The sequence below is a fragment of the Acomys minous genome (assembly GCF_964271855.1).
Source record: "Acomys minous genome assembly, chromosome: 3".
Classification (NCBI taxonomy): domain Eukaryota; kingdom Metazoa; phylum Chordata; class Mammalia; order Rodentia; family Muridae; genus Acomys; species Acomys minous.
The window spans coordinates 136,961,085-137,385,953 of record NC_140485.1 but is presented as its reverse complement, the minus strand read 5'-3'; the positions used below and the strand labels follow the sequence as shown (position 1 = coordinate 137,385,953).

General features: G+C 46.3%; 5 protein-coding genes and 2 long non-coding RNA genes across 20 annotated transcripts; 3 read left to right on the top strand and 4 right to left on the bottom strand.

Moving 5' to 3' along the window:
* Positions 1 to 17,348: 17,348 nt before the first annotated feature.
* Positions 17,349 to 150,236, bottom strand: TULP4 (TUB like protein 4). Of its 5 annotated transcripts, XM_084777528.1 has the most exons (16): positions 148,762 to 148,963; positions 116,652 to 116,802; positions 112,374 to 114,339; positions 73,455 to 73,583; positions 68,009 to 68,170; positions 54,822 to 55,002; positions 52,512 to 52,646; positions 45,330 to 45,496; positions 39,653 to 39,877; positions 38,649 to 38,883; positions 35,489 to 35,633; positions 31,124 to 31,268; positions 29,437 to 29,530; positions 25,603 to 25,746; positions 21,221 to 23,733; positions 17,349 to 19,405 (listed from the first exon to the last, which is right to left on the bottom strand). In XM_084777528.1, exons 3-16 carry the CDS (start codon positions 112,623 to 112,625, stop codon positions 19,289 to 19,291), a joined length of 4,644 nt encoding a protein of 1,547 aa, XP_084633654.1. In that variant the 5' UTR covers positions 112,626 to 114,339; positions 116,652 to 116,802; positions 148,762 to 148,963; the 3' UTR covers positions 17,349 to 19,288. The 5 variants fall into 5 exon arrangements, with proteins under 5 accessions (XP_084633654.1, XP_084633653.1, XP_084633652.1 ...); XM_084777527.1 differs by lacking the exons at positions 116,652 to 116,802; positions 148,762 to 148,963 and adding an exon at positions 150,160 to 150,236; XM_084777526.1 differs by lacking the exon at positions 116,652 to 116,802.
* Positions 150,237 to 167,282: 17,046 nt separating this feature from the next.
* Positions 167,283 to 171,785, bottom strand: GTF2H5 (general transcription factor IIH subunit 5). 2 transcript variants are annotated; one of them, XM_084777551.1, is made up of 3 exons: positions 171,662 to 171,785; positions 170,650 to 170,722; positions 167,283 to 167,854 (listed from the first exon to the last, which is right to left on the bottom strand). In XM_084777551.1, the coding sequence occupies exons 2-3, from the start codon at positions 170,682 to 170,684 to the stop codon at positions 167,674 to 167,676; spliced, it is 216 nt and encodes a 71-aa protein (XP_084633677.1). In that variant the 5' UTR covers positions 170,685 to 170,722; positions 171,662 to 171,785; the 3' UTR covers positions 167,283 to 167,673. The 2 variants fall into 2 exon arrangements, with proteins under 2 accessions (XP_084633677.1, XP_084633678.1); XM_084777552.1 differs by lacking the exon at positions 171,662 to 171,785 and adding an exon at positions 171,526 to 171,660.
* SERAC1 (serine active site containing 1) lies at positions 169,508 to 207,287 on the top strand. 3 transcript variants are annotated; one of them, XM_084777537.1, is made up of 17 exons: positions 169,508 to 169,765; positions 178,216 to 178,307; positions 179,878 to 179,914; positions 180,830 to 180,966; positions 182,630 to 182,719; positions 184,848 to 184,979; positions 185,841 to 185,962; positions 187,637 to 187,765; positions 191,158 to 191,271; positions 192,862 to 193,024; positions 195,546 to 195,696; positions 201,405 to 201,546; positions 202,681 to 202,775; positions 203,859 to 203,956; positions 204,781 to 204,963; positions 206,406 to 206,549; positions 207,102 to 207,287. In XM_084777537.1, the coding sequence occupies exons 2-17, from the start codon at positions 178,217 to 178,219 to the stop codon at positions 207,236 to 207,238; spliced, it is 1,965 nt and encodes a 654-aa protein (XP_084633663.1). In that variant the 5' UTR covers positions 169,508 to 169,765; position 178,216; the 3' UTR covers positions 207,239 to 207,287. The 3 variants fall into 3 exon arrangements, with proteins under 3 accessions (XP_084633663.1, XP_084633662.1, XP_084633664.1); XM_084777536.1 differs by lacking the exon at positions 169,508 to 169,765 and adding an exon at positions 171,796 to 171,951; XM_084777538.1 differs by lacking the exons at positions 169,508 to 169,765; positions 182,630 to 182,719 and adding an exon at positions 171,796 to 171,951.
* A 10,248-nt stretch (positions 207,288 to 217,535) lies between these two features.
* Positions 217,536 to 320,213, bottom strand: SYNJ2 (synaptojanin 2). Of its 5 annotated transcripts, XM_084777534.1 has the most exons (28): positions 319,995 to 320,213; positions 282,017 to 282,103; positions 271,068 to 271,338; positions 266,661 to 266,886; positions 260,420 to 260,503; positions 254,031 to 254,092; positions 252,473 to 252,569; positions 250,088 to 250,260; positions 248,456 to 248,537; positions 247,687 to 247,836; positions 247,300 to 247,465; positions 244,919 to 245,110; positions 242,884 to 242,965; positions 241,256 to 241,396; positions 239,591 to 239,783; positions 236,987 to 237,145; positions 235,552 to 235,708; positions 234,526 to 234,643; positions 232,745 to 232,963; positions 232,553 to 232,631; positions 231,892 to 232,060; positions 230,393 to 230,560; positions 228,934 to 229,068; positions 226,401 to 226,513; positions 225,272 to 225,380; positions 223,571 to 223,746; positions 222,435 to 222,578; positions 221,419 to 221,543 (listed from the first exon to the last, which is right to left on the bottom strand). In XM_084777534.1, exons 1-27 carry the CDS (start codon positions 320,119 to 320,121, stop codon positions 222,456 to 222,458), a joined length of 3,858 nt encoding a protein of 1,285 aa, XP_084633660.1. In that variant the 5' UTR covers positions 320,122 to 320,213; the 3' UTR covers positions 221,419 to 221,543; positions 222,435 to 222,455. The 5 variants fall into 5 exon arrangements, with proteins under 5 accessions (XP_084633657.1, XP_084633658.1, XP_084633660.1 ...); XM_084777531.1 differs by lacking the exon at positions 222,435 to 222,578 and having other exon boundaries at positions 217,536 to 221,543; XM_084777533.1 differs by lacking the exon at positions 221,419 to 221,543 and having other exon boundaries at positions 221,550 to 222,578.
* Positions 222,503 to 225,250, top strand: LOC311595139. Of its 2 annotated transcripts, XR_014778322.1 has the most exons (4): positions 222,503 to 222,631; positions 223,174 to 223,395; positions 223,927 to 224,059; positions 224,228 to 225,250. It is a non-coding gene; the product is annotated as an uncharacterized lncRNA (long non-coding RNA). The 2 variants fall into 2 exon arrangements; XR_014778323.1 differs by having other exon boundaries at positions 223,927 to 225,250.
* On the top strand, positions 290,922 to 291,773 carry LOC311594079. 2 transcript variants are annotated; one of them, XR_014777951.1, is made up of 3 exons: positions 290,922 to 291,070; positions 291,198 to 291,330; positions 291,524 to 291,773. It is a non-coding gene; the product is annotated as an uncharacterized lncRNA (long non-coding RNA). The 2 variants fall into 2 exon arrangements; XR_014777952.1 differs by having other exon boundaries at positions 291,521 to 291,773.
* Positions 320,214 to 326,517: 6,304 nt separating the features above from the next.
* Positions 326,518 to 420,178, bottom strand: SNX9 (sorting nexin 9). The gene is given in 20 exon segments (XM_084777438.1): positions 326,518 to 328,063; positions 329,942 to 330,033; positions 330,729 to 330,843; positions 331,971 to 332,060; positions 333,454 to 333,530; positions 335,948 to 336,025; positions 336,946 to 337,049; positions 337,437 to 337,540; positions 339,940 to 340,070; positions 348,255 to 348,372; positions 348,475 to 348,600; positions 352,103 to 352,187; positions 353,972 to 354,122; positions 368,557 to 368,722; positions 376,226 to 376,351; positions 377,930 to 378,004; positions 381,833 to 381,919; positions 419,259 to 419,366; positions 419,369 to 419,435; positions 419,437 to 420,178. Coding segments are annotated over 20 exon segments (2,040 nt in total). The 5' UTR covers positions 419,529 to 420,178; the 3' UTR covers positions 326,518 to 328,015.
* Between the last annotated feature and the right edge of the window lie 4,691 nt (positions 420,179 to 424,869).

Sequence of the window (424,869 nt, the reverse complement as noted above, 5' to 3'; positions counted from 1 at the left end):
TCACACAGTAGAGAATCCGGTGCCCGGGGAATGGCGCAATCCTTAACAGAATCAAAGCCCTCATAGGTCAAGGTATATGACCCAACACTGAGACCCTCTCCTCAGCTGATTCTAGGTTGTGTCGGGGTGACAATGAGAGGCAGCCATCACACTGCCCTGGAGCTGGTTTACGTAGGTCCCCAGGTGAATCTGACCACCACTCCTACCAGTCCCAGGACTGCCCTGCCTTCTGCTACCTGCAACTGGGCTCCGACTCCACCAATTCTTCCTTATTTTTATCATTGCTTCTTATTTCTTCCCTCTTAAGTTTGATCAGTTCTTTGTTAGCTAGCCAAGCTCTCCTCTTAGGCCTTTGTAAATCTTCCTGTAACTTTGGAGCACCTGTAAGAATTTTCCTTATAGAAAAATCTCATTTCACGGATGCAATGGCCTTCAAGTCTGCCCCTAGCACACACATGCATTCCTGTGTGTGCATGTGAGATTCTCAGATAGTTGACCTTCAGTTCATCCTCCTGCCTCTACTTACCAAGTCAGGGTTTACAGGTGTGCACCACCATGCCTAGCTTCACGTTGCTTACTGCTTGTGTTTTGTAGATATTTTCTTGAGATGTCAAGAGATGAGGCTAAATGATCTTGCTCCTGAGTGGAGCACACAAACACTGGTAGAGCTGGTGGGCTCCAAAGCCACACTGTTACTGTAATTCCATTATAGGGTGCACCATGCCATCTTTAAAAAAAATATATATATATATATATATATATATATATATATATATATATATATATATATATATATATTACAGTACTCTGCCTGCATGTACACCTGCAGGCCAGAAGAGGGCATCAGATCCCATTATAGAGGGTTGTGAGCCACCAAGTGGTTGCTGGGAATTGAACTCAGGACCTTTGGATGAGCAGCCAGTGCTCTTAACCTCTGAGCCATCTCTCCAGCCCACATCATGCCATCTTTATACTACCTGTGCCCGAGACCGTGTTGAAAGTTGTGCCTTTATGCTGTATTTGCAGAAATGATGAGGAGTAGGAACACTTGAGGGAGCAGACACAGAAGAGCCACCTTGTACAGGTTGAGGAGGACGGGCTGGCCCCTGCTCTAACTATGGTGCAATGTCATATCACAGCCCTACAGGGTGACTGTGCCACCCCTCCCACCACAAACTACACCAACCACCAGGCTGAGAGCAAGGCTTTCTTCAAGGCACCAGCCTGCACTCAGCCTTCAGCTGCAACGGCCATAAGAGCAAGACCAGTGAAAGCAAGTGGTTCAGGAGACACCACCTGTCACTCCAGCAGCTCAGCACTGCTGATGTCATAGGCTGGCTGGTTTTCAGAAGATTTTCTTGCTAGAACAGGAAAGACCCAATTTGCCTCATTCAGTAGAGAAGGGTCCTCTCATTCTTACTGGAGAGTGAAGGGCTAGTTTGTAACATTTAAGGGACGCAGTGAGCGACAGCAGTGGGAACCACTGAGGACAATGCACATATAATGCCCAAGAGGTGTGTGGAGTATTCAGACTTCATGTATATATACTCACCCGAGATCGCACATAGCTGAAGACACAGCCACTCTGATTATTCAACTTAAGACAGGATAACAACTACTTTAAGAAGGGTTTCTCTGTGTAGCCTTGGCTGTCCTGGACTCGCTTTGTAGACCAGGCTGGCCTCGAACTCACAGCGATCCACCTGCCTCTGCCTCCCAAGGGCTGGGATTAAAGGTGTGCGCCACCATGTCCAGCTCCTCCATCTCATTTTTGAAGACAGATTATCTCACTGAACTTGGAGAGTGCTAGTTTGGCTGCCCTGTCCAGTCAGCAAACCTTTGGATCCATTTGTTGTTGCCACAGAGTGCTGGGGTTTACAGACACAGGCTGATACACTAGGATTTTACACTGGTGTTGGGCATCAAAACGCTTATGCACTGAACCATCTCATCAGCCCCAAATCCACCTTTATTCATCATATAGTACAATTTCTACTCAGGTACCAAGGACTGAATGTTTCAAAACCAAGGAACCGTAGCTTCACTGAGAAATAACTCTGGCTGGGTGGTGGTGGCACACACCCTTAATCCCCACACCTGGGAGGCAGAGGCAGGAGGATCTCTGAGTTCCAGCTAGGAAGGTAAGCTTAGTGGGTAGGGTGCTTGCTGAGTTTCTGCAGAATCCTAAGTCTCATCATAGCACTTATCATTTAGGGATGGTGGTCCATGCTTGAAACCCCAGCACTTAGGAGACAGAGGCAGGAGGATAAGCTCAAGGTGTTCCTTGAGTGCATACAGAGCTTGAGGCAAGCCCAGGCTACACCAGACCCTGTCCTCCATAACCCTCAAACAACTCCGCTTCCCTAATCTCGTGGTGTCACACAGCCCATTAGCCCTGTATTCTAAGGACACGTGAGGCTGAAGTTAGAGCCTTTGGCAGTAGGATTGATAGCAATGGTCAGGCATAGGCGTTCACACATTTACTTGAGTTGTTAGCGTTCATTCTTCCTGCTGTTCTCAGCTGGAACTAGATAGAGGGGAAGACCTGGGATCCAGGAGGGTAGGCAAGAGAATGCCCTGCACTCCCACTTACCCTTTCTCCCTGTTAATCAGCAAACCTATGAGCTTTTCTGTTTGATGGTAGAAGTTAAAAGGACTTAAAGAGAAGCAAATGCCGTCTCTTCTGCAGCCTCCTGGGGCTGCTTTAAGAAGAGCAGGTAGCTGTGCTTGCCCTTGGCGTCTGCCAGCTTTAGTCCAAAGAGAAGGGCACTAGAAAGTCAAGGCAGTGCCAGCCACAGGGAAGGAGAGCTCTTCCCTTGATCTGTGAGCATTTGAAGAAAAAGCTTAGGAGGCACAGGCCAGGATGCAGTATGCTTTTCCCTGTGAAGGGAAACGGAAGCCCACTTATAAATAAGAGGCTAATACAGGGCAACAACACAGGCAGCCGAGCAGAGGCTGACTCAGCCCTTCCAACTTGGCGACACAGGGTAGCTCCCCCATGTCTGAAAAGGACCACAGTAGAAGTCATGGCCAAGATCTCTGGATGTGGGAGGCTTCACAGAGGCGGTGCTGTGTTGAGACACAAAGCAGAATGTGCTCACTGAGTGGACCAGGCCAGAGAAAAACCAGGCAGGGATGGAGACCAGATGTACAGCCCATAAGAATGGCTGCTCGACAGTACAGAGTGTAGCACTGGTTCTCTATAGTGACCCAAGAGGCTAGCAAACTGGGCAGACATCAGCGCACAGGGCACAGCTCCGGCGCTGTCCTGAATGAAGTGAAGCCCTTGTGAGGACTCCACACAGACTGTCTAGATTAACGGGAGCCATCAAGCAGAGCAGACGTAAGGAGGGCTAGGAAGCTGCTGCTGTTGTCTGGGTAAGCAGCGCCGGCGGCTGGAGCCGGCACAGCAGAAGGGAATCGCTATGCCAGACATAGCAGTGAACTTTACAAGAATGGGCATGGGCATGCCAAAGAGTGATGGCTGGATGGGACAGAGGCTCTCCTGGGAATGGTGGCTGAAGACACTTCACATGAACAGCATCTGTAGGTGACACTAGGTCCCCTTGAGCCTTCCATTGAGGTTCCACCAGGTGGTGTGCCATGTAATACCCTCACTCTTGGAAACGTGACGCGGGCAAGGCGGACCATTTCGTTTCAGTGATGCAGAAGCCACATTGCTCTTGTTCTTCTTTGCCATGTTTCACACGCTGTCTGTCTCTGTTAGGGTTGGCAGCACACTCTGCTTCTACCTGAAGCGAGTATGGAACCTGGGTCTCAGCCACATAGAGTCCAGCTCTCACCCCTACGGAGCATCACTCTGGCTGTCCTTACCATGTGGAGTGCAAACGTCTCTGCAGAGGATACCCAAGGGGCAAGCAGCACCTGTCTATTCACCAAATACGGCATGTGCGACCTGCTTGCTTCAGCTCCTGAGGTGGTTGAAGTTGTTGAACAAAGTCAGTACTTGCCAACCTGGCCCCTGCTGCCTCATCCCAGTCGGCCCTGCCTTGCCTGGTGCCCTTTCCGAGAAAGCTCCAAGTATTCTTCTGTCTGCCTCTGAGGATGGAACCCAGGGCCTCATGCAGGCTACACAATGCTCTATCACTGACCTGTACCCTGTATCCTTGGTGTTCTTACACCTCCCTAAAGTGGGGTTAAAGCCAGGGCCTCACATAAGCCAGGTGACAACTCTCCCACTCCCCGACCCTGCACCTTTCTAATCAGTGCCTTTTAGCTTTGTACTGAAACAGGCTCTCATAATGTTTGGGGGCTCAAGTAGGCCAGGCTGGCTTCAAATCCATGACAATCTTACCCTAGCTTCCGGAGTGCTGAGATAACAAGCATGAGCCACCACCCCTGGTAACACCTTGTCAGCTGCCAACAACAGGTCTCTGCACTCTGCAAAGCGTGAGACAGCTAAATGCTGCTTTCAATGGGTCACACGATTAGGATTCCATCAGGATGCCACAGAATAATTCTGTGTAACTATCTGGAATTGGCAACAGTCCTCTCAGCCTTCAAACGTGATCCTATTTGTGTCATGTTATTTGCACAAGTTTACATAGAATTGGCTTGTTTCTGATTGACTTTGCTCGCAAGGGGTCCCTGAGTCTGTCTTGACCTTGGCTGATGAAGTTTGCTGTTGTAAGGGCAGTTTCTAAGGGAAGAAGGGAAACACACAGAGGTGAGGCCTAGCTGCCCTTCCTGGTGGGGTCTTGTCTGTATAGAAATTCAAGAGCTTTAGGGTAGAAGCTGAGCTCAGGAAGAAATAGGCCACGTCCCCCCACCACAGCCCCTCCCCCCGGAAGTACGTGAAGAGCTGAAAGAGTTCCTTCAAAGGTGACATCATTCACCAGTAAAATCACTGGTCTTGCATTGGGAGTTTCTTTGTAGGAAGATTTTTTTCTGCTAATGACTCAATTTACAAGTATTTGAACCTACAGCCCATAATCACCCACCAGAGTCTTATCCTCTGCAACAGTCTCTGTGTGAAGTCACGACTTCTTTTCATTCATAAGAGTGCTTTGTGCTTTCTCTCTCTCTCTTTTAAATGTGTCATGATGGCATCTATTTTGCCCCCATAGATGACCTAACAGAAGCAATTTTAGAGGGCCCTTCACCCTGGCCACCATTTAGGCCGAGTGAAAAGTGAGGAGTTGGCCTTCACAAGATCCTCACCGTGTTGGCATCATCATTTCATCCTTCATCTCCAGAGCTGTGAGAAGCCAGCTGCAGTATTTATCAGCTGCCCAGCCCACGTGTGGCCCGGACAGTATCGGTGGTTTCATTCTGCAATGGAGAAACACGCAGGGATGTCTGTCACCAGTCAGCAGCAAGTGAACATACCCAGGCACACTTAACTGCTGAGGAATACTGTAACACCAGTATTTTACACACACACACACACACACACACACACACACACACACACACACACACACACGTATGTACGTATGTAACAAAACAAACAAAACAACAAACCCCCACGCTAGGTGCTGAGCAGACTGGCCTGGGAAGAGAGGGTCAACAACTCAGAGAGAAGCCACTGACGATGTCAGTGAGAGGGGAGGGCTACAGTGGTTTTGTGCAGCAAGAAGGGCCAACAGGACTTGGTGGGGAGCTTCCTGGAACAGGAAGAAGAGGTAAAGGTCAGGGGTGGCTCTCTGTTGTCTCCTGCAAGTGTGAACCCTTCTCCAGGGCTCTGGAGTACTAGATGTTGGGTGGGTAAGAAAAGACTCAGCTTCTCATAGAACTGCATGGTCTTATCCAAAGCACGACTGCCTCTCAAGTCAGGCAGAGTGGTGGTAGACACCATACATCATACATATACATACATATATACATAAACACATATGAACATGCACACATCCATAAACACACACATACTACACAGAAACATACATACATATACACACATACATATGTATGTACACACATATATGCATGCATACATACATACACACATATATGTGCCAGATGTGTGACTGCCTTACCAACTTATCCCTCCACTGCCATTGAATCTGAGACTGGCCTATTCTGGTTCTTAAACACACACACACACACACACACACACACACACACACACACACACACACACATCAAACATGCGAATCCTTTCCCACTGACCTGGAGAGTTGGTAATTAAATTCAGGAATCTTAAAAGCTGGTTGGTAAGCGTGGTCATTGTGAAAAATGAAAGCTGCTACTGACTGCACAGCATCCAGCGTCCCTTTCAGGGACTTTGGTAGGGACACTTAGGCTTTACACTTGCTGTTTTGGTGTGGGCACTCGTGGTAAAGATGAGCCCAGGCTTTGCAAATATTAGCTAAATGCTCTGTCACTGAGCTATAATCTCAAGCCTTATTGGAGACACTGTCTCAGTAAACTGCCCAGTCAGGCCTTGAACTTGTAATCCTCCTGCCTCAGCCTCCATAGTAGCTGGGTTGATGGATCAAGTGCCACTGGACCTAGGCTATGATTCCTGTTTTTAAGGCAAATGAACAAGTGTCGGGGGGGTGGGGATGGGGTGGGTTAAATGAAAACTATCCTGTATCTGCAGCCACCTCATCAAGGGTATCCCCCAAAGGGCAAAAAACCTTGTATTAAAAAAAATTATTATCCAGATGGGCAAAGAAGTGCCATTCACATGTGGGGGAGGTTACAACAGCATCTCATGCTCACCGAACACACCATTCCACTTTTTCTCATTAAAAAATGAACATAAAAACACCAGTCAACATGGAACTCCGCCGACTAGAACCACGGCTGGTGTTAAGGAGGAAAAAGCTTTCTGCATCAGGTGGTTAAACGGGGTTAGAATGAGAATATACTAAGTATTTTACTGTTCATAATCATGTCATCTTAGTCCAGAACACTCACACCCATGCAGAACACTCCAGATTTTCCCTGTGCTCTTGTTTCTGGCTTGCTGGTTGGCAAGCATTTGGCAGCCCATGACTGTTCTGAGGATGGGCTCTCAGGAGGGTTGCAGGAAGAAGATATGTCCCATATCAGGGAACACCACACTGGCAAGGACAGACCATAACTTAGCAGCAGGGGTGGGTGTGAACTGCTGCAGTCAGTGATCAAAGAACACAAAGGCAGCACAGCTCTGATCAAGGCGTCCCTCACAGTACACACCCACCACCCTATCAGCGGGCTCACAGGCATGGTAACTGGGTCAGCAGACAATGACCAGCTCTGTAAATTTCCACAATTTAGAGCCAGACTGATCTCTCTGACCTTCCCTTGCCCTTGTCTCTTCCTAGTCTGACCGGTTTCATGTCAACTTAACACACAAACTAGAGTTCTACGAAAGGAGGGAAACTTAAGTGAGACAAGGTCTTCTTAAAAGCCAGCAGTAGGCAAGCCTGCAGGGCATTTTCTTAGTGATTGATGTGGGAGCATCCAGCCCATCGTGGGTGGTGCTATACCTGGACTGGTGGTCCTTAGTTTTTTTTTGTTTTTTGTTTTTCTCTTTTTGGCCCTTAGTTTTATAAGCAGGCTGAGCAAACCATGAGGAGCAAGCCAGTAATCTCCACTCCTTTCATGGTCTCTGCATTAGCTCCTGCCTTCAGGTTCCTGCCCCGTTTGAGTTCCTCCTGCCTCGACTTCCTTCAGTGACAGTGACTTCAGAGTGTAAACCAAATCAACCTTTTCCTCCTCAAGTTGCTTTGGTCATCGTGTTTCCTCATGTTTCATAACCCTAAGATAGTACCAGAAGTGTGGTATCGCTGTGAAAAAACTGATTATGTTTTGGGGAGGATTGTGGAAGGACCTTGCAAATTCGGGCTAGAAAAGCCAATGGGAGTTGAGGGTTCAGTGAGTTCTTCTGTAAGGAGGGTGGAAGCTAAGGATGTTGAGAGTGGTGCAGATGATGCAGGCCTGGCCTGTGCAGTCTCAGAGGGAAGGAAGACTCTACTGCGCCATTGGAGTTAAGCATCTGTGATTCTGGCCAGCTGAGGCTTAACAAGAAACTAGGCCCCACTAAAGTGAAACCTTTGCTTCGCCAATTGACGTTGGTCAACTGGGGCTGAGAAATTAGTGGTGATTAAGAGGAGACCAGCCAGCACTCAGGAGGCAGAGGCAGGTAGATTTCTATGAGTTCGAGGCTAGCCTGATCTACAAAATGATTCCAAGACAGCCAGGGCTGTAGTACAGAGAAACCCTGTCTTGAAAAACAAACAGACAAGAGGAAGAATAGCAGGTTACCAAGAAGAGACTTGATACCCTATGAGCATATACAGGGGGAGGAAATCCCCCTCAGGAACAGTCATAGGGGAGGGGATTAAGGGGAAAATGGGCGGGAGGGAAGAATGGGAGGATACAAGGGATGGGATAACTATTGAGATGTAACAAGAATAAATTAATAAATTTTTAAAAAAAGAAAAAAAGAAAAACAGACAGACAAACAAACAAAAAGAGACCAACCTTGTTGAGGTGAAATCTTCTGGGAAATGTTTCCTCAGAGTCAGGACCCAGAAGCTGTTCATTCCAGAGGTGGCCAAGGTTGTACCTTGCACTGGCAGTCGAACTTGCTAGTGTAAGAGTCACCCAAGTGGTACTGGTTTTGAGGGTCTGAAGGGGTCATGGTGACCAACCAAGGTTTGGCACTGTGAGAGGATATTGGTGAATACAGAGGAGTTTTAATTCAGAACATGGCTGCACTGGCAAGAGATCCCAACCAAAGATCTCTTCTAGGTCTGTGTGATCCTGCTGGAATACAGACATGCCTTTAACCCAGGAGGAAGGCAACGAGATACCAGTTCAAGGCCAGCCTGTATAGATCAAGTTTCGGGGGTGGGGGTGGGGGTGGGGAGGGAAAAGAGCTCGAGTGAGCGAGAGCGCACAGTTTCACCTGGACAGAAATAGAGAGACAGGTTTCAGCGAGAGAACTTAGCCAAATTAGACAGAAAACGAGGAGCCAGGAGATTAGAGCAGATTGCTAGGGTTAGAGGCCAAGCAGGGCAATTCAGGGGCCGAGACACATTTGAGCCAGAACAGCTGAGCTGAACCAGCCAGCCCAGAGCTCAGTAAGAACAAAAAAGGGCCCTGGGGGCTGGAGAGACGGCTCAGAGGTTACGAACACTGGCTGCTCTTCCAAGGGTCCTGAGTTCAATTCCCAGCAACCACATGGTGGCTCACAACCATCTATAATGAGATCTGGTGCCCTCTTCTGGTTGCAGGTAGAACACTGTATACTTAAAAAGTAAAGGTCTCTTTAAGAAAAAAAGGGTGGCGGGGTGTGTGAGTGACCTTATTCAGCAGTAAGTCTCAGAGGCTGAAAACATTCTAGACCTAGGTTAGATTGTACAAAGGTTAGGCGTTTCCAGGACTAGGCCTAAGTTAGAAGGAGGCAGTAAGCCTCTCAGACAACAATTGAAACAGGCGAGGTGCAGCCTCAGTAGCAGTTGAAGCCCCAGGATTGAGGGGGATCATGAAGAGAGGTTGAGTCTTGGCACCATGAAGGGAGCCTGTGAGAGGCCATTGGTCAAAGTGTAGCCCAGCTGCAGCAGAAGACCCCAGCATTTTGGAGATGCCAGGACCATGGGATGTGACCACCAGGAACAGCAGCAGCCATGGAGTAGGGCCAGCTGGAGCCCAGAAGATAGGCTGCAGAGGACGGAGCTGGAGAACTGACCCACGGCCCTTGGAGGAGCCCAAAGATTATGAGTGAGTCCCAGACACTGGACATTGAATTATTTATGCAGTTGGAGTCTGGTTCTGCTTTGTTCAGACTGTGACTGTGCCGTGGTTTTCTTCTTGAAGAAAGTATTTCATTTCTTTTGGATTTTAACAGGAGCCCACATTTGAGAGACTTTAAACTTAAAAAAAAAAAAAAAGAAATTTGGGGATTTTACAGAGAATTTAGATTTTAAAGGCGACAGTATTTTTAAAGAGACTGAATTTCTAAGTGTTTAATTTTTGAAGACTGGAGTTTTTAAAGTTTGGAATGTTTATATTGTAATGCAATCTTGAGGATGAACAGAAAAGGAAAGGTTACGGCTTAGCAGTGATATGTTAGTGTGTCAACTTGACAGTGGGTCACTTGTCCTCTTTGATCCTAGCCCTTCCTAGCCGCACATGAAAAGGCTTCCTCTGAAGTTTTTATCCTTCTTGGAAGGAATGCAATGCTATGAAATCTCAGTCAGGAAGAATTTGCTACTAAAGAAGAAATGGGAAAACCAAATAATGTGCATTTAGTCCAGGAAACTATGTACCAAAAGCCTCCCTGGTTTTAGAGCTCATTCATTAAGAAAAAAAAGTCATTTATTCCCCGTCTCCCTCCCCCCCAACCCCCCCCCCCCCCCCCCGGCTGGTCCTCCTTCCCTCTGTAGTTTTCAAGATAAGCAGTTACTGTCCACCAGGCTGCCCCTGGACTTACTGTATAGCCCAGTCTGACTTTAGCCTTGGAGTCGTTCTGTCTCTGTCTTGCAGGTATTTTACCACTATCGCCTTTTTTTGTTTGTTTGTTTGTTTGTTTGTTTGAAGATTGATATATACTGCCCGTGTACTACGTGTACCTGGTGGCCACAGAGGCAGAACAATATGTCAGATCCCTTGGAACTGGAGTTATTCCATTGTGAACTGCCATGAGGGCACTGGAACCAAGCACAAGTCTTCTGCAAGAGCAGTATTTTTGATTACCAAACCATCTTTTTAGAATTCCTTTTATATTATTTTATTTAAAGACATCAAATCACCAAGTTATCAGACTGCCTTAAATTCCTGGACTCAAGTGATCCTCCTGCCTCAGCCTCCCAAGGAATGAGTGTACAGGTGTAACACCCACATTCCCTGTCTTTTGAGTGGTTGCAGTGTTCCCTAGAAACGGAGTGCCTTTCCTCCTGTTTATCTAATGTTAGCATACTTCAGCAAACTCCTTACTGAATCATCAGAGGGCAATTTGCATTCCCCTGCACCGTTATGAAAGAATGCAGTCAGAAGTGAGGTGGGCTGGTAAGCAGTGCTGGGCTGAGGCTGCTGTCAGTCATCCGAGGCTGCTGCCGAGATCCATCACAAGACAGAGGATCTGGGCCATCACTGCTGTAGCTGACTGACTGGCAGGCAGAACTCCTCACTAGGAGCTGAGCAGGTCTGTAGGACTTAAATTTCAGAAAGCTCTTTGGTTTTGACCTGCAACCTACCCATCAGCTCTTCCGGGGAGCTCCACGTGGAGAACTGCGGCTCAGTTTCCCAACAGCAACTGTTGCACCCACTTTCCTGCCAGCTTCCCTAGAGCTAAAGTTAGCTTTGCATTTAACACGGCTAAGAGGTGTGGGTGAAGCCATAATGAATGTTTGTAAGCTCATCTCTCAAGCCCCCCCCCACCTCTGGGTGCAGCATTTGGGAACTTCGGGGCGGGAGGAAGCTAAGGAGCCTGGACTGAATTAGAGAGTCTGAGAGCAACCTTCCCTCCTATGCCTACTCGGTGGGTCTGCAGCCATTAGACCCCGCTTGGGTTTGCAGAGACTTTCCCATAGCTGCCAGAGATGAGGCCCGCAGGGGCTGGCTGCTCTAATGGATGAATGGGGACCAGAGAAACAGTTGTGCACACCTTGAAAACACTGTAGGAAACCATATTCCAAGCCTCCTAGAGTTAGCAACCTGAGGAAGCTAAAGACCCAAGTCGGGACTGCGATGAAGCAGGGAAAGAAGTCCATTGTTTGAGAACAATCCTTGACAGGGAGCTATGCCTGCCAGGTAAGTACTCTGGTGTGTGGGCTTGTTCACTTGGGGGAGAGAAAAAACAGACAAGGCAAAAGCAAAACAAAAAGCCAACAAAAACACTGGTCGGGGTCGGGTTTCATTGACCCATGAAAAGGAATTGTACCCACTACTGGACCAAAGTCCAAGATTTTAATAGGTTTAATAGAAGATCCTTGAGGCAACCTGTTCAGTAGCTTCATGTCGAAGTGGGACTCACTAACCTTCATGAGCTCCACAGAGACCCAAGAGAGCTGTGCTAGCCTCAGCTCCCACTGAAGACTAGCAACTGTCAGGATGACCCAGCCTTCTTCTGGAAGTCAAGAGAAGGAACACTAGGCCCTCTCTACCCTGAGGGCCCAGAGTGGTAGTGTAGTGACAATTTGGGTTCTTTAAAAACACAGAAATATTACTAAGAATCTGTTTTGTTACAATTTTGTTACAATTCTTCAGGCTGTCTGCAGCAGCTATGATATGCCCTGTGCTGTAGCAGAGGGATAGTTTTGCCAGCTGCAGATGCACTAACAGGTGGGAAAGGAGAACCCACACAGTAGGCCCACAGGGTAGGGCTGGCTGGCCATGGCAGGGGAAGGCAGCTGGATTAGCGGATGAGGACTGCTATGCATCAGGCCCTTATTTATCTAGCTTCCTCCATCTTTGGGGGGTGTGGATGGAGCAAGGGAGTCACAGCTGTACATCTGCTCAATGACTGCAGAAGCACTGGGTGCAGGAAGCACCTGCAGAGGAAAATGCGCTAAGGGGCAAATACGATTCCTGAGTGTCAAAAGCGCTGAAGTGGGAGGAGGTAGGAACTGCTCATGATGAAGAGAAAAAAGCTGGAGCTGAGTAAATCCTTCACACTTGTTTCTCATTAATATGAACAGTCACTTCACTTTTATGGTTCTGTAATTTCCCAAGAGCTCTCTTACCTCATCTCCAGTTTCAAAGTCATGACAGTTCACTGAAGGTTCCCACCTCCACTCGGGAGAACTGAGCACTGGCTTTGACATCCTCCACAGTGCAGGAACACACTTCCCTGTGGAGAGAAGCAGAGAGCAGGAAACCCAGAAGGGAATGGAAGGGCCATGCGCCGCGTCCACACCTGGCACTGGGTTCTTGCTGGGCCCTGCTCCACAATGGAGCCCCGTTTGGCAGAAACTTAAGTGGACTCCAGGACTTAGGCTGCTCAGCACCTGGCACAAGTGTTTCTAAGAACTGTAGAAAAACTACCGTACATCAGTCTGTGCCCTTGTGACGCCTGGCTGAGCAACGCAGCCCGTGAGACAGGCTTTCAGACTTCGAAAACTGACATTTGAAAGTACAGACATGAGAAAACGTCAGGAGTGGATAAGCTCATTAGGGAAGGGCAAGAACGGCTGGGCTGCTAACCCTCACAGGTGGTTCATTGCTGAGACGGAGTGGGAGGCTGGGAGCCCAGCAAGGCACACGCCTTTAATATAAACATCTGCGAGACAAAGGCAAGTGGGTCCTTGCGGGTGAGGCCAGCCTGGTTGGTCCACTTAACTAGTTCTAGGACAGCCAGGGCTATATGGAGGCCCTATCTAAAGCAAAACAGAAAAGAGTGAAAAATAAATCTAGAAATAAATGAGGTCTACTCACTACTGTGACCCAGAAATTCTGGATTCTGGTGCAGGATTGGTTTCTTGTTTTGTTTTGTTTTTGTCTATAGAATCCAAAAACCATTTCAACCTCTTCAGTGTTCTCTGTGTGGTTCAGGGTTTATTTTTTGTTTTTTGTTTTGGTCTATAGAATCCAAAAAGTATTTCAATCTCTTCAGTGTTGTAATTTTGTTCTAATAAAAAGGGAGGTGGTGGCACATGCCTTTAATCTCAGCAATTAGGAGGCAGAGCAAGTTCCAGGACAACCAGGGCTACAAGTCTCAAAAAAGAGGGGTGGGGTGTGCAGGGCCCCTTGCGTCCTTGGGAAACTGCACTGCTATCTCCACGAGGCAGGGATTCCTCTTCCACACTGAGTTTTTAGGACCAGGAGACTGAGACTTATCCCAATAAACAGAACACATCCATTCTAAACTGAGTCACAGACAAAGGCTTCCAAGCTTCCTCTTCAGGATGTTAAGAATGAATCATGTGGGCTGAAGAGTTGGCTGGATGGTTGACAGCACCTTTTGCTCTCACAGAGGGAACATTTGATTCCCAGCACTCACGTGGCGGGTCACGGCTGTCCATAACCTCCAGTTCCACGGGATCAAACATCTGCTGGCACCCATGTGGTGGACATTCATACACGCAGGCAGAATACTCTTCATATAAAGTAAAATAAATAAATCTAGGAAAGAACAAATCATTCTGGGGAAACCTGACTTGACCAAATTGTTCCAAAGATGACAAGTTGGGGTGGTGATTGAAATCCTGAATGTAGCTCCTTTCCAGACCCGGGTATAACCTGAGTATTAGGAATGCTGGGGCGGGGTGGGGGCAGGGTGGGAGGTGGTGCGACTGGCTAGCTGATCTTGCTACTTGGTTGAAGTGAATTTGTCATGACTATCCCTCAATGCTCACTAACACTCATACTTGATTCTAGTCAAGGCAGTTGGCCATCTTTTGATTATATAAAGCACAGATGTATAATCCCATAATTATTTTAGAACAACTCATAATTAGGTTGTGCTAGAGGTGGTGCAGGCTTGTGCTCCAGCTCCTTAAGCCCGAGTGAGCACAACAGTCACTCTGTGCACAGACACTTGTACACATGCTTCCAACATTCCAGCTTCTCACATCCCACGCCTGAGAGGGAGGCTTGCAAGCACTCAGTAGGACAAGTCAACTGCTGTGTTTTTTAGCAAAATGGCTTAAAACTGGGTTTAATTACATTTTCTACAAATTAGGTGTCAACATACTTAGCACCTCTGATCTTTTAGGTAGGATACAGGTGCATTCATTTCCCCCCATGATATAGCTAAACATTTATCAGAAAAAATTAATAAGCAGCACAACACTGGGGTACACAATGTTGCAAACTCAGTGCCACCCCAGATTATATGTGTATTATAATTGGATTCTTTCTCATAAAGAAGAAAAAAATCAAAACAATTTGCCAAGTGGGCAGTGGAATGACAGGGACATTTCAGTGTTTCCCAGCCATGATTATTTCCCAGGGGACCCTTGAAGTAACTGGAGGGTCAGAAGGTGATGCCACTGGAAGGAGGTGATTTCTTCTCCAAGGACCCGAAACCATAATTCAAACTTGGCACACATGTAATTTATCTTTTTTGATCTGCAAAATTTTATTAAGCAATAGCTGGACAAATCTTACAATTTCAAATCATCAAGAAAAAAAATGAGACTAAATTCATCTCAACTTTAAAGGCAAAATAATTTGGACAAACTACATCATTTTGAATGCAAAGCATTAATCCCTTCTAGAACATGTCCTGCACAGTCTAGTATACAAAATACATACAAAGATAGGCAAGTAAGAGAGAGCTCATTGAGATGCAATGGCGACTCTCAACAGATCCTGTCTGGAAAGTTAAAGAATTTAAAAATTTAAAAACAAAAGAAACAACAACAACAACAACAACAAAAAACAACAGCACTGGAGGGACTGATGTGTATCAAACAGTGTATGCTGTTCCCCAAGTGTGGACAAGAACATGCTGGTGTCTTGTTTGGTCTGTGACCTATGCACCCCACATTGCACATTTATGGGAATAAAAAGACGAGAAAGATAGATGCCAGCAGTAGCAATAGTAACAAATTATGCCCAAATTTACAGTACTAAATAATGCATTTATAAACAAATGCAAACAATACACCTTTGGTAAATAATACAGTGCCCTTTTCACTCAAATGTATAACCCATGCTTTTCTACAACACGAGAATAAAATTATCTACAAAAACCAAGATCGGAAAATCCTACCCTTCCCCTTAAAATTAACTTGTAAACAGAAAATACAGATGCAGTTAATGTCACAAGAAAACTGCACAAAGCTGAAGAAAATGGAAACAAAATAAGCCACAACCCTCCAGAGTTTATCAGCCAGAGATGAGGAGACACACAGCGGTGTAGAGTTCTGAACTGTTTGCTGCCATGGATTTCCAGGAACCCAAGTGACAGTTCCAACCCAGCTAAAGCTGTCAAGCCACCACAGCCCACAAAGGGACAACATGGGTTCCTTTTCTCAGAAAGACTTTTGAACTTGAAAGAAGTGTAGCACTCTTACCCATGAGCACACTAAAGGAGGCAAGCCTGGAACAGCACTCCTCTCTCAGCCGGCTCCCAGTTTTAGGTACAAACAGTGCCGTATTTTACTGAAGGGCAGTGCACTGAGCAGCACATCCATGGGGACTTCAACTGTCCTTGGATTTGGTGCTTTTACAATTTCAGTACGATGAACACCATTCCAAACACATTTAGGGGGATTCTCAAAGACATGGTAGATATGCTGGCTTCTATTCAGGAGACAGCTCACAGACTCAGGAAAAGAACTTCTTTCTGTTACAAAAAGAACATGCTTTGAAATACTTTCCCCCTTGTGAAGGGGGAGATGAGCTCCTGCATTCTAAGAGCTCAGGCTACTGGAGCTAGCATGGAGTTTTCAAGCTTGCCTAAGAATCCCTTTCATCTAAGAGATGGACAAAAAAAAAAAAAAAAAAAAAGGCCAGATAATCCCAGGGACTTGCCCAAAAGGCACTCTCTTCCCTGTGACAGAGTGGTGTGACCTTGGGACCTTCATGACAATTACCCAGATGCAGAGGCTTTTGCTTTCTCTGTCCATTAGAGCTCTAGCTTAACTGTCCCAGTCTTTTCAGGATACACATTCAAATGGGTAGTGTACATACACTTGTCATGACCTTAGTTTTGATGATGTGAGAGCCAGGCAAACCTAACACTGGTTTTCATGTTGTCAATATACTGTTTTCCTACAAGCTTCTATGTAGTTGGTTGTTGTTAATTTAGGGATCCAATGAGACATTGGGGCATTCACAAATTGCTATTAATAACCACAAAATACCTAGAATTATGTTACTTAAAGTCTTAATTTGAGGAGAACTGAATCAAGTCATGTTGACTGGATGAAGCTATTTTTTAGAAGAAGTCATTGCCTTAAATGACACTATGTCACAGCGGCTGTAGCCAGCAGCTTAGTGCCCAGGTGGAACCTGAGGCTCAGTCCTCCTTAGCCTGGCGGGGAGTCGAGGGTTAGCAGGTGCTCCTGGCCCATTTCCTCAAGCTCATAGGTCAAGCATTATTCAAGGCAGGAAGCCTGTATTTCCATGGATGGAAAGTCTCTTTTAGGGATTTCCCCCATATTTGTTCTTATTTAGGAAAGCTGTAAAGTATGACTTTTGCAGTTTTTGCAAAAAGCCAGTTTTAACTAAAAACAAAAACAAAAAACCAAAAGTCAAAAGCTTGAGGATTACTTGCTACTCTTGTCTAAGACGTCTCATCTCTCCATGTGTGCCGCCACTTTTTATTTTCATCTCAAACTTTCAAAATGAGAAGAAATACTACCTTAGGGTATGCTATCTTAAAGAAAAGCCCTATTTTGCATAGAATCAATACTGACATAAAGAGTGAATTTATTTTTTAAGGGATTAATAAGATTTTTCTCCCAACTCTCCACGAAAATTACAAAATATCCAGCAAAAAAAACTTCTGTCATATTTTCTTTATTTTTTGCAGCAAAATATGTTGCCACCAAATCAGTCATTACAAAGGTACTATTTTTCTAAATAAATAATAAAATGGGCAAAAATCACCAATACACAGTTACAAAATAGTTCCCAAGAATACCATAAAGAGCATGATAAATAACTATCTCTTAGACAACAAAACAAAGAAAATTGCATTTAAATTATTCCATAAACAGAAAGGCTACAACCGTATTGCACAACTAATCATAAGCACTGAAACACCTTATCAAGCTACAGAAAAGTACGTAAACCAACACAGTAATTTTGAATACACTGTTCAACTCTTTCTGGGACAACTGACTCATCTAAGAATCAGCTCCCATATTTTAAACTAAAAAATGGAAAACTCCAGTATCAGCTGGGAGATGTTCTTGTCACTATGTCTTTGGAATTTGGAAAGAATAATGAATAATTTAATTTTGCTCAGCTAAAGAAATCAGTTAGTTTCTTTTGTAATTCTTAAACCAAACACAGGAAACATGCGCGCGCGCGCGCACGCGCACGCGCGCGCACACACACACACACACACACACACACACACACACACACACACACGTTTAAGCTGAAAACATTTCTTGTAGCATCTTTCATTTGTCAGCTTTCAAATAAAACCCAAACTTAGGAGTCAAAACCAGCAAGCAGTTCTTGTGCTCTTGGTAACAGCAACACCAAGAACTAGGTCTTCCTACCCAGTTTCACTGTCTGCCCAAGGCAGAATGAATGAACTGTTGACCAGCCAATGACAGCTTTAACAAGGCTTTCCCAGTGGCTCATTTTTTAGTGCAGACTATACACCCAAAGGCAGTTCTTTTTCCCTTAGAGCATATTGTGGAGTTTTCCCCCAAAGATCTGACCACACCCCTATCTTTTAATATTCTAAGAAACGCATAAATGTTTTTTTATTACACTTATAATTGATGGAAAGCATTCAACTCAACTGAATTTTATTGTGGCCAGGGAAAGGAAAGGTGTAGCTTCAAATCAAGTCTCATTCACGCTTTGGAAAAAGACAGAGCAAGGAGATCTAGAGAGGAAGATGTCTACTCGAGATTAAGACAGAGGAGTAGGGAGAACAAAGGCTGGTTCTTGGTAAGCAGAGGGATCTAATGACTGTGATGTGAGCCCAGCTCTGCCCCAGCCTGGATCTGCCCACAGGCATCTCCTACCTTCTCCCAACGTCAGACGGATCACACTAGTGACCCCATGCGATTTTGACACATGAAACCAGTGGGGTTTCCAACTAGTATCCTTGGGAGACAACAGCCCTTGCACAAGCCATACCATCAGCTCATCCAGCTGTTGGCAAAGTGCTGTGAGCCTGTCTCCATGGCAGTTCTTCCCTTCCACGGCCTACCACAACGCACTCACGCTGGTGACAGCACCCATTAACCACGGCTCCCGTCAGCAGAAGCACAAGGCATTTGCATACATGTAGTGAGCAGCACAGATGTGTGAACTAAACGCTGTCCTCACAGTACAAGCTGAATCTTCCAGAGTTTGGGTTATGTTTAAGAAACAACACACTTTCTCCACTAGTGACAGTGTGGGAAGGGTGACAGGGGCCTGGTGGCTGAAGGAGGAACACTGACACGCCCTGTGCCTACAAAGGCAATCTGTTTTCTTTCCACAGGACCTTGTCTTAGTCGTGAGAAGTAAATTCAGGAAACATTCTGTAGCTAAGCTATCCTACCTTCAAGAACACAAGATACCTCAAATCCTTGGCTTCCAAATACCGCTCTATCAAAAGAAGAAAAGAGAGACAATAAAAACAAGCTGAACAAACAACCGTGCTTAGAGACCCGCGTACTCCTGGCCTGCTGGCCTCTGGTCCTCCTGGGTAGCAGCAGCGTTAGTTCTGCCTCCAAAGGCTCTTGGCATGTCTCCTCCTGCATCTGTCTCTTCATTTTAGGCGCTGAGTCACATTGGCCAGGGCAACAGCAAAAGCCTGCACAGCTGAGAAAGGGTACTGGAAGTCTAGGATGTATGCGTTACCATCAATCCGTCCAAACTGCATCACCTAGGGAAGGACGCGGGAAGCAAACACATGAAAGGAAAATAAAATGAGACAGCAGCTAACTCTGAGGGAAGCAGAGGGCAGAGTCCATCAGAGTTCTGGAAGCCCAAGTAACTGACTCTCACAGGGCTTCTAGGTCTAACTAACTACAGGTTTACAGGACCCAGGACAGAGGTCGTGGGTAACAATGTGAAGGGAGACAAGACGCTCACATGGAGAGCTACAGGTAAGATAAAGTGGGTTCTCCAGAGATGAGGAAAAGACGGCGCCACCTGCTGAGAGACCTCAGAGATGTGCCAAGCTCCAAGGTCTCTCTGCCTCAGAGCCGGCTTCCCTGATGACTCTTCTAGAATATCACAACCTGCTTTCCACCATGTGCCTCCTTGCCAGGCTCAACTTGTGACTTTGTCACTTCTTGTGGCCTCGGAATATGAGATTCTTGTCTTAGAAACTGCCAGGAACACAGCAGGCAGTAAACATATTTGATGAGTTAGTTAAGTAAAAATGAACTTTTAAAATGGATGGCCCTCCTAGGATGGTGAAGGGAGCTGAGGTGCAGGGCTACAGAGGCCACCATGCTACAAGAAACACTGACTTGTCATCTCTGGTTCTGATCTGCATCAAGAGGAGACTTGCCTTCTAGTAGAGAACTAGAGGATGACTTAGCCACAAACACTCAGAGAAATAAGCAAACAATAAGCAGGCAACTCATACACGGCATGGTTGTCAATCACCAGTGTGGCGGCTTGAATTGCCATGGCTCCCATAGACTCCTGTGTTTGAACCTTTGACCTATGGAGAGTGGCACTATTAGGAGGTGTGGCCTTGTTGGCATAGGTGTGGGTTTGCTAGAGGAGGTGTGTCACTCAGGGTGGGCTTTGAGGTCTCCTATGCTCAAGCTCTGCCCAGCGTGGCACAACCTCCTTCTGTTGCCTGCAGATAAAGATGTAGAGCTCTCAGCTCCTTCCCCAGCACCATGTCTGCCTGCGTGCTGCCATGCTTCCCGCCATGATGATAACAGTCTGAGCCTCTGAAACTGTAACCCTGCCCCAATTAAATGTTTTCCTTTTGTAAGAGTTACCCTGGTCGTGGTGTGTCTTCAGAGAAATAAAACCCTCACTAAGACACTCAGTCACGTAATGCAGTCGCCAATGGTTACTGCTTAAACTGGGAACACTGCAGTAGATCTCATGTGAAATTATGAGGTAGGGGAAGGAGGGTTGAAAAAAAAATAACATTCTTCCATAGCTGGTAATGAACAGCTGAGAAGGGGCACTGTATATATTATAGTCAATCTGTCCAAATTGCATTATCTTGGGGCCAAAGGTGGTGGGAAGCAAAGCCTCAAAGTGGGAAAGTAGGAAAGAGGTAACTAGGATTACCAGTTCCTGAGAGAAGTAGATAGCACAACCCACTGAAGAGTTACACAGGAGGAAGGCAACATTTGATGGCTAAGTTAGAAATAGCAATCAATAAAAATATACATTCTTTGCAAATATATATAATGGCAGATACCAAAAAAGCCCAGCCTGTAGGAGGCACTGCAACTGAAGAGCAGGTGGTGAGGGAAGGGGCGGGGCCTGTGGTTTTCCTTTCTCATCTCACAAAACCACCTGGCTACAGGTTTACACATGACTTGGATTTAAAGTACATGAAAAGGCATCAGAAGGCACACTGAGAATTAGAACCCAGACCAACCATCCACCTGAGAGAGAGGTCACGTTTTGTACATCCTGCGTGGCCCTTTAAGTGCCTGCTCCCACAGTCCAGGGCACTGGCACCGTTTGCTCATGGCCACAGTGCCACTAGTCTCCTTACCTGGCGCCCCTCCAACTCGATCTGGAAATTCTTGGCAGACTCCTGGGTCACCCTTCCTCCGAAGTCCAGCTGGTACACCTGCGTGGCTTCATTCCACAGCGGCTGCTTGTTGGCCATCACATACACGAAGCCCTGGCTGCCCAGCCGCCCGTCTTCCTTCTCACTGGCTTTGCGGCACTTGAACTCCTCCAGCTCGCTGGCCGTCCGGAGGCTCCTCTTGCTTTTCCAGCCCTTCTTGCTGCCCTGGCTCTGGTTCATGAGCTCATCCCCGCTGATGAACAGCTCGGGCTCACTCTCTGAGCTGTCCTGGAATTCGTTCGTCTTGTTCAGCTTCTTTGATTTTAGTTGGTCTTTCTGATTTTTCACTTTCTTCTTCTCTCTCCCCAGGCGGGGACTGGAGATGAGAGAATTAAAGTCACTCAGAGTTCTAGCCTCCTTTTTGACTTTGCCCTCAGTGATGGCCTGAACATTTCCTTCCTCTGCTCGGCTATCCAGGCGCTTCCGGTTCTTCTTTCCAAATTTTTCTGTTCTCTGTGGGACAGGACTTTCTGTCAGCGAGAGGACTTCTTGGAAATTGTCTGCAGTCTCTACCATCACCTCCGTGCCCATGTGGCTTTGGAGCTCGGCAGGTGGGGGGGACACAAGAGGCTTCTCCACCACTAAGTGGGGCTTGGAGGGGAGAGTGCCCTGGGGATTCTGCATGGGCGGGCAGGTGCTGTAGGAACTCCAAGGGTGCAAGGCGACAGGTGGCATCTGTAAACTGGAGCATGTGCTGCTTCCTGGGTATGTGGGGGGCAAGGTGCAATAGGAAAGGCTGGGTGGGTACGCTGGCTGAAGTACAACAGCAGGCTCCTGTTGTGCAAACTGTGCCGGGGACAGAGCATCCTTAGGGGAGCATGGTGCTTGCACTCCAGGCAAAGGGGGGTTGTTACAGCTGCCTGGATATGGCACTCCCATCCCATAGCCTGCCTGGAAGGTGGCAGTAGGGCTGGATGGAGACTTGGGAGACACAAAGGGCACTCGAGCCACATCTAGGTGCTGGCCTTGCCCTAGCATCAGAGGGGACAGTTTTAAGGGGTTGGGCACTGCAGGTTGTGCTGTCCTTTCCTGGGGAACCCAAACGTCCTCACCCAGCACAGAGTCCCATTGGTAAGGGGGAGGCCGCTTCACGGTGACAGCAGCTTCAGGAAGTGAGGGGTGCCTCAGAGGCTTTTCGAGCTGACAGTGCTGAGACAGGGCCTCGTCCTCAGTGAAGGCTGAGTTGACATAGTCAGTACGATCACGAGAGGTGTCAGGAGGGCTCAGAAGATTGTAGGAGGATTGGGAGGCCAGTGGGGAGGTGCTGATAGCATGGGCCAGGGCTGCACCCGGCTGGGAGCTGGGCCCTGCTCCACTGCACTGGCTGCAGGTGTATAGGGCAGGTGGAGGTCTTGCTGGAAGCTGTGCCACTGCCCCACCAGCCCCACCCTTAGGCTTAGGTGGGGGTTGCAGTGGGGCACGGGAGTTGTCAGTCACCTGGGCCATCTTAAGTGCAACCTCTCGGTTGTTCCTTCGGAGGGTGGCATGGATGAGACTACTGTCCAGTCTCTGAGTAGCACTCCGTCCCTGGGCCAGCTGGCTAGCAATTTCAGGGTATGGAGGTGGGTCCCCTGTGGGGATGGAGTATCGAGGGACAGTCAGGCGGTTCAGAGTGGCACTGGTGCAAGGTTGGGGTACCTTCTTCTCAGTAGCCGTGAGTCTCAAGGTGGCAGAACTGCCTGGGCCAGGAAGAGTGTAGGTGTTCTGGGAACAGAGCATTCGGGTGCGAGGCCGGCACACCTCTTCCACATTGCCACTGCTGTCAAAGGTGGTGATCCTCTCATAGCCTAGGGGAGGCTGGTAATGTGCTGCCGTAGGGTAGAGTGAGAAGTCACCCTTCTTCAAGCACACATCCACTGGGGCCTGTGGTGGCGGCAGCGGGGGAGGGGGTGCTGCTGTGGTGGGGGCAGCAGGGATAGTTCCTGGATAGGGGGGTGGGGGATTCATCTTTGCCACCTGGACCTCCTGGGGGGCACTGAAAACCACTGCATCCCCCTCTGCTGCCAGCTGAGGCACTGGCCGTGGGGCCTTGGCTGACTTTTGCAGGTGCTCATGGTCTCGATCTCCATGGTCCACCATAGACAGCTGCTGCATAGGCCCCTGTGGTGGCGGTGGCGGTGGTGGCAAAGGCAACTGAGGAGGGTTCTGAATAATGCGGCCCATTTCTACACCTCCAAAAATCACCTGTCCAGGATTGGAGTACCGACTGGAGACTGGGTATTGGGTGGCAGCATCAACTGCATGCTCTACTGATCCTACAGCTGTTGTCTGATTGGTCAAGACATCCAACTGCACATTTTGATTGGCCAGCAGGGACTGTACCAGCCCTATGCTCTGTGTGGGAGACAGAGCTTGAGCGGAGCTGTGGATTGGTGCAATAGGGATGTTCACTGTACAAGGCGGGTTGTTTTCAGGGACACCCGATGTTCCCGTAACTGCAAGAAAACCAGAAAAAAAGAACTGGTCACAAAAACAGTATCATGGGACTGGGACAGAGTGAGCTGTGTGCCTGGACTTCTCGGATCCCGCAAGCAAAATGGCAACTAAGACTGAAATGTGTTTGGAGACTGAGGCTTCTCTAACAGTTCTGGGATGTTAGAGCCAAGTAGAGAGTCTGCAGCATGACCTGCCTGTCACAATGAACATCTTTGAACCTTCTAAATTTGGTATCACACGCCTGAATGATACATCATACATAAATGTCTAAAGAATACTTTAATGATGACACTCAGAATCCCACAGAAACGTGTCTATGAGCTGAATGACCTTTTCCTATTTACTGCTTTTCAGCATTTCAAACAGCATTTAAGGTATAGCCAACCAATGAAAACATGTGGATATTCTATTTACTATCCAGTGGTTATTTATGAACCATGAATGTCAATGGTGACTTGCAGGCAGGTGCTCAGAGCCAGTCTGTGCCCGATGGTAGTGGGTCTGACTCCAGCTTTGCTCCCCTTAGTCTACTGAATGGCTCTGTCTTCTCCTCAGACACATTGTCCCAGGTCCAGGGGTCTGAGACCTGGTGTTAAATGCTGCATAGCAAAGAGTAGCTGAGCAGAAAACAGGATCTATCAGGCTCACTGTATATGTTGGCTGACTTTGCACCCAAAAAGCAGAACGTAGCCACCATGATATCAAAAGTGAAGCCTGGCCTTGGGCCTGTACGTGCCCCTTCCCTGGGACCTCCACTGAGAAAGTTCACCCTTTGGCTGCAGGATCTGGGTCCCATTTCAAGCTAACTATCATTCGTCTGCTGATCTCTCTTTGGTCTCCAGAGAGCAATGACTTCAGGTATGTCCTTCTCTGCTGCAGAGACTGTGGAGTAACCATCACTGACTGTGAGCCCCAAGACATCGCGCTCCATCCTCTCACCTGAGAGCCACACACAGCAGCACAACTGTGGAGAAAGCCCTAATCGCTGCCTCTAGGACAACAGAAAGGTTGTCAAAGGGAAAGTCTAAGCCTTGTCTGATTCAGCAGCAGAGTGCAAGCTTAAGTACCCAAAGTTCATTCACCAAAGGGCAGGGGCTGATTCTCAAGTGCTCCAAGTAACTGGGAATAGTTAGATACACCTTGCTGGCAGCCAGTGGAAAACATTCTGAGCTGTGGATAAAACAGGACCGTTTAATAAGAATCCCCTACTACAACAAACAAATCTCACAACCAGCAGATGTCTCACAAGTTGTCAAGTAGAATTCAAAGACTGTGTGCTGAACAGCACCTGCAGCTTAAGCCATGCCTTTGTGCAGGCAGAGGCTCGCTCTGCAATGTGGGAGGCCCTCAGTCTTGGACAGGGCAGGTCCGAGGAGCTAGGATCTATGAGCACTACACAGGCTCCTTAGAGAGGTGCCCTCTGAGCAGGGATTGAAGAGACGGAGGCTAGGCGAGACCACCAAGACAGAGTTTAGTTTTTAGCTTTGGTTCCTGTCTCCATATTCCTGCCCTAACTTCCCTTCCTGGAAGACTGTAAGCTGTGAGGTGAAATAAACCCTTTCGTCCCCAAATTGCTTTTGGTCACATTGTTTACATAAGCAACAGAAAGAAAAGAGAGACAACACGTCATGTGAGAAGTGTTCTGTGAATCACCATGCGACACCACTACCTTAACCACCACACTCTGCAGTTTCCCTCCTGCCAAAAAGTGCGCACTGTGGTTCTCCTCCCAGGGCGCACTGTCCCTTAAGATTACCAAGAGGGGGCCTTTCCCAACCTCATTAGCAACTGTACTCAATCAGCTCTGTCCCCTTGCATGATGCACTAAGAGAGGAACTGCGACAGACAAGTCCATAACTGTAACACACCTGGTAAATCATCTTCATCTTCACTGAAAACGTTTGGGTTGAAGACAGGTAGATTAATGTAGTCCATGGAAATCTTCCTGACTTCTGGGAGATAAATGGTCATTTGCCGTGGCTGGAGATGCAGCAAGCTGGTTTTATAGATTACTGGTCGGAGGAAGGAGGACACAGTTAATGGAGGCACCCCAGGAGAGCCAGAGAGCCAACAGTGTGATGCAGACAAATGGAGGGCCAAGGACCCTGCTGTTGGCAGGCACATCTGCACAGGCTGGACCAGAGGCTGGAGTGGAGCTCCTAGCTTCTTGTGATATATACAATGTGGGATTGGAAAACTCTTTAAGTCTGCCTACAAAACCACACATTTTAAATGCTAAAAACATACCCTGGGCATCTTTATAAGCTTCATTTGCAACCAGAAGGATAATTTAGTTCCAACAGTGTTGCTGAGAATTCTAAACTCAGGAGCTCTTTGACATCTGCGAGACTGGGTACCACAGAGGCATGAAGAGCTGCTGCTGTCCAGGCTGAATTCGTATCTTACTGACTTTTACCTATAGCGCCCTGTGAAGGATTTACTGTGCTTTCCACGGTCTGCTTAAACCTTAGGATTTAAATTGATTGATACAGACAGTTAGGATAAAGTCTAAGTTGTAAATAAAATAGTTAGAAAAGATAAAATTAATTTTAAAATTATGAATCTAAGTTAAAAACAAGCTGGTTAAAACAAGTTTAGGGTTCTGTCAACTCTTTTATGTTTAAGTATTTATTAATTATCATTATTTATTATTAATTTATTGAGTGTGTATGTGTGTGAGAGAGACATAAGTGTGGAGAGAGAGAGAGAGAGAGAGAGAGAGAGAGAGAGAGACAGAGAGACAGAGAGAGAGAGAGAGAGACAAAGAGAGAGAGAGAGACAGACAGACAGACAGACAGACAGACAGACAGACAAGTGTGTACCATGACACACATGTGAAGCTTAACTCTATTCTGTCAGACAGACAGACAGACAAAAGTGTGCCATGACACACATGTGAAGCTTAACTCTATTCTGCCAGCTTGTAGATTTAGGAGATCAAGCTTAGGTTGCGTGGCCTTGCACAAGTGCCTTTACCCACTGAGCAATCTCTTTGACCCATCACTTATGTTTAACACTCCTTCCTGTAAAACTGTACACAGAGGCACTTTTACTCGATGTCCTGGGTCTACCCCTGCTCCTCCACAGGCTCTGGGTCTGACAAACCGGTGCTGCTCTGAAGCCTGGCTTTTGCTGAGACCTCTGTATGAACCTGGCACTCAGGAGGGGTCTTTCCCAGTCACAGTCTCATCACTCTTGACCACAAAACAGAGTGCGAATTTTGGTGGAAAAGTTCTATATTGTTCTGAGTTAGTGAAAAAGTGCAACGCTTTTCCAGATCAACAAAGAACAATTTTTTTTTAAACTGAGGAATGATTACAAACACCATGTTTCGTTGTCTCTTTCCTCCTCCCTCTCCGTCTGTGTGTCTCTATCTCTCCCTCTCAGTCCTGACTCTCTTTATATTACTGTATAAGCTCCTTTAGTACTCTTCTGAATTCTCAATCTATGACATAATACTTAGGTTATGTGAAAAAATGAAAATAAAAATAATTTATGCATCAGTCACAGTACCCCACAGCCATAGGTCTTAACAAGGACTACAGGTCATTAAAAATGTGAGCAAGCCCAGGTATAGCCAGCAAACTTCTGGGACCATCAGTAAAGAGATCAGTCAAGTGGGACATGACCCTGGAGGTGTAGCTTCTTGCCCTAGGTCAGCACATCCAGTTAAATAGATGATGGGAGGACTCCACAATGAGACCCTGTCTCAGAGGGGAGGGAGGAGGAGGAGGGTGGAAGGGGTGGGGCCAAGAGAAAGCAGGGAGGTAATGGAAAGAGGCTGAGAAGCTGCCAGTGATGAAGCCAGACTCACTTGCTGTCCTCTCCCTCAATCTTTATATTGAACTTACATTCTCTGGCCCCCATCTCTCTCCCTGTGTCTGTGTGTCTGTGTCTGTGTGTCTGTCTGTCTGTCTCTCTCTCTCTGTCTGTCTGTCTCTCTCTGTCTCTCCCTACCCACATCCACACATACACCTGCCCAATGGGCTAGTCTGTTCTAACTGAAGGAAACAAATGATTAAATATAGGGAACGCTCACTTTCTAAGCCCATTAGAGCAACAGATATTGTATCTGAAAGAATTATTAGTTATGCATAGTGAGTACACTTCCTAGAATCCAAAAGCTGACTTCCTTTCTATAAGATAATCAAGGGGGAATTCTAAACTTGGTTATAGCAACTATATGGACCTAATGATCTTTTTAAAAAAAGTCAGTGACTTAGAGAACAATGATTTCACTGCTGTCACTCAGGAAGCTTTCGTCTTGACAGCCTGCTAACTCACACTGGGACGGCAGGGGCCTGGATGGTGTTCCACTGCTCCCGTTTCAGTATCTGTACTGCCTTAACTATGGATCTACTCACCATAGGGACAGAATTTTGAAAAGATACATTAAATAAATTGTCACCTCAATTCTTTCTCCCAATCTTTATTTCAGGAAGGCTAAATTCTCAGTTTACTGAGTTGGAAGCAATAGTGGTATTTAAATAAGTTAGTAGGGCGCAGATGAATAACTGAACATTCTGTGGTCATCAGAGTTTTTCCAGATTACTTGAAATAGTATAAGAAATTCCCTTTGGAGAAAAAAGGGTTGTGCTATGGAAGAAAATGGGGGAAGGAAGAGAGGAAGAATACATTATTCATGTAATAAAACAATATTTATTGCATAAACCCCACACGTGTACACTATCACATCACTCTTTCTCACAGTATGTAAATCAAGACTTACTATTTTTTGTGAGGCTGAGGACTAAATCCAAATCAATTTTATATTCTAATTTTGCTTCAATTTTATAAACTGAAAACTTCAAGATTAAAGATCTAAACATAATACTGTTTTAATAAACACCTGTAGGCGCACACAAATATCAGGCCTTTTGGTTTGGGGTGAGGTGATGGTGGTAGAGATCAAACCTAGAGCCTTGGGATGCTAGGCAAGTGCTCTACCACTGCACTCCATCCTCAGTGGGTTTTTACCATTTGGTTTACAAGAATAATTTATAAGTTCTGCATAGGATATAACTTTTGTAAACAGAATTTTTGAAAAACAATTTTCATTCAGTCGCAGAAAGCAAATGCTGGATGAAGGGCCAAGGCCGGCCTGACCTCACAGAGAGACATGTATGACAGGCAAGGAGGGACCCCAGAAAGACGGCAGCGAGAGCAGCAGTGTGCGGCCAAAGACGCAGCAGGCAGGAGGCTGCTCTGGAAAGCTCTTCTGCCACTTGCACTTCTTTCCTGCCCCTGAGGTAAAGGTAGTAGTGGGCTGCTGCTGCTCTCTTGGATGGGAATGCAGATGAAAGCCAAAGCCCGGCTCTGGCTCAGCCGCCACTCCCCTTGCGTAAGTTTTCTTCTGTGTCATAGGCAGGCTGCTTGCCAGATAAGAAAAAACAACAACTGCAATCTTAACAGCCAAACCTAAATCTGCTCACAACAGCCGAATGTCTAGAAGTCCTTCAGTGTTCTCCTCGAGATTTTGGCTACTTTTATAACACAGAGCCTATCTTATGAAAGCACCAGAAACAAAACCCAGTGGGTGACAGGTCTAGTTTTCTGACATCACAGTGGCTGGAATCAGGGTGTACACACAAATCCTGTACTGTCTTAGGAGCTCATTTTCTAACTTAAGCTGCCACATGTTAAACTGAAACCTTTACTCTAATTTCCAAATGGGACAGTAAGAAAATAGAATGAACCCTTACCTGCACCAAGGTTGGTCGGTAGAAATGCAGCCAAGCCCACAATCTTAAACTTGGTTCCCCAAATATTGGATGTGACCTGAGCAAGATAGTTGTGCTGTGAGGGGAAGAGGAAAGAAAAAGAATCTCAGTCTATTTTCACATTGTCTACTGTGCACTTAGTACAAACGCCAACATGTAAAATGCTATAAGTAGACACCGTCAGCAACATTAAATCTTCAACTTATGCCACTCTTAAGGTCAAAGGTCACCTAGAAGATGATTAGCTGCCATTGTCCCATGCTGGTACACTGAGCTGGGAGGGGAACTCTATCCCAGCACTTCTGTTCAGTTTAAAAGGGCCATTAGCAGCTAGAGAGATGGCTCAAGCAGTTACGAGCATGTGCCACTATTGCAGAGGACTGGAGTTCCATTCCTAGCACCCACATCAGGTGGCTCACAACTATCTGTAATTCCAGTTCCAGGGGATGAGGCCTCAGTGGGTACATGTATGCACCTGGTACAATAAACATACACAAACACATATACATATAAAAACAAATCCTTGAAAAGGTTATTAAAGGAATGGCCTTGCACGGTTGCTCTCTATCACTGCACAGACTAGCCTGGTGATACAAGTCTCTGAGCCCAGCACTTCGAAGGTTAAGCTGGGAAGACCCGAAGGTCAAAGCCATCACTGGCTACACAGTGAGTCTGAGGCCACCATGGAGTAGAGGAGACCCTGTCTATGAAATAAAATAAAAAATAAAATAAAATAAAATGGCCTTCAAAGCTCAGAGTAGTGGTGTTTGCCTGTAGTTTCAACTAGTGAAGAGAAGTGGGCATTTGAGGCCAGCCTGGGCAAAACAGCATGGCCTCATCTCAAAGTAAGTAAGGTTGCTGCAGAGTGCAACCCCAGCAGCTAGGAGGGTGAAACAGGAGCATACTGAGTTCCAGACAGTCTAGGCTACTAGCAGGATCTAAAACAAACACACCAACCAACCAACTAATAACAATATTATGCAAAATGGCAAAATATAACCTAAAGTAAAACAAATAAAAATTTAAAAGTAAAAAGGCCACCATGATTGGGATGCAATTTTGTTCATTTCTCCTTTTCATTCTGCAGATGTTGGCTGACTTGAAACCATTATGTCCTTAAGCCTTCCAATTAGCCTAGTGTCTCTTCAAGTCGATGAAAAACATCTTAAAAAGTCACTGCTCTGCTCAAGGTGGGTGTGAGTAAAATGTAGATGAGAAGACCGGACTTAATGATGGACAAGGCTTCCCCTGGCTTGTACACAAGGAAGTCTCTGATGAACACTAGAAGGGTTAGACACCGTATGTGTTGGCCAGGGCAGGAAGCCTTCACAGAGAAGATGTGGACTGAGTTAAGGCTGGGGAGGGTGACTCAGGCAGAACAAAGGCACAGGGAAGGCAGGCTTGCGAAGACAGCAAGACACACTGTGGGCGACAGCCAGCGTTCCCTTCCTAGAACTGAGGAGTCACCACAGGACCAGGAGACAAAAGGGAAGAAGGGAACACATGTCCTGGAGGAAGACTCCAGCAACAGAGAGGTACACGCAACAGAGCCGCACAGTGTGTGTGCAGGCGTGGCGATAAGGAGGGCAGGTGGGAAGGACAGTGGTGCTTCCAGGTAGCCTGAGGGTTCAACTGTGCACAGGCTCCACTGTCAGCTATGCACGCCTACCTGAGTGATGTCTTCAAACGGAAACTCTCTCCGAGTCAGGCTGGGCGAGCCCATGGAGGGCTTGCGCATGGGCAACCGTGGAGACCGAGAAATCTCTTGAGCAGCCCTGGGCAGCTTGGGTGACTTTCGGGCCTCAATGCTGATCCTGTGGAGACAAGGCTGGAGGGGTCGGACATGCACAGAGGAAAGCACCTGGCTGCGGAATGCCCCTCTCCTCTGATCCTCAGCTGTGGATATTGGCGCTCAATGGTCAGTGCCCTAATCTCACAGAGCTCTCTTTGCTTTTGATTTAGGAACAAGAGAAAAGAACGGCAACTAAATACTAAGTAATACCTACAAAAAATTAAAAAAATATGGAGATTACACCAACTGACTCATTTGTAAGAGCCTGGGCTCACGACCTACTGACTTACAGTGTGTGTAGAAAAGTCCACATGTCTGTTGCTACAGGTTTGCAGAATCAGCCCTAGGAAAATGGTAGGAGGTATGATTGCTTCTCCTCCCAAGGCCACTGTGACTTACAAGACTCCTGTGTCAGTTTGGATCTTAGCAGGTTATTCAACACTGCCACCTATAACATTTAAGTCAAATCACTGAATCTAACGCTTTTCTGTTGCCTTTGATTCCATGCTCTATCTCTACTCCTTTATTTACAATGTAAACATACAGATGTTTGCAGGGTGGCGCACGCCTTTAATCCCAGCACTTCTGGTGGCAGAGGCAGGTGGATCTCTGAGTTCGAGGCCAGCCTGGTCTACAAAGTTGACTCCCGGACAGCCAAGGCTACACGGAGAAATCCTGTCTCAAAATACCAAAAACCAAAATCAAGAAACAACAAACAAACAGACAAACAAACAACCCCCCCCAAAACAGAACAGGTGTTTAAAACTAGTCTACCCAAAAGACAGTGCTATGAAAACATCTATGGTAAGGTTTATGATGTCCATTAGGAAAAAATGCACAAAGCACCAGATATATACTGATTTGAAACGTCGTAAGAAACTTCAAGCCCCAGAGAAATGGGAAGATGAAGGATGAGCTTCAAGCTAAGGCTATTTACTGGCACAGGCGTCTGTGCAAGAGCTCCAGGTAGGCGGGGATGAGGAAGGGGCACCATTCACCATAGTGGCAGGCCCTTCAAAGAATACCCAGACAGAATGTGAAATAAGTCATCTGCCCAGGGAGTAGAAAAACACTACAGAATGCTACAAGCTCATAATTTTATGTGCAGTTTTAAACAAACTTTAGATGCAAAAAAAAAAAAAAACCCCACAATGAATTTCATTATTAGAGCAGCTGGATCATATAATTATTTACCCTTCATTTAATGTAAAAAATAAAAATTTGAAGCTTCAGGAAGGATGCTCACGGTCTTAGGACATACAGAAATATCCTCAATGCAATACAAGAAGCACTGATTATAATGGACCTCACATATCGGACTACCTAGCAAAATGTGTATTTTATATGGAGTTCTCTCTATGCTACAACTCAATAAAACAATCCAATTACAAAATGAAGGAAACATTCAAACAGACATTTCACTACAGGCAACAAGCAGACTGCTGAAGCGCACAGGACAAGTTCGGCATCCCCAGTGCCTGGAGATACCAGGGTCAAACTCTGATGGTCACTGCATACCCACACAGAGCCGGAGGTGAGAATGCAAACAGCTGGTGTTCTTACACATGGTTGTAGAAAGTAGGCTTGGTATAGTCACCTTGTAATGCTCCTTAGCAGTTAACTCCTTTCATAAGAATATATGCAAGCAACATAAGTGTGATATCTCCCAAAAGATTTGCACAAAAGTTTATAATGGATTTATTTATCACAGTCCCAAACTGAAGACTAAAAATCTCAATCGACTGAGAAAGCACATAATTACAAAGTGACATGTTTGTTATAATGAAATAATCTCATAAAGTGTTTTAACATAAAAAGACAAACTACTGATATCCATAATACTGTGTTGAGAAAAAAATCTAAATAGCACCCATATTCATATAAAATTCAATAGTAAAAAAAAATAATCTATAGCAACAGAAGTCATGATGAATGCAAGACTTAAAGAAATGCTTAATGTCCTTAGTCATCATGGAAATGCGACTCCAAACGAGTCTGAGATTGCATCTTAAACCTGTCAGAATGTCTAAGATCAAAATCTCAAGTGACAGCACATGCTGGTGAGGATGTGGAGAAAGAGGAACACTCCTCCATTGCAGGTGGGAGTGTAAACTTGTACAACCACTTTGGAAATCAATCTAGTGGTTTCTCAGAAAACTGGGAATAGTTCTACCTCAAGACCCAGCTATACCACTCCTGGGCATACACCTGAAAGATTCTCCACCGTACAACAAAGATATTTGCTCAACTACGTTCATAGCAGCTTTATTTGTAATATCCAGAATCTAGAAACAACCTAGATGTTCCTCAATCAAAGAATGAATAAAGAACCTGTGGTACATTTACACTATGGAATACTACTCAGCTATTAAAACAAGGAAATCTTGAAATCTGTAGGCAAATGGATGGAACTAGAAAAGATCATGCTGAATGAGGTAACCCAGACCCAGAAAGACACACATGGTATGTACTCACTTATAAGCAGACTTTAACCATATAGTACAGGACAAACATACTATAATGCACTGACCCTTCTGTGGTAAGTAACATGGAAGATCCAAGGGAGAAAGCTTAAATGCCACTCAGAAGGGAAAATAGAATGACAGAGGTAGTGGCTGAAGAGAGGGAACAAGGTAGGAGAGGAAGTGCAGAGAGAGATGAGGGTGGAGCTCAGACTTCGGGAGAGTTGGGGTAGAAGGACATAAGACCTGCAGAGAAAGAGAAACCGTGGCTGGAAGCATCATGGTGACAAGCTGGAGACCTAAGTCACAACAGGCCTCTGGGAGGACATGAGGGGAGCTATAGCTGAGACTCCTAGTAGCAGGAGTCATGGAGACTGAAGAGGACACCCTCTAACTAGACAGGACTCTTAGTGGAGCAGGGAGAACACCAACCCACCCCAAAAACTTTGATCCAAAACTCAACCTGCCTATAAGTCATGCAAAGGTAAATATAGACAAGTAGTAGATATTAAGGGAATGTCCAACCAATGGCCGGCCCACCCAAGACCCACCTGATGAAGGAGAGCCAAGCCCTGGCACTATTAAGGATATTCTGCTATGCTTGTAGACAGGAGCCTATCAGAAATGTCCTTTGAAAGGCTCACCCAGCAGTGGTCCAAAACAGATGCTGAGACTCACAGCCAAACATTGGGCTAGGCATAGGTAGTCTAGCAGAAAAGTGGGGGGGAAAGATAAAAGGATCTAGAGGTGACAAGAGCTCCACAAAAAGACTAACAGAGCCAACAAACGAGCACTCAGAAGGGACTATGGAATCTGAAGCACCAACCAAGGACCATGCATGGACTGGATCTAGGTCTTCTACACAGATGTAGCCAATGGGCAGCTCAGGTTTTATGTGGGTCCTCTAGTAAGGAGAGGAGGGGCTGTCTCTGATATGGACTCTGCTCCCTGCTTTTTGATCACTTCCCCCTGGCGGATTGCCTTGCCAGGCCACAGGGTAAGAGGACACACTCAGTCCTAGTGCAACTTGATGAGTTGGGGTGAGTGGGTAAGGGTATTCCCCTTTTCTGGGAATAAAGAAAGAGGTTTGGGGGAGAGAAGGTGGGACTGGGAGGACAGGAAGGAGTGGGCTACGCCTGGGATATAAAGTGGATATAAATAAATAAAAATAAATAAATAAAAGATGACCATCTGGGCATGTCTAAGGTGTTACACCTTAATTTTGTATGCTATCAGTGAACTGTAAACAAGTAAGGGTCTTGATGACCTTCTGTCTCCTCATGGGTAGGTCTTGTTTGTCTAGTGACACAGCCATGACAGCAAGAGCAGGAAGATATTGCTCTTCCAGGTGATGACACCAGCCCTCTGCCTTCTTCAGACAGTGTTACAGGCATGGAACTTGACAGTCTCAACACAGTGCAACAGTTGCTCTAGGTCACCCACCCTCACTGCTGAGCCTAGTGAAGTCTTGAGGCCTTAGCATTCTTCTATTCTGAAGGAGAAAGAAAGGCAGGCAGGCAAGCTATAATTATTCCAGAACGAACCTTCCAGAATGAAAAGTGATGAGAAAACAAAAGGGGAGCTGATTTTGCTGCTATGCAAGGATGACCTTCCTTTCCTTCCTATTCTTCTCGTTGTAGAAAAGGTTATGCGGGTAGAAAAGGTTCTAGAACTGAGCAGCAATCTGGACCCTAGCAGTTCAGAATCTCATCACAGTCAGTGTTAACGGAACAACGTCAAGTCACAAAGAGGCACAACAAAGGGAAGCTGACTGTGTTACCTTGGGAGTTTGGGCGATTTGCTAGCTCTGGAAATTTTAGGAGACTTTTTGGCAGCCCAATCATCACTCAGTTCAATGTCACTGGAGTCTGAGCAGTTGCAGCTGTCAATCACAGTAGAAACCAAGCTGTTCCCATAGATCTCATCTGCAAGAGAGCAAGCAACTGTCACTGCTATGTAGGCCTGGTGACTTCAGTGGTTTCCTCATTAGGTCAGAGGTCACCTCTCTTCTGCTTGTTTCTAAACAGAAGTAGGCAATCTCTACTACTGCTGTTTCAACAGATGATAACTCAGTGCCCCGGAAACATTCTAATGCGTTCATTAGATCAAAAGCTGGAAACAAAAACTTTCCTGCTGATCCTCACAACACTCTGGAGACCTAGGCTTGCAGGAACTCTCAAGTAGACTGAAAAGCTGCCTGAGGGCTCATCCACAGACTCCCTGGAACCTGCTTCTGGCCTGCAAAGGCCCAACTGGCCCGAGCCTGTAGGAACTACTATCCTGGAGCTGGGTCCATGCCAAGGTCTCTAGGCAGCGCTGTCTACAGCCTGACAATCCCACCTGGTGCAGCTGACCCACTAGAGCATCAGAAGGGAGACTCTGGCAGTGAGAACCTGCAATGGTAGTTTTGGGGTGCTCTGTGGGTACTTCATATAGAAGCCATTTCTGGTCACTTTGCTACTGGCCATCAGAAGGAAGATTAGAGGCCCCAAATAGAGGGTAAGAAAACATACAGTGTGGACCATGCACAAAACTGCGTGTAGACGTCCTATGCCAGAGGTCTCCTGCTGCTTCCACCGTCTTACTCTCCCACCCTTCCTGCTGCCATCAATCCCCACAGCCCCACCTTCTGCTCACAAGTCCCAGGATGGCCTTGAGCTTGCTACAGAGCTGAGGATGACTTTGCTCTTTAGATTTTCCTACTTTTAATTCTGAAAGGTGAGGATATAGGAATGTCACACCATACCAAGCTATGACACACTAAACTCTGGGGTTTCTGTGTGCTGGGCAAGCACTATATAGACCAAGCTACATCTCCAGCCCCACAATGATAATTCTAGGGTAATTCTATTTGTCAGGACACTTGGCGAAATCTTCTAGCAGTAAATCACAAAATTAAGGTTACAAATCCCCTCCATCCTCTGAGCTGCTTTCTATATCTCATTTAATTGTCAATTGGTCACACTGTACTTTATGACACAGCTTCTATTTCTGTCACGAAGGTTTGAATCGGAAGAACTTTCCCAGTGCTTATGCTGTCCTCTGTTCAAGCAGGGTTCACAAGGGGCTCGATAATCACATAAAGTGGGCACTGACTTGGTGTTTGTGCATTCACTTTATAACTCTTTATTATAAAAAATATTAAGATAAAATGTCTCATTTCCCAAAGAAGCATTAACAACTGAGCAGTCTGTGTTTGGTGAGTTGGCAAGTATGAACATTAAGGAAAGCCAGGCATGCCAGGCAGCTAAGTCTGGCCTTGAGAGGCTGCAGCCCTCTCTGCAGAGGGAAGCCAGGCACATGGGGGAAATAAACAAGGCCCTCATCCCAAAGATCTTAATATTCGCTCTCAGTCTAGGTTTTTAGAGTTGTGCCTGGTGCAGGTAAGGTCCTTGGGAGAAAAAGATACACAGTGAGAAGTATGCAAGCCCTGACAGACCTGGCCCTGCACCCCTCCAGTCAGTAAGCTCTCCCCTGAAGCCATGCTCTCCAATTTTCCATTTTCCCTTCCCCTCCTTTCTGACTACATACCCTCATTTCTTCTTCTCGTTCTTACTATCCTTGGTACTAGCTGATTATGCTAGTCAAAAATAAAGTAAGATGACCAACATTCACATGTTAAAGATGAGGCTTATTGCTTTAAAAAAAAAAAGATTATTTATTTATTATTATGTACAGAGTACTCTGTGCCTGCATGTGCACTTGCAGGCCAGAAGAGGGCATCCGATTACGTTATAGATGGTCATGAACCACCACCATGCGGTTGCTGGGAACTGAACTCAGGACCTCTGGAAGAGTAGACAGTGTTCTTAATCTCTGAGTCACCCCTCTAGCCCAATGCTTATTGCTTTTAACTTCATATGACAACACTGGTCGAGAACAATGCCACAGTTGCTGTGATAACACCTAGGACCTTGGTTGGGCAGACATGTAAAGTACTGGCATTAGCATCTGAGACTGAGGGTAAACATGGCCACTGCTTTAGGAACTAAGAAGACCATGGTCACACATACTATGGTGGCTTCAGGGACACAGTTGAGGTATAAAGGCTTGTCTGACAGGTGGAAAGTGAACCGACACTAGGAAGTGGTGAGTATTAACCAATGAAACAAATCAATCCAAACAATGTTGTCTCAAGGTCTGGTGCTACACAGATGATCGGTTCCTCCCCACAGGGCAGGCAGGCTCCCGAGAATGGGGATTGTAGTATGCCAAGCAGGTCACTATGGCAGGTGATGGACAACAGGTCCATGGTGTGCACTCCACAGCAGCACTCACAGGAAGGTGGCCGTGCTCACATGTATATTCAACTGGCAACTAACTGGCACAAGAACCGCACATCCCCTTCCTGTGAGGGCCTCAGCCTAGGATCCTGTAGACAGGCACCTTTAACAGAGGTAAGCACTGATGCCCAAGACGGGGTTTCTACAAAAACCAAACCATGTTTCATGTCTGAACTATAATGGATCCGTAAGGAACTTTCACTAGAACCTAACTGGAAAACTAATACTGGATCAGCAGGGCAGAGGCAAAAGGGTAAGGCTGAGGTGGGCTGAAGGCTTGAAAATCCGAATTCTGTCACCCTCCTTGGAAGGCAGGGGCTTATTTTTTCTACTCACCTCAGCACTACAATCCGGTACTCAACGGCTGCTTATCCAGTGACTGTGAGAGGGGGACAGTCAGGGCCAGAAGGCTTACGATGACAGTTTTCTCTGGAATGGGAACTGGGAACTGATGTAGAATGCTGTGAAAAACCTCTCAACAAGGGCATCTAGAGAACTGCTCGCTTAGGAGGAAGCCAGGGGATGGAGTAACTCTAAAACTGTTCCACTAACCAGCATGAAGCAGGTCTCAGGAACAGGTATTGTCTTTGCACGGCTTTAAGAGTAGTGCACAACCACACAAGAATGGGGTCCCAGTGCCCGCAGCAAGGGGCCCACCTGATTTGCTGTCTGTCCGAGGGTCCATAATGACAAATTCTGGCCGCAGTTTGCTGATGCGCCTCCCCTTGAGAATGGGCACTAGTCCTCCCAGGTACTCCAGGTAGAGTGTGTAGCAGGGCCCACCGACCTCTGGGTCATCCTCAGTGCGCTTCATCGTGCAGTGCAGCCGCTCATTGCCCGCTGATGGGTAGCTGACGAAGTCTCGCATGTTGTTGGGGTCTGGAATCGGGGGCTAAACGCAAGACACAGACATAAAGAGCAGATCTAGAATTTCCGAAAGAAAGAAAAGGAGCAGGCACAGGGTAGACTGGCTTTTGTCATAGCCACTTTGACAGAGGTCAACTACATGCTGTAGAATGGTGACTTGAAACCGTGAATGCTTTTAAACAATCATTAAGTGAGGTCCCACTTTGGACAATGAAATGCAACAACTGGTGACACATGGACACCTACTTTTCTGATAGATTACACATGCTGCCTCTTTACAGGCATTTCCGGGGTGACAGTCTGTAAAAAGATGGCTGGGAGCTGCACTATGTGGGAGTCACACTCAGTACAGTGGGGAGAACAGCAAGCTGAGGACTGGCCTGGACCCAATCCTGACTAGACTCCTAACCAGCTCTAGAAGCAGTTACTTCCCTTTAGGAATTCCTGCTTTATCAAGTGGGAACAATGCTAAGAGTGTGCTGGAAGGCAAGACTAAATAAAGGGTCTTCATAGAACACCAGGTGTACTGTCAGGTACTAAGTGCTTTGCTCCTTTGATCATCAGGATGACACACACAATAATCAAGGTGGCCACGAGAAAGGAAGCCCATCACGTAAAGCAAATCTCCTGTGCACACTAACAGGAATGCCAGGCAGGCTGCAGATATATATGAACATATGGGTTTTTGCAAAGTGCACGCAGCCATCTCCAGGCACTCTCCTGGAGAAAGAGACATCTCTGCATTACCTCTGGTGCTCTAGCCCATCTTGTCTGGTACAAAGGCAAGACTCTACCTTGATAGTGGGAATGAAGGCAGTGGAGAGGTAGGAACAGAGGCGAGGGGGCAAGGTCAGCTTGCTGACATCCTTGTCTTCTCGAAGGGTGCTGGCGATGGCCTGCTGGCACAACAGCTGGAGGCTGGATACCCGGTGTTCTACACGGACCACATACAGGGCTGGTCCTGAGGCCATAAGCAGACGGGAGTCCCGATGACCCCAACAGATGGAGATGATAGGGCGCTGCAGGGGTCAGTGGTACATAGTTAAACTTGTCTCAGCAAAATCAAGTCATTTGACTGTTTTGAGAGTATTGGTTTTTCAAAGCACAGCAGAAAATACTAGTTCTGTATGAAATGGTTCCTAAAAGCAGGGGCAATTGCTTAAGGGTAAACCTACCTCCACTTCTTACCATAGGGCTGGTCATCTGGATCCTCAAATTACCCAGTGGTGGTTCCCATGAATTAGAAGGTGATAAAGAGGCAGGACACAGGGCCTTTCCAGTTTTTCAGGAGACACAGCACTTCAGGGTCAAATTAATATTGGAATGTGGGGCTCTGAGTCATGAGCTGGGGGCTAATCCCTAGCTCTGCCTCCTACATTTTCATGAGTCAGTAGGAATGCTGTAGGCATGGCAGGGGAAGGTAGTACCATGGTGCTTCTGGGACCTTCTATGGCTGCAACCCAGGAACAGAATCACTGCTGTTTTCAGCTCTCCTCACAGCAATGGGTCAGGAACGGCAAGCTGACTTCTCTTAGGGAAAAGGAGGGTGAGAGAAGCCGAGTTCCTACTGGAGACTCTAGGGGTTTATGAGGATCTTTGAAAACGCATGCTATGATCCAAATACGCATATGTTCGAAACTTCTTTTACCTGAAATAAATCCCAAACTCGAGAGTAGTATCTAAGTAGGGGTATATATAAACCAAGCAAGGCAGAAAGAGCCGCAGGGTTATGTGAAGAAACAGTGATATGTGGTCATGCTGATCGAGATGCATGGAGTGCAGGGGTTTCCGAGATCACAAGTGGAGATGTCAGATATTTTATATGAAAGACAGATTGAAAGAGAAATTTCACAATCCTTTAGTGACAAACATCAAGACAAAGGGAACACATAAAGACAATTCTTTAAAATAGCCCCTACAGTCAAGCTAATCCTGGATTCAACTTGAAAAATAAAAAAATGCAAGAGTGAAGATAGTTTATCTTGTATTTTTATCCACGGGGCTGGGCACAGCTCCCCCATCAAAGAAGAACATGAATTTATTAGCTATGGATCCAGGAACTCAAGTCTAAGGGCTTTTACTACCTGCCACTCAGTAAGCAATGAGCCCCACTCTCTCCCTAGTCCACATGGATAAAGGCTATTTTGCTGAACAGCAACAAAAACATGTTTATAGAAGAGATAAGAGGATAGGGAAAACAGGCTTCAAAGACAGCACTGGCCAATGGCAGGAAAGAATCCACAGGTCGGGTGGGACACAAACAAGGATGTACCAGCAAAAGTCTGAGCAGAGAAGCAGAGCTGCAGCACTTCTGCACAGTAAGGGCAGATTGCGCTACTCCAAGCTGGCATCAGAGAACTCAGGAAACCAAGGCAAATGCCTTTGGCTTGCAGCACGTAAGACATCAAAGTAATGCATGCTAGCGGCATTATACACTGCAGGGTTAAGACAGCATGTTAACAAGTTGGTGCTGGAAGTAGGTTTCTTTGAGCTGAGAAAGAAACGCAAGACATTCTCTACCCAGGGAATGGAATGCCAGTGGGACAGGTACTCTAAGACAGAACTATAAGGCATGTCTCAGTCCTGAATTCACAAATATCCGATTAAACACAAAAGTACCTCTTCTGTACTACAGGCACATTTGAGTGCATCCCCAAGAAGTTGATGCGTCCTCAAAGTTATACGCTGCGGCTGTTACTTGGACATAAGGCCTTTGAAAGGTAACAGGGACTGAGCTGGTCATGAGCTCCCTAAAGGCACAAGTGGTTTCAGTGTGAAAGAAAGGACCCCAGCCGGCATCTTGTTCTGTCCTGTTTGTGCTACCCTCAGTCATACTTTGATGATGTCCAGAAGGCCTTCATTGGAAGTTACATTGACCTTTTTTTTTAAACATATATATTCATTTTATTACACATGAATAAAACAAACTACATATAGCAAGGAAACCATGAGACAATCCTGACCTACAGAATATGGCATTTAAAGATGTTTTTATTATTCTGAAGATTCTTTGACAACAAGACAAGTTAACTCCTGACAACCCCCAGCCGACCTCAAAGATGATGAGGAGCATCAAAGAACCTCCAAGAACCTCCTTATGGAGTTGGCTTCACATGGCAAACCAGCCACTGGGCAAAATGTCCTCATTTCTGCCACAGACAGAACTCTGCCTAAAAATGGGCAGGCTTAGATGCAGGCAGAGTCAACAGCCAAACTCTGACAAGACAGGGTAAGCAAGTGGGTAAGTCTGGCAGAGAACTGGGCCAGAAGGCTGAAGAAGAGGCTCCAATGTTAGAGAGAGTGTTGGGTGACTGTTCAGGCAGGCAACTGTCCCCATCATTTTTTCATTTTTGAGGCTGCTAGCCTGCACCACACTGGCCTTTCTAAGTCCTCGTTCCAGGCACCAGCGCTCCTTCTGACTCTAGGAGGGTGGAGGAGGCAGCACCACTGGCTCTGTTGTGAAGCCACGTGATTTCCTCTCAGCTTACTACCCAGCAAGGGCTTCTGCATCCTACTTCCATCCTATTTCCATCCCCCAGTTTATCAGGAAGTCAATCCAAAGTTATCTTTCTTTAAAACATTCATGGCTCCTGCTGAAGTCTCTTTGCTGTGCAAGTCTTGCAGGCTGACCATGCTGTCCCCAAGCCCACTTTCCACCTTGCCCTTGCTCAGTGTTCTTCTGTTTATTTCCTCCTCTTCCTCCTCCTTCTCTTCTCTGTCACAATGTCTTATTAGTTGTTTATAAACATTCACATCTCTGTGTTTCACATTCTCTCCCACTCCTTATTTTGTCTTCACACATTGTCAGATTACACAGTTAAAGTTCAGATATTTTACTACTTCAAAAAAAAAAATGCTGTTGCTCACTCTTTATCTTAGCTATTGCAGTGACATCTCCAGAATCTAGAAACAGTGGTTCTCAACCTGTGGGTCATGAGCCTTTGGGGCCACATATCAAACATTCTGCCTATCAGATATTTACATTACAATTCATAAACAGTAGCAAAATTATAGTTATGAAGTAGCAATGAAATAATGTTATGGGTGGGGTTCCCCACAACATGAGGAGCTGTATTAAAGAGTCTCAGCATTAGGAAGGTTGAGGACCACTGCTCTAGGACAACACTTAACATATGAATGGCTCCATAAACACTGGTGGATTGGAAAAAACTACTTTACAGTATAATTTCCATCATTATGATAAGATCACTCAAGCATAAAACCTCCAAATCAAGTTTTGTAATGTCTACATTCAACTGCTACCCTGCAAGCTGCCACACCTCCCTTAAATGGTTCTTTATGACATTCTATGTCCTTTGCATGTGCTGCTCACTAATTGAGGGCCACATTCTACTATCAAATCATGGATATGTCCTTCTTGTCTTTCTCACTACTTACTCCTTGGCACTCACTCCAGCCTCACTTCAACTACGGTCTCTCTGCGCTGACTGGGATCTCTGTCATTAGCTTACTCTCTTTTCTGATGATAGTCCCTCTTCCTGACTATCCCCATGCACACGTCTGACTGGGGATCTCTGTCATTAGCTTACTCTCTTTTCTGATGACAGTCCCTCTTCCTGACTATCCCCATCCACACATCTGGCTGAACTTCTAGCTCAAAGTCAGTAAAAATAACCACTGAGATTTGAGGTGAGGTTGACTTGGTTTCTGGGTTAAGCTCTGACACTCAGAGAACCTCATCCCTCAGGTGTTCCATTTTAGTGCGCAGCACTAAAGGACAGGCACTGGCCCACACACATCTTTCCAATGTGCTGCACCTTTACAAAGAGCCATGGAAACTGTAGGGGTGTCTCAGGTTGCACAAACATTTCTGAATGAGGTAAGAGAGGGGACTGCCAGAGATGGAAAAATTCCCATAAAAAGCAAGTCGCACTAATTACTCCTTTTATCAGCATTTGGAAGACATTTCTAGTTCAAAATCTAGAGTGTATATCTATAATTATTGATGTATTTTCCTGTAACTGTTTTCTCAGGTTTTGGGGAGTAGAGATCTGTCTCCTTGTTTAGTTCCTACACTGTGGTACTTAAAGGCTTATGCCAACCACACAGTACCCTCCCAAAACATCAGCTATGCTTGGACTGATCAGTGAACAAAATGTACATGCTTATTTTCCCACAAGATATATTATCAAAAGATACTTTTAAATCCTACAAATAAACAAAAAAGACAGCTTGATAAAAAATGAGCAAAGTATCAAAGAGCCACTCCTTTAAAGGTACACAAGTCACCAGTGCTGCTCAGCACAGTATCAGGCCATGCCGCTCACAGCCACGCTGAAATAGTGCTTCATACTCAGCTACTACCAAAGGCCAAGACATAAAAACACAAGGTCCAGGAAATTACAAACACAGGCGAGGACAGAGAGAAACTGTGATTCTAAAATGGTAGGTCATAAGTAAAAGTTAAAAACTATCACATGACCAAGAAGTGAATTTCCGGGTACATATCCAAAAGAACTTAAAGAAGGGTCTTAAAGAGATATTTGCGCAGTCGTGTTCATAGCAGCATTATTTACAATAGTCAGAGAGGGGTGGTGGTGTGTGCCTTTAATACAAGCACTTGGGCAACACAGACAGAACTCTGCAATTTCAAGAACAGCCTGGAAACATATCAAGTTTTAGGCCAACCTAGGCTACAAAGAAAAACTCTGTCTCAAACAAAACAAACAACAGACAAAAATGAAAGGAACTCAAATATTCAAAGGTGCGTAAGAAGGCAAATAAAGCGTGTTACGTTCACATAATAAAACTTATTTAGCCACAAAAGGCTGGCAAATTCACCCTTTGCATTGTAACACAGATGGACACAGAGGGCATCATGCTGAATGACAAGAACTAGGGAGAAATAAAGACGAATCCCCCGTGAGTCCCTTCACAAGAGGCATATAGAGTAACTCCCACAAACAGGAAACGATGCTGCCACAGACAGGGAACTTCTATTTGTCTTCACCAGGATGAGGAAGATGAACTGCTAGAGACTCTTGTGGAAAAGGCTCCAGGGCAAACCATGGCCTTGTCTTACCTTGCTTCTGACAAGCCTTTCCCTCACTCTTTGTTTTAGCAAAGTCTTTAAGCGCAGAGGCTAATACAGCCCTCTGAGATCTACTTTAGAGGTCTATTCAATTCTATGTTTCTATTTCTCTCTTGTAAACTTCATTTTGTACAGGAAAAACTCCTTCCCCTTTACAAACGAATGTGTGAGGACCTAGAATTCATTCTTCCTTGGCTTTTTCCTCTACATGGCTGTATCAAAATCAGATTCCTGTATTTACTCTCTACTTGTTTTGGAATAAAGCACTTTGGTTAAAAGGTAAAAACTGTTTTCTTCCCTATTTTCCTATTTTATAGGCCATGAACCAATGGATGGGGGAAAAAGATTAAAATAGAGCTTGCAAAGGTAATTATAATAAAAATAACTAGCCACCCATGGGCATTTTCAAGCGTCCTCACCTGCACAAGTGTGTCCAGCGTGAAGATGTGCTCCCCTCTAACGTTGTAGAACTTGACCATGGCACTCTTCAGAAGAGGACCATTGGGCAGCTCGCTGAGCTGGGCCTGCTGCTCCATCCCAGCAACTGCCAGCAAGTCTCCCTGTGTGCACCACTGAGCCACAACCTCTGAAACCACACAAAAGGGTCGGTTAGCATGAGGACCCAGATCTCAACAGCCACATCAGTGTCCTCAGTAGCTTAAAACAGAGCTCCTGAACAAAGCCAATCATGACTCTTCCTTCTCCTTTCACAAAGGTACATTTTGTACAGGATAATAATACTACTCAACTAAAAACAGGTATTTATTTGGATGGGGATTGCTGTTCCTCAGGAACATGGTTAATTCAAGGTGAAATCAAATCTAAGTATATAGACATGCTAAAGCCAGGAATGGTATCGTGTGCCTGCAATCCCAGCTGCTTGGTAGGCTAAGGCAAAAGGATCACAGGTGTAAGGCCAGCCTGCGTTAGGCAGCAAGATCTAATTATTAAAGTATATACAGAGAGATATACACATAAATACACAGTGTAAAACCAAATAATGCTGGAGTGTCACTATCTACCTCCAGTACCATCATTCCCACAGGAAAACTGTGAACTGCTCCTAAGTAGGTGAGACCTAGGCTGAGCCATTCCTCCAAGGGCTTTCCTACTGTGGGGAGACCTAGGCTGAGCCATTCCTACAAGGGCTTTCCTACTGTGGTATTCCTCATGCCCACAGGTGACTAGGAGAGTTTACTTATAAATTCTGCAGTTAAAAAGTAAATCAAGGCAAACCCCAAGTTTACTAGTTGATGTCTGGGCACCATCAGCCCATAGCCACTGGATGCACGTGGTGCAGGAGAGCTCTGACTTTTGTTGGACACTTACAATAATGTGGGAGAAAGAACAAAGGCATTTCTGCTGAGTGTCAGGTAGCATGAGCAGAGGAGTCTTCATACTAGAAATGAGATGCCCACCTACAAATGGCCAGTAAATGCTGTCTTAGCCTAGGATGAGCAGCTGTTTATCTCTTGCTGACTGATACAAATGATAGGCAGATAGATAACCTATTAGTACTAATAAGATTTACAGCTCTTTCCCTTCACTCAATGCCTTAAAACCATCAACTAGTTGCATAGCTCTCTGAAATATAGATTCATTTTGTAGAGAGGTTAGACTAAATCATCGAAGGCCACAGAGTTTAGAACCCAGGGCTAGAATACAGTGATCAAACCTCATGCGATGGGAGTGATTCTGAGTGCCAGGGCACTCTGTAGTCACCAGAATTCTCCCACCTGGAGAAGCTGGAGAGCATTCCCTGAGGCAAGTCAGCCCCCGGGAGCTTTCTCATTCAGTCAGCACAGAGCAGAAACCAGAGAGCTAAGCTCACCAGCTTTAAACAGAACAGAAAAGGCTGTAAGTACCTAAATCATGTAACCATCAATAAACAGGATTTCTCATATGAATTAAATTCAAACCAGAAGACAAGAAGTAATTTTAAAAATCAAGCAAATATCCTGGTTAACAAGATGTTCAATACAACAGGAGAGGAAACCTAAAAGGCAGTGTGCTCCAAACACCTGATGCCAGACGTGTCTCTAAGAAAGACTGGTCGTCATCATGAATTGAAATGGCCTTCTCCGGATAATAGCATTCTGTGCACAAAGAAAGTAGAGAAAGTCCCAGTAAAGCAGCAACAGGATGGTCCCTGATAGCACCAGTGAGATGGCGAAGAAAAAGATGGCAGTGTTCCCAAGGCTCATCATCTGTGCACTCTTTCCCCTTGTCTTTTTTGAGATTCTGTGAATTTTGTCAAAGTGGATTTAAAAACTAGAAAGCAAGCTCTTGCCTCTGCAGCACTGGCCTGGCTGCACCATGCCTTCACACTGCTCAGAACTAAGGCACGCCCGTGCTGAGAACTCAAGCGATTCTGTGTGTAGAGGTGAGAATGAGTCTGAGTCTTTATGAAAAAAGCCCAGGAACATCGCTGATGCAGGTGAAAAGACACACTGAGAGCTGTCATCTGCAAAGGTAAGGACCTCTCTTCAAAAGCACAAACCCCTTAAGAACATAGCCACCTCATGTTCTGGCAAGGACAGAACTTGCACCATCAAGGGATACAGCAGCAAGTGTTGGCTTCTCTGAGATTCAGCATGGCCCAGCTGTGCTCCACTCAGTCACCTCAGTAAGCCCTGACAACTAAGAAAAACTAACCTGGAAAAGCAACCAAGGTACTAAGTTCTGTACAGGGGCACAGTTCCTGGATTAAAGTGTGACACAGTCACGAACTGAAGAGGAAACAAGAATAAAAGCAAAGTACTCATTTGATCGTTAGATAAAGAGAGCAGAAGCCTACCTGTGACTGGGACATAACATTTCTTTTCGGATTTAAAAAAAAATAAATTATGCTTAATCACTTTAAAAACAGTTTTCAATGCTTCCTTTCAAGATTCCTATTAAATCTGAGAAGGTGATTTGGAATATAATGCAGACGCAGTCACTACATGCTGTTTGCAGAAGCCCCTTTTGCTCTTGCTGCAGCTCTTGTGCGCAGGGCCTGGCCTGGCAGCTACAAAGCACCTAGGTGGTCTGTTACCACGCTTCACCTACTTTTCTCGTGACTTCGGGTCTGGGCATTTGGGCCTTTTTGCATTTTACACAAAGAAAAACAGATTTATACTATTCTCTTCATCCTGGTTATCTTTAATTGTCAGGGATGGGCCTCGGAGATGTCTGTAGGAGATTCTCTTGACTAATATGTAAGTGCGAAGGCCCAGCCTACTGTGGGAGGCACCATTCCCTGGGCAGGCTGTTCTGGGTCTTTTTGGAAGCCTGTGTGCAAGTCACCAGACAACATTCCTTCAAGTTTCCTGCTTCATGTGCCTGACTTCCCTCTGTGATGGATAGTGACCTGTAAACACATTCCAAATAAACCTTACCTCCCCTGAGTGCTTTCATTCAGTGTTTAAAACAGCAACAGAAAGAACTAGAACAGTCCATAAGCAGATCTTATGGACCTTGAAAAAGAGGTGGCCAAGGCTTAGCAATAAAAGAATGGTGCCATCCATACACACTGTAGCACGATCTGGGAGTCTGAGGTCAGTTTTCTATGGTAAACAGTTGATTTATTTTTATTAACTAAGAGATACATGTATGTGTGTGTGCACATATACACATGTGGATTTGGAGTGATGGGGGAAATAACTAATTTAGTAACTGTATAATGGTAAAATCATAGAAAAAATGTTTTTTAAAAAAGTTTTCTCTTTTTTTTAATAAAAAGATTTATTATTATGTATACAGTGTTCTGCCTTCATCAGATCACACCATAGATGGCTGTGAGCCACCGTGTGGTTGCTGGGAATTGAACTCAGGACCTCTGGGAGAGCAGGTGGTGCTCTTAGCCACTGACCCATCTCTCTAGCCCAAAAGTGTTCTCTTTAAGATTTTTTTTTCATAAAGAAGGTTTTTGTCACTGGGCATGTTGGCACACACCTGTAATCCCAGAGCTCAAGGAAGGAGAGGGAGGTGGATTTCTGTGAGTTGAAGGCCAGCTAGATCTACAAAGCGAATCTAGGACAGCCAGGGCAACACAGAAAAACCCTGTCTTGGAAAAAAAAAAGTTTTTTATTGTTTGGTTTTCTTTTCTTTTTTAAAGGCTGGGGAGATAGCCCAGCCAGTCAAGCATTGCCTTGTAAGCATCATTACCAGAGTCCTGAGTGCCCAGATCTCAAGTACTTGCCAGGTATGATGATGGGGCATGCTGGTGAAATCTCATTGCTAGAGAGGTGTCCGAGACAGGTGAGTCCCTCGGATCACTGGCCAGCCAGCAGAGTCTAACTGGGGAGCACTCAGCCAATAAGAAACCCTACCTCAAAGCAGATACTAGTTCAGAAGATGACACTGGAGGTTATTCTCAGGCGTCCATACATACAGAAACATGCACACACCTACATACACATTTTAAAAAAGAGGCTGTGGAAGCTTGTTTTAAAGTCTATTTTATTTGCAATACTGATGCCTTTATCTCCTTTTTACCAGCCTAGAGCTCAGAGAGAACAAATTAGAGTGAGCTAACTAAGCAGTAAGTCTCAGAGATGAAAACATCTAGGCCTGGGTTAGAGTGTATGGAGGCTGGAAGCTTCCAGGACTAGGCCTGGGTTAGAGTGTACGGAGGCTGGAAGCTTCCAGGACTAGGCCTGGGTTAGAGTGTACGGAGGCTGGAAGCTTCCAGGACTAGGCCTAGGTTACATTGTACGGAGGCTGGAAGCTTCCAGGACTAGGCCTAGGTTAGAGTGTACAGAAGCTGGAAGCTTCCAGGACTAGGCCTGGGTTAGAGTGTACGGAGGCTGGAAGCTTCCAGGACTAGGCCTAGGTTAGAGTGTACAGAAGCTGGAAGCTTCCAGGACTAGGCCTGGGTTAGAGTGTACGGAGGCTGGAAGCTTCCAGGACTAGGCATAGGTTAGAGTGTACGGAGGCTGGAAGCTTCCAGGACTAGGCCTAGGTCAGCAGGAGGAGGCAGTGAGCCTCCTTGAGCCAAGAGAATAAAATTACTTTTACAAGAAGGGGCACAGACCCCTTTACTTCTTCCAGCTGTTTAGGGACAATTGGGTTCTTTTTGGGAAATAACAATCTCTGTCAACAGCAAAGGCAGCAAGTGGTCTCTTCTGAGGCACCACGTTGAAACGTTTCTCTGTGTCTGCCACAGCAGTCTCTGGTGCCTCCAGACTGCTATGCTATGCCTCCCACCACCACCACGCGCACTACACCTTCTTTCTCTGCATTCTCCTATTTTTCTTCCTCGGAGTCCTAGACCATGCCCCTCTCCTTGTAGCAGGAGGCAGGCTGTTACCAGCTGGCAAAGACCACACACCACATGAGACAATTATCAAACTAAAATCCCACACTTGGGATTAAAACAAAAACATATTTACTTAACATAACTGAGTTAACAAGGAAACCAAAACTTTCATTACAAGAGGCTTATTTTCCCTCTCCTCTAGGGAACAGGTGGGCAGAGACAAGCTATACAAGGAAGGTGGCAACACATCTACATTGACCCATCCATAAAAGTCCCCATTTCAAAAACAGAAAGACCAAGGGATCAGAGACCCTTCAGCCTTCAAGACTGTTTTCCAAAGAACCAGGTCTCAGCATCTGTAGTCACCTTGAGTTGCCAAATCTGAACACTCTCAGTGCCTCTGTCCACCATCTCTCTTACAGCATTGCCATAAAGTGACAATTGTGGCATCTCTGGTCTCACAGTGTTTGTTTCTTCCCATTATTCTCTAATACAGACCATAAGGAAATAGAGTAAAAATAAATTTTATAAACAAAGAACTATTGCTGCTGCTCATACCACATGTAAAAATCTAAACTACTTTAATATCAGATTGGAAACAGATATCCTGACACCAAGGTAGGAAAAATATTACTTATTACACCAACTAGTGGATGATACTAGCACATATGAATCTAACTTTCTGAAATGAAGAGACAGCACAGCACACACATATGCAACTATCTCCAGCTACAATACCATAAATAACTGAAAACATTGCAGATCAGATTTAGAATTCTCATTGGTAATGACTATAAGGCTAAATTTATTTTTTAAAAAACCAATGGAGTTAAAAATACAACACATTTAAAAAGATTAATTTGGGTCACTTATTGTTTTCCTATTCCCATAATGCACTTGAGGAGAACATATTAGAGGTGTTGACAGACACAACAAACAACAGTCAAGGAGCTGACCGAGAGCTAGACAGGTGATACCACACAGGTGAGTAAGAAGGCAAGCGCTTCCATGAGCAAGGAGGTGAAAGACAATAAAGAATCTGTAAGAATAAACAGGAGTGGACTGGTAACTCCATTATTTTAACTGTAACCAGATATTTGATAGAGAATAAAAGTCAGGATTCCACAACTAGAGGTAGATCTAAGGAAATCAGCAGCTATGATTAAAAGTTTAAAAATAGAATTTGTGAAGAAAAACAGAACTTTAGATTGGAGATACATGTAGAAATTTAAAACGTCCAGCCCTATTTTTAACTCAATGGAAGACAGAACATTCAGAAAATAACGAACAGAAAAGCACAAGAATTTAAGTTTGCCAGCAACAGAAAGATACTTACTCAACTCTTAAAGGACTATCTGCGGTATGAACACAGACTTTGCATAGTTTCTGTCCTGGAGGAGCTTATAGACTAAATAATACCTTCCAAATGCAGTTCTGAAACAGCAAACTGGGATACTTTAGAATGAGTACAATTTGCTTAAAAATAGACTTAGGGACATGCAGTAGTATAGACAGGGGCAATCCACTGCTGCCAAGTGTGACGTGTACAGACATGGCTCGTCATGCCCGTGGTGTTTTTGCAGAGTCTAGAGAAGCAGCAGCTGCTGCCATGGCAATACCCATGAGGGCCAGCTTCAGACAGGAGCCTGTTGCACAGAAGGTCTGATCTGTCCCCCCAGTCAGATGACAGTAGTTCCTCTACTATCAAGGACCAGAACCAGGCTACACTTAGACTTTTAATTTTTTTCTACTTTGTCCCAATGAACCCTAAAGAGGCAAGTTAATTCCCCCCGCCCAAAATCCTACCAAGGTCAGTATGCCTTTAGTAATCTTCAACTGCATGAGCAGAACATTCCCAGTAGCTCTGACTTGTGGTAACGTTTCCTCACAGAAAGGTACTAGCACTTGTCACCACCCTTCATGCTATGACCGTCTGGAACTGCCACAGTCTTTTCAGGTAACTCTACTCACAGTCATCAGTTCCTTAATAAGCTTGCCAAAACTCTAACGGCTTCCGTGTAAGGAACAACTTGTGTACCATCTGCTGCCTCAGAAGTGGCAGGTGCTGCCACCTGAGTAAAGTGACAGTCAGATGTAAGTATAATCAACAGCAGGCCACCCTTGTGAGAGTGGAGGAAGGAGAAGGTTAAGACGCAGCCTGGGAATCAGGAATGCCTACTCAACCTAAGAGCAGCTACAGACCTGTTAAGATGAGCCCTTGTCAAGGGACTCCAGTAAGCCCAGGAAAGGTCACCACTCAGGAGAGAACCCAACAGCTACTCTGGGCATAGCACCAGCATGGAGGGCAGATGTGCACAGGTTCCAGCTGTGGGGTTAGGAGAAGCCGTGTATTTTGTACCTTTCAGCCCTGAACGGATGACAGTGGGAGACAAGTCATCATAGTTGTTCATTAAGCTGATGTCTCCAGAGGTGAAGCTGACAGTGAGCAGAGGCTTGACGTTCTGCACAGGGATGGGGTAGGCTGCAGGACCATCTGTAGAGACACAAGGGCCAGGTGAAAAGCAGGCAACGAGTACACAACCTGATCCAGGCGTCTAAGGCTGCACTGTGTCATGATGCCTGACCTAGTTACTTTTCTATTGCCATGACAAAATACCATGGCTAAGGCAACTTATAACAGAAAACATCTAATTTGAGGCTCACAGTTGCAGATGGTTAGAGCTAGCAAGCTGGAGGGCAGGGAGGGAGGCCTGGCGCTAAGAGCTTGCATCTTTACGCATAAGAGGCAAAGATAGCTCACTGGGAATGGAGTGGGTTTTTTGAAACCTCAAATTCCAAATCCAGTAACATACCTTCTCCAAGGCCACACCTCTTAGTCCTTCCCAAACAGTTCCATCAGCTGGGGATCCAGTATTCAAACATATGGGGGCTATTCTCATTCAAACTATCCACAGTGCACTAAAAGTTGTCTAATAGTATAGATCACACTCTGCCAAGTGAAGCGAGCACTACAGCATGCAGGGGTCACACAGTACGTAGGGTACAGGCATGGTTAGCAGGAACGAAAATGTCGGAAACGCAGACTCAGAGGTAACTGAGAGTGATGCTGTGTGTGAGTTTATTAATGTGTATGTTAATGTACTGTGCGTTTCTTCTGATACTAAGTGTAAATTATTTAAATGTTGTGTGACATAAAGAATGGTGGTAAATGGGATAGAACATGTTTTAATTGGGGTCCAATGCACAGAGTACAAAGCTTCACTGACTGTGAGAGGCAATAAGCAGCCATGGCAGCCAGTATTAGTTCCTTAAGATTTTAACCACAGGCGACACCAAATTTACACAGAGGGCAGAGCTCAGGTGTGATTCATAATGTACTTTACCATGTGTGGATTACATGACCAGCATAGGGGAATTCTGCTTGGGAAGTTGTGGGAATGCTCTTGTATAGCAGGCCATGAGCTAGCTCGCCCACACATTACTTGAGAAAGTAATGTCAGGATGCTCAGTGGCTAAGAGCACTCACTGTTCTTCCAGAGGGCCTGGGTTTGATTCCCAGCATCTACATGGTGGCTCACAACTATTCGTCTAAGTCCAGCACCAAGAGATCAGCTGCTTTCTTTTGGTTTCTGCAGGCACTGCATGCATGTGGTGCACAGACAGAGATGCAGGCAAAACATCCACACATATAAAGTAAGAGAATTAGAAAATGTGTAAGTAAAAATCTCTCTGAACGCCTGGATGGTCAGAACTCTTCGGAAGCTTCTGAGGCATCACAGTCACACTGAACTCATCTCCAGCAGCCAGTCAGAGTGGCCTACACACTGGCCAGCTGGGCAACCCCACACTGCATCCTTTTCTTCACCCTTAAGCCATTGCATCACACTACCTCTGCACTCAAATACCAGTACATCTAAAAGGCAAGTGTGTGCTACCCCTAAGTCACCCTACTGCTTCTCAGTAGTCAACCCTAGTTGGGGAAGTGTCAGGGACACACCGCTGCCTCAGATCAACATTTGACTCACTTTATAACCTCGGTCTTCGCACCCTATTTCTTCCTCTAATAAAATAATGATGAGTAAATCTGGACCCTGCTTACAGACAGGATTTCCGTCTGAAGACAAGCTGTCTGCATTCCTAGAAATGGGTGCTATTGCTCTGAGGCTGCAGAAGTATGGCCAACACTTCTATCAAGCTGTGTCCACCAGCACAAGACAGCTGCCCCCTCAGTGGAGCTGTGGGTGCTGAGCACTCCTCCTCAGACAACGGACCTAGCACTCCCCAGTTGTTGCCTTCTAGAACGGCAGAGCGGATCGTTTATACACTGAAGTTAAGCCACCGGCTTTCAAACCGCTGGGGATTTGGCCATACCACGTATTGAGTTATATTAATAGCACACAATTTTTCATTGGCAATGAAAATCTATTCCTGCTAAGCAGCTAAGTCCCACAAAACCCTAGGGACATGAGGAGGCAAACGTCTTGTTTTAAGTCTAGGAAAACCTGAGCCTGTGGAATGCAATCACCTCAGCCAGTGACACTGGGAGGAGGATAGCAGGGCAGACTCATCAGAGAAAGAGAAGCCAGTTCCATGGCATTTCAGCATAAGAGTTTCTCCAGTGAGCTGGAGAGCTATGTGTAAGGGACCTGCAAGTGATCTCACTCTTTCTGCCAAATCCAATACAAGTAAGGGCCAGTGAGGAGGTTACCTTGGGGAGGAGAATAATCATCTGAGTCTGTGTCACTCTCACTGCTATCCTCCACCAGGAAGATGGGGTAATTCCAGGACATGCTGAGGATGCCATCGGATTCATGCAGGAGGACATGGGCTAGCATTCTGCCGTGGCAGTCCATGACGATCACCTGCCCATCTGCTGTACCAAACAACACCTGCAACCAAAGAGCAGGGCCCTTGAACAAGTAGGAGTAAATCTCAATCTCAGCTTGTTTTAGGAGGACAAAATACATGCACAACTAGAAAGATAAACCAATAAAAACTGAGGCTAACAGGACAATTATCTTAGTTTCTTTTCTACTGCTGTGGTAAAATACCCACAAAAGCAATTCAAAAGATCTATTTTAACTCTCAGTTCCATAATGGGGAAGTCACAGCGGCAGGAGCTTGAGGAGCTGGCCACACTGTTTCCATAATCGGAACCAGAGACCAATGAACACACACGTGCGTGGTCAGCTCATGTCTCCCATTTGCACAGCCCAGGATCACAATCAAGAGTGGTGCAACCCACAGCGAGTGGATCCTCCGACCTCAGTTAATGCGGCCAGGTAACCCTCACACACTGAAATGTGACTAGCAGCAAAATGAATGCATTATGCTATTCATGCACTTTCAAATACCAGAAAAGCCTGCTTTACTGATTTTATTTCTTTTGTCTTCTGGCTAAAGGAGAGGGGCTAAAAAAAGATATTCATTTTTCTGGAAATAAAGATGCAGTAGAAATTCATCATTATAATTTTCTCTACTTTACAGGAAATATTTATGTCTGACCAAATAAATACATTTGGTCATTTAAGCATGTTATCTTGTCATATCTGGACGACAAGATGCTCCTAAAGTAACTTTTTAATTAAAAAGTTTAGATGGCATATAAAATAATGGGTCTTATTAATATATTCTCATACATGTACATTATGTTTTCCTGGAAAAGGTTTTAATTTTCATGTTTAGAATTTTTTTCACAGATGATAATGATGTTATTGAGTTAGTAATAAATGCAGTGCTGTGTGGGTGGCATTCACATACTCACTGAATGCTTACTTTGGTGCTAAGTATGATGCTAAATCCTTCGTCACAAAAACAGGAATTACTGGTCCAGGCTAGAATGGGCCTCAGAGAAGCCTGACACCTCAGTGTGCTTAGGGCTACTCCTGAGAGCTCTTCTTTGATCCCTGGCTTTCAGAGCACACACACAAACTGGGTGTGGGAGGCAATGGATGTAAGGCAGGCACACAGCAGGCTGGCAAACTCTCAAGGAAGACTCTCTGGGTGTCAGCTCCTCACTGAAGGTAGCATGGGGCATGCCACAGTCGCTAGAAACCATGCTGGACATACGTGTGTCACAGCTGAACATCACAAGAGGAGCCTTGGGCCCCAGGAAGCATGAGGAGCACTGCCACCTGCTATGTGACAGCCTCTCAAGATCTTGCATCTGACACTGTTATAAACTTTGTATTTTTGTGACTAAACGATTGAGGGGTTTTGTCCCTAACACCCACTTCTCGCTGTGACAGCATGCCAACCATCATCTGTATTTCACAGACACAGTCAGCTTAAGAGAAACCATTTAACCTGATGAAGCTATGAAATAGTCAAGCCAGGGATATTTCACTTCAAGGGCTAGAAATCACGCTTAGGACATATTTAAAGCTTTTTCATCTGAGTATCTTTTTGCTCTTGAGATTCTGTGACAAGTACCTCCTCAGCTAATTCAGCAGTTATATGTCCCTGGCATCGAAGAAAGCTCTGGGTATACAGTGGGCTCTTGGTAAATTTTTTAAATGAAATGAATGAATTAAAATTATAGACAGCGAGCGGGCTCAGTGGTGCACGCCTCTAACTCTAGCACTAGGGAAGGCATAAGTAGGTGGATCTCTATGAGTTAGGGACCAGCCTGTTCTACAAAGACAGAGTCCAAGACAGCCAAAGCTACAGAGAGAAACCCTGTCTTGAAAAACCAAAATAGAAAAAATTAAAAACAGTGGTAATTTTAAGACATATGGTTGAATGATTAACTACAAGGGAAAACACATTTTCCTTAAGAAACAACAAGCTTATGGAATTTGTATAGCTGCTTTATAATAAACCAATCATTGATTAAATATTGTGTTTTGTTCTTTTTGAGGCAGGATCTGTACAGCCCAAGCTAGATTAAAACTTGTGAGCCTGTTGCCACACTTTCCGGAGTTTTGTATCCTTACACAGATATATGTGTAGGTAAAACATCAATGCACATAAAATAAAAATAAATAAAAATTTAAAAACCATAATCTATGACTTAATGAAAAAATTTCTCAGAGGGAATGATGAATTCATCAGTGCACATAGATTAAAGGTAAACACAGTCAGGCTACCAACAGAAAAATCCAATATCTGATGGCATGTCTACAGGGCATTCAAACAACATGGGCACAAAACCGAAAGCAAAAACACAGCTCAGACCTTCTGAATTCTACCCTGAGACAAGCAGGTGTTTAATGTACTTAGTGAATAGTTTGCAACAACAGGCACAGAACATGTTTTCTTACACTTTCAACAGAGATGCATGTTTCCAAAGGAAAAAGGTATGGTCTGGGAGTCCCTCCCAGGTCTCTTTTTCCCTCCCATATTCTGATGTGCCTTCATATGAAGTGAAGTGACATTTTGGCACCTAACACTTTACTAATGAAAACAACTCCCTAGCAGAGGACACCAATTCTTCAAAAGTACTCAGGACTAATGTATGTCAATCCTGAAGAATTCTAAGCATCTCTGCTGTTACGGGTTCTGACTAGTACCTTCATCACCTCTCCCCTGTCTTTGCCATGTGACTGTCTGGCCCCCTCCTGAGGACACAGATGTCAACAGACTGAGTGTTTATATATCTCCCAAATCTATATGCTGATAGCAATTTGAGATGAAGCCTGAAGGAGGGGGTCAAGTCTAAGTAATATTACAGGAATGGGGCCTTCAGGGTGGGATTAGCACACTTCTAGGAGGAAAAGAGATACAAGTTATACAAGTTATATCTTCTCCCAAGCACCAAAAGGCAATGTGAGTACTTGGTGTCAGCCATCTGCAAGACAAAAGGAGTGCTTACCAGTAATCAAACTGTGACACCTTTATTTTGACCTTCTCAGTCTCTAGAAATATGAGAAATTGATGTCTGTTTCAGCCAACCAGTTTACAGTACTTTGTCCTGGTAACCTGAGCTGAAATCTGAAGGACGGGAACTTTGTGTATCAGCATGTGTCTCCCCGTGACCTGTTATTGTGCTCAGCATAGTGTCTGCAAAGGGCAGAACACGCCTCTGCATCTAGTGACACTCGGTTTCTATTTTAGAGAAAGAACAGAAAGCAGGTAGGAGAACAGACATGTAAGACTTTAAAATAAAAGATGGGCAATTTAATGAGTGACAACAAATACCAGCTCCAAGAGCCTATTATGAATTCATTCCAACTGTAGCTCCCACAGGGAGACAGTCCACTGGAACTGACTGAAAGGGAGAAGAAGTCCTCCCAGTCTAGCTATGAGCAATGTCTGAGAAAGCGACTGTTTTGAAACAAGTATGTCACAGATAACTGAAGAACACTAATACAACAAGAAATAAGATATGGAAGGAAAAAAAAAAACCTCAATTACAAGTTCTTTTCATGTCTAATTACTTCAGATGACATAAAGTCTAAGTGCGCAAAGGACTTCAGGAGAACAAGAATGCACATGTGAGAAGACATCAACTTTTGCCCACAGTCCCAGCCAACTAAGGAGTACAGCTGAGGCAACCTGGTGCTGGGGTTTTGTCCCCGCACCACAGCCCTTTCCAAGCTTCTCTTTGTTTTCTGTTTAAGGTTATGCCTACCTCTTTTTTCTCTCAGAGACTATAATCATGTCAACTGCTTCACAGACCTCAGCTACAGTCAACGTCTTGCAAGGTCTCTCTCCTGGGCCCTAGAATCACATATCCAAGTGCCACCTGTTGTACGTCCCTAGAAGTGCCAGAAGTCCTTCCATGTCAGTAAGTCCAAGGAGAAACACACGATCCTGCCTTCACTTAGAGTAAACACACAGATCTGCTTCTTGGCAGTAAAGACTGTGGCTTTGCCTAGGCTCCAATGCCCAGGGTCCATATGGTACACAACAGGTACTCAGATGCCTCCAACACAGAGCAAACGTGATGCTAAGCACAGCCTTCACTCACAGTACTCTGAACTCTGGTTTTGGATCAGTCTCCATCACACATCTTGAGGGCAGGTCTGTACCCCAAGTTGTCAGATGGTTCTGTGAAGAACGACCAGTGATGATTCTAAGTTAGTTTCTGCAAAAATCATTGGCTTAGGCCAGGCATGGTGGCACACACCTTTCATCCAAGCAGAGAGAGGGGGGGGGAGACATGGAGAGAGAGAGAGAGACACGGGGGGGGGGGGGGGGGGGGAGAGGGGGAGGGAGAGAGAGAGAGAGAGAGAGAGAGAGAGAGAGAGAGAGAGAGAGAGATTGAAAAAACTAAGGTATTTGTAGTAGTAGGTCACCATTATGTTTTTCCTCCTGTCCCTTAGCTGCCAGAATAACGACTCATGAGACCCATTTAAATATTATGCAAATTCTTAGGCTCTTCTCTGACTAGCTCATTATAACCCATTACACTAACTTGCATTGTGCCATGCGGCTAGTTACCTGAGCTCAGGCACCATGCTTCCATCTCCCTCGCATCTTGGTGGCCAAAACTCATGCCAGGCTCTATGCCAGAATCCCTTCTGCCTGCTGGATGTCCCACCTATTTCCTGCCTCAGCCATAGGTCATAGGTTTTTTTTTACAAGAGATTCCTTCTACAGGTATTTATGACTGTTTATTGTTTGCAACAGATTTGCATTCACTGTAGGAACATCTCCCTGGCTGTTATGTAAGGGCTGGCTGACCACACAGCTCAACTCACCTCCCAGGGAGCCTGTAAGGTGTGAGTCCTCTGGCAAAGGTTTCCATTTCCCAGAAAAGACTCAAAAGCCAAATGCTCAACCCAACAGGCAAAGAAAGCAGCACTCTCTCATCCCTCACACAGACTTTCGGAATAGTTTCTTTAAAAAGGAAAATAAAAATCTCTGAAACCTGTTAAGTGCCTTTGTTGAAGACCTTTGCTGATGAACTGAGCAAGTGTGTTAAAAGAGCCTATGTGGTAACTGTTGGCTCCTGACTAGATCATCTCCAGAAGGGTACCCAAGCCACTGGAGACAGGTGCCTCTGTGGAAAATAATGGCCTGACTACAGGACAGAGAAGTTTTGGGAGAACTTTGACTTATACAACATGAATGTGATGAAAGGATTTTTCTGGAAAACACTCCAACACCAATGAGAGTGGAAGAGAGCAGTTACCAGTGGGACAAAACCAAGGTGGCTCTCCAGTCTCCAATCTAGTCTGCTTTCTGATTACTCTAAAGCTGTAAGGTGAGACGATTAAGCAAGTGAGCAGAAGCACATGGGGCAGTCAACAAGTTGTTAAGGGCAATCTCCCACTTAAAAAAAAAAAAACTATTTTGCCAAGTCTCATTTTGTTCCAGGGACCAAGTGAAGTAGTGCTTAGAAATGAGCAGTATAAGCAGTGTATTAAGTAAATCACTAAATTATATCTAATAGTTGGTCTTTTCTACCTCATTCTAATTCAAATGGACTATCTACTAATATACGCTTAAATATATTTTAATCTAAGGAACATGCTTCTAAAACACAAAGCCTCTGTGTTAACACAAATGTCCAGTTTGCCAGGCACCAAAAAGGAGGCCCAAGGTCATCTACACCTGGGTTTTTATGAATGATTCCAAGTGATGCTGGGATCTTCCTAGTTTGCCAGGTTGGTATAGACTGTGTAGACCTGCTGGGAGGCATCCTGTTCTATGCAAAGAACCCAGGACCAGGGCCAGTTTGTGGTCAACTGATCTATTGTAACTCCTGCTTTCAAACTCCTACCTCCCCTCTACCAGCCATAAAATGCTACAAAAGAAAATTTAAAAACCCTAAAATATATCCAAATATATTCCTAAATATGGTTAAAACAATTTTTTTTTCTTGTGGCTACTAATAAGCTCCTTCATGAAAGGGCTGAGAGGAGGCCTGGGCATGGTGCATTTGGGCAGAGGCAAGCTGACCTGTAAGTCTGAGGCCAGGCAGGGGGTTTGAGAGGTCCTAACATCTGGGTCGGTCCTGTCCCACAGTACCAGGACTATCACTGGTGCCAACACAGGAGGGACAAACTTCAGCTGGCAGCGCCTACTGCAGCTGGGTGACTTGAGCTGCTCTGCCAGATGTGCAGAGGTGACTGGGTCATTAAAAGAAAAAGTATCAAGGAGAAAGGGGCATACTGACATTGGAGGAGATGGGGCCCTATCTTGGGTTGTGGACTAGAACAACCAGTGCTCTTAAAGACCTGGAAGGTTCACAGGCAGAAACTTGAGAGAGGTCAGTGTTGTTCTAGGGACACGGTCTTGAGTTTTTAGAAATTATACCAATGATCACTCAGGGCCAGGAGAGGCAGAAGGGGAGTGAATGAAGCTATTTGTGCTGAGATTCTGCTTTTTCCTTAGGTCATGGTTAGATGCAGTCAAGGTCAGGGGTCGAAGGCTTTGACTGGTGTATGGCTGGGGAAAGTTTCTGTACTGGAACTGCACATATCTCACCTCTCTGACGAGACCCAGGTGCTCTCAGTGCCAAGCGCAGGCGTGAAAAGATAGCCATAACAATTCTTCAGGAATGCCTGTGGATCCCTGGAAAATTGATTCTGGAGATCAAAGACCTAGCCAGACACTGGCATTCAGGTACGACCATCATCAGGCTTGTAGTATGAAGCAAATCTATGAAAATGTGGCTTTAATTTGTTCAGTGTAAATTTCATGAAAGATTTCTATTACAATTTACCTCATGATTCTATAATTAGCTGAGCCCAGAGAGAGCCACAACCAATAAGAATTCTAATCTGTGTATTGGAGTAGGGTCTTGCTAAGCAGCTCAGGCTAGTCTCAAATTGGTGGTTCTCCTACCTCAGTCTCCTGGGAACAGAGACTACAGACGTGCACCACCGTGTCCAACTCTGAGTCTTAATTGCTACCTTCAGTAACCACCACCACCACCACCACCACCAACAACAACAACAACAACTGAAACACAATGTACAAATGTCCAGTACAACGTACAGTAACTAACTGCACCTGTTTCAGTTAAAGAAATGAATTTTCTCCCACAAAGCACTCAAGAAAAATTTCAGAATACACATAAAACAAAACAAAATGTTCCAAAGCAGAAACACAATAGGATAATGGATGAATGAAGATAGCCAGAAAAGGCAAGAGTCACTCAAACTCTCCTCTTTCCCTCAGTTGTGATGATTCATGTACTACTTGCTCGTTTTGGAAAGGAATCTTTCCATATATGATTAGTTAAGGGCTTAAAATAAAGATGGAGCTCCTGTGTACAGTGCAGCACTACTACACAGTCATTCCTAGACGTGTGGGAAGGAGGGAAGGAAACGCTCATTTCCGGGCAGGAGAGGGCAATCTCCTCCTGTCTCTAGGTTAGCTTAGAAGTACTCTTTTCTGCCACAGAGAGAGGAGGTGTCTTCAGAAGTACACAGATTTACAAGTGATGGGTAAGGTCAGCTGTAAAGCCACATTTCATATCTTTTCAAAATAAAATAGGAAATAGTCTGTCAGGTGAGCAGTTCTTTTCATTTACAGCTGCCCCATTTTAGAAACTGTTTCTTTAGCTACAAAATGTCTAGGCCTTGAAGCTCCTTTGAAGGCCACTGTTCTAAAATGCACAAGGGAAGTCTTTGAGAGGGAGGCTTGGTGTGTGTTGCACATCAGAAGAGAGGCTCCCTCTGAAGAAAAGAGAGGGATGTCCTTTCATTCTGGTCCTCGGCAGGCCATTCAGTTCTGCCTCCATCAGTGCCAAGGCTTCCAGGAACCCTTTGTCAGTGTTTGTTTCCCTCAGCTCTGAGCCCTAAAGCTTGTAGAAAAAGTCATCACCTCCTTCAGGAACTCATCCTAGTACTGGTGAGTACACTATATTACAAAGAGCTGTCCGTGGAAGCATGCGTGGTTGACACGCAGCTCCTCAGGCTAGTCTTACTGATGAATGTAGATGACACTTGTGTCCAGAGATAAAGGCACTGGTGAGATGCTGCTGCTTCCCCATAAGCATCCTGAAAATGATGCTACATCTTCACAGTCTTCCACTAGGGGAGCTTGGTTTCACACTTCACTGTAAACCACTGTTCACAGTTGTGCTTATCTAAAACTAGTTCCATATGGATATGAAGTGCATACACAGTGCCTTAGTTAAGGTTTCTATTGCTGTGATGAAACACCATGACCAAAAAGCAAGTTGGGGAAGAGAGGATTTATTCGGCTTACACTTCCACATCATATAGTCATCACTGGTATCTAAGTCATGGCAGGAACCTGGAGGCAGGAGCTGATGCAGAGGCCATGGAGGGGTGCTGCTAACTGCCTTGCTCCCATGGCTTGCTCAGTCTGCTTTCTTATAGAACCCAGGACCACCAGCCCAGGGGTGGCACCACTTACAACGTGCTGGGCCCTTCCCTATTATCACTAACTGAGAAAATACTCTACAGGCTTGCCCACAGCCCAATCTTATGGAGGCATTTTCTTAATTGGGGATCCCTCCTCTCAGATGACTTTAGCTTGTGTCCTGTTGATGTAAAATTATCCAGCACACATACAGACTTCTTGTATGTTAAAGGCATTTCTTTCTTTAAATTGGGGAAATTTTCTTCTATGACAGGCAAGCTCCTTTCTAGAATGTAGGAATAGAACTCTAGCTTCCAAGCAGCCCAAAGGTGAAGAATGTGATCAGGCAATGTCTGAAATCTGGAGCAGAGACTTCCCACTGTACTATAACCTGGTATTTTAATTCATGTGAAAAGTGTCTTGATTTATGACTTTCTCCATGCTACGAAAAAAAAAAAACAGAGAGCCATTACTGTGCTAGAGCATAGAATCTGCGTTCCTGGGTCATGGTCATTAACATTCAGCTCTAGATTCTAACACTCAAAAGTGAAAGGTTGGAAAAGACAAGCAATTGTCATATACAAAGTAAACAACTGGCTCCAAAAACAAAACCAAAGTATACAAGGTTAACGCATTCTTAGGGCTGAAGAGATGGCTCAGCAGTTAGGCACACTGGCTGCTCTTCCAGAAGACTGTGTTTAATTCCCAGACATGGTGGCTCCCACCCGTCTGTCAACTCCACTGCTAGTGGATCTGATGCCCTCTCCTGCTCTCCAAAGGAACTGCATGCACATGGTGCACAGGCACACAGGTAGGCAAAAAGTCCATACAACAACAACAACAACAACAACAACAACAACAACCACAACCACAACAACAACAACCCAAATACGTTTCTCTAACAATCAGAGAAATGAACCTAGACACTGGATGGCATCACTACTACTTTTTAGGTATGGGACTGTAAGTTATGTAAAGCTGGTGTGCCAACACCCACAATGTACACAAAATGTACTACAAAAATATGTGCATGAAGGGTAAGAGGAAAAAACCACAACCGAGAGCAAAACTATCATAGAATGATATTTGTTGAATTTAAAGAGAATATATTCTTTTAAATATGCTTTATACTGAACATGTTCATAACCACAAACTGGGCAAACATTCCCCACCCCACCACCATCTGGAGCACGGTGTGGAACAGAGTTCACAGGTAGAAACGCACACCGCAAAGAAGTGGTCACAAGTGTGTGCACAGTTAGCATGATGTGGAACAGAGTTCACAGGTGGAAATGCACTCCCCACTGAGAAGTGGTCACGAGTGTGTGCACAGTTAGCAACTGATACTCAAGAATCCCCCATTACACACCCTCTCCACCCAAAATGGCACATAAGCCACCAATCTAAAATGAAGAAAGTATACAGCAGACAGGAGGGGGAAAACGAGACTTAATTCACTTGTAAAAGAGGCACTGCTTAGATATTTGGAGGTTGGCAAGAAATATCCCAAATCCTCTTAAAGTCTGAATTATCCGGGGGGCGGGGGGAGGGGGGCTTTCTATTGAATGCTATTTTGACCATTGTTAAAAATCTCTGGGAAACAAGATGGAGCCAGCCTTTATATACCTGGACCCACTCCAGGCTGCAGGAGCCATGGGAATCCTGCTCTCCATGTCACATATCCAATGCTGGAACCAGGTCACTAACTGCAAACATAAAGCCACTTCAAGTGTCTTCAAAACCATGTAAGAGAGATCAAAGAATGGCAAAACAGGCTGTGAGAGTTCATGTTCATTGATGGGATGGAGAGATACCCAAGACATTCAGACAGCACATCTGTGATGGTGTCACAAGGAACTCTTAGGTAACAAGCAGTCTGACTTAATGGTTTCATCCAACAATGATTTCAAAGTGAACAGACTAAAGGAAGGTAAATGAAGGTCACAGAACTGCACCAGGTTAGGTCTGGTTGGAAGAATTGTTGTCACCTTGAGTCTATCTTTGAAGACCACGTATTGACCTTTTTCTTCCTGTCTCTCTGTGTCTTTTTTGGCTGGGATGAGTTAAACAGCTCTGTTAATTCTTGCTCTTCCACATGATAACTTTGTCTTAGTACAGGCTCTAAACCATACAAACAATGGGAGACTGCAACCTCTGTGAGTCAAAAGGAATCTCTTCTCCTGTGCTGCCTGAAGTGTTTGCCACAGCCTGTAGTTGACATGAGGGAAGAAACTTTCTTTTTCGATTTTCAGGTCAAATACGCCTACAGAAGTAGCCAACTCTCACCTCTAACTTCATCTACAAATCCACATTGTTCAGTGCCCTGTGCATCATTTTTCAAAGTCTGGATGCAGATCCTTCCCTGGGAGTGAAAGCAGTCTTGAGGACACAGACCGTAGGCTGGGAACATCACAGCACACAGGCAGTGCCTTACTGCGTGTATCATCGTGGCCCTGCCCCACTGGCTCCTTTAGCCCATATCTATTGCTTCAGAATAGTGACAACAGCATGGAAGTGCCAGCTGTGGGGATCCAGGGCAGTGCTGTGCATCCCTGCATTCCCTATGATCTGCTACATGTCATGGACACTATCCCCCAGAGTCCAGTGGGGGTGTGTCTGCTACCCTCCCAGGAGAATACACTCCAGGTACAGCATCTGTGAGCTCAGAGGTCTGTCTCTTCACATTTCCCAAGCTCCCAAGGGAGAAGCCACATCTCCCTATTGAGCCATCTTCTGTGTGACCCATACTTGCCATACTGCAAGTGTGGGCAAGTGTGTGAATGTGTGTGGTCTGTTGGGAACACCTGCTGGCAGAGCACACCAGGCATCAAATGACCTTCACAGATACTGCACAAGTTCCATCCTTCTAGGCAACTTAGAAACTGAACCTAAGACTTCAATTTGGTACATTTTTAGTGCACCCACAAGTATCCTCACATTTGAGGATCACATTACAAAAGTGTTGAGAAGGAGGCAGGAAGTAATTCACAGCCTTTCCCAGAAGAGAAAACTGATGAGAAGAGGAAAAGGCCAGCCAGTGAGAAGGTAAGAACAGTAAGGCCCTGTGAGAATCAAACTCCACACAAAACTAACCCTTCACAGAAACCCTCATGGACAATAAGAAGCCTGCTGGGTGAGAGAAGAGGCTTAAGAATTTACAAATCCAGGCTGGAGAGATGGCTCAAAGGTTAAGAGCACTAGTTGCTCTTCCAGAGGTCCTGAGTTCAATTTCCAGCAACCACATGGTGGCTCCTAACCACCTAAATTGAGATCTGGTGCCCTCCTCTGGTGTGCAGGTGGACATGCAGGCAGAACACTGTGTATAAGATAAATAAATAAATCTTAAAGAAAAAAAAAAAGGATTTACAATTAACAGCACTGATCATGAAGAAAGAAAATTTATTTCAGCTCTGCTATGAAATCTGGCACTTTATGAATTCTGTTATACTTGGTAAACATGTGTCTTATATTTGCAAAAGTTTAAATCAGCCAAGCATATATTTTAAGTTATCAATACATAACTTTATGAGCCATCATGCTATTTTATCATTAAATCAAAGAGGGACACTAAAGACACATCTGAAATCATACTTCAGAAGACCAGCCACAGGCTTGTTGCCATGAAAGCATGTGTGGTGCTTGTCTGACGCACACCCTCCTAGTTCTTTTCACTATGCTCAGGGAATCCCGGGGGTTAATTTACAATGTGGCAACACAGAACACACCACTTCATATCCCAATTTTTCCTTTTTTAAAAAAAGATTTATTTATTATGTATACAATGTTCTGCCTCCATGTAACATCTGCACACCAGATGAGGGCACCAGATCTCATAGATGGTTATGAGCCAGCATGTGGTTACTGAGAACTGAACTCAGGACCTTTGGAAGAACAGCCAGTGCTCTTAACCTCTGAGCCATCTCTCCAGGCCCCTAATTTTTCCTTCAGCACACTAAGAGCACTGCTAGTCTCCCACTTTCATAACTACGGTCTGTGGCCTGTTACCTACTTAGTTCTCTCTGCGGCTGAGCCACACCATATGCACCTACTCTACAGGGAAGGCCCTCTTTTGCCATCATAGACAAAGCCTTAGGTCTGCAGCTGATTCTTCATGCTTTTGTTCTTCTCAGGAGTGTATTCCCAGGATGCTGACAAGCGGTAAGTCTCTGACAGAGCCTGGCAAACCACTTCCCTGAGCAGAAGTGAAGGGGAGCACCATCCACACTCCTGCTTAATGACCTCAGCATCATCTACACTATTTCATCATTGTTGTTAGTAAGTGAACTCTGGTAATTTTAACTTTCCTGCAGAGGAAATTTTCCACAATGTGATTATTAGTTGAACTTCCTTTTTTACTTGTTACTTATTGATCAATTGGCTGGTTTTGGGGATGTTTAAAATGGATTTATATGAACATTTTATATAACTAAAACATTAACTGAATGTTTACCACATTAGGATTTCTTTACATTTTTGCTTTAATTTTCACCTGAGTGGTTTTCTTGCTTTATTTTTCCTTCAGTGCTAGAAATGGGATTCAGGGCTTTGTCTACCAGTGAGCAGTGTTCTCAGTGCTGTGTGATCCTTTCAGAAGCTTTGGCATCAGTCCCCTCCTGCCCCCTTCTCAACTTGCTTCAGTCACAGTGCACAGAGACATTTCAGAAGCATTACCTGCTGGTCATCAGGAGTCCATATACCACAGGTGATCTGGCTCTCCAAGTTGATCTCAGATGACCAGTGTCTTTGTCCACTGACAGAACCAACCAGGACAAACCCATCTCGATATGAAATCAGCGCTTGAGTCCCATCGTGGCTCCACGTGAAATCACTCACCTTAAAGACATATAAAGAAGGGTCAGTTTACACACAGCATGAAAGAGACACTACTTTTATCAAAGCCGAGGTGTTTTCACTGATTTAAATTTTTGTTGAAGATCAAGATGGGTTAAGGACAACAGTATAAAAGGGAAGGATGAGGCTGAGTGTAGGGACGCACACCTTTAATCCCAGCACTCAGGAGGCAGAGGAAGGCAGAGCTCTGTGAGTTCAAGGCCTGGTCTGGTCTATAGTCTGGTCTACAGAGTGAGTTTCAGGACAGTCAGGGCCACACAGAGGAAAAAAAAAATGGAGAGGGGAAGCTACAGCAGGAGACATGACTGTGCATGCCTGTATTTTCAGCAAGGTGCAGGCTATCATAATGAATTCCAGATCAATCTTAGCTCCAAACTACAACCTTGTCTCAAAATCCCAACAAATAAACAACCCCAAACATTAATAGGGAGACTTCAACACCCCCCTTTCACCAAAGGATAGGTCAACGAAACAAAAGCTAAACTGAGAAATAATGACACTGAACAGTAGTCTTGAATCAAATAGACCTAATAGGTATCTACAGAACTTTTCACCCAAAACCAGATTATACCTTTGCAGCACCTCACAGAACCTTCTCCAAAACTGACCATATTGTTGGTCACAAAGAAAGCCTCAACAGATACCCAATCAGAACACCATGGACTAAAGCTGGACCTCAACAACAGAAAAAAAAAAAAAGCTACACACGCATGGAAACTGAACAACTCTCTAATCAATGACAACTGGGTCAGATAAGAAGTATAGAAAGAAATTAAGGACTTCTTTAAAATTCAATGAAGGTACAACATACTGAAGCTTATGGGACACAACGAAAGCAGTGCTAAGATAAAATTCACAGCACTAAGTGCCCTCATAGAGACTGGAAACATCTCATACAAGCAACTTAATGACACACATAGAAGCCCTAGGAATAAAAGAAGCAGACACACAAGAGGAGTAGACAGCTGGAAATAATCAAACTCAGGGTTGAACTCAATAAACAAATAGAAAAAGAGAACAATTTAAAGAATCAAGGAAACCAAGAGCTGGTTATTTGAGAAAATCAACAATATAGACAACCCCTTAGCCAATCTAACTAGAAAGCAAAGAGACACTTACCTTTCAGATAACTCTAGCTTGTGTCAAACTGGCTTAAGACTAGCCAGCATGGTATGCATGTTCTTACTGTCATTGTCTCTTGGACAGGAGGCTCCTCATCAGATGGCATCTCACTGTGGTTGTGATGTGCATTTCCATGATGACTAGTGAGTGTGAACATTTCTTCATATACATCCTGCCTATTGTATGTTTCCTTTTGAGAAATATTTATTTAAGTCTACTATCCAGTTTTTAACTGGATCATCTTGGATTTGTTTTGTTTTTGTTTGTTTGTGCTATTATATTCCCTGCCATTCTAAATATTAACCTCTTGTCAGATGTACAGTGTGGAAGCATCTCTCACTCTAAAGGCTATTTTCTTTGTTATACAAAGCTTTCTAGTTTGAGACAATCCTGTTTCATTTTGCTTTTGACTCCTGTGCTTTTGAGAGTATTATCCCCACACTCAAAAACAAAACAAAAACAAAACAAAACAAAACAAAAGCCAATGGCAATTTCACAAAAAGATAATTAGGACATTCAAATAAACTAACTGAGTTTACTACTTTAGTGCAGGGCAGTAAGAATGCACGGCGCCTGCTGAGCAGAAGCAAGCCGATCGTGAGTTCAAGTCAGCAGAAGCTATACATGTTAGGGGCCCTTCTGAAGAAAGGATTTACCTCAGTGCATCTATCCTCAGCAACTTTAACTCACCACCACCACTGGATTATGCATGTGTGTGTGCGCCAGCCTGCCTGCCTGCCTGCCTGTCTCTCCCCAAACTGGAGAAACAAAAATGCTAGGGAAAAAATGGCAGAAATTCTTCTTTGGGGGATTGTTTTGAACAGAAAATTTTACTGAAATTTCAGCCTTGCTTTACTGAAGACCGTTTCCAGGTTACTTGAAGCTGAGCAGCATTTTGGCCAATCACTTCTTGAGGCAGCTTTTCATCAGACCCTCTCAGAGGATGTGCCTGGCACAGCCAGCCTCAGTGACTAACTCTGTAAAAGAATGCATGCACTGTTCCACACCCACTTTGAAATAATGGCCTCATGATCACTTCCTGAAAAAGAAACTGCTACATCATTGCTTAGCTTTTGCCAAATGCTTAACTACTCTGTGACAACAAACTGCATGCTGTAAGTGAGGATCACCTATTTCTCCTCCTAAAACACTGATGCTTTTCTTGGAGCTGGCTTCAAGGATGCTCCTCCTCCAAGCTGCAGAGTTGCTCATCCCAGCAGACACTTTCCAAGTGTACTAAGTGCTCACTGCCTCAATCAGTAATCAGTAATCTGTGTGTTCATTTTTTTAAAACTAAGGGTAGATCTAACTTCAACATCATCAAAAGCAAACAGAACTTCCCCAAATGTCGGTGTTTAAAGATAGTGACTGCTCAATAGGGTCTAAGGTTTGAAGAACAAGTTTTTAACAGCAAAAGAACAGAAAAATTCCAAGTATTTCACGAGCTATAGCAATTCCTTTAGTAGCAACTGCAGGCACAGGCATCTGTGACTTCTGAGTGCTGCCAGATGTCTTGTGGGCCACATCAGCTCACCTGTCCCCAGGACCCACTTCCCTCGCCTTTCTTGTCTCTGACATGTGTGTCTGTTCTAAACTCTCTGTAGAAAAAAAAAGATGAATGTGACAGGTACATCAGTTACACAGGTGCCATGTAGAGAGAACAGGGACTGGAGTGCACATGGGCCCTGGCTAAGAAAGGACAGTGCTGGGGGACACACAGTGGTGCTGCTGCTTGCCTGGTAAGGGGTGTCTTTCAAGCAATAAAGTCTGGGCACTTAGGATTTGAACACATGGATTTTTGCCAAAGAGAAATAGGTTGGTTTGGAATTTTTGTTTTTGTCTCTGATCTGGTTGGTTTTTCTTTTGTCTAGAAACAGTGGTAGAATGTTTTAGAAGGAAAATGGGGTTTGAGTACTCAACTTAACACCCATAAACCTCCTTGGGCAAATTATTGAGCATCTTGACCAAGATTTTTTTCTCTTCTATTAACTGACAAGAGCAAATTTTCAGAAAAAAGTTCCTGTGAAGCCTGAGGGAAAAACACACGGGGGGGGGGGGGGGGGGGGGAGCACTTATGGCATATGTCTTAATCACCAGGACCAAGGCAACTCTTATGAAAGGAAGCATTTACTAGGGGCTGCCTTACCATCTCAGAGGTATGCTCTGTTATCACTACGGCAGGGAGCACAGCGGGATGCAGGCAGGGGCCAGAGCAGCAGCTCCATGCTCAGTTTGGATCCTCTGAGAGGCTTCTAGTGGTTACTCCTTTCCTGTCTTAGAAGGTATTTCCTGTGCTGATCTCTATGACAGTTTCTCACAGCCCTTCTCCAATTGAAGAGTTTCATGGTTCTTTTCTGTTGTTTCAGTTAGTACAACCACCTCCAACCACCTCCAAGGACTTCTTGCTGAGCTGTTGCCATTATAAAACTGGCCTTGGATTGTTCAGGCATGCCTTCATGCAGCCCAGTGCCTACCCAGCAGAGTGAGGCTCTCTGGTACGCCTCCTCTCTTGTATTAAAGGACACCCTCGGAGAGCAGTTACCACTGAAGGTTCCCTGTACTAGTTTAACTATTTCCCTGTGGTTGCCTCACTGTGCATTTCTAGTTTACTGGATCGTCGTCTGCTCCTTTCTCATCTGCACCTAAGTTATGAGCTTCTCATACTCGAAAATACAGAGCATTCAGGTAGCATAAACCCCCAAGGGAACAGGCTAGTATTGTCAGTATTGGTTAGGCTGAAGTCTTTGTGAGCTGTCATCACAGGGGCCTGCCTCTGTAAAAACAGAACATTCTTTTTTGTGTGTAAGAGTGTTTTCATTTAGTAGGTTAGGCATAATGGGGTCACTTGACCCTGAGAAAGCCACATCTGTTCGCACCATGCCTCAGAGTGAGGAAAGGAGGAACAGTACCTGCCCTGTGATTCTAATCACCCCTTTTGAAGGAAAACGTCAAATGCAGTAGTCTATAAGACCATGAGAAGTTCACAGCTCTTTGCAAGGTCAAGGTAGTTCTCTGTGCTTGGTTTCTCATCAGTAATAAGGCGACAGTAATGATCCCTGTCTCGGGGGACACTGAGAATGAAACCTAAGTGTATATGAGAAGTGCCTGAAACACTGCTTACACCTAACAGTCGTCACTGCAGACTCTCCCAGAGCTGCTGCCTCATAGCCCTAGCACAGAGCCTGCTTGTCAGAGCCGTAGCCCTAAGGCATGTCCAAGTCAAGTCAAGCTCTTTATGAGCTCTGTGAGACAGATCCCTTTCTAACATTGCTTACAGGGGCTCTTTGGTGCTGCAATTATCTACCTAGCTCAAATGCAGGATTCTTGTTTTTAAAGTGCACTAATGTTTTGCCTGCACATGTGTATGTATACCAAGTGCACACCAAGTGCTGAGAGTTCAGAGAAGGACGCTAGATGCCCTAGAAGTGGAGTTACAGATGGCTACGAGACACCAGGTGGATGCTGAAAGCCAAACCCAGGTCCTCTGCAGACTAGCAAGCACTTCTAACCACTGGGCTGTCTCTTCAGCCCTACTGATGGGAAGAGATGTACATTCAGACTCAGGATGTCAACGAGCACTTTAAATCATTACCAAGAAAGACAGGACAGAAGAGACGGACATATGCTGTAGTGGCTAGAATAAGAATGCCCCCATAGGGTCATATATTTGAATGCTTAGTCACCAGGGAATAGCACTATTTTAAAGGATTAGGAATCGTGGGCTTGGTGGATGAAGTGTGTCACTGGGGGTGGACTTTGAGAGTTCAAAAGCCCATGCTAAGGCCAGAGTCCCTCTCCTGGCCTACAAACTAGGATATAGCTCTCAGAAAGGGAGAAGAAAGAAAGACAGAAAGACAGACAGACAGACAGACAGACAGACAGACAGAAAGGTAGGTAGGTATATAGCTAGCTAGGTCGGTCACTTACAGCACAGAGTGTGCTCAGCTTGGCTGATGAGGAGAAGGCATGATCTTCCATGTTCATGCTCAAACTGAATGAAGGGGAACGACCTAATTTACTGCTCCTTTACCTCATATACAAAAAAGTTTCATTGCAGACCAAGGCTATTCCATTTGCTCTGGGACTCGGCTTGGTGTCCTTTAAGCGACAGTGGTTCATTGGAAGAGGTCCCCTATCTACTCACCTGAGCCCCACGGTCATTGACCAGTTCCACAGACCACCTGCCTTCATACTGAATCCACACAAATATCCCTCCATCTGCATCACATGTGGCCAGTTTCTGGTATGGTTCATTCCATCTCACCAGCACAACCTAGAAATTAAGAAAGTATTAACCATTAGAAAGAAAACAACTGGTCAAGTTCGTTTCCATAAAGTATTCCGATTCCAGAACTAAATAGGAAAAGGAGAGAACACGGGGAGTAGTAAGGGGCCATGTGAAGGCCACATGAATCCAGATACTTGACATGTCCTAGACAACAGCAGGCACCTGAGTAAACAATGAAGAATGTTCACTAATAGGAAAAGAGAGGCCCCCATCTCAACACAGCACCTGCCTCTCACAGGTATGCAAAGATCTCTCATTTACTGCTCTTGTGCTAGGCAGAAACAGATTTCACAAAATTCTCATTTTTGAAACATGGTATTTGTTTAGTACAAGAAAAAGAAGTCTCAATTTTTGGTCTTTTCTGGACTATCTAATTTTTGAACAGCTCAGCATCTAAACAGACCAACTGTGGAAAACTCACGATTGAAAATTTTAAGTTGTTTATCTGTTATATAAAGTTATAAGCTTCTGTGATGATTGAATTAGAACAACCTTTAAAGGCTCATATATTTGAATGCTTAGTTACAGGGAGTGGCACTATTTGAAAGGATTAGGAGGATTGGCAGGTGTGACCTTATTGAAGAAGGTAAGGTGTGGCCTTGTTGGAGGAAGTGTGTCACTGGAGGTGGACTTTGAGGTTCCAAAAGCCCACAGTAGGCCCAGTGTCACTCACTCTCTCTCTCAGGTACAGCACGGTGCCATTTTTTCTCCCATGATGAGGATAATGGACTAACTCTTTGAAACCATAAGCAAACCCAAAATTAAATGCTTTCTCTTATAATGGTTGCCTTGGTAGTGGTGTCTCTTCACAGCAATAGAACAGCGATTAAAACAGTTTCTAATTTTATGAGCATGGGAACTTAACTCCTTTTATAAAATTAATACACACTACTAATTTTTTAATTAGAAAAACTTAAAAGTTTAGATTTTTCTAAATCTAAAAAATTACTTTCATCTTTCTCAATTATAAATTATAACTTTTTATCTAAAAATGCAGAAAATCTGGGGACAACAAGATGGTCAATATCAAAATTTGATCCCTAGAACCTGAGTGAAGGTGTTTAGAGAGAACAACTACATAAATCTGCCCTCTGACCTCCACGGACGTCTGTGGTGGCACCTGTGTCCTCTTCATCATAAACACACATGCATAATAATAAATAAAACTTAAAAAGGTAGGAATATGTCAGATGGTTTGTGAGTCTATGTACTAACACTTGGCAAGTCTGGGAGCCCCAATTAAAAGGGTCAGAACAACCATACAGCAGTGACCAGCTGCCTAGTCTTGAGAATCTAAGCCATGAAACCAATATCTCAAGGTTCACCACAGTGAGTGTCCCTCAGATTCTTCCCTCCTGGCCTACCCTGATGACTGTGATGAACTCAGCAGCAGCATTACACTTATGCTACGTGGCTAAAATTGAGGTGGAGGCTATGAATCACTTCCCCCACCCTCAGTGAGCTCAAAGTTACACTTGGAACCTAGAACACCCACAGACACATGGGAGCCTCTGATATGACAGGAGGGGACTGTCACCGATAAGCAAGAGCACTCCAGTTAATCAAGACACGGTGTCTTATCTGTCCTTACCACTCTGTCTAATAAACTCAGTGCAGCTGTCATCATAGGCAGCGCCACTGTAAATGGTTTCCAAGTGCTAACTTAAGTTTTACAGTTGAAGTAAACCCAAGGGCTAACAGATCTGCTCCAATGCCAGATGCTCCTCATGTCCATCTGTAATATTTCCCCCTTAGAGACCAACAATACACAAACCCTGAAACTTCTCAAAACTATTCAGTGGGAACTCCTGATCTGGAGGTCTTTTTATGCTGGCCTCAAACTCACAGTGATCCACCTGTCTCTGCCTCCCTGAGAGCTGGGATTATAGTCGTGAGCCACCATGTCCAGCTCTGGAGGTTTCCAGGACACAAGACAGCTAGGAGTCCCCCTATATAGACTGACTTAGTCTGCCTTGAGCTGACCACAGTTTGCTTACCTCAACATTTTTTAAAGGAAAAGAGTATTAAAACACTACTGAAAACAAAGGAAGCTGTCAAGTTTTGATCTTTTGAACCCTGGGAATCTCTAACCTAACCCAATTGATGGCTTACCATGCTACAGACAACATGCAAGGCTAAGAACTCCCTTAGTAGCCCCAGCCAGCCTTGTCCTGTGCCAAGGACATCCTTGTCCTGGATGTTCCTTACTGCCATAATGCGCTGTGACTATCACTGTGAGTGCAGGATCTGTGCTGCTAAGGACATTTTCAAAATGACCAACTACTTTTGGTGTATTCTGAAATGATAATAAATAATTGAAAGCTCTAATCCTTATTATTTCTTTGAACTATAAAAGTCTTAAAAATTATTTCAAACTCCCAAAGGCATTTTAACAGTAATAAATACTGCCTGTGTGCTTAAGATGAATCAAACACTGTTATATGCCAAAAAAAGTAAGGCATCTTTGGCTCCAAAGAGTTTGATTTAATAAAGAGATAAAATACAGTGCTCAACACAATGAACAGAGATGGAGATCTTCACAGGTATGGATAAGGGAACAATAAAGTAAGATTCACTCATATAAATCTAGTTTGATTCTTTATTTAATTGACTTGATTTTGGTTTTTTTTTTAATCTGCAATCTAAAGTATTTAAATAACATTTGAATATATCATTAAATTCAAAAATTCCTAAGTCAATAAATAAAGCCAAATTCCTTTACTTCTTTCAGATCTGACAGTGATTTGGCATGAGCGCTGCAATACTCAAATACATAGGTGTCTAGTTGACAAGCTTTACTCCCAGAAGTCTACAACCATTTGGGCATGGCTACCAAAGCATGCAATGTGACAGGCAGGAGCACCATGTTCAGGTGACTTGTCACCTGACTTGTCAGGTTTTAAATTATTTCTCTAGGTGAACATAGTGAACATTTACCTTTTGTAAGGCTGTCTTTAAAATGGATGTTTTTATCTCTAGTGGTCACTGCCCTGTGTGATTACATACTTAGTTACCAACAAGAAAATGTCTCAGCCTGGAAATAATCTACAGTCACAGAATGACACAAACAATACAGAGCAGAGGCAAAATACATTCAAAAACCATTTACTACCAAAGTAAGATAACACCGTTGCTATTGCTGGGTAAACAATGCATTCTGACTCAGTTTCAACTTCTGTACTTGAGTTGAGATGCTGTAGTAACTGGAAACACGGTCCTCACTCACAGGCTGCTTCACCCCAGCTGCTCACTGGCACAACTGAGCAGGTGCATGACTCAGGATTGGAAGTAGACGTCTTTCCACTGCTTCTTGGTTTAAAAATGAAGTAGGCCAGGCATGGTGGCGCACGCCTGTAACCCCAGCACTCGGGAGGCAGAGGCAGGCGGATTGCTGTGAGTTCGAGGCCGGCCTGGTCTGCAAAGCAAGTCCAGGACAGCCAAGGCTACACAGAGAAACCCTGTCTCAAAAAACTTTTTTAAACAAATGTAGAACTGCCAATGTTTGCTTGGCTGGTTCACTCTCATTTCCTTTCCTGTCTGCAATGCACAGCTGCCCGCCTTATCTTCCAGCAGCTTATTTCCTGTTCTCCAAATCCTGCCCGCCTACTTGGCAATGTTACGACATACCAGAGTACTGAGGAATTACCAGCCAGGGGTCAGCTGGGGTCAGTTGCCCAGAGCATGTAGTTAGATGCTATGGATCCACCTAGGCATCCTAGCCACGGCTTTCCTGCCCTTCTAAAGAGATCAGGATTGATTTTGCCTGTGCATCGAAGGCCTCCCTCAGCTAGGGTGTTAGCTGAAGGCTTCATTCATCTATTAGAAAAAGTTTTCATCCACACCTTCAAGTACTCAAAAACAACAACCTATGACCATCTCATATAAGACCCAGCATTTTATTTTATCATTTTATAGCATGGTAGTCAATAATAGTTGACTATTAAAGCTGTTAAAAAGTCAGAGAAACCTAGTATAAAAGCACAGGACAGGATCTCTGGAAGTCCATGTGGGTTATAAGCTAAAGTTCAAAATATGCTGCTTCATTCCCTATACCTAGAATCACTTCCAGAGAAAGACCCTCCAGGCGGTGAGGATACACACATAAGACATTACTTCAATGAGCAACACATCACTCATGTCCAGGAACATTTCCTCAAATCTAAAAAGAACACAATTTGAACAAAAATTGAATTAAAAAGTCTCTATAACAATCCTGTGATGATCATCACCCAGTTCGTCTAATTCTGTAATTTATTAAGTGAAATAGCAACAAGTTCAAATGCACAAGACAAAAATAATATCATGAAAATGACTATATTAACAAAAGACATCTACAGAGTCAATGCAATTCCCATCAAAATTCCAGTAACGTTCTTCACAGAACTTTAAAAAAAACCCAAAATCTATATGATAAAACAAAATACACCAATAGCCAAAGAAATTCTAAGCAGAAAGAACAACCTTAAAGCTATCACATTATCTGACCTCAATTTACAATTCTACTACAGCGCTGTAAGTGACAGAGAACATGGTTATGCTAAAAGTCAAGTTGTTAATTACCTGGGAGTAGTGCTGAGCACCTGTCCTCACAGCCACTTGAGAGAGGCTGAGGCAAGTAGATCGTGAATACAGAACAGCAACACATAGCCTCTGGCTCTGTCTTCACCACCAGTGGTCTGCAGTGCTCTTCTGCATCCCCAGATCTTTCATGTCCAGCTCAGAGCACTGTTATGGTCCCTGTGGACCGTGACATCTTCCTCCTGGGTGTGGATGAATTTTGCCTATCCTAGAACACTAATAACACATTGCTGCTAGCCTTTCTAAGTTTCATCGCCTTACTGTCACCCATGACCTTGAAAACTCAAAACTGCATCTCTAATTTTAGCAAAAAAGGTATGGTATTTTTTGTAAACCACTTTCATTTTGATTATTTCATTATAATCCACATAACAGTACCATAAGTCAAATACGAGCATAGCCAGGTGATAGCAGGGAACTAGACAGAATATTAGCATAATTTACAAAGTATAGCAGGAATGCCTGCTGGAATGTGTCCTGAACAGGTGGTTATATTCTGAACAATGTAAGACAGCACAATGAACAACAACACACCAGGTCTCAAGTCACTAGACTGAGCTTGAGTTCCGGCTCTGAATCTCAGTGGCTGTGGGACTGGGAAAGATGGGCTGATTTTAGCCTCTAATCCAACAAACTGCTTCTTAGGACCCACTTAACTAAACTGACACTGACCTCTGAATCAGAGCTCTTAATGAATTTTTGACATAGCATCATTCCCCCTTGGCTTCCCAAGATTAATGGCATTTATTATGCATTTTGTCTTGTTTTTGTGAAAAAGATATTTTCCTAATTAATGTATCACCCTCTGCTGTAACGATAGCTCAAATAAATACCAGAGTTAATGACCCACAAGTCTCTGATAATGAATTATCAGTGATGGTATGGGAAGTGACATTTGTCTAGGTTCCTAAGTGGCTTTCCCTAACATCACAGTATTTAAAGTACCTCGCTTTACGCTCACTATTCACCTGTGTGGGAGAATATGTACTACTATCATTTCAGGGCTGAGAACCTGGTTCATAATTTTAAGATAATTTCACCAAAGTAAAAGCAGCAAGGGAAAGGCCACCAATGCCTTCTGCTCTGCCGCCCTCTTTACTGCAAACACACAGGAAAGATCACAGGGGATGATCTATGATGCTACAAAGCTCTTCCCATCCTACTACTGTACAACTCAAGCCGAGAACGAGTCCTCATGGCCTCATCAGTCACTGAACCCACTGTCCGGCCAGCCTTTCCAGAGGCCCAGGAGATCAGTAGGCACAAGGACTCTCGAGAACCCAAAACTAAACAAACACGAATACAGGCAAGGGTATCCTGATCCCACAACAGCCACCCAGGCAGGGGAATTCCCAGAACTCCATTAGGTGTTGCACAAAAGACCACAGCAAATGCTCTGGAATGATCTAAAGAACACAGAAGACAACGGCACACCTAAGTGTCAAGTCAGAGTGACAGTCTGCACCCCCACTACAGATGCCTGCTTCCCTTTCAGGCACATCCTGCCTAAGTGTCTACTATGCCCATCACCAAAAACGAAATGAAAGCATCACACCTTCTGCCTGAGTGGAGCTTCCCCTCAAGGGAGACAGACGTGTAAGCTGTAAATGTGTTACATGTACTAACAGCAACAACATCAAACCCAAACAGAGATCAATGGCCAATTTGCTTTGCTTAAGATTTCATTAGGAAATAAGAGGTTTTTTTTTAATTGGCTATTTATTTGTGCATGAGTGTGAGCATGTGCATTTGTGTGTGCGCATGCAGACCAGCATGAATTTATGTGCACCATGTTTAGATACCCATGGAGTGCAGAAGTCATAGGATTCTCAGAAACTGGAATTACAAGTGATTGTCAACAGCCACATAGGTGCTGGGAACCAAACCTGGGTCCACTGCAAGGGAGCAAGCATTCCTAACCACGGAGCCATCTCTCCGGGCCTATAATCTGAGCTTTTAGAAAGATGAATGAAACCATACTATTGCCTATATTAATAAGAACACCCAAACTGGCCATCTTGGATAGGCAGAATGAAAATGCACACAGCAAGTCACAAATTCAGTCTCTCATAACTCTACTAAGCATCAAGTCCACAAAAAAAGGGGGGAAAGCCTCATACTTAAAATCAAATCTATCATTAATTATTCATATTTTAAAAATATTAAATCTTTGAAAATGAACCATTTTCCACTGTTACCCAAAAATGACTCCAAAACCTTTTCAAAAGGGGTTCCAGGCCCATACTCCTCCTGCTCAGTGAGGTCTGCTGGAAAGTTAATGCTGCACTGCAAGTGCCTTCATGCTCTGTGGTATGTTTAGGTCATACCACATAGGAGGTGCTTCCCATGCCTCCTAAACCACAACATAAGTGTTCAAGGACAGCCTCAGATAAAATCATGGTGCTGTGTCAAACAAACGAACAAACAACAACAAAACCCTACTCACTGCCAAGGGAAAAAAGTTGTGTATCTTATTTATTACCTGTAATCATTTCCCAAGACAGCACAAATCAGAGATAAATGTATAAATGAATCACTAGATCCTCCTGGGCCCTCTCCCTGGCCTGGGTAGTATGACACCTCAGCTCATGCCATGTTTGTCTGTTACTCTCTCATCAGAGCCACTACACAAAGATAACTGATTTCTCCACCCTAGAGCCTGGCAAGGCACTGGGGCTCTTGTCAGATGGAAAGCGTTCTATTAGTCATCTGCACTTAGATCCAGTGGCACTCACAACACTGCTCTGCCTGTCAGTGCAACTGTGCACACACACCTGTGTCAGGTGTGTTTCTGCTGGCATTTGGTTTTGTTTGGAAGTTGTCTGATAGGACCAAGCAAGGCATATGATGCATGGATGCCGAACACAGAGATGCCATGTAAGGACTAAAAAGCAGTTGTTTAGTATAATAGTCTCCTGACTCTTGTTATTGCACAAGTTTAGGGAAAACATGTAGCCTGGATGCTAGTGAGAAGCTGGCCATAATATCTGCTGAACTAGTGGAGAGAGCCTCAGTGTAAATACAAATCTCAAATGATCTTCATTTTAATGTGTAATGGAAAAGAAAATTAGAAACTGCTAATAAGATCTCAAAAGTATGAAAAGCTTGTCATTTTTACCTTTCAACTCTTCTCTTAGCTAGAAGGCTTTTTCCTTATGTTTCACTATAAGATATTAGATTATAGTAAGTACTTTTAGGCAGTCTATTACCTTATACAATTATCATACACTAATAAAAAATATCTTTAAAAGTGCCTTCATTCACCCCAGGGTAGGGGAACAAGACTGGTCTTTTTCCTACACATTTTTACTCCTTGTTTTCCTTAGATTTTTATCTTGTCATTCATTGCTTTTCTTTTAATTAGCCCTAGGATTTCCTACCTACACTTCCTGCTGGCTTCGCCCTGTCTACATGTGGTCATCTATCAGAGCGCCCTCAGTGGCTTTATCTACTCTGCTGATGTTTTAATTCAGTTACACGCAGAAGACTCCTGGTTTTCTGCTATAACCTGAACCCCAAGTCCTTCATGAAACTGCTATATTTAGTCTCTACAAGGTCAGAACGGCACCTCCTGACTTTCCAAGTTCAAAGCACAGCTCTGAAAGGCTGACCTAAACAATACAGCCCACCCTTCAGCCCTACAGCCTTCCCTCCCAGCAAAGAACCTAGACTATCCTCGATGCTTGAAGCAAGTTTTTCCTGTAAGCTTGAATTCAGTTTAGAGCTTTGAACATTCCAAGGGACTGAAAAGGTTGTTGAGGTTACTGTCCAAAATACTAGTAAATATAAAACATGTTGCCAAATACTTTAAAGCCTCAGAGACGCTCCATACCCTGAGGTTAGAGAGAAATGGCTTAGCAGTTAAAAAGAGAGGATGTGGGTTCAATTCCCAGCACCCACATAGCAGTTAACAATTGCCTTGCAACTCCAGTTCCAGAGGATCCAACACTGTCTCCTGCCTTCCCAGGGCACTGTAGGCATGTGATGCACAAATGTACACACAGGCAAAAACACCTAAACATAAAAAAAAAATTAATGTATATGAAAAAAAGAACCTCATATTCTGCCCCCTTACTGACATGCTTAGGTAGAGTGTTCCTTTACTCTCACTACTGTGGTGCAGATGGTATACCCACCCGTATGGACGTTTGGCCACAGTGACACTCAGTGTTCCTTTCTTTGGACCCTCAAGGCCTTATTTTGGGATGGTTTGGGCAGGTTTTCTGTATATAAGAACTCCCCTCCCCACCCTATGTGGGCATAGGGTGAAATTCTGCTGAAAAGACCCAGCACTCTGCTGTCACCACCAAAGAATGATAGTAAGGAACCACTATTCCCACCCATGCCCAGCGCAGAGTCCAGCACTGATGCAAGAGTTTCTATGTGTTTGAGTTGAAGGCAGCTCGGCTCTTCAGTGGATCAGCAGGCCAGGAAGCTCTGAGTCATCTCTATCACATCTCAAATGTGAATCCCTGGTCAATGCTGCCAATCTGCAGGCCCAGCACATGCAGCATCCAGTCACCTTTGCTGCAGTGTGAGTTCTCCTTCCCTTTCTTTTTCCCCTTTTCCCTTTCCCTGTCTCGAAAAAACAAACAAAACAGCAACAACACCTAAGCTTTGGAATAAGTTGTTTTATACTACAAAACACTAATATAATAACTGCTACAACGTTTAACTGTGTTACAAGACAATATAAAAATATTCTAGAATATAGAATGCCCTCAGAAAATGAAGCTGGAGAGATGGTTCAGCAGTTAAGAGCAGTTTCTGCTCAATTACAGAGGATCTTGGTTGGGTTTCTAGTACCCACATGGTGGCTTACAACTGCCTGTAACTCCAGTTTCAGGGGATCTGACACTCTCTTCTGGCATTTGTGGGCACTAGGCACACATATATACATGTATACATATTACATTAATACACGCAGGCAAAACACTCATCCACATGAAATTCTAAAAAATGGTAAGATAAAAATATGAAAGGTCAGCAAGATGGCCCAGTGGGCAAAAGCACTGTCAAACCTGATGGCCTGAGTTTGCGTCCCAGAACCTACATAAGAGAACTGACTCTCAAAAGTCATCTCTGAGTAGATGTGTTCCATGGCACATGCATGCTTGCACACAGACACAGACTCAGCACACACATCATACAGGAAAGACTTTTCAGGGTTATAAAAAAAATTAAACTAAGGCAGAGAGAAAGATGAAGGAACACACAGAAAGACACACACACCCTGTCCTCTGGCCTCCATACACATATGCACTCGTGAAAACACATACACACACACACACACACACACACACACACACACACACACACACACACACTTTTCTGTCCCCTTGGGGTCATGTGAAGAGTCTAGCAATGCTGAGACTAAGGAATTAGACAGCACACAGGAAAGCCCAGAGGCTTGAAGAAGCCCTCATTAGGCCTAGATGTCAAGGGTGAAGAGGCTTCCAGATGACCCAGCACCACCCAACCATCCTAACCATCAGGACCGCACCTAGGACTTGGCCGTGAGTGTGCTCCTGAGATCTTGAATGAGCAACACTCTCTACTGTTTCCACCAGTATGTTCTGTGGTAGGATTGCTGTGCAACAACAGATACCCAACGCAGCAGTGGAGTCAAGCAAGAGGGATGAGGCACAGCAAAGTAGATGCGAATAGTCAGGGTTAGCTACTAGTACCCACCACGTCTCTTACCTTCGTGAAATTCTGTGCTGTTTTCTCTTTGTATTTGGTTTGGTTTTTCAAGATAAAGGTTCTCTATGTAGCCCTGGCTGACCTGAACTTGTTCTGGTCAGGACTGGGCTTGAACTCACAGAGATCCACCTGCCTCTGCTTCTCAAGTACTGTGATTAAAGCTGTGACCACCGCCGGCCGGCTCTATACTGTTTCTTATCTCTACTGCTCTTCATCAGAACTCTACCTAGAACTGCCAAAGTGTCCATATACTCCAGCCCCATTTCTAGCAAGCCACAATCTCCCTTATTTCTGTCCTGAAAGGTATGTTAGTTGTTATATCTTTAGTTTCTTTAGTATGAGCCCATAGATGTCTCACCACATTCTCACATTTACATATTATTTTAAAGGTGTACAGTGGTTAATACCTAAGTCCAAGGCCACCCTGGGCAACATAGGGAGGATCTGTCAAAGGAAAGGAGGAAAGTAGGAAATAAAAAATGCAAAACTCCACTTAATTGTTTAACTTGTAGCTGAGAACCTGGATTGTTTAGCATTTAGATTATGTGAACATAGCAAGGCCATGGTTTTAAAGGAAAATCACCCTGAAAATATGAAACACATCAAAAATTGTCTTTAATAAGCTACTTTGAGAAAATGTCACATTTCAAACCTGTTTTAAAACAAAAAATATGAGTACTAACAGGACCACTCCTGAATAAACTCACAGTTGAACGGCTGAGAGCGCGAGTACTTATGTAACACTAGCTGGCGCAGCACACTGTTCCCTATATTTACTGTTACTACTACCAGGGGAAAGGGGATTGCTTCGTAAGCAACTCTAGCCTTAAGGTATTAAAAGTAAACAGCAAGCTTCTGAAATCACATGGCAATCAAAGTGATAAGCTAAGCTGCCCGAGTCAATAGCAGGCTACAGCACCCCTCCACCAGTGTGGCGGCTCTCCCCGCCCACTCTCATGATGGAATATAAGGTGAGAATTGAGCCTAAAGGACAATTATCTTCTTTAAATTTTATAGTTCTTCCCACATTTTATTCTTGTAAAATCAACATAAATGACAAAATACCACCACCATTTGTGACCTATCACATTTGTAATTCACTCTAGAAAACATCAGCACTTCCTTTCTCATCAGCACTGCATCCAGGCACACCCATCTTACTGTTATTAATAGAATTTTCACCACTCCATTAAAGCAACAGTCTCTTCAATCCAAGTTCCCAAATAACGGGTTATGCCAACCTGGAGAGGTCTGCCTCTACTCCCAGAGTGAAATAACTGTCTTTCCAAACAAAAGACAACAGCAGTGCTTCTCACACTTGAGCTGAGGCAGGTACACACCCTACAAGTCCAGCAAGGTCTGCCAATGTTCCCGCCTAGATGGAATCAATTTAGTCGTGAAAGATGAAATTTTTATCTTCAAAAAACTAAATCTAATTAAACAAACAAACAAGGAAGAAAGGAAGGAAGGAAAGGAGGAGAGGAAGGGAGGCTAAATCATGTTTCCAATTGCCAGAGCATAGTGGGGGCCTTGATTTAAAAAAAAATCTGTTCAATGTTATCAACAACAACAGATCCTAAAACACCCATTTTTCAGTAGCTCATAGATGAATATTATGGTAAGTCCCTAGAAAAAGCCTGCATGATTGAGAAAAAGGTAATTCCTTGAGTAAAGGCTAGAAGACACCCAAGTTTTCCATGACCTGTTTAGTCAAATGCCCCTCCTTTGAAAAGTATTGGTATCAGTAAGACAAAATTCCCATGTAGAGATGTACTCCATGACCATTAAATGGGGCAGTAAAACCCATTCAACTGGAGTGGGTTTGCCACATCCTATAGTTTTACTTGCAGTCTCTTGGGTTTCTTACTTATGGCTCCTGTAAGGAAGCAGGGCAGGAAGTGGAGAGCCTCACCTTTTCGCTACATGCAAGAAATAAGACATCTAACCACCTATGTTTCCTGATAAAGCAAACACCTGCCTCAGAGGGTTGTGTGGACATCAACGGCACAGAAACGGTTCCTACCATCAGGAGCACACTAGCGTACAGCGACGTGAGCGAGCCCTGCTGCTGCAGTTCCTGCGACTCTCACTAGCGTACAGCGACGTGAGCGAGCCCTGCTGCTGCAGTTCCTGCGACTCTCACTAGCGTACAGCGACGTGAGCGAGCCCTGCTGCTGCAGTTCCTGCGACTCATTCCTAGACTCTGCTTTCAATCACGTGGAAGAACTTTCTTTGATTTAACATTTATTTACAGTTCTGCTCCCACCTGCTTATACATTATCTGCTTTCAAGTTCTTTCTAACTAAACAGGGTCAAGTTGATCACATCAAGACCAATATAAAACACTATCGATAATTTCCATTATTACTGCAAAAAATCTAAACTCTGAGCCTGATTTCCTCGTCCTTTGTATATTTGTACCCACATTTTTGTCACAGTGTGTGCCATTTCATAACATGGAAGAAAGTGAGCAACAAAAGTAAGAATAAGTACTCCACAGTCAACTTGCTGACAATAAAAGGAGAACACTTAGAATGTTGTGTCTAAGGCGATCCTGAGAGGAAAAGGTAAAACTATTACGGATGGGACCATAAGTTCCACGAGCACTGGAAATATTTTTATTTTAAAGTTTAAATGATCTAGAATTTATAGACCGTTTGTCCCTGCAGAGCTCATTTTTATTAAGAACAATGTCTATGGCATGGACTCTGTTGCCTGCTTTCCATCATGTTGTCCTAACCAACCAGCTGCCTTGCTTGGCCTCCAGGGAAAGGATGAGCTCAGTCCTGATACAACTTGATGTGCTGGGGTTGGGGGAGGCTCCCCTTTTCTGAGGACAAGGGGAGGGGGAGTGGAGGAAGAGGGTGGGAGGGAGGAACTGGGAAGAGAGAAAGGAGGGGGCTACTCTCAGAATGTAAAGTGATTATATAAATGTTAAAACTTTTAAAAGAACAATGGTTCTCTACTATTCTTTTTAAATCTGTATTTACATTATGGACATGTACGTTCTGTATGTCTCGGCACCATGTGTGTGCCTTTCACTTATGATGGTCAGGACAGGGTATTAGACCCCCTGGGACCAGTGTTGTTTGCCCCATGTAGACACTGGGGATCAAGCCCAGGCCCTCTGGGAAAGCAAGCAGTGCTCTAGTTGCCATCTCTCCAGCCACGCTCTCTAGTCTTGACGCTCTCAGGTCTTTTCCAATTACTTCAAGCTCATCAAACTCTTAAAATCAAAATGGACTTTTATTTAAACCTAATCTTTAAGAAGTATACCACACTGTACTCTCAGAAAATATGTCAAGATGTCAGGAAATCAACAAGACATTTCTGCTGTTGTGTAACCCAATAGGTCCTGTAGTTCAATGCTAACAGTTTTAAATTACTCCCATCTCTACAGCATTACCATTGTTACTCCAACCTTTTTGCTTTAGAGGACCCAAGAAAGAAGCCAAATCTGTACAGACCACAACGCTGCTTTTGAGAACCTGTCAGTTCATACCTGTCCTGCTACTGTTGAGGGTTTTGTTGTTCCTGTTGTTTTTCCAAGTTATCAGATGGCTTCCTTTTTTGTCTTAAAGATAGCAGAATGAATCTGTTTATTAATATCTTTTGAGATGAGGTCCTATTATGTAGCCTAAGTTGGCTTAAACTCACAATTCTCTTGCCACAGCCTACCAGGTACTTAGAATGACAGGTGTGTGCCCCCATACACAACTTAAGATGGAAATAAACAGGAGATTCAAATCTATTCAAAGAGGAATGCACTCAACAGGCCTCTCTTCTGGACTTTTATCTAAGTATTTCTTGACAGTTTTATGGCAAAGGGACTTTTATTTTAAAGTACATGCTCTGCACAGTTAGTATGCTTGTGCCAGCTAAGGAACTAAACACCTTGCTATATGCCCTTGTAGCCTCAACTCTACTTTCTATTTTGGAATGTTGTTCACTGGTGCTTTTTAGGTACCAATACACTGTGCTGTACAGATCACGTGTCATTTCACCAGCTAATAACCCTAAAATTTAAATGGCATTGTATCAACTGAAAGTTGTATTGCTTTTTTTCTTTTGTTTGTTTGTTTGTTTGTTTGTTTTTTAGACAAGGTTTCTCTGTGTAGTCTTGGCTGTCCTGAACTCACTTTGTAGCCTAGGCTGTCCTCGAACTCAGAGATCCTCCTGCCTCAACCTCTCAGAGTGCTGGGATTTAAGGCGTGTGCCACCATGCCTGGCTGAAAGCTGTATTTCTAAATATACAAATGTACAATGAGAAACTGCCATTTAGCCCCTACAGTGATGAGTTCAGATGAGACCAGAAGCAGGATGAACATCAGTTATAGCTCAAGCCAGGTCCAAGCAGGGTCACCAGACAGCAGTTGTCTCCATGCTCCACAATCTGTTGGCCTCCTCCCTGGCTCCTGGTGCTAACGTACAGACGACTACTCCAAACTTCATGTTCTCTTCTTTCAAGTCCAATGGAAATGAACAAAGAGTTCCCCCTTGATAGGCTGTTCAGGGTTTCTCTGCATCCACTGCTCTGGAAGAGCTGTTTGACGCCATTTCACTGGTTCCAGGAACACAGAGCATCTAAGCCTAGGCTATCATCAGCTGTCTCAAACTGGACTCCACTCTCAGCAGGAGCCCCAGCTAGAGAGTGGGATTGGCACGGAGGGTGGGTGAATGCCTCAAACAACAGGTGTCACACCATGCTGCATCTCTAGCAGAGAAGATGGAGACTCGGGAGACTCTTAAATAAATTGCTGTCAGAACTATTCTGATTCCACTAACATCTTGTCACCACCACACAACTCACTCCCAACAAACCAGAGAGGGTACTAGTGCTTAAACTATAGACCTGGGATTTGAATCATTCTCTGGTAAACATTTCAAGGATTTATTCCATATGCAACTCACAATAGTGTTCCTTTTTGATCAAAACAAACAGGAGAAAGAGGAACAGACTCTTAACCTACTGTGGAAACAGGTAATTTTTGTGGTTTTCATATTTATGGCTTGAATGCATATATGTGGTACAATATCACAATGTGGAAAAAGATGCAGAGAAGAAAAGCTCCCTCCTGCCCTGTCTCCATGCCTCTTAATTCCCTCCAGAGACAACCAGTTACTAGTTTATTGCACATCCCCTTCTAGAGATATCTATACATACAGAAACATGAGTACAGATTTCCTAGGAACAATCAATGGCATCATCTATTCTATGCCTTCTTTTTGAAAACATACCAGCTTTTACCTTTGAGGAGCCTGAGAGAAAATGTTCAATGTAGGATGAGCAAACAAACCCTCCTGGTGAATGCCCTCAGTGTCAGGGTCCTGATCCTGCCTGCTCCACTCTATGCCAGGGGTGACTCAAAGTTCCCAATGCTCAGTTGCCCTCCCTTCTAAAGTGACATTATCACAAGTAATTATAACAAAATAAAGGCCTGAGATTAAAACTGTGGCCGTTATGGAAAAATGTACTGGTACTGTAAAAACTAACAATATATATACAGGGAGACACCTCTAGCAGATTAGCACTGAGACCTACAAGTGTGATAAAGATTCTCTGTACTATGCTGAATGCTAAATATTGCACAAATTAAAAACATTAACACAGGATCCAGATAGATGGCTCTGCATTTTATAGTACGTACAGTTGCGCTGGTAGAAGACTTGAGCTCAGTTCCAAGCACCCACATGGCAGCTCACAAGAGCTTGTGACTCTGCCCCCGCCTCACCCCACCCCACTTTCAGGGGACTCTTTCTGGGCCTTTGTGGGTACAAGTATATACATGGCAAACACACAAAGACACATAAAAATTTTTAAAAGATACAACATTATCTACTACAGTCAACACTCAATAAATTTAATTTCTAGACATCATTTTGATGCAGAAAAAAAATCCTAAGAAATACAATCTTAACTTCACTGTGGCAGGAACAGATTAACCAACACTTGGTGTCCTGTCTATTGCCTGAAGACACAGCAAACACCCCTCCTAACTTAGCTATTTTTAGGCTCAATAAATTATTTGTAACCTGTACACACAAGCTATAAGAAAAATATGTGTGATTTTTTTTCCATGTGACAAATTAGGCAATCAAAGGAATCTTAATCCTGACTAGTATTAAGTAACCATGACAAGCTTCCTGGCTCCAATACAAAGGTGGAGTGAAATGCATACCAGCTTTTGTTTATAGATCAGATGCAGGTATAGAATATTCTAGGCACCAGAGACTCTTGAGCAGTATACATACAATCATTAAAGACCTCAGTATTAACTGGCCAGCCCTGAACATCAATCAGCTCAGTCTGTCTGTCATGCTGTCGGTAACCACAACAGTATCAAGTGTCACTGAACAAGCGATCTAGGGGCGATCGCTCGGGGACATACTTCCAGGGAGTCACAGAAGCAAGGAGCTGAGTTCACATCCTGGCAAATGCTGATGCCATTCAACTGAGTATTTTTAGATACAGGACAGTTATGCAACAGAGTTATTTCAATGATGCAATGGGTCCTTCTTGGTAGAAACCAATAAAAGTAATCTCAAGCCAATTTCAATTTCAAAATTGACATGTCTGAAAATTTTTGAGGCAAAATCAATAAAGCACCTAAAATGTTTATGTTATTGATAATAGTTTATACCACAAGAAAAAAGAGGTGAGTCAAACAGACTCATCTACAAATAACATATAAAATCAAGATGTAATTGGTATCAAACCCTCTTAAATGTGGCTATATGTTCCTTATTAAAAAGGAAATTATATTACACAGAGAAACCCTGCCTCAAAAAAAAAAAAGCAACAAAAATGGAAGTGATAAAGTAAACAGCTAGTTTTTAATCTGTCAGGAGAAATGAAGACTTTAAGTACATACCTTTGTATGTAGTGCGGCCTTTTACTGAGAGAAAATGTGTATATACTCATTTTAAAATGATGGTAAGTGATTTGTATCCCTGAAAGAGAGATGCTGAAAATTTTGAACAACAAACTGTAATTTAGGGATTCACTGCCAATTCAATGAAATAGAACACAAACCCACTAATTTAAGGGGCAGGGGGGTAGGGGGAACCCTTGGGGATGAAGAGATGGTTCAGCAGCCAAGAACATTGGTTGTTCTTCCAGAGGACCTGGTTCAAATCCCAGCAACCACATGATGGCTCACCTCCCTCTATAACTCCAATCCCAGGGGATCCAGTGCCCTCTTCTGGCCCCTTTGGGCACTGCATAAAGATGGTGCACAGACTAACATGCAAGCAAAACACCCAAACATATAAAGTAAAAATAAAAAGAAATGAAGAAGAGGAAGAGGAGGAGGGAGAAAGCAAACAAGCAAGCAAGAAAGAGCTCATTGAGGGGCACTCAGGCACAGTAGATAAAAGAGGCTAAGTTCCTGTCTAGGCAGTTACTGCTTACCTCTTTACTTGCAAAGGACAACACACTACTATCTCTTAACACTAAAACACACACTACTCACACTTTTAAAAATCTTTCTAAACTATATAGCTAAACACCACTCTAGTCAAATAATCAGTGAACCTAGTATGCCATTAATGACCACAACTGCTTCTGACACCATTCTGCTTAAAAGACAATCTTGCCTGGCTGCTCCAATTAGCTCCAGCTCATAACGACTAGGGGAGAGACAAATGTAGCTAGATGCTAACAAGGCCTGATTTCATCACAGGAATTCAGCGCTGGGCTGGGAAGGTGGCTCAATGAATGCAGGCACTTGCCTTCAATCCTAATTACCTGAGTTTGATCCCAATGACTAAACAATTTCTCTCTTTCCTCTCTCCTATCTCTCTCCCTCACTCCCTCCCTCTGTCCTTCCTTCTCCCTCTCTTTGGTTTTTTGAAACAGGGTCTCTCTCTATAGCCATGGCTGTCCTGGAACTCACTCTGTAGACCTGGAACTCAGAGATCCTCCCATGTGCTGAGATTAAGGGTGTGCACCACCACCACCTGGCTCCAAATGAAACACTAAATCTTGCAGGGAAGCTTATGAAAACCAGGAAATAAGCGAGCAGATGTACTGGCTCATTCCCTCTCCGCACATATGTGCAATTAAGGGCCGATGCAATTAAGATACCCTCAGACAAGCTGAACTGCCTGGACAGAGCAGACATTAGTAGAGCTGTCTGAAAGATGCCCAGACCAACAGAGCTACCGAGACAAACAAATAAAAACCACTCTGCAGTGTTGTACAGTTACTCTAAGTGTCAGCTTTACTGAGCCACCACCATGCTGGAGTGGACTTTGGTGATATGGCTTGTCTTTGTGTCATTTCTGCTCTTGTAAGCAACCCCAATTAAAATGCACTGCTTCTTCAAGCTGGACTTTGGTGGTATGCTAACTTTAGTCTATTGTCAGTTCCCTGTCTGAGGTGAATAGACTTTTGCTAAGAATAGTGCCCCACAACACACTCCTTGAGATAGACACTGCTCCTTCCTTAAGATGCTGCCAATTCAGAAGAAGGTGAGCTCAGGGTCTGTCCGTCCTGGAATTCTCTGCAAGTTCCGTCAAGACTCTGCATCCTTACAACCTACCAAGATGGACAGGCAGGCACAGGAACACCCACTGCAAAGCTGAAGAAGCCGCACACAGTGGCTTCTATTGGTCACAGGTACCATGTGCTGGGATGCAGCCTGGAAGTGGCACTGTTTGTGGTTAATCTCATGCCACATTATTTTGGAGACAAAGGGAAGGGGTGCAGAGAGCTTCAGTTTATTTTTCAAACTCAAAGAACCCATTCTGGCCATTAACGCAGCTGGTCCTAACAATCTAGTCCTGCAAGGCCAGACCCAAAATGCAGAAGCCTGAAGAATCACTGCTAGTTCTAAAAAGGCAAAGGCCAAAGCTGAACAGCAAGTCCTATGCTATTTCACAGGAAGGCACATCAAATAATTAGAACAAAACATAAGCTTTTTCTGTGTGCAAGGCCTCCTCAGCTTAAGAAGGGAAGAAAAACCTGCATAATTTTAGTATGTTCAACTTCCAAATTTGAAAGCATTAGTCAGTTCCATTGGAGAATATAACCAGGAAGGAATGCAGGAATAACTATCAAAAGAAGCTTCTTCTTTTAAAAAGAAAAAGTGTTTGGGGTCTCCCCACCAAGTTCCTGGGTATTGGTCTCATTTCCTTCTAGGTCAAAAGGGAAGAGAAGGTGGCTGGCACAACACCCACATAAGGGAAAGAACTAAATCAGGGGAGACGTCCTGTGACAACTATTTTCTGATGTCACCTCTTTCTCTCTAGTCAACATCAAAGAATTTGTATTGAAGATCAGTAATGAACATAGCTGGTGACTATTTGGGAACAAAGCCCCATAGCTCACATCAACTGTATGCTTACCCTAAGGGTCTCACCCATAGCCAGCTGCTGGCCTTCTCATATCCCCAAACACAGCGTGTAGGCAGTACTTGTCTCTTAGTTGCCTGCTGGGGAGCACTACCAACCTAAAGTGTTATTCTTTCGGAAAGGAGCGCAATGACACCATCAAAATAAGCATTTTTCTCCGAGTTGTCTATTTCAGTCAGGCCTTTGCTTTAGCATTTTCCCTGTGTTAGATGTTTTATTGCCCTACAAGTGTAGCTCCTGCCTTCCAAGAACAGGTCTCTACATGGCCTTCTTATACCAGGGCACAGCAGACGTGTCATATACAACCAACTCACAGAAAACACCCACTTTTCTTACCTAACATTTTTATAAGAATCAACAAATTCCTTTACCTCTTGTTATTCACAGTGACCCATGAAACAATCCACCAGTGAAGTTCTCTTTGTAAAACAGGTGCTAACTGCTCACAAGGCATGAGTCATGTGACTCAGTAAATATTAGAGAAATCGCTGAGAACTACACCCTGACACTACACCAGTGACACACTTCCTCCAGCAAGGCCACACCTCCTAATCCTTCTATTCCTTCTCGAACAGAGCTGCACCCTGGTGAGTGAGCATTCAACCTACAGAGCCATTCTTACTCAAACCATCACAGCCACTATCCAAATGCCTTTAGAATGAACTAAACAAAACTGAAATCTATTCACACACACACACACACACACACACACACACACACGCACACACACACGCATACACACACATACACACACACATATACACACACATACACACACATACACACACACATACACGCATACATACACACACACACACACACACACACACGGAGGAAGAGAGGAAATCAAGGAAGGGAAAGAGAGAGACTAATGCATTTCCCCTAAAAATTCATTCACTAACCACCATTATTACCAAGGAGATCATATATACACTCCCACGTGAAATTACAGAGCTTCAATATGCTATGCTGCCCACACAATTTTATTCACTTTTTAGGAGCAGGTAGATCCATGTCACCTAAAGCTGTTTAACCAGTGTATTAGTGCACCTTGAGTGCCATGAGTCTCAGGGGACCCAAAACTATACCTGAGTATAGGGAATATGCCTACTTGAGTTCCATGACTCTCTAGAGACCTGGTCCTACATGGGGAATGCCTGCTCAATCAGAAAATATACCAACAAGAGAAGAACACTCACCTGGCATGCATATGGGCGGAGTTTGCACCCCAAGTTTCCTCAGACCCAGAAGAAACTAGCTTTCTTTGGGTTATTGTACATAGCTATAAAAGGCCTGGTTAGGGTATAAACTGCACCACAGCAGGGCAGTTACCATTTTCTCCATATCCCATAGAGAATTTAGCACTGTACATGTTGCAAGCTAGTTCAATTTTTGTGACACTGTCCAACTGCATTGTATTACACCTTGTAGGGAGTTTGAGCCTTGTAGGCTGGAAGGTGACCTTGGTCCAGGGACCCTCATCACTGTGCTGCGGCAGAGGCTAGACCAGAGAAGGACTTGGTGGGGTTGGGAGTCAGAGGTGAAGACAGTTTGGGGGCAGGAGGTGATCACTGAACACTGAACAGTAATGGCTGCCTCTAGAGGCATTACAGATGTGACTGTGTGTCACTGTGTGTCAGTTGGTTGCAGAGAGAAGAGAGGTCTATCTATGCTCAAGGGTTCTGACCTATGAACATCTAAATGGTTAGTAGCCTTACATTCCCTGAAAAAAGGTACTGGCCTTTCCTTCCTGATTAAGCCAAGTCTATGGTGCCAGCTGACTGCTACAGCGCCACAGGAACTGATCCTTACGAAGATGGGGGCTGCCTCAAAAGGCTTCTGGCTCTAAGTTACCTGGCCCCTGCCCGCACCCCCACTTGTTTGGATTTTTTTTCCTGAGGAGGAAGGAGAGTACTGAGAAGGGGTCTTGTGTAAGCCAGGTTGGCCTAGAACTTTTTATAAGTTCAGGATCCTCCTGTTTCCACCTCCCAATTCCTGGGATTACAGATGGGCAAACCCCATATACCCAGCCTTGGTCACATATTTAAAAATTAAAATGGCTTTTTTTTTCCTCCACAAAAGAAAATAAGTTAGCTGATCAACAAAAGACTGGTGTTCCCAGTAAATGTCCTCCAAGTTGTGAATGGATTTGCTTGTTAATGACTGGATTCTCCATCCTTCAGACATAAACAAGTAGATATGATGTAAACTGAACTCAGCAGAGGCACTAAAATGGCTCAAGAGTATAGTGTTAAGTCATTGAATGTTTTGAACTTACCGTTCAAGTTGCAGGCACAGGTCCCCAAGAACCAATTCTCAATTTACCTAATCTTTTCTGTACCCAACATATTCTATAGCAAACAACTCACTTAAGGAAGCCGCTGAAGACTGAGGATATTCACAATTCATTTAATTTAAAAGAAAGAAAACGATCAAATAATCTAAGCTTTCTGGGATTGTAACAAAGATACTAAAAGTAGGAATTAAAACACATTGTAATACAGAGCCTGAAAGTTGGCAAAGTCTTTAAACATCACCTCATTAAAAGATTAAGTATATTACAACTCAAAAAGTAGCTGACTGAAAGTCACCAACCCAGTGCCTCTAAGAATTGCAACAAACCCCAAGTGTCTTCCTACTGGTTCCTGACCATTATGGGAGGGGGGTGTGGGGGGACTGAGGACTCAGCATCAGCATGCTACTCCTTGACTGTTCCTTCTTTTACACTGTGCATCGTAAAAAGAAAGAGAAGGTGTGTGTCTCTGTGTAGCCTGGCTACCTTGGAGCTCGCTATGTAGACCAGGCTGGCTTCAAATTAAGAGGTCTGTTTGTCTCTACCTCCCAAGTGCTAGGATCAAAGGTGTGAGAAACCATGGCCAGTACATTGTGCATCTTTTCAAAGAGCAAATGAATGACTCAATATTATTTTCAATTACAGTTGCAGAGGATAAATCTCTCCCTACCTCTAGATAAGGGTTAACCCTATTAATAAGGGGTAGGGGAAGTGTTTTTCATACAATTTCTAATAGCAAAAAGGTAACTCTCATTCTTTCACTGTCCCCTTAGTATGAATCAGAGAGGACAGGCTATGGTTTATAACACACAATGTTTCATTTCAAATAATACTCTGCAATAAAATTGAGCTCTTTGACACTGATGAGCCTTGGATTAGACTCTGCTCAAAACAGTGTACTCAAGAAGACACCATCTTAAACAAAGTGACCAACCTGACTGTCAAGACTCTCAAAAGGAGTGACCTATAAACAAACTGACAAACTAAAGAGGCTTTTAAAAGACATATATCCACAATTATCTCACTAATTAAAATTCTAAAGACCTGAATGGTAATCGCTCTGTTCTTTAGTTCAGCTATGTATAGAACAGTTTTAAGACAGGTTGCCTGGCATGTCTGAGAGTGCTTAATTAGTACTTGCTGTACAGGAGCCATAGATACAAGATTCTAGTGAGTACAAAGTTTGTGTTAATTTGCTTACTAGCAGTACTCCTGAGTCCACTTATAAACTACAAGTTAACTGCATGGATTCTTCTATAACCTGCATTTTAAAAAGACTTAATCCCATCCACATACTAATCAGGCCCAATTCTGCTTAGCTTTCAAGAGCAGATGAGATCATATACATTGAGGGTAATACGACCAAAGATTAAAACAGGGCTTTCCAACTCTGATTCAAAATCTGGCAATAAAGAATACCATATTTGACTATGTAAAAATAAAAATAATAATGAGCCTTTTTCATGGCAGATGATCCAATAAGCAAAGTCAAAATTAAATAAAACATTGAAAGAAATACTTGTTACATACACCAAAGAAAAAGGACTAATGACCCTAATATACACAAACTAATTTTTTGGGGGGAGGGCAGGGTCGTATGTAGCCCAGGATGGCCTCAAACTTCTATTTCTTCCTCTTCCTCCTGAGTGCTCATATTACAAGTGTATCACAATCATACCTCACAATAAAGAATTTATAAAAGTTTAAAGGTTTGAGATTTAGTAAATTAGCTAAAATAAAACATGAACAAGACAAAGTGACTAAAATTCCTAAACATAAGCAGATGAAGGAGGCCAAGCACAGGGGCACACGCCTGTAATGCTGGTTACTTTGAAGCTTGCAACTTATACAGTAGGAAAAAAAAGGGAGGGTAACCCTAGATATTTGGAGGGGGGAAAAAAAAACAAAAAAATCTTAACTTTGCTCTTAAAAATAAACATTATAGGCTAGGATCTGATAATGGGAGAAAACATGATTTTTTTTCCCCCTTTGAGTCTAGATTACATTTATTAATATATTTACTAAACCCATCAATTTTTTGCAAACTTCATTTTTCTTTACAGTTGAATCATTTTCCATTTTGTATATGTACCACACTTTCCTTACCTATTCATCTGCTGATGGTTATCAACAAGAATCTCAAAAGGAGTGGACTAGCCTCAGGAGCTACCTATAAACAGACCAAGAAGCTAAGAAGGTTAAAGACAAGACTTGGCTTGGACTCACAATTATCTCATTAATTCAAATTCTCACTTCCTGGAAGATAATCACTAATATGCAGATCAAGTAATAATAAGCACAACAGGGTTAAGTGTGGATATGATCTAAAATTTAGAGGACATGGGGAGGGTGGCACCAGGTGAGGAAGAAGGATAAAGTACAGGCCAAAGGAGACCTGAGTCATCAAAGGATATCAATCTCAAGCTCAGCTTTTTGTTTTTTTATACTTCCAACTTCAACGTAGTTTATTTTGTTTTCCTTTTTCATGGTAGATAGGTGAACTCAGTTTTCTGGGTATTTGTCATAGTTTTTGTCAACTTGACACAAACCTATTCATACATATCTGGGCTAAGATCTCACTTGGGGAAATGCTTCCAACAGCCTAGCCTATGGGCATGTCTGAAGGCCCAACCAACTACAGGTGATGCCATCCCTGGGCACATAGACTTGGACTGTATTTTAGAAGATTAAATCTAATAGGCCAAGTGGAAAAACAACACATGTCACTAAGCAGTCCCTACAACAGCAGCAATGAGGAAGAGAACCCAAAAGTACAACAAAAACACCCAGCAGTGCAGTCTTAGGCAAAGCTCAGAGTCAAGCATGTGGGCCGACCAACTGGAAATACTTAACAGTGCACAGTGAATTCTCATGTCTCCCTTAGACTGCCCACCCTAAGCCACATCCCAGGGCAGCCTTGACCTAAAGGGCTCCCCACTGAAATGTCTACTAACAGTTCTGCATATACTGGAGGCCACAGATCACATTTGGTTGTCTTGAGAGGCAAGCAGCTGCACAAGCTTCCTACTCAGAAGTGCCTTGCACATAGGAAAGCAACACACAATATTATCCTACCGACCCCAAACTGATAGTGGAACTAGTGGCAGCAGCCTAGCCTTTCTCAGTCGGACCCTCCTTCCACAACATCCCCCTGCTGTTGTAGTCCCCTCGGCTCACACTCCTCTCCTCGATCCGTGAACCTCAGCTCCACTTTCCAGCCACCCAAGGAAATGCAAAATGGAAATGAAGTAAACCCTAAGGACTGTCACAGGCACAAGCCAGAGGACAAAGAACTGCACCAGGGACACATAATATTCGGACTGTAGGTGAGAGAAGTATGGGAGAATGGGGAAAAAGAAGGATCCAGAGGGTCCTAGAAATCTTTAAGAAGAACATCATGATGGGTGGATCTGGAACCAGGGAGGTCTGCTCAAACTATTGTACCAACCAAGGACCATACATGCAGTAACATTGATGGTCTAGCCAATGGACAGGACATTCTCCACAGTTGTGTGGAAAGCAGGGACTGAATCTGACATGAACTCTGGTGCCCCATATTTGACCACTTCTCCCTGGTGGGGAGGCCTGGTGGCACTCAGAGAAAGGATAAGCAGACTACCAGGATGAGACTTGATAGGCTGTGATAGACCATATGGTGGGGGAGGAGGTCCCCTTCTGTCACAGACCTAGGGGAGGGGTATAGGGTGAAAGAGGAAGGGAGGGAGGAATGGGAAGATACAAGTGAAGGGGTAACAATTGAGATGTAATCTGAATAAATTAATTAAAAAAGAAAAGAATGACACCTGGGGGTAACTTCTGGCCTCTAAAAACACAGGCAAGCATACTCTCAGACACACACAGACAACACACACACACACACACACACACACACACACACACACACACACACACACACAGTATTAAAACAGTTTAGTAGGGCTGCAGAGATGGCTCAGAAGGTAAGAGAGTGTGTTTTTCCAAAGGTCCTGAGTTCAATTCCCAGGAACAACATGGTGGCTCACACCCATCTATAATGAGATCTGATGCCGTCTTCTGGACTGCAGGCACATATGGAGGCAGAATATATTATAAATAATAAATCAATAAATCTTAAGAAAAAAAAAGAAAAAAGAAAAGAAAATTTAGTAAACCGGGCACAGTGGCACATGCCTTTAATCCCAGCACTCAAGGAGGCAGAGGCAGGTGGATCTCTAAGTTTGAGGCCAGCCTGGTCTACAAAGTAAGTCAAGGACAGCCAAGGCTACACAGAAAAACCCTGTCTTAAAACAAAACAAAACAAAAGAAAAAAGTAACAGTTTAGTAATACAAAATCTTAAACTTTACTATCTTCAAAACTGGAAAGTAAAGCACAAGAATCCAAAAAGAGTAAGAAGCAAAGGGAACACCCAAGGTAATGACTACAAAATGGAATTCTGGCAATCTGATGGGCAGCAGGCCAGTGGGCAACTCTAACCGAGAAGCACAAACGACTCCCAGGTGGAGTGCTCCAGGGAGAAAGTCAGAACAAGTGAGCCATATAACGGATGAAAGCACCGTGAAGATAAGTGCACTGGACAGAAGACTAATCTCTGTACTCACATCTGATTTCTTAACATTTCTTTACTCTGAAAACAATGACCTTCTTCTAATGGTCTTCGGGGTTTGAAAGCACGCCTTGTCCCTCCCACAAACACACTGCTACTACTGCTTCCTATCATGACTGTGTGTGGCCGCCTGAGCACGCAGCCTGGCCTGCCCTTCTCACTCACTCAGCTGTCGTGTCCGTGTACTTGCTGCAGCCACTCACTGTCACTCTGCTCACCACACTGCTTCTTCATTTCACATTCTGGAAACAGTGTCATAGAGAAGGAAAAACAGAGAAGTGAGAGCAAATCCCAAGTCTGCCATCGTCTAGCCCTGTGGCCTTGACAAAGATCTCTAACATCTCTGAACTGAAAATCCTAAGGCTGCATAGCACGGTTAACAAGTTGTACAGAGTTGTTGTAAGGGCTAAAAGGTAATGAACATAGCTGGGCGTGGTGGCGCACGCCTGCAATCCCAGCACTCAGGGAGGCAGAGGCAGGCAGATCGCTGTGAGTTCGAGGCCAGCCTGGTCTACAAAGTGAGTCCAGGACAGCCAAGGCTACACAGAGAAACCCTGTCTCGAAAAACTAATGAAGCACATAGAGAATTATGGGCACTCGTGACAACTGCCATCAGCCAACAGCGGCACTATATTCACCTGAATGGTAGCCATTGTGATGCCCACATCATCTAGGCTGGAACCCTTCCTGTTTCATCTCTGTACTAGCAGGGTCCAGCTCAGCACAGGCCAATCAGAGGGAGTTCAAGGTATAGCTCATTATCTGATTTGCCAAGAGAGCTTCTCTGAAGACATGCGTCCACAGCACAGCATCCTCTGACCTGCCATAGCACTCAGTAGCCATCAGTCCAATACAATAGCTGCCACATTATTTCTTCAGACATGGTCTTAAGGAGGCATAACAGGAGGCAGTGAAGCTAACTGTGGCAATGTTTAAAACATATTATCACACATGTGCATGCAGGAGCATGTCCCATAGAGTGTGCAGAAGTCAGAGGGCACCTTTGGGGACTCAGTGCTCTCCCTCCACTGTAGGTCCCAGGGAAGCACAGGTCGTCAGCTGCACAGTAAGCGCTTTTGCTCTCTGAACCAAAAGAGAACAGGAAATGGAAAGAAACAACAGTAACTAACCCTATCCTGACCTACTCGGTACTCACAAATAGACTTATCTATGAAGAATCCAGAAGAGACACAAAAGCGTTATAGGCTTTGGTGGCTTTAACACAGAATGAATTTTCTTAGTAGAGTCAATGTATACATTACTAAGTGTTTAATTCTGCAAAATGCTTCTAAATCAAAAGTTTTCAATGCCATAATAATACCCATTACTTCATTTGGATGCTAATTTAACTTTTTTTTTTTTTAATTTGAGTTCCAGGACAGCCAAAGCTACACAGAGAAACCTTGTCTTTTTCTTTTTTTTAAAGATGTTTTGCTATGTATACAATGTTGTGTTTGCATGCACACCTGAACATCAGAAGAGGGCGCGAGATCTCATTATCACCATGTGGGTGCTGGGAATTGAATTCAGGACCTCTGGAAGAGCAGCCAGTGCTCTTAACCACTGAGCCATCTCTCCAGCCCCTAGAAACCCTGTCTTTAAAAAAACAAAACAAAACAGCAACAAAGTGTTTTCGGCTCTTCTGGATTTAAGAAAGCCAGTCCTCCTTGTGCCCAGGGACGTAGAGCAGGAGTCTGGCTCTGAGCTCTCACCACAGAGCACAACAGCGGCACAGATCTAATGGAGAGGCTTGCTGTCATAAGCTGGACATTCCTGGTCTTCCTGGAACTGCGATGCATGCTGTGCAGTGGTTTTAAAAAAAGAAAAAGTACTTTAGAAATAATTTCTGTAATATTTTAATAGTACATATTGTTAAGTACAATCTCCAGAAAAGCTAAATGGCAGAGTTTAAGGCAAACGGTCTGTGAAGAGGCTTGTGTAGGTGTAGTGATGAAGGAATGGAAACAGCATGTTTATGATGTGAGTTGGAAGTTACATACAGAGGCCCAAAAAAGAAAGCATAGGGTGCTAGACCCCCAGGTTTCCTAACAGTTGGAGGCCACCATATGACCACTGGAAAAATGAGCACAGATCCTCTATGAGAAGTCAGGGTTCACACAGTTCTTAATGAGCACTGGATAAATGAGCACAGATCCTCCATGAGAAGTCAGGGTTCACACAGTTCTTAATTCTAATTGCCTCAGCTGGGTTTCTGTTAGTGACTCTACTTTCACTTTTATGTCTTGAATTGCGCTCTCCATTTTATTCCACTGCTTGTGTCTTCATGGATTTTACTAATGGACCTCTTTAAGGTGCTTGACTATATTCATAATAGATATTGTGAAGCCCTTGTCATATGTTTCAACTATACTGTATTTCTCAGGGCTTACTATAGTAGGATTTCTGGGCTCTATGGGAGATGTATTATTCTGGCTGTTATTAATTGTGCTTTTATGCTAGGCATCTAGGCATCTGGATATAGTATGTTTATAATTCTCTGTGTTGGTTAGTATTGTGAGAGATCAACTAAATGATGAGAGAGGTGAGAAAAATGATAAATAAAAAGTTATGTTCAAGGACCTAAAGTAGTGCAGTTATATCCAACTTATGTGATTAAGTTTTTGTATAAGAATAGGTGGCATTGTGCCCCACTGTCTGCCATGCCTAAACGGCCTGTGGGGCCCTTGAGTAGCGTTCCATTTGGAGCTCTCTCCACCCACTTCTCACCCATCTGGACTACCTGGGACACTGACAGGGAAGATCCTGCTGTAACAACTGGATTTGGGGACTAGAAATACTCCGGGGGATCAGAAAAGCTTGACTGCTGGCTCTCCGTCTACTGAAGTGGGGAGTACCAAGGGTCCTGATTTGAGTTATATGTGGTGCGATGACTTGAGACTATTGATGTCCAATCTAAATTTCATATATCACATTGGGCAATGCAATCTGGAACCAGAGGGAAAAGACAGAAGAAGATAGAAATATAGGTGGGAATTAATCTTTTTAATTTTTCTCTTTTTGGGGGTGGGGGGGGCTTAAGACAGGGTTTCTCTGAGTAGCTCTGGCTGTCTTGCACTCATTTTGTTGACCAGGCTGGCCTCGAATTCACAGCAGTCCGCTGGCTTTGCCTCCCTGAGTGCTGGGAGTAAAGGCATGTGCCACCACGCCTGGCTCAAAGAAATAATCTTTAAGAAGCTGAATACCCTCTAACATTTATAGATGGGGGTGTATAGAGCTAAAAAAGAAAGTGGAAAGTCGAAGCCAAAAAAATGAATAGGAAAACCTGGTGCTCTGAAAAAAGAGGAAGATAACATTTCAACTCTACTGATGCCACAGGCACATCAAGTGCAGAAAGGAGACCTACAGGCTTAGCACTGTGAGGTCACTGGAAGGGTCATGCTTCATTACAATGATAGGGAAAGAACTGGGATAAAGAATTAAACCATCTCTGGAAAGACTAAGCTGCATTTTCTTCTAAGTTTGCCACACCATCATTGAGCAGACAACTTCAGCAAAGTACTGTCTGTTTCTGTGCTGCTCAAGGCACAAGAGGAGAGCAAGTCAGAGAAAGCATTTCATAGAGAAGTAACCGAACTGAAGCAGCCAGTGAGAACACAGTGGAGCACATATGGCTAGCTTCAGTAGCACTCATAATAAAACAAATATTTCTGCAGCTGAAGCAATGGAGTAATAATAAGGAAGCTCACTCATATCAGGTCAGATCTTACCAATTAACACAAATTCCCATTTTTAGAGCCCTTATATTTCATAATTGTGGGTAGAGGACTATGGTTTTGTACTTAATGCAAGTTTTGCAAAGATAAAGATAGGCCGAAGATCCCCCAGAGGGCTGTGGATTAAATTAAGGTCAGCTCTCCTGACCTTAGACAAAGTGCCAGTGTCTGCGAGCTTGGATGGTATCTACTGTGAGTCTTCTGGGAACCACGAGAATGTCACCAGGTTGGAAACTTGGGCGACTATCTCAGTGCTCTGGGGACTTCCCTGGGTTTAGTATGGGCCATAGCAAATCTTGGGAAACTAGCATAGTTGGTCACTCTACTCAGCAGGTAGTCATAAATGGGACACATTCTAATGTGAAAAAACAGAAGTTAATGAAGAATAAAAATGTACAGTCAGGGAAAAAATGATTCAAAATAGTTTCAACAATGAAACAGGTCACTGTCTACCAGTTACAGACCCTTAATGTGGTAGACAGAATTGTAAACTCATTCACTCTAGTATGTATAACCTGCAGTCCTCTTCAAAGAATGCAATTGGGCTTTTCTCCAGAGACAGAATCAGAAAGATGGCACAGAGAGGCTAAAATGACAAATTATCTGAATGGCTCAATGGGCTTATATCAGGGTTCTTTCCTCTTCCTTCTCCTCCTCCTCCTCCTCCTTCTTTTTCTTCTTCTTCTTTTCTCTCTCTCTCTCTCTCTCTCTCTCTCTCTCTCATTTTTAAATTTACTTTTAACTCACATATTCACTTTACATCTCGATCACAGCCCCCTCCCCTCCTTTCTTCCTGGTCCCCGACTCTTCCTCTTATCCCCCTTCCCCTTCTCCTCATAAAAGGACAGCCACCCCCAACCCACCCTAGCACAGCAAGTCGCATAAGGACTGAGCTCGTTCTCATCCACTGAGGCCAGGCAAGGCAGCCCCGTCAGGGAGAAGTGACTAAAAGCAAGCAACGGAGTCCGCATCATAAACAGCACCCACTCAACTCACTAGGGGACCCACATGAAGATTAAACTGCCCATCGGCTACACATGTGCAGAGGGCCTAGTTTCAGTCCATGTCTGTTCCTTGGTTGGTGCTTCTGCCTCTGTAAGCCCCCCTGGGTCTAAGTTAGTTGACTCTGTTGGTCGTCTTATGATGTCACTGTTCCCTCTAGGTCTTTCTATTATCCCCCCTCCAAATCCTTCCCCAGGACTCCCCGAGCTCTGCCTAATGCTTGGCTATGAGTCTCAGTATTTGATTCTATCAGCTGCTGGGTGGGGCCAATCAGAGGAAGTTATGTTAGGCTCCTGTCTGTAAACATAGCAGTTTCCTTAATGGTGTCAAGGGTTGGCTCTCTCTCCTATGGGGTTGGTCTCAGGCTGGGCCAGGCATTGATGGGATATTCCCTCAGTGTCTACTCTATCTTTATCTCTGTGCATCTTGTAGGCAGGGTAAATTTTGGATCAAAGGTTTTGTAGGTGGATTGGTGTTCCCTCCCATCAGTATAAGCCCTACCTGGCTAGAGGGTGACCTCCTCGGTCTCCATGACCCCCACTACTAGGAGGCTCAGCTAGAGACATCCCAGTATCATCCCTGTAGCCTACCTTGTCACAGGTCTCCAGCTGTCTTAGAGATACTCCTGCCCTCAGTTTCCCTTTTCTCTCCAAGTCCTCTTACCTCCCCTCCCCACATTTCTCACATCTGATCCCCTCTCCTCATTTCCCTCCCCAAACCTTCTCCTACCCAGTTCCCTCTCTACATCCACTTCAGCTGCCTATTCTATCTTCCCATCTGAGTGAGATTCAAGGCGAGCCTCCCCTGGTCCTCCTTGTTACTTGGCTTCTTTGAATCTGTGAACTGTAGTACAGGTGTCCTGTACTGTATGGCCAACAGCCACTTATAAGCGAGTGCACACCATGTGTGTCCTTCTGGGTCTGGGTGAGCTCACTCAGGAAGATCCTTTCCAGTTCTATCCATTTGCCTGCAAATTTCATGATTTCTTTTTTTTAATGGCTGAGTAGCATCTCCTATTTTCTTTATCCACTCTTTGGTTGAGGGACATCTAAGTTGTTCCCAGTTTCTGGCTATTATGAACATATTTGAGCAAACGTCCTTGAAGTATGGCAGAATGACTTTTGGGTATATATCCAGGAGTGGTATGGCTGGGTCTTGAGGTAGAACTATTTACAATTTTCCGAGATAGTGCCAGGCCTAAATCCAAAGTGGTTGCACAAGCTTGTACTCCCACCCTTTCACCACATCCTCAATGATGCTAGCCTCTTCTTAATCACTTCTACCTTCTTAGCTCCAACTAACCAACATCCACTGTCCCAGGAAGACAAAGGTTTCACTTCAGTGCTATCTCTCTCTCTTGTTAATTGAGGCTGACTCTTCAGCCCCAGCAGATCAGAACAACAGAATCTTAATTCAAGATAGCAAACAGTCCAAATTTCTCTCTGAAACTTCACAGGCCAGGCCTCCACCTCCACTGCTCTCAACATTCTTATCTTTCCAGCTCCTCAACAACATCCCACTAAGCCCTCAACACTCAGTGACTCTTCTAGCCCAAAGTCACAAAGTCCTTCCACAGTCCTCCAAACACACGGTCAGGTCTGTCACAGCAATACCCCACTGTGCTGGTTCCGACTTGTATCAATTAGGGTTCCTAACACCATCACTAAAAAGCAAGGGCTTATTTGGCTTACACTTCCACACTGAAAGAAGTCAGGACAGGAACTCAAGCAGCGCAGGATCCTGGAAGCAAGAGCTGATGCAGAGGCCATGGAGAGCGCTGCTCACTGGCTTGCTCCCCATGGCTTGCTCAGCCTGCTTTCTTACAGAACCCAGGACCACCAGGCCAGCAGTGGCACCACCCACCATGGGACTGGGCCCTCCCCCATTGATCACTAATTGAGAAAATACCTTACAGCTGGATCGTATTGGTCAACCTGGACCTGCTGAAGACCCACACAAAGCTAGCAGCTTTCAGTCACTTGGTATACGGGCCAGAATAACACACCCAAGTGGGGAACACACTGTCTCCAGAATCCAAATAGGCCCCTAAACGCTGTACTTCTTTCTGGGTGGTAGGAGGGGTCAGGTGCAATAACTTGTCCTTCGCCTTAGAAGGAATATCTCTGCGTGTCTCACACCACTAGACCCCTGAGAATTCCACTGAGGCAGAAGGTTCTTGAATCTTGGTTTACTTCCCATCCTGTGACCCCCATATGTGCTACCAATGAATTCAAAGAGGTTGCTACATCCTGCTCACTTGGTTCAATCAGGGTAATGTTGTCTATTGATGTCTAGTGCACCAGTATGATGTTCCGTGGAAGAAGCAGATGATCAAGATCCCTTCTAACTAAGTTATGACTCAGGGCAGGTGGGTTAATATATCCCTGAGGTAAAACTATAAAGATATTTCTCCTTGCCAACTGAAAGCAAAGTGCTTCGGGTGGACCTTGTGGACACATACTGAGAAAAAGGCTTCTGCTAAATCAATAGCTACATACCATGTACCAGGAGATGTGTTGATTTGCTCAAGTAAGGACACTACATCAGGTACAACAGCTGCAATCAGAGTTACTACCTGACTGAGTTTTCAACTGTCACCTGTCATTCTCCATGGCCCATCTCCTTTGTCTGCTGCGCTGGGCAGATGGAGAGTCAAAGGGAGATGTGGTGGGAACTACCACCCCTCCATCTTTCCAGTTCTTGATGGTGGCACTAATATCTGCAATTCCTCCAGGGATGCAATACTGGGTTCCCAGTACTGGATTTACTATTTTCCTTGGCAGAGGCAACTCTAAAGGCATCCATTTAGCCTTTCCAACCATAATAGCCCTCATTCCCCAGGTCAGGGAACCAGTATGAGGATTCTGCCAACTTCTAAGTATATCTATCCCAATTGTACATTCTGGAACTGGGGAAATAGCACAGGATGAGTTTGGGGACCCACTGGACATACTGTGAGTCACAGTTCAGCTAAACTCCATTAATCACCGGGTCTCCATGAGCCCTGGCCTTAACTGGAGGGCCACAATGTTTCCCGGAATCTCCTGGACCAATGTCAACTCAGAACCAGTGTCCAATAGACCCTCCAAAGTCTGACTGTTTCATTTCCCCCAGTGTACACTTACCCTTATAAAAGGCAATAGGTCCCCCTGGGAAACAACTGCACAAAGGCTAACAGTAAAATGTTTAGGTGTCTTACCAAGATCGTTCCTCAGGGGAGTTTGGCTGCCTCTTCATTCAAGGGGTTCTGGGTCTGCAAACTGACTCACGTCTGCAAATTAACTCACTGGCCGAGATTGCCTTTTGTCATGACCCAACGTAGCCTTTCTTCCATTTGTTTGGGAATTTTTCTGCTTACACAGGTTAAACAAAAATTAGTAGGCTTCTTATCTATTTTATGCCTGGAAACACCATGATTGATTAGCCAATAACAAATGTCCACGAGTCACACCATCATAAAAGTCACTTTGTCTGTGCTGACCGTTACCAGTTAGGCCATTCTGGACACTGCTTTGTCTCTACTGCCCACCGTGGTCACCTTGCCTCTGGTGAGTCTGTGCTGTCACCTGGCCCCTGATCCTAGGGCTCTAATTAAACCCACTGCACTTAAATTTGTCCCAGTGAGGAGCAGCTCCAACCCTAAGGTCTGGCACAATGGAGAGACCACGAAACTCTTCAAATGTGCTGGTGCCCCCTCACCATTCATCTTACAGTATTGGTGAAGGACACATCTTCTAGACCTTCCCACTGTGGAGGACTAGGTTTTTACACAGTGTGCCCCACTCTAGCATTGCAATGTCCCTGAGCCTTAGAATCCCGTCATCAACACTAAGCCAAGAGATATAGGGCATTTCCAATTCTGTTTCTTTTCATATATGTTTCAGCCAACCATTCAAACAAACTCTTGACAGTTTTTTTTTTTTTTAACTGTGTGAGGTTCTGTATAAAACCTAGAATCTAGTAGCCCCACAAGGCTGGGTCTCATGGAGGTATTTTCTCAGCTGAGGCTCCTTCTTTTCTGATGACTCTAGCTTGTGTCAAGTTGACACACAAAACCAGGCAGTACAGGGCCCAAAACCCTTAGTCCTACACCTCCAACACCTGCATGCCAGTACCATGTTACCCAGACTGAGATCTAGAGCAGAGATTGCATTGTGTGAGGAATTCAAAACTACAGCACTGTAAGACCTGAAATATATGCTATTTTTAGCAAACATACGCATACTGATTTTATTATGTATCTTTTAAGACAATAACCATGTATATGTAAGACATGTGTTTTGTGGACCCACTGTAGTAAATTTGCAAGTATCTGTAAAATATAATTCTTCATAAAAGTACATACATTACATAAAATTCTCCAAGAATAAAAATATTATATATACACATAAGCAGATATAATCCCTGCACTTATATTTTTAGTAAGGAAAGCTCAAACTCGTAAGAAAGCTCTTAGTAAACTTAGTAAACTGAGAAGCAGAATCTCAACCTGGCTTTACAACTGAAATTTTCCTATTTTGATGGTAGAGTAAAATGGTATAACCACTTAGGAAAACTGGCAATTTTCACTCTTAAATACATGCCAAAAGATGGCACTGTACACGAGTGTTTACAGCAGCTATGAATATAACAGCCAAAAACTGGAAGAAATCCAAATGCTCATCAAAAGAATGGACAAATTGTGCATCTTAACCTTAATTGTGCATGGAAAACCAACACCAGTTTAAAAGAACAGTCTTAACAATGTACACAACAGGGATGGAGCTTAGATATTGTACTGAGCAAAAGAAGTCTCACAGAGTATATAGGAAAGAACACGGGCTACCTTTCAGTGAGGGTGTGCCTCACTGAAGTACACAGCACCTCTATGAAAGACCCGATGGGCACTACAGCAAGGGACATCTCTCCAGAGAAGAGTAAGCGCTCAGACATGTGTATCGAACCTGCCTGGATTTGGTACGTCTTGGTTTTCCTTAAATTTATATTACTTGTAAACTATCTAGTATAACATATTACAGCAGCAAGGATGGACGAAGATGAGTATAAAGCCTGATTTGGTGGAAGTTTATGCGTGAGGCTGTCAGTCACACTACTCCTCTATGGACGCTGGCTCCTCTCTAAACCCCTCGGCTGAAGCAAGCCTGGGGGCAAGGCTTCTAGCAATGTGGAAGTCCTCGGGAGCGAGACTCCAGAGGGCAGTTCTGGAAACAGTGGCTGTGGGGGTGGGGCTGAGGGTAAGGGTCCAGCCCTGGGCCTGAAGCAGGTGGACGCCAAGAGCGGTCAGATGCGAGACACCTGTTAGTTTCATTTTACCAGAGACAGAGGAAGCACCTAGACCTACTCTGACAATCCGTGTCTCTCACAGGCTTTATTTATACATAAAACCATTTGCTCAGAAGTTTTAATCACTGATTATATAGCCTTTTAGGATACAGTTTTTCTAAGATTTTCCTTGATTATATAATTATATTGAAATAAAAGAAACAAAGTGAGCAAACAACAAATTTCATGAGAAATAAAAATTAACATTTTGATAAAATCAATTTTCTTTTAACTCAATGTCTTTTTCCTTAAGAGTAGTGTCATAACCCCTTGAGGTTACAGAAACGCTAGATGGGGTGACTCTATTTGAGTTTGACTCTAAGTTTGGCACAGAGTTAACAGATCAGAAGTTATTTCCTACTACCTGACATATCAAAGTTACCTTCCTACAGAAGCCTAGTCTCTCAGGCCCTTGTTTAATTCTTCCTTTTCCTCTTTTACTTTCCTTTTACATGTAACATAAGACCACCATCCTTTCCTTTGATTCTTAAAATACTGTGCAGTTTTTCTAGCATCATACAAACATTGTTTATGCAAATGTAGTCTGCTCTTTGTTTTTCTCAATACCAGGGAAGTCCTGATCTAACAAGCGTGCTCAAGAAAGCAGGCAGTTCACTGAGCCAAATATTCCTCCCTGTGTCTTTGTAATAAAGTCTGTTTCACTGTGATCTTTATCTTTGCTATAAGCCTGTAAAGGATAAAAGAACATCAGGATTCCTAAAACTATTTGCTGTGCCTCCAGGAGGGCCCCAGAGTTTGTCATTAACTGTATAGTCAAAGTCTCCTCCTGCCCATGGTAGCTCTGCGTCTCTGAAGCTGGGCATGGAAACTAACGGTTCAGTTATAGCCTGTCAGCTTCTACAGCTTGCCTAAGTTTTTCCTCTTTGATGGTTTTTCTCAGACCCTCCGTCTCATGTTCACTGATATTACATTAATATCCAAATGTCTGTGTCTAAGTAATCAGTTCTGTGGAAGACTCAATTTTCTGCATAGATGTTTTCCCCAGGAAACTACCATTAGTTTATATTTATCAACATCAGTTTTTATTACATTATCCCAGCCATAGCTTTTGGTGAGAGGCCTTTAAGAGTGAGGAATATAGTACAAGGTAAAGTTGTGTAGTGAATTTCCACCAAGGGCAATGAAAGGTCAGTCCAGGCTGTCCACGCACGGGAGGAACTTTTTCAAACAGCGCCAAGTCAAAAGAGCATACCCCAGCATCTCCACAGAACCCTGTAAGTTGGCAACCCAGATTTCAGACCAAGCTTCTTCAGAACTGTGGGAAACCAGTCAGTGTTGTTCGTAACCTACCACATCTATGGTGTATAGTTATAACAACTGGATGGGCTTAAGCACGTATCTCAACAAGTCTTGCTTTTCCACAATGACATTTTAAGATGCCTGAAATAGTCAGATTCCTCTTAAGAAACACGCAAATAAGCTAATAAAGCGTGTTATCATGGTGTTTATACAAATAAACACTTAGCAAGAAACTATCAGCCATGGCCTTCTTTTAAACGCAGTAGTTAGCACTTAAGCATTCCTCAATAAATAGTAGAATAAACTTCAAATATAACGCACTCTGGGGCTTCAGAAGACGAGGGAACCTATGTGTCAATATAGAACACGCAAACATCAGTATAATATAGCCTATACAATGTGAAAAAAATGGGTCTTGTCAAATTAATGAAGTCTTATACTTCCACTACAAAAGTACAGGCTAGGTATTAAGCCATCACTACAGAACACACGGCAATCCAATACTATGACAAAAGCAACACCACTCTGATTTTCACACTGAGCCGTACAGACAGAATAAAATACGCATTAAAAAGCAGGTTAGGATTATCTACTGAGATTCTCCCTTCGCCTACCTACACTGGGCATCCCCTACACTGGGCATCCCCCAAATAGCTGTGCCTTTCACACAAGCAGCAGCAACTCTCAGGAGGAGAGGAAAGCACAGAAGGAGGGGACAAGTGACTTACTTGTGAAAGGACAGGGCACTGGGATCCATGCCCACCTTAGTGCCCTTCTTGGTGGCACACAGGAGACAGAGTTCCCAGCACCAAGTCTTACAACCACCAAGTCTAAGAAATTGAAATAAAGTTTGGGGCCAGGGGGGAAGCTCAAAATGACCACTGGGAATGACCACAGAAAAAGCAAAGCAAAAATCACAGCTCACCTCACTGTTGTGGCCTCGAAGGTTGAAGTTTATTCTCTGTGGAGTACTCCTATCTCTGCGACAGTGACTAGAAGTGAAAGTCACCCCCACCACACCACGCCCATTGCCTGTGGCCAACCATCCTTCTTCATAGTAGCGCCTTCGGCACACTGGCTTCTCCTTCTCACTCTTGGGGACACGCCCTTTCCAGGACAGGCACAGGATGTTGGAATCGCTGCAGAGCACAGGCCCATGCTCCACTGCTGCATACATACTTTTCTCAATGAATTATCTCCTTGCAGAGTGCTGAGAACATCAAAACAAGTTCTTTCATTGGCTATTTTTGTGGTTGAACTCCGCTGCTTTGTTTTTCTCCTTTAGTTACAACTGATCTTGAGTCTAATTAGGTCAGTATTTTATAAAGATCCACCAATGCATAGTGAAAAATTCCGCTATAAAAGATAATGTCAGCCTGCTAAGAAAAGTAACACCTAAAAATACATGGGGTCTATTTTAATTTTCAAGTTCTTAGGGGGAAAATATCCCAATCCTTTGGAGAAAGAGCTCTGTCAGTAAGTGGTGATGGAGAATCAGTTCTCTTCGTTTTTACTCAGCTTGGTTATTCTCAGCCTGAGACTCCAGTTTTGGTTTTGTTGTGTTGTTGTTGTTGTTGTTGTTGTGTGTGTGGTGTGATTCCAGAGATAAAAGGTTGCAAACACATAGATTTCAAGTAACATAAGGCAGTAAGAATCCCTCTAGCTGGAATTTTCTATTCAAAAGTTCACACGCAGAGAATGAAGATACAAGATCCTCCTCCCTCTGAAGCCACTCTCTGGCACGTTTTCTGAATTAGACAAATTTCTGCTGTACAGCTGGAAAAGGTGGCATAAGGGAAAAGGCACACTAACGTGCAAAATCAGACCAGAGCTCATGCAGACAGCAGTTGAAGTCTTAGGAAGATAAACACTCTTTCCCCCACTGCTCACAATCAGAAGCTTCCTGTCTCAAAGACTGTCCCTCTGTCCCTAGAATGGCTCCTCCTCTAGTGGAGCAACCCTCAGTGCCATAGAGACTGGAGCAAAGCCCCTTGCCCTGAGCAGAGGTAAAAGCCAGAGCCACTTAAAGGACCAATATTTTCTTTAGTTTGGTCCTACTTCTTGCTTACAAAGAGTCGGGCTGCAAGATTTTGTCCTTAAACTCGTTTCTCGGCTTTTTTGCTCCTAAAGATCATGCATTCTTCTATTAATAAAAGCAATCTTAAAATTAAGTCCATTAAATAATCTTCCTCTCATATGCACCCAGGTGTACATCAGAGTCCTCTGAGCTGTAGCGTCTCCTGAGAATGGCTCTGCACTTTGCTGAAAGATATCTTCCTGTTCACATTCCAGCCTGTTCACATACCTTTAGGCCAAGAAAGGCCTTTCTTTGATATTTATTTTGGAAATGACAGTTCCAACTAAAATTTTAAATACCATATATGTGCAGAAAAGGAAAAGATAAACAATAAATTTTAAAAATTCAAACAGTCAGCTGAAGACGCAAAGGAATCTGTTCCTTTTCAGATCTTCCCCTCACTCCAGCTACAGCCACAGTAAAAGTTACTGAGCTCCAGTCCAGTTTGAAAGTCTTCTTTACACTGGAGAGGTCTTCGTGAGGCTCGGTCTATGCAATCCTTTCTTCTCCTACAAACTTGCTTTGCCTGTGAACACCGTAGGGAAAATCTGCAGTTAGCGATGAGCTGTTCTCCATGGACTCCAGACCCCAACAGCATCAAGTTCTGCCATCTGATGCTTGGATTAATTTTCATCCGTTGCAAACCTTTTTATATTCAGAATGAGCCTGTCTTCTTATGAAAAAGTATTATGTAGAGAAAAGGTTTTACACATGCAGACACACTCTTCAACTGGCACTTGATATGTTCGTTTTCCCAGTTAATTCAGGAACCATCAGATCACTCATGACTTGAAGGGCCTGGGCTCTTACAAATCTGTAAAACAACAGTAACAAAAAATTGGATATATTATGTTTTTGTTTTTTTGTTTTTAAGTAGCAAATAAAAATTCTAGCAAGTAAGTGTCGTTGCAGGCATAAGTTTATTGTGTAATTCAAACGCTGATTTCTGTGCCCCCACCCCCATATCTGGTTGCAACTCTTGTTCTGAGAATCTCCAGTCTCAATGTTGTATAATCTCTGATCTCCAATTGTCTCCCTGTTATGTCAATAAAGCAGCTTGTAGGCAAACACTGAACAGGGAAGAGAATAGGGCTGGACTTCCTGCTATTCAGGGAAGGAGGAGTTAGGGGAAGTAGCAGATTCAGTAGGGGATTCTGCCACAAGCAGACACATACAAGGAATACTACGGGGCTTTGATCCCTTTATGAATCTTATAATTGATGAATGTGTGGAGATGGCAACTAGTGGGCAACAGAGTAACATCGGAATGGTGTCAGATGAGGAAACAGCATCATGTTAGAAGCCTTGGGAAGAGTCTAAACAATGTCTGATCAGCAGAGGTGCCCACATGCCTCCCCAAAGAGCCTGGTTGATTGTGATGTAAAATTGGGTCATGTGGGGGAGCTGGAGAGATGGCTCAGAGGTTAATGGCACTGTCTGCTCTTCCAGAGGTCCTGAGATCAATCCCCAGCAATCACATGGTGGCTCATAGCTATCTACAATGAGATCCGATGCCCTCTTCTGGTGGGCAGGTGTACATGAAAGCAGAGCGCTGTATACAAAATAAATATAAATCAATCTTTTTTTTTTTTAATTGGCTATTGGCTTGCTGTATATAGCCTTTATTATGTTGAGGAAAGTGCCCTGTATCCCCGATCTCTCTAAAACTTTAAACATGAATGGGTGTTGGATTTTATCAAATGCTTTCTCTGCATCTAAGGAGATGATCATGTGGGGTTTTTAATTTTCAGTTTGTTTATATGGTGGATTACATTGATGGATTTCTGTATATTAAACCATCCCTGCATGTCTGGAATGAAGCCTACCTGGTCATGGTGAATGATATCTTTGACGTGTTCTTGTATTCGTTTTGCAAGTATTTTATTGAGTATTTTTGCATCAACATTCATAAGAGAAACTGGTCCAAAATTCTCTTTCTTTGTTGGGTCTTTGTGAGGCTCAAGCTGTACTATAAAGCAACCGTAATTAAAACAGCATGGTAATGGCACAGCAACAGGCTGGTTGATCAGTGGAATCAAATCGAAGACCCAGATATGAATCCACATACATATGGTCACTTGATTTTTGACAAAGAAGCCAAATCCATTCAATGGAAAAAGGATAGCATCTTCAATAAATGGTGCTGGTCTAACTGGATGTCTATGTGTAAAAAAATGCAACTGGACCCATATTTGTCACCTTGCACAAAACTCAAATCCAAGTGGATCAAGACCTCAACATAAAACCAGAGACACTAAGTCAGTTAGAAGAAAAAGTGGGGAAGAGCCTGGAACACATTGGCATAGGAGACAACTTCCTGAACAGAACACCAACAGCCCAGGTCTTAATGTCAACAATTAATAAATAGGATTTCATGAGGCTGAGAAGCTTCTGTAAGGCAGGAGACACTGTCAGTAGAACAAAGCGACAGCCTACAGACTGGGAAAAGATCTTCATCAACCCTTGATCTGACAAAGGTCTAATATCCAAAATATATAAAGAACTCAAGAAATTAAACACCACCAAACCCAAATAACCCAATTGAGAAATGGGGCTTGGAACTAAACAGAGAGTTCTCAACAGAGGAATATCAAATGGCTGAGAAACACTTCAAGAAATGCTCAACCTCCTTAGTCATCAGGGAAATGCAAATCAAAACTCTGAGATTCCATCTTACACCCCTCAGAATGGTTACAAGCGACACCACATGCTAACGAGGATGTGGAGAGAGAGGAACACTCCTTCATTGCTAGTGGGAATGCAAACTAGTACAGCCACTTTGGAAATCTATTTGGTGCTAACTCAGAAAACTGGGAATAGGGCTTCCTCAAGACCCAGCTATTCCACTCCTTGGAATATACCCAGAAGATGCTCCAGCACACAAGAAAATTTGCTCAACCATGTTCACAGCAGCCTTATTCATAATAGCCAGATCATGGAAACAGCCTAAGTGTCCCTCAGTAGAAGAATGGATAAAGAAACTGTGGTACATTTACACTACGGAATACTACTCAGCTATTAAAATCAAGGAATTCCCAAAATTTGTGGACAAATTGATTGAACTAGAAATGATCATAATGAGTGAGTTAACCCAGAAGCAGAAAGAGTCAAATGGTATATACTCACTTATATCTGCATACTAGCCCAAGGGGCATGTCCCATGAAAATCTTCATTTACCAGGAAACTGGGACAGAAGGGAGGACATCCTATTGGGACTCCAGATGAGAGAAGCATGGGAGAATAGGAAAGTAGAAAGATCCAGAGGGTCCTAGAAACCTACAAGAAGAACATTGTGATAGGCAGATTTGGGTCCAGGGGTCCCGCTCAAAACTATGGCTCCAGCCAAGGACAATACAGGCCGTAAACTTCAAACCCCTACCCAGATCTAGCCAATGGACAGGACATTCTCCACAGTTGAGTGGAGAGTGTGGTATGACTTTCACACGTACTCTGGTGCCTCATATTTGACCACGTCCCCTGGATGGGAAGACCTGGTGGCACCCAGAGGAAGGATAGCAGGCTACCAAGAAGAGACTTGATACCCTATGAGCATATAAAGGGGGAGGAAGTCCCCCTCAGTCACAGTCATAGGGGAGGGGAGTAAGGGGAAAATGGGAGGGAGAAAGGGAGGAATGGGAGGATACAGGGATGGGATAACCATTGATATGTAATAAGAATAAATTAATAAAATAAAATTTAAAAAAAACAAAAAAAATTGGGTCATGTACATTTTCATATGAAACTTTTTGCTAACTGAACTTTTGTGATAGAAGAAAGAAAGAAAGAAAGAAAGAAAGAAAGAAAGAAAGAAAAGAAAAAGAAAATTCAGCTGGAGCAGAGAAAGAACTAAGAAGCAAGTAACTTTGGGATTTTTGGCAAAGATGGAGTCAGGATAGCATAGACAGTTAAGAGTAGACTTAAATTGCTCAAGATTGTGTTGTAAAGCCTTATAAACAAGTATAAAAGAGTTTCAATTATTTGTATGATAACCAGGTTAAAAAATAAACTAAGAGAGACAAATATTGTTTTGTAAAAATAACTTCAACATATGGCGTACCAATGTGGCACAGAGTGTACAGTAATCTAGCAAGAACTTAATTTGCTGATCTCTCCACAGGGAACAGTTCTGAGACTGACTAAAATATAAAAATATCTTCAGCCAGGACTTCAGCTAGGATGACCAATAAATCTTCAGTTACAAATTCCCCAGGATGGGGCTAGAGAGATGGCTCGAGGTTAAGAGTACTGTCTGCTCTTCCAGAGGTCCTGAGTTCAATTCCCCGCAATCACATGGTATCTTAGAAATTCCTCAGGACTTATCATGCCATTCTTTTAAAGGGCACAGATTAAAAAATTTATTTTACAGAGAATCATCATCTTTAGTTGAACTGTGCTCAGTGCACAGTCCATACACATATGAATACACAAATGTATCATACCTCTGAAAGTTAATATTTTGCAGAACAAGAACCAGACACCAAAAAAAGGCAAGTATCCCAGGTGATCCAACCTTACCGATGGCCTCAGTGACACTGATTCCTCAAAAATCTGATCTGGGACAAGTTTAAAATGGCTAGCTAAATCATCCAGCATCACAGACTATTCCAGTCAGGACTTCAGTTAATCTCTAAATTTTCTCAGCATGAAAAGACTGGACAGCAAAAGTTACAGTTTCTTAAGACTGGACAATATTCCAATTTTCCTAGACCCCCAAAAATAAAAACTACATCTCAAATCAGCTGGAAGCAATGTAAGACAACTATGCCCCATTCCCAAGAGGGGGTGATGGTTTCTGGTCATTCTATGGGTGACAGATGTTTCTCATTGTTTTATAGAGATTGGTTATAGGAATGATAAGTAAAAGGGTAGGTTATTGAACGTACTATTAGATCAAAGAACATTAATAAGCCAATATTACATTGGTGTAAGTCTGTGTATACTAACACAGATTTAAGATTATAATTGATCACGGCCTGCCAAGGTACTGTAACCTATGTAATTTTTTTATTTTTTTATTTTTTATTTTTTGGTTTTTTGAGAAAGGGTTTCTCTGTGTAGCCTTGGCTGTCCTGGACTCCCTTTGTAGACCAGGCTGGCCTCGAACTCACAGCAATCCGCCTGCCTCTGCCTCCCGAGTGCTGGGACTAAAGGCGTGCGCCACTACGCCTGGTACCTATGTAATTCTTAAGAACTGCAATGTTAAATTCTAGTCATTTTGAAAGCTACTATTACAAACTGTTTAGGATAAATAAGAAATGCATATTAGAAGTCAGAAAAACTCATCGTCATGTTAGTTTAATTGGTTACAAAAATGTTTTCTAGATTGACAGATGGAAAACAGCTAAAAACAAACAATTCAAATAAGATAGATGGCTTCAAAAACCTCAGATATCTACAGACTATGGCATTTAAAGATATTAACTTAAGGCTTTTTTTGACATGAGACAGGTCTGTTCCTAGGGGCATCCCATTCTATTTCAAAGAGCATCAAAGGCTTCATATGTGGCAAGCTAGCCACTGGATGAGAAAATGGCCTCGTGTCAATTAGAGACAGAATGTTATGCAAAACTGGACAAACTAGATGCAGGACAGTTGTCTGCCCAGCTTTGCAAGGACAAGGTAGGCAAGTCCTTTATAATTCCTACTTCACAGAAAAGTCTGTCAAATATTCTGAGTCAGAAGGCTGAAGATGATGCTCCAATGTTATAGCAGCAAAATATTGCTGTCATTTCTATACTTTTGGAAACTGCTTGCCTGAATTTCCTACATATTAGGTAATATTTATTCCTTCTTAAGTCTCTGATGGGGTTGAAGACTACACAGTTATAGTCTCACAGTTAAATTGAAATTGTTTAGGATGATAGAAATTGATAAATAGTAGAATACTTTATCCAAAGGTGCCAAAAATACAAATGTAAATCTTACCTAATAATTTTCATAACTATTATTATATATAGTTATTATATATATAAGAAAAGGAGCCTTTTATTAGACTAAAAAGGGGAGATGTAGGCATAAGTTTATTGTGTAATTCAAATGCTGACTTCTGTACCCTCTCCCCATATCTGGTTGCAACCCTTCTTCTGAGAATCTCCTGTCTCAAAGTTGTATAAACTCTGCTCCCCAACTGTCCTCTTGATATGTCAATAAAGCAGCTTGCAGCTGCTGGATTTCCTGCCAGTCAGAGGAAGAGGAGTTAGGGAAGGAAGTAGGGGATTCAGCAGGGGATTTGGCCACAGGCAGAGGTGAAGAAAAGAAGAAGATGATTGAGCTGGAGCAGAGAAAGAAGTAAGTAACTGGGATTTTGGCAAAGATGGAGTCGGGATAGTTTAGAGGGTTAAGAACAGACTTAAACTGCTCAAGATTGTGTTGGAAAGCCTTATAAGCAAATACAAGAGTCTTGATTATTTGTGTGATAGCCAGGTTGAGAAATAAAGAGAAACAAACACTGTTTTGTAAAAATAGCTTCAACATACTGTAGCTTAAACTAAAGACTAGTTTTTACATTGCAACTATCTGATGAAGTCACTAATTGTAATGACTGGTGAAATTCAAGTAGTAAGTGGGTATGAACTTAAGAAAACATACAACAGGAGGAATCATCTGCTATATACTATCGTAGTAAACCTGTCGACAGCATTACACTATCCATTCTAAAACTCTGGGCCCTCAATGTGGACCTTACCTGTCATCATTGAGGATATTCCTTAATAACACAAAACAACAAAGGCCTCTAAGAAGCCCTTGTTTCAGCCAGGCATGGGGGCACACATCTTTAATCCCAGCACTCAGAGAGGCAGAGGCTGGCAGATTTCTTGTTAGTTTGAGGCCAGCCTGGTCTACAATATGAGTCCAGGGCAGCCAGGGCTGTTTGTCTCAAAAACTTGAGAAACCCTGTCTCAAAAACAAACCAAAAAAAAAAAAAGGGGGGGGGGAGAGAAAGGATAATTGTTGTGGTGACTCTTAACCATAATATTATTTTCACTGCTACTTCATTACTCTAATTTTGCTATGGTTATGAATTATAATGTAAATATCTTATATGCATATGGTTTTAGGTGACCCCTATGAAAGGGCCATTAGAACCCCCTGGGGCTCTCAACCACTGCACTACATCATCCTTTGCTGTTTTCCATGTGTTGATATTTGTACCAATTTGCAAAAGTCACAGTGATCAAACTGTCAGTTCTGCCAAGACTCAGAAGTATAAAGGCAATAGAATGCTATGAAAAATTTTAAAGCCAGATTATCTTCATGATTGTCCTACTTAGGGTTACTATTGCTCTAATGGAACACCATGACCAAAAACAAGTTGGGGGAAAAAGGGTTTATTTGGCTCACACTTCCATATGATAGTCCATCACTGAAGGAAGTCCTGCAGGAACTCAAGCAGGGCTGGAACTTGGAGGGGCTGATGCAGAAGCCATGGAGGGTCTGCTTGCTGCCTTGCTCCCCATGGCTTGCTCAGCCTGCTTTCTTATAGAACTTAGGACCAGCAGCCCAGGGACAGCACCACCCACAATAGACTAGACTCTAACTAGAGAAATTAAGATTTTGAGCTGTATGGTAGACTTATTCATTCTCTTCCAAGAAGCTCTCAGAGCAGCAGACCTCTGGGGACACTTGACACTTGTTTTAATCTGAAATTTAGCATTTGAATCTCTGTTCCCAGAAATTACTAACGCCCTACAGGCATATCTTATGAAAGCATTTTGTTTCTTCTTGGGTTTCGAGAGAGGGTTTCTCTGTGTAGCCCTGGCCACCCTAGAACTCTGTGTGCAGGCTGGGTTCAACTCAGAGATCTGCTTGCCTCTGCCCACCAAGTACTGAGGTTAACGCTGTGAGCCACCACTGCCCATCACAGAGAGCATTTTCTCAACTGAGGTTCGCTCCCTTTCAGATGACTCCAGCTGGTGTCAAACTGACCTAAAACTAGACAGCGAGTGATCTTCATAATAAAAATCCCAGCACTCGGGAGGCAGAGGCAGGCAGGTCGAGGCCAGCCTGGTCTACAGAGCGAGCCAGGACAGCCAAGGCTACACAGAGAAACCCTGTCTCAAAAAACCAAAATAAATAAATAAATTAAATTAAATGTAAAATCCATACTTGTTTCAAAGCTAAGACTATGAATTCACAGTAAAGTAAAGCAAAGAATACTTTAAATAACCAGGAGGGGGAAAGTACTAAAATAAAATTTAAAATGATAAAATGACATAAATACATAATATCCTGTACTTGGCATGGCTTCAATTATTATTTTATTGAATCTAAGATTTCCTGCCAGATGTGATTGCACATGCCTTTAATCCCAGCATTACAGATCTCTGTGAGTTGGAGGTCAGCCTGGTCTACACAGCAAGTTCCAGGACAGCCAGGACTACATAAAGACTCTTTATCAAAAACACCAACCAACCAAAGACAACAAGAAAAAGGCATCCTTTCTTTGAATGTATTCACATTACACTGGTTTTGCTACCAATTAAAATCGCTGTTACACCAACTCTTTAATTAATATCTATACCAAGGCCAACTTTGAACAATAAACTTGCAAGTTGTTAAGTATAAGGAAACAAAAGTAGAATATATAAGAAATATGCAATTTTCCTGACTAGTGAATTGTAATGTTGACTCCCCAACCATCTACCTAGCCACACAGCAAATGCCTCACAGTTAGCCTGTTACAAAGCAGCGTGAGCTCATGCCACTGTAGCTCTCTGATTTAGGGACTAACTGAATGAAAAATAGAAAAGGAACAAAAAGGAAAGGAGCGTGACTGGTCCCAGGTATGGTAGAAGAGAAAGTTTATAGGTGTTAGGATTCTGCTTCAGTCTGCCTACCTGTGATGTCATTGCCTACCTGCACTGGGTGTGGCCCTGCCCAAGGCTATATAAAAGGACAGAACCACCTCACCCCCCTTTCTCTTACCCCCCCCCCACTCCTTTTCTCTCTCTCTCTCTTACTCTCCTACATATCTCCTTTCTCTCTTCCTCTGTCTCTGTCTCTTTCTCTCTGGGACACCCCTCCCCTTTCCTTCTCTCCCCATGCTCATTTAATAAACCTCATATAATCTACTATCTGTTGCCTGGCATCTTTTTATTATTTTGCTTTTTATTCTCTTAGTTCTTGTTTTTAATTATTAAAATAGGAGATAAAAAGGAGAGCATAGCCAGACACAGAGTAGTCACTTGACATAAAGTCCAGAGTGGACTGACTCTCAGCCATGTGAGGAGAGGGGGGAGGGGAACGGAGAGGGCAGAGAAGGGAACCAGATGCTGCAGCTAGGAAGCCCAGAGTTTAGGGAAGGCAGAGGGGTAAGGCAGCCAGGAGGGCCCTGTAGCAGGTACAGACTAAGGGATGCTGGGAGAATCTGGAGGCCAGGCTTACTTTCATATGTTAAATAGGCACCTCAGTCATTTGTCTCACATTTGAAATCTAACACTTATTTCTGTGGAGATTCAAATTTCAGGTCTGCTGCTCTGAGAGCTTCTTGAAAGAGAATAAGTAAATCTGCCATATAGCTCAATAAAAACCTCCACAAGACATGAGTGCTCTAACACTAAGCTCCACTCCCAGCCCAATTCTTGTTAGTACTCAGGGTAATATTCCACATTTAATAAATTGTCAGCTAAGCCAGGGTAGCGGCACACACGGATCTCTATGAGTTAGAGGCCAGCAGGCTACACAGAGAAACCTGGGGAGTGGGGGTGGGGAGAGACAAAAACAAAAACAAAAAATAAAACAACAACAAAAATAAATTCTCAGCTAGTTGTTACTATGAATAACTGACACAAACAAGACTGAGTTTGGGGAGTTCAAAGGGACATCAACAAGAAAAGGACTTGGGGTTCAAAGCCCTATGAAGTAAGTTCCGTCTAGTCTGTTAAGTGTGCAGAATCCAGGAGCCCTTGATCTGAGCTTCCAAAAAGTACAGATCAGAGACATTAACTTAAGAGTCACTTGGCATAAAATTGAGCTGGCCACAAAAAGCAAAGGAGAGGATGAGGACAGAGAAACAGGTCTGACAGAAAACAGTCCAGGAATGAGCTGCCTGAGAATTCTAAGTGCTTGTGAGAACACTCCAAGAAAACCCGACAAGATTCTTGTGACCTTGGTTTCTTCAAAACATGGAAATTTTCTTGGAATGTGTTTTTCATGTCTCTCAGGTGTAGCAGATGGTAGGAGTTTACCTCAGATTACTCATTATTGCTTACTGTTGTTATTCAATTCAAGTGTAAACTATCTTCTACATACCTCTATGGAAAAACATGGTTTGCCAGTTTAACTTGTCCCTGGTTTTTTGTTTGTTTCTTTGGTTGGTTGGTTTGGTTTTTTGAGACAGGGTTTCTCAAAAACCTGTGTAGACTCATTCTGTAGACCAGGTTGCCCTCATCTCAGTGATCTGCCTGCCTCTGCCTCCCCAGTGCTGAGGTGACAGGCATGCGCCACCACCCCCCGGATGAAACTGTCCTTGGGATTGTACAGACTTTGAACTGAGAACTTTATTCATGTGACCTTTCTTAATAACCCTCAGAGTACAAATTGTCTGAATAAAGCTGGCTATTGCATGAGACTTTTAGTCCACCTCATATTTCAGATCCATTATCCCGGGTCCCACAGCCTCTAGAGGGTGACATGGGTCTAGTGGCAACCACTAACATACCATTAGGCAGAGGCGAAAGATGCAGCTAGAGAGTGTAAGAAAAGTTAAGAGAGTGTCCATAGTGAAAAATAAAATGAGAAGAGTATCAAGGCACACTCAAGGAGGGACTGTTTCCTGAGCACCCACCATGGGCACAGGTGGGCCTGGCACTGATCCAATTAGCACCAGCACAGTGGGAGAGACAAGCAAACAAATTTCTACATGAAGAGATCAATGCTGCAAACAACAGCCAACAAGTACTCAAAGCAGAGTTAAGAGACTCTTGATGCAAATACGGCCTTGGTAGCACAAACTTAAAGCAGCTGGACCTGAAGGAAATGTTACAATAGCAAAATAAATATAAGAAAAATTAGTGACAAAACCTCCAGTGACAGAAAAATCTTAATGACTACTGAGGAAACGGTAAACTAGTGTTAAGAGTGGAGAGGTGGTTAGTGGTTACACGCACTTGTTGCTCTTGCAGAGGTCCTGAGTTCAATTCACAGCACCACGTTAGCTCACAAATGTCTGTAACTTAAGCTGGAGGACACTCTCTTCTGGACTTATGGTGCACACACATACATGTGTGCAAACACTCATACACTTTTTTTTTTAAGTGGTTCAGATTAGGGAGGAATTTCAAGGAAAGGGTGTGTGTGTGTGTGTGTGTGTGTGTGTGTGTGTGTGTGTGTGTGTGTGTGTGTGTTAGAATTAACATATTTAATAGAAACAATGCTTTATGTCTGACCTTATCTTAACTTCATAATCAGTGTAATAGCACTTCTGTATCTAGCCCTATAAGCAACAGAATGGACTTAAAGAAGAAGGAGATGAAAAAGGCCTCTGAATGAATAAGCAGTTGACCCAGCAGTACAGCAGATGCCATGTCTATGCAGGTGAGCCTAGTCCAAACTGTGAGATCACATGGCCTCTGATCTGAGTTCCGTGCTTTCCAGATGTTCAGATATTAAAGGACCCTAATTTGAAAAACCCAGAAGCTGACCTATACAATTCTGCAGCCAGACTCATTGGGCAGCAGCCTGGTGTTCATGCCCTCAAGGAATCTTTCTGTGACTCCATTCCTTAGGGAGTGAGAACATGGGAGAGTCGGCACAAACAGATGAAGGCACTGCAAATAACTGCCAGGATGACATGTAATATTCAATAATTGTTGGATATTGCTATTGATACTTTATTGGCATTCTTCCATTTGTACAACATGGAATAAAATAAAAGGATATTCAAAGCCAATTCATTCTGATTCTATTCTAAGAGTAGGGAATAAAGAATAATGCAGAAGGAAAGGATTATCTCCAGTTACAACTAAAGTTCAAAACATAGCATTGCCTTATTATGACAGTGAATTACTGAAGAAGAGATGCTGAGCAAGAAATAAAGATGTCTGCATTACCGAGAGCCCACTGCTCACCTTCAAATTCACAACCTCCTAGAACGATGACACAACCATTTTACAAATGCTTAGATCGAGGTTCAAAGATTTTAAATGAGATTTTCAAAACTCACCAGTCTATGAGTGACAGAAATAAGCTCCAACATCTCATGCCAATACTCATGATTTTTCTACCAAACTACACTGCCAAGATTAACAATAGTCATTTCCACTCCACACCCATGTTGCTGTAAAATAGGAAAAGCCATGTGATTATTTGATGAAAACAAAAATGATTCAAGACCAAATGTGACTGTTCTCAGGCTCCAAAATATCTAGAGGAAATAACAAATGACTTAAAGGAAGAAAACAGTAAAGTCTCAAAAGTGGTAAGTTGGGAGTAGGGTAAAATTTTATTATATTCTAAATTATTAAGACATTCTGTTTGGTGATATCTTTTGTTCAAGCTACTATATGAAAGTCAATTTAGTTGAAATAGGGTTATGCCCTGTCTCGAAAATAATAAATAAATAAATAAATAAATAAATAGGGTTATGTCTGAGTCTTAATTTCTACTGATATATCTACTCTGTAGATAGATGCAAGCCCTTTAATTTTTAAATTAAAGTATTAGCAACACTCAAAAAGAGAAATAACAAACAACCAATGTGAAATTTACTTTAAAATGACAAAACCACAGGTTTAGAAACAGCTTTCCAGTACTCATGGGCACTCAGCAGTCATTCTCCAATTCTGGTTTACTTTTCCAGAAATGTATTTGGCAAAATGCAGAAAGTGATTAAAACAAACATTGGCAAACATAAAAAAAGAATCGGCCTAGGATGTCGACAAAATGTGCTATTCAGTATCAACCCAAATTCCAGCTGGTATACAAGGGGAAAGTTATATGAAAGTGGGAAGTGCATCAAATCACCTTTATCTACACATATAATTCATAGATAACAGAATTTAATCAAAACATATTAAGTAAGATGGGAAAACACAAATGCTATCGTCTAAGTAAATTTTCATATGCCCCTAATTATTATATTAGACCCTAATGCTCAGGGTGGGAGCTCGGGCTGGAAAGATGGCTCAAAGGTTAAGAGCACTTCATTATTACTTCAGGAGATCTGGGCTTAAGTCCCAGCTCACCAACATCTATAACTCCTGTTCCAAGGGATTTATGCTGTCTTCCAACCTCCAAGGGTACCAGGCATGCATGTCGTACACAGATATACATGTGAGAAAAATACTAATACTCATAACTTAAAATACATAAACCTTTTTTAAAACTTAAGAGGTGAAGACCCCAGGAGGCAATTCCTCCATGAGAAGTACACCCTCATGACAGAGGCTCCAGTAAGGTGCCTTGTCCCTTTCACAGCATAAGGTGCAGCCTGCCCTCAACACCAAATGTACTCATGCCTTTGACCTTTGACTCTTCAACTCCAGAGCTGAGGGCAATACACTTCTCTTTTTCACAAATTATTCAGTCTCGAGCATTTTGTTACATTAGTGGATGGAACGAAGACAGTAAAACAAGAATAAATTCAAGATGACAAGTTAGTCCATAGGTTTACTAATCCCTTTACCAAATTCCCACTAAAATGATCAGGGATAAACAAAAAAGTACAGAAAACAAAGAGACCATTGATGGGCCTTCTAAGTTACTAAAAGACAAATGGAGTATATATGATCAGACTGACAGAAAAGTACCAAAGAGCCTTGATTCAGTGAAGCAAGTACACCACGTCAACCAACCACCTTCTTATGCAGGGCTGCCTAAAGAACGACACAGGGCCACAGAGGACCAGACTTTGACTCTAGCAAGCTTTTTTGTACCACACTGACAGGCAGCGGAACAAGAGGAAAGGGAAGCAGCACTGCAGTTAACTGGAGTGCTATGCAATGAACACACTCTGAATTAATACAGACTGTCTAAGAAAAGCAGTGAAATCCCTTAGTGATCTACCAGACTCACAGATGGCCACTACTGAAGATGGGCAGAGGACCAGAAATCCGACTGTGGGCATTCTGGAATCCTACCCTCCCACTTAGTGTAGTAACTGTCTCAGAGGGGATGGAATCTAGCTTTGATCACTATACGTGGATAAGAGGTGCTTTGATTTTCCAACTGGTTGTGACACGTTGACACACCAACTTGGATGAAGGCAACCTCACCTTCTAAATATATTATGATGTATCTATTTGATGGACAATTACCTGTCTGCAAGAACTCTACTTGTGGAGTGCCTGCTAATGGATGAATGAGTAAACAAAATATGGTACATACATAAATATTGTTATCACCCAACCTTAACAAGGAAGGAGATTCTGGCACATGGTACAACGTAAACTCTTAGAACACTATGCTAAATTCAAAAAGCCAATCACAAGATGATGAATATGTATGGACAAACACTGACATGAGGAGCCTGGAATAAGCATGGGGAAGGATAACAATGTGCAGTTCCAGCTTTGGAAAAGCTACAGTGTTGCATGACAGGGCATCTGCACAGTACTGTGAACACAATACCGCTGAGCTATATACTTAAAAGAGTTAAGATAATAAATTTTATGTATACTTTACCTCAGTAATTTTCCAAAAAAATTATGAACCAGGTTTGGTGATATATACCTGTAATCCTAGCAATCAGGAGGTTAAGACAAGGTGATCATGAATCTAAAGCCTGCCTAGGCTATATGAAATTGTTTCAAAAATAAATAAATCAGCAACTGAAATATAAAGACAAGAAAAATACTTCTGTTGTATTGAGTTTTATTGAAAACACAGAACTAGGGCTGGAGACATGGCTCAGGGGTTAAGAGCATTGACTGCTCTTCCAAAGGTCCTGAGTTCAATTCCTTGCAACTACATGATGGCTCACAACCTTTGTGATAAGATCTGGTGCTCTCTTCTGGTGTGCAGTTGTACATGCAGATACAACATTATATACATAATAAGTAAATAAATCTTTTTTTAAAAAGAATACTTATTTTTGTAAAGAACCCATTTGGTTCCCAGAGCCATGGTGGCTAACAGTAACTCTAGCTAGTTCAGGGGAGCCAATACTTCTGATCAATGCAGGCTCCTGAATACATGTGATATACATACATACTCAGGTATAAATAGAATTAAAATATTTTTTTGAAAAATACTACAAAGCTGGGCAGTGGTAGTTCCCACCTTTAGTCCCATCACATGGGAACAGAGGCAGGTGAATCTCTGTGAGCTCGAGGCCTGCTTGGTCTACAGAGTGAGTTCCAGGATAGTTGGTGTTGCACAAAGAAACCTTGTCTGGAAAAAACAAAAACAAAAACAAAAGGGAGGAGGAAGAAAGAAAGAAAGAGAAAAGAAAAATACCACAAAGATCAAAGGTGACAATATATTCCCTTCTGTTTTTACATTACTTAACTGGTCACACTGGCGACATGATATCTCCCCAATTCCTGTATTTTCTCCAACTCCACACTGTGATTCCAGAGGTATGTTTTAAGGCATTCCACTTAAGAGAGGACATTGCAGAGGCATCCCTGAACGTATGTACAAGGCCAGCAGAGGAGAGGGTCACATGGAATAAAGGGTTCCCATAACCTATCAGTAGTGCTCCCATCCACACTACTGTGGAACACAAGAGGTTTATGAACCATTTAAACCATTTAGCCTAAGTCCTTTGAAGGCAGGCAATTCTGTGAGGCAAGAGCATGTCAGAGGGGCCTTCCAGGGCCAACTTCTACACATTATATTTTATTAGGTTCCAACTGTCCATACCCACATTCCAGTAAGCTATCAACCATACAAGTTACATAGTCCATCTGTTTGTGTTCTAATTCTTTAATACACTAAATATGCCAATGGGTAATAAGCCATTTCTATGGCTGATGTATAAATAAGTCAGGGACATTTGAGAAAATGACAAATCAACAGAAAAAGTTCCTGAGACCTCAGACAGCACAAATTCTCAAAATCTCAAATAACCTTGTCCTCACAATAAAGGTTATTCAATGGCAACACAGTTACATCACTGGCACCTCTGGCAGAGACCCTGCTCCTCCTGGAGGACATTTCTAGCAGAGCAGAGCCCCTTCTGGGCACTTCCGAGCTTCTCAAGTCACATAATTTTCACTTATTTTGTCTTAGCTTAACAGGGAAAACATTAATGTAGTCTTCTTTCCAAGAAACTCATGGTAAATATTGCAAGCCAAGTTACTACCCAATTTTATCTGTTCTTCAGTCAAAATTTGTATCTTCTCACTAATAACCACTTCCTCAGAATCTTCAACTTCATCTACAACACTTAAGAATTTCTTTTCTAAAGCGTTTTTCATACACAGACACTCAAGAGAGCTACTGTTTACACAGCCCTAGGCTTGGACTCTTCCATGGCTGGCCACACCCACCTGCAGGCCATTCACTCAAGTTTCCAGTTCTTATGAAGCAAGCCCACAGCCCAGTCCCATCTATAATTCACGTTCCCATCTAATTACAAGCAACTGGGATCACTAGTAGAAAGTTTAAGTCCTGATCATCAAATATGGAAACATTCAATGTATATATTCATTGCTAAAAGGCTAACCTTTAGCCTTGTACCACTACAAACTAGCAACAAGTTTCTGAAGGACCACAAATTATATTTAAACATGGGTTCAGTTCGACACACAGAGATAGAGGCAGAGAAAGACAGAGAAAGTATGTTTATTTTGCCTTTTTTTTTTTAACTTCCTTGCCTTCAACCTCCTTTGCCAGCAACATAGTAAGCAGCATTATGATTAATGACAGGTTAACACTGTCAGTCATGATGCATTTACCCATCCATACAAACCCCAGAAATATTCTAAGTGAATGGTTAACTCCCCCTTCACAAGGCTTAGAGGGGGGGAAAAGGGGGATTGACAAACATGACAGAAGCTACTCAGAGCCAGAACAGAAACACTGTTTGAACAATGCACCAAATTATTCCAAAACCGAAGTAACTAAAAGATTTCTGTCACTAGCCACAGCCCTGAAAAGCAAGGCAGTGTCACATTTGAATGCCACAACTGAGGAAAAGTCTCTTCTTTCAGTCTCTCTTGCCATCGATTTCTACATCCCAATGCTTTTCCTGAACCCACACCCATCCTGATTCTGATCTCCTCTCCTCTCAGACTCTTCTGTACCCTCCTTGAAGGGACAAGAGAGTGTAGAGAGGGACCAGGAGCCAATTCCTACTAGGAGACCTGGGAAAATTAATGAGCTATGCTATCCCTAACTAAGCAACAATCCCTAACCAACTCCAGTTTCAGGAGATCCAATGCCCTCTTCTGAACTCTGCAGGCACAAGGTAAACAAATGGCACAGACTCAAACACGTACTCAGAATACTATCCACATCGAACAAATAAAACATTTAAAAGATCTATTTAACGAAGTAGGTAATCTTGCGACCTGAGTGACCAAGTAACCAATCAGCCCAGGGCTCCCTGGCTCCACTTACACATGAAAAATAAACATCATCTTGAACACCCACCTTTTTGAGTTTTCTGTTACATACAACTGAATTCAATTGTCATTGACATGCATACATTAAGAGAATTAATTCCCTTGAGTTTTTTTTAAGATGTGCCATCAGTTAACTGCCTCATTTTGACAATACCATTTCTTAGTTGTACTAGCTACTTTGGAACTACTTAATGCTGAGTATGTCAGACAGTTGCTACCTTTCTGGATAACACAGATATAGAACTAACGGTTTCTATCACTACATCCAACCACTAGGGAGCAATAATCTAGAAATATTTCTGCCCAGGCTCTGTGACAGTGAACTCTCTTTTCCATCTACACCACTCAGCTCACACCCACTGATCAAATGCTAACAAGTCCCAGAGCCCTACAGACGATCTTGTCTCCGCACCCCACCTAGGACAATCAACTACCGAATCAACTATCATCCTCATTAAAAAAAATTTTTTAAAAACTCAAATACTCACCACATCTTAAAATTCTTCCATACTTTTTATCAAAACCCCAAGGTTTATCTAAATAATCAATAATATGCTAGCCAAGCCAGATAGACTCTGCATGTGATTAGAGAATTGAAACTTTCAACCCTACCCCTACCCTCTAGGGAAGGGCTACACATAAAGTTCAAACATAAAGCCAATGAAGTTAACAAGGCCCTACATGCTGGTTGGTCAACATAGGGAGGCATCGAGATTCCACAAAGAAAAGGCACAAGAGCTCAGCAGCCAGGATGCTCCCATCTCATCTATGCTCTGGGTATCTCTTCCACTGGGCTGCTTCCCAGTTGTACACCTCATCACAACTGTGATGGCAAGCAGTGAATTCAACTTATCCAATCTGGCAAGGTAACAAGGAGCCCCAAGTTTGCAGCCAACCATCAGTTAAAGGGACAGGAAGGTCTCCAAGACTTGAAATTGATATATGCCATGAGACAACTAAAATCTAAAGGCCTGACATGAAGTCCAATAGGAGACAGAATTGCATAGAACTACAGGCCTTAAAGCACTATGTGTAAATGTTGTTTTTATTTCCTCTGATAAATGGATAAGAGGCATACCAAACCTGTGCCAATACAGGGCTTGGGCTGAGCCTAGAGCGTTTCCCTAGGCCTAGAATGTTTTCAGTCTCTGCGACTTACTGTTGAATAAGCTCACCATTCCTAGCTGTTTTCTGAACTCTGGCTGGCTGGTTCAACTCGGCTGTTCTGGCTCAAACTCCTTTCTAAGCCATCTGATTCAATCTGGCTTCTCTTGATTCTGACTGAACTGCTCTGCTTGGAAAAACTGCCTCTGAACTCCATGAACTGAACTGCACTGACTGTACAAATTCAACTGCACTCTGCTGAACTGCTACACCAAACTCAACTCTCCCTCTCCCTCAGTACTGCTCTTAAGTAGCCTCCCTTTCCTGTCTGTTCTTGTGAGAGCTGGGCAGATCCTATCTCTGATTCATTCTGTCAAATCTTTCTCTGATTCATCCCTTTGTCTGCCCTTCAATTAGAGGTCATTGTTTGGGATTAAAGGTGTATAATAACGGTGTGTCTGTATTCCAGCCAGATCATACAGTCTTAGGTTTTTGGGTGTGATCTCTTGCCAGAGTTACCCTGTTGCTGGATTAAAATTCCTCTACAGTTATAAGTGATTATGTATATACTGTTTTGATAGTCAAGAGAGATTCAAAGATACAGTCACTAGAGCTGAAGATGTACTCCCTGGTACAACATTTACCTAATGTGTGAGACCTAAAGTTGATCCCAGAAAAGGAAGAAAAAGCAATCTTGTAATCACTAAATACCTTTCATTTCCCTTGATTACTGCATATTAGTTCAGAATGCACACAGAATGTTCAAGATAACTTCTGAATACAATTGACAGAGTTCTCAAATTCACACAGGGTAACTATGTGTGTAGCTAATGGACCAAAAGATGAACAGCCATTTCCCACAACCTCAGAAGTCAGTGGATGCCAGGTGTTATGACCCACACCTTTAATCCTAGTGCACGGGAGGGAAAGGCAGAAAAATCTCTGTGAATTCAAGGCCTGCCTGGGCTACTTAGCTAGCAAGCTTCAGAATACTCAAATAGAAAGAGCCTGACTCAAAGAACAAAAACAGAGCAGAACAAAAAAGCCAATGAAGTATATGACTAACCAATGAATAAATGACTCTAATGAGATACAAGACAATAAGGAAGGACAATACACTGCGACGTCTAATGTGAATGAATATGATATAGGAAAAATCAAGTTCACCAAGCTAATTAGCACATTCTAATTTTTTTTTATTACAGGGGGGGCTGAGTACAGGCCCACACACACTATGGCAAAAGATGGTCAGGGTACAGCTTCTGGGGACTGACTCTCCTTCCACCTTGTTGAGGCAAGGTTTCTTTTGTTGTTCCCACTACATCAAACTCAAGGGTAGTAGGTTCACAAGCCGAGTGAGGAGGAACACTGGGACTACAAGACGTGCACCATGGCATCTACCCACTACATGGATTCCAGAGAGCGAAGCAGGCTCAAAAGGCTTGTGCAGCAAGTGCTTTCACCCAGTGAGCCACCTTGGTATCCTAAATTAGCAGATTTTTACAACAGGGCTTAAAAGAAGATTTCTTCTGATAGCAAGCTCTTTCTGTGCATTTAAAATATAAAATGTTTTTATATTTACATTTGATTTCCCAAGAAATACATCTCATACATCAAGTCACCCTTTGGCACAATTTCATCGAGCTCACACAATACTATGAAAATGGGTTCTAGTTTATTATAACAGCTGAACTTTTCTCTCAGATGTATTTAATTGAAGAATTTTATGCATGTGTATTTGTGCTAAAACTCAAAGTCACAACATCTTATTAATAAATAAGAAATTAGTTGGATACCTGCACGAAAAAGGAACAGGAAAAGATATTTCCTAATTATTTGCAGCACACAACTTGGCTAAGTATGAGCCCAACACATCACAATAATCTAAAGCATTTGACCACTGGGACAGATGTTCAACTAATTTTATTTATTTTTAGTAAAAAATGATCTTATGAAAAGTAATTCCAGGCAGGTTCCTCTGTTCATTTCTTCAACTTGCTCCATTTTGTGGTCAGTCATGGTAGCATTTTATTTAGTTTTTCAGCTTACTGGAATTTTGCTTTTATTGGTGGGTTGGTTGGTTGGTCGTTTCTGACATAGTGCCTGGCTACGTTGCCCAGACAGGTCTCAAACTCCTAAGCTCAAACAATTCCTCCCACATCAGCTTCACACACTATACTTGTTACATGTTTCACTTTAATTCTGTTTTTTCCTTTTCTTTTAAAGATGTAATGTTTGTGTATGTGTGTCGTGGCTAGATGGGTGGATATACACCACATGGGTGCAATGAGGAGAGGCCAGAAGAGAGAGACTGGATGGATCCTTAGAACTAGAGTTAAACAGACAGCTATGCGCCGCCATATGAGCACTGGGGACTAAACCCAGGCCCTCTGTAAGAGCAGCTGGTGTTCCTACCTGCTGAGCCATCCCTCTTCAGTGCTCAGAAACAGGATCTCATATGTGGCTCAGACCCACCTTAGCCTAGGCTGGGCTGGAACTCAAAGACTGTCCTGTCTCAACCTCCCCAGTTCTAGAATTGTAAGCATGCACCACCACACATAGCTTCGTTATAATTTTTAATGCAAGAGTCAAATGGTTTTCCAAGTTAAATATCTTTACATCTGTAGCACAATGTTCCTTCTGTTAAACCTCTGGCCTCACCAGAATAGCACCATTCTGTTAAAGTTAGATGGGAGTGGCCACTTTCTACAACATGCATCAATTTCCACAGAAACTCATTAATTTGGTGCAAAAGTAATTGAAGTTTTTGCATTGTTGAATATATCATCTGATACTAGCAAACATGCTAAAATAAGTGGAGTTATTCTATGCATTATCTTACTGTACATTTTTGCTAATGATTATCTGCTGTGTATTTTACATTTATTTTATATAGATACACATACATAGATATATAGATAGATATGGATGTTACATAAAAAGCAAACTCAAGCCTTTTTTTTTTTTTTGAGACAGAGTCTCCCTACATAGCTCTGGATGGCCCATAATTTTCTGTGGAGGAATGTCTTGAGTGGATGTAACAACTGTCAATAAAGTGCTGTTTAGCCAATCAGCTGGGCAGAAGGACAGGATGAGGAAGGCGGGACTTCTAGGAGAGGAGGCGGAGCAAATATTGAAAGGGAAAAGAAGATGGTTGACAGCTGACGGGTAAGGAGAGAGAAATCTCTGAGGATCATAGTGGGAAGGGCTTGGGATATATGGATGTTATGAGGTTTAGAGTAGTTTATGTTAGTTTAGGAGTAGATTTGTCTCCGTTTAGATTCTGCCTGGCATAGTGCTGGCAGCTTTAAAATACATTTCAGTCTCCCTGTGTCACTTATTGGCTTCTTAGGCCGAACCGATACAATTTACTGTAAGACTTTTCTATGTAGACTAGACTGGCCTCAAACTCAGAGATCTGCTTGCCTCTGCCTCCCAACTGGTGAGATTAAGGTGGGTTTGTTGTTGTTGTTTGTTTGTTTGTTTTACATTTTTAAAGGGGGGGGACATGGAGGTCAGAGGATAACTTGAAGAAGTTGATTCTCTCCTTCCACCATGTGAGTCCCAGAGATAAAGCTCAAGTTACCAGGCTTGGCAGTGAGCACCTTTACGCACACTGAGCAATTTTGTTGACTCTGAAGCAATTTTCTTATCAATTCCAAAATGAGTCTTAGAGCAGTAGAACAACTCAATACAACAAGAACGCACACGGAGCATGAACTGCTGAGGGAACCCAGTGCAGCGGCCAGCACGTGGAACACTCCTTTAATCCAGTCAGCAGGCAGAAGAGGGTGGAACTCTTGAGTCTAAGGCCACCCTGGTCTACATACTGAGTTCCAGGACAGTTAGAGCTGCACAAAAAAGACATATCAGCCAGGCAGTAGTGGTGCATGCCTTTAATCCCAGCACTTGGAAGGCAGAGGCAAGCGGATCCCTGTGAGTTCAAGGCCAGCCTCGTCTACTAAGTGATTCCAGGGAGAGAAACCCTGTCTCAAAAAGCAAACAAACAAGCCAGGCGTGGTGGCGCACGCCTTTAATCCCAGTATTTGGGAGGCAGAGGCAGGTAGATAGATCGCTATGAGTTCGAGGCCAGCCTGGTCTACAGAGTGAGTCCAGAACAGCCAAGGCTATACAGAGAAACCCTGTCTCAAAAAACCAAAAAGTAAAAATAAAAATCTTTTAAAAAACCAAACAAACAAAACAAACAACAAAAAGTTGTATCATCAAGGTTGATGCTCTTAAAAACCCCGTTGGGAAGTTGACAGAGAACTCGTCAGCATTGGGAGCAAACTGGGAAGGTGAAAACACTCCAAAATGGGTGCCACATGACTGACCAAAAAAATCATTTCAATTGCTGTCCTTGTTTATTCTATGAAACAACACAGTACTTCTGTGTCAGAACTTGTCCTACAGCAGAAGCAGACTGTGTATAACAAATGGCACTGACCATCTAAGTAGCTGAACCAAGAAGCAGCTTTAAAGCACTTCCAATGCCAAACTTGCACCAAAAAAAAAAAAAAAAAAAAAAAAAAAAAAAGTCAGGGCTGCTGTATGCTAGCCTTCTTTGAGTATGATTCCTACTACAACTTTCTGAATCCCAGTAAAGCTATTATATCTGAGAAAAATTATCAGAAAACCGATAAACTGCACCTGCAGCCAGCACTGGTCACCAGAGAGGGCCTAAACGTTCTCCATGACAATGGCCAAACCACGACATTCAGCCAACACTTCAAAGTGGAACAAGTCAGGTTACAAAACTTGCGCATTACATTCACCTGGCCTCTCTACAGCTGACTGCCCAACGATCTGCTGGCCATCTCCACAGCACTGCAGAGCAAATGCATCCCCATCAGCGGGATGCAGAAGTGCACAGGCTCTTACACAACAGGAAGAAAGAACACTATTTCTCACTGGCAGAATCATGTTGATTGTAAATTTCCATTTTGATTAATAAAGATGTGTTTGAGCCTAGTTACAATTATTTAAAATTGATCATATGAAAATATAAACTTTTATGCCAACCTAATCAACATGAGAAGGTAAGTTTCCCTCTAGACACTTGGCCCTTAATATGAAAAGGGTGGCACTGGCAGACAGATTCTATCTCCTCAGTCAAAGAGTAGAAAATGCTAGCTAAGCAAGGGTTTGGGAAGGTCCCAGATTCTGCCATACAGCCTCCCATGCTCCGCACTGGTCTCTGGTCTAGATTCTGCTGATAAGCAGACTCATCCAATAAACTAGCTTTGTCATTTTGGGCCAATTAGGACTCTTACTTGTTATCAAGATTTCCCTGACTCACAGAGGGCTCCAGCACTTTTTTATTTTTCCCTTCATTATTTTGGAAGAGGCCTATGGTGGTCCCAGAACAAGCCACAGCTCAGCTTGAAAGATAGTTTCTGGCAGGTTGTTGGGCTACAGATGAACTAACTCCTCTACTTAACCTACCAGTTAACTGCTAGGTGAGAAGGGAAAGGAACTTGTCTCCTTTCCACACTGTTGCTTTGCAAGGACAAACATGAGAAACAAAGCAAGACTTGGGGACTAAGACCAAAGAACCCATGCCAACCAAGCATGGGGTGCACATCTTCAATCCCAATGTGGGGGAAGCAGAGTTAGAATGAGTTCTGTGTGGCTCAAGTCATCCTAGTCTACATAGCTGCTTCCAGACTAGCCAGGACTACACAGTGAGAGCTTATCACTAGAAAAACAACACCAACAATTTTTTTTTAAAGGCGGGTGTAATGGCACATGCTTGTAATCCCAGCACTGGAGAGCCAGAGGCAGGAAGATGCATGGAGTTCATGGGCTAACCAGCCAGTCTAGCAAAATTCCTTAAGATCTAGAACAGTAAAAGACCAAAGCACAAAGTAGGCAGCAACACCTAAGAAATCCTCTAACTGGACGGGGACGGACACACACACACACACACACACACACACACACACACACACACACTTGTACCCACACATACAATTATACATACAAGCATTTGCATATACACACAAGAAAAAAACAGAAAAATGGTACCTTATTACACTTATCATAATTTACAAGCAAAAACGAACAAACAGAAAAGTCCACCAGAAGAGTTGGAGACAGACAAAACCCCTTAGGACACATACTAGGGGGCAGTGGAGGGTAGGCACAGAAATAATATGCTCCTGGCCCACCCTACTCAATAGATTACTGGGACTATGCCATCTCTTCACGGTACCGGGGAAAAGGGCTGAACCAAGCAGCCATCTTCTGAATTTAGTGGTAACAAAACTCACTCAACACAGCCTGTACTTCCCCCAGTGGTGCTAACCAATCAGCATGGTCTGCGCATTACTAGTTCCTAAATATTTCAACATAAACGGAACAGTTCCTCACTCCTCAGAAATCACTGTTGGTTTCCTATCAACCACAAACAGATGGCAACTCAGAAGAGCCCTGTTTCCATAATGCCAACCTGGCAGGAAGCGCACCTGCCACCACCCGAAACACCAATCCCTCCCACTTTAGGCACAAGATTCCCACACACAACTGACATCCAGCCTGGATGCCAACTAATCAGCATCCTTTAGGCATTCAGGGGAGTTGTCTCCTCACAACTTGATAAGTTAAAAAAAATACGAAAGACCACATCACATCCATAGTAATTACAGAAATACTGTAGCTTTTCATTGCAGTTCCACTACAGTGTTCAAACAGGATCTCTGCCTGACTACGCTGGGATGGAAGCCAGTTTTGTAAACGTGCTCATGTGCATACAAATCAGAGCAGATAATAGTACATCAAACCTGGAGGAAACTTGGGGAGATGCGAAAAGTTCAACTTGAGATACATTAATACATCTTTATTTTTATTTTTTGGGAATACTAGGGATGGACTTGGGCATCGTGTATGGAAAAGGAAGCAAGTGTTGTATCAATGAGCTGTAGCTCCAGGCAGCCTTAAAATTTTATATACATTAAAAATGTGAATCCTAAGCCAGGCAGAGGCAGGTGGATGTCTGTGAGTTCAAAGCCAGCCTGGTCTACAAAGCAAGTCCAGGATAGCCAAGGCTACAAAGAGCAACCCTATCTTGAAAACAAACAAGTGAATACTGTTTTTATAAATTACCATGGATTTCTTAGTTGACCTTTTTTTTTTTTTTTTTTTTTTGGTTTTGTTTTGTTTTGTTTTGTTTTTTGAGACAGAGTTTCTTTGTGTAGCCTTGGCTGTCCTGGACCCGCTTTGTAGACCAGGGTGGCCTCGAACTCACAGAGATCCACCTGCCTCTGCCTCCCGAGTGCTGGGATTAAAGGCGTGCGCCACCACGCCTGGCTAGTTGACATTTTTTAAAATAACCAAGAGAATGACAGACTATTCAGAAATTATATCTAAGGAAGAATGCATGGAAATTACTCTCTACACACACGCAAATGTAAGTACACACACAAAGGCAAAGAGAAGAAAGGATGTTCTCGTCACAGGATTCCAAGATGCTCTGAATGCTCTCTGGATGCACCTGCCAATCAAGAGGGCTTTAGACATTTGCTGCTTTCTTGCCTGCTCAGCAAATCAAACTGTTGATCCAAAGTTTTCTTTGGAGGAAACAGTCTAAATTACCTTCAGCTCTCTATGTCTGTGCCATATCTCTGTATTTAAATCCTCAAAAAACTCTGTTCTTGAAATAAAAACCAAAATCTTTAGACATGGTATACAAGGTCCAACATGAAAAGACCCTTCTCAGCAAGGCCTCAGCAGGTCCTCTTGGACATTCAGTGAGCAGATGCCCTCCAAGAACAGGCACAGTAGCATAAGCCTTTAACGCCAGGGCAGGGGCAGGGGCAGGGCAGGGGCTAGAGCAGCGGCAGAGACAGCCAGAGATCTGTGAGTTTGAGGCCAGCAAGGTCTAAATACTGAGTCAGTTCAAAGACAGCCAAGTTTGCACAGTGAGACTCTTGGCTCAAAATAAATAAAAAGAAGGAAGGAAGGAAGGAAACAACCCATACAGTAGAAATTATGGGGAAAAGGACAAGTTTGCCTCCATAAGAAAATTTCAATCAAAATGTCACAAACACGAAGCTGAAAAGCAAATAAACTGAAAATATTTATAATACACATATAAGAAAATACAGCACACAGTAAATTCTAGGTTTAAAAAAAAAAAGCTACTATTTTCATACCTTCCAAACCTCACTAAGGTGCATGCTCCTTCCCACAGCACACATGTGAGCTTGTGATCCCACAGCCGGGGCTCCTCTACAGCAACTCCACTGAAGCCTCCTCAGCCAAAGGCTCTGTCTCAGGGTTAGACCATGGACAAAGCACCTTGGGGAGGAAGGGGTTTGTTTGGCTTATATACTAAATCCCAGGCCACTGAGGCATGGCAGGAACTCATCAGAAGGGAACCTGGAGGCAGGAGCTGATGCAGAAACTATGGAGGGGTGCTGCTTTCTGGCCTGCTCCCACTGGCTTGCTCAGCCTGCTTTCTCACACACCATGGGCTGGGCCCTCCCACATCAATCATTAGTTAAGAAAATTCCCTACAGGCCTACCTACAACCTGATCTATGGCAGCAGTTTTCTCAATCTTCCTAATGCTCAGACTCCTTAAACAGTTCCTCGTGTAGTGCAGACCCCCACCCATAACAGTAATTCATTGCTACTTCATAACTGTAATTTTGCTAGTGTTTAGGAATCAAAAATATCTGTGTTTTCCAACTCCTGTGAAAGGGTTGTTTGACCCCAAAGGAGTCTGGACCAACAGGTTGAGAACCTCTGTTTTACAGAGCCATGTCTCAACTGAGGTTTATTCTTGAGTAACTCTATCTTATACCTGAAACTCATAGAGATTTGCTTGCCTCTGCTGGAGTTATATAGGTTGGTCTTAATCTCAATCTCCCGCCCACCCTCCCCCCCCCCCCCCCCCGTGTGTGTGTCTGTGTGTGTGTCTGTGTGTCTGTCTGTCTGTCTCTGTGGTCTCTCTCCACCACCCCCCCCCCTCTCTCTCTCTCTCACACACACACACACACACACACACACACACACACACCTTTCTCTAAGGCAGTGTCTCACTGTGTAGTTCTTGCCTGACCTGTAACTCACTCAAGACCAGGCTGGCCTTGAACTCATAGAGATCCAACTGCTGGCATTAAAGATGTACACCACAGTGCTCAGTAAAGTGTGGCTGTTTGATTTAAATTTTTAAATAAAAAGGGAACAAACAAAATAGAGGATGTACTTCTTTCCAAGTGTTCCCAACCACACACAGTTTACATTGTCAATGTAAGAATGGCATTAAGAACAACAGTCACATCAGTATATTAAAATGAAGAAACAGTAAACATAAAGAGTGAAGCTCCACACACAAAATAAAATAGAAACCAAGAAACAAATTACTTTTTTTACAGCGAACAGAGTGTAGCCATGAAAGCTCTGAACTAGTATTTCCATAATAGACGGTCTACATCTCAGTAATTTTCTTCCTATAATGCTAGACAACCTATGCTGTAAGATAGTTTGATTGCTAAATCACTAAATGATAACAGACAGTAGGTAAGACCAGGTAGATACAAAACAGAGAAAGGAACTGGACCAAATCCTAAGTCTCCAGGAGCTCCTTCAACTCATCTCTAACTTGGGAATGAGTCCAGACTCCATAGCACACTTCTTCAGACTCTTACCTTGGGGTCCACTTCACGGATCATTAGCACCTAAGGAGGCTAAACTCAAACCAATTTTGCTGGCCATTGGCAATCTAGCTAAAGGTTTGATAACTGACAAAAATTAAAAGGTTGAAGAAATAGGCTTAAGTAGACCTCCAAAAACTGACCTCCAGTTTGGTTGGTTTTGTACACTGCAAAGAAACAGACCAATTCCCCAGAGGCAAGCAGACGCCATCTTTCTGTGTCACAAGGAGGATGTTCACCCTCAGAATGAGTGAAGGACAACAAAGGAAGTTGGATCAGGAGGATTCTCAGAGAGCCCAAGAGGTTGCAGTCACTTGAAAAACACAGAAAGTCAGGACACAGAACTGGCATCCAAGGCTCACAGAACTAAGAATGACCATGTGACCAACCTGCCACCCGCTTTCTTACAACAAACTCAGTAATTAAAGTTTTAGAGGGTTGATTTCAAAGCATGTCATGCCCATTGCTGACTCTGCCAACAGGTTTTGAATGTACTCTAAAAATATTGAGCAAGAGAAGGGTTTCTTTTTTGGGGGGAGAGGGGAGCAGGGGTTTTTGTTTTGTTTTGTTTTTTTTCATTGTTTTTGTGTATTTATTGAGATAGGACCTTGCTATGGAACTGAGGCTGGCCTTGAACTCACAATCCTTTTGTCTCCTCCTCCAAGTAGTAAGACTGTAAGCACATACCACCACACCTCTCTCTGAAAAAAGCTGCTTTTAGAAACAGTGTAATCAGTAAGTAGCCAGACCAACTAAAACATAAGAGTGAGATGTTTCCATTAATCCTTAAAAAGGTCCAATTCTCAGCATTAACCAGACATTAATAGATACACTACAAAACTCAATGTCTAATATGCCATTCAAAAAGCCATTCAAACATTAAAATTACCAAAAGAAATGACAGGAATAATTATAACAACATAATACCTCCCATAAAATGTTTACAAATTCTTTTGTGTCTGTTACAGTATAAACTGAATATTTAGTTCTCAAGTGAGAAATCTCTTACACGGTAGTTCATGTTATCCATTTTTTACTCTAATGGTACTGCTCAAAAAAAGGCTTATTATCTAACCTCCAGATACCTACAAAGCCATCATCTATAATGCTACACTATTATTCTCAAAGGCTTTATAGAAAGACAATGTCCTGGTTCTTAAGACAGGTTTTTACTACTTAGCCCAGGCTGGCCTAGAACTTTGATGTGTACATCAGGTTGCCTTTGAACTCAGAGATCTACCTGCCTCTGTCTCCAAGTGCTGCAATTAAAGGTATAAACCACCACACCCAACTACTGCGTTTTAATTCTATCCTTAATACACTCAAGGGTATGTTGACACCATGTAAGTACAAAAACTGCCACTTGTTTACTGATGTCAGAAAAATGTATGTGGTTCTCAGTCATTTAAGGAGGAAAACAGCATAGTTTTCAAAAAAAACTTTTTAATAATCAAATTTTAATGTTGAGAATGATCTTCTATGAAAGCAAGAGAAGAAATTGAATTGGGCCACTGACAGAGTCCTAATACATTAATTAAAGGAAAAGGAATCCAAGCTCATGTGCTCGTAGCGATTGATGAAATGGTTCTTCAGTCAACACCTCTGAGGAAACATGCATCTTTAACCAAACAGGCAGTGGGTGTCTAACTCCTTGTCTTCTTTCTTCACTTGAATGCTTCCCATTTCCCCCTGTGACTTCCTCCCAACCCTGCGTCATGTCTGTGCAGTGTCAACTGACAGCAAAACTATTCTCCTACCCTCTGCATTCTCACTCTGTGTGTTTGTTTGTACATGCCACCTTTTCCAATTATTTCTTAGGGTAAATTCCTATTAACTGTAGATATTCTAGGTCAAACTCTATGTGCATTTTTATTATATAGCTAACAACAGCTCTTCAGATGGAATCATCAACTTCTACTTCTTTTACCTGGGAATGACTATCATGCGTATTCACATTCCACACTGGCAGATATCCAAATATTAAAACTACCAAAAGAAAGAATAGAAGTCAGAGAAAGCTGGGCATGGTGGTGCACACCTTTAATAATATAGTAATACCATACTATAACTGATTTTAAATTTCGCCAAAATCATTTGCATTAATTAGGGTCTAAATTGACAACTTCATAGCTGAAAATGGCATCTTAGTCGCAAGGTCAGGCTGCCGCACTACAACATAATTGTCTCCAGTCTCCGTGGGGTTTGCACCTGACTCTTCTCACAGTCTTTTCACGGAGTCTCAGGTAGTGACTACCAATGCACAGGAAACAAAAGACATAAATCGATGTATTTAACATTATGGGAACACAATCTGTAAAATCCCATTTCTTCAATATGAGTTACAAAGAGAAGAAAGATGGAGAACCTATGTATGAAAGGAACTTGAAAGAGGTGTGGAAGTGAGTGTGCACCGGGGTGGTGGTGGGGAGTGCATTTTACAAGTCTAAGCCAGCCTGGTCTACATAACACGCTCCAGGACAGCCAAGAGAGACAGGGTAAGAGGAGGAAACAGCAAACAGTAGGAGGGAAATGCTAAACAAATTATTCAACTGCAATGTATGGACCTTATTTGGGTCTTAATTAATTTAACAACCATATGTAGATGATTCCCTAATTAAATATGTTCCTATCTTTAGACCACATAGGTCATGTCACATACATATGACAATCAGGGAGTAATAAATGGATATATTTAATATATTAAGTGTACATGTTTGTATATTCTTTTTAAAGCATCACAGATCAAACCCAGGGCTTCTCACACTCTTGGCAAATACTCCGACCACTGAGTTACTACCCCATTCCTACTCAGAAATGGGGTAGGGGTGGCAGAGCACATGTGAACATCACAGGGCGTCTTGTGGGAATCACTTCTCTCCTACCACGTGGATCCCAGGAATCAAAGTCAGATCATCAAGCACCTTTACCCACGGAGCCATTTTAACAACCCAGGAATTATTTCTAAATACTCATATTATTGTGGGGAACCTTTCTAGAGCTGTACTAAGTAAGATACAGACAAAACTACAAGACAGTTTGATTGGCTTTTAAATAATCCCATGACAGGGAAGAAAAAATAACCCTAAAATAAGACTGAAGATGACAGATAAAATAAGCTGGGTGACAATAAAATGCCTCAGAGTATGCTAGTGTCTACCTTTTTTAATGGTTAAAATGTTCCATAATAAATAACATATCGCTGGGCATGGTGGTGCACGCTGTTAATCCCAGCACTCAAGAGGCAGAGGCAGGCGGTTCAATGTGAGCTCAAGGCCAGCCTGGTCTACAAAGTGAGTCTACGACAACCAAGGCTACACAGAGAAATCCTGTGTCAAAAAAAGAAGAAGAAGAAGAAGAAGAAGAAGAAGAAGAAGGAGAAGGAGAAGGAGAAGGAGAAGGAGAAGGAGAAGGAGAAGGAGAAGGAGAAGGAGAAGGAGAAGGAGAAGGAGAAGAAGAAAAGAAAGAAGGAAAGAAAGAAAGAAAGAAAGAAAGGAAACTTCTAGCATACTTAAGGTCCTAGTTCACCATCCAGTAGCACCACAAACAACACCAAAGCTTACATTTAAAGCTAGGTATCCATCCCCATGTCCTTAGACCCTTTTCCTAAAGTGTTCAGTTTTGGCTGAGTTTTTACAGCTCAACATATACTACCGTACTTTATATGTATTCCTCTGTTTTTCTAGTTTGTCCATGTATCTGTTCACTTATGTCATTCTTAGCTATAAAGACATTTAAAACAGGGAAATTCTGACCTCCTGACACATGAATAAGTCTTGAGGACATCACAATAAGTGAAAATTAGTCAGAAAAGGAAAAATTACTGTGTGGTTTTAACTGTATTTGGTACCTAAAGCTGTTAGCGTCACAGAAGCAAAGGAACATTCCAGAAGCTAGGAAAGGGGGAAACAGAAAGTTCTTGATTTAATGGGCTTCTGGCTGGAAACCTTAGTGGTAACTGTCTTTTAACAACGAAAGCACTTGGTCCCACTGAACTGTTTAGTCAAAGGGTATCCCAGCTTTTATTTGTATACTTTCACATAAGATATTTTAATTACATTAAAATTTAGTAGCTAAGTTAAGATTACCCCAGCCAAAGTAAAAGAAACCTGACATGGCAAACTCAGACTCCTTGAAGTATGGGCAAACGGTTCTTGGGATACTGACAAGACTTCACAGAGCTGAACGGACGGAGCGCAGCAACTACATCATAGCATTCCACCCTGAGCTTTTACTCAGTCTTTACCTACATTTACCAACACATACACAATCGGGCCACTCCAACCATCTTCACCTTCTCCCTCCACAGAACACAGGAGAAAAATGGATGTTATGAAGCCACTGATTGCCACCTAACTGAACCACAGTCACAAGACCGATTAACTCCCTTCCTGAATCCAGCCTGCAGCAAACTCAGAAGAAGAAAACATGCTCACATTCTATAAACTATCCAGAGGGAGAGAGAGCTGAAATCTGACTTGAAGAAAGGCTATTGTCTTCATTACTCACTACCTAGGATCTCAGAATCAACAGTGGATTGTTCAACTTAAAACCCTTCATAAAAATAATAATTTGTTTAAACCTCTCCTCATGAAGCTGCAAAGAGGGTGAGCTTATTAAAAGAGCACACCTGTAATCCCAGCACTCAGGGAGGCAGAGGCAGGTGGATCACTGTGACTTCGAGGCCAGCCTAGTCTACAAAGTGAGTCCAGGACAGCCAAGGCTACACAGAGAAACCCTGTCTGGAAAAACCAAAAAGGAAAAGAAAAAGTGCACCTGCTGCTTCTGCAGAGAACCGGGTTTGGTTCCTAGCAACCACAGTAGATGGCTCACCAGCACCACCCCTAACTCCAGCTCCAGGGGATCCATCACCCTCTTCTGGCCTCACACAGAATATATATACACTCAGGCACAAACACAAAATAAAACAGGAAGAGAAGTATAAAAGGAGGGCAAGGAAGGAAAAACTCATTATAAAATAAATAAGCTGGTTTCATGTATCACCTATCCTTTTAAGGGTTAAAATTCCATTTGATGTTTTAGTGGGGTAAAAAATAACCACAGTCAGCCCTGTGTGGTGGCACAGCCTTTAATCCCAGCACTCGGGAGGCAGAGGCAAAGGCAGGCGGATTGCTGTGAATTGGAGGCCAGCCTGGTCTACAAAGTGAATGTAGGACAGCCAAGGCTAAAACAAAGAGACCCTGTTTTGAAAAAAAAAAAAAAAGTAAAAATGCGTGTAGTAAAAAGACTGTTTATTCTTGAGAACATGGGTAAGGCTGGCTTTCTACCTGAAATCTCCAGTGTTAAAAGTATCTTTCCTGAGGTGACTTCCTATAACTCAGTGCAGCATACTTCCAAGTCTGGACAGCAACACCTCACCATCACCTGAAAATAACTGCTGCTTCCATAGTCCTTATTAAAAACAGAGCATTGTCTGGCAATTCTTCAACTGAGGAAGTAAATACTAGGTTTGTCTACTGTTACGCGCCCCGACAGTCATTTCTCCACCAGTATCACAAGAAAGGACTCATGTGACTCTCCCATTTGGAATGTGGCTAGCACTACGCTACTTCACATCAGCTCCAAGTTGCCCACCTGAAGGTTAGGAGTCTTCTCGTGGGTTTTCTGGATTGCACTTTGGTAATGTGCACGGGCCCAGTCATCTTCACATCAATTTAACACTGGAACTCTCCAGGAACACACAACCAACCCTGGGCTTCCTACAAGAACGAAACTCCCACCAAGGAGTGGAGACTCCAGATAAAGAAAAACATGTCAAAATAAGAGAATCTCGGAACGGTTTTTACATTCCTCTAGCCCTTAGGAACAAATGCCCCTCATAACACCTACTATAAGAACCTAAGGAAATACCCTTAAGTTGCTCAACTACTGTAAAATAAAGATGTGGGCTGGTGTGGGGTGCAAGCCTTTAATCTCAGCTTTGGAGGCAGAGCCACGCTATCTCTGTGAGTACCAGGTCACCCTGGTCTACATAGCCAGTTCCAGGCCAGCCATGGCTTGTCCCAATAGTAATAATATTACAAAAGAACAGCAGCGACAAAAGAGCAGAACATTTTAAAGAGGAGAGTCCCCGAGTAATGAAGACCTCAAAGCCATTCCCACCCCCAAGGGAATAGACTGTCCCCGGAAGGAGTAGGGTTACCTGGGCAGGTTGGCCGACACAAAGAACAGATAGGAACCTAAGTGACATCAACCTCACTGACGATTGTCAACCCCTCCACCTTCAAGTCAAGCCACAAAGCTAGACGGCCCTCGTCTCCCTAACCGAGTGGTGCCTCTACAGAAAGAAGTGGACACCTTGCTAATTGCCCCCCAAAACGGTGAAACTTCGCATCAACATCAGCAGTTGGGTTAGGAGGGTGCAGGAGCCAAGAGGAAGGGGTTGGTATTGAGACCGGAATCTCCGTGACTTGCCAGAGGAAACCGCACGGGCTCCAGACAGCAGAGGCGCCGGGATTTCCATGCAGCTGCCACGACAGGTGACCCGGCCGCTTTGCAGACCAGCCCCGCTGCCTGGCGGGGCTTGGCTGAAAGTGGGGAGGGCAGGATGGGGAAGGAGGGAAAAGGAGAGCCGCCCCGGGACCCCCCGAGGCCGACAAAGCAAGAAGGAACGATGGGGAGGCCGGACCGGCGCAGCCCGTCTTCCCGAGAAAACCGTTGAAAGGGATTTTTCTGTCTCCACAATTAAGGAGAAAGGGGGAAAATGGCTCCAAGCCAAACGCCTTCTGATTTTTACACACACATACACGCGCACACACACACACTCTCCCGAGCTCCTCCGTCAGCCCATTTCCTCGCACGCCGGAACAAAAGGCGAACGGGCGAGCAAGGCGCGGGCCGCCCAAGCTGGGGGTCCGCTGAGGAGCCCCACGCCGGCCGCTCCCACCGCCGGGTTCCCGCCGCCCCCGCCGCCCGGACCCTCGCGGCCGCCCAGCGCAGCCTCACCTCCCGAGCGGCCGTGGCGGCGGCCCGGTGCCTCTCCTCCTCCTCCACCTCCTCCGCCTCCGGCAGCCCCTCGGCGCCGCCGCTGCTGCCACCACCGCCGCCGCCGTCTCCTCCCCACCCCCCCGCGTCTCGGCCGAGACTCCGCCTCCCTCAGCCGCCGCCGCCGCCGCCGCCAGTCCGGCTGGTGTGGGGGGGGGGGTCGGGGGAGAAGGGCACGTGACGGCGCCACGTGACCCGGCGCCACCCCTGCCCGCCCGCCTCCCGCGGACCCGCGGCGGGTGGCGCTGCCCGGTGTGCGCGCGCGCGCGGGGTGCGGTCTCGAGCCTCCTCCCACGCGCCACTCGGCTCCCCGAGACACTAGCGACGCCCGCCTCCGCCACGGCCGTGACGTCCAGCCTGGACCACGGCACTTGGACTCTCCCAGAAGCTCGCCTCCTCCGGAGCCCTCCTCGCTTGCGACCTCGTCAGGGGTTTTGCCAGCGGGGGGCCGGAAGTGGACATCCCGCAGTCTCCCACCCGGAGCCGCCAGAGAGCACACACACAGCGGTTGGTGAGCCAGCGTGGCTCCCCTGGAAACTGTCATTCAAGTGTCTCTGGCGGCGTGCTGCTGTCATGTCAGTACTCCCTCTAGTTGCTTTCATGGAGGAAAGAATCTATAGCGTCATTTTAAGTCACTCAGGCACACACACAGTCTTTGCCCCCCGCCCCTGTTAAGTTGATGTGCTAAGAACGGAAACTTCACCCATCCTTCGGTTTTCCACCGTTACAAAGAAAGCGTTGCTTGGGTGTAGAAAATGCATGGTTTAAAAATCAAAAATAGACAGGATCAGCATGGCTAAGAACAGTAGATGCTCTTTCAAGTGTTAGGCACTGTTTTCTATTTCTGCGTATCCGCCAACGTTTAAAAGCACTTTACGGTTTTGTACGTGTTCTCTTGCTACAGACAGGGTCTTCACTATGTAGTGTAGGCTTGGTCTCAAACTCAGTTCTCCTGCCTCAGCCTCTTGAATGCTGGGCTTTCAGGCACCATGCCTAGCCAGTTCATATTTTAAAGTTATCCTTCTGCTAATTCTAACCGAAGTTTAAGCAAGAGTCCACAGGTTCTAAAACTCCAGTGTCTGAGACTTTACACGTGCTAATAAATGTCCAGTGCCTGAGACTTTACAAGTGCTAATAAATGTTTTTCTGTTTGTTTTTTGAGACAGGGTCTCACTGTATAACCTGGAACTCTCTGTATAGACCGGGCTGGCATGGGCCTCACCGAGAGCGAGCCACCTGCCTGAACAGCACGAGTTCTTTCTATTCCAGTCACTCCTCTGCCAATACTGTAGATTTGATTTTACTATTCTTCTGTTCTCTGCTTCGTAGCTGCCTTCTATGCCTCCCCGAATTCCTTACCCCTTAAAGCTCTGTTCTCTTTCATGATATTTTCAGGAGGAAGGTGGCTTGCTTAAGAGCTCAGAGTTGACCTGACAGCCAGTCTAGTTAATAGCATGATGATGCGATTGTGACATAAATGCTGTGTGCTTTCCAGTGTGTGGTTGAGCCTCTGTGATGGAGGATGGGAAAAACATGTTGGTGGAGCCCTACACTACACCGCCCTGCCCTAAAGCTGGTCCAGCTCTGCAGTTGTCCCGAGGTGACTGGTTGGTCCCCCCTTACCTCTCCATCCATCTCTTGACACCGTATCACAGTATCACATGACTGGGATACCCAGATGCCTGAGCCCCACAGATCCTGTCACGGAGGCTCTTTCCTTTCTCCCCTGGGTAGCTCCCCTCCCTCCTGGCTGTAACAATATCTAAAGCCCAAAGAATTTGTTGATTCAGCCCTTTAGCCACCAAGATATTAAGCACCGGCACATGGAAACCGGATCCTGGACATCGGGTGATAGCACAGGAGCCAGAGCTTTTGGAGAATAAGATACAAGCCTTTTAGTCTTCCGGTGTGTTCTGAGAGCCAAAAACCTTTGTGCCAGCTCAGGCTTCATCACTGGAAACACAGCATGCAGCGCGAAGAATGAAACGGCCACATCCCCTGGCTGCTCCGTGCCAAACCGAATCCATGGGGCTCCTACCAGTGCAGGGTGCTACCAGTCGTGTGTAGAGGAACTGTGGTAAATGCCGGGCAAGTTGTGAGGGTGAGTGTGGAGGCTGAGGACTCGAGTCACTGCAGTGTCTTAAAATGTCAAAAATTCCACAGGTAGCTGTTGAGGGGAAGAAGTTTTAACCTCAAAGAAAGTTAAGCTCAGCTAGTGACACTGAGCCTGAAAGTCACTGAGCTCCTACTCTGGACCAGCTCTGTCTAGAACGAAAGTTCTGTGTGTGAGTGTGCAGGGTTGGGCCCTGGCTCAGATAAAGAAAGCTCCCCTCATGCTGACCCTAGAGGGAGTGGATAGCCAGCCTTGATTGTAGCATCAGATCTGCTGTGGCCATTTTATTTCTCCGATGAGCTGGGCTGCACACTCAGAACAACTTCAGTTCCCATCTGTGTCCATGCCTTAGAGCCTGAAGCTCCAGCCAGCCAAACACTTCCTCTCTCTCATCCTTGCCAACGCCTCCCAGAGCAGAGTCACACATGGACCCAGTGCCTAGGACCCAGCATGGCTGCTTGGCTCAGAATGGAAGGGGAAAATGGGAAACAGGCAAAAATGGCTTTATGAAGTGAGACCAAACGTTTTGTATGTGGCTCCTTTGTGGAATCTGAAAGCAGAGAAGAGGCGGCCAGGGTACCACACGTAGCCTGCAGCTGGAGCACATTTCTCCTTCCTTACAATTCAGGTCTGTTCCCTGGTCTAAAAGGCACATGCCTGGCCTTGCTTAACCCAACACACTTTTTGTTGTTGTTGTTGTTGTTCATTTGTTTGTTTTTTGAGACAAGGTTTCTCTGTGTAACCTCAGCTGGCCTCGAACTCGTAGCCATCCACCTGCCTCTGCCTCCCGAGTGCTGGGATTAAAGGCGTTCTCCACCACGCCCGGCTGTATTAATTGCTTTTCTATTTCTATGATAAAATGCTGTGACTAGGGCAGCGTGCAGAAGGAAGGGTTTATATGGCTTATGATTCCAAAAGATCCATCATGGCAGGGAGTCACGGAGGCAGGGACAGCTGAGAGCTTACATCTTGAACCACAGTATGAAGTAGAGGGAGTGAACTGGGATGGCCCTTGGCTTTTGAAATCTCAAAGTCTGCCCCCAGTGACATGGTTCTTCCAGCAAAGCCACACCTTCTAAACTTACCCAAACAGTGCCATCAACTGGTGAGCATCTGTTCACACATCAGAGCCTACAGCGGACCTTCTCATTCAAACCACAAGCAGGATACTAGCCAAGTCCAACCCTCAGCCCCACACCCAAAATAAAAACACAATTTCAGGAAAACAGATGGGGCCAGGGAGACAGCTCAGCAGTTAAGAGCACGTGTTCTTACCGTGGTCCCATGTTCACGTCCCAGCACCCACAGGGCAGCTCACAGGTCTATAACTCCAGCTCCAGGGGATCCAGTGCCTTTTTTTTCTGACCTTCCTAGGCCCCAGGTGTGCACATGGTAGGTACATAGACATTCAAGCAAAATATCCGTACATACAAAATAAAGCTTAAGTTTTTAAATAAAGGGACAAGGTCACAAGGTCTGGGTTACACTTCCTACTTGACATGTGCTAAGGTACGCGCGCGCACATGGCTACTCTCTCCAGGCTCCACAGTTTAGTCTCTGATGGGAACAAGGCATCGGTGTCTGATTCTGTGAACTCTCCATTTTATGCTGTGTGTTGGAGAGGGGGGTTCCTTTTCTTTACGATAGGGTCTCCCCTGATAGGCTGTGGTCAGATGGTGGGGGAGACGCTCTGACCTTCCTGTCAGAGGTCTAAGGGAGGGGAATAGAGTGGGGGAGGAAGGGAGGGTGGGAACGGGAAGATACAAGTGAGGAGATAACAGTGGGGATGTAATCCGAATAAATTAAAATAAACTAAAAAAATAAAAGCTTTAACAACAATAAAAGATAGGGTCTCCCCATGTAGTCTTTCCTGGGCTTGAACTTGTAACCCTTCTGACTGGGCCTCAGGAGAGCTGGGATGCTGAGATTTACAAGCCGGTGCCATTACGCCCAGCTCTGATTTCTGTTGTCAGTGGTAGTTTTGGGGCACACTTTTTATATTGAAATCCACAAATAGAAGTAGACTTAAATTACAGACTCATGACTTCTCCATGGTTTAGAATATAGGTATAACACCCTCCCACAGGCGATTTTGTTTTCACTTTTATTAAGCTATGTGAAACTAAGGAAGGAGCAGTCTAATTACAAGGTAGTATAAGGCATGACTATGCAACTTTATACTCCAGTCAAATGAAACTATTAAGTACCAAATAAAAAGTACCAAAAATAAGTTTGCAAGGGCTGGACCTCCCAATTGCACTGCACCTCCCCACAGCAAGTTTACCTTAGTTTACAATAAGGAGATGGGAAAACACATTTTAAGTTTAATTTCTACTTTTACCCATCCTTTCTATTTCTGTCCCGTGTGCACCACTCACCAGTTTATTCCTTTGACCATGAGTCTAAGATACAACTTATAGACAGTTTGTAGTAGCCAGTTAACCAGGTGGAGGTCTCATAACTTTAATAGCAGCACTTGGGAGGCAGAGACAGGTGGATCTCTGTGACTCTGAGGCCAGCCTGGTCTACAGAGTGAGTTCCAGGACAGCCAAAGACACATAGTGAGACCCTGTTATGAAGAAAGTTCTAGTAGGCAATTAATAATCGCTAACAGGATCGATGTTCAGATAGTACTCTATTTTGAAAGCATCTGTCCTAAACTTTCTGAGAATATGTTACTTGTCCTGATGGCCTTTTTCTCCTTTCATTTTGTTTTACGTTGTTTCATTTTGTACATGTGTGTGTGGATGTGCCCTATTGCATGTGTGGAAGTCAGAGGGCAATTCGCAGGAGTTGCTTCTCTCATTCCACATGGGATGCCAGTACAGGCTTGGCTGGAAGCACCTTTACCAAGTAAGGCATGGTATGGGTCATATTAAAAGTCCGTGGGGTGTGTGTGTGTGTGTGTGTGTGTGTGTGTGTGTGTGTGTGTGTGTGTGTGTGTGTACATCTGCAGGAAACTGAGGTAAACTTGATGTAGAGAAGTGGAATGACACTTTGGGTCCTTAATTTTTAAGCCTATAAAGGGACAAGTGTTAACTCCACCCTGAGAAAGGCTAACTGCTCCTGCAGAAGGTGTAGCATCTGTGGCTGCTGCTGCCATCTTGTGGCCAGGACAGGAGGCAGCCAACACAGGGCTGGGGAACAGAGATGGCAGTGGCTTGGGTCATTGGCTCTCAGAAGTAGCCATCCTGTGTGTGTTCCATTCACCTTGGCAACATTTCCTCTGGGGAAAAGGAATTAGGGATTGGACCAGACCCTTCTATATTCTGTACATGCTCTCACTCCACACTGAGCCACACACCCTCACCCCTGATTTGGTTTTTTAGTCTCTCTCTGTCTGTCTATCTCCGTGTCTGTGTGTGCCTCTCTCTGTCTCTGTCTCTCTGTGTCTGTCTGTCTGTCTGTCTGTCTGTCTGTCTGTCTCTCTCTCTCTCTCTCCCCGGGATCCCAATTCCCCAAGACTGGCCCCAGATTTACTACCTAGCTGAGGATGCTTGAACACCATTCTCCTCTGTCTCCCTACTATGTGTATTACTATGGCCGGATTTTCATGTAAATGGAGAGTTGGCTCAGCAGTTAAGAACACTCTTACCTCTTAGCTCTTGCAGAGGACTTGCATTCGATTCCTCATACCCACATGGTAGCTAACAACTCCATTTACAGGGGACCTGATGTCTTCTTCTGGCCTTCATGGGCCCCAGGCATGCTTAAGCTGTACCTGCGTACTTACAGGAAAACACTCAGACATATAAAGATAAATATTTTTAAAAATCCATATATCCAAATGAGCCTCAAATGATATACCAAAGCAACTATCATGAACTGAGCATGCACATGCAGGCCAGTTTCTTCTGATGCTCTGGCCTTGTGACTCTGACACAGCAAGTGACAATAATGAATATCAACTAATGTAGCAATAAAAAAAAGTATTTGTGAGCTGGGCAGTGGGGGTGCACACCTTTAATCTTAGCACTTGGGAGGCTGAGGCAGGCAGATCCCTGTGAGTTCAAGGCCAGCCTGGTCTACAAAGTGAGTCCAAGATAGTCAATGCTACACAGATAAACCCTGTCTTGAAAAAAACAAAACAAACAAACAAAAGACAACAACCAAAACAAGACAAAAAAGTGTTTGTGAGTTGGGCAAGGTGGTGCACGCCTGTAATCCTAGCACTCAGAGAAACAAGCAGGCAGATGTCTGTGAAATGGGGGAGGGGGTGTGTTTGTTACTTTTTTTTGAAAACCATAGATGGTATACAAAAAAGTTCAGAATGTGAGAGAGAAAATTAAACTGGCAAGTGCTCATGTCTCAAAAGTATTCTAAATATAAGTTCTAAATATGAATATTTGCCTTAAGACTGAAAGGTGGCTAGCACAGTGTCACATACCTATAATCCCAGCACTAGGGATGCTCAGATGGAAGACTGTCTCATGTGCAAGGCCAGCCTGGGCTACACAGTAAACATTCTTTGCAGACAACAATAATACAGCCCAGTTGGTAGGGCGAATGCCCAGCACGGGTGAAGCCCTGGGTTCAGTCTCTAGCATGCTGTAAACGGTGGAGTGGAGCACATGTAATTTCAGCACTCAGGAGGTGGAGACAGTGGAGACAGGAAGGGTGGAAGTTTAAGGCCACCCTCTGCTACACAGAGTGTTTACGGTCAGTCTAGGATACATAAGACCTTGTCTCAAACACAAAACTAGGACCAGCAAGATGGCCCAGTAGGTAAAGATAGTCGCCACTAAGCCTACAAACCTGAACGCCATGTCCAGAGCCCACTCCCTCAAGCCATCTTCTTACTTCCACACACACTAGCATGCACTCCACACGTGTGTACACACGATCAATAAATGTAGTGAAAACTTAAGCTGAAACAGTAGTAGCAATAACGACTGAGATTAAAAGACTTGATAAGACAACATAAATCATAGAAATGGAATACTGTTCCTAGAAGTCACTGTTGTTCAGAAAAAAAATCAATTTATATTTGACTTACATGCTACATTTTACTGACCTTGAAGATTTCTTGAGCAATATAAGAGATGTGATAGACTAGTTGCCTAGCAACTTGAAATTAGTGAGACATGTCCCCTTTCCTTAGCTTGATTTTAAGTCAAATTTCGTGAAGGCTATAAAATAGGTAAGATGGAAAAGCCCATAACACACTGTGAATAAGCTTAAAGAAAAAAAAAACTACTTATGTGGTCTACATGTTAGGATAACAGAATTATTTTGGATAAGACCATGGTCTAGAACAGTCTAGAATGCTCTTTTTCTTATGGCAATTATATTACTGTAAAGGCCTCTGGCTGGTGAGCATGTGCTTTGAGACTACATATATGTATGCACATCTACACACAAACACGTATATCACACAGGGATGGAGAGATGGATCAGATGACTTGTGTTCAGTTCCTGGGACCCACATCAGGTGGCTCAGAACCACCTGTAATTCCAGTCCTAAGTGATCTGGCCCTCTCTTCTGACATCCACCGTCAACTGTACTCCTACACACACCGCACACAGACACACACACACAGACACACACACACACACACACACACACATGCATGTGTGCGCACGCAGATGCAGAATGAGGGGAAGGGTGGAGTAATATGAAAACAATGGTAAATTTGAGACTGAGACAAGAAAGCTTCTGTAAAGCCTGATGTACAGTTGCATCAAAAGAAGGAAAAATATTTTTGTGATCTCTATGTATAAAAGTTTAGAAACCAGGGAAACATTCTTTTGCCATTTTAAATTGAAACACATTTTTTTTCCTAGTGAAAATTAAGTCTGAAATCCAATCTAAATTCATTTAATGCAATGTACCAATTATATATATTAGCAGTATAATTTCCCCCCACGATGACCCAGGGATTAAAGCTAGGACAAAGCTAGGAGATCTAGAACCCCCATGTAGAAAGCAGAATGTGTGCCTGTGCTTTTAAAATTCTTGGTCAGAGCGCCTCCTACTGGAAACGCTCAATGCTATAAATCAGACTGCTATCTACTTGGGCATTTATTGAGTCAGGGTCCTGTTCTGGAGCTCTATGAGCTCAACTGATCTCAAGTAATTATGAATATTATGAATACAAGTGCACACTACCAAACCAGGATGAGAGAAAAGAGAGGAGAGAAAGAGAGAGGGGGTGAGGGGAGAAGAAGAAGAAGAAGAAGAAGAAGAAGAAGAAGAAGAAGAAGAAGAAGAAAGAGGAGGAGGAGGAGGAGGAGAAGAAGAAGAAGAGAGGAGGAGGAGGAGGAGGAGGAGGAGGAGGAGAGAGAGAGAGAGAGAGAGAGAGAGAGAGAGATTAAGATTATACTTGTACCTAGGGCATCAAACTTTACTAACAATCTCTCTGCATCTGAATTACACCTCCAGCCCAAGATTAAAATTTATTTATTAGGATTTGTTCATTTTTATATGTATGTATGAATATTTGTCTGCATATAAGTGTACTATGTGCATGCTTGGTACCCACAGTAGTCAGTAGAGAGTGTCAATTCCCCTGGAACTAGCCTTACAGATGTTTGTGAACTGTCATGCTAGGAACTGAACATGGGTTTTCTGGAAGATTGGCAATTTTTTTTGAGACAGGGTTTCTCTGTGTAACCCTGGCTGTCCTGGACTTGCTTTGTAGACCTTGCTGGCCTTAAACTTAGTGACCCGCCTGCCTCTGCCTCCCAAGTGCTGGGATTAAAGGTGTGCACCACCACCACCCGGCATAAGATTCAAAATTTTAATGCATCTAATAGCTTTATGTTCATTGATTCCTTATGGCAGAGGGACCTTTCTCACATTAGGTTTTGAACAGCCCACTTTGCATGCCAGATTAGAACCAAGACAAAGATGGATCAACCCAAATGCTTTGGATTTGCCAGTATTTCAGATTTTGGATTTTTGGAGCAAGGACGCTCAGGCCGTTCTTCCACGTATCTGCAGTGCTCTCTCCTTCTTGTATCCGAGCTCTGGAAGCAAGGACTCTGTGTTCCCTTTCCTAGCTGTGTGCTCGAAGATGAGACATTCCACTCTGTGCGCTGGGTGTGCTTAAGTGCTTGCCTGTGCCGTTCGCAGCTGTTAACCTCATCTGGGAAAACAATTTTAGATGCAGCTCAAGTACCATGTATTGATTTGTAATCGAGTGGCTGGATAGCTCAGGATGTTTGGGAGGTATTTTTAAATTTTTATGTGTTTGTGAGTGTGTGCCACACACATGTGTCAGGGGAAGTGTGTGGAGAGGCAGGAGAGGGACTTGGATTGCATGTTGCTGGAGTTACAGGTAGTTGTGCGTTGTCTAACACAGGTGTTGGGAACTGAACTCTAAGAGCAGCAAGTGCTCTTAACTATTGAGCCATCTTTTCAGCCCCCTTTCTTTAGGACATAATCAAAAAGCTTTTGTATAGCCAGGTTTGGTGGCGCATGCCTTTAATCCCAGCACTTGGGAGGCAGAGGCAGGCGGATCGCTGTGAGATCAAGGCCAGCCTGGTCTACAAAGCAAGTCCAGGACAGCCAAGTCTACACAGAGAAACCCTGTCTCAAAAAACAAAACAAAAGAAGCTTTTATATACTACTACTACTATTATTATTATTACTATTATACCTACTCAAGATACTAGAAGCCACCTAAATTCTAGAAATAGGGAAATGGCTAAATAAATGGTGACATTATATATATGTATATAATAACATATACACACATATATATGATGTTATGTACTATATCTATATATACACATATATTACTCTCATCAATGCTTATGATTGTTTAAAATGGGGTACATGTTTTCCAGGTTGGCTGTTAACTTCTGAGTTCTGCCTCAACTTCCTGAGCAGCTGATCCTACGAGTGTGTACTACTGCATCCTGCTTCTAATGTGTGATTTAGGGAGGGGGTGGTACTAGGCATAGAACCCAGGGCTTTGTACATTCCAAGAAAGTGCCCTTGAATGAGCCACGCCCTCAGCCCCCAAATGCAGGATTTAAAAAAGAAATCATGGTCATATGGGAAAATGTTTATTATTATTGTTGTTGTTGTTATTGTTATTATTATTATTATTAACAGAATGTCACTGTATCCCTATGTGGATTTGACCTCACTGATTCCCCTCCCTCTGTCTCCCAAGTGCTGAGTGTAAAGGTTCATACCACACACCCAGGGAAGCTACTTGTCTTTTGTTACCATAGGACAGACATGTGCATGCCTGTGCTAACTGAAATGCTTCTCTTGAGGTTGTTCCAGGACCTAGATCAGACTAAGTCTGCTACAAGACTGTGAAAGGCAGACAGAGCAAACAGCTTAAATAACTTGAGCTCTAATTAAAATCCTTCCAGAAAACCAAAAAGTAAATCAGATAAGCCCAACTGCAAAGTTAAAAAACCAAAACCACCTGGTCTTTAAACAGCTATCAAGGAGCTAAGGAAATAGCTCACTTGGTAAAATACCCACTGTGCAACCACAAGGGCCTGAGTATTAACCCCTAGAAACGTGTGTGTGTGTGTGTGTGTGTGTGTGTGTGTGTGTGTGTGTGTGTGTGTGTGTGTGTGTGTTGGGTCCAGCAGCTCTACCACCACCTGAAGAAGTCATCAAATGCCAGTCCTGGGGCTGGGGATTTAGCTCAGTGGTAGAGTGCTTGCCTAGCAGCTCTGGGAAAAAAAGGCCAGTCTTTATCACCCACATACATGTGTAAATATATACCCTGTACACTTGTGCACACACATATATTAACACATATATACAGCGCACACACACACCAAGGCGCAGGGATCAGTGGCTGTAGAGATGTGGTGATAGAGTCAGTGAAAACAGCTGGAAGGGTGGGGCAATGGTTTGATGAGCAATAGTGCTGGCTTCACAAGCATGGGACCCAGAGTTTGCTTTCCAGCACCCACATAACAAGCCAGGGCTGGGCTCGTGTAACCCATGGGCTGTGTAGGAAGGGGAGACTGCTGAGACTTGCTAACCAGCCAGCTTACCTGAGAAACAGCGAGCTCAGGTTAAGAGGCAGACCGTCTCAGCCAGGCCACGCCATTTTGTAAAGTCTCGTTTTATATACGAACTGTGGCAATTCCGCAAACTGCAGTAATTTGGTTTCCATCGCTAAAGTAACTCATTTTTCTATATTCATGCTTTCCTTGCCTGAACACTAGTTCAGAGACACTGATTGTCAGGCAGGCAATGGTGATGCATGCCTTTAATCCCAGCACTCGGAAGGCAGAAGCAGGTGGATCACTGTGAGTTCAAGGTCAGCCTGGTCTACAAAGTGAGTCCAGGACAGACAAGGCTACACAGAGAAACTCTGTCTTGAAAATAAAAAAACAAAAACAAAAACAAAAACAAAACAAACCAACAAAAAATCCCACAGAGACACTGATTGTCAATCATGTGGTGAAGGAGGGACTGCCACACTGCTAAGGGCAGTGGGGACCAGGAAGTGGGAAAGGAGAAACGGGAGTGTCACAAACAGGATAAGAGGTTTACAGTGTTGACTAGCATCAGTAAACTAAAGGGACAGGACAAAGGGAAGGTCAGAGCGTAGAGAAAGGGTGGGAATACAGTAGATGTGTTACCTGAAGCAGCCAGGAGGTCCTTTTCCTTAGGAGCTTCCCCAAGGAAAGCCGGATTCTTACCTTTAATGCAGAAACAAATTTCAGGGTGGTAAAAGCAGAGTTGGAGTTTATTAGAAATACATTTTGACATAGGCCTTTTTATTTACTGAAGGCTCTTTGCCACCTTTCTCTAAACCTCACAGGGACACAGTAGGGAGCAGGCCTGCTCTTCCCATGTGCAAGGTAGGACCTCTTTGAATTTCTTTTCACTAATATAACATTGACCCTATTTTTTAAAAGTCTCCTTAGATTTGTGTACGGATGTTGTCTGCATGTATGTACGTGCATCATATGCATGTCTGCAGAGGCCAGAAGGCAGCATTGGCTCCCCTGGAATCGAGGTAGGAATGGTTGTGAGGCACCATGTGGGTGCTAGGAACTGAACCCACAGTCTGCAAGAGGAGCAAGCGCTCTTAACTGCCGACTCATCTCTCCAGTCTCATCTCCAACCTTACTCCTTGGGTAGTAATTGCTAGACTGTGAGACTGTATTGGTCCTTTTGGGTTAGGTGATATTATAAAGTTTGTTCACATTGACACCACAGCTGTTATTTGTCCTTGTTCCTCAGGAGCTTGGGAGGCATTAGGTTAACAGAACATTGAGGTACCTTCATCTGGTCTCTTGATGGTCATTCGTGGGCTCCACAAGTCAGCTGGCTTCCTCCCTTCCTTCTTTGCCTTTCTGTCCCTCCCTCCTCCTTAGTGGTCTGCTGGGTTATGTTTGGATGGTCTGGATTTTATTGGCAATATCCAGTGTCATAAGCAGGAGGCAGCAAGTATGTGACTTCCTCTGTCAGGACCTACCTGGGACCATCTTGACGCTGGCCTCACCACTGCCACAGAGCTTCCTCACAGTATGCTGGGTGTAGTGCTTGTTCGTCTTGCCATCCGCACTAAATGATATGTTTGCCTTCTCCTCAAGGCAGACGTGGTGGGCATTGGGCACCTGATGATGGCACAGTGGTCAAGCGGGGGCTTCCAAGGTTATCTGGGCTTTCCCAGGTGTCTTGGGCCACTTAGTGGTTGGCATGACCTTTCTGTTGCAGCTATAGTGCCGTTCAGCATTGGCCTCTTGTCATCAAAGCTGTTGCTTTGAGCTCTAGGAGAGGCAAGGCCTTCTCCTTTACTTCAGCACTACCTTGGAAAGGCAGGCCAGCCTCCTAATCTTTCTACTGTCCCACAGTGGGTCCCTCACAGCAGTTCCTCTCTAGCACCGATGTACATAAAATTCATCTGGTAGACTCATTAGAGTGCAGACTCAGGTTTAGAATGGACTTCAGCCAGCCAGGCACGGTGGCACACACCTGTAAATCCTAGCACTTGGGAAGGCAGAGGCAGGCAGATCTCTATGAGTTCAAGGCCAGCTTGGTCTACAAAGAGAGTCCAGGTCAGCCAAGGGTACACGGAGAAACCATGTCTCAAAAAAACTAAAACTAAAACCAAAAACCAATGGCCTTCTACCTTGAAGCCACTGCTATGTCTGGGGACCACTCTTGCTTTACCTGAGCTGTGAGACTTCCTGATCACTTCAGAAGTGGCACAAAAGGAAGTGGGAGCTCCTTGGTTACTAGAGAAAAGAGCTATTTTTGTTTGTTTGTTTATTTGTTTTGAGACAGGGTGTCTCTGTGTAGCCTTGCCTGTCCTGGACTCACTTTGTAGACCAGGCTGGCCTTGAACTCACATTGATCCACCTGCCTCTGCCTCCACAGTGCTGGGATTAAAGGTGTGCGCCACCACATCTGGCAAAAGAGCTACTTCTAACAGAGCTCAGTGCTTCTCCTGAACCCTGAGCTTGTTGAGGGCACCCTAGAATAGTCTGTCAGCTGCCAATTCCTTAGTTCTCAGGGAAGATGCCCCCCATTGTGGTGACTCAGGCTCCTGGCTTGCTAAGCAGTCGGGGGGGGGGGGTAGGCAGACGGAAGAACCTACTTTTGCTTATCAACTAGAGGTCAAGGAGTCTGGACAGCAAGGTGCCAGGAACTCCTGGAGAAACAGGGACTCCCCATCGTAGGATGACTAACCACACTGGGTGACACCTGTGTGTTTGGAAGCTGTTCCTTGAGGCACTGCTACCTGGCAGGGAGCATTCTCAAGATCATCAGTTAGAACTGCAATTTTCAGGTCTGTAAGAGGCGTTGTGTTCTCCCAGCACTCACAGGCAGAGGCAGGGCTGATCACGACTCTGAGAAGCTTATTTTTGTCCATGTTTTCTTACTAAATGCACTGACTACAAATTACAGGTTACAAATAAACACGATTTAATGTGCTCATTAAGATTAACCGACGGGCTGGAGAGATAGCTCAGAGGTTAAGAGCACTGCCCACTCTTCCAGATGCCCTGAGTTCAATTCCCAGCAACCACATGGTGGCTCACAACCACCTATAATATGATCTGATGCCCTCTTCTGGGATGCAGGTGTACATGTAGAAAGAGCTCACATACATAAAATAAGTAACTCTTAAAAAAAGAAAAAGACTAACAGACAAGCCAGGCACTGTGACACAAGCCTGTAATACCAACAGTTGGGGAGGCAGAGGCAGAGGCAGAGGCAGGTGGATCTCTGTGAGTTTGAGGCTAGCCTGGTTTACAAAGCAAGTCCAGGACAGCCAAGGCCACACAGAGAAACCCTGTCTCAAAATAAACCAAACTAAAAACCAAAAGACTAACACAGACTGTTATGTCCATCCCATGTCCTGCTGAAACTCGTCAAGACTTCTGTGACTTCTTGTCACTCTACTAGTTTTGCTTACCTCTCTAGGTATAACTCCATTTTTCTCAGAGTGAAACTAACTTTCTTGCCTTAATTTAACAAAACACAAACCACATATCTGAAGATCTTAATAAATGCAGATGTTGTTGAGAGCTTAAAAGACAGTGGCGTGCTGGGCATGGTGGCGCACGCCTTTAGTCCCAGCACTCGGGAGGCAGAGGCAGGTGAATCGCTGTGAGTTCGAGGCCAGCCTGGTCTACAAATCGAGTCCAGGACAGCCAAAGCTACACAGAGAGTCCCTGTCTTGAAAAACAAAAAAACAAAAAACAAAAAACAAAAAAAGTTCATAGACTATGGACTGTCCTTCACAGTGGTGCCCACATCAGAATCCCAGCACTCAGGAGGCTTCAGTGGGGGGTCTTGAGTTTGAGGCCAGCTTAGGCTACCCAGCCAGGTCCAAAATGCAGAAAGATCCACTTTGAGAAACTATATGCTGACAGGACTTAGTAGTTCCATAAAGAATTTACACATAGAAGGAACTGAGAGATGGCTCAGTGGTTAAGAGAACTGGCTTCTGCAAAGGGCCCAGATCCAGTCCCCAGCACCTACATGGTGTCTCACAGCCATCTGTAACTCTCGGGCTCTCACGTGGCGCACATTCATACACATAAACTTCAAACAAGAACAAAATTAAAGTAATTATGCCCAGTAAACAGAAATGACTAAGACATCTTGCAGTCAATATTTAAAAAACAAAACCCTAACCACTTAAGAGTGCTGCAATTACTTTGTCATTCTAGTCAAAGATCCAAACCATGCTAATTGTTGTGAGGAAGCAAGATGCTGCCACTACATGGGGAAGCAGTTATCTAATTAGTGGGTTTTAACAAGAAACTGGTTCCTTGCTGGGTAGGCTCAGCATTTCCTTGGCAGTAAAAGGGAACAGATGTGTGATAGATGAACCTACTGCAAAAACAAAATCCCCGGCACAGAACCAGCTCTACTGCACATCCTGGGCTCAGCAGAACCAGCAGGAAAGCCCTTTAGCAAGGTGGGTGCTTTGATCCTATCTAAGAGCAATAAGCTGAGGTGTAAGCTGAAAAGAGGTATCAGTGCCCTTCGAAGCTCCAATGTAACCCTAATATACCCAAGACGGAAACTTTTCCCTCTCAAGTAGAATTTTTTTGGGGGGGTTGGGGGGCACATGCTACAGCACACAGGAGTCTTCCAGTCAGTTCTTGAGGCCTTTGGGGTGGCTCAGTGGGTAAAAGCCCCTGCTGAGAACCTGCAAGTTCACATGCCCAAGCGGCAGGGTCTCACTGAGATGGAGGAACACTGTTGTGGTCCTACGAGGTTAGGACACAGTCATTGCTGGGCTTGGGCGGTGTTTTCTTTTTCTTCCTTTCCTCAGGAGTAAGTTCTGGTTTTCTACAGAACAGTAGGGGACTAAGGTTTACAACGTTACACACATTGCACTGATCTGACCACCACACATGGCATATATAGGTCAAATTATCACAACGTACCCCATAAATATGTAGTTATGTGTTGGGAAAAATTAAAATGTGAAAGTGTTAATAATGGAGAAATAAACAAAACCATATTTTTCTAAAGGAAGGAAAAAAAAACACTAGAGGGTTTTTGTTGTTTTGTTTAAAGACAGGGTCTCACTATGTAGATGGCCTGGAATTCACTATGTAGACCAGGCTGGCCCACAGAGATCCACTTACCTCTGTCTCCTGAATGCTGGGATTAAAGGCACATAAAGTTTTAACTGAAAACCTGCGGGAACTGGGGTACAGCTGAGCATTTGCCTAGCATGTTCAAAATCTTGGCTTCAATCTTCAATACTCCTAACCTCCCACCCCCAAATAAAACATGCCCACCTAAGCCGGGTGTGTTTGTGCACGCCTTTAATCCCAGCACTCGGGAGGCAGAGGCAGCTGGATCACTTTGAGTTTGAGGCCAGCCTGGTCTACAAGGAGAGTTTGAGGCCAGGCAGGGCTATTACACAGAGAAACCCTGTCTTGAAAAACAAACAAAACAAAACAACCAAACAACAAAAACTTGCCCACCTAAAAACGTAGAATCATCTGCCATCCACAGCAAACAACCCAAAGTTTTATTTATTTATTTGGTGGTTTTTTTTGTTTTCTTGAGACAGGATTTCTCTGTGTAGCCTTAGCTGTCCTGGACTCACTTTGTAGGTCAGGCTGGCCTCCAACTCACAGTGATCCACCTGCCTCTATCTCCCAAGTGCTGGGATTAAAGGCGTGCGCCACCACGCCCAGCCTTAGTGATTACTTCTAAACACAAGAACTAAGTAGAGTTTAGTCCTTCCTTTTGAATTAAGTAGGCTTAAAATCTACAAAGTAGAGCATACATATTTGATACCTTTTCAGTGGAAAACCAAAATTATGTCAAACTACCCATTACAACTTATGTTAATAGGAAATAAAACAACATTTTGATGGTGTTGGGGATTGATCCCCAAGATCACAATAGACAGAGGCCTTACCATAGAGGTAGGTCCTCAACTCATTAATAATTTTGGTTATCACCTGTACTGTGTCAGAAATTAAAGACAGTCTTTCGTTACTTATAATCGGTAATGCTGTTACTGTTCACTAAAGTGATTTCTCAATCACGTTTATGTTGACTACAATGCACACTCAGGTGTCCCACACTAATTACACACGCAAATGTGGGCTCAAGGTTTGACTTACCACAGTATTTAAACACACAGCTTCCTATTATCAAAGTGTAAGCTAGAGCCCACTGTGGTGGTGCACATCTTTAATCTCAGTACTAGCAACGCAGAGGCAGGCAGATAGATCTGAGAGTTCCGGGACAACAACCTCGCTACCTAAGGAGACCCCATTTTGAGGAAAGAAGGAAGGACCTCTTTACACCACTACTGTCTCCTCATATTTGGGGCTTCTTCAAAGACAGCAGTCTACTTGCCCAGTGAAAAACAGCTGTTATTTCCTATCATGGATGTCTAAAGTACATCAAATCAAATAATGGCAATCAAATTCCAAGAATTAGAGCCTAGGCAAAGGCCACTAGAGAATCTCCTCTTTCCTTGTAGTTGGCTCAGTCAACTAAGCAGCTACAAGGGCTTTCATTATTGTCATTGGAACGTATCCTGACTATCCAGACAAACAGCATTTGCATGTGGCTGCACACTTAATAACTAGTGAGACACTTTCCTTTTTTGTTTTTGCTTCTTGAGACAGGGTTTCTCTGTGTAGCTTTGGCTATCCTGGACTTGCTTTGTAGACCAGGCTGGCCTTGAACTCACAGTGATTCACCTGCCTCTGCCTCCCGAGTGCTGGGGTTAACGGGAAAAAAATCTTCTTTTAAGACAGGGTTTCTGTGTAGACCAGGCTGGGCTTGAACTCACAGATCCATCTTCTCTAGTGCTGAGATTAAAGGCATGAATTTTAATGTTTTTAAAGACAGGATCTTACTATGTATCCCTGACTAGCCTGGAACTTAAGACATTTGCCTCCCTCTAGCTCCCGAGTGCTGGAATTGACAGTGTGTGCCACCACACCCGGCCCTATATTTTGTTTTATGCTTTTAATTCCCTTATTCTAAAGAGTACACTCAGGCAGATGGCCCAACACCATAAAAAGAGTAGTGTTTGGTTTAAATGGACTTAAGAGCATATGGATAAAAACAGCATTTATCCCTATTGAGGCTGACCTTACTGCATTTCTTTTGTTTGAACCATTACAGTATGTATTTTGTTTATATATATTCAGTTTCAGATGATCTAAGCGTCAAGTCTCCCAACCCTACTCTCCAGATACTAAGCAGAACTTCAGGTCCATCCCAGCCATTATACACGTACACACACTTCTGCCGCAGGCCGCACTGCCGAGGAACACTTGCCTTGACGGGACAATGCCACCAGCACAGTGTGACCAAGCAAAAACTAAAGGTGCTAAGCAGGCTTTATCTTTGCTTGTTTCTAACTCTGCAGTACAAAAATATGAACAAGAAAAATTAATACCTAGGTTACAATGATAATTTAACCAAACTCCATTATTTTTATGGTGTTATTTAATTGGTGTTTTTAAAAGATAGGGAAAACATTTATGATTCTATTTAATTAATTTACTTATTTGTGTGGAAGGGAGGGACACACACGGAGGTCAGAAGACAACCTTCAAATTCAGGTTGACAGGCTTGGTGGCAAGGGTCTTCAGCAAATGAGCTGTCGCACCAGTGCGAATATGATTACATCTTAATAAAAGACCAATTACAGCCAATTGTTAAAAGTTCTTCTTAAGTTGGGGGCTTTCATCTGAATAAATGCTTCTGCAGCCTTCTGCACAAAATGCTCATAAAAGTCTACAGCATTGCACGAGACACTGAGTGAGCCTCTCCTCATGCCTGTGGTTTGTAACTGCCACATGCTGAACATCTGGCGCTTTCACTTCTGGGTAAGAGAAAAGGCGTTCTGGTCCATGAGTTCCCCTACGCGCTCCTGGAGCACGTTAACCAGCTCCGCAATGACAAAGACGTGTGTGTCATCGATGTCCTGAATGATAAACTTCTTCCCCAAGGCATTGGACTCATCCAAGTACAGCAGGAATTGCTTCATGGCCGGATCGCTGTGGAGACAAGCACAGTTTATGGGACATGCTGCAGCCAACCACACTGGAAAGGCCTCAACAATGACATCTGACAGGGAGGAACTTTTACGATGACTTCTAAAGTTCAGAACTATTATTCAATGTCTTGCTTTTCTCTCAGCCTAAAGTATTAATAATCTGTAGCTATGACTTCACACTAGGAGGTAGAACAACTTCAAGAGAAAGCTTTTAAAGAACTTGTCACTCACAAGAGAAGACAATTAAGCTATTTGAAGCTCTGCAGTTAGCAGCACCCAGAACCACAGCTTCCTTAATTGACTTAAAAAGCAGTGCCCTTCATATTCACTGACAAAGAGCCTGGGGAGAAACAAGAAGGGCTTAGGAGACAATTCTAGAAGTCCATGGGTGGACAAAGCAGGTGTAACAGGCTTCTTCCAGATGGTTTACAGAGAGGAAAAGGAGCTATATGACAGGAAGCCAGAGCGCCCACTTCTCAGACTTAACTTTCACTAATCTCTACTTGCCATAGAAGTACAAATTTTCAAACACTTTAAAAAATTCAGTCTTAGAAGGTGTGTGTGTGTGTGTATGTGTGTGTGTGTGTGTGTGTGTGTGTGTGTGTGTGTAGTGGGGAGAGGGAGCTGAGGACTGAATCACACTAAGCACAAGCTGGCTCACTGAGTTGGACTTCTAAGAACTTAGCCTTATATTATGGTTTACAATAAACCTTCAGAGGACAAAAAAAAAAAAAAAAAAAAAAAAAAAAAAAAAGTCAAGTGGTGGCAGCACACATCTTTAATCCTAGCATATGGAAGGAAGATCTCTGTGAGTTCAAGGCCAGGTCTACAGAGTGAGTTCCAGGATAGTCAATGCTGTTACCCAAAGAAACCTTGTCTTGAAAAACAAAACAAAAAACAAGGTAAACTTTGGGAGGAAGGAATCTTAATACAACCAGATGCCTTGCTATTTAAATCAGGCCTAAATGGCTTAACTCCTTTATTGTGGGTTAAGAAAGAATGAAAAAGCTATCATTTTGGGTTAAGCTCCTGTAAAAATAAATGGAATCATTCATGCTTAGTTACCAAGTCACTCAACTAGAAAACCTTATTTCATTTGCAGAGGAAACAGAACTGGTGATATTCTGTTGAATATAGATAATGGACTTGGAAGGTTTATTTTGGTTGTTCGAGACAGGGTTGTTTCTCGGTGTGTATCCCTGGCTGTCCTGGACTCACTCTGTAGACCAAGCTGGCCTCAAACTCACAGGGATCCACCTGCCTCTGCCTTCCCGAGTGCTGGGATTAAAGGAGTGCATCACCATGCCTGGCCGGAAGTTTTTTTTTTTTTTTTAAAGACTTAGTACATGGGGCTAGAGAGATGGCTCAAGGGCTAAGAGCAACCGTTGCTCTTGTAGAGGACCCTGGTTCAGTTCCCAACACCCACAGTGGCTCACAACGTGCTCCTAACTCAAGGTCTGGGCAACCCAATACCCTCTTTCTGATCTCCTCAGCACCAGGCACAGATGTAGGCAAACACTTATACACATAAAATAAAAACAATGACTAATACTTCACCTGTTTGTTTCATTTCACTCTTTATATAGCTACTAGAAAGTTTAGAGCTTAGATGTGGCTTAAACTCTATTCCACTGGACAGCGGCTCCCAATGGTGCGGGTTTCCTAGGGTCTGACCTTGCTTCTCCCTCAGCTTTGCCATCACAGTAAAAGCACCACTACCTACACAATGACTCATAATAGGCAAGCAGAAGGGAGGAAGCAGCATGAGTGTCCAGAGAACAGGGCTGTCAACCAACCAGGTGAAAGCTGAACAAAGAGTTCAAGTTTTAAAAGTGAGTGACCATGAAGGCCTGGATTTTAGGTTGCTTTGAAGAACTCAACTCTGAGAACTATTTGTTTCTCCTTTGGAAAGGTACAAGGTTAAACCTGCTCCATTTGGCTCTCATTTCCTTTCAAGATGTGCTATCTGCAGCGGCAAAATTTAAACAAGTTCCTGTATTACTGTTTTGTTTTGAGACAGGGTTTCCCTGTGGAGCCCTGGCTGTCCTGGAACTCACTGTAGACCAGGCTGACCTTGAACTCAGAGATCCACTCGCTGCTGGGTCTCGCTATGTAGCTGGTTGGGCACTGAGGAGATCTGCCAGCCTCTGTCTCCTCAGTGTTGGGCTTAAAAGTGTGAACCACAGAAAGAGGTTTGGAGTTTATTTTTAAGAAGTAATTAGCCATGAGTAGAATTTGTTTGCAAATAGGATTTATGCTTTATTAATATTCCAAATACTCCTGGGTTAAAGGTGGTGTGCTATCCTTGCCAGGGAGCTTTAAAAAAAAAATTTTTTTTTTTGAGACAAGGTTTCACTAGATAGCTTTGGGGGTGTGAGAAGGCTGAAACTCACTATGTAGACCAGGCTGGCCTTGACCTCTGCATTTATCTCCTGAGTGCTGGGACTAAAGGCCTGCCCCACATCCTGAATTTTTAACCTAGATAAGTGCTGATGGTTTGGGAGTAGAAACACTGTTTCTCTAATCAAGGCTAATCTAACACATGCCTCCTATCAAAAGAAAAAAAAATCGCTGGAAATAAAGCCAGTTACATTAATTTAACAGAGCCAACCAAATGTAACATCAGTAAGAAACCTAGCAACAAAGCCTGTCCCACTTATAAAGAAAGCTTATGGAAATTCAAAGTTGAAGCCTCAATTTCATTTAGATCGACTAAACAAAAATTCTGGAAAAGGCACATATATAGCAAGATCCAGTGTGTACATTTAAAGCTCATTAGCTGTTAAACCTGCTTACCATTCTATAAGCACTCCTTTCAACACGTTGACCATCTTTTCCCAGGCAGACGGTGCGGATGATGTCAAGAATGCTAAAGTAAACACATTAAGATGAAATTAAGGACAAAGTGACAGAAAATTCAAAAGTTTCAACTTACTATAGCGATTTATATCTGCGATGAAACAAAAATAAATGTTAGTATGAAAAAGCGACCACTAATGCAAGGCAGTGGTGGCACACGCCTTTAATCCCAGCACTTGGGGCCGGGGCAGAGGCAGGCGGATCTCTACAAAGAGAAGTCCAGGACAGCCAAGGCTACACCAAGAAACCTTGTCTCGAAAAAAACCAAAAACAAACAGACAAAAGACATTAAGGCAAAAAAGATATTATCATTTTTTGACCAACGTTAAAGGAGATTATTTGGAATATTAATAAAGCATAAATCCTATTTGCAAACAAATTCCTCTCGTGGCTAATTAATCCTTAAAAGTAAACTCCAAACCCCTTGCGGTGGTTCACACTTTTAAGCTCAACACTGAGGAGGCAGAGGTTGGCGGATCTCTTGAGTTCCCGACCAGCTACATAGCAAGACTCAGACTTTTTTTTTTTTTTTTAATATCCAGGAGAACGATACACGGGCAAAATTCCAAGAGGCAGAAACTACAAAATGGTAGTTCCAAAAAAAGCTTCAAAATTACAGTGATCCATCCACTACCTAATTGTACCGATGAGACCAAGCACCTGGTCAAAGGTAATCTTAATCTACAAACACCCAGGTCTTCAGATCTTCCGTTCTTTTGATTAATAAGCTACATCCTCCAAAGATCTATGTTGCAAATTTCCCGAGACCAACCTAAAGGTCCCTTTAGTGTCTACACACCCAGGCGCGGCTACCTTTCGAAACGCGTGACGGCCGGGCGGCCCCCACGCCACAGGCCTCCGACCCGCCCACAGGCCTCGGAGGCTCCGTGTCTTTCCTCCTCCTCCTCCCCTCCTTAGTCCCGAGGCCTCCGAGCCCCACGCAACCTACTTTTCCAAGCCGCTCAGAGCCTGCAGCGTTCCTCCACCCACACACCCAGGAACCGTCCTGGCGTCGTCGACTCTCTGCGCCTGCGCCGTGCGTCATCGCGCCAGCGACACCAGTGGGTGGGGCGACTCTTTAGGGGCGGGGCAAAGGGTGGGGCCGGCCGGTCATGGGCGGAGTCACGTGCCTACTGTCCCTGGGCTAGGGCGCAGATTACTAGAGGCGGCGGTGGGTGGGCTCTGCAGCCGGCGGTGTGCACTGGGAGGTCGGAGCTCTTAGAGTCCATGCTCCACCAGGTAGGACCCAGAGACGAAAGGACCGGAGGGCGGGCGGCTCCGGGGCGGGCAAGGGCGTCGCAGCAGCCTCGGGCGGGGAGGGGTGGCCCTGCACGGACTCGGCGCCTTGTAAGGTCGCTTGGCCTCGGAGGGACCTGGTGACCCGCCGGGGCACTTAGGGCCTGATTCTGGCCCTTTTCTGGAATGGTCGCTGCGCTTCTCTGGTTGCTGCTGAGGCTTGGAGGAGCGCACCTGCATGCAGTTGCACCATCGTGGGCTCTTGTGTTCTCATGAGCCACACCTGAGTCAGGCACATCTCGCTCTTCTCCGACCTGGGAGAAGGAGTAGTTGGGATGCTGTTAGTTTTCTAAACCAAGTAACCGTCATTTTAAGGTGAAGGCCTCCAGAAGGTTCGGAAGTTAATCTCATTCCCAGATTCTGATCCGTAGTCTTAATGGAACTGTATTCACAGCAGTTGAGACAGGAGGCAATTGTAGGTTTTTGATCCTTAGGTTAAATTATATCTACACATTTAAGCCCATGCTGATTTTTGCTTTACTCGTGCCTTTTCCCTTTAACCAGTTTTGCCCTTCCACTTATTTCCCTCTTTTGGTTCCTCAATTTTCTTTTTTTAAAAAAATGTAATGCATTTATTTATGTATACAGTATGTGAGTTGGGGGTGGTGTGCGTGTGCCACGGTGCAGGAGTGGAGAGGTCAGAGGACAGTTTGAAGGAGTCGGTTCTCTTCCCTGGGATGGAACTCAGGCTTGGCAGGCAACAAGCAAGTGCTTTATTTGCTGAGCCATCTTGGCAGCCCTGGCCGCTCAAACTTTTTTCCTCTTGCTCATCTCCACATCTGCTGTACCCCCACTCTTTTAAAGTTGCCCCAAGTTTAATCTTTCCAAGTCTTTGCTTTGCTTATTTTCTGTTGGCCTACATTTCCCTCCTTGAAAAATCAGTCCTCCAGGTGGGCGGTGGTGGCCCACGCCTTTAATCTCAGTAGTCATGTGCATCTCTGTGAGTTTGAGGCCAGGCTGGTCCATAACAGCCAGAGCTGCTACACAGAGAAACTCTGTCTCAAAGAACAAAAACAAACAAACAAGAAAAAGGCAATCAGCCCTCCAACTCTCAGCTGTCTTCCTCGTGAACTCTCTTGAGCTGCTGTTTCTGGACTGATGCCTGCATTTTAATGAACCGAGAGTTATCTGAGCTCCACCTCTCAAATGGAAATGGTTTTCATCTTTCACCCTCACCTTGAAACCTGTTTTCTCTCTCCACTGATTAAAATCCTCTAGACATTCCTGAGCACCTGATGTGTACTCTTCTAGTACTCTTGTGACACTTGGGTCACAAGGTGAACACATAATTAATCTTACTGGGAACAGAGAGACTGTAAGTAGGTGAACAAAAAGGTGCCTAGATGGGGATGAGACGGCTAGTAGAAGGGTTACTTTGGTCGAGAGGTGTCAGCAACGGCTGCCAGGAAGGTTTCAAAATTAAACTTCTTTATAGTAGCAGTAACTATCCAGGAATTTTAGTAGTAGAGACACCGTTGGTGATGGCATTCAGAAATGAAGGTATCTAGAAATGCATCACACTGAAGATGCATGATTTATATAGGGAAAAAATTACTGTATTACTGACATTCATAGAGATCAGTAACTGGGGAGATATACAATATTCATGGATGGAAAGACTCAACAGCAAAACATGACTTTTTCTCAATGTTATAAGCTCATATCACTGTGTTTTCTTCATGAATCTTGATATACTAAGCCTAAAGTTTAGAGAGAAAGTCAAAATGTCAGCTTTAAAGAGGGAAAATTAAAAAAAAAATTTTTTTTGAGACAAGGTTTCTCTGTGTAGCCTTGGCTGTCCTGGACTCTCTCTGTAGACCAGGCTGGGCTTGAACTCAGTGCTGTCCACTTGCCTCTGCTTCCCAAGTGCTGGGATTAAAGGTGTGCGCCACCACCTGGCTCTGAATAGGATTTTTCCTATCAGGTGTCAAAGCTTAATAAGACATCCTTTTTTTTTTTTTTTTTTTAAATACATCCTTAATGAGACAGTATGGTATTGGGTTAAGAATAGCAAAATAAGTCTGTGGAACAGAATTACGTGCTTAGACACACTCAGGTACATCTGTGAGCTTAGTATACTGCTCTGGTCACAAAGCGAGAGAAAGACTGTTCAATAAATGACAGAAGAAAAACAAAATTCCTCATACCATTTGTGACAGAATTTTCCAGATAGATTGTAGGCCTAAATGTGACAGACACCTCTATAAAACCATTCAGGAAAAATACACAGGCTACTATTGTTTCTAGAAAAATTTGCTTGTTTACTATGTTATAGGATAATGTATGTGCTATTTAACGTTTTCAGTGTTTTTTAGGTATATAGTTCAATGACATTTGTCGTCACTGTTCATCATCTCTTAAGTTACAGGAATCACCAGTGAGGTTGCTGTTGGACTAGTAGTGATGGCAACTTAGACAATACAAGCGTGGTAGGAGAGAGCGTGTAAACAAAAGCTGATGGATGTGTGGTGTTTGATGGCAGAAGACGGGAAGTGTGCACAGTTCAGATATGAGGGAGGGAAATGAGGGATCAGCGGTGTCTAAGGTTTTACAAGAGCTACAAAGGTAGGATATATGTATGTGTGTGTATACACACACATATATGTATACACACATATATACATACATATATATGTGTGTATGTATATATATAGTCAAGATCCATTACCAGTTGCTTGATGCTGATGGATGCATTGAGAAAGGGTTTTAGAAGAAAAAGTATTTCTGTTTTGGACAGTTATGTTTGGAAAAGCGCAGGCGTTCTATTGGAGTTGCAACAATGGAAGTGCGCAGTCTGGAACGACACAGCCCAGGATATGTCAGTGTCACTGGCCGTGGTAGATCAGGATTAGATTTAGAAGTATTACGCAAAAATGTAACATTGTAATGACGGCCGGGTGTGGTGGCACACGCCTGTAAGCCCAGCATTTGGGCGATAGATGCAGACAGGTTGCTGTGAGTTCTAGGCCACTCTGGTCAACAAAGCGAGCCCGGAGTAGCCAGGGCTACACAGGGAAACCTTGTCTCGAAAAACCAAAATAAAAAATAATAAAAAAAACTCTTGATTACATTGGGGCATGGAGATGGAAGCCTTTAATGCCATCATTTAGGAGACAGAGGCAGGCAGAGCTCCGTAAGTTCAAGACCAGCCTGATCTACTGATCTGTGCAGCCAATGGAGGCTGCATAACGGGTTTTTCTCTTGCTGCTCTGTTGTCTTAGCATATGCTGCACAGTGGATCTGCAGTTTCTAATACCGCTGTAACGTGCTCATTCTAGAAGGAGGGAGGAGTGAAGGACAAAGAAACATACACAGTCCTTACAGGCACATTCACTTGTACTTCACCCCTTAGTTGACTGTGATCCACCAACCACACTTGACTAGAGGGGAAGCTGGTGGCGGTCTTTTCCCAGTTACCTGGGCGCCAGCTGCAGCTGAGGGTTATTGGTCAGTATGAAGGGCTGCAATGATGCTTCGTGTCAGTCGGATTTGTTCTCCAGCCAGGACAAGGATGCTGTCCTCTGGGAGCCGCAGTGCCCTCTTCCTGTCAAGTTTAACGGAGCCTTGAGATGTGTTTCATTTTTTTTGTGCCTTCTCTCTTCACCATATCCTCCGTCTTATCAGAATCCCTCCTCTGTCCTCTACTGACAGTTGGTGTTTCAGATTTAATGCAACCACAGTAATAATCCCTGAAGCTCTTTGAAACACATGGCAACAAGGTGACTCCAGTCATGTAGAAGTGGCAAGAATCTGCAAATGTCTATCCTGGAAAGGAAGAGCAAACATGGTGCCTGCAGCCTGGCATTTCATCGCTCTAGAGGCTAGCCTGGGCTACATGACAACATCCTGAGTCAAAGAAAGAAAGAAAAGGATCCAAGCTGGAGCCGTTATATGACCTAGCCTTAGGTCATATTAATAAAAAAATAATAATCAGGGCAGTGTTTTATAAAGCCAGGCACGTATCTTCATTGTGCTACTTATTGAAGGGTAGAGAAATCGGAAACAGGTCTCTGTTACCTATAGTCAGCTGACAGTTGAATAAGGTACAGAGTTGTTTCGTTGGGGAAAAGAACACTATTTCAACATTTCATTACAACAATTAGTCAGCTGACAGTTGAATAAGGTACAGAGTTGTTTCGTTGGGGAAAAGAACACTATTTCAACATTTCATTACAACAATTGGATAGGAAAAAGTTCACTTATCACCAAAATACATAGCAGTTTACTTTGGCAGCAGTTAGGATCACTGGCTGCTCTTCCAGAGGACCCATATTAAAACACGCATACATGTGCGTTAAGTCTTAAGAAAATTAGATTGGAGTAGATCCTAAACTTAAACATACAATATTAAAGCAAAACTGTCTTAGAATCATAAGAAAAGGTGACATGAAATAGGCAATGTTTTTTTCAGGATACAAAATGCAATAACCACAAAAGAAAAGGAGTAGACAAATAGATTCTAACAAAATGAAGTTTTAAGGGAACAGTCAAGTCACAGAGTTGGAGAGGGCAGTTGCAGTGTATATGCACGTACATGTGACAGAAGACTTGCTTCCGGCATTTGTACAGAACTGAATACCAACTGAGGCGGGCAGAAGACTTGAAGAGATACTTCAACAAAAAATTGTGTAAATGGTTAACATGCATTTGAAAAGGTGCTCAGCTTGGTTTTCTGGAAATTTCATAGTAAATGATCATGAAATGCTGTCAGTACCTCCTAAGAAGGCTAAAAGCAAGCATCGGCGATCATGTTGGGTAGCTGGGACCCTTTGCTTTGCTGGGTGCAGTAGAAAATGTTGCAATTATGCTTAAAAACACTGAACATTTCTTTACTGGCTAAGTATGATAAGTCTACAAAAATATCTATCCTGCTCCTGGAAGCTTATGGTAGGCAGAGTGCTATAGCCCTCAAAAATGCACATGCCACATTTCCTGGAGCCTGAGATTGTATTTTATGTAGATAGCAAAAGGAATTTTGCAAGTAGAATTACTTTTACAGACCTTGAATAGGTTTTTTTTTTAAAATAAAAATTTGTCCCTTATTTATTCAGTTTCATACAAAATAATGTATTTTGATCATATTTACTCCAGGTTTCTTTTCTCCTTGTTACTATTTTTTGTTTTTATTTTTGCTTTTTTTAATGTGTGTGTGTGTGTGTGTGTGTGTGTGTGTGTGTGTGTGTGTATAACATTGGCTGTGCTAGACTTGCTTTGTAGACCAGGCTGCCCTCAAACTGACAGCTCCACCTGCCTCGGCCTGACTCAGGCTTCATGATCACGAGCTCACCTTGGTGAGGCTGTTCCCTGTGAGGGCCCTGTCTTTGTGCCCTGATCTATGGCATGCGTCAGATATCTCTACCAACTGTCACAGATGCTTCCAGTTGATGGGCTCAGAAGATGGTCTTAAGACTCTCTGTGTCCAAGGCAGTGGAGAAGCTTCAGCCGGTGACGTGCTTGCGAGGAAAGCACAAGGAGCTGAGTTTGGATCCCTAGTGTGCGTGTTACCAGCCGGGGGCAGCGGCTTGTGCCTACGATCCCAGCACTGTGCAGGCAACAGGAGGAGGTCTCCTGGGGCTTGGTGGTTCTAGGACAGCCAGGGCCATGTAGAGAGACCTTGTCTCAAAAGAACAGAAAAAAGGTTATAAATAAAAAGGAATATTTAGAAACCGTGTGCACTGGCTTGTTGCAGCATCATGTACCATCCCCGAGACCTAAAGGCCCATGCTGCCATTTGTTACTTAGCGGTTAGAAGATTCATGGGGTCAAGTGGGGCTGGTTAAGCCACGGCAGCGTCCCTTCCTGGCAGCTAGTGCTGGCTGTGGGCTGCCTCAGCGGGGTTTTCTGCTTCTTTCCATGGATGCTGGGCCTTCAATTGTCCAGGGCCTACGGGCATTATTTATGTAAGTGTATGCTTGTGGTCTTTAGAAAAGAACATTTAAAAACATTAAATGTCCATGTTGGGAGTCTGCTTAATAACTTTAGTTTTCCTGGCTTCCTCTTCATTACCGCTCATGATTGAGCACAACTTGAAGAATAAAGAAAGTTCTAGCAAATTTCATTCTAGTAAGGCCTGGTTTGTTTTCAGAGTGAAACCTTAGTTGGGATTTTTTTTTCTCAGTCTTGAGTAATCTGAATGTCCTTAGGGTCAGAAGAAAAGGTTTTAAAAATACACTAAATTAACCTTATTACTATTGCTTTCCTACACAGGATGTCCCTTGGTGCTTACTGTGTCATCTGCTGCAGAAGAATAGGAACCTTTGCTCCCCGATCAAAAAGTCACACGTCCTGGAGAAATATCCGTGAGTACAGTTTTAGCGCTCCATTTCCTATTAGAAACAGTGATGAGCTTGGGCCGCTTTCCTGGAGGGCACTACAATGTCGATAGTCCCTGCTCAGTCTCTCTTTTGCTTATGCCTTTCTGTACTAATGATCCACGCTAAATTTGTAACCCCAGAGCTATATCCATGAGCCCAAAATTGTCCTGTCCCATCAATTGTTGATGCTCACTTTCCCAAACTGGACTGTCACTGTGCTGTCATTCAGCACGGGTTCACTTAGCCCTCGAAGAGCCAGGGGCCAGGGTCTGGGACTACAGTGCTGAGCACGAAGATTATCTCCTTACCCTACGGAGAGTCGGCTGTGCTCTACCCCACGCTGCCCCAGAAGCTTCTCTGACATTCCAGGCCTAGGTAGAGCCACCATTTGCCATTCAATTGAGTCAGTACAGGGCTTGGCTAATTATCTGACTTCTCCCGTAGGGCAAAGCCAGAGGGTGGTGCTTGTTCATTGTTCCGTTCCTTTGCTTGCTGTCATCTGTGGCACACAGGCGGTGCTTGCTGTCATCTGTGGCACACAGGCGGTGCTTGTTGTCATCTGAGGCACACAGGCGGTGCTTGTTGAGTAGACGGATGAAATAACACCCCTCCCTGGCCATTGGCTCTTCTATTTGTATAACAAGACTGTCCTGTTCATCCTTCATGTATTTGACAATGAACACATATTGACCGTCGACTGTGCACCAGGTGCTATTTTCAGCCCTGAGGTTACGGTATTGAATAAGATGAAGCCTGTGTCCTATCTTGGTTGCTATGACACTTTAGGATAGGCTCGTTGGTGTTGGATGTGGTGGAGCACGGCTTTAATCCTAGTGCTCCGGAGAGAGACGCAGGTGGATCTCTTTGAGTTTGGGGCCAGGCAGGGTTACATAGTGAGACCTTGCCCCCCAAACAAAACAGGAGTGTCTGTTGGGCTGTCACGCTGGCTCAGTGGGTAAGAATGTTTGCTGGGCATGCATGAGGACCTAAGTTCACCTCCAATGCCCACGGAAGTAAAAAGCGGGGTGTAACACGTGCACACGCCAGCGCTGAGAGTGTGGGGCAGAGGTGGGATCACTGGGGACGGCTGGCTGCCAGCCTAGCTCCGGGTTCTGTGAGAGGCTCTTTGTCAGCGGAATAGAGCATGTGGTGACAGCAAGGTAGATGTCCTCTTCTGGCCTCCATGCACCATGCATCTCTGTCTGTCTCTGTGTCTCTGTGTCTGTCTCTGTCTCTCTGACTTTCTGTCTCTCTGACTTTCTGTCTCTCTGTCTTTCTGTCTTTCTCTCTTCTCTCCCCCCTCTTTCTCTTTCCCCCTCTGTCTCTCTCTTTCTCTCCCCCCTCTCCCTACCCCCTACACACACACACACACAGGCATTTTTACTCAGTGCTCCCATGAATTGATAGTCGCTGATAATAAACATGGTATGTAATATAATCTATCACCTATATAACAACAATACAACTTTTGACCTACTTATGCACAAAAGGTTTACACTGTTGGCTATTTCTTGTCATAAATGAAATCACGTTGACTCTTCTCTTTCTTTTGAAGGAAATATACTAAGATTGACCGGATCCCTCGTTCTCGGGTAAGTACAGATACTTACCCTGCGGTGCCAATGGCTTCATGATACTATTGTTGGAAATCTTAAAAGTGGGTTGTAGACGACATGGAGTAAGCTGGGGGATGTGGGATGTCAGAAGGTCGCACACGCCTCTGTAGAGGAACGTATGTGTGCGTGTGTATAAAATGTGTAATGGCATTGTATGTAATAGATTCAGACTAAAAATTTGTTAAGTGCCTACTTTCAGGATAGTGGATAAATAAATTGTGGTAAATGTATTTTGGTCATGAGGGAACTGTGTATACAGGCGGTAGCATGGCTAAGTCATACAAACATAAGGCTGAACAAAAGAGCATATCTGGCCGGAGTGTTTTCACACTAAGCTTAAGTTCAGGCCAAGCAGCACTGTTGTTTAAGGATGTGCACACGGTTGGCAGACCCATGCTGAAAAACAGAGGCATTGTGATTCTTGCTCGTGATCAGCCGTGAAAGAGTGAGAGGGAACACACTGGGAGCCTTATGGGAACCGCTCATCTTTTATTTCTTGCTTGGATATAATCATGCAGCCACTTGCTGCTTTTTTTGTGGTTTTGTTTGATTGTTTGGTTTTTCAAGACAGAGTTTCTCTGTGTAGCCCTGGCTGACTTAGAGCTTGCTCTGTAGACCAGGCTGGCCTCGAACTCAGAGATCCACCTACCTCTGCCTCCAGAGTGCAGGGGTTAAAGGAATGCGCCACCACTGCCCAGCTCACTTGCTGTTATTTTAAACTGAGATGCACATATATGCATATGTAATATATGTGTGTACACTTGTAAAATGACACGTGTGTACTGCTGTATGCTAGTTTCCTAGGAAGCTAGAAAGCGCCTCACTGTGAAAAGCTACTCTTGGTCATGTTTAGACCCTGATTTGTAAGGAACTTCTTTGTGTCTTTCTTAGGGGTTCTTTATATTTTACATACGAACTTCTGGCCCTGAAGAAATCTTTAACATTAGACACTCAGGTGGTGGAAAGAGAAAAAATGAAGTCTTACATCTACGTGCACACAGTTCCTGTAGACAAGTTAGAAAATCGTGGTAAGTTCCGTGCTAAGTAACTCTATTTCTCTAAAGTGGAAGCAGTTACTGAGTTTAGAGTGGGTCTACTCAGGGTTCAGTGCTGACAAGTAGGCTCAGCCTTCTGGAAGAGTCAGCAGAGCCTGTGCAAGCCAGTATTTTAGTCACTGTTCTGCTGCAGTGAAGAGACCCCACGACCAAGACAACACTCAAAGAGGAAGCATTTAACTGGGAGCTTGCTTAGAGTTTGAGAGGCTTAGTCCATTATCATCATGGCGGAGTGCATGGCAGCATACAAGCAGGGGCCGGAGCAGTAGCTGAAAGCTACATCCTGATCTGTAGACAGGTGGAGAGACTGAGCCAGGCATGGGCTTCTTGAAACCTCAAAGCCCACCCCCAGTGGCACACTTCCTTCAACAAGGCCACACCCACTCCATCAAGGCCACACCCCCTAATCCTTCCAATCCTATCAAACAGTTCCCCTCCCTTGTGACCAAGCATTCAGCTGTAGGAGCCTGGGGGGTGGCGTTCTTATTCAAACCACCACACCAAGCATTACCTGGTGACCATGACTGGGGCTTCTGTGTTTCCCCTAGTCTTTAGCTCCTTTAGAACAAAGCAAAGCAAGGACTGGCCAGTGCCCTTGTATCCAACCCTGGCTTCCCTCCTCCACGGGGACCATCAGTTCATTTTCGCAAGTACAAATGCTTGATTTTGTCATTCAGCTCAGAGACCATCCGGCTGTAGGAGTTGACTCATGCAACTAAGCTCAAAAAACAGATTGAGAAATGTGAATTCAACTTAGTTTCGCTGCCATCTGGTATGAAGGCTGAGCGGTCTGTCTGTTGTAGTTAGGACAGCCCCTCCTTGATGTCAAGGTTGCACGTGGGCCTCTGGATACTCGGTAGAGGTGAGATTTTACCTTAGAGGAGGGCCTTCTCCTCAGCTCCAGGCATCTGGGTGAGCCTCCACCCTACCTTGCCTTGGGGCTACCCTAGGGCATCAGCCGTCATGTGCCTTTGAGCAGGTACAGCCCCTGCATGAGGTGGGCCCCTCTGCTGCTTTGGGACTGTATTTATTATCACCACACCATCTTTATGGCATTATGTCCTTGGACTTCGGAATCCATTAGGGCTACTTAAAGTTTCAGTTATGTAGATTGTCACCACGTCTTATAATGTGCCTGTCCGGTGAGGCTCAACGTAATATTTATTTATTTAGTGTAGATGGATGCTCTACCTGCATGTACACCTGCACGCCAGAAGAGGGCGTCAGATCATGTCATAGATGGTTGTGAGCCATCATGTGGGTGCTGGGAATTGAACTCAGGACCTCTGGAAAGCAGCCACTGCTAACCACTGAGCCATCTCTCCAACCTTCAACCTCATTGTTAAAGCATTTTTCAAGTTCACTTCTAGGCTAGCTATTTACAGGGACCATTCTCCTGCTCATTGGTTAGCGACTGTAGGTGATGATGCTTGCTATAGACACTGTTTTCTTTCTCCTCCTTCTGGAGCCCAAAGCATTCTGTGTTCCCACAATACATGCTTGCATCTAACAGTCACAGGTTACTTTTTACGTCCTCTGTGATTCGCTTGGATCCTAGTTTAAGTATTTCTTTTTGATGTATTGGAGCATGATATTGAAAGTACATACTTGGTCTTATTTGCTGCCATCATTTTAGGGTTTGTTTGGCAGGCAAGAAAAGAACTTCACAAAGCAGTAAGAAAAGTGTTGGCAGCATCAGCCAAGGTACTGCGGAGCCCACTTGCTGGTACGTGTGGACACTGGGTCCAGTGGCCGGAAGGTCCCGTGGACACCAGCCCAGCCTGAAGCACATTTGCATTCTCATCTTATTAACTATAGGAAGCTGGCTGAGGAACATCCTCTTGGCTGTGTTCAGTTCTATAGCTTAAGCGTTTTCTTCCATTTTTGTATCTATAATATTAAGATAGTTAAGTAACTAGCTGGGCGAGGTGGCTCATGCCTGTAATCCCAGCATTCAGGGAGGTAGAGGCAGGCAGATCTCTGTTAGTTTGAGGCCAGCCTGGTCTACAAAGCTAACCAAAAATATAAAGTATTCAGAATTTAAAATTTGTAAGAAAATCACTCCCATGCATTCTTATACTAAGAATATTGCTTTAAAAATGTAAAATCTAGCCAGATGTAGTGGCACACACCTTTAATCCCAGCATACAGGAGGCAGAAGCAGGCGGATCACTGTGAGTTTGTAGGCCAGCCTGGTCTACAAAGCAAGTCTAGACAGCCAAAGCTACACAGAGAAACCTTGTCTCAAAAAAACAAAAAACAAAAAACAAAAAACAACAACAACAACAAAAAAAAAAAAAAAAGAAAGAAAAGAAAGAAAGGAAAAAGAAAAAAGTAAAATCTATAATCATCAAATCTTTAATTTGGAGTTAGCTCTAAAATGCTGTCCTGGCCAGGTGTGGTAGTGCATTGCTTTTAATTCCAGCATTTGGGAGGGAGAGGCATGCGGATCTCTGATTTTCAGGCCAGCCTGGTCCACAAAGTGAGTTCCAGGACAGCCAGGACTACACAAAGAAACCCTGTCTCAAAAACCAAAAAATAAAAATAAATGCTGTCCTGATCTCTTTACAAAGTTGAATCATGACAAATAGGTAGGAGAACTTTCTAGAGTTAAAGAGAGACTAAAGAGAATTTACCAAATCCTGTTTTTAAAACATCTTTAAAGATGTTTTACGGTGACTATTTGAATATGGAGTTTGCCTGGATGTGATAATAACATCATGACTATATGGGAGAAATAAATTTGTTCTTTTGTTTGTTTTTGTTTTTTGAGACAGGGTCTCTTTACATAGTCCTTGGTATCTTAGAATTTACTTTGTAGACCAGGCTGGCCTCCAACTCACAGAGATCTGCCTGCCTCTGCCTCTGCAGTGCTGGGATTACAGGTGTGCGACATCACACTCAGCAATACATTTGTTCTCAGGACATACACATTGAACTTGAAAGGGTAAAAGTTATTATGTCTGCATAGGTGGCTTACATACGTGCAGAGGACTCGCATGCAGAATGGCAGCTGCTGGTGTGATAGGCATGTGGGCATTAGGAGTAAATGCATCGCTTTTAGTTGTTTTTTTGTTTTTTGTTTTTGTTTTTTTTGTTTTTGTTTTTGCTTTCAGTTCTTGTTTAAGATTTATTTATTATTAAGTGTAGAGTGCTCTGCCTGCATGTAACACCTGCAGGCCAGAAGAGGGCACCAGATCCCATTATAGATGGTTGTGAGCCACCATGCGGTTGCTGGGAATTGAACTCAGGACCTCTAGAAGAGCAGTCAATGCTCTTAACCTCTGAGCCATCTCTCCAGCCTGTGTTCAGCTCTTTTTACATTGAATCTACTTCAAGAAAAAAAAAATCTTTAGTGGAAAAGAGAAAAAAATGACCACCATAGTAAAAGATAACAGAATATTAAACAAAGTACATACATAATACTTGTAAATGTAACAAAAATACAACAGAGCTCAGCTCAAACATTCGGTCTCCATCTGTAGCTACGTTTAATTCTCCCATACAGTTTCCACGGTTTACAAGTTACCATCTAATGTAACCGTGAATATAAAACCTGGGAAGATGGCTCAGTGAGTCAATATGAGGATCTGCGCGTAGGTAACCTGGAGTCTACATAAAAAGGCAGTAAGTGCAGCACGCGCCTGTGACCTCAGTGTTTGGGAAGCAGATGAGGGGCTTACTGGCCGGCCAGCCCAGCAGGATTGGCGAGCTGCTTCAGTGAGAGGCCGTGACTAAGCACTAATGCTTATAGGGTACGCACACATGCACACGCCACACGCACACGCAGATGCTATCTCAGCTGTTCACATTGCCTTGTCTTTCTGTGTGTTTGTCGATTTCTTTTTGCAAAGACCCCTTCAGCACAGTTGACATAGAAGAACATGACTGCGCAGTGTGGCTGCTCCTAAGGAAGAGCCGGGAGGACGACCGAGCCGCACGACTGGAGGCCGTGCAGGAGCTGGCGGACGCTCACCATTGGCACGGTAACCACGAGGACACGAGGACACGGCCGTGGCTAGCCTCCTCTTGTTTTCTCTCTGTGAGAGAATGAGGCTGAGGGAGGAAAAATATTCAGGCAGTCTTAATATGAAAACACACACACACACACGCACGCACACACACATGTACACATATATACCCCCCGCCCCCCCCCCCCCCCCATCCCTAAACATTTGAGAAAAACTCTTATGGTAAGCTGGAAAACTTGCTGAACTGGTCGTCCAGGCTGTTTGGCAAGAGCAACCCCCACGCTGCGGGGTATTCTACCAGAATGCAGTCTCACTATTTCACTGAGAGTCTGCTTTCTGAGTTACCGGTTTTCACATTGGAACTTCAGATTTGTTTGTTTGTTTTTTGTTTTTGTTTTTGTTTTGAGATAGACTTTCTCTGTGTAGCCTTGGCTGTCTGGACTTTTCTTTGTACACCAGGCTGGCCTCGCGCTCACAGAGATCGCCTGCCTCTGCCTCCTGAGTGCTGGGATTAAAAGTGTGCGCCACCCCCACCCGGCTTTGAACTTCAGAGTTTTAAAAAGGCTGCTCAGATCATGACATGGGCTGTAGTGAGTTGTGTGGATGATGGCGACTGAGCCAGTTGGGCCCTGGGCTTCCCTCGTGTGTGGATGCTGGTGACTGAACCAGTTGGGCATTGGTGGTAACTGAGTCATACTGGCTGTTGAGCTCCCAGGAGTTGTAGGTACTACCGAGTTGTGAAAAATACTTGGGAAGTTTGTGGTTACAAACTTGTGGGACAGTTAAGAATTGGGGTGCTTTCAAGTAGTTGTTTATTTAATCTTGTGATAATTTTAAGTTAATCTTGATGTTAACGAACACTATTTTTCACAACAGATTACCAGTACAGGATAATTGCTCAAGCCTGTGACCCGAGGACCCTTATTGGTTTGGCACGAAGCAAAGAAAGCGATCTTCGCTTTTTTCTTCCACCGCCTCCTCTGCCGCCTTTAAAAGATGTAAGCATACGTGGTAATAAAGCAGTGAAGAGGTTAACGTGTGTTCCTAGTGTGGGTGTAGATACGCGTCCACAGACAGGCTGGATCTTGATGAGCAGGTGGACCGAGTTCAGCAAAGCTGAAATCTTCGTTTCCATGGTGCTTTGGTCCTCATGGGTGCTGTAGCTCCTCCCTTCACTGCCTTTGTGGGTGGAGAGAGCCTGTTCTGCTAGGTCACCTGGATGTGGGTGCAAGTGTCTCAGGTCAGAAGCGGACAAAGATCCCAGCAGTGGAGTTACAGGTGGTTGGAAGCCATGAGACATGAGTGCTGGGAGCCAACCTCAGGTCCTCTGCAAACAATGCCCGCTCTTAACTGCTGTGTCGTCTCTCCAGCCTGCCTTGTTTTTGTTTGTTTGTTTTTTCTTTTTAAAAAAATTTTTATTCTGTAACCAAATAAGACACATAAAATATAGACAATGTCTACAACTATTTTTATATTTTTGTTTCAATTCTTATACATTTCAGTGCACTCTGCTTATTAAATGTCAGATCATTTACAACTGTTATCCATCAGAATGTAACTTAATTGGGTTTTTCAAATAACATGCAGTTGCAGCTCACAAGCGTTCAAGTACTACTAGTGAGTGTTCTGTTGTGTTCAGAGGACTCTGTTAATCAGGTATTAAAAATAAACATACAAAGTATGACTGTAAAATTATATCTTCCCAGAACTTGCTGTTTTATAGATGAGATTTTTCTCAACCGGAAAGCTCTTGACAGCTTAGGTCAAATAATTTTTTTTTTAAACTGGAGGAGGCTGTTCTGTACATTATAGGATATTTAGCAGCTTTCCTGGATGCTGCTCCAAGGATGCCAGGAGCCAACCCCCTCCCCAAGTGGTGACATAGAAAATTGTCTCCCGACATTGCTAAATATGTCCTGGGCATTAAAAATACCCTTGATGATTCCCATGGCCAAAAGCGTGCTTCTCTAGCTCCTTCCTTAGAGGAGAAAGCAAAACAGAAGCTGATGTAAACATCATTTGAATAAGAGAAATAGAATACATAAGGTGTTAACGTACTCCAGACCTAATGATGTCTTTAGTTAGTAAGAGTATATAGGTCATTTTGAGTCAGGATACCAAGAAGTCCTAAGGTAAACATTGAGTTACAATTTGTAAATGCCTTCTTTTTTCCAAGTGTTTTGTTTGAGACAATGTTTCTCTATGTTATCTTGGCTGTCCTGGAATGACTTTATAGACCAGGTTGGTCTCGAATTTCCCAAGTATCTTTAAGATTTTTACTTTATGAGTATGTGTGGGGCCTGCATATATTATACACGTGCACCATGTGCATGCTGGGTGTCTGGAGTGGCTAGAGGAGGGCATACTGTCTCCTGGAACCCGAGTTACAGGCGCTTGTGAGCCATCGCCTGGTGCTGGGAACCAAACCCACATCTTCTGCAAAAGGGTGCTCTCTACTACTGAAACGTCTCTCTAGTCCCTGCACGGTAGCAGGTATGGATGCACGCACTAAAAGCAAATGATTACATACCTCTGCTTTGGTGGCCAAGTACGTTCCAGATCACAGTCGCTGTTCATCCTTCTTGCTTGTGTGGCCCTGACTCTTGGGTGTTCTTTCTGTTGTCCTCAGGCTTGAGTTAGTATCTAAAGACTTTCTTTGCCTTTTCTTTCAGGAGTCCTCCACTGAAGAGGAGCTCCGGCATTTGCTGGCTTCTTTACCGCAGACGGAGCTTGATGAGTGTCTCCAGTATTTTACGTCCTTGGCTCTGAGTGAAAGCAGCCAGAGTCTGGCTGCACAGAAGGTTTGTGCATGCCTCACTCAGCACGTGGTTTGAGTGCTCACTCTTTTCCAAGACACTATGCTGGGGTTAGCGTTAGACTTCTGTGCAGTTACAGACTCTGTACCACGCACTGAGCGGCACGGTGTCTGGAATCACAGAGAAGGGCAAACAGACAGAATCAGCTCAGCTTAGGAGCTCATTTACAGTGGCCACGGCTCAGTGATGGAGTGCTTGCTAGCACAGACCTGGGTTCGGTCCTCAGCAGTGTAGGCCTGTCTTCTAACTTAAACAATAGGTTTGATTACTCAGCTTCCTCCCCTTGGAGGATAGCAAGAACCTTGAACTTCTCGGTTCAAACCTGTCCTCCCTTGAGACAGCCCTTACCCTCTGGTCTTTGTCTCAGGGAGTGGCACAGCATCTGCCCATTGCTTAAGTTGCAGCCTAGCAACCCTGCCCAATCCCCCACCTGTGTGCAGCTGTCAGCAGCTGCAGGATGTTGCTGTGGGGCACACACACGCCTTCACCCCCTGACGCTCTGCAGCCACCCACTCTCACACATTTTCTCTATGGTGTTGCTTCTGCTCCTCCGTTCACTTCCTCAGTAATTTTATCCAGATTCTTGTACTAATTCCCTTTTAGGTGTTGCTTCCCATTTGTGCTGTGCTGGCTCTCCTTGGTGATCCTGTGCTTCCTTGGTTGTGCCTTTGGACTGCTGGATAAACTGTTTTCTAGAGAGTTCCAAGCACCACAAATGATATATTTGTTCCCAGAGAGCAGGTTTTGTTTTCTTTCTCCTTGAATGTCTCTTGGTGATTTCCCTCTTGAGTGAGGGAACTCCATGGAGGGACATATAAGTATAAGCAAAAATTAGGTAAACAAAGGCACACAGACAGACAGACAGTCACACAGAGACAGAGTTTGGAGTGGGCAAAGGTAGTCATAGCACAGTGAGCTCTGTGTTGTAGATTTTAAAGACGTTTTTATAACTCAGAAGGTTGGTGGTGTATTCGTAGCATAAAGAGACCCTTCTCCTTCTACAGTCACAGTGGAGAAGATCTCCCTATTACGGAATTTCCTGATCCTCTAGAAAAGCCACAAAGAGAAGGAGGCAGACCCTCTGTTAGCGCACATGTGTATGGGGATGCCCCGGTGCCCTAGTTTTTGATTTTGCAGGAGCAGCCCTGTCCGTAACTTTAAGAACATTTAACTGCATGTGGACGTTTTGAGCGTCAGGAACACAGCTGCCACTTGGCCACCTCTTGGTTCCTTGATGAGCTGCTTGAGGACAGTGGCTGCTCTGTCAGTTAAGACAATTTGTTAGTTTTTTGGGTTTTTTTTGGTTTTGTTTTGTTTTTTGTTTTGGTTTTTCAAGACAGGGTTTCTCTATGTTATCTTAGCCATCCTGGACTCGCTTTTGTAGAGCAAGCTAGCCTCGAACTCACAGCAATCTGCCTGCCTCCCGAGTGCCAGGATTACAGGCATGTGCCACCACGCCTGGCTTAATTTGTCAGTTTTAGATTGAGGTTTCCACTGAAGTCTGCGGCCGGCGTTTTACATGAAGCAGAGGGCAGGGTGGAGGCCGTCTTAGGGTTCTCTTCCTGCTTCTGGTGGAGATCTCAGATGTTGTTCCCCAAGGGAGATTAAGAAGGCACCTTCTACACTAAACCCAGGGGAGGGCCTCCAGGCACTTGCCGGCCTCAGCCCCTGCTCACCTCTCGGCTTCATGCTCTGTCTCCAATTCTAGCAGTTTCTCTTGATTTCTTCTTCCTTAGAGCTTGTCTGTGTCCAACAGCATTTGAAATATTTTATACATTTTCCTAGATGCCTTAGGTTTCTCTCCAGCTCGTCTTCAGTGCAGCCAAAGTAGTCTTACAGCATTAAGAACTGCTCTTGTCCCTGCCTAAAACCCTCCAGAGGCTTCCCTCTGCACACTAAACCCAAGCCCTTTACGTCTTACGTTGAAGGCATGCACAGACTGTTTACCAACACAGCTGCCTTCAGGTCAGAACCGAGGGACGCAGGAACATCTGGTAGGCAGCCGCAGGATGTAAAGCTGGTCCAGTGGCAGAGGTTGTGGAAGCTGATAGAGTCCTTTACACAGGTCAGAGGATGAAGCTAGGCCGTAGTCTCCTCAGTGTTGACAGTGCTCCTCAGGGGCATGTGATGCTGCTGTTCATAGTGCTTAGAATCTGGTAGTACTTGCCACTCTTTTTTTTTTTTTTCCAGAGCTGGGGACCAAGCCCAGGGCCTTGTGCTTGCTATGCAAGCACTCTACCACTGAGCTAAATCCCCAACCCTTTACTTGCCACTCTCAGTTTATAATTCAAGGTGTGCATGTGCGCATGTGCATGCATGCATGTGTGTGTGTGAGTCGTGTCAGTTTTACGGCTCCTCAGCTATTTCTTCCCACCTTATTTGAGAGAGTTTCTCGTTGAGTCTGCAGCTTGCCACTCGAGCTAGACTGGCTGTCCTGCAAGGCGCTGTCATCTGGGCATGTTCCCTCCCTCCCTCAGAGCCTGGGAAACAGATGTTCACCACATGCCTGTCTTACGGGGCTGCTGTGGGTCTGAACTGTGTTCCTCGTGCTTGTGGAACTTGGACATTACCTCCTGAGCTGTCTCCCCCTGAGCCTTCTCCCCACCCCACCCCCACTGAGCCTTCTCCCCACCCCCACTGAGCTGTCCCCTACCCCCCCATGAGCCGTCTCCCCACCCCACCCCCACTGAGCTGTCTCCCCACCCCCCACTGAGCTGTCTCCCCTACCCCCCCATGAGCCGTCTCCCCACCCCCTAACCACACTAACTCTCCCATGTGGGCTTCACTGTCAACTGGGAAGAACCAAAAGCCATGTTTTTAATATTTTTGTTTGGCAATATTTTCCCCTTTAGAAACTTTTGTTTAGGTTTTCAGTTGACTCTCTTACCATAATCTATGAATTAGTAAATGCTGAAGGGGACGACACCAGAGCACTTTGACCAGTTGATAAAGTCTTGACTTTGTGGGGCTGGAGAGATGGCTCAGAGGTTAAGAGCACTGTCTGCTCTTCCAAAGGTCCTGAGTTTAATTCCCAGCAACCACAAGGTGGCTCACAGCCATCTACATGAAATCTGGTGCCCTGTTCTGGCCTGCAGGTGTTACATGCAGGCAAAACACTGTATACATAATAAATAAATCAATCTTAAAAAAAAAATTGACTTTGTGATGAAAGGACACAGAAGAAAAGGTGTCAGAATTGTTCTAGGAATCATCCAATGTGTTTTCTATTCTAATGAGAAATAGGAGTTTTGTATAACATTCCCTTTACATTTCTAGAGTATTTTGAGGCATTTACATACTTGAAGTTCCTACCTTGTATCTAGTACAGAGCTTGTTAACAAGAAGATCCGCTTGTAAAATCTTTGTCTTAACTTCAGGGAGGACTGTGGTGTTTTGGAGGAAATGGACTTCCTTACGCGGAAAGCTTTGGTGAAGTTCCCTCAGCCACGGTGGAAATGTTCTGTTTAGAAGCTATAGTGAAGCATTCGGAGGTATTTACATTCCAACGTTTGACTTTTCATGGTTACTTGAGTATGTGTTTGGTCGGGGGAGGTGTGGGGGAGCATCTTGAAGGGGTGATGGGAGGAGTAAACAGTGAATATGATCACAATACGTTATATGTAGCTATAAATTCTCAGAGAATTAAGAAATATATTTTTTAATTCCATTTTTAACTGTTAGAATTAACATGCATGATTTTATACCAAACACATGACTTTGATTTGTATTACATATTTAATTTTATTATTTTTAAGTTTGATTGTATTATCTTTGTTTATGGCTGTTTTGCATGTCTGTCTATGCACCATGTCATGCCTGGTGCCCTTGGAGGATGGAAGAGGGCATTGGATTCCCTGGAACTGGGTGACAATGATGAGATACCATGTAGGTGCTGGGAATTGAACCTGAGCCCTCTGCAGGAGCAGCGGCCAGGGCTTTTTTTTTTTTTTTTTTTTTTTGCTTTTTTTTTGTTTTGTTTTTATTTTGTGTGCATTGGTGTTTTGCCTGTAAGTATGTCTGTTTGAAGGGGTCAGATCTTGGACTTACAGACCATTGTGATCTGCCATGTGGGTATTGGGAAATGAACCTAGATCCTCTGGAAGAACAGCCAGTGCTCTCAACCAGTGAGCCATCTCTCCAGGCCCTTATTACACACTTTAAATAATTCTCAATCACATATGAAGGGAGCAGTTTGTGCTGTGTGACACATGTCTTTGATTTGTGCTGTCTGCTCCTTTCCCCTGCCGTTTTACCCATAACATCAGATTGTTAACTTCCATTAAGATACCTGTCAAAGATGTAGAAGATTGAACAGATGGAGAGGAAGGGGAACATGGGTGAAGTATAAAAGGCCTAGTGGTACCCAGGGGTGAAGTATAAAAGGCCTAGTGGTACCCAGGGGTGAAGTATAAAAAGCCTAGTGGTACCCATGGGTGAAGTATAAAAAGCCTAGTGGTACCCATGGGTGAAGTATAAAAGGCCTAGTGGTACCCATGGGTGAAGTATAAAAAGCCTAGTGGTACCCATGGGTGAAGTATAAAAAGCCTAGTGGTACCCAGGGGTGAAGTATAAAAAGCCTAGTGGTACCCATGGGTGAAGTATAAAAAGCCTAGTGGTACCCAGGGGTGAAGTATAAAAAGCCTAGTGGTACCCATGGGTGAAGTATAAAAGGCCTAGTGGTACCCATGGGTGAAGTATAAAAAGCCTAGTGGTACCTAGGGGTGAAGTATAAAAAGCCTAGTGGTACTCCACTGGGAAGCATGCTAGGCGTAGTGTCCAGTTGCCCATGATGGTTTACGCTAAGCCCATGTGGTGTGGGCTGTTGCAGGAATTTGCATTTCTAGCTGGCATCTTCACCCACACCTGTGGAAGCACTGTCCTCGAGCCTCTGAGCTTGACTCTTTAACCTGACTGAAGTGCATGGCTGTATTTAGCCAATGTTGACTCCAGCTGTGGTTTGGAAACTAAGAAGGAAGATGAGGGACTGTAGTGTCCTAGCACAGGAGGCGACGTGGGAATTCACCCGCTGAGGTGTGAGGTGAACTTTACAGTGTAACGGGAGCTCTGTTAACTTTTTCTAGATCCCCTCACACTGTGACCACATTGAAGCAGGCGGGGGCTTGCAGCTGCTGCAGAGGCTCTACCACCTTCACAAGGACTGCCCCAAAGTACAGAGAAACATCATGAGGGTCATTGGAAACATGGCCCTGAACGAGCATCTCCACCCTGCTATAGTGCGCTCAGGTAACAGCTTGGCATGCGCTGAGGGTGCTGGGTCCAGCCCGCTGGTCTGGCACTGCCTTGCTGTGTGCTACGTTGTTTTCCAATAGACTTAAAGCTCTGCGTAGGGTTTTCTTAGGTCCTTTACGACATGTTGCTAGAGTTGCCAGTGTTGCACACTAAGGAATCAGCACGCAGAGCCATCTGGGAGAGCAGGTTTTGACATGAAGATTGTTGGATTGTTGATGTAATTGTTGAACCAGCTGTTCAAATATGTGAGCTTGTGGGGGACATTCCCATTCAAGGCACTACAATACACACCACACACACACACACACACACACACACACACCCCACAGTGTAAAGATAATGCATTGATACCTTTGTATACTCATGTACATGTATACATTAGAAACTGAACTGACACAAGATAATCTTTAGATCAGCAGTATTTATTTATCTGTTTATGCATTTATTTATTTAATTATTTTGTAGCCCTGCCTGGCTTGGAACCCACTATGTGTACCAGGCTAGCCTGGCGCTCACAGGTGCTCCTGCCTGGGACTAAAGGCATGCATGAATGTTCTGGCTGTATGTAAGCCTGTGCTCCACATTTATGCTGGGTGCTGTGAGAGCCACTGGAGCCGGATTACAGACAGTTGTAAGCCACCGTATGGGTGCTGGGAATTGAACCTGCATCCTCTTTAAGGGTAGCTGGTGCTTTCAACCCCCAGAACAGCAGATTTTAATTTTAATGAAATCAAATTCAGAAATCAGAAAACTTCCTGAGAGGCATGAAATGACCAGTGTGTTCGCCCTTTCAAGCTAAGTGTGGCCTCTGTGACATCCATGGGTTTTTACAACTCTTGGAAAGTGCCAACGCTCCTCTACTTTCCTTCCTCCTTCATACTGGGAGCGAGCATGGCCTCTTTTCCCCTCCCACCTCCAGGCTGGCCTTGCACTCGCTCTGTAGCTGAGCACGGCCCTGAACTCCTGACAGCCCTGCCCCCAGATGCTGAGTGCTGAACTTCTAGCCATGTGGCACTTTTTAAAAACAGCTTTTTGGGGCTGGAGAGATGGCTCAGCAGTTAAGGGCATTGACTGCTCTTCTGGAGGTTCTGAGTTCAGCTCCCAGCAACCACATGGTGGCTTATAACCATCTATAATGTAATCTGATGCCCTATTCTGACCTGCAGGTGTGTATGCAGGCAGACCACTATATACATAATAATAAATAACTTCAAACCCATGCCCGCCCCCCCCCCGAAAAAACAAAACAAAACAAAAAACCCCAGCTTTTTAAGGCAGTGACTTAGATCACTGACTTGAACCTCATTTGTGTCAGTTGTCTTGAGTTGGAATAGGAGTTTTAATTTGTATATGTGGAAACCCTGGGCTTTCTCAGCAGACCAAGCATGCACGCATAGCTGTTACCTCACTCTCCTGCTCTTGGTGCAGATGTGTTGAGGACCGTAATGCTTGGAGGACAGTTCCCTTAATAAGTACAGTACTATAGTCTCAAAAGTTGCCAGAATAGATTCCTAGTGCTCTCACTACAAAAAAAAAAAAAAAAAAAAAAAAAGGTATATGCAGTTATGCACACTGAATACATGCTTTAAGACAGCATAATGGGCTGGTGAGACTGTCTGGTAGGCGAGTATCCCTGCTGCCTAGCCTGTTAATATGCGTTCTGTCCTCAGAACCCATGTGGGTGGGGGCACACATGAGAGATAGCTCCCTCATACAAGCTGGATGCTGATTGGAGCTGGGCTGGGAGATCAGTTCAGAGCTGTGAGGTAACTTCACTGAGGTTCCACAGCACAGAGGGACACAGAAATTTGATCCCCAGCCTCTCTGACCTCAAGGTCCATACTCTGCTTTAATGTGTATGTTTATTACATATGTATACACATAGAATATATACAAGTAGGTGCCTGGTCATACTTAGGAAAACAGACACAGCAGAAACAGTTGAACTCCCTTCCTACAGAGCCCTCGGACTTGCCTGCCTCCTGAGAGCTAACGACCACTGATGAGCTTGGTGTCCTGTATCTTTCCAGATCTTTGAGTGCTCTTGTGTGTATGTGTGCATGCGTGCACTTTTGTAATATGTATGAAATCATGCTTCCTCTGTTTCTGTTAAAAATAGTATTTTTCCCTTCTGGACTGGAGATGTGATAAAGATTTCATCAAATTCATCAAGAAATAGTTTTTCTTTGCAGTCAGGGTTGACATGATTATGGATCGACATGTCAGCCTTCTGAGTCTTAGGTCCCCTTCATGGCATTTTGTCCTCTTCCAAGCTCACCTGCAGTAACTGCAATGTGTGTGTACTTTCTGTGTAGGAAGACACCTCTTGCACACTTCCTACCCTCGAGCCCTCAGGGGGCTGTGCTTGGGCTGTCACAGAATCTGTCTTAAGACAGAATCAAGCTACAGTAGCCGGGCTTCCTCACCGAGGACCAGCCCTCTAGGCTGGCCTTCCTCAGCCCTTTTCCCACTTGAAGTATCTCCCCGTATTTAGTGTACCTGTTCTTTTCCTCAGGCTGGGTTTCTATAATGGCAGAAGCTTTGAAATCCTTCCACATTATGGAGGCCTCCCATGCTGCCAGAACCCTGGCTAATCTAGACCGGGAAACTGTGCGTGAGAAATACCAAGACGGGGTGTATGTGCTCCACCCCCAGTGTCGGACAAGGTGAGCATCGCGTGGGTTTAAGTGGCCATCGGGCTCTTGTTTTGTTTTTATTTGGAAAGTGATTTTATGTATAAGTGAAAGAGAGGAAAAGACCCCCCAAAGGAGGTCCAAGACATAGCACGTACCCATGTCTGCAGGCTGGCTGTCTCTCTTCTGTTCTCCCAGGCTCCAGTCTAGCTATGCTCAGGACTAGGAAAGAGCCATGAAGGGAAGGTCCACACAGACCAGCCACCCAGTCGTGGTAGCCTGGACCCCTTCCCTGAACTTGAGGGTGAGGAGAGAGACTGCAGAGCCCCAGGGACAGACCAGCTGAGGGGCCTCCTTGCCCACATGCCTCCTTGAACCTGGCATTTCTTAAGTCAGTCTGGGGTGTACAATATTTCTTTGACCCTGACTCCAGGTCTATCCTCACAGGGAATTAGACCCAGCAGTGGGTTCCTTCACCACCTCCAGCTCCTTCAGTCTGACTGGAGGAGACGGTGGCATGGCCTCTCCCTCTGTCCCCATCTCCCAAGTTTGGCCTGTCAGAACCCTGCTCCCATAACCATCAGCTTGGTGCGCCTGCCCCACAGCACCCTGTTCTGGGGGAGCTCCGTTCCACCCTTCAGATGGGAGCAAAGCAGGATGAGCAATGGGAGCAGGGAGCTTTGTGCTGCATGAGCCAGGATGAGAAACCACCCACATCAACTTCAGAGACCCGAGGCCACAGGATCCAGGGTCCTCCTGCGGAAGATCCTTAAAAAAAAAAAAAGCCTCTGGGAAAAGAAATATGGCTTCATTGGTCCAGTCTAACAGGCAAATAAATGTTATAATGAAGAGGTGGCAGGCAGATTTCTGTGAGTTCAAGGCCAGCCTGGTGTACAAAGGGAGTCCAGGACAGCCAGAGCTATTACACAGAGAAACCCTGTCTCGAAAACACAAAACAAAGTTACAATGAACAATGCAATCCCAGCTCTGTCTCCAAAAGGAGTAAGAGTTTATTTTGAGCTGAGTGAGTGGCCATGGCTCTGGCTTCAGTTGCCTGGGATGACATGCCCCAGAGTCAAATTCTATAGTCACAAAACACGAAGAACGTCATGAGTCAATGCATTCAGGTGGATGGGGAACTGCAAAGTAGGGACGAACTCCTGGCATAGGCTTTGGTGTTGCCTGGGGACACTTTAGCCTTCGGTTGGTGGAGACACTAGGGACTATTTGGGGGCATCTAAGAAAAATCAAATCACTTTTTTCCTTCACACTAAAATCATTTCTGTAAAAAACAACAAAAATCTCATTTGTTTTTAAAAGCCTCCACAAAAGAGAGGAAAGATGCGGAGCAAAGACGCCCCCTAGTGGTTTAAGGTGCAAGTGATAGAGGAAACTGAACAACAAAGAAAACAGTTAAACCATCAGGGTTTTTTTTTTTTTTTTTTTTTTAAAGGTCTTTTGATTAAGGAATAAAAACAGAAGCTGTGCTCTCTCAGCTACCTTTCTCATTTCTGGAAATGAGAAGTTTTAGGCCTATAAATGGGAAGTCTGGCTTTAGTTCTGTGCCCCCAGAGTGTTGCTATAGAAAGCTTGACCACATACATGTGTTCTTTAACCTTTACCTGTTGCACACCTTAGGTCACACTGTCACTTGCCAGGCCTGTCCTTTTTCTTTTTTGGGAAAACTCTTTAGGTCAGAATCTTCCTTTACTATACAGATTCTCATGCCAACTTAACCAAAAACTGTTTTAACGTTTGATACTTCTTTCTTGTACTTGATGGATCCTTTCTGCCTTACAAAAGTTTTGGGTTTAGAAAAATATTTTCTTAGCCATGCAGTGATGGCGCACACCTTTAGTCCCAGCACTCAGGAGACAGAGGCAGGTGGATCTCTGTGAGTTCAGGCCAGCCTGGTCTACAGAGTGAGTTCCAGGACAGCCAAGGCTACAGAGAAACCCTGTCTCAAAAAACAACAACAAAGAAATGAAGGAAGGAAAGAAAATCTTTTCTTGACATATAAATAGTTACTTCCTGAACAGTTTAAGTCCAGTAGCAGACGTGCTGTACGTAGCCTTTACTAAAAAGCACCAACTTTCCATTTGGTAACCAAAAGGATCAAACTCTGGCATCTCTGCCTTCACTTTGTCTCCTGACTCTGGGCCATGCTCCTGCCTGGGTCCAGTAGGCTTGTTAATGCTATTGAGTCTATGCAAGTGACCTCAGACCCTTCTGAGCTGAAGGCACAGGGTAAGTTATTGTCCTGAACTTCTAGTCACGATGCACTCTGAGGACCCCCAGAGCCCTCAGGGCCATCCAGATGAGGACAGTCATCCTGGAGGGCAGGGCTGTTCTCTGGAGAGAGGGTAGCAACCACTTGAGGACCTGCGTCTCCTCCAGCAACGGGGACTTCTTAGACCTGCCTGCCTGCAGAGCCCAGACTCAGACAGCCATCAAGGGCTCACCTTGACCAGGATGGTTTAGTTTTGTACGTTGCTTGTCTCTTGTCCCAGCTTTCCTTTAACCTTAAAGCCATGTCTGCACCCCAGTGGCGGGCTTCAGGGTACAGGGCTCCTTTACTAGCCCTTCCCAATGCCACACCCACGGAACTTTCTGAGCAGCTGAACTTGGCGTGCTGGTCCTGTGGAAGCTAAGCTTTTATCCTAAAATTCCCAGTACACGCGAACTAAAAGGAACCTGGGCTAATTTTATGTGATCCCTTAGGAGCTAATTTGGACTGAATTTGGATGCTTTTGAGGGAGCTTTACCATGTAGCATACCATGTAGCATACATGTAATATACCAGTAACACAAAGAAACATGTACATTGATAAACCAAGATAATACAACCTTTATGTTAAAACTACAAAGCAAAGCAAATTCACCAGTTTTAAAAGAGGCAAGAAACTAAAATTTTAACATAATAAATTATAATCACCTTTTAGTTTGGTTAAACTCTAAAATCTTTTATTCTTGCTATTTTCTTTTTTCTTAAAGATTTATTTATTATATATACAGTGTTCTGCCTGCACACCAGAAGAAGGCGTGAGGTCACATTATAGATGGTTGCGAGCCACCATGTGGGTGCTGGGAATTGAACTCAGGACCTCTGGAAGAACAATCAGTGCTTTTAACCACTGAGCCACCTCTCCAGCCCCTGTTCTTGCTATTTTCTTAAATAAACCTCATTGTTGCCTAGATTTAAAGGGACTTTGTCTTTTTGTTTTGTTTTGTTGATTTGTTTTTTGTGGGACCTTCTTTTTTTTTTTTTAAAGACAGGGTTTCTCTCTGTACCTTGGCTGTCCTGGACTCGCTTTGTAGACCATGCTGACCTCAAACTCACAGTTATCCTCCTGCCTCTGCCTCCCAAGTGCTGGGATTAAAGGGGTGCACCACCACGCCTAGCGGGACTTTGCCTTAATTAGGGTTTCATTGCTGTGAAGAGACACCATGATCACAACTCCTATAAAGGAAAGCATTTAATTTCAGAGGTTTAGGCCACTATTATCATGGCAGGAAGCATGGCAGCATCCGGGCAGACACGGTGCTGGAGGAGCCGAGGATCTACATCTTGATCTAGGAGGAGCCTGGATGTGTTTCACACTGGGAAGAGCTTGAGCATTTCAGACCTTAAAGCCACACCCTCCACAGTGACATATTTCCTCCTCGTAGTGCCACTCCCTATGGCCATGCATTCAAACACATAAGTCTATGGGGTCCAAGCCTATTTAAATGACCATGGTATCTTTTGTATTTTTTTGTTTCATTCCAGTTTAATAATTAATTCTTATATATCTGTGCTTTAGGAAGGATGAGCTTGAGATAGCCACCTTCCTGGGCTTAGAGAAAATAGTAGTAGGAAAAAAAAACCAGCCCAAATCCCTAAAAGTTAGACCAAGAGACAAAAAGCCTCCTTTTTTAAGTCCCAAAGAATAGGAACCAACAGGCCAAAATGACACCACACAATTCCATGAAATTTGCAGTTACAAGGAACACAGACTGAAAGAACACAGCTACAAGGCAGTTCCAGTGAACCAGGGTGCACCAGAGAAACAAGGCAGAAATGAGCTAGATGTAAGAGGGGCCCAGAGAAAGACCTGTGGCAGCAGGTGACTTGGTCCCCAGGCCTGGGCTGACATCTCTGCCCATTGTAGGAGCTGTCAGCAGAGGGAGGGGACTCCCTTGCTCACAGAGATGTGAAGTCAGAACACCCTGTTTTATAGCTCAGCGTGGTGCTCAGTAATTCTGAAAACCCCAGAAAGTCCTGAAACCTCACGTCACAGTCTTTAGTCCAGCTTTTACCCAGGGAGAATAAGCCGTTCATCGACTCTTCTGTTCCATGTGGGGGCCACTGGAGAGTGAGGCGTGACAGGGAGGGAAAGGCCAGGTTGGAGATGGGTAGGAAAGTTCCATTCTTTAGACTTTGTCTACAATTTTGATACAACCTCTAAACTGTTCTTAATTCGGAGGCAGAGGCAGGTGGATCTCTGTGAGTTCGAGGCCAGCCTGGTCTACAAAGCAAGTGCAGGACAGTCAAGGCTACACAGAGAAACCCTGTCTTGAAAAACCAAAAAAAAAAAAAAAAAACCCAAAAAAACCACAAAAAAACCAAAACAAAACAACAAAAAATAGTAGCTTCCTAAACATTCATTAGTTTAATAATGGATTAGCAATTTTACCGTTAATTTTGTGAGTTTAATTTTAAATTTCACCCATGATTTCGTTCTGCTGCCTAACACTTTTAGTGCCATATACGTGAACACACACGGATGTCAGGTGGCTCCCAGGCCTTACAATTTACATTAAACCAGCTGGAGAAGAAAATGAGGGTTTCTTTTTTTTTTTTTTTTTTTTTTTTTTTTTTTTTTTTTTTGGTTTTTTGAGACAAGGTTTCTCTGTGTAGCCTTGGCTATCCTAGACTCGCTTTGTAGACCAGGCTGGCCTCGAACTCACAGCGATCCGCCTGCCTCTGCCTCCCGAGTGCTGGGATTAAAGGCGTGCGCCACCACGCCCGGCCTGAAAATGAGGGTTTCTGTAAACGTTTTCCCTCTCCTTGGATTTGTCTCCCATTTCAGTGTCTTTTTTTTTTTCCTTCTCTCTCCCCCCTGTAACCCTCCATGCTAGCTGGTGGGCTTTGAGCTTGACTCAGTACATGCTGCCTATGGGAGCAGCCCCCTCCGTCTCTCCCTGACGTTCACTCTAACCAACATGACTCAGGGTTGTGAGGGAGGTCAAGGCACTGGGTGAGCACCGTTATGTGCGGCTTTTTTGGGTGAGCACTGAAGTTTCCTTCCAACCCTGGAATGAGGTGCGTTATCAGGTTTCCCCATAGGCCACTGCATGTCCTTGGAAGGTCCCTGGACACTCCTCATGCACAGTGACTTTGCCATTATATTAGCATTTTCTTGTCTACTCTCTTAATACTGTAATTGGTTTGTGGGATGTTTTTATAGACTGACTTCAAGGGTGATCTCATGGTGGCATCACCCACGTGATGAATCTTGGAGCTCACTATAGTCGCTGGGGTTGGTCTGCCTGGCTAACTGTGTCTATTTTCACTGATGGTGCAGTGAATGCATTCTGTGTCTTTGTCACAATTCCCCGGGTTCCTAAGTAACCCTGTGTTGATAAAGTCTCCATACGTCACGTCAGCCGGCTGAAGCCTTCCAGAGAGAATGCCATTCAGCTTGCCACAGGAGTAATGCGTTTGTTCTGCTTCTTTCTAAAACTCTCTTTCCTCTTAGTCAGCCCATTAAAGCCGATGTCCTTTTTATTCATGGCCTTATGGGAGCAGCGTTTAAAACCTGGCGCCAGCAGGACAGTGAGCGGACTCTGACTGAAAATGCTTTGGTGGACGAAGACAGGTACACCACATGCTGGCCCAAGGTAAGGAGCAGCCGCCGTGACTGCCACGCATGCCCTGCCACTACCACTGCCGTGCAGTCTCCTGCCACTGGGGTTTCTCTTTCCCTTGGAGACACTTGGAGGATATTACGTCATCAGCTGTGATCCTGCCTTGACTGCTTTCTGTTTAGGGTATATTCTGTGACTCCATTAGTAAAAAAAGCAGGGTAATCATTCACTTTGCTGATGCATAATTTAAAAATAATACAGCCAGCCGGGTGTGATGCACGCTTGTAATCCTAGCACTCGGGAGGCAGAGGCAGGCAGATCACTATGAGTTCGAGGACAACCTGGTCTACTAAGTGAGTTCTGTACAGCCAAGGCTACACAGAGAAACCTTGTCTCCAAAAAAGAAAAAAGACAGCCATAATTTACTTATAATAGCGAATTTTATGACCTTAATGATGATAAATATAGAAAAACTTGGGTGATTAGTGTTATCTTTTGCATTTCTTCCATGATATTTCCTCCAAAGAACCTCAACTCTGCAATGAGTCATGGGATGAAGTTTGTTCAAAGTCCACACATGATAATGCTGCCTGTGTGTGAATAGTTCCCAGGGCTCTGTACCCTCCCACTTATGCAGAAAGAATGGATGCTCTTCTCCCCAGGGATGCTGAAGGCTGGAGGGCTCAGCCCCAGGTCCCAGGGCATGCCAGCCAAAGTACAGTCTGTTCTGAGATAAAGCTTTCTACTAACTGCTAAGAGCCTCCCGGACAAGTCTTGATTTTGGCAACTGCAGATTAAAACTGACAGTGTTCTCACACCTTCATTTGCCTTTGTTATAAATATTGATGGCATTTTATGATTGTTAAAAATATTTTAATTTATGTGCATTGCTATGAGGGTGTCAGATCTTAGAATTACAGACAGTTGTGAGCTGCCATGCGGGTGCTGGGAATTGAACCCCGGTCCTTTGAAAGAGCAGGCAGTGCTCTTAACCACTGAGCCATCTCTCCAGCCCCAATAATTTTTAAAAAATCATCACCTCCCAACTGTATTCCAGTGTCATCTGTGGTGTCTGCTGCAGGAGGCCTTGGTTACAGAGAGCAATTCCTAGGAAGTAGCTGAATGGGAAAATGCCTGCTTATTTCATGAGCCTTTTGTTTTACTTAGACATGGCTAGCAAAAGACTGTCCTGCGCTTCGCATTATATCTGTGGAGTACGACACCAGCCTCAGTGACTGGAGAGCAAGGTGCCCTATGGAAAGGTAACAGTAGAGGCTACCAGACGGGAGAGAGGGAAGGAGGGAGGACACGGTGGCACATGGACCCTCTGCTGCGGGAGGACGCTTTTATTGTTTAAATCAAGGCAGGGTTTACTCTTTAAGAGCATGTCAGGTAAGTGCTCCAGACCTCTACCTTCTGGAAGGCGTTAGCTTTTAGTGCGTAATAAGTAGTAACAAGTAAGAAAGAGTGGTCGAATACAGCATCGTGTTGTGACCTGACATGTCTTATATCACTCTTGTAGTAGTAAAGGACCCCAGATCACTCACTGTCAAAGCCTTCGCTTCTGCTGGAAGTAAAAGTGGTAGTTGCTTGTGAATTCACCATCCTACAGGCTGAGGGAAGCTCATGGAAAAAGATGCTAAGCCATTTTGACCTGTGTCCTTTTTATGTCCTAAGGAGCAATTCCTTCCTGGTGTCCAGGAGCCAGATAGTAGCCTAGTCCCACCTTTGGCTCACTGTACAGTGCTGTTGAGTCATTCGGTGTCTAGGAAGCTTTGCTCACAGAGAGCTGATGAGCTGGTGACGCAACAGGGTGCTTGATGAGCCGACCCCACATAGGTGCCCAGCCCACCCGTTGTCTCTCAGAGGAGCAATGGGAACCTTTGTTCTCAGCAAAGGTGTCACAGGTAAACTGTGCCATGAAGTTAAGTTCCCTTTGGCCTTACTCTCTGATGATCATTTCCTGGTATTTGTACATAAGCCCAATTGATGAAAGTGTAAACACAAGTAGGCGTTAACCCAGACAGCTGAGCCTCTGGGACAGCATTATTGTCAGGCCGTGGATGAAAAGGGACTCCCATCCCTAACTCCTCAGGGCAGCTGGGATGAGCCCCACGATTAACCTGTCAAACTGCCAAACCCATTTGCTATTGTCTAGTGTATGAGTGGGTTTAGAAAGTCCTATGTTAGTGTTAGTAAGTTTCAGAGAGAGAATAAGGTTGGCGTAGCTTGCACTCAAGAAAGCGAGCCGATAGCATTGTGCATTCCTGTCTTAGGTGAGTTAGGTAGCAGGAGCGGGGGGATGGGTGCCTCCCGTCATGCCTGCTGTTTTCGTTTTTGTTCAGAAAGTCCATTGCATTCAGAAGTGACGAACTTCTTAGCAAGCTCAGAGCGGCTGGCGTTGGGGATAGGCCAGTGATCTGGATATCACACAGCATGGGAGGTAAGGATGGTTTCGTCTTCATAGAGTGGCCATCATGAGGTGGTTGTCAAGGTTGCGGCCATCCCACTTCTGCTCTGTGTGTTCTGCTTGCTAGTCTCCCCACAGCAAGTCACTGCTTTAGCTAAGAGTGTTGAGGTTACTGCTGTCCTCCATGCCATTTGCTTTTCTAGAAGGGGATGGCTCATAAGACACAGGGTGGGTGGGAGGGCACGGATCCATACTTGGTGGTTTCATGTGGTTGTGAGTCAGCACCATACTGTGGGGGTGTTTATCACGAGGCTTCAGGGACCTCCCTTTCTTCCCGTCTCTGCCGCTAACATTGCTGACTATTGCCTGTGCTGCCAAGACACAATCACAGCTTTTCTGTGCCTGGCTGCTGTGCTTTGGGCCTCGGCCAGCCCCAGGCTAGGGTGTCTGATTAAGTGTGGCTTAGGCTGAGCCTCAGCCACAGCCCTTTGCTTCTCAAAACCCACGGATGTCTGCCCTGAGGTCTTTGTGTTTCCTAGCTAGGGCCGGTGGTTAGGTCCTGTGGCAGCATTTCCTGTAGCAGCCGGACTTCCTTGGGACCTGTGACTGGGTGTGGGCTTCAGTGAGCAGGGCCTGGCTTGCCTCACAGAGGCAGAGAATCTATGGGAGAAGGGTCTGTGCCACAAAGACTCACGCTGATACATTCTCCGGTAGCGTTATTTTAAAGGCTTTTTTCTTATGCTGGAGGAAATTATTTAAATTTTAAAGCATCTCTGTCTTGTTTGCTTGTTCTTTTTTTAATACAAGTAGAGGAAATAAAAACTTTACTCTCTCTCCTCTTTCTTCTCTGTGGCTAGGTCTTCTTGTCAAAAAGATGCTGTTGGAAGCCTCTAAGAATCCAGAGCTGAGCGCTGTTATAAACAACACCAGAGGAATCATTTTCTACAGTGTCCCTCACCACGGGTCACGCCTGGCTGAATACTCTGTTAACATTCGATATCTTCTCTTTCCCTCTTTGGAAGTCAAAGAACTCAGCAAAGGTAACACTTCCTACTGTGAAGGAAATTGAGGTTGTAGACTGTTACGTGCATGGAAAGAGGGAAAAAAAATAATCAGTTTCTTCCCTAAATGTACTAGCTTACTAAACTTGCATATACTTTTGTTTGGAGTATCCCTGGGCAGCTTTCAGGATAGCTCCATCTTTCAATAGCTCTTGTGTTCTTAGGCGGTTGTACAGCTATAAGGCTGTTGTTTCAGCTATTTAAACCAGGGTATGTTATATAAGGCTTTTCTTCCAAGCTAGTAAACTGCCCTTTCCCATTATTCTGGAAAATCAGCAACTGTCAAAATATACATGAACTTTTGAGCCAGCATGTTGGTCATATAGCACTGTTTGGTCATCGACACTTGATTTGTATCCAACATATGATTGATGCTCTGTGTGCATGGAAGGATGTGCTCTTTGCTGCTTTGGACGGAGCAGTCTAAGAACCTGGGTTAGGCCCAGTCGCTGAGAGTGTGGGCTTCAGTGTATGGTCTGTCTCAGTGATCCCAGCACAGTGGACAGTGAGGCCTGGCCGTCTTCTCCATTTGTTACTGAATTACCTGGCTCTGCACCTAGATCTGACATGTGCTTCCCATGAGTGGCCGGTTCTGGGCGAGATGCATGCGTGTTTATCACATGGTCCTGCTGAACTCATCCCATTGTGGATAGCCTAGCCTTGTTTTACTGTTTGTAGGAAAATAAGATTCATCTGATGAGCGCACAGCTGTCCCTCTGTGAGTGAGGGGCATCTCCTCAGACCACACAGCATTAGGTGGAGAATGTAATTCTTTCATTTGTATAGTTATTAGGACATGCCAAGTTTTCTCGTCACTTTGTTATTGTGTTCCTTCCCCCCTCACTGTTGGTGTGGTAGCATCAGTAAGGCTTGATCTTGGCTCTCCTGGTGAACCTGTGCACGTGTGGTTGTGTGCTGACGATGGCTGTCTTCCTCCTGTAGTCTGGTGCTACTTGTCTGGGGAAGACTTTCTCACTTTTGAAGGATGATTTTGCTGGATACAGTCCTCTTGGTTGGCAGTCTCTTCTTTCAGTATTTTATATATGTCATGCCATTCTTTTCTTGCTGTTAGACACTTTTAAAATTTTTGCTTTAGTAAAGTTTATTCATTGAGCATCTGGGGGGGGGTTCTTCTGAGCTTTGTACATGGATGTGTGTACCTCTGAGTGTTTGGAGCTGGGGCTTCCTACCTTAAAAGATCCAATTGGCTATAACTCCCTCACAGGTGTGCCCAGTGGCTTGGGTGTTTAGTTAATTCCAGCTGTGGTCAAGTTGACACCATCAGGTTTGGGAGGCAGATGCTGTACTGCCCCACCAGCTCTCCTGGGCCCGTTGGTTATCAGCATCTTCATATCCTGAGTTAAACATGAATGTCTTTTATCCTTAAGTGTGACAGAACGTCTCATTCTCTGATTTTACAGATTCTCCCGCACTTAAGATGCTCCAGGATGACTTTCTGGAGTTTGCAAAAGACAAAAACTTCCAGGTGCTGAATTTTGTGGAAACACAGCCAACATTTATCGGCAGCATGGTTAAACTGCACATAGTGCCTGTGGAGTCAGCAGGTACTTACTCAGGAGGCATGGTGGCTGTTGACGCTGTTGATGGGACCTAGCATTTAATAATGGCAGCTTTGATAGCCAGTGTCTCAGGGAAGTAGAGCAGAAAGTTTTTTTAAAAATCCAGAATCTAAGTCTATTATAATTTTTTAGTAACAGATTCAAATCCCCCGGCAGGCACACAGCCTGGATTAGCCTCTAGTCTTTATTTACTAGATTAGATGTCAGCGGTTACTTGGCTAGCTCTAAGGCACTGCAGTGAGGCGAGTGCCCAGCACTTCTTTGAGTCCTGCCTCCACACTTAGCCCCCCACCCCCTCACACACCCCGGGATTTGGGTCCCATCCCATTCCTAGAAGAACAGTAGAGTGATTTTTATTAGTGTACAGGGAAGTCTCTACAATGCCCGTGCCCAGGCTCTGCTTAGCACACATACGGAGATCTTAGGAAAAGCACAAACTGAGACTTAAACTTACTGGGCATTCATTTTCACAGAGTCAAAGTTCTGCTCAGGCGAGCTTGGCGTCCCTTGGCTTTGCTGACACTCTGCTTCCTTCAGATTTAGGCATTGGGGATCTGATTCCTGTGGATGTCAACCACTTGAACATTTGCAAGCCGAAGACAAAGGATTCTTTTTTGTACCAGCGTACCCTGCAGTTCATCTGTGAAGCTTTAGCCAGGGATCTTGAAAACTGACAGCTACCTTCTTCCATTCCTTGTGTGAATACAGTGCAGGAAATGTGGCGTTCTCCTTCTCCTGTTAAGCTGTGCACTCACTGTGGCATCATCCCAGTCTGCGCAAGTGCCGCAGACAGCAACTCTTCACACAAGCACGGGGAAATGTCCACGTAGACCTGGAGGTCACAGAGGAGGGGTTACACCGAGTTTCTGTGGTTTAAAAGAAACTCTGGGGGCCGGGCGTGGCCACGCACGCCTGTAATCCCAGCACTCAGGAGGCAGAGGCAGTTAGATCGCTGTGAGTTCGAGGCCAGCTTGGTCTATAAAGTGAGTCTAGGACAGCCAAGGCTACAAAGGGAAACCCTGTCTCAAAAAAACAACAAAAAAGAAACTCTGTTGTGCTGGGCCTTGGTGGGAAACAGAGCTACTGTGGCCAGAGTGCCTGTCCACCTGAGACGGTCCCAGCACCACCCAAGAGCCCTGACAGGCAACTTAGCACACCATGGAAAGGCCATTTGGCAGTAACAAACTAGAACACACAGAGGCTGAATTTGACCTGGGCACCACGTGCTGTAATGCTTTAGTGCCAGCCTCTGCTATTGACACTTTGCTCACTGGTTCTCACTGCCCAGTTGTATGCATGGGTTGGTCTTCAGTGATTCTGTTGTTGTTGTTGTTTTTTTTTTTTAAATATTCTTTTTAGGATATTTTAACTAGTTATACAGTAATGTGCTCTGGATAAGTAGGGATCAGGTTATGAAAAAAAAAAACTATTTGAAACTGTCAGGTATACTAACCACTTAGTATCAGGACTCAAATCCTCTGGCTACATACAGTGCAGCTTTCTTTGTCTTCCCTTAGAGGGGCTTACAGCATGAGAGACTAGGAACACGGGCTGGTGGCCTTTTTGTGTTTGAGTGATAGCATTGTTGACATGATTTTTTTTTTTTGGTTGTGCTAGGGATCAACCCCAAGACCTTGTGCATGCTAGCCAAGTACTCTGCCAGTGAGCTGCTTCCTCAGCCCAGTGTATACCTCTGCAGTATACAGCTTAGTCACCAGCTATCAGCACTGTCGTCCCTGCAGCAGTCGGTCTCCCCCCCCCCCCCTGCAACCATTCATAAAGTCGGTGGCTTTACCTTGTTGTCCTTAGCATAATGGTTCCCTCTTGCATTGGTCCTCTCCTGTCTCTGCTTCCTTCCTGCTGCGAGGTGAGCAGCTTTGCTCATCCCACCATTCTGCCATGCTGTCCTGTTCACACCACGGGACCTGTGACCAGTGACTGAACCCAGGAGCCAAAATAAATCTTTAACTCTGCTGTTCAACCTTTTGTCACAGCAATGAGTGTGAATATAGCCCTGCTTCAAGACCAATCTAAAAAGAGCTTCCCAGGGACCCCTAAATGACTGGTTTTCTGACAAGTAGCATTTTTGCTCTGTTTATATGATAGAAGGGCTGCTCGCCATTTATCACAAAGATGTAGATGAGGTTTATCATGTACAAGACCAAGCTGAAAAGAAATGACGAATTTTTACATGATACCACAAGACCGAACAACTACAGCACTGGCTGAAGACACGCGTCTAAAGGCAGTCTAATCCTGAGCAAACAAATGGGCACAATGACATAATTAAAAGCAACAGCACTTTAAAGACTGAACAAATGACTATCCCACTAGCACAGGATGGCTTGGTGTGGACAGAAGCACAGTAGCTGCAGAAGGAAAATAAAATGACACTAATTAGAAGCAAGCTATCGACTGCAAGGCCAATGGGCAGGCACTGGCAACAGTGCTCTTGAGTTCAAGGCCAACCTGACCTACATAGCAAGTTCCAGGCCAGCCAGGGCTACATAGTGAGACCCTGTCTCTGAACAAAACCCTGCACATGGATACAATAAACTTTTAAAAGGGCATGTGTACCACTTGGGAGGTTGAGGCAGAAGGATAGCTAGTTCTGGGCCAGTCTGAACTACAGAGTGAGATCTTGTCTTAAAAACAACCCAGAATAGAGAGCTGGGTCAGAGGTCAAGAGCACTGGCTGCTCTTCCAAAGGTCCTGAGTTCAATTCCCAGCAACTACATGGTGGTTCACAACCATCTATAATGAGATCTGGTGCCCTCTTCTGGCGTGCAGAAACACATGCAGGCAGAGCACTATACATAATAAATCTTTAAAACAACAACCAAAAATAAAAAATCCCAAACTCCCAACCCTCTACAAATATGTATCTCTAAGCCATCTCTGCTCACACTACAATAAAATTAGCTTTAAAATGCAAAAACAAATCTTATTTGGAAAGTTCAGTCTCATCATTTTCCTTGGGTCAAAGAAAAAAGCAAAGTTACAATCCATCAGTTAATAACAAGATAATTATGTTAAAATATAAAGTGAAGCCTAGGCTTATCATTGGGAGGTTTGTAAGCTTAAATACCTTGTTAGATATGAGAAACTAAAGCAAAGGAACACAGTGTTCCTTTAAAATTAGAAAACAAAGGTAGAAAAAACAGTTGAAACATTAAAATGCTTAAAAGTGGGAGAAACTGTTGAGAAGACACAGCTAAGGAACACAACTAAAGAAGATGAAGGGTCACGGGAACCCTGTCCAGTGACACCACCAGCAAGCACATGTCACCCACACAGTAAGCACATGAAGGCGTACAGCACCATCAAGAAAAATACATGCAGGGCGTGGTGGCACAAACCTTTAATCCCAGCACTCCAGAGGCAGGGGCAGGTGAATCATTGTGAGTTCGAGGCCAGCCTGGTCTACAAAGCGAGTCCAAGACAGCCAAGGCTACAGAGAGAAACCCTGTCTTAAAAATAAAAAAAACAAACCAATAAGAAAAGAAAAAGATACACTACACACCACAACAGTCAGAATCCTGACAAGGATGTAGAGCCATGGGACTCTGATCTGTGGTGAATAGAAATGCAAAGTGGGGCTGGAAAGATGATTCAGAGAATAAGAACATTGGTTGCTCTTCCAGGTCCTGAGTTAAATTCCCAGCATCTACATGGTGGCTCACAACCATCTATAATGAGATCTAATGCCCTCTTCTGGTGTGCAGCTGTACATGCAGGCAGAGCACTGTAAATGTAACAAATATTTCTTTTTTCAAAATGCAAAATGGAACAGATACTTTGGGAAACCGTTTGGCAATCTCTTAGAAAACATTCTCACTTCAAACCCCCTGGACTGGGGAAATCTACAGGGAACAGGTGGATTAGAGCTTCAGACCCCCACTCTTGCCCCATGCAATCCCCTAGGCGCCATTTGGGCACCCAGTCGGTGGTGGTACGGTCTCAGCTGCTTGTGCACCTGAAAAGGAAACGCGGCGGCCTTGCCTGGCGGGCGAACTCAGTATTTGGGACTGAATTTGCAGCAGGGGTGCTTCAAACCCCCTGGACTAGGGAAATTTACAGGGAACAAATGGATTGGGGCTTCAGACTCCCACTCTTGCCCCATGCAAGCCCACAGAAGGCTTAGGCGCCATTTTGGCACCCAGTCAGCAGTGGGTACAGTCCCCATCTGCTGCATGCTCTGAGAAGGAAACTCTACAGAGGGCAATCCAGCCCCCAAAGCCTGGTCTGGACCCTACCTGAAAGTTGCAAGCTGCTGAAATCAGGGATACACAGCTACAGTGGCATGATCAGAGACCGGAGACGCTGCCAGGAGTCAAGGACCACAACAGCCCTCTGACCAGTGCTGGGCAGAAACCAAACAGCTAGTCCCAGAGGGCTACCCTGGTGCAATTGGTCACAACTGTCCCAGCCTAGCCAGGTTCCACACCTGAGCTAGGTTTCTCACACTCTTGGGAGTGACTGGGCAGGTCGGAGGAGATAGGTCAAGTATCTAGCCAACCAGGAATAGTCAAAAAGGCTGCGCTCTCCCTGTCAGGCAGAACCTAGGCCCCACTACCTGGTTGGAGCAGGAAGAAACATAAACAACTTCTAGAAGCCAACAGGGGTTCAGGCACTCTAGGGTGATCTGAGCCTAGGACCCAAAGCCCCAGGGCCTAAGGACAGGATATTCAAAGCCCAGCGAAACAGGAAAACCTGCTCTACATACTTTACCTCAAACTGATACTGGAGTTGCAGAGCACCAGCACCTACCTTGGCTGATCTGGTGGGGAACTCAGGGTGTGAAACAAAGCCTTCAGGAACCAAAACCAGGGCGCCTGCCTCTCTCAGGGAATAGTTCCCTGACCACCACAGGAAAAGGACCTCAACCTACATTTACTCACTAACAAACTGTTCTCCACGATCATTGAACGACCCAGAAGATACTCCCAACATGAGACACAGCAAGATGACTCAAGGCCAGTGTAGAAACATGAACAACAAAACCCAAAACAATATGGCATCTCCAAATCCCAGTTATCCCAAAGAAAGCAACCTGGAGAACTCAAGCACAGTTGAAATACAAGAAAAAGACCTCAATTTTTTTCTTTTCTTTTCTTTTCTTTTTTTTTTTTTTGTTTTTTGTTTGTTTGTTTGTTTTTTTGAGACAGGGTCTCTCTGTGTAGCCTTGGCTGCTCTGGACTCGCTTTGTAGACCAGGCTGGCCTCGAACTCACAGTGATCTGCCTGCCTCTGCCTCCCTGAAATATAAGAAAAAGACCTCAAATTTCTAGTAATGAATATGATAATGGAGGAAACAAATAAAATCCGTAAACAAACGCAGGAAGAGGCAGCCAAACAGAAGACATAAAAGAGGTGTATAGAGAGTCACTGGAAGGAATCCAGGAAAATTCAACCAATCAGTTGAAGGAAATCAAAGCAGTTCAAGATCTGAAGATGAAAACGGAAACATTGATACAGACCTGGTCTGAAGAAAAACGGGAAAAAGAATGCTTAGAGAAGAAAGCCATCAACACAGAGGCGAGCTTCTCTAACAGAATCCAAGAGATGGAGGAGCGAATCTCGGGTCTAGAAGATACATTCGTAAGTCTTGAAGCAACCATCAAAGAAAATGCTAAATCTGAAAAATTCCTGACACAAAACATCCAAGAAGTAAAGGACACCATGAAAAGACAAAACCTAAGGATAATAGGCATTGAGGAAAGAGTAGATGCTGGATTCCAAGGCCCTGAAAATGTTTTCAACAAAATCATAGAAGAAAAATCCCCAAATTTAAAGGAGATGTCTATAAACATACAAGAGGCCTATAGAACACCAAATAGGATAGACCTCCTGTCACATAATAATCAAAACACAAAATATACAGAACAAAGAAAAAAAAAGTAAAAGCAGCGAGAGAAAAGGGCCAAGTAACATTTAATGGCAAACCTATCAGAATTATACCTGACTTCTCAGCAGAGACCATAAAAGCGAGAAGGGCCTGGACAGAGATCCTGCAAACCCTAAGAGACCACAGATGCCAGGCCAGACTACTATACCCAGCAAAACTTTCAATAATCATTGATGGAGAAAATAAGATTTTCTATGACAAAACCAAATTCAAACAATACCTATTCACAAATCCAGCTTTACAGAAATTAGTAGAAGGAAAACTCCACCCCAAAGGGGCAAGCTACAGTCAAAACTACACAGGAAATAGATAACTACACCATTGCAAAAACACAACCACACAAACTCCTTATGGTAACCAACATCAAAATTAAGGGTCTTAACAATCACTGGTCATTAATATCTCTCAACATCAATGGACTAAATTATCCAATAAAAAGACACAGACTAACAAAATGGATGCATAAACAAGATCCAACATTCTTCTGCATTCAAGAAACTCATCTCAGCTACAAGGATAGACATTACTTCAGTGTAAAAGGCTGGAAAAAATATTCCAAGCAAATGGTCACAAGAAGCAAGCTGGTGTAGCCTTTCTATCCAATAAAGTAGACTTTCAACCAAAATTAATCAAAAGGGACAAGGAAGGACACTTCATACTCATCAAAGGTAAAGTCAACCAAGATGACATCACAATTCTGAACATCTATGCTCCCAATACAAGGACACCCACATTTGTAAAATAACAATTAACAAAGCTGAAACCACACATTCATCCCCACACATTAATAGTGGGAGACTTCAACACCCTACTTGCACTGAAGGATAGGTCATTGAAACAGAAATTAAGCCAAGAAATAACAACATCAACCAACATCATGAATCAAATGGATCTAACAGATATCTACAGAACTTTTCACCCAAACACAAAGGATTATACCTTCTTCTCAGCACCCCATGGAACCTTCTCCAAAACTGATCACATAGTAGGCCACAAAGCAAGCCTCAACAGGTACAAGAAGATTGAAATAATACCTTGTATCCTATCAGGCCACCATGGCTTAAGGCTGGACTTCAACAACAACAGAAATAACAAGAAGCCTACACACACGGAAACTAAATAACTCTCTACTTAATGGCACATGAGTCAGGGAAGAGATAAGGAAAGAAATTAAGGACTTCCTGAAATTAAATGAAAATGAAGAAACAACATATCCAAATCTGTGGGACACACTGAAAGCGGTACTAGGAGGGAAATTCATAGCACTAAGTGCCTTTATAAAGAAAGTGGAAACATCCCATATAAGCAACTTAATGACACATCTGGAAACCCTGGGGGGGGGGGGGGAAAGAAGCAGAAACACCCAAGGGGAGTAGATGTCTGGAAACAATTAAACTCAGAGGTGAAATCAATAAATTAAGAACAAAAAGAACAATTCAAAGAATCAATAAAACCAGGAGCTGGATCTTTGAGAAAATCAACAAGATAGACAAACTATTAGCCAAACCAACTAAAAGGCAGAGAAATACTATTCAAATCAACAAAATCAGAAATAAAACGGAGACATACCAACAGACACTGAAGAAATACAAAGACTCATAAGATCCTACTTTAAAGGCATATATGCCACAAAATTTGAAAATCTAAGGGAAATGGATAATTTTCTTGATCAAGTCCACTTGCCAAAGTTGAATCAAGATCAGATAAACAGATTAAATAGCCCTATTTCTCCTATAGAAATAGAAACAATCATTGATAGTCTCCCAACCCCCCCCCCCAAAAAAAAAGCAAGCCCAGGGCCAGATGGTTTCAGTGAAGAATTCTACCAGACCTTCAAAGAAGAACTAATACCAATACTCTTCAAGCTACTCCAAAAGATAGAAATGGATGGTACATTACCAAATTCTTTCTATGAGGCCACAGTCACATTGATACCTAAACCCCACAAAGACCCAACAAAAAAAGAGAATTTCAGACCAATTTCTCTTATGAACACAGATGCAAAAATATTCAATAAAATACTTGCAAAATGAATACAAGAACATATCAAAGATATCATTCAACATAACCAGGTAGGCTTCATTCCAGGCATGCAGGGATGGTTTAATATACAGAAATCCATCAATGTAATCCACCATATAAACAAACTGAAAAAAAAAACTCACATGATCATCTCCTTAGATGCAGAAAAAGCATTTGACAAAATCCAACACCCATTCATGTTTAAAGGTTTGGAGAGATCGGGGATACAAGGCACATTCCTAAACATAATAAAGGCTATATACAGCAAGCCAATAGCGAACATCAAATTAGGGATATTCAAGGAAATTCCTCTAAAATCGGGGACCAGCCAAAGCTGCCCACTTTCTCCATATCTCTTTAATATAATTCTTGAAGTCCTAGTCATATACAGGGGGAGGAGGTCCCCTTTAGTCACAGTCATAGGGGAGGGGAATAGGGTGAAAGCAGGAGGGAGGGAGGAATGGGAGGATACAAGTGATGGGATAACAATTGAGTTGTAATATGAATTAATTTTAAAAATTAATAAAAAACCACTCTCTTTGGTTTGTAATCAGATGAGTAGAAAACTTATGCCCACACAAAACCCCACACCTTGATATTTATAGCATCCTCATCCATAACTGACAAAACTTGGGAGCAACCAAGATCTCCTTTAGTTGGTGATGGGACATTACAGAACTGAGTATTAAAAAGAAAAGCACTGGGGCTGGAGAGATGGCTCAGAGGTTAAGAGCACTGTCTCCTCTTTCACAGGTCCTGAGTTCAATTCCCAGCAATCACATGGTGGCTCACAACCATCTATAATGAGATCTGGTATTCTCTTCTGATGTGCAGGTGTATATGGAGGCAGAACACTGTATATGTAACAAACAAATAAATACTTTAAAAAAAAAGGCACTGTCAAGGCATTCCTGTCAAAGTTTTTTTTTAAGCCAGTATAGAAAGGCTATATACTTAGCCAGGTGTGGTGGCACACACTTTTAATCCCAGCACTCAGGAGGTAGAGGCAGGTGGATCACTGTGAGTTCAAGGCCGGCCTGGTCTACAAAGCAAGTCTAGGACAGCCACAGAGAGACCCTGTCTCGAAAATCAAAACAAAACAAAAAAACCCAACAACAAAACAAAACAAAACAAAACAAAGGAAAGGCTACATACTATATGCCTGCAGCTCTGACATTCTACAAGGGGCCAGAACAGAGACAGCAAGGATAAGGTTAGGAGGTGCACAGGAGTGAGGTTCAAGGTTTTTTAGGGCAGAGGAACAGCTCCAATACTGCAATGTAGGTCATGTGTCACTATACCTTAGATTGTACAGCAGAGATAGTGAATGCGAAGCCAGGGCCATCAGAGGTAAGGGCGTGTCCATAGAGGCCCATTGGTTGTAGCCATCCTGGTGCAGGATACGAGTGGGGGAGCTCTTGTGTGTGAGCTGTATATGGGAACCCTGCATTTTGTAACATTAATTCTCCCCCAACCCTCTGCTGGCATCTCTCACACTCATACTGAGCCCACCCAGCACAGCCAGCAGTAGCAGTTGTGTTGTGGTACTGTAGTATGTTTGAGTCCATCTCCTACCATCTTGGAACAAAGATTCTGCAGTCTCCTGGTCCCTTTCTTGGTCCGGTCCCAGCCACGCAGACAAAGCGAATTCTTACAGGTTTACCACTGTGAGATTACCAGCATATTCTTACTGAGAAATACATGTATGCTATGAACCAATCAGCTTAGACCAAACATGGGCAGAATCTGGGGAGTACATCCTCCCGTCTGCTTCCATGAAGAATGTATATAAACCGCCCTTTGAGTTCTTCCATTGCCCAGTCTGCTGCAAGGGCCGCTAGAAGACAAACTACTCTCCCCAAGTGTAACACAACAGTGGAGCATGACTCGTATGTGTGTGTCAGTGGTCCCTGGCAGCAGCTTTCACATGATCAACTCTAAGGTTCCCCCCTATATTTACATTTATTGCTGTGCCTGTGCCTAGGTCAGAGGACAACACTCGGAAGTTAGCTCCCTCTTTCCACCATATGCGTCTTGGGGATCAAACTCGGGTCTTCAGGCTTGGCAGCAAGCTCCTCTGGCTGCTCAGCCTCCTCTTGGGCCCTCAAGCCATAAATTCTTAAACTTATTGTTAAAGTAACTTTTATTCTCCTGATTTAATTGTTGACTCTGAGGCTTACTGCCTCTGTCTGATAATGTAGGCCTAGTCCTGGAAGCTTCTAGCTTCCATAAAAATCTAATCTAGGCCTAGAATTTTTTCAGCTTGAGACTTACTGCTGAGTAAGCTCAACCTTTCTAGTTGTTTTTGAACTCTGGCTGGCTGGTTCAGCTCAGCTGTTCTGGCTCAAATGCTTCTCCTAGCTGACTGGCCTTTGAATTGCTCTACTTGGCCTCAAACTAATTCTAGCACTCTGCACTAATCTTCTGTTTCCTCATTCTCTGGCTCATTCTGTCTTCACCTGTGTATAGCTTGTACTGTCTTCAACATCTCTCTGTAAAACTCTCCCAGTAAAAACTGCCTCTGAATTCTACAAACTAAACTGCCACAAACTCAGCTCTACTGCACTGCTGCTTAACTCACCAACTCAACTGAACAGCACTGACTAGATCTCAGAGATCTGTATGCCTCTGTCTCCTGAGTGCTGGGCTTAAAGGCATGCATCACCAAACCTGCATCTAAGTTTTTCTTTACTTGAAATTTCCTGTATACCAGGCTGGCCTTGAACTTAGAGATCTGCTTGCATCTGTCTCCTGGGATTAAGGGTGTGCTTGTATTCTAGCCAGAGTAGCCTTTTTTGTTGATGGATAAAAATTATTCTCTGATTTTTCAATTGTTAGAGAGAGGTAGGTGGGGAGAGAAGGGGGGAGAGAGAGAGAGAGAGAGAGAGAGAGAGAGAGAGAGAGAGAGAGAGAGAGAGAGAGAGAGAAAAGAGGAGGAGGAGGAGGAAGAGGAAGAGAGAACCAAATCTTCACATCACACAGTAAGAACTAGCAATTGCATTTGATGTAGAGTAAGGCCAGCCAAAGAAAAGAGTCCAAGGGTTTTTTTTCAGATCTAAACAGAAATTTAATTTTAAAAAGACAAAAACATCTAATAGTGCATAAAACATTAGGACAAATTACCAACTCAGAATACACTGTGGGCTTTTATTGGTCACTAATCTCTGGGTATAGTTTTCACAGTTTTTCTTCCCAATGCTTCAACACATGACTTCCCTTACACACGCCAGGAAAATTTTTTGTGTGTTTGTTGTTTTTTGTTTTTTGAAGACAAGGTTTCTCTGTGTAGCCCTGGCTGTCCTGGACTTGCTTTGTAGACCAGGCTGGCCTCGAACTCACAGCGATCCACCTGCCTCTGCCTCCCTGAGTGCTGGGATTAAAGACGTGCGCCACTGTACCTGGCTGAGATTTTTTTTTTAAGTATCTCTTCAACAACTTTAAACCTTTGTAGAAATTTCTTGACATATCCTAATTTCAATCACCTTAATGATTTTTTTTTTAATGTGTAGGAAATCTGAGAGACTCTATACTAGGGTCAGGGAGACCATGTGAAATTGTCAGCACTACCCCTGAAATAGTGTGATAAATATGTTTCAAAGCAATGGCAGTATACAGTCACATTAACTAAGGTAAACCAAAAGTGAAAACAGACCCAACACAGAATGGAACTTTCTGGGTGGCAGTTGCTCACTGCCCAAGCTATGCTACCAACTGCCACTGTCTTAAGACGCCCTCAGTTAGTAAGCATTGATTTAAAAACAGGGCCATCCAAACTTTTTTTTTTTTTTTTTTTTTTTACTCTTCTTGAGGCTGAGTCTCACTATGTAGCTCTGGCCATCCTGGAACAATGCAGACAAGGCTGGACTTAAACTCACAGAGATCCTGCTGCCTCTTCGGAGGACTGGATAAAAGGTGTGTGCTGCCGCCACCAGCCATCTTGTGCAGCACTACACCTTTCCTTTTGACTCATTGTCCTCAGTGTGGCCTCTTCACTGTCAAACTTTCAGGAGCATCTGCATCTCTGATGAGCGCACGCTCCTGGCCTGTGTGCCAGTTGATGGCTATGGAGAACGAAGAAGAAACCTACAAGGCTGGTGTTCCTTTTTTGCTGCAAGCCACTTTGAGAGCTGACTGCCCCCCCATTACTGTTCTGACTGGGGGTTACATTTTTCTGCTGTCAAATTGGCCTCTTCTGTGGTAAGAAAAAAAAAGGTAGTATCTACAGGAAGAGGGCATTCTGAGTTAAAAACTAATTTTTTTTCCATTGCTGATTGCACATTCGGGAAGAAACATCATGGCCAATCTTTTAACGTCTCCTGTCAGCCCACCTCAATTTCTCCTCACATGTTTTCTATAAGGTATTTTTGTGGAACGAACACACAGGTTGACCACACAATCTTCAGTGCCACAGAAAGCACGCTCATCATCTACAGGCCAGCTTTAATTTTTTCCTTTATTTTTGCTTGTTGGTCTTTTTGTTTTATTTACTTGCCTGAATGTATGTCTGTCCATCTTGTGCATACAGTGCTCTCAGGGGCCAGAAGAGAACACTGGGTCATTATAGATGGTTGGGAGCCACCATGTGGGTTCTGGGAATCAATCAAACCTGGGTCCTCTAGAAGAGCAGCCAGTGCTCTTAACTGATGAACCATCTCTCCAGGCCCCCACAGTATATTTTATAACTGCAAAATGTGCATATTCTCTACTTATCTCTGTGGGTCAGCTGCTCCTTTTACTCTGATCAGTTTTCAGATGAATGTGGATACATGGAGTTCTGTCCTTGAATGCCAGATTTCAATAATTTGCAAAATATCTTGAATGTGACTGAACATCATTCCTGAAATCCCAGCAGTCTGGTGGGTAACGCAGAATGAGTGGCACGCAGCAGGCAAATGGCCGTGACCATCCCAACCATTAGCATCCATCGCTCATAGGGGGCAGCAAAGGACACTGCTGTAAGGGCCTATGGTGGGAATGAATCCTAAATATGGTTCCAGGCTCATCTTAACCTTGTGACGCTCCTAACTCAGCCTTCTTCAGCTAATGAACTTTTCTGTACACACACACACACACACACACACACACACACACACACACACACACACACATACACGTGGTATCTGCTTCGGATAGATTCTAGACCTCCCAACATTTTAAAAGTATAAAGCAACAACATGACCTGCTGACTCTGAAGAGATGCTCATTCCTCACAGTCACCTTCCTCATGTGGGCATCGCTCTGACCTGGTCAGGAGGGGCAGCAATTTAAAGCTGCACTGAAACCCTTTGTTTACCTGTCACCCTTGTCCAGTTTACAAACACTGTCTCCCATTCGGCAAGGTTACTATCAGGTCACTAAAATGTTTCATCCGAGACCTGTGTACTTTAAGCTTGCTCTCAGGTGAATGGAAAATGTGCTGTTGGATTCAGCATATGGATGCTAAGGGAGAGAAAGCCAGATGCCCAGGATGCTCTCACCCACTGAACTCCAAACGGCTGTTCAATTTATGTGTCTATACCATTTACTTTGTTGTTGGTTTTGCTTGTGTTTTACAGATTTGGGATAAGTGGTAGGTTCATAAAAGATGATATTATTAAAAACAGTTGGGACCACTAAAAGCTGTTCTGGCCCACTTTAAGCCAGATTAAGAAAACAAAAGCAAAAAGAATTGGAGTTGAAAACAGCAACTTGATCAACAGCATGCCTGGACCGCGCATGCCTGTGAGCCGTTTTTGTGGAGCTGCCCTGCACAGCCTGAGGTTCTGCTTCTCCAGGCTCCGCAGAAGGATCTTCTCTGTACCAAGCATATGTGTTTTCTCTTCCTCCTTAAATGCTGCTGCTTAACAGGTGTAAGTCATCTGGACCCAAGTGAACGTGTACCAGAGGGTGGGTGGGAACTATACTGATAACTATGCCACTGGGGACTTGAGCATCTAAGGATTTGGGTACCTCAGGGGGTCCTGGACCTGGTCTCCCACAGATACTCAGGTGACCACTCTCCGTGTGTTAGCTGTGATTATGTCTCAGTCCTGTGAGAGCTGTTGGCAATACTGTTTTGGTTGTGACATGTGCACTATTATACTCAAGTACGGCCCAGCTGGCTCCTGCGTGGCTTGTACATGGCTGTGGTCTTGGGCTTATGGTGTCCTGCTTAAACCAATTTCCGTTCACCCTCTGGATGAAACGTGCCTCGTATTGTCCATGTCCTGCAAAGACACATGTGAAAACTCATACTGGCCCATCACGCCTGATTTTCGTGCGTGTGCTGTAGGATGGCTTCAGGAAGGAAGTGTACTACATGCCCCGTTAGGACGCATCGCCAGGACATGTGCGTTGGGTCTGTTGCCTCTCAGTTTTCACACATTTACAATACTTCTCTTCTTTCCCCTCATGGTCTGGCGGGAGCCACCTCTCAGCCACTGAGGCACTGACCTGTGCTGGGTCTGGGTGTGTCCTCTCAGGGTTCCTGGACCCCAAGTCTAAGGGCTCAGAGCTCTTGGACAGCCAGTTATTACTCAACAGCTTAGGGTGCTGGAGAAGGTTCCAGAAAGGATCTGGATAATCCCCGGGAAAAGAGGCCACCTCAGGCTCTGTCACTGTAGGGCCATTAGTTCCGTGACTTACGGCAGAGGAAGGGCCAAGAAGGCCCACCTGGGGACAGAGTGGGTGGGTGTCGGGCTGCAGTGGGGACGGAGAGCTGCTGGGACATGTGAGGTCCTGGAGAAGTTGGCTGTTGCTCTTCAAGACCTCCAGGTGGAAGGTTGCTGGTGCAGACTTCTTCCTCCTCGGGGGCACCTTGGGAGCCAGAGACGGGGCCTCTGGAGGAGGTGCTAACTCCACAGCGGCTGTCATGGGAGGAGCTTCATCCAGTGCTGGCTTGTCACTGCTCGGCTTCCTCTCGACACCTTTCCCAGGCTGAAATGTTCTTGGTTTGGGAATAGGTGGGACGTGAGGGGCTGCTGTTGCAGGAGGGGTCTCAAGGCTCATTTCCTGGGAAGCGATTGTAAAATGGACAGGCTGCTGCTCACACTGGTCTTCTGGTAATGTGGTCTGGGGGAAAGGCAAGGCACAGTGTAAATGAGAAGCCAGCACATAAGAAGTGGGTGCCCAGACAACACTCAGTAGGGTCTAGAGATGGATGAGGTGGAGGTAGCCAGTTTGAGATCAGAGACTGGCCAGGAGCCAGCGGAGTGAGCAGGTGTGAGCAAGTGCAGGAGGGGCGCACAGCCTAGCATGGGCAAAGAATGACAGAGGAGTTTAAAAACCAGAGCCAGTTGGGTAACTTATGACGAAGTTGTCTTGATTGCCTGATGAAATCTTCCCTCAACTCAGCGAGAACCCTTCTGAAACATTTGTTATGAGGTGCTGCAGCCCTAGCTGCTGACCGTTGTTCAGCATGCACCGCCCCATGCTGGGGAGGGGACACGCTGCAGCCGGAAGGGCTAATGGCTCTACGTTCTCCTTGAACCTTTGGTATTTCAACACAGAAGGAAGGAGAACTTCACACAGGGGCTCCACATTGTTTTAGCTCTGCTTTTAAACTGCATGGTGTAAAGTGAAGCTTTGGTACAGATGGGGCCGGGCAGTTGAGCACAGGGCGACCAGGCCCAGTGTTTCCTTTGGTTCTTCTTAAAAGGAAAACAAACTGAAAGCACAACCCTTCTCCACCAGCCTTGTACCAAAATTCCTGTGCAGGCCCTGAAGAGAGCCCAACTCGCTTCCTGAGAAGACAGAGCCAGTGCACACGCGAGAAAGAGGGGGAAACTGCATTTTGCCACAAAGCAAGGAAACTGGATGGGCAGCAATAGGCCAGTGCAGGACAGAGGCACAAGCCGGAAGACAGACAGCAAACGCCATACACGGGCACACGCCAGAGAGACCTCTCACGCTGGGCAGGCTGGAAAAGCAATAGTCAGTCTATGGCGCCCAGGCAGGGATTACCAAGTGGCCCGGTAACTGAGATCAAACGGAAGATCCAGAAGTATCTAGAGGTGTCAGTCTCTGGGCAGCTACTGTCCTTACAAACTCATGTCTTTGCAGCAGTAAGCAAGGCTGAGAAGCTTGTGAGCGAGAGCAGAAAACAATCTGCAAGAAAAGTGGTGAGAGAAGCTGTCAGGCCTGCAGGAGCCCATGGCCAGGTGAGCAGGGTAAAACTGCTGATCTAGGAACTCCTTAGAGGGTGTGTGTGTGTGTGTGTGAGAGAGAGAGAGAGAGAGAGGAGAGAGAGAGGGGGGGAGAGAGGGAGGGAGGGAGGGAGGGAAGGAGGGAGGAAGAGAGACAGACAGAAACAGAGACACAAAGACAGAGAGAGAGAGGAAGGGAGGGAGGAAGATAGGAAGAGGGGGAAGAAGGGGGAGAGAGGGAGGGGGAGGGAAAGAGAGTTGTCAGTCATATGCTTGTGGTGTGTGAGCCTGTGTGTGCGGGGTGTGTGCACCTGTACAGGGAGGCCTGGAGGAGCTGGGGCATCTCACTGTATCGCTCACCTCATTCCTCTGTGACAGAGTCTCTCACCATTCAGCCCCAGCCATCCTCCCATCTCTGCCCTCTACATCTCTGGCTTACAGGTGCACATGTGGGTGGCTATGGCATGCTTTTTTTTTTTTAACCTGAGCAGTGGGCTCTAGACTCAGGTGCTCGTGCTTGTATAGCAAGCACTCTTAGCGACCGCGTGTTTCCCCAGCCCCGGTTAGTGCTTGCAGGTGAGACCACATGCACAGAGGACACACAAACAGCAGCCCTGCCTGGACCACTCAGCAAGAAGCATCCGCTGCAGCTCCCTGTGGAGACTGGGGACACTCAGGGAGCAGTCTCTGTTAAGCCGCTCATGACTGTCACAATGAGAATCTGCAAGGGACAGCGAGCTCCTTGTACGGCTCAGCTGAGGCCAAGCTACAGCAGGAAGGTGAGAGGAACACAGTTGCGGAAAGAGTCACTTCCCCACCAGACATGGCTGAGTCTGGGAGGCAGGTGCCGGTAGAGAAACCAGACCCAACTTCATTTCTGTCTCTGACATAATTTTAAGTCACAAGGCCTTGAGTAACCCTGGAATGGCTGGTTCACAGGCCTTGGCTTCTTACCTTTCCTGTCCTCCTCAAAGTTGGCTTCTTCATAGCAGGAACCCTAGGAGCAGGCCGGCGGGGCAGGGCTGGGGGCCCCAGGGAGGCCTCTGGCTTGCCTCCCACAGACATAGGCTCTGGCCTGGAAGACCCTTGGTCTCTCAGGGGTGTGGCACCTGGGGCTGCTTCTGGGATACCTGAAACAGAATAGCTCAGCTCAAGTGCAAGGTCGTGGAATTCCCTGCACATCTTGTCATGTGGAGAGTCTACCACCCAAAGCCAAGGTGTTTCCTTAGAGTTATATGAAGCCCTTTAGGGACAGTCAGGACCAGACAGCTCGGTCTGGCCCCAGTGGTCCATACACACCTCCTTCACAGGGGTGGGGCCTGGGGAAAGATCTGTGAGAGCCTGATACCATATGGGATGTGTTGTAAGCGTCTCAAGGAAGAGGATCCAGAAAGCATCGGGGTCTCAACACGAGCACGAACAAGACAGCATTGCATAGAGAGGGTGAGGAGACTTCAAACCTCATGCATCTCCAGAGCTGTCTGCTCTTTAAACATGTTTCACTGCATTATAATTCACCGGCCTTAAACTTTGCCCATTTTGATGGTTTTTTAATGCATCACCATGATTTAACACTAGACCGTGTTTTCTATTCCTTCTTCCTCCCCACAGCTCCCTGTCCCTATGGATTTGCCTACCGTGGACATCACATATGTGTGGGATAACACACTATGTGGTCCTGTGTCTCACTTCTCTCTGTAATTTGTACCACTACATCCCTGTGGCCAACTAATACTCCGTTGTATGAATGTATTATATTTTTACTCATTTATAAGCTAATAAAAACCAAAACCACCTGTGCTGTGTAGCCCTTTGACAATGTTTCTCAGGTTTCTAAACATGCTCTCTGCCCTCCTTTGGTGTGTGGAGAATTCCAAATCCGATAAATACCCTGGACAATGCAACCGGGCGATTATAATATCCCATTTGTCTTTTAAGAGGGCATACACTCTCCTCTCCAAAAGTGATACTGGATCGTAGCCCAAACCAAAACAGCAGATGTTCGTAGCAGTGATGTGAAACAATGGGGGAAACTCCAAGCAGGACACTAAGTGAGGTGACAGCAACAGAAAACTAACAGTAAGGTGGCGGGGAGGCACAGGATTTATTTACATTTGCCCATGCTTTTACAAGGAGGGCTTTGTGTCTGCAATAAGGGCACACTCAACTGTCCTGTCACCCAGCTTGCAGGATGAATCCGTACCTACGACTCTAATCTCTGTGTGAATATGGAGGAGCCCAGAGGGGCCATGCGGCACTTGCTGCGGTCAGAAGACAGCTCATGGTAATGAATTCTCCCTCTACCATGTGAGCCCCGGGATTGAACTCACGTCCTCAGTTCACTGGCCCAACGTTAACCTTTTCAAAAGTTTTGTTTATCTCTAAAATAATCATGGGATTACTTTATATATCCTTCATGAATTTTGAGTATGTACTTTTAAGTGGAAAATATATCAAAATAAGTAGATAAAATATTAAAGGCTGCTTCCATTTGTCATTGCATCAAAAAGAGGAAAGGAAAAGAAAAGGAGAAAGAAAGGAAGAGAGAGAAAGAGGAGTTTGCCGCTCTTCTCTGGGCCTCTGTCATGTCAGTGAGGGTATAAAGAGGCACTCCCTCCCTTTTGGCTGGAAGGTGGTTCCCAAGAGCCCGCCTACCTCCACCAGCTTCCAGCAGACACCTGATGGCTGCTTCTGCCTCCTGAGCGTTGGTGGTTTTGATCTGTTTGACGTTGTAAGGTTTACTTATTCCAGTTCTTGCCTTGGGCTTGAGCACAGAATCAGGAAGAGACATGGGTTAACGCAGGTAGGAAATGAGCCTCTGAGGTGCACAGTGTGCACAGTCATCTGCATTGTCTGTACAGGTGGTGTGTGGTCTGCATGTGAACGCGAGCTATGCAGAATCCGTCGGATGAGTGTGAACCACACCACACTTCCCGATGCCCTTCACCCACCAAGAACAGAAGCGCAGTAACAGTCAGAGCTGAAGCCCTGATGATGGCAGGGTTTTTATAATGTGTGCACCATCTTTTGTTTTTATTTCCATAGGCAGGTAGAGATGGAGAGCGCAGCTTCAGGCCATGCTTTCCGCGGTCTGTGCGTGAACACTCCTCCCGGATACATGTCTCCCAGCAAAAAATTTCTACCTCTTTACTCAGCTCCCAGGTCATCTGAGACCCACTTTTACTATTGTACTAGATTCTGGAATCTAGCTAGCTCCTCAGCCTGCCTGGCCCAGCTTGCCAGCCTGTGTAGCTTCCTGAGCACAACAGCACTGGCGACACTTCCTCGCCACTGGCCTTCTTCTGTAGCCCAGGACTCCTCCAGGGTCAGTCACCCTGCCCCTTCCCTTGCAATTTTTCAGAACCTTGCTCTGGCAGAATTCAGGCCTGGTGCATCTCTAGCCTTACACCAAAACAGCCAAACTTATCTGGATTTCTCCTTTCCCCCTTACCACTCAGTGCTCTATAGACCTAGGCAAAGGCGAGAACTGCAAGAGAGTGAGGGAGTCTGCTTAGCGGGTAGTTTGCCTTGCGGGGCACTGGGGGTTGCTTGTTAAAGGGCTGTCACCTCCAGTGCTTTGCACAACCACTTAGCTTCTGTAAAGAAGTTGTCACTAGGCATTAGGGGTTTGGGGAGTGAGTGAGGTGGTGGGCAGGGAGAGGGTTAAGGAGACAGAGTTACAGATCCCTTGAAACGGCAGGAGCCACATGACCTTGAGGTTGGGTACTCACTGCTCCCGCAAGTCTGAAATGCTGACCACTTGGGAGGCAGACAGAGGACTCACCGGCTGCTGAGGCGCTCCTGGAAGCAGTCTTGCAGTCTGCAAGATTGAGTAGTGCCCATGAGTGCCCGAGGAGATGGACACATCCGAGGCCGACTTCTTCACCATCAAACCAGCTGTGGAAAAGGACAGGGCAGAGTGAGGGCTTCAGGGACGTGGCAACACGCCAGCAAGCTCCAAGTTGGGAGGAGGCAGCCGAAAAGGCAGACGCAGCCAAGGTGAGGTGTGCAGACTCGCAAGCCATACAGCGTGGGCCCCATAAGACTCTGGGGGACTTCTCTTTAGGGCTGTGGCGGTGGGTTAGCAACAGAGAGAGCTCATGTAGCAGGGACGGCTCGGGTTCCATCCCCAGAGCCACACAAAACAAAGCAGTTTTCCTATGGCTCTCTGATCTGGAAATGCCAATTAAGTCTACCACGCAGGGGGCTTCTAATCTTATATAAAAACCAATGGGTTTTCTAGTGGCTTAAAACATATTATCCAGAGTGCTGGGATTACAGGCATGCACCACCATGGTAGGCAGAGGCAGGCAGATCTCAGTGAGTTCTAGGCCAGCCTGGTCTACAAAGAGAGTTTCAGGACAGCCAGGGCTATTATACAGAGAAACCCTGTTTCAAAAAAATAACAAAAAACATATTATTATTATTATTATTATTATTATTATTATTATTATTATTAGGAACAACTGTTTTAAATGTTTGAAAATGTATGTGTGTGTATGTAGGTATATGCACAAATTATTTATATGTGTGTGTGTGTGTGTGCGCGCACACACACATATGCCACAGCACATATGTAAAGACAGAGGAGAGCCTGGGTCCTTGTCTTCCAACTCCTTTGAGCCAGGGTCTCCCAATGTTTGGTGTGCACAGTCTAGGGGAGCTGGTTTTCAGGTTCTTGGGCTCTCATCTCCTTTCCCAGCATGCACTAAGAGACTGGGATTAAAGACAGCATGCCCAACACACTGGCTTTTACATCGATCCTGGATTCTGAGGCTCTGATGTGAACAGATTCCACCGCAGGGAGGGCTATCAGGCATGTATGGCCCATGTTCTTAACCACCGGGCCATCTCCCCAGCCTTAGAACCTTCTTTTAAAAGATTTATCCATTATATATACTGTGGTCTGTCTGTCTGTATGCCTGCAGGCTGGAAGAGGGCATCAGATCTCATAACAGATGGTTGTGAGCCCCCAGGTGGTTACTGGGACTTGAACTTAGGACCTTTGAAATAGCAACCAGTACTGTTATACTGTTAACCTCTGATCCATCTCTCTAGCCCCCTAGAATATTTTTTAAATGTTTGAGAGAAGATACAAGTCCTAGAATCTCCAACTCAGAGAAATAAATTATGTTACATTTTGCTTTTAGGCATTAATGAGTTATGTCTTAGAATATTTAATGACACAGTCAGTGAAATAAAAATAAATGACCAAGCAAAAGGAATAAGTTCGTTGAAACTTTCTTTTTGGAAGAATTAGGGATTGAATCTAGTGTTTTATGCAAGTTAGGCTAGCACACAGCCCCAGCCCTTAAATTTTTTTCTTTTAAATATATATATGTATATAAAATGGAAGTTAAATTGAATAATTGGAAGAAAAATTGAAACTGTTACTTTTAGATAGCCAAGTAAATTTAAATTTTTTATTCTTCTCTATAACTATTTTTATAAAAGCTCTTAAAATAATATGATTGTAAGTTTATTTATATAACTTTAAAATTTAAAATTTGAGGTACATTCTCACTATGTAGCCTAGGGTTCATCCTCCTGCCTCCATTTCCCACAACAAAACAACTTATAAACTTGGTATTTTTAGTATCCTTTCTATTTCCTGAATATAAGATCAGAAAAGCAAAGATCAGTTTGACACTGATTTCTGCTCTGGGTGAACCCAATTTTGGAAGGAACAACTTAGAAAAGTCTGTGTTTGTCACAGTTTGGCAGGGAGGGAAGCAAACTGTAATGGCATAAAACAGAAACAAATCAAGAGCAAGCCACAAAGTTATGCTGAGGTTAAGGCACATGTGATGGGAGAAGCATTATCAGAGGGGCTGGAGGGAAACGGCCATCCTAAGAGACCCTGAGCAGGGCAGGCCTCATCTCCAGAGAGCAAAACCCAAGAACGGGAGGTGGATGGTGGCCTGGGCTCGGGGTGTGCATGCTAGGTCTCTGGGTGGACAGGATTCCTAAAGAGCAGGTCTAGGCATCTGTCAAAGAAACAAGCACCCAACTGAAAGGCGAGAAAAATTCCCTTATAGGGTTACAGCCATTTTCACACTGTCAATTTCAAAGGTAAGGTGTCTGGAGCAAAAGCCAAGGTCCTGGATGAACAGTTTTAGAAAGGCATTGTTTCTCATGCTATGAGAAACCAATGACCTCCAGCACAGCACACGTCCTAGCGTTAGGTGACAAGGGGTCCCACATGGAGGGCGCATCAGAAGGGACCCAGCGGTTTAGAGTCGTGTTTTTCAGTAGTGGGAGGTGTGCGGTTATTCCCAGCAGGCATTGCAGCAAGCTCAGAGTAAGCAAAGTCTTACTTGGAGGGGGGGGTCTCTGTGGTGGGTGAGGTGGCCGAGGCCTATTGGGGACGGACAGGGACCTGCTCGGAGAACGGTGGCGAAAGTCCCCAACAACTTCCAGCTCCTGCTTTAACTTCACCAGGTCAGCGTCGTCTGGAGGACACGGCAGCTATGAGAAAGATGGTCTCTTCCAAACGGTCAGAGACGTCCTTGTGCAGAGCACACCATAGTAGGCAGAAGTGCTATGGACACCCAGGGGGTCTGATTTCAAACTGAGGGCACATCCAGTGCCTGCCTGGAACACCCAGGGAGCTGTGGGCCTGGCTTACCACACTTGAGAAACCCTGGCATGTTTTAACGCACAGACCCGTCTCCTTCCAAAATGACCAGCCACACATGTACACAAGCTAGAATCAGAGGGAGACTGGGCGTGGTGATGCACGCTTTTAATCCCAGCACCCGGGTGGCAGAGGCAGGTGGATCACTGTGAGTTTGAGGCTAGCCTGGTTTACAAAGCGAGTCCAGAACAGCCAAGGCTATACAGAGAAACCCTGTCTTGAAAAAACAAAACAAAACAACAACAAAACCAGAGGGAGGAGAGCTCACTTCCTCACCCTAAAATGTGGCTAATGACTTAGAAGCTGAGACTAGCCCTCTTCTTTGCTACCCTGGCACCAGTGGCAAGCCCTTAGAAGCTTCGGCTAGCCACATGCTGAGTGCCTGATATCATGATGGGTACATTCCTCTGAGAAGACCAAGAGGGGCCGAAGCCGTAGGAGAGGGAGAGACTACCAGAGGAGTGTAAGCATCACCGATGCTGACTCGGTGTCATACACACTGCCCCACACACCTTACCAAATCCAAATCTCTACGGCAGACTTAGCAACTCAGATGTTAAAACCAGCCAGTGCTTCTAGAGTGGCAAGGCACTGATCGGTTTGGGTGCTGTTATTTAATCAAGGGGACATGTGGGGTAGGTGAGTCTGTCTGTGTACATCTCTTGACAAAGAAACAGCTTAATTCCCTGTCACCCATGCTCTGTGTTCTCAAGGGGCCTGCGCTGTTGGCTACAGTGTCCCCCGAGCTGGGGACACAGTGGAAGGCAGCTAGGGAATTTTGGATGTACCAGAGTCAACTTAATCTAAATTAACCTAAGATTCTGCCGCTTAATCCAGGATATAAATTCATTCCATACGATCTTTTTTTTTTGTGCACCTGGGTGTAGATACGGAATGTGTCTCTTCAGGGGTTCAACCAGGAAAAGTGTTGGGGGTAAAATCACAAATGTGAAACCAGTTTCTAGAAAAAAAAAAAAAACCCAGAGGAACTGTGTGGGGTGGAAGAAGCCCTCCCGAGGACCAAGCTCTGTATTGTATGCTGCTGAGCCTCTCCTGGGGCCTGCGCGCTCGACTGCTGCCCTTCAAGAGGAGGAGGACACTGGTCCAGGCCTGCCCCAGGAGAGTGGAGGAGGAGCTACCTTTGTATGTTGGATGTTGCTTCTTTTTAGCTAGTGCAGGAGATTTGCTGGCAGGCCCTGAGGAGCTCGCGGTGTCACAAGAGTCGTCTCCACAAAGTTCACTGTCTGAGGCCACAGGCTGGCCAAACTCGTCCGCTAAGTAGTCTTCATCATCTTCCAGGACGTCCCCTTGAAGGAAAAACAAGTCACACTTTGGGGGGGAGAGTAATTAGGGCACAGCGGTCCAGCCTTCGACCAGTGGGACTGTCTTGCTGGCTGTCAACCTGATGGGCTGGAGGGATGCTACAAGACGGTGTGTGTGTGTGTGTGTGTGTGTGTGTGTGTGTGTGTGTGTGTGTGTGTGTGTGTGTGTGTGTGTGTGTGTGTCCAGAGAAGTCTGACCAGGGGAGGAAGGGCTCGTGCTGATGTGGGACGGCATCCCTTGGCATGGAGGCCTGCTCGGAATAAAGGAAGACACTGGCAGTTTCTCTCTGACTCTCATACCCTGTCACATCTTTCATGCCAGGATGCCGTTGCTTTGCCACAGACCCAGATTCAGTGGAGCCAAAGCTTATTGTCCTAGCTAGATTTACGCCAACTGGACACAAGCTGGAGTCATAGGGGAAGAGGGACCTCAACTGAGAAAATGCTTCCCTAACACTGCCTGGAGACAAGTCTGTGGGGGGCATTTTCTTGATTGACGATTAATGTGGGAGGGCCCATCCAAGGCGCCCACGGTCCTAGATGTTATAGGAAAGCAGGTTGAGCTGGGCATGGTGGCACACAACTTTAATCCCAGTATTCTGGAGGCAGAGGCAGGCAGATCGCTGTGAGTTCGAGGCCAGCCTGGTCTACAAAGCGAGTCTAGGACAGCCAAAGCTACAGAGAGAAACCCTGTCTCAAAAAACCAAAAAACAAAAATGAACAACAAAAACCAAAAGAAAAAAAAAAAAGCAGGTTGAGCAAGCCAGTAAGCGGCTCTCCTTCACGGCCCCTGCTTCAGTTCCTGCCCTGATTTTCTTTGATGACGGATGATGATGTGGAAATATAAGCTGAAATCAACCTTTTCCTCCTTCCAAGATGCTTTTGGTCACGGTGCTTTACACAGCAACAAGAATAGTAACTAAAATAGCTATAGAGCCTATGAACCGTGAGCCAAAATGAAGAACTCCTCCTTTATAAATGGTCTGTGTCAGGAATCTGAACATGGTGAAGCCAATGTAACTAACTCAGTATCCTGTGAGAATCTGCTGACAGGCACAGGAGCCAGGTCCCCACCTCAATTCATACCCACTGCCTATAGCCTCAACGCCACCGTTAATGCAGGTGAGATGTCCCTTTCCAGTTCCCTGAGCCATCCCCGTACGTGGACATTAACACATGGATGCGATCCACAGCTATCACACTGTCCTCAGAAACCGTTGCGACATGGGTTTTAGGCAAGGCCTGCCCGTTGCTAGCCCGTCCTTCCCGGCAGGCCACTAGCACTCTTTGCCTGTCCTTCCCGGCAGGCCACTCACCTTCTGATTCATAATCCAGACTTGTGAAGTCGAAGTTCTCCTCCAACAAGCAGGAGTTGGCGGTGGGAGACACGGGGGCCATGCTGTCCCGCTTTCGAATAAGCTCCTCTCTCAAGCCTTCCAGCCAATCTTTGGTCTTTGGTCGAATCTTCACGGCTCTGCCTTTTACCTGGGAGGCCAGCCAGCAAGTGAGACCAAGGAGTAGTCACCACAGTGGCCTCTACTCACAAGTGCTGTTCTCTTCAACTGCTGCAATCCTCACAATTTGGTAAGGAAACCCCGAAAGTCCAGACCCTGGGTGAGCTCAGCCTGGCTCACACGTGCATTGGAAGAGACGCTGGATTAACACCTCTGTGCAAACTTAAACCAAGATCTTATCAAAATGGATCTAAGTGTGAGCGGCACGTCTCGAAACAGACTTTCTTGGGGGAAAGGTGGGGAGTCCTCTCCGTGCGGGTGTGAGCAAAGAACTTAGAACCACACTTCTAGCCTCTGTGCGTGGGACAAGGCCAGCTTCCAAGACACAAGGGCCGGAGGGAGAACCCCAGCCGCCTAAGCATTGAGGTTCCCGCATAGGTAGGACGCCGGCCAGGGTAGTCATGGCCATGCAACTATGGGGACAGGTCAGCTCCACGGCGCAGGGTGACTAAGTACCACTTACCTTCATGCCGTCCACACCCAGCACACTGAGAGCCGAGTGGCTCTCTGCAAAGGTCACCAGCATCTGCCCTTGGTTGATCCTGTGATACAGGAGATCAGCCAGTCAATCCTAGGAACTTAACGCAGCCCTCTTGGATCCCACTGTCACCTCCAGAACACACATCCGAGGGGCGGGGTGGGGGGGTGGGGTTACCTGACCAGAATAATCGTCCCATAATTCCCCAAAGTCTGCATAAGTTCTGTGCGCAGGTCCTCGGGAAATTCATTTTTCTCTTCTAGAGTTGGAGACTGAAGGTTTACGACAACAGTGGCATCCAGAGGGCCTTGGACAGAGGACACCTCCTGGAAAACCCTCTCCCGGGCTCCCACGTCGACCTCCTGCACCTCCACCTCCACGATGGCCAGCACAGGTCTACGTCAGACACGAGGAGGAAACGGTGGAGAACCGCTGACCTAGGCAGGTGTCACAGCCTAGCCTCCCACCTGCCTCTGCCTGCCCACGAACCGCAGGCTGCCAGCCCTTGGCACCACATGGTGCCAGAGCATAGGCTCTGCACACGGCGACACGGCAAGCCATATTAACACCGGCATCTTTTGTTTCTAGGGCTCATTTCTAGGATTGGGTTCTAAGGACACAGCAGGAGTTAGGATAAAGATTCCATACAAGGCTGTTTCTCCTCAACGCTGCTGATGGGGAGGGGATTTTTAAAAAAATAATCTAAAGTTCTGACCCAGGTTTACCACTCTCCTCTTCCTTTCTCCCTTCAAATAACTCACACAGTTCTTGTCACAACTGCAGGAGAATTAAACCTTCCTCCCTTGTACCTTCTTGTGCTGCCACCTTCTTCCATTTCTTGCAAGGTGTTTAACAAGCTAATAAATCCCCTCAGAGGCTGCCATCAGACTGCCCTCTCCCTGCCGTAATAAATCCCCTCAGAGGCTGCCATCAGACTGCCTTCTCTCGGCTGTAATAAATCCCCTCTGGAGCTGCCATCAGACTGCCCTCTCCCTGCTGTGATAAATCCCCTCAGGAACTGCCATCAGACTGACTTCTCCCTGCTGTAATAAATCCCCTCAGGAACTGGCATCAGACTGCCCTCTCCCTGCTGTAATAAATCCCCTCAGAGGATGCCATCAGACTACCCTCTCCTAGCCGTAATAAATCCCCTCAGAGGCTGCCATCAGACTGCCCTCTCCCTGCTGTAATAAATCCCCTCAGAGGCTGCCATCAGACTGCCCTCTCCCTGCTGTAATAAATCCCCTCAGAGGCTGCCATCAGACTGCCCTCTCCCTGCTGTAATAAATCCCCTCAGAGGCTGCCATCAGACTGCCCTCTCCCTGCTGTCTACTGTCTCCTTCCATTCCTAGCACGTCCTGGCCAAGGCTAACTGACAGCTCAGCTCCAGTGTCTAACAGCCTGAACCCAGAACATAAAATGGCAGTGTTATATAGTTTAGGGCAGCAGCACCAACATAAATACTAGGTGAAAATCATCATTTATAGGTGAGTGGGTCAGCCCCATGGCTCTATGTAGAGTTGGGCAATGGCTGCAGATGACTGAGCCTGTAAATGTCACAGGACCATGGCTTAAAAACTACCAAGAAAGCCACGCTGTGCAGCAGGGCACCTGGGGACATATCAAAGATGTAACATTGCACAGGCTGTGCCTTTGATATTTTCATGAATAATGTCATTTATGATACAGAACAATGACAAAATGTTAATAATTATTATTTCCCAGTGATGGGTACACAGACTCCCCTCATATGTCTATCTCTCCTTTCCTCCTTCCCTCCCTCCCTCCCTCCCTCCCACCTCACACTCTCTCTCTCTCTCTCACTTACTTACTAAGACACTCAACCCTCCCCCACCACCACCCTGCCCTCTCTCTCATCCTTTCAGTCCTTACAGGGACAGCATGCCAGCATCCCGTGGGGGAAGTGGAGCCAACGCTTTCCCCAGCAAGGACCATACCTGTGATCAGATGCCTGCAGCTCTGCACGGCCGTAGTACTTGAGAGTTCCTGGAGACCAGGTGTGTCTGATTCTGGCATCACCATCTAGGTCGCTGTCGAGAAGGTTGAGTTCTCTAGCTGCTCACCGGGTTCCATCCCAGAGGCCGACAGCCAGCAGGAGACACAAAGCCTCATCAGTGGGAATCACTGTGATGCTGACTGCCCCTAACCACCCTGCTCCAGGCTCCCTTGCTTCCCCCTTGAGCTTGAAGTTTGGCTTGGGCTGCTTTGGGGCTGGGGTAAAAAAGCTTTTCACGTTCAGATTGCTAAGAACAGGTGCAACCATGGCACCCCATCCCCACCCCCACACAAGTCTCCAAGCTATGGACCAGGATGCAACAGTTTGTCACCTCTGAGCCCTGCTCTTTTTGCACAATGAGAGGCTCTGAGCTTCAAAAGCCTCTCAGTGCCCCAGGACCATGCAGATGCTCTCAGAGTAATCTGAAAGAAAATACACCCCTTCTAGCTTTAGCTCTGGTTCCTGGCTTTGGAATCTCTGCAGACCTCTCTTGAAATGTGGGAAGGCTGTTTGCCTTCTAGATCACACAGGGCGCTCTAGCTTTAATGACCTTCACTTCACTTCTAGGCATCATTGACTTCAAATCAGACTTCACAACTCACTGATTAAAAAAAAAAATTAGTCTGGCTCATGTTCCATTTGGAAGTGAGGCTTTAAGAGGTAAGAAATTGGTTGGACAAAGTGAGTCCTGAGAGGTGTGAGGAGAGGTAAGAGACACCCCCATGATCTCACTCCTCTTTCCTCGGATGATAAGGAACAGAAGATAGGTAGGGGCAGCCATGATGGAGAGGCAGAACCAGCCTAGAGGTGCTTAAAACATGGTGACATCTAGAACGGCGTGTCATCACTTGGCTGATGGATAAAATGCAGCTGCCGTAGCCAGGCCGCTGGGCTGAGGGGCTGGTTCTTCCCCCCATGGTATTCTCCTCTGCCCCTACTCGGGCTCAGAAACACAAATGGCCCTCACCTGTCTTATCATATGGATGCTTCTTCCTCCACCACAGCACCCTGTCTGTCCAGGCTGGCGTGCGGCACTTGTCACTTGTATCATAGGCAGCGGATCCAACATCATACTTGTAGGTGGGTCCAAAGTTAATGGCTCCTTCATGAAAGTCTTTAAAGATCTATTTGGAGAAAGAAATCACAAGATCATCTTCAGAAGGAAAAAAGTACACCCCCAAAGTATTCTAAAAAGTCAAAGACTCTATCTTGGTAAATATGTCTGATATTGGACACACATGCCTTCTAACAGTTGGACATACACACACTCTCATAGCACCTTGAGCTCCTTCCTGCCAGCCACCTTTTGTCACCCCGCAGGACATTGCCCTCATTGGAGCAAAAGTTCTGTCACTTGATGTAGCAGAGAAGACAGTATTTGATAGAGGAAGGAAAAAAAAGATTGGTAGGGTGTTATGGCTTAGCTGTATACTTCACAGTAAGGCCAAGCAAACTTCACAAAGGTGGCCGCCGGGATCTTGCTTTTTAGGAGGAGAGATACTTTCATTTTCCTCTCCTTGCACATTTAATCAGCCACATTCTCAAAGGCAAATGGCATGCTCACACACTCCCTGCGAGGAAAGCAGGACTTTCTTAGCTGGAGAAGGTAAGCTGCGGATGTCTGGGAGCTGGCTGCTCTGACCCTGTGCCTCATATGCCACGGCATTCAGAGACCCTATAAGCCTGTACACAGGCCGTGGTCTAGCACATGTGTGCTCTGTGATGAACAATGTGGGAGCAAATTGTGGCCTGGTGTGCTGGCTACATAACCTTGGATACATAATTCAACTTTACTCTCTGTTCTGTCAATAAAACGAGTATAATCTGTAGGGCACCGAGGAGGGAATCTATGTACAGATTAGTGTGTAAATGATTCTGCTAGTGTTCCCACCAACAAGAATAGGGCAGTAACAAAATACCACAAGCAGAGTCCAAAGTGTCCCTCAGTAGTTCCTTACAGCAGAAGCCAAGCACGCGCATAGACAGACGAGTGTATGTGGTATAGGTAGACCGTGTACACCAGCGTTCGACGCCCTGTTCAAGGCAGCCATGACTGAGGGCCATGCTAGAGGAGCTGACTCATACGTCTAAAGACAGAAAACTCAGCGCAGTAGAGGTGGTGGAAAGCCCTGACCCTCTGCTGAATGTTATGCGTGGCTTCCCCTCAGGGATAGCGCCTCAGCACTCGGAAGGCACAGGGACCCTGTGTGTGGCCAGCCAGAGACCTGTTAAGTTCAGCAGTCTGCATGGCTGTACCTTCCCATTTCTCCCACTTCATAAAACCCTGCATGTTTTCTCCACCACCAGAGTCAGTGTGAAAGCCACTTACAGTGCTAGCACAGCAAGCAGTACCCAAGTTTAGGAGGCACAGCTGCTAATGCTATCTTAAAGGTACGACTTACTCTCCCACTTGACTTCTGTAGCTGTAGCTGGTCAAATTCCATAAGCTTCTTCCAGTCTTGGCGTTTAACGAAATAGAAGACCTCTTCGTAAGTAAGATCGATGCGGTAGTTGAAATCGCCACACCAAAACACGTAATCGTGTGAAAATATGTTCCTCCCCTAGGTTGTGAAGAACACAGCAAGTGTAAGAAAGGTGGCAGGGGGTAAGCCTTCGTTTCTCCTAAAATGGTAAGGTTTCCACTCCACTGTCTCATTCTCACCTATAAACCTCCCAAGAAATCCTTACACAATTAGCTTCTCCATTTTATTTAGCTATTTGTTGAAATAGGGCCTAATGTAGCCCACCCATGTAGTTGAGGTCACATACGTGTACCTCCATGTGGACCCAGTTGTGAGCAGTGCAGGATAAACACAAGCTGTTTCTTCAGCCCTGCCTGTCCAAAAAAAAAAAAAAAAAAAAAAGATTGATTTACTATGTACACCCGCAGGCCAGAAGAGGGCACCAGATCTCACTGTAGATGGCTGTGAGCCACCATGTGGTTGCTGGGAATTTGCAAGAACAGCAGTCAGTGCTCTTAACCTTTGAGCCACCTCTCCAGCCCCTGCTTTTCCATTTTTATATAACAGTGCTCGCTCCTGAGTGGTCTAGACAAAGCATCCAAGCCCTTGGAAAGCACCTAGTGACTGCCACTGCACTTTGCTAGGCCTGCATCTTGAGGGGTATTTCCCAAACGCTCAGCACTAGAGAAACTGTGTGCAGCACTGCCAACTTCCTTATCACTCTCCTCCCATCTCGTCCACAGCACGAGCCAATCATCTCTGTCCTTAGGGAATTCCACGACACAGTAGCCATGACACATGACTGTGCATAGTGTATGGCTCGCTCTGCTGCAGGTACACTCCATCCTTACAGAGGTCCGTGCAGCAGACACTTAGGTGACCCCCTCCCCTCTGTGTGTACGTTTCGTGTAACTCCCTGAAGGCTGCAAGGCTAGCGCAGGATAAGGTTGCAATCTGAACCCTGATCTACCTGGCTCTAAACCTCTCTCTCACTCCACTACTATGGTATTTAAATTTCCCTGCTCACACTGATGGCATAGACAGACTAACATGGCCCAAAGCAAACTGTGCACCTTTCCACGCTGCCCAGTAAGGAAGCCACTGGCAAAAGGAGTACATGCCAAGGACATCGAACCGTGACCAATTGTGGTGGTTTGAATAAGAATGCTCCACCATAGGCTCATATATTCAAATGTTTAGGGAGTTGTACTATTTAAAAGGATTAGGAGGTGAGGCCTTGTTGGAGTAAGCGTGTCACTGGAGGTGGGCTTTGAGGTGTCAGAAGCCCCTGCCAGCCCCAGTGTCTTTCTCTTCCTGCTGCCTGTGGATCCGGAAGGAGAACTCTCAGCTCCTCCTCTGTGTCTGCCTTCACGCAGCCGTGCTTCTGGCCGTGCTGAGAATAGGCTAAACCTCCTACGACACCGACACGTAAGCAAGCCCAGTCAAGTGCTTCCCTTTGTGAGTTCCCAGGCTCATGGTGTCGCTTCACCACATAGAACACTGACTGAGGCACCGGTGTGAGCGATTTTTAACTTCTTTAAATTTAAATGGTGACCTGTGGCCAGTAGCTACTGTAATCCACACAACCAGTACAGAGGATTGATGTATGGGTTTGCTCAACTTTTCTTCCTACAGAGGAAGAAAAAGAGCCGTATAGCAAAAACTTCGATTGTTGGAACGTATCCTGAGAATACTGTTCCAAGGGAGAAAGAGTGGGCAAACAGCATACAGATCTAAAGTTTCCTAGTGTATTTGTTCTTTAACTTAAGAAATAAAGACAACGGTGAGGATTCAGATACTCTAGTTGAAGCCAGATGAACTTTCTCTGTGCAGACGCATCCTTAGGAACGGCGGTCTTAAAGGCTCTATTCTCACAGGGGACTGATCCATCCAACAAGGAACCAGCCTCTGCTGAGAGCCTGAGGGATCTGTGGCGAGGACACCTAGCCCATATTTCTCTGACTAGAAAGTGGTGCCCATACATCAGGCTGAGGTGTTGGGGGGGTATCATCTTTGTATGGGAAGGAGAATGCGCAAAATCTAAATTTGAAAATAAAGCCTGTTGGTTTGAGCATGGAAATCTCTGGGTTGCCACTAGAGGGCAGCGTAGCGTGCATTTCTGGAGACTCAGGGCAGATGGGTTGGGAGACCGTGGCTGTTGGTTCAGGATTTGCCTGGATGGAAGCACGAGTTCATAGCTGAACAGCCACAGAGGTATGCGTGTGTGTATCAGAGGAAAATTAAATCCACATTATCGCCGCCCGTGAAAATGAAATCATACTGCTTGAATAAAATGCTCTTCACATGACCACCCTGATTTTCCTTCTCCCCAAAGGGCACCCAAGAAAAGCTAAGATACCTAAGGACTTCCAGGAAGTTGAGGTAGGAGGTGACAGGACACTACTGGGCAGCAGGTCTCACTTCGCCCACATGGCGGAGGTGGGGGTACCATGGGTGGAAGTTCCTATCAGCAGCCCAGAAAGCCACACATGGCAGAACTGAGCGAGCAGGCCCAATACGCAGCCAACCCCGCACGCCACTCACCGCCGGGAAGGAGAGCTTGTGCGTGATCTCCCGGTAATCTTCGTTTCTCTCTTTCACCTGAGACTGCCCGGCCGTCAGGTGGCTGCAGACGAAGCAGAAGCTGGTGCTGTGGAACTGAAAGCGGATGCCCACGGCGCCCTTATTTCCCGCCTTTCCCCCCATGCCAGTCTTCACAGTGTCAATGGCCACGTCCCTGCAACAAAAGAACATAATGATGTGTTGGCTGTGGGAAAACATAAACCCATTCTAACCCAGAAGAGGAGGCTGTCGACAAAAGCTTGGAGACCAGGGTGACTGGTCAAGCCCACGGTTCCTCTAACAGCCAAGCACTGCCTGGGTGGGTGGCATTTCACTCCTTCCCCGGTACCCTGTAAAGCTGCAGACATACCACACTCCCATGTCTGCCCCAGCTCTCTCCACAGCAGAGGCAGCAGATGTCTCACTGCTGTGCCTCCCAGGCCCCTCAGCTCTCACAGAAGGAACTGGAGGGACCACGCGACAGTCCACAGAGACTTTTGAGAACTAGGACACAGGCCTTGAGCTGACCTAGGGAGTTGGTCCCATCCTGCCCTTCCCCAGGATGCACTGGGGACAGCCGGCTGTGTGTAAGGCCCTAGGACCACAGCTAGCTAGTTAGTGTTTCTGTGAGCAGGTCACAGATAGCGACTGCTGACCAGCTGTGACTTGGGGGGGGACGACAAGGCGGAGGTGAGGGTGGTTGATAACTTGCCTAAGGGTTAAGTTAAACAGGCTTGAGGCCAAAGAGCAGGAAGCTGGCGGCAATGTGAGGAGCCATTGGGCGGGTTTGGGAAATCTGCCACTTTCTCACCTCACCTCTCCACAGGATTTATCATTAACCTTTACCCAGACTTCTGTTAATAAACCAGGGGCATGGCCAGCCGCTTTAGTAACACAATAGCCGGGCAGGGCCTTAAACTTGCCTGGAAGGTAATAGAAGGTTATGAACGCCTAAGGGATTTCTAGTGGACCTCTCTACATGGTGGTGCTTGGCCAGGTCTCAGGCCTCTTGACTTAGACGGAAGGTCTGTTCGATGCCTTGCACTAGTAGCTGGGAATCCCAGTACCACCATTAAGACCATGTAGCGATAGGAGGCAGTGAGAAAGCAAGAAATGGGCATCTCCCACCAGTGTCCTACACACACACCCTCTCCCTAAAAGACACCTGTTTCCTAACATTGCCTGCCTCTTACACTCACAAAATGGTTGCCTTGGGGAGGCAATAATGAGGTGCAGTGAACTCTGCCTAGAATTCTAGAAGAGGCAGAAGCCTTGGCATTTCCTGAGCACTCACTCAGACCTCGCTCAGACGTTCCTGTCTGGGAACTGTGAATGAGACACCGGCTCCCTGCCCTGTCTGAGCTTGCTCCATATCAGCCCTGACGCCTCCCAGGAGGCCAGTTTCCTGAGCTGGGATTTTCCCCGTGGTGGCTTTTTAATTGCCAGACAATATTCGGTTCAAGCCCATTGTCCCTCAGGAGTTTTGCTCTGTGAGTTGAGAATAAGGGCAGGTCCTGTTTCCTGCTGGAGTCAGGGGGAGAAAATGGCCGCAGAGGAAGTCAGAACAAAACAGACACACAAACCCTTGCGCAACCCCCCTTCCCCCCGCCCCCCCCCCCCAGATGCTTATACGCTGAGAGTTCTTACCTGATGAACGGGACATGGTATGGACGTACAAAGATGTAAAGACAGACGCCCACCAGCTGGGCCGAGGTCAGGAGGATGTACCTATGGGAGCGTGAGATGGCTTTCTGGAGCTGCTCGCCCCACATCTTCCTGTTGGTGGTGCTGAAGAGGCAAGGAAGTCAGGGAAGTCAAGGATGCTGCTCATAGGACGCACCCATTGCCCACTGCCAAGCCCGGAGTCTCCCATCTGTCTTTTCTTCAGATTTCGTGCTGCCTGCGCCCCGGCAAGAGTGTGCCAGGCATCGGTTCCTCCCATGGACTGCTACATATTTTTGGTTGGTTTTTGCTGTTTTCAGTTTTTCTTGAATTTTCGGTGGCAGTGAGGATTGAACCTAGGATGTTGTGTGCACTGGGCAAAGGTATCCTCAACCTTTTTTTTCCGTTTTTGAGGTGGTATTTCACTAACTCACCTGGGCAGATCTTCATCTTGCAATCCTCCTGCCTCAGCCTCCTGAGTAGCTGGTGTCACAGGTCTGTAGCACCAGGCCCCGCTCTGATTGTATCTTATGCATCACAGTAACGCCCCCGTTCCCTGGCACCTAAGTGCAATAAGCTAAACCGCTCCCAGAAGCCCACTTTATTTTATTTATCTGTTTTAAATGTTCCTCAAGGGATAATGAGATAGCCCGGTGGGTGAAGAAGGTACTTGCCACAGAGCATGACAACCCAAGCCCAAGGAGAGAACCAAAGAACCAATTCCCACGCTTGCCCTCTGACCTCCACACTGTGCTGGTGTGTGTATAGACACACTTTTTGTTTGTTTGTTTGTTTTGAGACAGAGTTTCTCTGTGTAGCCTTAGCTATCCTGGACTCGCTTTGTAGACCAGGCTGGCCTCGAACTCACAGCGATCCACCTGCTTCTGCCTCCCGAGTGCTGGGATTAAAGGTGTGCGCCACCACACCTGGCTGACACACTCTTAATAAATACATGTACTTTTAAAAAGCAAAGGGTTCTTTGAAATAAGCCTGGGTCACCTATGGGGGGTGAATGTCTAGTTGACTTTATTATCAAGTGTTGATCTAGTGGTTTGGGCTCTCCCCTTCCTGCCTGGTATTAAAAGCGGCTCTTTCTAGAACCTACCACAGTCTCCTCCCTCCTCACCTTACCCAGGCATTCTCCTTGTCCTGCCTTGCCCTCCAGATTCTCTCTCACACACACACACCACACACACACACACACACACACACCACACCCCCCCCCACACCACACACACACCACACACACCCATACACAACCCCCCACCCCCCCACCCCCCCCACACCCCACATACCACGCACACACACACACACACTTCCTGAGACAGCGTGACCCGATCACCACAGAGTCCAGGCTGGAGCATGTCACAAGAGACACAACACCAGTCCCTGCTTCTGTTTGCTCCCTCAGAAGGAAAAGACAACCAGGGTGCTCGGCTCCATCAGGTCAGTCAGCCACTGTGTGCTGGGAACGTGGCCAGAAGGACCCAGCCAGCCAGAGCCAAGGCCTGCTGGCCCAGGAACAAACTGGCTTTGGGAGTCCTTGGAGCCCTGATCCTGGCACGGCACACCTGGTCCAGGGACACCCTGCTCCCCGAGGCCTGGCCCCTTACCTGGCGTTGACAATATTTCCTGCGCTCAGCTCCACCATCTCTTCAAACCCCACGGCAAACACGTCAGCGGGACTGCCATCACCTGGGGAGCGAGAGATGAGAGAAATCAGGACTGCCAGAGACTGTGCTGCTGGTTCACCAGGTCCTCCGTCTCCCTCTCCTGACCACACCTCCTCATTGCTGGGACTCACAGGGGACAGGCCACTGGAGCCTACCCTCTGTCCCTTCCTGATTGTGTATGCTCTCTCTGTTCTTCCCTGTATTCAGCCTGAAGCAGCTTGTGAACCTCTCTGAACCCCTTAGTCTCCACCAAGGGACAACACCGCCATGTCATCAGGTAACGTAGCGCTTAAACTGGAGACCAGGAGCAAAGCACTTGCTTCAGTCTGGCCCTCAAAGGAGCCCCCTCGCCTTCTTCCTGGTGACATGGCTCCCCAGCCAAATCCTAAGTGACCTGGGAACAACATTATGTCAGAATTATTCTGAGGCTCCCAAGTATTTTTCAGATTGTCCCTTGGGGTGGCTGTGTGTGGTCCAAGGACACACTGATGGAATGCCCTGTCGATGTGAGCCTGGCTGTGGAGCACGGTGAGCCTGGAGCTGTCTTTCTACAAAGGAAAGCAATGCTTCATAGCGTCCCCACAGCCACCTACTGGACCTCTCCAGTCACTTCCTCAGACACACGTGTCCCTGAGACACCAAGACCAGGCAGTGTTCCAAATGCAAGAAATGACAAGCCTCCAGCCAGGGAGGAAGAGGCCTCTGCAGCAAAAACCCAGCTAGCTCTCCATTCTTTCTCTGCTGGCCACATCGCACCGGGCACCTTGGTTGAATGGGCTGAGCACATAAAGCTGCTTCTTTCTCTCTGTAAATGGAATGCCAGCTTCCCTCTGTGCACACAAGTTGGCAACAGTGAGGTCAGTGCATCCTCTATCCTGAACCTGGTGGGTTCTGGTGAGGCTTCTACCATCTTCCCCAGTAACATGCCTACCAAACAGTCATAAGCGTGCATTAACCACCACCCTGTTGTACTGGCAGAAGAAGAGGTTAGGGTACTCTCCTCAGCGAGGGGTGCTGAATACCCTTGGCAGTACTGGGTCTCTGCTGCCATTCGGATACCCTGGCTACTGTAGCAACACTAGCACAACCCACCACTGATGAGAGAATGTCAGTGGCAAACTGTGGACCCTGGTACCTTCTTTCCCTGAGGTGAGGGGCCCATGGATATGTGTCGAGAGAGGGTGCCTGTATTAGACTGTGAAATGCCGGAAGCAGCCCAGCCTCTGAATTAACACTACTGCAAGCTAAGCAACCCTTGCCAAAGCAGTTGGGGTTGATGGGTTTCAGATTTTGAAATATTTTCATACATATGACATGTTGGGGATGATATCCAATTATACACATGGAGCTCATCTGTGTCATGTACACCTTAGCATACACACATACACACACATGAAGTAGTTGTGCACATTTCCAGTGCTACGGTGCTTTGACTGTGACCTTTCACATGTGATCAGAAGTAGAGGACTCTTCGCTGTGACACAGTGCGTCCCCACCCCCATGTGATATCACATCAGGACTGAAAACCTTTCAGCTGCTATAGCGTTTGGGATTTCAGAGGTCCAGACTGTGACTGTCTATGCTGGAGTAGGCCTGGGGAAAGACGGGTCTGCAGCATCGCCCGGCATCTGCTGCAAGCCTCGCTGTACCAGCACCTGACAGCAGAACAGTATAGGGGCCACATCTACAGAACACAAGCAGTTCAGTCACTTAACCCCAGACCACAAAACTTCTGCATATTTAGAGAAATGTGAACCAATCCCTGGAAATCCTTGGAAAAGAAAAGGAGTCTTGTAGTTAACACTACACTGTGAGGCAGCGTTCTAGAAGGGAGTCCATGGTGCTTCTAAATGTTTTGGCAAGTGAAAACGCAAACATCAATATTAAACTGTACAAGACAATGCTCGCAAAGTCAGGCTGCTGTGACAGGCTGTACGGAACCTGTGTTTGTCCTTTCCCAAGCTACTGTCCTCACCCTGGGAATCCACTGCTCCTGAGAGCTGGGGGGCATCCAGGAGCCAGTCCGTGAGCTCAGCTGTCCCCAGGAGGTTGCTACGGAATTGCTTTCCTCCGTTCACGTTCCACGTTCCCACGGCAATCTGGATCCGCTTGAAATTCGTGAATTCTGCCTGGCGTTCTGTCATGGCCTTCAGGATCCTGGGTGTCACTGTTCGGAAGCAAAAAAAGGCACATGTTTTCTGCAGCCCAGACTGTAGAAACCCTCTAACATTATATGGGAGGTGGCCTGTCAGAGAATGCCACTCCTGAGCTGTGGACAACAGGCCTGAACATGGCCCAGAGGAGGGTGACAGAACGCTGACACCCACCCTAGCCACTCCACTTTCCCATCTGCAATGAAACATGAAAACGCAGGCTGGGGATGTAACTTGTAGCTACAGGTGGAGGCGCGTGGCACCGAGTGACGGGATCCCACAGGCTCAGACACCGTCTACCACTTACTTTTCAGCCCAAGACCCTACATAATGAAGCATAGGAATGCAATCGAGGACAATTGCAATAAACCACATAACTAAAGTGTCACACACAAATGATGGTAAACGGCACATGCATGGGATATACGCATGCACATACACGCATATATTGGATGGACAGATGGGTGGGTGGGTGGATGGATAAATAGAACTTTAAATGTCTTATCAACCTAAATCTGCATCTCTGCCTTTTTTTTTAACCTTCTCTTGCATGACTGTTTTGTTTATCTGACCTAGAAACTAAGGCATTAAAAAAAAAAACAAAATAAAACACTGAATCCATATCTTCTTAGAGATCCAAAATATATCCACTGTTTTAAAAAACTAGCAACTTTAGGACCTGGGGAGATGGCTCAGAGGTTGAGAGCACTTGCTGCTTTTGTAGAGGACCTGGGTTTGGTTCCCGGCACCCACATAGTGACTCAAAACCATCCATAACTCCAGCTCCAGGGCATCCAATTCTCTCTTCTGGTTCCAAAATCATCAGACATGTGCATAGTGCAAAACATTTCCATACATAAAATAAAATAAATATGTCTAGAAAAAAAAACACCGAGCGCAGTGGCCTAGCACTTGGGAGGCAGAGGCAGGCAGATCACTGTGAGTTTGAGGCCGGCCTGGCCTACAAAGAGAGTTTCAGGACAGCCAGGGCTATTACACAGAGAAACCCTGTCTTGAAAAACTAAAAACCAAACCAAACCAAACCAAAACAAAACAAAAAACCAAACCAGCAACTTAAATCTCCTGTTTGCCACTCAATAATCTCTCACTATGGCCCCTGGAGTTGGCTCCAGATTCCTGAGTTGGAAATTAACCTGAGTTGATATTCAATATCACCCTGGAAAGTTAAAACATCCCCAGTTATGGAGCAACAAGAAGAGAAAGGACCATATGAAACTACTTTAACACGGGCACATTTATCTTTCCAAAACACCAAAAGCTTCTAAAACTTAATCATTTTTACAACTAAACATTCTGGCTCTGCCCCCTTCTTTTTCTATTAGAACAATAAAGCTCATAGTCTCTAAGGAATAAGATGTCATGAAAAGTTTCCTATAGAAAGCAGGCCTAAGCCGGGCAGTGGTGCCGCACGCCTTTAATCCCAGCACTGGGAGGTAGAGGCAGGTGGATCTCTTTGAGTTCAAGGCCAGTCTGGACTACAGAGTGAGTTCCAGGAGAGCCAGAGCTGTTACACAAAGAAACCCTGTCTCGAAAGAAAAAAAAAAGTGCAGGCCTAGATACTTGGGAGTCTGAGGCAGAAGCATCACAAGTTCATGGCCTTCCTTGGCTACAGTGAATTCAAGGCCAGAGTGGAAAGTTTGGTGAGAATCTACCTCAACATAAGACATAAAAGGAGGCTGGGGGCCATGTGGCATCATGGTCTAGCACCTGTCAAGTGTGTGTCAGGCTGGGTGCCATGTGGCATCATGGTCCAGCACCTGTCAAGTGTGAGCCAGGCTGGGGCCATGCAGCATCATGGTCTAGTACCTGTCAACTGTGGGCTAGGCTGGAGGTTTGATCCCAAGCACCAAACCCCCAACAAAACAAGACAAAAAACTTTCCCCGAAGACTCCTGATGGCCTGTGAGACTGGATGCACCCCCAACCACAGGGCTCAGCAATGTTCTTTCCTTGGTTTCTGAGGGGCCCTGCGAGATGAGCATCTGTGGAGTTTACCCAGGGGAACCTAGAACCAGTGCTTTGTGGATACTGAGCGACAATTGTACATCAGGCTTCTTAGGTCAACTGAACAAACCAGGGGACCACAGACCAGAAGCTCCATCTTATATCATGTGACCGGGTGTGCTAGGATCACTGTCACCCTAAGGCTGTGGATGCCCCATGCAAGGGTGGGCATCCATTACCCAGAAGGGCTGTGTTGTCCAGCAGCATCCTTCCTTTGTCTGTTGACTCCTCCTTGTAGACATCTCCAACTAGCAGCAGCTTGATGGCCTCTTGCTTTACCCCATCGAAGAAGTTGGATTGGATGGTACGAGACATGGATCGGGCTCCATCCTTCAGTTTCCCCACCTACATGAGCCCAAACACTCGCTGAGAGGGATCGAAGTGGCTTTTCTTCCTGCTCCCTCAACCTTCCCCTACCTCGGCCTCCCCCCATCCCCTGGCCTGCCCCTACCTTGGCCTCCCCCCACCCCTGGCCTCCCCTACCTTGGCCTCCCCTGACCCCTGGCCTCCCCCGACCCCTGGCCTCCCCTACCTTGGCCTCCCCTGACCCCCCGGCCTCCTCCTACCTTGGCCTTTCCTTCCAGGGCCCTGCTCCCTGTGAACACCTTGCTCAGGCCGTGCCCATTCAGAGACCACATGGCTTTGAAGGACTCCACAAAGCGCTCAGTGATGGGCTTTGAGTTCAGCCCCAGGCTCTCGAGCTGCAAGTGAAGGACCTGGTCGAGAGATCAAGCCTCGGTTACTGCGGGGTGCCTAGCAAGCCTCCCGGTGTCTGCAAGCAAGCATCGCACGCATCAGACTGCGCATGAGGAGCACCAGCTGCACAGAAGAAACCTTCCCAGCCTGACCTCCCACCTTTGCTCAGGCCAACTCCCAGCCCCTCTTTGACTGCCTGATGTCAGATCAACCAACATTACTGCCAGAAGGCAGTGAGGGACAAAGGGTGGGCCAGATGGAGCTGTAAGAGGTCAGCGGGGCAGTTAGGGCTACAATGGCACTTGGGTATTCCCTCTCCAGGCTTCAGGGGACCAGTTATCTCACTGGTTACACAGGGCCTTGCCTCTGGGGTACAGCTGCTTCTTTAGGACACCTGCAACCTTTGGGCCACAAAGTCTGGGGTGACAGGGAAAGGCATATGATGGTACAAGCAGGAAGCCATCAAGGACACCACTCTAAATGTTCCCCCTCCACATCCTGTCACTTGACCCACAAGCAGGAAGTCACCAAGGAAACCACTCTGAATGTTCCCCCTCCACATCCTTGTCATGTGACCTATCACTGCAAAGTCCACCCAGCAAAACCACTCTTGCCCCACAGCCGGCCCAAGGAGCTCACCTCAAGAGCAATGAAGCACTGCACCGTGTTGGTTCTGCCCAGGCAGTCGAGACAGTTCATGCGCAGAGTGCCTTTCTGAAAACTTAGAGCCAGGAGACACAGGTGGATCATGAGGTGTGCTTGCAAGAGCAACAACTACAGCCCAAAGACTTAGGTCTGTCTGTTTCAGGGAAACTCATCCCAAAAGAGGACCCCTCGCCTCCTCCCTAGTAGCTCACCAGAAGCCCCAGTACACATCCTGAGAGAGCCGCACTGCAGAAGTGACAGGCGGGTCCGAGAACAGATATCCCATCAGCCGATACCGAAGGGTCACTCCTACTGAAGCTTAGTGCCTGAGTGCCTGACTCTGCATCAGCTGGTTGGTAATTATCTAGCTTTGCACGTTTTTGTTTAGAAACACGCACTGGTAAACATATGCGGGCAGGCAAACAGGACGAGGCAACTCAAGCTTTTGTTTTTCAATTTTATGGGGTTTAACATAAAATGGTTTTATGAGGCGGTACCACCCTTGTAAGTCGAGTGGCACTTGCATACTGCTGCTTTACCGACATGGACCCTCCACCAGTCGCACTGGAACCTTGCCTGAAAGAAGGCATCTAGTGTGTGTCCATGTAGGGACCAGTCCTGCTAACTTGTGCTCAGAAAGCCAGGCAGCATGTTGGCACTGAGGTTAAACAAAAACATCCCCCAGGAAAAGCACAAAAATGCGGAAATCACAGCAATAAACAGTGAAGAGATACCTTTCACAGTAAGAGCTGAGACAAGGCAGAGCGTGGCCTTTGCTCAGTCTACTGGGTGCAAAGTTTTCAGCGCTCTGCATATGTCTGTGAGGAGTGACAGTGACTGTGTGTATACAGTGAGCACATGCTTGGGTGCCAGGGAGTTTTAGTGAGGAAGTGATTTCATAAATATAATTTTCTCCTTCTGATGATGGGCTGTGGTTTGAGGAAGCTGGACTTCCTTTATGCTCTCCTTGGAACAGGTGACTCAGCCTGGTGCTGTGGGCCCTGTGGTTTTGTATCAGCTCACCTCATAGGCTCAGTTCCAGCATGGCTAACTCATGTCATGTGAGCTAAGAGAGTTTTTTGTTTGTTGGCTTGTGTTTATGGTTGTTTTTTGTTTCTCAGACAGTCTTGGTAGCCCAGGATAGCCTAGGACTCACTATACATGACCTTAAATTTGTAATCCTTCTGCCTCTACTTCCTAAGTGCTGGGGTTATAGGTATGAACCGCCACCTTTAGTTTTGCTTGATGCTGGGGGGACAGGACCGAACCCAGGGCTCCATGCACGGTAGGCAGGCACTCTACCAACTGAGCTACATTCCCGGCTTTGAGCTCAGTGCTATAATACAGTCCTTTGTGTTCAGACACGCCTTCTTCCAGAAGACCAGGCATTCCCATCTTCTCACTAAATTCAAAAGCATGTCTCTGACTACAGAAGAGGGAGGAGAGAAGACCAGGACCCCAGAACCCCAACATCACAGAGCTTTTGATTTGGGAAACCACAAGCTGTAGCCAGGCAGCCAGAGAGGGAAATGACTCTGGACTGAGGTGTGCGACCTAAGGGGCCCAGAGCTGGCACAGCCTCTGACTCCTCCCCCAGCAGGTGTCTGACGCTCCAGGGAGACTCACCGTGGACTTACATTCTCGCCCTTCGCAAACACGCCAAAGTCATCCCAGTGGAGCTTTAACTGAGGCCTCAACAGGTTCTCCAATTTCTCTAGCTTCCCTCCTTTGGCAAACTGATGGAAGTCAAAGTTTATCATAGGCGTGTCGCCTGCATGGCAAGAAGCCCAGAGCAGCTTCTGGAAAGGGAAAGGGGAGGGCGTGAGCACAGTGACAGAAAAGAGTGGGAAGCAAGGAAGGCGCTGCCTGTACTGTCCCTCCTGCGGCTAGAACGCCTTGGCCACTGCGGTCACCCACGAGAGTGCACCAGACTGGCCAAAAGCCTGGGAAGAGGAGAGCAGGTACAAAGAGCATCTTGCCTGCATAAGGGCAGAAGGTCCCCTTGGGCAGAAGAGCCCACAGCAGGGGTCACAGGTGAGGGAAGGCTAGATCTGTTCTTCAGGGACCCCAAGTGACCAGCCCTCAAGAACAGCAACAGGTGTTAGGCAGCTCATAATCTAGCTCCTGTTGCCCTGGTAACCAGCCACATCCAGCTAGGCACCAGCCCTAGGAGGGTGGGCTCAGCAACAGTTGAGTCTCCAGACTGAGCTGCTCAACAGAACGTGTAGAGTGATGAAAGTCAAGATGGAGGAGCTGTTGCCCCATGTGACCCAGGCCCTGCTCAGGAGCCAGAGTGAAGGTGGGAGACACGGAGAGAAATGGATGGGTCAGGATACCCCTCACAGAAGCAAGGTCTCCTTTCCCCACCTTTTCCCCCTTTCTCTAGCCTGGCAAACTTCCTAAGCCTGCTCACCAAAGCACCCTGCGGTAGGAGACAGGCTGCCTGTCTTCCTCGGCTACATGTCTCTGGCCCTCATTGTATTAGCCCAGCATCTGCCCAGCCAGAGGCTCTGAGAATACCAAAGAACTAGGAAGGCTCTAGATTACTCCCCCAGCCAGAAGGCAAATTAACACATTATGCCTACTTCAATTCTATTGGGAAAAAGAAGCCCATATAACTAAATTAAAACAAAAACCAACACCCCCAAAAAACCTAATGGCTTTGAGTGTTACCCTCTGGGGCCAGCACCTTGCCCAGGTAGGAACGAAAAGCCCTCAGTCCCAGGCTGGCTGCTGGGCACTGGCCTCCATCTGGTAGAAGATGCTTGCTAAGCAGAGCCATGGCCGAGATCTCCAAGAAGAGAGTTAGTTCTACCTGCTTAGGATCCATCCTCAACTCCTAGGACATCTCTGTGCTTTGGGTATCCTTCGCTTCAGCGCCAGGGCACTGCTGACCCCGGGGGAGGGGCTGAGAGTGTCCTCTTTATAGTTCCAGCTTGAAAGATCTGGAGTTTTGTTGTTGTTGTTGTCATTATTGGAAAGAGGGAGATTGAGATTGGTTTTCTTCACCCACCCCACCTTCCTTAAAATAAGCAGTCAGCATCTCTGCCAAGAGAAGTGGGAGGAGATATTTCTTGAGCTTGTTGCTCATAGCAACAAACTAAACAGGAAAAGCAAGTCTGGCCAAAGAAAACTGGCAACCGGCGAGCTCCTGCTCCATGCGTGTAGAGAGAAATGGGCACTCCAGTCGGATTTGGCTCCCTCCAGCCAGGCGTTAGGGGTCAGAGGTCAGGGTGTCAGTGGAAGCCACAGAGGTCACATCCCTACCAAGGTGACCTTATAAGGTGTCTCCATAAGGGACTTACTTCTTTGAGTGTCAAACAACCAGAGAGCCCCTTTCCCTATAAGCAGAGGCCATGGAGCTCAGGCAGGGTGGAAAGACTGCCTCAGTTGACCGAACCTTCTACACAAGACTGCCAGCTCATGGGTTCTGTGGCCAAGCGTCTAGAGTGGGGAACTGCTGCTTCCTCACCCTGTGGAGATCCACTCTGCTTGGAACTGGGCACTCAGGAACCAAAAGAAGCCTGCCAAGAGCTGGCATGCAGCCTCTCCGGCAGCCCAAACATGACCATAAGCCTTGAAGGAGATCCAGGCAAAAAGAATCCTCCAAGGGTCTGCTTTGAAGAGCGAGGCTCAGAACAGCACAAATGCCCTGGGTGCTAGCAGGTGGGGCCTTCTGAGGTGTCAGGACAACACTAGGCTTTCCGTTCTGTTCTGGCCTGGATGGCAGCTCCTCAGGGGGGGATGGGGGGCCCTCTCTGCCTACGTGAAACTTGGTGAAGCAATTCTGTTTAGAGATTGAACAAATTGTCCCATCCCTTAGCTCACAGAAACTAAAAAGTATTAAGAGCTCAAGTCACCTAGTGCTGGGATCCCAAAACCTACACAGGTCACTCTCTGCCCTCAGTACTGACATGAGCAGGACTGAGTCTCAAGGCCCTACCACATGAGTAGGCCCCACCTCTGGATCCTCCCCACCCACCCCTGGCTGTAGAGCAGGGTGAGCCTTACCTTGAAGGCCCTGTTGAGCACCTCCTCACCACCTCGGCTGCCCAGCAGGTTCACGACCACCTGCTTGCCGTACTGCTCTTTTAGAAGAACCATGTGCCTGTAACGGAATCAGGGTTGGCAGTGACTCCACGGCAGCCAGGCCAGGTGGCATGCACCTGCAGCTCCGCACTGGAGGCCCAGGACCAGCCATGTCCTGAGTCCCAGGTGTACAGGGGAGAAAACCCCACTCTCCTGGCTGCCATCACTGGTCATCTAAAACCCACTGGCTCCAAGCAAGTCAGCACAGGCTGGCTGGCTGGAAGGCTTTGGGCAGGAATAGTATCAGGGACGTGAGAGTTTGAGATGAGGCTACGCTGGCTTTTCTACAAAGTATTACCTAGAACACATCCCTCCAACTTTTATGAATAGCTTCTTTCCCTTGGGGCCCCCTCCTTTTCCCAATTAGAACCACTCGGGGATGAGCTTCGACCTCTACCTCAGAGGCCAGCTGCCTCCGGGGTGCCGCATTGCACTGTGAAGCCCAAATTGGATGGTGTCACAAACACGCAGCACACATTTTACCTCCCGGTATCACTGGGAGGCCCCAGCACTTAATCTTCATCACATGTTTTCTAGCCTTGGGTCTCACACAGCCCAGGCTGGTCTCAAATCCACTATGTACCCAAGGTTAGCCTCGAGCACTGGATTTCCCAGCCTCCACTCTCAAATGCTGGGACTTACGGGCATCAGCCACTCTGCCTGGCAAAAGTGCCTTCAGAATTTTAATTTTAGAAATGTTTCAATATAGTGATTTAAAAAAAAAATAGGAAAATGCAATGAAAAAAATCATATATGTAAATGGAACTTAATACTGAAAATTTTCTGTATGTTTTTTGTTACATAAATATAGAATTTTTTTCCATGTACATATAGAAAAATAGAATGGAAAAATATTCACTGCACTATGAAAAGTGGGTGGAATGTTAAACTTGTTTTTCTTCTTTCAACATTTTTCTCTTTTCCAAGTTTCTCCAACTTATTTTCTCTCTCTCTCTCACACACACACACAGACACACAATTATTTTTAAGTTCATAAAGAACTATTTTTAGTCTGATGAGGGCTTTTAAGATGAAATGCATATGCCAAAGCTTTTATCTAGGATACATAAATAATTGATAATGGGTAAAATCTGAGGGGGACTTGGGAGTGTACATTTTTTTTTTATTTTACACCTTTCTATACTTTTAAAAACTTAATATGTTACACTTTTAAGCAGAAACGGCACTGATTCCCTGTAATTCAAATTGTCCCTTATTAATCAAGAGTAATTGGTGAATCTTCAATCTAAGAAGAAACTGATAAGATAAAATAATTACAAGATGACTTGCACAGTGATGAGTTAATTCTCAAGGAGACCTGAGCGCAAGCAGAAATCCCACTTTATGAACTCCTTTCTTGCGTAACATACCAAAGTAAGGGTCAGATTTGATTCAGGATTGGGATTCGCTTCTCCCTGCTCCTCGCCCTGCCATGGCAATGGCAGGTGGAAGGCCTTGGATGGTACCTAACGGTCCTTACCGTTCAAAGGCAGGGGCATTGGCCTCTAGGCCTCTGTGCAGTCTCAGATGATGGGAGCCGACCTACAGAGACAGAACAGAAGGATGCGATGACGCTCACTGAGCCAAGGTGAAGACTTCCTCACTCTCTACAGCCAGGCTGCAGGTGGCACCCGCCCAGCCATCTCTATGCTGTGCCTCACTCCCTGTAAAGGCGGGCCGGACACCCTTGACTCTGATAACAGTGCTCCCAACCTTGTAAGGGTATCCCCAAGTCTGGCTGTGCATCTGCAAGGTCCTTAACAGTAGTACAGACCATGCCAACAAAATTCTTCTACTTCTGCTCTTCCTGAAGGAAGCCATCCGGGCACGCTCCTGTACTAGACAGGTCTGCTTATCTCCAGGAGCCTCAGCCACAGCTAAATGGTGCCTGAAGGCACAGTGGACAGCACCACAGTGTCCAGGCCCAGACTCTAGAGCTCTCTGCTACAGACGTGTCACCTAGGTCATCCATTGCTGAGTCAACATGTCACTGGGTATCCAAATCAGGAACAAAGTGAGAAGACCGAGCCCCTAACCTAGGCGATTCTCAGCTAGCTATAGCCGCAGCAGGAAGACCCAGAAACGGTGAGAAGTTCCCAGCAAATCTGCATAACGTTGGTTGATACAGTAGAGACTCACTGGGACCAACGACTCCGTACTGTACCATGAAAACCGTCTCTATTTGTGCTCGCTCTGCCATATCAGGGAACATGGGCCACAGGTAGAAAGCCAGGGCAGCGGCAACAGCCAACAGTAAGAGAGAGCACAGCACGGCACAGCCCACAGAGTGGAACAGGACGGGCAGAACTTTCCAGTCATATCGCTATGGCTAATCTAACATCAGTGCAAACAAGGAACCCATTCTTGGGAACACAGGGACATTGAGGACACTGCCCCAGCAGGAGTGGCCAGGGTAGGAGGCGCAAAGAATCTGAGTCAGGCCAGTAGGTTTCAAAGTGTGCTCCGTGATCCCTCGAGACAAGTTAGAGATGCTGAGCTGTGAGCCCAGATCAGATCTGCTGAGCCATATTTCTGGGGGGCGGGGCCGGGAATGTGAGTTTCAGGAGCCTCCAGCTGATTCTGACACGCACACCCATCGTGGTTTGGCAGCATGGGCTTTGACTCATTTCCTGCCTTTTGCTCTGGCTGAGAAAGTATGTGAGGGCACGTCAGGGAAAAAAGCAACTTGCGGCTGCAGAGCTGCAGGGGACTCCGGGGCTTTGGGCATCATGGCTTCGGGTCGATGCCCTCCATTTTTTAAAGGGAGCAAGAGCTTTGGGGTAGGAATGAGAGCTGTTAGTCTGGATTCCTCAGTCCTGACTCCATCCTCTCCACTTCCGCTATCCTTTCTTCCACCTCTGGCCACTCTGACACTGTATGTAGCACACTGTCTTTCCGGCATCACCCACTCCCACTGTAGGTGCGTCAAACAGGCCGAGGGAAGGAGCTGCAATCGGCAGAATGGAATCTCCACTGGCTCTGCGCTGCTTTTTTTAGTTTCCCCTTCTCCTCCTCCCACCTCAGCCTCCCCTTCTGGCTAAAGGACTAAGGATCCTCGCCTGAGCCCTAGAGCTATTAGTTTAACCCCATAGCTTAACACAACTGGAGTTTATAGTCCAAGTCCCAAGAACACCTTCTGGGGGTCACAGCAGAGGTTCGACTTGCACCCAAGAGTCCTGGTGATCATGAGCAACATCTCTGGGCTTTGCAGTAAGCGCTGCTTCCACGCAGAGGGTAGCAACACGCTCACTTCAGGAGCTGGGGGTCTCTGTTTGCCTGTGCTTCACTCTGAAGTGCAGTAAGACCGTGGTCTAGCACGTGACAACAATGGCTCTACTGGTTTTACCCGCTGACCATGGCATAGCTCTTTCCAGCTGTGTCCTGAGGCCATGATGGCAGAGCTGACCAGAGTAGGCAACTGGTATAAATCAGCTCCAGACCTCAAAAACCGCTCACACCTGGGATCCCAAGCACTAAACTTGTGCTACTCCCTGGACACAAACCTCAAGGGCCACAACAATGTGCCTGCTGTTCGTTCCTCTGCCAGGTTGCCTCGCTTGCCTGAGTGATTTCAATCCTCAAGTCAATCTGGACAAAAATACTGAGGGGCCCCTTCTAGACCTCTGAGTGGTCGACCTTCCACCCACCCTGGGCCATCTGCCCCTCCCAAGAGCTGCTTCTCAGATCTCATCCTTTCTCTGTCACAGCTCTGTTCGTGGAACACTGTCACGTGCCTGTCCCTTGCTCCTTGAAGACAAGGGCTACATCTGATCCCAGATGTCCAGTGTACACAGAAAATGCTCCATCAGTGTGCCCAGGATGTCAGACTTCCTTTCAAGCCTGAACAGAAGAGAAACAGCCAAAGACACTGTCTCTGTGTTCCTCAGCTACAGCTGAATCCTTGAGAAGGTCAGAGAACTCTTGCCTGCTTAAGTACACGGAGCCACACTTCCCAGCATGCCTTGCATAGGTCTCCATTTACTTGTATTAGGAACAGCAGCTACCATTTTGAGCACGGTGGGGTCTATACACTATGCTAACTTCTAGTGTGCATTCTGATTTTTAATCCTCTCTATAACCGCATGAGGCAGGTATTGTTAATCCCGCTTTATAGAACAGTAAACTAGGGCTTAACAAAGATAAAAACTTCTTTAAAATGCATGATTGTTACCAAGTGGGATGCCCAGAACTCCTAATAGATAACCTTGTAACCTCAGTTGCTCCAGTGATTGGGGCAAACATGAAGTTGTTTTCTTCTGTTGGGCTCACCAGCCCCACAGCACCCGTTACAGAGCCTAATTTCACCCTTGGATTTAGTTCATTTCAACAGGGAGGACCTTCCCTTCAAAGATTTATCCCAGACATTTCTGTGCCATGAGCCACCACGTTTCCCTATAGTGGAGTGAAACAAGCACACAGAGGCACCAGCACCACCACTTTCCCAAGAAACTGTCCCCAAGAACGAGTGTTTGAGAGAGAAGAGACAAAACATAGACGAGGGACACTAATCTAGCATGCATCTCTCCTGCACACGACCCCTCACGTGAACGTCAAAGCAAAGGCTAGACTCACGTGTGGCATACATGTGTCTGTGCCACCAGTTACAGAGGTGACAATCCTGAGACTGCAGAAGGAATAATATATCCATTCCATCACCAGCTCCGCCAGAAAAGCCTTGAGCTCTAAAGGTTAAATTCTTACCAAGGTTATTATAAACTGCACAGCTGTCTGCCTGGAACAGACAGACTTATTACATGTACATGGCGGGGGGCGGGTTATGTAGACTAGAGAGATCTAGAGTTTGTACTGAGGGCATCTTGCCCATGACTTCCTACAGACAAGGCATCTTGATCTTGTCTCTCCCCAGCCCCTCTCCCCAGCCCTTACAGGGCTCACATTCCTTAGGACAGCCCCCAGGAAGGCTCGGCACTGCAATCTAGGATCCATACCATTCCCCAGAACATATCTGTCCCCAAGAACGAGTGTTTGAGAGAGAAGAGACAAAACATAGATGAGGGACACTAATCTAGCATGCATCTTTCCTGCACACGGCCCCTCACGTGAATGTCAAAGCAAAGGCTAGACTCACGTGTGGCATACATGTGGGGACAAGAAGAGAGGGCAAAACTGGAAATGGAAAAAGACAAGAGCAAACTGTAATCAGGATGATTATGTTAGGACAGTCTAATGCCAATACTAGTGTGTGTGTCTGTGTGTGTGTGTGTGTGTGTGTGTGTGTGTGTGTGTGTGTGTGTGTGTGAAGACAACCAGAACTAACTCTTAGCCTGGTAGTTGCTATGGGACCACGTAGAGCTGCCCCTCCTCTCTGAAGATGATATAATCTTTCGTAGATGATGGATGGCGTTTAGAATATAAATACAGGTATTAGGTCCAAAAGCCAGCAAATCCCAGCAGAGCCTTACAAACGCCAGCCTTTTAACCCTGTGTGTGTTTGGAGACAACACTGAGGCTTTTCCAAAGGACAAGGGTTAGGAACCTGAAAGGGTAAAGTAGCTGTCTGCATCCGGCTCCGTGTCCCTGAGAGGCACAGCCACACCATGGCAGGTCAGGCGGCTGTGTCCAGAGCACTGGGGCCCAAAGTTAACTTACACAGGGAAATGACCAACAAGCCAGGGCTTGTGCTTTAGATGAAGGAGACCAGAACCCTGAACCCTAGCAATCAGACCAAAGAGCAGTGAAAGAACAGGAAGATGCTGAAGATGACCCAAAGCAGGCATGGAACCATAAACCCAAGAGCTACAAGAGATCCTGGTGAGGAGAGAGAGGCTTGCCTCAGCATCCTGGAGACCCAGGCAGGCGATGGTAGCCTGACACGAGGAATGAAGTTCTATTCATCAGGACACTCTCCACCCCACAGTAGAACCTGGAGGGAGGGCAGCCTCTCTCTCAAGGGTCCAGGAAAGGGGATATAGAGTTAGGAGGGTTGGACAAATTTTCAAATCCTTTTATTGTTCTAAAATTGTCATGGCCAATATTGAAGCTGCTAAGTGCTGCGTGAATATAACACAGCCTCCCGGACTCCTTTGTATACTGCGATCACTTGACGTGTGTGTCTCCACACACAGAGCTCAAGATGTTTCTGAAGGAAAACACAAATTGAGAGGAAAACAAGTTGGAAGCACCTTTTTCAGACGTCCATGGCCATAAAAGGAGCTGCCCTAGGGAATGTAAGAGATGGGTAGGGCTCAGGTACATCACGAGCAAGATGCTTCAGGACCGACTCCTGGATCCAAGCCTGCAGAGACAGGAAGTCTCTGAGACCTTCTGGGGCCTGAGTTGCAGCTGAAAAGAGAGTGACTGCCAGTGACACAGGAGTCCCAGCAGTGCTGAGAGGCTTCCAAGTTTGAGGCAGGGGTGTGGCTCAATGGTCCAGTTCCTGTCCCGCCTGTGGGAAGCCCTGGGTTTGATTGTCAGTAGAGGGGGAAAAAGAAAACTATTCTAAATTTAGACAACAGAGCGTGTTATACACTCCGCAAATGCTTCATGTGCTTTAAAATAGTTGGAGTTAATGGTAGAAAAGTTATGTCTCAACAGAACCATTCAAGACACAAAATGAGAACAAGACGTCCAGGAGATGGGCATGGTGGGACAGAGCTGTAAGCTCAGCACTTGTTAGGATTGAGGCAGGAACGATCGCCGCAAGTTCAAGGCTAGCCTAGGCTCCACAGTGAGACAAAAACAGCATAACAGTAACAAAAGACCTTTGGAAAGCCTCCAGGGGATTTTTACCTGCTACAAGCTAACTCAAGCTCAAGCCTTCAGTGCCACTGGGCATCCTCACACACCTGGGATAAACTGAACATCAACAAATCCTCACCCTCACCCCAGATCTCAGAACCTGAATGAACTACTCCACCCATCCATCATACTCCAAGGGCTGACAGGGACATGGCCAGTGCTGTCAGCGCGGCACGACATGCTGGCAGCCCTGGGGACAAGTCCAGTCTGGGTTAAGAAGCTGAGTCCAAGACTGGGCACTGTGAGCCTGAGAACCTGACACATGGTGCTCTTGGCCTCTTGGGCTGTTTGCTGGCTAACCACCCAACTCTCTCTCTCTGTAAGAGCCTGGGCAGGAGAAGCCAAAGACTAAAGACCAGGGAGACGCTTTCTCGGGCATGTTGGTCCCTTCAAGGCAGAATTGAACAGAGCAAGGAGGACCTTCCAGCCACTCTCCCCAAATGTACCTTGCCTGAGCCCACTTGAGGGAGCAGCATGCCATTCAGTGATAACAGCTGTGTCCTTGGACCGTGTCCCCAGTCCCTGAACTCTTCTCAGGACGCAAAAGCTGAATCCCTCTGGCACTGCCCAAAGCTGGACTTTAGTTGGCAGAAGGTATTTTTAGAAATCACGGGAAAGCTCTGCAGTCCTCACGTAGCTCCACACAAGAATCACAGAATGCCAGACCCATGATGTAGCCACCAAGGGCCCAATAGACCCTCCTGAGCCCTCCAAGGGATTCCCAGCTGCCAAATGTTATCCATAGGCTCAACTCAGGGTACCACTTAGGCCTGTTCCACCCAAGCACTCTCTGGTTCATCTCAATGTATTCCTCACTGCACGAAGTTAACAGCTAATATATACATCATCTTCAGGCCCCAAACTATACCCCCCTCCCAGTGTGCTCGTAATTCTCTCTCTCTCTCTCTCTCTCTCTCTCTCTCTCTCTCTCTCTCTCTCTCTCTCTCTCTCTCGCGCTTTCACTTGGCTCAACACAACTGGGCCAAGGAACAAGACCATAAACGCCACCATGAAAGAAACACGTTTAAAGAAAACAAACTCCAGCTACTGAAAGAGACCGGAGGTGCACAGCACTGTCACAGTGGAAAGCCTTCCGCATAAATCACCTACCTGAAGCCCTGGCTGCTCCCAGAACAGTGGAACGGAGCCTCGGATCTGGACAAAGGACGACACTCCATCATCCATGTAAATCGTCTGTGGCACAGGGAAACAGAAAAGAGAAACAGGCTCTTCAATGAAACTGAACGTCCTGGGCTGTAATGGGATCCCGTGCCTGTGACCTGACACCAGCCTGGAGGATAGCTGGTGGACTTCAATGCCCTCTGCTCTCTCACCTACAGGGCTGCGCTGCCCCTTTATCACTCACCAGATAGCAAGGCATGCTGGCTATTGCCTGAATTTCTGAGGAGGGGTCTGCAGGCAGACCTGATGTGTGCAGGAATTCTCCCTCTTAAAGCATGATGGTATCTGCTTCCCTGAAAAGTCTAGCACCCATTTCCCACTTTAAAACCAGAAGAAGATATGCTGGGCTTTGTAGAGGGCTTAACAACCGAGGAGCTATTGCTAAAGGACTGAGCCAAATAAGTCAGTTCTACTGGAAGCCCCGCCCACTGCACCTGCCACTGTTGAACTTGACAGCCCAAGTCAAGGTTCATCTTGAACTTGTCTGTAGCCCTGGCCCTGAGTCACTGTGTTTTCCCACATGCCACCAACACATACTCAACAGGTTTCACAATATACAGACCCTTCATAGAAATAAATGATACTTCAAGTAAAATGATAATAGCGCCCCCTCCCCTGCTGACCACTTTTACAGTGGCCCACCTGCCTCCAGGGATAGAAGAGCGAATGACAGCTAAAAGGACACAAAAACACAGCCCTGAGTGGGCACAGGGGATGGCTGCTGTGGTTATCAGATGGTGCCCTTTATCGGTGCAACCCTAGCCTGGCCTGGCAGGGCCACCACGGGTGCCCATATGAGTCCTTTCCATTGCTCGCTGGCCTGCTCTCTTACAGGGTAGCTTTCCTCCTTGGCTAGATCACACCCAGATCACGCATGCATTAGTAATTCTTCAGGGGGGAGGGGGCTGGACGGTGAGACCCGAGATTCTCTGGGCCGCAGGAATGCCATGAGCTTGGTATCTATGTTGTAAACTGTAATCCTAGCCTTAGTCTCCAGAGGAAACTGCACTAGGTTGGGAACATGCTGTCTGTTTCCAGGTATTGGCTACCAGCAAATGTGCCGGCCGGGTCCGTTATTCCATTTGCTGCACTGCAGGAGGGGCCTGCCTTCCTGAGACCAAAGACACAAGACCGTGTCCTCAACAAGGAAGCCGAGCTAGCTAAGATGCTAACATGGACACAACCTGCATCTGACCTAAGCTAAGGACTCCTGTGCTTTATACTCTGGTGACCCTGGACTTCAAGCCTGGCTCCTTCTGAGCTCAGTGCAGGAGGCAGTACCTGGGACCCCTTCTCTATGGGGAAGGGGTCTTTCTTTCTTCCCTGAAAAACCATCTACGCCTGAATCTCCTTCCTATTGTACCACCCAGTGTAAACCCAGCAACCAACACAATGGACCCCAATAGTTCGTTTCTCAGTTGCCATTGGGCCCACCCTGCTTTGGGGCAGGGATGGCACATTCCAGAGGTCACCTCTCCCAGTTTCATGCTGTTAGACTGCCCCAAGGCTCCATTAGCCTGAGCCATCCTGTGGCCTGCCAGTATGCTCAGTGAAAGAACAGCCTGAGCATTCATGGGCAGCCTCTTTCATAGGTGCCTGGTTTTTTTTTTTTTTTTTCCTTCCACAGAGCCCCTAGAGGAAGGATGGGGAAAGAGAGCACTGGGAGAGGTCCATGCTTGCAGCAGGGATGTGGCCTAGGCACTTTGCTGAACCACTTTCAACCCGCTTCCCTAAGTGTATTACATGTCATCTGGTACCCAGAGAGTGGGTTTAGGTACATTCTGGAAAACTGCCAAGTGTGGATGGGGCCACTCTGAGTCAGGAAGGCTGGGCAGGGACAGGCACTGGGGTGGGTAGGGCTAGCTGCAGGAAAGGGAAGTAGCAAGAACAGACAAGACAGGGCTGGGGACTAGGAAGAGTCCCGGGAAGCAAATGGAAAGGCCAGTGCTGCTATCACAGAGCTCTGGTCCTGTGCGGACAGGAGGGCCCCCGCACGCAGCATCATTCATGGAGCGATGAGCATGGAAACAGGCCTGGGAAGAGGAAGAGATAACACAGGGCAGGCTCCTCCAGCTGCTGCTTCCGGATGCAAAGTTTACAGACCCAGGCCTCTATAGTTAGGGGGGAGGTCCCTTTCTGTCAGAGGTCTAGGGGAGGGGAGTCCAGTGGAAGAGGGAGGAAGGGTGGGAATGGGAGGATACAAGCGAGGGAATAACAATCAGGATGTGATCTGAATAAATTACAATCAATCAATCAATCAATCAATACATAAAAACAAACCCATGCCTCCCCATTGGCACCCTCAGGAGGGCACATACACCCATCCTAGCCTCCTGTGGTTAGGTGGTGGCCTTGATTGTCAGAACCTGATATTTATTGTGCATCCCTTCGCTGACAGGCTGAGCGACAGTGAGGTTTGTTTTTCTGCAGTTGAGTCACTGCAGCAGATGGAGCCGACTGTGTGTGACTCACAGCTGAGCTGAAAAAAGATTCCAGGCTTCCTCCCAAGGAGTTCTAGGAGGCATCTCCCACACGGACACACAGTGTGTATGCACCCACATGTGTGTACACACCACATAACTGTACATATAAACCCACAAGTATACAACACACAGAACAAATACACATGCACATATAACACACGAGTGTGTACAAACATCACACAAGGACACTTGTATGGGCAACATATATAACATGCATGCACACACCACACAGATGCATGAATACAAAACGTACATATAGACAGACATGTTCATGGGCACACATACATGTACACACACACACACACACACACACACACACCCCTGTATGCCAGGGGCAGGAGGTGTCCTATGCTATTGTAGGCCTGAACTCCACTTAGGCATGGCAAAAACTATAGTATTAAGAAACAGTAGGCACTCAGGGGCTAACAGGCCCACCAATAGATGCTGAAGAGCTTCCTAGTTGCCATTGGGCCCACTCTGCTCTGGGGAGTGATGGCCCATCCTATTGGTCACCTCCCAGGTTCATGATGTTAGACTGCCTCAGGGCTCTGTCAGCCCCAGCCATCCTGGGCTCCTGCTCCCCATGTGGCCTGTCTATTGACAGCTGGGTTTAAGGCCATAGACCTTGTGCCTGGTTATATGTCTAATGGAAACAGTCTCGTGGGGTTAAGTTACGTCCTCTCGGCTCCCCATTACTCTGGTGGACGGCAGATGGTAGTGTCTGCCCGTCAACAGCGATTGCTACAGGGTGCGAGGTCGAGTGATGCCAATGTGGCCAGGAGGAGGAAAAGGGAATTTAAAGAACACAGATTGAGAAGACCACCACATAGGCTTATGGGAGCCGAGAAATCCCTCCTCCAACCCCAAGCTATCGGAAAGCAGCAAGCCTCTATGGCTTGTGTCTCTTAAAAGCACGCTGAAATCTAATCCCCATCATCAAATGGTGATTAGCGCTCTGCCTTTGGGGACTGATTAATCCACTCATTAAATTAATAGTTACTGGGTTATTTTGGGAGTGAGTTTTCAAATAAAAGCCATTTTGGCTAGGCCTCCTGTGTGCTGCTTGCTGCTCACCACAGACACCCTGTACCTCAGGACTGTCAGAGAGTCAGCGCCAGACGTGGACCCTCGATTTTAGGCCAGAATTTTAAAGCCAAAATAAATCTCTTTTTAAATACCATACCCAGGTTGTGGTACTGTGTTACAGCAACAGGAAACAGATCGAGACAAGGCTGTACATCCCTGGGAGTGTGCACAGGCAGGCTGCTCTTAGCTGGAAGGCCTGGGTGGGTGGGCTGCCCCAAAGAAGAGCTTTAGGTGATACGGGGTAGGGAACTTGGTCTTGTGTAACATGGCATAAAGGGACCTACAAGTCACCATGTATATCGCATGACATAACCAGAGCAAAAGCCCAAGCCTGAGCCTGTGGAAATGCTGGCTAGTCTTAGTAAGAAAAGCAGACATCACAGGGAGACAGACTTGCCTGCAGTCAAAGCCCTGCCCATTAGAGTGTGGGTCTATGTCCTAACGTTACGGGCTCAATTGTGTCCCTTCCAGACTCAGCATGCTAAAGTCCTAACCTCCTGCGTTTTCCACTATGGCCTTGTTCGGACTGAGGACCTCTGTGCATGTAACAGGATAAGTGAGCCCACCCCGGAGAAGGCTGACCCAGTGTGACTGTGACTGGGATGATGTCCCTGGGAAACAGTTACCTGGGGATGACATGACTGGAGGAGGTGAGGTCGGATCCTCCCAGAGGGAGGTTCAAGACAATACAGGCCTACCTGACCTTGATTTTAGCCGGCCAGCCTCCAGAACTGTGAGAACAAATGCCTGTTGTTTCAACCACCCAGTGTGTGGTACAGAAGTCCCAGGAAACTCACACAGTGCCCTCTTTAATGTTTCACATTATAGGACAGGGCAGCTGTTCCCTTAACAATGTGTTTTATAAGCGACAATAAGAGACCACAGTGTTTCTAAGCTGCATGAAAACTAAACATTTGGGGACAACCACCACCACCACAACCAAACAAGTGGCCCTCTTTCCTCAGACGGGGTGGACAAGGAGAAGGCTGGGCTCAGGATTCCCTCTCAATTCCCAAATGACCTCTGGAAACTGGTTCCGGTACCAAGTTCAGGCTTTGTGCACGCCAGTCAACATTGATACTGCTTTCTACCTGTGGTGGCTTGTCCAGTTCATGTTGAGCAAATCAGAAGTCAAACCAAACCAAACCAAACCAAAGCCCACCAGAACTCAGACGAGGATGGGACGGTTCAAGGTGTGAGGGTAGGAACGCCAGACAAAAATGAAGGTGGTGAGGAAAAGGGAGTATGCGAACCTTGGGAGTCATTGTCACCGTGCTGAAGTGAGCAAGAAAAATGAAAATGGCTCTCCTGGTGAGAGTAAGTATTCTTTCTTCTCTCAACCCACAGTTACTTAATAGCCTTGTCAACATCCAAGAGGGCAGGCAAACCTCCCCTGAGATACTAATTGTACCCACATATCTTGTGAGGGCCTGCTCCAACTTCCCTCTGGCTCCCTCGAGGAGCCTTCATCTTTGTGCCTTTGATAGGTGACAGTGTTCTGCATTCTGGGCTCGCACAGTAGTTTGAGCCACCCACTGAGTGAGCATGAGAGGTTTGGCTGTGGTGGTAAAAGACAGTCTCAACAGTGCTGAGCGCTGCAAAGCTGCTCCTGGTGCTTGTGGCCCAGGGCAGAATTACACCTGTGCCTGCCTCCCGGGGGGCTTTCCTTCCTTGCAGCTGATCCCACCTGCTTTCCTGCAAGGTGGTGGCATAACCCATTAGGGACCCAGTCGGGGCAAAAAAACAACATGTGCATAACAGCAGCATCTCCAGGAGGAGGACAGAGCTGGGAAAGAAACTAAGGAGGAATTACAGATGGCTCTCCTCCCTAGGCGCTGTCAGCAGCTGTGCCCACCCCTCCCCCATTCCCAGGCACTAACATGCTTCTAGAATGAAGTGCTAGCAGATGTCGGATGTCACTTGTTTGTTTGTTTTTTAGTGAGTTTCTGCTCCTATCACTCTATTGTACTCTTTATTTGTCCTAAAAACACTTTCAAACCCCTATTGGTTTGTCAGCTGCTCCCGGAGCGAGGGCTACTCTTTATGGCTAGTCAGCTGCTCCGGGAGCGAATGCTACTCTTTATGGTTGTGGCTTCTGTTCTTGAGTCCTTTTGCTTAAGCCACATTAGAAGACCCAGGGAGGTGGCTCAGGTGGTCAAGTACTTGCCACAGAAGCCTGAAGACCTGAGTTCAGTCCTGAGCGCCCATGTAAAAGCCAGATCCAGTGGCCCATGCTGGTAATCTCATAGAGATAGGAGTATCCCTAAGGCTTGACGGACAGCCATTCTAGGCAAATTGGTGGGCTCTATCTACTTTCAGCTGGAGTTCTTCAGGCTTTCAAATGCATGCATGCACACACAACACATATCTTAAGTAAATGCCATCTTTCAAAAACAGCCTGTGAAGTAAAAAGACAAGCTATACAAGCCAGAGATAAGTTTCAAGTAGTGCTCCACACATTTCACACATATAGCAAGAAGCCACGGTCAGGAACCTGTTCACATACATCAGAGAGTCTCCCAGGCATGACAGAAAACATGCAATTGTAAGATGTGTTGACTCTGAGTCACTCTGGGCCCTGAACAGGTGTGAGTACTTACCTGCTCTGTCTCCACGAAGTTGGACACATGGCCGTCATCATTTACACCACGGGTGAGAAAGCGGGCCCCTGCACGCTCACAGCTGATGCGAGAGATGAGACAGGCTTTGGCCTGCTTGTGGGAGGCATATACCGTGCGGATGGTCACCACCCCACAGATGATCTTCAGCAACCAGTCACAGCAGCTCACCTGGTGCTGCCTCAGGGGCACATGCAATAGCTGGTTCCTGCAAAACAGTCCCACCTTTGGGTCACCCTACCAGGCTCTACAAATGCTGCACCCCAAGCCAAGTACTAAGGAGTTTCCCATGAGGCCCAGTGCTCCACTAGGCTGTTACATGAATTTCATCCAAACAGAAACCTGCTGCCTTGGAGGGAAACTCATTAAGACTTAGGACATTCTGAAGGGAGGCTCTTTAAAACTCAGAAAGTTCTCAACAGAAGCAATTTAAGACACCAGAAGTAAACAATTCACAAGTCCCAGGATGTCCCTGAAACTTAACAGATTCATAGGGTCCCCCTACCATCTTAAGGTTATACAAGCAGCCAGGACTGCTAAGGAAAGGCAACTTTGGCCTGTGACGTCCCTACAAGTACTGTAGAGAGGTGCAGAGTTCTGGCTTTCATAAGTTCTCACTCACACTAGAGTAGGTGTCCTATAGTGCAGCTGCTTTGAGTTCCCCACGCTTCTCAAGTAAATTCTAGCCCACACTCCTGTAAGTAACCCAAATAAGTTCAGGGGCTCATCAGGTTGTACTTTGGTGATGTCACTGTTTTGGGCTGCTGTGAGTTCCTTATCTAAGGTGAAGAAACTTTTTTTTTTTTCATATCTCCCAGGAAGAATTATCACCCAACAGAAGCAAACACTCCAGTGGGCCCTGCTGTTTGGACATATAGATTTAGGAGGTTCTGTGCTTCAGAGACTAAATGGCAGAGCCAAAATGATTTGTACAGGAGGAAAAGGCGAGAAGTCTTTTTCCTATGCTACTGGCTGGTGACAGCAAGGACCAGAGGAAACAAAGCTGGAAAGTAAGCCTTGTTTAGACCTGTGTCTGTCTTTTTTTTTTATTAGAATAAAAAATTAACTCATGGGTCTAGAGACCTGGCTCAGTGGCTGAGAGCTTGGGCTGCTCTTGCAGAGGACCCTGGTTTCATTCCCAGCACCCACATTAGGAAACTCACTGATTTGTCAGTTCTAGCTCCAGAAGATCCAACTCCCTCCTCTTCTGGCCTCTGTGGGCAACCGTACCCATGTACCCACACCCACACAGAGGCACACACATAGTTAAAAACAAACCTTTAAAAAATTACTTATGTTTTAACTTGGAGGTGGTGGTGCACGCTTTTAATCCCAGCAACCATGAGGCAGAGGCAGGGGGATCACTGAGTTTGAAGACAGCCTGGTCTACTGAGTGAGTTTCAGGACAACCAGGACTAACCTCATGTTTTGATTAAATAATAATAATGGGTAAAGATAAAATAACATAAAACTATTAATTATGGACGTACTTATGTAAATCACACACACACACACACACACATACACACGAGGTGAATATAAGGAAAGCATTATTAAGAAATCCAAAGTAAGATAAAAGGGATTAGATAAAAATAAAAGTTGATGAAAGCTGCAGTCTATTTCCTCTCCAGGCCTGCAGATTATTCTGTGCTCTGAAGTCTGTGCTGATAGTGATGGTTGAAATAGGACACAAGTGAAAGTACACAAAGCGCCATTCCTGAAGTGTTAGCGTGGACTAGTTTAACACATCTATGCTGTGACCCCATGTGAAAGGGGTCATTATTATTGGAGATGCCATTTTTATAACACGGAAGCATGAGAAGGTAAAAACCTTGCCCAAGACCACAGAGCTGGCAAACACAGTGTGGCGTTCTAAAGCCTGAGTCTGGGAGTTTTCTTTATTGATTAATTCATTTGTCGGCTACAGTAGCGTCAGGGATAAAACTGGGCTTCATGCGCGCTGAGCGAGTCCTCTGTCACTGCCAGCTCCAGCCTCAGGCCTCCTAGATGAAAGCCCTATAACTGCAGAAGGCCACAGTATCTTCCCGTCCCCTATCAGCCAGCCTCCCTCATACCCAGGGGGCCCCAACAGTGCCAGTCTGAGCCTTGTCACCAGGGAACTTTCTCTTACAGGGTCTGGAACAAATCTAGGTCACAATGGCCTATTTGTTTAAAAAAGGAAGCTGATTCCTGCCCTTGAGCTCAGTTCCCTGGTGATGCTGGAAAGCGGAGGATCTTGGCTTCTCAAAGCCTTTGCCCTCAGGCAAGCTTTCGGGAATGTGACTACTGCTACAGCTAGCTACAGCTAAGGCTACCCACCCCACCGCTACACCCACCCAGCCGTGGGAGCCCTGCTCATCCGCTGAGTTCTCACAGGTGCAGCATTGCTGTACGTGAAGATTGCTGGGAAGGAAGACTTTACAAAGTCAGGTTCTTAAGTGGCACTCTATGAATTGCAGACAATAAACTACTCTAGTGACATACATTAAGTGGCCTGTTGGCCTTTCTGCTATGTCCCCTCTGTGTGTGTGTGGAGAGGAGCCTCTGTCAACTGGGCAACTTGGATCAATTGGTTTAGGTGACTCTGGGGAGGGTGCTTCAGAGCCCAGGAAGAAGAGATCCAAATCTATAAATAACAGCTTTGTACTTCCTGCCAGGCTTCAAGTGCATTAGGAAGTGACAGCCCCTGGGGATGGATGACCCCACTGCTGCCCTCTTGTCGTGCTCACCAGCTGTACCCTACGTGGACTCCATCGGCTTCCTGCCGTGGCTTTTAAAGTGATCTGCCGTGGCCACTCTGCCTGCTGACTCAGATGTGGTCAGTTTCATGGGTTTCAACAGGGACCCTTGGGGTGGGCACCCCACCTGGCACATCCCACAGGCAGTTCCTACTCCCAAATGCAAATCTAGTCTGGTATCTACTGCAACAGGGGTACAATGAGCCTCTCCTCCTCCAAGCTCCCAGCTCCATCTCTTTTATCTTCCTGACCCTGTATTACCTCCCATCTCTGCCACAGATCAGTCAATGGGAAAGCAGTTACAAAAGCGCTAAGCAAGCCATTTACCTAGGTTCTACTGCCTCCAAGGAATGCCACTCTTCTTCTGTGTTAACATACATCCCTGCTTTAATGTTGTTTCTGAACATCGTAGCCGTGTGACAACCCTTCAGGAGTATGTGTGACAGTGCTAAGGCACATGCTGGTTCCCCCAAAGAATAATCAGATATTGCCGGGCGGTGGTGGCACACGCCTTTAATCCCAGCACTTGGGAAGCAGGGGGAGGCAGACCGCTGTGAGTTCGAGGCCAGCCTGGTCTACAAAGCGAGTCCAGGACCGTCAAGGTAATACACAGAGACACCCTGTTCTCAAAAATCCAAAATAATAATAATAATAATAATGATGATGATGATGATGATGATGATGATGATGATAATAATAATAATAATAATAATAATAATAATAATAATAATAATAATAATAAAAATCAAAGAAAGTCCAACATGTATTGGGCATCTTCAACTAAGTGTGTAGTCTGCAGCCCACCTGGGCAGCTGATTAGACATGTGGAAAAAGCCTCAGACCCTGCCCCCACCTGCTGTGCTACAGCATGCACCAAGACAGGCAGGATTTTGTAGGTGTCCTAAAGCTAACCACGCAAACTGGCAGACTGAGGGGGACCCGGGGGGATGTTGAGGCAGGGGGCCAGGGATGGATGTGGATGATGTGGCAAGGGATGCTTTACCAGCAGAAGTGAGGGATTGTGAAGCCCTGCAGAGCGGGCCCTTGCCCTACCACAGGAGCCTTTGCCAGCTTCTGTGGGCAAAGCTAGGCGGGTGCCAAGCAAGGACAGGGACAAGCCTCCATGTCTGTGTCTTGCTGGGAGACTGGGGTGGCTCTACTTAGACTAAAAGCCTTAACAGACAAGGTTTTCTGGGACGCCCAGGGTTCCCATCACATGGAGTCTACCTGTTTCTCTCTTATCCCCAGCAAGTCTGAGGAGAGACGCCCTATACAGAAGGCCTGGGTGGTCCCTGCAGTTACTGTACCTCTCAGCTTCCACAGGGCAGGGAAGGTCCATGACCCAAGTCCTGTCTGGGTCGTCTGAGGAGAGCACCACTGAGGAGAAGGCCTGAGCAGGTGAAGCCCCAGCATTCTTTACTCTGAGAGCAGTTTCTTTTCTACATCTACCCGGGGCCATGTGAATACATTCCTGGGGCTAAGCCCACAGGATGGGGATGGTGAGTTAGGTATCTTCCCTTCTCTCACTGCACAGAGAGCAAGCGCGGCTCGCCACGCCGCTCCAACGCTGACCCAGAACAGGCAGATGCAAGACGGAAGGCAATGGCTCAGGTGTCACCCAGAATCCGCCCTCGGTGACCCAGTTCCTTACCAGAAGAAGGAGGTCCCCCATTCAGAGCAGTCATCACCCTGTTTCTGCGCCCTGATGGTCAGATCAAAACAGGAGCCATCATTGGGCCATGCGAAGTAAAACACCCCTGAGCTCAGGATTTTCCTCAAGGCGGCCAGGCGGTCATCTTCCTTGGCCTCTTCCTGCAGGGGGCAAAACTCAGTGGCAGTAATTTTGTAGATCTCTGCCTCTGGAATTCTGCCCACCGACGTGCAGCCTGTCACCAACACCAGAAAGCTCAAAGAGATGTCACCTGGAAGGGGGGATCAGACGGAAAGGATGGAGGATTATGAGCGCTCCGCTGGCTGCAACCAGAGTTAGCTTCAGTCCTAACCGCAGGGCCGGTCTAACTTCTGCCCCTAGGCTTAGGGTGGTACTGCCCCCACTACCCAGCCCGTACCCCACCAAACTGGAGCACTGCTGCCATACCCATCTCCCTCAGCCTAGAAAAATAGCCTCTGCTCTAACAGACCCTAGGGCGATGCTGATGTGAAGGCTTTCCCACCCCCGCCTTCTCCCTTCTCAGCCTCAGCTCTATCCTGACAGGAGGAAAAAGAGAAGCTTTGGGTCCTAGCCATCTCTCTACCTTCTAGACCAGCCCAAGCCATTTAGTCATCCTTTCTTTCTTTCTTTCTTTTTCTTTCTTTCTTTTTGTTGTTGCTGCTGTTGTTTTTCGAGACAGGGTTTCTCTGTGTAGCCTTGGCTGTCCTGAACTTGCATTGTAGACCAGGCTGGCCTCGAACTCACAGAGATCCACCTGCCTCTGCCTCCCAAGTGCTAGGATTAAAGGCATGCACCACCACACCAGCCATCCTCCCCTTTCTGGCCCCAGGTCTCTTCCAAATCTGTGCCCAGCGCCTTCAATCCGTCCTCCTTAGCTGTGCCCAGGCCCTCAGCCCCCACCCCTCAGCCACTGCCTGGGCTCCCTCACAGCCATAGCAGGCATAGCCGTCTCAAACTCAGCTGATAGCAGACCTCCCCTGCTCAGATCCCTCTGTGGCTCTCGCTGGCACCCCCCTGCCTCCAAGGACAGAAATGAACCCTCATTTTGCTCCGCACCCTGTCCCATACTATTCCCACCCCATACGGGGACTGCTCCCCAGGCAGCTGCTCGCCAGGGCGGTGTTCTGCTGCTCCTCAGTGTAGCACACGTTCTTACACTCGCCCTGTAGTTTTATGGGAGACATCTTCCCACTTGGATAAAGGTTCTGCTGCCATCTGCCCAGCAAAGGACTCCTTCCAACTTCCCTACTAACTTCCCAGCCTTGGCTCTTTGCTGGCAGGGAAGAAGAATAAGCTTTGGGGCCAGAATACCACGAGTCCTTCCCTGACTGGGTAAACCCGTACCCCTTCCTTCTGGTCTGTAGGCAGCACCTCCTCCAGGAAGCCGGTTGTGCTCTCCCATGACACAGCCGGGTGCCCCTCTTTGCGTCAGAAACGTCCCAGTAGCCCTTAGACACCGAAAGCCAGTAGCTGTTGTTCCAGCTGAGGCTCCCCAGCAGCAAGATGGTATACATCATCCTTTCCCAACGGTACGGGTGTGTGAACACTTGTATATAAATCCCAATGCAGGAGACTGATACACCCTTCTCCAAGACCCTGCCACACTGTCCCTGGCTGCTACCTTTCTGTTCTATGTACTACCCAAGTCAAGGGTAGCGGTGGCCATGCTGTGTGACCCTTCCAAAGACAGAGCCCAAGGGATAACCCCAGTAGGTGATGGGTCTGCCTGGATCTATCAGGATCTTTTTCATACCTTTCTGAGGTATAAGGGATATGTCCCAGCCAGGTTTACTCCAACTGGCCAGCGGCCTCCTCTCACAGGCTGAAATGATGCTTTCTGCCATCCCTATGTCTCTACACACACTTATAAAAGTCCACAAAGGCACCAATCCCGTCGCCCATCAACTCCAGCAGGCTGCCCTTCTCACACTTCACTGGAGGAGTGCAGCTCCCCGAAGGGGTGCCTGATTTTTATTAAACACACTGAGTAAGTAGGTCATGGCTCACACATGCTGGCTGATGCACTGTGGGGAGGGAGGGTGCACACAGAGCTGGGATATTGGCTCAGCATGTGCATCCCCAGGAAGCCACTTTGAAACAGCGGAAGAAGCAGTGTTCTGCTGGGCCACTGAAGCACTTAGGCCTGAGGTTTTCCCAGTAGGACAGGTGAATTTCAGTGGGGCTGGCATCCCCGAGGTTAAAAGAATCCACAGCCTTAGCACCTGGCTGCCTGGAAGGATGAGCTTAGCGCTAGGGAAAATCCCGCGAAGCCTCCCGGCCCAGCCGAGACAGGCCCCCACGATCTGGGCTGGGGGCTCAATGAAGGGGAAGAGATGGTGCCACCACAGGAAGGTGACATCCAGCTGGGGCAGGGCTCCAGAAGACATGAGTAAATTAGAGCTACCAACGGGAGTATACAGCAGAGCCAAATACCTTAATATGGCTGATAGCATGGTGCTTCATGCACAGGTACTATACCAACAGTAACTAAGTTGTCTCAACAACCACAGTTGTCAGCCCACCTTTATAGAGGCGGGAAAAGAGGCAAATGGAGGCTGGGAAGCCAGGGGTGACTCAGGAGGGAACTGGCATCATCTAAATGCACCGTCTGGTGGCTATATACCACTTGGGCAAGTTATTCAGGCGGAGTCTGGCTTCATAGCTGGTACTCACGCTCCGGATAGGCAGCAGTGCCAATGGGCCTAACGACACTACTGTTGAGGGCTGCCATTTTTATTTCACACACAAGTGTCCTCAAGGGAGCTGGATCACAATCCAGGCACACTATTCTGGGTCGAAACCCTACTGTATACATGGGATTTCCTAGATAGGCAGTGTAGCATGTGGCTTTAATCCCAGCACTTGGAGGGCAGAGGCAGGCAGGTTTCTGTGAGTTCGAGGCCAGCCTGGTCTACAAAGCGAGTCCAGCATAGCCAGGGCTAAACAGAGAAACCATGCCTTGAGAAATCAAAGCCAAACAAACAAAACAAAACAACCCATCCTGGGATTTCCTTTAAATCTGAGGTCTGCCTGCCCCTGGCCTTTTGGTACCTTGATCTTGGACTAGGAGATAGACACGTGAGATGTCTGTGAGCCACAGCTCTCGTTTTTGGAATTTGCTATAGCTGCTCAAGCCAACCAACAGAGTACTCTTTGCTTATTTAAAAATGCACACCCATGCTTTCACCTGAAGCATAAAAGTAACATTGAGATGGGGGCTGAGATTAGTTCTCTCAGGCCTGGTGCTCTAAACACTGTTAAAAATCTTTCAAAATCATAATTAATGTTAATAAGTTATTTAAGGCTTTATTGTGAGAATCCTGGCACTCATTTTTCCTATAGATAGGTAAGGGCAGTGGGCAATCCGACTCTAATTGGCAGCTGTTGGATTCTTGTTGCCTCGAGCAAAAAGAGTCCGACAGCTGGTGGGGTTACCCTTGTGCTAACTCCAGCTGTTTTGAAGACTCGACAAATGTCTTGAGAAAACCATACAATGATCACAGCTGTGGCTCTGGCTCCTGAAGGCGCAGCCTCAGCCAGGGCTGTTCAAAGAGCGCATGTCAATCTTATGTTGCTATCACAAGCATGATAAGTGACATTGCAACCACTTCCACCAAAGCCAAAGAGCCCTGTCCCAGTGGCCTAGCTAAGGGACTGCTGTGATTGGGGCAAAAGGGACAATACAGTGATTAGTACAAACACATACTTTTATTTATATGCAAAGTGTACAGTGATTAGTGCAAACACAAACTTTAATTTACATGTGAGTTGTGGCCTGATTGGTCCAAATACCCCTTTCTTGGCTAAATAAGCAGGTTGCTCTGGCTTAGTTAGTGAGTGGGCTGGGAGACAGCAGCCTGTGCTGCCCACCCTTGGTGTTGCCACCCCAGCCCAATAAACTGCTTCTCTTAAGGGAAGAAAACAGCAGCAAGCTGCAGCAGCAGCAACAAGCAAGCAGGCAGCAGGCCAAGCTGCAAAAGTGGCAAGGCAGCTGGCTGCCTGACAGAAAAAGTAGCCATGGCAGGAAAAGGGCAGACGGCACACAGTGCCTAAGAGAATGAGGGCCTCAAGAAAAGGAGGACAGGTTCTAAAGGGCCTGAGAATAGACTGCTGTCTCTGGAAGAGTTCCAGGGAGCTGCCAAGCCTCTGAGGTCAAGGGTCGCAAACATTCAGAGGCTGGGAGCCATGACAGGGGCTGCCCAGAGGCCTCATTGTCAGCTGCTGGGAAGGGCTAAGGAGCCTGGGTTACTGACTTCCTGCAGGCCTCCAAGTTTTTTTTGTTTTGTTGTTTGCTTGGTTGGTTGGTTGGTTTTTCAACACAGAGTTTCTCTGTGTAGCCTTGGCTGTCCTAGACTCACTTTGTAGACCAGGTTGGTCTCGAACTCACAGACATCTGCCTGCCTGCCTCTCAAGTGCTGGGATTAAAGGCATGCGCCACCATGCCCGGCTGGCCTACAAGTTTTAAGGCTTGTAGAAGGAAGGGTCCTGATGCCAACGGCCTGCACGAAAGGCACAGCACTAGAGGACGCCACCTGCAGTTACTCCCACCTACCTGCTACTATCACTCAATGCTGTCCAACACTGAAGGATACGAAAGTCACCAAGGATTTGAAGCACTAAAGAGCTTCTCCTTGCCTGTCCACAATGTCCTCCTTGCCTGCCCACAACTTCTACCTGGGTAGAGCAGAAGGGCGCTTGCAGCTGACTGGTAGCATTATATTTTACTGCATGTTCTAGGCACTGGCAGGTACAAAGGAAGCTGCCAGACCCTCCATTACCAGTGCTGAGTGGATGCTTATGACCTGCTGAGCATGCTCTTCATGCCCAGGGGCCTTCTAACCATGCTCCCTCGCTCCGTCCCTCAGGCTCTCACCCCATCACAGCACATTCTGTGCTCCGAGTTCTCCACTGGTCACCTTCTTCTACTGTGCAGTGGTTAACCAGTCTCTTAACCAGTTTTTGATAGATCCTCGCAGCCATCTGTAGTACCAAACTAGCAAAACAATATAAACAGTTCAAAGGAAACAAAACATCTTGGGAATCATTTAACATGAAATGTAAAGATGTGTTGTGAAGATATTTTATTATAACAAGATGATAAATATTATTGATTGGTGGAAAAACAGTATACTCTACCACTTTTATTATTTTCTTTTTTTAAAGGTTTAGTGTGTGTGTGTGTGTGTGTGTGTGTATCCATATCCACAGAAACCAGAGGTGTCAAGTCCCCTGTAGTCACAATCACAGGCAGTTATGAGCCATCCTCTGTGAGTTCTGGGAGCTGAACCTTGGTCCTCTGGAAGAGCAGTACACTCTTAGCCACTGAGCCGTATCTCCAGTCTCTGTTATTTTATCTTTGGAGGTGTAAAAAAAAAAGTCCATGTTGATAAATCGTTGGAAATACAAATTTTAATTATAGAAATGTCGTTCAATTTTTCAAGATCCCCAAGTTCATACTGGAGAAGAATTTTAATTACTATTAACGCTGACAGATGATATCCAATTAGATTCTTCTTCAGTTTTGTGAAAAGCAAACACATGAGCAGCCCTCAACTTACAATTGAATTGTACTGAGCCCTTGGCATGGCTGGCTTCCATAACACCCACAGCAATGCTTTCAAGTAAGCCTTGGGAGTTAGTTCATAGAACACGATGCCATGGTAATATTCTGGATGAGAAAAAGTGACTTATGAAATGAAGAATGCTGAGTGCAGGTGACACACGGGGGCCACATTTCTAAACAGAACAGCTACTAGAAAGAGCTGAGATCTGGGAGTGGACTTCATAGAAGCCCACATGTCTGTGCACCTCTGTGGCCGTAGGGGCACATGGGGCTGTGGATCCCATGCTGGGCCACGGCCTCTGCTGCAAGGTCTCATCTGGCCCCGCTCAACAGATGGCCAGACCAGTCATATTGGCCTGACTCTATCCTACCCAGCCTCGTTCAACAGCCCTTTATTTGTGTTCCACATGCTGTAGATTAAAAAAAAAACAAACAAAAAAAAAGGCAGAGAGTCGAGGCCAGCAGTAAACTAGCGGAGGTCACTGGCTCTTGTCCATCTGTCAGTTTGGTCTAGGTTGGCAATGACATCGTGGGTCAAAGCAAGGGCAGAGGGGTTCATTCACCCGCCTCAGATGTCTGTGGCCTCTCCCCAGGCTCATCTTGACTACACAACCGGGCTTTGCTTTTGAGAAGTAAGATCTATTTTCTAATACCAAGAAGCACAGAGAAGCCATCTGGGTTCAGTGACATTTCAGGAGTGGTCAATGGAGGCTGAATTCAGGGGTCCGAAACCAGTGGGGATCCCACAGCAAGGTTAAAGGTCAAGCTTAGCTGGGGCTGTGGATTCTATGCTCCTCCTGGCTCTTGTTGGGGCCTCAGACAAGTCGCTTTGCCTTCTCTTGGTCTCACAGTGAAATACACAAGGGATTTTGTAGAGTCCCAGTCTTTCCCCACTAACAGGCTCAGGTCTAAATGTCACTCCCCTCTGTGTGTTGTCTCTAGGTGCTGTTTGCATAGCACAGAAACAGTACGCTCAGTACTGCACTGTGGCTGGGTGCTCCGCTGGTGAGAGTGCACGTGCACTGTGCTAGTCAACACCACAGAAAAACCCAAAGCCATCCTTGGGCAGCCTATTTATACCAAAGGAAGTAGCAGCAGACACTATCTGTTAGAGTCCCCACTCCCATAGCTGGATGCCAAGTATTTGCCAACAAACACACTTAGCGACTCAGACATCCTTCTTCACAGAAATCTGAAGAAGTGACCCCTGCAAGCACAGCGACTATTCGAGAAATCAGTCAGCCCCTGAAGTCACCAGCCTGGGCTTTGGTCTTCTCAAAGCCTCTTTCACACTCCAGGTATGGCAGAGACAGAAGAAGGGGACAGCAGAGCTTCTTAGGATGCTGTGTGAGCCGGGTTGTGCTGATGCACGCCTTTAATTGCAGCATTTGGGAGGCAGAAGCAGGTGGATCTCTGTGAGTTCAAGGCCAGCCAGGGCTACATGGAGAAACCCTGTCTCAAAAACAAACAAAACAAAAGGATGCTTTCTCTCTCTTCTCTTCTCTCTCTCTCTCTCTCTCTCTCTCTCTCTCTCTCTCTCTCTCTCTCTCTGTGTGTGTGTGTGTCTGAGTAAGTCCCTTCCTGTCAGTCTCAGGATGGCTGCTGTCCCCATATCATATCCTATCACATGACCAGGCACATTAGACTTTGAAGAGCACCCACAGATTAAGGCTATTATGTTCATCCTCTCCTGAAGAACTCATAAAAGCTATATGGGGGGGCAGTTGGTGAACTGGCTTAGTGGGGAAAGGCCCTTGCTGCCAAGCCTGGTGACCCGAGTTCAATTCCCAGGATTCACGTGCTGGAAGGAGAGCACCAGTTCCTGCGAGTTGTTTCTGATCTCCTCATTTATGAATGGCATGCTCATCTGCATACACTTTTTTTTTTAAAAGTGTGTGGAATGGCTGGCAAGCTGGTCCATCCATCAGAAGAACTCGCCTTCATGCCTGACGACCTGACCTGGTTTTCTCTTTGTGGCCAGAGATGGGTTTATTACACTTCACACTCTATAGGCCATCATCAAAGGAAGCCAAGGCAGGCACTTGGAGGCAGGAACTGATGCAGGGGCCTTGGAGGCATGCTGTATACTGGCTTGCTTCCCCTGCTGTGTTTAGCCACCTTTCTTTTACAGCCCAGGGTCACCTGCCCAAAGGCCAGCACTGCCCGCAGTGGACTGAGCCCTCATATCAGTCAGCGATCAAGAAAATGCTCCCACAGACATCCCTGCAGGCCAGTCTGACAGAGTCAATTCCTCAGCTGAGCTCCCCTCTTCCCGTATCTGTCTAGGTTGTGTCAAGTTGACAAAAGAACCAGCATATGATCTTAGGTCAGGTGCTCACATGGCAGAAGAAGAGCGCCAGCTCCTGCGTATTGTTCTTTGGTCTCAACACAAATACCACATGCACGCACATGGCCACACATGCCTGTGCACTCATGTGCACACTCATACAAATATATATAAAAGAAATTAGCTGTCGGAGAGAGGAAGAGGCAGTTTCTCTGTTGTTACAGATGGAAAAACAGCCCTGGAGAGAGAAACTGAACATAGGTCAGTCAGTTGAAAAGACAAGGCTAGAATCCGGAAGAGTCTGGTAGAGAATTTCACGGGCTAGCATGTGCAGGCTCACAGGCTGCGCACTACAAAGCTCCACCAGAAACAACTCAATACAGACTGGGGCTTGAGCTGCCCCTTGAAGCTAGGAAACAGGAAGGTCTTGAGAGCTCAGGTCAAGGAGAAACTGAACCCCCGTGTCCACTGGGGTAGGCTCTCTTTCTGCTGTATTCCCTTTCTAGGCTTTGTCTTGTGTATAAGCCAGCCAGCTCATAGATAGTCATGAGCTCTCCCACCCCTTCCTGCTGGCAGGAGCTGGGGATGGGCTTTTACGCAGCCTATTATGTTTCACGATTTCTAACACAAACGCCTGTTCTTTTAAAGGACTGAACTTTTACTCTCTCTGAATTGAAAGCTCAAGGGGAAACCAACAGAAGCCACACCCCACAGGGCACCGCCTGAAACACACAGGATGAAGAGCACAGAGGAAGATGGCTCAGAGTTACAGGCCAGGGACACACGGAGGTAAGGGACACTGGGTTAATGCCAGCCTTTCCTGAACATACCAGAGAGAGGTGGGTTGGGCAGGCATCCTATCTTTCAGAAACCAACACACTTTCCAGAACGTGCTGACACAAGGCCAAGGGAACCTCCAACATCCTCAAAGTCAAACTTCCTTTCCAAGCCCAGAGAGCCTTGAAAGCAGCTCTGCATGGGACTTTTGCAGGCAGCTTTGGGAATCTCCGGGGACATCAGAAGCCATGGTGTGGCTTCCCCAGGCTCAAGCCTCCCGCTGATCAGGCACCCTGCTTGGTTGGCTAGGCTGGCTTGGCCAAACAGGAGGCTGTATCCACTCACTCCTTAGAAGGGTAATGGGGTGCTAGCTCAGGAAAGAGGGCCGACAGACCTGGCCAGCTGGGGGGTCTGGATGCAGCTCTACTCCCTGATGTGGACCCCTCAGATAAACCTGCTCACCCGGATAAGGATTCTTTATGGATCCTACTCAGAAACAATGCGCTGTATCTGACCTCACCTCACAGCTCAGGAAAATCCCTGTCCTGTGAGACAGTGAAGACATCATGTGTCACTCTTCCTGTTGTTGGACACCAGGCCCCTAACAGAAAGATACATGAGGTAGCTTGTGACGCCGCAGGGCACATGTGTGAAATCCAGGTCCTACTTGAAAACAACCCAAACTTGTGTCAGTTACCTGAGTCCGAGTCCCTATCAGGTATCAATGCATCATCTGTTTGTGTTTAAAAAAAAAAAAGATCGCCAATTATACCTTTAAGATCAGACTGTGAGCTATGCCAAGTGCCAGGGCGTCACACCAGAAGGAGGTGGGGGGGCTGCAAAGGGGGGGCAGTTTCCAGGCCTTCCTTACGTATGCAAACAGATGATAATCAAGACTGCTTTCTTGGGGAGCAGGGTAACACTAAAGCCATCACATTAGCACAGTACAAAGGAAACGACACTCTGAGCAACACCACTATCCCACTGATGATCCTTACAGGGCAAGACGGAGGTCAGTCACCTTAAAAGATTGCACAGAGGGAAAGCTCAGCCCACAAACCCTTCTCTGCTCACATCCTCACGAAGGAGCAAGTGGATGGAGGCAGCTGGCTTGCTCTGAGTCCCAGCTGAACTCTTCACCCCAAGGCAACGTTGGAGAATCCCTGAGCCTGTTTCCTGCCTCCTTTTCTGCAAACAGGGAGAGATGGCTACCACTTCGGCTGGTGCTGAACATGTTAACCAGTGTCTAGCCTTTTGGCACAACGCCAGCATCTAGAAACTTCATTTTGCTGTGTGAGTAGCAAACGCTTTTCCGAAACATTTCCAATTTGGAAATGAGGGGTGTAATCATCCTATCTCGTCGCGGGGGTGGGGTGGGGTGGGGGGTGGGGGGTACATGCCGCCGCAGAAACGGCCCAGAAGAGTACTGGCAAGCAGATCAATGCCGTTTGGCCAGCCCTGAAACCCTGTCCAAACAGGCTGCGTACAGAGGAGAAGTTTTTACCACCCCACCTCAGGAAAAGCCCCCAAGGCCTGAAACTGGAAATTTCCCAGCCATTCCCAACAGGAATGTGACCTGTGCCCTGACCTTGTCTGGAAAGGCCACTGGACTTCACAACCCGGTCATTAGTGATAGGTGGACTGACCTAAATAAACCCGGCTCCCCTCAGCGGGAGGAAGGAAAGACACAGGGGCCTCAGCGGAGCGACTGCAGAGGTGGCTGCCACCAGCTCAGGGCAAGCAGAGCTGCCCACTTCTTCCTGTGTGTTCTCACTCTTCCGTCAGACCCATTCGGATGCCGTTTCCTTTCTCTCTCAAGCCCACATAGAATGTCGCAGTCCTCTCCTGGCCACCAACCCCCAGACCAGCCCCTTCCTCTCTGGTACACCCAGCATCCCCAGTGATGCTGCTTCAGGCAATGGTTCGAGCCATGGTGCAAGCCTGCCGACCAGACACACCTAAGGAGGTGGCAGATGCTCGAGAGACGCACACACCGCCAGAGGCGCACAGAAGCCCCCAACACCTTGGAAGAACTTAGGTCTGGAAGGCAACAACACGGGCAACCGCCCCAGCACCCAGAGCGGATTCCTCTGCTCCAGACAGGGGAGTATCGGGGTACCGCCACCTCCTTCTCCCGCCCCGCCCCCCCCCCCAGAAGAAACAGGCTGAGAAATACGAAGAAGCAACATCTTCAGAAATGAAAGTGGCTAGCAAACAGAATATCTGACTGGCCCACCTCCCCGGGCTGACACCAGGGACTGCCCACAACAGAAGCCAGAAAACTGAGCCATGCTTACTCACCGGATTTTAACCTCAGTTCCCCGAGGCAGCCATAGGCATCCGTCAGCTTGCCATACTGTCCTTTAATGACTTCCTTCTCTTCCGAATCTAGGGGTGGGGGTGGGGGTGGTGGGGAGAGAAAAACATCAGAGAGACATCAGCAAGCAAGTGGCTCCGTTCACGCTCGTTCATTCACACTGTGCTTGCCAATCTGGCTCTCACCCACGCGAAAAAGGAAATGCAGACAATAGCACGGCCCACAGACACCATGTGTACAGGTTTTAGGATCCGAGAATCACAGAGATGCAAGGATTTAGACCTTCCTGTGGAAGGCTTGCTCTCTGGAAATGCTGGAAGCTTCCTAGGGAGTGGGGTGTGGGGGTAGCTGGAGAATGTGCGAGAAGCCCTAGGGTGGCTAGCGGTGCTGGGGCACCTTGGGTCTGGACTACTATTCTTCATTTCACTGCACATACTCAGAGCAGGGTGGGTCCCCCCCCCACCCCACACCCCCACCCCACACCCCCACCCCCAGGGATTCTCTGTGTAGCCTTGGCTATCCTGGTCTCGCTTTGTAGCTCAAGCTAGCCTCAAACTCACATCAATCCCCCTGCCTCTACCTCTCTGAGTGCTGGGATTACAGGTGTGCGCGACCATGCCCAGCTAGGGTGAGGTCTCATAATCTACGTGCAAGGTCTGTCTGGTCGGCAGGCTTGGACCATGGCTTGACCCATTGCCAGAAGCAGCATCACTAAGCATCCTGGGGGTATCAGAGAGGAAGGAGTGGTCTGGGGCTTGGTGGCCAGGAGAGAAAAACTGCGACCTTCATTCCTAAGTGCCAGCCACACAGGAGCTTCATTTGGGAGATCCCCAAAACACCTGCTCCTGCTAGGGGCTCATCAGAGCACAGGGGTCAGGGTGGCTCAGGGCTGGGCCAAGTGAGTCCCAAGGCAAACTGCAGACTTTACCTGCTGGGTGACTAGCAACCTACGCAAGGCTCAGGCTAGCTGAGGAGCAGGGGTGAAGGAAAGTACACAGGGATGCCATAAGCACCCCTGGAGATTCCCGGAGTGGAAGCAGGCCTATGGACCCTTTCTCATAGTGATGCCTCAACCGCATTAGAACAATACAGGAGCCCTAGTCATTGTGACAACACTACACTAAAGACCCCACAAACAGCACATGTGTATAAGGCATCCAGAGCCGGTGAGTTTGGAGGTGCAGACAGTAGACTCATGGCCGTCAGGGTCTGAGTGTGGATGAAGGAGCACGGAGATTTGCTTATAAGGTCTCTCTTCTTTCTCTGTTTTGGTTTTTCTAGACAGGGTTTCTTCTCTGTGTTAGCTTTGACTGTCCTGGACTCGCTTTGTAAAATGCTGGCCTCAAACTCACAGTGATCCTCCTGCCTCTGCCTCCAGAGTGCTGGGATTAAAGGTGTGTGCCACCACGCTCGGCTAATGAAGTCTCTCTTAAAGGGGGCAAAAATATTCTAAAATTAGGTCGTGGTGGTGGTTAACGTAAACTTGTAAATACTAAAATGCTTTCAAAATAACATGGAACTATATACCTTCTGGGATCAGTTGTGAGTACATTTCAATAGAACTGTATAAAAATCAACATCAAAATAAGACGACAGAGGGCACCAATTTTGCTGGTATGCATGTATGTCTATGTGTCTGCATCACATGTATATCTGGGGCCAGTGGAGGTCAGCAGAGAGCATCTGGATCCCCTGGAACTGAAGTTATGATGGTCATACATCATCATGTGGGTGCTGGGAACTGAAACAGGGTCTTCTATAAGAGCAACATATGGTCCTAACTGCTGAGCCATCTCTCCAGCCCATGGTAAGCAAAATAATTTAAGGTCTGTGGTGCTTGCCTAGTACGTACAAGGCCCTGGGTTTGAGCCCCAGCAACACACACACACACACACACACACACACACACACACAATGTTATAATGTAGAAATATATATGTTTATTGACAGTATTTTTTTTAACGTATTTTACATTTGTGTGTAGGGTGTGCGTGTCACAGGACATATGTGGAAATCACAGGATAATTTGTACGAGTGGTCCTCTCCTTCTACCACGTAAGTCCTGGGGACTGAACTCAAGTAGTCAAGGTTGGTGGCAGGTGCCTTTACCTGTTGAGCCATCCCAGTGCCCCTTGTGCATTATTTTAAATAACAAAATCTGAATGTGGAGTGGCTGCCCACACCCATAAGCCTTGCCCTCGCAAGCTGAGGCGAGAAGATTTCCAGGAGTGTAAGATCAGCCAGGCTATAGAGTGAGACCCTGACTCAAAAAAGCCAAAATAACAGCAATAATATTGACAAGTAAACAAAACCCCACAGGGTCTAGTAGTCACTTAATTTCAAATAAGTGAAGAGAAGTAAACAATTTTTCAAGACGTCCTGTTAGGTAGAAGTTCCTCTCAGTGACAAGATGAGGCGTGTAGGTAACAAGCTGGTCTACTTGCTTCTCTCCCTAACTGAGGGCAACTCTGGCTTTCAGTTACAAAGGATGAAAATAAAGGTGGCCTTCTGTTGTCCAAGAGCCTCAGGTCTCCCCTGAGAGGTAGGGGTGAGGGCTGGCTGGAGCTGCGTCTGCATCATCGCAGAGGTGAGGAAGGAATGACTACTGCTTTGTCCTCCCATGCACCAGGAAGGGTTCCCAGCATTCAGAAATCTCCAGGAAGAACTGAGATCCCAGAATGAAACATTAGAGAGAGAGAGAGAGAGCGGGAGTGGGGGGGGGGAGAGGGAGGAGGGACACAAATGGTATTCTCACACCAGCCCTGAGTACAGACAAGCTGGGAACAATCTGACCATCATAGCTTCCTGCCCTCTAAAGATGTCCACCCAAAACAGGCGAGTGTGCAGAGCATCGGCAAAATGCTAAAGGCACAGAGCCTCGTCTTAGCAGACACACCCTGACACCCCAGTTCAAAACGTCCAGAACAGACTGGACTTCCAGCCCTCTCACCTGTTCCTCTCATGAACACATACATCCATGAGACCACACATCCTCACATGTTAGAGACACAGAACCGGCTTCCAGCCCCACAGCCACCTGCTCACTGTACTTCCCTTCCTTTTCCTGTTGGCCCCGGAGGCAGTGAGAAGCCACCAGGCTCCCCTCAGCAGAACTTAGAATCCCTACAAAATAGGACACAGGGATTGCAGGAGTGGTGGTTGGTGGGATATATGTCTGGAGCTGGCAGTGAGGTCAGAGACAGGCGCTGCATCTCTGCAGGCAGCATGGAGCAGGAAGGCCATTTCACAATGGAGGCTGACCATCAAGGGTGCGAGGAGCCGGTATCCTTAGCTGTATCAGGCCGAAGGGAGACTCAGTCCAGAACTGCCCAAGAGCCTGAGTTCTCCCCTTCGGGACAACTGCTGGGGGGGGGGGCAGCAGACCCTTGACGACGCCTGAGAAGAAGGAATTCAGAGTGAAGCAAAGTTGGGGAGTTTATTAGGTGAGCTAAGAGTAAGTGCATGCTTTAACAAAGCGTTTAGAAAGAGAATTTCTTACGGAAAAGACCAAGCACAGTCAACCAAGACACAGGCCAGGGATTCTCAAGAGGGAGCATGGCATTTAGGTGTCTTCACGAATTTGTAGCCTTGTAGTCTACAACAAGGTTTGATGATTTAGCAAAGTGCAAAAAGTAAGTAAAGTTTAAAAATCAAGTATCAAAATGCAAGCCGGGTTACTTATTTCTCATTTTAAAGAATTAGCTTTTGTGGGCAAGTGACATGGCTCAGGAGTCAGAGGCCTTGGCCACCAAGCCCACCAACCTGAGTTTGACCTCCAAGACCCATGTGGTAGAAGAAGGAGAAAACAATTCCAGGAAGTTGTTCTCAGACCTCTACATGTGTGTCATGGCACTTGGATACACACACACACATGCGCGCATGCCGGGACATGTTTACGTATACACGTTCACAAAGTAACATAATAAAACTTCTTTAAAAAGAACTACCTTTTGTGAATTAAATTGTAACATAGGTTTATAAGGTGTATTATTTAGGTTACGGATGAAAGGAGAGTGCTAATATGGCAAAACTGCAGCGGGCTGAACTCCAGCTATGCCACCTAATGAAAGTATTCTAAGTCTCTGGTCTTGTAGCCATAAATTCCTAAAGCAAACTGGCCTCTGGACCAGCTGTAAATTCCTATGCAATGTGTCCCTGACCTCAAGGTTATGAGAACTGCCTGTCCAATTAACTCCTATCTCTCCTCTTCTATAAACGCTTGCCTGCTGCAGATGTTCACGGCTGCCTTTCTATATACGTCACAGTTGTGGGTTTTGCCTTCAAAAACTCAAACAAATTGGGGGCTGCAGCTGCTTCCTACTGCCTGGGACAGCCCTGACGGCAGTAAATAAAGGCTCCGGCTACTTTGACTTATTCAGGCCTCTCGGTGTTCTGTTTTGGTTTTCCCCGGGTACCCTAAAACAAAACTCAAGGCTACAAATATTCTGGCCCAAGTAAGTGCAGTCTGTTGTTTCAACATCCTTGTTAGAGGCATTTGCCAAAATGTAAACACTATGCCTTTGGGTGCTTAGATCTTATCACACACATTGAGGCTACCGAGTCAGGGCTTCTCTCTCTCTCTTTTTTTTAGGGTCCTTCTGTTTTTCCTTATACCCAGCTCCCATTATTTGTTCCCTTCAAGACACCAGGATGGCTACAGCCAACTGTTGTGGCTGTGGCCCCTGAGGAAATCAAGGTGAGGGTCCTGTGACAGCTCCCCTGGCAGAGCTGCCATTAACCACCCGGTTCGTACCCTCACTGTATGTGTGCTTCTATTTAAACACGCCTTACTCAGCCACACTGAACACATAGCCCCCAAGGCCTCTCCTGCTGCTAGAGCCCAGCCTGACCTGTGGACAAACTGGACACCTGGAAAGTTATTGTCTCATGTTGCTAAAAAACGAGGTGAGGTCAGTTTTCTCATGGTTTTCTTCCACAGAAAAAGCCTTTCATCCTCTGCGCCTGATGGTCAGACTGTCTCTGCCCGCACTGCCATAAAAACCGCAGGAGCCTGAGACAGCTGTCTAGGCAACGGACTGTGGACTGACTAGTCATCTTGTCATTTTGATTGAGCCATGGATTCTTTCCTGTTACAATGTACCCTTCCCTGGTCTCTGATCACACTGACGGCTAGGCTAGCCGTAGTAGCTTGATAGCTCCTTACCCCAAAGTAATCCACCATGTTAGGTCATTAGTCAGTCCATTAGCTAGTTTAGACTGCTAACTACCGGATCTCTTATTAAAAGGCAAGCAGGTTTGCCTTGCTCACAGAGCTCATTTTAAAGATAAAGAGGCTTCAGACGCCTTCTCAATCCTCCTCATGTTTAAAATTCAGGCCTAAGGCCTCCTTCCTAAAGCTGCTACTGTCAGGTCTAGATACAGCCTACCTTGTTACCAGACTCATCAGTCACTGGAATTCTAATTTATTAATCTAACTCTGGTTAAAAAAAAAATCTACTATATGATCCACTGTCACAGTTCCAAGCTCAAGATTTTAAATTGCCTTTGGTTTATCTTTTAACTATAGACTTTAAAAAACATTTCTCACTGTGCTTGGCTGATAGGGACCGAGTCTTCTCGACAGACGGAAGATGCCCCTCTTGCACGATGTGTAGTCATGATGAAAAATAAGATCAAGTGAGCTTTTGCCCGTCTGCTCTGCAGGAGGTTTCCGTCCTCCCCACGTTACTGTTCCACAGATGTCAGAAAGATCCGAGAGGCTTCTGCCTTTCCTAAGCTGCCTCAAAGAGCATTCATGCTTTTAAGCCAAGGTTTTATCCCTAAGCCTGTGCTATGCTGTAACATATGTGGCTACTACCTTTTCCTATGTGTATTTCACTGCAGATTGCTAACATGTCTAAAGTTTATCTCCTTTTAAAGTTACCAAAAAAAAAAAATTCTTGTAAGCTTCAGGAGATCCACTCAAATCCACAGGTCACAGTCCAGACAAGTACCACTGCCAATCAACAGCCTAAGTTTTGGGACTCCCCTCCTCCAACTACAAAGACCATTGGCCTAAAAGTTTCAAGCGTGCAACTAGATTTTTTTTCCTCCCTAACCTACTTAACATAGTCTTCTGGCCTGCTTTGCACATCCTGGACAGCACGGAAGCAGCCACCCACAGGTGCTCCGGTCTGACCCCACCCCTCCCCCAAACACAGACAGCGCCAGCTGGGCCTGTAGTCCCTAGGTGTTCTCACAGATCCCGGACATGAGCAAAGCAAACCAGCTGGCTCTCTCCCAGGGCTTGGCCAGCTCACCCACCTCCATTCTCTTAGGGTCCCCAAAGATGTCTTCGACCCCAAGTCAGCAGGAAGCAGCCATTTTCCAACACAACATCTTCATTCCTCGCCATCCCTTTCTAGTTCCTCACATTTTAATTAAACAAAAAGGGAGGAATGCTGTGTGGGTGAGCAGGCAGTTCAGCTGGCCTGCCCTCGGGGGCCTTTAGGGTCCTGACAACATCCTATGTCACCACCCAGGTCCTATGTCATCACCTGAGCCAGGTGTGAGGGATATAATTTGCCTGCCACCACCCGCTGTCACTTCCTTAGCTTCTTTTCCTCTGTCCCCCTGGGGTGCCCCTGTTCCCCTTCTTTCTCTCCTCTCCTCCCTTCTACAATAAATCTCCTTATAACAAATATGTTGCATGAGGCCTATTTGTCAATATTACAACAGTGAGTTCCATTCCCAGCACCCACGTGGTGGGAGCTCACAACTGCCTCTAACTCTCTTTCTAGAGGACCCTTTGCCTTTTCTGGCTTCCATGCATGAGGCACACATATGCACAGGCAAAACAGCCATACACATAAAAATAATAAGTGAAAAATATTTTAATAATTTTTATTTACTTTTACTTTATGTGCACTAGTATGTAGGTGTCAGATGCCTTGGAACTGGAGTTACAGACAGTTGTGAGCTGCCATGCGGGTGCTGGGAATTGAACCCAGGTCCTTTAGAAGAGCAGACAATGCTCTTAACCACTGAGCCATCTCTCCAGACCCTAATAAATGAAAATTTAAAGATAAACAAGTGTGAAAATAAAAATGTGAAACCACCAACAAAATGCAGAAACTGTGGCATTAAGTAAGTCTTCAAAAGGCAGCTTGCCCTCAGGACCAGGACAACAAGTCATGTTTAACGTTTTTGGGGGGAACGTGCAATGGGTAATCAAATTTCTGCCATTCACTCTTGTCCTGTGCACAAATGACCACAAAAATGCTCTACAAATCTCCGAGTTACCCCACATTTTAGAGAACTGGGAGGGTCGATAGATGTCCAGTGTGCAAACAATTAGGAGTCATTGAGCTTCGTTCTAGAGCTTGGCAAAGTGTAGAAGGAACATGGTGGAAAAACAGCCATTTAGCCTCAGAGTGTGAATTTATTACCAACAGGGTTTCCAGCCTGGGATGGCAGGGGATGTCCCTGGCAGCCACAGAGACTTCAAGGGATAGCTGTGGGAAGCTACACAATAGCTGAAATTGTATGTAAATTGTATGTAAATATTTATAACTAGGAGCCACAGCTTTCAACAGACTCTCAAAGAGGTAACTGATCTCACAGAGATTAAGAATCAGCAAGCTCAATGAATTAACTTCCCTAAAACTTGACTGGGCATTTATTTTTATAGAGTGAGCAAAGTAGCCTTAGTTCCAAGTAGTGAAATCAAATGCTTCCCTTCTTCACCCCCCAATCCCCCTTAGACTAGACAGTCCTGGATCTAAGCAGACTCTGTCAGCATTTGGGGGCTTCTTGCAGCCCTTAGACGGGGACTGGGAAACCCCAGACACACCCTTTTCGCCACATGACACAGCCCTGGCAGTCAGGAGAGGTGGCATCATACGCTCTTGGCAAGAGTGAAGGTAATGCTAGAGAGAAACACGCCCTTCTCCTTGTCTACGCACACAGCTGAACACCCCGCATCGAGGCCCCTCTGATTTGACCTGAGCAGCCCCACAGAGTCGATTCCTATAACCATCCCCAGGGCGGTATAAGACAGATACCTCCTATGCACAGACTCAAGGCTAGCGCGTGGACTGCTGCCATCCCAATTGTTAGGGTCCAAATCTGGGCCCTGGCTGCCCTAATAATCTCAGCTATCTGTCTTCAGCTGGCCGGTTCAAGCAATAAGTAATACTAAAAGCAATTTATTCGGTGTGGCCACCCTGCAAAGATGAACAAAGAGGCCTAATGACCCCGTAAGTTCATCTGAGGAATCCCAAGCCTCTCCTGTCAGGATGGTCTGACATCTTGTCAGAAGTGAGTGAAATCTCCGAGCGACAAGTTCCTCTGGTTGGCACCAGGCTTCAACTTCTCCCTTCTTCCAGCATGACAGCCCCGGGGAGTTTCCAGTCTCGCGGGGCCTACTGTCTCACCAGCTCCCTCTCTAGGCGCACCAGTTACTCTTCCTCAGGGCCCACGCAGGGACACACTAGGCCCCAGAATCTTCTTCCTGTCTCTGCAGCACACTCAGGTGAGGGGCTGGGGGAGGTTTCGGTGGGGTGGCGGATGGGGCAATGATGACAGGTTGACAGGTCCCTTCATCCAGAAAGCTCACTGGCTAAGAGTGGTTACTGGCATGAGCCTGGGCCCTGATCTGAAGCTGTGAAACCCGGCCTCCTCGGGAGGAGTGGGGCCTGTTCTGCAGGATGTTGCCCTGGCTGAACCCACTGTCTTCCCCGGGTGCTAGGTGAAGCCAGGGCCAGGAAAAGGGAGCAGAAGGGATTAGCGCTCCTCTGAGAAATGCAATCGAATAATTCTGACACCAAAAGCACGGATTTCAACTCCAGCAGCTCTACAGACCCCAAGTGTCATCTGGTCTCACTTTGTTCGCTCTAAGACAAAGAAACCTTTGTGCATTCACTCAGCTACGTAAATAAACCCAAGCAGACTGAACAAGTGACAGGAAACTGCTAAACAAAGTGATATGGTCCAGTCCACAGTTCAGGGGGATGGAAAGCTGACCCCAGGAGAAGCTGTGGAAACCAAACTGACCTGTGACCCCTGTGGAGTCGGCATCGGACACTGGGCAGGAAGAGGTGAGTCCAGCAAACGAGACTTGAAACAGCCCTTCTACTAATATTTCTTAAACTAGCAAACAAAACTCCACAGGGCTGCCTTGTCCCATTCAATTCCTGTAAATCATTGACTCCCTATTCAAAATAGCTTTCTCGCTGACTGCTGCATCGCTCAAAACACGGCTGACGTCTATGGATGTGGCCACCGTATGTACCATCACAAACAAACCATAAACAAAGCAGGAGGCTGGAAAACAACAGACCCTACCCTCTCTTCACAGGTGAGAGAACAAAACTAAGTTAAGGTGAGTTCAGTGTCTTGCAGGGGGTGGGGGGTCCCACCTTTCCTAGCAACCATGGCTGCTGCTAGGGGCCTTCAATGTGTCTTGACTTGTAGCTTCAGTCACCCTCTGTCTCACACGACTGTCTTCTAGTTACATGGCCCTGTCCTAATATGTCACATGACTTCAGCAGTTACCCTGGATGAGGGGCTCAACCGACTCCATTGTGGCTTCATCTGCCTACGCCTGTGAGGTCCTGCCGTGGCTCCATCCCCACCCCTGGAAGCTCATGCGCTGCTCTTTTGCTCTCTAAGCTGTCGGTGCTATCAGGAGGAGGTGAGTGGGACCTGAAGGAGGAAGAGTCTCCTTGTGTTGTCAGACTTGGAGGTCACAGCCTGAGCCACGAGTCAGGCTTGGTCACCCATCCTTGATAAAGTAATTAAAATGAGCCAAATTAATAATGGAAAGGATAAAGGAGGTTTATTTAATAGTTACAGTGGGAAGAGGGACAAAGAGATCTGATGACACCCGCCCCCCCCACCAACACATAAAATCCATCTTAATCTTATTTTAGGTGTCCTGAAGTGAAATTAAAGTTTAAATAGAGGGCTCGTGATGTGCATATCTAAGCAGTCCCAGTCACATGTGGCCCTGCCCACTACCACCACATCGTCTGGGCTTTTGTCTCCTGCTATAATGTGGCCTGACAAGTTATTAGAACTCTGTGAAATCTTCTTCAGGGAGACTGTTAGCTTACAAGCGGGTCTGCTAGTCTGCTAGCCAATCTGATCTGCCTCTAGGTTGCTTAGCAACCTCTGACATCATCACAGGCTGCCTGCCACCCGTCGCTCTCTTCCTTCAGCACTTTTCTCTAACTCACTCACACTCTCTCTTACACTTTCTCTGTCTGCCTCTCTCTCTGTGTCCCCCTGGGGCACCCTTCTGCCTTTTCTTTCTCTCCCCATTCTTCCACAATAAATCTCTCCACATCATATCGGTTGCATGGCATCTCACTTTTAATCCTAACAGAGGCAAGCCCCACTACCCTCCCCCCACATAATCTCTTTTCTCCTCCCAGCATGAAATTCCCATTTCTCTAGGGTCCACCATTTCAGCTGTCTTATAGGGTGAGAGACACAAGTGTCTCTGTAGAAATGGTCATTTCTGCCCAGCCAGTTACACGTGAGCTGAGCCGCTGGGCTCCACCACAGGCGTGCTCTAAAAGCAATGGAGTTAAGCCACCATGAGCTGCAGTCTCTAAGGGTATGTGGTCAGAATAAATCATCCCCCATTAAGCTGACTCTCTTGGGCACTTTGTCACAATGCCACAAAGGTGACTAACACGGGTTTCAGTCTGAGGTACTGGAGCCTAGGACTTCAATGTATCTTTTAGGGGCTACTGCTCAGTCTCTACACTCGGTAACCTTCTTACTTGGGAAGACAATCCCTTTACAGCTGGGAGCCCTTTCCCCTGAGTATGGTTCTCCATGAACTTCCTTCCTTGATGCCTGTCTCCACAGTCCCTCCATGCACCCCAGCTGCCCTTATTGCATAATTCCCACCTACAGCATGCACCCCACCTCCAGGGTGCAGTGCCCCAGCTGCACAATGCCTCCACACAGAGAAGCCTGACCTCTTAGCACTTTGCCCAGAATCATCCCATACTCTTCTTGCCCTCAAACAACTCCATTTTCCCTAGAGGACTGATGAAAAAAGAAATTATTTGTGTGTGTGTGTGTGTATGTGTGTGTGTGTGTGTGTGTGTGTCTATGTATATATATATATATGTCTACTGGCACCAAATAGGTAATGGATGAATGCAGCTACTAAATGGAGCCACATGTGGCAGAGAACAGCCCTGCCGTTGGTAGGGACAGATCGACAATTACAGCCAGTGGTCAACAGGTGAGTATGCCAGCCAGTGTCTGCAAAAATAAACGTTTTCAAGGGAAACAGTATAGTGAGAATTCTGGAATTTCAGTTGCCACCTTCATGAGGAGGTCTGTGTGTGTGGGGGGGGAGGGGGGCCCAGGAACATTTAGCATAGATTCCTCCCCATCAATTTCCTGCTTGCCTGTGTGGTTCATCTGGGGTGTAGCCAGCAGAGGTGAGCTGGACTCTCTCCCAAACCCCGTCTCCCACCTTTCCAAGGAGGCCTGTGGTGGAGGGACCCCCAGGAACATCAAACTTAGAACACTCCATGCCAATTTCTACATGCCTGGACCACAGGCACCTCTGGGGCACAGCCAGAAGAGGTGAGCTGCACTCTGTCCCCTGAGCTCCACTGTCAGGACCACTGCTCTCCCTCCCTTCATGAGGAGGCCTGCAGGATCCCAGGAATGCTCAGGTCCACCTGGGGCACAGCTACCAGAGGTGAGCAGTGGGCTGTTCCCTGAGCTCCACTGTCAGGCCCAAGGCTTTGCCTGGATCACTGAGGAGTCCTGCATCAGGAACATTTAGCCAATGCCGAGGACAGCCAGAAGGCTAAAGGCCAACATAAGAGCACAATCAAGAGCCAGGGCAACATGGCACCAGCAGAGCCCAGCTACCCTACTACTGAAGCCCTGCAAATCCTAACACAGCTGAAGCACAAGAAGATGACTGTCAATCCAACCTTACAGAAATGATAGAGGCCTTTAAAAAGGAAATGAAGAAATCATTTAAAGAAATACAGGAAAATACAATCAAACAGATGAAGGAAATGAATAAACTGTTCAAGATGTGAAAATGGAAATAGAAGCAATGAAGAAAATATAAACTGAGGGAATCCTGGAGATGGAAACCTAGGGAAGAGAACAGGAAGTACAGATGCAAGCATCACCAATGGAATAAAAAAGATTGAAGAGAGAATCTCAGGTGTAGAAGACATGATAGAAGAAACTGATGTATCGGTCAAAGAAAATCTTAAATATAAAAGTTCTAGACACAAAATATCCAAGAAATCTGGGACACTATGAAAAGACCAAGCCCAAGAATAACAATAGAAGAAGAATACTAGTTCAAGGCCCATAAAATATTTTCAACAAAATCATAGCTGAAAACTTCCCATACTTGAAAAAAGAGATGCCTATAAACATACAAGAAGCTTATTGAACCAGATTGAACCAGAAAAGAAAATTCTCCTGCCACATAATAATCAAAACATTAAATGTACAGAACAAAGAAAGAATATTAAAAGCACCAGCGGAAAAAGGCCAAGTAACTTATAAAGGCAGAATTACACCTGCCTTCTCAACAGAGACTTTAAAATCCAGGAAGGCCTGAGAAGATATCTTGCATATCCTAAGAAACCACAGATGTCAGCCAAGACTACTATATCCAACAAAACTTATATTCACCATAGATGGAGGAAACAAGACATTCCATAACAAAACCAAATTTAAACAATAACTATCAACAAATCTAGCCCTACAGAAGATACTGGAAAGAAAACTCCAACCCAAGGAGGTTAACTACACTCAAGAAAATACAGGAAATAAATAACTCCACTCTCTCTCTCTGCCACCACCAATATCAAAATAACAGGAATTAACAATCACTGGTCAGTAATATTTCTCAATATCAATGGACTCAATTCCCCAGTAAAAAGACACAGGGTAACAGAATGGCTATGAAAACAGGATCCATCATTCTGCTGCATCCAAAAAAAAAAAACAAACCAAAAAACAAAAAAAATACCTCAGCAACAAAAATAGACACTACCTCAGAGTAAAGGGCAAAATAGAAACAGAAGAAAATGAACAAACTCATTCTATGAGGCCACAGTCACTCTGATACCTAAGCCACAACAAAGAAAGAGAATTTCAGACCAGTTTCCATCATGATCATTGGTGCAAAAATACTCAATAAATTACTCACAACCCAAATCCAAGAACACATCAAAAACATCATCCACCATGATCAAGTAGGCTTTATCCCAGGAATAAAGGGATGGTTCAATATACAGAAATCCATCAATGTAATCCATCATATAAATAAACTGAAAGATAAAAAAACCCACATGAGCATCTCATTAGATGCTGGAAAAGCCTTTGACAAAATCCAATGCCCCTTCATATTTAAAATCTTGGAGAGATCAGGGATACAAGGTACATACATAAACATAATAAATACTATATACAGCAAACTGATAGCCAACATCAAATTAAATGGAGAGAAACTCAAAGCACTTTCATTAAAATTGGGACAAGGCAAGGCTGTCCACTCTCTCCATATCTCTTCAATATAGTACTTGAAGTTCTAGCTAGAGGAAAAAGACAACTAAAGGAGATTAAGGGGATACAAATTGAAAAGGAAGTAGTCAAAGTATCACTATTTGTATCACTATATGATAGTATATATATAAGTGACCTCAAAAATTCTTCCAGAGAACTCCTCAGCTGATAAACACCTTCAGCAAAGTTGCTGGATACACAGTTAGTGTAAAAAAAAAAAATCAGTAGCCTTCCTTTATACAACTGATAAATGGGCTGAGAAAGAAATTAGGGAAACAACACCCTTCACAATAGCAAAAAAATAATATAAAGTATCTTGGTGTAACTCTAAGAGAGCAAGTGAAAGAACTGTATGTCAAAAACTTCAAGTCTCTGAAGGAAGAAGTTGAAGAAGATATCAGAAGATGGAAAGATCTTCCTTGCTCATGGACTGGTAGGATTAATATAGTAAAAATTACCATCTTACCCAAAGTGATGTACAGATTCAATGCAATTCCCATCAAAATGCCAACACAATTCTTTACAGACCTTGAAGGAGCAATTCTCAACTACATGTGAAAAAAATAGTTAAGATAGCTAAAAAAAATCCTGTACAGTAAAAGAACTTCTAGAGGTATCACCATCCCTAATTTCAAGCTGTATTACAGAGGAACAGTAATAAAAACCACATGGTATTGGCATTAGAAACAGGTTAGTAAGTGGAATAAAATCAAAGACCCAGAAAGAAACCTACACACCTATGGACACCTGATTTTTGACAAAGAAGCCAAAACTATACAATGGAAAAAAGCATCTTCAACAAATGGTGCTGGTGTAGCTAGATGTGTGGACATAGAAAAATGCAAATAGATCCATATTTGTCACCATGCACAAAACTCAAGTTCAAGTGGGTCAAAGACATCAACATAAAATTGTATACACTAAATCTGATAAAAGACAAAATGGGGAAGAGCCTTGAACACAGGAGACAACTTCTGAACAGAACACCAATAGCTCAGACACTAAGATCAACAAAAATTGAAAAGCTTCTCTAAGGCAAAGGACACATAAATAGGGCAAAATGGTAGCCCACTGTAGGCATAAGGTTATTGTGTGATTCAAATGCTGATTTCTGTACTCCCCATATTTGGTTGCAATCCTTGTCCTGAGATCTCCTGTCTCAATGCTGTATAAACACTGCTTCCCAATTGTTCCCTAGTATGCCAATAAAGCATCTTACAGCCAATCACTGAGCAGGGGAGAGAGTAAGCTGTACTTCCTGCCAGCCATCGGGGGAGGAGGGGTTAGAAGAGGAAGTAGGGAATTCATCCTTGGGCAGAGGTTCAGAAAACATCAGGAGAGAGGAAGTGGAGCCAGAAAGCTACAAAGTATTACTGGGATGTGGGCTGGGAGAAAGCCAAATGAGTTTAGCAGGTTAAGAATAGATTTAACTACTGCTCAATTCTTGTACTGTGAAGCTCATTATTAAACAAATATGAAAATAGTCTCAATTATTCGTGTGATAGCTGGGTTAAGAGAGAAACAGAGAAACAAACACAGTTTTATATATAATTATAACAACCTACAGAATGAGAAAAAAATCTTCACCAACCCTACATCAGACAGAGGGCTAATATCCAATATATATAAAGAACTGGATGAGATAGGGGGGGTGGGGAGGGGGATGGGGAGGTTAAGGATCAGCTGTGGGGAAAGGGTGGGGAGAGCTGGGAGAGACAATGGAAATTGGTAGAGGTGTTATCTCTGGGATAGGGGGAGCTCCAGGGAGTTTATGGTGGTGATCCTAGCTGAGACTCGTAGTAGCAGTAGATATGGAGCTGGAAGTGGTCACGCCCTGAAGCCAGGCGGGATTTCCAGTGGAGGGAGGGGTACACCGAACCACACACAAAACCTTGGACCCAGCCAACCGATGATTGGCCGAACTTGAGTCGCATGACATGAGAGAGATCCCACACTGACACTATTAATAATATTCTCCTGTACTTGCAGATAGGAGGCTAGCATAACTGTCATCAGAGAGGCTTTACCCAGCAGCTAATGCAAACAGATGCAGACACCCACAGCCAAACATTAGGTGGAGCTTGGGGAATCTTACGGAGGAGGAGGAGGAAGCATTCCAACAGCCAGAGAGGTCAAGGACATGACAAAAAAACCCTACAAAACCAACTAACCTGGACCCATAAGGGCTCACAAAGACTGGCCCACAAACCACAGAGAAGCCATGGGACGGATCTAGGACCACTCCACATATATAATGGATGTACACTTGGTCTTCATGTGGGACTTCTAACAGCAGGAGGGGCTGTCTCCAATTCTGTTACCTCCCCTTGGGTCCCCTTCTCTAAAACTAAGATGCCAATGCCTTGTCTAGCCTTGATAGAAGTTGTGCCCAGTCCTACTTGATATGACAAGGCAGGTTGAAACCCATGGGAGGTCTCCCCTTCTCTGAAAAGAAAAAGAGGGAGGAGGGAGAGGCTGGAAGGAGAGGAGGGACAGTTCCTACTGGGTTGTAAAGTGAATTAATTAATTAAAAACATTTAAAAACCCACAGAAATATTGTAAGAATATGTTTTTGTTTTAATCCCAGATGTGGAAACATGGGACTGCTTCAGACTGTCTGCAGAGGCTGACTATGATTTGCCTCGTGCTCTAGCACAGGCATGGTTTTGCCAGCTGCAGACAGTTTCTGCAATTGTGTGATGTTTGGAATTCTGGGAACTTCTCAGTGGGTATATAAATGCTAGGGCCCCAAGAGGCAGGGTTGTTGGTTGTTGATTGTTCAGGGGTCGGGGGTTGTTTGAGGTGTGTTAGTAGTCATGCTCAAAGAAGAAACAAGGAGAAAGAAATTAGATTCAAAGATCTTTTTCCTCCTTTATCCTTCTAATGATAGGGGTGAAACCGAGAGGCTAAAGAGGGGAACAAAGAACCCCCAAAGCAGCAAAGACCAGCTACAAAACAGGACCCTGCTGAGCGTTCCATGTTGGCAACCAACCTCTATTTTAAGCAGCACAATGATAAATGCACATATCTGCAGGTTGCCCATCTACAGCGTCTGCCTTCCTTCACCTAACGTCTCAAAAACAGATGGAATGTTCCTGCTCTCCGTGCCTTCTGTCAAATTTCCTATGGGTTTTAACACATGGGAACAGGTTGTTTCCCCAACCTGGCCACAACCAACCAGTCTGTGGAGGGTAACCCCTACTCTCTCAGCCCTGGTGCCAGTCCTCAATGAACCCATGTCTGAATGCCAAATGACTGTGTCTGGTAAGTTCTAGGCAAAAGGACGGTGAAACCAGACAAAGATCATCAGCGCCAGAGCAGATCTAAGGCATGCTCTTGTCAGTGGCCAAGAAGGAAGCTGAGTGATGGATGACTGAGTAACGGCAGTTGAGGGGAGACCTGATAGAGGTGAAAGCCTAGGGGCTGTGGCATTGCACAGGCAGGCAGAGGGTAGAAGACTACCAAGTGCCAAGGTGGACAGACAGCTGAATAAGCACAGTGTGGATAAACAGTGACATGAGATGAGGAGAAAAGTTAGAGTGGTGAATGAAGAGTGGGAAGGGAATGAAATCTTATTTATTTGTTTATTTATTTTGTGTGTATGAGTGTTCTATCTGCATGTACACCTGCATGCCAGAAGAGGGCACCAAATCTCATTTTAGATGGTTGTGAGCCACCATATGGTGGCCAGGAATTGGACTCAGGACCACCAGAAGAGCAGGCAGTGCTCTTAACCACGGAGCCATCTCTCCAGCCCAGGAATGAAATCTTAATTTAGGCTGATATAACATCACTGCAAATGCAGTGTTTCATGACAGATCTGAAGGAAGTGAGAGAAAAATTATCCAAGAGAGAATGGAAGAGCGCTACAGGCCAAGAAGAGAATTTACAAAAGCCCTGGGGCAGAGTCATTCCTGATGGTACAAGAACCAGCAAGGAGGTCCAAAAGAGACACATCGCACAGTCTTGTAGCCCATGAAAGACCCTGGGTTTCACTCTCAGTCATATGAGAGCCACTGCAGGGGTTTGAGGGCAGGGATAGCAAAGAAGATGCATGCTAGCAGTGTGCACATATTGGTTGGTTGGTGAAAATTCTCTCCTGGTGGCTTTAATGTTCTCAGTGTAAGGGGAGCCAGGGCATCGGGGACGGGGAGGGTTGAGGAGGAACAAAATGGAGAGGAACGATGGAAGAGAGAGTGGAGCTCAGGGTCCTGACTGAAGAGCCAACTTAACTCCAGGACTGTGAGCAGCGCATGGGACCCACCCAAATGGCACAGTGGCATCTCAATAAATGCCCAGCTTCAGAAACAGTCTAGACATGAAAGAGTTAATCAGCCCCCCCTTCCCCACCCTGCTGGGCCAAATGTGTAGGGCCAGGAAGATGAGCCAGAGGAGGAAGTGTATGGCTAGTCTCTGCTCTGGTGAGGAAAAGACAAGGTAAGCAGGTAGATCTCTGTGAGTTCAAGGCCAGCCTGGTCTACAAAGCAAGTCCAGGCTACACAGAGAAACCCTGTCTCATAAAAACAAAAAAAAGCAAGCAAGAAAAGACAAGACAAGGTTGAGGTCCTAGGTGAGGGACTGTGAAGACAATGGCTCAAGGGGTCTCCAACTCAGCAGTGGCAGTGCTTGGGAAACAAAGGGACAGGTGACAACCAAGATGGAAGTGGGAAGAGAACAGTATCTAACACAGGTGACAGAGGCCCCAAGAGGTGGCTGTGGTATGGAGTAAAAAAATAGAGCAGAGAAGGACATTCCGTGAGACCCAAATAGAAAAAGAACAAGATACCTACCAAGTTAACAGGAGACCAAAACAGGAAAAATACACCTTACGGGCTAAGAGTTCTGTTTGCAGTTAAGACAGTTAAGAATAAGTTCCTGCTTGCCTTGTGTTTGTTTGACTCATCTGCACTGGATCTGATTGATCACCTGTGGGCTGGAAATACGTCAAGATGATATGCTTGTCTCTGATTGGCTACAGGCAGGAGGGATGCAGACAAGAAGAACGTCAGGATATATGCTTGCCCCTGATTGGACTTGATGGGGAATATGGTGGCCTTATAAGCCTAGACGAAATGTCGCCATTTCCTGTGAACCCAGAGTGATCCTGGCCAGGGCCCATAACTCCGGCCAATATTTAATGCTCATGATTTTCAGGAGTAACAATTCTTACTAAAGAACTACGTCTGAAGAAGGGTCACCAACATGGAGAATAGGCGCACCAATGGGATAGGACTCCTGCCTGAGAGAGAGAGAGAGAAGGAACAGAGGACCACCGCAGGAAAGGGGCTGAGGCTGGATATATGGAGGCCTAGAGCTAACCACTCTTTCTAAAAGGATTTATCTGTGTGTTGACCTTTGGTCCTGCTTCCCTAGCAACTTGAGAGATGTTGTCCATGTCTTTCAACATGGCTTCTGATAAAAACGGATCTCCACAGTTAAAACCTTAAGGGGATGTATAGCTGACCTATGAGTAAAGGGTGGGGCCCACTTGCTGACCTGAAGAGACCCTAGGAGTTCCATGCCTCCTGGTACAGAGCTTGTACAATTCCAAGGGATCAAAGATTCATCCCCAAGCACAGTAAATCTGCCTTGGGAGTCTGGTTGCCAGGATACGGCTCTGAGGCAAGAGCATCCTGGGGTAGGGGCTGGCCTGGATGGGGTTAGTATCCCTTCAGCTGTAGCTTGTCATCTGAGGAAGAACCAGGCCAAGCCGGTCACGTTCCTAGTTAGCAGACAGCCAAGCTAGGCCTATTGTTAGTCAAACCGCAGTCACTTTCTGTAATATTTTCCACAATCACATCCCATAATGACTGCCAGCAAATCCCTGCCCACAGATGAGACAAAGAAGCGGTCAACTGAATGCTGTAGTCAGCCCAAGACCGAAAGACCACTCAGACCACATTCCTGGGCATTGTGTGACATCACTTTCTTGGGTTTCAGGGTCTTAAGAGGACACATGGACCCCACTCAAAGTCAAAGTCTCATTCATGTGTGGACCCCGAGTTCAGTGATGACTGTTCCTTCCCAAGTTATCAGGCACTGAGGCCTCTCTCTCTTACAATGGTCTCCCCTGGGGCACAGAGAGGCTGCGAAGAAGGTTGCTAAGCACAGTGCAAATCAAAACATCTGTTTGAAACAGAAGCTGAGGCCAAGACCAAGCCAACTGGCCCAGACAGTCAGCTGCTGAGACACATTCCTGCCCTTCCCCACTGCCTCTCCCTCACCAAAGGTCCAGGCCACAAAGAGCTCTGGGGAGAGAGACATCAAAAGGCATCAGCTAAGCAAGCAACTGCCCAACCTCCCACCAGCTGTGCAGACAACGTCACAGGCCAGAGAAACCAGGAAGAAAGCGGAGTCTCCTACGGCCATAGCTGGAGCAGGCTGTGGCCAGGGCACCCTCCCCTCATACACTCTCCTCACCACGTTCTCCTGTTCTCCCTACCTTCAGCCTCAGCCCAGCCCTTCTAAAGATACATTGGCTTGGATGAGGTGAGGAAGTCAAGGGGGTTTAACCAGATCTGTACATGACAGTTGGAGCGCAGGATTACCCAGAGAATCTGGAAAGGCAGTGTAGCCCTTAAAAAACAAAACAAAACAAACACCTGACACAGGACTGGACAGGCATCTGTCTAGGAGAAAAGGACAGAGCGGTAGCATCTAACAGGGACAAGAAGGAAACAGGCAAACAGCCCTTTCTCTATGTTTACATGGTCACTAGAGCCACAGGAAATCTTCTGGAGCAACGTTCTATGCCTGGATCACCGAGTGCCCCTATTCAGCTATAGTCGGTCTCCCCCAGGGAACCCTCCTGGAGCAGGCCTCCACCAAAGAGCCTTCATGTGGATCTCAACCAGCTGCCAATCCACTGGGTGCCCAGTGGCCTTGCTCGGCTCCCATCCCCTCTTCCAGTTTGTCCATCATGTCTTCCTGAACAGACCAGCCAAACTGGTTCCTGGGTTCTTCCCCCACCTCTTCTTCCTCCCTCAGGTAAGTCCTGCCCCGATGTTCCCTCCCACCTCATGCCTGCACAGAACACTCCCCCGACTCACGTCCTGAGAAGCCATGGGCTCTGATCCACACAGGCCTCCTTGTGCTGAGCCGGGTAGCGAGGCTAATGGAACCCGAGGCAGGGAGAGTCCCAACCCCTAACCGCACTTCAGTTCCTAAGCTCTGCGCTGCTGTGTGCCAGCTTTGGTGCTAGGCACTGCCAGAGTGAGACGGTGACGAAGGATAATGAAGTGTTTGGAGGCCAAGGAAGGAAAATGCTTGAGGGGCCGATGTGACCGCTTGGGAGATAAATGGGGTGGAAGATTCCACAGCATGGACGTCCCTGGAGCCCTGATGAAAGATTTCAGAGGAGTGATGAGGGCAGTCAGTACCCTGGCTGGGTCTGCTTCAAGAGAGGAGAGGAGCCAGCACAGCATATGCAGACAAGACAGTCTTAGACACACTCACACAGGGCATGACTCCCTCGCAGTGGAACCTGGGAAAGGAGCTGAGGGTTGGGGGTCAGAATGAGCTTCCCAGAAGCCTTTGGTGTATAGGTGGAAGGTGACCTGGTTAGGAAAGAAAGGGGAGTCTATGGAAGCAAAAGTTTAAGAGATGGGTGAGAGGTTGGTCACCGGACTCGCAGGGCAGAGCTGGGAAGCTCAATTACTTTGTTTTCTTTGTGAAGCAGGAAGCCTATTGATTAGGTGAGAGAGGTATTGAGGGGTCCAGAAGACTGAGATATGCAGTCAAACACCCCACACAGCTGAAGGAATAGTTTGAAGGGTTGGCCAACTCTATGGTGGTTTGCTGATGATAGGAGGTAGCTCCATGAGGCTGAGGGACAAGCCAAACAACCCCCCACCCCAAGTCTGTCTGTCTTCTGTAAGTCTAGCCCCGAATCCAGAAAACAAGGTACAATTCCTTTCCTGGTTTTCTCCGATTATAAAGCTAGTGGAAAGTAGGACAACGAGAAGATAAACGTGTTATTTCTGCACGGGGCATGCATTGAAGACCACCTACAAGCCACACCCAGCTGAACAAGCCTGTCTATTTACAAAGGCTCTGACAGCAGCGAATCCCAGGACAAGAAAAATCCTGGGATGGCCGTAGTTGCCCCCACCTCTTCTAGTTTCAAACTGCTTCCTCTAACTTACTTGCCGCCAAGGGCTCCGAGACTAGTGTCAGCGCTTTCCTTGAACAGACTGATCTCCAGGCTGTTGGCGCCTGTCCGGAGAGCGCTTAATTATGTCAAGGCAGACTTCCCAATCTACAGCCCCCATGGACACTGGCATAAAAAACATACTGTGTTTTATAAGCAAGAGATGAGCAGAATATATATATATATATTTTTTAATTGGGCTAAGAATGCATTACTCCAGGGCCTTGGAACAAGGGAGCATTTGACAAGCAGGGTTCAGTGCCCACTGCCAACAGAATCCTTGGTTCTGGCATCCCATATCTAGGGAGAGTGGACCATTCTGCAATTTGCCTCTGATGCCTGTCACAGATTCCAACCTGAGGGCTTGCTTTGTCCTTCCCAATGCTGGCCTTTTCAGATGGAAAAGCCCACCCCGGCTCTGTGCACAGCAGACCCGACATTGCCTCCTGCCATTTCCAGTCCTGCCCTAGGATACAGCTCATGTCCCAAAGCACCTGTGTCCTGCCCTGATAGTCCCAGGCTTAGGCTCGCAGCTCAAGGTTGTGACTAGAAGTTTAAAAAGGCAAGTCCTGTCTGGGCTTGTCTAGACGCCTTCGGGACCCACCCAGGGAGCCTGTCCAAGCGGGAACCTCATGTCCTGGGGAGGGAAGGAAAACAGGTGAAGGCACAGCTGCGGGCCCTGGTGGGTACGGTGACTGGCAAAGTATGCTGGCAGTCACCCTCCATGGGACTCACAGGAGAGCCTGAGATCAATGAGGCCAGAGAAGGGGACTCAGCTTTCACCCGGGCAATGCTAATCACATCCAGATGGCCATGCCAGGCAGAGCTAGCTGTGCCAGCACCATTGTTATGGCCAATTGCGATCTCCTTTTGAGAACAGTATTATTTCCCGGCCAGTTGCCTGCTGCCCATCCGCCCTTTGTGATCTATAGGCACTCTTGTAAGCCACGAGGCCCGCTCTTTGGCCCTCGCTGAGCTGGCTAAAGGCTCCGTATTCTTTCTGGGTATTGCTTAGCTTCTAATACTTAACGGCATCTTTCCATACAGCAGGAGGCTTTTGTGTAGTCAAATTCTATCAGCGTGACCCAGGGTGAGGAACGGACGTGCTGTATCCTCCGATCAGCTATGTGGGAAAACCCACAGAGATGCACACTCAGCGTTTGTCGATTTTTTCTATCTGTATAGCATATTTCAACAAAGTATTTCTCAGACCTGTCTGACTCCCTGTTGTGGCCCCTGAAGTTTATACTTTACTGTAAGAGTCTTTCCATGCCGCACAACTGGAAAAGCATTTCCTTCCTATATTTTCTTCTAATGCTTTGAAAGCTGGGGTTCTTTAAATACTTAATAAGCTCTTAACTGTTTCTGTAGTTTACTATAACATCTGATTTAACACATGGCTATATATATATATCTCAGGGTCTGTATGGCTAGGCTTGGCCAAAGGCTCAGCAAAGACTTTTCCTCCTTTGATATAAGCACTGGACATCTGTCTGACCCTGAACTCTGGTGCTATGGTTTGGATACAGTTTGTTCCTTAAAGACTCATGAGCTGCAAAGCTTGGCTCCAGTGCGGCAGTGCTAGAGTGCTGGGAACTTTAAGAGGTGGGGCCTGGTAGGAAGTGACCACTTACGACTTCATGAGGGGGTTAACGCTGCTCTGAGGGTGCAGCCTGAGTCCCTCTGGAATGACAGTGAGGTGAGCTAGTATGAAAGAGAAAGTCTGATTTCTCTCCCAGGGTTTTTCTTTCTTCTCTTGACATATGACTTTGGTCTCTGTGTGTCCGTGCGTCTGTTTGTCTCCTCTTTTTCCCTCCTCCCCAACCCAATTCCTGCCATGTGACGTGCTATTTACTACAAGATCCTCTCCATAGACTTGGGCCTCCAGAATTTCAAGCTAAATAAACACTTTTTTTTTAAGTGCTACCCTCAGGTATTTTGTTATAGTAACAGAAAAATGAACCAAGACCCTTTGCAACCTCATAAAAGTAGGAGTGTCCCCTGCTGCAATTCAACATAGCTTCTGGTAAAAATGGCCTTGATTGGCAAATAGCCTCTAGATAAGAAAAATTAATAAGTGAATTGCACCGTCTGGATGTCACACTTGGAACTCCCTTAGATGCACTGACTTTTACAGTGAGTCATGTCCCTTTCATGAACCCTGGAGCTGAAGCACATAGCATTTCTATAAGGGAACCTCTCTCCTATGGAGTGTGGGCTTTAGGATCAGGGAGGAGACAGTTAACCAGACCATTGGGTGTGGGAGCAGTTCCCTGCATGAACTCCCCTGAGTGAGAAGCGGAGGCCCCGCCCCGAAGGCACACCCAGGTTTCTGGGCTACTCTTCCCTGAATCTGTATGTCACAGTCGTCAACAGTATCCTCATTTACCAAATACCCATTCTTTGCCCCCAGGTGTGTGTGTGTGTGTATGTGTGTGTGTGTGTGTGTGTGTGTGGTGTCTGTGGTGTCTGTGTGATATGTGTGTGGTATGTGTCTGTGGGGTGTGTGTGTGTGTGGTGTGTATGTGTGTATGAGGTGTATGTGGTGTATGTGTGTGGTGTATGTGGTGTGTGTGTGTGTGGTGTGTATGTGTGTGGTGTGTGTGTAGTGTGTGTATGTGTGTATGTGTGTGGTGTGTGTGATATATGTGTGGTATGTGTCTGTGGTGTGTGTGTGTGTATGTATGTGTGTGTGGTGTGTAGTGTGTGTATGTGGTGTATGTGTGTGGTGTGTGTGTGATATGTGTGTGGTATGTGTCTGTGGTGTGTGTGTGTGTATGTATGTGTGTGTGGTGTGTATGTGTGTATGTGGTGTCTGTGTGTGGTGTTTGTGGTGTGTGTGTGATATGTGTCTGTGGTGTGTGTGTGTGTGTGTGTGTGTGGTGTGTGGTGTGTATGTGTGTATGTGGTGTATGTGTGTGGTGTATGTGTGATATGTATGTGGTATGTGTCTGTGGGGTGTGTGTGTGTGTGTGTGTGTGTATGTGGTGTGTGGTGTGTATGTGTGTATGTGGTGTATGTGTGTGGTGTATGTGTGATATGTGTGTGATATGTGTCTGTGGGGTGTGTGTGTGTGTGTGTGTGTGTGTGTGGTGTGTGGTGTGTATGTGTGTCTGTGGTGTATGTGTGTGGTGTATGTGTGATATGTATGTGGTATGTGTCTGTGGGGTGTGTGTGTGTGTGTGTGTATGTATGTATGTATATACACAAGCATATGAGTATGCAAGGGAGTATACACAAAAGTATGGAAGCCAGAGTCCAACACTGGATATCTTTTCCAACTGCTTTCCAACTTTTGGAGGCAGGGTCTCTAAATGAAATAGAGCTAACGACGCTGCCAGGCTCTGGCCACGGAGTACCTGAGAGCCTCCTGCTTCCCAGAGCTAGGACCACGGGCGAATGGTGGACCTGGGTTTCTTTACATGTGTGCTGGGGTTCTGAACTCAGTCAAACCTTCTCCCCAGACCAGATGGGCACCTTTTAAATAAACCAGAACAATCTACCCATACCAGTCTGTTTAAGGCCTTGGAGCAGTTTGAATGAGAGCTGTGCCCCTGGGCTTAGGAGTTTGAACATGTGGGCCCCAGCTATTTGGGGGATGTTAAAGGAGTTTTTAAGAGGTGGACCCTTGCCAGGTGCGGTGGCCTATAATCCCAGCACCCAGGAGGCAGAGGCAGAGGCAGAGGCAGAGGCAGGCGGATCTCTGTGAGTTTGAGGCCAGGACAGCCAGGATTGTTACACAGAGAAGGCCTGTCTTGAAAACTAACAACAACAAAAAGAGGTGGAGGACATACACCACACTGTAGGGGGTTTGAGGGTTTACAGTCTCACCCCACTTCCTGTCTGCTTCCTGCTTGTGAGTGGAAGTGCAAGTGGATCTACCAACTTCCTGCTCCAGACACCTGAGGCCACACCTCCCCTGTCACTGCACTCTCCCTCTGGAACCATAAACCCAAGAAGGAATCTATAAATCGCCTTGGTCATACAAAGTAACTGCCACAGGCCTCGGTCACCTGCCCTGTGCTGCCGGCCTGTAGCATTGTTGGGCCTTGTAAATGTATTTTGTTTGACGGACTTGACAGTTATCAATCATTTTCAAACTTCATTGCCTAGTTCTCTCCTTTCACCACCCAACAGTGTGCATAAGGAACCTCTCTCACGCCAAGACAGTATTGAGTAAGATGCGTGATGCCCCAGACCTGTTTCCTCAGGCTACAGCAGTAACGTCCCATAACTCAGGGTAGGGTCTGTAAACCACAGCCATTTATCTCGCCACCCTCTGGAGGCTGACAGTTCAAAGGAGGTGTAGAAAGGGCCATGAAGCACAGGGATGTTCTGGCTTCCGACGTCATTCGAACCTTTGTTTCTTCCCGCACATGGCTGCCTCCCTTTTGTGCATCTATCTCCGCACAGGATTGACTCGTGTGGGAGTTGAAGAGGGTTCTCTCCCTTCATCCAGACACAAGTCATAGCAGATGACCAGCCCAAAATACTCCGACGTGACATCTTATGTTTGATTGTTTTGTTTTTCAAGACAGGGTTTCTCTCTGTGTAGCCTTGGCTGTCCTTGGACTCACTTTGTAGACCAGGCTGGCCTCGAACTCAGAGCGATCCACCTGCTTCTGCCTCTCGAGTGCTGGGATTAAAGGTGTGTGCCACCACGCCCAGCGTCTATCTTAAGTTCTTAAGTTACATGTTTTGTAGACAGGGTCTCACTATGCAGCCATGACTGGACTCAACTCACAGAGATCCGCCTGCTTCTGCCTCCCGAGTGCTGGGATTAAAGGCCTGTGCCACAACTAAACTGGCTTAAGTTACAACTTCATCACCTCCACAAAAGACCCAACTTCTAAACAGTACGCAGGAATAGGCTTCAGGGTCTGGGACACAGTTCCAACTACAATATCCATAAGACTGCACCGTGGCCATGCGAAGCAGAAGACACATAAGCAAATATATGAAGAGGTCACAAAGAAAGGAAAGTGGGTACGGGAACAGACACTGGTTTATGGAACCCCAGCCACCCCAGCCACCCCAGCTAAGCGTGGTGAGCAAGGCCCCAATGAAGTTACAATGCTGAGCCCTGAACAAGGCAGAGGCAGCAATGCGAGCACTGGAGGAGGGCACTGCACGCAGGTGGAACTGCCCCAGGAAGGGGGCAATAAGGAAGCAAAGGTGGAAAGGATGGAGGATGCGCAGTCCTGCTGGCTCCCGGGGGAGGGAGAGGCGGGAACTGTGTGGGGACAGGGGGAAATGAAGAGAGCCGCAGCAGGTAGGAAGGGTAGGAAGCTGCCACACAGTCCAGGAGAGAACAAGGATGCTTAGCGGCTGGACTCTCAAGTGACGGTAGCAAGGGAAGGCGCTGTACAAACCGTAGTGTGTTTTCATGTTAGAGTCGTGGGACCTCTGGGTAGAGACAGGGCTGGCTGAGAGAAAGAGGAATCATGATGTCTATCGGCTTTTTGTGACAGGGGATTGTGAGGTAAGGGAAGACTGGGGGAAGGGCAAGCTTGTGTGGGAGGAGTCCCAACCCTACAGCAAACTCCTGTTTGAACTCAGTTGAATTTTGTTCAAGGTATCATCCTAAGAACATGGCGTGCTTCCCGTGGGTCACAGCTTCCGTACAAGCTGTTTCTCAGAAACTGCAGGGAGAGGAATGCTCTTCCTCCTAGATCCTCTGGCTGACAAACGAGGGCATATGGGACAACTATTGAGTTTTATCTGTTGACACTACAAAGTGGCTAATTTATGAGCTCGCTTGGTCTAAGGAACCATCATTCGGCTAGCTTATCTCAGAGCTCCGAGGGCTATCAACCATCCTGTTTTCCTTTCAAGCTGCTGTGATAAAATACTCCAAGATAAAAGCAACTTTAAGAGTTTATTCTGCTTACAATTCCAAGTTAGAGTCTATCATTCCAGGGAAGTCAAAGCAGGAACTTGAAGTAGCTATTCATACCAAGACCCCAGCCAAGAGCACATCCTCCGACGAGGCCACGCCCCTCCACACACTAGGGCACACCCAGATGAGGCCACACCTTCTAATCCTTTCCAACTGTTCCAATGCCAGGGGACAGACCATTCAAACACATGAGCCTGTGGGAGCCTTTCTTTTTCAAACCACCATAACGACTATGCTCACCACTATACTATCAATGCTGTACATTAAAAAGAAAAGAAAAGAAAAGAAAAGAAAATGTAGCTTTAATACTAGTCAGTGGAGCTGGGCAGTGGTGGCGCACACCTTTAATCTCAGTATTTGGGAGGCAAAGGCAAATGGATCTCTGTAAATTCAAAGCCAGCCTGGTCTACAGAGTGAATTCCAGGGCAGCCAGGGACTGTCTTGGAAAAAATACACTTGCCTTTTAAGGAGACTCTGAGAGAGGCTCTTGATATAAGGTTAGGGCAGTATTTGCCAAGCACGCTTGAGGTCCTAAGCTCAACGTCTAGCACCAAGAAAAAAATCCTGCCTTAGGTTAGAGCTCCAGGCCAGCCTATGTAATGAACAGCAGACCAGGCTGGGCACACACTCCTAAAAAATAAAACTGGGCCAGGTGTGGTGGCTCATGCCTTTAATCCCAGCACTTGGGAGGCAGAGGAAAAGTGCATTTCTGAGTTCCAGGCCAGCCTGGTCTACAAAGTGAGTCCAGGACAGTTAGAGCTACATAGAGAAACCCTGTCTCAGAAAACAAGCAAACAAAATGTAAAAAGAATATACTGGCACATCCACAAATTTAACGGTTCACGACACAGCCATGCATGCTCCTAGTGGCTAGAGCTGGATCTCCTTTGGTAAAACTTGGGCCTCAGCACTGCAGGACCCAGGCTTAGTAGTGGACCTCCCAGACTCGTGAGGTGAAGGTAGGAGGATCAGAAATTCAGGATCATTTTCAGTAGTTCAAGGCTCAGCCTCCCACGTCCTGTCTTTCCAGGTGTGTGCCACCACCCAGCCCTGCTGTGCCTTTAAGAGTTTTGTTAGTTGTTGGATCAAGGGCAGGATGCCCAGTACTTTCATGAATTCAGGAGCAACACAGGAAGAAACTGAAAATCATGCCAGCATTGTAGGTTTAGCTCAGCTACCAAAGCCCAACAAGATGGTTCCTTGCCAGGTGACGTCTCTCAGGACTCAAATTCCGGGGAGCTTCAATGTTAAGATGAGTAAAGTACTGAGCGTGCTTATGTGCTTAGTGAGTAAGACTTTTCAAAAAGGTGCGGCTAGAGAGATGGCTCAGCAGGTAAGAGTGCACAGTGTGAGCTCATCTCCACAGGACCTGACACCTTCTTTTGACCTTAGTGGGCACCCGCACACAAGTAGCATGGAGTCATACACACACACACACACACACACACACACACACACACACACACAGAGAGAGAGAGAGAGAGAGAGAGAAAATCTTAACACAAATGAAAATCTCAGCACAAGAGACACAAGGTCCACTGTAATCACTTGCTTCCAGATTTCAGTTCTGAACTGTAGAAGGATTAACTAACTTCCCTAAGGGGAAGAATGGCGGCATACAGAGGCAAAGCTCTAGTTCAGGTCTGCTCTCCTCAGCTAGGGACCAGAAAAGGCCTTGCTACCTAAAGTGTGACCCGTGGACCAGCAGCACCCGAGTGTTGGTGAGAAATACAGATTAACAACCCCCTCCGCCCCATCTGGACACTGAGGCAGACTGCGTTTTCAGATCCCCCAGGAGGTGTAAGTGGAGAGCTGGGGTCTTGTGACACTGCTGTACCAGCCTTGCTGGCTTGTGCCTAATAGAGAAGGGGCCCAGAGCCAACTCTGAAGGCTAAGCTGTCCCCTTACCTAGTCCCTGTGGTCACAACAGCCATCCCTCTCCCTACCAAATGTTCCCCCAAGCAGGCAGGCAGGCTCTCGTTCTGAAAGACCCATGGCTCAGACATTTGCTTCTAGCTAGGCATATGCTTCCCCGCAGGCAGAGAAGGTATCTGCGACTGTGCAGTTGACCAGAAGGCCACAGCCAAATAGTAAAGCAGGTGTCACATGGCATGGCTGCCTCTCAAAGGTCAGTTTTACCAAGTGGAGCAGCCGCTTCCTTCTCTGCTATTGACTACTGGTGGGTGGGGCCGACAAAAGAGAGGGGTCTGCTGAGGAGGTAGGACATTGGTCATAGCTTAATTTCTCTGGGTAAAGATGACTTCCACCCAGAATCACCAACACAGCCACATGCACGCTGCCCTCATAGGCAACCCTGATGGTAGGGAGGAAGGCTCCATAGATGCCAGGCTCTGTCCAGCCAATCCTCATTTTACTCTTGACAGGATAATGGGCTAGCCATGTCTCCTGGACCTGAGACATACTACAAATGGTATGTCTCCTCCACTGACAAAGCCCATGGCAGCCCTCAACCAGCGAGGACATGTGTGGCTCTGAGCCTTTCCAAGACCTGCCAGGACGTATGCCCTGTTCTCAGGACATACGTAGCTTTGCCCGAAGCAGACATGGTCTGAGGACAAAACAAGGAGCTTGCCTGCACACTGGGCATGGGCTCCGGGAGAGCAGGGGAGATGACCATCATCCTCTGGGGGTTAGCATAGCAGAATGTGCACAGAGGAAAAATGTCAGCTCCCTGGCATGGCAGACCTCCCTAGGGAGTCCATTTTCTTATTAAAAAAAAAAAAAAAAAAAAAAAAAAAAAGAAGCTGCTGCTGCTTCTTAGAGCTCCATGTTCATACTTTAGGACATGTTCCTGTACCTTGGGTCATCCAGGCCACCAGAGCAAGTTGCTGCCCGTCCTCTGAGGCTAATGTGCTCCCAGAGAAGCCTGCTCTGAAACACTTGTTAAACCAGGAAACTTCGGGGACAAGTAGCACCCTGCCAGCCCCATATGTCATAAGTACAGACAAGTGTGACCTGCCAGGTGCAGCTAAGCCTTCCCACACAAACCTTGGCGACGCCGCCAGCGCCTGCCCAGCACCGCCTTTGCACACAGCACAGCTCTGAACACCTGCCTGGTGGGGCATCCCGCTCCCAGAACAGGCTAAGCAGGGAGAGGAGACATCAGGCAGCAGATCTGCTCCCACGCTGCCCACCTCACTTAGGAGCCTCTGACTCAAAACCAGAACTTGGGATGGCCCAGCCCTATATCTCACCTCTAACAGTCCTCACATTCCAAGGAGTGCCCTTGGGGAGCCTGAGGTGACAGCATTTCTTCTGCATGGATGGCTTAGTCATTGCTCTATTGCCATGATGAAACACCATAGCCATGGCAGCATTTAAAAGAAGGCATTTAGTTGGGAGCTTGCTACTATTTCACAGGGTGAGTTCATGGAGCAGGAGCCAAAGGCTTACATCTTGATTTGCAGGCCGAGAAAGTGAGCATGGGCTTTTGAAATCTCCAAGCCCATCCTGGTGACACACCTCCTAGTCCTTCCCAGACAGTTCCCGCAACTGGGGACTAAGCACTCAAACGTAGATGAGAGGAGACGACTGGGACCATTTTCATTCAAATCCCAGTGCTCTGGAGGCAGAGGCAGGCGTATCTCTGTGAGTTCAAGGCCAGCCTGGTCTACAAAGCTAGTCTAGGACAGCCAAGGTTACACAGAGAAACCTTGTCTTAAAAAACAAAACAAAACAACAAGACACCCATTGGCAAGAACACCAGAGCTTGGCTCCACTCTGTCCCTGAGGGATGCAGACTCACTTGCAAGCGTATAGGACAGAAAGACAAGGGGCGTGTTTCTTCAAATTCATATCTGCTTATTTTTATAGCAAGAATGGTGGTTTACTGGACATGTCCACCAGGGTGGATCTTATACAAATCAGAGCCCCACCACTAACTAGAAGTGAAATCTCACACAAGTGTTTTGTTTTGTTTTTTTCTTCAAGACAGGGTTTCACCGTGTAACAGAGTCCTGGCTGTCCTGGACTGGCTTTGTAGACCAGGCTAGCCTCAAACTCACAGCGATTCTCCTGCCTCTGCCTCCCTGAGTACTGGGATTAAAGGTGTGCACCACCACGCCTGGTTTCAGACAAGTTCTTATCCCTCTCTGTGCCTCAGTTTCTCCAAGTATAAAACAGAGCTCACTAGAATGTGCATTATTCTGAGTATCAAATACATTGATATATGTAAGCCACTGAGAAGAGAAAGCGGCTCGTATCATCAAGCGCTAGGCAGCTACTATCAAGTTCATCCAAAGTCTATTTTACTGGTAAAAAAAAAACAAAAAAACCCAAAACAAACAAAAACAAACAAACCTCAAGCTAACTTACAACAAACCTCCTTGAAGCAAAACAGGCTTGTGATCTGTGAATATTTCCTAACATGAATGCTATATAGGCTGAGTTCTGGGTCATGGCCCTGAGTGCTTTTGAAGCTTTTCATTGACCTGTCTAAATTTTCCTAAAGAGAGAATGAGTCACAGTGACAGGACGTCCTTCCAGTAGGGCCTTAAAAAGTGGGAAATGCCCTTAGCTGGGCTGAGGATGAGGATGGAGCCAGCCTGCCTGCAGGCAGCTTTGTATCCGGCAGACGGGCAGGTAAGAAGTTCTGAAACTTTTACATTTTCAGACACCTCCCTGGCCTGATTTGATTTTGTGTCTTAGTGGGCTACCCACTGTACCACACAGCCCACTCAGAAATGTTTAGGGACTCCAGCCTAGTTCCCAAGTCTGGCTCGGATCAGTTTATCTGGGTCTTGAAAGACAATTCAAGTAGGGGGGAAAATGGGCCCTGTCCTTATTTGGCAGGGCTGCAGAAACTGAGCAGCCAAAAAAAAAAAAAATCACAGAGGGGAAATTAAGCACCCTATATATTCTCCAGAAGTAGGTCGTGGCCCACAGACTGGCACAGGTGCCCAAAGAAGTCCAGCCTGGCAATCTGTAGAGCCTAGGGCCAGAGGACCTCTGCACCTCCTACGCTGAGCTGTTTTTATGTTTTTTTTTTTTTTTTTTAAACTTATTTATTTATTTATATACAGTGTCTGGCCATCAGAAGAGGGCAGCAGATCTCATTATGAGCTACCATGTGGTTGCTGGGAATTGAACTCAGGACCTCTGGAAGAACAGCCAGTGCTCTTAACCTCTGAGCCATCTCTCCAGCCCCTGTTTTTATGTTTTAATCAAGCTATCAAACATAAACAAAACACACTTCTTCCTCCTACTTTGAGAAGCGTATCCCCATGACTAACCAGAGGGCCAAGTCTAAAGTGTGGCCAACAGGAAGAGCTGCCTCAGCCTGGGCCCTTATCTTCCACTGCCTCCTCCATTGGCCTTCTGCCCCTGCCAGGGGTCTCAAGTACATACAGCAGATGCCCGCTACCCCAGGACCTGTTCCACCTGTCCCCACGCCAGCCCTAGAGGCCTATGATAGGCACTTCCATTGGCTAATCAGTCAAAGGGCCTAGGGTGGGGTGGGGGATGGGGGGGTGGGGGAGGGGGAGCTGGGGAGTGGGGGTGGGGGAGGGGGAGCTGGGGAAGTCCATCTCCGCAGCAGGAAGCAGGCCAGGTAATTTGCACAGCAAGCTGCAGGGTGCTGGGGAACAGAAGCACCCAGAAAGACAAGCACAGAGGCTAGTGGGTATAGCCCTTTGGCCAGCTCTAATAAAGAGGTCTCCTCCTGACCCCGCCAGTGAGCCCTAAGGAGAACAGGGGATCCCCAGTTAAGGACCGCTCACACCATTTCTACTGTGGAAATCTGTTGAGTATGAGCTTAAGTAGTCTGTAGGTGACTACAGTTAGTAACAGCGGACTGAACATTTCAAAATGGCTGAAAGGGTAAATTTAAATTTCCCACCAAAAAAGGCAACTGTATTTGAAATGAGTGTTAAATGGCTTAATGTAGTCATCCTACATTGTATAATACATTGTATGTATCATAATACCACTGTCCCCATAAAGATGTCTAATTTTCTAATTTATGCCAAAATAGAACAAATTGACTGGAAATAAGAGAAAGAGTCAATGGGAGAAGAGTACTAAGCCTTACTTGGCACAGAACAAGTTAAATTTTGGAAGGTTCTTTTTATTCACAGGAGTGGGTGGAAAATATTAATTTATCAACATATTGATAACTACTGTTACTACATATAAGTCCATGAAGGCTGACTTTCTATTTCTCTATATGTCTGAACATTTTCTTTTTTTTTGTTTTGTTTTTGTTTTGCTTTTCTAGACAGGGTTTCTCTGTGTAGCCCTGGCTGTCCTAGACTTGCTTTGTAAACCAGGCTGGCCTCGAACTCAGTGATTCAGCTGCCTCTGCCTCCCAAGTGCTGGGATTAAAGGCGTGCACCACCACGCCCGGCTATGCTTGAACATTTTCACAATTAAAAGTTAAAAATGAAAAATTGAGCTACAGGGTCACAAGAGCCTAGTCAGAACTGAAATAATGACTTTGTGACAGAGAGACATGTCTACCTAGTTTTTATGTTTATAAAGAGGGTGCAGAGAAAACCTGCTCTGAGGGAAGGGCCCACATACAGCAAATGTGGGCCTAGTGGCCATGGTGACCTTGGCAAGGTGCTCAGATCGCCCAAGTCAGGGCCTTCCTGTTTGCATCTCTGTTCTGGAGAATCTATGCGATGGCCCCTTAGTTGCTCTTTGTGATGGTAGTCTTGTAAGTTTTGGCTACAGAGCCTGAGAGGTTGAACAGTTCTAAAGGAGCCTAGCTGGGCTCAATGGCCACCGTACTAATTCAAACCAAGTATGGCTGTGATGTCTATATAGACACAGCAGCTGGCTAGTCGGGAAGCCAGCTGTTCATGTACAGCCTTTCCCCGGGGAAAAGCCCAAAAGCCCTAGGAGCATTCACCAACTATCCTTCCTCACTTCTCCCTACCTGCTACCCACCAGTGGGGATAAGGCTAGAGGAGCGCGGGGTGAGTCTGCAAGAGACAGACCCAGAAGATAGCAGATGCTGTGGTCCCAGCACTCGGGGACAGCACGTCTGTGTGCTACGACAATGAAGGCTCTAAACACTAACTCAGGTTACTGTAAAGACTCTAAAAGCCTTCCAAAACTGGCACACGCATCTGTGCATCTTCTGTTTCTGCCCCTGGAAGGATCTATTGTCATCCTCCACATGCAAGATTCTTAATTCTTCAGGAACGGGACTTTGGAGTTGCTCGTTCAACAAACCTCCTGCTAGCAGGCAAGATGATCTTGTATAAAGACCATCTGCAACGTCCACCTTGGAAGAAGAATAGTCTAAAACAGGCGAGGACTGGTTGCAGACTTTATCCCTCAACATCCCTCTCAAGATGGCTCCTCCAGTAGGACAGGGGCTAGGAAGTTGCTGGCACACACTGTGGGCAGAGATTGATGCACTCACAGCTGTTGGCTCATGCATGGAAGCCGCCTGTCATGCCCCCTATAGGAAAGGCCATTCCCCACAAGGTAGGAATCTGTATTCCTTTAGGCTCCCAGCCTAGACTCACTGGGATCACCCAGTATAGGAAACCATGGCCCCAGAGAAACAACAGGCTGCCACACCCCTTGCCCATAAGGAAGGAGTCAGGATTAGACTGCCACAAATGTACTGTCTTCACATTCCCTCTCCCACTGCCACTCCCACTCAGGAACAGGTGTCCTTCCTTCCTTCATGGTGTATTTGTTTGAGGGGGCCCGGAGAGGTGGCCCAGCAGTGAAACACAGAGGATTCAGGTTTGATTCCCAGCATCCACATTGTGACCCACAGCTATGGATAACGCTGGTTCCAGGGAGCCAACTCACTCTTATGGCATCCCCAGGCACTGCATGCATGTGGTATACAGACAGGCATGTTGGAAAAATACCTATAAACTAAAAATTTAAATAAAAATTTAAAAAGATTAGCTGAGTGTGGTGGCACACACCTTTCATTCCAACAGTTGGGAGGTAGGGGCAGGTGGCTTTCTGTGAATTCCAGGCCAGCCCGGGCTATGAGACACTGTCCCCCCCCCCCCAAAAATAATTATTTTTATTTTTTGTGTATGGGTGTTCGGCCTGAATATACATCTGTACACCATACATGCCAGGTGGCCTCAGAGGTTAGTAAAGAACATCAGATCCCCAGAAACTGGAGTTACAGACAGCTGTGAACTGCCTGCAGGCGCTGGTGCTCTCTCGAAGAACAGCCATCCTCTTGAGTGCTGAGCTAACCCTCCAGTCCTCTTCCTTGGTGAAAAAGAAAGGTAAAGAAACGGCCCTGAGAACAGGTGGAGATTTCACACTCAGAGTTAGTCCATCCACACACCGTGCATTTAGGTTGTTTTAAAAGTTTGAGGTGCATGCCTTTAATCCCAGCATTTGAAAGGCAGGAGGCAGGCAGATTGCTCTGAGTTTGAGGCCAGCCTGGTCTGCTACACAGAGAAACTCTGTCTAGGAAGAACCAAAAAATAAAAATAAAAAAAAAATTAAAAATAAATAAAAAATAAAAGTGAGGCAACAACTTTGTGGTAACAAAGGCTCTCTTGTAACCCTCTCCGACATTATCAGCAAATGCTACAATTTCCTTTAAAAACAAATAAAAAGTTTCATCTCCTTGACCAAGAAAAGCAGACCCAAAACAAAAAAGTAATTCAGTTAGTGCTCTACTGAAAACAAATGGTTAGGTGAAGAGACAGAACACAGGGAGGGTTGAGAATGGTACATTTCTTTTCCTTACAAACCCCCACTGTAAAAGCCACAGTACTGTGTCAGCCCTACCACGTAAACCCATCCTGACCTAACTCAACTGCCTGATGGAAGACACCTGTTCCAAGCGGCTCAAAACCACTCCAGCTGGGGCTCGGACTTCCCTTAGCCTTGCTGCAGCCCAACCCGAAAGGCATTTCAGTCCCTTTGATGACACAGTAGCTTTGTATCATGAAATCGGTCTCTGGGTTCTGATAAACGTGTTATGAAGCAGACATCTAAAATGGAATGGAAATTTCCATGGCTTTCTTTCAAGGCTGAGACAAATGACCAAACCTGGACTTCCCAGGACAGAACCCGAACTGGAATAATGCAACAATTATTCCATGGCCCTGTCCACTTTGGACACAGAATACTGGAGACACTGCTTCCCTAATCAAGTGGCTGACAACAAGCCGGCGATTTGCCTTTCCTGTATCTGTGTTTGCCCGCACGCTTTGCAGTCTGTGTATTATTGCTCCATCTGGTAGGAAACTCACAGGCTTACTCAATCTTCCCGTTAATTCTCCCACCTGGAATAGCCAGACCTTGGAGTGTTCTCTACCACACCCAGCTAGATAAACCAGACATTAATGGCATGGTCCAGGAAGTGGGAATCAATGTAGTCCTTTTTAAGACATTTGTGTACACACACACACACACACACACACACACACACACACGCATTGTAGCTGGAGTCAATGCGTACAAATGTGAAAAAAGGACTCGAGGTGCAAAGCACCTTGCAAGTGGGCACTTGTTGCATTTGTTACCTCCTAAATGGTAAGTAATCCTTTTAGTTAGGAGTGCCAGGAAGATGGACAACTGGACTAAGCCTGCCCTTCCAGGCTCATCATTAAAAGCCTACCAATCCTATCTGACTACTGGCTTTATGCTACCTAGACCCTTTTTGCAAATGTCAATTACAAAACGAAGGATCCGGAAGCTGTCCATACCAGGAAGGCATGCCCTGTATGACATCACCAAAAATAGCCACACACAAGACTGTGTTGCCTGAAGCAAGTGTCTTAGTCTCTTTAGGCCTCAGTTTGTTTATCTGTAATACGCGCTAAAACTGAAAAAAAAAAATGCGTAAGATTATGTCTTTAAGGTTCTTAGCACAGTGCCAATCGCAAGACTTCTTCTGAAGTTTATTGATGAGATTCAACGGCTTGCGGTCACGTGCATAAAGATAAACTCACCTGACAGTGTATTTGCTTCCAGTTTTTACGCATGCTTACAGGAAACAAATGAAGGGTGGCATCGACGTTTCTCAGAGTCTGTTGGTGCCTACGTGCCATCCCTCTAGGCAAGGCAAAGCGCCTTAGGTATATTCAACAGGTGCACAAACAAGGGAGCTCTAGATGGACTCCTCAGGGAAACGTCCTCTGGGTGTCCAGAGCATGCAAAGCTTTGTTCCATACTGAGCGCCAGGAGCTCAATCAGAGCGTCTTGGCTTTCCAAGAACAGACGCCAGGGAAAAGCGCACCCGGAGACCCCGAGGCCAGCGCGACGCTTCAGGGGTGCCAGCTCTCTGCTGTCCCCCGCACTACGGACTCCCGTGAAGCGCTCCCAACCCACCCGGGCCCGCCCCGTCGGGGAACCTAGAGCCGCTGGTCCCCTGGTCTCCACGAAGGCCCTTTCCTAATTCCCTCCCTCCCGCGTCGCCACCCGCGTGGGGAGCACTCACCCAGCGTGGCCACCGCGCCGGCCTCGAAGAGCAGGCAGTCGCCGCGGCCCCTCGCTTCCAGCAGCACACTACTCGGGCCGGTGGGGTCCAGCCGTGTCAGCAGCCGCAGCCCTTTGCTCAGAGCCATGGACGCCGCTAAGGGGAGCCGGGGCCGGTCCCGCCCGAGGGTGCGAAGCTTCCAGGAATTTCACTTTGCGGCTCCGGCGCCGCGGGCTCCTCCCAGCCTCCTCCTCCTCCTCCTCCTCCTCCTCCTCCTCCTCCAGAGCCCCGGCCCCGCCCCGCCCCCGCCGTGCTGCCCGGGGCAGGTGAGGTGGCGCCGCCGCCCGGCCGCTCCGACAACGGCTGCGCGCTCCCCCTAGTGGCGAGGCAAGAGCGTGCGCCCCACGGCGGGGGACCTGGACGGCAGGGACCAGGACCAGTGCCCTGAGCTCTCCGCGCCCTGCGGGCTTGCGCTCACCCGACCCGGGTAAGCCCCGGCCCGTCCTCCCTGCGGTGGGTGGCCGCGGACGAAGGAGATTCCACACATTCCTCGCCGCAGAAGAGGCTGCAGCCGCGGGGAGTCTCAGGAGCCGGGACCCTGACTAGATTCCCGCAGCCTTATAAGGGCAACCGGGGGCTGCGGGCTGAGCAGGGGCGGGAAACTCCGCCGCCGCCTCCAGCTCACCTTCTCGCGCCCATCCAGGGCGGCGCTCCCTCCTACCCTCACCCCTACCCCAACGCGGTCTGCGACCACGGATGGGGCTCTTGGGCCCCACGCCTCAGTCTACCGGGGCGGCACTCACCGTGAGGCGACGATTGAGTACATACTTGTGAGTATTGTGTGTGCCTGACTCACTCTTTTAATGCTGCCTCCTACCGGGGACTTTGGGTCACAGTCGGAGCCAAACTGTGATCTCGGGGGGGGGGGGGGGGGGCGGGTGTTCTGCGTCTGAAAGAGCCGGGATGTGACATAAAGGCCCCTCTACCCTCCTTTAAGACACGCCCTTGACCTCTCTGAGCTGCACCTGGCCTCACCTATCAGGCTGTCAGGTGGGGAACAGTGCCTCTCCCACCTGAGGATCTCAGCTCGGGTTCTTGTTTAGCATTGACATGTAGTTTGTATTTGCCGTCTCCAGCCTTCAAGCAAGCAACCCGAGGCAAGCCCCCTTTTTCCTGTGGTCCGGGTCCATCACAATTGGTCTGAGAGGGAGGGGAGAGCAGCCATATGGAATTAGAGGCACCTTTGCGTGGGTCTGGAGGTTTTTGTTTCTTTTTCTTGTGTGGACGGCTCCAGAGGTCCTCACCAGAAAGCTTGCATCAGGCCGCTCCTGGGCTCCTCTCTGCCGCCCCATTCTGTGGTGCCAAGAACAGCAGTGGGCCATGCTCAGCTTTTGGAGGCTTACTCTCTACAGCTTCTTTCTTTAGAAAGAAGTGGAAATAGTACAGCCTCGTGTAAGCATCATGATGTTAAGTTTAGCAAACTCAAGCTCACCTTTGGTCCACTTTTCCTTTACTCTGAGAGGAAGTCAAGAGCTCACCCCAGTATGGTGTTCCCTGGTGACAGTATCCGTGTACGTACACGCAGATGCATATGTGGGCATGTCACTTGCACATGCTATTTTAGAGGTTTATTTTTATGTTTTTATTTTATGCGTTGGAATGTTTGCCTGCGTTATGTATACATACCATGTGCATGCAGTGCCCAGAAAGGCCAGAAGAGGGCATGGGATTCCACCGGAACTAGAGTTGCAGATGGTTGTGAGCTACCAAGTGGGTGCTGGGAACCGAACCCAAATCATCTCAAAAGCTGTAAGCACGCTTTACTGCGGAGCTATGTGCCCTGGCTTGTTTTCTATTGTTGTGGTAATAACGTGAACAAAAGCAACTTGGGTAGAAAGGGTTATTTCATCTTACAGGGAGCGCATAGTCCTTCAAGTTATGGCGGGCAGGAGTTCCTGGCAGAGACCATGGAGGAATGCTGCTTGCTGGCTTGCTCACTTAACTTCCTTTTGCCGGGCAGGGGGCATGGTTTCTCTGTCCATTTCTGGCTGTCCTAGAAGGAGCTCTTAGAGGATCTGGCCTCAAACTCATAGATCTTCCTGCCTCTGCCTCCTGAGTACTGGGATGAAAGGCACCGTTCACTATGCCCACCTAGGACCACTTGCCCACACATGGCACCACTCACAGTGGATTGGTTCCTCCCACATCAATCAATCAATCAAGAAAACGCCTGTGGCAGCTTAAGACCCCAGGCTCAGGAATGAGGGGGTTTACCTGTCCTACTGCGCTGATAGTTCCCTTGTAGGTTTCCTGGGTATCTGTCACCACAGATACAGTTTACCCCATGGATGTTAGCAGGAGCCATGTGGTGTGGCAGGGGGCTGAAATCCTTGCCCCAGCTACCTGCAAAGCTTGTCTGGGCCTGTAGGTTGGTCTGAGCAGTTGACAGGAGTGGCTGGTTTCAAAGTTCATTTTGGCATTACTTGTTTTAAAAAAAAAAGGCATATATAAAAAATACTGGTAATCAGACTGGGCGTGGTGGCGCACGCCTTTAATCCCAGTACTTGGGAGGCAGAGTTCCCGGCCAGGCTGGTCTACAAAGTGAGTCCAGGACATCCAAGGCTACACAGAGAAACCCTGTCTCGAAAACAAAACAACCCCCCCAAAAAACACCCCTCCCCAAAATACGGGTAATTATCTACAAACATAAAGCATAATTTAAGACTTGAGAACTGAGTGTAGGTCCCATGGCTCTCAAGTTAGTAGAGCTCCCCTCCCCCCCTTCCCCCGCCACCACACCCCACCCATGCAATCTCTCTTCAGATGGCACTAGACTCAACAAGGGCTTCAAAATGCCTACATTAAAAAAAAAAAAAAAGCCCCACCCATGTGTGTATGGCAGCTCCAGGTTGCCACACAGATCAAAGTGTGCTTGTAAGGCCCAAGCCTGGAGCTCTTCTGCCACAGGGCAAATGTCTGCTTTTCCTCCCAGTCCAGTCAGTCCTGGAAGCCCACAAACCTGTTGGGCAGGAGGGTTGGTATAGAGACTGTGGCTGGCATGGGCACCTGCAGCTCTAGGGACGGGGACCTAATTCCCTTCAGAGGCTAAGACACAGCTCCCACGCATGGAGGAGCACAGCTGCTAGGGCCTCCCCTGCTGTTTTCTGCACAGCTGGACAGAAGGACTCCACAGGTGTACCTGTTCGGGAAAGAGGCAGGTGTGTCCTTCCTGTTTTTTATTCAGAAATGGCCTGCTTGTAGCCTGGGTTGTAAAATTCACACATAAACAATTTCATAAAATGCCTGCACACAGTCACCCTGAGCAGCAGAAAAAGTTATACAAGTTTGGGCTTCGTGCCCAGACATTCTACCAATGGACGGTGCAGGAGATTCAGGGTTCTACAGGAACAGCTTCTGTCCCAGGAAGGTGTGAACAGGCTGAGATCTGACCTCTCTCGTGTGAGCCGAGAGTAATCCTGTACTGTCTATTTTTATGTGTATTTGCAAGTGTTGAAATAGAGATCAAATACAGAACATGTAAATGTAAAAATATGCATTGGAAATAATGTTTTCTAAAACATTTTGCCAAAAAGCTAATCTTGAAAAAGTAAAACTTCAATTTACTATTTGGTGACTCTCAATTGAATAAAATCAATTCAGTTAGGTCTAACAGTTAACAGCATACACACACTCACTCACACCCATGCACACATGCATGTACACACACACATGTGCACAGACTTCTGAGAAATAGACCTACTTCGCAGCCTTGGCTGACGTAAAATTTGAGATCCTCCCAAACAAGACTGAAGGCCTAATGTAGGCCGGTCTAACAAGAGCCTGGGTTAGAGGCTTGACCCTGGCTTCTAATTTTCATAGAAAGAAGTCTCCAAGTGGCCATCCATGGCTGGGGCAGCTGCGCAGCAATGTCAGCTCTGTTCAGCTGCAATACAATGATTTGGGTGAGTTTATTAGCATATTGGCTTCTTGCTTCACGATTACTTAAAATCGCTGCTTTAGGGTGTTTGAGGCATCGCACAGTTATTCCAGGCAGATAAGACACAGGAACCAAAACTGGATGCATCTGTTTATAAGAAAAAAACCGCAAAAGCTCTGAAAGCAGTTTTCTGCAGAAGCCTCATTGGCCGCAGCTGTGGCTCCATGGTCTCTGTGACCTCGGTGGCTCCTCCATTTCCTTCAATTGTGGTGGCAAAAGAGGGCACAGATGAGTGGGCGTGGGCTCAACATCCACAGTATACCTCGAGGGGCACAGCCGGCATTATGGGCGGCAGAGGAGGCTGAATGAAGTTGCCAGTGCTGTTGACAGGAGCACATCCAAGTCAAGAACGGAATGGGCTCTTCCCCATAGGGAAATGCAAAGCCTCTCCGAGTCCAGGTGTGAACACTGACAGTGTGTGCCAAAATGTCAACCACGCAGCACCCCACCCCGGGCCTTGGGTAAGACTGTGCCCGCACTGAGCCGACAGAGACTGGCTAGTTGAGGAAGGCACTGGTACCGAACGCTCCAGCTGCCTCCCTGTTCAGCCGTATGCAGCAACCCCGCCTCCCAGGTCACCTCTATAACAAACATGGTAAGTTTCTGGGGTGCTGTAGCTTCTGCATCAGAGAGCTCAGTCCACCCCAAACCAGCTATTTTTGTCTGTGTGTCTGTCTGTTCTTTATTCCCTCAACATCTCTCCCCAGGTCAAGTGCCTGGAGGTCATGCAAAGGCCGGTATAGCCAAGCATTCATCTTTAAGCATAAAGCTAAATTCAGAGCATGACCTACTGGTGTACACTTTTAATCCTAGCCTGGTCTACACAGAGAAACCCTGTCTTGAAAAACCAAAACAACAACAACAAACAAACAAAACCAAAAAACAAAACCAAAAAAACCCAACCTAGCAAACTTGTTCTGTAGATCACACTGGCCTTACACGCAGAGGTTCACCTGCCTCTGCCTCAGCACCTGCTGGGATTAAAAGCGTTTGCCACCACTGCAAAACATAGGGTGTGATCTTGAAGCGACACTGTTTCTGGCAGATGGAACCTAGGAAAGTCTGGCAAGGAGATATAATCATTTTTGTCTCTAAGTTGACTATCAGATCACAGCTCTATGCATTCCATGTGAAACATGGTAGGAATCACTTCCGTCGACTAAAAACAGTAGCAAATAGACCAAAATACTATTTTCTTGGAAATTTGGAAATATTTTCAAATTCTTGCATCAAATCGAAAGCAAAACTATGAATTTTTTGATGTTCACAGAACTGTGTTTAGCCAATATATCAAAATTCATGAAATCACTTGCCTTAATTTGGGCTTGCTATGATTTTAGTTTGGTTTAGAATGTGGCTATGATTTGAAACATTAAATGGTAAATTGGGTTTCACCTTGAAGATCCATGCTTACTTAACTCACTTAAATGTGAAGCCAAATGAGCTTTTAAAATCAGCTTTCATTGTCAAATTCTGGCATAAATATTGTTTCTGATATCATAAGCAACTTGATAGCATGTTGCAAATCATAAAATAATTTCAGTATCTGGGGACCAGAGAGATTATGGCTCACCAGTTAAAACCTCTTACTGCTCTTTCAGAGGACCCAGGTTCAGTTCACAGCACCTACATGGTGGCTAACAGCCATATGTAACCCCAACTCCAGGGGACTTGATGTCCCGCCTCTGCCTCTCTGGGCACCAGGCACACACACAATGTATATATATACATGCAGTGCAGGCAAACATTCATAAACATAAGATAAATATAAAAATTATGTTTTCAGTATTTGGTCACAATTTAGGCATCTCATTTCCAAAAAGTAAATGTTGTTGATATAGTTAACATCAGTACTTACTTAAAAAAAAATTATGTGTATGTGTTTGCCTGCATGCATGTGTATGTACACAGGCATATGCAGGACCCTCAAAGGCCAGAAGAGGGCACTGGATCCCCTGGAGCTGGAGTTACAGATAGTTGTGGGTGCTGAGAACCAAACCTGTGTCTGCAAGAGCAGCAAGTGCTCTTAGTAGCTGAGCTGTCTCTCCAGCCCCTGACAAGATTTTTTAAAGTTCCTGTATTACTGTAGTTCTTCTGTGCTATCTAAAAGTTGATTCAAGTAATTAAAAGTCAAACGTCAACACAACAGAACCCCCTGAGAACAGGACATACACACTAACCACGCCAGCCTCCACCGGGCTATGTTTGACTTCTACATTCTCTTCACTCTCCCCAGCACAAAGAACAGCTTCCACTAATTCTTGTCTCTTTCCATCAACTGTTAGGTTCCTTTTCTATTTTCCTGGCTCTTCTCTCCTTAGGACATCTGGGAGGAGCGCACGGGGCCTCAGAGTTTGTGGTATGCTTGCAGGACTGGCATCGGGGCTCAGGACCCAAAGCTACTAACGCCAGAGAAAGGACGTTTTGGAGGAGAATTCATTACCTGGACAACTTCCAGCAGCTGGAACAAAAAGCAGTTTGCAACAACAAAACCTTGATCATTCAAAAATGCCATGCCAAACAGAATTCTGAGAAAGTGCTTGGGAATTTGCTGTACAGTTTTTTAAACAATTTATTTATATATTGGCTTCTACATGCTCTTACATTTATGTAAAATATTTATACATATTCTTTACAATTTGTACATATATTAAATGACTGTATCATAAACACTGTTCTATGGAATTTTATAAAAGAAAAATCAAGTAGGGGAAATTACTTATAAAACATTAACAAAAACCCGTGACATCAAGGAAAGAGAAGCTCTCAGATTCATGCTCGCTGGATATTCTCAGCTACTTGTTTTTTGGTTTCATGTATTTGCGTTGGCCCAGACTTCCCATTCTTTATAATATAATCACCAGGTCAGAAAAGTGAAAGCAGTGGATCAAGTCGTAAGGCAACTGTGGACGAGAAACTAGTGTCTGCAGGGAGGAGACAGTGCGCTCTGTGCGGTCAGCCCACAAGGCGGGGTCGGGAGTCTCTGAAGGCGGGGACACAGCCACCGCGTCCTGCTCTGCTCATCATTACCTCACTACGGCAGGCCCTTCAAGTGCCATCTACATCACTTCTTTAGCTCTCCCATTCTCTGGGGTAGGAACGGGTGCTGAACTATTTCACCGTTTGAGAGAATACAACCAGCCTGCTGCTGCTCCAAACCAGGAGGCCACCAGCACCTCCTCCTCATCTGATAGACAACTCAGGGACCAGGGATGAGGGGGGAGAGCTAGCTCTGGGGGCTCCTGGGCATAGGAATCAGGGTGGCTGCCCACCTGGGGCAGCAGGGATGAGTCACCTCTTCTGACTTACTCTTCTAGCATAAAACATGCCTTACCTTGAACTAGGAAGGATGCAAACAGAGTGCCGAACTTAATACAAGAGCAGCACAGGAAAACTGACCCTGTGGGCATCAGTGGGTAGGTGGGGTCTACTCACCTGCTGTGCCCACCTAATGGGACTTGTGATGGGCTACGCACCATGCACCTTGAGGGTACAGGCAATCTGGAACCCCTCTCTGCTTCCCACGTATGGGAGCACTTGAACTGCAGCTATGCCAGTGGAGGTGCACAGACTTCCCTAAACAGACAGGGACCCCAAAGGACTGAAAGAGTTATAAAAATATACAAAGATATATTTTTATTCTGGAATATTTCATATTTTTAAGAAAGCAATTAGTATTAATTATCTGACATTGGGTAAGAACTGGAAGATCATAGGTCATGTATAAATTACTATTCTATGTAAAATACCAGGAGGAAGAAACCCTATTTCTCCATTCAAAATCTTGATAAATTTAAGTATTTTCCAAAAATAGATATTTTCCATTGGGTAACTAATATGTGTCGAAATGAACCAAAGAAGGCCACCCTAAATAACAGTGCATTTAGGCTGGCTAATGACGAAAACAGGTTTTTGTCAGCATATTTCTTTTTGGTTTTCTTCCTTTCTTTTTCTCTCTTTTGATATGGGGCAGGGGAGGGGGGTGAATTGCATTGCCCCAGGTCAGAAAGAAGCACTTCGGAGTTCTTTCATGTTCCACTCTGGTCTACATAACCGGAAAGCGGCCGAGGGCCTGCCTCAGCTTTTCTGCGATCTGGTGAAAAAACAGAGCAATTGAGACATTATCACCCTGAGATGTTACAACTTCACGGTGATTCATCTGCCCTCTTCTGAGTTAAACATTATAAACTTGTCAAATACTTTAGCTGGTCTGTTTGTCTCTTCTGTAGCCACTAGGACTCTGTGCTGTGGCTAGGGGACCTTGGCCACTGCAGCCTGGCTTCTCACAGTGGGTGGACAGTGTGTGGGAAGCCCTGCGTCCTGTGCCTACCTGCCCATCCGGGGCCAAGGCCGAGGCCTGCCCAATGGTGGGAGCTACATTTTCAGACTAGCCTCTTCTCCAGAGAGAAGGAGGGTGGCTTGGGCTGCCATGCCTACCCAGAGTCCCTTTCTTTTCTGGACGAGTATGAAAGCTCAAACCTCCCTGTTCTGCTCCTCTGCGGTGTATAGAGAGCCAGCATCTCTTGACAGGCCAGGGCACACTGTGAATCTGTTGTGTGTCTGTACCTCCCATAAGGACACTAGTATTTCTCCATTCATCTTGGGACCTTAAACACTTGGAGTAGGTGTGAGTATACAGTAGGTACTCATACATGTTTGCTCCATGAACAGACATGTAAATTTTAATTATTTAAGTGATATTTTGCTATAAGACTCTAATATACAAGCCATGGCCATTATATCAGCACTTAGATTTATGCCAACAGTGACAAAAGGCATGGGTTTCTGTTTTGAATCACAAGGTCAATGATTATGCCACATATGGACTTGATAATTAACAAACCAACAGTACGAGAACTTTAAGAGCCACCTTTCCAGTGTTTTCTCAGAGACAGATGTAAGCTATTACGTTCTAACACACATGCAGAGGCCAAGCCCAGTAGCAGCAGAGCTGACACGGAAGATGAAGGACACAGAGCGACATCGTGAGGGAGAGCGCTCTTGAACAAATTCATCCCATGAGTGTGCCTCCCAAACGCTGCCAACACAGGATTCACAATTATACAGAAAGTACATTAAGCCCAGCTTTTAAAAAGAATTTACAAAGTGTTTTTGAGAGTGCAACCCAAAAGTGACACATGTGGATGTGAGCTGTCCTGCGGGGGTCTCAGTTCCAGCTACACTGACATGGGAGGAAATGCTGTACTCGACGCAGAGGAAGAGAAGATTCAATTCCTTCATTATGGTTTTCAGAATGAAAATGTTTAGGATATTGTGTTGTTTTGGTTTTCCTGAAGAGACTGCTTTGGCAACTGCCAGGCTGGGTCACAAACAAAGGCTGCCTTGGGTTTCCTTCCCTAACTGAAGGGGACAGAACTCCTGGGTGGCAGGGTGACTTCATCTCATTAGGGACTGTCGCTGCACATAGAAAGGCTCAGAAGGAAGGAAGCCACACAGTCAGGACTGACTGCTCAAGGCTTCAAACCTCGAATCCAATGCCTGCTCTGCAAAAGAAAGCTTAAACTTTGCAAAAATTACATTTACTCATTTTATTTTGTATGTGAATCTTTTGTCCGTATATATGTATATGTAACATGTATGTGGTTGATGCCCAGAGAGGCCAGAAGAGGGCATCAGATCCCCTGGAACTGGAGTTGTGGATGATTGTGAACCCCAATGTGGGTGCTGGGAATTGAACCTGGGTTTTCTGTGAGAGCAACATATGTTCTTACCCACTAAGCCATCTCTCCAGCCCCAGGGAAGTTTTTCTGATCCAACATTCCTCAGATGGAAATTTAAAAGATTAAAATAATAATAATAATAATAAAACCACAAACTCTGTTCCTGTAACGCCCTTCAGTTTGCTGCTCGGGTGTGAAGACAAGCGGATCAACTGTACGGTCAAGGTCACTGAACGCCAGCCCCCTCTCCTCACACATGCGCACAAGGCGAGTGGCTGGAGGGCACTCACTGTTTCGTAGAACTGCACTTGCTGCTCCAGGTAGAGGCGGATGACACTGTTGTAATCGTAGATCCGGTTACTGTGGAAGTGGCTCATCTCAGCTGCAACAACAGCATCGCAGGCTTAGTCCTCTGCAAGACGCCACACGGCAGCGCGCGCTTTCCCTGCTTGGCCAATGCTCGCCCTCAACAGCACTTAACCCAGCTAGTGTCTACGCAGCGCCAGTTCTCAGCACAGCTCTATGGAGAGCCCAGAAACAAAGGCTGATGCCAGCACCAAGTGCCACTTTCTGGTAATGGGTGGCTGTCACTGACGAGCATGCTGAACACTAGCCAGCCTCCTCAGGCATGTCTGTCAGCCTTTTTCACCAGACACAGAGATGTCTTGTCTGCTCTCTCATTTTCAAATCTCTAGAAATCAGCTTTTTTTCTTCTTACTAACAGTAAATTGTGCCTAAAATAATGTCCCCAAGCTTCCTTTAGGTTCCACAGTCCCAGGGCAAGGAGGGTACAGACCTCTAGAAGCTGAACTTTGGCGTTTAATACAATAGTATGATATAAAGGCTATTAAGGGAGTCTGTCTCTAAGAAGTAATAAGATGTACAGGTTTAATCAAGCCATCCATCACAGCTAGCCCAAGCCTATCTGCAAAACAAAATGCTACCTGTAAGCAAGGCAGACATTTTAAACTAGCTTTGAACCTCAGTCAGACTCCCACTTGGGTTTCTGCCCAGCGGGTCAGGTTTGATGCTGTGGGGAGCAGCGCTCCACTAGTCACTCACGGCACGTCCTCTCACCTTGCAAAGCGTAAGACATGGTGCCAACGCGCTTCACCATCGTCTGTTTGTCTTGGGGGGTGATTTTACTAGTTGCAACCAGCTTATCACTTTCTTTCACTTTTTCTATTGCTCCCTGGAAAATATATAAATGCAACAGTATTTAAGAAGACAAAGGAGAGACAGGTGGAGCTCTGTGAGTTCGACGCCAGCCTGGTCTACAGAGTGAGTTCTAGGACAGCCAAGGCTACACAGAGAAACCCTGTGTCAAACAAACAGACAGACAGACAGACAGACAACCTAGTCATTAGTTAAGGCAGCAATGCTGACATTCTGCAGACGTGGCACTGAACAGGGAAACCATGCAACAGTAAGAACAGAGGAAAACATCTGAGTCCAGCCCCATCCACGTGCCTCGCAAGCCACAAGGCTGCTGTTCCTGAAAACTGAGATAAAGCTAGAACTTGCAGTGTCATGTGCCATGAAGAGAGAACAAACAGAACTCTGAGATTCTGCGCTGCTGGTGTTTCAAGAGTGCACAGAGAAGAAGGGGCGCGCGAGGTCGGGAAGCCACTCAGTTGTCACACGGGCATCTCTCTCCTGCCATGAAGCAGCATTTCCTGAGCTGGCTTGAGTGTGCACTGTCTGGCTTTACTTTGTCATTTGTAGGAGGCGCAGAGTCAGCTTAAATTCATTCTCAGATGGAAGCAGCTGTGAACGCTGCCGAGGACCCGCTCCAGCATCACCACACTGCTCACTCTTTATGGCTGTCTGCAAAGAGCCTCCACTTCTGTGAGTAAGCGAGGCTCCACCTCCGCTGGGCTAAGTCTGGCAAGAGGAACCCTCCTGAGTTTAACCAGGTATCGGAATTATACAAAGATAATTTATCTGTGTTGCTCTTTCATGGTTCCTCACATAGCACTGCTAAGGTCACAGACTAGCCCTTTGCGAGCTCTTCCTACAAACTCAAGGGCGCCTGGAGACTCTAGAGCCCACAGAGGCCCTCAGAAGAGAGATTAGCCAGATCTTCAGCAGGAAGACAAACCAACCTGTTTTAAAACTTTATAGTGGAAATTGCAGTTTACTACTTCTCCATCTGCTTTCTGAATTGGGGTCTCACGATTAGGCCTGGCTGGCTTTGAACTCCCTGCTGGGATTTCAGGCATGTACCACCCAGTTAGTTTCTTTTCTCTGGATCAAAGTGGCTTTAAACACTGTGGCCATGCTGAATGCCCAGCAGCTCCTACCACACTGTGGCCTTACCTTGTGAGCACCAATGATGTCCGGGAAGCAGCCGAGGAAGCCCTTGTACTCGTGGTTGCACTCCATCAGGAAGTGGAGATCCTTCTTTGGCTGCAACGAGACATGGCTGGCTGTTACTGGTGGAGAAACTCAGGAAGCCAAGGAGACGAAACCAATGGGGAGTGAGCTCCCACAGCCCCCGTGTCTGACTTCAAGTAGCCGACTGCTGCTGTTTTACTTAGGCTGTCTCACTATTTAGGCTCCGGTTGGCCTGGGTATCAGTAAGTAGACCAGGCTGGCCTTGAATTGACAGAGATCCACCTGCCTCTGCCTCCTAAGAGCTGGGATTAAAAGGCATGTGCCACTGTGTCCATCTGTGCTGCTTAGATTTTGTTGTCAACTGCCTGGATTAGCCTGGCCTGAGCAATGTGTGACCATCTGGTGTTTGAGGGCCCCACCCACTATGGGCAGCACCATCCCTAGGCAGACGGGACTTGGCTGCCAGCAAGGAGCTGCCAGGGCTTCAGCTTCGGTTTCTGTCCTGACTTCACTCTATGAGTGACTGCGACCTGCAAGCCTGAGCCAAGTAAACCCTTCTCTTCCCAAGCTGCTGTTCGTCAGAATGTTTTTAACAGCAACAGAAAGTGAACCAGAAAACTCAGTGTTAAGCACTGAGGATCTGTAGAAAACAATCCTTTGAGACTACATTATGAATCTTCTGTTGTGAAGAGAGTGATAAATCACTTTGAGGTTGAGTTGTAAAATTAGGTATTTACCTTATATAATCAGGGAAATTTTTTTTAGTTAATATTGTATATTTTTAGATACTGTTTCTTATTTTTAATCAAATAAAATATAGGCATAAAATTGTAACAAGCAAAAATGTTATAGTTTAATGCCTACATTTTAATAGACAACATACACATAGTACCTAAACTCCTGAGGCTCATCAGAGGCACTTCACAGATGAGGAGAGCAAGCTTAGAGAGGGAAGGCAGCAGTGAGAGGTCTAAGCCAGCTTCCCTCACACATTACAATTCAGGATGGCTGAGAGTGGACCAGAGGTACCGACACCTGCAGGCATTCAATTTCTATCTCCCCACCTCTTTTTTGGAGGGTGTTTGGATTAAATACTGGGCCTTACACATATGAATAGCAATCTAGCCCATTTACCACGGAGCTACAGACCCAAATCTCATTTAGATTTTTTTTCTTAGTCTTTTTGAGAAAGAGTCTTCTCTGTAATTGAGATCAGCTTAGAACACTCTATGTGGCCAAGCTAGCCCTGAGCTCAAGGCTAGCCCTTTACTCCAGCCTCCCAAGTTCTGGCATTAGAGATGTAAGCTACCTGGCTTCATTTGGATTTCTTAATGAGACAGTTATCTACTTTGGCTTAAGTGAAAAAATATTATCGGTGAATAAAATTAACAAAAAGCCTCAGAAACAGAAAGAGGGCATCTGATTTAAATAGCAAATGGGGGTTGAAGAATGACTATGGCCGCACCTGCTCGGCCACAAGGCTGGCGATCTCCTCGTAGGTCTTTCCGGCTTCTGTTATTGCATCATTCAGGTCCGTTTCACCTGAAATGGATTACAGTCTTGTAAGTAACTCACGCTACAAATGTTGTCCTGATACTTGTGGGTTTTGTTATACACTTTACTGATAGCTCTTAATGTAGAAATTTTAAAACACTATCAAAATTGGTGAGAACTCCCAGCCATGTTGGCTAGCTCCCCCCGCCCCCGCCCACCTCGCCCTCCTCCCCCAGACAGGGTTTCTCTGTAGCCCTGGCTGTCCTGGACTTGCTTCGTAGACCAGGCTGCCCTCAAACTCACACAGATCTGCCTGCCTCTGCCTCCCAAGTGCTGGGATTAAAGGCATGTCCTACCACTGCCCAGTGCTAGCTAGCTTTTAACGTCAACTTGACATGGGCTGTAGAGTCACTGGAAGAAGAAAGCTCAGCTGAGAAAATGTCCCTACCAGATTGGCCTACTGTGTGTTTTCCTTATTGGTGATCAATGTAGGAGGTCCCAGCTCCCTGCAGGGTGTCACCCCTAGGTGGCGGTCCTCAGCGCTGTAAGAAAGGAGTCTGGGCAAGCTATGAGGGGCAAGCCGGTAAGCAGGGTTCCTCCATGGCCTCTGCAACAGTTCCTGCCCTGACTTCCCTCAGTGATGGACTGTGATGTGGAACTGTGAGCTGAAATAAACCCTGTCCTCCCCAAGTGGCTTTTGGTCCTGGTGTTTATCACAGTGACAGGAAGCTAACTAGGATCGTGTCAGCTTTTCCCATCCATCTGTGCCCTCTGTTTCCTGTTTCTCTTTTCTTGGGACATACAACATTTTACCTGCAAACACAGGAACACAAGAATAAGGATGCTGTGCTGTGCACCTGGGAAGAGCTAAGCTACCAGGAGGAGGCAGTGTGCAGGGCTCCGGCCCCTCAGGCAGCTCCGTGTGCACACAGAGAGCAGGGGTATATTCCTTAACTCGGTGCTCTTCTTACCTCATTTTATTTATTATTTTTATTAAAAACCCCTTCTTTGTGGGGTGCTAAGAAATGACTCAAGCCCTTTAGTTCACTCTACACTGAATCCCTATGGTGACACACATTCCTCTGTCCTTACTTTGTCCTTAAAGGCGTAACCAGGTCGGAATCAGTTTCTGGTTAACTCTAGTTTTCATACTTCCAGAAGTGACTGTGATCGACTCTGGTAAAACCACACCCTTCTCTGTCATCATTTGTTTACTCTGTTAAAATGCTTCTCTAAAGAGAGCCCCCTTCTCTGGCAAGCCTTTGCTGACTTCCGGCATAGCCTGAACAGGGAAAGCAGCCAATGCTCCCGTGGCTCCTTCTTTACAGGCTGAGAAGTGCGAAGGAGCCCACTCTCTCCAAACAGAACTGGGATGAAATTCCAGTTATGCATTTTGGTGTACATATGTGTGCTATGCTCCAGTCCATGGCAATTACTGTTTTCACTGATGCCCCCATTTTCTTCCTTTGGCTAGGAGAAGGCGCTTCACGTGGTGTCTGAGGCACCTGCTCCTTCTGGGGGAAGCACAAGGAGACATGCTGTGCTCCCCCGTGGAGGAGCTGGCTCCAGGCCTTCTCATGATCATCTTGCCAAACACATTCCCACGTGAGGCTCCCCAAGACTATGGTGCGTTTCGTGGCTTGGCAGGGGCCACGCCGGCAATTCTTACGTTGTTCTGGTGTTGCCACCCATGTGCCGTGGGTGCTGCGAGAGCTTTAGCTCATGTAATTAAGGCAGCGTTGGGAATGAAGCTCCTTCCCAGGACAGAAGACGGACCGTGCAGCCCTGCTCGGGACAGTCTCAACACCACTGACCCACACTGTCTTGAAATAGATGCTTATCTAAAGGAGCGTGAGTGGCTCTTTAGAACAGCAGTTTTAGTAAAGGAGATGACATTCAACATAAAATATACTGCACACTTTTGATACTTGCCAAAGTGCCACATGTAATATAAATATCCAATTGCGTATTGACAGGGCTGGCAGCTCTCGGTGTGCTCAGCAGGCGGTGCTGCTCTGCAGCGGCTCATCTGCTGCACCTTCCCCTGCCCTCTGCTCAGGTGAAGCACGGTCCACAAGGAAGCACAGCAGGTGGCCAGGTCCCCAGAGCCTGCTGTGTGCTCTATGCAGATCTCCAAGAGAAGAGCTCTGGGGCTTCACACATAAACTTGTAACTCGAGAAAACCCCTCTGACTCTGATGTGTCCACCACACAATGCACACAGGCACTTAAGTAATTCAGGAATGGGGACCATCACTGTGCATTTATTGAAAAGGAAAATTAGCCAATGTGGTGGCGCACGCCTTTAATCCCAGCACTGGAGAGGCAGAGGCAGGTGGATCGCTGTGAGTTCAAGACCAGCTTGGTCTACAAAGTGAGTCCAGGACAACCAAGGATACACAGAGAAACCCTGTCTCAGGGGAAAAAAACCAAGAAAAGGAAAATTATAAACAAATACAAATGTACCTTGATACCCGCTGGAGCTGAACACTGCTGCTAAGCTCTGCAAAGCCTTCCCTATCTTCTGGTACTCCTTGGGCAAGGCTGGAAGGAATTATCAAATCGTTAGTCCTCAGAGCAACCTGATGTGCCGTTTGCAGTTCTCTGACTCAGAATAAAAGACATTCAAAATAATTTATTCCTTAATGAAATACTGATGAAGCGATTTCCTACTGTCTATTATTTTAACTATTCAACTAGCAGTGCACTCTGTTATGAACAATCGGCCCTCACATGCACTCACGGGACGGGTGGAGCACAGGGAAGAAAGCCCCCTTAGAAGGTGTCTCACTTCCAAAGCCTGTTCACATGCGTGTGGCCATCGTAGTAATTGCAGACATCACCCCCATATGGAAGGTTTGGCAAATATGGCTCAGTGTGGCAACAAAGGCTCAAGAGGAGGGTGCGTGCATTCTCTCACCTAGGGGACGTGAGGACTCTAACTGACCATACGGTTCCAGGCTCGGGGCTGAGGACCATCCTGGAGAACAGGCTCCTCAGTGGGCACCCATGGCCTTCTGAAAGAAACCACTGCCTGATCTCAGCTACACGGTAACTTCAGAGACAGGCTTAGTCTTGCCCTCTGATTTGCCTGTGTCTGTGGCTAAAGTGTTCACCGTACAGATCAGAAGTTATGAAAGCCTTCTAAAATATCCAGCTAAAATAGCTCGTTACTTTTAAAGTGGAATTATTTATGTGTATTTATTGCTCTCTCTCCTCTCTGTCATGCTGGACCCTGAGCCCAGGGCCTCATGCGTGCTGGGGAGCGCCCTCACTACTTCCCAGGCCGTTTTGTTGTTGTTGTTTTAATGACATTTCTTGAGCTACCTTGGCTATGCTGTTTTCTTGTTCTAACTAGTATGAAGAAGTCAGGTCAGGGAAAGGGTTGGAGAGGGCACTATGCAGGTTAACCCAGTCCCGCGTGTGGTGCAGGGTCCCTGTGAGGCCCGGGGGACCGCACTTACGGCCTGTGCAGCGCTTCCAGTGCTCCTGACCCACTGTCAGCAGCTCCTTCACACCGTCATCCATGGCCTTGGTGAACTTCCCCACAGCATCACACTTCTGTTCGCTGGGAGCAGAGCAGAGACAGCCGTCAGTCACCACAGTGCAGAGACACGGCACAATGCCTAGCCTGTTTCAGGCCGTGGGCTTGATCCCAAGTACTGCCACAAAAAAGATTTCTGCTTTGTTGGGCACTGCATGGATGTCTGTGCCTCTGTGCCACCTTGTCTTATCAGATTTTGCTGAAAACAACTACCATTACGCCAACATTGAAACAGACCTCGAAGAAGCAGGACTTAACCTGCTGCAGTGGACACCACCTGACTACAAACTCCACTGAGCCATGCACTCCTTTCTGAAGATGAGAATTACGGCTGCTGTAGCCAGGGCCGAGGTGGTGAGGCAAAGGAGGAACGCAGGGTGAGGAGGGGAAGGGAAGGGAGCCGCGGCTTACATCTCTATCAAGTCCAAGTCAGGAGCCTCTGGTTCCATGGTGGAGAATATCATGACTCCCACCAGCTCGTCTTTCTCAGCCTTCCTCTTTCCAGTTTTCCATTCCTGTAAGTAAGAACATGGCAGTGTCACAGCTGCCAGCAGGGCGGCGACTCGCTCTTCCGAATCACGGAGCAGAAGGGGGAGCAGCTCAGGTGTTGGATCCCCACTTCCTTCTCGGAAGTAGCTTCCACCCTGTATCCTCAGCCCCACGGGCTGGTGCCTGGTACACCTCAGCATCACTGCACAGGCACAGGGCGTTCTTAGGAGATACGTCTCCTGTGAGCGAGCCGACTCAGCCACATTCCATTTGCAGTGGCCTCCAACATAAACAAAGACTATAAATACCCTCTACGAGACTCTGACAAAATCTGTTTTACCTCTTTACAAAATGTTTTTTTCATGTTATATGTAAGTGTGTGGGCCTGAGTGTGCGCATGTGTACCATGTGTACCGTGCATGCTGAGGAAGAGGGCATCAGGCCCATGGACCTTGAGTTTGGAAACAGGGTCTCTTTCTGAGGCCCAGGGCTTATGGGATAGGTGAGGCTGGCCAGCCAGTGAGCTCCTGCTTCCTCAGCCCTGGGGTTACAGGAGCCTGTCCCCATGCCTGATTTTTATGGTGACTTTATCACTCTTGGAAGGAGGCTTCATGTCAAACAAAGTAAGCAATGTTGAAGATTTATTCTTCTTCTTAAACACATTATGCATAAAACATGACCTTTAGTAGCGCCTTCTAAACCTTGGCAAGTCAATACAATTCTACCCTCTGAAATCCTGTGGGAACTAACTACAACAGAGGGAGGGGCTCCACGCAGCTTCAGTGACTGCAAAGGAGACTCAGAGGCGCTCAAGGGACCTGGCCTCACTGCTCTGATGCTCCAGGAACTCACACACTGGAGCATGTCACAGCAGATAAACCAGGGCTGGCCACAGCAGCCTGCAAGGCTTGCTATACAGGACACAACCCGGGGTGGAGTTCCCACCTAGTGGCAAACTACACCAACCATGTCTATAAAGTCCAGTGAGGCAATCGGTGAGAACAAGGCCCAAATGCCTATCCTAGTCAAGTGCACCTAAGCAGGCAGACACAGCCTAGATGCTTATTACTTAACACATTTTGTAAACGTATTGTCTCTGCAAGGCAAAGACACAAGTTTTAGCAAGGACATCACTCTCTGAAGGTTCCGATGGGAGATAAGGTATTCTGTGAGTTGATTGCATACAAAAAATAACTTGGTAACATTTTTCCCTGGGTCATACTATATTTAGCATTTGCTTTTATTTTTGAGCTGGCCCATGCTTTTATTCTTGAGTGTTTTATAAAATCTGCAACATTTGTTCCATGTAAAATTACAGAGAAAACATCTTTGGAGAATAAACAACACAGTGCAAGCTTACCAAGAGAAGGCTACTTTCAAAGCCAACAGGGAGGGCTAGGAAGGCAGCTTTGCCATGGGTTCCACAAGAAACGTGAGCACTGGCTGAGTGACCGCTAGGGAGTAGGCAGAGAGACCAGCACGTACTCCGCACTTACAGCCTTCGCTACAGGAGGAGGAGTTGGCCCTGGGATAAACGATCTCTCTGGTTCTGCTTTCCTACATGGCACCGCAGGACCAGGAGCCCAAAGACTGAGACAGCTCGCATAGCCCGTTCTCTTCTCCCTCCCGCTCCTCTCCGCCTCCCTCGCCATCTTTCTCTGTCTCTGTCCCTCCGTCTCTCTCTCTCTTTCTGTGTAGCCTTGGCTGTCCTGGACTTGCTTTGCAAACCAGGCTGGTCTTGAACTCACAGAGATCCTCCTGCCTCTGCCTCCCGAGTGCTGGGATTAAAGGCGTGCACTACCATGCCCGGCGGTGACGGTCCATTCTCCCCTTCTCAGGGCCCACATTTGGGGCTTATTCTCCTGACACCCAGATGTGTGGTGTATGTGTGGGGTGGGGGTGGGGGTGGGGCAAGGGCCATACACATGTGAAAGGTCAGACGAGGGCTTCTTCTACACTTTCCATCTTATTCTTCTGAGACAGTCTCTTACTGACCCTGGAGAGCTAGGACGGTAGTTGGCAAGTTCCAATGACCTCAAGATGCTGGGGTCACAAGCATGTGCTTTTAATGTGGGTGTCGAGGATCTGAACTCAGGTCCTCATGCTGTGCACCTGCTATTCTCCATGAGCCCGGAGCCAATCTAAAGAGCACTCTGGAAAAAACCAACCACATCTCCATATTCTTCATCTGTGCTCCACCCACACGGAGCTGGCACTTGCTGGTGGGCAGTTCCCTCACACCACACAACACGTCCTCTTGCTGGGATTCAGGTTTCTGTCCCTTCTTGGTATTTTTGTTGTTGTTGTTTATTTGTGTTTTTCTGGAAAGACTGACAAATAACCAACACTGCTTTGGCTCTTTTCAGACAAAAATTTACTGCGAATACGCTCGCATCCTTTCCCTAGGACCATAGGCGATACCTGCCTTCTCATCTCGGAAACTCAGGAACTGCTGGAAGACGTCACTCTCTGACACCACCGGGTGCCGGCACATCCTGGTCATCCAGGCCTGAAGGCGCTCCATACGCATTTTGATAAATTCTTCTTCAAAGCGACCTAGAAGAGACACACCAAGAGTGACACAGACCCTTCTAAGGAGAATTATACTGCAGCTCCCATGGCTACTGCATACTTGTCAGAAAGCTATTTTGTAAAAGGCTCAGAAATTCATAGGAGGGAAACTAGGCTTTTATTTTATGTATGTATGTGTGCTATATGGACGGTGTGTGTGTGTGTGTGTGTGTGTGTGTGTGTGTGCGCGCGCGCGCCCTCTGGTGTATATGGCCATGCATGAGAACATGGAGGCCACAGGATGATGTTGAGCATCTTGCTCCATCAGTCTCTGCCTGGTTCCTTTGAGACAGGTCTCTCACTGAACCTGGAGCTAGGCTGGCAGCCAGCATGCCTCAGCACTCCTCCTGCCTCTGTCCCCTACAATGCTGGGGTTATAGCACATGTGTGGACAGGCCTGGCTCCTTATGTAAGTGCTGGAGATGTGCACTCAGGGCCTTATGCTATGTAGCAATTGTTCTTTTTTTAAAAATTTATTTATTTATTGTATATGAGTGCTTTATCTGCAGAAGAGGGTATCAGATTACATTATAGATGGTTGTGAGCCACCATGAGGTTGCTGGGAATTGAACTCAGGATCTTTGGAAGAGCAGGCGGCGCTCTTAACCACTGAGCCATCTCTCCAGCCCATAGCAATTGTTCTTATCCACTGAGTCATCTCCCCAGCCCTGACTCCAGTTTTGTTTGTTTGTTTTGTTTTGTTGAGACAGGGTTTCCCTGTGTAGCCGTGGCTGTCCTGGACTCATTCTGTAGACCAGGCTGGTTTGGAACTCACAGTGATCTGCCTGCCTCTGCCTCCTGAGTGCTGGGATTAAAGGGTGCGCCACCACACCTGGCTCCTGACTCTAGGAAAGGGGCTAGAGAGACGGCTCAGCTGGTAAGAGCATTAACTGGTCTTCCAGATAATGCCAGTTCAGTTACCGGAACCTACATGGTGGCTCACAACCACCTGAAACCTCGTCTGACCTCCATGGGCTGTGTCAGGGGCTCCAGTGCCTCTCATGGTCTCCTGCACGTACATGGTGCATATACATACATACAGACATATCCATGTGAAATAATAAGTTAATTAATAAATAAAGAATGAAATTCCAATTTAACATATTAACAAATATACTAATATTTGTTGGCAAGAATAACAACAATGTGAGTTGCAAAGATGTGGCAAAGAACATCTCAAAATGGAAAACTATCTCTAGGTTGGTTTCTGGGCAGGCATGTGAAGCTTCCTAGGTAATCACAGAGTGGTCAGTGAAAGTCACTATACCACTCTTATGAAGTAAATGACTTTAATAGTTCTAAAACATAAGTACTTAGCATTCGTGCTCAGTACCTGTCACCTTGCAGCCAGACATGTCTAATCTAACACATGGGAGGCTGCCACAAGTACTGTGAGTTAATGGCTAGCCTAGGTTACACAGAAAAATCTTACTTAAAAATTAAATAAATGTCTCCCAAACATGTACATGCACATGCATGCACATACACACACAGACACACTGGGGAGGGGTGAAAGGGTACATGTGCACACTCCTGTAGACTATAACTTTGCTCTCTGTTGTTGCTGTTGTTGTTAGCTATGTTTTTTTATGTGTGTGAGTGTTTGCCTGCATGTAAGTCTATGTACCACATGTGTCTCTGTTGCCCAAGAAGGCCAGAAGATGGCGTCAGATCCCTTCAAACTAGAGTTTACGGACAATCTGCGGGCCACTATCTGAAGGCTGGGAACTGAACCCAGGTCCTCTACAAAAGCAGCAGGTGCTCTTTGCCGCTGAGTCGTCCTCCAGCCTCTCTATCTTGTAGTGAAATGGCAAAGGTAGTCAGTCACCCATGACTGCACCTACCAGAGCCAGCAGTCATGTGACGTAGCCCTTCCTGTGTGACATGTAGTGAGCTGGCAAGCACAACACAGCCAACATCAATCGAGCAGCTCTTCCTGTGTGACACATAGTGAGCTGGCAAGCATGACACAGCTAACATCAATTGAGAGGAAACTTTATGATCCCACGAAACAGACTCAGTACCAGCTGAAAGTCTGAAGGCAGAAGTTCCAACACAGCCAGGCAAGGACCTCAACTAACTGTATCCCCAAGAACCAACGCCAAGACTACCACAGCTCTGCTCTGGAAATCAACAAAGACAAACAGCACCTGACAGTGTCTTGCTAGAAAAACTGCTCAACTACCGCTAAAAACCTTGAGCATTTGTGGTATTCTGGGCTGTGCCATCTCCCTGTGCTGCAGCCCTCCCTACTCCTCAGAGGCCATGCCCGGCAAAGCAGGCTGAAGAGACCAGCTGCAACATCACTGCCCTAGGGGGAGGGGAAGGAGGGTCACTTGATGTGGAGCAAGGGAGAGGTGCCCACTCTCTCTGGGCCTGAAGAAGGAGAGCAAATGGCTGTGCTTAGTGGAGACAGCAGAACCAAGCACATGCTAGGCGGAAGCTCTGGGGACGGTGGGGACCAGATGGTGTCTAAGTCACATGCTCCTGCCCAACCATGCGACTGTACATGCAAGGATGATTAGGGGGCTAGGTAGCAAAGGAGACCTAGTGTACTAGTCCCAGCTACAGGGTAGGTTAAGGCTGCAGGGTCACCTGAGTCCAGAAGTTTGGGGCAAGCCTGGGCACTCAGTAAATCCTTATTTCCACAAAGAAACAAATCTTACCCCCCAAACAACACAACAAAGGACCAGGAGAAAGAAAGGCTGCGGAGAACTTCAAGTGACCCGAGGAGCTTTGAAGGCCTCTTCTATTTATAGTTATATTAAGAAACCATGTTGGCACGGGCTCTCTCCAATCAGTCCCAGGCTTCCTGCCAGTCTGTGTGGAGGAGCAAACCTTAGGATGCCAGTCCTAGTCACGCAAAGATGACAACACCGAGCTGTAGGAGAGAAAGCGCTTTGCGACCAGTCTAGGCCAGCTCCTTATGCAAACAAAAATACAAACAGCAACCTTCAGGGAGGCAACGGCAGAATGCTAAGCTGCTACAATGGATTCTTAGCAAGGTCCAGTTTTCATTAAAAACAAAAATAAATGCCTCTAATCACAGCACTTAGAGGGAGACAGAGGCAGGCAGGACTCCTGAGTAGAGGCCAGCTTAGTCTATGGATCAAGTTCCAGGACAGTCAGGGCTACACAGAGAAACCCTGTCTTAATCTCCCCCCCCTACCCCCGCCACAACAAGATTAAAGGGAAATAAACCATAGAGCCCAGCAAACAAAAAGATAGGATCTGTTGAAGAAAAAAGGTAGCCACAGAAATTGTTACTAAGTGTTGCTAGATGTTGGGTGACAAAAATAACGATGGCAAAAGACAGGATCCGAGGTGCAGAGAGCGCCAAGCTTGGAAGCGGCAGAACGAAACTTCTAAGATAGAAACAAAGCATCAACAGCAGCCAGGCCAGAGCTCTGTGTGGGAGACAGCAGGACCAGTGGCTAAGTTGTCACTGCACAATGCAGGCCAGAAGGTACTGGAAAGACATGGAAAACTAGCTGCTGAAGACCCTATAACCAGCAACTACCCCTCAAAAGTACAGGCAGAGGGGCTGAAGAGATGGCTCAGTGGTTAACGGCACTGGCTATGAACCCACATGATGGTTCACAAGCATCTGTAATCCAGTTCCAGGAGATTCAGTGCTCTCCTCTGGCTTCTGAGGGCATGAGGTGTGTATATGGTACACCGACATGCATGTAGGCAAAACACCCATACATATAAAAGTAAATACATTAAAAAAGCAATTAGTCTGAGCATGTTCACTGTCTGACTTTGTGTTACCAATCAAGACAGTGTGGCTGGCAAGAAAATGAACACATGGAGTAAACAAGACCAGACACAAATCACAAGGGAATGTACAAAGGGCGCATGCAACTTATCAGGGAAAGTAGTCTTCCTGGGCGTCTGGATGAAAGTGCGCCTCCTCCTGTGCTGTCCGCAGAGCACACAGCAACCACCCAAACATGCCAGCATGAACGCAGAGCCTCAAACCCCATCAGCAAACTCTTAGGGACATACCTGACTAGACAAAGAGGGTTCAGATACAACATCACAAACACAATTCAAAAAACCTGCTATGCTGGACACTATGGTTTGCATATGAACTCCCAATGCACTGGTGTCCAAGGCTGGGACTCTAGGCTGTGGGACTCAGATGGAGTGGGTTACGGACGCATCGCATCCTCCCTCCCTCCATGCTCTGCTCTACCACGCACAGCCACAGAGCAAAACTTTGACATGTGAGCCCAAGTCAACCATTTCTCCTTTAATTATACTGTTTCTTTCAAGTATTTGTCACAAGAGAAAGTCTGAACAAGATGCGAACTTTCTTAAAAGTGAAAGGCTTTTGCTGCATATAGTTAGGAGAACAGAAAGGCAAGCTATAGGCGCGGCAAGCTATAGATGTGGCAAGCATGTGAACAGCACATCTGATGGAGAATTGTTTCTAGAACACATAGAATAACTTCAGCAATAAAAAATAGACTAACAAAAGTTGTTCTGTTTTGTGTTTTAAAGAACCTGTTTTGAACAGACACTATAAAAAAAAGTCAAGTAGGTAGGAATAGGTGTATGAAAATATACTGTACACAACCCATCAGTAAGAAATAAAATATATTTTCTTCAAAATATACCACTATATACCTACAAGCCTAGTCAGGCAAAATCAATGAAAAACAGACATTACTAAGTGCAGATAAAGATGTGGAATCATGGGTTTTCATGCATCACTGATATGGACTCCAGAATTGTATCCCGTCTGACAAGTTCACAAGCAGGATGCAACCAACTGATCTATTTGTTCTACTGCTGGGAGTTTACCCCAAGGGAAATCTGTTCATTTGTTTGCTAGGCTGCCTGTCATACGTGGCTGTAACCACAGCACTCAGTGGGGGTGGGGGACTGAGGCAAAGACCAGTGCCACTTTAGGGACAGCCTGGATTATATAATGAGGTTCAGGCCAGTCTGAGATATGTAGTGTGCTCTGTCTCAAAAACAAACACAAGAACAAAATATCTGTACCGGTAATGCTAGCAGTTTCACTTACAACTGCCTAGAAGTAGAGGCTCAAATGTCTTTCAGTGAATGAAAAGATAAATAATTCCTGTGTATCCACACAGTCTAGTAGCAGCAACTAAGACAATACATTGGAACAGCAAAAGGAATGAATCTCATGCACTGTTTCCATTCATGATGTACTCCAGAAAGGGCAAAATTATAGCAACAAAGAACTGATCAGATGCTGCCAAGGACAGGGCTAGAGGAAGGAGCTGAAAGTAAGTGCTAAGCACTGTGATGTGTGGGGAGGCAACAGACAGACCCACCCCATGTCACAGCACAACAGTGGTTACAGGACTGTAACAGTAGTTACCAAGATCTGTAGAGCTGTACACAGACTGCACTTAGTGCACACAGTTCAACAGCACATTTCCAGGAAATGCAGCCTGAGCGTGCCTTCAGAGGAGTGCACACGAGTCTATCTTCCAGTAGGATGGGCTCGGCTACCAGCAGTGTGCTACCCAATGCGGTACATGAACATCATGGGTCTCACTCAGCCTCCAGGGTCTAAACACACCATCAACTGCACATGTAAGAGCGCAGAGCAAGTACTACATAGGCTTAATGATTTGGGACCTAGTCTTAGGCTTGGGAAAGATGGCAGCCTTCTTCATAACAGAAGGGACCTGGCAGACACATGTACCTGGGACACTCTGAACTTCCTCTAGAGCAAAAGAATCAGTAGCTAGTTTATTAATTAGTGATTGTAATTTAATTATTTTTATTTAACAATACTCCTTGTGAAAATCCTTTATATACAACTGGCATAACTATGACTTTGCTTTGTATTTTATGCTTACTAGGTTTTTATACCAGGTTCCAGAGACTAGTAAACAAGTTGGTGCAAGGGACTTATGTTAACCCATTTTTTGCAAACCTTAGCTAAGTTTTTGGTAAGAACGTGAAAATAATATTCTGGAAGCCTAAATACAACCTGTTGATTCTGTTCTGTCTCACAAAGAGCAAAATCTGCAAGCAGAATGTCATCTCTGAACCCTCTAGGACAAGCATCATGACATCATCTCCCACTTCCTCTTCCTTTTGTCTAGGAGTTCAGAGAGGGGAGGCTATACACAGCACTGATCTTGTGGGTACCACAGGCAGGAGGCAAGGGGAAACAACGCAGTCCTGTGCCTCTCAGCATCTTCGGCAGGCCTCCAGAGAACGGTCAAAGCCTGACTTTCTTGAGACCAAGGCTGCTGTTTGCTTTGCTGTGCCGTGCCATGCCCCTGGCTGCGTGCCTGTGTTTAAAGAGTAAGCTTGATGTGGAAACACTGTGGACTCTGTGATGCTGTAAATCAATACTGAATTGCTTGGCTGAAAACCTTGGCCTATTCATTTAAAAGCCATGAAGCACATGCTATTCCAATCAGTGCATTAAAGTAGAGTATAAAATTCACACACACAGACTAAAATGTAAAAACATGAACTGGAAACAAATCAAGAGTTTTAAAAAGCTCAGACTTAAAGCAGAAAGGACGCCTAGAAGGACAGGAGCACCATCTGAGCCGGTTGTAGAGTGCTTCGTGTGTATGCTGACACTGAGTAGAAGGCAGCTACAGTCTCCAGTACCCTGAGGTCCACTGCCTGGCACTAACCAGCTCTATGGAAACACTGCAGCATCACTAACAGGACTGCTGGGATGGATGTGCTATGGAAACACCGCAGCATCATAGGACCACTGGGATGGATGTGTCTACCTAGGAGCAGAGCAACCCTCTCCATCCTACTGTGAAAATTTCAAGTTTTTGAAGTTTCCAAAAGAAAAAAAAAACCAACTTATTTAAAAACTAAAAATTTCACTCTCCACCAAAACCTAAAACCAGCCAACCAACCAAAGAAAAATAAACAAACAACCCTCCAGAGGAAAGTATCCTAGCTAAATATTAGCTGGCTCCTATCTCATAACCTAAAAATAAGAAGCTTCAGGGTCAAACACAAATTCCCTGTTCAGGAAGACAGAAAGAGCCTGTCTGAGGCTTTTGGGGTCTGTCCTATGAAGATCAAAGTGCCCACCTGTAAGGGCTGAAAGGAAAGCACTCAGGAAGTGTGCTGGCACACTAGGATGGCCTGGGGACAGGGTGTGGCTGCAAAGCCGAGGTCAGATTATTTGTGGTCCCCCCTATGCTCCTCAACTCTTGCTGAGGGTTGAGGCTTCCTCAGCCTCTCTCAACCTTTGGGGAGCATTCCTCCTCCCTCCAAGCCCGGCTCCCCTCTCTCCCAGACCTGTCTAGATCTGGCCAGTTAAGCCTCTCCCTCTTTCTCTGCCTACTCCTTTCTATACTGAAGGTTTTGTCATGTGAACACTTTCTACTTATCTTCCTGTGCTCTGAGTCACACTCACTGAGTCCTCACGTTTACCTCTGTCCCTCTCTAGAGGACACTTAGATCTGAGAGGATGACAGTTTCTGAGGACAGACAAACCCTTTCTGACCAGATGTTTAGGAGGTCAGGGGCAGGTGGGCTTCTTAGCAGAGGATATTCATTTATAAAGCTATTTTAACTATTTTAAGTTATGTGTGTGCGTGTGTCTATGTATAGTTGTGTGTACATGGATGAGGTGCTGGTGGAGGCTGCAGCTGGAGGTGCAGGCAAGTGTGGCGTGCCCAACACAACTGCTAGAAACTGAGGCTGGCCGTCTGCAAGAGCAGTGGACATCCTTAACTGCTGAGCCACTCCAGACTTACTTACCAGAAGATTCTGGGGGCAGGACAAGGAGGAAGAAATGGGAACTTTAAACAAACAAACAAACAAACAATCAAACATGAGAGGCTTCTAATGAGTAATGAAGAACCCAGGAGAAAGGTCTACCTCATGCACAACCCGGAGGCTCTGACCTCTCCACATGACACACACAGAGTCGGGCGACAGAACCTTCTCTTGTTCTTTGGGTCTCAAACTTTTACTTTCATTTTAGGCTGTGGAGATAATGTCTATTTTCTGAGGTTCCATTCTCACACTTCAGCACAGTTTGCCAGAAGTTTCTATCAGGTGCTCAGGTAACGCCCACATTTCGGCACAGTCTCTTCACAGCGACAGTAGTTACTACTCCCTGCGTATCAGGAGGAGCCTGCCTGCGGCTCTCCCTGTGGCATTTTCAACAGCATTGCTCACACTCACCTGTGACCTGCTTGTCTGGAAGAGAAGGGATGGGAATAGCGGACCCAAACTTAACCAGCAGACGTTCATACAACCAGTCAAAGTGCTTGTATCTGTGGTTCACAGAGCGGTTAGTGTTCTACAGAACAGGGGAGAGAGACAAAAGCATCGTCAGTGCCACGTACTGTAATGGAGGAGAACGCAAGCTGCAAGCAGCCCAGTTTTGAGGGCAGGTACTCACAGTGGGCGTTAGCTGATACTCAATGTAGCTTTTCAGGCCGTACATCTTGGAACCTTTCCGGGGATCTGCTACCACACAGTCAAACGTAGAGGTAGGGTAAACCCACATTGGGCCATAATCTCCAACCTGAACAATGATCCAGGACAAGTTAATTCTGTAAGTCGGGAAAACGGTAATACGACCGCAATGGAGTGGAGAGCAAGTCCTTTCAGAATTAGTACCCTACGGCAGCCGTTCCTGCTCCTACTGGAGAAGGAAAGACTGGTCTGGAGTCCTAGCAGACATCTCATCTGAAAACCCAGTTGTTCAGATGAACCCACTGCACCCATGTGGGCATCTTGTCTCACGAGGAAGACAAACTGGCTTCCATCTAAGGAGCTGAAGTACAGAGCATTTCCCACAGATGACAACTTAGAGCCAAATGGGACAAAGCTTACTCACTCTCACTCTCTCTAACTTTTAAGATTGATCGTTCTTTTATGAAACAAAAGTTTAAATACCAAGATTTGTCAATGATGCCATAGTCACAGTTTTGGTATGCACTCTCATCTGGTTTTTAACTTACTCCAAGGCTGACTGGTGAAACAGTTTTCAAATAAGTAACTGGCCTATGATGATGCCTGGAGCAGCACTGGTTTAACTTCAAACATGAGTTATGAGACTGACCACATGCCATTACTTCAGGCATGGTGGGTGTTGGGGCATTCTGTTTCTCAAAGTCAAGACCCAAAGCTGGGCATGGTAGCACACACCTGCAATCTCAGGAGGCTGAGGGAGAAAACTGTGGGTTACACAGTAAGATCCTGTTACCAACAAAACAACACACCACCACCAAAAAATAAAATAAAATCCAAAAAAGGGAGAACAAGACCCAGTCTAACACCTTTCCCCAGGGACTCATTGTGTGAGTGCAGAAACAGTAACCAGCTGACTTGCTGTCTCCAAGCAGCATGCCTGCCAGGCCTCCCGGGCACTGCCTGCCTGTTCTTCTGCCCTGTCCTTTGTGTGTCCATGATAGAGGCCCAGGCTCAGAAGGTCGGGCGAGGCTTCTCACACTTGGACTATTCCAGGGGTTTGCTTGGAGTGGACAAGGAAGGGGAATAGCTGAGCTCCACATGGGGCATGGAGAGCTGGGGTGCCAGTCTTAAGCTCTGATCATCCCTGCTGTCCTGAATCTGGCTGTTTTCATCCTGTTAAAACTGCATCCAAGGCGAGAGAGGTGGCTATAGAGGACCATGGACGCCAGGGCTAACCCACAGGCTCATAGCAAACCCCCCTAAAGAAGCAATAGTCTTGAGCTGGTTCTGGTCCATGAATTCCCAAATGGAAGGAAATGGTTACAGATATGAAAGCTCCAGATTATAGGGCAGTGAATTAACAAAGAACATAAAGGGAGAGCTGGATATGGTGGTTCATGCCTGTAATCCTAGGACATAGAAAGTGAAGGCAGGAGGGTCAGGAGTTCAAGGCTAGCCTCAGCTACATTGAGACCCTGTCTCAAAACAAAAATACAAGCAAAAACCCCTCAAAACCTAACCAAACAAAATGGGAAATGCAGGATGGGGTCACTAACTCAGGAAGGAATGTGAGGACTTGAGATGATTAATAAGGCACCAAAGATTGTCTAAGAATACACAAAAGAACAACACAAGCCCTTATTGCCGTAAGAACACGCTGTCTTCCTGGACTAGGACAGAAAAATAAAAGCAAATTCTGTACTTTAGAAATAAGGTGAACTAACACACTGTGTGCAAATGGAGCAATGTTTCTGGCAAAGGGAGCCTCACTCATGGAGCAGGGCATCTGCCGCTCTTGTTTGTTTGTTTGTTTGTTTGTTTTGGGACAGGCCAGCTCTACAGTACTTGTTAGCCCAGAACTCAGGACACAGGCCCGGTTGGCTCCAAACCTACAGCAGCAGCCCTTCCGCCTCTGCCTCCTGAGGATGAAGAGTGCAGCCAGTGCCACCGTGCCCAGCCATAAGACAGGTGTCAACTTTGCAGTGAGGGAAGCATGGTTAGAAGTGAACAGCAAAGCAGCAGCAGGTGGAGCAGGGGAGACAGCTCTGGGCAAGCAGGGCCGGCAAGCACAAGAGGACAGGAAGCTCGCCTATCTCTCACTCTGCCAGGGGTGGAGGAGTGAACGCAAGGTGGAGTCACTAAGTCACAGAGGTGGCTGAGGACTGGAGACGCTTAATAAGACACCAAAGAGGTTTCTAAGAATACACAGTGAAGCTGCCTCAGGGCCTATGTCCAGGACATGGCGTTCAGGACAGCAACTGAGGGCCTGTCTTGAGCAGCAATCTTCCAAAAAGAGGAGAAAGGGCAACTGTCTGACTCCCCAAACTTGCCAGACCCTATGTTATCAGCAAGTAATGTTAGTTTTTATCCTAAGCACAAACCAGATCTCTGTTTTTCCTTCGCCTCCTGAAGACTCAATGGCTTTTCCTTTCTTTTGCTATGGAGAAGCTGCACAAGCAGGCCTGCCCACAGCTCATGAGTCTACCTCTGCCAACACTCATGGACAAAGCACAGGCTGGACTTCTTGCTCTGTTCTGCCATTGTCACGCCTGTGACAAAGTCCACATTAATGTGTGAGGGGCAGGCCACGGGCTCTTAGCTCCACAGAGCTTTAAATTTAGTGAGAAAACTTGTGATGTATGTATTTTCAGTTTTCCCCAGCATGGTACAAACAAAGGTTCAAATCTTCTTAAATCAAACTGCTCAGATGACAGTTACTGCAGATATGCTTTGAGGGACAAAGAGTACAGGTGGCTTTGTGATATTATACCTCTGTTTGGAGGTTCCTAGAATTTGAAGCTTTTATAGATGAGGGAAAATAGTAATTAAAGGGTCCACTATCACTCCTGGTGTTTTATCATGCATCCCCTGAAACCATCAGAAAGCTGGTGGTTCCTCCTACTTGTCTGCAACCATGGTGATTGCATCCAAGGCTTCCCTCAGCTACAGGTTAAGTCAACAGGGTTACAAAATAGTCACAGAAGCCCCCTGCCTAGAATTTCACTTGGGATTCATTGGGCATTGCTTAGACAGAAAATGCATTAACTATCGAAGTATGGGATGTCACCAAAGAGCCCCCGTCATATTATGTAATAACCATTTTACCAAGACAGAGTCAACTGTTTGTGGTGCCATTCACTCCCGCTGTTATTTGCTAGCCCTTATCTCTTGAGCTGACAGCTGGGTTATTGGAAGAAATTCTATTCCCAGCACAGTGGGAAAACACCTTCGGTCTAAGGATGTGCTTCTACTTTCATCAGAGTAGAAACCTAAATATTTTAACTGAGCCTATTGGTTAAATAAATATGGCTGGTAGAAAAACAGAATATAAAATAAATTCTAAGTCTTAAAGTCTCAGAAAAGAAAAGGAACAGTATTAACACGTATGAGGGATGGTTCAACATTAATAGTGGAAAGATAAAAATGGAAGAAAGTGAGAAGCCGAAACAGTTATTAGTTTACCCTAGTTATCTTTAGTACTCCTAATAACACGTCAACTCTCTGGGACAGAGTACTTAAAAATACTTCCAAACCACTACTGTGCTGAACGTGGGTGTTGTAAGAAGCCTTAACGAGAACTGAAGCAAACAGACAAGACTGAGTAGACTTACAATGATGGGGATCTTCTCTTTGGGCTTTGCCAGCTGCTTGGCCAACAAGTACTGTTCTAGGCCGGGTTTCGCAAATCCAGGGAATCTGATCATGGAGAAAGTGCCTGTCAGTCTGTGTCCTTCCATACAAACCCTACAGTCCCTACCATGCGACCAACTGTTAACGCTCCGGTTTTAACCCTGTTCTGTCTTTCAGATGGAGACTGTGAAGTGAAACCAATATAATCAGATGGCCCAACGACCCGTTAGCTACTCAGTGATCTTGAGCGGGGAAAGAGCGCTTATGGCACCAGTGAGTGTGGTGCTGACAGGTACTCTACCCGCCGAACTAAGTTGTAAAGAAGCTATTAGCAGGAACGGAGTGAAGGGCAGATGTAAACAGAGTCCTCCTGGCTCCCAGGATGCAGCATGGCAATTGGACTTGGCCACATGGAGCCACCTGCTAACACGTCTGCATCTATGCAGTCAATTATTAAGTAAACAGCAATGCACTCTATTAATTTTGACGATGCGCTCCCACAATGCTGCAATACATTTAAACTCCCAGCCTCCTCTTCTGGCACAAGCCTTATGTTCTACACCTAGACCACAGCTAACATATAAAGTGAATGTTGAAAGCACTGAGTACTCAAAGTACATAAAGGCTTTAAGTTACTCTCTGCACCAAAAAGAGGCAGACGACTTGGAGGTGCTCTAATTGGCTTCAGTCTGGAATGGCATTTTAGAGCACACGGATCTGTAACTAAAGCCAGCCTCTTTGCTTCAGACACAAGGCAACTGGGCTGAAACAGGGTCCCGGGAGTCTGGACTCCTGATTCGCCCACATCTGTGTAAACCTGAGCACTGTACCCACCATAGGCTTCCGTTTTCCCTGCAGTAAAGTGGGAATGCCACATACCACAGAGGGAGGCGAGGGCACATGAGCCACTCCACACAATGTCTGCCACATGGGACACGAGTAACAGCAAAACCTCATGACAGTTGCTACTAACATTATTTTTAGCTTTCTGTAGCTAAAAAAATTTCCTAATAATAATTATTTTTATTGATGAACCATTAGTCTATCATGGAGTACCTGCCGTGTGCTGGACTACAGGTGTGTGCTCCACCTGCTGTGCGCTGGACTACAGGTGTGTGCCCCACCTGCTGTGCACTGGACTACAGGTGTGTGCTCCACCTGCTGTGCGCTGGACTACAGGTGTGTGCCCCACCTGCTGTGCACTGGACTACAGGTGTGTGCTCCACCTGCCGTGTGCTGGACTACAGTTGTGTGCCCCACCTGCTGTGCACTGGACTACAGGTGTGTGCTCCAACTGCCATGCACTGGACTACAGGTGTGTGCCCTACCTGCTGTGCGCTGGACTACAGGTGTGTGCTTCATCTGCCGTGCACTGGACTACAAGTATGTGCCCCACCTGCCGTGCACTGGACTACAGGTGTGTGCTCCACCTGCTGTGCGCTGGACTACAGGTGTGTGCCCTACCTGCTGTACGCTGGACTACAGGTGTGTGCTCCATCTGCCGTGCACTGGACTACAGGTATGTGCCCCACCTGCTGTGTGCTGGACTACAGGTGTGTGCCCCACCTGCCATGTGCTGAACTACAGATGTGTGCTCCACTTGCCGTGCACTGGACTACAGGTGTGTGCTCCACCTGCTTGGCTGGAGGCTTTTTAATTGAATAAACACTTCCCTTACTAATCCTATGAAACTGATGAAATGAAATCAGCTTCTAATCTAAGATTAACGGCCAAAAAAACCTCCAAATTCAGTAGATTACTGGATAGAAAAAAAAAATCAAACTTCATTTGCACTGCTGTATGTATGGTCTGTGCACCCTCTGTGGCCCCCCCTCCCCCCGTAAGCTTACTTGTTAAGGGGCAGCTTCATGGAAGAGGTGCCTGGACGACTGTTTCCCCGCGTGGTGCCCCCTGTTTCAGCTGACTCTGAATCCTTAAAGTAAGGTGATGAGGACTTGGGGTCATCCCATTCTTCATCCCACTCATCGTCATCACCAGTTGCTATAGGTGGAGAAAACAAAAACAGAAACAGCAAGAAAGAAAACAAAAATGAGACTGCTGAGCTGTGAGTGACAGTGTTGCTTGAGCACTGGGGTAAGGAGAGGGAGAGCAGTGTGCAGTGCCGACTGCCCAGTGGATCTGAAGAACGCGGGCTTTGCAGTCAGTCTTAAGGCCTGATTGACAAACCCTGCTTTCTTTTAACGCAAAAGACAAGTCAGAAACACATTAAACAGCAGCCAGGGTAACAAAATCTTGGCGAGTGCCTTGAGATGACACGAGGCACAGCATCTTCAATCAGTGGTGCTGGGAAAATGACATCTGCACACAGAAGAATAAAACCAGGCCCTTATCTTACATCATATATAAAAGCAAACAGGAGGTCAGTTACTTAAATGTCAGTTCCCAAACCATTAAACTCCCACAGGACAATGGGAAGAAAACCCTGACACTGTCCTCAGCACTATGCTTAGATGTCACACCAGGGTCGGGGGACTAAAGCAAAGATAACAAGTAGGACCACATCCAACCAACAGGCTTGTGCACAACAAAGGAAGCAACAGTCGGTGGAGAACATGCACCTAGATAGAGAGAACACCAAGGGAGATACCGGGTGAGCATCCCAAACACACAGGGCTCACACAATGCACAGTGAAGGGTCAGAGAGAGGGCTTACAGTTCAGAGCTCTGGCCGCTCCCAGCACACACACGGTGGCTAGACGCAGTCTGTAACTCGAGTTCCAAGGGATCTAGTGCCCTCTCCTGGCACACAGTGAGTGTGCAGATACACATATAGGCAAAATACTCACACATATAAAACAAAAGTAAATAAAATCCCCCCAAAGCAGCACCCCCTCAACCATCCAACAGCGAGAAGGCAAACACCAGAGGCCTCTTTGCTCATGGGTTCCCTTTTTGCAGTTTTCGTTACCTGTGGTCAACCATGGCCTGGGATACAGTTTACGGAAGACTCAATGTAGTAGCTGTGGTTAATGCAATCTCACACCTTCCTGTTCCAGCCTGCTTGGGGTGTGAACGTTCCCTCGGCCCAGCCAGTACAGGTTGTTACCATGGTTATTAGATAGGCTGCTGCAGAACCACAGTGCTTATGCTAACAGTGGTACAGGAGAGTACAAGAACGGTGCCAAGGCCAACCATTATAACCATGAAGACCTGTAAAGTCCTTTCCTTAGATGAAAAGTGAAAGGGTTTTTTTTTTCACTTACACAGGAAAGAAAAAAGTTGTATCAATTATGGTTGCTAAGAGCTACAGGAAGACTGAATTAAAGTTGTAACATCTCTCTGTGTATACAGACGTACATGTGTATGTTTATATTGTTCATGTATGTCTTTGTGTCTGTGTACATGTGGAGGGCAGAGGACAGCTTATTAGAGTCACGTCTCTCCACCTCCTATGCGGAGCCCAGGAACCAAACTTGGGTCGGCGGTGGCAGGCAACAACTTTTACCCTCTGGGTCACACTGCCGGCACCAATATCACACTAGTTATCAGAAAAAATGCAAAAGAAAACCACAATGAGCTGTCACCAAACCTGTTAGGGTGGCCATGGTCAAAAGGTCAGGAGATCAGTAGCAATGGCCAAGGGTGCAGAGAAAATGGAGCCTTGATGGGAACGGGAATCAGTGCAGAATGATGGATATCAGTGCAGTTACAGAAAGTTATGGGGACAGAAGCAGGGAAAAATGACTCATCTGCCCGTTAGGAATTAGAGCAACACCTTACAGCCATCTTTGCTCTAGCATTCACTGAAGCACTACTTGTGGTAGCCAAGATGTGGAGTCAACCTAGTGTTTGTTAGCACGTGGACTATGGAGAAAGTGTGGGGCACATGTACAACGTGGGATCATTTAGCTTGAGAATAGGGATCTTGTCTGCAATAAATCTGGATGATACTATAATACTTAAAACATCCCCACACCCAGAAGGCCAAGCACTAGCATAAATCATATATAGAATCTTAAACACTACTAAGTGTGTGGAAGAACTGTGGCCACTAAGGGTGGGGTAGGGATGCAGGGTTGTAGGCAGGATGAGGAGAGGATGCAGGGATGTAGACAGGATGGGGAGAGGATGCAGGGATGTAGGCAGGATGAGGAGAGGATGCAGGGATGTAGGCAGGATGGGGAGAGGATGCAGGGATGTAGGCAGGATGAGGAGAGGATGCAGGGATGTAGGCAGGATGGGGAGAGGATGCAGGGATGTAGGCAGGATGAGGAGAGGATGCAGGGATGTAGGCTGGATGAGGAGAGGATGCAGGGATGTAGGCAGGATGGGGAGAGGATGCAGGGATGTAGGCAGGATGAGGAGAGGATGCAGGGATGTATGTGGGATGGGGAGAGGATGCAGGGATGTAGGCAGGATGGGGAGAGGATGCAGGGATGTAGGCAGGATGGGGAGAGGATGCAGGGATGTAGGCAGGATGGGGAGAGGATGCAGGGATGTAGGCAGGATGGGGAGAGGATGCAGGGATGTAGGCCGGATGGGGAGAGGATGCAGGGATGTAGGCAGGATGGGGAGAGGATGCAGGGATGTAGGCAGGATGAGGAGAGGATGCAGGGATGTAGGCAGGATGGGGAGAGGATGCAGGGATGTAGGCAGGATGGGGAGAGGATGCAGGGATGTAGGCCGGATGGGGAGAGGATGCAGGGATGTAGGTGGGATGGGGAGAGGATGCAGGGATGTAGGCAGGATGGGGAGAGGATGCAGGGATGTAGGCCGGATGGGGAGAGGATGCAGGGATGTAGGCAGGATGGGGAGAGGATGCAGGGATGTAGGCAGGATGGGGAGAGGATGCAGGGATGTAGGCCGGATGGGGAGAGGATGCAGGGATGTAGGTGGGATGGGGAGAGGATGCAGGGATGTAGGCAGGATGGGGAGAGGATGCAGGGATGTAGGCCGGATGGGGAGAGGATGCAGGGATGTAGGCAGGATGGGGAGAGGATGCAGGGATGTAGGCCGGATGGGGAGAGGATGCAGGGATGTAGGCCGGATGGGGAGAGGATGCAGGGATGTAGGCAGGATGGGGAGAGGATGCAGGGATGTAGGCAGGATGGGGAGAGGATGCAGGGATGTAGGCAGGATGGGGAGAGGATGCAGGGATGTAGGCAGGATGGGGAGAGGATGCAGGGATGTAGGCCGGATGGGGAGAGGATGCAGGGATGTAGGCCGGATGGGGAGAGGATGCAGGGATGTAGGCAGGATGGGGAGAGGATGCAGGGATGTAGGCAGGATGGGGAGAGGATGCAGGGATGTAGGCAGGATGGGGAGAGGATGCAGGGATGTAGGCCGGATGGGGAGAGGATGCAGGGATGTAGGCCGGATGGGGAGAGGATGCAGGGATGTAGGCAGGATGGGGAGAGGATGCAGGGATGTAGGCAGGATGGGGAGAGGATGCAGGGATGTAGGCAGGATGGGGAGAGGATGCAGGGATGTAGGCCGGATGGGGAGAGGATGCAGGGATGTAGGCCGGATGGGGAGAGGATGCAGGGATGTAGGCAGGATGGGGAGAGGATGCAGGGATGTAGGCAGGATGAGGAGAGGATGCAGGGATGTAGACAGGATGGGGAGAGGATGCAGGGATGTAGACAGGATGGGGAGAGGATGCAGGGATGTAGGCAGGATGAGGAGAGGATGCAGGGATGTAGGCAGGATGGGGAGAGGATGCAGGGATGTAGGCAGGATGAGGAGAGGATGCAGGGATGTAGGCAGGATGGGGAGAGGATGCAGGGATGTAGGCAGGATGAGGAGAGGATGCAGGGATGTAGGCTGGATGAGGAGAGGATGCAGGGATGTAGGCAGGATGGGGAGAGGATGCAGGGATGTAGGCAGGATGAGGAGAGGATGCAGGGATGTATGTGGGATGGGGAGAGGATGCAGGGATGTAGGCAGGATGGGGAGAGGATGCAGGGATGTAGGCAGGATGGGGAGAGGATGCAGGGATGTAGGCAGGATGGGGAGAGGATGCAGGGATGTAGGCAGGATGGGGAGAGGATGCAGGGATGTAGGCCGGATGGGGAGAGGATGCAGGGATGTAGGCCGGATGGGGAGAGGATGCAGGGATGTAGGCAGGATGGGGAGAGGATGCAGGGATGTAGGCAGGATGGGGAGAGGATGCAGGGATGTAGGCAGGATGGGGAGAGGATGCAGGGATGTAGGCAGGATGGGGAGAGGATGCAGGGATGTAGGCAGGATGGGGAGAGGATGCAGAAATGTAGGCCGGATGGGGAGAGGATGCAGGGATGTAGGCAGGATGGGGAGAGGATGCAGGGATGTAGGCAGGATGAGGAGAGGATGCAGGGATGTAGGCAGGATGGGGAGAGGATGCAGGGATGTAGGCAGGATGGGGAGAGGATGCAGGGATGTAGGCCGGATGGGGAGAGGATGCAGGGATGTAGGTGGGATGGGGAGAGGATGCAGGGATGTAGGCAGGATGGGGAGAGGATGCAGGGATGTAGGCCGGATGGGGAGAGGATGCAGGGATGTAGGCAGGATGGGGAGAGGATGCAGGGATGTAGGCAGGATGAGGAGAGGATGCAGGGATGTAGGCAGGATGGGGAGAGGATGCAGGGATGTAGGCAGGATGGGGAGAGGATGCAGGGATGTAGGCCGGATGGGGAGAGGATGCAGGGATGTAGGTGGGATGGGGAGAGGATGCAGGGATGTAGGCAGGATGGGGAGAGGATGCAGGGATGTAGGCCGGATGGGGAGAGGATGCAGGGATGTAGGCAGGATGGGGAGAGGATGCAGGGATGTAGGCAGGATGAGGAGAGGATGCAGGGATGTAGGCAGGATGGGGAGAGGATGCAGGGATGTAGGCAGGATGGGGAGAGGATGCAGGGATGTAGGCCGGATGGGGAGAGGATGCAGGGATGTAGGTGGGATGGGGAGAGGATGCAGGGATGTAGGCAGGATGGGGAGAGGATGCAGGGATGTAGGCCGGATGGGGAGAGGATGCAGGGATGTAGGCAGGATGGGGAGAGGATGCAGGGATGTAGGCAGGATGGGGAGAGGATGCAGGGATGTAGGCCGGATGGGGAGAGGATGCAGGGATGTAGGTGGGATGGGGAGAGGATGCAGGGATGTAGGCAGGATGGGGAGAGGATGCAGGGATGTAGGCCGGATGGGGAGAGGATGCAGGGATGTAGGCAGGATGGGGAGAGGATGCAGGGATGTAGGCAGGATGGGGAGAGGATGCAGGGATGTAGGCAGGATGAGGAGAGGATGCAGGGATGTAGGCAGGATGGGGAGAGGATGCAGGGATGTAGGCAGGATGGGGAGAGGATGCAGGGATGTAGGCAGGATGGGGAGAGGATGCAGGGATGTAGGCAGGATGGGGAGAGGATGCAGGGATGTAGGCAGGATGGGGAGAGGATGCAGGGATGTAGGCCGGATGGGGAGAGGATGCAGGGATGTAGGTGGGATGGGGAGAGGATGCAGGGATGTAGGCAGGATGGGGAGAGGATGCAGGGATGTAGGCCGGATGGGGAGAGGATGCAGGGATGTAGGCAGGATGGGGAGAGGATGCAGGGATGTAGGCAGGATGGGGAGAGGATGCAGGGATGTAGGCAGGATGAGGAGAGGATGCAGGGATGTAGGCAGGATGGGGAGAGGATGCAGGGATGTAGGCAGGATGGGGAGAGGATGCAGGGATGTAGGCAGGATGGGGAGAGGATGCAGGGATGTAGGCAGGATGGGGAGAGGATGCAGGGATGTAGGCAGGATGGGGAGAGGATGCAGGGATGTAGGCAGGATGGGGAGAGGATGCAGGGATGTAGGCCGGATGGGGAGAGGATGCAGGGATGTAGGCCGGATGGGGAGAGGATGCAGGGATGTAGGCAGGATGGGGAGAGGATGCAGGGATGTAGGCAGGATGAGGAGAGGATGCAGGGATGTAGACAGGATGGGGAGAGGATGCAGGGATGTAGACAGGATGGGGAGAGGATGCAGGGATGTAGGCAGGATGAGGAGAGGATGCAGGGATGTAGGCAGGATGGGGAGAGGATGCAGGGATGTAGGCAGGATGAGGAGAGGATGCAGGGATGTAGGCAGGATGGGGAGAGGATGCAGGGATGTAGGCAGGATGAGGAGAGGATGCAGGGATGTAGGCTGGATGAGGAGAGGATGCAGGGATGTAGGCAGGATGGGGAGAGGATGCAGGGATGTAGGCAGGATGAGGAGAGGATGCAGGGATGTAGGCAGGATGGGGAGAGGATGCAGGGATGTAGGCAGGATGGGGAGAGGATGCAGGGATGTAGGCAGGATGGGGAGAGGATGCAGGGATGTAGGCAGGATGGGGAGAGGATGCAGGGATGTAGGCAGGATGGGGAGAGGATGCAGGGATGTAGGCCGGATGGGGAGAGGATGCAGGGATGTAGGCCGGATGGGGAGAGGATGCAGGGATGTAGGCAGGATGGGGAGAGGATGCAGGGATGTAGGCAGGATGAGGAGAGGATGCAGGGATGTAGGCAGGATGGGGAGAGGATGCAGGGATGTAGGCAGGATGAGGAGAGGATGCAGGGATGTAGGCTGGATGAGGAGAGGATGCAGGGATGTAGGCAGGATGGGGAGAGGATGCAGGGATGTAGGCAGGATGAGGAGAGGATGCAGGGATGTATGTGGGATGGGGAGAGGATGCAGGGATGTAGGCAGGATGGGGAGAGGATGCAGGGATGTAGGCGGGATGGGGAGAGGATGCAGGGATGTAGGCAGGATGGGGAGAGGATGCAGGGATGTAGGCGGGATGGGGAGAGGATGCAGGGATGTAGGCCGGATGGGGAGAGGATGCAGGGATGTAGGCAGGATGGGGAGAGGATGCAGGGATGTAGGCAGGATGGGGAGAGGATGCAGGGATGTAGGCAGGATGGGGAGAGGATGCAGGGATGTAGGCAGGATGGGGAGAGGATGCAGGGATGTAGGCAGGATGGGGAGAGGATGCAGGGATGTAGGCCGGATGGGGAGAGGATGCAGGGATGTAGGCAGGATGGGGAGAGGATGCAGGGATGTAGGTGGGATGGGGAGAGGATGCAGGGATGTAGGCAGGATGGGGAGAGGATGCAGGGATGTAGGCAGGATGGGGAGAGGATGCAGGGATGTAGGCAGGATGAGGAGAGGATGCAGGGATGTAGGCTGGATGAGGAGAGGATGCAGGGATGTAGGCAGGATGGGGAGAGGATGCAGGGATGTAGGCAGGATGAGGAGAGGATGCAGGGATGTATGTGGGATGGGGAGAGGATGCAGGGATGTAGGCAGGATGGGGAGAGGATGCAGGGATGTAGGCAGGATGGGGAGAGGATGCAGGGATGTAGGCAGGATGGGGAGAGGATGCAGGGATGTAGGCAGGATGGGGAGAGGATGCAGGGATGTAGGCCGGATGGGGAGAGGATGCAGGGATGTAGGCCGGATGGGGAGAGGATGCAGGGATGTAGGCAGGATGGGGAGAGGATGCAGGGATGTAGGCAGGATGAGGAGAGGATGCAGGGATGTAGGCAGGATGGGGAGAGGATGCAGGGATGTAGGCAGGATGAGGAGAGGATGCAGGGATGTAGGCTGGATGAGGAGAGGATGCAGGGATGTAGGCAGGATGGGGAGAGGATGCAGGGATGTAGGCAGGATGAGGAGAGGATGCAGGGATGTATGTGGGATGGGGAGAGGATGCAGGGATGTAGGCAGGATGGGGAGAGGATGCAGGGATGTAGGCGGGATGGGGAGAGGATGCAGGGATGTAGGCAGGATGGGGAGAGGATGCAGGGATGTAGGCGGGATGGGGAGAGGATGCAGGGATGTAGGCCGGATGGGGAGAGGATGCAGGGATGTAGGCAGGATGGGGAGAGGATGAAGGGATGTAGGCAGGATGGGGAGAGGATGCAGGGATGTAGGCAGGATGGGGAGAGGATGCAGGGATGTAGGCAGGATGGGGAGAGGATGCAGGGATGTAGGCAGGATGGGGAGAGGATGCAGGGATGTAGGCCGGATGGGGAGAGGATGCAGGGATGTAGGCAGGATGGGGAGAGGATGCAGGGATGTAGGCAGGATGGGGAGAGGATGCAGGGATGTAGGCAGGATGGGGAGAGGATGCAGGGATGTAGGCAGGATGGGGAGAGGATGCAGGGATGTAGGCAGGATGGGGAGAGGATGCAGGGATGTAGGCAGGATGAGGAGAGGATGCAGGGATGTAGGCAGGATGGGGAGAGGATGCAGGGATGTAGGCAGGATGGGGAGAGGATGCAGGGATGTAGGCCGGATGGGGAGAGGATGCAGGGATGTAGGTGGGATGGGGAGAGGATGCAGGGATGTAGGCAGGATGGGGAGAGGATGCAGGGATGTAGGCCGGATGGGGAGAGGATGCAGGGATGTAGGCAGGATGGGGAGAGGATGCAGGGATGTAGGCCGGATGGGGAGAGGATGCAGGGATGTAGGCCGGATGGGGAGAGGATGCAGGGATGTAGGCAGGATGGGGAGAGGATGCAGGGATGTAGGCAGGATGGGGAGAGGATGCAGGGATGTAGGCAGGATGGGGAGAGGATGCAGGGATGTAGGCCGGATGGGGAGAGGATGCAGGGATGTAGGCCGGATGGGGAGAGGATGCAGGGATGTAGGCCGGATGGGGAGAGGATGCAGGGATGTAGGCAGGATGGGGAGAGGATGCAGGGATGTAGGCAGGATGGGGAGAGGATGCAGGGATGTAGGCAGGATGGGGAGAGGATGCAGGGATGTAGGCCGGATGGGGAGAGGATGCAGGGATGTAGGCCGGATGGGGAGAGGATGCAGGGATGTAGGCAGGATGGGGAGAGGATGCAGGGATGTAGGCAGGATGGGGAGAGGATGCAGGGATGTAGGCAGGATGGGGAGAGGATGCAGGGATGTAGGCCGGATGGGGAGAGGATGCAGGGATGTAGGCCGGATGGGGAGAGGATGCAGGGATGTAGGCAGGATGGGGAGAGGATGCAGGGATGTAGGCAGGATGGGGAGAGGATGCAGGGATGTAGGCAGGATGGGGAGAGGATGCAGGGATGTAGGCAGGATGGGGAGAGGATGCAGGGATGTAGGCAGGATGGGGAGAGGATGCAGGGATGTAGGCAGGATGGGGAGAGGATGCAGGGATGTAGGCCGGATGGGGAGAGGATGCAGGGATGTAGGCCGGATGCGGAGAGGATGCAGGGATGTAGGCAGGATGGGGAGAGGATGCAGGGATGTAGGCAGGATGGGGAGAGGATGCAGGGATGTAGGCAGGATGGGGAGAGGATGCAGGGATGTAGGCCGGATGGGGAGAGGATGCAGGGATGTAGGCAGGATGGGGAGAGGATGCAGGGATGTAGGCAGGATGGGGAGAGGATGCAGGGATGTAGGCAGGATGAGGAGAGGATGCAGGGATGTAGGCAGGATGGGGAGAGGATGCAGGGATGTAGGCAGGATGAGGAGAGGATGCAGGGATGTAGGCAGGATGGGGAGAGGATGCAGGGATGTAGGCAGGATGAGGAGAGGATGCAGGGATGTAGGCTGGATGAGGAGAGGATGCAGGGATGTAGGCAGGATGGGGAGAGGATGCAGGGATGTAGGCAGGATGAGGAGAGGATGCAGGGATGTATGTGGGATGGGGAGAGGATGCAGGGATGTAGGCAGGATGGGGAGAGGATGCAGGGATGTAGGCAGGATGGGGAGAGGATGCAGGGATGTAGGCAGGATGGGGAGAGGATGCAGGGATGTAGGCAGGATGGGGAGAGGATGCAGGGATGTAGGCCGGATGGGGAGAGGATGCAGGGATGTAGGCCGGATGGGGAGAGGATGCAGGGATGTAGGCAGGATGGGGAGAGGATGCAGGGATGTAGGCAGGATGAGGAGAGGATGCAGGGATGTAGGCAGGATGGGGAGAGGATGCAGGGATGTAGGCAGGATGAGGAGAGGATGCAGGGATGTAGGCTGGATGAGGAGAGGATGCAGGGATGTAGGCAGGATGGGGAGAGGATGCAGGGATGTAGGCAGGATGAGGAGAGGATGCAGGGATGTATGTGGGATGGGGAGAGGATGCAGGGATGTAGGCAGGATGGGGAGAGGATGCAGGGATGTAGGCGGGATGGGGAGAGGATGCAGGGATGTAGGCAGGATGGGGAGAGGATGCAGGGATGTAGGCAGGATGGGGAGAGGATGCAGGGATGTAGGCCGGATGGGGAGAGGATGCAGGGATGTAGGCAGGATGGGGAGAGGATGCAGGGATGTAGGCAGGATGGGGAGAGGATGCAGGGATGTAGGCAGGATGAGGAGAGGATGCAGGGATGTAGGCTGGATGAGGAGAGGATGCAGGGATGTAGGCAGGATGGGGAGAGGATGCAGGGATGTAGGCAGGATGAGGAGAGGATGCAGGGATGTATGTGGGATGGGGAGAGGATGCAGGGATGTAGGCAGGATGGGGAGAGGATGCAGGGATGTAGGCAGGATGGGGAGAGGATGCAGGGATGTAGGCAGGATGGGGAGAGGATGCAGGGATGTAGGCAGGATGGGGAGAGGATGCAGGGATGTAGGCCGGATGGGGAGAGGATGCAGGGATGTAGGCCGGATGGGGAGAGGATGCAGGGATGTAGGCAGGATGGGGAGAGGATGCAGGGATGTAGGCAGGATGAGGAGAGGATGCAGGGATGTAGGCAGGATGGGGAGAGGATGCAGGGATGTAGGCAGGATGAGGAGAGGATGCAGGGATGTAGGCTGGATGAGGAGAGGATGCAGGGATGTAGGCAGGATGGGGAGAGGATGCAGGGATGTAGGCAGGATGAGGAGAGGATGCAGGGATGTATGTGGGATGGGGAGAGGATGCAGGGATGTAGGCAGGATGGGGAGAGGATGCAGGGATGTAGGCCGGATGGGGAGAGGATGCAGGGATGTAGGCAGGATGGGGAGAGGATGCAGGGATGTAGGCAGGATGGGGAGAGGATGCAGGGATGTAGGCAGGATGGGGAGAGGATGCAGGGATGTAGGCAGGATGGGGAGAGGATGCAGGGATGTAGGCAGGATGGGGAGAGGATGCAGGGATGTAGGCCGGATGGGGAGAGGATGCAGGGATGTAGGCAGGATGGGGAGAGGATGCAGGGATGTAGGCAGGATGGGGAGAGGATGCAGGGATGTAGGCAGGATGGGGAGAGGATGCAGGGATGTAGGCAGGATGGGGAGAGGATGCAGGGATGTAGGCAGGATGGGGAGAGGATGCAGGGATGTAGGCAGGATGAGGAGAGGATGCAGGGATGTAGGCAGGATGGGGAGAGGATGCAGGGATGTAGGCAGGATGGGGAGAGGATGCAGGGATGTAGGCCGGATGGGGAGAGGATGCAGGGATGTAGGTGGGATGGGGAGAGGATGCAGGGATGTAGGCAGGATGGGGAGAGGATGCAGGGATGTAGGCCGGATGGGGAGAGGATGCAGGGATGTAGGCAGGATGGGGAGAGGATGCAGGGATGTAGGCAGGATGGGGAGAGGATGCAGGGATGTAGGCAGGATGAGGAGAGGATGCAGGGATGTAGGCAGGATGGGGAGAGGATGCAGGGATGTAGGCAGGATGGGGAGAGGATGCAGGGATGTAGGCAGGATGGGGAGAGGATGCAGGGATGTAGGCCGGATGGGGAGAGGATGCAGGGATGTAGGCCGGATGGGGAGAGGATGCAGGGATGTAGGCCGGATGGGGAGAGGATGCAGGGATGTAGGCAGGATGGGGAGAGGATGCAGGGATGTAGGCAGGATGGGGAGAGGATGCAGGGATGTAGGCAGGATGGGGAGAGGATGCAGGGATGTAGGCCGGATGGGGAGAGGATGCAGGGATGTAGGCCGGATGGGGAGAGGATGCAGGGATGTAGGCAGGATGGGGAGAGGATGCAGGGATGTAGGCAGGATGGGGAGAGGATGCAGGGATGTAGGCAGGATGGGGAGAGGATGCAGGGATGTAGGCCGGATGGGGAGAGGATGCAGGGATGTAGGCCGGATGGGGAGAGGATGCAGGGATGTAGGCAGGATGGGGAGAGGATGCAGGGATGTAGGCAGGATGGGGAGAGGATGCAGGGATGTAGGCAGGATGGGGAGAGGATGCAGGGATGTAGGCAGGATGGGGAGAGGATGCAGGGATGTAGGCAGGATGGGGAGAGGATGCAGGGATGTAGGCAGGATGAGGAGAGGATGCAGGGATGTAGGCTGGATGGGGAGAGGATGCAGGGATGTAGGCTGGATGGGGAGAGGATGCAGGGATGTAGGCTGGATGGGGAGAGGATGCAGGGATGTAGGCAGGATGGGGAGAGGATGCAGGGATGTAGGCAGGATGGGGAGAGGATGCAGGGATGTAGGCTGGATGGGGAGAGGATGCAGGGATGTAGACAGGATAGAGTGAGGATGCAGGGATATGGGTGGGATGGGGAGGGGATGTGGGGATACAGGGATGTAGAAGGGATGGGGAGGGATTTCAGGGATGTAGATGGGAGGGTAAACAGTGCAGCTTTCAGGAGTAAGTCATGAGCTCTTATGCACAGCCTGGGGTAAATGTTAGTGTTTTATTGTATACTGGAAGTTTGCCAAGAGATTTTACATGCTCTCAGAAAGCATATATATGTGCACATGTGTGTACGCTTGCATACACACACACACACACACACACAATATGAGGTGACATCTATGTTAATTTCAAATTGCAGTAATCACTGTCATATATATGTATGTGTGTGTGTATAACTCATACTGCATAGCTTAAATACAGATGTATGTGCATGTGTATACACATGTGCACATATATGCATGTGCATGTGTGTGATTTTGAGACAGGGTCTTACTGTGTAGATTTGGTTTTCCTCTAACTCACTTTTATAGACCTGGCTGGCCTTAACTATGGGTTCTGCATCCCAAGTGCTGGGATTAAAGGCATATGCCACCACTCCTGGCATTAAATACAGAAAACTTTCAAAAGCACTGTTTTTCACTCTAGCTGGCTTCTGATTAATACAGACTCCAGCAGTATGGCCTGGTGCCCAAGAAAAGCCTTGACGTGGACAAATTCAGTCTTACAAACTTACAAGTAAGCAAAAACCAGAACCAAAACAAACTTCTTAACTCAAAGATATCAGAGAGGAAAAATGATAACACCTCTAAAGAATAACTACTTAATATCGGCAGATGTGGAAAAGTGGACGTGAATGTCCTCTGCTGTTAGGCTCTGTCCTGCTACACAGAAGCTGAGAGATGCATGCCAAAGGCAAAGAGGAAAAGTTAGAGACTATCAGAACAGAGTAGACTTGTATCTCTTTAGTTCTAGAGACACAAACATCCTTTGGAGGGGTGGCAATACCTGCATTATGTGTGTATGCGTGTATGCACATTTTGTGTGTGGTCCACAAGTACATAGAAACTGGAGGACAACTTTGGATGCTGTTCCTCAGGAAGGCCATCCATCTTTTCTTTTTGAAATTTTACTTTTATGCTTATGTGTACCATGTGCATGCAGTGCCCATGGAGACCAGCAGGGGGCATTGTATCCCTTGGAACTGAAGTTACAGAAATTGTTAGCCACCGTGTGAGTACTGGGATATGAACCGGGTCCTCTCCAAGTCTGGCCACCTTTTTTTGGAGACAGGGGCTGTCCAGTGAGCCTTAGGGATCTCCATGTCAGTGCCACCATGCCTGGCACTTTAAAAACAGGTTATGGGGAGCAAACTCAGATCCTCTGATCCCCCACCCCAGACAGCCAATTTGTTAATCATTGAATTACTTCCCTTTCAATAAATCTCTCCTCTGCTTTAAATCCAGTCATATGTCATAAGCAGAGGCCCTGGTCCTCGTGCCTCGGCAGCTCCTAGATGAGCGTGCCTGCCATTCCCGAGCAGACTCGTCAGGCACTCTAGAGTAAAGCTCACCACCAGAAAAGAACAAGCCACGAATGACTGAAAACTTTAGAGTCTTCACCTGCATCTCACCCTCTGTAAAGAGGAGAGTGGCTGGAGATGAGGTAAGAAGTCAGCCACGCCGCGGATACAGTCTGATGAAAACTCCCTGGGCGCTGGAGAACACATGCCGGTACTGGGGGTGGCAATGACCCTTGGTCAGCCTGGAGTGCCCCATGTTAGAAGGAGAGGGCCTGGAAGCTCTCCACATCCTCTGTCACCTCCTCATCTGAATGCTACTTCATATCCCTCGACTTTCTCTTGCAATAAACTGGCAACAGGAAGTCAAGTGACTCCCTGAGTTTAGTGCACTGTTCTAGCAAGTTCATGGATCCTAGGGTGGAGCTCCTGGGAGACACCCACTGATCCAAGGAGACATGTCAGTGCTGAGAGAGACTACAGGTCCCTCCATCCAGAGTCGCTGCGCTCTGCTGAGTTTGAGAATAGTAAGATCAGCCTGCTCTCCCTGACTGTCACGCAGTTTCCCGTGAGCCACTCAAGTGCAAGTTTCCCCTCACCTGGTCCTTGGTAGGCCTGAGGGTGGCCGAAGGCAGTGTCCCAGTTGTTAGCGCTGTTCCTCTGAGCACCAGCCCCGTCTGTCCTGGTGCCCCAGGCATCTGAGCTGTCCCAGTTCCCAGATTTAGGGGCATTCCAGGCTGACCAGGGGTCATTGCCACCACCAACCTGTGTGGGAGGGGAAAAGGAGAAAGACTATTTGTGACTTCTAGAAACTGACCCCAGTCAGCAATGAGCTGACGGGACAGCCAAGGACAATAAAAGTGCTGGCAGCGTCAATGTGACTGTACTTAAATCTCTACACCCTGACCCAAGTCAGCCAGCCTTCACTGATGTGCACATCCTCCTTGTCAGCCACAATGCCAGGATACATGTCATTACCAAAGCCTTCACCACGGACCTTAACTGCTCTTAGGCAGCTACTTTAAACTATACCTTTAAGTAGGTCTTAAATCTCATTTTTAAAAAGTAATAGACATTTTTTAAAAATTCAAGTGGAATAAAGGATAAGTAGTTGAACATCAGGTATGCCACTTTGGGATGTCTACCTGGGTGTATGGAAAACACTCCTGGTTCTGTAACTCACTGATTATGTCTGACCTCTTTACCTAACCCCCTACCCCAACTAAACTAAGCCCTGCTCAGCACCCAGGAGCAGTATATCCAACTTATCTGCACATTTGAAACTTTATATCTAAAAGCTATCAAAGCCTCCTAAGACAGACAAATACGCATGCGACAGGATGGTTATTTCAAGTCATCTACTGAAAGAAATGACAGCACCAGCTAAGTGACTGAGGAAGCCAGCCTTGTATCTGATTGTCGCACCAGAAGGGCCTCAGGATGGCCATAAAGGTAGCAGTGGTAGGTGTGGACACTGCACACTCACGTGTCTATAATCACAGGAGTTATACTTATGACACATGCAGTCACGTGGTGTCTAAGAAGCTAGTTTCTGAGAACTGTGTCTCCAGGTGATTCCATTGTGGTCCAAGCATCAGAGATGCTTGTACAAACTTAGGTGGTACAAGCTCTTATCCACCAAGGCTGCAGTGGATCCGTATGTGCTCCAGCCTACCACTCCAACACAAGATGAAATCAGGTAGAGAGTGACTGAATTACAAGACGCAGCACAGAAGGCATGTCTGCCATCGCTCGCTGCTGCTGGGGAGATGGAAGAGGGCGTTACAGTGAACTTCTTCTTCAAGAAGTAGAAGTAGACTAAAACAGTGGGCTACCGAGAGTAGTGAGTGGGAAACAGTCCTTTACCGTCCCTTACCATTATGCTCTACTGTGCATAACTGAATGTTTAGTTTTACACGATGGGCAAGTAGGTCAAGTAGGGTGTCACCACACCCACACCTACACCCACACCACACACACTACACCACACACCCACACCACACACACACTACACCACATATACACACACCACACACACACTACACCACATATACACACACCACACACACACTATACTACACACCCACACCACACACACACTACACCACATATACACACACCACTCACACATACACACACCACACACACATACATACACCACACACATCACACATACACATCACACATACACATACACGCACAACACACATATACACACACAACACACATACATACCACACACATTGTACCACACACACCACACATACCACACACACTACATGCATTACACCATACATACCACACACATATACATACACATATGCCACACACACACATGCATGCACACTGCACACACACACATTCGACACAAAACACATACACACACACACACTCGACGGCCATGCATTCTGTTGCTGTTAGGCCAGTGATAATAACCGCTAAAGGGAATGCTCAGCTCCGCTGTAATCTCGTGGCGTCATTCACATATGCAGCCCATCACTGACCCAAGCACAGGCTACTCAGTGCTCAACTTCACAGACCGTGTGACAAAGCCAGAATACTGGCCAGTTAGGTAGATTCTGAACTGTTTTTATAACCATGGGGCCAAGTAAGTGTCACATGGTTCAGTGAGTGACTAAGGCCTCAGGCTTGAATGTCTGCGTAGCTTGAACCCCAGCTTTACTACTGACTAGCTACTTGCATATGGGCAATTCGCGCTTCTTAGCTCCTACACCTTAAAAATGGGCTCCCCAACACTACCCTCCTCAGAGGGGTTTGAAGGTATGAATTGATAAATTCATACAGTACAGACAAAGTAATGATTCAGTTGTCTTTATCTGTAGGGCTTCACCTGAAATATAAAGAATCAACTCTTGATGAGGCAGGAAGCCTGCGAGTCCGATGGCAGCTACACAGCGTGTTCTAGAGGCTGCCTGGGCTACACAGTGAGACCCTGTCCTCAGCCCACTACACAGCGCGTTCTAGAGGCTGCCTGGGCTATACAGTGAGACCCTGTCCTCAGCCCACTACACAGCGCGTTCTAGAGGCTGCCTGGGCTACACAGTGAGACCCTGTCCTCAGCCCACTACACAGCGCGTTCTAGAGGCTGCCTGGGCTACACAGTGAGACCCTGTCCTCAGCCCACTACACAGCGCGTTCTAGAGGCTGCCTGGGCTACACAGTGAGACCCTGTCCTCAGCCCACTACACAGCACGTTCTAGAGGTTGCCTCAGCTACACAGTGAGACCCTGTCCTCAGCCCACTATACAGCACGTTCTAGAGGCTGCCTGGGCTACACAGTGAGACCCTGTCCTCAGCCCACTACACAGCATGTTCTAGAGGCTGCCTGGGCTACACAGTGAGGCCCTGTCCTCAGCCCACTACACAGCACGTTCTAGAGGCTGCCTGGGCTACACAGTGAGACCCTGTCCTCAGCCCACTACACAGCACGTTCTAGAGGCTGCCTGGGCTACACAGTGAGATCCTGTCCTCAGCCCACTACACAGCACGTTCTAGAGGCTGCCTGGGCTACACAGTGAGGCCCTGTCCTCAGCCCACTACACAGTGCGTTCTAGAGGCTGCCTGGGCTACACAGTGAGGCCCTGTCCCAAGCCTGCTACACAGCGCGTTCTAGAGGCTGCCTGGGCTACACAGTGAGACCCTGTCCCCTGTAATTACACAGAGAGAATGAAACCAGCAGCCCTTTGTGTAGTACACCTCTTCCTGTAGGCCAAAGGAGGATGCCATGGTGACACTTCCAAATAGTTTAAATGTCAGGTGACATTACTGGAGACAGTTTTAAATAAACAGATGAACATAGGCAGTTAGGATATTTTCTATGAGCTCAAGATCAGCCTCCTTCCTTCCCCACAGAGGAAGCAGGAGTGCCTCCCGGTGAAGCTCAGCGCCAACACCCAACTCAGGGGCTTTGGTAGGAGCACTTCTAGGTTCTGAATGCAAGAGCTTGGTGTTTTCAAAATCCAGTGCCAGTGTAACAAGCTGGGCCACATAGTCTGTTTTAAAGATCCTTTGGCCACCAATTCCTTTGCTCTTAACCCAACAATCTTGAAACCAGAGACTCAGCACACAGTGACCCTCTCTGTTTCTTAGCTAAGGGCTTCTATCTCCCTAGACTCCACCCCCCTCCGCAGTCACTTCCACTGAGCAACACTGTCAGCCCTTTCTTTCCTGCCCCTTCCTGGTACCAGGCTCTGCTTGATCTCCTGTCACTCACAGAATCAAACCCTTCACTAGGCCTCCCTGCCACTGGAGCAAATGTACCAGTCAGGCCTCAGGAACTGTCAGCTGATGGCCTGCAGGTCCTAACTCTTCGACAATCGCATGTGCCTGACCAGGCCGCAGGAGAGCTTCACTTTACACACATGAGAAGAGCACCTAAATGTCTATTCCTTCATGCCGTTACTCAGGTCTCAAATTTACCTTATTTATGGAGGAAGAAGGAGAAGGAGAAGAAGAAGAAGGGGGTGACTGGCTGAGACTTTCAATACAACCAATCTGAGCCAAAATGTCCACCTTAAAATAAAAAGGTACTCAGTGAGCATGAGACAACACACAGCAAAGCTTTTACTCACAAGCAGGAAATTCACGGCATAGTCAGATTCACCAAAATGCCTAGCATGCCCCTACTCACAAACCGCACACACAGAAGGCCAGCTCTGCAGTAGCATGCTGCATCTCCCCAAGCCTGTGCTTGGGATCACAACACAGTCCCACTGGGGCTAAAAATAATCACAAGCTGCACAGGAGAGGGGCAAATGCCATGCGTGCTATATAGCTAGCAGGACAAACTTGAGGAAAATACACAGCCAAGATTTCAAAATGCTGGGCTGAAGAGATGATGCAGCAGGCAGGAGCACTGGCTGCGCTTCCAGAGGACCCAGGTTCAATCCCCAGCACCCACATGGCAGCTCACAATTGTCTGTAACTCCAATTCCAGGGGATCCAACACCCCTACACAGACACACATGCAAGTGGAATACAGTGCACATAAAACTGAAAAAATACATTTTTTAAAACTCAAAATGTTAGGATTCTAACCCTTTCCATTCAAAAGCACCAAGTGTAAGAGTCAAATCAGGATGCTGAAAGCTGCCCTGTTACCTCAGCGCAGACAAGGGCCACGAGCGAGGGACAGAAGAGGCCAGCTGCTCTGGGAACCAAGAGGCAAGAGTACACGTCCTCCGCTGTGTGCTCATGCTAGAATGTGGCCACTGACTCACTTCCTGACAACTTTGGAGCCCAAGTCCCAGGTCCACATCTGCTCAGCATGGAGTGAGCACTCCTAATGCTCCTACTCTGTGAGGTTCAACTCTTGTGGTGTGAATGGCATCATCCTCATTTCATAAATGCAAATAAAAGCACATCTTGGAAGTCAAGGTGCAGAAAAGATAATCAAGACAGATTAACAGGATGCAGCTTACATTCTCACTCATGATAAAAAAAATGACAACATATGCGAAGCTATTTAGAATCACTGGGTCCAGGCAATGGAAGGCAGGGATCCCGAGTTACAGGAAATGGGATGAGTTCTACAAACGCCCCATTCCCTCCAGCAGAGACCACGCAGATCCCAGTGGTCTGTGACTTGGAGCCTGGGTGTTGGGGTGGCGTAGTGAAAGAGTGATGGAGGGCTGCTCCCAGGAAGCTCCCAGAGTCTACAGAGGAGCAGTCGGTCTGAAGTTGACACCTAATAACTTCCACAGGCAGAGAAAGAATCAGGAAAGGAAATTCAGAGTACAGTCCTCACACAGGACAGCTCCCAGCAGCCACACTGGGCCAGGGTTCACTTCAGCATCAGGGCAAAGGTTTCCCTAAGTGAAGTATCTGTCTGCTCACACTTAAAAAAGCTTAACATTGAAAAGAAATAGACATTATAAAATAACGTGTGTGTGTGTGTGTGTGTGTGTGTGTGTGTGTATCATGTAGTTCACAATATTAAAAAGGGTGCAGGATACTCAGCATTGTAAAGCAAAACCATGAAGTTTGGCTTCCAATAAGAAAATTACTAGGGATGAAAAAGCAGGGAAATAACTCATATCAAAGGGACAAAACCAGCATCTGAAGCTGATCTCACCAGAACACTGGGCGTTCAAGTTTTACTGATGTAGAGGAAGCAACCTGAATGAGCGCCCAACAGGAGACAGCCCTAAGCACAGAAAATAGCTGAGCTCCAGTGCGTTCAAGTGCACTGAGCCAACATGAATCCACAGGCTTCATCCACAACTATGCAAAAGAGAGAGGAAAACTCATTAGCTACCATTTGAAGCAGTTATAAAACAATTTAGTTTGAAAACTAGCAACTGAAAAGAGAAAACTCTATTTATCCTGCACTGTAAAAACTGGATCAGGGTAGCTAGCTGTCTCCAGCTGACGATGGGCTGTTGGCTGCCCAGAAAAAAGCCAGGCCACAAGTGCAGGAGAAGGCCAGCACCCATCGGTTCAGGCAATGATGGGCGACCATCAGCAAGCTGTTACAGCAGTGAGTGGTGCCAGAGCCAGCTGCAGCTTACTTTCTGGACAGAAGGAGAAGGGAGGATGTTACCCAGCTAACCCAGGTATCATCTGGGCTCTACAGTGGGCTGACCAGATCCTGTGTCCTCGGATGTGCTATGACATGAAGCCATCTCACACAAAACATCTGATGTGAGCAGATTCAGCCCTGAGTTCTCATTGTCATGCGGGGACTGAGATGTAGCACAGCTGTGACTGAGCATGCTGGCGACACAGCGATGAGCTCTCGTGTACAATGTCCCTGTGCACATCCTTGGGGAGCCTCCACAGCAAGAGTCACGCTCCTGAACCTGAACGTGCAGCCCGAGCAGGGCAGGTGCATGCTGGGAGATGTGGAGTCTGGGCTCAACTCTGAGTTCTAGGTGTGCAGACAAGACATGTTGAGGACAGTAATGTCCTCAGACAGAAGCCTCAGCTTCAGGAGGGACACTGAGGAGGATGGCCCATGGCCACCATGACTTTTCATATCTGTCTGAGCCGGGCCAGATCCGGAGGTAGCCCGCAATTGAGAATTACTGAGTAATTCCCTAAGGTGGCTTTCCACCTGGCATTTTAACCAAACTAGCAAACCGAGTACACAGGAAACACTAAGTTGTAAGACAGCCACGAGTGGGCTCCAGTTCCCGAGGCCCACTGTTTCCTTCCAGAAAACACTCCAAGTTCAACGCATCCATACAGACTACAGTTTGCGAACTCCACCAGGAAGCCACCCCAGCCTCAGGCTAACCACAGGTGACGTCACTGTCTTGAAGGAGAGGCCTGGTGCACCCCAGGCTCCACCTCGCTCCCCACGTGGAGATGCACTATGTTCCTGCTGCCCTTGGCCTTGCCTCTGGGCTGAGCAGTCACCTACACCCTGACAGACAAGTTTCTTTGAGGAAGGAAAGATGCTCACATGACAGAACCTGTACGTTTTCCTATGTTGTTATTTATAGAGCTTGATCTCAATTCTACAGATGAGTCTCTGACAGAAATATAAACTATACATACATTTTCTATTGTTCTTATTTTGTTCTGTTTTGGTTTTTGAGACAGAGTTTAACTATGTAGCCCTGGCTGGCTTGGAACTCACAGAGACCCAGCTACCTCTGCCTCCCAAGGACTGGGACTAAGGTGTGCACCACTGTGCCATGGTTAACTCTGTTCCCTCTGTAAAACACAAGCTCACACTAAGCCCTCTTAGAGCCAGCCTCTTAAGAGTGCCAGGTGCCTGGTTGTGCCGACTTTTACTTGTACTGTTTCTATGGGTCCACAACAAAGTCCTGGTCTAACCAAAACAGACACTGCCTCCTCAGGGTCAGTGTCCTTCCTTCTTTGCAGGCCCTCATTTTGGAGAGTATTTGGCCTTTTGGGGGTCTCCACTCACATCTTGATTCTCTCAAAAGCGAATCTCAACATCCCATCTTTTACTTTATTACTAGTTTTGCAAACAGCCCTTAGCAGGTGTTTCAGGTGAGGCTTGTGTTAATACTCAGCAGGAATGCCACACCCCTCATGCCACACCCCTCACACTGCACACACCCCTCACACTGCACACACCCCTCACACTGCACACACCCCGCCACACCACAGTCCCTCATGCCCCTGCCCCCTCACACCCCCCACCCCTTCACACCCCCACCCCCACCCCTCATAGCTACTTTGATGCTTGCTGCTTTCAGAGAGCAGCGATGCTGCTGCCCACATGCTTCCCCTCCGGTTCTCAGGAGAGCCAGCGCACAGCAGAGTGAGCCGTACCTGGTTACTGCTGTTGGCAGAAGACACGTTGGCTTGAGTCGTGCTGGCTGAGAGGGAATCAAGGAAAGCCTGGTCGGCCACCGAATTTCCACAAGAAAACCGATCTTTTCCATCATTCGGTAAAATCTGAGTATTGGAAAGAACCACCATTCCTTTCATGACTTCATTTCAGTGAGGGCTTATGGGAGATAACAAGACAATCTACATGGAAAAGAACGTACCCTCTTTAGGGCTGTCCATTTCCCACTAAGCCCTGTTTCTACTGCACTCTTTTGATAAGCTGCATCTTCATTTATATTCACATTAAGCATGTTTAATTTTTCTAGTGATTTTTCTCTCTCTCTCATGTATGTGTAACTTAGACTGCTTAAAATTTCCGAGTATTTTGGTGTTTTAGCATCCCTTCTGTTACTTATTTGGAGTTAAGTTTCACTATAGCCTGGGAGGCCCTTTGTGACTGGTCAACCGCACACATTCTCTCCGGCGCTCTGTGTTGGGCGGTTGTGCTGGGGATCAACCCAGGGCAGACAGTGCAGCGCTGGGCTGCATCGCCGACATGTTTAAACATGCTGTATGCTTTACAGCTCAGAACGTTACCTATCTTAGTTCATGGACATCTGTCATATCCTCTTGATGGATGGTCCTGCTCGTTCAACCATGTACTCACTAATTTTAGCCTGTTGAATACATCCATTTCTGGTATAGGGAACTCACATTCTTGAAAGATAAACAAATCTAAGAAGCTGAAACTATTCCTCTTTAGAAGCAAACAATTCTATAAATAAAATGAAAACCAGTATGGCCGAAACCCACGGGTTTCTCTCAGCCTTGTCCATTTTAGGTCTTAGATGTGCAGTGCAAACAGCCAGAGCTGGATTTGAACCTCAGGCTTTCAAACTGTGCTCAGGAGCCTATGGACTATTGGCAGTGTATGGACAAAGCTATGGTATGTGTGATTTCTGGGGGGTGGGGGTGAGGGTGGGGGTGGGGGTGGGGTTATCTACTGACTTCTCAGAGAGCCTAAGACTCCCCACTGCTCACTTTTAATGAAGGACAAGAGAACAGACAGATTCTTCCCCATTTTGCTGCTTGGTCCCATGGACATGTCCTTCTAGCAGCCTTCCTCTATGCTGGAGCTGACCCAAGGAATCCTCCAGTTCTACTGCAGCTGTGCGAGGGGTAGCCTCCAGCCAGTGCTTAGCACTGAGACTGCAGTAACCAGCAGGGGGAGCCAGGCAGCTGGCCCAGAGGACTGGCTGTCCCAGGCAGGGTCATCCTGAGGATGTTGGTGCTATCTACCCTCTAACCTAGAGAGTGACCCATTAAAGACATCCTGTGTCAAGAGAGCAGTGGAAGGAAGTGCGAAGCCTAGCCTTTCAAATTTTGTGAATTAATCTACCACTGAGCACTAGGCAGCAGTTATTACACATCAGCAAAAGAAAAATGGGGATTTTTATTCAGAAAAATTAAAGGCTGTTCTTGGAAGGACATTACCTAAACATCTCTGTAGCTCAGGCCCACAGGTAAAATCTCTTTCCTTGTTTCTACTTCAATACGTTTTCCTGTTTCACCTAATTAGTACCCATTACTTCCCCAGTGACAGTTTATTTTAAAACAGTTGCTGGCCTCCCATAGCCTCTTAACTGAACAGCTGTTAGAAGCCATGGAGGAAGGTCAGCCCCAGTCCGCGGCGGCAATCCTTACTTCCACATAGTCTGTAGGGACAAGGCCCTGCTCTCCTCCGCTGTTCCTCCCTTCCAGCCATCCTCCACCGACATTCTATCAGAAGGACAGAGATACAAGTTATAGTTAGGATTTCCTGTAGAAATTCTGTGATGAGAATTGTTAGAAATTTATTATTTTTTACATGAAAAGTAACATGAAGCTTTTTATGACTCTAGAGCTAATACTGTTCCAAACGTTACATTCTTAAATCTTGCTTATTATAGAATATAATGTAATCTAACAAAACAACGGAGCTGCAACAAGTGGTTAAACGCTTACTTCCTTTGTGAATGTGTGCGCAGGCGCACAGGGAGAGACCAGAGGCCAGCCTCAGATGTTGTTCTTTGGACACTACCCGCCTTTTAAAAATAGGTATTTATCATTTACTGTGTGTAAAGGTACTCATGTGCACACCATGCCATCCTTGCACGGAGGTTAGAGGACACCTCTCAGGAGGCTGCCATGTGAGTGCTGTGCTCATCAACTTAGGCCATGGGGCTCGGCCGGAGCCTTTGTCCACTGAGCTGTCTCACTGGCCCCCACTTTCTGTTTAGAAACTCTCGCTGGCCTGGAGCTTAGCAAACAGGGTAGGCTGGCTGGTCAGAGGGGCCCAGGAAGCTACCTAGCTCCACCCACTCATAAGGGGCTTTTTTATGTGGGTCTGGGATTTGAACCTGGGTCCATAAGCTTATAAGGCAAGTTTACCATTGGACCTATCTTCCCTTTTGAATATATTTTCTATACAAGTTATCCCAGAGAATAAAACTGAGAAATGTGAAATAATACCAAATTGGGGGGGAGGGGCTAGGAAATGTGAAATAATAAAAAGGATAGCTATAGAGAATGTGACCTTGTGCACTAACTATCACACAGAGGGTGAGTGTAGTCAATATTGTTTGATGACATTAATATTCCAGGGGATTTAAGTTAAAAATGTTTAAGTCAGCAATTAGGTTAATGGGACACTTGGTAATATTAGGAAATTACTAATTTTATTAAAAGGCTGGAAAGTATTGTCATTCTGTCTTAAGACCAAATAAATCTATTTCTCCTTGTTAGGAATACATTATTTGGGGCTGGGGAGGTGGCTCAGCGGCTAAGAGCATGCGCTGCTCTTACAGAGGACATCCAGGCAAGGGCATGAGGCGGTTCTCAGCCATGTGCGACTCCAGCTCCAGAGGGTGTGGGGACCCCTTAAGGACTCTACAGGCACCTGCTGCACTCAGGTGCACGTACCCATCCACAGATATAACATTCATAATTTAAAATAAAAATAATTTTTTAAAAGTACTTATTAAGGCTTTTGGTCTACTTTTGTGTGGACACTGTACTCGTTTGTTTGTGTGTATCTGCATGGATGTTTACAGGTGTGGGTAAGTGAACACCTGTTGTTCCTCAGGCACCGTCCACTTTTTTTTTTTTTAATAGACCGAGTCTCTTTCCCTCACTCCCTTTCCCCCGCCCTCCCTCCTCTCCTTCTCTTCCCTCTCTCTCTGAGGTGGATCTAAGCTAGCAGAGATCCCCAGGAGTCTATCTTTCTCCCGCCTCTTCAGTGCTGGGATCTCAGCTTTTTAAAACTGTGGGCTCTGGGAATGGAACCCAAGTTGTCACAGGTGCTTTGCTAGCTAGGCCATCTCTGCAGCCTCCTGCTTTGTTTCTGAGATAGGGTCAGGTTGGCCATCAACATCTGACTCACATGATCCTTCTGGCTAGCTCCCAAAATATCAGGGGCCACAAGTGCGTGCCACCAAATGTAGGCTACAACCTCTGTGGCTGAAGTGATAATGATGGCATCCGATTTGAACCCATCCCACACAACAAGGAGAGGACAGCTGCATCACCGATGGCACAGATGGGCACGGCCTGCCGGATGATGACAGACACTGGGCAGCAGGAGGAGGGGACAGAGGTGTTTATGAATGCATTCTTTCTCAAAGTAATTTAAAATTGGAAATATACGCCTCCTTTATACTAAACACCACAAATACTGTACTGTGTTATATAGAGAAAAATAAAAATATATTGTAGCACATCATGTATAGGAAAATAAAAGAATAAGGTAATTTTCAACCAGAAGGCATTTCCAATTTTAAGTGAGAGGTGGCAGGCACAGTCTCATTGGGCAGCAAGGAGCATTCAATGGCTAGCATCAAGAGTTTCCACTTTTTGTGGAGAAGAAATATTTTTAATTAAAAGGAAGTTTTAAGGATACAAGAGAGCACTGGCTGCTCCTCCAGAGGGGCCAGTTTAATTCCCAGCACCCACAGAGGGGTAACGGGAAGAAGGGCTTCACGCACAGCTGCAACACAGGCGGGACCCGGAGTCACAGTGGGAGGGGCTTGCTCTGGAAGCATGTGCACTTAAGGACACGTGTTTTACTGTATGTGCTTGTGAAAGTGGAAGAGCATCTATGATACTGTATGAATGAGAATGTAAGTGAGTGTGTGACGTGTGTAAAGTATGTGAGTGTAAAAAAAGGTTATTACTAAGAGTATGTGCACATGTGAAGTTGTGTGTATTTGACAGTATGTATGCACATACTTTACCGTGAAATATATAAACGTGTATGTGTGTGTATGTACACATGTTCACATGTTGGTGCATAGACAAGAGAGTGTGTTTGTTCACATGGATGGGGAAAATGAAGGACTGGATCTGAAGGCCCTGGGATCCTACAGACCCACAGCTGACAGGAAGCCACTGGGGAGAGTGGCGTTTTAGCCAGGTCATGGACTTTAGAGACAGTCCTAAGAGCTTGTGTGCAGGTAGGCGCACAATCCAGGTAAGAAGACGGGAGCGTAGAGCAGGGTACTACAGCAGGCGCAGACAGAGGCTATAAATAAACCAGACTAAAGAGATAACAACCAATGCCTGTCGTGAACCCTAGGGGCTGTGGCGGGGACTAGGGAGGACATGCTCCGGGGATACAGGCAGAGGAGGGGTGGGGTTAGCTCTCAGTGGTGTTTGGGGGCAGAGGTGAAGAAGGGAGCAGCAGTGGTTCAAAGTTTTCCTTATTTTGTAACTACGGAGAGGACTTCACCAACCTGCTCTTCTTCCTTCTGAATTAAGACAATTTTCTCAGAACTTTATTTTAAATGGGCTTTATCTCATAATACTGATACCTGCCTCAAGGATGATTACAATAAAGTTACACATAAAAAGAACTGAACACAGTGAGGTGACAACATGAGGTAATGGATCTCAGCCTGAGATGATTTAGAAATGGTACTAAGTTTGCTCTGGACGTCATGGCAACAGAGACCACAGAAGACACTAAATGGACTAGACAGACTGTTGCCGAATCTGCCACAGACAGAGCCTGAACTGGGAGGCCACGCAGATGCTTATGGGAAGCTCTGGCTGCATGTGTGGAGATGAATGTCTGTGTGTGCACACACAAGTTCAAAGATGGTTTATGAAGACGCAGACCTGTGTGCCACACAGCGGTGTGACCCTGAGGGGAGCTAAGCTAGCATACGCTGCTTTCTGGCGGTCCCACTGCATGGTCAGGCTTAGGACAGTGAGGGCACTTGGGGAATTGATCTCTTAGGAAGGCCAGAGTCATTGCTCACGCAGTCTGCTCCAGAGACGCAGCGTGGCAGGGCAAGGAGAAAGCACTGGGGACTGATTCCAGATGGGTCACAGGGTGCTTGGCAGGCTACCAATGTTAGTGAAATCCAGCAAAAAGAGGCAGAATAAATTCAGCCGTGCCCACAGCCGCATGTAGGCCCTGAACTTCTCCAGGTGTGCGTCTGTAAGTTCTTATGGCATCAGCATCTCACACGCAGCAGCTGCAACACTCAGGTATGTGAGCTGATGAACTGATGAGAAGGAAGGCACTAATTAAAGCACCACAGAGCTGTAAAGCCACTGAGCTCTCACCGGGTTTGTAATTGTGATGATTTCTCCTTCACTCACTGTCAGCTCATTGTTTCCAGGTTCAGCAGCAAAATCATACATAACCCGAGCCTGCAGGGAGAGGTAGGAAAAGAGGAAGTTACAAACATAAAAATCTAAACAAGCCTAGCTTGCCTGTAAACACAGTGGTGTGACGCTGCACAGTGGAGTACAGCCACAGCCCTGCTGCACACACTGCACACAGACGTTTGTCCTAAAATACAATTCCAAACACACCTGCTTCTCTAAGAAACACAATGCCACGCCCTTCACATGTCGTGGTCAGAAGTAGACACAGGAGTTTGTACCGGGGACACTTAGGAATGGAGGCACACAGGCACACCAGGCCAGGTCAACATATAGGAGACACACTTGTGACTAAACACCCAGTCCAAGGGCCAGTCTCTGGGGTGACTTCTGACAGCATGGGGCTCTAGCGATTTAGTCTGGGAAGCTGAGATTCAGAGGGCAGTCATGGACATTCTTCCATACTCTCCCCTGGACCAAGAGCTACACAGGACTGTGCACGCTAGCCAGGTTACCTACACGCTGTGCTTTTCAGACTTCCAACGTGAATAAATAACTTGCTTGTCTCACAAGCATGGGGATCAGAGTTTGGCTCCACAGCACTCACATAAAAGGCCAGTAATTCTGACCTTCTAGCCCTTGGATGGCAGAGACGGAGGCTCCGGGAGCGCGGGAAGTAGCTAGCCTAGCCCAATCAGCAAGCTCCAGGATCAGCTGGTAGACTTGCCTCAATAAATAAGGTCATGGCAACTGAGGAGAGTCTTGATGCCAGCTGTAGGTCTCCACACACAAATGTATATATATATGCATGTCTATTTACATGTACACCCCTCATATGGACACACACATAAAAAATAGATAAATAAATGAAATGTAAACTAAAGGAAGTTGTTTTGTGGTGTGAGAAAAGTTGTTCTTTCAGGCTCTTCAAATGAAACCTTCAGACAGCAATGATAAAATGTCGTATTCCCCAAGGCATTGCCAGGCATGTTTCACCAGAAAGAGCTATGGCTGTTGAAAAGTGTGTGAATTTATATTGGTACCACACATACATTGTGCACATGTGTGTGTGGTGCTGGGATCAAAGCCAGGACATAGCACATGTTAGGAAAGTACTTCAGCATGAATTTACGTCTTCGATGCAGCATTTTTGTTGTTGCTTGGGACAGGCTATCCCTCTGTAACCCAAGATGGCCTAGAACTCACTTGTGGCAGCCCTCCCACCTCAGCCTCCAAGTACTGGGGCTCCCGGAATATGCCAGCATGCCCAGGTTCTGATTAATGTTCAACTCTAAATACATGGTTCGTATTCTCTTCCTTCAGAAGGTCATCTTAAAAACTGGGGATCCTGCGTATCTAGGATACAGTGTTTGCTTTAGAAGTGCCTGGCTATAGTGAAACGGAAACTTGGGTGCCCTATATGGCTAGGAAACAGGACAGTGCACTTGTAGCCACTGAGCCAGTCGCCAGCAAACACCCCCCACACAGCAAGAACCAGCCGTTCACTTACCACTGTTCCCTTTCGTGTCTGCTTCAACCACAACTATTTTAAGAGAGATGAAAGATCCACAAGGAGGATGGGAGGGAGACCCCATTATCTTGAAATACATTAAAAAAAATAAGATAGTCTACGGGGTGAACATGTTATAAATCGGATATTTGTTTAATGTTACAGAATTTAAATGGTGCTTCGTGATGTTCAATGGAAAATTGTTTCAACTTCTATCCACATTTGAAATTTTCCTAAAAAATACTGCAAAGAAACAAATGGCAGTATAGTTTGTCAGTCAGGAAATCCCGTCAGCTGTTCCCCGGGAGCAAGGAAAGGGCTGAGAGACAGGCAAGGGGACACACACTGCCAGTCTACTCAGATCAGGACAAAGGACAAAGAAACCACGTGGAGGTGTTTCCTCGCACAGCTGCGCAGGAGATAGGATTCTGCTTGTCATGTTGTGGGATAGTTTTGAAAGCATGTCACATCAGCCTCAGCCCTCTGCTGCGAGGGCAGGAGGAGATAAATGTGAGGGTACCCTGCGGAAGGAAGCGAGCTTCCTCTGGAGTGGAGCCCAGTGTGCTGGCCCAGCTCCAGGCTGGAGGGCAACCTGCCGCTTTGTTGCTGCTCCTTCTGATGCCTGCTGCACTTTTTCAGTTCAGCTAAGTCCAGCTAGCTCCAGGTCCAGAATCCCAAAGCCCTAGTTTACCAGGTCTGATCCAGTGAACCAACACATGAAACAGCAAAAAAAACAGAGAGCTGGACACTCCGTATACCTCCACACGCCACACGGGGATGCTCAGAGCACTTCTGCCCCTCTAACACTCACACTGAAATTCAGTGCCCGGGGCAGTCGAGCTGGAAGGAGGAACCTAAGGAAGGTGCCCTGACTTAGCTCTCAGGATGCATCGCCACAAAGCAGGCTTGTGACGGAGGGTTCACTCTCTGTGGCCTTTCTGCCATGTGAGGACCCAGTGGCCTCCCTCCACAGGACAAAGCTTTCAAGGTGCCACCTGGGATGCAGAGAAGTGGGCCCTAACACGACTTCCCAGTTCCATAATGCTGTAAAAATGAGCCCCACGCTTCGAAAGGTGCCTACCCTTCAGCATCCTGTTAGGGCAGCCCAAATGGACTAAGACACTCATAAGAAAAGTGACAAGCAGTGTGGGCATGTTTAAAACATACTGTAAAAACTAGAGATATTTCTTAGAAAACAGAATGGAGGGTAATTTAGGAGAACAAACAGATTTATTAGCATATTTTCAAAGATTCATAAAGTGTCAAGAAAAAAACACATTGGTGGGCTGGAGAGCTGGCTCAGTGGTTAAGAGCACTGTCTGCTCTTCCAAAGGTCCTAAGTTTAATTCCCAGCAAGCACATGGTGGCTCACAACCATCTATAATGAGATCTGGTGCCCTCTTCAGGCCTGAAGGTGTACTTTCAGGCAGAGCACTGTATACATAATAATAAATAAATAAATCTTGAAACAAAACCAAACCAAACCTGCATTGGCCATTAAGCCTAGAGGATGAAGCGTGTGCAGGACTTGGGCTTCAGCACTGAGGTCCCTGGGCTGGCTCCCCAGCCACTTCTCTTCTCGTCTCCCTCTTAGTATTTGGCTCCTGCCTGTTTCTACATTTTCTCTCCCTGTCACCCTGCCCTTTTCCTCTTAGCTATCAATGACATCTAAAAACGTACACACTCTGCCTCAACTCCAATGTCTACCTCACTATTTCCTACACACACTGCCTCAACCCCAATGTCTACTCATTTATATCCGATGTAGCCTTTGAAAGAAAAGATCTTTCTGCACTGCCTCTTTCAATGTTACCTACATTCTGGAGCTAGGTTTATTACCAAACACAATCAATCCCCCCAATAGAAATGTCTAAAAGCAAATATAGGGTAAGTGGCTGGCACTAGAGAAGTACACACTGACAGAGCCAGAGCTCTCAAGTGCCCCAGGCCCTTCAACACCCTGCTTACACAGCCCATCCCCCTAAACACGCACTGTGCTGAGACGGGAGTACACAAACACTCCTTCTTCTTGTATCTGCTCCATGTATTCTGTCTGCTCCATGTCACTTAAGGCCCTGGGTGTGATCCTTATTCCTACACACATATACAGGGTGGGGGAGAAAGAGAGGAGGGGAGAGGTGAGGTGAGGAGAGAGGTATCACTAGCTTTAATACAAAACAAGTCATAAGCAAACCTGTAATGCAGGGCTAGTGAGATGGCTCTGGGGCTAAAGGTGCCTGACACCCAGGCTGATGACTTGAGTAAGATCCTTGGAACTTACATGGTAGGCTGAGAGGACTGACTCACTCAAGTTATCCCCTGACCTCCACACACATGCCATGGCACACATACCTTCCCAAACCAATCAATCAATCAAAAAAAAAAAATAGAACATATGCAGTTCAGATCAGAAAATATTCTAATATACAAAGAGTTTATATAATTTATGGAATAGGAGCCTAACAGAAAGATGGGCAGAGGAACACACTGCTGAAGGAAAGCAAAAACAACAATTGAACATACGAGAAGTTGCTCAATTTCTCACACAGAAGGCATTGATTTGATGGATTTTGTCAGATTTTCTATTAAGAGATTCATCCTTTAAACATCTACCATTAACCGATATAGAGTGTGTGTGTGTGTGTGTGTGTGTGTGTGTGTGTGTGTGTAATGGTTCTCCCCATCTTCACAAACAGACAAAACAGTCAATATAGAGGAATTTTAATCCAGCAACATGGCTGCTCTGGCAAAGAATCACATCCAAAGACCTTCTTGGTCTGTGTGACCTGCTGCAGTGCAGACATGCCCTAAGATCACAGTATGATCTAGCTAGGATACAGACACACCCTTAGTACTATCTCGAATCCCAAACAATGAAAGTAAGAGTAGTTTATAAAAAGAAGCAGGCATGTTGAAAGTGATGTCTAATTGGGGGGCAAAGTGACAATTCATAGAAGACTTTGACAGAATGATTTAGAGGTAGAATATGCCCAACTCTCACAAGAACAGACAGGAAGGAGAGGCTACGTGAGAGACAGTACAGTACAGGAGCAGAGTAGAGTTCAGGAGTACAGTACAGTTAGTACACTTCAGTGCAGTTCAGTTCGTAAAGTGCAGAGGCAGTTTTTCCAAGCAGAGCAATTCAGTGAGAAGGCAAGAGAAGCCAGTTTGAGTCAGTCAGCTTGGAGAGGAGACTTGAGCCAGAACAGGTGAGTTGAACAAGCCAGCCAGAGTTCAGAAAGAACTGGGAAAGGTGAGCTGATTCAGCAGTTCAGAAGCTGAAAACATTCTAGGCCTCGGTTAGCAGATGGCAGTGGCTGGAAGCTTGAAGCCTTCAAGGTCCAGGCTTGTACAGAGACTAGAAGCTTCCAGGCCTAGGCCTGGGGATAGTTAGATAGAAAGGCTCAGGGCTCAGCCCAAGCCATATATTAGTAAAGCTTAGGCACAGCTCTTATCTTATCCCCCCATCTGAGGAAATAAAAACAACATGTACAACTCAACTTTTCTATTTCTGCTAACCTAGTGGGTGAAGAATGCTACACTAATGTGGTTTTATAAATTCAATTACTCTCTGCTGTAGTTTGGGTTCTAAACATCACTTATTAAAGGTGTGTGTTAGACTCTGGAAGGAGGAAGAACATGTGAGAGGTGGGCTCTGGTGGGAGTCAGGTCACTCACTGAGGATGCGTCCTTGAAAGAGGCTTCAGACTCTGGCCTCATTCTCTTCTCTTTTGTTTGCAGCCCATGAGGTGGGTGGTTCTACCTCACCACACACTCCAACCATGAAGTGCTGCCTTGCCACAAGCCTAAAAGGCTCATATACTTGAATGGCTGGGTCCCAGTTAGTGGAACTATTTAGGAAGGATTAGGAGGTGTGGCCTTGTTGGAGGAGGTGAGCCACTGGGGGTGGGCTTTGAGGTTTCAGAAGTCTATCGTGTAGGCTCTGGCTCTCTATCCATTCTGCCTTCTGCTGTGGATTAGATATAGGCTCTCAGCTACTGCTCGTCCATCTGCCTGCTACTATTATGTCTTCATGAGGAGCATGGACTAACTCTGAAACTGTGTTGCAGGATATTTGATCACACTGTGAACTTCGAGATTGAGTTGTTTACTGGAAAAATCTTTTTACTAAAAAATCTGGTTGTGGTGTAGCTCAGCCCCAGCACACACCTTTAATCCAAGAGCTTTCTGCTTGAGTATTGTTAAATAGGGTTTAAAAAAAACAAAAACAAAAACAAAGTTAACCCTAGGTCAAGAGTCTAGGTCAAGAGGCAGAGCAAGAAACCAGTGGATAGGGAGTGAACAGGAAAAAAAAAAACATAGAGCATATAGGAAGTCAGGAGGACTGGCAGAGAGATGCACAGGAAGTAGAAGGGAGGGGCATTCAGTCTGAGGGCTTTTTGAGACAGTATGGAAAGGGAGAGCTTCCTTCTTCCTTTTGGGACCTCGGCTGAGGAGGAAGGTCAGCTAGGTACTTTCTCTGCCTCTCTAAGCTAGCTGGCTTTCACCCCAACATCTGCTTCTGAATATTTATTGGAAAATTCAAATGATCAAAATATTTGTTAAAAACAACAAAACTATAAGCAAACCCCCAATTTATACTTTCTATAAGTTGCTTTGTCTCTTCTCAGCAAAACAACAGCAACAAAGACAGTCATCAACACCATGGCACACAATGTAGCAACACAGTAAAGAGAGGAACCTCCACCGTAGACACAGCAGGAACAGTCAAGCAACGGAAGCAAACAGCAGGCTAGTGTATACAGTATGCTATCTTTTCACAGGTAGAATAATATTTGTATTTGCCAGTATTTCTGTAACAAAAGCATTAAATAGCAAGAAATGACTTTTAAATTGATTACCTAGAAAGGCACAAAAGACAAGTGAATAAGAGCAGATAATTTTCAGTATGTATTTCTTGTTTAATTTTAACATAGATGTGTCACTGATCTAAGAGTTCTAAATTAAAATTCTAGCAACAAAAGAGAAAATATATAAGAATATCTTAAGAAATTACCTAGTTAAGCCAGGTGTGGTGGCTCATGCCTTTAATCCCAGCACTTGGGAGGCAGAGGCAGGTGGATCTCTGTAAATTTAAGGCCAGCCTGGTCTACAAAACAAGTTCCAGGACAGCCAGGGTTACACACAGAGAAACCCTGTATCAAAAAACCTGAAAGAAAGAAAGAAAGAAAGAAAGAAAGAAAGAAAGAAAGAAAGAAAGAAAAGGAAAGAAAACCTAGTTTAAAAAAATCATATCTAAGAAATATTAGAAAATAGTTGGCTAACCCATAACATTCATGTCACTATGATCCAATGGGTGTATCTTGCCAGGCCAGTTGTTATTAGCTCACAGGGTCTTTGTTGATGTCTTTTCTCCCAGCAGCCTGCACAGGGCCTTAGGAGACTATGAACACAAGCCAACAGGAAGGCGTTTCCAGGTCAGACCAGCTCGATTCCTCTAAGTCCTGTGACCAAAGCATGTGGTGTTTTTAGCCAACAGTCTTACCGGGTTCTGGTTGACAACCAAGAGCCATGTCCGGTACCATTTAGAGAGGGAAGCATTATCCCATACAGGGCAAACCCTTCCTGACTGATAAGATTTAAGGCCCCTCCACAGGAGGGCCTTCATGTCTAATATAAATCTAGCCAAGAACTCACAGCCGAGGAGCAGCTCACTGGCCCTGGGGCAGAACCTACTACCATTATTTTGCTAAATGGACATTGCATCAAGTTGCCTTCTAAATACATGTCTTTACAGCCATGGGTTAGTGCCGCCATCAGGCCTCATCACACTCTTCTCCCCTCAAGCCTCAGAGAACACCACGGAAGAGGAGCAGAAAGACAAGGAGACAGAGCCTGGGGAAGGCTGGGGCAACACAGTGTCTTCTGGACATGACGGGCCAGTGCATCCATGAGCTCTCAGCAGCTGTGGCTCCCTGTAGATTAAGCAAGGCAATGCTGCAGCATCGTGTGTGTGTGTGTGTGTGTGTGTGTGTGTGTGTAGGGGGCATGCAAGCAGGGACCTGCTTACAGCTGATAGCTCCTAGGGGAGGGAGAGTCAGTTTTCTTACAGGGTGTGGTCCCTTGTAGGCTACCCATGCTCCAGTGCACAGCCCCACACCCATGCATTCAGTGGGTTAGCAAAAAAAGGAGGAGGAAGAAGAGGAAGTAGTAGAGGAGGAGATGGAATTAGGACAGAAACATAGTGGAAGCAAGAGGACTTGAAATAGGGAGGAGGGTGAATATAATTACGTATGTATGTATGTATGTATGTATGCATGCATATATGCATATATGTATGTATGAATGATATTCTCAAAGAATAAAAACGTGTTTTGAGAAGAACTAATAAAAGTAAGATCAGAAATGTACAGCATTGTCTGTGGCTCTATCTAAGACATCAAAACCACACTGAAGACATGACAGTTTGTGAGAGAATGCTTCCTGCTTGTGAGAGCACAGACCTCCCCTTACTTAAACCCTGAAGCTGGTTGGAAGGACAGTAGATTATCACATGGTTAAACTGTTCCTGCAGCTCTTATTTTTACTACATTAAAATAATCTTCTTCTTCTTCTTCTTCTTCTTCTTCTTCTTCTTCTTCTTCTTCTTCTTCTTTTTCCTTCTTCAACTGTTTCTGCAGTTCTTATTTTCAGTACATTAAAATCATCATCTTCTATTTATTATTAATGTTACTATTACTATTTTTGTGTGGACTTTTAAGACTGGGTTTCCTGTGCACTTGCATATAATGAAGTTATATGAAAGTTTAAGACCAATAAACTTCCTAGACAAAGGGCACAGATGCTAACAGGTGGGGTTTTATTTATTTTTGGCAGGATCTAGTGTAGCCTAGGCTGGCCTCACATTCTTTGTATGGTTGAGGATGACCCTAAACTTCTAATCTGTCTGTCTCCATTTCTGGTGTGCTGGGATAGCAGGTGTGGGCTACCACACCTGAAATATGTGGTGACAGGGGTCAAAGTCGGGGCATCAGACTTGCCAGATAAGCCTTCTACCAACTGGGCTCCATCCCCAGCCTCTGATAGTTTGAAGCCTGTATTGACAGTATTATGCACTTGACTCATGCTTGCACATGCACTGCGCTACACCTGCCCACGATTACTAAACTACACAAAGGACTCACAATAACCCGCCCCATCTCATATAGATCAGGCTGGCTCAATCTCTCTATGCAGCTAAGGCTGACCTGCAATTTCTGATTCAGATGTTTTCTATTTCACCTATAGAGCTGATGCTGGGGACTGAACAAGGGCTTTGTGCACACGAGGCTGAGCTGCAACATGAGCTCATTGGTTTCTGTTTACTCCTCAGCCGTTCATATCAACACATCTACGATTCTTTGTCACCATCACTACCTGGAACACAACTTCACTTTTAGTTGTACTATTTTTCCTGTTTTCCTGACTGTAAAAGCATGTGTTTATTGCTTTTATTGAGTATTTTATTGGGTATTGAAAGCAAATATCCAAGTCCCCAGACCCAGAGATAAGCAAAGAACAACCCAGTGATTAGGAGCTGCCTTTAAGTTCAAATCCCTACTCTATCAGCTCACCAGCCCTGAAAATTTAGCCTATTTCTTTAACCTTTTCTCTCACATTCCTCAGGAATAAGATAAGGATAACAGCATGTGCTTGTGACATGAGTGAGAAATGAAGTAATAAAATTAAAGCACAGAAGAAAAGTGACTGCTTAGCAGGCCAAGAAATGCTAGCTATCATGACCTTTGACTTGTAAAAAGCCTAGCATATATAATTACTCTATCGTTCAGGCCACTCTGAGGTTCTGGGATTAGTGTTAGAGCTGCAGGCAAAGCAGATGTTACATCTGCAGATGCCCATCAAAGGTGTTTCTAGAACCTGCTTCTTTGCTGAATCTCAAGGAAACCAGATCTCTGCCCACTGGGTGGGGTCAGCCAGACCCACCCAAGCATGCTATGAGGCCTGCAAAGGCTGTGTCCAGTCAGCCAGACCCGCCCAAGCATGCTATGAGGCCTGCAAAGGCTGTGTCCAGTCAGCATTAGAATAGGGTCAGGAGGCCCCATGACTGCCTCTCATGGCTGAGGACAAACTCCTCACTGGAGCTGAGATAAGGAGCTATCCCAGACCCAAACCACATGGTAGAGCAGTGAAGGATTCTGGGAGTGCAGGCCTCCTTCTGTCAAAGGAGAAACTATACTCCTGTGTGAAGTAATACAGGCAAGAAGCAAATACAAATGTTGTGTGTATGTGTGTATGTTATGTGTGTACATGCCTGTGCATGTGCTCTCGTGTAGTATGTATGTGCAAATGAGTGTGAGTGTGTGTGTGTGTGTGTGTGTGTGTGTGTGTGAGTGTGTGTGTGTGTGTGTGTGTAAAAACCAAGGTGAGGCAAACTCATCCATATTTGAAAGATGTGAAGAATCTATCAGGAAAAAAAAAAAGACAAACCAGGACACAATCAAGCACCACTACCAACAAAAGATTTTTGAGGCATGAAAACAAGAGGGGAGAAATCAATGCAATTTTAAAGATAAAGGCACACTATGAAAACATAGCCTGGCAACAGAAAATGTAAGAACGTTCCCATACGACCACCTTTCAGTGGAAGAGAAGACGAACTCTGCAAGCAGTGAAGGACACACTGGGTCTCCGTGCACACAGGTGGGAATGATACGCCAAGCTCTCTGGTAACTTAAAGATTGTTTAACAACGTATGGGAACAGCTGGAGAGGTGGGTCTGCCGGGACGGAACTTGCTGTCTAGCCCAGTCTTAGAAACACAGGGTGTAGAACGAGAACCAATCTCTTCATGTTGTCTCCTGGCTTCCATACATACACCCCCCCACACACACACGCACACGCACACATGTAAAACATTTAAAAAATGTATGAAACTTTCAAAAGATCAATTAAAAACTTATCAAAACCCATTAATTTCTCTGTAAAAAAAAAGAAGCATATAGACTTGGGAAAATACATCAGCAAACAACATGAAGCATAAAACACAAAGCAGAATCAATAGTTTGCACACTCGTGCAAACAGGGCACATGTAGCCTCCATGTGTGTGTCAGGATACTCCAGCTCAAACTCCCAAGGACACTTTTCTTGGTGGAAAAACTATAAATGAATTTGTCCCACATGTACATACTGAAACAAACCATGACTTGAGAACTAAGGTAAACTTCACTTTTAGCACATTAAGGCCTCAAACAATAACTGATGACCAGGGACCATCTGTGCAGTATTTCAAACATTTTCATCCAATTCTTCGATACAAACTCAGTATAGCTTTCAAATTTTCCCATTAGGTTCAGAAACTTCTTCACGTTGTGTGTGCCATAGGAAGAGGACTCTGGAGTTAGTCTTGGCTCCTGCTAATGATCACCGGCAGGCAGCATCTTGACTTTTCCTATACAATTTTGCCTGAGTACTGCAACAATTCCACTTCAATTAAAAAGAAAGTCTAATCTCAAAAGAGTCTTTAAAACACTTCACTCATAAATAAATAAAAATATTCCGCATATCTTGTGCTTTAAGCTCCTCGCCGAGACTGAAACTTCCCTAAACTCAGAGGGGAAAAAAGCTGAGGTGACCAGGCTATCGCGCAGCCTTCAGCAGTGTTTGGAGAGCTGCGGCTGCGTCCTTGAATACACCACAGAAAGATGGCCACAGGTGAAGGCAGGCTTGCACTCCAGCACGTCAACACCACTGTTCTAATACAAGGGAGGCAGCAGGCCGCACAGAGGAAACATCAAATAGAATCAAATGGAAAGAGAAAAACCCAAACAAGGCTGCTGGGGAAGAGGCGCTGTGAGAGAAGGGACCGTGGGTGAGCCCAGAGCAGCTGCTGAGGGAACTGCACTCCAGCCCAGCGGCTAGGAAAGGGGTCAGGCCCAAACAAGCACCATCCTACGGAGTGGGAAATACAGGCTGGGACCGCAGGAGGATGGAAGTCCTGATGAAACCTGTCTTTCAGAGTGCGGATAAAAGCCTTCTTCACAGACAGGGATCTGCCGGTATCAGGTGTCAGGTACAGGCAAGAGACACCACAGTCCAAGCAGTCAGACCCATGACAGGACACAAAGCTCTCAGGCTATATACCCCAGTAGGGCAGGAAGGGCTAAATAAAAAGTTACTTACATATCCCTCCCATCAAAACCTATAAATAAGTCTGGAAAGAATTGAACTGGTTGCATACCCATATAATGTCTAGTATCCAACAACAACCACCACAAACTAATGGTAAGACCAAGAAATAAAACATGTGACCACTGCAGAACCAACACAGAATTCAGTAGAAACACACAAAGTTAAAGAAAGAACACATGATCACAGTAAAAGAAATCAATGGACTATGAACAAGAATCAAGTGGAGTGACGTCCAGTCCACAACATGGGCGAACGCACCGGGGCCCTGGCCAGGTGGCTAGAAGCAGCTCAAGCAGACTAATGAGCAGAAAGGACACGGGCTGGAATGATAAGCTGAGCCTTGGTGACCTGTGAGACAACGCTACAATCTAGCTGGAGTCCCAGAAGGACTTGGGGACCAGAGCAAGAAAGAAATCTATGTGAAGAACCAATACAAATGTTGTCTAATTCTTATAAATTTACAGATTCTAGAAGTTGAATATATCCCACATCGAGAACACACACACAGACACAGACAGACAGACACATACATACACACACACACACACACACACACACACACACACACACACACACCAGAGCAAGCTATCAGAATCAAATTATAGACTCTCAGTGATGGAATGTAAATGAACGTACAGAGGACTGAAAGATGAAATGACAGCAGCCTTATTAAAGACAATAAAGGTGCGCACCCATCTCACCATAAAAATGTTGGGTGAGCCATTAAGAGATGGCTTAGTGGGTAAGGTCACTGCTGCTCTTGCAGAAGAGCCAGGTCAGTTGCCAGCACTCATACAGAGGTCCTCAACCATCCATAGCTCCAGTTCCAGAGGAACTGACTCCATCTTCCAACCTTTGAGGGTCCCAGGTATACATGCTGTGACAGACATATATGAAGGCAAAAACTAGTACAAAAGATAAAGTTAAAAATAAATGTTTTTAAAAAGTTGGAGGGGCTGGGCAGTGGTGGTTCATGCCTTTAATCCCAGCACTCACAGGCTGATTGCTGTGAGTTTGAGGCCAGCTTGATCTACAACGTGAGTTCAGGACAGCCAAGGATACAAAGAGAAACCCTGTCTTGAAAATTAAAAAAAAACAAAAAAACAAAAAAACCCAAAACAACAACAAACATTGGAGGGCTAGAAAGACAGCTCAGTGGTTCAGAATGCCTGCTACTCTTAGAGAGGCCCCGAATTTGGTTCCCAGGACACACAGAGATGGCTCACAAAAGCCTACCACTCCACTCCAGCTGCAGGGACTCAGCACTGTCTTTTGATATCCATGGGCACTTGCACTCATGTGCACAAACACATAATTTAAAATAAGTCTTTAAAAACAAGGTTGCCTAAAGACAAAGAACTCAAATCACATTTTATTTCTTAAAAGCCTTAAATGTTGAAGGTGCATCACAGACCAAAAGCACGATGTCATTTAGGAACATGCACATGCTCAGGGTTGGGGGAGCTTGGGGGTTACAGTGCTTGCACGGGATGAAGACCTGGGTTTAGAGCTCCATCACTCACTAAGACCTGGGTGCAGTGCATGTGCATGGAAGCCCAGCACTGGGGCGGGGGGCAGAGGCAGGTGGACCCCAGGGGGTCACTACACAGACAGCCCAGCTAAAACAGGGACCCCAGGTTCAGAGAGACCCAGCCTCAAAAACAAGAGGCACTATAATAAGGAGACACCCCTTCTGCCCAGTGGGGGCCTCCTAACACACGGGCAAGCATATCTTTACACACATGCATAAACCACACACATCCTAAGGGGAAAATAATGTATAAGCTTAGTATAAATGTGTTTAAGAAACAGTTGGAAGGGGGCACACAAAATAATATCTTGATGATGACCAAGTAAAGAAAAATGGTTTGAGCTCTCACTCTGGGTATTTCATTGCTTTTCTTTTTTAATTGTGAGCTGAAAATTTTTTTAAAAAGGTAAAATGTTTATTCACTCAAAAGATAAGATGCTAGCCTGGCCCAGGAATGAGGGCTGTAGCCTAGCACTCAGGAGGCTAAGAAAGTAAGGGAGAAGAAATATGAGCCCAGGCCACGCAGGCTGTACAGCAAGGTATCGCAATAACCCAAATCAACACTATTGTTAAAAAATAATAACTCTGGGTGCTATTTTTTAAAGGAGAATATAAACTGAGTGTGGTGCGACACCCCTCTAATCCTAGCAGAGACAGAAACAGGTAGATCTCTGTGAGTTTGAGGTCAGCCTGATCTACACAGCAAGTTCCAAGCCAGCCAGGGCTACATAGTAAGACCCTATCCTGAGAGAAAGATGGACAGAGAGACAGAGACAGAGACACAGAGAGACAGAGATCAAAGAAACTAAAGCTGGAAGCTCACTCAAACAAAGTTTAGTATTTAATCAATGAAAATGTATTGAGTAATATTAAAATATCTAAAAACAATTGTTTCCTGGTGTCAACATAGGATTTCTTACTTTTCTAAACCTGTAAAGTAAATTATTTAATCTCGAAATAATGATAAATCATATAATTTATGATTATAGCAAACCGGGGATAAGAAAGTCTAATAAAAAGTATAGACACTACCGTATTCTCTGGTATTGTAGGACACTGAAGGGTACTTTCAACCCTTACTCATCAGAGCCACATGATGCCAAAGTCCAGCCGTACTGTGCCACAATTCAATGTTCAGGAAAGAAATCACAGGTCAGGAATTTAGGCAGCATGTGGCAGTGTCAAAAGAGATTGTAAATTCTGAGACTCAGAACCTCAGACAGCCATTGTTTCCGGTGTGGCGGTTCCATCATTTTCAAACTATACTATTAGTTGAAAATGACTGTGGTTGAGCGTATTTGCGAAATTCAGACACTGTTCTTTTAAAAGCTCAAGCCAAGCCCACTGTTGATTTGTGAGAATGTAGAGCGCTGCAGCCATCACTTTATCTTCTTAGAGATGAAAGACAGTTCAACAGCTTCATTTGCAGGTTTATGTCCAAAATACTTCAAATCAGGGCTCAAACAGGTACATGTTGGCCAATGTTCGCACAGTATTATTCAAAATAGTCAAGAGATCGCATGCTGTACAGATGAACCTTGACACATTATACTAATTGAAAGCATCCAGATACAAAAGGACAAATAGTCTGATTCCACTTATTTGAAACACCTAGAAAAGTAAATTCATAGACAGGAAGCAGAATACCAAGGTTTGGCTGAGAATGAGCAAAGAGCTACTGCATGCTTATAAAGTGCAGAAAGGGCAGGTTTTATGTTACTGCACAGTTACCACTTGTTTTGAAAGATCACACAAATCAATACACTTGCACGACTGTGAAAAAGAACGGCTCTCTGCGTCTCCCTCCTCCTCTGGAGTTAGCCATGTGCCGCTGCACTGACTAACCAGCACAGGCTAGTGCAAAGGACCCGCTCACAAAGGGGGCTGTCACAAGCCCTAAGGAAAGGTAAAGCACTTTAGAGTCATGTGTGAGAACGCAGAGGCAAGGCCCCGGCGCTGAGAGACAGTCAACTCTGATTTAGGGCACTCTGGGAGGCTGCACAGACATGGTCTTGGCCCCAACTTCAGGAGCTAGGGCAGGGAGGAGAAGTCTGAGCACACGGGCCCTCCTGGCTGAGTCTAACCTCGCTCACTTAACTCCGCGCCTACTCTGAGCACATAAATCAAATCTCTTTCCACCTTCTGAGCGCCTCGTTCACTGTAACTTTAAAAAGAAAACAATCAGAACACGCTCAGCCCATCCATTCCTCTGACCAATACTTTCTCTTACGCTCTGTAAGTCAAATCTCAGGAGGAAGAACCGTGTGTCCACCCCCTGCTCAATCAAGCTGGGCCCACAGGACTGGCCAAGGACACTGGCAAGAGACACTGCATGCTCTGTCTCCCTCATCTCCTGTCTGCAGAGGACACGAACCCCACCTCTTCCTTCTCAGAGAACTTTCCCTGGCATATGCATCCTCCTCTGGTTTTCCCGCTTCCTCCCACTGCCCCCGCCCCCAGTGCGAATGGAGGTTTCCTGAAGAAGTTGGGTTTTCCTGAAGGGCCTGCAGACTAACCTTTCACTGGAATCCTGAGCATGGAGAGGAGGAATGTAGGTCACAGCCAAAATTATCCTGGGCTAGCTACCAAACTTCAGTACCAGACTTAAGTTTCTCCTAATAGGCAAACTGCTCCACACACATCACCTTGGAGGCTGAACAGACTCTAACTTCTGGAAGCTACTGAAGGGACCTTCCAGCTTTGCTGCGGCTGCCTCAAGCACTCCCAACAATGTATTTGGAAAATTGACTCATGGCTTTCCTTTGTTCTGTGACCAAAATGCTCACATGGCATTTCCCATGGTGAAGGTTCATATTTGGCTCAAAACATTTTCTTGTTTCCTTTAATGTAGAGTTATTATTTTCTCCCAGCAAACATGAGGCTTGCTTTTGGGACAGCCCACAGTGTACACAGCATGTTCTCAGGCTCCTCTCCCCGCTGCAGACACTCGCCTATCCTTACACTGAGGAATCCCAGCTTAGTTTTCAATTCGTCTTTTCTCTCAGCTTTGGTAGTCTTATACATTGCCTATCAGATTTTCACACGCATGACTCGAAGGCATCTACCTAAGAAACTGTTACCCTGTGTGAGGAGCTGAGGGAGCTTTGAGGTCAAAGTGCAAAGATGCAGCTCTGACAGAATGTGTATTGTCTGCAGTGGGCAGAGCCTTAGGCCCATGGCAGTTGCAAAGCCTTAGGCCCATGGCAGTGGCAGAGCCTTAGGCCCACGGGAACAGCAAGCCTTCCCTGACCTAATTGTGACAGTGTGTGCAAAACTAGCAAGCACAGCTTCCTCCTCCCTCTGTGCGACCACATGTGCTGAGGTTCTGGGTTGCTGAGGTGTAGGTGTGCCTCCCTCAGAGCATGCTCAGGCCACTTGGCCCTGGCTTCTCAATGCCCGTGCCTGTGGTTTCTTTGATGTCTGTCCTTTCTTCTTTCCTTTGACGCCTCAGTCAGGCTTCCAGAATCTGCAGTAACCCCTGACCTCTCTACTGGAAGCTGCCCTCCTGAAAGCCACTTACGCCCGCTCCCTTTGCCCTCTGCAAGGTTAGATCCTCACCCTCTGGCAGCAGGGTAAACTCTCTAGAGAAGCTGCACCTAACAGTTACCTGCCGACTACTCTTTTCTTAGCTTTCCTGGGCCCAGAACACCCGAGGGCCTTCAGCTTGTACCAGACATGCAATGCCTCGCCTTAGTCTTCAGCTCCTTGCCCCAACTAACACAAAGCAGCGCACTGCTGTGATGTTGAATTTGTAGGAAAGTAGTATGCTTACTTAAGGAACACAGAGAAACTAGCTCCAAGGAGACATCGTTGGCCAAATCCTTCTGGCCTGAGGAAAAAAACAAAACAGGAGACTCACACTTCAGATGAAAAAAATCCCATTTGGCGCATGGCCTTCACCCCTGTCTCACTGTAGACGCAGTCTGAGCCCCTCCCCCTCCCTCAGTGGAGCCTTGAGGGTGACAGCGACCCATCCTCTCAGCCCTTAAACACAACTCACTTCCTTCCCACCAAGCCCTGGCTCCTGAGTGGTAAGCAGCCTGGAACTGTGCCTAGAAGGAGTTCCTCAGTCAGCGTCCACCATGAAACCGCTGGGCCCTGAGTGTCCCCACTCTCGGTGGAGCCTCCCCTACCTGACAACACACTCACTCACCTGACAACACACCTTAAAGAAAACCCCAAGGGCTTTGTTTTTATGTATTTACTTATGCACTTCTCTCTCTCCATATCTAAGAAAGGTCTGGCACATCTGCTTCCTAAATCTACCTAAAATCTGCTCACTTCTCTCACCCAAGCCCGGGCTCCACAGAACAAGGCATCGCGGCCACTTCATTCTGCAGTCCCGCTGTGCAATCTGAGTGTCTCTCTTGATCAAACCCTTCAGTGCTGCCTCAAATTCTTACATGCAGCATCTAGGACACAGTAGCTGTCAATACCCACACTCACTACCTAGGCTGGGTCCGAGCATTACTAAACAAGCTTACAAACAGGCTGACCATGTTCTGGGTGTGCAGGCCGGCCCGCACAGTCCGTGCCTATTCCCTCAGCGTAACCAGCACCACCCTCTTTGTTCTCACGTTACTCTGCACATCTCTGTGGCTACATGCTTCCATCCACCTTTACCCTTAGATGGACACTCCAGACTCACCGGACGCTCTTTAGTTCCCTAAACACACCCCACCTCCTGCCTCTGGGTCTCGTGACACATCTGTTTTCCACCTGACTAGCTTCTGTTGAGCTTCCAAGTGTAAGCAAGAACTCATCCACTGGGAACACTCTTTGACCTCCAAAGCTTGTCACCTACCTGCCCTTCCCAGGGACAGCTTCAATCACTGTGCACCCTGCCGCTATCAACGCTTAGTGCCCCTGTTTCTCACTGGCTTCTTATTCCACCTGCTCAGTGTGCTGCTGGGCACAGCAGGCACAAAAGTACTTGGCAGCTGGGTAAATGATTAATCCCTCTGCCACAAAGCACATGCTACGACCTGCACTACATGCCCCGATGGTTCAAACTAGTAAATCAATTTCTACTTCCAAATAAGTAGTTCAGCTTTCAAAGTACAGAAAATAGTTTTCTTAAAATAAAAAACTTCATTTATGACAAACTAATTCCTCTCAATAAAAGAACCAAAAGCCAACAGGAAATCCGAAAACTCTTACATTTCTACACTAGGTTTCATTTTTCAAAAGGCCAATGCTTTAGCCCATATGTGTGTATGTGTGTGTGCATGTGCACATAGGTGTGTCGATGTGTGTGTGCATACACACGCGTGCACATGCTGCTGTCTGTAGAGATCAGAGTTCAACACTGAGTATATTCCAGGACTGCATCCATCTTACCTTTTGAGACAGGCTCCCACCATTTGGCTAGACTGGCTGGGCTGTTAGCTCCAGGAATTTGCTTGTCTGTGTCCTCGCTGTATTGCTATGGTTACATGCAGGTGGACATGAGTCCAGCGCTTCCCAATTTGCTGACGAGCTTTCTGTCAACCTTTCCCCAAACATGTTTCTTAAGTATACTTTCTAAGCCTCTACCACAGTCTGAGGGAAGACATTTCCCCACCAGACTTGGTTTTTCCATTTATTAAGGTCACCACAGTCAATCTTGAACTCTGTGTTCTGATAGGAGGATGCCACATGCTTGCTAAAGCTGATGACTAGTGTCACCAGATGAAATCAAAGGGCTGGTCTGAGTTCATTTTTATCAACAAGAACAGACTAGCCAGTTGCTGTAGCCAGGTTCTGTTCTTGGAGGGACAGTAGTAGGAAAGCAAAGGAGGACCCTTCCTTGACAAAGAAGCATTTATGTCAATGCCCCAGGCAAGTGGTGTGACAGAGCCTCCTCCAGTTGTGTCAATGCACCGGGCAATTCATGGGGCAATTCCTGGTGTGATGGAGCCTCCCTCAGTTGTGTCAATGCCCCAGGCAAGTGGTGTGACCGGAGCCTCCCCCAGGGTTAGTAAAATAAGGTAGCTAAGGAGGTATCATTTAGGTTTAAATCTACAGAGTGAAGGAGCTAGCTACCAGAGAGCAAAGGACAGAGCTGTGAGGCCGGGCACACCAGAAGGAACACACTACAAAGGCACACTCAAGAGCTGCACCCAACCAAGTGTGAAAACAGACAGCAGTCACACACAAAGGGTGCTGACAGAAAGGTTTAAGACTGCCATCTTATTTACAGCAGGGCTTCACTGCTTTCTATGCAAACAATCTGGCATTCAAAGAAAAGGGAGTGCCACTAATATAACCTAGGAATAAAATACGCTGAAAGGAAGGCTGTAGGACTTAGCACTACTAAAAGCAGATGGATGAGTAAGGCACGAAGCAGTCACCCAGTCTCCTGTCTGGCCAGTGGCAAAAGGAAATATTTACTCTCTTCCTCGGCTCAGTCCTTAGTCATGGAAGCTCAATAATTAAAGTGGATGAAATTAATTTTTACAGTTAGGAAACACTCTAAGATAGCTATAATTTGAGATTTCCAGTTTTCCCAATGTATAATCTACACAGTGTGGTCGAATAATCCTTCTTCTGTCAGTAATGCACTTTCCTGGTTTCAGTTAAAGGTCACATGCCAGCGTAATTATTTAGCATCTTTTTTTTGTGACTCTGGTTTCTGTCATACCCATGCCTTATAGATAAGGTAAGACACAGAAAACTCATTTCTAGGCCTTGGCTTTTTTGGTTGACTTTTTCCCTCTTCATCCTGCCTTGGCCTCACAAGTGCTCCAATTCCAGGTTGTTCATTGGTGTTTTGCCTGCATATATGTCTGTGTTAGGGCATTAGATACCCTGGAACTGGAGTTACAGACAGTTGTGAGTTCCCATGTGGGTGCTGGGAGTCGAACCTGGGTCCTCTGGAAGAGCAGCTAGTGCTCTTAACCGCTGGGCCATCTCTCCAGCGCCTCCAATTCCAGGTGTGTGTGAGGCTTCACTTGCTGAGGCCAGACCCAGGGTCTCACACATGCTGAGCAAGTGCCCTACTGCTGAGCTTCGGCCCAGCTCAGCTTCCTCAGCTGCTGGGGATTTCCCCCTTTATTTATGGAGAGTGAGGTGGGAAACGCATGTGCTACTGCACATCTGTGCAGGTCAAAGGGCAACGCATGGAGTCTGTCCTCTCCCTCCACCACACAGGACCAGGGGATTGAACTTTGGCTTGGTGGCGAGCGCCTTTACCTGCTGGTCATCTCTCTAGCCCCAGGCCTCAGCTTTCAAACAGGAAATGGATGGATGAGAGCAGATGGCCTGCCAGTGTCTGTGAGTCTACTTAAAAAATTAGCACTAAATATCTTCTATCACAGCACCCAAGGGCAGTTATGCTAAGTGAGATGTAAACTCTTCCGTGGCTCTTGTGCTTACGGTCACCAACACGAAGACTATGGGTATCTGCTCTATAAACAAGGACTGGCTGAAGAGCAGTCTTCTTGGCTAGGATTTACTCTTATCAGCACTTCCTCCTCAGGGCTATGTCTCTTCTACATCTCTCTAAAGTCATGCAGCAATCTAAGCCCCACCACAGAGCTACAGCTGGTTTCTATTGCATCAGACAGCAAGCAGGGCATCTTGTAAGACTGTCCAAGAGAATTAAGACAGAGCTGGCGAGATGGCTCGGTGGGTATTGCCACTTGCCATCAAGTCTGATGACATAAATGAGTTCAATTCCTGGAGCTCACGTAGTGAAAGGAGGGAGCCAACTCCCAAAAGTTGTCCTCTGACTTCCGTACATACACCGTGGCATGGGTGCACACTCGCATAATAAATTAAATAAATGTAGCCAAAAAAATTAAGAGAGAATTAAGAAGAATAAAACATAATTTGAAGAGCTACTCAGTCTTTTAATATAAATATGGGAAAACGAATCACACCTGGTCCATCAAGCAAGCAAACAATAGAGTGATCTTTACAGGCAAAGCCAGCCAGACGGCCTCCGAGCCGGGAGCATCTAACGAGACACACCTGCAAACTCCACATGGGCCCTGATGAGATTTCCACAGATCCTTTTTTTGCCCCTGCCCTCAATCCTTCCTACAAAGAAAGCCCTACAGGAGGAGGAGCCACGAAAGGTAAGGCGCGTGGTGGGCCCTGGCCGGAGGCGCGTCACACCTGCCTTTACTGAGTCTCAAGCACTTAAAATGGAGAGTATTACTCGTTTTACAGAAGCATCGCTCATCCACCTGCATATGAGACTCTTCATGCAAGCGTAAGAAGTGAGATGTAAGCACCTCTGGTGTCAGGACCACGTCAAGCTTACAGCCTGGCTGCATAAGGATCAAGCAGAACAAAACCATCCCTCCACCCACGCAACTTGTGTGCACTAAGGCTGGAGGCTCTCGCAATAAAGCAGCCATCATGTCCGAGCTCAGAAGCTACTGCAGCGCTACCTGAGGCCACGTTCAAGTTCATCTTCATGGTTCGATCCTACCTGAAACCCTAGCCCCAGCCCACTCCCCCAGTCAGAGCCCCTCCCAGATCCCTCTTCTCTCACCCGGGACAGCATCAGAGCTGGAGTAAACACTGCTGAGGGCGCGCAGCATCCACACTCCTTTTTTCTTCACTGCCCCTCTACCCGGTTTTGTTACCTTCTATCCCTCATTCTAGTAAATAACAGAGGTAACCGCACATCTATCTTGAGGGAGCTCTAGGACGTAATTAGCCCAGCGAGCAATTAGTACAAGGAGGTGTGATGACTTCTGTAGTCTACGTGTGGTGAGTCTGACCATCACACACTTAGCTTCTCCAGGAAGGAAATGATTGGCTCTGGCTTTATTACAAATGCGGCTTCTCAGCCTGGCGTGACTAACCTGCTGGGAAGCAGTGAAGCCGGAACTGCAATCCCAGACTGCCTTCCGTGACGGACAGCCTGCCCTGTCCAGCTACCTGCAATATCCTGAATATCGAGCTCCACTAACTACTCCTATGCAGACCCTGGAAGGCGAGTGAGGAAAAGAAGGAGAGCTTGCGTTACCCCTGCTAATGTAAAACAAAAGCTGGACGGAGCAGCCCTCTGTAAGCAGAGACCAAAGTGCCTGGGAAGCGCATGCGCCATGCAGCCAGACTCAGCCTGCACGGTCTGGTCTGCCCCTTCTGCTTGACTCTTTACCACCGCACTGTAGTGACTGCTTTGACTTGTCTGTGTTCACTTCCTTACTAACAAGGGTAGGGATGACGTTTGCTTTTGCTTTGCTGGTTTTATATCGTCACTAGTAAACCTCACTACTTCCCTTACATTATAAACAATGAACAGAGGGTGAAGTGCCACCCAGAAAGATTAGAGCCAGTCAGCAGGATAGACAGATTTTCCCAAAAACCAAATAGCCCCTTGAGTGCAGGGTGAAATGAGAGGGCTGCTCAGTTACCTATGGCTGTTCATACCTGTAGGCCTCTCTCCTAGTCAGTCTATGAACTGTCTTCTGTCATTTTTCTAAAATGTATTTTCACTGAAAATGGTTTTTTAATTACTTTGTAGGTTTTGGTATGGCTTTAGGATGCTGACAGACTCAAGGACAGTGGTCAAGTTACAACAATAAGAAACAAAACAATATTACCTTCAGTACCAGCCCCCTCAACTCTTTTCAAAGCCAAACCTCGGGTTCATAAAAACCACACTCTAGCCTAAGTAATCCAGGGGCACAGGTCTGAAACTAGGACTCAGTGCTGGGTATGTGGCGCACACCTATAATCCCATAGAGTACAGGATATATAGTCTATAGAGTGCCTATACATTACAGGATATATAGTCTATAGAGTGCCTATACATTACAGGCTGAAGCATGGGGCTGCATTCTTGAGGGCAGCCTAGGCTACAAAAAAAGCACCCACCCACTCATCCACCTACTCACCCACTCACTCACTCACCCACTCACTCACTCACTCACTTACTCACCCACTCACTCACTCACCCACTCACTCACTCACTCACTTACTCACTCACTCACTCACTCACCCACTCACTCACTCACCCACTCACTCCCTCACTCACTCACTCACTCACTCACTCACCCACTCACTCACTCACTCACCCACTCACTCCCTCACTCACTCACTCACTCACTCACTCACCCACTCACTCACTCACTCACCCACTCACTCCCTCACTCACTCACTCACTCACTCACTCACCCACTCACTCACTCACCCACTCACTCACTCACTCACTCACTCACCCACTCACTCACTCACCCACTCACTCACTCACCCACTCACTCACTCACTCACCCACTCACTCACTCACCCACTCACTCACTCACTCACTCACTCACTCACCCACTCACTCACTCACTCACTCACCCACTCACTCACTCACCCACTCACTCACTCACCCACTCACTCACTCACCCACTCACTCACTCACCCACTCACTCACTCACTCACTCACCCACCCACTCACCCACTCACTCACTCACCCACTCACTCACTCACTCACTCACTCACTCATTCACCCACTCACTCACTCACTCACCCACTCACCCTCCCTCCCACTCACTCACTCACTCACTCACATACTCACTCACCCACTCACTCACTCACCCACTCACTCACTCACTCACCCACCCACTCACCCACTCACCCACTCACTCACTCACCCACTCACTCACTCACATACTCACTCACCCACTCACTCACTCACCCACTCACTCACTCACTCACCCACCCACTCACTCACCCACTCACTCACTCACTCACCCACTCACTCACTCACCCACTCACTCACTCACTCATTCACCCACCCACTCACTCACTCACTCACCCACCCACTCACCCACTCACTCACTCACTCACTCACTCACTCACCCACCCACTCACCCACTCACTCACTCACTCACTCACTCACTCATTCACCCACTCACTCACTCACTCACTCACCCACCCACCCACCCACGCACCCACCCACTCACTCACCCACCCACGCACCCAGTCACTCACTCACTCACCCACTCACTCACCCACCCACTCACTCACAGACGACTATCATGAAACCTGTATTTCACACCAGCAACTTCTCAGGTGCAAGGTGTGCACTACATATTACATGGTACAAGGGCGTGCTGAGCTTAGCATGTAGCCACCTACTTTGAAAACTGGAAGAATTCTGATGCCACCAATGAGTCACATGCTTACAAAGAGCAGTGGGGCTGGTTTCTAAGCTAGTTTATCACCTGCGCTCAGTACCGAGCTATGCAGCTGAATTATGCACAAGCTATGCACAAGATGATGAAATGAGTGAAAAAAGTAACTTTCAAAATCTAAGTACAACAATTTAAGGAACCTTAAGGTAAGTTGCTAAAAAGCTCCCTAAGTATAACTGAGACAACAGGAAGATGGGAGGATAGTAAGCTTGGAAAATTGAGGCTGCTGTGCTCACAATGATTTGAAATTGCCTGCACATTCAAGTTCCTTACAACAAGCTAAAACGGAAGCTGTAGGCAATGTGCTACGGATGCGGGTTATACAAACAGAGCCCTTGAAGAGTGGCCACCATGGGAATGTCTTCAAAGGGGAGATGCTGGGGAATGGCGGACAGACAGACACTCAGGCAGACAGACGGACACTCGTACAGTCGGTTAACTGAGGTGTGCAGTGCTTCCCCTTCCTCGTGTACATCCATCAGTCCTGTAAACAAGTTCAGGCAGCACGCAGAGGTGGGCCACCAGGCCCGTCTCCCACCTCAGCTGTAATCCCCCTTGCTCTTCTCACTCTCCTCAGCACCCACCTGAGCTCTGCACCAAGGGTTAAGAACAGCCTTATCTCATGAAGATTTTGTTAAGTGCATTGGAGTTAGCGGGTTACTATGTGCAATACACACACACACACACACACACACACACACACACACACACACATACACATACACACACCTGAAATTTCTTCAAAATAATGGGGGAAGGGTAAAATATGGGATAGAGCTACACATATCTCTCAAGACAGAGAAACCCTGTCTTGGAAAAAAAATGAAAATATGGTAAAGAGGACTAAAAGAAATTGCCCGGAGCTGACCACTGGGGCTGGAAGGCAGTCTATGAGGGTTCACTGTACCATTCTACTTTGGCCTATGTTTGAATTTTTTTTTTACAAATAGCTACAATAAAAAAATACTCAAGTATGGCAAAATGTTTGGATAATATATTAACGACTCATAGGCACTGAGGTTTTATGAAACTCCATTAACACGTTTCCAACAAACAAACAAAAATCACTGAACAATCCACGGAAGAACAAAGATTCATTGACTCTCAAAATCCACAGCCAGGATGATGTCATTTCCTCTCAGCACAGGGGAACAGTCTGACCCAGTTCCCGGGTCTCCAGCTGCTCCCCCTGCTCTGTTGATGGCTGGAGGCTTCGGGAGTTAACCAGGAGCAGCGATGCTCACCAAGAGGAATACAGCCAGGCCTAAGTGATGCCGGGTGTTGTGGCGGTGTGGAAATCCTTTACTTCTTATATGGGTGGGCCCCAGTGAGGTCAGGATGACAGGGCCAGCCTGGCTATCAGGTCAAGGTGGGCTATGTGCATCTACATGTCCAGGGCATGGGGTCCAAAAGCTTCTATCTGCGTTTCAGATTCAGCATATTAGATATATTCTTATTTCCTTCAAGACTCTTTTAACTGACTGGGACATTCAAGGCACGTGCCCGGTAAGATCCTCCCCGGCTCTTCTGACGCTCACTGATCGGCCTAAACACAGCAATGATCATACTAGATAAAGCCAATTATGTTTTAAGAAGGAATTAAAGGGTTCAATCCAGTATCAAAGTGAACAACACAGTCAACTCCCACAGTTATCTCTGACAAACAAAGGCAAGCTCAAGAAGAAGCAAGGGAGCCAGTCACCTGGGTGTGCCGAAAACCCTCCGACACTTTCACAGCGCCAATCAATGCAAGGCTCAGCCATGGCCTACAGCTCCCTGCTGACTTGTCTGGGACAATTCTGGGCCTCATTTTTGGGCACTGGCCAGAAATGCACATCTGAGGATAACACCTTTCCTTAGAAATCTGAATGACAGGACCACTCCTCCCTTCAGGTCTCTACTTGTCACCTTCCTATGAGACCTCACTGACCACTATATCTCCCACTGTGCAACACACTCACCTCTTCACACGTGTTCTCCCATGTCAGCCCCTCTCTCCTCACTCACCTTGTTAGCTCTCACCTCACTCATCCGGCCCATCTCCATTGGAAGGTGAATTCCACGGGAGAAAAGTCCCGAGGGCAGGGGCTTTCTTTGCTTTGCATTTGTGCTTTGCCTATAAGTGTGTCTGTGTGGGGCTCTCAAATTTCTTGGAGAGTTATAGACAGTTGTGAGCTGCCACGTGAGTGCTGGGAATTGAACCCTGGTCTTCTGGAAGAACAGCCAGCACTCTTAATCACTGAGCCATCTTTCCAGCCCCCTGAGGCCAGTGGTTTGAAAATTTGTTTTCTTAGATGCTATATTCTTCACATTTCAACATTCTTTGGTCCAAGAATATGACTCTGTTCTTCGTATTAAGAAAAGTATTAATTCAGTATCTGTCTGTCTGTTTGTATGAGACAAATATCGCCAGGAACTCACTACTTAGCAAAAGATGACCTTGAACTTCTGATCTCCCTGCCTCTACAGCCCAAATGCTAGGACCACACTAGACTCAATGTGGTTGCTAACTGGGTGTATGAATCCTGTGTTATGTTCTGTGCTGACGATACTATGCAATACCACAGTCCACCCATAACAACGGTTTCTTGCTACAGTCATTGGCAAGCGCACTGGGGGGAATTTTCACTTAGTTCCTGAGATCAAGTGGTAGAGGTAATTCTTTGGTGATGTTGCTTTGGATCTTTAGTGGTTTTCTTCCTCCTCCTCTCCTCTTTGACACTCATCTTGCCACTATCTTGAAAGATGTGACAAAGCAGTCTTTCTAGTCTGGGATTCTACAGCCCCTAAACCTAGACAGGAAATGCCTGTGAGAATCCTGCAACAGAGAGAAAGCACAAAGCCCTTCTCTCTGCCTCCTCCGGAAACTTCCAAAGGCTGGAAAGGCAGCTGGGGCTATCGGCAAAGGCAGTGGAGAACAGACAGGCATCCAGGCACAATGGTGAGACCCAGACAGGAAAACCTACAACTGGCCTCTAGCATCCAAACAGGCAACTGGCCGACAGCTCCGAAAGTATGGAGCCATGCAGAGATCTGCATGCCCCAAAGGGCAAAAAACCAACAAATGGCTGGCAGGCCCTCAGATATAGGAGGGAGGTGGACTGAAGTTCTCAGCTTAAGGAGTACAAACTAAAGAGCGAGCCCCTTGAGGGTTGAGGGGCCTGGAAGGCAAGACAAGGTCTTACTTTCAAGGCCAGCTACAGGCACTTCAGGCTTATGATTAGCTCTGGGGTTGGACAGATTATATATAGTTCAGCTGTCCTAGTGAAAGCAGGACATCTATTGTATGCTTTTGTAGAAAAGTAGTTTTATTTATCAATATACTTCTTCATTTTGCCCATCTGGGCTGTGCAGAATTCACACTGAATCCATTCGGTCTTAGACACTTTGCAGAGGAGGAAAGTGAGCCTGCAGGATTATTCTGCATCACACTAACTAGGCTCGCCTGGGATTTGAACCCAGGCTCCTCATCTCCATGCTAGTCTACCACTGGTCTTCTAACTCACATGGTTATTAGTGCAATATATCTTAAAGACAATAAACTTATCCTTTTGTTTCCTATATACAAAATTCAAAGGAAATCTCAAACTTTTATGAAATGGCTACAGTTACTGCAGAGGACGGCAGCAATCTCAAACTTCATTGTGTGAACACACTGCCCTCATATAACAGCATTATGTTAACGTACAACGCACTGAGAAACATGTCATACTAAAAGGTATTATGATGTCTTTGTGATGGTTTGTGCTGTCATCTTGGCAGGATCTAGAATCACCTAGAAGGCAGGCCTCCTGGCACACCTGTAAGAAATTAGGTTAGGTTAGGATTAGCCTTTGGGCAAGCCTATGGGGACTATCTCTGTAGGTGAGAAGACTGGCCTACTGTGGGCGGCACCATTCCCTAGGCTGGGATCTAGAATTGTATAGAAAGGAGAAAGCTGCACAAGCATCCATCTCTCTCTCTCTTTGTTTCACAGTTACAGAAGGGATGTGAGCATCTGCTTCAAGTTCCTGTGGCTTTTTTACTCTGCTGTGATGAACTGCATCCTTCAATTGTGAGCTGAAATAAACCTTGGAGTTGCTTTTGCCAAGACATTTTATCACAGCAACAGAAAAAGAAGCTAATAGTATTTTAAGTGAGTCTGTGTACTACTGTAACATTATACATATCTGAGCTACAATATTGAAAATGGAAAGATGTGGCCTGTAAATGCTGTAGAGATCTGAAAATGCCCTGGCTGAGAACCCTCTCCCTAGAATAACTTCTAATACTGCAAACCAAGGACAGTATATGAAACATTTTAAGGAAACTGCTTACCTGGGAACAAAAAAGAGAACACTAACTTTACCCGTTCCTAAACAGCACTACTGTGTCCATAGGGAACTTGGAATAAGCCAGGGCACTGAACTATCTGTCCAGCACGTGCTCTTTCCTGGGTCCTAGGCATGGCCTAGAATGACATGCACTGAATAAACTTTAAAGCCAGACCAGGGACACTAGATGCTGTGCCTTCTCTGATGTACACTTCCTGTCCTGCAAGGCAGGGCACTCTATTAAAGAGCACTTTAAATGGCCTCAGCTTCAGCATGTCTCATTTACTGAACACTGTTCCTCATGGAAGCACTCTGACTCGATGAGCACTGCCTCTTCAAACAATAAACATATGATTCGCTGTTCAGATGTTAAAAGTAAGCTAGAAAAACTGAGTCAATGGACCTAGCATCCCTAAATACTATTATTTATAACATTTAAAAATGAGTTAGGAGGGTAAAAACATCATGGTTTTAATGACCAATTGGGAAGTTGGGAAATGCACACAATATACAATTCTGGAAGCTTGGCAGTAACTCTAGTTTCATCTATGCTCAAATGTCCCCAGAGATGAGATGCACACAGCTTGTGCGCTGCTCCCCTCCTCGCTCCAGTGTGCTCCCCAGACACTCGGACTTGGCTTCTATTCCAGCACGCATGGCAACCTAATACTTGAGCCACCACCAGACTGGAACAACAAACTGCAATACATTTCTCAAGCAAAAGGCCCTGTAAGATACGCTGCTGAGTCAGCACAAAGGAAAGGCTCGGGAAAACGCCAAAAGGGAGTAAATGCAGGAAAACCCAGGGAGAAGTACTCATGCGAAGCAGAACTTCATCCTGGACCCGCCAAGCCCTGATCTGAACTGCACTTGGGCCTGATGGAGTCAGGGAAGTAAGAGAGAAAGCCCTGCCAGGGACCAGCTGACGCTGCAAAAGGACCCAAGAGAGGAAGAGAGAAGGGGACAGCACGGAAATGACCGGCCACAGGTGTGGAGCAGGGGAAAGGAAGGGATTCCTCCTGAGATCTGGGCACGTGTCTACACTGTCTGACATAGCTGGAAAAATAAGCAAAAAGGAAGCAAATAAAAAGAAGATGACTCCAAGGATGAGGTGTCTCCAGGGGACTGTGATAAACAAACACGAATTCTGCCCAAGAAACACAATTTTAGTGTTAACCTCAGAATCCACGGAGATTAAGTTCCAAGGGAAAAATAAATTAGCAAAACAGAAGAAAACAAAGCACCACGGAAAAGGATGAGCAGAGAGACACTAAGTTTGATTTCTCTTACTAACCCCAACAGATCAGAAACTGTGAAAACATAAGTAAAGAATCAGATATTAAAGAGTAATCAAGCAGATTTAAACGGAACCAAACAGAATTTCTAAAGCTAGAGCACAAGCCAGGACACCCCTTAAGTCCCAGCTATGCACACAAATCCACACTGACACAGCAAGGGACTTCAGAGCACAGTGGACAGGGTCTGAACAAAAGGTAGAGGAAACAACACTGCGGCCTGTGACTTCCCAGTAGTGGCCCTGGAAGCTAAGGAACAACAGGTTCACTGTGCTGAGCAAAGCACCGTCAGCCTAGAACTCACGCCTAAAAGCCATCTTTGATGGACGGGGAACGTACATCTCATAAAACAACCAAGTCATCAACAACAACCCAGCCTTAATGGGAGCTCCAGCTTACTTTAAGCAGAAGAAAAACTACCTCAAGAAAGGGCCGAAGCTGGGCGTGGGGGTGCACATGTTTAACTCCAGCACTTCCGAGGCCAAGGCTGAAGTGTAAGAAAACAGAGTACACAAGGATGAGGTACAATGGAAGCACACCTAAATAATCATTAACTACACAGTTTGCACATGTCTAATTTCTATTTTCTTTGATACTAAGTAGTAACTGTACTGGGGAAATTACTGCACTTATGCATCTTTAGGTCATTTCTAAATTCAGAAAAAGTAAGATATTAAGTGATTTCAGACTTTAACACTGTGTGGGGGGCGGGGTACGCATGCATGCACGTGCACGCAGACATAGAACAGAAACCCCTCCAAAAGCTAGGGACTGGTGGAGGCAGGTGTACCTTCCAAACCCTCAGCGCTAAGCCTCAATCAGCCTGTTAGATGGTAGCCAGAAACAGGTAAATAACAAGAAACACAACGGGCAGACACAAATCTCTAGCTATAAAGATGGCTTGGATCAAAAGATAAAATTCAACCAGTATTTACCAAGTGAAAGCTAATGAAGGCAGATTAACAGTGGAAGAAATAGGCTGTTTGTTTGTGGTGGGGGGTTGTTTTGTTTTGTTTTTGGTTTAGTTTTGGTTTTGGTTTTTGAAGCAGGGTTTCCTTGTGTAGTCTTGGCTGTCCCGGAACTAGCTTTGTACACCAGGCTGGCCTAGAACTTATAGAGATCTACCTGTCTCTGCCTCCCGAGACTGGGGTTAAAGGCATATGCTGCCATGGCCCTGCTGGAAGAAAGAGCTTTAAGGGGACAAAATGCATCACTAGGAACAGAAGGCCACTTCATAAAGATGAAAAAGTTTAAGCCACCCGAAAGAAACTATTAAGCTTAGAGAATTTGTTTGCGACCACCATTTTATTGATTCCTTAGGTTTTAACTAAGTTTTTAAATAATTTTTTTTAGAATTTCATATATAGGCATGCTATATTTATAACATTTTCATCCCTCCTTTCTCCTTTCTCTAACCCGCCCACTCTCACTGAATCAGACTTCTTCTTCTGTGATTATGATTGTTACTTACATGAGCACGCACGTGTGTGTGTGTGCACACACACACACACCACCACCATCACTACAGTACATTTACTGTGGCTCATATGTACATGTTTAAAGCTGACCACTTCAGCCTGGCTAACTAGTCAGGGTCTTTCTTTTTGGTTTTTTGTTTTTGTTTTTCGAGACAGGGTTTCTCTGTGTAGCCTTGGCTGTCCTGGACTTTGTAGACCAGATTGGCCTTGAACTCACAATGATCCTCTTGCCCTCTGCCTCCTGTGCTAGGATTAAAGGCATGCGCTACCACACCCGGCCCAGTCGGGGTCTTATCCATAGACAGTCCTGGACTCTCCCTCACTCAGGAGCACTGAATGCCTGGAGCTCTTCACTGAGGTGGCACCTGGTGAGATTTCCATCCCCACTGGCATGTTGACAGGTGTGGTCATTACACAGGTTTTGTTTAGGCAACCACACTGTTGAGATGTCCTGGGCAAGGTGCCCGATTACATCCAGAAGACATTAAGTCGTAGCAGGCCCCCCGGTCCTCTAGCTCTCCTCCAGCTCCTCTTCTGCAAAAGTCCACCATTTCAGTATTTCCACCAACCACTAGAGACTATGAATCAGTAAGGAGGTGGATGTGACCAGCAAATTTAACAAGTGGGCATTTGCTAACTATATACATACAGAGAATTAACAGACCCTTTCTATACATAGAAAACACACAAATGAATTGCTTCCTCACAAATTTCTAGTATTGGTTATCAACCAGATTCCCTGATCAATGCTATCAAATAATCACTATCAATGCTACTTAGAAATAGCAAAGAGATAAGGAGAAAGCCTTAAGCTTTTGGAAGCTAAGCACACTGCTGAGGAACCACGGTTAAGGAGAGCTCTTTATAAGTCTCAAAGCATGAGGCTGCTTCCAGCTACTTTAACCCACTAACAGTCAACTTTTCATGTAACCGTGAGTAGATCAATGTATTTCCAAACCGCCAGTACCTACACTGGAGGTATGTTGTGCACTGTGCATGTGTATTTTAAGTACCTACACTGGAGGTATGTTGTGCACTGTGCATGTGTATTTTAAGTACCTATACTGGAGGTATGTTGTGCACTGTGCATGTGTATTTTAAGTACCTACACTGGAGGTATGTTGTGCACTGTGCATGTGTATTTTAAGTACCTATACTGGAGGTATGTTGTGCACTGTGCATGTGTATTTTAAGTACCTACACTGGAGGTATGTTGTGCACTGTGCATGTGTATTTTAAGTACCTATACTGGAGGTATGTTGTGCCCTGTGCATGTGTATTTTAAGTACCTACACTGGAGGTATGTTGTGCACTGTGCATGTGTATTTTAAGTACCTATACTGGAGGTATGTTGTACCCTGTGCATGTGTATTTTAAGTACCTACACTGGAGGTATGTTGTGCACTGTGCATGTGCATTTTAAGAGACAGTTGTTAGCTTGCTGTGGGAGAGGAACTGTTCTATTAAAGCTGTAACGTACGACTCATGGCGCCACTAGAACATCACTGTGCTCTTCCAAACTGTCTCTGGGGGACACAGAGGTAAGCAAACACACCTCTCCAGCCTCCAGGGGCCCCCCAGCATCCTAACAGAGGCAGCCACCAGTCACGGAAGCACACGTAACTGGCAGCTGGGAAGGATGCCAGGACCCTGTACCAGGAGATGACATGAGAGGCTTTTGGGAAGTGATGCTCTGGGCTATGACCTCACAAGCACTGAGAAGGCACATGGGTCAGCAATCCAGGAAGAGGGAACGGCATCTGCACCCCTGCAGGGCTTTCCTGCCAAGGGTCTCACTCCAACGCCCAGAGTGGCCTTGAACTTGGACCCTCCTGTCTCTACTTCCCTAGAATTAGGATTATAAGTAGACACTACTACAGCCTGTTGAAAGCTACCAAGTTTTAATCAGTTAAAGCCAAGCTATTAATTAATTTTCAGGTAATTAATATAAAGGCACGCCACAGTAAAAATCATCTTTGCAAACACTGTTATGCTTTCCAACCTCTTCCTCCTTTATTAAAAATCGTTTCCTGTTTCTATTGTTACAGAATTTCCTTTGACCAAACATGCACAAGTGTTTCAGACATACAAAACACCGTCACACAGAAGTGATTGGGAAGTATCTGCTACACTATTTTTAATACTATAAAATCAGCTAGGTAAGGTGGCACATGCCTTTAATCCCAGCACTTGGGAAGCAGAAGCCTGTAGACCTCTGGGCATTAACAGTCAGCATGGTCTATACAGCGCGAGCTCCCAGCCGTGAGGGCTACTCTCAATAAACAGAACAACCGCAGCACCAAAAAACCTAGAAAAGAGTCTTGTGTGTGTGTGTGTGTGTGTGTGTGTGTGTGTGTGTGTGTGTTCACATGTGTGTGGAGGCGGAGGACAGAGGTCACATAGGTTGCCCTTCTTGTTCTCCATCTTATTTTCACTGAACCTGGAGCTCACTGACCTGGACAGGCTGGCCGGCCAGGGGGGCCTCAGCAGTGATTTCCCAGGACTATAAATACAGGTGTGGTTTGTTTTGTTTTTTTAACCTGGATTCTGGAACTTGAGTCCTCATGTCTCATCTGAGGCAATCTCCTCAGCCCCTCACTTTAATTCTTAAGAAGGTTCACATATGGATTTCTATTATTCAAACAAAGAGGTTTTTGTGTGTGTGTGTGTTTTGGTTTGGTTTTTTTTTGCAGAAGAGATTGCAAAGTTCCTATGAGCCGAGCGCAGTGGCGCATGCCTATAATCCCAGCACTCAGGGAGGCAGAGGCAGGCAGATCTTTGTGAGTTCGAGGCCAGTCTGGTCTACAAAGTGAGTCCAGGACAGCCAAGGCTACACAGAGAAACCCTGCCTCAAAAAACTAAACACCAACTAATCAACCAACCAACCAATCAAAACAAAACAAAACAAAACCCTGTCCTCATGAATCTATGCAGTAAAGAGTGTCATTTCCTACCCAGATTTCTAATGCCCCACACTCATTTAATTCAACCAAAGAGCTGTGTAACATCAGACACTGAGTCTAGAAGGGGCAGTAGGAATGGGGCACCCCGAGAACTTTATTACAGCCTGGCCAGGCAAGCGCAGACGGATGCACATCATTAGCAAAGTCCAATCCCGGTGGGGAACTTGCACCTTATCATACAGAGACGCCAACTACCATTAATGGTTTTGTGTCCATTTTGACATATACAAAAAAAAAAAAAAAAGTCAAGGCCTGATCTTTTACATAAGCTCATTTACTCAAATCCACTGCAGGGTTATGTCAGGGCATTATCTTAGGAGACAATCCCACAGCCTGCCACTGTGTTTGCTAAATGAGACATGACCGGACACTAAGCGGTCTGCACACTTAAGCCGAGCTCAGCGTCCTACTGAGCAAAGATTAGAAGTAAGGCCCAGATGATCCCTCTAAAAGGTGTGGTTACTGATTAATCGTCTTTAGCAGTGAAGAACTGCCCAATTAAAGTTTTTCTACAAGGTTCTTTTTTCTATTATGACTTTACCGAGAGCTGTTAAAAGTCAAGAGAATTCAGGGCTAGAGAGATGGCCCAGTGGTTACAAGTGCTGGCTGCTCTTCCAGAGGAAAAGGATTCGGTTCCCAGCACCGACATGGTTGCTTACTGAGAGTCAGTTAACTCCAGTTCCAGAGGCTCCAGCGTCCTTTTCTAACCTCCTTGGCCACCAGGAATGCACGTGGTACACAGATACACGTACGGACAAAACACCCATACACATAAGATAATTTTTTAGAAGATCATGTGACTTCAGAGATAAGTGTATGTTCAAGAAAATACAACGAAGGCAAAAACTGTATCTGAAGAGAAGTAAAGCAATTCTCCCTGAACGACCCCAAATAGCCAGATGACGTATTAATTTTTGAACACTTAGCTTTTACAACAAAAGCCTGAGCGCCAGTGAGTGGTGGTGACGCACGCCTTTAATCCCAACAGAGGCAGAGGCAGGCAGATCTCTATGAGTTTGGGGCCAGCCTGGTCTACAAAGCGAGTCCAGGACAGGCAAGGCCACACAGAGAAACTCTGTCTGGAAAACAAACAAACGTTATCATCTTTATTCCCTGCTAAGAGCACCTGACTTCAGTCATGATTACAGGAAGAAAAAAAGAAAGAAGAAAAATCAAACTCCCGCTGTAAGGAAGGGAAGGTGCTGTGTGCTGGGTCAGCAAGCAGCAGGGGCAACCTTACTCTCTGGGAACAAATGAAAAGTAAAACCTTGGTTTGACCCAAGAACCTGGGAATAGGAAGCTGAGGAAACTGCAGAAGCCTTCCCTTCCAACCAGGGTTTCCCAGCCAGCACTTGTGTGTCACCCAGTCCACAAGGGACAGTGCGCCACCTGGAACTGTGATTACGAAGTAGGGAAGGGCACCAACAGCCAGGAGACCTGGAATTTGCCTTCAGAGCAGATAAGAAGGCAGCAAGCGAGGTTTGCACAGGTTGTTCAAGGAGGTCACAGGCGGGACAATCTCAGTACAAGCACGGCTGTTTTTCACCATCAAATAGAACTTTTTACGATATGGGCATATATGCATTAGCTGCTAAGCTGAAGTAGGCGCGCACACCTCAGATGGGTAAAAATATTACAAACTGGCCTCTTTAGAATAAGGTTTATGTCAAACCACTGTCAAGCTTGCAAGGTAACGATGTACTTGGATTTTCAACTTCTGAAACGTTTGTTACAAAAGCAGCACGTTAAAAAAAAGTGGCCAGTTTCATATCTAATAAAAAACCAAGCAACAGCTGTCCACTATTGGGCAGTATCTAACTATTAGATACACTAACAAGACAATTAATTCAACAGTAACAGTAGCAGGTTCCCAAAGAATAAACACTGCACCTAGACAGATTCCGGGCACTGCATTTATATGGGCCCCAACTTCAACAGACTAAATAAAACTGGCGCTCTGATCTTCCAAATTACTTAACACTTTTCTAAATGATCCTTCTCTAAATGCCCATCTTAAAAAAAAAAAAAAAGTTTACATCACTCCAGAAGTAGCTAATGCACTTCAGAAGCAAATATGGAAAGACATTGCTGATGTTTGTATAAGTGACAGAATCAAAACTCAGCGTACCACAGACGGACCAGAGTTCACCTACTGGGTTTCCCATCTCACGTCAGGCTTATCCCGTGGCTCTTTCAAGTTACTACTGAAACCTCGCACACAGACTCTCTCTCTCTCTCTCTCTCTCTCTCTCTCTCTCTCTCTCTCTCTCTCTCTCTCTCTCTCTCATACACACATACACACACACACACACACACACACATTCACAAAGGGAACCGGAGAAACAAAATTTTGCAGTCTCAGATACAGTTCTGCTAACCTCACAAACAGTAACAGAAAATAAGCAAAATTCCTGGCCATTTCCCAAGCAGGAACCAAAGTTCCACTAAGCAGTTCGGGCCTGGGCCTTTTATGTTGTTATTATTATTAATTTTTTTTTCTTCTCCCGCAAGCAAGCACGTAATCTAAAAGCACGGGCCATTTCCCTCTTGATAGTTGATTCACTTCGAAAACGTCCCATTCAAACCGAAAAAGACAGCAAAACAAGAGGGGAAAAAAAGACTTGAAGGCAGCGGGCGCAGAGCGCGGCTCCCGGAGGCTGCAGCGTCCTCCCCGCCGGGCTCGGCCCCCTCGCGCGCGGGGCCGCCGTCCGGAGGAGGGAGGGAAGGCAGGCGACGTGCGGCAGCCTCCGGGGGGCCCGCGGCTCCCGGGCTGCGGGAACTTTCCGTCCCGGGGCGCCCGCCTCCGCTCACGTGCAAACTTTGCAAAGCGGCGGCCGCCGCCGCCCGGGAAGACCCGACCCCAGCGCTCGGCGCGACCCCGCTCCGGTCCCCGAGGCGGCGGTCTCGGGCGGGCGGGTGGGGGGTGAAAACGAGTCGAGAGCGACCCGCCGGGGTTCTCCGGCCTCCCTCACGCCGCCGCGGAGCCGAACGGCCGGTCGGGCCTGCGCCGCGCGCCCCTCACCTTGGTGGCCATGGCGGGCGGTGCCCGGGGCCCCGGTGGGCCGGCTGGTATCCCGCGCCGCGGAGCGTCGGCCCTAGCCGGGCGGGGAAGAACGGCTCCGGATGCGGCTCGGCGGCGGCTGCGGATGCGGCCCGGCGCGGCGGCTCCGCCTCAGCCCTGCTCTCGGCGCTCGGGCCCCCGCGGCTCGGTGACTCCCGCCGCCGCCCGCGCCTGCAGTTCCTGAAAGTCCCCGGCTGCGCGGCCCCCGCCCCCGCCGGCCAAGCCTCCCATGGACCGCGGCGTGCGCGGCGCGGCCGGCGGAAGCGCGCCTGGGGCCTCGGCCGCAGCCCGGCCTCCTCGCCCGCCCCGGCCTCCGCCCCGACCCCGCCGCCCGCGGCGCTGTGTGCTGGGCTCCGCGGCGGGAGCGGGGGGTCGCGGCCTGGTCCTCGCGGGGCGCGGCGCTGAGCCTCGGGGCCCGGCCGGCTGGCTGCGGGCGGGAGGAGGACAGGGATGGCTCGGTCCTGACCGGAGCTAAGCGTCGGGGATCCCGGGCCTAAGGCGGGGTTGCTTGGAGGCCGAGTGCTTCGGGGCCAGGCTGCTCAGCCCGGGCATAGCAATGGCTTCCTGCGTCCAGGCTGGGCGATCGTGCCTCCTGCGTGGAGTTTCCCCAGGCTGTGATCTGGCTGGGGTTCCTAGGCCGGGACACTTGGGGACTCCGTTCTGAGATGACCCACTTTGGGTCATTTAAAAGTGCCTCAGAGGGTTGAGGGCACAACAGGTTTCCTTAAATTGAAAGAGAAGTCCAGATTATAAATGTCTTTAATTCGGAGTAGTTTGCCCACAGTTGAATCTTGTATGGGTTTTTATTAATAAACGAATGACTTGAGTTGAGCAACGAGACTTTTACAAAAGAGAACACTGGGAGATTTACCTTGATTGGGGCATTGTGTTTTTATTTAGGATGTAACTTCTAGACAAATAAAATCGACTCTATTAATCCAAGAAGTTAGTATTTAATTTACTGCCAAAATTTCAGCTTCTTGGACTGGGGGTGGTACAACGGTGAATATGTATGAACCTTTGACTTTGCTCCCCAGCACCGGAAAAAAATTTGTATACTCCCCTGAGAGTTTGCTAGTTACAGCCAATAATAGTGCTTAAGTGGTACTATATAGAGTTTTCTGTGAATTTTTGTGTGTGTTGAGCTCATGGCCAATGCTGTCGTCAGCCATGGTAATGCGTGCATGTGTGCCTGCATGAGTGTGTGTATGAGTGTGTGTGTGTGTGTGTGTGTGTGTGTGTGTGTGTGTGTGTGTAGTGCTGGCTAGTTTCATGTCTACTTGACAAAGGCTAGAGTTATGTTGGAAGGGAGGAGGACCTCATTTGGGAAAAAAAATGTCTCCACCAGATTGGCCTTCAGTCAAGCCTGTGATGCATTTTCTTGACTGATGAAAGATGTGCAAAGGACCAGCTCACATGGGGGGTGCCATATCTGTGCTGTTGGTCCTGGGTTCTATAATAGGGCAGGCTAAGCAAGCTGTGGGGAGCAAACCAGTAAGCAGTGTCCCTCCATGGCCTCTGCATCAGTTCCTGCCTCCAGGTTCCTGTCTTGAGTTACTGTCCTGATTTCCTTCTGTGATGGAGACTGATAGGGTAGTGTAAGCAAAATAGGCCCCCCCTCCCCAAGTTGCTTATCATGGTATTTTGTCCTCATAGTAGAAACCCTAAGAAACACATACACACACACACACACACACACACACACACACACGGCACCAGTGGGGGTACACGCATATACCACATGTGTGGAGGTCCGAGGACAACCTGTAGGAGTCCATTCTCGTCTTCCACCATGTGGGTCCTGGGATCAAACTGAGGCTGTCACACTTGGGTAGCAAGTGATGTTATCAGCTGAGCCCATCGGTACAGTCCAAGCTGTTGTCTAAGTACAGGAAAAGGAAAGTCGTTGAGAGCTGCTTTCTGTACACTAGAAGCCTCCAACTCACTTAACCCTTTGAGAAAGCTGTTATCTAGTTATTTACACTAAGGAGCAAACCATAGCTTGAATACAACTGAGAGTAACCATAGCCTTGGAACCAGCAGCTTCTGGGAATGCATCCTCATTTCAGCCTTGCACGAGTTACATTTTAAGCCCAAATAGAAAACACCTATACACTTGGTAACAGGACGGTCCCAATAAATAGGGTGCATTATACAAATTAAGTTCTAGAGGGTTCATTAAACAAGAATATAATCAATTCTTTACACATTCCCCGACAGCCAGTCTCAGATTGAAAATATCTGAGAAGAAAAGTTGTACCTGGACGAGTCATGCGCAGACTTCCTTTTCTTGCCATTCTTTTCTTTCTTTTTTTTTAATTTTGACTTCGTTTTGTTTTGTTTTTTGTATTTTGAGACAGGGTTTCTGTGTGTAGCCTTGGCAGCTCTGGACTTGTTTTGTAGACCAGGCAGGCCTTGAATCCACAGAGATCCACCTGCCTCTGCCTCCTGAGTGCTAGGATTAAAGGCATGCGCCACCACACTCAGTGCCATTATTTTTTAAGCAACATAAAAGAATAGCTGTTTACCTACCATTTACACTATAAATTATTCAAAGTATATGGGAGGATGCATAAAAGTTCTACGGGCATGTTATGCCGTGTGTGTGTGTGTGTGTGTGTGTGTGTGTGTGTGTGTGTGAAGGGCATTGGACATTTCCAGAGTTTACACTCATGAGGACATCTCACCCCTGGGTATTCAAGGCCAACAGTATTTTAAGAGTATTGCCAGAGATGAGAAAGAACATTGTATATTGTACGATCTATTTGTGTGGAAAGTATAGAAATACGTTGTACAAGTCCAGAAAATTTAACCAGATCCTATTTGCCATGCTTAAAAAATATTTTAAAGAATAAGTTTATATTAAAAATTATTTAATTGTATGTGTATGAGTGCCAGAAGAGGGCACCGGGCCCCTTGGACTGGTACTATAAGGTGGTTGTAAGCCGTCAGCTGTGTGACTCAAACCTGGATCCTCTGAAGACCTTAAGTGGCCTTAACCACTGACATCTCCCTTGCCCATTTAAAGTTCCTATTTTAAGACACAAGTTAATAGCTCACTTTTTTTCGCTTGATAAACAAGTAAAAACTTGTGTTTAAAAAGTTTGCTTAGTAAGCAAGTAAAAACACCCAATGCTATGTAAGATGCCAATATGTGAATTTGGGGAACACTAGGAGTTTTCCGTATTCTCTCAAGTTTAAAGGCTGGATGTACCTCTTTGCAGCACTTCCACAACATGTGCTTTGATAGGAAGGCGCACAGTCACCTGCAAAGGCAGGCCTTTCTACACCTGCTTGTGGGTTCAGCCTGGGCACAGGGTAGCACGCACGACACAGCCTTTCCTGCCTGTGGAATAGGAAGTGTCTCCCCAAGGCTCATGTGTTAAAGGCTGTGGAATAGGTGATTACGTCATGAGAATGCTTAGCTAAACTAATGGGTGGAATTAATTTACTGATGGATTCATCACTTAATGACATTAGTATGGAGTGGAAATTTCTAGACGTGGAGCCTAGTGGAAAGAAGCAGGTCACTGGGGTGTGTTCTTGAAGTTTACACTTAAAAAATTTTTTTTAAAATAAAACCTATGGTTTATTGTCTTTGTTTTAAAAAAAAAAACAACAAAAACAACAACAAAAAACCTCTTGGCCCTTTCTCTTCTTACTACCCCCAGCCCACACTGCTCACACCTCTGAATAAGACGAAAACTTTCAGATCTGCAGCTGGGCTCAGCACACGCAAGCCTCACACATCTGTTTACAGTCTTTGGTGGGAAACAGGCTGAGTCTGCTCGCTGTAGGCGCTCTGTTTCATGTCATGACACCGCTTTCCCTGGGCATACGGAGAATTCTTTCCTTTCTTGTACTGTGGGGCCGGTGCTTGCCACATTTCTGGCAGAAAGTCAGGTGGGTCTTAGGAATGTTTCCCATGTTTGCAGGAGCAATATCAGCCCAGGATAAAGAAAAGGCGAGGCCGTGCCTTACCTGCCTCCGGGCCACCATGAGGTAAACAGCCTAGTTCCATCATGCCCATTTGGCTTCAATGCCCTACCTTATCTCAGGCCCACGGCAATGGAGCCAACCAACCTTGGACTGAAACCATAATTCAAAATAAGTCTTTTCTTCTGTTAATTATCTTGGGTATAGGTAATTGTTACAAGGCGCTAGCACACCACATGAATGATTTATATGTCTGATTTCATTTCTATAGATTTAGCCATGGAGAATTGATAAACAGTATGGGGATTCCTTGAAAAAAATTTTAAAAATGGAACTACTGGATGGCCCAATAACCTCACATCTGTGCATTGTATCCAGAGGAAGTCATATTTGTGTCTCAAATTTGTGCTCCTATGTTCACGGTAATTCACACCTTCAAAAGAGATGAAATCATCCAAACGTCCATAGGATCAATAGATGATCCTTTAAAAATAAAAATTAAAAAAAAATATGTTTTGCCATTTGCACCAATATGCATGTGGTGGTTTGAACAGGAATGGACCTCATAGGCTCATGACCTTGAAGGTCTGGCCCATAGATAGTGGCGCTATTAGTAGGCGTGGCCTTGCTGGAGGAAGTGTGTCACTGTGGGGTGGGGCTTTGAGGTCTCCTGTGCTCAAGCTCCACCCAGTGTGGCACATGGCACAGTCTCCATCTGCTGCCTGTGGATCAAGACATACAACTCTTGGCTCCTACTGCAGCATGTCTGCCTGCACGCTGCCATGCTTCCCGCCATGATGACAATGGGCTGGCCCTCTGAAACTGTAAGCCAGCCCCAGTGAAATGCTTTGCTGTACAAGAGTTGCCTTGGTCACATTGTCACAGCAATAAAGATAATGGATGAACCTTGGGAACATTATGCCAAGCGAGTTAAGCCAGAACAAATACTGTACAAATCTTACCTTTTGTAATAGATTGCAACCACGTTGACCGCTTAAGAACAAAGTTAAATGACGATCACAAGGAGCCTGGAGCGGTGAGGATGGAGAATGTCGGTGAAAGGCTACAAACTTCCAGACTTGCAGGATAAGAACATTCTGGAGATGGCGTTGTCAGGAGTGGTGGTTTGAATGGAACTGAGCCCGTGGGTGCATACGTTTAAATGTTTGGTCCCAGTTGATGCACCTGTTTGGGAAGGATTAGGGCGTGTGGCACAGTGGGAGGACGTTTGTCAGTAGGGATGGGCTTTCAGGTTTCAAAAGTCCACATCAGATCCAATGTCGCACACACACACACACACACATGCGCACACACACACACACACACACACACACAGACACGGTGTGCTTTTTTGTTTCTTTTGTTGTTGTCTTTTACCTTATTTGTTTTATTTTTTTCTAGTTGTTACCTGATTTTCCTTTTTTCCTGTTGTTTTGGTTTGTTTGTTTCGTTTGTTTGAGCAAGAGACGGAACATGAGATTGGAAGGGTAGGCAGTGGGGGAGGTTCTGGAAGGAGCTGGGGAGGAGAAAGAATATGATCAAAATATGTTATACGACATTTTAAAAATAAACAAAACCATTGCATCACATGTTACCATGAAAGATGACACAGCATACTCTCTGCCACTTTCAGCAC

What these genes read in the sequence shown, in the direction of transcription:
- SYNJ2 (XM_084777531.1), bottom strand. Translation starts at nt 320,121, where the DNA reads ATGGCTCTGAGCAAAGGGCTGCGGCTGCTGACACGGCTGGACCCCACC. An exon ending in TGCTCAACAGGGCCTTCAAG is followed by an intron (nt 250,261 to 252,472) that starts GTAAGGCTCACC and finishes TTCCCTTTCCAG; the next exon opens with AAGCTGCTCTGGGCTTCTTG. An exon ending in CAGGAGCGCCTCAGCAGCCG is followed by an intron (nt 225,381 to 226,400) that starts GTGAGTCCTCTG and finishes TCTGTGCTCAAG; the next exon opens with CCCAAGGCAAGAACTGGAAT.
- TULP4 (XM_084777527.1), bottom strand. Translation starts at nt 112,625, where the DNA reads ATGTATGCAGCAGTGGAGCATGGGCCTGTGCTCTGCAGCGATTCCAAC. An exon ending in CGCTGGACACACTTGTGCAG is followed by an intron (nt 39,878 to 45,329) that starts GTGAGGACGCTT and finishes TGACCCCTGCAG; the next exon opens with CGCCCTATCATCTCCATCTG. An exon ending in AGATGAAGATGATTTACCAG is followed by an intron (nt 23,734 to 25,602) that starts GTGTGTTACAGT and finishes GTTTTCTTGCAG; the next exon opens with TTACGGGAACATCGGGTGTC.
- GTF2H5 (XM_084777551.1), bottom strand. Translation starts at nt 170,684, where the DNA reads ATGGTCAACGTGTTGAAAGGAGTGCTTATAGAATG. An exon ending in AAAGGAGTGCTTATAGAATG is followed by an intron (nt 167,855 to 170,649) that starts GTAAGCAGGTTT and finishes TTGTCTCCACAG; the next exon opens with CGATCCGGCCATGAAGCAAT.
- SERAC1 (XM_084777537.1), top strand. Translation starts at nt 178,217, where the DNA reads ATGTCCCTTGGTGCTTACTGTGTCATCTGCTGCAGAAGAATAGGAACC. An exon ending in CTCTGCCGCCTTTAAAAGAT is followed by an intron (nt 185,963 to 187,636) that starts GTAAGCATACGT and finishes CTTTTCTTTCAG; the next exon opens with GAGTCCTCCACTGAAGAGGA. An exon ending in AGTGCCTGTGGAGTCAGCAG is followed by an intron (nt 206,550 to 207,101) that starts GTACTTACTCAG and finishes TGCTTCCTTCAG; the next exon opens with ATTTAGGCATTGGGGATCTG.